At 37.0% G+C, this 576,716-nt stretch overlaps 4 protein-coding genes across 22 annotated transcripts; 2 read left to right on the top strand and 2 right to left on the bottom strand.

The window, feature by feature from the left end:
- The first annotated feature begins 91,176 nt into the window (after positions 1-91,176).
- On the top strand, positions 91,177-252,194 carry SLC25A13 (solute carrier family 25 member 13). Of its 4 annotated transcripts, XM_087915821.1 has the most exons (19): positions 91,293-91,407; positions 96,566-96,580; positions 131,855-131,908; positions 138,726-138,868; positions 152,575-152,690; positions 180,610-180,749; positions 194,677-194,823; positions 200,901-201,039; positions 201,924-202,017; positions 202,162-202,246; positions 207,081-207,165; positions 211,641-211,799; positions 218,726-218,778; positions 219,616-219,696; positions 232,845-232,985; positions 242,172-242,310; positions 250,113-250,271; positions 250,359-250,449; positions 250,682-252,194. In XM_087915821.1, the coding sequence occupies exons 1-19, from the start codon at positions 91,396-91,398 to the stop codon at positions 250,857-250,859; spliced, it is 2,031 nt and encodes a 676-aa protein (XP_087771947.1). In that variant the 5' UTR covers positions 91,293-91,395; the 3' UTR covers positions 250,860-252,194. The 4 variants fall into 4 exon arrangements, with proteins under 4 accessions (XP_026562083.2, XP_087771947.1, XP_087771948.1 ...); XM_026706298.2 differs by lacking the exon at positions 96,566-96,580 and having other exon boundaries at positions 91,177-91,407; XM_087915822.1 differs by lacking the exons at positions 91,293-91,407; positions 96,566-96,580 and adding an exon at positions 92,230-92,248.
- Positions 252,195-254,319: 2,125 nt separating this feature from the next.
- Positions 254,320-529,209, bottom strand: DYNC1I1 (dynein cytoplasmic 1 intermediate chain 1). 15 transcript variants are annotated; one of them, XM_087915831.1, is made up of 17 exons: positions 529,044-529,209; positions 484,025-484,077; positions 464,003-464,119; positions 456,141-456,255; positions 452,032-452,122; positions 434,360-434,475; positions 364,369-364,458; positions 355,315-355,477; positions 352,814-352,913; positions 346,047-346,172; positions 319,096-319,242; positions 312,982-313,095; positions 309,527-309,660; positions 308,206-308,350; positions 291,833-291,973; positions 282,562-282,687; positions 254,320-255,230 (listed from the first exon to the last, which is right to left on the bottom strand). In XM_087915831.1, exons 3-17 carry the CDS (start codon positions 464,108-464,110, stop codon positions 255,120-255,122), a joined length of 1,827 nt encoding a protein of 608 aa, XP_087771957.1. In that variant the 5' UTR covers positions 464,111-464,119; positions 484,025-484,077; positions 529,044-529,209; the 3' UTR covers positions 254,320-255,119. The 15 variants fall into 15 exon arrangements, with proteins under 15 accessions (XP_087771957.1, XP_087771954.1, XP_087771950.1 ...); XM_087915828.1 differs by lacking the exons at positions 484,025-484,077; positions 529,044-529,209 and adding exons at positions 436,282-436,341; positions 474,315-474,649 and having other exon boundaries at positions 452,032-452,089; positions 463,997-464,119; XM_087915824.1 differs by lacking the exons at positions 484,025-484,077; positions 529,044-529,209 and adding exons at positions 436,282-436,341; positions 474,315-474,648 and having other exon boundaries at positions 463,997-464,119.
- Positions 529,210-529,258: 49 nt separating this feature from the next.
- On the top strand, positions 529,259-543,804 carry PDK4 (pyruvate dehydrogenase kinase 4). Its single transcript, XM_087915839.1, has 11 exons — positions 529,259-529,562; positions 531,831-531,972; positions 533,236-533,307; positions 533,720-533,904; positions 534,006-534,092; positions 535,808-535,885; positions 536,424-536,500; positions 537,031-537,129; positions 538,488-538,595; positions 539,236-539,349; positions 539,999-543,804. The coding sequence occupies exons 1-11, from the start codon at positions 529,343-529,345 to the stop codon at positions 540,122-540,124; spliced, it is 1,308 nt and encodes a 435-aa protein (XP_087771965.1). The 5' UTR covers positions 529,259-529,342; the 3' UTR covers positions 540,125-543,804.
- A 15,854-nt stretch (positions 543,805-559,658) lies between these two features.
- Positions 559,659-573,728, bottom strand: ASB4 (ankyrin repeat and SOCS box containing 4). Of its 2 annotated transcripts, XM_087917359.1 has the most exons (6): positions 573,422-573,710; positions 572,651-572,740; positions 570,277-570,576; positions 565,848-566,338; positions 563,873-563,986; positions 559,659-562,766 (listed from the first exon to the last, which is right to left on the bottom strand). In XM_087917359.1, the coding sequence occupies exons 1-6, from the start codon at positions 573,621-573,623 to the stop codon at positions 562,578-562,580; spliced, it is 1,386 nt and encodes a 461-aa protein (XP_087773485.1). In that variant the 5' UTR covers positions 573,624-573,710; the 3' UTR covers positions 559,659-562,577. The 2 variants fall into 2 exon arrangements, with proteins under 2 accessions (XP_087773485.1, XP_026562212.2); XM_026706427.2 differs by lacking the exon at positions 572,651-572,740 and having other exon boundaries at positions 573,422-573,728.
- Between the last annotated feature and the right edge of the window lie 2,988 nt (positions 573,729-576,716).

Here is a 576,716-nt window from a genome sequence, read left to right as displayed (position 1 = left end):
GCCATGGACCATGCGTATCCATCCTGTTTTTCATCATTCCCTGTTAGTCCCTGCCTCGGTTGACAGTCCGCATAGACCAGTTCCATCACTGCCGGCCCCAGTAGCTCCTCTGGGAGAGGAGGAGTATGAAGTGGATGGCATCCAAGATTCATGCCAGTTGCGGGGCTGATTTCAGTATTTTGTGGCATGGAAAGGTTATGGACCAGAGGACTTGACCTGGGTCGATGCCACTGATGTTCATGCTCCTCGTTTGGTCCAGGACTTTCACACTTGGTTTCCTCAACATCCTTGTCCGCCTGGTCCCGGGGGAAGGGGCCCTGCAGGGGGGATAGTGTCATGCCCCTGGTGGAGACTGACTCTGAGGAAGAAGAGGAACAGCCAACAGGGAGTGGGAGTGTGTTTCTAGAGGTGGTGGAGGAGGCTGGGGAAGGGCAGAAACCAGCTGAGCAGTCAGAGGAGGATCCAGGTCCATCACCTATTCATCTTAGGTCATGCAGGAAGGAGACGATCAGGGAAAAGCGAAGTCTACTCAAGAGGAGATTACCATGATCCTCCTTGTGGCTTGCAGGTGGGAGCTATGTATATAAGTTTGCAATTGCGCAGTTAGAATTTGCAGGAGTCAATTTAGTGCTCACCTTGAAAGAGGTTTATCTTTGCTGGTGTTCTTCCCATGGACTTTTTTCAGTTATTTTCCTGGAGTTTATGATTAGTTATCTTGGCTTGCTTCGTAACTCTCATCAATGCGATTTGTTTTGGTTTTCTATTTGCCTCATTATTTACTTTTGGACTTTAAACTGTGCGTAATAAAACAGTGAAGTTTAAGTTGAAGGCCTTACTGTACTTTAATGTATATTTTGGGTTTTGGGTTATTTTGAGAGACTATGGGTCATCACAACCTTTCTGATATATAGTTGAGGTCTTTTTGAAGGGTAGCTGTGTTGTTGATGGTGTTGAATAGTTTTACATCATCAGTGAAGAGAATGCAGTTGCTCTTAATATGATCACAGAGGTCATTTATGTAGTGTATAAAGAGAGTTGGTCCTAGAACACTGCCTTGGGGACACCACTGTTGACAGGTACAGAATTTGATAGGATGCTCCCAATTCTGATCATTTTTGACTGCCATTGGCAGTCCTGTGGTGTTCTTTTTAAACTGATTATTGCAAGGCATAAAAATTGGGAAATGGCTTATCCCAGAAGGTTTCTGTTGTAATGAAGTGCAATTATACCTTTGCTTACTGGAAATAAAGCCTCACTGAACAAGGTTCAAGCATCTCACATTGGAAATTCCCAGCCCGCAGGCCGGATGTGCCATGCCTGATTTAGCATAGGGGGGGAAAGTCCCAATACATCACATGATGATGCCATGACACCTTGAGTTTGACACCCCTGTTCTAGTAGAAAAATCACAATTTCATCCCTCTGCATACAATCCAAATAATTTCACCTTCTATGTAAATGTTAATAAAAAATACCTCCTAATTTAATTCTGAAATTACACTTTCTAACATCTTGGTCCTGTTGGAAATCATTCAACAAAATACCCAACCACTGATCAATTGATTGATTGCTTATTTTATTCAACTTTAAATAAGATAACTCCATCTTAAATTAGAACTATGACCATCCAGGTGTCTGTGAAATCGAACAGAGTATATCACTTAAACACACAAGTTGCTGGTAATTCCTAGCCAGACTTGGCCTATTTGAAAAAATTAATCTAGGATGAACCTGGTTAATTCTTGGCTATGAAATAAATGAAATCTCACTGTGAATTTTCAGGGTTATTGGCTGAAGACAATTTTTATAGACAACAGAAAGCATTAAAGAACATACCAAAATAAACTTGATAGAAAAACTTTACAATGGTGAAAATGGATATTGTATTTAGAAGAGAATCTCTTTGAGTCTCTTCTCTTTGAGTGTTGTATTCAGCCCAAATAAACAAAGCAACAAAAAGGAGCAGTAGTGTAGAAGTTCTTAGAAGGAGTTGTAGCTTCTAAAAGATTTATTCCTTCAATCCCAGAAAGTTCTGGTGTGATTATTAATTTGTTGTTGTTGTTATTGTTGTTCTGAAGTCATGTCCGATGCGATGATCGCGATCCCATGGACAATGTTCGTCCAGGCCTTCCTGTCCTCTACCATCTTCTGGAGTCCATTTAAGCTCACGCCTACTGCTTTTCACAGCTTGTGAAATTGCTTTGATTTTTTTCAAATATCATGCATTTGTAATGTACAGAAAGTCTACACTAATGTACATCAGTACAGACATTGTCATGAAATATTTCTACAGATATTACTATAGCCCTAACTATATGTTATGTTAGGGCCCAATAGGGAAAAACTAATAATATGGCCTAACACATATCAGAAGTCACATTCCATAGCCAGCAAAGACCAAAAATACTGTTTGTACATAATTTGGTTAACTAAATAGTGGATATTGAAAGTCTACACTCTTCTGTCAAAATGCCAGGTTTTTGAGATGTAAAAAAAAGCAGTGAAGTCACTTCAGAATTTTTCCATCATTAATATAAACACTGAAAAACAAACTAAAATTGCTTGTTGGATAAATAAGTAAAAGTAAAAAAAAATAGAATAATGTGTCTGAGTATGCATACATATTGACTTATAAGTAGTGATATTATCATGTTCAGAATTAACCAATCACATCCAAACTTATGTTAAATGATAATCACTACACAGTAGCCATTAATTAAAGTGATTCTGATCAAGTCCACATAAAGTTCAACTATTTTAGGAATTTTTTTTCCTGACATTTACTCAGTTGCCTCTTGTAGTAAACACTATGGTCTGCGAAGAGCTTACAAAGCATCAAAGGGTTCTCATTATTGGAAGGTATCAGTCAGGAGAAGGGTACAATTTTTTTTCCAAGGCATTGGATATAAACTTAATACAGTGAAGACAGTCATCAGCAAGTAGAAAAATATGGCATAATAGTGACATTACTAAGAATTGGCTGCCCCTCCAACATTGATGAAAACTGGTCCCAGAGACTGCCAAGTGGCCTACAAAAACATTAAAGGAGCTTCATAAATTTCTGGCAAGTACTGGTTGTGTACTACCTGTGACAGCAATCTCCATATTCTTCATATGACTGGCTGTGAGATAGGGTAGCAAGACAGGTGCCTTTTCTTACAAAGAAAAAACCAAACATACTTGGTTACAGTAAATCTTTATCAAGTCTGACAAAAACTGTACAAAAACGTAATAGTCTGGTAAAGTTGAAGTTCTTGAACATAATTCCCCAAAATATGTTTAGCCTAAAAACAACACCGCCCATCACCAAAAGTGCAATATACCCACAGTGAAGCACGATTGTGTCAGCATTACGCTTTAGGGATGCTTTCTTAGCTGGAACTGAGACTTAGTCAAGTGGAGGGAATTATAAAGAGTTCCAAACATCAATCAACGTAGGCACCAAATATTCAGACCTCTGTTAAAATGTTGAAGATGAAGAGGAATTGAACATGACAGTGACCCAATGCATACCTCTAAATTAACAAAAGAATGGCTTCACCAGGAGATCAAAGTTTTCGAATCGCCAGCCAGAGCCTGGATCTGAATCAAATTGAATATCTGTGGGCTGACCTGAAGAAGTATGTGCCTAGGAAATGCCCTCGCAATCTGATAGGATTGGAGAGTTGACTGAATATATCATAAAATCAAAATGTGGTTTAGCAAACTATTAGTTAATGGTGTACAAACTTATGCAACCAGTAATTGTACTTTTTTTACAATTGAACTGTAAAAGATTTCAGTTCATTTTTCAGTTGAATTGTACAGCCTGTATGTTATATTAAAGCTGGGGTGGGGGAAAATCTGAATTTATTTTGGTCTGAATTTTCTTTTACATCTCAAAATCTGGCATTTTAACAGGGTTGTGTACCCTTCCTATATACACTGTAATTTGTTGACTACTAATGGAAAATTGAACCATAATCCATGGCTTGGAAACCACAAAGGTCTAGTTCACTCCACACATAGAAATTGGCAACAGTTTGCCCTTTGTAAACTGAGTGATTGGGACTAATAGATATTGTAGGTCACCAATACCCAAAAGGCTACCTATAGCCCACCTTGACATGACTAAACTAAAACCAATAAATTGTGGCTCATATAATGTGAGTTGTGTCTCTTTAATGGGAAGAAATTGCTCAAAATCAGTGGGCAGTTTTGGAAAATTGCTAGGATCAGTTCATGACACAGAATAAGATAGTCATTCCTAGCTGAAAATGTTATGAAACAGATCTCTTATTCTTTCTGCTCAGTTTATTAGCCTCCCTTGCACCAGCTATATTAACCATGAGTATTTTGCTGCTGCTATTAATTGAAGTGCCAATAGTTAAACTTAAGAGTCCACTGCCAACGCAGTCAACTTTGTCAAGGTAATAGAAGATGGGTGCCATTTGATCCTTTCATCAGGCAATCATACATATTGAACTGCCATTCAGGCCCCTATTGGCTACTTGAGAAAGTAAAGTGTCCTGGAATGGTGACCCCCCCAAACCCAAAATATTAACAAAAATCTCATTCATTGAAAATATTCATTGAGATTGAAGTTCAAAATAATTTATTACTCAGAGAGGAAATGGCTCATCCAAATTTTGTATAGGTCTCTGTCTCTATGAAAAGACTCTAGGACAAACATGTTTATCCAATTCAATTTTGCAGTATCAATGTTATCTATAATGAGGCAAAGAAATTCCAGAAACTTGGGTTAAGTCCAGAAGTGAGAGAAAATAAAATTTAGGAATATATTATTGTTTGGCTGTATCTTTAACAAATGTTTCTCTAAAGCAAAATGTAATTAACATATAATATAATGTGGTTTGCCTCATTCAGTTCTTCAGCAGACCAGGCCTTGTTAAGTAGATGCTGTTTCTTTTTTTTGCATGTGCTAAAACACACCAAAAACATTAAATTGGAGCAGGTGCAAGGGTATTAATAGGATGAAAAATTTGTCTTCTTCAGAACTTGACAATGGTAAATGTGTTTCATTTGAAAGAAGGTCATTGAATTTTCTTTTTTTGTTTTACAAAACACAAAAACATCTGAGGCAGAATGAACCTCACAACACAGTGTTATATCAGTGTTAATAGCTTCTTTTACATGGTAGTGCAAAAATATGCCCAATTTTCTTATTCTTGCTGAGAATCAGCTTAGAAGTCAAGATGTCACCCACAAACCACCCCTAAATCAGCTTTTTAAATTGTGGGTTGTTACTTGTAAAAGTAACATTCTGGAATATAGATTATATTCAGCTTTTTCTTTTCTAGATATGACTGGATTTCATTATCCCCAGCTAGCACAGCCATTCATACATATACAAACAAGTTTGGTAGCAAGGCCTATTACATGTAAGGCAAAATTTTAGAAAAATGAATTATATTTTAGTTCTGCAGGGGATGTTTTGGTCAGGATTTTATTATCAAGTGTTCTGTATGTTTTGATATTATCTTTTGCATATTGTGCTGGGCTCCTTTGAGATAAAGAATAATGTAACATCCAGGGGTGGAATAAGACAGGGTTAACTACTGGTTCGGGATTTATGAGCTTCCCTGCAGGCTGCGAGCCGCATGCCTGTAAATCGTCAGCAGCAGCTGCCTGCAGAGAAGCAGCCTTTGAAACAGCCCTCTTTTCTTGCTTTTCTAACTGCAGCTGTGCCTCGTTCAGCAGCTGAAGTTGAAAAATCAGGAAATAAAGATCAGGTAAAAGCCCGGGTGGGTGGGCGGACAAAAACATCAGCAGACATAGAACTGGTTCTATGTCTGCTGCTCTTCAGAGCTACCAGTTCTACAGGTAGACAGAACCGGTAGAAACCCACCCCTGGTAAAAACCAACAAAAAGTATAATATTCCAAGACTAATGTTGGCTATTCATATTGTATGGAAACAAGAAGTCCCAGAATCTACCCCCTCTCAAGTTTTCTTCACTTGAGACATGGTAATTAATATGCTTTTTTGCATAACTTCTCTGACTTTTACAACACCCAGTAAAGGTACAGGATGGGAAGCTGGAAGTTAATGTTGATTTAAATTTATTATCATAGATGTTTATATCTAACAGACATAGTGAGTGCATATATGATACAATGTTCAGAATAGGATAGACTATCCCACATCCAAGAGCAGTAGAATTATTTAATATGTAATTTATCATTTAAAGTATGTTCACATTCACTTGATTTAAGAAATGTCTAAAGAATGAAATATGCAACTGGACCAAACTTAATCTTCATTAATTATTCAAGAAATCTTATCAGTCAGGATCCATTCTAGATAATTCAGTACCATACAGACAATAAAATGATCAGGGCAGGCTAATTAAAATTGTAGAAAATAATAACATGGCAGTTTAGAAAGAAAGTACTGGATATCCACATATTCTATCCAGCTATGAAAGATCTAATTTTGGGACTTTTCATAGAAAATCAGCAGTTTTCTATAGCACTATACTATAGAAAGTCTTGAATAGTTTTAAATGATTTTTAAACAACTATAGGTTCCTCAACTTATAACAGTTTGCTTAGAGACTCTTCCAAGTTACAACAGCATTGAAAAAAGTTACTTATTACCATTTTTCACACTTACAACTATTATAGAATTTCCATGGTCATGTGATCAAAATTCAACTGATTTGGCAACTGACTTGTATTTATGATGGTTGAAGTTTCCTGTGGTCATGTGGTCACTTTTTGTGGCCTTCTGACAAGCAAAGTCAATGGGGAAGCCAGATTAACTTAACAACCATGTTACTTACCTAGCAACTGCAATACGTCACTTAAAAACTGTGGCAAGAAAGGTCGTAAAATGGGGCAAAACTCATTTAACAAATATCTTGCTAAAGCAGCAGAAATTTTGGCCTTGATTATGGTTGTAAGTTGAGGACTACCTGCATTGTAAGATATTTACATTATATAGAGATAGTAATAGACATAGCACTTATATAACGGTTTATAGTGCTTTACATCCCCCTCTAAGCAGTTTACAGAGTCAGCCTATTGCCCCCAATAATTTGGGTCTTCATTTTACCCACCTCAGAAGGATGGAAGGCTGAGTCAACCTTGAGCCTGGTAGGATTCAATCTGCCAAATTGCAGTAGGAGTAGCTTGCAGTACTGCACTCTAACCACTGTGCCACCAAGGGTTAGTATTAAGTTCCAGAAAAGTTGTTTTATGAAGATCTCATGGTGTCACCTATGGCCGGGAGTGGATTCCACCAGTATAACAACCGTTCGGTGATCGCGCACTTTGTGCACATGTACTCCGCATTTTAAAAAGCTCTAATACTTACCTTCTACAGCAGTCCCTGTGAATAAAACAGCTGAGGCGCAGCAAACTGCTCTACTGCACAAATCAGCTGTGCTCTAAAAAAGGGAAATAAAGCACAGGAAAGAGCGGGGCTGAGTGGCAGGCCCCAAATGCTTGTCAAAGCGATCCGGTCCTCTGCCAGCTGATCTTCAGAGCAAGGGGTTCACCTGAATCAGTAAAATCCCATCCCTGTCTATGGCTGAAAAGTTCTAAACAAATTGTTATCTTTTTCTTCTACTATATGTACAGGGAAATTAGGAAAGTAGAAGAGGAATAGACAGGTGCATATTTTATTATTTGTTATTTTTTGATAATTTTTTTTTTTTGTAATTTCTACGGATGGACCACAACTTTACTGAATGATTTCTTAAAGCAGATATCTTTATCCTATCAAAGGTCTGTTACATAATCACTTATGCTCAATAACATGATAGATTCTGTTTCCTGCATTTTGTATTTGGAAGTTAATGACAAAATCTGATTTTCAAACAGGAGATTTTTAAAAAGTTGACCAATATCAAATCAATTTCTCTATGAGTCTTTTCATATTTCCATTTTCTTGGTAATATGGGCCAATTCCTTGCTACGTTGCCCCTGGGTTCCAAATTCATAAACAAGCATCTTTTGATTCAATTTTATGGAATGGAATTGCAATCCAATGGTCAATGGAATCTTGTCCTAAAAAAAACTGAAAATTTTTGTGTTTGAATTTAGCCCTGATATGCAAAAAAAAAAAAAAAAAAGATGGCCTTCCAAACAGAAAGACGACACTTGTTACTCTCATTTGTCTCTCAGACCATATCTCCTTCTCATGCATGAGTAAGTTATTGTATTATTTATGTGAATATTTGCATTAAAAAAACCTTAATGACAGTGATAAAATAGTTTCTCCACCTTTGAGGAAGAACCTGGCTTTTGTCATATCTGACCCATTAGGTTATATGTGGTATAAAATGTAAGATATTTAAAAGCAAGCGTTTATATTATATCTAATTGACTTTCCCTGCTGTTGGAAGTCTGCTTGATTCTGTGGAGGCTTACATTAATGCACTAATTGGGAATCTAAAATCTTTCATATGCTGTTCAGTGAGCCTTAATCAACAGAGAATTCACTTAAACCACACATAAAAAATCTATTGAGATACACTGTATAAGATTGGATGTCTACATATTAGAAGTATCCCTTATTCGATATAATGGAATTTATTCCCTAATAAGTATATATAAAATTATAGTACTACAATTCATTTCATGGGTCAATTGTATATGAACTTTAGTACATAAATACCTATACATGAACTTCACTTAATTCCAGATAAGACTGTGTAAGATTGCAACCTCAATATTTATCTTAATGCAAAATCTTAATGCAACTCTTTGCAAGTTGTAATACTGTTACAGTATATGACTTGTGTGTGACAGTCCCCATGAAAAGACATAGAAAAGGACTCTGGAGCACTAAGGTGAAGGACAGTAATGAAGAGCAAAATGTTAGATATTATCATAATCTTGCTTCTTAGAGAAATAAACATTTAACTGTAGTATAATTTCAAGACCAATGTACAAAATCCTCAGTAAAAATAGCAAAAGCAGATCAAATAAGAGGGCTTTTAAAATAAAATCCTGACTGTATTTTATTTTATTTTCTATTTGTCCTGTTATATCCGCTCTTCTGTGTTTCTAAGAAAGTAGGATTTCTAACAGGATTGAAAAAAGTCAGAAAGGGGTAGGGAAGAAAAAAGCAAGTAAAATGCGCTATCTGTAAAGCTACTTTCAGTTTGGGCTTCCAAACACATTTGATTTAATCTCAGCTTTATTATATTGTATCTCCTGCTTTTTGTCCCATGATGAACTAAAAGACTTGTTTTAAAAAATGTGATATATTTGTTTAAAATATATTTGTCTTCCCCGCTTCCTCCAAGGTTATTTTCTTCTTTTTGCCTTTCTTTGGACAGTGATCAATTGAACAGTGGGCCAATACCAAAATAAATCTGGAGTTTGTATGCATTAAGTTTTTCTGTTCTGAATGAAAAGTATTACTGCCTTTCACCTAACCCACATCTTTTTGCTTGGGGGCCACTGCCCTGCTTCCCTTCCCCTTAAAAGGGTCCCGATTTCATGACTACCTGGTGCCTAGGATCAAGCTCTGCCGAGAATCCCACAGTGGATTTAACTTGGCTGTGATTCAAAAATGCAGCTGGAAATATAAACCAACGATGCATTTGCCAAGAATGTATCAAATTGTTATTGCAGAAAAGACATGCGCATGTATTTTCCTTTCAACAATTCATTTTATACTCAATGGAAGTGTATATATAAAAGAAAAAAGGGAAAATGACTATCCAGTCCCCAAAGAACATAAGCCTTTCTCTAAACGGAAACTTTTCATACTTTTTCATGGATCCATTCGAGTGGCGTATGAGAAAAAAAAAATAGCTTGTGGTTCTGACTGGAGCCACAGGGATCAGAGACAGCACATGGCTGAGAGCTCTTCTCTAAGGATGCCTTTGTCCTCCATCTCCCGAGGGTGCATGTTCCATGTGAGGCAATGACAGTTTTTGTTATCAGACAGACATATCAGTTTCAGTGACAATCACTGCCTTTTTAAAAAAAACATTATTTCTCATGATGGTCTCTTTCTTAGAAAATGCAGGTTATGAAGCAATGAAGGGAGAGGGAAGGGAATGAAGGGTAGGAGAAAGCTAAAAGAAGAAGTAATACTTAAATTCTCCAGATCAAGGAGTTAAACAGTGACAATCTGTCAATCAATGTGGGGAAGAGCTTAAATCAAGAATGTATAAACTTAAGAGGTACGTTCGATAGAGAGATAAAAGCGAGCCCCTTTGCACTGTGCTGACTTGAGGAATATCTCAGAACAGGATTGTTTTTTCAGGGGCCATATGTCATGAGCAAAAGGAGGAAAAGGACAACTAATAAGTTCCTTCCTTCCTAAGTCAATGAAACATGTGACTTTAATGGAGCCAATGGCTTATGAGAATCTGATACAGCCATTTCAAAGATATGCTGTTTAGCACAGACCACTGGGGTAAACTATGTCATTCCTCATTTCTACAGTTCCATTGATTTAATGCAGGCCTGAATGCTGAAATTCACACCACTTCTTTGTATGCCCGGAGTTGCACAGATAACAAGCTCCATCCATACTTCCTCTTCTCTGCCTCCCTCCCCCCACAATCTGCTGACCTGCTTTTCCTCAGTTTTAAAATCATTTGCCAGGTCAAAATAAACTTTTCCAAACCTCAATGTGAAAAATGTACCTAGCAACTCAATTCTTTTAAATTGGAATTTGGAAGAGAAAGTGCAGCAGAGCCTAATTATATCATATCATAAGCAGCTTAATGTGTGGTTTTGCTTTGGTTTCTGGCTATCCTTGTTTTGATCTACACATTTCAATAGCTGGAAGTGAGTTATTAGGTATGCAGATTAATTAGTCATAAGCAGAAGAATGGATTATAGCAGGCTGTTGGACTATTTTTTTTCTTTTTCAAAACAAAATGCCAGACAAGATTTCAATTTTTCTAAATCCCAGCCTAGGATGTTTGAGCTTCATTTTTTAACCCTCGAGTATTCAGAAACTTCAGGGCAGATTTTGGGGGTTAAACCTGAAAAAGAAGAGGGAAGGAATAACGTTGATTTAACTATTGCAAAATCTCAACTGTCAGATGTTATTTGTTAAATCAAAACATAGGGATTATGAAATCTGGGTAAATTGTGAATAAGTTTGGGTTTCAAGTACTATGACATTATCTGTTTTCATGAGCATGGCATGGGTGAAGAAGAGAGTTTATATTGTTCCAGATAAACCATTTGAAAATCTCCTGTTCCCCAATTTCAAGTGGGATATTTGAAAAGAATAGAGGGAATATAAGATGAGGTGAGGAGACAGGGAGATTGCTAAAGCCAATAGCAGATTTCTATATTGAATCATGGATCTGCTGAAATCATATCAACAAGACAAGGGAGTGTTGATTTTACCTAATATCCAAAGGCGAAGCTCATGATCATTCTTCTTCATTTAAAAATATTTAACCTATATTAATTCATTTTCTAGGTCTGCACATTTCCAATTTTTTTTTCGTCACAGCCTGTGAGTATCCCAACTGGGAATCCAGCCATTTTAGTTTGTAAGACATTAGTTAAGTGGTAATCAGACCCTTATAGATTTGTTTCATAACCATAAACCATAACTGGTTTATGGTAGGTGAGGCTAGTTATTCAGCCTTCAACACTTTCTTCTGAGGTATAGATCTCTGGCTTTCAAGTATATTACCTCCTTTGTTGCACTCCCTCAATCTTTCTTCCTTCATTTTTGAGAAACATATTTTGCAAGGTTGATTATAATCTTTCAAACTATAAACTATGGTAGTTTTAACCCTGAGAGTGAATGATAGAAGGAATTTGTGGTTTAATAAATCTTGGATTTTTCCCCACAAATGTTCATGCAAAAGAAAAGATGGTTACATAACTGTAACTCCCAGATTGATAAACTTTGGTTTATTGAACCAATGTTAATGTACCTATCTCAAGCCAGTAGCAAACTAAAAGTCAAGTGATATAATCTAGTACTTCATAAAAGTAGCTTTTATGTAGGATTTTTAAAAACATGTTCAAGTAGCCTTCAGATTTATGATTCAGCTTTTATGAATTAAGTTTTAAAACAAGCCTGGAGGATTTCAGACTTAAAATCTTTATAGCCTATATACAAATTAATTATTTCCCTTTTCCCCCTCAGGGAATGACCATTGTAAGAATGAATGAAGGGGGGTGGAGAGAGATAAGAATAATTCAGAAGTACTCTCATGCTAAAAAATGAAACAAGTTTTCCTTTTCTATGAAAAAAATATTTGACAGATTATTTGAAAATATCCCAAAAGGAACTAAACTAAGTGGAAAAAGCTAAGCCAAAGGCTGGCTCTGATCCCCCACCCCCATTATGCTTTGCATAGCATAAAAAAATACATTTGCAAAGCACTTCAAAGAACCATATTCAACAATATTAAAAAGTGGAATCAATTGCAGCAAAAGTTTGCAGTGTGACTTCTCTCTTAACAGGAATGGTATAACTAATAGCTAGCCATTTCCACTAATCTAGGATGGCCATTTTCTTCCCCACTTTTTTTCCAACTATCAAGCTCCTTATCTACATACTTAATCCCATTAGCCTTGTTAAGAGGGTAGAGGGTGGATCTTATTAGACAGAACTCTACTTGACTGGCCTTCGGACTATAGGAGCCTCTGTGGTGCAGTGGTTAGAGTACAATACTGCAAACTACTTCTACTGCAGCCAGCTGCCTACAATTTGGCAGTTCAAATCCCACGAGGCTCAAGGTTGACTCAGCCTTCCATCCTTCCGAGGTGGGTAAAATGACCCAAATTGTTGGGGGCACTTAGAGAGGGCTGTAAAGCACTATAAAGCGGTATATAAATCTGTTATTACTATTGTTACATTCCCTTCAACACTTAACATCTGTGTTTTCTGTTAAATAACTGGTGTAAAGTAATTGTTTCAAGGGAATTACCTCATTCCATAATATAACTACTATTAAGGATATTTAACTGTATTGCATTAAATACATTTAAATATCTTTAATTGTTTTTTCAAATTTAGTTCTCTTATAACTACCATGCTAATCAAGTGCTGTTACTATTGTACTTCTGATATCAAAACAAGTATTTTATTCTGGTTTATAAAGATTGGTCTTAATTAATTCTAAATATTTATACTTCTTCTGTTATGAATTATCTTTTTCATACTTAAATACAGTGGGTTTTTTTAAGAATAGCAGCTTTATGATATGTAAACTTCAACTCCCAAAATGTCCCACTGAAATCTGCTTCTTAAAATTGCCAAATCTGAAAAACTTTAAATGAATAATAAATTTTAAGCTCAGTTTTCCAATTTTGTTCAAGCAGAGGTCTATTCCTGGAAGACAATTGATTTCATACATTGGGCTAAGATATCGATGATCTAAGCATAATTTATCAAAGAAATTACAATCACTCTGGATTAATTTATTGTGGTAAAATATCCAATTAATTCAGTCATTGTACTCTGATCAGGAAGCCACTGTAAGAACCGAATATGGATACACAAAATAGTTCAGAATTGGAAAAGGCACTCAACAAGGTTGCATCCTGTCACTTATACTATTCAACATGTACTCAGAAACAGTTATGCGAAATGCACATTTGGGGGAATCTACCATTGGGGTTAAAATCGGTGGCAGGACTATCAACAACCTTCGATATGCAGATGAAAGCATGAAATAACTGGAGTTGCTAGTCCTGAGAGTGAAAGATGAAAGTGAAAAAAATCAGACTACTTCTTTTCCAATTGCTATTTATTCTACAAAACTTGGTCTCTGAAAAAGGCAGATAGGAGAAGAACTATGGTGCTGGAGGAGACTGTTATGTATCCTATGGATTGCAAAAATAACAAACAAAAATGTCCACCCCAAAAATATAACTTGAAGCCAAGATTGCCAAGCAGATCTTTGGTCATGTCATGAGACTTGACTCACTCAAAAAGCTAATCATGCGGGGAGTGGACAAAAAAAGAGAAAGGGCTGCCCTAATACTTGCCGGCTGGACATTATAAAAGATGACAATGGGATAGCCATGGCAGATCTGAAGGGGGTAGTGTGAGACAGCCTGGAGAATTCCAATCTTCAGAGGCATGGAGAATACCAATCCATGGAGTGGCTGAAGGGCAGCACAACTAAATGGCTGATGACAACAATGATAAGATATTAATTGTGATTTTAAAATGTCTACAGGTAGTCTTCAACTAACTAAACCTGCTCTTTATGTTCTTAAGTCATGACAGTTATAAAATAGGACAGCCACATGACTGACTAAATTTTACAATCTTTTTTTTGTAGCAGTCACTAAGAAAATTCAATAGTTAAGCAAACCAATTGTTTGCTATGGGTTGATTTTGCCAAAAATGGAAAGTAAATGCTGGTTTTCAGCAAAAAGGTATAAAATGTGGTCTTTTAGCTGCAGAATGCTGTAAATAGTGGTAAATCTACACTGGTTGCCAAGCCCTCAAAATGCAGTCATGTGACTGGAAGAGGCAGCTATAAGAACTTCAGAACCAGTTTGTAAGTAGCCCTGCAATACTCCATTGCAATTTTGAGTTATTGGATACTAAGAGACAGGTCATTAGTCAAGGACTACCTATGTAGTGGAGTTCATTCAATAATGTACAAAAAAAATGATTAATAATTAAATAATGGAATGCAAGCTATGACTGTGTTTATTGGGAGACATAAAGAATTAAAATATAACCTCTGAGTGTAAGTTCTCAGAATTTTTTTAAGATATATTACCGTATGAACTCAGCTACATAGGTAGTTTTTTCTTCAAGAAACTGATTCAATCAATTGCCTGCTCCCTCCTTGTTTATTAGATGTACAGTCAGTGTTGATTTTCTAAGGATACACATGGGGAATAAAGGGAGAAAGTGATGTGACAACTTTCATATTTACATCAGCATTATGATAATAACATAATTTCTATTTATATGGCCACATTATGAGTCCTGTATCATTTTGAAGCTTCATGGCTTGTTACAGATGCTGCTGCTAAAACAATGTAGGCTTGCAAGGCCCAGTAAACAATGAGTCTTCAGTATTGCATTAGCAGTGAACATGATGATGAGCCTACTCAAAGGAATAGTAATAACATGAGGTCATTCTTTAAAGAATGGCTATAACATAGCATCACTGAGTTTTATGATATGTAACCCTACCAAGAAGATTGTTTACTTAGAGAGCAGTCCCACTGAGTTCAATAATGTTTAATCCCAAAGTGCTACATACAAAATCACCTCTTACCTCTTCAGAGTAATTTTATCTTTTATCCTAAAATATGAAAACATATATGAACATCCATTCCTCACAACAATAAAGAAGCATTTAGATATGCAACAATACAGGATTTAGAACAGAAAAAACTAAGATTGATAAAGGGAAGGCACGTTTTCTCAAATTCTATTTTTTTCACTCACCCTGTACTCTTCCCCACCAAACTTAGAGAAATACACCTTCTGAATTCTTGTCTAGGCACTTTTATATTTGCTGACTATATTTTACTATCTGCTGACAGTAAGGTTAAGAAAATTCCAATCTGAATGCTTATCCATTTAACTGAGAACTGGACCCATTCAGTTTACGTGAACAAACCAGGCACATTTAAAATGTTCTTGTTGGTACCCTTTCCTAATGTCATGAATGATGGTATATTCATATGGTAGTAGCCTCATTAATTTTTCATACCTGTGGAAAAGTTCCCTTGCTGCCTTTTTTTGTGCTCTAGGAATCCTCACAAGATTTAGACCCCCGTAATGCTTGTAAATATATATATAATTTAGCTTCATGTTTTCTGCTCATCAAAATAGCTTTCAGCCAGGTTAAGCCACCCTAGAGTTCATTGTAAAGAAAGATAGCTGGACTGGTCATGCTTGAATGGGGAATAGAAATTGAATATTTAATATACACATGAAAAGTATCCTTCACTCAACTTGTATGTTTCCCACTCAGCTTATTGCTTGATTGTAAAAGAAAATCATATATATATATATTCCTCAATCTGTTTTTATTAAAATAACAGATTTCTATAAATCAATAATAATCTTCTAGAGATGAACCTTTTTATAATTACCTCTTTCAACTAGTAATTGCTTGCAAATCTTTACACAGGAATAAAAAAAAACCCCATGTTTGCACAATGTAAATTTAGGAGACCAGCATACATTACTTTCAATTTTACAGCCTTTTATATTGCTTACAGCTAATTTATTTCACTGATAGAATAAACAGCTTAATCAAATATACTATACATGACAGGCATAGAATACAGTATATCAGCTGCAGTCTGAAGTGGATATATGCACTGCGTGTGAGTGTGCATGTTCCTTATTAAGGATAATATTCAACCTAGGACTGAAGGAAATGTTTGATCTCAGTCAAATCAATCTTGGGGTATCTGTCTGATGGCTGTGTGACATTTCCAAAAGGAAATTGGTAGAAAATTCAAACAGGAGTGATCTCAGATTAAGAAACAACACAGACATCTTGAAGGCTCTTGGCCTGTGGAATAAGATGACAGCAAGCAGAGATTCCCCCAGGCAGTTTTGCAGGATGCCTCGCCTTTCTGCCAGCCATCTGGGTTCATTTAAAAGCTCTGATTCTTTGTATGTGTGTTAGGCCAGTGGTAGATGGGGGAGGGAATCCAACCTCTCACATTTCAGGATTGAGTGTGGGCTGGACTCTGGGCTAAAACCTTCTGCCTGGACCTTCTCAAAGAAGGCAACCTCATCTGCTGGTCCCTTCAGAGCAGCAATTTGACCAGCAACAGCTGCAGGGAGTATGCTTAGTGTATTCTTGATTCAATGTGAAAGATGTTAAAAAGGGAATTTCAGAAGCTCTATTGTTCAGAAGGGAACAGAAGATCAGGGGAGAAAAAGGAAAGAACTGGAAAACATCCATGAAATTAGCTCCAAATCACTGCTGATCTGAACATTTTCTGATGGGCTGTCCATCTTCTTTTGTGATTGAGATACATTTTACTATGACTAGCATGAAGCAGATCACCCAGTAGCATTTTCAAATGTCTAATGTGCAAAATCTATTTCTATTTTTGGAGAAAATTTGTAGAAGCAGGGACAACATCTGTTATGATTTAATTTGTAGATTTAATTTGTAGATTTGTGTAGCAGTGCAATTTTGGAAAAAAAGTACTACCAAACTACAGAAATAAATATTAGTAATAACTTTATTTTATCCCTTTAAAAACTTTAGTTATGTTTGTTTATAAAAATTGTCCTTTTCATTTCACTTGGTGATTCTCCTTTCACACATTACACTAAGCCATAATTTTGTTTCTTGGTGATTTATAGACCATGATTTATGACTTATAGGTAAATCAAATAGATTTGATCTAAATAAACTGTGGCTTAGCACATATTGAACCAAATTTAGTTCAATATAAAAGCCTCAGTGTTTTGCTTATTTTTCTTAGGAGACAAAGTAGACACAGCTTTGCTCATACATTTTCTCTGAGCTTTGTGTTTTTCCACTATGGAACTTCAAATTGTTTTGACATGTAAAAACTTCATGGACAAAAACACTGACATTTTAATAACAAGCTGCTACCCTCTAGACTACTGTAAATCCAGTCTATTTCCATCTAGTCAAAATATCTGTTCACCAGGACACCTATATCTGTGTATAACCATGGAAACAGGTGGCTAGTGGCAAATATTGGTTAATATTCCTTTAATCTTGTTTCATTAAGTCCTTAAAAGAAGAATTTGTAAATTCCTAAATTACCTAGACTGCACAAATAATAACTACTTATTAAATATGACCCCCATCCCTTATAATATTGAATCTTCTGAAGATGCCGTCTTCCAATTTTCATTTTGTATAGAAGCAATTTTCTTCCAGTCTGAATAGATTATCACTGACCTAATGCACCCTGAAACTGTTCAGTCAAAATGTATTAGAATTCAACTGTGAGCTCTTTGCCCAGGTTTGAATGCTCTTCTTTGGATCAAATTTAATTGATTAATTGATTCATGGATTTGTAGGGGTTGAAATGGGATCATACAGTTCCATACAGCAAAGAAGCCAAAGAAAAATATGTCCCCCAAAATAGGCTCCCAAATACCCAAACCCACCTCATATAACATTAAAAAATGACCCGATATAAAATGTAAGATATAAAATGCTCTTCAATAGCACTCTGAATGAGAATTTGTCATCTAATAGCACTCTTCAATAGCAGTCTGAATGAGAATTTGTCATCATATTGTTGAGGCAACATTTTTATGTTGAGTCATTGGCTCAGCTGACTTTTAATGATAAGTTTCTTTCTGAATGTAAAAAAAATGTTGCCTAGATTTTTATTTTGTGGCCATTTTTTATATTAAGTTGTCACACAGCTTTTTTTGGAAAGGCAGAGCAGTCTGAAATTTCACAGATTATCTCAAGGACCTTTTCAAGCCTCCAAAACCTTTATATGCTTACATCTGCTACTCAAGAAGAGCACTCATGCTTATAAGATTAATGCCTTTCATTCAAAGCTGATGAAAGGAAGATTTAATAACATGTTCTATGCAGAGTATTTTTATATTTGTTCTATTACTGCTGTTGAGTCAGGAATATTGACTTCACTATTTTGTGTTCTGTACTTCTGTGCAAGCAGAACACATGCTTTCACTTCTCTTCTGCTGCATGGTCTTGTCAGATATGTAGGTTACTTTCTTAGTTGTAATCTTCTCAGTCAAAATATCCAGGAAAATATCCAGGAGGAAAATTCTGCTCAATGTCCATTGCCATTGGGAAATATTGGGCCCAATTGCCTTTGAGCAGAAAGATTATCCAAAGGGCCTTCAAACTCCATCCTTATTCTGTCATTATCTATATCATTTAGTGCCCTGAATTTCTGGGTGTGTCTTATCAGGGAGGCATTTGACATCAAAATTAATTGTTTTTCAATGGTATTATCTATACTATAGAATAGACGGGTGTTTTATAGCCTCTGGCTCACATCTGGCTCACAGGCTGTCTCTCTCCAGCCTATAGCAGTATCAGTAGTGGATGGATGGTGTTGGTGTTGGCTGGGGATAGGGCAGTGCTGGGAGTGGGTGTTAGGAGGGGGTGGAGTAACAGGAGGGCAATGAATATGGGACAAGAGCCCTCTACAACAGTCTCCGTTTCTCACATAGTCCATTGGGAATTGCTCATCCCTACAGTAGAACAAGTGTAATTAGTGTTCAAGCAACCCATTTTTAGTTAAAGTTTTGAAAGGGCCTGGAAATTTATCTATCCAGGGTTTTTAGGAGTGCTGCTATAACATTAGTATTTTTATTTGTTTTATCTTTAAAAAAATTTTTTAGTGGATGCTCTAATAGTTTGTTGTAAGATGTGCAAAGCTATAAAAGGACAGTGGCATTTAATAAATAAAAAAACATTTAATATAAATAAATACATAATGAGGCTCATTTTGCAACTGATTGCTGTTCTACCCATTCATTTATTTATTTACTTAGCATATGGCATAGAGCATTAGTTGCCAACAAGTGGGCCAGGGACCACTGGTGGTTGGTAAGAAAATTTTGGTGGTCTGCAGAAAAATATCACCCCCAAGGCACCCCCCAAAGCAATTAATCCAGGCTGAGCAGGAACACAAGGCTGCGCCACCCACATGGCCCATGGGAACACAAGGCTTATGTCGTTTGCATTACGAACAACATGGCCCATGGGAACATAAGGCTTGTGTCATTTGCATTGTGAGCAACACGAGGTAGTGAGGGAACAGGGGAAAGGGCGGAGGGGGGGTGGAACTTGCTTCACTTGCCCCATGTGCTTTGCCTGGCCACTAAGCTGCTTCTTTCCACTTCTTTCTTCTTCTGCTTTTGGCTGCATGCAAGGAAAGCAGCAAAAGTCTTTCTTTCTTTCCTCCAAACTCCACCAGAAATGAGTCTTTTGGATGCTGCAAGGCATCCTGCTCCAAGAGGCTGTGCCAGCATGACAAGCCTCACAAAGACTCATTTCTGGTGGAATTTGGGGGAGAAAAAGAAAGACTTTTGCTGCTTTTGCTGCTTTCCTGTATGAAGCCAAAAGTCGTCCTGTTCCTGCCCCCGCTGAGAATGGAGCTGGAGATGGTATCTTGAGATCCCAAATAAAGATTGATCGACCTGTAGGAAAATAGGGTGGGGAATTTTTCTGCAGACTTTTTGGGGGATTTTCTCAGAGTCTCTGGTCCGCAGCTTTAAAATTATGAGTTTGGTGGGCTCTGATGTCCAAAAGGTTGGCAACCCCTGGCATAGAGCACATGGATAACAGTAATAAAATTCTATAGGACCATATGATACTATAGTGCGCTATAGAAATATGTAGTCAATTTTGTAAGATTTCGTAAGAATTCAAGAAATTATAAATAAGTTATAGGTTACATTTTAAAATACATTGATTAATATGAGCAGAGTATGTGTTCTATATATTAATATTTAGACAACTTACCCAATTAAGTGCAGTATTTATTAGTTGGAGAAAGCCTGTTTTTTCCTCTTGTATGAGCTTCAAATGGTAGATAGTCACTATGTGAACAGAGACACACAATAGGGGAAGTACTCTGCTCTATTTAAATAGAGAATCTTGACAAATGCCATGCAAGATGCAAATCCTATTCAGAGTTTTCTAGCTCTGATAAACCCACTAATTTTTGTGTTGGGTCAGGTATATTTTTTTCCGGAATCCAGATATTCAATAGTCCAGTTTTCTTTTCATTTACAGTTTACTTCCACCCAAACTCTTGCCCTTCAGTTTGCCATTCTGTATATGCTTTACTTAAGCACAAACTCCTGTGGATTCACTGCTGTAATTGCTATATAGATACTGCATTGCTAGTCTCCATAATGGATTGCCTTGAAAAACTGATTCGTCATAAACAGAAGAATATCTCTTTCTCCATATGCAGGAACAACAGGGCTCCACCTTCCAAGTTAACTGAAATACCATAAAGGCTCTCTGAGGAATCTAACCTCATCAGATTGTTTCCTGCTCATAATCAGCAGTATTATTTATTCATTGGCTCCCAACAGAGGAAGATCAAAGACAGATGAAGCAAGTAATAAATGCTCCAATGGGGCCATGCATTAGCACCATTATGGATGTTATTGCACGCATGAGCAAAAAAAAATATAAAACCTTAGAGAACATAGCAAAGAGAACTTCATCTAGGGCTTTTCGTTCAATTTTTAACAAAGAGATTTAGTCATATGTTGGTGGGTATAGCAGTGTTTCTTAATCTCAGTGACTTTAAGGTGCTTTCAACAACCAGAATTCCCCAGCCAGCAGAAGGCTCAATCATAATATTATACACTGTCTTTATCATAGAGTGGGTCTCTGCAAACTTCCATTTAAAACAACCCATGGTATGTTGATTGTTGCCATCAGAGGCAGCACTGAGCACATTTGTTGATAACACCTAGCAGAGCTGGGATGAGAGTGATCCATCTATTATGACTCTCCAGAGTCTTTTGCGAAGTAGGGAGTGGAGAAAACTTTGTTGGTAGTTCTTCTTTCTGTAATTGATTCTAGTCTGGGTTGTTGAATCAAAACTCAATGCTCTTGCATCATCTGATTGACATTCAGGGTGCTTGGTGAGGTTATCCCTCAGTTTCAGTATCAATTACATATCTTGAACCCAGGGCGTCTAAGCAACCATGTCCTGTTCCAACATGTGAGTGCTTTGCAGGTATGGAGAGAGAGGAACAAACTCAGGCTCAATCCAAGCCAGCATAAGTTGCTGTGGTTATTTGCCTTCCGCCATCAACCCCAGAAATCTTCCATTGTGGTCTTGGATTGGTTGGCAGCTCCCATCAGAATTGGTATACAATCTGGGGAATTTTTTTACTTGCTATTCCTGCTCAAATAACAATAGCCAGCTATGCCAGGAGAAATTTTGCAGATTCATTTTGTGTTCCAGTTGCATCTCTTTCTAGATTTCTGTATGCCCTCTCTAGGATGTCTAGCCATATCAATTATCAATAGCACTTACACTTATATACCACCCAATGGTGGGATTCAAATAATTTAACAACAGGTTTGCCCAGGGTCAGGTTGGCAGTCATGGGAGGCGTGACCCATCCCCATCCTCCAACTCCGCCACACATGTGGGATGAGCCTCCTGTGATGGCCAACCTGACCCTGGGTGAACCCGTTGTTAAATTAATCCCTCCCCCGCTGTCAAAGTGGATCCTGGACACTGTGCTACACTGCAAGGGAGAAACAGGCAATGGAGTGGCTGGCAAGAGAGAAGGATGAGAAGTAGGGAGAAGAAAGCTCATGCTGGCTACTCTGTTGCCTGTTTCTCCATTGCAGTGAAATGCACTGCAGTGTCCAGGATCCACTTTGATAACAGGGGCTGTGTAATTTAACAACTGGTTCATCTGAACCAGTGAAAATCAGCTGAATCCCACCACTGATACCACTCCACAGTACTTTACAGATCTCACTGGGTGGTTTACAATGTCAGCATTATTTGCATACTGGTCCCAACATCTGGACCCTCATTTTACCAACCTTGGACAGATGGAAGGCTAAAACAAGCTCAAGTTAGGATGAACTCATTAGGATTGAACTCCAGGCCTTGGGCAAAGTTTGCCTGCAATACTGCACTTTAACCAATGAACTACTAGGGCTCATAGTACCTTAAATTGCATCTCTACTCACTCAGATCTATGGTCACTCTACATTTGGACTCTTGCAATGAATTCTACATCGGACTTGATGACTCGAAGCTACTTGTGGCCCCGAATGTGTTTTGAATGTGACATGTTTGCTCTGCAAGCTGCAAAAGCTAGTTGTTGGCTTCCAGGTGCAATTTAAAGCACTGGTTACAGTACAGTCCTAGGTGGCATAGGTCCTGGGTACAAATGGACAGAGTGGGCACATTCCATATCCCTTCAATAAAAATGTCACTTAGTAGAATATAAGAAGCATATATTTCTTGTACTACAGAACAACATCATTAGACAGATTTCTATGGCTCCCACCTTGATGATATTCAAGAAATCTCTAAAACCTTAGCTGTTCAACTAGATTGTGAATTAGATTGAGTTTGAAATTTTAGTTTGTTCAAGTGATTGTCTTATCTGGACATATTGCTTATATTTTTACAAGTGGTCCTTCAAAGTTGCAATGTAATGAAAAAAGTGACTTACAACTGGTCCTTGCACTTGTGACCATTCCCCATGGTCACATGATCAGAATTCAGGCACTTGACAACCAGTATGTATTTACAATGATTGCAATGTCCCAGGGTCATGTGGTCACCATTTGTGACCTTCCCGGTAGACTTCTGACAAGCAAAGATTCAGCAGTAATGACTGAATGATTCACTTAAAAACTGCAATGATTTGCTTTAATGACCATGGTAAAAAAAGGTCATAAAAGTGGGCACAACTCACTTAACAACTACATTGTTTAGTAACAGAAATCCTGATCCCAATTGTGGTAGTCCATCAAGGACTACCTGTATTGATTTACTCTTTAAGAAAAATATTTCTAATGCTGTGTGTGTTGACAATTTTATACACTTTGGATGGTCTTGTAAATGCAATAATTATGCCTTACTTTCAGGAAGATGGGGGACAAACACAAGAGGAGGTTGCAAGGGAATACTTGCAAGGGTTCCCTTTACATCTGAATATTGGGTGTGATTTTTGGCTTCAGGCTCAGAACTGTAAACTTTTGTCCTAGAGCCTGTCTCCAATTCTACAGGTAGTTCAACATACACATTGGTATAATATTTGCTGGGTGTAAACAATATGAGAACACAGCCAGAAATTATCTCCTAAACCAGGGGTGTCAAACTGGCGGCCCATGGGCGGTTGCATCACTCACAGCCCATGCCCACTCCAGCTTTGAGGAGGGAAAAAAACACGCTATGATACGTCACGTGACAGCAATGTGACATTGAGACCCTTTGTATAATTGCCTGATAATATGCATAAATTTGGAAACAAAGTTCTTCATAGCAAATTCCCAATGAAATTAGCGCATCAATTTAGTCCATGTGCTGCCAAGAAAGAGGAGTAATTTTTATGCCCCTTCTTTCTTTGATTCTTTTTTTTAAATAGAGGATTTCCCTCTGTAAAACAGGAGATGCAACCATCCCATTTTTTCAAGGAAAGGATCCAAAGATGTAGAATCTCATTCAATATTAGCTTCTGTATCCCTGAGCTGGTTCCATGAATGAATGTACCATGTCCCCCTTATGCACATGTTCATCAATCCTTTGAGTTCTGTTCAGACTAGGATCTGTGCTGAATATCCACAGCACCCTCCCATGGTAGTAATGACTGTGTCCCAATTCTCAGGAGGAGTTTTTCTTGAGAAGAATAGTGCCGCCAGAGTCAATGAATGATTTATTGTTATGTACCAGCCCTGCAGGAGGAAAGTCATGAGGAGTCACCTCCTTTCAGGTGAAACTTTTTTTCAGAAAGAAAGGAAATTATTCTGAGATAGGTAGGGATTCCCCTCCCCCTATAAAATAACCAAATGAACTAGTCAGACAACAAGAATTCTGACAATTAAGTTCTACAGCTACTCATTCTCTAGGAAAGAAGAGTTTTTCATTTATAAATGGATAGTTCTATAGTAGTATTTCCTGAATGAATGACTCAAGGACTAAACCTGCAGGCCTCGAGGAAATAGGGACACTCAAAGAGAAATTAGTTTTAAATCTTGAAAATTGTTTGAATTAACTTTCTATGTATAGGCTTCTGTTGCCAGAATTTGGGTTTGAGTTCTAGTATTTATGAAGAATCCCATTTATCATGGTTTGCAATAGCAGGGGAAATGTTGCAACAACAACAACACTAACATGTATAACAAGGACAATTTCTAGATATGGAAGACTTCAGCTACCAGAATTAATCAGCAGGCAAGAATTCTAGAAGTGTAAGTGCATATATCTGAAAACTGCCCCTATTGGAAACACTAATGTAAAATATAAATCCTGAGTTTTCTATGGAGGATGACTGCATTAGAAAGAGTAGTATACTTTCTTTAAATAAAGGCTTTTCTTTGATCTCTAAAACTCCCTGCAATCAGGATTATTTTTTCTTTCTGAAAACAATTGAAAAATAAAACCTATCCATTTTCCTTTGAAAGAAGAGTGAGATGATCTGGAGAGTGGGTGTTAAAATCATGCAGTGACAAGTTTATGTACAGCAGTAAAATACATAATGGCAGGTATAACAATCCATATTTGGGTATCAATGTGCCAATGGAGTACATTGAAGGTAAAGAGTATGTATCTTCTTTTCTAAAAATAAGGTAAATTTGGACGGGTGGGTGGATGGGAATCTCTGGATTCACAAAATCTGAAACTGTATTTGAATTGGGACAGAAAATAGTTATGTCTAAGCTTTCAGAAAAAATTGAGGCAAGAAACCAGACCACAATTATTGGAAACTATACACACTAAGTCAACAACCTAGTATCACCTGCTAAGATATTAAAGAGTTGAGAATGGCAGGGAGGGAGGGAGGGAGGGAGGGAGGGAGGGAGAGAGAGAGAATGTAAGCATTTTCATTTTTGGAGTTGTGCTAATAATGTATAGAATGAACTCAACAAAAATTTTGAAATTCTTGGAATGTTGTCCACTTTAAATGATTTTTCTGCATTAAGTACTGTATATGATTTTTAATAAAAGTTTGTAGTTTTGCTGAGCCTTCAAAATAGAGTGAACTTAGGCTGAATATTTGCATGAATTAAATGTATAAAAATTAGGGGTAATGAGGGTTTTGTGACCCCTGTTGAGAGTCATAGGAATTTTCAGCCAACTAGTGAAGAGGCATTTTGAGAATCTTCACTGCATATCAAAACTAGATTTTATAATAACCTTGAATACCATCCAAGCCAATAAATCACCCCATGCAATAACTCACCTGGGAGAAATCTGTCGTAATGAGTGAAAGGAGGAAATAAATTGAAATTTCAATAAATCATTACTAAAGGTTGGTAACAATGGCAAGGACTCATTATTCAAACTGAACAGCAGCCTGGGATCCATCCAGAGGCCACCAAAGAAGAAGCCCTTTTATTTTAATAGCTTAAGTAAGACCCATTTTCACTGAAGATAAATACGAAGTCTGTATGGCAAAAAACCCAGAGTATCACAAGAGGAAAATTATAGTTAAACTCATAAAAGAATCAAGTCTGAATACATATTTTCATGGAAGGTGATAGAAAGAAGCTTCCCATCTAGATAGAGGTAAAGGTTTCCCATGTCTAGTCTCTAGGTTTCTGCTCTAGGGCATGGTGCTAAACTCTGTTTCTTGGCTGAGGGAATTAGCATTGTATGAAGATATTTTCCATGATCATGTGGCCAGCATGATTATATGCCAAAGGTGCACAGAAATTATACCTATTAATCTACTTGCATTTTTGTGCTTCCAAGCTGCTAGGTCAGAGGTGTCAAACTCAATGCTTAGATCTGGGGCCGCCCTGGAAAAAGTGAAGGACTGGCCTGTGGTGCCTCTATTAGCAAAAATGCAGTCCTCCCATGCTCCATTTTGGTCATATTGGGCTCCTGCATTCCTCTGCCAGCAAAAACAGACCACAGGGTGACCTTCTGCAACCCTCCAGAGCTCCATTTTTGCTGGCAGAGGATTGCAGGAGACCATCATGGCTGAAAATGAAGCTCAGGAACCCGTTTTCACTGTCAGAGTGCTCGGGCCACCATAGGCACCCACCACACAAGTTATGTCAAGCTGGCCATGCCCTCCCCCCAAAAATCAAGCACAACCCTGATGTGGCCCTCAATGAAATCGAGTTTGATACCCCTGTGCTAGGTGGTCAGGAGCTGAGGCAGGAACTGGAGCTCACCCTGGTGCTCAGTGCTCAGGTCTCGAACACAGACTGCCAACTTTTCAACTGATCGGTTCAGTGCCTTAACTGTTAAACTATCATGCCCCATCTATCATTTATGTACCATTAGAGGTCAGGTGAATGGATTATATTTTTCACCTGTATATTAAAAACCAAACGGATAGGTATAGAGTAGATAATACCTGGCTCAATAGTAGTAACTGTGAGAGGGAACTTGGAGTCCTACTGGACAATCACTTAAATATGGGCTGCAGCTGCCAAAAAAAGGCAACACAACACACAGCGTAGGCTACATTAACTGAGGGATTAATACTATTTGAAATGTTAATATGACTTTCAAATGCCTTGGCAAGACCACACTTGGAATAATGCATCCAGTTTTGATCGCCACAATATAAAAAAAGATGTTGATACTCTGAAAAGACTGCAGAAAAGAACAACAAAGATGAGAGGACTGGAGGCTAAAACATATAAAGAATGATTGCTAGAATTAGGAATGTCTAGTTTAATGAAAAGAACTAGGGGTGATATGATAGCAATGTTCCAATATCTAAGGACTGCCACAAGGAAGGGAATCAACCTATTCTCCAAAACACCTGGAGGCAGAGCAAGAGGCAATGGATCGAAATTAATGAAGTAGAGAACCAACCTAGAAGTAAGAATTCCATTAAAGGAAAACAGGAAAATGGGATAAATTGTAAAGCAATCTTGAAAGGAAAAATCAGCATTTATAAAAAAAACAGTTTGAGAGAGACAAACATAATTTAAAGATCAGGAGAAGAAAAACCTTCTTAACAGTAACTTAATTAATCAGTGATGAGGTCATAAGAAGGGAGGATTAAGGTTAATTATATCCAGCTTTACTTATTCTTCAACATATTTCTATATCATTTTCCTAACAAAAAATAAGGAAATAAAAGATTTTAAACATTTTTGTGCCCTTTTTTCCTTGGAAAAATGTTATAAGCACTATATGTACTTTTGCAAAACATTTTTCCTGAAAAAAAAATTGGGACAAGGGTAGAGAAACTAAATATTTACATAAATAAAATATTTCTATTCAAAATAATAATTTAATCTTGTTTCTAATATTGTGAAGTTAATTGTATCTTCTGGTTAGGCCACCTAACTTTGATGCTCTGGTTCACTACTGACCTCACTGTTCTCTTCCAAAGAGAAAATAAGAAAAAGAATATATATTAAGCCTAACTAAAATGGCTACACATATGTCCATACCGAGCTTGACAAAGTACCTTTTGGGGAGTCTGTTGTTACTTTTAATGGTCGCTGGGTGATTGGTCATAAGTCAAAGAATTAAAATGGATGGAGGAGCTCTTTATTCCTGTGCAAGATCCTCTTAATGTCTCTGAGGACATGACTGCTGGGATCTCCAGAACGAAGGAAGAGACATGGCCATTTGACAAAATCCTAGATCATCATCACTTGCTCAGTGAATGTAAGGGTTTTACACATCTCTCTTCTGCAGCTAATGGAACAGGGTAAGTCACTAGCTGTTTGTAAGAAGAACAGGGTGGGATGAGTACACAAATGGTGACATGGCATTTACATTTTTACCATGCAAATTCAATAAGTGGCACATTACAAAGGGAATTGCTTTCCAGGTTCTCTTACAACATTGGAGAGCATGCAGTTGGTTCCAGCTGTCAGGTATTTCACATTCGTAACCAACATTTGAAACATACAACAGTGTTCCTTCTGTAAACTTTCTGTATTAGGAAAAGCTTTATATGGATTTTGATATAAAATACTACTAGGTGTGAGTGGGGTTGTAGTCATTTTTTAAAAAGCATATTAAAAAAGCTTCACTTTTTAATAAAATATTTGTTATCACTTTTGATTGATTTATATACATTTCTGAAAGAACTTCAGATCAAGAATACTTATATTCAGTTGTGGGGTTTAATTTTTTTAAAACTTTTTTGTGGGCGTGGTTTGGTGGATGGGGCATGGCTTAGTGGGCATGGTGGGGGAAGGATACTGTAAAATCTTCATCCCCCCCACCTCACTAACATGCTTTCCAGCTCTGCTCTCCTGTGCAGGGCAACAAAAGAAGACCCAGCCGATCAGCTGGGACTCAGGAGGCAGAGAATAAATGGGGCCGGGGCCAGTCAGTGGTGGTATTTGCTGGTTCTCTGAACTACTCAAAATTTCCACTACTGGTTCTCCGGAACTGGTCAGAACCTGCTGAATACCACCTCTGCTTATATCTAATGATAAAGGATGAAGAGCAAATTCTTGGTGAAGGACACTTGAAAATGAAGTTGTTGCTTCCCCATGAAGCAAGCTTGAAAACCAGATTGGAATCAGAACTTTATTTAGAGACGTTTTCTTCTACATAAAAAATTGGTATGTATAGATTATTGCATTTTCAGAACTAAAAGCATCCAGTTCTGCTTTTTATTGTATGTACATCTTGATGGACAGCCCTAATCCTTTAACTCATGTTATTACTCATCTGGTGGTAGAATGAAATGATTGTCAGGGCTGGTACAGCTGCTGTTTACAAAGGTTCTTAAGCAGCATGTTTTAAGATTGTGTTAAATAGGAAACAAATGACTACAGTAGGCCATTTACATTTTTATTTAAGAAATAACTCAAAACTCCACTCAGGATTCAACAGGGGTTGGGAATGTTGGGATTTCCAAGAGGAGATATAATGGACTGCCTCATTGGTATTTTGGGGAGAGAGATTTGAGTATTTCTGGGCATAATGTTTATTCTCTCATTTCCATCCTCTTTCTTAGAATTCTGGAACAATGAAGAGCTAATCCTCCAGTGTTTTTTTTCTCCACTCTCTTTTTCTTGTCATTTATTTCTCCCAAAACAATGATTGTCTAGACTCTGCCTAGAATAACAACTGTTGAAAACTGTTTTCAAAGTTTCTCACTTTTTGTTTATAGCTCATTTTTAGGAACTTGAGAATTTATTTCAGATTTATCTTGATGATGTTTCTGAATGTTATTTGTCATTAGAGATGATAGTACTGGTGTTACATTTTTCCTGCACTACAGTCTTTCTTTCTGTTCAGACTTCTTAAACTATAAAAGTCCTAGGAGAAGAGTTTTGATAAACTATTTCATGCCAATCAACAATTTCTTGGGTATTTGAATTGTCTACAATCACAAAGGAATTTGGTCTATGGATCCCCCCCCTTGCTAATCCCAGCACATCAGTTTATAAACTGCTTTCTGGGAGGCAGATGATACTGTAAGAAGTGAGCTACATAATAGAAAATAGCAAGCAAATATTCATTTCCCGAGAAATAGTAGGTGAGAGGGAAAAGTCCCAACCAGAGGTGAGATTAGCCGGTTCTTTGAACTGGGCAAGAAGTTAAGAACTGGTTCATGTGAACATGTACACCCAGCCGAATCCCACCTCTCCCTAAGTTGGAATCTTGTTATATCCCATTACTGACTTCTCTCCATGTAGATGTAATCTCATTAAGAACTACTCATTGAGTATGGTTGGTCAGCCAGGTCAGAAAGTAAAAGGAGCTGAAGCTAGGTGCTGCTGCTTTTCAATCTCCTGGGACAGCCATTCACCTCATTCAGGAGGATGCTGAAAACCAAATTATCTCAGAAAGCATTCTAAATGGTTAGGGAATTTAAACAAATTTTATTTTTACATTTACCTTGCTTATTGTTCCGGACTAGCAGGCTCGAAAGCCTGCAAACCTGATTGGCCCGCTGATAGCCGATCGTGATTGGTCGCCATAGACTGATGCGATTGGCCAGTAAACGGGCTGCCGCGATTGGCCCTGCCAAGAGCGGCAAACTCAAATCGCCTTCATTGGCTGCCTAGCCGCAGTCAGCCCTATATAAGGGGCTGCTGCGGCTGGGATTAGTTGCTCAGATCTGAAGTTACTAATAAAGAGCTGTTGTTGCTATCTGAGTCTTGCCTCCGTTCTTGAACCATCCTCCCAGATCTAACACTGGCGACGAGGATGGGATGCGGAGGCAACGAAGTCTATTGATTTGAGCTAGCTGAAGGAGCATGTGGCTGACAGAGCGCAACGACGGCGACATGGCCAGCAGCGCTATACCACCCGCACCATTCGATCCAGCTAGCGAAGACTGGGACTCATATATGGACAGATTTCAAATGTTCCTGGAGTCCAACAACCTCAAAGATGCCACGCCCAGCAAGAAACGAGCCGTTTTTCTAACCCATTGTGGGCCAGCCGTTTTTAAGATGGCTAAAGCCTTAGCGAAGCCAGCTGAGGTTAAAACTATGGATTGGGACACCCTTGCTCCCATCCTGCACAACCATTACGCCCCAGCCGTGCCAACTCTCATTCGCAGACACGAGTTCTACCAGAGGGACCAGCGTGAAGGTAAGAGCGTTAGGGATTTTGTGGCAGACCTGAGGAACCTGGGCGGTTTATGTGGCTTCGCTAACCTCGAAGAAGCCATGAGAGACCGCATCATCCTTGGCCTCAGAGACCCAACCGTCCAGAGCAAGATCATGGCCAAGGGAGATATCTCGCTTGCAGATGCCATAGCAGACACCACCGCAGCTGAAGCCACTCGTAAATCAGCAGCACGAATGCGTCGAACCAGCAGAACCAACCGCCAACCCACCAACGATGCTGGGAAACCTTCAGACAAGTACACATTGACTGCCCATCATGAAGATGTCGAGTCATCCTCAGACAGCGAGGAAGAAGAAGTCTACAGGCTCCGGTCAGAATGTGAGCAACGGGACCAGCGGGGTCATAAATCCAACTACCAATGCGCCGGATGTGGGGGAAACCATCCCCGATCCGAATGCAGATTTTTAGATGCCGTGTGTCGTTTTTGCGAGAAACGAGGGCACATCACGAAGGTATGCAGAAACAAGAGAAATTCCAGCCCCAGGGAGCAGCCCAAAGAGGAATGATGGCAACTCCACCACACAGAGGGACCGCCCTAGCAACCAGTGGACCCAGTACAGCAGACCCCGAAGGTTTAACGGCACACCCAGATGAGAAGAGGCTCATCAAACCATCACCATCGGCCACGCTTCATCACTTGACGCTAAAAAAATCCGAGTAAAGGTCACCATTGAAAATAAACCATGCATCATGGAAGTCGACTCTGGGTCATCACTATCCATGGTATCCTGGAGAACACTCAAGCAGCTGATTCCCAACATCCGATGCCAAGACCTCAGCAGTCAGAGACTCATACTAAAAGTCTATCAAGGCAACTGGATTCCAGTCGCAGGTACCCGCCATGCCCAGGTCTCTTTCAAGGGACATAATGCAATTCTACCACTCACCATCGTAGACAGAGACTGGCCAAGTCTGTTGGGCCTTCAGTGGTTCACGCCATTAGGAGTCGGAATGGCTGGCATCCATCATACTGAAGACGATGACTGGGAGGCGGCTCTCGTCCACTACTTCCGAGAAGTGTTCAACGAAAGCCTAGGCAAGTACAAGGGGTCCCCTATTTCATTTAATCTTCGCCCCGACATTGCACCCATTCGCCTAAAGCCACACCGAGTTCCCTTTGCTCTCAAATCCAAAATTGACGAGCAACTGGACAAATTAATTGCACAAGGCGTGTTAGAACCCATTGACCACGCCCGATGGGAGACACCAATTGTCACCCCCATAAAGCTTGACAGCTCCATAAGAATCTGCAGTGACTACAAGGCCACCCTCAATCACGCGCTACAGCAGAGCACCTACCCACTACCAGTTGTTCAACATCTCCTGCATTCACTTGGGGGTGGCAAAATATTCGCAAAATTAGATCTGGCCCAAGCATATCAACAGCTGCCAGTTGATCCCGAGACTGCAGAAGCCCAAACTATAGTCACACATCATGGTGCATTCAAATGCAACAGGCTCCAGTTTGGTGTAAGCGTAGCCCCAGGCATCTTTCAAAGCCTGGTGGAGAGACTATTACAAGGTATAAAAGGGGTCGTGCCCTATTTTGATGATGTATTAATAGCAGCACCCACAAAAAATCAATTAGAGAAACACCTCAGAACAGTCCTACAGAGGTTCAAAGATGCCGGCCTCAAGGTTAAGAAGGAAAAGTGCCAGCTTTGCACAGAAAGGGTGGAGATTCCTTGACAAGCAAGGAATCCACCCCATAGAAAAGAAATTGGCAGCTATCAAAAATGCCCCAAGACCCAAAAACAAAACTGACCTCCAAGCCTTCCTGGGACTTATTAACTTTTATAACATCTTCCTACCCCAGAAGGCGACTGTTGCTGAGCCCCTTCATAGACTACTCGATAAAAGGGCATCCTGGATTTGGGGACGTCGGGAGGAACATGCCTTCCAGCAAGTAAAAGACCTCCTTACCTCTAATGCAGTACTAATTCAGTATAATGAGACACTACCTTTGACTGTCACTTGTGATGCCTCACCATTTGGGGTGGGGGCCATCCTGAGCCACGTCCTACCAAACGGCTCAGAGGCACCAATTGCATTTTTTTCAAGAACTCTATCGAAAACAGAAAGAAACTATAGCCATTTAGATAAGGAAGCCCTTGCTATTGTCTCTGCAATTAAACGATTTCATGAATATGTTTATGGGAGACCGTTTTCTACTTGGGATTCTGGCGGGTGACAAACCTACTCCACACATTCTCTCCCCCAGAATGACGCGATGGTCGGAATTTCTCGCTGCCTACGACTATCAATTAAAGTATCGCCTGGGGAAATCTATTCCTCACGCAGATGCCTTGAGCCGCTCGCCACTACCTGAGCCGCAGGAAGACCCAGCTCCCATGCTCCCAGTACTGCAAATAGAGACAATGCCCTCACCTCCACTAACGGCCCAAGACATCGCCATTGAAACCAAAAGAGACTCTTGTTTGGCACGAGTTCTTGGCTGGGTGGAGAGGGGATGGCCAGATTACGACTCTAAGGAAATGTTTAAGCCATTTAAAAACAGACAAACAGAACTTTTTTCACAAAGAGGGTGCATCTTGTGGGGAGACCGAGTTGTTGTACCAACTAGGTTACAAAAAAGGGTCTTGCAAATGCTACACGATGGACACCCGGGCATCGTGCGTATGAAAGCGCTGGCAAGAAGTTACGCCAAAGTCATATTGACTTTGCGGGACCTACGAGAGGCCACACTTTCTTAATAACTGTAGATGTGTATTCTAACTGGCTTGAGGTCAATAAAATGAAAGCAACCACTACTGAGGCAGTCATCAAAAAACTGAACAGACTTTTCGCCACACACGGTTTACCAGATGTCCTGGTCTCTGACAATGGTCCCCAATTTACTGCCTTAGCCTTTGAACAGTATTTAGCGGAACGGGGCATCCAACACGCACTCACATCGCTGGCTCATCCTGCGGCGAATGGTAGGGCTGAATGAATGGTTCAGTTTACAAAGAAAACCCTGCAGAAAATGGAACAAGGTAACATCCACGACAAAGTCACTAGAATGCTGCTCCTGCAACACATCACACCAAACAGCACGACCAACAAGAGCCCAGCTGAACTCCTGATGGCCAGGAAACTCAGATCGCCTCTAGACTGTTTGCATCCTGCCTACACCCGGAAAAGCCCCGGGTTCCAGCAGCAAGCACCGTGTATCTTCAAGGTAGGAGACCTTGTATTCGCAAAAAAATTTTCTGGGGATCCCCTCTGGATTCCTGCCCAAGTAACTCAAGTTACAGGTCCCCGCTCCTACCGTTTACTCACCACTGATGGCAGAGCGTGGAAACGCCATATTGACCAGCTGCGCTCCAGACTAACCACAACTTCCACCCCTGACCCTAACTTTGACACCGGGGGGGAGGGGAAGCCGTGAACTCAGAATTAGAACCAACACCTGTTTATTCTGAGCTGACACCGAGATCACCACACCATAGTTTGCAACACTCACCAGCTGCAGCTGAGCCTGGGCAGACAAACGCTTCGCCAAGAAGAAGCAGCCAGGCAGGTTCAGCGAGCCCGGGGAGCCATGGCAGTAGCAACGAAGCTGAGGACTCTATCACCCCGGGGGCACCAGAGGAGAGCCCTGACCATGGCACCAGTTCACCGTTCCTGTTTGATCCAGCAAGCAGTCCATCTGAACCCGAATTTGAACATGGACAATTGGAATTGCATAAGTCAGGTAGACAGGTGCGAAGACCTGCCTACCTGCGAGACTATATTACTCCACCCCTTAAACGGAACCGAGAGGGGAGGGGTGTTCCGGACTAGCAGGCTCAAAAGCCTGCAAACCTGATTGGCCCGCTGATAGCCGATCGTGATTGGTCGCCATAGACTGCCAAGAGCGGCAAACTCAAATCGCCTTCATTGGCTGCCTAGCCGCAGCCAGCCCTATATAAGGGGCTGCTGCGGCTGGGATTAGTTGCTCAGATCTGAAGTCACTAATAAAGAGCTGTTGTTGCTATCTGAGTCTTGCCTCCGTTCTTGAACCATCCTCCCAGATCTAACACTTATTTTGATCTTTTGATCATCATGGTTTATTTTGCTTTCAAATCTTAATTATATTAACAGATAACAAATAATCAGAGTTGGAAGGGACCTTGCAGGTCATCTAGTCCAACCCCACACACAAGCAGGAGACCCTACACCATTTCTGACAAATGGCAGTCCAATCTCTTCTCGAAAGTCTCAAATGATGGCGCTCCCACAACCTCCGAGGGCAAGCTGTTCCATTGGTTGATTGTTCTCACTGTCAGAAAGTTTCTCCTTATTTCCATGTTCTCCTTGTTCAGTTTCTACCCATTGTTCCTTGTCTGGCCTACAGGTGCTTTAGAAAATAGCTTGACCCAGTGGTGGTATTCAGCCAGTTCGCACCAGTTCAAGTGAACCAGTAGTAAGGATTTGGTGGGTCGCCAAACCGGTAGTAACTTCTGACTGGCCACGCCTCCGAACCGGTTGCTGGTCACATGCTTGCCTTGCCCGTCCAGTGTTAGCTCACCCCGCCTGGCTGCCGCTAGCCTGCCAGTCATTCCTTTAGGTATTTCTTTTTTTCCCTTCCCGATGATCAGCTGTGCTAGGATTCCGCTCACTTACTGCTTTCCCCAGGCTTCTCTGAGGCCCAGGAAGGCAAAAAAAAAAACCACAACCCTCTGCCACCCTCAAATTTTTACCTTCCTGGGCTGAGTTTTCTGCCTTCCTGGGCCTTAGGGAAGCCTTCTGGAGCAAAAATGAGCCCCGAGGAGGCTTCCTGAGGCCCAGAAGGCCCCAAAATGAAGCATAGTGGGGTGCTGCAAAACCCCCCAGGCTCAGTTCTTTATCTTCCTGAGGCCCAGAAGTCACCAAAAGCAGGGGGGGTTACTGCAAAAAGCAAAAATAAAGCCATGTCCCCTAGCCCCCCCCCCCGAACCAGTTATAAAATTTGAATCCCACCACTGGCTTGACCCCTTCCTCTCTGTGGCAGCCCCTCAAATATTGAAACACTGCTATCATGTTTCCCCTGGTCCTTCTCTTCACTAGACTAGCCATGCCCAGTTCCTATATTTTAGGTGGCATTATAAATGCATTAATATTTCTACTATATCATCCACTCAGAATCATTTGGAATGGGAAAGAAATGGAATAAATAAACAACTTCTCCATACTTCAAATAAAATTATATTGATTGACATAGTAGAATGGAAGGGCAATCTCTGTGTTCATGGGGTTCGTGGTATCTTTACATTAATCTTATAAGGGCCATTAAGGTATTGCTATAAGGGAAGCATAATGAAAGTTTTAATCTGCAAATCATTTTCTCCATACCTTTTGTCTTCTAATATTTTAGTGTTGATAGAAGCCACATTAAAGGAACACTGGTAGAAATACAGGGAGTTTCATTTTTCAGTTTCATCAGATGCTGGATCTACATCTGTTTCCAAATAGCCTTGTGGCTCAGCTTTTTTATTTTTATTTTAAAGTTATATGCTAAACGTGAGTCATTATCTAAGTACAGGCTCTTAGTGAAGCTCAAATACCACCATTCATTTATATTGGAAATAAACATAAAGTCTGAACATTTACAAAATAAAGGGGAAAAAACAGGAGTAAAGTATCAAAGAGAAAACCATAATTCTCCAACTAATACTGCAAATGCTAAGCAATAGCAAAAAGTTGGTAGTTGGGAAGAGTAAGCTTAACTGAGGGAGGGAAATGGGAATGGCTGGCTGGCAACCTAAGCATTTCACATTGTCCTATTTGGTTATAAGTCCCACCTCTATGACTATTATTTTCATTTCTTCCTTTCAGACTGAAATTTATGTATCTTTATTACATCATTCTTATGTATCTAGTATTGATCATACGCATCAGATTTATCAGTTCCTGACTTGGATCCAAGGCTTCTCTGGGCTTGGTCTTATCTGACTTCTGGAAGCTACTAGATTAAGGATGGCTGCATCAGAGTAATTCAATGCATGCAACTTTTTCTGAAGGGATGGAATAAATCATCTAATAGAAATCTAACTTGTGAATAACTGTTCAGGTTTCAACTTTCATGCATCCAGTCATCCTTTCTGCGCATATGTGCATCTGGGGCTGCTTTTCTTTTAATCTTTTCTTTCCTCTTCTTAAATCAGGATAGCACAATTAAGAAGCCTTATCCAATTTCTGAATTCAGCCACCCTTCCAAGTCTATTTCCTCTGCAATATGGGCATACATTTTTTTGCATTTATTCAATACTCAGTACTTTTTTTTTGGTTGTATTACCCAATTATCCTATCAGCCACTATTCATTGTGTTAGGTATGACTAACTGATCTAAGTAAAACAATTTCTTTCTTTGTAGTTTTCTATTTTACCCTCAGTTCTTTTATTTTGTTTTGGATTTCCTTAATTTATTTCCAACTATGATATTTGCTCTCATTATCAAATTAAGCTGTTGTTTTGTTTTTTGTGCTTTCAGCTATACTTCACATTCTGTTGGCTGCATTACTTATTGAAACTGCATAAGTCTTTTAACTTCATTTGTAAAAGTGCCATATATGAGGGACAAATTCCATGTTTTCCTCAATGCGTATACATTTAATCCCATGCAACCACTGGAGAAGTGGCCATGCATTTGTTTTGGATTTCTGCCTTTCTTGCTTATCTGCCTATGGTGAGGTCTTGCTTCAGCCTACAGGATCATGCTAATTCTTCCTAGCAGAGTATTTAACTATAACTAGCTTTATACTGACTAGCTTTCTGCTGTCAATTTTTGTGTGAAGCTTTTTGCCAGGATAGAACATAATCTCTGTTGTAAAGGAAGTGAATCCACAATAAATCCTTCCACATGAATCTTATTATTAGTTTGAATATTCTTGCCCCTAGCAAAGTATGTAGGTGGGGGGAAGGAAGGGGGGAGATTGAGCCATAATGTGGAATGTGTTTAAAATAAGCCATTTAAAAATCATGTTGCATGTAGAGTTGAACCAAGTCTATTTGCTTCTGGCTTCCATCAGAAATGATCTTCAAGTTGTCTTTCAAGTCAAATTTGACTCCTGGTGACTTCATGGACATATTCAGGCAACAATAAGAAAATAGTTTAGTCTTTTTTTCTTTCAATGTTTCACTTTAACTTAGTGCTAGGAGATCCTCATTGTCTCCCTCCCATTCAAGTGCTAAGCAGTCTGGCTCTTTTTGAAATCTGCTTTCATTGGCTAAATGGTAACATTAGCTGGAATATTAAAGGACCATGCAAATGGTTGGAATCATATGATACTCAGTAAGACTTCATATCATTAGACCACCAAGGAAGTTGTGATGCATGCATAAATTATTACATACAATATGTAATATTCCCAGTTAAAAGTATTAGGGTTAGGTAAAAAAAAAGATTTTACATTTCAAGGAGCTATGATATTGAACAGGGGTGTGAAATATGATTTCATTGAGGGGTGCATCAGGGTTGTGTTTGACCTTGGACAAGCCAAGGGGGTGTGGGAGAGGCTTGACCAGGATGTGTGGCCAGCTTGAAATGACTTGTCAGAGCATCTGTGGTGACCCAAGTGCTCTGCCAGTGAAAATGGGCTCCATAGCTCCATTTTCAGCTGCAACCACCTTCTGCAAATCTATCCAAGTAAAAATGGAGCTTCGGAGGGTTATGCGTGGCCCTTGCAAGCACCATTTTTGATCATGATACTCTCCTGCAGCACTCTGCCAGCAAAAATGGAGCGGGGGGGCACATGTGGTCCTCCTGGGCTCTGTTTTCATTGGCAGATGATTTCAGGGACCATCGCGGCTGAAAACGAAGTCTGGGAGGGCCGTGTGCGGTCCTCCTGAGCTCTGTTTTTGCTGACAGAAGCACTGCGGGCCAGTCCTTTGTTGTTTCCAGGATGGCCCTATGGGACAGATCAAATCACCCAGCAGGCCAGATATGGCCTGCAGGCCTTGAGTTTGAAAAGGTCAATATAAAAGGTCAATATTGCCCTAAGTGGACAAATGTTTTTTCCCAAGCACAACAAAGGCCCAGCCTTCAGTATTCCTGCCAGTGAAAACAGAGCTCGTAAGGACCACGGGCGTCTCTGGCAAGCTTTGCTTTTGGTCGTGATGGCTTACTGCAGGTCTCTGCCAGCAAAAATGGAACTTTTATGGTGCCAAATGTGCCCCCGAACTTCATTTTCACTAGCAGAGTGCTGCAGGAGGCTGTCGTGGCCAAAAGCAGAGCTTGGGAATGTGCGCACCCCCAGCTCCATTTTCGTTGGCAGAGGGCTGCAGGAGACCATCACAGCCAAAAATGGAACTCATGAGGCCCAAACATGGCTCTCCTGAGCTACGTTTTCACTGGCAGAAGCACTGCGGCCCAGTCTGTTGTTTCCAGGGTGGCCCCATGGGCCAGATCCAAGCACCCTGTGGGCTGCATCCAGCCTGCAGGCCTTTAATTTGAGAAAGTCAATATAGTCAATATAGAAGATGAATACTTCCTTAGGTGGACAGGCATTGGTCCCAAGCACAAGAAAGAACGTGAATAAACATTTAAATGGAAGAATTGTAACATGCAACTTTCTACAGCAAGAAGTTTCCCTATGTAGAGTTATAAAATCCAATCACAATATTTGAGACATTTAAAGCAAAAACTTAAAAAATGTTTCTTCAAGAGTTTCCTAGGACAGGAATTACAATGATGTTTATAGAAAGAGTTAAAGTATTGTAAAAAGATAACTACCTAAGCTGCCACCAACAAGGATTTCTAAGGCTGCCTAACTAGAAAGTTCTTAGTCCTTCTACCCATCTTTTAAAAAGAATTGTGCCCAGAAATAACTTAACAAACCATAAAGCATCTTTTAAAATACCACAAATAGCTATGTAATCATGCACATAGGGAAAGCGTTAATGAAAAATTCAGTTATAAAACAACAGTGGTATGAAACAGAGCTCATTCAAAAATTAAAATATAAAGAAAACAGGGAAGACAACTTTTAATATTGCAAATTAAATCAATAGAATAACTCTTGAGTAAAATTGTTAGCACATGTTTATTGCAGAGAAAATGATTGAGCAGTGATTATATGGGCCTTCTGTTTAGATTTACATATTCCTTTTTGTCATGCTTTTCCCCCCCTGAGAATTTATTTTCAATGTTGCAGAAAGTGAGGATTGAATGAAAGCCAGCTTCTGAAGGGGAAGCAGACTTTTGCTTTGCCCAGTCAAGGACAATGCTCTACCTATGATGTTCTGGATCAAGTCAGCAAATCAGAAATTATTTAGGAGCTAAATTCATCTCTTTAATTACCCTTGATAAAGTCTGGTTTTCACTAGTTATGCCTCCGTATAAGCAATTACACAGGAGACATTCTTCTGAGTAACAGAAGCTGAATTCCATCTTACATTATTACAATACTCATATGCTATTTCCGCCATATACCAATTCTATGTAGGTGTGTACCCCATTTCAATAATAGATTAAAAGTATGATAACACAATATAGCAAATTATATAACAATAAAATGAATCAATAAAATAAATAAAGTATAACATACCATGAGAAAATCATATAAATAGGTATAACTAGGTGTAACTTATTACAGGGGGGAAGCCAACTCTCGGTCCAAAGGCTTTCTGGAAAAGTCAGATCTTCATGGCTTTTCCAAATGCCAACGTTTGGTGATGTCTAATCCCAATGGGAAAGCTGTTCAATAGAAGGGCCATATTGGCTTAAGGTGGCATTCTTAGAGAGGAGACCTGAAGTTAACCCCACTTCCACAACTTATTGGGTAAGCAGAAATTGCTGGGAGAAGATAGTCCTGTAAACCAGGTCTGCCAGGTCTTAAAACATGTAGTCCTTGAACGGTGACAACTAGCACCTTGACTTGCACAACGAAATCAATAATAAACAGATTAATACCATACTTGATACACTGGATTTTCTTTCTGTAGCAAAAAAGTTTATTTTATGATATGTAATAATGTTTTATTACAAGTGACTATATTTCTTCATAATCAAATGAAGGATTCTGCTTTTCCTTTCTTATGCTAATGTGGATGTAAAAAATGAAAATGTTTACATGGAGGCTCATGGTCATACAATGTAGAATTTGCACTGAGTCTTTTAAGAATTTACATTTCCATTGAATGTTAAGATCTTCCTAATGGCAATGTTGTTGTTGGTGAAATCAATTACCCCATGTGTTTGTTAGATATGTTCAAACAGAATTTTCTGCCTGTCTAGCTAGTTACTTAAGACAAGGCAACCTCTGTTTCATTGGTTATTTATCTGTTGGAATGTTTTTAACAGCTGAATGTTGGACTCCAATTCTACACACACACACTCACTCTCTCACACACACACACATCTTTTGTTTTGTTTAATGTATGTACTAAAAGCTATTTCCTACTAAAGGATTAAATAAAAAACAAACACCTGTTAAAAAACAATGTACTTTGTTCTAAAATCCATACATCAAAATGAATCCTCCTTCTCCACCACTGGTTTTCAGTCATCTTCATGGAGTTGCCCAGTTGTTTATACAACTAAAACTTATCCATATTTTTCCCTTTACAAATTCCAGCTTGGGTGGGTTATTTTTGGTTCCTATATTTTATGTGCTGAATTCCTACTGCCTTTCCACAACCCCCAAGTTAATAAAGTCAACTAGTTGAGGTTGGTTTCATTCCCTGTGATTCACTAATGAATTTATATTAGGTTAGAGCTTGAAAGGTCTTGAAAATGAGCAATCATGATAAACAAGCTAATAGAAAAGGGTTTGCTTAATTAGAGAAAAAAGAGCAATTAGCTTGTCAGTGTTTAAGCTCACAGAAGCTATACAAGAGAAGCCTATCAAAGTAGTTATTGACCTTTTAAACCCTCCAACTCTTCTGTCATTGATGTTTAATGGGAGAGTCACTTAGTCTGTCAAGCTAATAACTAAGGTAATGAAGTAGTCTAGGACTTTGCTTAACTACTTTGTTATCTCTAGACTAATTTTAGAAATTTAAAAATAGATGATCTAAAAATAATTTTTTTTAATTGGGAAGTTTATTTTTCACTGACAATTGAGGAGTTGTTTCTGACCTCCCAAATATATTTTGAGGGTTTTTTTTCTCACATAGGAGAAAGCTAAAACATTCTAATAAACAACTTTGTGAAATGCTTTATAAAATAGTAAGATGTCAGAAATCACTGCTAATAGAATTTGTCTTATCTTTTTTTTCTGCCCATGCTAGAAGAATTAGTTGAAACAAAAATCTTAGAATGTAATTTTAAAAGATTGCTATGTGTCAGAGTATTCTTTCACTTGAAATCTTCTAGAATGGATCACATGGATTACTGCTCATAGCATCCCCATTTAGCACAGCAAACTGTTAACAAGGACATGTACTTGAGTGCAACATCACAATGCAAGTTACAAAAGTACAAAGTTTGTACCACGATGTCACAATATATATCACTTCATAAGTCCTCAACCCATGGCCTACCCCATGGTAGATCATGCTGAGCTAAATGGACTGGGGCCACATAACACATCAAGAGCACTTTAATACCAATTTTTAAGGATCAGCTCTGAACTGACTGACCTCATATTCCTGGGAATTGAGTCAATTTATTTCTGATTCTATTCATATATTCTGCAAAATCATAATTGGTTAATAATTTCATTTGAATGGCTGCAGTTTTCCAGATCTTGGAAACAGCTCGTTTTCTTATTGGCAGCAACTCTTTTCTCACCTTGCATCCGAACTCTGGGCCTTAAGCCAGCCATTACTTCCTCTCTTCCCCTTCCCCCAACAGATTGTAGCATCTGTTTCTGGAATTTGTTTCTTCTTCAATAGAAGTTATGTCATTTTCCCCCAATCTAAACACTGTAAAAACAGGCAACTATTGGGGAAAGTGCTTGACTGCAAAATTACTGAGGTAATTTTATTTCCTTCATTTCATCTACATAAGTCAAAAGTTGTTGTTGTTGTTTAGATAATGTAAAAATGGTGCTTTGGCATCCAACAAGCCATTAGATTATTTTTTTAAAAAACCTGTCACCTGGGTTTTCATTTACCTATTTATTTATTTATTATTGGTAGACTACTAAATAAATCTACACTAATATATGGGAATGAAAGATATGATGAGAACACTAGCAATTTCTTTGTTTTCTTTATAGTTTATAGTGAGCAGTCAGAACTACTTATTGGTGACTACATAATCTTATAAATAAGCAAATATATTTCTTTTTTTCCCAAATGGGTGGTTGTAAGAGCTCTTTCCTTACCCCACATCCAATGGTAGCCTAGGGGTAAGGGAGCTGTGTGGAATTGCATGTTTTGCAGGATTTTTTTCTTGACTAACTGCAGAGGAATAGAGTGAGCTCATGGTGTTCTCTACGTTTCTAGGTCATAAAGAAAGAAAACAATTACCTATAGTTGAAGACAAGAGATGGAGTGAAAGCTGGTAGCAAGCAAACATTCTTAGCTAAAATGTGATTGTTTAATTGAAGTATAATTGCATTGTTTCAAAAAGAGATAGTTCAGTTAATTATGTGTTTGTAAATTATGAGGACACAACTATTGAGTTCCATCTGTGTGTTCTATCTGAAGCCCACACCTAAACTTTAGGTGTGTCATTCTCTGTACTGAAAGCGAAAAGACATACATAGGGATTGACTGGAGATAAAGTTAGGTATCAGATCATCACATTATCAGCATCAAAGACATGGAGATTATTCAAAAGGCAACAGAAATGAGTAGTAACTTTGAAGAGAAGTTGTGCTGATCCAAAGGAATGCTATGTCTTGATAGGAAATCTGATGCAAGTACATTTTATTATTATATAATTACTATCTTGTGAATTCTGTTGGATTGAAAAACAGATTTTTCAGAAAAAATTAATAACTAAGCAACAAAGCATAATATAAAAGGCATGTGTGAAAAAATAGGGCAACTGAACGTGCTAGTCTTCTCACAGATCTTTACTTTTGGATCTCTTAACCAATGTAATAAGATTGTTAAGGGTATTGAATTAGGGGGCTCATGACATAAAATTTAAGGTTCTGTGCAACTCACAACATTCAAGGGATGACTTGGTACCATTTACTGGTTGTGTTCATATGTTACATTAAATTGAACTATAAATCATAGTTTATAGACTCCAGTGGCTGAATTCACATATTACCTTATGCCAAAACCAAACAAACTTGTTTTAAATTATGCTTAGATATATGACTGGCTTTATATATTACTGAAGCCAAATCAAAGCTAAACAAACTATGTTACATCTTAGGGAGATGTGTGAATGCAGTTGTATCCAGTCTAGCAATCCTGTAGGATGAATGGCATAATAAAATAGTATGCTGATGTGATTCCTGAACAGAAAACATGATAAAATGCTGACTGTTAAACAAGAAAAAGAATTTGCTAGCTTGAATTATTTTTAAAAGTAATAAAGACAGGATAAAATCAAATAAATAAATTCATAAGTATGATTGCACCTACAATAGGTAAATCAAAATCTCTTGTATTTCATTCTAACTAAATGAAGAGGACTCCAAAATGATTGCAATATATTATGTGTGTCTTCTCTGGAAGTTTTTATGTAATGCTGTTAAGGAAACATGATCTTTTTAGGATGTTTTAGTTTTTAAAGCAACAGTCTATTTACAGCTTTTGGTCTACAGCCAATGAGGTATTTTATACAAGACCATCAACCCACAGTCTCTGATGGAGTCAGTGTCCTTTGATGAACACTGAAGGCTCTTCTCATTACTACTTCCAGTTTTTCAAGAAGTTAAATGTGGTGATCTATGTGGGAGGCCTTGGCTTGAGGCTGTCACACATAGGAGGCCAAATGGAACACACACAGGCATTTGTGTAAAATTTAAGGTGTGTAGTGTCTGATTTTCAGCTTTGGCCACAGCTTTCTTTTAAAATATCAGCTGCTGGGTCATACATAGCAGAGGAAAGGCTGCTAGGAAGACTAGCCTGCAAGCCAAAGAGATTAGTTTTCTTCAAAAAGCTAAGAAGTCTAACAAGCAAATTTCTTCTATACCAATCACTTGTTTGGCATATGGCATTTTGCAGTTTTGTGTATCAAAACTGGATTGAAAGGACTGATAAGGATTCCCATGAAATATTTTTTTTAACATATTCATCCTTTTACATTTTGGTTTTTCTGTTTCCTGTGCATTTTGTTCCTTTCTAGGCTCCAATGTCACTTTAATTAACTTGTCCTCTTTCTCCAAACCATTATTCCAAGTTCAGTAGATGAGACTATAAGATTAGATACATACTTTGCAGTCAAGTATGTGGGTGTGGGTGTTTTCTTTTCAAGGTATCACCACCTTAACATGATAAAGAGATTTTCTAGTCCCAATAAGTTTTAAATGATGTCAGCAAGACTTCTTGGTAGGGTGTTTCTTCCAGAAAGTTTGAAAGCAGAAGGATAAACCTAAGATTAATCCACAACTGAGATCAGAGCAGGTAGTATTCTTTATAAATGAAGGAAGCTAATTCGCTTAAGAGAAATTGCAAAATAAAATTCAGAAGATTCCAGTAGCAAACTCTTTTTGTATTAATTGTCTATAAACTACATAAACATGGCCGAAACATTTACACAAACCTGGATAACAGATTATATTACCTGCTAACTCTAAAACTACTGCTTCAATTATTGAAAAATTAAACTTTTATAATTATGTCTGTACATGATACATAATCAGATGAAAGGTTTTGAAGAAATCTGGTTACCGATAATGCCAATACTGAAAGACAGTTTACAAAGACATACCAAATCGGAACATGGAATTTGAGAAATATAAAAGAAGGAAAAGTTGAAACTGTCAAACTGAAAATGAAGCATTCTGAATAGGATGTTTTAGAAATAAGTTCTCTTAAGTACACAAGAATGGACCATTTTAAATTGACAGTCAACACATATTAGAAATGTTACTGTAATTCAATGAACAATACAACTATATATATATGATTTTGTGGATGCTCAGTATCTACATTACATATATGGGTACTATTAAGTATGGGAAATAAGAGGCTGAACCAGGGCTTAGTGCAACAAGGTTTATTTACAAGGGCTGAACGTGCTTGCTCAGCCTGGGACTGGCTCGCAGCGAACAGCTCAAGGGCTGGACCCAGCAGCCTGCTTTATAGCAGGCTGCTGGGGAAACCCAGCCAATGAGGAGGGCAGCCGCCCCGCAGCGCGAACGGACCTTGGTGGGAACTTCTTCAAGGTCCAGGGACATAACACCCTTCCCCCAGATGCGAACACGCATAGTCCTTGAGGTATACGGGAGGCTTGTGCTGACGCCCAGAGCGGCGCAACTCTGGTGTGCTGTTCAGTGGATCAGAGTCCGTTGGCGACTGTTGGCTCGATGATGAGTCCCGAGTACCACCCTCGGTCGGAGTAGGTCCGGGGTCAGTAGGGCTGGACGCTGGGAGTGTCCTCACGCCCGTCTGGCTCGGATGGGTTGGACGCTAGGTCGCCGCAGTCATCATTTGATTCTCTGGTCCGGCTGGAGACGTTAGCAGGTCATCGGAGTCGATGTCGCTGTGTGGAAGTTGCAGCGGACTCTCACCGTCTGTGCCCCGAGTCGCGGCTGACAAGGGTGCCCTGGCGTCTCCGGCTGGTCCAGATGTCGCTCTCCAGACCCGCCATCTTCCAGCTTAACCCGGTATGATCTGGGTCCTGTGATGGCTACGATTTCTCCTGGGATCCACAATGGGTCGCCAGCGAAGTTTCTCGCGAACACGGGTTCCTGCAAGACAAAATGCCTACTCCCGATGTGGAAGCGAGAGGAGAGTCAGGGCAGTAATGTGGGTGGAGCCTGTCCAATACAGTTCGCAGGCGCCTGCCCATCAGAAGCTCGGCCGGGACTTGTTGGTTACTGTGCAAGGGTTGAATGCTGGCTTAACAGGAAACAGGATAGTTTGTGGTGCCAGTCATCCTTGTTGAACCTGGCCAGGGCTTCTTTAGTGGTCCTAACAGCTCTCTCTGCTAGCCCATTACTGGCAGGATGAAAGGGGGCCGTGAAGATGTGACGAATGCCCAGGTTGGCCAGTAAACGACTGAATTGCTTGACGCGACTTGGGGACCATTGTCGGAAACAATGGAGTCTGGTAGACCGTATGCTTACTAACAGGCGAGTCAATGCCTTGATGACTGCTTGTGAAGTGGTCGTGGATAGTTGTGCCACATCAATCCACTTTGAGTAAGAGTCTACGACCACGAGGAACATTTTGCCATGCAATGGGCCCGCGAGGTCGATGTGAATCCTGGACCAGGGTGCGTTGGCACTTTCCCACTTGGTGGGGGTGGCAATTGGAGGGGATGGACGGGAAACCTGGCAGGGATGGCAGGAGCTTACCCATTTGTTGATGTCCTCATCAAGGCCGGGCCACCAAATGTAGCTTCGCGCCAACGCCTTCATTCTGACGATGCCAGGGTGGCCTTCATGCAACGCTCCAGCACTCGGGCACGCAGAGATGTCGGGATGACCACTCGAGTGCCCCATAGCAGGCAGCCCTGTAAGCTCGACAGTTCCTGTAAGCGGGTCTTAAATGGCGTGAATTTAGCTTCAATGTCACTGCCCGGCCACCCCCTCCTCACCCAGTCCAGTACCTGGGCGATCGCTTTGTCCGCTTTTGGATTTATTGGCAATATCAAGGGCAGTGATTGGTAGGTCCAGTTGGGTGACTTCAAAAATGGCGTTGACCGGGGCAGGGTCTTCAGCTGGGTCAGGCAGGGGGCAGCGGCTAAGAGCGTCTGCGTGGGACAATGTTTTACCCGGGCGGTGCACAAGTCTATACGAGTATGCTGCTAGGAAAAGGGTCCATCTGGTCATTCTGGGGGACAGAATTTGAGGGGTCTGCTTGTCACCTGCTAGTAACCCTAAAAGCGGTTTGTGGTCGGTGACTAGCTCGAAAAGTGGCCAAAGAGAAATTGTGAAATTTCTTCACCGCTGTAACAGCTGCCAAGGCTTCTTTATCAATTTGACTGTAATTGCGCTCTGTTGCAGAGAGCGTCCTGGAAAAAAAGCGATAGGGGCCTCGGAGCCGTTGGGCAGTCTCAGACTTAAAACTGCCCCAATGCCGAAAGGAGATGCGTCTGCGTAGTACTAATGGGAGGTTGGGGTCAAACTGGATAAGCACTGCCTCTGATGTGAGTAGCGACTTGACTGCGCGGAAAGCGGAGTCTTCTTTGTGTCCCCAGTGCCAAACCGTTTTTTTATCCAGAAGTCTGTGGAGGGGTTCTGCCACAGAGGCTTTATGGGGCAGGAATGACGCGTAAAAGTTCAAGAGCCCCAAAAGGCCTGCAGTTCTGCTTTGGAGGTTGGAGTGGGTGCCCTGTGATTGCCTTAACCTTGGACTCCAGGGGGTGAATGCCTGAGGCGTCAATTTTATAACCCAGAAAGTCCACCTGTCTAGTGGCAATGGCACATTTTTCTTTTTTAACTTGAGGCCATGCTGCCTGAACCTCTCCAGGACTGCTCTAACTCTCTGGAAGAGTTGGGGTCTGTTCCTGGCCGAGACTAAGATGTCATCAAGTAGGGTACTACCCAGGAAGGCCCTGTAAAATCCGGCCCATGAGGGATTGAAAAATGCCTGGGGCAACACTTACGCCAAACTGGAGACGCTTGCACCGGAAAGCACCCTGTGGGTGACAATGGTCTGAAGTTCTGTTGCTTTGGTCATCAACAGGGAACTGTTGATATGCTTGAGACATGTCCAATTTGGCAAAGATAGTGCCAGGTTCAAAAGTATGTAATAAATGCTGAATGACGGGTACTGGATAAGCGCTAACTTGCAAGAATTTATTGATTGTGGTCTTGTAGTCTGAGCAAATTCTCAGGCTACCATCTTTTTTAGGGTGTGACGATGGGCGCCTCCCATTTGGCGAAGTCTGTAGGCTCCAGGATCCCTTGTTTTAATAATTTATCTAATTCAAGGTCTAATTTAGGCCGAATGGCGAATGGAACTCTGCGAGGTTTTAACCGAATTGGGACTGCCTGGGGATCGACTGAAAATGAGATAGGGGTGCCATTATAACACCCTAACTCATCACTGAATACGCCTGAGTAATCAGCAAACAGGAGTCCGTGTCAGAGGTTGAGGTAGCATGGACTCCTGTTAGACCTAACCCGAGGTGGGGAAACCAATCAAGTCCCAAAAGTGTAGGGAGGTTGCCGCTCACTACCACTAGAGGTAGGTGGCCCTTAAAGGTTTTAAAATTAACAAAAACTTGCCTCTGCCGATTACAGGAATGGTCTTCCCTGGTAGTCCTTTAGGCTAAGCTGGCACTTCTGGAGTCGGCTTCTTGATAGGCTGGGTTGAAGCTCCTTGAGGGTGTTCCAGGAAATAATGGAGAGCGCTGACCCCGTGTCAACCTCCATGTTGCAAGGTTTACCTTCTAATAAGACGGAAAGAGAGATTTTACTAATAGAATAGCAAGTTTGATTAGTGCGGCAGTTTAATACTTGCCTTTGGGTCCGGCATGTGCGAATGAAGATGCCCTTTGTGCTGCGTTGTGTGAGGCTTGGCATACTCTTGCAATGTGCCCCTTCTTATGGCAGTTGTTGCAAGTGGCTCCTTTGAATTTGCATGTGGTCCTCAAGTGGGGTCCACCACAGGAAAGGCACAACGTGATGTGCTTGGATGGCCCGGTGTTATCCTGTCTGGTTCCTACCTGAGGGCGCCTGGCGTTTGTGAGGCGGTGAATGTCGGCCTCGCCACTCGGGTCTTCCTCATTGATCACCTCTTCTGAGTGGACGGAAACTGCTGTTTGCTTGGTGACAGAACCTTGGATCTCGGTGGCTGAATGAGATGCCAGCTCCTCTGCCAGGGCTTCCTCGATGGCTTGAGCGAGGTTAAGGTCTTTTTGGCGAGCAGCCGTCTTTGTAGGCGCGGGTCCTGACCCCACAGACCAGCTGGTCTAGGAGCATGTCATCAAGGTAGCTGCCAAACCCACAATGGAGTGCTGCAGTCCTGAGAGCAGCCATGTACTGATTGATGCCTCTTTGTCCCCCTGCTTCCTCATTCTGAAGGTGAAACGTCTGGCAATCTGTGAAGGTCTAGGAGAATAGTGGTTAGTAAGGATTTCTAACAGTTCTGTCCAGGGGACATTTTTAACTCACGTGGAGCCACAAGAGCTGTGGCTGTATCGAAAACGATGGCTCCACAGTAGGTCAGGAAATGTGCTTTCTTTCGGTGTTCCCTGCCTCAGCCAATCCGATGGCGTCGATGTAATAATTAAATCGATTCTTGTATGATTCCCACTTCTCCTCATCTGGCTTGAATGCTGGGAAGGCTGGATTGGCGTTCATGTTGTAGGTCTGCTGGTTAACCTGTTGGGGAAAAAATGCTCTCTCTCTGGGTAGCAGTAGAGGTTTGGTGCCTGTGCTAGGCAAGTGCTCTCTCTCTGGGGTAGCAGTAGAGGTTTAGTGCCTGTGCTAGGCAAGTGACTTCAGCTCTGGTGAAATTTCGCAATTCCCTTCTCTCTCTCTGGGATCAGAAGGTGTTTAGACTGCAACGGTCGTTGGTAGCTCTTTGAAATTCGCGCCTGTGTGGGCGTTAGTGACTTCGTAATACAACGCTGTGTTGTATTTGAATGTGCTTCAGCTGACAGCTATTCAATTTCGCGCCTAAACGGCACGCAGCGGCTGCGGCTCACAGCGCTTCTCACTCTCGCTGGCTTGTTCACTGATCGCTTTCTCTCTGGGCTGCGATCAGCGCTTGCTCTATTTTAGCTGACCGCCTCTCTGGGCTGCGGATCAGCGTTATAGTGATTCAGCGTTCGCTCATTTCGGGCTGATCGCTCTCTGGGTTGCGGTCAGCGCTTGCCCTATTTTGGCTGATCATTCTCTCTCTCTGGGCTGCAGATCAGCATATTAGTGATTCAGCGTTGCAGCTTGCCTCTGGTAGCCATCCCATCCTCGTCGCCAGTATTAAGTATGGGAAATAAGAGGCTGAACCAGGGCTTAGTGCAACAAGGTTTATTTACAAGGGCTGAACGTGCTTGCTCAGCCTGGGACTGGCTCGCAGCGAACAGCTCAAGGGCTGGACCCAGCAGCCTGCTTTTATAGCAGGCTGCTGGGGAAACCCAGCCAATGAGGAGGGGCAGCCGCCCCCGCAGCGCGAACGGACCTTGGTGGGAACTTCTTCAAGGTCCAGGGACATAACAGGTACCTAATATATATGTAAGAGTGGAAGACAGTAAGGAATCTTATGGAAGACTGCAAGAGGTATTAATAGGAATACCCAGAAATAATATATACTTTTAATAGATAATTGCAAAACTTGATGTACAGGAACATTTCTGGAAAATCTGAATTAAATATATACAATAAAAAACAGAAAATAGAATAATTCAATTCTGCAAAAAAAGATTGCTTTGTTAATTGCTAGAACTTGCTTCAATAACACAAAAGCAAAATCTATATCTGAATATTAGAATCAGACTGACTATGTAATAGAAAACTGAAGATGGAGAAATGCAGGTCAGTTACTAGTATATTTCTGCATGCAGACTGTGAAACAGGTAATGACTTAAGAATGTCAGATATATACTCTGAGTTTAAAAAATTAAGAATATCATACCTGGAGGGCATAATAGTGGACTATAATATTAATGTTAGAAGCACATTTCAACATTTTATTTTTATTTTTTGTTTTAAATATGGTTTAACATTCTGTAAGCCACATCAAGTCACCATGGGCGAATAAGTGGCAATATAAAATAAATAAGTAAATAAATATGCAAGAGAACCTAAGGAACATGGAATGAGATATGAAAAATTCTAAAAATTGAAGCAGGAATAAAGTTCTATATTATCAATACAGTCATTAAAAGATAGAGGATGAAAACCTTGAGCAATGTATAGTGACTGAATGTAGACTTTCAGAAACAAGTAAGAAGAGACTGAAACCTAGGCTAGTGTTAGAGCCCTGAGGGTTTTCAATCTTCATGCTTTGTGGGGAGATCCAGGTTAGCCCAGGATTTCATGACAACAACAGGCATGTTTCAGATCAGGGGTCACCAACCTTTTGGACTTCAAGGACCACCAAATTCATAATTTTAAATCCTGAGGACCAGAGATCCCCAAAAAAGTCTACAGGAAAATTCCCCACCCTGTTTTCCTACTGATCAATCATTCTTTATTTGGGATTGCAGGATACTCTCTTCAGCTCCATTCTTGGGGGTGGGGGAGAGAGAGAGAGAGAGAGAGACTTTTGGCTTCATGCAAGTAAAGCAGCAGAAGCAGCAGAACTCTTTCTTTCTCTCCACCAGAAATGAGTCTTTGTGAGACTTGTTGTGCCGGCACAGCCTCTTGGAGCAGGATGCCTTACAGGGCCCCAAACATTCATTTTGGCAGAATTTGGGGTAGAGAAAGAAAGACTTTTGCTGCTTTCCTTGCATGCAACCAAAAGCAGAAGAAGAAAGAAGTGGAAAGAAGCAGCCCAGTGTCCAGGTGGAACATGTGGTGCAAGTGGGTCAAGTCCCCCTCTCCACCCTTTTCCCCTTCCCTTCTCTAACTCATGTTGTTCACAATGCAAGCAATGCAAGCCTTGTGTTCTTGTGGACCATGTGGGCGGCAGAGCCTTGTGTTCTGCGCAGCCTGGACTAATTGCTTTGGGGGTGCTTTGAGGGTGACATTTTTCTGCGGATCACCAACATTTTCTCATGGACCACAATGGTCCCCGGCCCACTGGTTGGTGACCACTATTTCAGATAATCAAAAAGATAGGTACACATAGATTTGCCTCTTATTTTAAATCAAATGAAAATTGGTTTTAGACTTTGAATAAGATTATGAAAAAAAAAAACAAAGAAGAAGTATCAATCAAATGGTCCTGTACAAATACTTTCTGCCTCTTTAAGGGATGGAAATACATACTGTTCCATACTAGCAGGCTTGTAGACCTGCATTCCTATTGGTCCGGACAATCGGGCCGTGATTGGATGTTGTAAAACACTCGTGATTGGTTCGTATGAGGCTTGCCGTGATTGGGTAAAACCAAGCACGGCAAATTTGAAAGTCTGTCATTGGCTGCCTAGCCATGGCCAGCTCTATAAAAAGAGCTGCCGCGGCTGGGGTTTTTCGTCTCAGAATTCTCCCTGTTAAATAAAGAGCTGTTTGTTCACTACTCAAGACTCATTCTTATGGGACCCACCGACCATACTTAACACATACTTTATAGATAAAAATGACTTGGCAAAATTTAAAAAAAGAATGAGATGATAAAAATAAATTGATCACTGGAAAGCTTTTATAAGAGGTACGGTTTGTTACTACGGAAAAAACAAGATGGCAAGCACTGGTACAAGCTACAAAGTTTACCATGATCACAATTTAAGTTTAGTTTTGTCTTTGTGTCTATGTTTTAGGATTATATGGTCTGCTTAACGATTATATGGTCTTCATGTATGTAGACATTTTAATTTACTTTGCCTATTGTATTACAAGCACTTTTGCATAGTGAAAGGAAATGTAACTTTCTCGCATAACCATCTGCTTTTAATTGTTTTAATAAGGTATCTTTTTCCTTTTTATAGGAGAACTGTAAGGTATGCCAGAGTAGATTGCTTTTTCTCCAAGAGTTTTGTGAACTTGTGGAGATGATCTCACAAAACCCTTTTCAAACCTATACTCTAATTCTTGACTCTTAATCCTATCAGATTAGATTTTATGAGTTAAACACTGGGTTAATACTAAGCCTTAATGTGCTTGTTTAATTTTGGTTACCAGATTAGGTATACCAACTGGTATAATTTATAATTTTTATGTTTTGTGTGAATGTGTTGAGTGAATTAAATCAATAGTTCTATTTAATAAACCAAGAGCAAGAAATCCATGTTTTAATGTATTGTGTAAACTAAAAAGCCTTTTAGTATTTGTAAAAAAAAAAAAATCTGGTAGCAATATTTAGCTGATATATTAGGGGTGAGGGAGATTAGAGTGGCCCCAAAAGTATATACAAATAATGAGGAAACTTATTCATCTTTCTTGTATTTTTACCTTATCTGGGACACAAAGAATCTGTCTTCATTTGTTCTCATTAAAGACTCTATGAATTAACTTTGATTGATGGATAGTGACTTTTTCCAAATTATCCTGTTAAGGTCCATGGACAAATATGGATGAACCTAGATCTCCCTGATCTGGTTAAATATACATTTTCCACAAAGCTTAAATATAATACCAAAGTTTAAATAGCAAAAAAATAATGTTTGTAAAGTTTGAAAGTAACTCCCATACTTTACAAACATTAATTTCTTGTTATTTAACCATGATATAAGATTGGTCTTATTGAGATGGTTTTTTAAAAAGTCTGTCTTATCTTTATCTATAGACTATTTTTTGAGGGGTTCTTGTGTGGCATATCTATTCAACATTTCATTTAAATCAAGGTTATTATTTAACAAGAGAAAGCGTTCTGCTTTCTTTAGAAATGTCAGAAAGGTTTCTGTCTCTAATTATTCTCCTGAAAAATAGTTATTCTATTTTACTGGATTTTTACAAACATTTTAATGAATGTATTTGCTTGGCAATTACATATTTCTGGACTGTATTCAAATGTATTCTTTATGGTCAGTGAAGAGATTGGTTTGATTTATTCATTATTTATTCATGTCTTTTTTTTCCTTCTAAGAACTCAAGACAATGTGTATAGTGTTCTCTCCTCTTGTTTTGTTTCCCCTTAAAAATAAGTGTAAAAAGGTTGGGCAAAGAAAGTTATTGGCCCTAAGTCACCAATGAACTTCTGTGGCAGAGCATGTCTTGAAACTTGGTTTTCTTGTTTGTGGTTTAAAACCTTAACATACTTGTAAAGTTTTTTTAAAAAACAACAACACATGGATTAAGTTTGACTGAGTCCCATGGAACTAATTTCTGAAAAGATATCCATAAATTTATGCTTTTGTGTATCTAGTTTTATTTCTAAATATCCAGAATAATTGATTTCTAGGTCTTAGTCTTACTGCATATATTGCATTAGTAATCATTTTCCTCATGCCAATAAGATCAAAAATCACATGAATGAATCAATTCAACAAAAAGAATCAGGATTTTTCTGAGAGAAGAAATGTTTTAAAGATAGGATAGGACATTTAAATAATTGAATTACATCACTGGACACATCTTTGATATACTAGTTGAGGGACAGAAGTAAAACATAAAAATTAAAAACAGTAAAATATTTATCTGAATAATATTTGGAATTTTGCCTATTAGCAACATATTGTTAGCAAATCAAAGCCAAAAGCCTGGCTGGAAAATTACCATCACCAATCTAAAATGTAGTCCAATATTTTTGGAATACTTGGGCTGCAAATATTCTATACTTTTGTTTTAGAGTGAGCTTCGTTTTGTTTAGTGGCATTGTTTTCCTGATGGAGTTCTTATATAGCTGTTATCTATCCTTGGACCAATTTCCCTCATTATTAGGTACTATACCATTGGTACGAGATGAACAAAATTATCATCAAAAATATATTTTGCGTTCAAAATAATAATGATGCAATTAATACACTTTACATGTGAGGTTTTAAACTTTATAATGATCAGCTCTGGTGGAAACAGACTTAGGAATTCAACTGGGAAGAGCAATGGGAGGTTAACTTTTTTTGTACTGCCAAAATGAGTAAGAAAATCTCACTTAATATTTCTCTTAGATCAGGCAACTGGAGAATGGAGTAGACATCTAAGCCATGATTTACACATTCCTGATAATGCATTGTTTAATATTGATTTATTGTTTTATTTATATGCTACCATCTCATAGTCAAATTACTCTGGGTATATGTGCAAGAAAAGATAATTTATACAAGAATATAAGACATAGAGTAGACCATATTCATACAACATGCAATCTCTAAACAGAAACCAGGAACCCAAAGTGGATTACAGTTTAGTACATTCTTGAACCAGACATAAACAATGAAAAAGTCGAGAAAACCATCCCTTGTTTTAGCATCTGGTTACAAACAAGATTCTGCTTGGGTTTTTCTTTAGCGTATTGTAATTCCTAGCAAAAATTGAAAATTTCACTTTAATGTGCTGTAAATAAGCCCCTAATGTAAAAATTGGCTTATAACATGTAGAACTAACAAAATTCAGTAAATGTGAATACCAGAAGTGAAAGAATTAAGTATGGCCAGACCCAAAAACAAAAATTGATTGAATTTATATTAATCATAATTTGTTGTAATGTTGTCATGTATTGTTACAAATCGCCACTGGGTTGAAACAACCTATACCAAACCAAACCAAAGATCACTGTGGCTTAATGTGAATCCGTTAGTGACTAAGAAAAAGATATTTGGATACTAAACAGATTGGTCTGTTTAAGTAAGTGAACAGAGTGATTTTTATCAATATTTTGTAACAAAACCAGTAACCTTCTGAGTTTTCTCTAACATGTTAAATGAGATTGCTTATTTAGTAATAAGTAAAAGTTAAGAGCTCGCTGCTTATTCAGCTTCAAAATACATGCCCACATCATCTTAAATCTTTAAAACAGTTGTACCAATGTCTTAGAGTTTTTAAAAAATATATGCTGTCAGTAATATTGAACTTCACACTTCAGCTGTGTTCCCGTGCAAATATTTGTTTAGAAACACCACCTGGAGTAATGAAAATTTGAAAGGCCACTCAGTGTCTTGATGAATCATTCTGCAAATAGTACCTCAGTATTATTTTGAACAAGTTAGCAGTGTAAGCCAGCTACCAAGACCTGAAATATGTAAAAATGACAAGAAGTTATATTTGTATTTAAGCAAAAGACAAATAAGAGAGCATGAAAAGTACATGCTATATAGCAGAAGAGGAATGAGATTTCCAATATTCTATATTTGTAGGCTAATGGGGTAGGCAAATGACAACATAAGTGACATAATATATGACGCAAATGAAGTGATTTATGTGCCTATTTAAGACATGATTATTCAAGTATATAATTGCATCATTTGTGTGATGTCATGATTGATGTGCACTAATTTTGTTACTGAGTTGTTATAGATTCTAGTCTCCATACCGCCTCATATTCAAATTATCTTTTTTGCACATATACTCACAATAACTTGACTATGAGATAAGTGGAATATAAATAAAATAAATAGAAAATATCTTAATTATACATCCTTACCTTTTTATATCTGCAAATATAAGTTTATCCATCCAGTCTTTCCCACACACAAATACACACACACACACACAATCTCTTTAATGTGAGTCTCTCCCTCTCTCTTTTTTTTAAAAAAAACTCCAAATGCTAAACTGAGTGACCATAAACCATAATGGAAACATGAAGAATTGGTTGATAAACCATAAACCATAATTTATAACCCAAATAGTCACACATTGTTCTAAACTTAAATAAACAAGTTGCAGTTTGGTTTAGTATGATTTGTGCAGTTCCTAATTGTGTCTTTAAAAAAGCAATATGTTTGTGTGTATGTATGCTTGTCTGTAGAATATAATTTAATTCTAGAGAAAATAAGAACTCTTGTTAAATTTGCAGGAAAATTTAAGATGCTTGATATATAACTGACTTTTATAGAAATAGTTATTTTTTATTGCTCTAGGGGAAATAGTGTAATCCTCCACTTTTATTTCAATAAAACAAACAAGATAATGTCAAAGTGTAACGTAATTAATAGAAGTGGAGTTAATAATTAGCTTCTACCCTTTACCAGTTTATCATAATCTTCACTAGTAGTTTGGTAACCAATAAGACAATTCTGCCGCAAATTTTTCATAATATATTTTATGGTATGACACATTAATTTTATCTCCCCCTTGGAACCTATTTGCAACTTTAACTGTCCAGAGATCAAAGAACTTCTCTTCTCTATGTTGCTACTATGAATGACAGCTTGCCTGTGAGTAATTCTGAAGATCAACCCCTAGAATAAAAATAATAATACCTCTTCCTTAGTTAGATCGGTAAAATCAAAGCACTTTAATATAATTCTTCAAGAAGAGGTCATTTTTAAGCTTACTGAAATGATAGGGGTCCATTTAATTTTTTTTAACAATGATTTCCTGATTAGCCCTGTTACAGCCTTTATTGAGCTATTGAAAATAATTTTAATAATTCGGCTGAAACCAAAGAGCTACTTAACTACATTGATGGATTGTCATGCTTTCCCTTGAGGATACTCTTCCTCTTTCCCCAACCATATTGAACATTTTGTGGAAGATGCTAGGTCAGAACTTGGTTTTCAAAGATTTTTGACAAGCAAAAGCATTTCCATTTGAAATGATCAAGGAGCAGACTTCTCCTGGAAGCCCTGGGAAGTGGTTGCCAATCAATGTGGAACAAGGGTAGGGAAATTGGTGCTTTTGGGTTACAACTCGCATAATAATCCATGCTTCCTAGAGCAGATTGGATTTGATGTCCAATAAATTAAAATGTACTAATACCATTACTGGAATAGATACAAGACCAGTGAATTGACTAAATTTGGCAGATTCCTAGGTTCTAGTGGTGAGATTCAAATTTTTTTACTACCAGTTCTGTGGGTGTGGCTTGGTGGGCATGGCTTGGTGGGTGTGGCAGGGGAAGGATACTGTAAAAACCTCCATTCCCACCCCACTCCAGGGTAAGGATACTATAAAATCCCCATTCTCTCCCCACCCACTAACCTGCTTTCAAGCTCCATTCTCCTGTGCAGGGCAACTAAGGAAGACCCAGCTGATCAGCTGGGACTTAGGAAGCAGAGAATAGATGGGGGCGGGGCCAGTCAGAGGTGGTGTTCCAAATTACTCAAAATTTCAGCTACCATTCTTTAAACTACTCAAAATTCCCACTACCAGTTCTCCAGAACTGATCAGAACCTGCTAGGTTCCCACCAACTACCCCTATATACAGCCGTCCCAACAGAAATCCCCAAAGGCTTCAGATGGATTAAATCCTGGAAAAAGTTACTTACTGGAATTCCTCAATTTATCTAGATTAGACACTGCTTCATGGAAAGCCCCAAGTTTTCCTCATCAAGCTGCTGTGTTTTGCTCTCAGTTCCATATTCACATTTTGATTCAGTCTAGGATTTGGTGCCCAGATAAGGTGTCGTCCTTAGCCAAATTTCATGAGGACATCAGCCTGATTTCAAAAGTCTTTTGCAAGGAATCAGCTCTTATAAAATTGTTTTCAGAAGGGAGAATTGCTGGGATTCAGGTGGCATATAAGTTTAATAAATTATTATATACACAACTATATATATATATATATATATATATATATATATATATATATATATATATATATATATATATATATATCACAATATTATTTAATATACTGTATAACATAACATGTTATGGTGCTGGAGAAGATTCTTTTGAGTCCTTGGACTGCCAGGTGATCAAACCGGTCAGTCCTAGAGGAGATCAACCCTGATTGCTCTTTAGAAGGCCAGATCCTGAAGATGAAACTCAAATACTTTGGCCACCTAATGAGAAGGAAGGACTCCCTGGAGAAGAGCCTAATGCTGGGAAAGATTGAGGGCATTAGAAAAAGGGGACTTCAGAGAATGAGGTGGATGGATGGAGTAATTGAAGCAGTCAGCATGAGCTTAAATGGACTCCGGGAAATGGTAGAAGACAGGAAGGCATGGAGGAACATTGTCCATAGGGTCGCAATGGGTCGGAGATGACTTTGCAACTAACAACAACATAACATAACAATTAATTATTAATAATTTTATCCGCCTATTGAGTCCGTTCCAAGAACTTTTGGTAGGCAAATATTGTTTGATAGTGTTAAAGATATTGCAGGGTGTAAGCTATTCCAGGTAAAGCTAATTTTTGCAGTTGACTGATGGTGATTTTGTGAAACAGATGTATTCTGGTGTATACTGGTGTTCAGAAGTTTTGGGATTGAATCCAAGATGCCTATTATTATTATTGGTACTAACTTTGCTTTCTTTTGCCATAGACACTTCTATTTGAAAGTCTTTATATTTTGCAATTTTTCTCTAGTTCTTTTCTTCTATTCTGTTTTCTCCATTTATTGCCATATCTGCTATCCAGATCTTTTTTGTCTTTCCTATTGACAATTTTAAGTCTGGGATGTTATGTGATAGGTGTTTGTCTATTTGAATTCTAATGTCCTAGAGCAGTTTCTTCATTTTCCATTACTTTCTTTATTCAATGGTTCCATCAGTTCTTCCTTGTAGGCAAGTAATATTTCTTAAACATCTTCCAGTGCATCATTGTTGCTACTTGGCCATGCTGTTATTTGTAGTATGTGCAATCTTCCTGCAACAGATAACTAGCTTGATAACCATAATAAATGTTTCTTGTTTTTTTTTGTTTTTTTTTTGCAGAGGCGGCATCTGCTGAATGTTCTCAATTCTAGCTTTGTATACATTCGTTCTTAAGCATTGGTCTCAGGCAACCAGAATTAGTCCCACTTTTTTCAACTTTCCTGTTCTAAGCTATTGCCAGGTCTGCTACTCTTATCATTTACATATGAAATTCACATTTCATATATTGTGAAATCACAATATCCAGGTTTTTTAAATCTGATATTGGCCTTCAAATATATCAAGTTCTTCCCTAGAATCTATGTTATAATGTATAGAGGTAGTATATGTCCAAATCCAAACAGTGCAGCATTTTATAATTGATATATAGAAACTTTATCAAAGTGCAGGTTTTCTAAGTGCTGTTTTTATTGGTATGGCACCCAGTGTGACTATAACCACAGGGACTATTGCAGCCAGTTTATGCTATAATATTTCAATTTTGATTTTTCAGATCTTCATACTTGGTGATCTTATGAAAGATCTTTGTGATCTTTGTCTTCTATTGTAGTATCTCCTACTATTTCCATATCAATTATCCACCCTTCTCTTTTGTAACATAGTTTAATCTGTGTATTATGAGCCAAGAGTTTTTCAGTTTGTATTTGGAAATCCTGTAATATTTTAGCCTGCTTAATTTTGACTACTTTTCAATTCTATGTTCCCACCATTTTTTCATTACTGGCATATGATAACATTTTGGAGGCTGTGTTATACTGTTGTTTGTAATTTATTGTGCAGTCTTCGTGCATGAGTTGAGAATATGATCTACTATTTCTTCTGCCTCTTTGCCCAATCCGTATCTTGAATCATTTAACAATTTTTCAATTGTGGCTTTTATTGCATTAGTTCAAATAGCTACTCTTTTAGCAGCCATAATAAAGCCTTCATTTTTTTTAATGTTCCAGTTGTAAGACATTGTCAGGTTGTACCTGTATTTATTCCCCCAATCTTTTGCAAAAATTGACCATGCAATGCAATTTCGTGCCAATTTTCCATTCTTGTTATTATGTTATTTCAATATTCATATTTTATTTCCTGCACATTAATTAAGTTTCCATTTTTAACTTGCTGTTTCTTCTGTAATCAGTCTATGCACTTTTCTTCTTTGACAGTTTGTTTGAATTAAAGTAAACCTCTGCCCCCTTTTCTGAATGTGTAATGCATTAATATCACCATAGAGAGGTAATATGTGTAAAATAAAGCTACAATTTTGGACTGAAAAACAAGAAAGCTTGTGTCCAATTAATAATTTCATATTACACCTATGATCCAAGTATTGATGGCATTTTTTCCATTCAGTATTACCTTTAGCAATTTTCTCACTCTTTAGATGTATTGTTTATTAATCACATTTTTTAATTTGATGAGGTTTGATGTTATCTAACTTAAAATGCCCAGATACTAAATCCAGAAGGCTCTTCATGCTTTAGCCATTCAGCATTTTAATTCCATTATTGTTCATGATTTTATCCTGATTGATTGGACCGAGTCCCATACAGTTTTGGCTTTCTTATCATGCTCTGTTTTCTTTAGATATAATTAACATTACTCCATCAAAATTACTAAGTAATCCAGTCCTTGATAAAATAAGGTTGCTCATCTCTGCATTTGTTCCAAAACTCAGCTTGTTAATGAGTCCTTTAATTCAGATCTAGGCTTCCACATCTGGATTTTCAGATTCCACAACAGACTATGCCATATAATAAAACATTATTTCTGAAATGCCCCTAAAGGGATTTGCTGTATAATCTGAAAATTATGTAATCAAACAAGCAGAAGCCCCAAATCCCAAAGGGATACATGCAACAAAAGTCTTAACATATTCTGGATACAAGTCTTGGAAGAAAACACTGCACTCCAAAGTAAAATGTGTACCCAGTATTGAGTAAAATGTGTAACCCAGTACTGAGTTAGACAGAATAAATGTGCAAATTAATAGAAGAGGGTAGCCAGGGGAAAAACAAAAGTAATGAAGGCTTTGGGGAATATTGAAGATACTTTTGACAACAGAATGTGGAACATTGAACTTCTATAAATTAGGCACATCAGAAATCAAATTCCTATATGGCATTTATAACTATGTATACAGACATTTGTTTCCTTATATTTCTCCATCAGTCTACATTGTTAATATCTTTAAACTGCTGAAGATTGAATGTGTTGACTTTTTCTGGCAATGACTTCAAGGGAATGTTCATATTTTTGTTCTTTGGAGCTTTCAATGAAAAAAAATTCAGTATTCTAATCAACCTGAACATGTTATCTTTCACCAGGCCAAGAAAACCATTGTTTTTATATTTTCCTGAGAGGCTGAATCCTGTATATAAACATGCATTCCTGAATGGCAATTGTGTTAGCCTATTTCAACAAAACAGTTTTCTGGCATCATAAATAAATCTCTTAAATTACAGCATTTCAACTGATATTATGCATCTGATGAACTGGCCATTTTTCTTCAACCTAGTGACCCCTAGATGTATTGGATTTCAACTACTGAACTCTCTATTGATGCAATGGGAGGCATCAATTTGGGGAACTAGCTGAACTAGCTACAATCCAAGAAAATTTATACCACATTGTTTGTAAACAATATTGTATAAGCATGGTTAGAATGAAGTAATGCAGGCTAACTCACTGCTCACTCCAGGAATTCCAATTCTCACCAGCTCAAGGTTGACTCAGCCTTCCATCTTTCTGAAGTCGGTAAAATGAGGACTCAGATTGTTGGGGACAATAGGCTGACTCTGTAAACCACTTGGAGAGGGCTGTAAAGTACTGTGAACTAGTATATAAGTCTAAGTGCTATTGCTATTTAATGCTTGAGGCACTTCACAGAGTGAAAAAAATCTATCTGGTAATAGTATGAAGTTACTTATTACTCCCTATATCTTTGCTGCATAAAATATTGATAAAGAAACCAATTGCTGGAGTGAATATACTATATAAAATATGTTACACTATATCTAAAATTAAACATTCTTCTATCCCATACTGTAACATAAATATAAATTATAATTAAAAATTATACATGTGCAGCCTCATAGTACATATGCAACACAATACAATAAATTAAAACAAGGGCTAAAAAGCTAAGGTCATCCAAAGTTACCTTTCATACATGCTTTCACAAGCTAACAGAATTATATTACTACATGACATGGAATAGAATTGGACTAATCAGAAGTACTCTATATATGAATGGCACTAAGAACCGTAATAGAAAAAGCCCATTGCATGTAACTACTACTTAATTTATAGAAGTGTTACAGAAATGTAGAATATAGACTAGTTCTGTGCTTAATTTTCAGTTGACCTTGATATGCTCATATTCAGTTGATATGATATGCTTTTGCTCTATGTTTATTTTATTAATTGAGTTGCTTTTTGAAGTATGCTTAAGTATGAAACTAAGAATTTGTAGTTATGTTCTACAATATTATTTTGTAAACTAAAAGACTAGCTCACAGAAAAACTTAGTTTATTTAATAATGATGCGGACACACTGCAATTTCTTCTTGAGAAAAAAAACAACATTTCATCTAGATTCTTTCATTAAATCTGTTCTAGGTGAAAAAAAAGGAATCATTTGAATGTTACAAGCACTCTTGCCTCTAATTGGCCCAGAACAAAAAACAACTTCTTGTTTATTTTAGTTTTAAATGCAGTTTATTGATAGTGAGGCTAAAATATAAAAGCTCTTCATTTCTTTTCTTTTTTCTTCCCCTCAAGCCTTTAACTTTGAAGTGCAGTGTAAGTACCTTTTGAAGTTTCAAATATTCTTGCCAGGTGAAGCATAAATATCAGCAGTAGCTTGGCATAATGGCCAGTGACTTCATGCAAAAATCAAGGGGTATGGGGTGGGCAAGGCTAAGAAACCTACAAGACTGGAAGAGATTTAATTTTAAAGAAATCTTTTGCCCAGTGAATGTCTGAAGTTTGTGATCATATTGGTATGCTAAAAGGCCAAGCTGACCAACCATTTACATACCAAAATTAAAATAGTCTCAAAGGATGCAACTCAGTTACAATGCCAGGACATTTTAAGACCTTTCATGTTCATTAAAATGTATCTGAAAGCTGATAAATTACTCTAGATGTTAAATAGTAATATTTAATGCTTCATTTTAAAAAGCTTTGAGAAAAGTAAACGATGTACACAGATTTGCATGGTAATGGCCAAGCTTCTTTGTTCTCCTCCATTCTCTACTATTTTATGAAATAAAAAATTATCAGTAACAGAAGGGATCAGACATAAAGAACATATAATGAGAAAATCACAACAACAGGAAAAAATACATGAATTCAGAGTACATCCCAAGCAGGCTAGCATTCTTTAATATTTAACCTATTATTGTTATTGAGTGCTACTAAAACAGCAAAAATAATAACATTACTATAGTAATGTCTAAAGTTAACATGATCTGGGATTGTAGGAAAAATAATTTTACAATGGTTGAAAAATTAAAATATATAATGTATAAATGATTATTATTGTATTAAAATGTGTTAATGAAAAGGACAAAGGATGACATGATAGCAGTCTTCCAATATCTGGTTCCCACAAAGAACAGGAAATCAACCTAGTCTCCAAAGAACCTGAAGACATGACAAGAAAACAATGGATGGAAACTAATCAAGGAAAGAAGCAACCTAGAACGAAGGAGAAATTTCCTGAGAATTAGAAAAATTAATCAGTGGAACAACTTGTCTCCAAAAGTTGTGGACTGTCCAATACTGCAAGTTTTTAGAAGAAATTGTACAACCATTTGTCTGAAATGGTATAGGGTTTCCTGTCTAAGCAGAGATTGCACTAGAGTAAATGGCAAGGGATCTTTACACCTTTGAGAAAGAAGTTCAGCCTCTAAGGGACAACATGGAGCATGATAGTTATATCATCAGAGATTGACTGATTTTCTGCCATCAAGTTAGCGTTAATTCACAGTGGCTATATAAACAGATTTCCTTCAGCATGATCCGTCTCTAACCTTATGATTCAAATCTTCCAAGAGTAACAAAACTACAATTTGTTGCTGGAATTGAGCCTATCCACCTTGTTATCTTCTCTTTTCTTCCACCCAGTCTAGCAACTCTTTAAAATAGCTAGTCTTCACATCATGTACTCTAAAGATGATTCGATTATGGTAGAATCAAGATTACATGAAATGTTAATACCACTTTATAATGCTTTAATAAGACATTTGAAATGTTGCATCCAGATTTGGTTGACACAATATGAAAAAGATGCTGAGACTCTAGAAAGAGAGCAGAGAAGAGTAACAAAGATGTTTAGGGGACTGGAGGCTAAAACATAAGAAGAACGGTTGCAGGAACTGGGTATGTCTGATTTAGTGAAAAGAAGGACTAGAGGTGACATGATAGTAATGTTCCAATATCTCGTGGGCTGTCACAAAGAAAAGGGGACTACTCTATTGTCCAAAGTACCGGAAGGAAGACAAAAAGTAATGGATGGAAATTAATTAAAGCAACCTAGAACTAAGGTGAAATTTCCTAACAGAAAAATTAATCAGTGGAACAACTTCCCTCTCGAAGTTATGGATTCTCCAGTACTGGAAGTTTTAAAGAAGTGATTTGTCTGAAATACATTGCAGCTTCCATTCATGATCAGAACTTCTATGCAGGGCTGCCTGCTGGGATAATTCTCATAGTTATGCTTAAGCCATTGGCAAAAGAGCAGAGCCTTTGCCCTGGCTCTCCCATGGCAGGGAGAACAAATGTTGCATTACTCGGTTTGCTTCATACTGCATTATAGGTGAGGCAAGCTATCCTTGGCTGATGAGAAATAGAGTTGCCTTTAAAAAAAGTTTGAAATGATTGAGCATGTCAATCTTCTGGAAAATGATCCCTTTTGCAGAATTTTAGTAATTTTAGTCTATTTCATGTTGAGTGTGATATTCTATTAGGAACATCACAAGACTGATCTCCTTGTAGATCATTGTACCTCCAAAGGGGATGAGGACATTTAGTATTGATGTAAAGCTGTTCATCATGTGAGTTGTCTGTCCCACAGCCAGATGTGCAAAAAGGTGTAGTAGCCTCTACCTGACAAGAACAGATTGATTGGAGATAAATATATTGTACCTTTGATTAGCCACAGGGGAAGATTAGAAAACCATTTCCAAATCAGGACAATTAAAGATGGTTTTAGGCTGCCTACCTCAGAGGTGAGCAGGCAAATAAGATGTAAGTAACATCATGAGGACTTGCCTTGAAAGTGTTTTGTTTATTTATATCAGAAGCATCACAATTAAGGCATGCTGTGGGATAAAATTTAAAATACCAAATTAAAATATGTACAAATTAAACAGATCTTGCCCCATAACTCACAACAATTGTGTCCTATTGCACTGCCATCAGATCCTCAAGTATACACTGAACAATAGGCAGATGTATGTTGTCTTGTTGTCTGCATATCTCCACAATTGCAAAGAGCAGAAGTTACTGGATTGCTCTATATTCAGAGCAGTGGTTCCCAAACTTTTTCAGTCCATTGCCCCCTTGAGGCTACAAACTCATCCTTGGTGTGGGACACAAATTTCTGTGGGCGTGACCTAATTTGAGGGTGTGGCTTGCTGATCATGTGACTGGGTAGGTGTGGCTTGCTAATCTTGTGACTGGCTGGGGGTAGCTTGCTCGCTAAGCGTGGCTTGGTGGTCACATGACTGGGTAGGTGTGGTTTGGTGGTCATGTGACTGGGTGGGCATGGTCAGGTGACTGGCAAACCAAATATAGGTGGTCGTCACTTAATGGCCGATTACTTAGCAAATGTTCTAATTTATGACTGGCCTCCCTAGAGCTACTTGACCTGTTTTTGGAGTTTTGACAGTCATGCACACACATACACATGAACTCCCTTCTAACTCTGCTGGAGCAGGTCATTGGATTAGAATCGGCAAAGCATTTCTGATTACATTCTAGTAGTGAATAGAATCTAATCAGAGATGCTTTGCCAATTCTTGTTGATTTGTTTTATTTGTATTTCTTTATTTTATGTTGCTGATTGCATTGACATGTGTGTCCCTTCTTGTGCACAGCCCAGAAGCTTTTGTAATTCTTTGGCTTTGCTCTTTTCTCTACTTTCCCAATGTGCCACCGCCACCACATTCGAGGCACTGGCCCCACAAGCTCACCCCATTAAGCCTCTTGCACCACTCCAGAGGGACCTGCTGAGTCCAAGTCCAAGTAGAGTGGTGCACCAAGTCAATGGGGTGAGCCTAAGAGAGGAAAAGAGAGAGAACTGGTAGAATCCCACCCCTGAATTGCGCCCCGCAAGGGGCCCACCTCCCATGCCCCCTGCCACTTCTTAGTGCCCCCCTGCTGGCCCTTTGCTTCTTAGTGCCCCCCTGCCAGCCCCCTTGCCTCTTAGTGCCCCCCTAAGACATCCCCCCAGGGGGCAGTACCGCCCACTTTGGGAACCACTGATTTAGAGTGTCTCCTGATTTTGTTGGACCCATGCGCAATCTATTCAATGATTTCCATACTTCCCAGATTTCACAAGACCCAGGTATCAGTTCCTCCGTGGGTTTATTTATTTTATTTTCATTTGATTTGTCAATCGCTTACAAGATAATAGGTATAAGTATAAACATGAGTAAGAATACAGGAAATAGGTACAAATAAATGGGGACAAAAGGACAGGGACAGTAGATACGATTGTGCATTTATGCACGCCCCTTACAGGAAGTGGGTGAGGTCAATAATGGATAGTTTAAGATTAAAGGAATGGGGGTTAGAGGATGTAACAACGGAGTCAGGTAGTGCATTCCAGGCATTGACCACTCTATTGCTGAAGTTGTACTTTCTGCAGTCAAGTTTGGAGTGGTTTACATTGAGTTTGTATCTGTTGTGTGCTCTTTTATTGTTGTGGTTGAAGCTGAAGTAGTCATTGACTGGTAGGACATTGTGTGCTACGCTTAAGTCCAACCTTAGGTGGCATTGTTCAAGGTTGTCCAAGTCCAAAATCTCAAGCCTGGTGATAAAGGGTATTCTATTGTGAGCAGAGGAATGAAGTACTCTTCTTGTGAAATACTTCTGGACTCACTCAATTGTATTAATGTCCAATATACAGTGCAGATTCCAGCCTGATGAGCAGTATTCGAGTATTGATCTAGCAAAAGTTTTGTATGCTCTAGTTAGCAATTCAATATTTCTGGAGAAGAAGCTTTGTAAGATTAGATTTACAACTCTTAATGCCTTTTTGGCAATGCTGTTACAGTGAGCTCTGGTGCTTAGTCATTTGATATGAGTACACCAAGGTCCTTGACAGAGTGAGAATTGTCAACATGGTCATATCCAAATAATTGGATACAAATACAGGCCAAATACAAATAATTTGTATTTGTTGTACTGATTTTTTTTTACCAATGTGTAGGACAGAGCATTTGTTTGTCGAGATTTGGAGTTGCCAATTATTTGACCATTCAGACACATAATCAAGGTCGCTTTGAAGGACAGTAGCATTGTCAGTGGTGTTGAATAGTTTTACGTCATCTGCGAAGAGGACACAGTTGCTTATGAGGTGATTGCAAAGGTCATTTATATAGAGTTCAAAGAGTGTGGGTCCTAAAATGCTGTTTTGGGGAACACTGATGTTAACTGGAGCAGGGTCTGATATAGCATTCCCTATTTTTACTATTTATTGCCTGTTTGACAGGAACACAGTATGAAGGGATCCAGAAATGCCATAAGAGTGTAGCTTTAATAGTAGTTTATCATGTACTACTAAATCAAAGGCTTTGCAGAAATCTATGTGAATTGCATTTATAGCTTTACCCTGGTCAAGTAACGTAGTCCATATGTTTTTGCAGTGTAGGAGTTGAAGATTGCAGGACAATTTTTTCCTGACACCAAATTGTTTTTTGGAGAGTAGGTTATTTGACTCTAAGTGGAGGGTGAATTGGTTAATGGTTGATTCCATGACTTTGCACATGACACAACACAGTGAGATTGGTCTGTAGTTTTCAACCAGGCTGGAGTCACCTTTTTTGAAGATAGGGATGACTGTAGCTAAGGACCATAGGTTCAGTAAGGAGCTGGTTCTGAATGATATCTCATATATAATGCTTAGGGGTTCCACTATGGCAGAGGAGAGCTTTTTTAAGAAGTATGCACATAATCCATTGGGGCCAATAGATAGAGATGGTTTTAGGTTACGTACTGCTTTTTCTATGTTATCTTCTGTAAAGTCAATATGTAGTAGATCATTAGAGTTAGTTGTGATACGACTAGGAAATGTGGGGCATGAACCATTGCTGTTTACAAAGACTGAACTGAAGAATGTGCTGAAGAGGTTGGCCTTAACAGCTTCATCATTGCAGTCTTTCCCATTTGGTCCTTTTAGTGGTGGGATGGTTCTTGAGTCTTTTAGTTTGGTGTTTACAAAATTGTAAAAGGTGCGGGTAGATTTTGTACATAGGAGGTTTTCCTCTGGCTTTCAGTGGTAATTTGTGCGTTCTGCCTTTATCTGCCGGCATAAGGTGTTGTATTGTTTTTTAAAGTTTGCTACATAGCTAGTTTTGTTTTTACACCATAGCGATCTTTTTTTAATTGAAATTTCCTTATTGTTATGGGTAATTTGTTGGTTTGTTTTGTTTTTGAAGATTACTAATGGTACATATAGTTTAATGACTCTTTCAAGTTCAAACAAGAATACATTATAATGGTCTTCTGTAGTATTACAGCTAGTGAACACAATCAAGAGATGATAGGTCGGCATCTATGAGATCATAGTTGGCTTTTTTGAAGTTGTATTTTGGAGATCCATTATTATGTTTCTCTTTGTGAGGGTGTAAATTGAAACAAAAGTTGATCATACTGTGGTCACTGTTTAAAAAGGGTTCTTGTATTTGTAGGCCATATATTGAGTTTGAGCTGTTGCAGAAGATGAGGTGGAGGCAGTTGTTAAGTCTAGTGTTGTTAGTTACTAATTGATCCAGTCCCAGTGTAGTAACGGCATTGTACAGGCTTGCATGTATGGATTCAGATATACATTCATTTAGGGTCCAATTTATAAGAAGTAGATTGAGGTCACCAAGGAAAATAAGAGGGTGAGGGCAAGAGGCAGCCCATGTTAACAGTGAAGTTAGCTTGTTTACATGAACTATGTCATAATCAGGGACTCTATAGCAAAGTAAGAAACGGATTGTGATATTTGAGGACAGTTCACAGACAATGATCTCTGGAAGAGTAAGTTCCTGTGTAATTTGAATCTTTTTTAGATTTAGGGATTTTTTGTAGAAGATAGCAATACCACCTCCTCTACGGATTTCATCATCTGACCGATGAACGTGGTATTCTCTGACTGTGGTAATGGAGTCTGGAAAAGACGCATTTAACCACTTCTCACAGACAAATATAATGTCGAATGTGGTCGTGCCTAATAAGATGAGGAATTCATGCATTTTGTTTATGAGGCTTCTTGTGTTGAGTAGTTTGCATTTTAGATATGTAGTAGTGGGTCTGGAGGAAGTAAGGGATGTTACATGCCTTATGTTGGATGTTGGGGTGATTTCCAAGGAAATACTAACCTGTTGTGGCTCCGGGCTTGGATTCAGCTCCTGTGATTGATATGAGTTCAAGTGAAGAGGTCATAGCAGAACAATATGAGCCAGCCTGGCTTAGTGATTGGACTGATAACCAGGATGAGGAGATGGACGTGACAAAGGACGACAGACCTGATGTATTAGAATTGTCAGGACCTTTGACCTCCTCTGGTTCCTTATCTGATCAACAGCCGGGAATGGCTGACAGGGAAGTTTTGAGAGAGTCTTCTAGTGGAGATGAGAACTTGGAAAATTTGTGGTTAAATGTAAAAAATAGAAGACGGTTGAAAAGGCAAAATCAGCTGGAGCGAATGAGAAGAGCAAGTCAGTAAATTAGCACGTTGCCTCAATGACTATAAAAGGACACAGCTGGGCTGGTACATTTTGCCAGGAACAAAATAACTATTTGAGTGAAGACGTTACAGCAAAGAGCTCTGAGGCTGGAGATTTATTGCCAGGACTGGTTTGCCGGACAGAGTAAAGATTTATGCTGTGGTTTCTGCCAGCCGTTATCTTGTAAGACTTCTTTCCATTTGATTTAATTGTAAAACGGCTGCTTTCTGTTTTGTTCGTTTGAATTTCGAAGGGGAGTCATAACACTAACCTATACATTTACTACCACATAGAATGTATCAAAAGCAAGACCTTCAACTTACATCCCAATAACCATCACCCCATAGCACGACTTTTGAGCTCAGAGCGTAGTACACATTGCTATGAGGTTAGGTCTGGGTGAGAATGAAGGTTCTTATGGTTGGTGTTGCTCTTGGCGAGTGAGTTTATAGTGTAAATTAATTTTTGTTTGCTTGATTCATTTTTGCAAATGACCCCGCAGAAGCATGGAGCCACCGAGCTGTGACAGTTTTTGAACTCTGGGCCGATGTGGGAAATGTCAAGTATTTCATCGGGGGAGACGGTTGATACTTGATACTCACAGATGATGTTGTGGACATTTGTGATGTCATCGTCATTGTTTCTTTGTAGTTTTCCATAGGTCCACTCCGCTTTCAAGTTCTTCAAGTCTGTCGACTTAAGGAAGGTTTTCCTGGATTTTCTCTGCTGAGCTGGTTGAAGGCCATAGAGATGTCTGGATTGGTCTAGATTTATAGATGATTTAAGCCTTTCTTTGTATGGTGCTGCTTCTCTGCGGACAGCAGGCAGGGCAATGCTAGCAAAGTGGCAAATCTTTTCTAGACAGGTTTATGGTATCTGGTAATAATTCTGCTAGCTCTATTTAGAGCAACATCTACTTACCCAGAGTGTGCTGATTTATACCAAACTAGCGAGGTGTATTCACCTGCCAAGTCGCAAAGAGCTAAAGCTGTTGTCTTAAGGACTCTTGGTTTGGCACCCCCGGTAGAGTTCATTAAAAGATCATTGTGCTATAGTAAGCAGTACATAAGGATAATCTCTACATATATTTACTGATGATGATGTGGGGAAATTGGACCCATCAATAAAAGAAGATCCTTTGATCTTGATGAAGCCCACAAAGCTAAGCAAAGTTTCCATAATATGATGCCTTCCAGATAAATTGGATTAAAACAAGTAAGCCATAGGCCATACTGGCTAGGAATAACCGGAGTTGAAATACAAGACATTTGGAAAGGATTTTGTTGGAAAAGATTGAAGAACCACCAAAAGAAGGTGGGAAATAGTCAGTATGAAAAGTCTTCCAAGTCCTTTGGAAGAAAGATAAGGAAAGATTATTTTATTTTCATAGGACTATTTATCAAAATAAATTGACCCATGTCCCAAACTTCTGGCTATTTATATACAGGTTGTCCTCAACGGTTAGTGACCATTCAAAGTTACAATGCCACTGAAAAAAGTGACTTATGACCATTTTTCATACTTACATTGCAGCATCCCCAGGGTCATGTGGTCAAAATTTGAACATTTGGTAACTGGTTCATATTTATGACAGTTGCAGTGTCCTGTGATGATGTGATCAGTTTCTGCAACCTTATGAAAAACAAAGTTAGTGGGGAAGCCAGATTCACATAACAACATGTTGCTTACTTAACAGCTGCAATGATTCACTTAACAGCTGTGGCAAGAAAAGTTGTAAATGGGGTAAAACTCACTCAACAAATGTCTCACTTAGTGACATAAATTTTGGGCTCAATTATGGTCATAAGTTAAAAACCACCTGTATATATTGGCCATTTAAAATTGCAAGACTTTCCCAGACTATGCCCCAAAACACCTCTGTGGATTTCAACAGAAGAGGTATTTTATAGAAGAAAAATAACAGGCTAAGATAAATGGTTAATGAATCACTAATTATTGGAGAATCATCAAGGATAATATAAAATTAAATCAAGAGACCAACTAATGATAGAAGGACATACTGTAGTTGTCAAGGTTTCACATTTAGTTATCAAAGAGTTTTAAACTGGATAAAAACACTTATGGTATAGAACAAAGAAAAGCAGAATTAGAAGTGTAGTTGTATGATATATTTGTAAAGATGAAATTGCTAAAAAGTATACACTTTTGTTAAAATTTAAAGCAGAATACAGCTTAAATAATGTATGATAAAGTAAGCTAAGAATTTTGGTTATAGTATACAGATGGATTACTGGAAAAATATGTGTACAAAAGGGTTGAAATTTACATTATGTTATGTCTTAAAGAGATTTTTTATAAAATGATGGATTGTTGGTACATGATGCCAGATAAATTATCTAAAATATATAAAGACATTCCACTGTGGAATGCAAATGTAAAAAACATGTAGAGATATTCTATCATACTGGGTGGAAATGTAAAAAAGTTTTTTAAAAATGGACTTAAAGATACACATTGATACAGACTGATGTTCAATTGAACCCAGAACTTTTCCTCTTAGGATTGATAGATACAGTTAGAAAAGAGTCATGGAACATTTAAATGATAGCTTTAAAGAAAAGCTTTGAAGAGCATTGATTACCATATTTTACGGTATATAAGACGCATCCCCCCCAAAGTGAGTGGAAATGCCTGTGCGTCTTATACAGCTAATGTTGCCGAAGAGGCCTGCCCACCCACTGGCCCCCAACCTTTGGCTTCTGCCTGCCAGCAATTTGCCTCCTTTGCAGCAAACAGCAAAGAGCCTGGTTGGGTTCAGCACAGCCTGATTGAGCACAAGCAGCTGACTGTCAGTTGGAATTGCCTCACAACAACCAGCTGTTTCAGGCTGCAGGGACCACCATTGCCTCTTGCCACCCCCACCCCCATTTTCAGCCTCCGCATCCTGTTTTTGGCCTCCACATGCCCCATTTTCAGCCTCCACACACCCCATTTTAGGACTGTTTTGGGCAGCAATTGAAATGGGCTGAAAATGGACCACATGGAGACCAAAAATGGGATGCGGATGCTGAAAATGGGGTGCATGGAGGCGGATGGATTTTTCTTGTTTTCCTTCCCAAAAGCTAGGTGCGGCTTATACTTCAGAGCATCTTATAGTCTGAAAAATATGGTACGTGGTTGAAGCAAGTTTCAGAATTTGTTTGTAAAGAAGCCTATGTCACCCCTGAAGCTGACCTGATTGAAGCCATCTTGACAGCTTCAGAGTTGCCACAATGGAGCTGAGGGATAGGGAGGAGGGATTTTAGATAGCTGTCAACTTGTAGCCAAAACATTTTTCTTGGGAACCAAAGACGTTCTCATACCTGGTCAGAGAAAGGTGGAGTGATATCACCAGGCAACCAGACAGGATTGGACCATGTGACTGATTGTTTTGAGAACCTTTACTTTTAATTCGACGAAAACCGTGGGAACCTTTAGAGTCAGTTTTTACCAGCTCTATGCCAATGTGATATACCAATAAAACTATTCTTTGAGCAATGTACCTGCTTCGGAGTTTTGCTTGAGATGAGTCTATTACTTGGAATCCTGACCATCTATTTCATTATTTAAATAATTCTGAAGGGTTTTTGCCAGTGTGTCATATATACCAACTATCTGATTGCTAATGATTAACAGATTCTCAACATCAATAATAGACCAAACAGCTAGGTTTAAAGTAAGTGTTTTTTGCTAATTAATTATAGTAATTCCACTTCAGAGAGAGAAAAAAATGCTATAATTTTCCTTAGAAAATAATCCAAATGCTCTGCTTTTTGAAACCCTTTGATGTCCATCTTAGTATATGTTCAATATATCAATTTAAATATTTTCTTGATTTACGTTTAAAAAGAATACTTCAGTCTTAACATATATGTTGCTCCAACTTTATATATTCATATTTATCACTATTACCTCAGAATTCTGTTTGCATGCAGAAGTCCTTCTTTCAAAGTATAAATTATATTTTACCATGTGTTCTGGGAAGTTATTGGAAGATTGTGATTACTGTACCAGGATTATATAAAGCTATACTTGAGTAACATAGAGTAGTAACATGGTGGTGGAATGGTTAGAATGCAGTACTGCAGGCTATTTCTGCTGACTGCCAGCTGCCAGCAGTTCAAGTCTCACTGAATCAAGGTTGACTCAGTCTTCCATCCTTCCGAGGTCAGTAAAACGAAGGCCTAAAATGTTGGGGGAAATATGCTGACTCTGTAACCACTTAAAGAGGGCTCTAAAGCACTGTGAAGTGGTATATCAGTTTAAGTGCTATAATCTACTCTACTCTTTAATTTTAGGTAAATACATGCTGCAATCTTACTAAGAGACTTTAAACTGTTTACTACTGTTCACATATCATACTGATTATGGTTTAATATTAATCATGGTTGATAGTCACACCACGAATGTATAACAAAGAGACCCAGTTATAATTTGCAATCTCTTTTCTTTTTAATTAGTACCTCAGCAAAATTTGCAATGGCTTATTGACCAAAGGTTTTGTTCTTTATTTTTAGATGAAAAAAGTTAGGACTGAAGCCATCCTGGGATGTTTGGTAGAAGAAATTATTTTTTCTTCAGGTTTTTGTTTTTGAATTGAAGATCTCCCCACAAGCTACCTTCAAAAAGTTTAAAAATGGAGAACTGAAGATGGCTCTGCAGATGTGCATCACTTTTATGACCACTTCTGCACATGAATTGTTTTTCTGAGAAAAATGGTTATTTAATAATAAACTAACTTTAAATTTGAATTCAGAGTCATGGCATTGCTTAATGATGATTGGTACGTTTTAAACTGAGAACAAACCACAGTAACCGATTATGGTTATTTGCCTCTCAGTTATTAAATGCTATGGGGGGTGGGTTATGCTGAGGTAAATCAAACCATATTAAATGCTTCACCCTGTTTGTGTTGCATTTTCTACATTAATCTATTTAACAGGGGAAGAATGAAAGACAATTTTCAAACTTATTAGCTAAGAACACTTGCACTGAAGAGCAAGATAAAATTTGTTTACATACATACATAATTCCTTGATAATCTATCTCACTGTAGTACCAATTTAAAGCATGCCAAAAACATGTATAAACTAATCTCAGATTTAATTTATTTTAAAGTAAATACTAACTTTAAATAAAAATGCCCCCAAAGGATAAATGAAAAAAATTATCTAAAGTTAATAATATCATATTGCAGTTTGCACATTATTGGATGCCAATGAAAGAAAGGTATAATCTACTTAAAACCAACCATCAAATTACTACAACTTGACAAAAGTTGCATTGAATTTGAGAGTTGCTTAATACATTTCTTTTGGGCTATGGGCCAAACTAAATGTAGATCATAAAATACAGAAAGGCAAAATGAAAAAAGTATTTAATAAGAAATATCATATATAAATCATAATTAAAATCAAAGGCTGTTGTTCTTAATGTTCTGAATTTTAAAGCTGTGCCTCTGTGCAACAGTGTATGGTATCTAAACAGGGGTAGGATTCAAATTTCTTAATAACTGGTTCTGTGGGCATGGCCTAATTTGTGGGTGTGGCTTGATGGTCATGTGACTGGGTGGGCATGGCTTACCAACTGGGCATGACTTGGTGGTCACGTGACTGGGTGGGTATGGCTTGTATGTAAATATTGCAAATATTTATGTAAATATTGAATTTTTTATTTAAAGAAAGAGAGCAACTTTTTTCCAAAATCAGGCAAAGCAGGCAGGCAGATTGAGTTGCTTGCAGAATCACAGAGTCACTCACAGATCTACCTTTCTGCAATCTGCTGCCTTCACTGAAAAACAAGCTTCAGTCCTAAGGAAGGTTCAGCTCTGCTCTCAATCCATTTCTCTCCCCCCCGCCCCAACCCAGAGATGGTATTCAGCAGGTTCTGACCAGTTCTGGAGAACTGGTAGCAGAAATTTTGAGTAGTTCATAGAATTAGCAAATACCAGCTCTGACTGGAGATTTCACAGTATCCTTCCCCTGCCACACCCACACAACTGGTAGTAAAAACAATTTGAATCCCACCACTGCCCCAACCTCCTGAATGCCACCTCTGACTGGACCTCAGGGAAACCTTCTGGATGAAGGCAAAGCAGTACAACAGCGATTTAGATCAGCTAGAAAGCAAGAAATCCCATGATTTCCTGTTTTCTAGCTAATCTAAATCATGCGCCACAGCTGATAGTTGGAACAGCTGATCATGGGGGGAGGGAGGAAAAACAGCAACTTACCAAAAATTAGGCGAAGGCACAACGCAAAGTTGGATGGTATGCATGCGAAATAAGGAGTGAATGGGTGGGGCGGGTGGGGAAGGGAGGGTCCAGCCACTGGGTGCAATTTGCCGGTTCTCTGAACTGCACAGAATCGTAACAAGCGATTCTATAGAACTGGTCCAAACTGGTAGAATCCCACCCCTGTATCTAAAGATGCTTATTCAATTGTTTCCAACTTCTTAATGCTTACATCTAGCCAACTTCCCTACTGACAGCCTTTGAAAAACCTTTTAAAAGCCTTACTTTTAACTTTTCTAAGGATCAAAGTCTTCAATAGTTTTTGTTTTGTATTACCTATTATATGACATTAAAAGTAGCTTCAGAGGGACATTCTCCAATGTAAACATTGCAATAGTCATTTTTACTAGCCTGATAAAAACTACCCTGTGAAAGGATAAAGTGTTGGCCTTTAAGGATACCCTTGTTACGATTTTGTAAGAAAATTGATCTGGAAATCTCTATTTGGAGGCAAGGCAATCTGTAGAAAATAGGACTCGTAAACATTAAATAGTTATACTATACAGAAAAGAATATTTCCATAAATACAGCTTTGCATGTAAATAGCATAGAGTGATATATTCTGCATTAAAGTTTCAGCCCTGTTTTCTGTTGAATTTGCCAACCCTAAATCACTGGAAGCTAGCTTCATTATAGCATTGTTTTTTTAAAAAAAAAATTGCCTGCATTTTTCTTGAGATGTCATGCTTGCTTCTGATACATGAAACCACAATCAATTTATTTCATAATTTTCCTTCCTGTCTCTCTGGATAGTCAAGTTAAAACCAGGAAGAACTCCCGCCCTCCCCCACATAGTCCACTCTTCCTAATGTAAACCATCTGTATTAGATTGTAGACATAGTCATTGTGAATGGAACCATCATTAACATCAGTTGGATGCTAGGCATTGGTTAATTGGTCTCTTTATTTTAGAAAAATGACCATTTTTACTAAAATAAATCTGCTACAAAACTCATAAATCTCCTGACCTCAGTGTTAATTTTAATAAAAGCAATATACAATCATTTTCAAGGCTGTATATAATCAAATATTGCTCTTTGAATGCTCTTCATTTGTTTTGTGCATAGTTTGCAGGAATACTAAAGAATTTGTTTTACTTGTTTTACTTTGTTTTGAGTATTAATCAGTGGGAATACTGAAGGGTTATAGTGTAATTTTTTTCTTATAATTCATTTAATTTCTATATTTAGTTTGCTTTGCTCAGATATGAGATACTTAATACTAATGGTAAACAATATATTGTTTGTGCGATATCCTAGACTTAGTGGCTAGTTTGATGCCCCATCCTTTGAGTGCGTAAGTAAATAATTATTTGGCTTACTGTTGATGACTTCCATAATTATATGTCTGCAAAAATGGAGTGATGTAAAATACAGAAACTCAACAAAGATGTTCTTTTTACTGGGTTTATAATCAATTTAAATCCTGCTTGGTTTAAGTATAGCCTATTGAGTAAACCAGTGGTTCTCAACTTTTTCTTTATCACAGACCCCCTTTAAATATGTTTTGTGGCCATGAACCAGGGCCACGGACTCCCAAGACTTAATTTAAGATTTAAACCATAACATTTGTTCAAACCTTTATGGACCCCCTGTTATGACATCATGCCCCCCAGGGGTCTGCAAACCACACTGAGAACCACTGGAGTAAACCATTGCTTAGCACTGTACAACTAGTTAAGCCAATAAATCAAATCAATATTTAGCTTACTACACTATATCAACTTAGCCTGTATTTCCATATTAGGAACTGCTAACTATATTTCTGTCATACATTCAGATATTGGAGAGAAATACAATGTATGTATAAAAAGGATTTTTTTGCATATTTTCACACATGTACACTCTAATGATACAATATATACAAAATAAAAAATAAATAATGATAAATTACCAAAGTAGTCAAAGATCACTTTCTACACCAGAAACCCATTGGAATTATACTGACTTTCCAGTTTTGCAAAATGAAAGTAGCACAAAAGGGTCTCCTTTTGACAAATGAGAACATAAACAGTGCGATTATAATTATTTCTTTTTCCAATACATGTGAACTTCCATTCTTAAAAGATGGAAATGTGGGAAGATGGATGTTTGTTTAATCTTTAATTTTTTCTGGATGTTTATTTGTGGTTCAAGCCAATTTGATATAATGATTAAGGTGCCAAGTTAGAAACCAGATGACAGTGACTTCTAGTCCTGCCTTAGATACAAAGGCTGGGCAACTTTGGGCAAATCACCTTCCCAGCTCAAGGAGAAGGACAATGGCAACCCATTTTTGAAATCTTGCCAAGAAAACTGCAGGGCCTAGTTCAGGCAGTTAACAGAAAATAAGACTCAAAGGCATAATTTATTTATTTAATTATGGTTTCTACTTGCAGGAAATTTGAGAACTGTTCTGGAGTCCTGATACATTGCATCTTATAAGGTATGTGTCCTACTGTGTGACAAAAAAATAGGATTAGCTTTTTTAAAGTATAATTCTTTGAAAAAGTAAATATATTTAATGTAACACAAAAGTCCATAAGTTTATATATGCCCCATTATAACCAGTACGGTAATTTTTAAAATAATATAAGATACTTAGGCTACTTAGTATTTCTTAGAAAATACATTAAAGGCTTAAAAAAATCAAAAATATATCTTTTCTCAAAATACTAAAAGAACTTCAAATTTATTAATTTGACTGATTGAACATGAGTTACCTGATTTCCCAGGAGTGCCAATCTTGAAGTTGCAATAAAAGAAATGGACAGATTTTCTTTTACTTGGTGGAATAGCTGTCCTGTTTATTTCTGAGAATAATGGATATCAGATATGCAGTTTTTCTGAGACACATTGTTTCATCTCATCATTTATTAATTCAGTTCTTTTTGATATTCCAGTTTATTTTGTTGTTAGCAACAGGTAGTCCTCTATTTAGAACAGTTCATTAAATGACCATTCAAAGTTACAATATCACTGAAAAAAAGTGACTTATGACTATTTTTCACACTTACAACTGTTTTAGCATCCCCATGGTTACATGATTTATATTCGAATGCTTGATAACTGACTCACATTTATGACAGTTTCATAAATACCCAGAAGTCATGTAATCACATTTTTCGACCTTCTGATAAGCAAAGTCAATGGGGAAACCATATTATTAACAACTATGTTATTAATTTAACAACTGCAATGATTCAAAACTCACTTAACAAATTTCTCAATTAACAACATAAACTTTGGGTTCAATTGTGGCCGTAAGTTTAGGATTACCTGCGTTGCATTTTTGCAAATCTTCTGTCACCTGAAAATGATATTTATTGTAGGGGACAGGAATAACTTAATGGCTAAATATGGTAAATTACAAATACTTGATTGAATATTGCCTTTCTTCTGATTGCTAAAATTTTGCCAGAGCAGAACTCATTCTCTAGGTCTAAAAAATTAGTGATAGTGATAGGCTAACTAAATTTCTAACCCATAATATTACAATCTGATAAATATTTAGGTAGATAGGTAGCTAGTAGCTAAATAGCTAAATAGATGACAACACAGACACAGAGATAGTAGATGGATATTTTAAAAACATGTAGTTCTCACATCAGAAATTTGTTTTACTAACTCTCTGTAGTCACATTTTATTAAAAATTGGAAATTTTTCTAAAATAAACAAATCTACCCCCCATGGATGACTATTTAATACTTTGCTTAGAAGAAAAGAGTAAGATATTTTGCATAACTTTTTCATGCCAATAACATCCTATATTACAAAAAAAAATTATCACTCATGGGAGTGAAAATTACATTTTCTTTACTGAGAATAGACTCTCAACTGATATAAATTAAAATTATCCCCCTGAAAGACATAGAAACACAACAACTATTGAAGAGCTTGTACCAACTGAATTATTTATAGGAAAGCCTTCAAAATGTAATATTGTTAAGTTTACCTACTGTACTCAGGTTTTTATATTTCTTCTTTTGCCTGGAACACAGGATGATTGAAAAGGGTTTTTTTCCTTTGACTTAGGAAAAATCATTTTGACGAAAATTACTTTCAAAGTGGTTTGACAGACTAACTATAAACTTGTTTTTAGCAGAATAGCTCCTCCTTGGGTGCCAGATAGGAGAACTCCAAAAGTAAGCATGTTTCAAAGTAAGAATTGTAAAGGAATATATTTTGCATTACTCTATTCTAAATGGAAATTTAAGATAAGTCAGCACACAACTTGGAATCTGTTGAAAACTAGTACCCTAACTTATGAGAATGAAAAATTTGTGTGATGACTTCTCAGGAATAAAAGCGATAATTTGATTTGGATTGGGTAAGCAATATACCGCCCACTCTTAATTATCTCTACATTCTTCCAGATAAAAGCATGACAGAATTTAACAACTCTTTAAAATAAACCTTTTCATTAAAAAATAATAAATTTAAATCTGTCATTATTGGAAAAACGGACATTTCTATTTTTGAACAATTTCTGAAATTTGGGTTATATTTATCAACTCTGTGACATTCTGTTCAATGTTTATTTTGGATTGATATTGGTTCTTCATGGCAGCAACAGCAGAGGTGCCTGTTTTCTGGAATGAGACTCCCCCAAGATTTGAACACTCCTCCCCACCCATTAGTGTTTTGAAAGTTCTTGAAGACTTGGTTCTTTGCCCAGGCCTTTGGCAAAGGTGATGGAAGCCCTCTTTAAACTATGTGGATTCTTTTCTTTTTTCCTATCTGGCTTTGTCATTTTATTTATTTATTTTATTTGTCAATCGCTTACAAGATACAGGTATAAGAATAAACATAGTTTTGAATACATGAGATGGATACTTATAAGAAAAATAAAAAGAAACAATAGGACAGGGACGGCAGGCACGATTGGTGCGCTTATGCACGCCCCCTACAGGCCTCTTAGGAAGGGGGTGAGGTCAATAGTAGACAGTCTAAGGTTAAAGTTTTTGGGGTTTGGGGAAGAAACCACATTCATTCTGCCATGTTTTATAATTTTTCTTTGTCTCTTGTTGTTTTTCTTGTTTTTAATGTTTTAAACAATGTATAAATTGCTTGGAATTGCTGGGAATCAGGCAGCAGCCAAATTTAATAAATCATCATCATGAACCCAATTTTTCTGCAAGCTTAATAGACTGGATTCACACAATACTCTTATTAATATAAACCTAGTCTAGAACTGAACCAGTTTTTAAGCTCAAATCTAGTATTAATACTCATTTTATTACCTTTAATCCTGTTTCCAGATGTGGTTCGAAATTGGAAACTAGGGTATTTTTAAAAAGGCAGAGCTACAGCTAGAAGTGGAAAATGTAACATGCTGCAATTATAGTGAGCAAGTGAAAAGTCTTCATCTAATACTGAAACATCTCAAACATTTTGAATGAGACCTCCATGTAAGTTTACAATCAAAATTCCATACATGCCTATTTGGTAATTAATCTAATTCCTAGGTAGAAGTTTAGAATTTCAGTTTCAGCCCGGGCATAAGCATTTGCATTTATTTATCTCAATGCTTAGAAGAAGCTCTTCTTCACAAATAAACCAGACTTTCTGAAAAGGGATGTCTCTCAACATTTCGGTTATACACTTGATCTTTTGAGCTTTCATTACACAGAAATGCAAAATTATCATATAATAAATTTAAACTGAAAAATACTTAATTTTCATTTCTATATATAGGCAGTATCAGAAAAAATAGATGGGGTGGAAGAATAGGGAGAGAGAAAGAGAGACAGAGACAGAGACAGAGAAGGACATATATTAGAAATTCTTTATTCTTTTTCTATTTAAAAGAAACTTCTGCAAAAGAAAAAAAAATCCTCTATGTGTCCCAACCAGAAGCATTCTAGGTATGTTTATTTATTAAATTTTTATGCTATAAGGTAACTTTGGATGGCTTTTAAGTTATAGAACAAGTAGAAAAATAATTAAAATATTAAAACATTAAAAATACATAGATTAAGATTACAAAACTAACTAAAACCAGAACTAAAAGAAGTATATGATGGGGATGAAGTCTTCTTACCCTGTCAGTCACGTCCAGCGGTATGCCACCCCTAGGGGTTCTAGTCCAACTGGCAAACTCACATTTTAATGCTCTTCTGCAATGCCAAAAGGAAGAAAGGAAAGAAGAAAGTAATTCTCACTTCTGGTAGTAGAGTGCTCCAAAGGGATGAGAGACAGTGGAAAAGCTTTTTCTCCTTGAACACATTTGCTGGAATTCCTTAGAAACAGGATCCGTAGCAAATCTCTTCCGCTGGCATGAGTAGGCAGGCTACTCCTATGGGAGTAGAGACAGTTGCTCAGATACCATGGATCCATGCCATGTAAGGCTTTAAAGGTAACAACCAACACCTTGACTTGGATCTAGAAGTAAACTGGTAATTAATGCAGCTTGTGAGTAGCAGTATTACACATACAGCTCAAGGAGCTCCAAGAACTGTGCATGTTGTTGCATTCTGCAGCAGCTGCAGCTTCTAAATATTCTTCAAGGTTAGCCCTATATAGAGTTCACTGCAATAATCCAGCCAAGAGGTGACTAGGGCATGAATGACCATGCACAGGGTCAGGTAACGGTCATCTGTTGAACGATAAGAAGTTGCACAAAGCACTCGTAGTTGAGTCTACCACCTGCTCCTTAAAAAGTTATGAGTCCAGGAGAATCCAAAATTGTACACTGGATCCAGGGGTGGGATTCTACTGGTTCGGCCTGGTTCTATAGAACTGGTTGTTACATTTCCCGGTAGTTCAGAGAACCGTAAATTGGGCCTCTGGCTGGCCCGCCTTTCTTCGCCCACTTCTCCATTCCATGCCCAGTCAGTCCCTACCACACATGTGCAACATTGTGCGCATGCGCGGCATGCCTGCAACCTGCTTCTGCCCACCCACCAGGGCAGCCATTGCTGCCTGCCTTTCACTACGGCAGAGCAAAAAGCTTGAAAGTTCTTCTCCCTTTGGGAAATGGCTCCTGGACAGCCAAGAAGCAGCTTGGTTGAATCCTGGTTCTCTCTGATGCCCAGGAACCATTTCCTGAAGGGAGGGGAACTTGCAAGCTTTTCGCTCTGCTGGAAGAGGATCTCCCAGCAAGAGCAGCCCCGAGCCTCTCCACTGATCAGCCTGCTCAAAGGTAAGCCTGCGAGTCATGCTAGCCCTTCTCCCAATGTCCCAGGGCCTCCCTGAGTCATTTCTGGGGCTCCCCGGGCCTCACTCAGCCTAACTACCTGCCCCCTATCCTTGTGCTAGGCTGGCTGGCTTCCCCAACAGCATGGCCCCATCCCACTGGCGGTGCTGGCTGGGGCCTAACTACCTGTCCCCCCATCCCCCGGCTCTCCCAGTTCTCCCTACCATGCGGCAGCTGCGGTGCAGCAAGCGGTGATGGTGCTCTGACTTGTAGGGCGGTGGAGACAGCCTCGCCATCACTGCAGTGTCTCCATCACCTCTGCCCGCTTCTCCAGGGGCAAAACAAAAGTGGCTGGAGACCATGACAGCACTTCTTATGAGAGGCAGCTAGGTCTGCCGCTGCCGCACATGGAGGTGCTGTGAGAGGACTGGGGCGGAGGGTGCTTAAGGCCCCACTGCAGCTGTTGCCATTGCATGCAGAGGTGCTCTGAGAGGACCGACGCGAGCGGGTGCTCAAAGCCCCACTGCAACCGTTGCTGTTGCACACGGAGGTGCTGTAAGACAAACAAGGCGGGGGGTGCTCAAAGCCCCACTGCAGACGCCACCTCCACTTTCTTCCTTTTCCTACCCTAACTGCGCTCTTTTCCTACCCCAAACTGCTTTCCATTTGCCATGTTTCTTTGCTGCACTCCTTTCACCATCACCACCATTGCTTGCCTTTCACTCCTGTTTCTCTCCTCACTGCTCCCCTTTTGTCTTTTGTTGCCACTGCCGAAGCCACCAAAGAAAACTCCCCAACACTGGCGCAGTTCCAGGATGTGCTGCCACCACTGCTTGCCTTCCCTGCGACAGTCTAAATGGTAGCCCTCTCTGTGATATCTTTCTTCGAGTTGATTTTGCAAAATCCGTAGGCAATAATAGCAGGATAAATTATCCCTTATGCCCCTGGAGTTCTTTAATGAAATACAAGGTATGAAAAAAGTAACAATTACCTACAGTTGCTTTTCAGTCCTGCTATGGAAATAAATGCACCAAGGAGGTTTTAGAAAAATAACCAACGCAGTACTGTAGAAATCAAAGATAACTATTTTGGTCATTAAAAATTTGTTTAAATCCAAACTTAGGAAATATGTTTGCTATATTAGCATCATAAAATTGCAAGCTTTTTGATTCTTATCTTCTCCTTTATTTACTTGTTTGTTTGTATTGTAGTCTTTGATTATTGCATCAGCCCCAATTGAATCAATAGGACTGCATCCAGCAGAACTAGTCTACGTAGAGGGATGATTTGTTATTCTAGGAACTAATTATCCAATATTGAAACATTGATAATTTGTAGTGATATTTCGCTTATGTTTTTCTCTGACAAAGTCACTTAGATCTTATTAGCATTTTTCAACATTATTTTTTAAAAACGAAGAGAGGTAACACTTCAGATATATTTCAGAAAATGGCTATTTATTTCTTATTATTTAAAGAATGCAAGTTGCGTTTTGGAAATTACCAGAGGCATTAACAGAAAGAAATGATAAAAAAATGAAGGCATAAAATGCCAAAGCAAATTTTAAAAACTACTACTTTTATGTAGACGTGGTAAATCATATTATAGAAGTCAATCAGAGTGTGTGATAATTTACAGTAGCACATCATCAATATTGTTTTATAACGCTCACTGTCTGGAAATAAGTTTTGTGGTATTGAATATTTATACCCCACTGTTCTATGTTTGCACTGCTAGCATAGATAAATAATGAATTAATATTAAATCATTTAAAATGTTAAAAGGTGGAACAATAAAAGCAGCTAAGTAGAATGCAAACTAGCTTAAGCAATCTTTTGAAAACTTGAATGAAGGAATTTTGTGCCAAAAACAATGCTAGATATCAAGTATGCCTTTAGGAAGATGATGAATCTCCAAAATGCTGTCCTAATCAACAGGACCTTCCAGTAAAACAGGGATGGGATGTTACCAGTTCTGTCCAGTTCTATAAAGCTGGTAGCTCTGAAGAGCACTAGGCACTGAACCGGTTCTGTGTTTGCTGCTGTTTGGCCCACCTGCCTGCGCAGGCTCTTACTTGTCCTTTATTATTTCCAGCTTTTTCTTTTTTTAATTTTAAAAACAATTTTATTTACAAATTTAAAAATGTACAATTTCAAAATACAGAAACAATAATATGTGAATAACACATAATTCTTTACATTTGTTATCGAATTGTTATCGCACATCTGAGGTTGAAAAAGCAAGGAAAAGAGGCTTTCCAAATGCTGCGCATCTGCACGCAGCACTTTTCAGCTGTCTGGGCGGCACAGCCTAAGGTTGTTTTACATGCGTGCATCAGGCGCACATGTGTGTGAAGCGTGCATGCACATGCAAAACATAGTCACTGAACTGGTAATAACACCAGTTGAATCCCACCCCTGCTGTAAAGTGAACAAAGTTTTATCACTTCTGTCATTCATCTTCATTATACAATGGTTTGTTATGAAAAGGTAACACTGCAAGATTCAGAAGAGAGAATATAATGAGAAAGGCAAGAACATTCTGAAAAAATACTTCTATTTTTGTTTTATTGATAAATTAAGGCTTTTAACAGTGTCGACTGCAATAAATTCTAGATATCCTTTGAAAATAGGCTTTACCACATCACCACAGCTGCTTATTGAAGGAACAGATACCATTAGATACTATACACTATATTTAACTTATATACCAATATATGACAAAAATGCTGGAACCAAGAAGTACAAACTGGAATGAAAAATGGAAAAAATCAAGAACCTTAAATATACTGATGATACCAGTTTAATAGCTGGATGATTATGCTAGGGGGGCAACCCAGTACAAAGAAGAGGAAGAAGAGGACAAGAAGGGCAAGGGCATATCTGACAGTTTCCTTTTGGGCTGTACTTCCAAGAAGAAGGATGCAAGCTTGGCACTGATTTTTTTACTGCCTTTCTGGGGGGCATGTGATCTTAAATCTGGATGATTTCCTTAGGATATCTTGTGAGGTAAGTGAAACCAGTTGGTGTCTTTAAGTGGTGCAAATGGATCTAAGGATTGCTTCTCCTAGGTGTGCTCTTTCTGGAGAGCTTAAATGACCTCTCTGCTAAAAGGTTTCACTTTATGAGCAAGAGCTGGCTGCTGATAGTTATTGCATTTTAGCTATTTTAATTCCTCAAGGTGCTCTGGCACCCTGCATGACTTTTAACTCTGGCTTGCAGGTATTTTTAATCTAATTATTGGTATTTAGGGCAGCTTTTTGCAAGCAAAGCAGCTTTTGTATTTTTGTACAGGTAATCCTTGACTTACAACAGTTCACTTAGTGACCATTCAAAGTTACAATGGCACTGAAAAAAATGACTCATGACCGAATTTCCCACGACGGTTGCAGCATCCCCACAATCATGAGGCCAGGTGAGGAAAAGCTCCCCTCGATGTGAGTGATGTTGAGTTGGCCACACCCAGCCAGTCACATGACAACCAAGCCACACCCATAAATTAAGCCATGCCCACAGAACCGGTGTTAAGAAATTTGAATCCCACCCCTGACTGGATCTGTGTGGGGTAATGCAACGCCATCCAGAGTTAACAAGGAGGTCCCTTGCATCAGTGGTGGGATTCAAATTTTTTTACTAACAGTTCTGTGGGTGTGGCATGGCTTGGTGGGCTTGGCATGGCTTGGTGGGTGTGGCAGGGGAAGGATACTGTAAAATCTCCATTCCAACCCCACTCCAGGGGAAGGTTACTGCAAAATCCCATTCCCTCCCCACCCCACTACCCTGCTTTCCAGCTCCGTTCTCCTGTGCAGGGCAACAAAGGAAGACCCAGCCGATCAGCTGGGACTTGGGAGGCAGAGAATAGATGGGGGCGGGGCCAGCCAGAGGTGGTATTTGCCGGTTCTCCAAACTACTCAAAATTTCCGCTACTAGTTCTCCAGAACTGGTCAGAACTTGCTGAATACTACCTTTGTCTTGCATCCACTTTGTCTTGCCTGGAATATTGCTCTAAAATTTTTGAAGTTCTGATCATCTAGCTGTAAAAATCTAGAATTTATATTTTCAGAACATCTGAAGGACATCAGACTAGAGAAGGCTGTACTAGATTAATTCCATCCATAATAAATAAAACATCAGGCTTAATGTCATCTTTTAAATAAAATTTAGGGCGCAATCATGCATATATACATTATGCAAAATGTCTCATTAAGTTCTCTGAGTACAAAAACCTGTCTAAATTTCATTGGAAGTAACCATTACTATGGTTGACATCCTAAGCCACATTTCCTAAACTCTAGTTTACTGAGTAAACCACAGTTGTCTGGATCACATATTGTACTAAGCCATAAATAATGGCAGATAAAAATTATGATAAACCAAAAATAGGTGGGTTTGCATATTACTGTAACCCTAAACTAAACAAACCAATTTATGGTTTCATGTGATGTATAAAACTAATTTGTTTTAAGGAAATATTTGGTCTGTACTTAAATACTAAGCCAACTATAGTTTAATGAATAAACCATTATCTGGTTTATACTTATTCAGCTCTAACATTGTATGACTAACTGGATTCGAAGGGCCTGTTAAATCACAAAGAAACCACTTCAAGCTAAACCACTTGTGTTCTTAAGAAATAGGCTGGCCAGGTTAAGTTTGTTAAAAATACTGGTTTGTTCATTTCCAGAAAATGAAAATCAGAATCCCTAAGCAGCATATATAAGACTCGTCGTGCCATTTTTTTCCTGCAACAACAGTGGGATTGGTTGGTCTGAGAGCAAATGGCTAAAATTATCCAGTGGACCTTTGTGGCTGAAGGTGAACTTGAACCTGAGTCTTGGGGTCATAAATAAGTCCAGCATTGCAATGCTCATTACATTGCTGTGTTGTAATAATAATGTTTACTGTATCCTTGAACTTTAATGGCTATAACAATATTTATAATTTTTCTCACACAATTACTGTATCATAAACACTTCTGCCTATTATGTTGGATGAACTTATACTATTTGCTTCTAGTTTGGAATGTTATAAGTAATTCCTCTCAGTGTCACATAAGCCTTATTCTGCAAATACGTACAGCTATGTGATGATTTAAATACTGGCTAATGTGCCTAGCTGCACCGAAGCTTTTTCTGTGACAGCCCCTGTATTTTCAAACATTCTTCTCCCTGAACTTTGTCAGGCCTCTGTCCTTCTAGCCTTCCAAAAAGCACTTAAGTCCTGGATTTTCCCCTCAAGTCCTAGGAGATTGCACATCAGAATCTAGACTTACTGCAAGATTCTTTTTTGTTTTTAAGGTTTAAAATATAAACGTTTTTATGTTATATTATTTTAAATCTCTCTGCCTGCAAGACAGCAGGCATACTTAATACTCTTTCTATTAATTCATTCAATTTCTATAGCCTCCCATCTCAGCAAATGACTCTGGGAGCTCACAATTCAAAACATATTACAATTAATATCTTAAAAACATTTTAAAACAGGGATGTCAAACTCATGTTATGATGCAGCATGATGTATTGGGGCTTTTTCTCCCTTGGCTAAACTGAGCATGGCCAGCATGTGATGCATCCAGCCCCTGAGCCGCAAGTTTGACAGCCCTGTTTTAAAACAATAAAAGTAAAAAGCATTAAACCAGTAAAAACATAAAAACATCTAAGTATATAGAAAGCAAGATGTCTGTGCTGTTAACAGTACTGTATAGCCCAGAGGCAGGATGTTTGGCACAGGTAGCACTCCAGACTAAAGAGCATAGCCAGATTTTTTAAAGCTTTACAGAAGGCTAACAGAGATGGGGCAATTCTGATTTCCAAAAGGGCTAGGGCTGCTGCAGAAAAATCAGCTGACATTCTTCGGCATTCTTTTACATTCTATGCCTGTCCTATTTGATCTAGTTGGACGGATAGAAACTCTGGAAAAAAGGTGATCTCTCAAGTACCATGGTCCCAAGCCATGACAGCTTTATAAGTAACCACCAGCACCTTGAATTGCATTGGTAAAACAGCTCAGGCAGTCGTGTTATGTGTGCCATATATCTGGCACCCTTTCTTCCAAATCACGGTTCACTTAAGTCTGTGAGCCCTCACGAACTTGCTTTCCTTAACTTGGCCACCCCACTTCTTAACGCTTTTGTGATATAAGACGTGTCTATCCTGGAGAGAGGCATATGAATGACAAGCAAATGTAATCGAGAAAGGAAAGGGGAGATGTAAACTTTTGACAAAAAACAATTGTTCTCGGGCATTGAGTTTCCTGTCAAGTCGGCAAGGACAACAGTTTTTGTAGGTTTCCCCCCCCTCTTTTTAATTAATCGATCCGTCCCAAACCCACGACAACAGGGCAGGGAAAGACAGCGCTTCCACTCCATGGGGACGCAGCTGCAAAAGCAGACCAAACTGCATTCAGAAAATCGCTCGGCGCGAAGCCCACTCGGGGCCACTCCAGGCACGGATTTGCTTAAGCCCGTTCGCGTCAGCCGCGCCAGGCCCGAGCACACCGGCGGATCACGCGCGTTCCAGCTGCTCTTGGAGGCTGGTTTCAGCCAATGAGCGTGCAGGAGCGGCCCTTCCTCTCGGCTGGTTGGCGCGTCAGTCCCGGCGCCGCTTACTACTGCCTTCGTTCGCTGTGCCGGGGAAAGAGGCCGGCTGCACAAGGTAAAAGCATGGCTGCCAAGGTAAGTCCCAGAGTCTGGCGTGTGGAGAGCAGCGCGAACACTTGCTGGTACTGCGCCCTTGCAGCAAAGGGCTTCTAATCCGGGCTTTCTGCAGGCAGGCCTTGTCTAGCAGGGCAGCCGAAATGGGCAGCATGCTGTGTGACCTAGGGCCTGTCCTTGGGTCGCTTGGCCCGCTTTGGGTAGCGGAACCCCAGCCGCGCTGTTTCCGGATCCGAATAGGGAAAGGAGAGGAAGAGGATTTGCTTCAATCTTCTGGCCTTTTTCCTGATGGCTGAGGCAGTGGATGGGAACAAGCTCGCTGTCTGTTGAGAGGGACGGAGAGTTGCATAATGATCTTGCTCAAGTGCTCCGCTAAATCTTGCTATCCATTTAGTCCAATTAGTTTATGTAGTGCAGTGTCCACAAAGCTTAGCCAAGAGTTTAATAAGTTTTCCTCAGATCTGATAGTGCCTTTTGAGGATGGAGATCTGATTGTTTTATTAGGGTCCATGGCCATTAGTAGATCAACCTACTCCCCCCCCCCAATCCCCTAGTAGTTTTACTGAACATTTTAAAGAGTTTGCAGTACAGAAAGAAAAGTATTTTGGGTACATTCAAATTATCTCTGGGTTCTTGGTTCCTTTCTAGAAAACAGCTGTTAAGGCCTGCCTTTCACAGTAAGATATCTGCCTGAATATTAAGATCCATTCTGGTTCTTGCAAATATGAATGTGGGCTTACATTTATTAATGGGTTTATTTCACAGTAGATCTGCCCAGGATTTCTGTCCTTAAAAATGGATTGGGAGGCTGTGAATCTTGTTAGATTCCAGTTTCCATTAGCTGAAGCCAAAATAGCCAATGGTATGAAATAATGACATTTATAATCCAGCACTGTCCCGTGACCACTGGATTCTGTTTCTTTCCTCTGTAATAAATAAAATGGCTTTGGAATGCCATTTCTATCTGCGCTCTTCAACTTTTAAACTGTTCTTAGTTTGGAAACAGATTTCCTATTAGAGCTATAAATTCAGATCCTGTATATTTATAGAGACTATCTTGCATACCATAATAATTTTCTTTCTTTGTTGGAATAGTATCTTTTTGAAATAACTGTCTGTTCCTAGTATAACACCTGTAACAGTTCAAAGAGCTAAGAATGACACAAAGGTCATATTTATGTAAGATTTTAGTTTCAACAGTGATAAAAGTCACTTGACTAACTTTGACCGTTCCCCAATTCAAATACAGAGCGAAAGCTGGTTGTTAGCCAAAGGGAGGAATTAGATTAAAAGTGTAGTAATTATTTATTAACAAGTATATTTAAAAATATTAGGCATTAAAATTCCTTATTTTCTTGTATGCTTCTTTTTCTCTCTCCCATTAAATACCATTTGACTGATGCAATGAATGGAGGGTTGGTTGGTTCATGCATCACATTAAAGAAGCATGATCACTGATTCCAACCAACGCATTGAACCACAAAGTAGTAAGCTGCATATTAGTACAGTATTTTGCATATACTATGGTTTGTGATTAATTTATGGTTCATTTTATGATAGGAATGGTTTGACTGAACCATTCAATTAATCATAGAATAAGTGTGTTGCGTGAATCAAGCCAATATCTTTATTGATTTTGGTTTAGTACTTTGGACAGTGTACTAAATGACATTAGTCATAGTGGTTTGCACAACAGTGGTATTTAAACTAGTGACTTGTGGTTTATTAATTGAATTATACTTGATCAGTGTATTTTATATTATTACCTTTCTCTTTAATATTGATATTGAAGTTAAAGTGAAAAGAAAAAAGTAAAACATTAACAATAAAACCTTCATTATGATTATAAAACCAGCAGTCACAGCCAAATGAAAACAAATTACAAGCACACACATACATAAGCACACAGGTTGCCATTATGTAGCAACTGCATTTTTTTTAGTAACTTCAAAGTTACAATAGTGCTAAAAATCAATGTAATGATGTGTTCTCACATTTATGATCTTTACAACAACTCTCTGCTGTTATTTTCACTTGGTTATTTATGCCATCCCAAGATATCCTCAAAAAGCAAACTCAATTCTGTTCAAAGAAATAACAAAAAGTAAAAGAAAATTAAAATATAATTGTAAGCAGTCTTAGTCACGTTATTTACATTTAGCTATTTATTTATTTAAATTGCTGGTCCCAGTTGTGGCCACTAAACAAGAACTATGTATTTACATACAGAGAGAGAGGAGAGAGAATATGTGTGTACTTCTGAGTTTATTTGTATTTGTAAAAATCCATATTTTTTTAATGTCTGTGTGTATATGTTAAAAAACTTCGGTACCATTTTTTGAAATTGAAGGAGAGATGAGTGGTACTTAAAGAGTCACAAAATAGACCAATGTGGTAGGATTATATCCAAATAATTGTTGAATAGGGAAAAGAATAAATAGAAGTCATGCTTTTGGTCAGGGAGCTGCTTTTTTGGGATGGGACGGTAGGTGATAAAAACTGGGTGTAACTGTGGAGCAATAAAATATCCTACGGCTCATGGACTCTACTAATTGATCCTCATAATGACATATACATAATATAGGATGGTATTTTGCAATGCTCTGGCAGAACAGAAGGCATCTGATTGGACAAAGTGAAATTTCAGAACTATGTTGGTGAGAAAGTAAGAAACTGACAATATGAATATCATGGGAATATCTTTTCTGGTAAGGAAGTTCTCATTGCAGCTAGCCAGCCAAACAGAAAATACTGAAGAAATGTATTCGTACATGCAAGTTACCAAGTGAAGTCATGCTTATATGAATGGTCTATCATGCACACAGTACCACAGAGATAATTTCCATGTTGCTTCAGATATATTGGGATCAGTTTTTGCTTGCAAGAAAATTGGATGGACATGTAAAAGAAATAATGAGTAATCACAGTTTCCTATAAGTGTCCAAAGTATATAATAAGCTATATGTATGATATTGTCCCACTGATAATGATTTAGTTACATAAAATGTCATTAATTCCTACATGAAAGAGGATTTGTGATGATGACACTACTATAACATTAACCAAAGCTATAATTTTAAATACATTTGTTTTCACTGCACATATTGGAACTTCTTAAAATATGTAAGATTTTGTTGTAAATTACAAAGAGGTCACAAAAGATGGGTGTCCTTTGTTCATTTACTCCATACAAGTATAACATATTCATTTTCAGACATAATAACATTTGTGAGGGGGTGAAAAAAAACCCTAAATTTAATGAAACGCTTTTGGGTTGTTCTGGTGATTTTTTTTTTATCTTCATTGGGCTTTTTTTCTAGGCTGCTGAGATACTTAGGAATTTCTAGTAATGATTAGAGTCTGAATGTTTTGAAGACACTATATTGTCCTGTATAGTATTAAGATTTAATTCTTAATCATGTTTTATTATCTAAAACTTTTGTCTAATTATAATGAAATTGCTTTTATTTATACTGTCAAATTGTTTGAGATGATTAGCCAGGCATCATACAATATCTTAGAGAATAGCTAAAGGCCATGTTACCTCTAAGTCTCCCACCTCTATTTTTGTGGGTCCTTGAATAGTGTTGATAACAGTCAACCATGTGCTTTCCCACTTTTTCTGAAGCAGAAGAATGAGAGATATAATGCAACAGATTTGGCATAATTTAAAAGCAAGTATCTCCTGAAACTTCCCTCTAACCTGAAATAAGTCTTAGTCCTCTCCATGACTCCATCCAATTTCATCATGGTCTCTCTTGAAACATGATTTGCTACAGCCCATAATCTCCCTTAAAATTTAAAATATACCTCTTAACTACCAATTTTTTTTCCTTCTATACTTGTATCTGAATCTTAAACTATTTTCTTCAAAAATACACAAATCCACCTTGATTAATACTTTGATATATCAAACACAGCCTCTATTTGCATATGATATGTATGTAATTTGTGCTAATGGTTTTAGGCACCAGGCTAGAAAACAGGAGACCAGTGGTGGTATTCGACTGGTTCAGCATGGTTCTGGTGAGCCGGTAGGAGCAATGAGCAGTGGAGACCGAAACGGTTCTCCTCTGCTCTGCTGTTGGGCCCACTCGCCCGAGCTCCCATACTCTCTTTTATCTGCTGAATTTGAAGTGCAGGTGCTTTGCGCGGCACAGAATAATGCTGCGCGACAGTTGCTGAAGCAACCAGGATCGTGCAGGCTTGCAGGAGGCGAGTTAGAATGCCTCTGCATCTGCGCAAATGCCTCTGCACCTGCGCAAAGTGTGTGCACGCGCACAAAGTGTGCCCACCAAGCCACACCCATTGAATTGGTGGAAACAATATTTGAATCCCACCACTGCAGGAGACTATAAGTAGTAATCCCATCTTAAGCATGAAAGGAGGCTGGGTGAATTTGAGTCTCTGAGCCATTCTGTCTCAACCCAGTTCACCTCACAGCTTTTTTTAAAAATTATGGCAAAAGTACTAAGTTGAAAGATATTACTATCATTACATCACCATTTTGAGTTATTTTATAAAAATGTAACTTGCAAATATATCAATTTTGTGGCTTCACTCAGTACACTTTACATTAAATATATAGTTGACTTGCATAGAATACTTAGCTGATATTTGGTTGGTTGGTTTATGGTTTAGTGTATTGTGCAAGCAAAGGTTTGTAAAAGTACAGGATAAACTGAAATTCTTGCTTGGACCCATGAAACTTATGAATAATAGTTTCCAAAATGCAGGTTTAATATTCTTTTAATTTAACTTAATTTCTCCCCTATCAACTAAACCTATAATATATGCCTCTGAATAAACATTCTCTGGATGCTGAATACAAATCAGATTATGCTTTGAAATTCTTTGGAGTATCAAATATTTTATGGAAGTTTGCAATATTTTATAAAAGATGAGATTTCTATTGAGAGCTGCAGTTTCTTAGTACCTTAAATATTAGAAAAGCAAGAATGTTTTCCTTGTGGAAATGTCAACAATGAACTAATATTTATATATTTGGAAATTTACATAAAAATTACAGAATCAGATTGTAATATAATGAAAATTTGACCCCACATACCTGGTGTTTTTTAGACAAGAGCTCAAGTAAATGTGAAGGTTTCTTTCTGGTTTCTGTAAACATCTTTTAATATATTCTAATAATATTTGGCTTTTTTCCTCCTTGCTTCAGCCAAACAATGGATTGGTGAGTCAGTGACATGTTTTCTAAGGCTTCTGCCTCCATCAGAATCCTGCATGCCTACTTTTTAAATTTTAATTTGTTCATTCATTTTTGTATATTCTTTTTCACTTCAGTGTATTTTTCTTCATATGCATCTCAAATTGCTAAGCATCTTCATCGCAGTGTCCAAGCTCTTTGAAAATGAATAGGTACTTTAACATCATCACTATTTATAAATGTGTCTTTCAAAACTGGGCATGCCAAGATTTTTAGATATCCAGAAAGTCAAATGCTGTTTGAGATGTTTCATGTTCCAAACAGATTTGAAGTAGCTGCTTTGGGAACAAAATGGGGGTGTTTTATGTTCACTACATTGCCAAAAGATCTAAACCAGGGGTGTCAAACTCAAAGCCCAGGGGCTGGATCTGGCCCGTGGGGTGCTTAGATCTCGCCCGTGGAGCTGCTATGGAAATAGCGAAGGATTGGCCAACAGTGCCTCTACGGACGAAAATATAATTCGCAAGAGCTGCTCTTTCCAGCTCCGTTTTCACTGGCAGAGGGTTGCAGGAGGTTGTCCCAGCCGAAAACAGTTCATGAGGGCCACACATGGTCCCCCTGAGCTCCATTTTTGCTTGCAGAGGGTTGCAGGAAGCTGTCACAACCGAAAATGGAGCCCGTTTTCATTGGCAAAGCACTTGGGCCACCACAGACACAGATTACATCATGCTGACCATGCCCACCCTGGCCCTCCCAAAGTCAAACACAACCCTGATGTGACCCTCAATGTAATTGAGTTTGACATCCCCAATCTAAACAACACCAGAATACTTCTGGGACAGTCAGAACATCTCATTTAAACTCAAAATTGTACTTTGTTCCTGAAATGATGTTCTTTGAATGTGAAATATTTTGGCTATTACTAATGCTGTAGATCTTTCCAATACTGTATTTATAATGCACAGTTTGCCAGACTCGTTCATAATATACAAATTAGTGTGTATTCACACACTTCATGCTGTAATGTGATTGCGGTTTTTTTGTTTTTTGTTTTGGCCTAACATGGTGAAAACTTTGTAAATCAAGATTAATGGCTTACCATATTCTAATTTCAGTTTATTGTACAAACCATTAATAAATAAATAGTGTATCAATTAGATATTATTGAAAATTCCTAGATTAATAAAACTTATATGATACTTGCAATATTATTCTTTTGTATGTGGGAACAGCCTTTGGTCTGTAAAATTGCAGGTAGTGTTCGACTTACAACCATTTGTTTGGTGACTGTTCACAGTTACAACATCACTGAAAAAAATGATTTATGAGCATTTTTCACACTTTATAGTCATTGTAACTTCCCCATGTCACCTGATTGAAATTTGGATACTTGGCAACCGATTCATATTTATGATGTCCTGGGATGACGTGTTCCCCTTTTGTGACCTTCTGACAAGCAAAGTCAATGGAAAAGATAGATTCCCTTAACAACCATGTTACTAACTTAACAACTGCAATGATTCACTTAACAACTGTAACAAGAAAGGTTGTAAAATGGAGCAAAATTCACTTTAAGAACTGTTTTGCTGAGCAACAGAAATTTCGGGCTCAATTGTGGTCCTAAGTCGAGGACCACTTGTATATTTCTTGACTGGTCTTAGAATTATGCCTTTATTTTAAAATAATGCTTGTTGTAGTTGTTTGTAATTTAATTAACTGCCAAATTTATTTATTTTATTACTAGGTTATGATTTATGTGTCTTGGTCCTTTGTGATACAATTCTGGAATCTGAGGAGCTACTGAATCTTTCAGAGAAAGATTCTCAGTTTCTATGGAGATGGTATGTGCCAAGTTGCAGTTGGTACAGGCCAAAGAATATAAGAAATAATATATCAAAATTATCTCTTGGCAAGTGGACTTTTAGCTAAACACTTTTATTATACACACACTATTCTGTCATTTTTGTCTTGTTTGCTGTGATGTTTATGCTGTCTCATACAATTTTCTCTTATTTTGCTACAATCGGTACTAGTTGAGAAAAACCAATATTCTCCTCCATGCTGCTATGAGAGTCCAGGAATGGATAAGACTCCTCCCTCTTACATTATTGAGCTGAGTCTGCCAAAGATATAAAAAGCCAGCCCCTGCTGCTGGCCCCCAGCTTTTTGACTCGGCTCCTTGATCAACAAGCGCAATGTGTCTCTGGAGCTCTCTCCTAGTATATATATGCAGCAGTAAATCCAAAATTGAAAGGAGAAAGGAAAAGAAATAACAGCAGCATAGCTCTGGGGACCCAGTGGAGCTGTGCCATTGAGGAGAGTGGAGATCCACTTCCCTTCAGTGTTGGGCTTCGGCGCTGGGGCTCTGGCCTGTGAAAATTGTGAGTAGTGGCTGGGAGCGTCGCCAGAAGCCTCCCATACAGTTATCCTTTGACGCACAGCCCGGACAAGCGATCGGTGCTCCACAGCTGATTTTCAGAGCGCTAGTTTCAGTGCCTCTCAGCTCTGCGATTTAATCAATAGTTCTGTTGTGCCTATAGGGCGTTTTTCTTTTTTTTTTTTTTTCATATAAATTTTATTGAATTTACAATTAAAAAAATAACATAACAACATTACATAAGAAACAGAGAGAGAAAAAGAAGAAAGAAAGAAGAGAAAGAGAGAGGAAAAAAAAAACGCTCGGTCTTGACCGAAAAAGGAGAAGAAGTATAAAAGAGAAAAACAAAAAAAAAAAAAAAAAGAGACGGAAGAAAAAGAAAATACGTTAAAACCAGATAAATATTCTTTTTGACAGTCTACAAGATCCAATTCTCCTACCTTACTTTAAATATACACATCTTATCGCTATTTATGGATATTTATGCTTATTTATGCTCATTAAACAGTTTATCTCTGATATAACCAATTATACCATGCATTCCAATTATTATCAAATGCTGAAGACTCTTTATTTTTAAGAGCTATGGTTAAATTGTCCATTTCTGCGCAGTCACATATTTTCTGAATGACCAATTGATCTGTAGGTAAACGGGATGATTTCCAGCACTGGGCAAATGCTAATCTGGCGCAGTTAGAATATGAATTATTATGTATTTCGTCTTTTTAGGAAAATGTTTATCAGAGATCCCTAGTAGGAAGAACTCTGGTTTGTATTCAATTTGATCTTTGGTTATCTCCTCCAGCCATTTTCTAATTTTTGCCAGTATTTCTGGGCTTCTTTACAGGTCCACCACATATGAAAGTAGGTTCCCTCTATGTTTTTACATTTCCAACATTTTGGACTAGAGTTTGGGTTCATTTTCGCTAACCTCGAAGGGGGTAAGTGCCATCTATATAACATTTTATACATATTTTCTTTGTACGCCGCAGATTTCGTAATCTTAATGATTCTATTCCAGATCTTTTCCCATTCTGTTAATGTAATGCTTCTTCCAATATTCCTACTCCACATTATCATGTTCCCTTTCACTATCTCTTGCTCTAATTCTACCTCCAATAAATATTTATAAAATTTAGAAATATTCTTTTTATTTGATCCTAATAAGATTTTATCTAAGTGTTGTAATTTGCTATAAATTCCAAACTCTTTGATATCTTGTTTGTATCTACTATGGATTTGTATATATAACCACTGATCGATTTTAAATCCCTGTTCCTGTAAGTCCTGTCGAGTTCTTAGTTTCCCTAAAGGATCTAATAAATCTTTATATTTAGTCATTTTTGTTATATCCAAATTGTTGGGATGAACCATTGCCTATAGGGCGTTTTTCATACTCAGTCTCATTTTTTTTCAGTCAGCCTCAGAACACGTGGCAGTCGGCCATTTTAAACTGGGCCTAAGAGTAGCACTGCGTCTTCGGGCCTCACAATGGGGAGCTGCTCACCTGGCCCATGCATTAGGGCAACACTCTGCAGGGAAAGCTTGCAGCGCCTCTAGTGTTGACCCTTGGCAGAATGGAGAGCAATCTGGCCCAATCTGAACAACCGGGCCTTGAGGAAGCCCATTGCTCCGAGGTTTCCATGGGGCCATTAAAGAGAAGGCAGCAAGACCATTCTGCTAAACTGGAAGCTGCAGCCAAGATTAGAAACCAAGGCCTTTGCACCTAAGAAGGCCTCGAAATCCAAACTCAAGGCCGAAAAAAGAAGGCATGCTGCCTTGGAAAAGCAATTTGCCAAGAACCTGGAGCAGATGAGAGGGAGGAGCCAACCATTGCTTCAATCGGGATTTACAGGCTGGCTCAGAGGCTGTTTCCAGGGTTGGAGAGGCAGAAACAAGTTCTACAAGTCATCTGCAGGCATGATCCCAATGAGATAGCAGATGAAGCTTTTTCCCCTCAAAACTTGAGTAGGTCTGAGTCTAGTTTTGGACAGGAAGCCTGGGTTCCATAAGCCTAGAGTAGAGGCCACCTTTACACCTACAACTGCTGGCCTTTGCCCAGTGGATCCTCCTATAGGCAGCAGGCCCGAGGATATTAAGGACATGGTTTCGATGGCCATCAGGCAAGGGGTTGCTAAGGGTTTTCAATAACTCCTTTACCCTTCTGGAAGGGGCCATGGTTTTTTCCCGGCCTTCCCTCAGGTAGTCCCTCCTGAACAGAGGAAGTTTTCTAGGACCCATGAGCAAAAATTTCCTTCCATTCATTCTGATTGGGGAGAATATGAGGACCGGGGTTCTATGAATCCTTCAGAACATAGTCACTCCTCCATGTCAGAGGAGGAGGAAGGCGAGATTAGAAATTCCAACTTGTCAGAGGATGAGGGCTTAAGGCCTGAGCAGTCCATCTCCGCTGCTGTATTCAGGCCATCCTTATTCAAACCTCTCCTGCATAAGGCCTTAGTCACTGCTCATCTAGGACCTGATGAGGTGGCATCAGAACCTTCAATGGAATCTTCAGACTCTTTATTTTTGAAACCAATTGTTCAAGCTGAGGTACTTCCATCACCTTCGTTATTTCTAGAATGGTGCACGATCAGTGCACTTCTCCAAGATCAGGGCCACACCCCTCATCTCAGGTCAGGTGTTTTTATAATGTGGGCCCTTTCTTGGCCAATGCCCTACTAGTGCCATCTGTCAGCCTTCAAGAACTTGGAATGGTTTTTGTTGAGATCTCAGTTTACCAGCCCACCCGGAGAATTAACATTCCATCTTCCAAGGGGGTAATCCAAGCTGATGCAAGTGATGTAGCAGTGGGAGCGATGCTGCTGCAAGCAAATGAGACTGAAACTTTACAACCTTGTGCTTACACCTCCTGTAAACTAACTGAGATGATGGGAAAGAAGATGGGCTATTTGGGAAAAGGAAGCTTTTGCTGTCCGTTGGGCTTTATTAACCTGGAGGCATTTTCTTGAGGGGCAAAACACTCCTTTAAGGTGTAGATAGATCATAAAAACTTGGAGGCTCTAAAAATGCCTCAAAAATTGTCGCCTAAGCAAGTCCGCTGGGCACAATACTTTAAACAGTTTAATTTTTCATTGAAGTACCTCCTGAGGGGGGAGAATTTTATGACAGATGCGTTATCTAGATTACCCCAAAATAACAGTATCTGCCCAGAAATGATCCATCCTATTGTCCTGACTAGCCAATTGGTGGCTCCAATGGTTACCAGAGCCCAGGAAAAGGGAGATGTCGATCTTTCCAAGGACTTGACTGCACAGTTAAAGGAAGCTCTAAAACTAGATGATTGGTTCCTGACCCATTCAAATGACTGTATAACTAGAGATGGTCTGGCATGGGTGGGGCCAAGTTATATGTACCAGCTAGCTTAGGGGGACCTATTTTAAAGTAAGCCCATGATTCAAAAGCTGCTGGACATTTTGGATTTGTGAAATGGCAATTCTGGTGTCCTACTCTAAAGAAGGACATTGAAGCTTATGTAGCTAATTGTCCTATTTGCGTTTCGGCCAGACGGCCACCTGGAAAACCTGCCGGCTTACTATAGCATGTAGCTAGGCCGACTGCTCCATGGGAAGAAATTTTCATGGACTTTGTAGTGGAATTGCCTGAAAGTGGGAAAAATACAGTTATTTGGGTGGTAACTGACTTGTTTTCCAAGCAGGTACATTTCATACCTTGGGCAAAAATCCCATTTGCAAAAACCTTGGCTAAATTGTTTATTTTATATGTCTATAGGTTACATGGTGTTCCTGAATGGATAATTTTGGATAGGGAAGTCCAATTTATGTTCAAACTTCTGGAAGCTATTCCTGAAGTTATTGGACTCCGCCCAGGGCTTAAGCTCTGCCCACCACCCACAAACTAATGGGGCTTGTGAGAGAACTATTGGAACAATACCTTAGATGTTATATTAATTATCAACAAGATGATTGGTCTGGCCTATTGCCTTTTGCAGAGGTGGTGTATAAAACTTGGTTCATAGCAGCAGTGGTTTTACCCCCTTTAAAGTAGTTTCGGGGCAGGATTTTGTACCCATACCAGAATTTCCTCAAAAGAAACCCAATATTCCATTATTGACCAAGTGGATAGCCCAACTCCAGCTTACCTGGCCAGTTACCGTAAAGCATTAGATGATGGTCATCAAGCTCATAAGAAGCAAGCTGATAAAAAGAGAGCTCAACAAAAACCATACCAAGTGAGGGATAAGGTTTTCTTGTCTACTAAGTATTTACAAACTACACAGAAGTCTAAAAAATTGTGATCTAAATATGTTGGACCTTTCCTAATTGTACAAATAGTGAATCCTGTAGCAGTACAACTGCAGTTACCAAAGACCCTTGGACGGAGCCACCCTATCTTTCATGCCAGTCTATTAAAACCAGAACATACCTCCAATTTACAACTTGCTCAGGCTGACCCCCCCAGTCACTCTTTTGATTGAGGATGAGCAGGATTTTGAGGTTAAAGAAATTTTAGACTCAAGGACACAAAAGGGACGACTCCAATATTTAGTTTGGAAGCATTTCTCTCCTTCTCAGTCCAAATGGGTAAATGAATGAGATATTAGAGCCCTTAGGCTCATACAATCATTTTGTTTGAAATATCCTGACAAATCTTAACTTTTGTTCTAATTATCTTTTCTTGACTTTTGAATGCATATTATCCTGTTAATTTTTTTTCTTTTTCAGGGCTAATGTCTCTTTTGCAGGCGGGCTGAATATCAACCTTCAAGAATCTTTTCTTCTCTGTGTCTTTCTGGCTGCCATAGTAACAGGAAGAGGGAGGATCAATTGGGTTTTGGCAGGGGGGGGAAGTGTGCTGGAGGCTTTAGAGAATGAACTGTAAAACTTGGGGAAAACTTTATTGTCTATGCTTACTTGCTTACTGCGTAGCTTCATCGTCTTATCTAACCAGACCAAGGTCAATGGCCAAATGTCTGCATCACCACTTCAAGATGCCCCACTTGACATACACATCTCAAATTGAATGGACTGTTTGAACTATTGTGGGTGGGAACACTGCCATAACTTTGTATATGTGATTTCCGCACCTAAATTCTCAGATCTTGAATTCTTTTGATGCTACCACTTGATTTCCAGTAAAAGTCCTTTTCTCTATAACAATAGAGTCTAAGGGTGTCTTTCTTGGATTTTGAATGGAGCACTATCTGACACCACCAGTAGATGCCCCTGTGGTTGACTCCTTTTCCACATCTGAAACTCCGACAGAACCGGAAGATGTGCTTAAAGCTGATGACAAGAGGTCAGAACAGATCCTCAAACGTACTCACCGGGCCACAGCTTGCGCGGTCTGGGCCTCTACCGCAGCTTCCTTCTTTAAAAGATCGCGGCGTTGGCTGCGTCAGCTGCAGGACCATTTGCCACCCGGGGATTCCAGGTCTCACCAGGACTTAAATAAGATTGTTGTAGCAGAGTTTACGGCTGATGCCAACCTTAAACTCTGCAAAATTTGCTTCAAAAGCGATGGCATCCTTGGTGATGGCATGATGCCTACTATGGCTGAGCAATTGGCAGACAGACTTGCACTGCAAATGGAAGCTAGCTTTCGCCCCGTCCTTGGGTGAGAGTCTCTTTGGGCAAGCCCTGGAACCTTATCTGGTGGAAACCAGGGACAAAAGGAAGATTCTTTCATTGTCTGGGAAGAGGTTGGAATTTCATCAGGCTCCATACTTCTGACCACCCTCCTTTCGGCCTATGTCCAGCACCCATTTTCCTCAGGGCCAGAGGGCATTTCTTCCTCATCAAGAGCAGCAACCTGAACGAACGCTCAGACGACAGCAGTTTTCCAGTAAATGGCCCTTTCGTGGAGGAGGAGGAGGCCATTCATTCTGATGCTCTAAATGACTGCCTTCCTTCTCCCATTGGAGGTTGTCTGGCCTTCTTCACCTCAAGGTGGAAGGAGTCAACATCGGACACCTGGATTCTGAGGATTTTGAAGTGGAGTCTTCAACTCAAGTTCCTCTCCTCTCTGAGGGTTTTTGTTTGCTGTCCAATATCTCGGGACAGTTCCAGATGGGCCCTCATGGAATCGGCCATTCAACATCTGGTGGACATAAGAGTCATACAGGCAGTTCCGGTGAATCAACAGGGCCTAGGGTTCTACTCCTGGCTCTTTGTGATCCCAAAGACCTCGGGGTGTGGGGGGGGTGGAGAACAATTCTTGACCTCAAGTCCTTGAACAAGTTCATTACCTACAGGCACTTCAAGATGCAGTCCCTCCACACATTCTGGAGAGCAACCTCCTCTCTTCTATAGACTCCACTGAGGCATACCTCCGTATTCTGATCTGGCCTCCTCATCACCAGTTCCTTTGATTTTGCTACAACAATAAGCACTACCAATACCAGGCCCTTCTGTTTGGCCTTTCATCACCCCCCGGGGTCTTTACCAAGGTTCTGGCAGAATTGATGGCATCTCTTCATGTCCTACCTATGAAGTCCAATGCTAGTCATCTTTGATCCACTCCGCCAAACACGACCTCCAGACCATGGGTTTTCCATAAACTTCAACAAGAGTCATCTTCTACTGACTACCCATCTGCTACATCTAGGGCTATCATCGACATGACTCTGACATTTTCCTTTCCTCAGATTGCCAAGAGAGTCTGAACGACTTGATAAACCGGATTCAACAGCAGCACAACTCCTAGGAAAGATAATTTCTTGTATTGGCATCGTGCTGTGGGCCCAGCTCCATGCCCAAACTCTGCAATGATTCCTGTTTCCTTTTCCAGTGGGCAGGAACTAGCCACTCTTCCATCAGAGTCCAAATTCCTGCACAGGTCTTTCATTCCTTCCAGTGGTAGCAGTCCTAGGCCATCGGAAAGACCATTTTTTCAAGGAACTAGACAGGATCATGATCATGACAGATGCCATGGCTGGTGGGCACATCTGCAAAGCAAGGTAGCTCAGGGTCGTTGGTCTCAGACAGGAGTCGCCCCATCAATTGTCTCGAACTCAAGGCCATCTTCCTGGCTTTGAAACACTTCCAGGATAAGGTGACAGGGTCTCACATGTTGATTATGACAGACAACTTGGCTGCTAAGACCCATGTCAACAGACAAGGAGGTACCCGGTCTAAATCCTTGATGCAAGAGGCCAAACGCCTGGGGCGGTGGGTGGAGAGGCACCTTCTGTCCCTCAGGGCAGATCTCATTTCGGAGATCGACAACATCCAGGCCGACTGATTGAGTTGGATCAAGGTTGACCACTCAGAGTGGAGCCTTCATCCATCCCTTTCCAGGAACTGTCCGACAGATTTGGTTCCCTAGGGGTAGACCTATTCGCCACTCCCCAGAAGGAATAGGTAAGCAGATTCTTCCCTAGGTTTCCTACCCAGGGAACAGAGGACCAATGCATTTCGGAACAGATGGCCTCCAGTCTCCTCCATGCCTTTTCCCCTCTTCCTATCATTCTGGCTGTACTTTGGAAGATATTGGAGGAGAAGGCGCAGCTGGTACTTCTGGCGCCTCATTGGCCCAGACAGACCTGATTCACCAACCTGGTGAACTTGTCAGTTGCTTGACCATGGAGAATCCCGGCCAGCAGTATTTCCTTCAGCCAAGGGGTCTCACGCCACTCACAATCTCAGTGGTTCCAGTTGGCTGTATGGTGTTTGAGTGGAAATTGCTGAAAGAGACTAATCTTCTGAATAAGGTGATTCAAACCATCCAGGCATCACGTAAACCATTGATCAAATGCATTTATGATGCCATCTGGAGAGCTGTTTGCAATTGGTGTTCTATGGTGACTCAGGACCCTACTTCAGCATCTGTCTCAGATGTGCTGATATTCCTACAGGAAGGTCACGCCAAATACACTCCGCAGACAGGTTGTGTCCTTAGCCTCAGTATTGTCGTGAGATAATTATACCACTCTATCGCACCACCTATCAATGTGCAGGTTTTTGAGGGGACCCTCAAATCTGCATCCCTTGGTAGTTCATAGATATCCCACTTGGGATCTCCCAAAGGTACTCCAGGCCCTGATTGGACCCCCATTCAAGCCTTTAAGGTCAGTGGGCCTCTGGTTTTTGACCCTCAAGGTGTCCTTCCTGGTGGCTATCATGTCAGCCAAAAGGGTGTCAGAGTTGGCAGCTCTCTTGGTGAGGCAAGATTTGTGCATCTTTCACGAGAACAGAGTAGTCTTACCCTATCTTTGTTCCAAAGATTAATTCTTAGTTCCACAGGGCACAAGAAATAGTCCTACCAGATTTCTGCCCTAAGCCTTAACATTAGTTGGAACATTAGTGGCATATGTTGGATGTGTGGAGGGACCTCCGTATCTATGTATAACGAACTGCTACTTCCTGTAAAATGGAAGCAATGTTTGTGTCCTTTCAGCCAGCTGCTTTAGGGAGCAGAGCTTTCCCATCCATGTTGGGCAGATGGATCAGGTCTTGTATTTCCACTGCATATGAGACTCTTATTTCTCCTGTTTCCCAAGAATCTTACAGCCCACTCTACTAAAAGGGCAGCCAATTTGGCAACCTGGGTAACCAGGTGTCTATTGAGGAGATCTGCAGGGTGGCTACCTGGGCGTCACCTTTTCCATTTATCTGGCACTATTGACTGGACTCCTTCACTTCTGCAGCAGCAGCATTTGGTAGAGTGCTTCAGAAGGTTCTTCCAGTGTTGGACTGAGCGGACCACACGTGGACTCTCCCTTGGACATACTGGCATTGGTATGTCCCATTCCTGGACTCTCATAGCATTGTGGAGGAGAATGGGTGTTGGTATATTTACCTGAGACGCCCTTTCTTTTCCAGCCCCACCCTGTATTCATCTGGTCTTGGTTGGGGAGGGTTCTTCTCACTGTTTATTTTCCAGAGACATGTCTGTCAAGTTTCTGCACCTAAAAGCTGGGGGCCACCAGCAGGGACTGGCTTTTTATACCTTTGGCAGACTCAGCTATATGACATAAGAGAGAGGAGTCTTACCCATTCCTGGACTCTCTTGCAGCATGTAGAGAAAGGGTGTCTCAGGTAAACATACCAACTCCCATTTCTTTTTAAAACCTTTTTTGGGGGGGAAAGGAGCCAAATTCAATAAATGGGGGTATTACTTGATATTCCAAATTATAGTATAGGATTACTTGCTATCACTAGACTGTGAAGCATTATTGTTTCAGTGACTGTTTCAGAAATATCTGTTTTTTTCTCTACATTCTGTTTTGTGGAATTAACAAAGTTGGTAATTCCCACAGATAGAGCAATGATGAAAAATATGCTTTAAAAAAATCTTTATTTCATAAATTTAACCTAGGAAATCTTCCAATAACATTTTATTTCTATCATTTCTAAATCACTAAATCATCATTTTCTACCTGCTAATAACTGTTGGACTTCAGCTATCTGAGAGAGATGGAGCTTTTAGTCAACATTTGAAATTAAGGGTAACCTGCATAATTGAATTAGTTCCTTCCTTCGCAGCCCGTGAACTTTATAAACAAATGTAATAGTTTTTAAACAATAAACATAGCAATAAAATACAGGCAATGGAAGACCTATGTCATCAGCCATAGAAAAGAAAAGACATACTTTAAGATTCTAGTAGGAAATCTGTTACTAGAGTATATATATTTTTCTAGTGTTTAGATTGAATGGGATTTCCTCTTTTTAGGAATCATATTAAGGACTGGAAGTCAAAACAGACAAATGGATCAGTTGAATATAGGCACTGAATTAGAATCAATATTCTGCTTGCAGACTGTAAGCCTCTTCAGATTGAGAATAAATATTTATTTAACACATCACAAATCCTTAAATGATCATTCATTTATACAGATATTTAAAAATGCCTAATTCCCAATGACTGTGTTCGCTATTTACAATATAAAAATCTAGAATAATAAAAGAGATGCCATAGAAAAGAAAAAAAACTTTTATCTTTATTTATTTATTATATTTATTTATTGCAAAGCAATAGATACAATCTACACAGACTTCTGTAAAGTCTTTGATTCAGTGGTACACGACAAACTACTCCTAAAATTAAAACCTTACGGTATCTCTGGACACCTGCATAACTGGATAGAAGCATTCTTGTCAAACAGACGACAAATGGTCAAAACTGGGAGTGTCCTATCAAATTCTCCCATGAGTTGTTCAGAGCATCCAGTAGTGGGAGGTGCTTCAGGCTCTGCATGTCTAGGCTGGGCTTAATTTGTGGAATGCTGCTCCTCCACGCGACTCCTCCCCAGTGTTCGCCAGTTTTTGGCTCAGCCTCATTGAGGATAGGCAGTACTTTTTGTTCTTCCTTGGCCGAAACAGGAGAATTATTCAGCAGGTTTGGAAATAATCCATTTTGTTTTTTCAGGCTTTTAGCCTCCAAATCATATTACGATCTCCTGATGTTAGCTCTCTCCATCTGGCCGTTGGAGTTTGTTTGCATTTTCGGGCAGCGCCCTTTCGCGCCCTGAAGCGGCGGGTGGCTTCGGCATTGCTCTGAGCCCCCCCCCAACTGTTTGTTCTACCCCCTGCCATTGTGATTCCGCATTGCCTTTTTCTACATTGGCAATAGCAGCACGGGCGTTTTCACCCTCATCCGAGTCGTATTGTTTGAATTTTCCCCTTAGAACGCAGTCTTGGTGTGGAAAACAAAAGCTTAATTCTTTCCACCCCTTTCCCAGGCATTTTTTAGCCACAAGGAGAAGCCATTGGAGGCATCTTCTCCATGCGGCGGCAGTTTGTTGATGGGAAGCACGCGCGCCAAAAGTAACAGCCATTGTTTTGCTTTTGTTTTAAAGACCGCGTGGCCGCGCTATTTGTAACTCGAGCTGTGTGAGGTAGTTTTCCTTCCCGATCAGATCAGTTTTCCTTCAGATAACCTAAGGAATTATTACACTTGGTTTTCTTATTAGATTCGAGGCCATCCGTGCATTATTGTTGGCTTAACCCTCACAGCCTTACCCACCCAGCGGCACAACAGCAAGCACCCAGGCCCGTGTCTGCCTGTGCAGGGAAGCTGTTGAAGGCCTCTTTATTATCTTGGCCTTTTCAGGCATTCTTAATTTGGCTGTTTAGATATTCACTATATCAAGGTGTTTTTCTATTAATTTAGATATATACAGTATATTTATATCTATATATATTGGTGATTATCATTCACTCCAATAATGATAATGATAATGATAGATATTCAGTATTAGTATCTTACCAACAAAAGATATTATTACTGTGATACAACTCATATATCTTTAAAAAAGGGGGGGGGGGGCTAAGATATTATCAGGGCAACCGGTCCCTTCTTGGATCAGGCCCCTGGGCATGCCAACTGCCTCCACCGTATCGCTTTGAATAATGAGCATACTGCATCTCTTTCAATCAAAATGGCAGGCAGTAGTAGCTCTCAGACCTCAATATCAAGGGTCAAAGCTAAATCTTAGCACAGATCTAAGCTGACAAAAGGTCATTCTAAAGCTTCAGAAAAGGATGCCAACAGGCGCCATAAAACATTAGAAAAGCAAATAGGTGTGCAAGGGAGGCACACAGGGCCTCACAGGACTTTCCGCCCCTTAGTCCAGGACCATCTACCTCTTCCCACCCTCCTCCTCCCCTAGATCTCTCCCTCTCATCCAGACACAGCTTGGTTCCCCAGAGTCAACAGGCCCAGTTACCTGGAACACCAACTGTGCAAAGGGGTCCTGAAGCGACATTCACTCCAACGGCTGCCGGTCTTCAACAGGATGACATCCTTCCAGAGGAAGTTCCAGAGAGGATGAAGGTGTGGATGGAGCTGGCAATCCGCCAGGGAATTGCAGCAGGTCTTCAACATGCAGTTCTGACCAAGGAACATCCTGTAATCACTGATTATGGTGCTGATTATGATTCTCAATCGCTAAGGTCGTTGACCAGATCGGAGCAACACTATACCCAGGTACAGTTACAGGGGAAAGCACCCCTTCTAGGGCCCACAGAGGAGGAAGAGGAGGAGGAAGAAGTGGATCAAGTTGATCAAATGGAACAGATTGAATCAGGATCAATACATGACAATGACCCAGCCCTGTCAGTAATGGACCCCTTAGAAAGGGGGATGTCTGAGGATGAGGGCCTTGTTCCCGATCAACCTGTATTTACAGGCTTATTCCACCCACAACTATTCAGATCATTCTTGTTTAAGGCAAAAAACATTTCATGCCTGAACAAGTCAGCCCCTTCTACCACTCCAACTTTTACAGAAGAGGGACCAGAACATCTAATTTTCAACCAACTGGTAGTTGAGGCAGATGTGATTCCAGTTCCTCACATGTTTTCAGACCTGGTACAGAAACAGTGGGTGTCTACAGTGGTGTACCCTGCCCCCACGGGATATGACAGGAAATATTTTAATTTGGCCCCTGATTTCTCAAAATTGTTGAATACTCCTGAGGTAAATGGACCTATAGTGGGATTAGCGTCCTTGTGCCCCATTCCCAGTGAAGTGCTGGAGGCATTAAAGCCGGAGGAAAAACGGGCCGAGCTAGCCCTACGCAGGGCCCATCAGTCTGATGCGTGGGTCATCAGAGCGGCCACGGCCGCTTCCTTCTTTACCTGTTCTTCTCTCAGGTGGCTCCGTCTCTTACGGGAGCATGTCCCTAATTCCAACATTAGAGCACACCAAGATAATGTAAAACTTATAGCAGCCTCTGAATTCTCAGCTGACGCAACTTATCATGCAGTCAAGTTTTCAGCCAGAGCCATTATTTCACATGTCACAGCACGGCGCTTACTATGGTTAAAATATTGGCAAGCGGATATTAAGCACAAATGCAAGCTGGCTTCATCTCCTATTGCGGGAGATAGACTGTTTGGCCCTGCCCTCGACCTGCTGCTAATCTAAACCCAAAACAAAAAGAAAATTCTACCTTCCCTTTTTCGGAAGTCAGCTTCTAGAAACCTTCAGTCCTTTTGGAGGGGATCCTTTCGGCCCTTTTATCAGGGACCCTTCCCACCCAGATACCAGAGACCCCCATCATTCAGACCAGGGCAGCAGCCAGAGAGGTCTGACTTTGGGGATAGGAACAGAAGGGGGGACCAATCCAAGAGATCCTTTCGAGGAGCAGGAAATAGGTCCTTCTGGCATCCAAGACCCAACTCCCATTGGTGGATGCCTTAAATTATTCACGGACCAATGAGACTCCTCAACGTCTGATTCCTGGATCAGTGGCATGATCAGATTTGGCCTTGCGCTGGAGTTTCAATCCACTCCCCCAGACTTCTTTATGTCGTGCCCTCTTTCCAGAGATCCGGTAAAACACAATCTTATGGAAACAGCTATCCAACATCTATTGGACATATGAGCCATCCAACCAGTAACTACCAACCAACGAGGGCGAGGTTTCTATTCACATCTTTTTGTTGTTCCCAAAAGTTCGGGGGAGTGGAGAGCAATATTAGATCTGAAGCGTCTTAACCATTTCTTAGTATATAGCAAGTTTAAAATGCACACCCTGCAATCTATCTTATTCAGCACGAGAAAAGGTGACGTCCTTACGTCTATAGATCTGACAGAGGCGTACCTACATAATTCTGTTCAGCCTTCCCACTATAAATTTTTGAGATTCTGTTATAATAACCACCATTTTGAATATGTGGCCCTTCCTTTCAGACTAGCTTCTGCCCCCAGGATCCTCACAAAAGTTCTCGCAGCTCTCGCTGATCATCTCCGAGGTATCCCTGTACGACTCCAGTGTTACTTTGATGACATATTAATTTTGTCATCTTCCCATCATCAAGCAGTCAGAGATACTCAGACCACATTACAATCCTTACAACAACATGGGTTATCAATCAATTGGAAAAAGTCATTTAACACCTTCGACTTGATTAGTCCATCTGGGGGCAGTCATAGATACAGTGGAAGGCAAAGTTTTCCTGTCACCAGATAGACTAAATAGCATTCATCAATTAGTTAACGAGATCAGGGTTCATAAGAGGGTGTCCCTAGCTGATCTATCAAAATTGTTAGGCAAGATGATCTCATGTATATCTATTATTCCTTGGGCCTGCCTCCACACTTGATCCCTCCAGTGGTTCCTGCTCCCGTACCAGCACTCCAGCCAAAGCAACTCCAAATACAAGGTCAAGGTACCATCAAAGGTCCTCATATCTCTCCACTGGTGGACCAGACCGGTCATCAACAGAGGTTGCCTCTTCAAAGAGCCCCACAGACTTACCATCACCACCGATGCCAGCCTGTTTGGATGGGGAGCTCACTTTCAATTGCTCACAGCCCAAGGCTGCTGGTCCTCCATAGAACAGTCGTGCAGCATAGACTGGCTGGAGCTTCAAGCAGTATACCTGGCTCTCCTCAGCTTCCTTCCACAGGTACACAATCAACAAATACTAATATTGACTGACAATGTAACAGCAAAAGCTCACATAAACAAACGGGCACACAGTCGAAACACCTTATGCGGGAAGCGGAGCGCTTGTGTCGTTGGGCGGAGAATAACCTGCTTTCCATTAGAGCAGAGCACATTTCGGGCCTGTCGAATACACAGGCAGACTGGCTAAGCAGGGCCACGATCTATCAATCAGAGTGGAGCCTCCATCTGACCCTGTTTCAAGAAGCGGTCAGGAGATTCGGGCACCCGGTGGTAGACTTGTTCACTCCCCCCCCTCAACTCTCAGCTCCCCAGATTCATTTCCAGGTACCCCTCACAAGGAGTGGAGAACTTCAACACGCTCTGCTGCTGTTGGCCCTAGGGTCTTCTGTACGCATTCCCACCACTTCCACTGATTCCCTAGATCATCCAGAAGCTGCTGGGCGAGAGGGCGGGGCTACTGCTACTAGCCCCTTACTGGCCCAGACAGCGGTGGTTTGCAGACCTCTGCAGTCTATCTTTTATAAGGATTTATAAAATCCTGGACAGGATTTTGCTCATCCAGGGACCTGTTCAACATCTGGACCCTCAATGGTTGCACCGGACCGTCTGGAGGTTGAGCGGAGACATCTGAAGAGCGAAAAGTTTTGTAACAGAGTTATTGCCCTCAACAACCCGCATTTACAATGCCACGTGGTCCAGTTTCTGGTGTACTAAGTCTCACATTGATCCCATCTCTCCATCAGTGGCTCAAATCCTAGAGTTTTTACAAGAGGGATTTGACAAGGGATTATCACCTAATATGTTGAAAAGACAGGTGGCAGTCTCGGCATCAGTTGTCACTTGTGAGGGTCTACTGTCTCTTTCTCATCACCCACACATACGGAGTTTCCTTCGAGAAGCCATAAATTTACACCCGCCAGCGGTCCACTGTTATCCCACTTGGGACCTTAACAAGGTCCTCATTGTGCCCACTAAGTACCCTTTCGAACCCTTGAAATCATCAAATCTCCAATTTCTGACGTATAAAGTAGTTTTCCTTGTAGCGATCACTTCCGCTCGTCGTATTTCGGAACTGGCAGCTTTGTCAATCAGACAAGACCTTTGCATTTTCCATTCTTACCGGGTGGTCCTTCGTCCTGATCCTATGTTTATACCCAAAATTAATTCAGTTTTTCAAAGGGTACAAGAGCTGATACTTCCTAATTTCTGTCCCCGGCCATCCCAAGGGTTGGGACTACAGTGGCATCGGCTTGATGAGAGACAAGCATTGTGAATATATATTCATCGCACAGTAACTTATTTGTGTCATTTCAGCCCAACACTCAAGGGTGCAAGGCCTCATCTTCCACAATAGGCTGTTGGCTATGGGCCGCGATAGCGAAAATGTATCAGACTCAATCACTACAGGTGCCCAGGGGCATAACAGCTCATTCAACAAGGAGCGCCACAATATCAGCAGCGTGGGCCACACAGGCACCAATAACTGAAATTTGTTGAGCCGCAACCTGGGCCTCTCCATCGCCCTTCATTAGGCATTATAAAATAGATGTGTTTGCATCAGCTGAGGCCTCCTTTGGCAGAAGAGTTCTGCAACGGGTCCACAGGGAACAGGAGGGGAGTCCAAGCCAGACGGAGTCCCTCCAGTAGGACAGGCCAAGCTTTGGTATGTCCCACTACTGGATGCTCTGAACAGCTCATAGGAGAAGGGGCGTTGGTACTTATCTGACATGCCTGTTCTCTGTGAGCTGTGAAGAGAATCCAGCCCCACCCTTTTTCCGTCTGGTGGGGTCCTGTTTCAGCCAACAAATTGTTAGGGCATTGAGGGCCAGGGTGTTTATTTCTCTCACCTTTGCCAAAACTGGGGAACGCTGGGGAGGAGTTCCATGGAGGAGGAGGAGCATTCCACAAATTAAGCCCAACCTAGACATGCAGAGACTGAAGCACTTCCCACTACTGGATGTTCTTCACAGCTCAAAGAGAATGGGCATGTCAGGTAAATACCAATGCCCTTTCTGTAAGTGTCAACAGTGGTGTCCCCCAAGGCAGTGTTCTAGGACCAGTTCTTTTCATGCTCTACATAAATGACCTCTGTGATCATATCAAGAGAAACTGCATTCTCTTCACTGATGATGTAAAGCTATTCAACACCACAGACAATACTTCTACCCTTCAAAAAGACCTTGACTATGTATCAGAATGGTCAAACAAATGGCAACTTCAAATCTCAACAAATAAATGCTCTGTCTTACATATTGGCCAAAAAAATCAGAAAATAAAATATTGGCTGAATAGTCAAGACCCTATTGATGATCCAAACTCTGTCAAGGATCTTGGAGTACTCACCTCAAATGACCTAAGTGCTAGAGCCCACTGTAACTACATAGCCAAAAAGGTGTTAAGAGTTGTTAACCTAATCTTACGTAGCTTTTTCTCTGGTAATATTACACTAATAACTAGCGCATACAAAACATTTGCTAGACCAATACTCTAATGCAGCTCATCAGTCTGGAATCCATATTATGTATCTGATATTAACACAGTTGAGAAAGTCCAGAAATATTTCACAAGAAGAGTTCTCCACTCCTCTACTCGTTGCAGTATACCTTATGCCACCAGACTCGAAATTCTAGATCTAGAAAACCTAAAACTATGCCGCCTTCGATCCGATCTAAGTATAGTATATAAAATCATACATTGCAATGTCCTACCTGTCAATAAATACTTCAGCTTCAACCATAACAACACAAGAGCACACAATAGATACAAACTCAAGGTTAACCGCACCAAACTTGATTGCAGGAAATACGACTTCAGCAACAGAGTGGTCAATGTCTGGAACTCTACCTGACTCTGTAGTTTTTTCCCCAAACCCCAAAAACTTTAACTTTAGACTGTCTACTATTGACCTCATCCCTTTCCTAAGAGGTCTGTAGGGGGCATGCATAAGCGCACCAACGTGCCTATCACCCCTGTCCTATTGTTTCTTTTATATATTTTTTATTTTTTTTTACATGTATCCATGTATTCATAATTATGTTCTTATTTATACCTTGCACCTTATATCTTGTAAGCAATTGACAAATTTAAAAAAAAATCACCATTATTCCATACAGCCCAGGAAATTAACCAAGTTTCGGTATCTTCTGGGACATCATCAGACTAGAAGCCATACAAATGTCTGGATATGCTATTCTAGAAGGAAGTTGCCATGAAAAGGATTTGCGTTTGGGATACCACTAATCATGTTATTTAATCTCTTGAATGCCAAAATTCTATTTGAATTTAACACTGAAACCCAATTATTGTTGTTTTTGCTTACCAAGGGTATCTGCAGAAGTGCATTTATAACTACTATAAATGAAATGTGTGGATTTGTTTTCTTGCAGTGATGTATGCAGCTATAATAATTGAGTAATTTATTCAATTTGTTAGTTAAACCTGGTGAAGGAAGTACAAGAAATAGAGAATCTTATACTAATGATATTCAAATCTTACTCTATTTTGGAGTAAACCTTCTTTAATAGACTTCTTACTTAGTTCTGAATATATGCAATATCTTCATTCTATCAGTGATATTACTATATAACTTACAATACTTATACATTGCATGGCCTTTTTGAGCCTTGGGTAACTATGATTGTGTAGAATGAACAGCATAGATTTCTGTCTTTGGGTAGAAACAAATTTTAAAAGGGTGTAGCATAAATATATGATATTAAAACACTAGTCCAATAGTCCTTTTCATGATGGGCTCACTTACTTTTTTGTCAACATTCTACCCACTCCAAATGTCCCTTGGCCATTACAGTTTTGCAGGCCTTTGCCAAAAGATGCTCAGCTTGATTGACATTAATGGACAGCAATCACCTGGCACAACATCCTCTAGAGTTGTTATGTGATTTTTTTTCATCTTCTTTAGCTACATGACTTTTAGTTTCCAGGCTTAAAAAGCTAAGAATTATAGACTTAAAGCTGATGTAAGTGAATGTTGATAATTTATAGGGCATGTCACTTGCAACCCTAGGTTGACAGCAAGCAAGGAAACAGATTAGTTAGACTTCTTTGAAGTCTAGGCTGAATTATTTTTTGTCACCCCAGTTATTTATCACCATAGTCAAACAATGATATTTATTTCTAGGTAGGAATAATGTAGTTCAGTAGTCTTACTTGGCAGGAAATATCACTGTAGAGATCAGTAATACCATTGTAGAGATCTGAGATCAGTGGTATTGGGATTTTTTTTCCGGGATGAACCTCTGTGCCAAATCATACATGATTGGAAAGTCTCAGTTCGATACTAGAAAAAACTTTCAGTTACGATTCTGAACTGATGACTTGAACTCATACATTATGCTAAGATCTAACATAACTTGCTTAGTTGTTGCTTGTAGACTTTGTAGACTTCAGTTCAACATTCAGTACCATCATTCCAGACATTCTTTTAACTAAACTAAACCAGCTAGTGGTACCTGAACACACTTGTAAGTGGATCATAAGCTTCCTAACAGACAGGAAGCAGCAGGTGAAGTTAGGCAGAATCACATCTGATACCTGTACAATTAGCACAGCCTCCCCACCCCCCCAAGCAGGGGTGGGATTCTACCAGTTCATGCCTATTTGCTAGAACCGGTTGTTAACATTCTAAGCAGTTCGGAGAACCAGTTGTTAGAAGAAATTACTGGCCCAATCCTGTAAGGAAGGCAGGAAGGAAACATTCTGGTGTTGCTTACAGAAACTGCCTCTCCATTAACCTTTATTACATTCTTGGCAGGACTAGACTTCCTGTCTCTGGAACTTCTCTGGAGTTTTTTTCTCCTCCTTTGCTGGTACTTTGCTTGTGTGGAGTGACCATTCAAAGTTACAATGGCACTGAAAAAAGTGACATGACCCTTTTTCACACTTACGACTGTTGCAGCATCCCCACAGTCATGAGAGGCCAGGGAAGGAGATGTGTGCCTCGATGTGAGTGATATTGAGTTAGCTACACCTAGCCAATAACATGACCACCAAGCCACGTCCACTCAATCACATGACCACCAAGCCACACCCACCACCTAAGCCATGCCCATAGAACCGGTTGTTAAAATTTCTGAATCCCAACCCTGCCCCCAAGGCTGTGTGCTTTCTCGACTTTTCCCTATATACCAATGATTGTATCTCAAATGATCCATCTGTTAAAATTCTGTTTGCAGATGATATAACAGTGATTGGTCTCATTTGAGACAACGATGAATCCTCATACCGGTTGTACAACTTGCCTCGTGCTTTAACCAGAACAGTCTGGAACTGAACATACTCAAAATTGTAGAAATTGTGGTAGATTTAGGAGAAACCTCCCATACTACCCCCTCTTACAATACTAGACAACACTGTATCAACAGTAGAGATCTTCAAATTTCTAAGTTCTATCATATCACATGACCTAAAATGGACACCTAACATCAAAAACATTATCAAAAAAGAACAACAAAGAATGTTCTTTCTGTGCCAACTCAGAAAGCTCAAACTGCCCAAGGAGCTGCTGATACAGTTCTACAGAGGAATTATTGAGTCTGTCATCTGCACCTCTATAACTGTCTGGTTTGGTTCTGCAACCCAACAAGACAGATACAGACTTCAGAGGATAATTATAACTGCAGAAAAAGCAATTACTACCAACCTGCCTTCAATTGAGACCTGTATATAGCACGAGTCAAAAGAGAGGGCTGTTAAAAAATACTTACGGACCCCTCAAATCCCGGACATAAAACTGTTTCAACTCCTGCCCTTAAAATGATTCTATAGAGCACTGCACACCAGAACAACTAGACACAAGGACAGTTTTTTTCTGAATGGCATCATTCTGCTAAACAAATAATTCCCTCAACACTGTCCAACTATTTACAGAGTCTGCAATACTATTACTATTAATCTTCTCATCACTCTTTATCACATCTCCTCCACTTGTGACTGTATGACTGTAACCTTGTCGCTTGTATCCTTAAAATTTATATTGACTGTTTCCTAGTATGATTTGCTTGCTTATTGTACCAGATGACTATTATTAAGTGTTGTATCTTATGATCCTTGACCAGTGTATCTTTTCTCTTATGTACATTGAGAGCATTTGCACCAAGACAAATTTCTTGTGTGTCCAATCACATTCGGCCAATAAAGAATTCAGCTCACTTCAGCATATTATGTAAATTCAACAATTGTGGTTTATAAGTCATTATTTATGGCTCAGTTGTTCGACCTCAGCCAATGTTGGCTTATTCAGTAAACAATGAATAAGGAAACAATTACTTTAATATGTCGATCAAGCTATACTTTGAGATGGTATAAAGCAGCTTATGTTCTTTGAGTGCTTGAAATCAGTAGGAAAGTTTCCACTGAGTATGCCAGGTGTTGGATTGATTGTATATACTTTATATGCAATATAGAAGTGTGGAAAAGTACTCAATATTTCCAGCCAGTATGATATCAATTTTGTTGAATTAGTTTATTATAGAATTGAAAAAATGGAAACTATTAAAATAATAAAAAGTAAGCTGCTTACTAACTTTTTTGTATTTTAAAATAATTTCACAGTTTCAGAGTACCTTAAAAATATATGACTGAATCGCAAATTGTATCAGAAATGTTGCCTTAGTCTTCTTGAGAGGCAGTGAAGTTAAATTACTCGTAAAAGTTAGGCCACAGGCATTTTTCTTTTTTCTTTTTAAATAACAAATAGCATTTGAAAATATAATAGGTATGCTGCCTTTGGAAAAGATTCTAAAAGAGAAAGAAGTATTATAAAAGTGCTTGACCACTGTTACTTTAAATCTTAACTTGATTTATCATCTTTGAAAAATATCCACTTAGAGACATTAGATAACATTGCTGATTTCTACTAGAACAAAGATAACTTGACTTTTCAAATGGTGCATAGTTTCTCAGAACAGGACGTTCAGTACCTCTTGTTCAAGGTGAATTGTCCTTTGTAAAGTGTTTTATTTGTGAGGCAGAAAACCATAATACATTTCTTGAAGAAATGTTCCTGGTGGATTAAAATTTGTAACCATAGAATCCATCATGTGATACAACATTGATATAATATACTAAGCCATAACAGGGGAGGCCATAGCTCACATGGGTGAGACTGAAGTTTTGAGGAATAAATCAGGGATTACATTTCAATCTCCTCCTCCCCCGCAAGTCTCAGAATGACAGGAAAGTATGCACACTCACACAGAAGCCACAAAAAAGATATACAACCATGGGCTCTGAGCTGTGAGTATTGCTTACTTCTAGTTTAATACAGTGGTACCCAGCTTTGTCCTGGTCCTGCTGGCTGGAGTAGATAGATATGAGTAAAAGTTCTAAACTGGGGCCTGTTCATCTGATTTAGCATGTTATTTAAGCTGAATGCAGTCAATCATTTTAAAGACAAGAGAGTTTTGATGTTTATAATTATGGTTTGAATTAGATTAGTTTTATCTGCACTGTGGTTCCTTGTATTGTACAAATCCGGATTAATGATAAAGTAGTAAATCACAGAAATCATGGAAAATCTAGCAAAAGGCAAAACAGTTGTTTCCAGTTGCAACATTTCCACTAGACCCATCTAGTTTTTCAATGCATTTGATTTGTATTTTGTTTTAAGCTGAAGACTGGTCAAATGCTGTAAAATAACTGGAATGCAAGCGAGAAAAACCGTTATGATAGGTGCCATAGATAGATTTGTTATCCCCAGTTAATACTAAGTTAATGGATTTTCTCTTTTTTATGTTTATATTTACCTTGCAAGATAAGCTAGTACACATGATGATTCTTTACTAAGGATGATTCTTTACTAACTCTTGTTTTTTCTCTGCGTTCCCTTTTAAAATTGTTTTACACTTCGTTGTTATTTGTAGTACATGTTGCTTTTCAGCGCTTAGATTTCAGCAGCAATATTCAAGCGTGGCAGAATATCTGAAAGCAATTAGAAGTTATTCCCATAAGTAGAAATTGCCTTTATAGCCCCATCACATCACATAGTCTAAATCTGATTAGAGTGTTACAGTGAAGATGCATTGAATTTTGAATGATTTTCACATTTCCATTAAAGTAGTCTTTTTTTCATCGACATTAAGTCAGCCTATCACTTTACTTTTTAAATAATGCAGCATGCCAGGGAGTGTCAATTAGAGTGGCGACTTTTAGTGATTGTGAATTAGTCTCTTGTTGATATCAATTATACTTTTTGTCTTTTTTAAAAAATGAAATAAAATTTGAAAATAATTGGATGTTCTAGTAGCCATTCTCATGCATATTGCTATTAATAATGTACATTCTTATTTTACAATTTATATTTTTATTCAACATCTGGTGCTTGTGCTGCTCCTTCTCACCCACATGTCAGGGTTGGTGTGGAGAGCTTTATTTAGTCTGTTCCCCAACAGTTCTATTTCAGGTTTACAGTTAACCCCCAGCTGCAAGCTTAGCACAGTAATTGGCTCATGATCAAGTAGTGGAACTTACCCAGTAATTTGCCTGGGTAGGTTCCAAAAATAAACAGCCCAAATCTCCTCTGAGGTCCACTGATGTTTGTCAAGTCTGGTGGTCAAGCCTTACAAGAAGTCACAAGAATTGTCCAAGCCAGGAGTTCATGAGGTCGTTTTCAGTGAAGTCAGCCATGAACAAGCTCTAGACTAACCTTCCAGGCAATGGCCAATTAGCCCATCCGACAGATCCAAACATAAACACTCTCCGCAACTGAATTAAATCCACGAGCTTCAAAGTTCTGGGCACACGATCTGGCCATGACGTACACACGTTGCTTCCAGCAATGCCTCCCTCTGCCTGCTGTGCTAAATAGCCCCTCCCAGTCCAGCCCATTAAGAGGGCTAGAGCCTTTTCCCCATCAGTCTGACAGATCTTTGCCTCTCTGCCCTATGCACTCTAGTACCCACCAAGGTGGGAAGCTCCTCCCCTCTTATTCATTGGCCAGCAAGCTCTCCCCAGCTTAGGCATGTTCTGCCAGCAGCTCAGGGTCAGCAATACCAGATGTACCAAAAATGTTCTCATTCTACCTTGAGGCCGCTGAGGAAGACATGGATGAGCCATCATCCACAGGAGACATCATAGTGTTAGATCAGCGGTCCCCAACCACCGGGCCCCAGACTGGTACTGGTCCGTGGATCATTTTGTACCGGGCCGCAAAGAATGAAAGTAGGGCCTACTTTGCTTTGGCACTGCCATCTTGTTTCAACGGCTCTGAGAAAGTGCTTCTGGGTGAGCTTGTCGGTCGTCGGTTGGAAAGCGGTGTTTGGGTGCTGAAGGAATCCTCATGCCTTAGTTTCGTCGAAGGGGGGGCGGCTTCGAACGAAGAGCTGTCCAAATGGCAGTGGAGTCTCGCTTTACTCAGGAGATTAAGAAAGAGCCCGAAAAGCCCATCAACTGCGAGAAGGTACAAAGGAGGAGTTGAAAGTGGCGGGGAGAAGCGGGGGATGGCTAGCTGGCCGGTCGCTCAGCTCGCCTTGCCTTGGTCGTGCATGCTGATGCCGGTACCGGTGTGTGGATCATTTTGTACCGGGCCGCAAAGAATGAATAATCGTGAAACTGGTCCCTGGAACAAAAAAGGTTGGGGACCACTGTGTTAGATAACACATGTGTTATCTAACAGAGTGGACATATTGGACACCTGGAATATCTAGTCTATCATGACTTTGGGGCTATCCATTTCTGAGTTTTGATAATGTGCCAGAATGTTTTAAATATTTGAACTCTTGAAGGTTTAAAACTACCAATTGAAAGTTTGCAAGTTATTTTGTTGTAGAACTAGGATGTTTTAGTATGGGGAGGGTGGGAAAATGAAGTTGAGAATCCTAATACTAGCTTAGTTCTAGAGAAGGGTTATATATATATGTCTATAAGAAATCGTGCCAGTGATCATGCATGCAGAAATTCATTTGCATATAAGGCCAGGCTTGGAAATAGTGTCAATCATTGCTAAGTTTTTGTAAGTATAAAGATGCAAAAAATGACCATATTCATGTTTTAAAAACAATAAGAATTCAGAATTAAACAGATTGGAAAAGTAAACATGAATAGAAATAGTATAATTAAGTATTAAGGTGCTTCCTCTCAAAAGTCATTTAAATTTTAAAATCTCAAAGAGGGAAATATTTGTAAAATATTTGTAAAAATGGTATATAGATATTCATGAAAAGTAATGAATTTAATACTGTAAACAAATAAACAGCTCTTCGTTTTTAAAGATGATATTTTAATTAAGAGACAAATTTGGATTTAAAAGTTTTTGGTATATAAAAGTATTTTAATTTATATTCATAAAAATCAAATTATCATTTAGTTATCAATTTTCTTTCAAATATTTAATGCATTTCTAATACTAATTCTTTTAAATAAATAAAAAAAACATTTTTATTATCTTAAATCTTTCAATTTATACTTTAATCCCATAAAAATTACAAACTCACCTCAAATACAGTTTAATCAAATGTTTTCTTTTTCCCCACTATGGTAATTGTGAAGGACAATCATATGCTTTAAATTTATTAAATCCAGCTGGATTTAAGCTTTTTTATCAATTTATAAAATCAACACTTTAATCAACATTTTATATATTCTGAAAAAATAATCCTAAACTTGTACTTAAACCTTCTTTTGCAAAGGATTGAAAAAAATTCAGTGAATACAATGAAACTTGATGTTACAGATATTCTCAATATTTTAAAAAACAATAAAAATGAATTCCAAATTGTCTTAGAAATGACAATTGGCCAAATGTTAGAGGCTATTTTATGCCTCTGGCACTGATTTACACCAAATAAAAAAATGTCCGTTTACAAGAAGGAAATGGAAATAAGAGTTCTATTATCTTTTTCTGTACTTTTTCATTTTCTATTTTCTTTAATTTATTTTTTTGAGAAATTGTATAAATATTATTTGTATAATATAATCCCTAATAAAATTATTGAACAAAATCACAAGTAAATGACAAAAATTTTGGTTCCTGTCACCCATTCACGAAGAACCTCTGTCCAGAGTATGTTTGGGCACTCTCATAATCTCTCTTTTACCGGGACAGATTTCACAGTTGCTGCACCCAGCCAGCAATTTCAGTTCTGTTTTTTATTGGAATGCTGGTGCTGCTTGGCACACTATCAAAGGTCACGTTTGTTATAGATCTTCAGTTCCCAGGATTCCTAGCTAGCAACCCAAGGGATGAATTATGGGAGATTTATTTCCCAAATGTCTGAAATATGTCAAAGTGGGAAAAATTAACCCAATATTCAAATGTGGGTTAATACTTTGACAGATGATCTTGAAGACCCAAGTAAATTAAGCAATAGCCAAAACAGCAGAGTCCATCTCTCTGAATGCCTTTGTCAATTATATTTTGCAGAATAACAAAGTTTTTTTAAAAAAAGAACTAAACTTATTTGCAGTTGGTGAAATTGCCAATAATAAACAATCTACTCCTAAACATTGCAGGAGAATATATATATATGTGCACCTGATGTGAAGATAGCCAGGAACAACTTTTGAAGCAGATGTACAAGCTATATAAATAATACAATTGCCTTACTGATTGAATGAAAGCTTCCTTAACTCCTGTGCATTGCAGAGTCCCCCTTTCAAGATTTTCATAAAATACACAATTCTCTTTTAAGCTGTTCAACATTTTTAGATCTTTTTGATATTCAGGGAATAAAACTCTCACCAGCAACTAAAAATATAGGAAACAACAAATATATTTTTCTTTCTTTCTGGTGTGTTTTCTAACCAGAGTAGCAGCATGAGTAAAGGATTCTTTGTCATGGGTTTCATCAGTTCGCATTTGAAGGCTGAACTTTTTATTTTCTTCAAGAAATAGTAGATATGGAAAGATTATGGATTTCTAGGTTGTTGTGCTACAATTATTGTGGAAGATGTGGGGGATAAGAACAATATGACTTATATCAATAAGTCAAACTGGAAGGTTTCCAATTTTGATTTAAATCTCCCAGGCAGTTTATAAAGTGATTTCCTTAACATGCATTTTTTGGTTTGCTTTTTTTTTTAATTTTTTAATTTTGATCCAGACAATCATATGACATATAAAACTATTCATAATCAAGTGAATTCTGTCTTGCTCTGTTTTGTGGAAATAAATCATCAGTACATAAAGTATGTTAATAAATATCTTTGCAGAATTCTTCCTCTCCCCTATACACTAACAGATGTTAAATTGTAAGTGACTTGAGGAAAGGAAACTCTTGTTTGCTTATGAAATTCAGGCACCAGATACATACATACTCCATGAAGTATAATAATATACAAGTAAACATGTACATACACGGCTGATTAAAAGAAACTTCAGAGATCACCTAGTTTGCAGGCTTTTACTGGTAACACATTTTGCCCTGCCAGGTGCATGGCAATTCTTTTTTTTTTCCCTTGACAATCAGCTTGACAATCAGCAAACCCATTGTGTCTGATTTAAATCCTGATGGGGTGGTATTTGGTTATTGCCATCTTCCAGAGTCAGTTGGATGTGTTAATATTCCCTGGAAATTCCTGGCTGGGACTGCTATTCTTCTGGGTTTCAGTACTAAATTTAAGTTTCAGTACTTAATTTCTGCTGCTGCTTGTCTGAGTGTAGATGCACAACCAGACTAATATTTGTTGCCTGGGAACTTACAATGCTCTTCAAGTATTATGATTTAGATAAAAAGAAATACATATATTGATAATCAGAGCATATGTAGTGAAATGTCTTATAGCTTTTCTCATTCAATCTATTTTATATAGAATGCATAGCATTGTTAGGCAGAAGACGTTTGTTTGCAGGCACATAGATCTGTATAGGCTCTATTCCTGTTTGCTTTTCCTTATATTTCGTCTAGTTTATGATCCCTTCCTCTTAAGTCACTAAGATGATTAATGCCAGAATAATAATTTTTGTACTCTGTGAAGTTATTATTTTGTTTGTTGCTTATTTATTTATTTAATTAATTTCTATGATACCCATCTCTTTGATAACAGCAATTCTGGGTGGTTTACAGTATAACATACCAGATATGTTAATAAAATGAGTATACAATGAACAATGAATAATAAACTTGGCAACAATAAATTGAAAATCATTTGAACCAATCTTGATCAGATACACAGATCACATTAAGTTGTATTTCCTCCTCCTGGATACTCTTCAAATACATGAATTTTATATTGGAATCCATCCTGTTTTGGAATTCCAGAAACTGGAATCCATGCATCTGAATGATCGCCGGTTTGAAGAAAGTTGTAATATAGCTGGTTTAGGTTTGGAATAATGCATGCAGGAATCTAGTCATTGTGATTTTAAAGCCATGGTTTATAAGTTAACATGTACAAACTCTGCTAAGTAAGTCTTATTCTATAAATGATAGTAAAACCAAGTTATGCCTGAAGTTTTGCCATCTTGAACTTACTGATTGTCTTAAAACGTTGTGTGTCACATGAAAACATTTTTTTTCACTTTAATGTCACACCAGGCATGGCTGTGAATCAGTTCTTCACACACATATCCTAATATTCAGAAACTTGCTTTTTAGCAAAAGAACTCACAGAGATGATTTGGCAAGATAAGTCTGTGGTACAGACAAGAACATAGCCATATACAAAAATCAAGTGATTTTTCCTACTGCAATGCATAAAATGAAACCCTTTTATTGAGGTTCAGGGTTTAAATAGGGTTGTGGTCTTTCCTCCAAATTATGTAAGTCAACAAATGCAACTAATTCTCTTGATAGCTTCAGGAGAATATTTATAGCACAAGATTGAAATGAAGAGTCCTTGGTGCTCTCTGAGCTTGGTTGTTTTCTTGCAGATGTTTCATTATTTGAACTAGATAATACCACCAGTTCTGGTAATGAAATGTCTGCAAGAAAACAACCAAGCTCAGAAAGCACCTCCTCCTCCTCTCTCCCATTCCAGAATCACCTGTTGATGAGTGGAAAAGTCTCTTTTATTAGCATCAAAGTTCCTGAATCAGAACTTTGGCAGGAACCAAAATTGCACAGCTTGGATTGTGAGAATTGTGGTAGAAGCTTCTGTGATATGGAAAGAGTTGCCTGAGAAATGATGTAGGTTGGGAGATGTTTGCATCTCTATCAACAAAACAACTTCTATTACAGAACTTTCACGGGGAGCTGTCCAAGGTTCTGCCTTGTTTGACCTTATCTATACGTGGGTATCTTCTGCGGCCTAATTCCACAGGTTGTTCGTTACAGCTTTTATCTTTGAAAAAACAAATGTACTGTAGCAGTATTACACATGAAGAAGTTTTCTGATTGAAATTGAAAAGAATGTTATATTATAGAGCTATATTATAGTTCAATGCAGCATAGTAATAGCATTTTCACTTTCTTGGAAATATATTTAATTTAAAATTGTCTGTCTGTCTGTCTCTCTCTCTCTCTCTTTCACAACACAACGCACAAACACACACACACACACACACAAACACGATTTTCAACCGGGCTATTAAGTTATTTTTCAGAAACTATCAAATGATTAGTTCTCTTATATTGCAACATCCTGCAGGTATTAACATTGGAATGTATACATAGTGGGGATATTACATTTGTGCTAAACTGTGAATGTTTAACAGAATATTGGATTTGCAGCTGTATATGACCATCCTTTTATGAAATGGGGATAGAGGATAGGTAACAAATCTTTTGTAGTGGTGGTGGTGAGGGTTATTTTGTAGAGTTGTTGCAGAATTCATTGAATTTAGATCTCTTCTGCCACAGAGAGCACAATGCCTTTTGAATGGGCTCTTGAGCAAATAACTGTCTTAGCACAAGATTATGACACTTAGGACAGCATGTACACTTAGATAATACACATTTTCAAGCAACCTATCCCACAATTGCTTGGGTCATTTTAGTGAATTTTAGAAGGGATAAACTGCCAAATACCATTGATCCCCAAATAGCTAGTATTCAGTTAGGTGATCAAAGCTATGTGCTTTGTTCTTAATGCCAATATGTTTCTTATTGTGTGGCACATAGTTCTTATTAGAGGCAAAGGCTAAAGTGAATGAATAATGTAAGATTTAGAAGATTATTTACAAGGGCCATTGCTTGTGTTTCTTCTGAGGTGATGTATTCATCCATATAATGCATGCATATGCAAAGTTACAAAATCTATCCTTTAAACTGACTTGACTATTATTATTTCAATAGAAGACCATATTTACAGAAGGACAACATATATGTTTATTTTAGTAAAAGAGAATTTGAAGTGGCAAAATATTATCTTTTGATAATATTTGTTAATGATAGTGAAATGTTACTCTTTTAAAACTCATTTTTGAATCAGGATTAATAATTTGAAGGAAGAAAGATGCTTGGTGTAGGTGGAATAGAAGTGCTACTATGCACTTTTAGGAAAATATGTGTTGGTTCAAGAAGTATCAGATGAGTGCTCTGTATTCTTTCATTCAAAAGCACCTTCTTACCTTTTTGAATATAAAGTGCTGGGTAGCTAATGCCATGTGCCACATAACTCTAAAAATAATTAGATTCAAGTAATTACCTCTTGAAAGCATTTTGTAATATTAGCCCATTAAGATGTACTGGCATTATATTCATGCATTCATGGGAGAAGTTAAAAGTTTCCAATACTTTTGACAAAGAATATAACTGTAAATCTGAAGTAATATATATATACGTGGCTTAATTTAGAACATAAATGAATAATTTAGTTTTTCCAAATAATTGTCCAATTTTTCACACAGAACCCTAAATCTTTATTTTACATCTTCTTTTAAAGAACTGGATGACTAGCAGAACCAGCAAATGGTGAAATAAAAAATAAATTTTATTCTGAGTGACTAATAATTTGATGTAAAAAATGAAGGAAGTTTTAGAAAGTACTATTGTAATAAAAACCTATTTTATTTTATGGTTATTTTAAATCTGAACGATAAACTTATTCTGAAGATTAATTAAAATGTAGTTTCTCCTCAATTAGTCACCTCATTACGAATGTTGGCATGACTTGTTCTATTGAACATTGCTATTAGCCAACTAATTGTCAATGAATTTAGATTATCTGTTTGCCACTTTTATGTATTTTGTCATGATTGAGGTCATTGGAAGAGAAATTCATAGAGGAAAACCTAATAGCAGGAACAGACAAGTTTTGGGCTCATTGTATTTTACAGTTTATTTTACAGTTCCTATAATCTCTTGCTATTGATCATGCTAGTTGAGGTTATGGGATGAACTAAACAAGCCTAGAGTATCAATTTCATATAAAAAGATCCAAATTTTCTGGATATCCTAGGACATTTTATTTTTAACAATGAAAAACATCTTTGCAATAACTAAGCACTATGCCTTCTCTGCCAATATAGTGGAAAAACTCCTAAACCTGGTTTTGGTCCTGAGATTTGTTGTATTAATGCATCATCATACTTTGGGGGGCCCTGTTTTGTTTGATTTCTGTTGTTTATAATATCAGTTTAGGCTGTCTGCTTTATTTGGTGTTTTATGTGTTTTATGAATTTTCTAGTTTTGCATACTACTCTGAGTTTATTTGAATAAACAAATAATGATCTCATTGTTTTTTATTTATGTAAAAATGTGGACTTAAACTTGATGTACCTTGTAGAGACAAAGCTTATAAAACTGATTGTGGAGTCAACATAATCCTTATCATTTCATGTAAACATATAAAGTAAAAGAATAGGTGAAAATGCAAGTCTCATTAAAGTTAAAAAAAAAGAAATTAAAGACTTGACTAAATCTTTTATTTATTTATTGGCAATATTCATTCAAACTAATGTTATATTAAATATACATTGTACATATTTACTGTAATAGAAATTAATAGATTATGAATTAAATCAGTGTTATCTTTCTACAGTTGGAAGAGTGGTCATACTCTGCTTCAATAGTTAAGAATTTTTATTGAGATTTGCTGACAATTCCCTATTTATACTTATCATATCTGATTCATATCTATCAGTTATAGATCTATATGAGCTATCTATCTTTATGACTGTTTGTGTCTTATGTGCTGTAGATCAGACATGATGAGTGTTGGAACTGCAATAATACTAGATTTTGTTATTCAGATTTTAAAACAATAATTTAGAATTAGAACATAACAAACAGGAGTCAGATGATACTGAAATGCACTTTGCTAAAATCTTATATCAATTGCATAACAGCATATTTTTTTATGAAATGTCAAAGAACATTACTGTTGGTCTCCCATCTACTGGCCAAAATCAGCTTCTCAGTTTTCATTATGATAAATTAGCCTGAATATATAATCAAATTCATTTCATTCTAGCTTTGAACAAATTGACTGTTGTCAGCTTAGTTTTGATGGTTATTCTGGGAACTTGTTTGGTTCGCTTTCATTTTGATTTCGCTCTTTAATGGAAGATTTCTTATAAACTAAATATTAAAAGTGTGCTAGTGTGAAGCTTGATTCCTGACTACATTTTGGAATATAACAACAGCAACAACAACAACAACAACAACAATAATATCACCATTGGTCAGCTGCAGAAGGCTACCTTACTGGGATCTGCTCACATAATCTGCTGATACATCATGCAGTCCTAAACACTTGGGAACTGTTTGACTAGTGATTTGTGATACGAAACCCAGCATAGTTATCTTGTTTGCTGTGTATACTGTCATTTTTGTGTATAATATAATAATAATAATAGCAATACCCAAAGGGTTGCCTAGATACATGTAAATTCTGAATTTATTAGACCTCAATATCCTGAATTTTCCAAAAAACACCCTTCTCGGAACTGCCTATATACTTAGATGCTACCTTTAGGTCCCTGGTTAGGACTTGAACTGTTAAGTTTAGACCAGTCCTAGACTTGAATTGAAAATTAACAACAATAATAATATAACAGGCAATTCTCAACAATCAAAGAAATTACAACAAATCAGTAAAAACTTAAAATACAGATAAATTACAACAAATAAAATAAATACAGATAAAATACAGATAAAAGATACCAAATATGATGAAATAAAATGGATATGGCCATTTTAAAGCAGCAACAGGAAAATGTTTTTCATCACATATTTTAGATTATATATTTATTTATTTTGTTCCCCATTCCAATTTATAAGGTTGGAGTTTTGGGATGATCTTTATCCAAGTGCTAAAGTCTGATTCACCTTAGCTTTTTGCCACCTAGCTTTCAGCATCATGAAGCAAATATAGTTGCAGCATAAATAATTCATATTTTAAGTCAGTTATGTTGCTGTATCCATTGCATATAACTTGGATTTACTGTAGTAATCAGGTTATAAAAATGAAATCCAGCAATATGATTGAGTTTGCTATACGGGCAAAATCTTCCTATTTTTCTACACACTTAAGATTTGTTACATTGTTTTGTGGAATATTTCCAGCAAAGTCACTGAATAATTGTTAAGCACTCATTTATTTTTTACATAAACTACTGCTTAACTTATTTGAGAACATTTATATTTCATTGTGTATTCTTTTGTTTGAATGTCTTTTGTTTTTATGACACTTTGACATCCTTTGCATAGACCATGCATATTAATACAATTGCATTTACTTGTAGGTGGCTCTAACCAAGAGAGCTGATCCAGCTGAGCTGAAAACAATATTTTTGAAGGTACGTTAAAAGTAAATATTTTTATCCTTTAAAGCTTGAGTTTTTCATTTCTTTTTTCCATAGTTTATTATTCAACTTTTGGAGTGTTCTAACCATTAATCATTCATTGTATTATTCCCATGCTATACTTAAATAGCATTATAAAAAAGGAACAGCTCTCCAAGAAATAAAATACATTATTGGATGATTATTGTACAAATATAGAGAAATTTTTTTGAAATTAAAATTTTGAAATTAAAATTCATCACATTTTTCCACCCTACTCCACTAACCCACTTCTGCAAATGGAATTGATAATTCAGTATTTCTTATTCAGGACATGGAGGATTCCTTTACAAAATCAATAGAATTATATTTTAATTTAATTACCTATCTTGCCTAAACCTTTGGATTATATGTGGCAATGACTAAAGCTAAAAGCTAACACGTTAATCCTATTCATTCAGAAAAAAATTAAAAATAGGGTAAATCTGATTCACAAATATGGTATTTAATATTAGTTCCAGTGTTACTATATGTAAATGCTAATCTTTATTCAATAGTCAGAATTCAAAAATGTGTATGCTGCGAATTGTACTTTGCTTTACATTGGTATCCTCAGGTTAGGCAATTGAAATGATTTCTGAAAATAATTGATAAAATTTTGAAGGAATGTTCCTATTTGGAAAGAAAATGGCATGACCCAAAGTGATGGGGAAAACTTTCTATCCACTTTACTCTTTTTATCATGCAACATATATTTCATGAGCAGTTAAATCTTTAAAACCTGTCATGTTTATTTCTTATGGTTTTCTCAGTTTTCTTGTAAAATAATTCTTATAACATAAAATAATTAAAATCTAAATTATTTGCACGCTGTTGTCTTTCTTGTTATTGTTGCATTTTCTTTGGTAAAGAAATAAATGCAGCGATAAAAATATGAATAAATTAATCTTGATAAAGATTGATGCTAATCGTTTGATAATTTAAACATTAATTTCCAGCATTAATTAGAAGTGTTTTATGAGTTTATTGGAAGAGTGACCGATTGAACATTGATTTGTGTATATATGTTGTGAAAGGCATACCTGACTACAGAGGTCTATGGTTTATTATCTCATTTCAAGATTACTATAATAACATATATGTGATACATCCCTTGAAAAATGCCTACCTAAGACAAATCTCAACTTTAGACAACTTTATGGATTTCCTATTTGATTTAGGAGTCAATTTAAGGTCCTGGTTCTGCCCGTAAAAGGCCTGGGAAAAATATATCTGAGCAACTAGCTCTTTAATTTTTTTATTAAGTGCAAATTATATTGACTATTAAGTGAAACTTATATTGATAAATTATATTTCTGGTTTTTAATTAAAGGGCTATCTGATTAATATATTATACATTTTAAAGGTTTTGTATAATTATTCTTTATGTTTTTAAGATTTCATTACCTTGAAATTGAAGGGATTAATTAAAAATATAGTAAAGAAATAAGAAAGCCAGTCTGGTGTAGTGATCAGACATATTCTAGAAACCAGGACACCATAGATTTTAGTCCTATCTTAGCATGAAGCAAGCTGGGCCAGTCATACTCTCTCAGCTCTTTCAGTTCCAAAAACCCTTGCCAAGAAAGCTGCACGAGCTGTATCAGATTTGTGATCCATGTATTTAGCAATGGGGTGGTTTTGATGTATATTAAACATATATTATCTCAAATGAGTTCATTAATCAATTTAGCGCTGTGTGGCAACACTAACAAGAAACTTTCAGGGTTGCAAGCAGATTTTTTTCCCAGATGACCAATAGCTATTAATGTGATTGAAGCTTGAAAATATAAAAACACAGGACAGATATTGTGAATATTGTGAAAAACAGCAAATAGTTCTTCCTACTTGGCAGTAGCTTCCCAGACTTCAGAAGACTCTGCCGCTATTTCTCCAGCCCTGCGGCCAACCTCATATGTTTCTGGTTTGTTCATTTTAATTGCAGTTTGTTTTGTCCTTGAATATATGAACAATCTTAACTGTGATTAGTGGAATCAAAATGATTTTATGAAACTGGCTTTTCTGTTTTAATAGAGAATTTACTATTGCTATAGAAAACTAAATTTCAACCTAATAAACTACAATTGGCAAAAAGTTGAAACTGTCACATTTTCATTGCCAGTGTTAGGCTCATTCAGATGATTTGGCCTTACATCTGAAAACACATAATGGCTATCAGTATATATAGGCTTGGGGAAACAAAACTCAATCTCAGTCTGCATTTACTCCATTTTATAGGCTTGTCTAGTGGTTATATAAAACATGTGTATATTATCCCGAGAGGCCTTTCCATGAATTCCATTATTGTAACTAATGAAAATAGTTAGTAATAATTTGTAACTGGCCATCTGAAGCAGTAATATTGACCTGATGCTTCTAAATACCACTAAAAAGATTTGAAAGGCATGAAAGCTGGCTTGCAATTCTAGCTTGTAAAAGTTGTATTTTGCTGATTTTAAGGTGACATAGTATATAAATAATGAATGGGGTTTTTTAGTTATTCATTCTACTGGGGATAATCAAGTCAGGAAATGAAAAGTTGTACATGATAACATATAGTTTGTTTATTCATGACTTTTTTAAAAAAGGAAACCACTATTTGTAAATAACTAAGAAAAATAATTTTATTTCTAGAATATTCTCCCAGTAATTTTATTGGGATATTTCAGAACTTTAATACAATGAATGTTGACAATTAATATTTAAGTTTAATTCATAAATAAAATATATTAGACGTTATAAAAATAGGAAAGAAGGAAGGAAAGAAGGGGAAAAAAGAAGGAGAGAGAGAAAGAAAGAAACCAAAATAACAAATATTGTAATTGAAGCATTATTTCATGTGTTAGTTAAACACATAGCAATCAATTTGAAATTTCTTAGTTGCATATTTTTTAATCTGGAATTCTTTAGCTTGTACATTAAAAAATAATAATAAAGGTATTCCACAGTTGTACTTCAAAGGCTTAAATAGGTTTCAACTTGTTAATGCCTGAGTATTTAAAATATGTGATTATCCAGTGTGAATTTTGAAGGAACTTACCAAAAAAACCATTAGGCTTTATTATGCAATATCATATTCTCTGTAGGTATAATTACCAAAGTGGAAGAAAAATACCTGACTACAGAACCACTTTTTTGAATGTCTTTATTCCCAAACTAACAGAACTGATGTTTTTCCCACCTTCCCTCTTTTGTCATGATAATTTTGCAGAGTAACTCTACTTCTTGTAACTCTCCTACCATAACCTAAGAGATTAGACTTCAGTCAAAATGAACAAGCTGACATTTTCAAGGTCATTTTCTATATGTAGTGTGGGGGTACGTGATTGGATTTCAAATACACAAGAATAAATCACAGTGGGTAGAAGCAGAGGGACACCGAAACCTTGTGCTGCTTTCTGTTATTGAATGTCTTAGCAGGGGGCCTAGCTTGGGAAAAAAATGAAATGTAGAAGTGCAGAATGGCTGACTTATTTGATTTGTTTCTTAACTGTCTTGTTAAAAAGTTTTCAAGCCTTAGGTTTAGAAAGATTCTCCTATAAATGACTACGTACATTGGAATCGATTGATCTGTGTGCTGGTTATAAAGTACTGAGTGTTCACTTTCGGTAGACAAGGTATCACCTAATAAACAAGCGTGTGGTTTTATATTGCTGTCATGTTCTAAGTTAGTTTTAATTGTGTGTGCTATTTTTACAATATGTGTTTTCTTACAACTTCATTAGATAGATAAATAGCTAACAGTAAATTATAAATATGGAATTCTAATAACTTTTTTCTAAAATATTACTTTTAAAACATAGTAACAAAAGAGAATTTGTCTTAATTATAAAAATGCACTGTTGTTAGATGTTCAGGTTTTGTATTTTTCTGTTTTGTTTTTATCTTTCTCCAACAATTGCCTGAAAAAAATTGCCTGTATATGACTTACAGTATATTCTGCCCAAAATTACATTTTTAAATCTGTGAGAGAAGCCCAATTGCATGTATGAGTAAAGATGGTTAGACACAATTCTGGCTTGATGTAATAGGCAATGGCACTTGCAATACAAAACAATATCTGATTCTTTGAATTTTGCTTAGAATTATAGTAGATACCTAGTTTGTTACTTGATATGGATAATGCTTTGTGAAAAATTCTGGTAAATATTATCAGGCCATGTCAAAAAACCAACCAACCCATAAACTTCCTGAATTAGGAGTATGTCTTTTCTATTCAGAATGTTTTGCTTGCTGTGATATTTTCAAGTTGACATGTAGTGACAAATATTTTTATGTAGTCTATTTACAATTGCATTTTAATATCTTTTCACTATATCCAAGAGGTTCATAATATTGCAATATGCATGTGTAAACTTAGCATTTTCATGGATTTCCTTATCTTATCAGCCTCTTTCTGATCAGACTGTTTGCTGAATTGCAACTTGGAAAAATACGTAGCAATGATAAGGAATGGACAACCTGTTCTAATAACTGATAAACACGATCCAGAACATTACTAAAAAAGTACCCAGGCTCAGTTGACTTTTTTAAAATTGAATCCTTTGTTTCCTTTTTGCTTCACAGAAATTTGATTTGTTATGTGGTGAGAACTGGGACATGGTAGTGAAACTGGAATCCTGGGATTGAAATAGCAACCTTTCCTATGGTTCCTAGACAATCTGTTTTAAAGATCTTTCCAATGATTTCAGTGCATCCAGAGCCAGAACATTAGAACATTAGAATTATTTTTCACTTCTAAAGGAAATACAATATAATTTCAGACAAGCAAAAATTGATAACCTAAAGTCTAAAAGGTAAAGGTAAAGGTTCCCCTCACAGACACGTGCTAGTTGTTTCTGGCTCTAGGGGGTGGTGCTCATCTCTGTTACAAAGCTGAAGAGCCAGTGCTGTCTGAAGACGTGTCCGTGGTCATGTGGCTGGCATGACTAAACACTGAAGGTTCACAGAACGCTGTTACCTTCCCACCAAAATGGCCCCTATTTTTCTACTTGCATTTTTACATGCTTTCGAACTGCTATGTTGGAAGAAGAACTAAGTCTAAAAGTCGTAAATAAGTTTTCAGTTAACAAAGTTAGGGAGTAAAGAAACAGGGCAGTTTATTAACTAACCAACCATTTGATAAATTATAGTAGATATTCAACACTTTGAGAAGGAACTATTGGTATATCATGAAGTATTGAAATGTTTATTTGACAGTCCAGTATATTTTAGAAACACTTAATCTTTGATCCATTGGTCCTTTGGCTTATTTCAATTATGCCCTTAATACAAAGCATAAAAGCATATCTGTACCTACAATCATGCTGTCTTAAAAACATAGAAGTATATATGGGTTTTTATTTTCTTCTCTTTGGATTTTTCCTTTTTTGAAATCACAATCTGTAAATCAAGTAGGAGGATGAATGCCAAATATATTATGTGCTCCCTTCCACCCTTTTTGTATAATATATATGATTTCTTGGGTTTAGGCCAGAATAACATATTGAGGGCATTTTTATTACTGTTGTTCACTTTGCTTTCTTCCTTTCAGGAGTAATTTTAGTCTTCAAAATTCAGCTTTCACTTTTCTTTCTTTTCTATTTATACTCCCAAGAGGTGGACATTTGGAGTGAAAAGAAGAGAGAATCTGAAAAATGTTGTCACAGTCATGCAGCACTAATGTTTTACATATGGCTGTTAAGTACACATGCATTTGAATGGGCACAAACATGTTTTCTTAAGTGTGTATGAGAGAGAGTTAAAATATTTCACTATTTCACAAATTGTTCTGCTGGCATATGTTATTAAGTAAAAGATTTTTCAGCAGGAAAGATTCCGAAAATATATTCGCTTCAGACAGCCTTCTAAAGCAAGATTTGGCCCAGTCTTTATCCAACTTTTCTTTTAAATCCTATCCAGCATTGAATGGTTGAGATTTCTGGAAGATGATACTTATCTATTTGGAGGAAAGGAGAGTGGTTTGAATGGTCAGAAACAATTAATTAACCAATGATTCTTTTCCAGCTTCTTTTCTGGAAAGAAAAACTTTCTTAGTTCTAGTCAGAAGAATATGATAGATATTTGCCTTTCAGATATGATTCATACAGTATTATACTAGGAATTAATTAAATCAATTTACCTTGATTTTTGGTTTTGATTGATTTTTGAATTAACTTCATGTTGAACTACTATACGAAGTTATAGTATAATATAACACTTTGCAGTAATAAGAGAAAATGTTTTCTTATTCTGATTTTATTTCAAATCAAAGATTTTTCAAATACAAATTTTTATTCCAATTTAAAAAGCATATTCTACCTTACATTGTGAATTTGGTTGTCATTACTAATTATAATTAGCACTAAATAAGAAAAAAATGTGTTTTTAAATGTGTGTGTGTGTGTGTATGTATGGCATTCAGCTTTGTTTGGGTATTTTCCCACGTCATTGTAGTTGTGCTTTTAAAGTTATAGCAACTTTATAGGCTTCTGATGGCACATGAGATTCTGCCGAAACGTTGCTACAACTTTAAAAGCACAACTACAATGACGTGGGAAAATACCCGAACAAAGCTGAATGCCATACATGTAAGTACCCGCAAAAACTTAAGAAAACACACACACACATACACACGCACACACACACACACACACACACACACACACACATATATGGCTGAACTGTCCGATTTCTTTTTTTGGTTTCATATATGGTGATCTGCCTGTAATTATTACATCTCATATAATCAGGTAAGATATATTCTTACTTAATAATTTAAGAATAAAAATTTCTCCCTCTTTTATTTTAACAGTATGCAAGTGTTGAAAAAAATGGTGAATTTTACATGTCTCCCAATGATTTTGTCACACGATTCCTGAAGCTAATAGGAGATGGGGTGCCCAATCCCCATACAGTCCAACTGTTGGGAGGTGTAGTAGATCAGACCAAAGATGGGTATGTATGTCATTATTTATCTAAATTGCTTATTTGATACTAGTATTTGAATGTTAAGCAAATAAATAAAAGACATTTTGCTTTTCATTTACAGGTACAATATATGAAAAAATAATAATAATGTGCCATCATCAGCCTTTAAGAAACATTGATTTTTCACTGAATAATATGCACAAAAAAGAGAACATACCTTAAAATGATTTGCAGATCTAAACAATCCTCAGGTTGCGTTTAATTTCTAGTACCTGCATAAATGTAGCCAAATTGTTTTTGAGGAAACTAGATAGAAACAATTTGCCGATGTGATCTTGTTAGCTTTTCTGTCCAACCTACTGCCTTAGTGTTCTGCTAGTCTTCCATACAAATCATGTTTCACCCTGCTTTTTTTGACATCTGTCAAGGGTAAAGGCTACCAACTGTTATAACTTTGTACATAAATCACTGTGGCAAATATATTATAGCGTAAATAAATGCAGTATGTTGTATAGCATTTACAGTGCAGTGATTTTGGTTTGTGACCTTAATAAAAACCTGACTAACAAGATAGTTTAACTGAAATCAGAATTTAAACTTTGCCAATATTGTGCTTAATAAATTGTCAAGTACGCCTCCTAAGAGGAAAAGTGAAACTAACTGTTCAGCCTTTTATATTCCTAATTAGTAAATGACAGGAAAAATATGACAAAAGTATAGAAAAGTGCTAACACAATTTCATGTGTGCAGAATCATCTAATTTTTTAATATTTCATGGGTAATTCAGCTTTGTAAAGGGTAAGAATATATTTGCTTGAATGTTTCTGTGCTAACTGAAGGTTTGGTAAGTTTGTTTCCAGGGTAGGAGTTAGGAGACTTTGAAAAGTTGTTTTTACCTCCCATTGATAAGCTGTAAAGAAATGTTTCCTTACAATTGTATTCTTAGAAATCCAACTGTTTTCTTCTAAGAATTTTATTTACTATAATTAAATTCTGTCCAATAAAATATACAATTTCTGCCAATCATTGCTGAGATTCCAGCAAGTAACTCAAAATGCTATGTGGCTTTATTTTTAGGAAGTGTACACAATTCAAAATAATGTTTTGAAATGCCAGCTTTTCCCATTATTATTGGTTTATCTCTAATTCACCATTTTTCAGAAGTTGTTTATATAGTATTGAAATATTAAATAATAAGCATAGCTTAGCCTGTGTCCCATTATGCTATTAAGATTACACAATGATTGTAGCTTGAATCATTCTAGCTTTTGATTTTTTTTAATGTAATGATGAGAATAATTAGTAGAAATTGCAAGACATGCAGAATAATGGGTATGTGTATACATATACATAGGAAAGTAACAGAATAATTTTCAAACATCAATGCCTTGTTTTTGTTGCTGCTGTTGTACATTATATATGTTAACAGCAGTTGAGTAATTAAGACAGCATTGAAATACTTAGTTATATAGAAGTAAGCCCACTGTAATCAGTGGGACTTTCTGATGGGTTGACATGTAGAAGATGTACTTTCACTTTTAAATGTGATTGAGGATGAGACAGATATAAGAATGACAGGCTTTGAATAATTTGCCACAAATGTACCTACCTGCTTGAGATTTCACCCCGGTGTTTTCAATTTTACACATAACAAACTGGCACTGAGAAATTCCATTATATCTCATAGTATGGTATGATATGCTATCCTGCTATTTCAAATTTCTGTGTACTTGCGCATCTGATAGCTTTTTTTTTTCAGGTGCTGAAGTTAGGAGTAATGATTTATAAATTCACCTTGCTTGCTGTAATGTAGCCACTTCATATCTTGTCTATACATTTATATTAGTCTTTCCTAACTAATTTCTTTCCAAATGCACTGAGATTAAATAACCATACTGTTCATTGTTGTTGTATTGTTATAAACCGGTCATTCCATACTTTAATGAGTTGACATTTAGAGTATCAACTCATTCACAAGGTATCAGAATGGGGAAGACTGACATAAATCAGATTGAAAATGTTTAATTGTCTGGATTTTTCCTGAAGAAGTCTAAATGAGAGCTTTCATGGATTGACAAAAATTTCAATAGATTTGAAAATATAATGTCTAGAAATGGTTCTTGTGTTCTGTATGTTCTGTGAGTCATCACAATATGTAAATTCTCAAGGTTACCTAGGAGTAGATCATTACAAGTATTATTAGGAATAGTACTGCCAATCGTACTTAAATAATAATTTAGATAGTTGAATGATTGATGTATAAGAAACTTTCTTCACCAAATTAGGTTTTCTCCACCTCCATATTTCTGTGATTGTCTGTCCGTATTCTTAGGAGAATGCAGTATTTCCAGATCCAAGCACAGTAGTTCTGAACGATGTTCTCTTTTGGTAAAACTGATTAAGGTTTTGCCTATGAAAGTTAGTGCTCTCAAAACAGTGCAATCATAGGAATATCTTTACACCATAGGTAGGCAGTTGGACAATCTTTTCATACTTTCTCCTTTCCACTGTTACCCAGCTAGTCACAATCTGTTTACACTTTATGCCATAGTTTGTAGTAGCACCTTCTCTTTTTACTTTTGGCATGAAAAGCTGTAATGTTTACTCTTGTTAGTAGTCCTTCCATCTCTCCTGGGATCCAGATGTCTCATGATGAAAATCCATATTTGAAATTTCTGTTCTAAAACTGGGGAAATAGTATTTTCCAGACTTGTAAATCCCACTTTTCTGGGAAAAAATATGTCATTTCTACTTCCGATATGTAACTAAAAGATACTCTAAAACAAAGCAGAATTTCCTCAATAGTGATAGTGAAAAAGGTAGGGATAGTTATATCCTGAAAATTAGTGTATTGATGTGGCCAACAAACCTTTGGAATGGATAACAGTAATTAATTCATCTATATTAGTCAGTTGGTATCTCTTCCCAAAAAAATAGTATCCTCACCCAGCTGGGTGTCAAATGGTTGTTGTAGTTAGCTTTTCTTTCTATTTAATTTGTCTTTGCAATTTTAGGGTCTTTTGACCAATTTTTTCCCCCTTTTCCTAAGAGAAATAAAGCATCTGACTTACAGGAAATGTTATGCTTGGTTTATAATTTGCCCATTTCTTTTTTAGCTTTGCATCATTAAAATACAGGTCATTAGGATTTTCTCAGTCGGGCTTTTAAGTTAGGTAAGCTGTAGCTTATGTCGACAAAATTATTCTTAAGTAGTATATTAAGGTTCATGTTAATATGTGCTGTTTAATGAAACCTAATGATATTCAATGAAGGTTGTGCTAAGCCACAGAGAAAGCTTGTTACCTAGGCAACTGCCCTTATGCAGTATAGAGCTCAGAGCATATGGCTGTGTAACATGCATTATTTCAGCATCTTTAACCATTAGGAACCACATGTGTAATTGACTGTGAAAAATTACTACTCAGTTACTGTATTGTGTGGTCATAATAGAAGTAAATGAGTACGTCATTGTTGCTGGAGTAGATCTGTTGGGAATCACTTGCAGGCCAGTCTATTTAAGGAGCAAAAATACAATAAGAAGAAAATAGCTGGTTTAATTAACATGTAAAAATTGGGTTAATTTGAATTCAGCTGGCACACAGATATTCATGTTTCTCTTGTAGTAGTCTGGATTGAATTTTGCTGATAAAGACTTTCTTTGTTTTTCTGTTAAAATTGCTAATCATTTTATTTTAAAGATAGTATATAAATTAATACATTTTGATCTCTACCACAGCAATTTATGTGAAATGAATGTGTAGCAAGCAATAAAGGATTGTGTAGTGTTCTTTGAAAACATGTTTTGTTGGGATGTGGTATTGATGAATTAAACTCTATTTCAACAGAACTCTTCTGTCAATTGATGAAGTTCTAGTTCATAAGAAGCCATATTATAAATCATAATAACTGCATTAACATGGTAAGGAGAGTGTTATAAGATTAAGAAAAGAATTCTAAAATGATAGCTCAGGATTCCTTGAGGCGATTGTAAGCAATTTGGAGGTCCAAATTAAAAAAAACCTATGCAATAAGTTTAGCAGCACTATAAAAACCTCTGGCCTCTATAAGCTACAATCATTATAGCAATAGCACTTGTACTTATATAAGGCTTCATAGTGCTTTACAGCCCTCTCTAAGTGATTTACAGAGTCAGCATATTGCCCCCAACAATTTTGGGTCCTCATTTTACCAACCTTGGAAGGATGGAAGTCTGAGTCAACCGCCTGGTGGGATTGGAACTGTCAAATTGCAGGCAGCCGACAACCAGCAGAAGTAGCCTATAGCACTGCACTCTAACCACTGTGCCACTGAGGCTCATTTAAGTGACAAATTTTAAGAAACCCGAAACATAAAGATTAAAATGATTGAACATGGCATGGTCTTTTCTGACTAGCCATGAAATCATGACTTTATTTATGAAATGGAATCACAGAAATGATCCCTTATCACTTTAGGGATGATAGTACTGCAAAGTTTGAGAACTACCGGATTAAGGGGTTGGGCTAGGACTGGAAAAATTATACTTCAAGTCCATTTTCAGCCACCGAAACTCATTGGGTAACTGTCAGCCTAACCTCTCAGAGATCTTTTGGGGTTTAACTGAAGGGATGTAAATTGCCTAGGACTCCTAAAGAAAGGCAGATTATATGTTTAATGAGATAAATAGTCCATCCTGGTCTTCTGGAAATTCTTGCATAATGAGTTACTTTGAGGACTTTGTTAAATGATAAGACGCCCACTTTGACTGTTTTTATGATGTTTAAAAGATAAAGATAAAGGCTCCTCTTGCACATACATCTTAGTTATTTCTGGCTCTAGGGGGCGGTGCTCATCTCCGTTACAAAGCCAAAGAGCCAGTGGTGTCCAAAAACATCTCCCCGGTCATGTGGCTGGCATTACTAAATGCTGAAGGCGCACAGAATTCTGTTACATTCCCACCAAAGCAGTCCCTATTTTTCTACTTGCAGTTTTACATGCTTTCGAACTGCTAGGTTGGCAGAAGCTGGGACAAGTAATGCGAGCTCACTCCGTTACGCGGTGCTAGGGATTTGAATTGCCAGCCTTTCTTTTTTTTTTAAACAAATTTTATTAGTTTTTAAAGACAAACAAAACATAAAACATAAGAACATAAAACCTCTTTTCTGAAAGCTACTTGTAAATTTTAACAAGGCAAATAAAACATTGTTTTATACAGCATAGTTCTAAATTATCACATTTCCATATAAATGCATACATATCTTTTTCAAATTTCTCGTTATTTCTCCCTTTACTTTTATTCAATTATATTTCTTTTCTGTATTTGTCTATTTTATATGTTTTTATTCATTATGCTTATATTTTCATCTGACTTGTTTACAATTATTCTCTTCTAACATTCCTCCAAGGTTTTATTAATTCTCAATCAAACATAAACACACAAAACACGAAACATAGAAACAAAACTTCTTTTTGGAAAGTGGCTTAACCCCAGGTTACATCTTTTTGTACAGACCTAAATCAAATTCATGCTCATCTTGTATACCATTACTTATTTTATTTACCATTCTATATTTTCTATATAACTTCTCTCCTCTTTTCACTCTCTTAATTCTATTTTATTTATTTCATCTTAATTTAAATCATTAAACTTCCGGTTGCAAAGCTTCAGTGGCGGCAGGAATCCGTGATCATGCGCGGTTCCTGCTGCACTTGATGCCGAAGTGCCTCCAATCCAGTCGGGTTTGGAGGCTGTCATTACCCCGTAGAGGTAACGGAAGACAGAGGAGATCCGGGCAGGGGTCTGGGGATATCGCAACCCCTTTCCCCAGCCGGCTAGACTCCTTTTTCCTAAGGCGGTGGAGCGGCGGTCAGCAATGGCCGCCACAAAGAAACCTTCAGCCAGACAAGATCGTGCAGGAGGAAGTGTCAGAAAGTGAAAGTTTTTTGGCTGAACCGGGACTCTAAGATATATCTAAATACCCTGGAACTTAATTTTTTTTGGATGATATTATTGTTTCCAAAGGAGATTGTTAAAGCGGCGAACGAAAGTGTTAAAAGGGAAAGTTCACTCTCCTTCCTTACGGAGATAGCAAATGGACATTGAAAAACCTGCTTTGGCACAGAAGGTAAAAATCAAAAGTGTTTTGCTATAAGTGGGAAGGGAGAGGTAAAAAAAACGCCTTATATTAAGATCTTGCTGGAGGAGACGGCTTGGAATTTATAAGATTAGAGATTAACTGCAATAAGACTTCAAAAATATATTTTGGAACTTTGTAATTGATATTGCCCCAGGAGGAGAAAGTCTAAAGAGAAGAAGGTGCTAAATGAAACATTTTGTGTTTTTTTGGATTGCTTGATGACTTTGGGACTTTTGGAAACTACTCTAAGATTAAAAACATTTGGGTTGTTTCAAAACAAAGAAGAAGAAAAAACCTTACAATGGCATTATCTGTGGAAGAATTAAAAATAGAATTTGAAAAATTAAAAGAAGAGGAACAAGAAGGCAAGGGCTCTTTTGGATCTGTTTTTCATTTCTTAGAAATGGTGATTTCTACCTACCAGCAAATACAACAACAACAACAAGAAGAAGAAGCCATCTTTAATGGACAAATAACTTTAGCCAAGAAAGAAGAGAGGAAGAGGGGAAGAAAAATGGAGAATTTAAGATTCAAAAAAACAACCAAGAAACAGAAAAATAAGGTGAAAAATTGATACAATGTCAGAAAGCAACAGAAAAGAGGAATACAACAGAGAGGGGAGGTTAAAAAGGCAGAGGTTAAGAAGGGGGGGAGTAAAAAGGCCAGATTGGATAAGAAAGGAAGGGAAAAAGGGAAAAGAAGTCATAAGGGCTTGAAACAAGATGGGAAAAAGCAGATTTTTTTTTAGAGACAAAGGGTAAAGTACAATTAAAAAGAGATTCTGCAAAAGTACACAAGATTGTATTGTATTTGTGCTTGAAATAGAAAATTGGAATATTATTAGACCTAACAAAATATGCTTAATATTTAACGATAGTTTAATATTTAATAAAATATTAACGGGAATGTAAAATGTTTAAGATTTAATGATAAGTTTAATTTGCTATTGTTTTAATGTCATTATAAACTTATCATTCTCTTATTTTCTTATTTTAAAATGTAGTATCTAAAATGTATTAAGCAGAATCAGAATGGAAATTAATATATCTAACTATATTATAAATTTATTATTTTCTTATTTTAAAATGTAGTATGTAGAATGTACTAAGCAGAATCAGAATGGAAACTATGTATTATTTTAAGTGTTAAATTTAGGGGAAAGATAGAAAGGCGTCATACTTCAATTAGTGATTATAGGAGAAATTTCGTGTTAAAGAGAAAAGATAAATAGATAATTGGAAAAGAATGGACAAAAGATAAAAGAACTGCCAGACTTTCTGATCAAGTTCAGTGTTTTAGCCACTGAGCTACTTTTATGATGTTTATGATGTTACAAAGACTATATCTTAGTTCCTATTATGACGTTTTATTTAACTTTTTGTGTTGCTTGTAATTATTGCAAACTTTTGTAGGATATACAAGTATGACAAATAATTTTTTTAATGTTTTTATTTGAAAGCTTTAATGGGAACATGATAAAATACATGTTGCCATAGAAGAGTATACTTTTATTAGTCAATTCTAACCAGTTTTTATTAATTTGATGTAAATGTTGGATGAAAGGGGATACGATGGCTCAACAGTTAAAGACACTGAGCTTGTTAGTTGGAAAGCTGATAACCCAAGTTTGAGACCCAAGTGCTGCACAACAGGATGAGGGTGTGATGCTCAGCAGTTGAAGATGCTGAGCGTGTTAGTTGGAAAGCTTGACAACCTAAGTTCAAAACCCAAACGCCATGCAACGGGGTGCAGTGTTTCCTGGCCACTTAGAAGTTCTAATGTATGTAAATGTGAGCAGATTAATAGGTACCACTTTTGTGAAAGTAACAGCGTTCCGTGTGCCTTTGGTATATCCCATGCTGACCATAATCATGGAAAATGTCTTTGGACAAATCTGGCTCCCTCGGCCAAGAAACAGAGATCAGAACCACACTCTAAAGTTGTACATGACGGGGCAGGAAACCCTTTTTTCTTTACCTAATGTTGGGTGATTACAGGTATTTCTTGACTTACTACCACAATTGAGCTCCAAATTTCTGTTTCTATGCAAGGCCAAGTGAGTTCTCCCATGAGCTGTTCAGAGCATCCAGTGATGGGAAGGTGCTTCAGTCCCTTCTAGGAAGGCTGGGCTTAAATTTGAGGACACTCCTCCTCCTCCATGAGACGCCTCCTTAGTGTCTCCAGTTTTAGCTTAGCCTTTCTTCAGACAGGTTGTTTTTCTGGTCTCCATATTTAATATTACAAGTACTTTATTCAAAAATTGACTTGATTTATTTTAATTCTACAAATCTTTAAGATGGATGGATGGATGGATGGATAGATAGATAGATAGATAGATAGATAGATAGATAGATAGATAGATAGATAGATAGATAGATAGATAGATAGATAGATAGATAACAAAGCAAAACAGTACAAATAAAGGCATTGGGGAACTATTTATTCCAGGATCCCCTGCCCCTTAAGGGAGCAGGCCCCTAGGTGTTCCAGCCACCTAATTTCATAGCCTCTTTCCTTTGCTATCAAAGGCATTACCATGGCCAGCAGCTACAACTCCAGATCTAGACTAACTGCTAAAAATAGAGGTAAGTCCACGGAGCCCCAAAAAGACCTCTAAGGCAGCAGAGAAAGATGCGCAGACACCATCAGGCATTAGAAAGGTAGGTGGAAAAATGTACATGAGCAGCTGCAGGCCACCTCTTTACCACTTATCATACCCTCTACTTCACAGGCCCAGAACCCTCCAACTGCCCCTCTGGATTTATCCAGAAGGAGCAGCTATCAATACAACCTCCCCAGGAGGCTCTTTCTAACATTCTCTCCCCAAGGAGGGTCCCAGAGGCAACATTTACACCAACTGCAGCTGGCTTCAGACAAGAGGAGGAACTTCCGGGGGAAATCCCTGCCAACATGAGGGCATGGATGAAGCTAGCTATCCAGAAGGGCATAGCAACAAGCGTCCAACAGGCTATTCAGGCAGGACAAACACCCTCAGCTTCGGGTTGCAGATCTCTTTCTGAACAATCTCTGGGCATCACAGATCCACAACTTCATCAGGTACCCCCCCTGCAGAACTATCGTTGCCCATTGTGAGAGACCCTCAGTACACACAGGATATGGGAAATCAAGGGGATCCAATGGAGGGGTCAGTACACACCGTTGACCAGGTATTGTCAAGGTGGATCCGCTAGAAAGGGGGATGTCTGACGATGAAGGCCTCTCACCTGACAGGATATTTACAGGATTATTCCGCCCATGACTATTTAAATCGCTGCTGTTTAAGGCCAAGAACACCGCACGACTGGATAATATGGGTACCCCTCCCTCACCAAATACTCCAGGGGAAGCAGAGGATCTCATATTCTCTCAACCAGTCACTGAGGCAGAGGTTATCCCTGTGCCACACATTTTCCAGTTTAGTACAAAAACAATGGGCTGCAGCAGCCTCATATTCCGCTCCCACAGGACATGATAAAAAAATACTATAATTTGGCACCTGAGTTCTCTAAATTTCTAAACACTCCGGAAGTGGATGAGCCTATCATTGCGCTTGCATCTTCCTCAGCCATCCCAAGTGAAGCTGAAGAGGCTCTCAAGTCTGAGGAAAAGAGGCGGAACTAGCCCTCTGCAGGGCACACGTCTCGGATGCATGGGCCATCAGAACGGCCACAGCTGCCTCCTTTTTCACCAGATCATCTCTCAGATGGCTCTGACACCTGAGGGATACCATTCCAGCCTCAACCATTAGGGCACATCAAGATGTGGCTAAATTAATCGCTGCTGCAGAGTTTTCAGCAGATGCTACCTTCAGTGTAGTTAAATTTTCCTCTAGGGCCATTGCTTCCCAAATTGCAGCTAGAAGTTTACTTTGGCTCAGGCATTGGCAGGCAGATGTCAAGCACAAGTGGCGGCTTGCCTCAGCTCCCATCTCGGAGAACAAACTATTTGGCGGTGCACTTGAACCCCTCCTAATTGAAACCGGAACCAAAAAGAAAATTCTTCCCTCTCTTTTCCATCAATCAGAGTCCAGATCACCTCAGCCCTTTCGCAGAGATTCCTTTTGCCCCTTCTACCAACCCTACTATCCAAGATTTCAAAGACAGCCTGGATTCAGACAACAGACAGATAGAATTGAACCTGGGGACAGATATAGAAGGGGACTACATCCTAGGAGACAATTTCGAGGAACAGGATCTAGGCCCTTCCACAGGTCCAAGTAATGACCACAACGAGATTCCCATTGGCGGTCGCCTAAAAAGGTTTGCTGACCAATGGGACTCCTCTACCACTGACACATGGGTCAGGAACAGTACGATTTGGTTTGGCACTGGAGTTCAGCTCCACCCCCCCAGATTTTTTTATAAAGTCCCCAATTTCCAGGGATGCAGAAAAAAGGTTTCTCATGGACACAGCCATAGCACATCTAGAGATCCAGGCCATACAACCCGTCCCTTCTAATCAAAAAGGTTTTGGTTTTTATTTGCACCTCTTCATGGTCCCTAAAAGTTCAGGGGGATGGAGGGCAATCCTGGACTTAAAATGTCTAAACCAATATTTTATTTACCGAAAATTTAAAATGACCACTTCCAATCCATCTTACTCAGCATCAGAAAAGACAATGTCCTTACCTCCATAGACCTCGGAAGCTTACTTACAGATCCCAGTTAGGCCCTCTCATTTTAAATTCCTTCATTTCTGTTACAACAACATCCATTACGAATATATTGCTCTCCCACTTGGCCTAGCTTCAGCTCCCAGAACTTTTGCAAAGGTCTTGGCTGCCTTGGCAGCATCACTCAGAGATAGGTCCATCCGACTTCAATGCTACTTGGATGACATCCTTGTTCTGGCATCTTTCATTAATCAAGCAAATTCAAATACTCAAACTACACTTGTAACCTTACAACTACATGGGTTCTCAATCAATTGGTAAAAAAGTCATTTAACACCCTCTACTAGACTTATTCACCTTGACGCCCTCATTGACACCCTGGAATAAAAGTTTTCCTCTCCCCTGACAGACAAGGAAGCATTAGAGATTTGGCTCAACAGATCAGAACTCTTAGGAAAGTACAACTATGTCTCCTTTCTAAATTGCTTGGAAAAATGATTTCTTGAATTTCTATTATCCCTTGGGCCCAGTTCCATGCAAGAACTCTGCAATGGTTCCTGTTGCCATACCAACCCGCTGGGAGAGATGATGCCAGGACTTGCATAAAAAACCAGGAGTGCAGCCACCACAGCAGCATGGGTGACCCAAGCTACAATAGAGGAGATTTGCCGAGCTGCAACCTGGGCTGCTCCATCTCCATTTATTAGAAATTATAAAATTGACATATTTGCTTCTGCTGAGGCTTCATTTGGTAGGCGAGTTTTGCAGCAAGTTATTTCAGAGACAGTTAGGTCTGCAACCCAGACGGAGACCCTCCCTTAGGACAGTGCCAAGCTTTGGTATGTCCCATCACTGGATGCTCTGAACAGCTCATGGGAGAAAGGGCGTTGGTACTTACCTGATACACCCGTTCTCTGTGAGCTGTGAAGAGCATCCATCCCCTCCCTTTTATTACGTCTGGTAGGGGGTCTGTTCCGGCCAGGGTTATTACATAGGCTTAAGCATATAGGGTATCAATACCTTGGCTTCACAAAACTGGGGACGCTAAGGAGGAGTCTCATGGAGGAGGAGGAGTGTCCTCAAGTTTAAGCCCAGCCTTCCTAGAAGGGACTGAAGCACCTTTCCATCAGTGGATGCTCTTCACAGCTCACAGAGAACGGGTGTATCAGGTAAGTACCAACGCCCTTTTTCAGCCATTTTATAACCTTTCTTGCTACAGTTGTTAAGAAAATCACTGCAGTTTTTTAAACTTAGTAAAATAGTTATAAAGAGAATCTGCCTTCCCCGTTGACTTTACTTGTCAGAAGGTCACAAAAGCTGATTACATGACCCCAGAGACACTGCAATCATAAATATAAGCCAGTTGCCAAGTATTTGAATTTTGTTCACATGAAATGGGGATGCTTCTGCTGTCAGCGTGAAAAACTTTTTTCAGTGCCATTGTTACTTTCTAAATGAAAGTCATGGTCTACCTGTACTTCCATTGAGACTGATCTTGGAAGCTGCTGCATTTTTAATGGAAATGTGGAAAGGTTGCTCCAAACAAGTGAACTTAATAATTTACTATTGGTGATAAATTATATTATCAACTAGTATATTTCATATTATAAAATAATATCTGAGAACTATTGAGCATCTTCAGTAAATCCTAAATTGAACCTTCCTACCTTACTAGTTAATAATAATATAAGTAGCCCAACTTTTCACACATTTCATACAAAATGCTTTTAATGAAGTATGATTTAACTGTGTGTGTGTATTTTCTGTCTTTGAGTCAGTTTTCACTCCTGGAGGCTACCTGGGTATGTCCCTGCAGTTTTCTTGGCAAGATTTTGGTAGTGGTCTTCCATTGCCTATTTCCAAGGATTGAGAGAGAATGGCCCAAGGTCACTTACCAATAGCAGAACTAGAACTCATAGACTCCTAGATGAATGCCTTACCTGCTACACAAAGTGGCTTTTGTGAATACTCTGCAAGTTTTCTAGCAACCTAATATAATTTCAAGATTTACTGCCCTACATGTCAAAAATAAAAAAGCAACTGTTTTGAAAAATGGTTTATAGAAATCTGAGTGGCATATTTTGAGTGAAAGTTTGGAAAGAAAATACGACTGCACAGTGAAACTAAATTATAATTACATTCTTTATCAAATAAGGCTAGATTGAGAAAATGTTCATCTCCCTAAACTTGCAATATTTAATTCTGTGTCAAAAAAATAGCCATTTCAATCATAATTAAGTTCTGTCAACAATTTTGAAAGAAAATTCAACATAGACATATAGATAGGCCTTGCTTGACAACTGCCCCATTTAACATCCATTTAAAATTACAATGGCATTGAAAAAGTAACTTTACGGTAGGTCCTTGTGATTGCATGTTTGAAGTTTGGATGCTTCACTCCTGGTAAGTATTGTGACTGTCAGTCGCCAATTGCATACTTCACATCAGGCTTCCAAAAAGCAGAATCATTGGAGAAGCCAACCGGTAAAATCACAAGTTATGATTGTATAATATTTCAGTTAACCACTTAGCTGCAAAAGAAATACTGCTATACAGTTGGGTGTCCATGCATTCTATTTTCCAGAGCGATGGCTCTTTATATGATGGAGTAAGGAAAATTGTAGATTAAAAAATGCTCATAAGCAGATAGCATCTGGTTAGCACACAGATCAAAGTTTTGCATTAAATGTCCAGATATGTATCAATACTTATAAACAAGCACAAAAACATTTGTATGAATCTGTATCCCCTTTTGACTTACAAGACAAAGATTGATCTTGGCTGTGGAAAAATATGTGAAAAGAAAGGAATATGTTGAAAACTTATAACTTGATGTTGTTATTTCTAAAGACACTATACATCTTCTGAAACAGGAAAGATTAATTTTGGGAACTGCAGTTTTTATATGTGTGATGGCCAGGGTGGGAAAGACAGGTCTAAATGATGTTCTACTTCAATATTCTACAAATAAGGGACTATATTTTTAATAACATTTTCTTCTGTAGGTTGATATCCTTTCAAGAATTTGTAGCATTTGAATCTGTCCTCTGTGCTCCAGATGCATTGTTTATGGTGGCATTTCAGCTTTTTGACAAAACGGGCAAAGGAGAAGTTACTTTTGGTAAGACTTTATTTTTATTTGTTTCCTTCTTTTTATCTTTTTCTTCATGTGGAGTTTTAATAAGTATGCATTGAAGAATTTTTTAGTTTTTATTCCTTAACTAGAATCTTGTTGCTTAATTTGTATTTATTTAAGAATCTGAAACTGAAAATAAGGTTTAAGTTTCAATAGAAGAGAATATCTGTAGTTCAGGGCTGAATTGTGAAGTCCTTGATATTCTCTGAGTTTGGTTGTTTAGAGTGATGTTATCTAGATGGGAAATGAAATGCCTATAATCCTAACCCAAACCCAGAGAGCACCTGGAATTCCAGTTTAAAATGCATTGTTTATTTGAATCACTTACAGCCTTGTTTCTTTTAGCTTGGGACAGTATGCCTTGTATTCTTTCTCCTGTTTTTATTATTTGAAAAACCCTGTGAGGTGAGTGAAAGAGAGTGACCATCTCAAAACTATCTAGTGTGCTTCAGTAGCTGAAAGTGAACTAGAACGTTAGGATCCCCCAGTCTTAATCCATTGTCTTAACCTCTATGGTTCTCTATCATAACCATAACATTGGTTCTCTATTAAATTTTGGATGAGTCTAAAAATCACCAGGCTTATGATAGATAGATAGATAGATAGATAGATAGATAGATAGATAGATAGATAGATAGATAGATGATATAGATATAATAAACACATATATATATCAAATCCCCCAGCAACTAAGACTAACTTGAGCACAACCAAGCCCCCACCTGAACAGAACACGCCTCCAACCAATCAGAACACGGCTAACCCCCCAACCAATCAGAACACAGCCAAACCCCCTACCAATGAGAACACACCCCCACCCAATCAGAACACAGCCAAGCCCCCACCCAATCAAGTCCCACCCCCACTGGCAGTTAAAAGGAGGAAGCAGCTGCAATCTCACATTACTCTGAGAAGCACAGAGCCGGAGACAGAAGCCTGAAGATGATGAATGAGACTTCATCGAAATGTTGCCTAGATACTTCGAATCTTATGCGGGAGAAAACCCAAACAATTAAACTAACTTTGGATCCACATATATTATTAAATATAAAGCCAGATCCCAACTGTTCTATCTCACTGGAATCAAAGTAATTTTTAAACTCAATTTCCGAAACTTTTCCAGTTTCATTGTAAGAATTTTTACCAGAAAGTTAGAATACTGTACGGCAAGGTAGGGGTGCATAACCCTGGGCCGTGGCATGCCAGCAACCAGGCCATGCTAACAAGTGAAGGCCCATCCATGGTATGCAAGCAGCATGCAAAAACTACATAACCTACAGAAAAACTTTTCTTTATGGAACCAGTCTGGAGACCAAAAGGTTGAGAGCTGCTGCTATACAGTATCCTAATTCTTCATATAAAAATTATATGGATATGGTTCTGCCAAATGTAAGCATTAGGGGACCCCTTAATTTAAATGGAAGGAATTTTGTTTTTAGAATGTTAGTTTAATTCTAGGTGTTTTTGAAATGCCATTACATATAATGAGGTCAAAATATCTTATAACTTTCATATGTAGAATTAAAAATAAATAAAAATACAATATATTTATGTATCATTGCTTTTAAATATTTTAAAATTCTATTGGTTACATGGTATTACAGGAAGTCCTACACTAGTGGGACTGGAGAAATGATTTATGACAGTTATTACCATTGAACATCTCCATGATCAAAATTCAGAAGCTTGACAACTGACTCATTTTTATGATGGTTGCAATGTCCTAGGATCCTGTGATTATCTTTTGCCACCTTCTTACAAGCAAAGTCATTGGGGAAGCCAGATTCACTTAAAACCCTTGTCATTAATTTAAGCATTGAGTGGTTCACTTAACAACTGTGACAAAAGTTTATAAAATGGAGCAAAATTCACTTAACAACTGTCTCACTTAGCAATAGCAATTTTGGGCTCAATTGTCATAAATTGAGGATTACCTATATATTGACCAGTCTTTCCATTTAATTCAAGCCGTACTTGTCATAAATTTAAGATTGCAAAATATCAATGGTGTAGTCTTTCCATTGTAAGGGTAGTATTTTTCTATGACCCATACTTAATATAAATCCAAAATTCTTCATAGCTTTATAAAATCTAATTTCAAAACCACATTCACATATGTGTTACTACTTCTCTAAAATTGTATTAATAAACCTAGTTGAACTAAAATTGGATTATGATAGAGAAAGCCGATATAATATGTGTGTCCTCTGCATCATATTGTACTTCTAGCATAAAGAAATAAACAAAGAATCCATTTACAGTACTCTCTTCTAAATCCTCAATAAACATTCAGAAAATCTGGTGTAGAACTAATCTTATTTTAGAAGCATGAGAAATTTAATAATCTTCTTTAAGATCAATTTGTTTGTTAGTATAGGGTACTCCAAAATTCATGCAAATAATTGAAATTCACCTTAAAAAATATTCTTAGAGTACTTTTAAAAACAGAGATTTAGAATAATCCAACATAATTTCTATGTTGATAATAATTAAAGAGTTTTTAATGCTGCTAATATGTAGCTAGACCAAATTGTAACATCAAAAAGTATCTTAATTGTATGTTCTGCCCTTTGGAATATAATCCCCTCTAAAGTGAAATTAGCTCCAACCCTTAGAGCCTTTCGAAAGCCTTCACTTGTGTTTTTTTCCCCATCATGCTGGGGGTCCGGGGTCCCCTGGTAGCAGAGAACCGTTGGCTGTATCATATAAAATATTTTTATTTTAACCCTCTCATGATCTTGTTTTGCTTATCTTTATGTGTTTCAAGTGGTTTTATAATGTTCTAATTGATGGTTTTATTGTATGATTTCAAGAGTCACCTTGTGCATCAGTCCTATTATTTTGACAAATAAGTACATAAAATAAAAATACAGCATTAGTTTTAGAGAACCTAAATTATTTCAGTAACTCAACATTGTTTCAAATATCTGATATTCTCGAACTTAAACTTTTCAGAAGTAATTCAGGTTTTTATATGTGTGTATCTTTTTAAATGTTTTCTTCTGATCTTTTAAAAAACTATTATTTAATTTAAGTAATTATTATGATATTATGATATTATCTTTTGCTGTTTTGCTCCTACATGTTCTATATTTTTAGATAAGTGTAGTATGTAATTTTAAGAATGTATATTAGAAAATTCAGCATAAGTTCATATTTTCTATCCACGTAATTGAAAAAAAATATTGAAATTAAACTTTCTAGCTTGTAATTTATATATTGGTTTCAGATGGGATAAAAGCATTAAACTAGGCAAGTGGCAATTTAATTCTATAGATGCCTAAATTAGCTTCTAAGAATGACCTCTCCAATACACATGTAATGGTTCGTACCTATTGTCATGTAGAATTCTTTCTATCTAAATTTATGAGCCTCAAAAGACAATACCATTCCTATTTCCCTCTCACACACACTCCCTCTCTCCCTTCCCCCCCTCTTCTGGCTACATTTTTGCTGTTACAATAGAACTACTTCATTTCTTCGTAATAAACAAAAAGAAAGTTTGCACGTGTGCATATGTCTTCTAGTCAATATAGGACTGCCTGTATAATCTAGACAAGAGCTGTTGCATTCTTCCATTCAGTGAGATGCAGTTTTTTTTACTGCCGGTTCTGTGGGTGTGGCTTGGTGAGCATGGCAGAGGAAGGATAATTTAAAATCTCTATCAGAGGTGATATTTGCTGGTTCTCTGAACTACTCAAAATTTCCGCTACTGGTTCTCCGTAACTGGTTAGAACCTGCTGAATACCATCTCTGCTTCCATTCTTTCAGCTGTAGGAAAATAGCTGAAAATGCAAGTGATTTGAAATGAAGATGCAGCAAAGATTGAACATAAAACAGATTAAAATGATGATGAATAGGTACAGCAAGTAACCTTATAATAAATATTTTTAAATATAATATGGATAACTTTACTTTTTATTATTTAGTATCAACAGTAATATAATAGAACAGAATACTTTATTGGCCAAGAGTGATTGGACACACAAGAAATTGTCTTGGTGTAAATACTGTCAGTATACATAAAGAAAAGGTACATTCGTTAAGAATCAAGAATCATAATATACAACACTTAATGATAGTCATAGGATACAATCAACAATCAAATCGTACTAGGAAACAGTCAATATAAATCGTAAGGATACAAGCAACAAAGTTACAGTCCTACAATCACCAGTGGGAGGGGATGGGTGATAAGGAGTGATGAGAAGATTAACAGTAATAGTAGTGTACACTTTGTAAATAGTTGAACAATGTTGAGGGAATTATTTGTTTAGCAGAGTGATGGCTTTCGGGAAAAAAACTGTTCTTATGTCTAGTTGTTCTGCTGTGCAGTGCTCTATAGCATCGTTTTGAGGGAAGGAGTTGAAACAGTTTGTGTCCAGGATGTGAGGGGTCTGTAAACATTTTCACAGCCTTCTTTTTGACTCGTGCGGTATACAGGTCCTCAATTGAAGGCAAGTGGGTAGTAATTGTTTTTTCTGTAGTCCTAATTATCCCCTGAAGTCTGTGTCTGTCCTGTTGGGTTGCAGAACCAAACCAGACAGTTATAGAGGTGCATATGATATACTCAATAATTCCTCTGTAGAACTGTATCAGCAGCTCCTTGGGCAGTTTGAGCTCTCTGAGTTGGCAAAGAAAGAACATTCTTTTTTGTGCTTTTTGATGATGTTTTGATGTTATGTGTCCATTTTAGGTCATGTGATATAGTAGAACCTAGAAAGCTGAAGGTCTCTACTGTTGATACTGTGTTGTCTAGTATTGTAAGAGGTGGTAGTATGAGAGGGTTTCTTCTAAAGTCTACCACCATTTATATGGTTTTGAGTGTGTTCAATTCCAGGTTGTTCTGGTTACACCACGAGGCAAGTTGTATAACCTCATGCCTGTATGCAGATTCATCGTTGTCTCAAATGAGACCAATCACTGTTGTGACATCAGCAAATGTCAGTATTTTAACACAGGAGTCACCAACCTTTCGGATCTCAGGGACCACCAAATTCATACTTTTAAATCCCGAGGACCACTAATATGATTTTTTTTTAAAAGCTAATATATTTAATATAATTTTTTATATATATACCGTATATACTCGAATATAAGCCGAGTTTTTCAGCACATTTTTTGTGCTGAAAACCCCCCCTCGGCTTATACTCGAGTGAGATTCCCCTCTGAAAAAAAAAACATGTGGAGCTCTGGACCTGGGCAGCCACTTCCTTGCTTCTGTGTTTCCTTTGCAACTTGTAAGGACGGAGGTAATCGGAAGCAGAAAAATTCTTGCATGAGGATATATTGTTTTTTCTTTTTTTAAACTGTTTTTAGGGGGGAAAAAAGACCCACCGTCATGTGAGAATGCTCAGACACGAAATCTATCCACCCAAAAATAAATGTGTGTGTGTGTGGGGGGATTTTAACAGAGGGAAAACGTAGAGAGAAGGCAAAAGCGACGGAAGATCCTTCAGGGGAAACTGAGGGGGAGACTCACCCCTGGTCCAGATGAGCCCCCTTCCCCGCCCATAAGGAAGCAGAGGCAGCCAGCAAGGGGTGGCAAGTCCCACTTCGCAGATTCCATCCGTCCTCGCTCCCACCCACCCAAAGCCATGAAGTCCTCCAATCGCGCAGCCCAGAATCGCCCTCCTCAGGGGGCAGCAACGATGCCCGGTGTTTCCCGAGACAAGAAGCTCCGCTGTGCAATGAAAGCACCCAGGCTCTAGGTTCGCGGGCTCAGAAAACAACGTGAGCTGAGGTGGCTTGCTCCGCTGCCGTTCCTCAGCCCCAGCTGCTTTCAGTCTGCTCGGGAGGAGGGGAGAAGGTGGTGGCGGTGGCTCCTCGCATTGTTTTCTGAGCTCTAGGCTCACGGGCTCAGAAAACAACGCGAGCCGCCACCACCTCCTCCCCCTCCTCCCGAGTGGACTGAAAGCAGCTGGGGCTGAGGAATTGAAGCCGAGCGGAGCCGAAGCCACCTTGGCTCGTGTTGTTCTCTAAGCCCGCGAGCCTAGAGCCAGGGCGCTTTCATTGCACGGCGAAACTTCTTGTCTCGGGAGATGCCGGGCATCTTTGCTGCCCCCAAAGGGGAGGGTGATTCTGGGCTGCACGATTGGGGAACTTCGTGGCTTTGAGTGGGTGGGGGGGGGAGCGAGGACGTTGACTTTAAGTGCTGCTGACCGAGTGTTTCACAAATACCAGTGGGACCTCCGTCCACCACCACCCCTCCCTCTTTTGCCTCCTTCCTTCTGATCAATCAGGTTTTCCCAGTATTTGCTCATAGCTGCGTTTTCTCTTCTGCCGTGCTAGGCATTGAACGTGGGGATTTCTGATTCCCCTTACACGCGCATGGATATGCCGCGGGGCATTTTCTTCCAAACGCCCCACGGGCAGAGAACACTGACTTTCATGATAGTAAGATCGTTTCCCAAATTAATTGATTCACTAACCCAAAAGAAGAAGATGATGACAGTGGGAGGCAGGAGTCACTCTCTCCCGTGCAAGCCCCCAGTGCCTGGCCCTTGCGAGAAAAAAGCAAGAGCCATTCTTATGCTCTTTCTCTCTCTCTCTCTCTCCGTAATACAGTCAAGCCCTTTCCAGCACGCGCGATCCGCCCCCGCCGCTTTGCACCTTGCAAATGCAAAAACCCTGTATTACGGGGAGAGAGAGAGAGAGAGAGAGAGATATCATAAGAACGGCTCTTGCTTTTTTCTTGCAAGGGAGAGAGTGACTCCTGCCTCCCACTGTCATCATCATCATCTTCTTTTGGGTTAGTGAATCAATTAAACCTTTCATGATAGTGAGATCATTTCCCAAATTTCCCTTAAATCAGGGAAGAAATCAGAAACAAACCTTTGGACTGAGAATAAGCCTGTTCCTATGATGCCATTTTTGTTCACTGCAGTGTGAAAAGTGAAAAAACACACTTCTTTTTCTTCATCTTCTTGTTCCCTATTTACTGGTCTCTTTCAAAGAGGAAATTGTGAACATCAAACTTATTCTCAACTGTCCTAGTGAAAGTTTTTATTGGTATCTATTTTTATTTTTGAAATTTACCAGTAGCTGCTGCATTTCCCACCCTAGGCTTATACTCGAGTCAATAAGTTTTCCCAGTTTTTTTGTGGTAAAATTAGGTGCCTCGGCTTATATTCAGGTCGACTTATACTCGAGTATATATGGAGTATGTGTGTGTGTGTGTGTGTGTGTGTGTGTGTATATATATTCTTAAGTTTTCGCGGGTACTTACATGTATGGCATTCAGCTTTGTTCGGGTATTTTCCCACGTCGTAGTAGTTGTGCTTTTAAAGTTGTAGCGACATTTCAGCAGAATCTCATCTGCCAGAAGCCTGATGATGGCAGATGAGATTCTGCTGAAACGTCGCTACAACTTTAAAAGCACAACTACTACGACGTGGGAAAATACCCGAACAAAGCCAAATGCCATACATCTATACATCTATACATCTATACATCTATATATATATATATATATATATATATATATATATATATATATATATATATATACATACATACATACACATACACACACACACACACACACACACACACACATATACATATACACGCACATACAAATATACATATACATATACACACATACATATACATATACACACATACATACATCATACACAAACACACACACACACACTTATTTAATTATAACAAAAATGTAAATGCTTAATGATAACAAAATAAAATATTCTGGGCTGGAAGCCTCCCCCACCTGGCACCTTCCAAAGAGACAGAAGAGCAGGCAGTGTGTGTGTGTGTGTGTGTGTGTGTGTGTGTGTGTGTCTGAGCTGAGGGGCCTCGGGGCAACTGCTGCTGGGAGAAGCAGAGGGAGAAAGGGGGCTTTGCTCTCCTTGGGGGGCAGCGCCCCTTGGCTGCCACTCCAGGGGCTTCTCAGCAGGCATCTGCCTGCAGAAGTACTGCCGCTCTTGGTGATTGGGGGAGAGGAGGGGGAGAAAGTGGGACCTCTTTTCAGATCCTGGATGGAGGATTGAGAGGCTCAGATCTGCAGCCGAGGAAAAGCTGGGGGGGGGGGCTCTTCCAGCCTCACCTGGAGACAGGCAAGGAAAGGTGTCCCTGGGGGCACTTCGCTCGCCAGTGATTATTTGGGGGTGGGAGAAAGAGAGAAAGTATCTCTCGCATTACCAGGGGAGGAAAGGACACAAAACAAAGCTCACTCTTTCACTGAGATGTACAAAACGCCAATCTACCGTGTTCCAGGAGTTCTTCAAAATCATCAAACGCTTCCACTTGCAGTTCTTGCGCCTCCCGGCTCAGGTCCCTGAGATGCACACGTCCACACACAGTGGCGGCGGCAACAACAGTCCCCTCCTCCAGTGCCCGCCGTCAGCTCTCCCCATTAGTTTTCTAGCCTTGAATTGCTCCCGGCCTCTCTTTCCTCCTCCCAACCCACGTGCAGGCAGGAAAGGGAGACGGAGCCTTGCACAGCTCTCCCCTTTTCCAGCCCTTGCTGCCTCTTCCAACATCGAAGCCTCAGAAATGCAGGCAAAGCTGCCATAGCGGTAGCGCCCTGAGTTGCTTGCTTCTCCACTACTGCCTCCTCCTCCTCCTCCTCCAGCACCACTTCCTTCTCTGGGTAGGGCATTTTTAACTAACCGAGCATGCTAAGGCAATTCAGGACGCTGAAACAAGATGGCAGCGCCCAAGCAAACATTCTTTGTGGCCCGGTACAAAACGATCCACAGACCGGTACCGGTCCGGGGCCCAGTGGTTGGGGACCACTGTTTTAACAGAGGATCATTTGAGATGCAGTCATTGGTATATAGGGAGAAGAGAAGTGGAGATAGCACACAGCCTTGTGGGGCCCTGTGCTGATTGTATGGGTATTGGATGTGATTCCACCTAGCTTCACGTGCTGCTTCCTGTCTGTTAGGAAGCTTATGATCCACTTACAAGTGTGTTCAGGTACCACTAGTTGGTTTAATTTACTTAGAAGAGTGTCTGGAATGATGGTATTGAATGCTGAACTGAAGTCTACAAAGAGGACCCTTGTGTAGGTATTTGGAGATTCAAGGTGTTGTAGTATGTAATGCAGAGCCATGTTAACAGCATCATCTATTGATCTATTTACTCGGTATGCAAACTGCATGGGATCTAACAGCAGATCCATGATGGTTTTCAGGTGGGACAGCACAAGCCTTTCAAAGATTTTCATAACTACAGATGTTAGAGCAACTGGTCTGTAGTCATTCAGTTCCTTGATGGAGGGCTTCTTTGGCACTGGGATGATGGTAGAACGTTTGAAGCAGGAAGGAACATAGCACATCTCTAGTGATCTATTGAAGATTCGGGTAAAGATGGGGGCCAATTGGTCAGCACAAACTTTTAAGCAAGAAGGAATTATCTTGTCTGGCCCTGCTGCTTTTCCTGGCTTCTGTCTGTGTAACAGATCTTGCACTTCTTTTTCTGTGATCACCAGAGGTTGTGAGCCCAATGGATTGGGGCCAGTTGTGGGAGGCTTGGCTGTTGTTGGTGTGTTTGAGATGTGGGTTGTGGAGATAGGTGGCTGTAGTTTCTTTTCAAACCTGCAGTAAAACACATTCAGGTCATCTGCTAGTTGTTGATTTCCTTCTACCTGGGAAGAAGGTTTGCTGAAGCCAGTGATGTTTTTAAGAGTTTTCCACATGTTTGCTGGTTCATTTGTTGAGAATTGATTCTTTAACTTTTCAGAGTAGCTTCTTTTTGCTGCTCAGATTCCTCTTGTTAATATGTTTCTGACCTGGTTGTATAGCATTCTGTCACCTTTTCCGTAGGCTTCCTCTTTGGAATGACGTAGCTGCTTAAGTTTGGCTGTGAACCAAGGTTTATTGTTACTATATCTTTGCAGGTTCCTTGTTGGTACACATAAGTCTTTGCAGAAGCTAACATATGATGTTACAGTATCTGTGAGCTCATCTAAGTCTGCAGAGGCATCTTCAAAAACATTCCAATCAGTGCACTCAAGGCATGCCTGGAGTTTCCGCTTTGCCTCATCTGACCAAGTCTTCACTGATTTAATTGTTGGTTTAATGTTTTAAGTCTTTGTTTGTAGGCAGGTACAAGGTGAATCATGCAGTGGTCAGTGTCCCACAGCTGCTCGTGGTAAAGACCTATAAGCATCTTTTACTGTTGTGTGGCAGTGGTCTAAAGTATTTTTGCCTGTGGTGGGACAATTTATATGCTGGAAATATTTTGGGAGCTCTTTCCTTAAATTTGCTTGATTGAAATCTCCTAAAATGATGGGAAGGGAACCAGGGTGTTTGGCTTCAGCCTCTATAATTTGATCAACAAGAGTTTGTAATGCCTTGTTTATACAGGCTTGTGCAGGAACATACACAGCTATTAGAAGAAATGAGGAGAACTCACGTGGAGAGTAAAATGGCTTGCAGTTGATGTGTAAAGACTCTAAGTTTTCATCACAAAACTTATATATTATAGTTATATCCTGAGACCAGCTGTTGTTGATATATAAACAAAATTCCCCCACCCTTTGTTTTACCTGATGTCACTTCAATTCTGTCTGATCTAAATGTCTGAAATCCTGGGATGTATATGGTGTCCCCATGAATTTGTGGATTAAGCCAGGTTTCAGTAAAACAAACAGCTGAATTATAAAAATCAGAATTTCATCTATTTAAGAGGTAAATTTCATCCATCTTGTTAGCCAGTGAGCATAAATTAGTCAGAAAGATTGAAGGGAGAGGAGTTTTTTTCCCCCTATTCCTTAGTCTATTTAGAATTCCCACTCGTTTACCTCGTGTCCTCTTCCAGCGTGGTCGCTTCTTTGCTTTCTTTGTTGTAATCCATAGCACCAGGGAATTGGTTAGAATCTCCTCCGTGTTTGCAAAGACAGGTGGGGGTGGGGAATCAGAAAGCTGCTCCTTAAAGAAACATTGCCTAATTCTTAGCAGATGGTCCCGTGAGTATGAAATCCATTGTAAATTGCAGTTAATAATAAAGAATAAAGAAACCATTAGAGAGCATTTCACCGAGGCAGCCGTCATTGGCGCCATCTTGGCATTCAAGAAATACACTACATATTAGCACTGTATAAAGTAGCAATAAGAGTCTTGGAAAAATATTCAAGTGCAGGGGTGGAATTCTACCAGTTCAGACTGGTTCTATGGAACCGGTTGTTACAATTCTGCACCGTTCGGAGAACTGGCAAATTATGCCACTGGCTGGCCCTGCCCCTCCTAGGGGGGGTGGGAGAAGTGCCTGCGAGCAGAGCTGAACCTTCTTTAGGACTGAAGCTTCTATTTTTCAGTGCAGACTCAGGCAGCAGATTTCAGAAAGGTACATCTGTAAGTGACTGTGATTCTGCAAGCAACTCAATCTGCCTGCCTGCTTTGTCTGATTTTGGGTAAAAGTTGCTCTTTTTTAAATAAAAAATTCAATATTTACATACATGGTGTGTTGTGAGTTAATTTTGTGAGTTTGCTTGCTAGCAAATTTTATGAGTTTGTTTGCAAGCAAATTTTATGTGAAAGACTCAGGCAGAAGATTGCAGAAAGATCTGTGAGTGACTGTGATTCTGTGAGCAACTCAATTTGCCTGCCTGCTTTTCCTGATTTTGAATAAAAGTTGCTCTTTTTTAAATGTAAAAAAAAAAATCAATATTTACATAAATATTTAAATATTTACATACAAGCCACACCCAGCCGGTCATGTTACCACCAAGCCACATCCACAAATTAAGCCACACGCACAGAACCAGTTGTTAAGAAATTTGAATCCCACCCCTGTTCAAGTGTAATGATAGCTTTATAATTAGAAAGATCAGACTCACAGGGGCTGTGGTTTTCCCTATGACACTCTTTTCTATAGAAGTTGGGACCTTGAAAACCAGGATAAAAAAATATGCTTTTGAACTTTAGTGTAGAAGAAGACACCCGAGAATGCTATAGTTAGCTAAGAAAACTATCAAATGGATCCTAGAATAACAGAGTTGGAAAAGATCTTGGAGGTATTCTAGTCTAACCCTCTGCTACAGCAGGAAACCCTGTACCATTTCAGACAAATGGTTGTCCAATCTCTTTAAAATATCCAGTGTTGGAGCATGCACGGCTTCTGGAGTCAAATTGTTCCACTTGTTCTGTTGGGAAATATCTCCTTAGTGCTAGGTTGCTTCTCTTCTTGATTAGTTTCTATCCATTGCTTTTTGTCTTCCTTCAGGTGCTTTGGATAATAGAGTGGCTCCTTTTTCTTTGTGGAACCCCATTAGATATTAGAATACTGATCTTTCATGTCATCCCAGTCCTGCTGTTATGACCCGTAGTCTCTCAAAATAACCCAAAACCCAAAACATACATTAAAGTCTGGTAATCCCTTCAACTTAACATCACTGTTTTTATATTTTTATTCTTATTTTATTTATTTATATATATGCGCATATGTATATGTGTGTGTGTGTGTGTGGATATATGGATCTTTGGTTGTTTGGGTTTTCTCCCACGTAAGATTCGAAGTATCTAGGCAACGTTTCGATGAAGTCTCATTCATCATCTTCAGGCTTGTGTCTTCGGCTCTGTGCTTCTCTGTGCTGCAAGCTCACAACACTCTGAGAAGCACAGAGCCGAAGACAGAAGCCTGAAGATGATGAATGAGACTTCATCGAAACGTTGCCTAGATATTGCCAATCTTACGCGAGAAAACCCATAACCAAAGATCACATACAAATACCCGTGAGAACCTCAGAAAACAAATATATATATATATATATATATATAGTATAGTATAGTATAGTATAATATAATATAATATAATATAATATAATATAATATAATATAATATAATATAATATAATATAATATAATATAATATAATATAATATAATATAATATAATATAATATAATATATATAAATTTTATTTGGGTTTCACAAAAAAAACCCCATAATATAAATAAAACATCTTTCTTTGAGAATAGCCTGATCACGGGTTATCACTTCTTCACACAGACACAAACTCAATTTCATGTTCATCTTTGTATTCTATTCCATGTCTTATTACTAGTTAACATTTTCTACATAGTTTTTCCCCTCCCTTTGATTTTCTCAACTTTATTTTTCATTATCTGATATCTTAATTCAAATCATTATATTTGTACTTTTTGTCTGTCCTGTTTCAATTTCATATTATCTTTTTTCATTAAACAAATTTTCCCCTGTAGTTACTAATTGGAGTATGACATCTTTATGTCTTTTAATTTTGTCCATTCAACTCTTATTTAAACTTCAATTTATATCTTTAAGATTATAGCAATCAATATCATACATAACTTCCAATCAAATTCTGCTTGGTACATTCTTAAAGTACACACTATATTCTTAAAAAAAATTTTATATTTGTAAATAAAACACTCATTCCACTCCAATTCAATTCTATCATTAATATTCATTAAAATCTTAACATCTTTTTCTTTTCAATTGAATATCATACTTCCTTGTGAACACTTATAAACTTTCCATAATTATTTTTTTTTTCATATTTTTCTTCACTTATATTTTTATAAATCATTAATAATAATTAAAATGTTCCCGTCCTTTCCTAATTTCATTCTCCCATTCACTTTCTTTCATATATTTATTAACAGACGTGCCACTATATCACAATAAATATTTTATCCATCATTTTAGTCATTGTATTTTCTAAAAATTGTTTCTATTTCTAATATAACAATACTATCTTATGTGCTATTGCAGAATCCCTTTTCAATTTAATTTTCACCCATTATCTCTAAATAGGCTTATACTTTCAATCCTTGTACCTTTTCCCTGTTTCTCTGTATCTTGTTTCTGTCTTTTATAACTTCTTTTCCTTTCCTTCTTCCCCTACTTCTACTCCCTCCCCTTGTCTCTCTACTTCTAATTCTCTCTTCTGTGATCTCCTCTTCTGTTGCTTTCTAATATTGTAATTGTTTTTCAAAGTATTCTTTTTTTTTGGTTGCTTTTTCAAATCTTAAACTATTTACTCTCTTTCCCCTCTTTCCTTTTCCCCCCCCACATAACATTACTTGATCATTAAAGATGGCTTCTTCTTTGTCCAGATCTTCTTGTTCTATAAGTGTTTTTTGTTGTTTCTCATAGTTCCAGATCTCCATTTCTAAGAGTTGAAATATGAAGCCAAAAGAACCTCTCCCTTCTTGTTCATCTTCTTTGTACTTTTTAAGTTCCATTTTCAGTTCTTCTAAAAGTAGTGCCATTTTAAACACTTTTAAACAACCACCCGATTGATTTTAGTCATTTAAATGCAATAGCCAAAAATCCAAAAATCTTCAGCTAATCCAAATAATCCAAAGCTGTTTCTTCTTGCTTCTTTTTTCCACTTTCTCTTCCTGGGGTTCTATTATTTTGTTACAAAGTTTCAGTTGAAGTGTATCTTTTAGGAATCTTGTTAAAGTTTCCCTGTAAATTCCTTTAGTTCCAGGAAGTCTCCTCCATTTTTCCAGATCCTAACCTTTTATTCTTTTTCTGTCCCTTCCTGCCTTTAAAAGTTTTTAAATATCCAAAAAGCTTTATTATCCCTTTGACATTTTAATTTCAGCTTAAATGCCTATTAATGTCAAAGTGGATTTTTGTCAATTTCTTAATTAAGTCTCTTAGTTGTCAGTATAAGGAAGGGAGGAAGAAAAAAACCCAAATCCTTTCCCTTTTCTCTCTCCTTCGCCACTTCAAAATCTTCTTTGGGAACAATGTTATTTTTATAGTTTAAATTCCAGGGTACCTTACGTTGTTGCTTTTTCAGTTTAACCTGGTCAGCCAGAGCTTTCTCTTCTTATCTTCCTCCTGCACATTCTTTTCCAGTCGAGTTCTTCTTTGAGGTGGCCATTTCTGACCACCGCTGCAGCCGCCTTCAGGAAAGGGAGTTGTGGCCAGCTGGGGAGGAGAGATGCGGCTCTCCTCGACCCTTCTGGCAGTCTCCCCCCTCTTCACCACCTCTACGGGGTGGCTTAGCCCAAAACCAGCCAGCTTGGGGCGCTCTAGTGGCAAGCACGGATTGAAACCGCACACAGTCACGGATTTCGGTCCGTCGTCAAAGGAGCTCAAACCAGAAGTAACCCAAAACATACATTAAAGTCCGGTAATTCCTTCAACTTAACATCACTGTTTTATTAGGCACAGTTTAAAGTCACAAAAGTAAATAATGAGGCAAAAAGAAAACCAAAACAAACCGCATTGATGAGAGTTCCAAAGCAAACTAAGATAATTAATCATACATTCCAGGAAGATAAGGGAGGAGAGTCCATGGGAAGAATGCCAGCAAAGATAAACCTCTTTCAAAGAAAACATTAAAGTTTGACTCCAGCAATTCTGACTGTGTAGTTACGAACTTATATACATAGCTCCCAACTGCAAGCCACGGGGAGGATCATGGTAATCTTCTCCTGAGTAAACCTCATTTTTTCCTGATCCTCTCCTCCCTGCGTGGCAGCCTCTGCTCTTCCCCAGCCTCCTCTGCCACCTCTGGAGCCACATTCCCACTCCCTGTTGGCTGTTCCTCCTCTTCCTCAGAGTCAGTCTCCACCAGGGGCATGACACTTGCTTTTTATTAAATTAGACATATGCAATTCTTGCAACTGTTCATCATATGTTTTAGCCTCCAGCCCCCTAATCATCTTTGTTGCTTTTCTCTGCACTCTTTCTAGAGTTTCAACATCTTTTTTATATTGCGGCCACAATATTCCAAATGTGTCTTACTAAAAGCACTATAAAATGGTATTAACATTTCACGTGATCTTGATTCTATCCTAGATTATCAGATTTGGAGTACATGATGTGAAGAGTAGCTCTTTTGAAGAGTTGCTAGAATAGGTGAAAGGAAAAACAAGAGGATATAATAAGGTGGGTGGACTCAATTGGACTCCATCCAGCAACAATGGACTAAATTCCAGCCACAATTTTGCTACTCTTAAAGATTTGAATCATAAGGTTAGATATAGATCATGCTGAAGGAAAGCTATGTATATAGGACTATGTGTTAAAACTAACTTGATGGCACATAATCAATCAATCTCTGGTGGTCTAATTAGCATGTTCCATGTTGTTTGGTCTGTTAGGGGCCAAACTTTTTTCTCAAAAGGGCAAAGGTGCATTGTTTTAATGTAGGCAATAGAGTAAAAAATGGACCAATAAAAAAGTATAAAGCAACAGTTTATGTTCCTTAGAGATTGTTAATGAGGTTTTATAGTTTATTTGTATCACTGGAAATAAGCCACGGAGACTGTGAACTCCTAACAATAATTTGATGAAGCTTGCTGCAGGCATCTTAAAAAAAAACCCACTGTACTGTTTCATACTGGATTATACTGATCGGACAGTTAAGTGAACCAGAATATGTTATCAGAAACTGAGAGTAAAAATAAGTTGATAGCAAATTGATCAAGGTTGGACTATTTTCATGAAACAAAAATGCTATCAATAACAGTTATATCATAAAAATAAGAATGAACATTTAATGCTCAGATACATAACATCTCTATGTCCGAATACAGAAAGTTTATTAGCTTTTTTAAAAAAGGGAACTGAACTGAAGCAGGCTTCTTACAAGAAAACTCTTAACTAGCTAAAGTAGACCTATGTGTGATATTAAAATTTTCAAGAAATCTCAATCTAGCTGCTAGGATAATCTGTGCACTAAGTGAGGTGCATCTGCCAAAAAAACATTTGCACTATATTTGTATTAAATCAAAGCATTGTGATTAAATAGCAAGTGTGTTACTTCAGATAACACCAGGAAGTCCTTGTTTTACTACATCATTGTGATTTTCTGCCACAAACTGTTCTAGTCCTAAAAACTTAGTCCTAAAACCTTGAAGCTCTTAAAAAGGGGTGATTCCAGATATAATTCTTTGACATTGATTAAAATAACCCAGCCATTCATATACCAAACATCTATTAAAATATGGAGGCCTTTCCATGCACATCTCTATACATGTTGGTTTCCACATTCTGGGTCTTGACATATGGAAGCCAAAACATAGGTAGCTGTTTAACTGAGAAGAACAAGTTTCTTGTAGTCCCCGTAGCTCCTCACACAAACCCTAGTAATACTATTTTAATTTTAGTGCAATTTTAGAAAAATTACTCGCTAACCTTTTGTGATAGAGCAAAGGCACAGTTTATGAACAAATCAGTAAGCACAGCCAGAGGCCATTGCTTTTCTACACAGCCTCCTCTGCTTACTCTCCCAGACTCCCCAACTGTTAATGCAGTTTTTAAAATAAGGGAAGTTAGTTTTTGTTTCTATAAATCGTATGAAATGGGAGATGGTAGTGTGTGTTGATGTGCAGCTAATAGAGACTGCATGGCCTTTTGTATCCCATTTTAAACTGATGTGTTGCTCTTTGCCTGGAGTTAAAGATCTCAGCGGGAAGGTAGAAGAAAGTTTAGTTGGCTTTTAAATTTGAGACAGAGAATAAACCATTGCTTCTTTTTCCCCAAGTGTTGACAGGCATATAAAAACTGATAATGTAAGTCCAGGGTTTAAGAGATTTAACAATTTTCTCTTTGGGGGGTATTACTGAATTTTAATGCCTTTTTTTAAAAAAGGAGAATACTTTGATATCTTTTATGACATGGTTTAATAAAGAAAAGTTAGGTGCATGGATCTAAATGTCAACATTTTAAAGACTAATTATTCTTTTAATAACCTTTGCTTTTGATATAAGGACTACATGTGATCAGATAGAACTGATTTAATAACCTATGGCTTTAAATATATTAGAAGTAATGGTTTAGAATTTGTGTCCTTCTTCCAAGAGTTGTAGTACTGATACAGAAATTCTTCCTGTTTCACATCCCCAGTTTTACAGATAAAGTAACTTGAAACCTGAAGGGTTGCCCTAATTTTAAAAGCTTGTAGAATAAATCATGTTGACATTATTTGAATATTCATACATATGCTCAGAGAGATCTAATAATAAGCCAGCTAGAAATGACTTCAATAATCACAGGTATGGGACAAATAGACTTCAGCTGTCTTTTACCTTATTAAATAATAAGAACCGCTTCACAAAAGGAAAAATGTGCTATATTTTGTTAAATATTTAGTTATATATACTATTTTAATTTAACTCCATATTCTATTTTAACATGACATTCCTTTCACTCTTGGAATTTGCAGTGGTCTTGATAAATATGCATTTTGCCATACATTGAGATGAAAATAAATGAAACCTGTAGCTTTTTTTCCAATCACTGCATAAATTGAAGAATATGTAGGAAATAGCATTTTACTGAATTTATTAAGGTTTAACTTGTAGGTTGTGTTTCTGATGCTATTAGGGCATGGAGTGAAAGAAGCAAGTATATTTTGTTATTTTAGTAATCAGAGTAACAGTAGCATAAAAGCTAGTATTAGTTAACACCTTTATAATTTTGTTGTTAGTTGTGAAGTCGTGTCCAACCCATTGCAATCCCATGGACAACATTCCTGTAGACCAGGGGTTGCCAACCTTTTGGACCTCAGGGACCACCAAACTCAATATTTTAAATCCCGTGGACCATTCATGTGAATTATGACTGACGTGGATTGCTGATGTTGGTGGGGGGAAGGGAGGGAGGGAGAAAGAGTGAGAGATCTGATATAACCTCAGAGGGCTAGTGATGCTCTCTCTCTCTCTCTCTCTCTCTCTCTCTCTCTCTCTCTCTCTCTCTCTCTCTCTGTCTCTCTCTCTCACACACACACACACACACATCCCTCAACCCCCCCACACCTCTTCCAAGTCAGCCACATTCCTGGCCTGCTTTTGAGCTCCGTTCTCAGAGGGAGGGGTGAAAAAGAGAGATCCGATCTAACCTCGAAAGCTGGTGATTTTCTTTCTCTTTCTCTCTCCCTCACATACCTCCACCCCCTCCAAGGCAGCCACATTCGTAGCCTGCTTTTGAGCTCCGTTGTTAGGCTTCATACAAGGAAAGCAGCAGAAGCAGCAGAAGTCTTTCTTTCCCTCCCCTAAACTCCAAATGAGTCTTTGCCAGTGCAGCCTCTTGGAGCAGGATGCCTTGCAGGGGACCACCAATTGGCGACCACTGCTCTAGACCTTCCTGTTCTCTACCATCCTCCGGAGTCCATTGAAGCTCATGCCTTCAGTAACTCCATCCAGCCACTCCATACTCAGTCGTCCCCTTCTTCTTTTGCTCTCAATCATTCCCAGCATTAGGCTCTTCTCCAGTGAGTCCTTCCTTCTCATTAGGTGGCCAATGGATTTGCATTTCATCTTTAGGATCTGGCCTTCTAAAGAGCAGTCAAGATTGATCTCTAGGATTGACCAGCTTGGTTGCCTTGCAGTCCAAGGGACTCGCAGGACTCTTCCCCAGCACCATAGTTCAAAGGCCTCAACTCTTCTGTGCACAGACTTTCTTATGGTCCAACTTTCACAGCCATACATTTATATTTATATCATACCTTTACAATAATAATCTATAATAAAGCAAAATAGAGTGTAGGTTTTGAATTTAGAATATTTCATAAAATAAGGAAGCAAATATAATTGTTGCTATATTTTAAATATACAATTACAAATATACAGGTAATTCTAAGGATATGATGAAATTGGGACCAGGATTGTCATCACTAAGTGATGCAATCATAAAGCACAATGTTACATGGCTTAGTGATAATAACATAAACTGTTATTATAATCCCAATATGTGTAAATTGTTAAATGGATTAAGGAGTATAGGGATACTGCAGAGGATGCCTTTGAGGACCACTGCAGACTGTACACTGGGGGAGGCAGTAGTTGGAATGTTAGTGCAGTGCAAGTATAGAGACGGGACACTTACCAAAGCAACATGTGACCTTCCCTAATGTCTTTCCTATCAACTTTTCTTATGGGAACCTAGCAGGGAAGCAAATGGCAATCACATGACTATGGGGTGCTGAAACTATCATAAATGCAAGCTAGTTACCAAGCGCCCAAATCATGAACACATGACTGTGGGAATAGTGCAGTAGCTAGAACTTGGAGGACCTACAGTAAGTACAGTAAGGACTGTCTATATTTTAAATAAAGTAATAGTTACTTGTTTCCCCTGTCATAAAAAATGCAGTCATGGATAGAATACCACCCTGCTTTCTTTTAGTCACTTCTTGAGTGCCATGTTCTGCAAATAGATTCCAATATACTGTTATGTTGTTGTTGTCCAGTATTACACAATTACTTTCATTGCTCCATCCTATTGGATTCAAAGATCTAGTGTCAGATTAATTTATTCAAGTGACAGGACAAGAGGCAACACAGTCTAGAGCTGGTTAGAGAGTCAAAGGAACAGAGTTAGGATAGCCAGCCCTAGAATCTCCCAAAGTATACCCATTCATGTGAGAAGAATAAATATTTAGTTTGGCAAAGTTCTGTTTATTGGATGTAAGCAAATAAAGAACTGAAATTTCCCTGAATTGATTTTTGTCATTCTTAGAGTGGACATGGCAAAATGATTATATTTTTTTGCTTAGTTTTCAAATCTGAAGTAAGGGAAGGGTTGGAAGCTTTAATTTATACTCATAGATACTAATATAACTTGAAATTGAGATGATCGTTACATTTTTTTATTGATCATTAACATATTTCTTCCTGTCATTATTTAGAAATATATATACTAACATACATACTTAACTCTCAAAAAATCAGGAAAACATCATATTGTCCAGGTTAATTGCCCTTGGGAGGCCTATCTTAGTAGTAATAACTGCTTTCAATAAATTCAGTCTTTAATTTTTTGTTTTCATTTCCAGTTTTGTTGCAGTTTTTAGAATCCATAAAGCATGAGTTATCTGAAGTAAATTTACTACTTGTGAGCAGTCAGAGTTAAACTGTGGAATAAAATTTCACACCGGCACTAAATTGTATTCTCTGTTGTTGTAAGCTATCTTGTCAGAGATCAGTGGAACAGCACAGAAACTCTTCCAGTTCAATGGGTCAAAATTCCACTTTTTATGAAAGGCTAAATGTGGATTTTCACAAATGAGTATAATGGCTCCAATTTTGAAAAAGAGATAACCGGGATCACTTCCTGTTAGTGAGCTCATTCAGAATGTGGCTTGTTCAGATGGCTAAAATATTGCTTTCTTCATCCTATTTTTAAAGAAAAGGAGAGAGCCAAGAATAGTTATAGAGAAGATAAGAGAGGTACTTGGAAAGTAAATTCAAACTGTCTTGTTAACTGACCTGAAATATAACTGTCTTTCATAAGACAATAGTATAGAAGAAAAGGTCTGTTTATTAACCAGCAATTTTAGAATGCGTTTGACCTATCTCAGCTGAGAGGGGAAAAGAAAAAATAAAGCTACAGTAGTAGCATTAGAGGGGTCCTTAATTCAGAATTTGTTCAATTGCAAATAAACCTGTTATCCTGAAGAAACTGAAGATAAACACTCTTAGAATCATATCAGACTCCTTAATATTTATCCAATGGTTGCAGTTTTACCCTTGTAAATATATAAATATTCATTTATTCTTCTTGCAAAAGAAAAATAATCATAGATATTAATAGTATGAAGCCACTGCTTCAGTTTGGAGCTATACCCACTTTTATCTTTTATTTATCTCGAGAAAAAATAAGTGTGATGTTATTTTAAATTTTTGCTCATCATATTACAACCATATGTCACGGTCAACAATGATTGTGGAACAACATAATTGAGTTGTCTACTATTTTTTAGAAGGAAATATAGGTATGATTTAAATAAACCAAGAAATCATAGAGTGTGATTTGAAGTGCACATAAATCTTAAAAGGTAATTGGGGCACACAACTTACCCAACTTTGAAAAACTAAGCAAAATTAAACCCAAGTTAGTACTTGGATGAGAGACAATAGAAAATCCAAGGGCTGTTGAGTAGACCGGAAATCTGAAAAACATCCCAGAAGAAGATGGTGGCAAACTACTTTTTGTTGTGTGGCCAAAATACAGTAGTAATGGGCCATGAAGATACCAGGAGTCAAGAAGAGTTTATATAGAAATAACCTAATTTCATATACTATATACTGAAAAGTTTCATGACAACAGTGACTGACCAGAAACAGGTCTTGAGATTATGGTAGAGAGTTACTAAACCTCAAGATAGACATTTTTCATTGCTGAAGGAGCACAGGACGATTGATCTGTTTTCTCCTCCAGATAAAGGAAAGATTTTTCTGTGAATTTTGGCTCTTAGTAAATAAGGCAAGGTTGAGTGACATGTTTTGGATGAGGTGATGATGGAAAATGAGTGAGGACACAAATATCTCTATTTTTCCTAATATGGGATTAGAAGAAAATTTGGGGATTCATATGCTTACAGTTTCAAAGCAGTGGGAAATAGTACTGTTGATTTTTGGCCATTGTGTGATTATGGTTGTGTTTCAGTAAACGGGTACAGATCAGATGCTACATTCGCTAGAAATTTCTTATGGCTGTTATTATGCCTTGATACAAATCTATGCAATCATATTTCAAATATCTTTCAGCAGTTTTGCCATTGAATCTAAAAATTATATTGAAGAACTGTGAAGATATAGAAAAAATTGCAATCTATAATATAGGATGTTTTTTAGGAAAAAATGTGAAATCATGGTTGGTATAAGCAGTGGAGAGTTAAACTGCATTTTATTGCACAAAATATTGTGATGAAATAGGTTTAGAAACATTGCTGAAAATAAAGACATAAATAGCTACAAGTCATGTTGGAAAATATGTAATGCTAAGGTCAGTTGTAACATACAACTATAACATTAAATTGGGCTGATGAAGAAATAATAATGAGCTTAAATTGTGCTGTCAAAAACTGTTGACACAATTTCAGACAAGAACAAACACTTCAATATTAAATGAAAAATACAGGTTCCATTAATAATGCCCTAAACTTTAAATATTTTAGACATGTAATACAAAGGCAAAATGATTAATGAAGACAGTGTTTGGAAAAATAAAAGGCTAGGTACTATGAGGACACAAGCATGAGCATATAGAAACTCTTGGTGAAATGTTAGCTGTTGGATCATGACTGAACAATGAAGTTGTGATGCATGTATAGTGTCTTGAATTTGATGCAGTGTATTGCTAAATACTAATTGTTTAATAAATCATTAATATACTAAAAGTAATAGATAGTTTTGTTAAGATGCTGTACAATGGATAATGATTTTGGGGATAAATGCAAATGGGAGATGGTAAGAACATTTTATATCTGATCAGATTTATATACAGTAAATAATGCAATAGATATGGCAAAATATATTTTTGCTTTTGTTGGTCAAATCTTTGCTGCTTTTAAGCAGACAAGGTTTGATAGATGGCTAAATCGTATCTAGTTATAGCTATCAAAACCATCTGCCAATTTTAGCACCACTGCAATAGATGGGTAGCTTTCTGCCAGCTGGTGATTTCTGTCATGATTGTATAATCAAATTTTGGATCCTCTGCAGAAGCATATTTGTTAGCAAAGTTAAGTATGTTTATCTTTCCTTTTTTTTCAAAATGGAAAGACTTATTGTGTGCAAGAGAAAAGTTGAACTTGACCAGTATTGCTAAAAAAGAGCCTAATTCAAGGAAGTACGGTGGAAGTTATATATCACTTGGTAAATTATGTATTTAATTTTCTGTGGGATTAGCACATTTTCCTTCCCTCAGGAGGCAGGGGCAAGAAAGACTCTAATATTGATTACTGCTGGAAATTATGGTTCTCTTGTCAATTCTGACTTTGTCCTGTTCCATTTATGAGCTCCACCTGTCAATACAATTGTGTATTTTTATATTTTTCTTTAATTTTTAGCTTACCTTTTCTTGTTTTTTTCTTCTTTAAAAATCCAATATATCATTTCTTACCCATACCTACCTCCAATTAAAGAATTAGTTTTATTCATGATGGGGGTTTGCAGATTAATTTGCCATTTAACGGTCATGGGATTGAGGTGTTTGAGAACCTGTAAATAAAAATAAAAAAACCTCTCTACTTTTGGGTTTCTCAAAGCTTCTAGTTGAATACTGGATAGAGAATTCTAGACTAGATAGCACTTTGATCTTTCCAGGGAAATCATCTTAGAGACAGTTCTTACAGGGGTTAAGGTGTTGGACTGAATAGGGAAGATATGTATTTTGTTCCCAGTTGATCATAGAATCACTGTCTCCATCTAATCAGTAAAGAAATTGTTGAGAAGATAAACAGAGTGGGGAAAACATGAATACTCAAAGATGGACTATAGGTTTAATAATAATTTTAAAATGTGGAAACAGAACCAAAGAGGCATCGGAATCTTGTGTTGAAAAAAAAAGGTGCAGAAAGAAAACACAATGATGCAACTAAAAGACAATGATGCGTAAGATAGACAAATATAAAGGAACATCAATTTTATTTAATTTGTTTACATTTTTTTACAGAATGACTCTTCTTACATGCAGAGTTTAAAGATTAAAACTATCCTAACAATGGTAAACTCAGGATGCCCCAGTTAAACGATAGCTGTTAAAACAGAACCACATCATCAGTACTGCTAATCTAACAGTCTGGAAAATCTTATAAGAAACTTACGGGATTTAGGCCATCCATCTGGCTGGATGCAGCAAGAAGTAGAAAAGTGCATGTTTTGTCAGAGAGAAATAGAAAGGGTAAAGAACGAGACATACTACATGAGTCTCATAGTAGCATATTGGTAAAAGAAAATGCATTCAGCTTTGCCTGAACTTTGTAATTCCTCTGTCTCTTTTTTCATTAGTCTACTGTTTTTTGCATGCTTGGACAAATAAATCTACCAAGGGCAACAGAATTTTGCTAAAACTCTTGAAAACTCTAAATCAATGAACAATAGTTTTCCATTGCTTTCCAGTCTGAAGTATAAATGCTGAAGTCTATTCTTTTACATCCATTTTCTCAAGCCTTGACTATTAGAACTGTGATCTAATTTTAAGTTTCTTTCCTCTCTATTAGATCTTGAACTATTGCTAAAGATTAGTCAAAAGCATTGAAAAGGCATCCTTAGTATTAGTGCAAATAATGCTACTTCTATTTACCCCATTATGCAATTTATTTTTTTATGAAATCTCCCTTTTGCTGGTTGTAGAGAGTTTCATAGTACTGTAGTAGCCATATTGGCAGGATAGACCTTATCAGGTTCTAAGTTTTTTTTTTTAAGGTCTTAATGTAAAATAAAGTATTTCTGATACAACTGCTTGGCTGCTGAGAAGAACAGCATTTTATAGTGCCTTTTATTATACTGTAGTCAGGATTGTCATGGCAGCATTCTGTGGGTACAATCTGAATATTTATTCTTAAAAAGTAGATTTCTTAAATAAAGTATTACTCCCCTCCCTCACCTGCTAGTGTTTTTCCTCTCCCAGGAAAAACAGCTAGCTTCCATCCATTCACCAGATAAAAAATGGTGGAAGTATAAAACTTGTCTTCACTATCTATTAGAAAGGGTGTGCTTGTTTTCTTCTGTGAATTTCTCTAAATATGTGTGTGTGTGTGTGGGGGGGGAACATTTTACCAAATGTTTTATATACATGAGGGCAGTCTGATCAGTAGATGGATAAATGAATGTTTATACATTTTAAAAAATAAATAATTTAGAAAACTGGTTTTGAATGTTTAATAATGATAATTTTGGCTAATGGGGTCCAGGAGAAGAAATTTTTTTTTGTTCTTCATATAAATAAACAGACATCCCAATAATTTGTGGATAACCATCAGATATTTTGTCAACAATATACAAATTATAAGTACAGGATACTGTCTGCTTTACTCTCCATATAATTATAATCAGAAAGAAATAATACCTACATAAGTTTTAAATTATACAATGAAGACTTTTTACCTTATAACCATGAGCTCTTCAATTGATGTCAAATTATAGTTATCTCATTTGATCATTGACTCTTATGGGGTGAACCTGATGGGAGTTGGAATTTCAAAAATATCTGGAGGTTCCTGCTAATTTTAACTTCCCATGGTTTTATATTTTTTAAAACGTAGCTAAGATTATTATAGTAATTTTTTTCTTTCTCAACAGTAAGTAGATTTACACACATACACACAAGCAGGCACACAAAATTAAAAAAAAGGAGTAGATAAGGTGCATAAAGTACATAATTTATATGTATGAATGAAAAATAGTTGTGGTATTAAAATAAATCTGACATTTATTTTAGTAAATAATTATTTACTAAATAAATAATATGAACAAGTATTATAAATTTGTTCATGAAGCATGAATGTATCTTGTATCTGATTTAATTGCTATGTTTGTGAAATAAAGATTGCTGGAAAAAATTATTCTGCATAAATGAATAAACCCTGTGGCAGTAATGAAAAAAAAACTCTATTGAGTTTCTATTAGAATTTATTAACCTTAGCAAGTTATGAGAAGGAAATGTAAGATACAAACAAAAAGGGCAAAGTTGATTTTCTGTTTCATAGCTATATATGAGTAAAAGATATAAATATAATGAGATAAAATATAAAACCCTGAGATCAAATTACAACATTGCTTCTTAAAAATTCAGATTACAATTTTTAGGTATACAAAGTAAAGGAAGAAAGGAAGCAGTGATTTGTTTGTGACCCCATAGTATTTAGAAAATGCAATCTTGTAGAAAAACCTTTGGAATAGAATGCAATGAGCTGTTGATACAGTTTTACAAAGGAATTACTGAGTCTCTCATTTTTACTTCTATAATTGTCTGGTCTGGAATAGCAACCAAACAGGACAGGTACAGACTCCAATGGATTCCACTGCAGAAAGAACAATTGCAACCAGTCAGCCTTCCAAAGAAAAGCTGTATATTGCGCAGGTCATAAGGAGACCTGCCTGAGAAAATACTTACAGATTCCTGGACATAAACAGTTTCAATTCTTCCCCTCAGAATGCTGCAGTAGAGCATTACATGCCAAAGCAACTAGACACTTTCTTCCCTTGTGCCATCGCTCTAGTGAACACCTAATTATCATAGTACTGTCTAATGTCTATGTACATTTACCTTTATTGCATGATTGTAGCATTATATTGATCCTTATCTTCTTTACTACCTCCTCTTATTTGGTATTATTACTATGATGATTGTTACTTTTTATGTATACTGAGATCTTCTGGAAACAAATTCATTGTGTGTTTAATCACACTTGGCCAAACAAACTTGTTCTGTTCTGTTCTACTCTACTCTACCCTACCCTACCCTACTCTACCTTACCCTATCCTACCCTACCCTATTCTACTCTACTGAAAGCAAAAGTGAGTAGTTTGTTTTATATAATGGGCTATTTTGAGGCTGTACAAGTAACGGCACTGTCACTTGAATAGTTAGTATAATTTAGCTCTGTATATCTAAAATAAGTTGTATATTATTTGAATGAATTACAGAAATGCTAGATGACATGTAGTTGGTATATTGCAGTTACTCTGTACATTATTTTGAAACTGATCTTTGTCAAGCAAGGCAGGAAAGAAGCAAGAGACTTTCTGAAGTTTCTGAATAGCAAGTATATAATTGAAACTAAGATAAGGAAGTGAGTTGCTGAAAACTGCCAAGATACATGTGTGAAACTACTAAAAAGTAGCTCATGTCAGACATCACCAATCTGATGCCCTCTAAATTTCCCAAGATTTACAGCCTGCATAATTCCCAGGCAACATAGACTTGATAATGTTATAATATTTTGGGAATAGAAATCCTAAAAGGCTGGAGAAAGTTGACATATACATAGTCATACTTTTGTTGCAGCATAATGTTATGGCATCTCTTAAAGGAGAGGAAAAAATGGAGAAGCTGTGGTTCAGTATTTTGTAGCATACAATCTGTACATTAGATCGCAAATAAATTAGTTAAGATTTATTTAAATGAAACTGTTCAGATAACAATTGCTTCAGATCTGTTTGCACTAATTCAGTTCTTCCACTTTTTTATTTTCTTTCCCAGAGGATGTTAAACAGGTGTTTGGCCAGACCACAATTCACCGCCGTATTCCTTTTAACTGGAACTCTGAATTTGTGCAACTACATTTTGGAAAAGATCGGAAAAGGCGTCTAACATATGCAGAGTTCACCCAATTCTTATTGGTGAGTTTTGACAATAATTTTAAATCTTAACAAAGAACAAGAAAAATGCTATATATTAAAATGCTATATATTTTTCCAAATATATATATATATATATATATATATATATATGTGTGTATGTATATATATATGTGTGTGTGTGTGTGTGTGTGTGTGTGTATGTGTGTGTATGTGTGTGTGTGTCTGTATGGTATTCAGCTTTGTTCGGGTATTTTCCCACGTCATTGTAGTTGTGCTTTTAAAGTAGTAGCAACGTTTCAGCAGAATCTCATCTGCCATTATCAGGCTTCAGATGAATTATATATATATATATATAATTTTTATATCTGTAAATATTTTTAGATTGCTAAATATTTGTGTGCACGTTCATTGGATGCAGTTGAGTTTTGGCATCTGGAAACAGCACATTTTGGAAAAGGGTCCATTCAGCATTTTAAATGTTATAAGTGTGGTTCTCAGGAATTGACAGGTATTTACTTTTCTTTATAGAGATCAACTATATTGTTTGATTGTAACTAGAGCAGAGCATTTTTAGTTGTCATCAAATGAGATACAACTTAGATAGACATTATCGAAAAGTTCTCTTAAGCAGCAACTTTAGATTCAAGATTTGTTCACATAACAAGAAACTCCTCCCCTAGTAGAGTTGCAAAATCTATAAACAGAATCTATAGACAGCAGGATGTAGATCTAATGGGATACATAAACCTTCCGAGTTGTAATAGAATGTGTGAGATTGATGACAGTCCACCTAGGTAAACCATACAGGAAACATTTTTAGATGAACTATATCTGTTATTGAAAAGTGACAATTATCAGAATCTTACAAATCTAAAGATACAAGCTTGCCACTGTTACTTTTAACCATTTTATTGATTAGGGTGGGCTTTTTCTAATTTCTTTCTCTGACCATTAAGCCTGATTGTTTCTTAAGCAGCATCTCTTTCCTTCATTCACTACAGTCACCCACACATCATACTACTCCTGCATGAATGGCTTAGAAAAGATTTGCATCCAAGAAATTTGATGTCTAATTAATTGGCAGCATTTCCCCCCCTCTCCCTCCCTCTCACCCCTCTTCCTCCCCTCTCCCTCTCTGGTGTGTGTATACTAAACATACAAGTAGTTCTCAATTTATGGCCATTTGTTCAGGAACCGTTTCAGTTGCAAAATGTTGGAAAAATGGATTTCCCACCTGCGCCCAAAGTTATAGCAGTTGCAGCTTTTCTGTAGTTACATGATCGGGATTTGTTGGCTTGGCAGCCTTCCTGACCTTTCTGAAGGTAGCACAGGTTTCTGAAATCTCAGAGAGCCTGGATAGGAATCGTGTGCCAGAGAAGCTGGGTCCGAAAAGGAGATAGTAAAGGCAGCAAGGCATTCCACTTTGGTTCTGATAGCTGGTTGTGAAAGCAAAAGTTCAGTACAAGGACCTGGGAAAGAAGACAGCTAGGCAAACAAATACTTGCTGAATATTCATGGCTATTGCGGCTTGGTGTCATGCTGTTGAGGCAAGATAAGGAACCATGTCTAAGAAGCATTCACCCGTGAGGTGGAGTAGCCAGGTTATATAGTGTCCATAAACCCGAAAAGAAAACAGCAAAGGCAGCAAAGAGTTTCTTCTTTGACCATAGTGGCTGGGCATAGAAGGCAAAAGGTCAGTGCAGAGAACTAGGAGAGAAGGAAGCTGGGTGACTGAATGTTTGCTGACATGGACTGGCAGCTAAAGCTCACCAGAGCACGACAAACAGAGCCATGTAATTTTTGATCTGCTTGATGCCCACAAGAAAAGGGACCAGGTGGCCGAAGGGCAGAGATAGAGATTAAGCAGGTGGGGAATTGGAGGCAGTTTCTTATCTTATTTAAACTTGGGACTGAGAAGGAGCCAATCTGGAATGGTTTGGATTAGGATGGGTACTCACATAATGGTATGCAATTCTCAGTTAACAACCACAGCAAGGAGTGCCTTTGTAAGTTGATGATGTCATGTGATGCCCCATTATTTATGACTACAGAACTTAATAATCGTCCCAAGTGTGGTTGTAAATTGATTATATGTGTAGTGTTAATATACTTGCAGGTGGTAATTACCCATTATATGTTTTTAAAATCAATGGCTAATCTGTATTTATTATAGTTTTCACAGTTTTTTACTGTAAATTCTACTGATATATGTTATGTTTCAATAGGATTTATTGAATAGAATTTACTCTGAATACATATTGATACAACTACTATATTTCTTCCAAAAAAAGACCCACCCTGAAAACAAGCCCTAGCCTGGTTTTTTTGAGAGTAGGCCTAATATAAACCCTACCCTGAAAATAAGCCTGGGAAGATGGGCATGGCCAGCAAGAAAGGGGGTGAGTGTGCAGGTTCTGACGATGTCTGGTAGCAGCCACAGCCCACTGGCCCTATTCCATGCCTGCTTATTTTCAAGCCCAAAAGAGATTAAGACTGGGTCTTATTTTGGGGGAAACACAGTATTGCTAAAATATCTTGATATCATCAGACAAGGCTAGATCCATGTTCCTGTTGTTTCACTTGGATGTACTGTAAAGAGCTGTTACACAAGAGAGTTTTGACAAAGGATAATATTTCAAGACTATTGAGTCTGTAATTTTGTTTACATAACGATGTTAGTTCACAGTAGGAAGTGTTATCATTTTGATGAGGAATAATTAAGATAATGCTGCTAGGACAAATGCTTCAAATTGACTTGGTGGAGTAGAGTCTAATTAATTCTTTGTCTGAAGAGGATGTTTGATGTCTCATATAATATAATCATATTCTATTAGTTGTAATGACTGTCATTTTACTGACTTCACTTGACTTCAGATCCAGCCCATCTTTATTGTTTGGAAACTGATTAAAACCTGATTGTCTCTTCTGTAACAATACCACGGAGAAGTGCTGTATTTAATTTGTAATTTCCAAGCAGGTATGCATGTAACATATGGGTCTTTCTAATTCTCTTAATCCATATGTTTGTCTTTAAAGATCTAGGTAAAAGGCTAGTTTATATAGCCTTTTTGGGTTTAAATACATGGCTTCTATGCAGAAGAACCTTCTGTTGTAAACTTTGTTACAGAAGTTTTGGGGTTTCTTTCAAAAAGCTATTCTTTGCATGAGATTTAGCTCTTGAAGAAATCTTGAAGAAATCTTGTTTTGAATTAACCAAGTTTTATTATTTAACCCTTGTTCTTTGAAGCTTTTCTTGTATATGAATTGATCACTTTAAGACAGCAGGACTCATAGTTGTCTCAGTATGTGAATTCTTTGTTATATTTTTCATAATTTGCACCAGATGTGACACCCCTGGCTCTTTTAAGTATTATTTTGTACATACATATCCACTTTCTTAAGATATTTAAAATTTAATCGCTGGAGCAGTAAATGATTGGACAATACAGAATAACAGAGTTGAAAGGGGCCTTGTAGAATTGAATCTCCTATCACCAAGACTTTCCTTTTTTTTCCTAGGAGAGTTTGCAGTATTTTTCTACCTGTCACAGAAGTTCTTGATGATGCTACCTTTTTAGAGACATTTGATGATGGTTCTTTTCTAGGTGTCTGCATGTTTTCTTCCTGGGAGAGTATATGAAATCGGTTGCTCAGCTCCAGTGGGGCTGCATCAGAATGGATTGGGTTGGATAAGGTTTTTGTAGAGTTGGTAAGAACACACAGTTATAGCTAATTGGTTCGAGAGCTGGCCCCTACATGATGCAACCTAAACTGTGATTGGTTGCTACAAATGTAAAGAGGGAGTTTCCTTGTATCCTGCTTTTTTCCCCACTCTGTGTGTCCTGTGTGCTCTCTGATTTACCTCATGATGCTCCTGCAATTGCATGATCCAATGTGGATTGTCATCTTTACATTCTTTGACCTCTTTTTAGGTACCTTGTTTCTTTAAAGTAACTATTAAAAATGTCTCCATACATGTATATGTATGGCTAGCCACTTTAATTAATTATTAACTCCATTCTTAGCATTCAAATTCATTAAATGTTAGATTCATTTAACAATTAAATACACTAAAATTATTGCTGAATAATGGAACAAAACTTTTAGTTTTTTCTTTTCCCATGTTAACTTCCAGATGCATCGAGTTTTCATTCTGCCTCATTCATCAGATAATATGAGAGTTAGCTCATAGGGTAGCCCCAGTTAGGAAGTCTGTTCTATTTCATCTACCAGTTAAAACTTTTACATTCTCCTATGAGCTGCTCCAAGCATCCAGTAGTGGGAGGTGCTTCAGTCTCCGCTTTCTTAGGCTGAGCTTGAATTGAGGAACGCTCCTCCTCCTCCACTTGACATCTCCACAGCATTCCCCAGTTTTTGCTCAGCCTCGTGCGAGACAGCCAGTGCTTTTCTTAGCTCCTTGGCCGATTCAGGATTGCATTGAATTGTGTTCTAATCAGGTTTGAAAACTTCCTCTCTCTTTAGCCTCTGCACAATCATATTGTTTGCGAGTCTTTCAGTTAGAGGGGAAGCGCAGTTGCGCCCTCGAGGAAGGTGACGGGAGGCTCAGTAGCGGCTTTGCACTACCTCCCAAAGCCAAAAAAATTGATCCTTTTCCTCTGCCTCATTGTTTGCCGCTTTTTTGTTCCATTTATGTTAGCGGCTTGTGTTATTTTAAGTTCTGAGTCATACCGCTGTTTTCCCCCCCTCTTCGAACGCCGTTTCTTCAAGGGAAAAGAGCCTTTCCCTCTCTTCCCTTGGCTGACTCTGTTTTCAGAGCTTCGGCTTGATTTTTCTTGGCGGGAAACCGCCGCTAAGAGGCGTGATCTATCCCACTGCTGGCGGATGCCATTTTGGGTACCACCCTGTGGTCGTGCGCCATTTTGTTCTCTGTAATTCTGTGCTGTGAGTGGAATTTTGAGCTCGAAGCAGCAGGTTCCTGCCTGGACTCCCAAAGCCATTTAACTTTCTGGCTAGATTGCATTTGAGGTGATTTCCTCCTCATTGAGACTTGTTGGCTAACCCTCACAGTTAATTCTCAGTGGCACAGCAGCAAGCACCCAGGCCTTGTGTCCACCTGTGCAGGTAGGCTGCTGAAGACCCCATTTCTTTTTCCTCTTCTGACTGGGCCTTAGGCATTTTGAAATTTGGCTAATTGGTCTGTCTATTACCTTTTTGATACCATTCTTAAGAACAACTGTACCAGCAATACTATTTGACTGATTACAAGCATATTACCCTCTTGACAGTATAATATTTTAATTCACTAAAATATTATCACTGAGGTACGACTCATTTGTTTACAATCATATACACACACACACACACACACATATATATAGTTCAGCTTTGTTCGGGTATTTTCCCACGTCATTGTAGTTGTGCTTTTAAAGTTGTAGCAACGTTTCGGCAGAATCTCATCTGCCATCATCAGCCCGCCTTTGCAGGTTTATTCAGGCCACACCTGTTCAAATCCCTGTTATTCAAGGCCAAGAACATTTCAGGCCTAAGTAAGCAATCACCAACTGACACCCCTGCACTGTTAAGGGAAGGTCCAGAGGACCTAATCTTTAACCAGACCGTTGTTGAGGTTGAGGTTATCCCAGTCCCACCCATCTTTTCTGATCTGGTGCAAAGACAGCTAGCTTCAGCAGCGGTACACTCAGCCCCATCGGGTCAAGACAAAAAATACTTTAATTTGGATCCAGATTTTTTCAAAATTACTGAGTACCCCTGAGGTAAACGAGCCCATAGTGGGCTTAGTGTCCTCCTCGACCCTGACTGATGCGCTGGAGGCTCTAAAGCCAGAGGAAACGCGGGCTGAGCTGGCCTTGCTCAGGGTACATCAATTGGGCGCATGGGCCATCAGATCAGCTATGGCCGCATCTTTTTTCACAAGGTCATCTATTCGATGGCTTCGCCAGCTGAAGCAACACGTCCCTATATCCAACATCAGGGCGCACTAGGACATTGCAAAGCTCACTGCTGCAGCCGAGTTTTCTGCTGATGCCACATACCACGCAGTTAAGTTTTCTGCAAGAGCAATCACATCACACGTCATAGCCCGTCATTTACTCTGGCTGAGACATTGGCAAGCTGACTTTAAGAATAAAGCCAAGCTCGACCCCTCCCCATCGTGGGAGACAAATTGTTCTGCCCTTCCCTGGATCCCTTACTAATGGAGACCCGCAGTAAGAAAAAATTCCTCCCCTCCCTTGCATGAAGGTCAGACTTCAGAAATCCCCAGCCCTTTCGGAGAGGCTCCTTTCGGCCTTTCTATCAGGCTCCCTTCTCCCCCAGGTATCAGAGGCCCCCTTCATTTAGACCTGGACAACCCCAGGATAGAGCCGATTCGGGAGACAGGAGCAGAAGGGGCAGTCAATACAAATGACCCTTTCGGGGAGCAGGAAGCAGGCCCTTCCAACGCCGAAGATGGGACACTCTTCCCATTGGCGGATGCCTTAAGTTGTTCGCCAATCAATGGGACTCCTCTACCTCTGACTCTTGGGTCAGGAACACCATTAGATTTGGACTTGCTCTCGAGTTTTATTCCACTCCCCCAGATTTCTTTATGTCATGCCCCCCTTCCAGAGACCCGATTAAGCGTAATCTAATGGATTCCGCTATCTAACATCTCATAAACATAAGAGCCATACAACCAGTACCGACCGAACAACGAGGAGGGGTTTTTTACTCTCATCTTTTTGTTATACCAAAACAGTCGGGGGGTGGGGTGGAGAGCGATTTTAGATTTAAAAACACTCAACCGTTTCCTGATATATTGAAAATTTAAAATGCACACCCTACAATTGATATTGATGGGCATCAGGCAAGGGGACGTGCTCACGTCCATAGAATTGACAGAGGCGTATTTACATATCGCCATTCGGCCTTCCCATTATAAATTTTTAAGGTTCTGTTACAATAATCATCACTTTGAATACGTGGCCCTTCCCTTTGGATTAGCCTCTGCCCCCAGAACCTTTACCAAGGTCCTTGCAGCGCTAGCTGCCCATCTTAGGAACATCCTCGTTCATCTTCAATGCTATCTGGACAACATTTTAATCCTGTCCCCCTCTATCCTCCAAGCAGTGAGGGACACCCAGGCCACTTTAACATCTCTCCAAGAGCATGGGTTTCTAATAAATTGGAAGAAGAGCCAATTATCACCTTCGACTCGAATAACTCATTTAGGGGCATTTATTGATACAGTGGAAGGCAAGGTCTATCTGTCTTCAGATAGACTACTTAGTATCCAAAAATCCGTTAGGGAGATCAGGCGGCTAAGGAGGGTGACATTACTGGATCTGTCAAAATTATTGGGAAAAATGATATCATGCATTTCTATTGTTCCCTGGGCCCATCTACGCACCAGATCCCTCCAGTGGTTCCTGCTTCCATACCAGAGATCCGGCGAAGCAACTCCAAACTCATGGTCAGGGTACCTCCCAAGGTCCACAGGTCTCTTCTCTGGTGGGCCAAACCGGTCATCTACAAAGGCTGCCTCTTCAAGGAGCCTCAAAGACTCACTATCACCACAGATGCCAGTCTGTTTGGATGGGGCACCCACAATTAGTGTTTTGACCATGGAGTTTATCTGTGCTGGGTGGTGGTGGGATTGGGCATTGGGGTAGCGGTTGGTGTGTGTTTTCTTCTGGTATATGGTGTGTCCTAGTGTGCCATCTGTTTTTTTGTAGTACATCTAGGAATAGTAGTTGTTTGTTTGTTTCCGTTTCCATGGCGAATTTGATTTTGGAGTGTGTGCTGTTTAGGTATGTTAGGAAATTGTTTAGGTTTTCTTTTCCATGGGGCCAAATCACAAATGTGTCATTGATGTATCTTAGCCATAGTTTGGGTTTGTGGGTGGCATTGGCTAGGGCTGTGGATCCAAATTCTTCCATGAACAGGTTTGCAATGATGGGTGACAGTGATGATCCCATAGGGGCTCCTTCAATTTGCTTGTATCTTTGTCCTTTGTATATGAAATATGTGTTGGTTAAGCAATATTCTGCTAGTTCCATGAGGTGTTTGGGTGGTTGGTATTTATTTTTGATGATTTCTAGGGTTTCTTTTATTGGGACTTGAGTGAATAGTGAAACCATGTCGAAACTTACAAGCAGATCTTTTTGTTCCACGTGTAGATCTTTGATCATTTCCAAGAGGTGGTATGAGTTTTGTACACATGAAGCTAGTGCTTCAGCATGGGGCTGTAGCTGCTTTGCTAGGTGTTTGGGTAGGTTTTGTAGTGGTGCTCCTCTGGAGCTGACTATGGATCTGAGAGGTATGCCTTCTTTGTGTATTTTGGGGAGTCCGTATAGTTTGGGGCATCTGGAAGATTTTTCTCTTGGGATGATTGTCTGTTGGATCTCTTAGCTCATGTTGCTGGTTATGATTTTCTTCCTGGTTATTTTTTCCAGATATGTGGTTGGGTCTGTGTTTATAGGTTTGTATGTGGAGTCTTGGAGTAGTCGTCAAGTTACTTCCAATTTTACGCGGGAGAAAACCCGAATAACCAAAGATCCACATACAAATACCCGCAAAAACCTCAGAAAACAAATATTGCACCTCTACGGGGAGGAAACCCACCATCTGACCAGGAGTTATGAAAAACTTGAAATCCAAACAGCTTCCATTTTATGTGACCTCGCATTCCTATGCAACTGCAGAGATCAAAATTTAATCCCCATAAGCCTCCAATTGAAATTCCACGCCAACATCCCCACAGAAACCATTATATGCAGAGTTGAAACCAGCCTGACCAAAACCAACCCAGATGATGCTAACAGAATCAGACTCAAAATCACCAACATCCTCTGCACCAGCAAACCACCCGAAAGCAACTTATCCAAAGAAGAACAAACTTTACTACTTAACCTGAAAGAAGACACCAGCATAATAATCCTACCAGCAGACAAGGTCAATGCAACAGTGGTTATGAACACATCTGACTACCAAACCAAGTTAACCAACCTACTCCAAGACCCCACATACAAACCCCTAAACACAGACCCCACCACCTACCTAGAAAAAACCACCAGATCCAAAATAAAAGCCTCCCCCATCAGCAAAGAAATCCAGCAAAGAATCATACCCAGAGAGAAATCATCCAGATGCCCTAAGCTTTATGGTCTCCCCAAGATACACAAAGAAGGAACCCCCACTTAGACCAATAGTCAGCTCCATAGGCTCACCTCTACAAAACCTAGCCAAATTTCTCACCAAACAACTACAGCCCTATGCAGAATCCATCAACTCACATGTAAGAAACTCATTCCAGTTCATTGAGATCATAAACAAAACTTACAGCCCAGCGACCTACTAGTGAGCTTCGATGTCATATCCCTCTTCACCCAAGTGCCTATAAAAGAAGCCTTGACAGCCATCCAAAACAAATACAATCCCCCAAGCACACCCTAGATCTGACCAACCACTGCCTATCCAATACATACTTCACCTACAACGGACAAAAATACAAACAAATAGAAGGAGCACCCATGGGATCACCCCTCTCACCTGTCATCGCAAACCTCTACATGGAACACTTTGAAACACAAGCTCTAGAAAAATATGATCACAAACCCAAACTCTGGCTCAGATACGTAGATGACACCTTCATAATCTGGCCACACAGGAAAGAAATACTGAACAACTTCCTCACACACCTCAACAGCCTACACCCCAAAATACAATTCACCATTGAAACAAAAGTTAACAATCAACTTCCCTTCCTAGATGTCTTAGTATACAAAAAATCCAATGGCTCCCTAGGACACATCATCTACCAGAAGAAAACACATACAAACCGCTATCTATATGCACTCTTACACCACCACCCAGCACAGATCAATTCCGTAGCCAAGACACTCATCTCCAGAACAAAATGCTTAGCCAATGAACAACACCTAAAAACCAAACTACGCAATCTCACTAACATACTAACAACCAAAGAAAGAAGATTACCCACCTAATCCAAAAAGAAACCCCAACCAAAATCCAAGACAGAGAACAAGAGAACGGCAAAGCCCTCCTCCTATATATAAATGGCACTTCAGACAAAATCAGCAAGATCCTTCAAAAACACATTAAGACAGCATTTTGCACAAACAGAAAAATATCCACCATCCTAAGAAACCCTAAAGACAGAATCGAGTTAGAAAACCAAGGAGTATATAAAATCCCATGCACCGCCTGCCCTACCACATACATCGGACAAACCAACAGAAGAATAAGTGCACGCATTGAAGAACACAAGAACTCAATCAAAAAAGAAGAACCGACCTCTTCCCTGGTCCAACACCTCAAAGCCACAGGACATGAGATTGACTTTAAAAATACCAGAACTATCGCCAAAACTGAACACTTCAACAACAGAATAATCAGAGAAGCCATAGAGATAGAAAAATGCCCACACAGCCTGAATAAACAAGATGATACCTCCCACCTACCAGCCATTTGGAAACCCGCCCTCATTAACAAATGAGTACCTAACATGAAGAATGACACCAGATCCACACCCACGAGAGCCACACAAGATGCTACCACCACACCTCCATGTAGAAAGCAGACTCACACCCACACAGAAGATGAGACACGACCACGGACCAGAAGCTGTACTGCAGCTGCATCACTACCTGCTTCAAACTCCTCTGACCCATACATGAAGCGAACGGACGCCCACCATGAAAATGTGGCACGAGCACGAACACGAAGCCAAACAACAGGATCACATCTCACCAGCTCAAATCCCCCAGCAACTAAGACTAACCTGAGCACAATCAAGCCCCCACCTGAACAGAACACACCCCCAGCCAATCAGAACACAGCCAAACCCCAACCAATGAGAACACACCCCCAGCCAATCAGAACAAAGCCAAGCCCCCACCCAATCAAGTCACACCCCCACTAGCAGTTAAAAGGAAGAAGCAGCTGCAAGCTCAAATTACTCTGAGAAGCACAAAGCCGAAGACACAAGCCTGAAGATGACAAATGAGACTTCATTGAAACGTCGCCAAGTTACTTCCAATTTTACGCGGGAGAAAACCTGAATAACCAAAGATCCACATACAAATACCCGCGAAAACCTCAGAAAACAAACCTCAGAATATATATGTATGTATGTATGTATGTATGTATGTATGTATGTATGTATGTATGTATGTATTTATGCCATTTTTGAATTGCAGGTAATGTGACCTGCAAATAAGCAACATCAGTCGAATAGTGTTAGCTACAGGCAAACAACCTGATGTTTTACTTATCCCCTTTAAAAGACAAATGATGTCTCTAGAGGGATAGGATAGTTGTTACCTCTAGAAAATTCAGAATGGTTCAAAATACAAATGTATTCATTTATCTGATTCTTAAAATCTAATTTTGGATGTGTTAAATGCTGAACATCTAATCTTTTGTGGTGTGTTTATGACAAACATTCTTATCTCTTAATTGGTTAATTGTAAAAGCACAAAATGTATCTATAATTGCTAGGATCATTTGATTGGAAATTCAGAGAAGCCTTATCAGTTATTCCTAATACCTTACTTTCTGCCACTGCTATGGGATGTTCCCCACCATGTACAAAAAGGTAGGTGTAAGTGAAATCAGTGAAGTATAGCTTAAGCTGGCATTGCAAGAAAAGATTAAGAGAAGAAAAGAGGGAAAAAATGAAAACTGCTTTCTGTAACAACATAAACAGCTTGATAAATATTCTGTCAACTGCAGGTGATATAATCCTCTACATGACTTTAAAAATAGCTTCATTCTTTGATGTCCACAGTCTGAATACTGTACCTAAAAGGCACAATAAGTGTTTATTCAAAATGTATTTACTGATGACTATAGGACCTGAGGTGCAAATTTGTCCTTTTTCTTGCTATAATTTACAGAGCTTTTGCACTATCCAGGCTGAAAAATTAAGTTTAGTCATAATTGATGTTTTAATTGATTAGAGCTCACTTGACTAAGCACAGCTATTCCCACTGCTGCATATTATTAGTTCCCATTGATAAGTATTATCAACAACGAGCATCTCAGAATGGGATATTATAAAAGCATATATTTGTAAATATTTTTAAAAGTCATAAAATAATAGTAGACTTAGACTTATATTCCACCCCATAGTGCTTTATAGCACTTTCTGAGTAGTTTACAGTGTCAGCATTATTTACATATTGTCTCCACACAATCTGGGCCTTCATTTTACAGACCTTAGACTGAAGGCTGAGTCAACCTCAAGATTGAATTACCAGGATTGGTAATATTGCACGATGTTCTAAAATCATATGAGGATTCAAAAAGGCTTGATTAAGTTATTCTAAAATCTAGTGAAGTATAGTAAATATTTGAATTTGGCCATTATTTCCACTTTGCTTTTATTCTTAAAAAGAAAAGAAAAAGGATTAAGCTCCCCCTATCTATATGGGGATATCACAAGTGCTAGTGATATTTTTTGATTCCTATGGGCCAGACTGGATTTATTGGTTTTAGCAGAAAGCAAATAGTGCTGAACATCTTGCTAAAATCTTGCTAATTTAGACTTCATTGAATTATATCTTGCTTCTTAAATACTGAAAAAGAGAATTTTTGTGTGCGTTGGTTGCTAATTTAAATATTGTACCTTTTGTTATTTTCTGTCATGGCTGAGTGGATTTCAATAAATCTAAAAAATATAGCCTCAGATGAGTGCTTGCATTAGGTTACATGCACCAATAGCTCGATACCTGTGCTTCGCTATGAACTATGTAGTTGGGCTTAGTTTTGGGGGAGGAAAATAAGTAGGGGAAATTCTGCCTCTGCCTACCAACATCCATCGGCATTCATCTGGCTAACATCCTGTCAGTGTGTGACAGAGTTGAGGTAACTGAAACAGTATTTACTGTGTGAGTAAGAAAGAGACAGCAAGAAGCTTGGGCGCGGCTTAGCTCAACTGTTCTGCACTAAAGCTAGTTGCTGCTGTGAAATTAAAACTGAAACTCCTTTCCTCTTCTTGTGTTTTGCATTTGGAACAGATTTCTTTTCAGGTGGGTAGATGGAGTAGAACTCCTTAGCATCAGAGCGTGTTAATAATAATATACAAAATACTAATACTCTGATGGTCATTGTGAAAAATTCTTTCTTAGTGAGCACCTAGAAGCCAAGAGGAACATACGTGCCTAATTTCAAGTTTGTAGGCTTTACAGTTCTGGAAATTTTTTGATGTGTGAGTGGTATTTCGCTTTTATATATATAAGATTCTATGAGTGATGCTTTACTCGTGGAATAAAGCACTTTGGGATACATACTATGAAAACTGCTTTAATTTATTATAAAATAAAACTACAGATTGGCTTGTACTGACAAATAAATTGTAAGCATCATTACATGGGTATTAATAAAAAGATGTAACTTCAATTAAGCTTAGTTCTGTGATGAAAATAAAAGTACTTAACCACATCCAGATTTGAATAGAAAGGGGTAAGTTAAAACATGAATGGGTGTTCCAGCTTCCTAAAGAAATTGTAATATTTCCTGGACTTGTGGAGCTGTTGTGTCTTTCTTAGAAAAAACGTATTTGTTTTAAGGGATTGAAAATAGGTGCTACTTAAGTTCATGCCCACTCTGAATCACAGTTTGTATTAATCCCCTACTAAAAATACTATCTTTGTAAGCGTTAATAAACTTTGAATAACTTCCTGCTATGAGGCAGATTGAATATCTACAGCATGGATCAGATTTTCAAGCTGTTCTCAGAATTAAACACAACATATAGATGATAAAGGAATAAATGTCTTCGAAAGGACAATTGTAAAATCCTAAGAGCTGAAGCTGAAATAATCAATGTTGCAAGTTATTTAGGAGATGTAGCTTATTCAACAATAGATGGAAGGAAGTTCTTGACTGTTGATTAATTATGTTCTGTTTTTTGTGAAAATAAATTGAAAAAGCAGAAAATAACAGATAGAGATGAGATTTAACTATTTTTTATGTTTTATAGGAAATACAGTTGGAACATGCAAAGCAAGCATTTGTGCAACGAGACAATTCTCAAGCTGGAAGAGTCACAGCCATTGACTTCAGGGATATTATGGTCACTATCCGACCTCATATGTTAACACCTTTTGTTGAAGAATGTCTAGTAGCTGTAAGTTATCTGCTGTTTAGTATATATGGATGACACCTTGGTTTTTTTTGGTCATCTTATTGAGACAAATATATGGAAAAAGAAACAGAGAGTGAATATCTATTTCAAAGTTAATTTTCTCTTTTTTTAATTTTTGCAAGTATTCATAATCCAGATTTGAATGCAATAGAAATTTATATATGATAAATCTATTTAGGTAGTTATGTTAGGTTTTCTTTCCCATAAGACTGTGGTATTTTTCTTTAGGTCCAGAATTTTGGCCAGCATACTTGAGCTGTATCAGACGACCTCTAGAACCATCAGGGTAAAATTATTGTGCTGTCTCAACAAATGAATTTCATTCATTCCCCTGTTGGGACACATATGCATGCAACTTAGTTTCTCTAAGACTTAACTTTTTGCTTACTCACAGATTGGCAATTAATGCAGCACTAGGAACTAATTTGAAAAATGGATGGCAAGCTGGAAGTTCCCACATGTTTTGCATGTTTTGATATATTTTACTTTTTAAATTGCACATTGTGTGAAACTTTGCATAATGTTTTACATTGATATAATATGATAGATATTAACATTAATAGTAATTGTAGAAGTGTAACTGATTTACATCTGATCTTAAATAGGATTGAAGAATAATATTTCATTTTCTGGCAGTTGTTTCTGCTTATTGTAAAAAAAAAACAACTTTCATTTACATTTTGCAACCTACTAGAAAAAAAGATCACCATACCATTTAAAACTTTTACATGAAACTATTTCCATGTTATCTGTTTCCCAGTCTTTTCCTAAGAGCATTATTAAAAATACACAATATTTTACTTAAAAAAATCTGTACTTTCCTCTTAAAATCAATTGATTCTTTAAAAGAGTTATAATAGTTTGCTATAATAATACCAAATCCCCAAATTTATACATATTCAAACACCAATTTAGGAGTTTCTATGTAGAACCAATTCCCAAAATTTTCAGCAATAACCATGTTGAAATGAGAATCTGGGGAGCTGAAAGCCAAGTATTGGTCAAATGGATCACCCTAGGATAGTGGTTTATAGCAATGTTTGGCAAAGAACAGAGTAGATAGCACTGCCAATAGATTAGAGCTAGGATAGTATTTGGGTTTATTTTACCATTTTTTATTCTGGAAAACAGGAAGTCTATGACAGATATTCAGGTGTGCACTTCTATACTAACAGCAACTGTGTGTATATGTGTTATTTTTAAAAAAAAGATTTGAATAATTATCAAAATCAAATAACATTTGTATTATATTTGGGTAAAATGACCATTAGAAAGAATGGACTTACTTAATAACCCCATGCCTTGCTTAACAACTGTGGGATTTCTTCAATGACTGAAATACTGATTCACTTTGTGACTATTGTAAAAATGATCATAAAATAGCATCAGGTCAAATGGTAACTTAACACTACAATGATTTACAAACAAAATTCTGGAGTAACTTATTGTTCTTAAGCAAACACTACCTATATAAAATCCAGGCATTTTTATTTAGAAGTGTGGATTTCAACCTCCAGGATTTCAATAATACCACTCTGACAATTCTGGGAACTGAAGTTCATATATCATATCATATATAGAGCCTCGGTGGCGTAGTGGTTAGAGTGCAGTACTGCAAGCTACTTCTACTGCAATTTGGCAGATTGAATCCCACCAGGATCAAGGTTGACTCAGCCTCCCATCCTTCCGAAGTGGGTAAAATGAGGACCCAAATTGTTAGGGGCAATAGGCTGACTCTGTAAACCGCTTAAAGAGGGCTGTAAAACACTATAAAGCGGTATATAAGTCTAAGTGCTATTGCTATATATCAGGAAGACACCTTTGTTAGAATAACTGTTTCTCCCTTTTATATGATTCAAAGTCCATTCTTTGAACATCAGGCTGTAGTTTTTTGAGAAAACTAAGATATGTCCTCCAGCTTGACAGTTTACCTTCATTTTTAGATCTTCCATAAGTTAAAAGGTCAAATGATCTAAATGGGAACTAGTGCTTATGATTCTGGGAGTTCTAGATTGCATAACTGGATTTTGTAAATGCAACTCTCTTTCACTGGGCTTTTTATTTGTAGGTGCAAGATGGCTGTGGAATACTTCTTTTATTGCCAGTTTCTTTGAAGGAGTTAATAGCACCTTTCCCAACTACAAATTTTTATAAAAGTCATAAGCTTTAAGTAAAATATATTATTTGGAAAAAATTCCATCATATCCTTTTTGCTCCTCAAGACTAAAATGTCTCCTATAATGCCAATTTACCTAATTTACCTAATTAGGTAAATTGCCAATTTACCTAATTTACCTTAGCTTTTCAATTCACACTTTCATTGGCCATGCTGTCTAAAAAAGATATCGATTACAATATATGTATATATTACATTAGGAAAGTTTGATTTATAATTAATTGTTTTTTCTATTAATTTTAAGGCAAACTCGCTCATTCTTTCTTTAAACATTCTGTCACTTAGAATTCTGAGCATACATAGCATTTCACACTTAATAGTATTACAGACTTTGTTGTTTCTGTTCTTTTTAAAGATTATTAAATTTAGCCATTCTATAGAATGTTGTATGTTTCTGAAAAATTATGTTCATACCAACGTACCTAATAAGGCACACACTCTGGTGAGATTGGAAAACAAAAAGTGGAATACTGAAACAACCTTATCATTTATGATAGAGTGATTAATTATATCCTGGTAGGAACACATCAATCAGAATACAGATTGAGATGCAGAAATTGCAGAACAGGATGGGGAAAATGTTCCCAAAAAGCTTTTATAAGATTGTGACAAAGTCCCTAATTCAAAATTCTTTGAAAAAATTTAGCGTCACAAGAATGAACCTATGTAGACTTAAGAATTATGTACATTCATTCGCAATATACTTCAATACCTTTGAACATAAAAAGGTTTATTTTCTTTTAAAAATAATGCAGTGCTTACCAAGGAACTTATTATAAAACCTATTTATCATAGATTTTTAAAGGTAAAATATATCATCAGCTTCACATTTAGTTTCTTTGGGCTACAGTAGTAACATAGCAACCATCTTCTAATGCATCTATCTATATTATATTTCTGTTCTTCCTTTGATTTTTTTTTGGGGGGGGAGGGAGTAAGGAACAAAATTATTCTGTTAATAGTGTCTTTTAGTCAGAACCTAAAATAGCAATATCCCAGTATAAGTTGAATTTTTATACACACACATACACACACACACACACACACACACACACTGTATATTGGTATATAAATTATGTATGTATAATAGTATAAAAATAAGACTTCTTAAATTAAACTAAGAAAACATAATGACAAAGACAAACCCCCCACCGAATTTAAAAAGGAAAACTAAAAATGAAACAAAATCAAAATTTAAAATCATTGGAACTATTTTCTTTCTGTAAGATTAAAGAAAAATGTAGTTAATTTAATATACATGTTTTAATCGTAGTATTTCTGTAAACAAGGCTAATGTATTAGGAAACTTTCATTATAATAGTTAAGAAATAAATGACCAAATTTAATTAAACCTGCCCTTAGTCATAAAGTTATTTACTATTCTGTAAAGATTTTACTTTACTAGTCTGTAAAAATTTCCACTTATCAAAGCAAAAAAATTCAATACTTTGTCGTATGAAAAATATCAGTCAAAAAAATAAGAGATGGTACAAGGATGAAAAAATATGTGACTGGATTTATTGTCAAAAGTTATTTTGTGATCTTTCTAGTTTTCTCAAATACTTTTGTCCAAAAGTAATGACTGCTTGGGCATTTCCACCAAACATATACTGATAGTTTTCTTCCTGTACAATCCCCACAACTAAGTTGAGAAAGGTTACAATTTATATATTTTTAGCAGAGAATAGTACCAACTATGAATTAACTTAACTGGTCGGTTTTTGAAGATGAATTCTATATACAAAGAGTTGAGATTTTTTAATTCAAAAATTATTTAGGCTTTCAAAATCTGAGTTGATATTAAACATAATAATATCTTTAATAAATTATATAAAAGAGGTTATCTTGATATATTGGATACACATTGGATACATATGGCAGAAATATTATGTAACTAGTTGGAATTTGGATTCCTAGCTTAGTAGTTGAGCATTTGATTTAAATATAATTAATAAATATAAATTACCGTAGAAACAGCTGCTATGTTTTATGGTTAAGAAATTAAAGGAGAAAGTTCTGGAGCCCAGGACTTATGATTGAATGAATGTTATTTCATTAAGACACTTTGAAGACACTATAGAATGTAGTTAAATGCAAACATTCAGCCAAATGGTCATTTCATAGTCCTTAAGTGGTATGATAGTCAAACAAGTATTTAGGGAGTCTTATTTGAATTCTATGACATATCTAATTAAAACAGCCTTGATGTTAAAAACTGCTGATTCTCAAGGAAGGAACATAAAGTTACATATACTTTTTAATCAGTATTTACCACTGAAGCCAAGCATAGGCTAAATGACCAATAATTTTAGTGTATATTGATAAATTTTATTTAAATTTATACATTTGATTTTTGCTGTTTATCTATGCAAGATATACATGGTCCAGGGGAACTAATGCTTTTGATTTATATATCATGTCCATAGAAATGCATTTTAAGTTTCAGCAAAAATAGATTTGGACAGGATTCACATTTGTTGGCCCATATGTGGCAGGAAAGTCATCTACCTGCTTGGAATTCGGTCCTCTGACTTAAAAAAGTTTTCATAGCCCTGTTCAACCTGATTCCTTTTGTTCAAGGTCCGTAGCTTAGTAGTTGAGTATTTGATTTGAAGGCATGAGAGTTCAAGTTTCAATCCTTGTGGTTCCAGTTTAAGGAATTCAGGTAACAGTGTAAAGAAAGACCTTTTTTGAGACTTTGAAGAAGCAGTAATTGAAAACTTGCTGGATATGCCTATGGCCTGATTAATTGTAAAGTACATTCATGTTGGAAATTGTATATATGTTTCAGGGGTGGGGAATAAAAAGAGAACTTTGCCACCCCAGAAAAAACATACATTTTTGCAATATTCCATATGTAATACAGCTTGCAATCTCTTTATATCTGAGGATATTTATTTTATCAATTTAGCAAGCATTTCTTTTTGTATTATATAATTCTGAAGCTGCTGATCACTGCTATATCTCATAGAAAGAGGATGATATTTGCTGGGCCACAGTTTTACATTTTGAGAAGCATGACATTTATATTTATGTTGTATGCAAGACTTTTCATTAATGTGAATTTTTCAAAAATTATTACTGATAGACAAATTGCCTCATTTTATTCTGGAATTACCATACCTTGTTTAAAAAGTTTATGGCAAAAACATAACTGTTCTGTATTTTGGGAAAAGCAATATATGATGCCTTACCTTTCAGAATTATTCAGTTGGGGATGTCTGATAGATACTGAAAATATATTCAAGTTGCAAGGAAGCCTAATGTTTTATTAAAGTGGGATCTTTAAAACATGTATTTTAAAGATATGATTTCTTTTAAATAAATGACTCAGTTGTAAAAGCAAAGCTTGAAAAATCTTAAGAAATGTTTCATTATTGTTTATTATATTCTCTGTACTTAAATATTAAGACAACGACATTCCCCCTTTCTCTTTTTTATCATATCATTTTATTTTTATAGTTCCCCCAATTATGTACTCTAATATATGTACATTTATTTGCATTTTTAAACTGTTAATATTTGCTCATTAAAGGAAATAAAGCACACTATAATATTTTTTGACTGCAACAGAATTGAAACTTGAACTCTGTAAATTATCACTGGCTATGTTGTTATAATTCTGCATATGTATTTGTTTAGGTTTCACTGGAACAGGGGGGAAAGTTTGTATGCTGGTCATGATTAACTTCAGTAACCTAAGAATCTATTATGGTCTTTTTTAAATTTTGTATTTTAAAAATCCTTTTCTTCTTCCATTGGTGTCTTCCAGAAGCCCTCCCCCGTACTTGAAATATATTCAAATTATATGATTGAAATAAAAACTTCAATCTAATATCTTCTTTTTCTCTTCCTGCTTTTCTCATTACTTGCTCTGTTCTAGGCTGCTGGAGGTACTACTTCTCATCAAGTCAGTTTTTCCTATTTTAATGGATTTAATAGCCTTCTTAATAATATGGAACTTATTAGAAAAATCTATAGTACTTTGGCTGGACATAGAAAAAAAGTGGAAGTTACCAAAGGTTAGTTGCAATTCAATAATGAATTTTTAAGGGGTGGGGAGAGATGTTCCATTTTCCTCATCTTTTCAAGATGTCAGTGGGATAGGTAAAGATTGATAAACATTTCCCTCATCTGATATTACATGATAAATAATATAAAAAATATTTTCTGAACGTAAAAATAATTCCACGTGACTATTATTTGTGTGCTTTCCTTTTTTCCAGTTGCACTCATCTGTTACAATTAACTGGTCAATCTACTTTGACTTAACTTTTTATTTTTAAAGATCATAGTTCTTAAATAGGGCTGCACAACGAGTGAACAGTGAATGCAAATATGTTTTTCAAGTATAAAAACTTCCTAGGGTTGATGCCAGATTGGCAGCCTATTAAAGTGACCTTCAAGGATTGTTAAAGAATTCCATAAAGTTGTACTGGCATTGCAGTAAGCTGATCTACAAGCCTGGAACAAGATGTTATCAGCTCTGTCTAACCGCTTTTATAGAGAACTCCCTCTGTAGTGCCAAACCTCCATTAATATAACCTACTGGGACGCACATGGAAGCAACGTTCCACATCTCTGTCTCTTTCTCTTCTCTCTCTCTCTTTTTCCATTCTGGCCCACAACTGATTGATACCGTATGTCAAATATCCTAAATCCTGCTGTTAGCACTAAGCTGTAAAGGCAGACTGTTTTTCTTTTTTGCACGATGGATAGAGTATTTAAACATACATTTACACAGTGGCAGGCACACCATTTGTGGTATTTCCCTCCCCTTCTTTTATAGCATATTGGTTTCATGCTAAATGTTGGTGATTCTTGGGACCTTTGTGGATTGGTCTCCTTGTTGTTTGATTAGTTTTCCCTTCTATATTCCACACCCCAACCCCTTCTTCTGTTGCAGAGGAGTTTGTTCTGGCAGCTCAGAAATTTGGCCAGGTTACACCCATGGAAGTTGACATCTTGTTCCAGTTAGCAGATTTATATGAGCCACGGGGGTAAGTTGAAATTACCCTTTTCTTTGCTGTGAAAGAAAAATATGAAACAGTATGGTTGAACAAAATACCGCCCACTATTGCAGGTATTTTATTTTTTGATAATAGTTGATACAAAATTAATTTTTTTTTTGCTTGTTTTTCCAGACGTATGACAATGGCTGATATTGAAAGAATTGCACCTTTGGAAGAAGGAACTTTACCCTACAATCTTGTTGAGGCTCAGAGACAGGTAACACAAGATGCAAAAGGATGATGCAGATATTATTTTTACCTTGTGCAGTCCTTTCTTATGTAAAGTTCAAACTCTGTTGTAGTGTAACTATGCCTATTGTTTTTGTGGATTATATAAAACTGAGTAGTTCTATTTTATTGAAATAGTATCACTCAACCATGAAACAAATTTATAGGTAAATTTATGTAGGATTTTGGCATTTTGTATACTCCCTCAAAACTAGTTTACAGTAATTTAAAATCATATGATTTTTTTCTGAAATCTTAATTTGTATTTTTATAGAGCTCTTATATTAGAAGATGATATGATGCAAAAGACAATGAAAATGTCTTTGCCAACTTCTAAATTTTTATATTGGTCTGCTATATATATTGAAAACTGACACAGACCTGGGTGTAGTTCTGTTTTTCTAAAGCTATCACTTAAGTCAAACCAAATTCTGTATGTTGAGAGCTTGGAAGGTTCCCCCACCCTCCCTGCTCTGAGTCTGAGCACAGACGCCAGTTTGACCACAATGAGTTGATATAGGCTACATTTTTGGGTGTAATAGGCCTTGAGCCAGGCCCTCCTTACTTGGCTGCCTCCTCCCTCCCAAAATCACCCTACAACAACAGTATATTTTTAGCTTTGCTTCAGAAGTGAGTATGATAGGAGAATGGTTTTTTACAATTTACTCAGAAAACCTGTATGAAAGATTACCCAAAGATTAAAGACTAGAGATATTAAATGGAGCCCAAATTGAAAACTGCTATAGATATCACCAGGGTTGGACAGAATTCAATAGCTGGGAATTGTGAAAGGCAACAGAAGTTTGGGACCAGTGGGACAAATATTGAATTTGAGGGCACAGTCTTTGGTATTTCCACTTCAAAGTCATGATGTACAAGGAGTTTCCTGATAAATTGAAATTCAAAAGGAACATGTATGGGGTATAGAAGGAACATATTAACTAAAAAAAGTGCCCAAACAAAGTAATACTAGCCTGGATTGATATGAATTTTAATGCTCCCTTGGGGTTAAATACAGAATCTTAAAAATCATATTAGGAATTTTTCTCATTTTTAATTTAAGGAAAGTTTCTAATTTTCTCATTTCTAATTTAAGGAAAGTTTTTGTCTACCTGGGCTCAGTTGTGGGTTTTGTGACAATTTTTATTGACTTGCCTTCTACCATCTTTTCCATTTTTTCAGCCCCTCTGTAAGCTATAATAAGAAATAATTAAATGTAAAGGTTCACAATGAATTAAATGCTAAAAATAATTTTAGAATGTACCTTTGTCAATAATAGAAGCAATAATGGATTGGAAGCAAGGGAGTATCTAAAAGTTACTGCAAAATACCCCATGACATCCTGTTGACAAAATGGTAGCATATTGGTTGGATACTCCTATATTAGCTGGTTCAACAATGTTGAAGTTACTGTCTTCAAAATATTTCATTATTTGTCTCAACATCATTAGTAGAAAATATAAGGATTCCTTACTGAGTCTTGTGGTATTTCCTAAACTTGAGAATGATATAAAGCAAGGAGAAATGGTAATAGATAATAATAGAATCAATATTCTAAAGAATTGTAATAGGGGCAGAAATGACATTCAGTGGAGAAAAAGGTAAACGTCTGCATTTAGATGCCAAGAATGCAAGTTTACTGCAAGAGAATTGGTCTGAGTAGATCACGTGATGACTGTGAGCCAAAGGTGAGATGTGGCTGATATAAAAAAATAAGACAAATTAAGCTGCACTATCAATCCTTTAGCGTCCAATTTTCAAAAAATAACAGCACCAGCCTGATCAGTATTAGTTATAAGGGTAAAAATAAGGGTTTCCCCTATCCAGTCTTGTCTGGTTCTAGGGTTATACACAAATATATCAGAAAGCTAAAGAAGAATTATGAGGATGATAAGAAAACTGAAAACTACCAACCAATCAGCCAACTAATTAAAAAAATATAACATGGAGAGGAGAGAATTAAGACGACCCTGAGAACTTGGTAGATTCTCATATGATGGGCATATTTAAAGGGAGGTCTGGCAGCCACGTTTGGGGATTGTACTTTGAGAAAAATGAGACATATCATCTCCAAGGTATATTCTAGTCCCTAATTCCATGATTTCCAAAGTATTTTGTAAATGTCCAACTCTATAAATATTCTATTCATGAAAGGTTGTCGATCCAATATTTCTTTCTTGTGCCATCAAAATTGTCTATGTATGTTACTAATCCTTGAAGCTGGCACTGTAAGGCCTCCTGAATAGAGAATTTTGTGTGTGTGTGTGTGTGTATGAGATCAACTTAGATTCAAAATAACAAAAAAAAATGCATTACAAACTACATAGCATAAGCTACAAATGGAATGTTTCTATAATCTGGGAAAACGTTTTAAGCCTAACAAAGGCTTTACATACTCAGGGGGATTTTTCATCGTCTTCCCCAGCCATACCTCCTGGGAAGCTTTATATGTGAAAATAGGTAAGAAATTTATATGATTTCAACTTATTTGAACTTCCCAAACCTATACAGATCCTAGAACGAAACCACAACATCATACTTTGATAGTTATACTTTTTCTGAATATTGCAATGCATTTTTCTAAAACTAAAAATACATAGGTGACTAGAGATAAGGATAAGATAATAGATAACAGATAATCAGAGTTGGAAGGGACCTTGTAGGTCATCTGGTCCAACCCCCTACCCAAGCGGGAGCCCCTACACTATTTCTGACAAATGGCAGTCCAGTCTCTTCTTGAAAATCTCAAGTAATGGCGCTCCCACAACTTCCGAGGGCAAGCTGTTCCATTGGTTGATTGTTCTCACCGTTGATTGTTCTCACTGTTCCCCTTATTTCCAGATTAAATCTCTCCTTGTTTAGTTTCCATCCATTATTCCTTGTCTGGCCTACAGGTGCTTTAGAAAATAGTTGACCCCTTCCTCTCTGTGGCAGCCCCTCAGATATTGGAAGACTGCTATCATGTCTCCCATGGTCCTTCTCTTTACTAGACTAGACAAGCCCAGTTCCTGTAACTGTTCTTCATATGTTTTAGTCTCCAGTCCCCTAATCATCCTGGTTGCTCTTCTCTGTACTCTTTCTAGAGTACAGAGAAGGCATTTTATTGGGAGAAATTAGAAATTATATGCAAAAAATGGGTATGCTGAGAAATCTGCACGCAAGATTAAGCATATGTCGGAAAGTACACATGAAAATGCATACTGAAAATTTGTACGTAGAAAATAGTAACATAGATGATGCAGAAAATTTGATGAATATGTTGGAAAAATATGACCCTGAATAAAATAGAGTTTGACAGATATGCCAATTTTGCATGGTTTCTCCACACAAAGTTAGAAATAAGGCCCATCTGGAACTTAGAAACCACTTTTAGTCAATCAATGAAGGCAGGGCAAGATAGATGAAGCAAGTGTAAAACAACTTCCTTTTGCCTGACTGTGAAAATTAAATGTCAGAATTTTATGCAACAAAAACAAACTTTAAAAAAATAACACATATAGTATTCTGGATCTAAATGGAATTTCACTGATATGGATTTCAACTAATACGTTTATAAATCTTTAAAAAGCATTTTAATAGTGTAAGTCAAATTACTTTATTAATTTCACTAATTTTAAAGCAGTTTTTATTGGTTACAGGTAAATTCTAATGTTAAAGTCTTGTTTCTGATTAAGATTAAATAACTGGCCAACCTGTAATAAACTGAACAATAAACTAAGATTCCTTGAGATGGCTCAACTGTTGAGGTGGACATTTTTATCTTTCTTGTTGTCTAGGATTACTATCTTTGATTTGTAGGCTATTCATTAATATGAATTTTTATATTTGCAGTTTTTTATATTGTTATTTTTATCTTATTGTTGTGGACTGCCACTTTCAATGAGATGGGTGGCTATATAAATAAATAATAAATATATGATTAGTTTAATTTAAGAAATTGCATTAAATTTCTTTTGTGAAATTGTTGTCCTGAAGACAGGACAAGAAGCAATGGTTGAAAACTATTCAAGCACAGAAGCAACCTAGAACTAAGGTTTTCTGACAGTTAGAATAATTAATCAGTAGAATAACTTGCCTTTAGAAGTTATGGATGCTCCAAAACTGGAAGTTTTTAAGAAGAGTTTGGACAACTATTTGTCTGACATGGTATAGGGTTGGAGCAGGGGGTTGGACTAGAAGACCTCCAAGGTCCCTTCCAACTCTTTTAAACACCTCGTTCCTCCTATCTTTTCATAGCACTGTTCCCTTAAGTTCCTTGCATATTTTAAAACTCTTTCCCCATACATTCCCAGAGCTGCACAAACCAAATAATGAAAATTAGTGGAGGAAAATCATTCATTTCCAATCATGCCCCAAGTTTTGACTTATTTTTATGGAAAACACTTTTCAAATCAGATATATAGTAAATGGAATACAGAGATAATGGACATGTTGGATTTTCTTTTAGGTGCAAATAGCCCCAAACTTGAAAGAGTTGTCTGTAAAATTAGCAATAATTATGCGGACAAGGCCACTTTGGCTTCAGTTGAACAATGCTTACTTTTTACACCAAATGAAATAAACATAAATTGCGTTAGCATCTCAAGCCAGCTTGATAGTCCAGGTTGTAGCCACGTTACTGAACCTCAGCATGTCTCAATGGTTCAAGAATGGTACATTTTAGGATGAAATGTTTGTCTTTGTATCTTTTTTGCTATACAAATACTGCTTATATATTCTATATTAATCTGACTTTTCTCCTTCTCCTTCTATTCCTTCTCCTCTTCCTCCTCCTCTTCCCTTTCACTAACCCAAATCTTTTCTCTAAATTTGAAATCTTGCAGCAAGCTCCAACTGATGTGGCTCGACCTGTTCTCATTCAGATAGCAGAATCTGCATACAGATTTGCCCTTGGTTCAGTTGCTGGAGGTTAGTGAACTAATGAATGAATGACAGAAATATTAGCTTGACTTTCCCCCCCACCCCTGCAGCTTTCGACCTTCATTATCCTTTATTTTTTTTTAACACAAAGCTTTTCATCTTATTGTCATTGCATCAGAAATAATTTGACCTTAGCTATTTGGATTCTTCCCTGATTGACTGATGGATTGATTATTGATTTACTTTTTAACATTTAGCTCCTTTTCATTAAAATCCAAATGGGCCTGGGTCGGTCCACTTGTAATTGTATGCAGTATTCCTGTTCAGAATTTATTTCAGCCAAGCCTTTCCTCCCCCCCCCCACCAGAATGCTCCATTTTATTCACATAACTGTCATCAGATTCCTGTGCCACTGAATATACTCAGAAGGAACAGCTTGAAATATTGTGACAAAAGGCAACTGCATGAATAGTGCCAATGTCCCCAACTCAGACTATGAACAAGCCAGGGCAAGTAGGGTTTTTTTTCTTTTACCTGTAGGAAAAATACCATAGATTCCTATTCTTTTCTTTGGGAGTAAAAATACAAGAATAATAACAAGCTGTTCCTCTTCTGACACTCAGAATTATCTCTGTGCTATTATTCCTTTTTTAAAAAAAGCTTACTTTATTGTTGTTATTACTATTATTTTTCTGTTTGAGTTATTTTGACTACTAGCCACTGCCTGTACAAGTCCTGGCAAGATTTTGGGAAATGGTTTTCCATTGCCTTCTTCCGAGAATTGACAGATAGCCTGGCCCAAGGTCATGCAGCTGACTTTGTGCCTATTGGGGACTAGAATTTATGGTTATTTTCAGCTTGGTTCCTTTAATCATCATATACCGGGCTCTCTGCTTTTATTTACTGAGACTTACATACCACTTCATTCAGGAGATTATTTGGATTACAGCCTGCTTAGAGTAATAAGATTAACAACCATAAAATAACAAGCAGCAAGGAACAGCAAACACTTCAGACACATTGGTTTGGCAACAGAAAAGGTGGCAGCATATTAGTTACTGACTAGTTAATATTTGGAGTATTCTTTTTTTCAGTTGGCAAAATTGATACCTTACTTTCGTGGCCTGCTATGGTGATACTGGTAGAATTGAATTTGCACAGTGTATGCCAACTAGTATAATACTAATTATTATAATAGGTGTATATGTATATATGATAAGTGTGTCTGTGTGTGTATACATACACATACATATATATTGTATGTGTGCAGGTAGTCCTTGACTTACAACTACAATTGAGCCCAATATTTATGTTGTTAAGCAAGACATTTGTTAAGGGAGCTTTGCCCTATTTTACTACTATTCTTGCTACAGTTCCTTAAGTGAATTGCTGCAGTCATTAAGTTAATAACACGGGTTGTTAAGTGCATCCAGCTTCCTCATTGACTTTGCTTGTCAGAAAGTTGCAAAAGGTGGATCACATAATCCCAGAACTTTGTGACTGTCACAATTATAAATCAATGGCCGAGCTTCTGAATTGTGATCATGTGACCGTGGGGATACTGCAATGATTGTAAGTTTGAAAAATAGTCATAAGTCCCTTTTTTCAGTACCATTGTAACTTTGAACAATCACTAAATGAATTGTAAGTTGAGGACTACTTGTATATGTATATGTGAAACCAACAATTAAATCAGTGAGGACTTGGTCTGATGAGGCAAAGATGAAGCTCCAGGTTTGCCTTGATTGCACTGATTGGAATGTTTTTGAAGATACCTCTGCAGACCTAGCTGAGCTCATAGATACTGTAACATATGTCAGCTTCTGCGAAGACTTATGTGTACCAACAAGGAACCTGCACACACATAGTAATAATAAACCTTGGTTCACAGCTACACTTAAGCAGCTATGTCATTCCAAAGAGGAAGCCTACAGAAAAGGTGATAGAGTGCTATACAATCAGGTCAGAAACATATTAACAAGAAAAATCAGAGCAGCAAAAAGAAGCAACTCTTGAAAAGTTAAAGAATCAATACTCAACAAATGAACCAGCAAACATGTGGAAAACTCTTAAAAGCCTCACCGGCAACAGCAAACCTCCTTCTCAGGCAGAAGGAAACCAACAGCTAGCAAATGACCTGAATATGTTTTACTGCAGGTTTGAAAGGAAACTACAGCCATCTATCTCCACAACTTCCATCTCAAACACACCAATAACAGCCAAGCCTCCTGCAACTGACCCCAACCTTTGGGTTCACAATCTCTCATGGTCACAGAAAAAGAAGTGTAAGATCTTTACAGACAAGAGCCAGGAAAAGCACCAATGCCGAAAAGTCTGTGCTGACCAATTGGCCCCCATCTTCACCCGAATCGTCAATAGATCACTAGATATGTGCTATGTTCCTTCCTGCTTCAAACGCTCTACTATCATCCCAGTGCCAAAGAAACCCTCCATCAGGGAACTGAATGATTACAGACCAGTTGCTCGAAGATCTGTAGTCATAAAAATCTTTGAAAGGCTTGTGCTGTCCCACCTGAAAACCATCACAGATCTGCTGTTAGATCCCATGCAGTTTGCATACCGAGCAAATAGATCGACAGATGATGCTGTTAGTATTGTTCTGCACTACATCCTACAATACCTTGAATCTCCAAATACCTACACAAGGGTCCTCTTTGTAGACTTAAGTTCAGCATTCAATACCAGACATTCTTCTAAGTAAATTAAACCAACTAGTGGTACCTGAACACACTTGCAAGTGGATCATGAGCTTCCTAACAGACAGGAAGCAGCAGGTAAAGCTAGGCAGAATTACATCTGATACCTGTACAATTAGCACAGGGGGCCCCCAAGGCTGTGTGCTTTCTCCACTTTTCCCTATATACCAATGACTGCATCTCAAATGATCCATCTGTTAAAATACTGAAGTTTGCTGATAACAAAACAGTGATTGGTCTCATTCGAGACAATTACGAATCTGCATACAGACATGAGGTTGTACAACTTGCCTCGTGGTATAACTGGAACAATCTGGAACTGAACACACTCAAAACCGTAGAAATGGTGGTATACTTTAGAAGAAACCCTCCCATACTACCACCTCTTACAATACTAGACAACACAGTATCAATAGGAGAGACCTTCAAATTTCTAGGTTCTACTATATCACATGACCTAAAATGGACACCTAACATCAAAAACGTCATCAAAAAAGCACAACAAAGAATGTTCTTTCTGCGCCAACTCAGAAAGCTCAAACTGCCCAAGGAGCCGCTGATACAATTTTACAGAGGAATTATTGAGTATATCATCTGCACCTCTATAACTGTCTGGTTTGGTTCTGCAACCCAACAGGACAGACACAGACTTTAGAAGATAATTAAGACTGCAGAAAAAACAATTACTACCCACCTGTCTTCAATCAAGGACCTGTATACTGCACGAGTCAAAAAGAGGGCTGTGAAAATATTTACAGACCCCTCACATCCCGGACATAAACTGTTTTAACTCCTTCCCTCAAAATGATGCTACAGAGCACTGCACACCACAGCACCTAGATACAAGAACAGTTTTTCCCCGAAAGCCATCACTCTGCTAAACAAATAATTCTCTCAACACTGTTCAACTATTTACAAAGTCTGCACTACTATAATCTTCTCATCATCCCTTATCACCCATCCACTCCCACTTGTGATTGTATGACTTTGTTGCTTGTATCCTTATGATTTATATTGACTGTTTCCTAGTGTGATTTGATTGCTCATTGTACCCTAATGACTATCATTAAGTGTTGTACCTCATGATTCCTGACTCTTGACGAATGTATCTTTTCTTTTATGTATACTGAGAGTACTTGCACCAAGACAAATTCCTTGTGTGTCCAATTACACTTGGCCAATAAAGAATTCTACTTCTAATATATATGTATATATAAACTAATTAATATATAATATGTTATATAGTGTCATTCTTAATATATAACATCTTAGTTGTAAAGTCCTTTGTTTCATTCTTATTTTCATCTGTTCATTAAACTAAAAGTTAACAGAGAAAAAGTATACTTGGTTTGTCCTTATTTAACTTTAAAAATAGCACTTTTCTTATGACTGGTTGTTAAATGAATGATTGCTAAAACCCATGCAGTTTGGGTTCAGATCCGGGGGGGTTGTCATCAGTTTTGACTCATAACTCAAGCAAAAGAAATTGATCTTGAAATGGGAGCTTCCAGGAAAGGCAGAAAACGTTTTCCCCTACCCTTTTTGTCATTAATCCCTAACATTTTGTACAATTTTCACCTTTTTTTATTCCCCTCAAATAAAAGCCAAGGGCAGAAGAATAAAATAGTTGAAATTCAGAAAAAGTATGATATTGCATAGGATGAAAAAAAATGGGGGAGGGCGTTTCAGAGTGGGGAGGATTAAATATTATGTTCTGGTCTAGTCCCTCATGCAGTTTATGAACTCTAAATAAACCTGAGGCTGTGAGGCTTAATACAGAGGCTTTCTTTCCTCCTTATTTAACAGCGGTTGGAGCCACTGCTGTGTATCCAATTGATCTGGTGAAAACACGAATGCAGAACCAGCGCTCCACTGGCTCATTTGTTGGAGAGCTAATGTACAAGAGTAGCTTTGATTGCTTCAAGAAAGTGCTACGTTATGAAGGATTCTTTGGGCTATACAGAGGTCAGTATCCAGATGTTCAAGAGGTTTGATGCCTGTTTATATTTTCTTAGTTCTGATCATCCATCCATCTTGAGTTCAAATTGGAGCTTTCAGCATTCTCTAGGTTTTCTGCTACAAAATGTGAGCTGTATTGCACTGATTGTTTCCAATTTGGATCATGTATTTTCACTGGGTCTGGGTCTGGCCCCTCACCCCAATTTCAAAACCAGCAACGAATCATCTCGCTAATATACTGTATTTTTTTCTGGACATTTCTCCCCCAAAAAAAAAAAAAAACCTAACATAAGCAAGTTTATTTATTTATTTAAAGAAAGCAATCTTGTTTAATAAAGCAAAGTCTTGTCATAGTTTTTTTATTATGGGCTGTTCTACTATTCCAGAACATTTTTATGGCTTCCAAATTATAATACTGTATTTTCTCCTTTGTAGTATATGATTATAAGTATTTTTTCATTTATTAATTAAGTACTCTCTCCTAACAGATCTGATATGTCTCACTTAGCTAGAACAGCTACTCCTATGCAAAATGCACAATTACTTCAAAGCCTGCTGTCGGACAAATTTAAAGTCCTCTGATGTTAACTAATGGTTTCCCTTAATATATTTCTACAATACATATAGCAATGGTGATCAAGAGGTCAACATTGTAGCTTAAGAAAAAACATAATAAATCATCCTCAGTAATCATGAGTTGCTACATCTTTTTCTTGTAGCGAAGGACCCAAGTTTTATATATATATTTATTCCTGTGCAGAAAAAATTGTTTTGATCATGCCAAAAGGTTGAAGAGACAAACTGTTGAAGAGACAAACTGCTCTTAAATTTTTAGTGTCTTGATGACTGAGTTGCCAGCAGTTTTATTTTTGACCACAGAACTAGATAGAGTGATGAAACTGAAATCACAAAGACATATGGCATTTCTTGAACATTGGGAAGTATGCCACAGCTACCAATGAAGTAGCAGATTCAGTAAATGCCTTAGAAGGAGCATTTACTGTATTTTATCTCAATTCTGGAAATACAAGTATAATTGGAATTATAATTTTAAAAGAGAACAAACAGCAAGGAGGGAAAAGTTAAAATGCAAGTGAGTCTGACAATAAATATATCTAAACTTTGTCTCATAGGAATCTCAGGAAGAATCTAGCCTCAAAATGTATTGCTTATCTTTCTATCTGACTAATAAAAGGCTCTTCGAGTGATTGATTTAAATAGATTAATGTTCCAGACGTAACTATTTAGCAAATAAATTCTATACTTTTTAAAGTGTTGTTTTATTATTTAATAATCAAATTTATAGGGCACCTGTATAAAAAGGCAGTGTACAATAATCTAATAAATATGAAAACAGTCCAATAAAAGATAAATACACCTTTATTTATTAAATGTATATGCCAGCCATCTTATTGTCAAGCACTTAACATCATAAATCCAAGCATGAAAAAAATTAAAAATATTAAAATAAGCAAAGATTAAATTTAAAACCAGAATATAATGGGCTGGTGGGTAGGATCTTCTTCCTAGACCATTAATCAATTCCACCATGACCAATTGGTATGGCCAGGTTTTGAGATTCTTATGACAGGGTCAAGAGGATGGAGGCACATTTTCAACAAACATGATGTTCCAGAGGGTGGAAACCTTGGCAGAAAAGGCCCTTCTCCTGGACCCTGTCAACTAGAATTCCTTGACTAACAGGGTCTGCAGCATGCCGATTCTTCTGTCACCAGTGGATAGGCCAATCCTATTAGGGTGAGATGCTGTCTTAGGTACCCTAGGCTCATTCATTGACATCATTAATGCAAATCATATGCTATTGGTTTTAATAAAATCTTAACATGTTTTCTTTGTGGGTTTTTTTTAGTAAAAGGTATTTCTTTTCAATGCTTTAAAAGCAACAACTTCGGAGTAAATTTAATTGATTATATGTAAAGTATAGGGTTTTTTTCTAATTCATAACCTACTCCCAGGCTTGTAAAATAACATAGCAATATAACATTGATATTTTGGGATGTTAGTTTTTATTTTAACATAGCTTGCTGTTGTTAAAAATTTAAAGGGTTTGAAGCTATATTACTTGGAAGCAGTTCAATATTGTTACTATGCAATATTGTTACTATGACCAGTTCTGTTTTCCAGGCATTTTACCTGTTTTTAAGCACTATGGTTGAACATTAGACTTTATGATGCAAAACATCTGCTCTACTGCAGAGTTACAGCTGCTTCCTTCTGGCAAATGTTTCATTTTCACCCCCCCTTCCCTCAATTATTTTGCTTTTCTTCTGCTTTTGATGGTTTCTGAGTACATGATATAGAATGCCAGAATAATGTTGTGTTTTAAAATCTTCTGCCTCTGATTTGGTTGATTGCTATAGTGATAATCGAAAAACTGAACACAAATATTTTTTTGAAAAAGTAGAATTCATATTTAATATAATAAATATATTAAATTCATGTGAATGCTGTTATCCTTTCTAAGCCATTCTAAGTTCTCACATTTTGACTGGTCTTAAAAAAATTTCAGACTACTATTTAAAAATAATAATATGGTTTATAGCATTGTCATTTACTTGCAATTAAAAATTAGTTTTAGATCATTATGATCGTAAATGAAATAAATTTACAGTGCACTGGAAAATCTTTCAATATTTGTCTCTTATATTCTTATGAATTGTATTAATCCAAAAAGTTATTCAAGCGCAGGGTATTTTATGCTAATTTTTATTCTGAATTTTATCCAAGCCCCTATTCTATATATGAAATGCAGAAGTGTTGAACAGGAATTCTAGATTGTAGAAAAAGCATTTCTTTGGAGAAGTGTGCACCCCAAATATAAATGCTTGGACTTAACTATGTACATCTTTGGAATGATTAATTTTTATTTACCACAACATAGCACACAGTATTTATGCTTGGGTTTCAAATTCTCTCTTTGTTGAACATGAATTATACCATCTTGTGGATCTTAGGAGTCTCTTTAAAAAGGGAAAAAAGTCTTGATCCTGTTGAATGAAAGAAGGAACAGTTACTCCATGCCCAACGCAGTTGAGACATCCATATTGAGATCCTCAACATTATGTTTAAGAATCAGTCCTTAGTAGAGGCACTGTCAAGGATTTTCATTTAATGACATCATGCCATATTATCTACCCACATCTCTTCTCCATTATAAAATTTAATCTGCATTGTATCATATTCACCATGATTCTATTGGATGCAGAAACATTCTTTTTATCAATTGTATCTTCCTAGTGTTCTTATTTTAATAGCAAGCTGCAAAAACATTTTTTTATTTTCTCAAGCATTTGAAACATATAAAGTGTATAAATTTCTTGGCTGTTTTCTTAAGGTAAGTCTCATTAAGTAATAGGGCATCTACTATAAGCCTAAGCAAATATAAAAAAATATACTTAATAATCTCTTTAATACATTCTATATGTGATTGTGTGTGTGTGTATTAAATTTATTAGGTTTTTACTCTGGCGTTGAAAACTACTCTGGAAGGTCAAGTAAAAAGTAGTATATAGGACTTTCTAAATAAATAAATATATCTGATGGAAGGAATGCCTTGATAGCCAAATCGCCTTATATTAAGCAAAACCATCAGTCCATTTTGCCCCTGTATGGCTAGTGAAAGTATTGGAAATAGCCAGTTTGACCATCAAACTACAGAAATAAGATATAGAGAAGCTGTCCAATTTCTCTTTGATTTGATCTTTGAATCTATTGAACTTATAGTCACTAGACAATCCCTGGCTCTATTTCTATTAGGTTCAAGTCCCAAAGTCCCTCTTGCTTTCTCAGGAGGCAACTGGACTTTCTTGTTTTTTGTTTTGAAGTTGTTTAGCAGCTGGTAATTGGCAAGGAATATAAATTCTTCCATTCCCCACTGTCCTGAGCTGAAGAAGCATCTGGATTGAGAAGTGAAACATCTTCAAAAGGAAAAAAACAAGAAAGTCCAGTTGTCTCCTGAAAAAAACATATTTGGGACAACTATGACCTGGATGACTGAGAATCTCTACAGACTATTAGGTTCAAGCTTTTTAGCCTGCTTTTCAGAACTGGATCAAATGGTAGATTGCTTACCAACTTGTCAGATAATTGGTTCCATTCTTAAATAGTTGAAATTTATACTCGTTCAAACATATTTAAAATTCAATTACAATTGATATAATTTAAATCCAATGTTCTGTATTCTGCATTTGGGATGATAATAAAGATATTTTTATCTTTTTTCTTGGATATCCTTTTACATTCTTGAGGATTGCTATCGTTCACTTTTTCTTTAGGTAAAACATTCATGCTTCTGTCAAACTCAGTTGGACTTAATTTATAGTCGTCAATCATCCCTGTTCCTCTTCCTGAACATAATACAGGTGGTCTTAAATTTTGTTATACAAAACTGGATATAATACTTGATGTAGGGATTAAAGAAATAAAGCATTAATTCCTGTGATTTGAAAACTATGCCTCTGTTGATGCAATTAAAATAGTTTTTATTTAGCTATTTCACACTCCTAACTCATATTCATTTAGCAATCAACTACAAAGTATTTTTAAGTACTACTATCAGGTATCACCTGTGTATTTAATTTCTATTTTTTAATTGCATAACGTTCCATTTCTCTTTCTAAATCTTTTGCTTTTCGTCTGTTTCCTTGACTTAACAAGATTGCTTTGGTTCTTATTTCTGCCTTCTAGAATATTAAGTGTCCTATCCAATTTTGTGTGATCTGCAGCACTTTCTCTTTTTCCAAGTCATTAATAGAAGCTTTTTAAGAATACAGAATCCATTTTTCAATACCTTTCTCTATTCCAGCCCTAATTCTAGAATTTTAGTATCTGAATGTCAAATTGACTGATCAGTAGTTCACCATATCTACTTTCCTTCCTTTTTTATTTATTTATATTTATTGAGAGTTTTCATACAGTAGAAGTCAAATCTAAAGGTGAAAGGAAAAAAAAGAAATAGGTGCAAGAAAGAAACTAAAGTTATGAAATACCTTAACAGAAAGTCCCAATCTTCTCTCCAACAAATAAGTATAATCTTATACTCCTTCCCTTTTAGATGTTATACAAATCCCTTCAACCTGTCACTTTTTTCACATATTTTCCAATCCTCAAATCCATGAATCATGTCATTTGTTTTCTTTCACCAAATCTCTAGATAGGTAGTCCTTCATTTATAACCACTTGTTTAATGTCTATTCAAAGTTAAATCCCCAGAAAAAGTGACTTATGACTATTTTTCATACTTAAAACCATTGTAGCATCGCCAAAGCCACATTGTCAAAATTTGGATGCCTGGCAACTGGTTCATATTTAGGAAAATTGCAATGTCCTAGGACCACTTGATCACATTATGTGGTCTACTGACAAGCAAAGTCAATTGGGAAGCCAGATTCACTTAGTATCTGCGATACGAACTTAACAACTGGCAAGAAAGGTTATAAAATGCAGCAAAATTCACTTAACTACTGTCTTGCTCAGCAACAGAAATTTTGGGCTGAGGACTATCACAGTCTTTCAAAAGAAAAGTTGTTTTTTCTCTCGCTTTCCCCAGTTTTAAGTCATTTGCTCTGTTTCAGTGACTCCCCTTTTTATTATTTGTCCAGAATGTCTTAAAAGTAATAAATAAAATTTTGATAGTTGTTCAGTATCCTATGATGCAATTCTGGCTCAGGAGATTTTAACTCAAAAGTCAATAGACAATCCCTGGCCATTAGGTCAAGCGTTTCATCCTGCTTTTCACCATTGTTTTTTTTTTTGCAAAAGACAAAACATGAGCAGAGTGGTTCTGAATTTTAATGGTTTTCCAATTGTTTTGGACAAAGCAATTTTTATCTTTTTCATATGATCTTTTAAAAACCAGATTCTAAGGACTGAATCTAGATCCACCCCTTAAAAACTGGTCAGATGTAACATTTTGTTTTTCTACACAACAGACTGCATTTCAGCGTACACTTCTTTGAGAATAAAGTCCAGTGAATTCAATGGGACATTGTAGAATATGTGCATATTGCTAATAGCTGTCAAGTAGTACATCTGCATGTAATTTCACTGCAGCAAAAATAGATAATCTGACTCTCTAGTATTTTGGACTGTCAGCTTCCATCAGCTCTAACTATAGCATGTTAGATTTCCATGTGGAAATCTGGAGACCATCAAGTTGCCTACATCTTAGAATAAGGAGATATTGCAAAAATGAGATCGTATTTTGGAAGTATGGCTTCATTTTACACAAACTATATTCACAGCATTATTATAAAAAATAAATTATAATGCTACTTTATTATTAATTTCTGTCTTTTTGAAATGTTATCAGCTATCTTGAGTATTCATTATAATATAAGGCAGAACATGATTCAAATAAATAAATAAATAAATAAATGCCACAATGCAAGTTACACCAGGAATTTTCGGATCTATTTTGTGTATGTTTTTATGTAGTTGTGAAAGAAGAGAGAAAGTATAAGAGAAGAAGGTTGAAGTAAGAAATTCAGAAAATACAGACTCTTAATTGTAGAAGCAAAGAGTAACTGTCTTTGGCAATCATTCTGATTCTGTTTATCAGCCCACTTTGCCTTCCTGGTTTTGGAGATATGGGGAAGAACTAATACAGTATTTTTATAAGAGTCCAAGTAAAACTAAGTAAAACATGAGTTTTTTCAATTATGTTTATCATTTTTCTCACATTTCTAAATATATATAATTATTGTTTGAATCAAAGCAATGCTAAATTTTGCATGTGTGTCTGTGTGTATGTGCACATGTAAAATGTATTTTATATAGTATCCACACAGATAATCTTGCTAAACATAATAATTTAAAATTGCTCTTAAGATGCCATTCCCCTTAAGAAGCAAAATTAATAACAATCTATTTTATTGGTATACTTAACTGCTGTATTTTTTTATATTTTATAGGTCTTCTGCCGCAGCTCCTGGGGGTAGCTCCAGAAAAGGCCATAAAGCTTACTGTAAGTTTAGAGCAAAACACTGAGTCATTCTTAATGTATTATTTTCAATTTTCAGTATTTTGGTTATATGCTTAAAGTGTGCGTTGGTATATTTTGCTTGGGCAAAACTATACTTGTACAGTATTTTGTTACATGTTTGTAGTTTACTTTCTTTTGTATTTTGGGTGAGAATCCTCCATGTGGCAATTTCAAATTAAAAGTTTGATGCAGGACCTTTACGTACTCCTTTTAAAATGCAGAAAACTTTATTGCTACTTTTTACCTCATTGCTTATTTAACTGGACTACTACAGAAAAAGAGGCTTGTTAAGATGTTAATTAACTTACCAATAAACAGCAATTCAAATATTAAATTGTAATAGCTTAAAATAAAATTTATTTTTAACATTTTAATTTTACAAAATATTTCTTCAAAAATGTGTTTGTAGAAAGCATTAAGTTCAGACTGACCAGTAGTACGTTTTTTGAAGTATAATTCAGAAATATATGGATGCAAAGCTTAATTTTTTATGTATAAACAACCTCTGATACTTGAATTCTTGTGTTATATTTATTTATTTATTTTGTCATAAGCTTACAATACAGTAGAAATAAGAATAAACATAAGTTTAACTATAAGAAATAGGAACTAATAATTGGGAACAATAGGACAGGGATGGTAGGTATTATTCTGCATTTAGGCACGCCCCTATAAATCTGTTCCAAGGTGAGTAAAACCCACCCAAGGACACAGATACACACAATACTGCTGATATTACTTAAAATTTATACTTGAAAATGTATATTGACACTTTAATTTTAAAAGTTTGTATATGTTTTTTTAATGTTTTTTTTTAAGGTAAATGATTTTGTGAGAGACAAATTTATGCACAGAGATGGTTCTATTCCTTTTCCAGCAGAAATTCTTGCTGGGGGCTGCGTAAGTATACTGTTTCTCTTTCACTAGGATGTTAAAGAAACACAATTATAAATCAACCCACCAACCTTAGGATTTAATTTGAACTGGATAAATAATCAAGCTGTTTTTAAATTAATAAGCTAATGGCAGCAATTTAATATTGGAAGGGAGAACAGTTTAGTTGTTTTTAAAACCTGTGGCTTAATAATTATTTTGTGTTGGGGGATTGCTTGGCATTTTGAAGTCTAAATGGTTATAGACATAGTTACTTACCATTGTATTCATCTAAAAGCTGGCTTAAGACCCACTTCCAGTATAGTATTTATCTTGTTTCTTTTTCTTCCGCTTCTTGCCATTTTTCACTTGAGCTTTTATGGCCTAAATGTAACTTGCTTAAAGGCCCCAAACTGCAGAAGTAACCTTATTGTTCTATCATTGATAGTTTTTATATTATTAATTTAAGCACTTCATGGATTTCTAATGTAGAGCATAGCTAAAATGTTTTATACGTGTTATGCTTTGTTTTCATAAAGTACACTTCTCATAAAGTATACTTTAAAAAACAAGTCATTCATTCTGTGAATGCAATTTCTGCTGATCAGTTTTGCCATGGCAGTTTCTATAATGATATAGGAATATTGGGGGGAGGGGTGTTGATTTTATTTTGTTGGAGCAATTATAAATCCATTTTGCATGAAATGAACTCTTGTTAAAGATAATGACATTTTAAAGACAGAGTGCTGTTCATTTAACTCACTTTGATCAGTGGGTAGGAAAGAGCTGGTGGAGCTCACTGGTAAATTTCGGCTGTCATAAGAACGATGAGGTCATTCTTTTAAATCAGTTAAATTCCTGCTGAAAACAATGTAGAAATACAAAACCAATTGTACCAAACTCTCTCTTAATAATAACAGAGAAATTTGTACATCCTTTCTTCCAAAAAACACACTACGTAGGTAATTGTGCAATTATATTTATTCAGTGTTATGTAAATAGGACAGACCTAGTTCCTTTTTGCAATTCACCTTAGATAAAGAGATGCTCTGTTTGATCAATGACCTGTCATGTGCTGCCAGATAGCTTACCTACTCTGTAACTGAAGAAGTATTTAAGGGAGAGGTATTTTAAAGTTTTAAAAGATTTTTTTTTAATTATAGAGTTTTCAATTTATAAGCAGGATTAATTAAATTAAAACAAAAAAACTAAATGATATAGAATAAAAGTTATCAGATGAAACCTAAGTAACATTAAAATATTATTACAATATTTTTGTACATTATCTTCATTGTGGTAGTTTGTCCATTGGGATTATTTTTCCTAAATAAGCAATGTTTTGCATTTGTTCTATGTAAGTTATGTCCGGAAGAAGAGCAATCTCTTTGAAAACCATGTTTACTACAACTCTCTGCTGGCATTTTCTTCTAAAATTAATTATGTGATTCTTCATAATTTCCTGGCAGTAGATGTTTGATGGCAAACAGCCCAAGGCTTCCTTTGAACTGAAGTGTTTAAATAAAGATCAGCGCCAGGTAGATAGGATGAGGCTTGTGTTGTCTCCCCGTGGGTGGCCTTGTTTCATTATGTTTTGGTATCTTTTTCAAAGCTGGATGCACAGAATTGAGATAGCTAGATCCTACATAATGTATGTCTTTCTGCTTGTTCTAAATTAGTTTCCCCAATCTGATGGCATACAGATATGCTGTACATCAACTTTCATAATTTCCCATGAACGAAGGTTGTGTCCGTGCTGTTGAGTTGCAAAAAAATGCAGGGCATCAGGTTAGGAAAGGGTGTTGTAAGACAAGCTTAAGAAATGCACCTGATGATGGGTCTGAATATAGAAAGCCTAATTTTGGCAAAGGAATCCTTGATTTAGAAAAGCTATTGCAGGGATACGTGTCATGTGTTCTTTTACAAGGGAGGATGAGGTTATATTTTCCTTAAATTTCCTTAATATTTTTTTAAAATCCCTGATAAGATGAAATGATCATGATCATGAACACGATCATGATGTGGTGGTTGTGGTTTGAATCTTTTCCTTAAGTTTCAATTTTGTCATCCTAAAGATAGGAAGATAAATAATTATAGTGTATTCTGTCCTGATTAGTCTTAAATCCAAAGTGAAAGATAAATGAGACTGTAATTATTGAACTCAATTTGATGTAGAGCGTACATCGTATTGTGTTCAATAGTTGCAGGTAACCATAAAAAGACATAAATACAACCTCCACCATCTTTCTTAAAATTGTCACTAAATTTTAATGTGACATAAACAAGAAACCACTAAATACTTAAAAGCAGGGTCATAGAAACTTAATTAAATTTAAACCACACTTTCATTTTTATCTTGGCTTTTACCACTTTTTCATCCTAGTCACACCTACTAATCTACCCTAATCTAATCTAGAAGAATTGTATGCCCAAAGGCTAAAAGATAGTTATTTAATTTATAGTAATTCTTTAAATATTTGTTCAGAATAATCTCTTCTGAATTCGCTCTAAGTTTATGCGTGCAAAATTTGAGTTTTACTATTTTGTTTTATCCTTAGATGATTATGTTTTAAGGTTATTATTATGGTTGGTCACATAGTCAATTAAACATTTAGAATAATTTGGCATTTTCATCCACCTACCAAGGATCTGGAAAGGCAATGTTGTTTGTAGTATTAAAAGTTTCATTACAGATGTAAATTTTTGCAAATAAAGCTGGCCTTTGCAATTGACTACTGATATCTTTGTCAGTGCAAATGGTGTTAATCTTTCTGTATTTGTGATAGGTGAAGAGCTTTTCTTATAGTAGTCCTGCAGCTACTGGTGCTGGTTGCTCAGGAAACTTCCTGAGATCTGAAGCTCGTTCATTAACAGATATCTAAGAACTCCAATACTTAGCATGGTCCTTGTTCATCTGGGTAACAATTGTTTTGGTATGGATAAATTATTATTTTCAAATTATGTCTCACCGTATTGTTTATGGAAGACACTCAGATGAAACCTGTCCAGTATAGTTGAACATGTGGCATAGCTTTCATCTTCCTCAGGGCATGCAAACCCTAAAGGGACTTCAAGGTAGGAGGAGAAAGAGAATCTCCAACAATGTAAAACCACAATTCTTTAACTGGAGTTGGCCTTCATATACATCAAGTTCTTTCCAATAATTTAGGACATTGTAATATAGTAATACTCTACAGTGCTAATGCAGCTGACAGCATGTTTCATTATTCTTTCTCTCCTCTCCTCTTCCACCCCCCTTTTAAAAATAAGGATCCCTTCACCAGTATTAGGTATTATTCAATACAGATCAATCATTAGATGCATTTCTTAAGCTTGTTTTATAACAGCTTTTCCTAATCTGGTGCCCTTCGTTTTTTGTAACTAAACATTTTGATATAATCAAAATACAAAATTAAAGCGATAAACTCTCCTCCCCCTGTCCCACATATACACTTTTTCATGCCAACTGTAGGCAATCTCTAACTCTGATAGAAGAAAATTAGAAAATTCATGTTGGAAGTTCCAAAGAATTTACAGAAAATCCAGATCCAGATTATTAAACAACATGAAGTTCCTAATTTTCTTCTATCAGAGTTTTTAGGCTGCCTAAAGTTGGCACACGAAAGTGTGTATGTGGGGGGCGGAAGTGTTTACAGTTTTAATTTTTACTGTCCATTCAGAATTGATTTGATGTTGTAATTGCGTTGCTTGATTTAAATGCAACCATTCTTTATCTGTGGTGTAGATAAATGGATTGGGTGATAGTGAAATTCCTGATGGAATTGCCTCACTTGAACTCTTTGGCTTTAGGAGCCGAATTATACCCTAATATGAATTACTTGGGAAGTCTTATGGAACTTAAGTCCAGTCTATCCATATAAAACTTCCCTGGAAATTTGCCACCTTGGGTGAATTCATTTCATCACCATCAGCTTTGGACCATTGTTGAAGCCCCTCAGGATAAGCTGAGATTCCATTTAATTATGTTTTAGTGGTCAAGTAGAAAAAGAAAAGAACCAGTGATAAAACACACACTTTATAGGTGTAAAGTTCCATTATGTCTCTAGCAATTGTTCAACAGATAGATGAAAAATAAAAGTGAAAACCAATATCTTAAGTTTATGTTGCTTCTCTATCTTGTATATGAACTTCTTCAATGAAAAAAAAATCATTTTCATTGCAGATTTTTTAAAACTTTAGACCACCTGTGTAAGGAGGTTTGGAAAGAAGCATTTCCCTTGGTTAAATTAGTAAACAGAACAGATATATTTCATAATACAAAATGTTTTAATCTAGGCTTATATATGGATGGAGATACATAGTTATTATTGATGAAGTTTTTGTGAATAACAGGCAGAACCAGTAATTTTATCTCTTCAGCAACTATTCAACAGATAGATGAAAAATAAAAGTGAAATCCAATATCTTAAGTTCTCTGTTGCCTAGCTATCTTGTATATAAACTTCTTTTAATTTTAAAAAGTACCATTCATAGCAGATAAGTTAAAAAATGATCATGTATCATGTGTGATATTTCTATCATGTTGAAACTGGAAACACAATATTTCTATATAATATTCTGTAAGGAGCCCTGCAGAATAATAGGTTATTTACACCGGTTTATCCAGTACTGCTTCCACTATTTATGTGGAATCGCCATGTTTTGTGAGTATATGGTAGTTCATACCACAGTATCATTTTAATCTGCCGCATTATTCCCATAGCAAGGGTGGGAGACATTTGGAAATTATGTGCCTCCACTTACATTTGCAATTCCCAATCCCCATTATTGAACCACTGAGATTCAGTAAGAAAACAATGAATAAATGATAATTTGACTATTTCATGAGGACTCACAGGGAGACCTGCTGTGACTATTTTTCTAGACAATTAATTGAATTGAATTATTGTAATGTTGATTCCTGATATATATGATTGTTTATAACACTGAATTTAATCTTATATCTCTTATCCATTCAATTTTATTCTAAATTACATATTTGTATAGATACCTGTCATTTAGAGTTGGTTGATTGGAGTGACCCATAAGCCTTGTAAAATGTAATGTTTATATTTTGAGTTATACTATTTTGAGGATTAAAACTCTTTAATACTTGTAGCTTTTTTTCCCTTGGAAAGCTTTGTCCTTATGCAAGTGTAAACTGAAAAAAATGAACTCTTTTTCATTTGATCTGATCAGTTACTTTATTTGGTAGGTGCCTTTTTAAAGTCAGGAAAATGAACTTGGGAGAAGTTATGTGTAAGGCATCCAGAAAGCTTTGAAATTCAGCTGCCATTATGTTTATGTAAATTAGCATACAGTATGTTCTAACTTCTTTATAGGAGCCAAGATTATATTTAGTGTGGAATGCTTCTACTTCATATGTAATATTGGCTTAGGTAGTTGGATTTGTCAGAGTTGTAATTTCAATACCCACAAAGCCTGGAATGTTTTTTTTTTTTTATTGACTTACTCACTCTTCAGAATTGGAAAAAGACACAACATTGAAATCAGCTGATGCTTGTTATGGCAGGGATGAGCTTTGTAGCTTCTGGCACATTTTTCAGGGTTGAAACTATTCATATGAGTTGATTTTATCTTCAGTCTAAATTAAAAAATGCTTTATTCACCACAGTCTAACAATCTTAACAAAAGCAGATATATTATTTTGCAAAGCAGAATATTATAGGCTTTGTCAGTACCTGGTAATATTGCTTTCTCTAGGTTTAAATTTCATTGATATTATGCCTTAGTTCACATACATGAGTTTATGGGAACATTTAGCAAAGAGCTAATTGACTGATCTAATTAATTATTAATTAGTTTTTACTTACTTAAAACTAATTGATTAATTAAATATATTAATTATTAAAACACTCTCCCTCATTTTTTGTGTGGGCATTCATGCCTTTTAGCTTCACGGGTTTAAAATATTAAAGAATTTTAAATATTAAATATTAAAGTATTGATGATTGATCATAGGAATACTTTTGTAACTGACAAACAAAAGATTTATATCATATACTGATATTAAAAACATAAAATTTTTAAAAATTACAATAAAAGTTTGGATGCCGTCTATGTGCAACCGTATAATGCTGTGAAATTGTCATAATAAATAATGAATAGAAATAGTGTCATAGATTTAATTCAAAAATAAGACCTCAAGAATCAAACACAGAAGGTCTATAAATCATTAAATGTTACTGTTCATCCCAAATGTCAAAATAGACACATGTTAAAGGCAGATCCAAATGTTAACATATAAAACATATTCCTTTGATTCCTCGGTTTCACCTTTGAAGATGTTATATCTAATAAAATGAAAATTATTGAGCCTTCTATTTTTACAGCATCAAACTGGTCAGAGCTTGTAAAAAAAGTATTTTTAGATATTCCATTAAAAATTAAAACGAAGAAGTCTCCATCTTATTTTTCTCTGTACCTTAATACAATGTTAGTGGAGATTTAAACATTTTCTAATGTTTTGTTAGATTTTGTGTATTACTTAATAATTTATTTTTAGTTTAAAAATTGGCTTTCCTTTGCCTATTTATTTGAAAAACTTGTCAAGGAATTCTTAAGTTGTGTTACATTCTTTTTTGATAGTTTAAATTCTTTTCATTTCAAATATGCTTTTCAGCATTTATAGCTATGTTTTTAAATAACAGCATTGCCATGTATCCAACCATTTTGATTTTGTACCTCTTTATATTCTGTGAAGTAAAAAAGCAAAGTGAAAAGTTGTCTTTCAAGTACTTATGGTCAAACATGGAGAGAAGATCACAGATAAAACGCAGTTGAGAATAATGGGAGGAATATAAGAATGAATGATGGTGCTTATTTAATGAACTTGGAATGATAAATCTATTCCCTTGTATTTTTAAAGTTAGTAATTCCATATCTGTTTCTTGGATGAGATTTCACCAGGAAATCTCAAGGCATTAACTAGAATCAGAAATTGAAAAAAAGCTGTGTAAAATGGTCAAAAGTTGATATTTTGGAACATGTAGAAACATATACAAAGTAGTTATTTTTCATAGCTAAAGTCGTCATACACAATCTTATAGCAACCATATAAATATGAAAAAGTGCAGTTACTTTAACAGTCGGAAAAGAGGTGCCTCATGCTTCCATGTGTTCTGTGGCATTTCTTTTAGAGGATTTGTATCATTTTAGAAATAGCATTTCTGAAAGAAAGTTGTAGCAAATTACTTCTATGTTTTCAAAAAATAAAATTACATGAATGGATCCAGGAAGCAACTATTAAAACTTTACCATTTAATTATTTAGAAAATGGAAAAAGATTGTGACATATTTTTGACCAAACACTATTTAAACAAATAAATTAACTCATTTTTCATTTCTTAAAAAGTCTGTAGAGCTATTGTCTAATCTATCTGTCTATCATCTATCTATCTATCTATCTATCTATCTATCTATCTATCTATCTATCTTTCATCTAATTTATTTTTTTCTAACTATTCATCTATCCATGTATATCTAATTTAAGTGTAGATTGACTGCCAATGACTCTCTTCCAAGGAAATCTTTGAAACTATTAATTTATTGCCCTATTTACTCATGTACATAGACTCAGAGTAAATCTAGTCAGTTTGTGCCTAGGGAATTTGACATGATTACAGCTATTAGATGATATGCATATTTTTATATTAAAATAACTACTGTTCATCTACTGATAGAAAGCAATAGAGCTACAATATTTTTCTTCTAATTTAAAATATATTTTATACATTGTATTCTTATAAAAATAAATATATATTCCATAAAATTGAAATTTCAGTGCTTTAGCAGTTTTATCTTTTAGCCCTCTGTGTAGCCTCTTAAGATACAGAAAAGGGGAAGTTAACACAAGTATCTCATTTCATTAGGTTGCAACACTTCATCATATCTCAATGATTTGCAATGATTTGAAAATCTTCCTCACTGTGTAGTTATTTAGAGTTGTGGACACCTCTTGACCCTCCAAAATTAGCAAGTTTACTTTGTTGTATTATGACAATCAGCACAGCAGTACTGAACTAACACTTTCTATTGTGTCCCTAAATGATTGAATGCTGCTCTTTTAGACAAAGAATGAATATCCTGGGTTTTTCCCTTGTTTTTCTATCCTGGGGAATGCAGAGGAAGAATGAAGAAGAAAGACACACGTGTTCAAGGTTATACTGCCATCGAGAGGTGTCTAGTGATATTGTGATTTATTTGTGGTTTTAAAAAAAAATTAATTAGAATTATTATTGAAAAAATACAGAAAACAGTTTTGCATTTAAACTACCTTAACCTATCATACAGAAATTGATATTACCCTTGTGTTTGGTAGACCTGAAATTCTGAAACCCATTCAGTTTTTAAATTCGTTTCACATTAAAAGAATAAAAATATATATTTATTATTTATAAATGTAGAGCAATGTTGTAACAACATTGTAGCTGTTGTGCATAGATTCTTACAATTTGGGGTGTGTGTGTGTGTGTGTGTGTGTGTGTGTGTGTGTGTGTGTGTGTGTGAGTGTGTTATAGATTGTAGAAGGTTCAAAGTAAATTCTTTTAAAGTAGCACAACAGTTTAAGGGATGTTGTGACTCAGTGTCTAAGACACTGAGCTTATTGATCAGAAAGGTCGGCAGTTCAGCGGTTCGAATCCGTAGCACCACGTAATAGAGTCAGCTCCCGTTACTTGTCCCAGTTTCTGCCAACCTAGCAGTTTGAAAGCATGTAAAAATGCAAGTTGAAAAATAGGGACCACTTTGGTGGAAAGGTAACAGCTTTCCGTGCGCCTTCAGCGTTTAGTCATGTCGGCCACATGACCACAGAGACGTCTTGGACAGTGCTGGCTCTTTGGCTTTGTAAGGGAGATGAGCACTGCACCTTAAAGCCGGAAACAACTAGCACATATGTGCGACAGGAACCTTCCCCTTTAACAGTTTAAGGTTCTTGCACAATACATTACAGAGCTCCTGTTTGTTGGAATGTTTGTTTATAACATTTTTATCCTGCTTTTTCTCAAGAAATATTGAGTGGCATCTTAAGGCTCAGTAATTATTAATATTTATATAATTATTAATAAAACTATTAAGCAGTGATCTGTTACTGATTGGTAACATGGACTGACGAGACTAATAAAGAGTTCCATAGGTAAGCATAAATATGAACAGTGTTCTGATAGATAATGTTTTTATCAGAACACAAAATATATTACTAAATATTGATGCTTAGGAAGGATTTGTAATTATGTGTAATGTTAAAATTAGAATTATAAAAAAATTTGAAAATAAAATATTGTTTCATATTTATTTGATGAATAATTGAACATTATATAATGTTCCAAATTAATTTAGAATTATTGTTTTCTAAATTATTGTTTTCTAACTTGAAACTTTCCTACTTTTCAGCTTTTCATTTCATTTAATCGGTTGAGTATGGATACATATATTTGTATACCAGAGTAATGCATATATGTAAGATTTATCTTTAGGTTTAAGAGGACAAAAATTGTCCAGTGGTTAGGGTCATTAAATTTACATGCTTTTCCTCCTGACTTATTACAAGAATATATGGTCATTGTTTGAGGCAGAACATTTATTTATATAATTCATTTGTTATTTTCATAATGCTCTATAAAAAACCCTTCCATTGTATCTCCAGATGGGGAGATCAGTAGTATAGGTATCTATGGAACGACATTCTGTATTATGCCGCTTTCTCCATTATGCCATTTGGAAAATCCTTGCTATGGAGAACTAAGCTGGAGGAAAGTTATTTTACTACCCATTTCCCCATTTTTGTTCTACCTACACTTTCTTATCAAGACCTAAAGGCAATTTATTAAATTATTTTTTTATTTTTTTATTAAATATGTTAAAGTGCTTGTATGGGTGTGCATGTGTGTGTGTATCGGAGGTGGGATTCAGTTTTTTTTACTAACGGTTCTGTGGGCGTGTTTTGGTGGACATGGCTTGGTGGATGTAGCTTGGTGGGTGTGGTAGGGGAAGGATACTGTAAAATCTCCATTTCCTCCCAACCCCACTAACCTGCTTTCCAGCTCAGTTCTCCTGTGCAGGGCAACAAAAGAAGACCCTGACAATCAGCTGGAACTTGGAAGGCAGAGAATAGATTGGGGCAGTGCCAATCAGAGGTGGTATTCCAAACTACTCAAAATTTCCGCTACCGGTTCTCCAGAACTGGTCAGAACCTGCTGAATACCACCTCTGGCGTGTATGTGTGTGTCACACAGGAAACCATTATCCAGATTTTTAGCTAGGGGGCTTTCTTGTTCCTGATCAAAGAACTGTGTGATTGCAAAGCGCATAATATCTAGTGAGCACTCCCTTGATGATTTCTTCATTTTTGCCAGCATTTTGTTGAGTTGCATTATGTAGCATTTTAATAATAACTTTCTGGTTGCTACAAGATGCTCCATTAAATCAAGAATTCCATGTAGATAGTAAGTTTATTTTCAGTGCAGAATGGTACAAATTCATTTCTGATGTAGAAAAAGAGAAAACTCCATCCCAGATGTCCCAGATATTGCAGTGAGATTATTATATGCTCAAAAGTGTGACGTTCTGATACTGTCCACAATAGAGCTAAAGACATCTGTAAACCCTTTATAGATTTTTTGAATGAAACAGAAAAAATACACATGGCTTGTGCCTTAAATAATTAGAAAAAATAAATAATAGGAAAAAACAAACACTTGGAAACCCAGTGTATGAAATAACTTTATAATTACATTTTTTTATTTGCTGCACAGGAAATTAAATAGAAATCCTACTTTTTATCTTTTCTTTCTGCACTTCTTTCTTTGTGCCTTTCCTTCTCTTTGTTTTCTTTATTCTGTATTAGTTTGCTTAGTTTTATACTCTTGCAATATCTTTCTGTCTATCATATATCTGTCTATCTTGTTCTGTTGCCAACATGGAAACCTTGAGTTATCCCACCTGATTACTGTTGTTTAAGATATTAAAGACACAAAGCTATTATTTAAAAAAAGAAGAATATTGTTACATTCTTGTTTTAATTATTTCAGTATAGAAATGATACAGTTGCAGCTCATTAAAATCAAATAGAAGGAAATAGCTAATCTCATATCAATTGTGGAGGGTACTGGAAAAGAGTGGCCCAGAGTGGACTTTTAGTTACATATTTGGCTGAACATCAGAAACTAATGATTTGGCCTCTAATAACCTCAAGTATTACTGTTGATTTCAAAGACTTTTAAGAATGGAGTATAATCTTTGCCTTCTTAATGTAACCCATCTGTATCAGATTCCCTCCATCTGTCTGAAGAAAAATTTTTCTGAGACCATGTCAGTTATGGCAATATTCCCATCATGGTGTTCTCCAGATGTTTTGGACTTCAAATTCTATAATTCTCAATCAGTAAGCCCATTAACCATTCTGACTGAAATTTATGGTAGTCCAACACACCTGATGGGTCATTTGAGATAAACTCTGCAGTAGTGATAATCTATAAGTACAAAAAGAGATACTGACTGATTTTAAACACTTGTAGCTTTTTATTAGAAACTCTGTGCTATTGTGTACTGTGCTACAGTAAGGTAAATAAAGTGAAAAAAGCTTTCCTTCATGAAATAGTGTTCCTGAATTCCGATATCTCTCCACCAGTAGCCTTCCAAATCTGCTCTAGTGGGTTGGGGTCAAGGGCATCTAGGGAGAGGAATAGTAGGTTGCATTGGATATTGTGGTCTATGATGCCTTCTTAATTTTTAATTAACTAATTAATTACTTTAATTAATCTGGCCTTTGCACAGATTAGGCCAAGCCAGTTAACAGTTGTTTTCTCTTTCCTCTTACTCAGGGGTGTCAAACTCAAGGCCTGGGGGCTGGATCTGGCCCACGGGGTGCTTAGATCTGGCCCGCGGGGCCACCCTGGAAACAGCGAAGGACCAGCCCGCGGTGCCTCTGCCAGCAAAAACGGAGCTCAGGAGGACTGCATGTGGCCCTCTTGAGCTCCGTTTTCATTGGCAGAGGGTTGCAGGAGGCCATTGCAGCCGAAATGGAGCTCGGGAGCCCGTTTTCGCTGGCAGAGCACTTGGGCCACCACTGGCACCCCCGACACAAGTGACATCGAGCTGGCCACGCCCACCCCGGCTCCCAAAGGTGAAACATAACCCTGTTGCCCCCCTCAATGAAATCGAATTTGACACCCCTGCTTACCAGACTAAAGATAATACATTAAATAGTATATAGAGGAAAGGGTACTCATACCTTCCCATTTAGCATAAAAGACAAAGTTATATTCTTGCTCTGTGCAGCCAAAATGCCCTAGGTTCCTAAAGGCTGGGGAGGATAAGGTTGAGGGAAAGGTGACCAAGAGAATAAGAATATGGATCTATATTATATCTATATATACTATACATGTTCTGCCAGGACTACTTCTATGTATCTCTATTTTTCTTCCAAGCTTATCAGTTGTTGTACATAAGAATAACCTTATTAATGACATACTTAGTCCAAAATGTTCTTTTAAGGTTTATTAGCAGTTGTTCAAAGTAGCCTTTTTAATGACCAAATCATTATCCTATGTCCAAATAGAACTTTTAATTTGTTGAGTTCAGTGGTAGTACTCTATTGGTTGGAGAAATGAAATAAAATAGAGCTGTCTTGTGCAGAAAGAAATGGGTTCAAATTTGCTAGAAACAACTGCAAAATGCTATTTGAGATGTACCTTTTTTCAGTTCAATAACTTTCAAAAAGGAGAGGAAATTAGTTGTTTAAATACATGTTTTCCACTACAGTTTTTGTATAGATGCCAAAATTCAGGAATTGCATGTATGTGTTGCGGGGTGGGGTGGGGGAATCCAGTAATTTGTCTTTTTTTCTCCAGTCCATAGTCTTTTTGCCAGTTAGATATAGGTTGTCTATGTTTGTTGTTCACTTTACTTTGTATTTCAGTCTATCATTTAGAAGCCGTATCTTGCAATCTATAAAAATAAATGCTTTTAAGGAATGAATTCCCACGTTTAACTTTCAGTTCATAGTGCTCGTCACCGCTGCCTTTGTTGATTTCAATGTAAAAATCTCATGGAAACACTACTGAAATGAACACGATGTCCTGTTCCAATAGCATTTGGGATAATTTATCTTCTCTTTGTGCTGAAGGGGTAACATGTTAACAATATTGTTTCTTTTTTAGGCCGGAGGATCTCAAGTGATATTCACAAATCCACTAGAAATTGTTAAAATCCGCTTGCAAGTGGCTGGAGAAATCACAACTGGTCCACGTGTTAGTGCCCTTACTGTCTTACGGGACCTGGGATTTTTTGGCCTTTATAAGGTAAATTTGTTTTGATTGTACTTCTGAACTGAACAGCTTGCCTTTTGTAAAATTAGTATATCTCAAAGTAACACTTAAAAAAAAAACTCTTGCTGAAGATTAGAAGTAGTATTGTCTGCTGTAAATACTAAAAAAACAAACTAAGATTTTGTCATCAGGCAGTGCTAGTCCAGTGCAAATAAATGGAAGAAAAACTTGAAATATGAACTTTTTTTTTTCTTCTAGGCTCAACAATTCTCAGGAATGGTGACTCCAGCCATTAAATATCTGCTACTTAGAAAAACACTATAATATATTTAAACAAAATATTAAATTGCCAAAAAAAAAACCACCCCACTGTCAAAAAAGTATGCATTATCATGGCCATGGTTTTCCCACTTGTAATATGTAGTTGGAACATCAGAAAGGCAAATTCTCCTGTAGATAAATATGGTACAGGTCACAATAGCACTTAGACTTATATACCGCTTCACAGTGCTTTACATCCCTCTCTAAGCAGTTTACAGAGTCAGCATATTGTCCCCAATAATCTGGGTCCTCGTTTTACCAACCTTGGAAGGATCAAAGCTGAGTTAACCTTCAGCTGGTCAGGATAGAACTGCTGGCAGTCAGCAGAATTAGCCTGCAATATTGCATTCCAGCGACTGCGCCACCATGCCTTGACTTAACAACCAATTAATTACTGAGCATTCAAAGTTCTAATGAACCTCCCTGGAAATACTTACAAGCTGATCTGGAAATTCCAGTATCCTCCCTCACTCTATGATCACATTTTGGACCTTTGACAACTGGTTACTTGTACTTCTGATTGGAATGTCCCATGGTCAGATCACCATGATTTATGGAAGTTATTAGAAATGGCAAAAATGCCCACTGGGCAGAATGGATTTGCCTAATAACTGTGATGTTTGCTTTATGACCACAACATTTGTTTAACAACACTGCAAAAAAAAGAAGTCATAAAATCAGGCTTGGTCACATGGTGACCAACTTAAGGGCGGCATTTATTTTTTATTTATTAAATTTATTTGCTGCCATCTCATTTTGAAGTGATTCTGGGTGGCTTACAACAGCAATTCCTTACTCAATTACAGTAATAAATTGAAGACTACCTGTAATCCATCAAGATAATCCTGAGTATTATCTTGGTGGTTTATGATCTAAGAGGAGATATTTGATCATTTGAGTATTCTTTTAATACTAGAATATGTTTATCTTTTCAAGTCCTGTGGTTCTGTTTTCCAACCTGATTATAAAAACTGTGCAACGCTTTAATGGTATTATCTTATAAGATTTTAAACAGTTCTGCTCATATTCAATCCTATTGCTTTGTTGTAAGCAGTATTATCTGAGGTCATTTAACTTCATTTTCCAGAATGTCTGGCTCTAGTTCAGTCATCAAATCTTCATGTACAATATTTCATGGATTTGATTTTGTGATTCTTTTGTGAGGTTCTTCTTTGTACTCTTCCAATCTCTTCTTGTCTAATAAATCTTTTATCTTGCTCAACTTTGTACAAAAAGTTTCCATATATTTAAAAAAAATGTCTTTATACTTCATTTGATAGTTACATTGAATTTCTGAATTATTTAGAGATAATTGCTTGCTTCTTCTTTAGCTCAACTGTAAGTTGCAGATGGTCTTAAGGTTTTCTCTTTTGTTTTTGACCTTTCTTGCTTTTCCTTTTTCAGCCACCTTACTTTCCTTGCAGATTGTTTTTGGTCTGCTTCATCTTTAGTCAGTGTCAGGATTTCTATTTTTGCTTGCAGGGTATATAATCAATTTGATTTTAGTATGCAGAATTGTTATGGAGAATTTCTTTTAGGTTGTTGGGTATTTATATAAAGATTTTTCCAGGCAATGTTGTGTTAATTTGTTTCCTCTTTGTTTGATAAATTTTGTCGCAAATGTTATTTGACTTCCAACTTTAGCATTCCAATTCAGTTTCATATTGTTTGTATGATTTGCTAATGCTGTATTGACAAACAGTTACACATTACCATAAAACTGACCTGCTTCTGCCTTGCTTGTATCCATAGCATAGGTTGTTGGATCACTGCAATATTGATCGTCTTGCTGGGACTTGAAACAAGATTATTCTATTAAATTTTCAGTTGTGTCTAAACACTGATGTTGATATCTTTTTGTTAATAAATACTGGGTGCTTCACTTCTTTTACAATTTTGTTCTCTACAGTAGTCTTTGTTAGTTTCCTAGATGCTTTGTGACAGTTTTCCCCTATGGAAATGGCAGCTGGAAGGCAAATTTTTACAAGTGAAAAGGAAGGAGATTGCTAAACATCTCAATTCACAAAGCAATTTAAGCTTTAAAGATGAATGTCTTAGGTCACCGCTTGGATTATGCCAAAGAGGGATCTATTGGATCTAATCCATTATATCTAATCCACCCTTGAAGCTACAGAATTTAAAACTGACCACATTTCTGTTATGAGAAAATCCCCAGGTACAATAATGCTAATGTGAACAGGTAAAGGAACATGAAATAAAAAAAGTTAGCAAAATGAAAGGGGATCTTAGAGCAGCCTTGTCTTTAGATGAGTTACTAGCTGCTATTTAGACAGTTGACTTTTTTATAATGCATATACAGTATTGGAGGATGTATTATTAAATGAAATTAAGATGATGTAGATTTTATCCAGTTAGAGTCTGGAGAGGGGTTGTCAGTGGTACAATTTAATGACACAGATTGTGAACACATTCCATTAACTTTCTAGATTTAATTAATTGTAATTAATTACTAATTTAGTAGTAAGAGTAGTAACTTACTAATTAAAAATTCAAGATTTCACTGTCTATGACTGATGATGATGATAGTGACAGTAACCACAAGTTTAATAATATAGAGAGTAAGTATTTATAGAAGTTCAAGAAACACATAATTTCATTTTATATTTGATTCAGCTTTTATATAATAGATGTACAAATAATTCTTGTTTACAAAAATGTATTTCAGGGAAGGTCATAAAATTTAAAAATCACTTTTTCGTTTAATTTCTTTTCTGTTTCTAAACAGATATGATACTTTGCATTATTTTCCATTTACCAACATTCTTTTAATTCAGTGTAATTTTTTCACAATAATCTTTAAAGAAAAAAATGTTACTGCTTGCAATTGACTTGAAGAATTTGTCAAAAATATTTTGAGAGTTAGATGTGAAATCAAAACAACTAATCTGATATGAACTAGGAAGATAGTTATATTGTATATTATTATCTAATCATAAATGAAGTATTTTACAAGATATGCAAGACATTGGATCTTTCCATTCAGACTATACTTAAAAAATAGGCAAAGTCCAAGATTTCAAAACTGTTCATTTTTCAATTTCAGTTTACAAAAGCAAACATCGTTATCTAGCCATTCATTGTAAACCTACTTGGCATTGACAGCAAAAACAAATCACCAATTCTTGATTCGTCAATTCCAACTTTTAAACCCCTAACTGGAGCATTTAAAGCAAGATAAGATGACTTGAAGAAAGGAGTGTAAAAAGAGGTTGTCTCATGGCTGAATTGGAAGGGTTAAGTTGCTGGTGAAACCCAAGAAGAATGCTAACGGATCAAGAAATGACATGCTGCCTATTGTTTATTGCTGTAGGATCAAAATAACAATTATACATGCCAAATAAATTCTAAATCTGTAAGGTAGGAAAAGAGGGGATGGCGGTAAGTACAGGTGCCAGAAGCATTAAATAACTCTCTCAGACAAGGTGTACCTCTGTTGCCTTGAATTCTGCGAGGTCCCACCAGTCTGGCATTTTTCCCCCTGCACCAGACAATGTGCATTCACTGCAGGAGACTAAGTTAAGCCTTCGTCTCCCAGACCTTCTGGCTCCTTGTGCAGAGATCTGACACAGAGGTGCCTTTGTGAATGTAATTACCCTCCTGTTGTAGTAGAAATAATTTATTTAAATCCTTATTTATTTATTTGCAGGTAAGGCTGAAATAAACAGAAATTAGAAAGCTAAAGAATCTGTCCCAGCTGAACTGATTGTCCAAAGTTCTGACAGTTCAGGGTGGTTTTTTTTCCTGTTGGTTATGCATCAAGATACAATCCAAAAGTAAAAAACTTCTGAGGAGTTCTTAGAGAAATGTGAGGGAAAGTGAAGAGTTAGTGATCAGGCAGGAAGAAGAAGCAGGCCTTGAGGAAAATGTGTCATGACTTGCAGATCTGTGCCCAAGTTGCCAAACTATCATCAGGTGGATAATCCTGAGTTTTTATCAAGAACAATTGAAGCTGCTTGTTGGTATATTGCATCCAAATGCGTATTAGTAAAGGCTATCATCTGAAAAGGCCTTAGTTGGAGAGAACATTTTAAACAGTTTAAAACAAAGTCATGATTCAGCTTCATTTGATGCATTTGTTACGCTGATTGATTGATTAATTGATCGATTGGCATTTTGATATACTGGGTCCTTTATTTTGTAGGATTCAGGCCTATAATGTTCAGCCTCCTAAATCTGGATCAAACCTAGCACAATAAATGTGTGTACTTTAACTTTTCGGAATCCCTAGGAGAGGACAGAATATAATTGTAATAAAAAGATGACCAACTTAAAATGTTTAAAATGGCGTTTTCTTTTTACAGTAATCTTCTTTCAAAGATGGAAATAACATAATTTATAAAGAACCCCTGGTTACATGCTTTCAGACATACGAAATAAAATATCTACCAGACCTAAGTGGTTTATGTGTAAACAAAGCAAGATCAAATGATCCACTATATTAACCACAAACTTTGGCTCTATGCCAGTCTCTCTACCATCTCAAGTTTCCTCTCACCCTTCTGTTTTAAACTCTGGGAAAGTATGTTTAAAGGCAGGTCTCATTTACCTTCAGATTGATCAACTGCAACCAACTAATGACAATTAAGGAAGGCTATGGGAAAGCAATCTGAAATATCATAAATAAAATAATTCTTTAAAACAAAAAAATGGACATCTTCTTCCTTCAGATTCAGATTCTGAAAGTGCAAGAAAGTATTGAGGAGGCCCTTCCCCCACCAGTCATTTTATTTCACCAACTTGCATAGAAGAACACAAACAAGTACACATAGGCTTTGTGAATTTCCATGTGGAACATGTGGAAATAAATATAGCAAGATTCTCTAGAATAGCTGCCCATATGACTGTAGTTGTAAAAATAAGTAGATTTAAGAATGCAACTAGCCAAAATTCATCAACCATTGAAAGTCCTTCAGATTTAGAGCAGGGTGTAAAAATGGTTAACAAATAAATATATCCTAATGCATGCAGCACATGAGGAAAAGCAACAGAGGTATTCGAGTGCATCATTAAAATCCAATAAGCATCTTGTCTCCCATTAGAAAACAAGAGTTTGACTAACTATATTTTCCACTTTAAATGAAAGTACTTAAAATCTACTTCCGAGAGAGTGAAATGATGATCCAGATGGAAGCAAAATAAATATTGAAAATAAGTTTTGTCTAGACCTGTCAAGCTGACGAATAATTGACAAATAATTTCAGAATTGTGTTTTCTGCTGAAAAGATACTGCTAAACAATTCAACAGACTAATACGAAGTTTCATGGCAAATTCTTAGAATTTATCCTTTGCTAACTCATTTTCCCCATGTTAATTCTTTCTACTCAAACTATTGGTGTCCACAAAATGGAGAAGTATCAGTAGGCTTATGAAAGCTCCTGGATTTACTTGCACACCCTGGTCATCTCACAACTAAATTATTTCAGTGCACTCTACATAATGCTGCTCTTGAAAACTATCCAAAAGCTGGAACATGAGTGCTTCTCGGCATTTATCACTGCTTCTATAGTGAATTGCATTGACAGCTAGTCAACTCTGTCCTACACATTGGTTAAAAAAAATCAGTACACCAAATACAAGCTAGGCAGATATGACCTCGTTGGCAACCCTCACTCTGTCAAAGACCTTTGAGTACTCATATCAAATAACCTAAGCGCCAGAGCTCACTGTAACAGCATTTCCAAAAAGGCATTAAGAGTTGTAAATTTAATCTTACGAAGCTTCTCCTCTGATAATATTGAATTGCTAACTAGGACATACAAAACCTTTGCTAGGCCAATACTCGAATACAGCTCGTCTGTCTGGAATCCGCACTGTGTATCGGACATTAATACAATTGAGCAAGTCCAGAAGTATTTCATGAGAAGAGTACTACACTCCTATGCTCGCAACAGAATACCCTACATCACCAGGCTTGAAATTTTCGGCTTAGACAACCTAGAACTATGCCACCTACCATTGGACTTAAGCATAGTACACAAAGTTATCTGCTACAATGTCCTACCAGTCAATGACTACTTCAGCTTCAACTGCAACAATACAGGAGCATACAACAGATACAAACTCAATGTAAACTGCTCCAAACTTGATTGCAGAAAGTACGACTTCAGCAACAGAGCGGTCAATGCCTGAAATGCACTACCTGACTCTGTTGTTACATCCTCTAATCCCCACTCCTTTAAAATTAAACTATCCACTATTGACCTCACCCCATTCCTAAGTGCACAATCGTGCCTACCGTCCCTGTCCTATTGTCCTATTTCCTGTATTCTTACTCATGTTTATACTTATTCCTATTATATTGTAAGCAATTGACAAATCAAATAAAAAATAAAAAAAACAAACTTCTGGGTGAAATTCAAGGTGTCAATCGGTGCTTACAAAGCTTTTCGTGATATAGAGCCTAGATATATAGGGGATCATCTATCCCCACATTTCCTGCCCAATACATTTTGATAGATTAGATGCTTTGGGATTAGGGAAATTTGCCCTTTTTTCCTTCCATGGAACCTGCCATCTGGAACAGCACCCTCTAGTGATTTTGATGGCATTCTCTCTCTGACATATATTTAGTTTTAGGCCTGGAGTTAATGTATTGTGTGGCCCCTATTGAGATATTAAGATTTGAGTGCCGTTGTTTTAACTGGTTTTTTTATATTTTTAAGTTGCCATGAATCTGTCAGAATGGGCAGATGTAACATAACATCTTGTCATGATGAAGATAATTAGATGTGATTTCTGTAATCTTTGGGAAGAAAATTTCTTCCTGTCACTGTTTATGGATTCTCCAGGGCAATGTAGATTTTAAGCATCATGAAATATTATCTGACTGGACAACTGGTGCAAATCCTACAAAAGAAATATTCTGAAAAGTTGGAATACTAAATGGAACTACTTAATGCTGCAGCATTTTTCTTCAGATTTGTCTTGTTTGCCTGGACAGGTAGGCTGTCAATAGAGAATCTTGGGATTATCTTGGTTCATTCTTTGTCCTCCATACTAACAAGAGAAGAAACCAGGAGACTTCCAATGTCTATTTCCTCTACTCTACTCTCAAGTAAAACCTCATCAGTGTCCTTCCTTATCTATCTACAACAGCAGTAGTATTAAGTAGCATTGAGAGTTAGCAAATTTACATAAACTATTGAACTCCTTTTTGGTAGCAAAGCAAATTATGTCTGTAAGTTCAACCTGGAGAAGATAGAGTAGATCTGAATGAGACTCGGAAATGGGTGGTATCCACCAATTAGAGTCAGAATGTGATTGGCTGTATCCTTTATATAGCTGCACAAACCAATAGAGTTTGTTGAAGCTAGGAATCTGGTGAGATTCCATTATTGAGATAGGCGAATTATGTGTATTGAGATTTTTCTTTGTATTAGGGTTAAGTTCTAATGGGAGGCATGACATAAGGAAATATAGAGTTATCAGAAGAAGGACAATTTCCTAGTCAATTTCCTAGACAAAATTGTACCACATCCAAAGTCATAAACATTTAGCTACTATTTATTCATTGTTGAATGTATCCAACCATCTGGAACTATCCAAGCTCTTGGCAGCGTATAAAATTTAGATAATAAAAACAGAGTATAAATTCAGAATGAATTTATTTAAAATCACTAGAGGTAAATGACTATAATTATACAATTATGAAAAATTGTGTAGTATTAATCTCCCAAAGGCCTTTTGAAAGTGCCTTGTTTCAACTGCTTCCTGTAGGCCACGAAAATGGGGACCAACTACGTTCCCTGCCCTGAAGATGCTATTATTTAATTTCCATCTGTTTTATAATAAGAAATATAACAACTGTATTTGTGATTTAATCATGGTTCAGAGGTGGATTTGAAATGCATTGTTGAGATGTGAGACGTAATCTAGGAGACGCTATGCTTGTCTATTATTCCATACCAAGTCCACATAGATCAAAAAAACTGATGGAGGTGAAATTGTTTTAAGAGAGATTGACAACCACTTGTCTGAAATGATAAAGGAATCTCCTGCTTGACCACAGGCTTGGAATAGAAGACCTCAAAGGTCCCTTCCAATTATTCTATTCCATTCCCCTCCCATTCCCATTCCATCCCACCCCCTCCCCTCCCTCCCATTCTTCTTATCTGGAAATCTGTATCCTCTGTGTTATGTTATAAGATCTGTATCTAGGTTAGACAAGAAGATTTAATTTTCCATATCCACCTTCAAAGAGTTATAGAATCTAATGATTTCCTGAATAGGATGAAATATTTCTCAATAGCTAAAGCAAGTGATTCTGTTGAATTCTTAGTCCTATGAAATGATGAACAGGCAATTAACAATCATTCTTGATTCATGTAAACCTGGTCAGTTCACCTGAACCTGGTTGTTAAAAATATAAAGGTGAGTCCAGAGAATGAAGAAACCATTACATCATAAAATAGTGGTCCTTGAGGAAGTAGTGTGATCATTCCTGTAAAAAAAAAAAACACAACAATCCTTGATCTCAATCTAAATCTGGAAATTTATAATGGTCTCCCTGAAGTGGGAGAGATAATAGAGTAATGGAAATTCAGATATATGCCTTCTTCAGACTACTAGATAATCCAGAGGCATTTCTTTCTGAATTTCAGAATGACTATAAGGTAAAATGTATCTTAATTACTCTTATACTTGACTTTTCATGGGATAGGGACAAAAGAAGCATGTGTTTGCTACTTTTGCTGAATCCTTCAGTGGTTTTTTCAATCTTTGAATTGTGTAATCTGTTATCCGAGTCCTTCCTTTATGGCTTCCCCATATCTTTCCCAAGATTAGCTCTAAATCCTTTCCACCACTGATCCTCTTATATTTTTACTTGTTCGTACTACAGAGTTTTTACTTTCTACATTTGTTTGTTCATTTCCTAGGGAGCCAAAGCCTGTTTCCTTCGTGACATTCCCTTTTCTGCAATTTACTTTCCTTGTTATGCTCACACAAAATCTGCTTTTGCAAATGAAGACGGGCAGGTGGCTCCTGGTTATTTGCTTCTGGCAGGAGCAATAGCTGGTAAGTTTTTTTATTGCATTAAAATGGTTATCCTTTTATAACATATTCCAAATGACAGGTCTGCAATACTGGAAAGATGTTAGGTGGAGATCTGGATTCAAGCCATCCTCATGGAAACATATTGAGTGACACCAAGCTAGTGATTGTATTATAATCTTATCTATTGGACCAGGAAAATATTGGGATGGAATTTTGTACATTTTTCCTGGAACTGGTAAAAAGGCCATATAAAATTACTGACAAATAAAGCATATGAATGCCTTATAATAATAAAATTCATTGATATGAATTAATGTATATCTGCAGCAGGGGTGTCAAACTCATGGCATCAAGTGATGTATCGGGACTTTTTTCCCCTTCACTAAACCAGGCTGGGGGAGGGGGCAGCTCGTGACGTACTCAACCCATGAGCCATGAGTTTGACACCACTGATCTACAGAGATTGTCCCTCTACCCACATTAGAAAATATAACCTTGATTGAGTTTCTGAAGTTATATTAAATGCATTTATTGTTTCTGTATGTTAATAATTACAGTATAAAAGGTAGCCAGTATTAGACTAAATAGTACTAGACATCAAATTAATGAAATGTTTTTGGATAAAACTGAAGTAAGGGAATGTGGAAAGGAGAATTTTATAGGTGTGTTTGGAATAATAGTGATATGTTGAAGGCAGAATTTACAAAAATATTCTTTACATTAGTATCCAGTGAAAAATAATGAAAACAACCCATAAGTGTTAACAAAGATATAGTAAGATTGTAAGTATAAATAAAGTAACTGGAGAATGGATGTGATTTGCTTATGGAGTGACTGACGTGCTTAACATGTATACAGAGATTGAATCTGAATGTGACAATTAAAAAAATACTATTGCTACTCCCTTATGCAAAAAGTAAAGATAGTAAGAATCAAATCAGACTTTACAGGGGTGTTAGTTGCTAAAGAAGAGGTGATAAGCAAAATATAGAGAATGTAGTACAGAAGTGGTATTCAGCAGGTTCTGACCAGTTCTGGAGAACCGGTAGCGGAAATTTTGAATAGTTCAGAGAACCGTCAAATACCACTTCTGACTGGCCCCGTCCCCATCTATTCTTTGTCTCAGTTGAGTGCCAGCTGATCGGCTGGGTCTTCTTTTGTTGCCCTGTACAGGAGAACAGCGCTGGAAAAGTAGGTTAGTGGGGTGGGGAGGGAATGGGATTTTGCAGTAACCTTCCCCTGCCACGCCCACCAAGCCACAGGACACCCACCAAGCCATACCCAAAGAAACGGTAGTAAAAAAATTTGAATCCCACAACTGATGTAGTAGATGAATAAAGATTGTTCAGGCTATCTTTTTCTTTCCAGAATATAATGGATTAATGTGTGAGTGAGAAAAAGATTTATTATGCTATTTTGTAATTCAAAGAAAACATAATACAGGTAGTCTTCAACTTACAACCAAAATTGAGCCCAAAATTTATGTTGCTAAGTGAATTTTGCCCCATTTTATGTCTTTCATGCCACAATTGTTAAGTTAATAACAAGGTTATTAAGTGAATCTGGTTTTCCCATTGACTTTGCTTATCAGAAGTTTGCAGAATCTGATCCATGACTCCAAAGCACTGCAGATGTCGTAAATATGAGTCAGTTGCCAAGCATCTAAATTTTGATCATGTGGCCATGGGGATACTGCAACAATCACAAGTGGAAAAAATAGTCATGTCACTTATTTCAGTGCTATTATAACTTTGTGCGGTCACTAAATGAACTGTTGTAAGTCAAGGACTACTTGTAAATGAAATAAATTTGAAATGTATAATTCTTTGTGCATTATAGAAAGTACATAATAGAAAGGTTGATGGATGAGTAGAATATATTGAGAATAAATGTTACAGTTAATTGAATACAAAATAAACAATAGGTGAAGTTTCCTTTGTTGTTTAATGTATTTATGGGTAAATATGCAGGTAATGTTTATGATAAGGATTGAGGTTAATCAACTGAGGATGTTAAGGTACTTTTACTTCTGAATGCAAAGATGTGTTATTAATTGGAAACCTGAATAATTTTCAGCAACTATTAAATAAATTGTATGATGCAATGAGGAGCATGGGTTGGAAGATTAATGTATCAAACATAAAAGTAGTTGTGTTTGACAAGAAAATTGTGAATGAATTATTTCAGATTATACAAAAATCAGAAAATAAAACCCTTAGTGTATAAATATGATTATTGTATTTTGCTGATGTATTTACTAAGATTATTTATTTATTATATATACTATATAAAGATTAACTTTTAGAAGCAATGTTTAAGCCAGTTTTGTTATATGCAATGAAATATTTGTCAGAAGAAACAAAAAGAAATACTTAAGTATTATTTATTAATACTTAACTATTAATGTTGTATCCCATCTGGTTCCCACAACTCTGGATGACCAACAACAATCAAGAAATGTTTGGAAATTGAAAGTTGCAAAATTTGACATGCTATACTCTCTCAAGTCCCTTCTCATTACCATATTTTCTTTCATTTGCCCACCAGCAGTATAATATTTTGCATATCCTTGTCAGCAATAATGAGAGGTGAGAGTTTGTCAGCAAAAAGGGACACTTTTTGTTGATTTCCAGGCTTGTAATAGGAAGTCTATATCTATATATCGTGAAATTTAAAAAAAAAAATATTCTGAATTTATGTTCAGAATCCAGTAGTTCTGGTGCATATACAGAATAATGGTCTGAATGCTTGAATAAGATAAATGTTGAAATAATATAGACCAGGGGTGTCAAACTAACGGCTTGGGGGTCGAACCTGGGCCCTGGGGTACTTAGATCTGGCCCGTGGGGACACCCCGGAAACAGTGGAGTACTGGCCTATGGTGCTTCTACCAGCGAAAACGGGCTCCTGAGCTGTTTTCTCTAGCAGGAGCCCGTTTTCACTGGCAGAGCACTTAGGTCACCACAGCGCCCCCAACACGAATGACATTGAGCTTTCCCACCCATCCTGGCCATGTGCATCCCAACCCCTGGATGTTAAACACAACCCTGATGTGGCCCTCAATGAAATCAAGTGCGATATCCCTGATATAGACAATGAGTAGGAGAGGGAAAATTGACTGAAAAAGATTTTTATCTAAAATCTTAGCAAATTTTTAAATATCAATTCATGTTAGGATCCAAATATGTCTCATGAATTTACACTGATAGGGAAGGGAGTACCATTAATGGCATTTGAAATCCTGCATTCTAATGGGTTCAGAAAGGAAAATCTCCTGTTATTAAGATAAATAATAGAAATGTAATGGCTATGGAGAAACCATGCCTTGTTTGCATGGAATGAAAAGGAAAGTAAATACTTCTCTGTCCTGCTGTGATTCAGCTAAAGGGAATCATAGAATCATCAGAAATCAGTTGTTGTGTTGTTGTTTTGGCATTGTGTCGCCTACTGCCCTCAAAAACATGTTTTCCTGAACTTTTTGCATTCTGTCTTCTAAATGGGAGAAAAACCAATAGAATTGTTTTGTTTGCTCATTTCTGGAGATTTCAACTTTGAGCTCTGTAACAAAAAGTCCTGAATAGTTCGGAATATTAGATTGTCTGTGTTATTTTTTTAATTGGCAGGTTTTTGTACTCAGTCTCTAGAGCAGCATTTCTCAATCTTTGCAACTTGAAGATGTGTGGAGTACAAATCCTAGAATTTCCCAGCCAGCTTCAATTCTGGGAGTTGAAATCCCTGCATTTTGAAGTTATCAAGGCTGAAAAACACTGCTCTAGAATCTGTTACATCAAATGTTCCATGCAGCCAAATTGGCTTTCTGACTGATTCCTAGATTATCTGCTACTGGCTCTAGCAGTTAAAGTGATACAAGAGACCACTGCAATTCTTGACTCGTGCTGTTGCTTAAAAGGAGGATCATAGAGCTTACTTCACCCAAGATTTGGCAGTGAATTTATCATCAGGGATTGGAGTTGCAAGACACCAGTAAGGAGCTATCTCTCCACAACATTTCAAATATTCTCTCAGTGAAGGTAGTTGGTCACCTATTGAACTCCATGATCAGATTGGGATTTGAAGACAGGTTTCTAGATCCCAATCTGTCACTTTTAAGGAGCTGTTTGGAATATACCATTAATGTAATAATTAATGGTTAAGAGCATGTACTATTTTACATATATCTTTGATTTCTCCTTTTCAATATCCACTAATTAATTTTACAACACAGAAAAGACACACAGTTCACATACCTCCCAAGACTTTTTAAATACTTTATTTTTAAAATGCATATATTTAGCCAAAATACAATGGTTTTAAAGTTGGGTTAATTCTGTGATAAAATAAAAAGATTTTGAGCCATTATATGAAACTCAAGCCTTTGTGCTATTAGTGCACAAAGTGTTAGTGTTTTTAGTTTTCTTTCTTTGTCCTTTGTTAAATTATTGCAAACACAACAACTGCCTCTTTGAACTCCAGCCACTGAAACAGTGTCTCATTATCAGCTGTTACCAGTATTTATAATGTGGATTTTGTCCCATATATATTCTCTATTTTTCCATTTCAAGTTACTTTCCATTCAACCCACCACTGTCTTGACAATGACTTGACTCTGATATTCAGTATAAAATTAGATAGGTGGAAAGGAGTTATAATATAGATGATACCATCTGAATGCTCGTTTGTATTCTCCAGCAATGGTGAAAGAAGTTGTTCGTGGGGGTGGGGGGGCGTGTTAGGTGTTTTTTTAAAGTATGCTTTTAGTTTTCTATGTAATGTCTGCTTTAAAGGAATTACAGTCAATTACGAACAACACAGTTGAATTACGTTTGAAAACTCCTGATTTGTAATTGTGGAATTCCTACTGATAGATGGAGTTGGTAATTCAGCAGAAAACAAAACTGTTTGGCCATGCCATCAAAAAGCTAACAATTCACATTTGCCGATTTCTACAAGGGGAGTGTTTTAGAAACATTTGTGGACATCAAATAACTCTTATCCCAACCACATTTACATAATGGCACAATTTCTATGAACAGACATATGCCTTGCTGTATTTTCAAGTGTTAACAAATTGTTAAAGTCCAGCTTCTAATAAGTTCAGAATAATTGCGTGTGGAAAAGTTTAAGAGCAATGATTCTTGCACATCCCATTGATTTTAAATATGAAAAGTCACAGTACCTTCTTCTTTCTCTCCTTTGTTTTTGGAGAATGGATGAGCAGTTCTTATTTTAGTGATAAACACACACTTTTACATCTCTTTCAAAGCAGTATACTAAAAAAAAAAGTGAGATTGTGTTCTGGAGCCAAACCATAGTGGTTTGGATAAAAACGGTTACAGAATTATTAAGCTTTAGAGAGAAGAAGGAGGAGGGAAAAGCAAAGGAGATTTATGCATCTTTGTTTGACCACATTGGTTTGGAAGTGCTGCAGAATGGAAAAGTAATAAAATAAGAAGAGACAGTGTTTTCGGAATACTGTACAATCTTTTATTTTTTTAATTCCCCCTCCCTATTCAGTTCTAAATATGGCAAATTCCATTATATTTATGTTCAAAAAATGTTGATTGGCATCCTAAAGTTATTAGATATGATGTGCTTTTTGCCTTCCTTTGACATGCTACATAGAAACTGGTTTGGGGGATTCACATATTTTAAATCTTTTTGCTTTCTATTGTTTATCTGCCAGCAGTAGTCATCCAGCAAGACATTGCAGAAGATGTTAGAATGTTAAAATGTATGTCTCTGGCTGTGGGAATACCAAACACAATTGAATTGGGAGTTTTATTACTTTTTGAATTGAGAAATATGTTCTTATATACAACATTCTGTTTCAGTCCAGACATCTAATAAGCTGCATACCTAAATTAGGAAGCAAGGTGAAGAAAATACTGGTTTACAGAACTTTGTGCAGATGATTAGACAACAGAAGTCACAGAAGAGTCCTATTTTAAAACTTCAAAATTATTTAAACTTTCTAGTTTAAATATGCTCTAAGGGTTTCTGATTTATTAATTAAAAATACAGCCAAATGTGTTATTTCCTCAAGAGCAAAAACACTTATTGTATTTTTCGCACTATAAGACACACTTCATCCTCCACGCCCCCGCAAAAATGTGGGTGGAAATGTCTGTACATCTTATAGAGTGAATATTTTGGTGGGAGCAAAGGGTGGGTTTGTGGCCTTCGCTGCTGAGCAGCTGATTTGTGGTTGGATCGGCCTCCTGGAATACTGCCAATCAGCTCTTGTAGATGGTGGGGATTGCTGCCATCTATTCGCTGCCACCTGTTCACCGCCACCTATCAATTGGCAGGGAAAAGGCGGAGGCAATTGGTGGCAAATGGGTAGCGGTGATAGGTGTTGGTATTCCAGGAGGCCAATCCAACCTCCAATCAAGTGCTCGGCAGCGGAGACTCCAGTGTTCCCTGGCAGAGGCAGCAGACACAGAGGAGGCAGGCTGTTTGCTGATGAATACCAGATGGATGCTGGGAGGCCGTGGCAGATTTTTTTCAGTGTTTCTTCCTCTAAAGCTAATGTGCATCTTATAGTCCGGAGCATCTTATAGTGTGAAAAATATACCACTTCACAGTGCTTTACAGCCCTCTATAAGTGGTTTACAGAGTCAACATATTGTCCCCAACAATATGGATCCTCATTTTACCCACTTTGGAAGGATGGAAGGATAGAAGGCTGAGTCAACCCTGATGAATTCAGTGTGCAAGACAAAGAAAAGCCAATTTATTTATTTCTTTTTTCTTCATTTCACATATATTTTCACTTGGGTGAGGCAAACAAAACGATACAAAAAATATTAATCATGATCATATTCAGATGGAAGGTGAGGAAAAAAAAATCAAAAAATTATCCTGAATTTCCTAGTGTCAAATGGAAGGGAAATGTGACATTTAAATATTTTATTTCATGTTCAAAGCCAAGCAAAATTTCCCATCCACAAGAACTGTCTGAACCAATTTTTTTCTAACCATGCAAGAGAAGTCCTGAGATGCAGGAGCATTTCAAAGTGCTTTCTTTACTCAGCAACTCCCTTTTTTTAGGAAGGACAGTCTATTTTTCTTTTTATTAGTGGTTTTTAAATAGTTTGGTAAAATGGTTTATGATGACTGCTACAATTATCTTTCCTGGACAACTTTCCCCCAATTTTAGGCATGGAGCGAGAGCCAGAAACAGAGCAATTTTTAATCTAAAAAAAAAAAAAATTAGAAGTATGAACTAAGAATGAAAAAAGAAAGACAATGTAGATTGATTTAATGCTTATCAATAGTCATTGGTTTACAAATGAATTTACTGTTATAATATTAACAATATAAAGCATTATGGTAAGATAATCACATAATCTCTGACATAACAACATATATTGGCACATCTTTTGATTAGTACAAAATATTGCCTTTTCCAAAACAGTTCACGTGCCTGACAATCATTCCTAGACGTCTGAATAATTTCATGTTTCAATTTCTCAAAATAATTTAACCATTCTCTATATTGGATACAACAACTTCTCCTAATCAAATTTCAAAGGTGTGGTATATAGTTCAACATATTAAATTCTGTAAGATTAAGGATTACTTACATGTTAGGAATCTGTAGAAGTGATGCAAGATCTTACATATTTGGACTTAGTCTTGCTGGTGTATTAAGAGTATATTTTTCTGTCCTGTTTTTTCCACTGTGAATTTAATAGATGGCTTCCTTTAAAAAAAGCTTTATTAAAATGTGGACTTTGCTTGTCAAAACTCTTAGTTGAATCATATGAAATTGCATCCAACTGAGAATGCAAGTGACAATAGTTTCCTCTCGTTTTCTTCAGGAATGCCGGCTGCATCTTTAGTGACCCCTGCAGATGTGATCAAGACAAGGTTACAGGTAGCAGCCCGGGCAGGACAAACAACTTACAGTGGTGTCATTGATTGCTTTGGAAAGATCTTACGAGAGGAAGGTCCAAGGGCTTTTTGGAAAGGAGCTGCAGGTAACAATTGAAGGGATTTATTAAGGAATGGGAATATTTCAATAAGCCTGTGTGTTAATATGATTATGTTTTTCATTTTACTTTCAGCTCGTGTGTTTCGGTCGTCCCCTCAATTTGGAGTAACCCTAGTGACGTATGAGCTACTGCAGCGATGGTTTTATATTGATTTTGGAGGAGTGTAAGTACTAATTTAACTAATTTGCTCTAGTGGGAGAGATCCAGACAATGAATGTCAAAGAGCAAAAGCATACTTCCAGAGTTCAAAGTGAATATTCAAATTACTCTATGATCTGGGGTTATGGATCACTAGTAAGAGGAAAGAGAAAAATGGGCTTGGGTTACAGAAAGGATTTGTTTTCAAAAATATTTTTGTTAAAGGTTGCATTAAAAATTTTTTTTTTTACTTACAGAAAACCAGCAGGATCTGAACCAGTACTTAAATCTAGAATCACCCTTCCTGCACCTAACCCAGACCATGTTGGAGGTTACAAGCTGGCTGTTGCCACATTTGCAGGAATTGAAAATAAGTTTGGACTTTACTTACCTCAGTTTACAGCAATGTCTCCTACCTCTAGAACGGCATTATAAACCACAACATACTTATAAGTAATGGTTGGCAGAGAAACCATGTGTCTGATCAATCTTTATACTTCAATCCTTTAGTTTTTCTGTCTAAGCGAAGCCTTATCTAGAAATTTCTTTTCCTTCCCCATTTTTTCACTTTAGATGTACATTTGTGCTTCCTAGGTCAGATCACTGTGATGTTTCTGCTAAAATAGTTGTTAATTTGGACCCATGAATGTATCCCCACCCCCACCCCAATTACTTACACTTGGAATTGTGAATGTACTTGGACTGATTTTGAAAACATATTCATAATTTTTCTTATTGGTGGGCAAACAGGGAATGTTGGGATGGTAGAATATGGCCTTTGGCATCAAATGAAGATGTTCTGCCAACATGACTGCATAAATAGGAATCAGGGCTGAGCAGCACTTCAGATTTAAAGGCAAAAATATGCTTTACTGTACAAATTTGTGAATGTAGCTCATCTGCAATGGCTTAACATAGCTGTTGGTTTTTCTGGGATCAGGCAGTTGTCCTGTGCAGGCACTTCCTGGAAATAAGCCTTTGGTTTAAGGCATGATAGATTCATGCCTTCAAGTATTCCAAATTAAATACTTGCTTTCAAAATAAACTGCATGGCTCTGTTGGATATACTCATATACATTTACATATGGTGTATGTATGTGGGCATACAATATACACACACACACACATGTATGTATGTATCTTGGATTTTCTTATATGCAACAGGTCATGAATATGAATTATTTAAACATTGGATTATGCATTGATTACATATTGGTTACATATTCAATCTATGTACAATAGGATTCAAAATGTATCAGAATGAGCTGTACCTAATTCTGAAAATGTATTGTACGTACAGTGCATTCCTGAATATTATAGAACGGTATTTCTCAATCTTGATAGCTTTAAGATGAATGGATTTCAACTCCCAGAATCCCCCAGCCAATAAAGAATTGAAGCCTTAAAGTTGCCAGGGTTGAGGAAGACTGTTAACTGAGCTTTTATGAGCATTGTGTTTCTGCTAACAGAATTATGACTGGATAAGCCTGGGAAAGAAATGTAGATTTCCATAATCTATGCACTTTGTGGAAGAACATAGCCCTGTTATTCTCTGTAATGACATTTTGCAACTCAGGCAAGAGCCACCAACAGATAGTGTTATACGCTCTCAATCATTTCCCATGTTTTGCTGCATTGATGTGAATGGAGGCTGCACCCAACAGGTCAGGAATTTGCCCCTACCAATATTTGGAACACTTTGTATGTAATGCACTTAGGAATAACTGCTGCTTGTTTAAATAAATGCAATAAAAAAATTCAAGCACTGTATTAATGGTGTTTGCCTTAATTACTGGGCTGTAAGTAGAAAATACTTGTGTGAAAGTTCTATTTTTTTTAATTAAAAGATTTTTAAATAATAACAACAACCAGAACAAAGATTTTGCCTATTCATTTACTTTGAAAATTATCCACTCAGATCTCTGTGCATGGTATGCTTAAAGCTCTGTGTCCATGGTCATATTTCCATATATAAGTATGTGGGATTTGGAAAAGAAATCCCAGAGCTGGTATAGCAAACAATTGAAAGCAGAAAGGTATATGACATTGTTGTACCATGATAGCAGATTTGAATATTGCTCTTTTTCAGTCTAGAAAATTAAAGTTAAGTCCTGATTCTGTCACTTTTTGGGAGTGTAGTTTCCAATCCAGAAGTCATACACACATACTTTGGATGAGTAAAAATAATCAAAAACAATCCCCAACGTATGTGTGTGTTTGTATATACATGTTCACCAAAACAAAACTGTTGGGTTGGGGTTTTTTTGTAATTCTAACTTAGCAACTATTTATGTGTATGAGTTGTTCCCTCTCTTCAGTGGATACGTACAACTTTAAAATTATGTGGTTATACAGCACAAAAGTACCTAAACTCTTATAATTTAAAAATTCCTTCTAATAGATTCCAAAATGAAAATGTTGGACACCTTCAGATGGCTCATTTTTAATTTTCAGTCTATGGTTCTTGGAATATTAGAATCATACAACTTGATGAGATAATCTTTTAAGAATTGAGAAGTATGGGCAGAAAAACTCAAACTTCACAAGTGCATTCTTTGCAGCTTCAAATATCCATAACGAAGCTGTTACATTTTGTCTGCAGGCCAGATGAAGAATGTGGAAAAAATATGTGCCTCAAGGGCTACTTTCTACAGCCCCTGCATCCTTAGAATTATACCACTGAAATTTAACAGCATGTTGCTGATTTTTCAGAGCATAATTTGTCTTTTCTTGAAACTAAAATATATAAGTTTGTGGGATTTGGAAAAGAAAACAGGTTGTCGGGTTCTATTATATAAAGATATAATTCTTCATGTGGTTCCACATCTGTTGAGAACCAAAATAAAGAAAAACTATTGGAAGTTGAGCTCTTATTTGCTACTGATAAATCTGGGAGCCTCTTCCACTTTCCTGGAACATCAGTACAAAATGGGCTTACCAATAGACAGAGACTGACAGTGCTTCTTATTTTTAATTTTTTAAAGCTTCAATAAAATCATTTGCAAGCTCAAATTGTTCACAAATTATAACCTGTGATTCCGGTGCTGCAATTTATACTGTTTTAAAATTTTGCTTACAACAACAGACGACTTGTTAAGTTCTGTTCTGAGTGGATGGTTTGCAATTTTGGAGCAAACATGTTTTTCCATTGACTGACATGCCTTCTACATGAAAATCCAAGAGTGGTGAAGAAAGGCCTTCAGATAAAGGTCTGAACAGAAAACGTATTTCCTGCATACCAGTCCAAGTAGATCAGGGATGAGCTCTTGATTCAGAACTTATGTCTCAAGGTCAAATCATCAGTTTTAGAATGAGACGCACAGTGGGTTCAGGTTATGGCCAAACTCTGAAGCAGGAAGGCAAGTGTAGTTTGCTCAAATACTCTACATGATTACAAACAGCAAGACAATCTTAGAAGTGTAAGGCTTGGTTTTTCTGAGATGGCTCAACTATTAAGCAATTACTCAACTAAAATGACATGTGCTGGATGGCTTAGAACTAATAACCAAAGACAGTTTCGTTTCCTAATGTTGGAAGATTAAGTCAGGTAGCTAGTACTGTGTTTTAAGTTCTATGAACAAAAGAATTCTGCCACATTAGTTTGAAGTAATTGGTTTCTGTGGGTGAAATATACTTGGGGTGGGGATAATTCTTTTCATGCAACAAATTATCTTGAACCAATGCCATACATTTATGGAGGCATTGGATTGAAAAAAAAACTATATTTAAATCACCAATGCTTGTTAGCACAAAAAAAAAAAGTCTTGGTACAGAATTTTTTTTAGTTTCCATGCAGGTTGTTTCCTAAGGATGATGTTAGAGGGACATTGGAAGGATTTTAATCCATAAGAATGAACTTGATTTATTTTTCTTAAGAAAAGCAAAAAAGAGCAAGTCATGTTAGAACTATATAAGCCTCTTTATTCAAATACTCTCATTTACTGTTAAGAGATAGGTTTAATACAAAAAGAGTAACACATGGCTAAAGCACACCTTTCAACATTGACTTAGTAACAGCAATTGCAGCTCAATTCAGATGGTTACTACTGATCTGTAGTATCAGTGACCAACATGAAATATTAAACCGCTAGGAAATCATAGGTATTTTTAAAGTTTGATTTGTTCAACCTTTTACAGCTACCATTTTATTACAAAGTGACTTCTTGTAATTGTTATTTTGAATTAAAGATTATTCCAACATGCATGGGAAGGTGATGAATACACATGCTTTACGGCTTTCAAATAAGTATGTTCCATGCACAGACTGGAATAGATAATGATTAGCAATATTTATATAGTACATTCATTATGTAAGTCACCATGTGAAACACCACATCTAAAAACTTTGGCCCAGTCCTAGGTCACAAAGCACATCACATCTGCATCCAATCATATCTGACTTCATATAGATTTACTGAACCCAAGTTTACTTAGGGATTGTTTATTGCAATTACAAAAGTAATCAACTAGGCAGCAACATAATTCCCTTGCATTTGAATCTTTTTTTCTTATTTATAATTTTGCTAGAAGAAATATGAGGTGAAACAATACTTCCATTCCAGGCTACTAAGCATAGCATGATTAGTAAGAAAGAACCTGATGAGTAATGCTGGCAGGAACACTGTATCAACAATGTACTGAACTAATGCTCAACAGGTTTCATCAACAGATAGAAGGGAAGGACTCAGCTTCATTCTAAGCAGCTATTTCCATGGTGCCTTCTTCTTCACTGTCAGCTCTGTTGGCTCTGATCTCTACCAAAGTGCGCGCAAAGCGAGTCCATTCGTCACTGTGAGGCATAGCAAGCTATAAGGATAAAGAAATTGAGAGGTAATTTCAGAGTGAAGAAATTAAGAAAAGTTTTCAACGCAACAGTTTACAGTTGTAATCATCACTAAAGGCAATTATTGTTTTGGAACTGTAAAACCTAGAAGAAAATTTTGAAAACCAGTTTCAGTATCTTAAACAGGGAAGGACTGACTTCTTTTTATAAAGGCACAACATCACCTGCCTAAATGCAAATGTAACTTTTAAATCAAAAGAATTTCCTCCTTTATAAACTTGAAGGAAGTCCAAAAATCTTTATATTTTAATGAGTGACCATGAGTGGACTGGAGGTCCTGTAATGGCAAGATGTGATTTCCTAAATTAATCTGGATGTTTGCAATTTCAACCTTACAAAATATGGGCCTAAATGGAGAAGCCATATTGGTACAACTACATCCGACAGCCAGTTTTCAAGGAAGTTTTTGACAAATGCATTCCACTCTCTACAACAAAAGCTGACTTCATTAAGTCTGCCTGGTTTTCAACCACCAAAGAAAGACGTGGACAAAGGAGATAATTCAATAATTTAAAACTACCATGCATAAATAAATGGGTGGCATAGCTAAAGCAATTAGTTCAAGAGCTTTACGTGTTTGTGTGTCTCAGGAGTTAAAAGCAGTTATACCCACTTTTGTTTACTTGGTTTATATATGTCCAAAAAGAATCCTAGAATTGTCATACCAGAACATTTCCATTTAGGCTCAGCAAGTCAGAAACAGTCTTGCAAACTAGTCAAATTTAACTGTTGAATTCCTACAACTGTTGTTGCAAAACAAATATTATAAGTAGATTTGTCAAACTCAAAATGACTCAAAGCCAAACAAAAAAGAAATGAGAAAAACTTGAATAACAATAGCACTTAAGACTTATATATCGCTTTATAATGCTTTACAGCCCTCTCTAAGCGGTTTACAGAGTCAGCTTATTGCCCACAACAATCTGGGTCGTCATTTTACCCACCTCAGAAGGATGGAAGGCTGAGTCAACTTGGAGCCTTGTGGGATTTGAACTGCCAAATTATGCGCAGCTGGCTGCAGAAGTAGCTTGCAGTACTGCGCCACAGAGGCTCCTTATGTTCCCGTTTTTATATATTACACTAAACCAAAAGCAAACTAAAACGATACCCTTCAAACACTGGTTCACTATTTAAAACCATGCATAAATATCTGATATCTATGATGCTTGTAAGGGAAGACCAAGGAAATCCCCACTATTTCTCTTATCTTTATGCAGAGTTACAATTTTTGAGAATGCAAAATAAATTTGAAGTTGGTTTCTCAGTGTATATTTTCATAGACTAAGACTCAGAACAGGTTTCAGGCTGGTTCAGGGTTGTCTGGGAGATATCCACACATCTTAAAACTGCTGAGGCAAGTAACCTCATGAATTTAAATCAACCATGCTCTTTTATGATTGAGTGTTAAGTCTATAGTTTCTTCCTGGATGCTTGTGTGTGTATCTGTGTGTTTGATTGTGTATATGTTCATTCACTATCAGACAGCCATTAAACCCAGTGATGTTTCTAGTAACTTTCCATAACATAATATTCCAAATTATAAAATAAAGTAATATATCAGATAATAATTAAAATTTTTTAGTGTTAAGAAGTGTTTAAAAGATTTAGATCAGAATGACACAAATTTCACAGGCTTTTCACAAGCTTAGTTGTAACATTTCTATATGTATTTTTAGAAATAATAACAAGGATTTATTCTGATTTCATATAACACAAAGCTAATTCTCAATAACTTCCTTTCCAAATAATCTCAAATTAAATAAAGCCAAGAAGAGGTTGGGAACAAATAAAATAAGGAAGAAGCAGAGACTCAGGTATTGAAAATCATACAGACGGGACACCCTGTAGAATAAGGACTGGGTAATGTAAGAACAATTTAAGGAAAAGAAAAATGGAAAATTATTTTGTAAACAGCAAATACTTCTTCATGAGGAAATGATAATGAGCAAACTTGGAACAAAAATTTTATCAGGGAGGACATGATATAAGATTAATAATAACAAATAAAAGGAATAACTTTTTTTACACAAAAAATGGTTAACAATGGAACTTGTGATGGTCAGATTTAGCAATGGTCACTACTATGGTTTTAAAATGCATGGAAGATCAGGTTATCTGTGGTTAGAAGCTTAACAGCTGTGCACTCAACCTGAATGGCAAATAATAACTTTGAACAATGGCAGAAGACCAGCCTTTGGAAGAGATTTATAAGGGGCTATTGCCTTCCTATCCAAGTTCATGAGTTTCTTAAATGCATATGGTTGAGAATGTGTGTGCCCAGCATAGGAAAGATATGAGAATTCACACAAACTAATACAGGAAGCTTCAATATGATGAGCAAATTAAAATTAATAATTTTACTTAATTTTACTTTAATTTTGTATGTATATCAGTACAAAATAGCAACAGAAAATGGGACTTGTAAAAAATGCACTCACTGTTGCTCCTAAAAATAACGATGAATAATCTCAAATAAATTGGAATTGGTTAGTTAAGGCTAAGTTATTGTTTCATTAGTTCTTTTGAAATACTGTAAAAATTTATGTCCTGACAAAATACTGTCCCATGGTGCACAAACTGGGACTGTAAGTCAGTCTGCTTTTCTATATTCTTAGAAAACTGTCTTTATTGTACACAACGGCTTTGTGTTCCAAATCTCTCTGGCATGGATTCAACTATGGGAGCAATTTCCCTTTTCCTCCAGGCAATAGTGACTTCCACTACAAATATATAGTAAAGATGCTGAAGGCTTTCAAGACCCTGCTAAAGAAAAAAGCCATGTGTGACTTATGTAAAAATGCAACACAGAACAATCTGTCTTTCTACTGGCCATACCTCTTGATGGGATAGGTTCAGTCAAAAGCTCTTTGGAAGAAAATGTCACCGAAATGTCAGTAATCAATCATTCAATAACAAGAATAGAATAGAACAGAACAGAAGGAATAGAATAGAACAGAACAGAAGGAATACGATAGGATAGGAGAGAATAGAATATAACAGAAGGAATAGAATAGAATAGAATAGAATAGAATAGAATAGAAAGAATAGAACAGAAGGAACAGAATAGAACAGAAGGAATAAAACAGAACAGAACAGAATAGAACAGAAGTAATAAAACAGAACAGAACAGAACAGAAGGAATGGAATAGAACAGAATAAAACAGGAGGAATAGAACAGAAGAAACAGAATAGAACAGAAGGAATAGAACAGAACAGAAGGAATAGAATAGAATAGAAGGAATAGAATAGAATAGAACAGAAGGAATAGAATAGAATAGAACAGAACAGAATAGAACAGAAGGAATAGAATAGAACAGAACAGAAAGAATAGAACAGAAGAAATAGAGCAGAACAGAACAGAAGGAATAGAATAGAATAGAAGGAATAGAACAGAAGGAACAGAATAGAACAGAAGGAATAGAACAGAACAGAACAGAAGGAATGGAATAGAACAGAATAGAACAAAAGGAACAGAATAGAACAGAAGGAACAGAACAGAACAGAAGGAATAGAATAGAATAGAATAGAACAGAAGGAACAGAATAGAACAGAACAGAAGGAATAGAATAGAATAGAACAGAAGAATAGAACAGAAGGAATAGAACAGAACAGAAGGAATAGAAAAGAATAGAATAGAACAGAAGGAATAGAATAGAATAGAATAGAATAGAACAGAATAGAAGGAATAGAATAGAATAGAAGGAATAGAATAGAATAGAACAGAACAGAATATAACAGAAGGAACAGAAAGAATAGAACAGAATAGAATAGAACAGAACAGAATAGAATAGAAGGAATAGAACAGAAGGAACAGAATAGAACAGAACAGAATAGAACAGAAGGAATAGAACAGAAGGAACAGAATAGAACAGAAGGAATAGAAAAGAATAGAATAGAATAGAAGTAATAGAATAGAACAGAACAAATAGAGTAGAATAGAACAGAATAGAATAGAATAGAACAGAAGGAACAAAATAGAACAGAACAGAACAGAAGGAATGGAATAGAACAGAATAGAATAGAACAGAACAGAGTAGAATAGAACAGAATAGAACAGAAGGAATAGAACAGAACAGAAGGAATAGAATAGAATAGAATAGAATAGAACAGAACAGAAGGAATAGAATAGAATAGAAGGAATAGAATAGAATAGAACAGAAGGAATAGAATAGAATAAAAGGAACAGAATAGAATAGAATAGAATAGAATAGAATAGAACAGAAAGAATAGAACAGAAGAAATAGAGCAGAACAGAACAGAAGGAATAGAATAGAATAGAAGGAATAGAACAGAAGGAACAGAATAGAACAGAAGGAATAGAACAGAACAGAACAGAAGGAATGGAATAGAACAGAATAGAATAGAACAGAACAGAATAGAACAGAAGGAATAGAACAGAAGGAACAGAATAGAACAGAAGGAATAGAACAGAACAGAAGGAATAGAAAAGAATAGAATAGAATAGAATAGAATAGAATAGAATAGAATAGAATAGAATAGAATAGAATAGAATAGAATAGAATAGAACAGAACAGAACAGAAAGAACAGAACAGAAGAAATAGAGCAGAACAGAACAGAAGGAATAGAATAGAATAGAACAGAACAGAAGGAATAGAATAGAACAGACCAGAATAGAATAGAACAGGAAGAATAGAACAGAAGAAACAGAACAGAACAGAAGGAATAGAATAGAATAGAATAGAATAGAATAGAATAGAATAGAATAGAATAGAATAGAATAGAATAACAGAGTTGGAAGGAACCCTGGAGGTCTAGTCCAACTCCCTGCTCAGGCAGGAAATCCTATATCATTTCAGGCTGTCCAATCTCTTCTTAAAAACTTCCAGTAATAGAGCATTTACAACTTCTGGAGACAAACTGTTCCACTGGTTAGTTGTTCTTTCAGGAAATTTCTTCTTAGTTCTAGGTTGTTTCTCTCCTTGATTAGTTTCCACCCATTGCTTCTTGTCCTGCCTTCAGGTGTTTTAAAGACTAACTTGACTCTGTTCTTTGTGGCAACTCCAGAAATATCAGAATACTGCTATCATGTCACCCTTCTTTTCATCAAACTAGACACACCCAGTTCCTTCAACCGTTCTTTATGTTTTAGCCTCCAGTCTCCTAATCATCTTTGTTGCTCTGCACTCTTTCTAGAGCCTCAACATTTTTACATCATGGCGACCAAAAAATAAATAATTCTTAGAACATTCTGGAATACAACAAAACAGCCAGCCAATCCAAAAGAACCCAGCCTTTGATTAGTTCAGGAAATGTCAATCTCCTGATATTCTCCCAAAGAGGCCAAGAAATTACTCAATATTGGAAATGGGGCCATTAATTCCTTCTTTTAAATGAACAAGAAAATCACTTCTGCTTTTTAACACATTATCATTAAGTGATGATGGTAAAAATGAATAGTTTGTTTCTCATCATTTTGGGGCAGAAGAAACACAAAAAAAGATAGCCCAAACTAAAACTGAAAGGTTTTTTTAAAAAATCCTAATAATATGTTAAATATTTTAATACTCTGAACAAAATAATGAGAAAACCCTGACTGTCCTTAGGTTTGTGCAGCCACTTTACAAGTAGTCCTCAACTTAGAACCACAATTGAGCACAGAATTTCTGTTGCTAAGTGAAACATTTGTTAAGTGTATTTTGCCTATTTTAAAACTTTTCTTGCCACAGTTGTTACATGGTTGGTTAGGTGAAACTGGTTTCCCCACTGACTTTGCTTGTCAGAAGGTCACGAAAGTGAATCACATGACCTCTGGAGACTGCAACTATCAATAATGAGTCAGTTGCCAAGCATCTGAATTTTGATCATGTGACTGTAGGGATGCTGCAATGGTCGTAAGTGTAAAGTCACTTTTTTGCAGTACTGTTTTAACTTTGAGCAGTCACCAAATGAATTGTTGTATGTTGAGGACTACTTATATATCATTGCCCCTTATCCAGAACATTCTTTAACTCTGTGTTAAATACGTCTCTTAACTAGGTAAGTAATTTCTCGCATTCTCCTATGCGAGATATGGCTGGGTATCTCTTTTCCACAATCTTATAGTTTCTTTTCCTCCAAATGCAAAATTATTTTGATATTTTTCAGAGTTTTCTGAAACTCAAGGATGGGAGGCACTTTGCTTTAGGAACTGAATTGGGGGCACTGTGGCACTGTTTTCAGTGTTCAGTCTCTTTGGTCATTTCACAAAATTGTGAATGGAAGAAAAACCATTTTAGTTTTCTTTTTCAGCTTCAAAAATGGTTTTGGACGGCATCGGTTCCACATCCATTTCACCATTTTTTCCTCCATTTTCAATGAAAGAAACCTTTATTTGGAAAGAGGAATGTTATTTTACAGAAATTTGCATCTTGGCGTTCTCATTTTGATACTCTGTTCTAAATTATGTGCGGCTCCAAGACAACTAGTTAAAAAGATTTTGAAAAGCTGGCTAATTAAGGACTGCGAAAAAGAATTTGAGTTAATTTTAGTTTGGTTCCTCCAATAGCATCAGCAAGGCAAATAGGTTATAATGATTAAGATGAAACTTCCAAATAAAGTTAAAGTGTGGTTTACCAGCAGCCTTGTAATCTTTCAATTTAACAAAATCATTTCAGAAAAATTGTATATCAAGAGAGCATTAATTATTAACTGTTTGTTCTAAACACAGTTTCTATCATCCTAGTTACATGTTGCTCTAAGAAAAGCATTCAACCTTGAGATCTACTGTAAAGATTTTCTCTTTAGACTTAAAAGCAGCTAAATAGTCTTTAGAACGTACAGGTAGTCCTCCATTTACAAAAGTTCATTTAGTGACCATTCAAAGTTACAATAGCACAGAGAAAAGTGACATGACAGTTTTCACACTGATAACTGTTGCAATATCCCAATAGTCATGTAATCAAAATTCAGGCGCTTGGCAACTGGTTCGTATTTATGACAGTTGAAATGTCCGTGTGTGTATGTGTGTTATGTGATCAGCTTTTGTGACCTTCTGATCAGCAAAGTCAATTTTAAGTTAAATATTCTGGCTTTTGCTGTCCCAATTGAGATTCTAAAGAACAAAGTAAGGAGAAATATTGAATTATGTAGCAACTCATTTCTAGCTGCTTGACTTTCTAAGGTGGGAAAAAGTCACCTGATAACATGGCTGGATTAACATCTCTGGAAACTGCCAATCCACAATTGTTCTGTGTGTGTGTGTGTGTGTGTGTGTGTGTGTGTGTGGGTGTGTGTGTGTATGAAAGAGACAGAGACAGACGGAGGGGGAGAGGGAGGGAGAGAGACAGAGAAAGACAGAGGGTATCCTGATTGTTCCCAATTCTGTAATACACATTGGGAAAATCAGAATCCTCCTAGAGTAGCAGTCAATTCCTTTCATGACCTTCCTCCCATACATCTTACCATCTATGCAACTGCTGCAACTGGACCAACCAATGTCAGTAATTGCAAAAATAAAGCGTCCAGCTTGTCTCACAGTTCACCTTTTCAATTCACTCCTTCATTATTTTTCTTTATATAGAACTTGAAAAAGTCAGTATTTTTTCAGGCAGCTCCCAGTACCACACACATGGCTGGAAACAAAGTGGGAGGTAATCTAGAAGAAAAAGGCCACCAAAGGAACCCAGAGACTAACAAGCACACCACTATGCTTAAACTCTCAGGGAACCCAGCCTCCGTGCTAACAATGGATGAAACCACTGGCAAGGAGGCTGAAGCCAGAAAACTGCATGCAGATGATTTTAATCAGCTCTATGTATACACTGGTGCGCATAACTGAAGGGGTGGAATACCACAGACAGACTGAAGACTGCCTCATCCACTGCATAGCAGGTATCAGAGGAGCTGTATAGACCTCCCTTTCTTTAAATTTAATTTGCAAGGGTTTGTCTCAATTAACTTCCCCTGTGAATTCTGTTTCTGTGTTGTTCAAATGGACATGGCCGCGGTGCCAATAAGTTAAGAACTACCACCCCACGAGACTCCAAACTGGACCAAACTTCATAAGTGATGAAGACATTACCAAAACTCCCATACCTTACACCAAAACATTTAGATCTGCCTTCTCCATCCTTCTGTTCTAGAAACATCATATTGACTAAATTCTTGAGAAAGTGCAATTGACAAGTGTCTCTATGATCTTGGTTCCTAATCTAAATCTGATAGGGCTGAAATTAAATAGATTTTCTCCCTCTAAGTATACTTTGAAACCAAAGTTGCTAAAAATCAAGTCAACAGCCACTCTACAAATGCAGGATACCACTAGACAGTTCCATCTCCATTAGCAACACTTTTGTACCATGTAGGCTAGAGTGGCAATCTCATAAATAAAGCATGAGCTCTAGCTCTGACCTGAAATCATTATTTCTTCAGACTACAGTTATCTAAATTTTCGTTTGTTAGTTCTTTCTGGAAATTCTGCTGTTAAGCTTTTGCTTCAAACTCAACTTACATAAACAGTTTCAATATATGTTCATATGTTATAGGAAAAGAGGATAACAAAGGAATTTAACATGAAAAGCAAAAAGTACCAACAGCCAACTGACGACAAACTTGTAAGTAGGTTTAATCAAAATGGTAGCAAAAATAGCAATAATGGCCATCTAATGTATTTCAAATGTTAATTCAGTTTATCAATGTTTTTTTTTTCCTGGGCCTGTTCTCCCCTGGGTGGCAGGCTCAATTGTTTTTTGTTTGTTTTTTAAACAAATTTTATTGATTTTAACAAGAAACAAACAAGACAAAACATCATTAAACACTAAAAACATAAAACCGCTTTCCATCATAGATCTTTACAAAGCAGGTAACACATTATTTTATATCACATTTTTCTAATTTATCTCATTTCAATGTAGACACATAAATTCCCTTTAACAGATTTCACATTATTTCTCTTTACTCTTATTCAATAACGTTTCTTTTCTAGTTTATCTGCTATTCAATCATCACACTTCTATTTTCCTCTGACTTATTTTTTTTTTTAAAAAACAAATTTTGTTAGCTTTACAAAACATACAAATAGTCAAGGCATATTAACATAAAGAATCTTTCTGGAAGAACCAATAAAACGTGCCAAATGTAATATGTGCATTTACATTATCTGCTTATCTTCATATCCTATCCCAATTTCTCCTTTTCATTCTGTTGTCCAGATTATATTTCTTACTAATCAAAATTTTTGCCTTTTAAAAAAAACAATAGACAAAACATACATAACATAGAACATAAAAAACCTCATTTCTGAAAGCTGCTTAATCCCAGGTTAAAACTCTTCGCACAGACACAAATTCAAAAACAATATTTACTTTATATGTCAATCCATATCTTATTACCATTTTCAATTTTCTGTATAACTTCTTCCCTCTTTTATCTTTCTTAATTATATTTTGTTTATTTTATCTCAATACAATTCATAGTACTTAACATTTTTTGTCTGTTCTTTTACAGTTATCCATTCATCTTTTTTCTTTAAATATACTTCTCCTGTAGACTAATTGGAGTAACACCTTTAACTCTTTTCCCTAACTTCACAATACTTAATATAACACTTAAATTATATTGAGATTCTGGTTAGTACATTCTAAAATTACACAAAAAAATTTATAAGAAAAGCAAATAGGCTAGAATTACAAAATGTAAGTCTATAACCCACCAGAAATACCATAAAAGAGCAAATCATACATACTAATACACATTCTACTCTGAATACACATAGAAAATCACACTTTTATGTACCTTCCAGAATCCCTTTTTCAATTAAATTTACCCATTGTCTCTAAATAGATTTTGTTTCTTAGAATCTTGCTTCCCAGCATTAAGGTTTTTCATCCCCTCCTTTCTCACTTGTTTGTTTTTCTCCTTGCCTTTTTTACCCCCTTGTCTCTCCTCCCCGCTTTTCTTCTTCTGCTTACTCACTTTCTGTTGTTTTCTAACCTTATATCCAGCTTTCATCTCATTTTTCTCTTTTTGGATTGTTTTCTCTACCCTTTTTCTTTTCCTCTTCCTCCTCCTCCCCAAAGTAAACCCATTGCTCATCCAAAATGGCTTCTTCTTCTTTGTTCCAGTCATCCTGCTGCGTAGTCAATTTTTCATAAGTGCGTACCGCCATTTCTAAAAATTGAAAAAGAGTGCCCAAAGAATCTTTTCCATCTTGCTCTTTCTTATATTTTTGGTATTGAGTTTTTAATTCATCCAAAAGCAATGCCATCCTGAAGAGAAAGATTTCTTCAAAAACAACCACCCAAGTATTTTTAATCAAGAGTAATTCCAAAAGAATTCCAAAGTCACTAAAAAGTCCAAATAACTGTTTCTTTCAATACTTTTTTTCTCTTTATGGGGTTACTGATTGATCAAAAGGTTCCCATTAAAATGTATCTTTCTTTAAAATTCTAGGTAGTCTCCTCCTTTTTCAAGCTCTGCTCCAAAGTTTTTTTACCTCTCCCCCCACTTACAACAACAATTTCCCTTTAAACGCTCAGAAATCCATACCTCCAATGCGGGCTTTCCAATTTCTGAGGATGTTAAGGCCAAAGTCCTTTCTCTGATAATTTTCAAGTTAAAATACCTTCGGTGCCCAATGCATTTTCCAGTTCTGCATTTGATGTTTCTGTGGGGTGGGAGAGTAAGTAGAAAAAAACGGTTTCCCTTAGCAGCTTTCTCCGCCGCTCCTCTCTTCTTAGGGATATAATGTATCTTTCAGGCAATAAACAATTCCACTCCAGGGTTTTAGAAGCTGTTATTTTCCCGGTACAGCCAACACTTTCACTTTTAGATCTTCCTTCTCCTTCTTCCTCCAGCGCAATCTTTTCCAGCTGCCAGCTTCTTTGTGGCAGCCATGACTGACCGCCGCTGCACCGCCTTGAGAAAAGGAGGTTAAGCTGGGTGAGGAGGGGATCTGCGGCACCCCCAAACCCCTTCCCAGATCCTCCCTATCTTCGGCTGCCTCTACAGGGCAGCCTTATCCTCCAAATCCATCTGGATCGGAGGCACCAAGACGGCGAGCACAGCAGGGATCGCAGAGAAACGCAAATCCCTGCTGTCGCCGAAGCCTGGCAACCTGGAAGCTCCAGGCTCAATTGTTTTTATTCTTTCCTCCCCCCCCCCCATTTTTGATAGATAGAATACTTTATTGGCCAAGTGTGATTGGACACACAAGGAATTTGTCTTGGTGTAAATACTCTCAGTATACGAAAAGATACATTCATCAAGAGTCGAGAATCATAAGGTACGACACTTAATGTTAGTCATAGGGCTTATAGGGTTTTGTTTATTCAAAAGAAAATTAAAATGCAAAAAAAGGACAAAGAACAAGAAAAACACAAAGTCAAGAAATTAAAAAGGAAAAAACTCAATATAGAAACATCCCCTAGATGAATACTGATTACTAATTACTACAATATTAGCTGAAACAGCCCACCCACCCCCTCAAATTTTTTAAACTAGTAAATCTATTTACAACCTTGTCTTTTATATACTATATTAATGATAAAATAATTAACTGGAATAGTAATAATAACAAAAACAACAATGATGATGATGATGTAATAATAAAAAAAAAATCAAGATTAAGGTTTCAAAACCCTCTGTTAATGAAAAAGTGAATGGGCATTGGTAAATTTATCTGAGAACGCTCTTTCTATCTATGCTGCTAGAGAGCCCAGGATGGGTATGACTCCTCCTGATGACATCATCAAGCTGGGATTGTCCAGTATAAAAGTAGCAGACTATGGGAGAAACCCCCCAAGCTTTGGCGAAGATACTTGACAGACTTTAGTGAGTGTCTCTGAAAATCAAAACAGAATTGTGAGCCATAACATACCTCACCATAATCCAGACGCAGCAAGGGAGGGCCTGGGCTCTCTAGCAGCATAGTTAGAGTGTTCTCAGGTAAATTTACCAACGCCCATTCTCTTCCATGTTGCTGCGAAAGCCCAGGATGCAACATACCAAAGTCTTCAAGTCCTTGGGAGGGTCCTCATCCGGTCCCTCACTCCGAAGTAGGCACCACTCGCTGAAGAACCTGTCTGCCAAAAGCTGCGCTTGTGGAGGCGTAGGAATCCAGGCAGTAGAGTCTGATGAACGTAGACAGGGATGTCCATGTAGCTGCTCTGCAAATCTCCTCTAGAGGTGCCTGGGTGGCCCAGGCAGCCGAAGTTGCAGCACTTCTAGTGAAGTGTGCTGTCAAGCCATATGGTTCTGGCAGAGCTTTTGCTTTGTAGGCCTGTGCAATGCAAGCCCTGATCCACCTGCTTATGGTGGCAGGAGAGGCCTTGTTTCCCCAGTGGGAAGGGGAAAAGGATACAAACATAGCCTCTTTCTTCCTAAATGTTGAAGTGCATTTGATATAAATTCTAAGCGCCCTTCTAACATCTAAGGTGTGCCACTTGCACTCTAAGGCGTGGTGTGGACGGGAACAAAAATCAGGAACTACTATGTCTTGGGATCTGTGGAATACAGAATTTATTTTGGGTGCAAAGGTAGGGTCTAAACGAAGAACAACTCTATTGTCGTGAAAAGTGCAGAGGTCCTGCCATATAGATAGAGCAGCCAACTCTGACACCCTTCTAACTGAAGTGATGGTTACTAAGAAAACCACCTTGAAGGTCAAGAATTGAAGGGACACCTTTCCAGGGGTTTGAGGGAGGTTCTGTTAGGGCCTGGAGGACCTTGTGAAGGTCCCAGAATGGGAACCTGTAGACCACAGGAGGGCGGAGATTGGAAACCCCTTTTAAGAATCTCTGAACTGAAGGATGATGGGACAAGGAAGGAAAGGAATCCCAGGAGATGACTGAAGCAAGAGCCACTACTTGATGGTGTAAAGTGTTAGGAGGCAGACCTTTGTCAAGGCCATCCTGGAGGAAACAGAGGACCTGTGGTACCCCCACTACTGTAGGAGAGAGACCTTCCCTGTGACACCAATGACAAAAAACCCTCCAGGTGGCATACGCGTTGTAGAAGATTTACGAGATGTCTGGATAGTAAGGATGACCTGGTTTGGGACATTGGCTTCTCTTAACAGTTGCCACTCAAATGCCGCACAGTCAATTTGAACCACTGGGGATCCAGTTGAAGCAGTGTCACCTGATATAGTGAGATCATGTGGTCTGGAATCATCCAGGGGGTGGCTACAAACAGGTTCACCAGATCTGCAAACCAGGGTCTCCTGGGCCAATGGTGGGGCTAGGAGAATCAGCTCTGCCTGTTCCTCCAACATCTTCCAAATGACTGCCAGAATGATGGGGGGAAAGTGTAGAGGAGACCGGTGGGCCATCTGCTCTGAAGTGCATTGGTCCCCTCCACTCCCTGAAAAGGAAACTTGGTGAAAAATCTGTTTACTTGAGTGTTTTTGGGAGAGGCAAATAGGTCTACCTCCGGGCTCCCGAACCTGAGGGAGAGATCCCTGAAAATAGACTGGGGAAGGGACCATTCTGTGTAGTCGACTGGGCTCCTGCTCAGCCAATTGGCCTGGGAGCTGTCGACTCCTGAGATGTGGTCTGCTGTGATAGACAGCAGATGTCTCTCTGCCCACCTCCCCAAACTTTCAGCTTCCCTCATGACCTGGACCTAGTGCCCCCCTGCCAGTTGACGTGCACCTTTGTAGCCATGTTGTCTGTCAACACTAGCACACGGGACTCCACTATCCTGTCCTTTAAATGTTTCAGGGCTAGATAAATGGCTCTGAGTTCTAGCCAGTTTATGGGCCCAGTCCTGTCTAACCGGGACCAGATCCCTTAAGCCATGAGAACCTCCACGTGGGCTCTCCAACCCAGGAGACTTGCATCGGTGGTGATGATCAGTCTGTCCAGTTCCTTGAACGGGAGACCCTTCGAAAGGGCTGGGGAAAGCCACCACTTGAAGGAATGGCGGACCTCTGGAGAGAGCAGGACCTTGGCAGATGTGTGGCTGGTTCCTGCTCATTGAAAGGGGAGCAGGAACCACTGTAGAGCCCATAAGCGTAGCCATGCCCACGAAATGATGCCTATGCATGAGATCATTTTGTCCAAAAGTTTGGACAACAGCAACAGGGAGACAGTGTGTTGACACTGGACCTGTAGAATGATCTTGATAATGATGATCTCTGCCCTTGGGCTGGAAACAGAAAAACTGGGCACAGAGTTGTGTCGATGATGGCTCCCAGATGGAGCAATCTGGTTGTTGGGAAGAGATGGCTTTTCTTGGAGTTGATGGAAAAACCATGGTACTGGAGGCAATGGAGAGTGATTTGAAGATCTTGATGGGCAGAGTGGGTGAAGGATGACAGGATCAAGATGTCGTCCAAGTAGCATTGGATTCTCACTGGAACAGACCGGAGCAAAGTCACCAATGCCGCCAGTAACTTTGTGAAGACTCTTGGGGCAGACCAGAGCCTGAAAGGAATTGCCCGATACTGGAGGTGGGAATTCCAGTAACAGAAACAGAGAAACTGGTGATGATGAGGTCAGATGGGAATGTGGAGGTAAGCTTCCATGAGATCAATGGAAGAGAGGTGATCATCCTCCTGAATGCTTTTCAGAACAGAATGCAGAGTCTGCATTTTGAAGCACCTATATGGGATAAACTCATTCTGAAATTTAAGGTCGAGAATGGCTCACATCCCCCTGAGGCCTTAGGGACCACGAAAAGGCAAGAATAAAGCCCACATCCACATTGTAATTCAGGGACTCGTTGAATGGCCCTTATATCGACCAGGTGACTAATGGCCTATTCCATAAGTGCCCTTCATGAACTCTCCCGGGAAACGGGGCAGAGTAGAAATTTTTCTGGGGATGGTGAAAGAAATTCTAATTGTAATCCAAAATTACTGTATTGAGTACCCAGGCATCTGTTGTTGACTCCTCCCATCTGGAAGCAAAGGAGGCCAAACGACCTCCAATGGGAGGGGAGAACAAGAGATTTAGAACGACAGAAGGAGCAACCCCCTCCCCCACAAAAGGGCTGTTTACCCGCAGCTTGTTGTGTGCTGGTAGCCTCATGGCATTGATCTTGACGCTGAGAATACTCTCTCTGAAGTCTGGAGAAGTGAGAAGCATTTTCAGGCCTGAATGAGGGAGGCCAGTATAAGGTAGGGCAGAGGTCTGCCCTCTTTCCTGTTGATTAAAGGACTTTCCTTTTGTCTTTTGTTTCAATAACCAATGGGCATCTCCAAACAGCTTCTCACTGGTACATGGAGCAGAAGCTAGTTTCCACTTCCATCGAGGCTCCGCTTGCCAATTTTATAGCCATAGCAGTCTCCTAGCTGCCGCTGATGACACCATGGCCCTGGAAGAGAACTTGGCGGTGTTAGGGTGGTGTCCACCGAGAACTCTGCTGCTGCTATGATCTTATTGAGGTCTTGATGCAACCTACAGTCTGATGGAGGTATGCAGCCTTGAAGTTGGGATAGCCAGCGGATGGAAGACCTTGTAAAAAATGATGCAGCAGTCAAGGACCGGATGGCCCAAGCTGAGGCTTGATGGTTATGCTTCAGTGTTTGTTCGAAGCGTTTGTCTTCTGCCTTTAGAACATCCTCAGGCTCAGTTGGAGTGCTTGAGAAGGAGGCCACAACTGGGGCGTCTACTGGGGGAACTGCCAGAGCCATAGCTAAGGACCCACATTGTAGAACCGCCTATCTTGGGACAATAGGCGGGGACCTGCAGTGGGGAAGGCAAATGGTTCCTTGACTAAGTCAAGAAAGATGATGGGGGAAGGAAAGACCTCCGAATTAACAATGCGTTTGGAGAAGAGGGAATCTCCATGCCCCGATTGTACCACTTGAGGCTTGGGTGCAATTTCCTCTGCTGACAACTGGGCTGTTACCAGTGCCTTGTGTAGGAGAGGTTTGAATAAAGCGGATTTGAATACAGAAGCCGAAGAAGGCTGATCAGGCCTCAGATCTTCCTCTTCTTCCAAGAGGTTGGGGTCCCAGATTTCTCCCTCTTCCAGATCAGAATCAGGCTGTGTTCAGATGATTCCTCATACTCCTGAGTGAGGTCCACTCTTTCCGCATAGGTAAGATGGGCCCTTTTTTCTACCTGGAAAGGTTTCCCCTTTGGGGAATCTGAGCTAGAGGAAAAGCCTGGAAGGAAGGCTGGGGTCTGTCTGAAGGCCTGAAGATGTGTTGAAGCCCTTCTGCCAGACCCTGTCTGATGGCTAAGGATACTACTTCGTTGATGTCAGAAGATCTGCCACTCAATGGAGGATCTGGGGGCCGAAGTCCTGCTGCTGTTGGAATAAAAGTGGCCTCTGGTCTTGATCAAGAGCCGCTTTGGGCCACATGGGATAGATGAAGAAGATCCCAAGGAGTCTGGGTGAAGTTGGGACCTGACCTGCTCAAGTCTTGAAGTCCTGGTTGGATTTCAGGTCGCTCTGGGGACCAGGATTGAAGAGGAGCTGAGGTATCTTCCCTCTCCCTAGAAGTAGCTGGCTGAACAACTGGAGGATTGGCTAGTTGGGAAGCCTGTTGTAGTTGACCCCTCATTTGTTCAATAGTTTTGCTGAACTGCCTTTCTAAGCCTGCATGCCTTCGTTTCTCTGCCTTTAATTCAGCTTGGAATGTTTTCTTAGGTCCCAAAGCTTTGGCCCTAATCTTGGCCACTACCTCCCTTTGAACAGACTGGGAGCGTTGTCTCCTTCTCTTTCTTTTGCCAGTTTGGGGGCCTTGAGAGATCAGGCCTGAAGGCTGTGTGTGGACCTTGTCTTGATCCATAGTATGCACAAACAGACACAAAGGTGCTGGAAGCAATCCTCACTATGTGCTGTCTATGCAGTAGCCTGAATAGGAGCTTATGAACCATAGAAGCTAGCCTTTGGGGGATGATGCCACCTAAAATGGCCACTCACTACTTTCTTTAGAAGAAGAAGCTTTCAAAATGGCCACTCGCAAGAGCTACAGGCTACGCAGGGGTTAAATCACTCCTTAGGCTGTAAACAGCCCCGAACGGCGAAATTGGCAATAAAGTGAAAACTGTGGTTTTAACAATCAGCTGAGAGGCGCTGTTATCGCTGATGCAATCTTTACGATCGTGGTGGCCGAAATAGCTGGAAGTGGTGGCCCACTCTCCTGAAGGCACAGCTACACCGGAACTATGCCAATGATATAAGATAGCTTTCACATTTGTTGATAACTAAACTGCTTTCAGAGACACCAGCTTATAATCAAAAGAAGCTGAGTCAAAGCTGGGGGGTTTCTCCCACAGGCTGCTACTTTTATACTGGACGGACCCAGCTTGATGATGTCATCAGGAGTCATACCTATCCTGGGCTCTCGCAGCAGCATGGAGTAGAAAGTTAATTCATTCTGGATCAAATATCCACATTTGTTTCTTAATTGTCTCTTATCAATTGTTGTCTAATTAAACATATATAGTCTTCATCTAATGAAGACAAAGTCCCAACGAAGTTCAAATAGAAGTAATTTCTAACTACATGTAAATAAATCCATTCTTCAATCTCTCTCAGTCTTCATCAGAAAAAAATTGTCATTTCTCCATTTAGTCTGGCTTCTAGCAGTGTATGGACATGCAGGCTTAATGCCCAGGATCAACTCTGTTCTCCAACATGGGAATATTACTTGGTTTGCAACTTTCAGATCAGAGTTTTTTTCTGAATCTTTATCCAGAACTAAATGCTTCTGCATATTCTCCATTACTATTATCAACTCATCAAACTTAAAAAAAAAAAAAAACTTTCGCTAAAGCTAAGAAAAACTGTTGGGTAGTATTATTTCCAATGAATGTTCCATTGTTAGTGACCTCTCCTCGTCAGATAATTCATATTAGAGCAGGTCAAGTTCCTTTATGCTATCCAGCACCCCCATACCCACAAAATGCTAGTGGAAAGCAAGGACCTACACAGAGATGCAACACATAACTCTGTTAGATAGAACAAAACATAAACGTTTCCAGTGACCCTGGCTAATAAAGGAGTTGGAAAGGATTCCAAGAGCCAAGTTCTCCATATTTTAACTAATTTGTTATGACTGTTAATGCAGTCATAGACATTCTGAAAAGACAATGATAGAGGATTGTACTTAACAGAATGCCTTTAAAAAAAAAACAGAGTCATATGAGATAGAAGCTTGGCCGTACATGAAAGATAGCCCTGTTGCCTATCCTAGACCAGATGACTGGCTATGTTTCTCCAAAGTGTGAAAAAATTTCTTTTCATAACTAAACTAACCCACTGAAGAACATTTTATGAAGATTTTCTTGTTTAAGATGGTGATTTAAAATTGGAAATGATGTGACAAAAGTTGTATCATGCCATTGCAACATAGATTCTACCACTTTTGTACATCACTACAATAATATAGCTTGCAATAGCATAGTGCCATGATTCTTTTACCCTTTCCAGTTGATTCCTGTGCTTAAAATAATTTAATCTTAATGCTGTCCAAGAAACAGATCAGTAGGTTTTTAATACAGTCATTACATACTATGAACACACTAAGGCTAACAGACCTGGTATAAGGGCCAGAAAGTATTACTATCAGGCACAAAGAACCAGGACCATACATAAGTTAAGAATATTTTTTATTCAGGCTTATACACAAGAAACTAGTCAACTAATATTTGCTACTAAGCTGGCACCCGATAAGGTCAATGAAATTCAAAAGGGGTTGGGCTTAGACCATTTGTGGTAATATAATGAATTTAGACTGATAACTCATTTAACTCTGCCCCAGCTCTGTCTCTTCTTCTCCATCATTTTCTTATTCTTATGTCAGTTTGTTTTCAAAACTGGCTCAATATTGAGAGCCAGTTTGATGCAGTGGTTAGGGCCATGATGGTGAACCTATGGCACGCACGCCGAAGTGGCATGCAGACCCATCTCTCCGAGCATGCCAGCCGTTGCCTGTTGCTCTTCTGGGTTCCTGCATGGGAGCACCAGAAACCAGAAGAGCAGGTCCCCAGCACGTATGCACACGCTGGGAAGCTGAGCTTCCAGTTTCCATCACCTGCATGTGTACCAGGCAGCTGCTGCTATGGTTTCCGGCGTTCCTGCGCACACGCACCAGGCAGCTGCTCTTCCAATTTCTGGTGTCCCCTCCCCCGCCGCACGCTCCCATTTCAGCACTCAGTGCTGAAAAGGTTCTCCAACACTGGGTTAGGGCATCAGGCTAGAAACCAGTGTGAGTTCTAGTCCCACCTTGGGCACAAAGCAAGTTGGGTAATAGTCACTTTCTCTCAGCCTAGGAAGAAGGCAATAACAAACCACTTCTGAAATTTTGCCAAGAAAAATGCAGAGATTTGTCCAAACTTTTGTCAGATGTCAACACTGACGAAAGAATAAAAATGAACAAACTATAAATAAATAAATTCCAAAACATCTGAAGAATCTTTTAAGACTGGGTTTGACTCACTAAAAAAAAGCTGTAGTTTAAATTTATCTTTTCAATTATGATGGGCCTTCATTGCTAATAAACAAAGTTTTATATTGCATAAAAACCATATTTTGTTTAAAGTAAGTATCTGTGGTTATGTGTTTCACCAATGCAAAAAGTTCATTTCCAATTTCCCAAATTCCATCAGTCATGTAAGACTTGCTTTTAAAATGTCATCAAACCTGGCTATTTGAGTTGTGTGCAGTCTGCAAAGTCTATAAATACCTTAAAATTGTACATCAGGCACGGTGCTTCTATGTTTTAAGGAATACATTAATAACCTGATTTGTACTTTAACATTCTGTAATTTTAAGCTAATCTGTACTTTATCATAACAAACCTCCATCTTTCTTACAACTTTACCCATCATTAAAAAAGTTTTTAACACTGTGATTAAGTGATCTGTCATGACCAAGGTTGCTATTGAAAGCAACAGTTTAAACCACAGAATAACATAAAGATGATTGATTATACAAACTAATTCCTGTTTCAAAAGACATTTCTCCAGAAAACATATGCTGATACCAATCAGGATGAGCCTGTCTGTTAGCCTGAATTGTGAAAATAATTATTCCACTACATTAATGCAGTACAGTTTTTTACCCCAAATTTGGTGCTGATCATTTTTTCATTTAGCTCCCTGTACTACAAATACCTATAATTATTACTTAGTCAATCTGCCTTATTTTTTTGTAATTTTTGCTTCTAGATAATTAGCATTTTAAATGTTTTTCTTACAGTCTCACATTAGGATACTCTACAATGTTATGAAATTATATTACCTAAAATATGCCGTTAGCAGTATTGTGCAGCATTAATGTATATATTATAAAATATTTGTAATGCAATATTATAAAATTCTGTGGAGTTAATTACCAATATAGAATTTCTACCCAATTCCATTTTGGAAGATATTTTTGGGACTTTAGATTCAGGAATTTGTCTAGTAAAATTCTCTTAGGTTTCCCTTAAAAATTGGAATTTGGGGGTGGATAGATTTTTAAGCACATCAGACAAAAAATGGCTGTGATACCTTTCTTAATTCTATTAAATTTGTGTAGCAGAAATTGGTATTAGTAGAATGTGGCAGAGGAAATTATTTTTTCTGCCATCCAAATTTTTACAGTACAATTGAACTTGCTATTTCTGGAGCTCATCCCATCCAGCTTTCAAGACAAAGCTTTATCATAAAGACCATTTATTTACTCACATTATTAGGCTCTTTTATGTATACACTCATACACAGACAACTCAAGAGAAAGAGGCATTTGCCTTTGAAGGCAAATCTTAAATATTGAATCTGAAAAAGACAAAGGTATTTCATTTTATTTTTGTATGCTAAGTTAAATGTAGAAAGATAAAATAAATAAGCCCAGCTATTTAAACTGAAACATAATTGATATTATTAAAGAATGATTGAATCTGCAAACCAGTAATCTACATGCTGATTCAGTTTTCTATCCACAACCAACTTAAAGCTCCTGATCAATCTTTTTAGAATTATTCAAATCTTCTAACAGAGAACTGTCCTCTTGAAAGTAGAATTCTCTTGCTAGAGATCTGGGACAAAGGAACTAATAGACTAAATTGCCATCTTACTGGCAACCCTTCTTTTTGTACGGCATTTAAACCCACCAAGCTGCAATCATCTTGATCACTTATGAGCAACTACATCTCTTTAGTGAAAACTAGCTTTACTTGTTTCAATAATACTAAGCTGGGCTGTTCATCACCATTTTTACTCCCTAAATGCTTAGCAGCTAATTCAAGGCAACGTGTGTCATATTCTTTACTTCTGCTAATCTTGAAATGCTAAGAAGAAATAATTAAAAAAAAAAACATCATCCCCTCTCAATGTTTATGGAGATTCTCAGCATTCCAGGTCATAGTAGTCCCAAAGGTATTTTTCAAGAGGCAACTGTATTTTCTGGTTTTTCTTTGAAAACATTTCGCTTCTCATCCAAGAAGCTTCCTTTGAAACATTTTCAAAGAAAAATCAGAAAGTCCAGTTGCTTCTTGAAAAAGCACTTTTGGAATACCACCACCCCGCCTCAAGTTGCTGTGGATCAAACAGCAACAAAATCCCCTACACACATGCATATACACACAAACATACACACAGGAAAAAGAAAACAATTTTGCAAATCCCATTGGAAAGAGAAGGGAAGCTAGTTCAGATTAAGAGAACTGGAAGGGACCTTGTGGGTTATCTAGTCCAACCCCCCACCCCCGCAAGCAGACCCGACACAATTTCTGACAAATGGCAGTCCAATCTCTTCTTGAACATGTCAACTGATGGCGCTCCCACAACTTCCGAGGGCAAGCTGTTCCACTGGTTGATTGTTCTCACTGTCAGAAAGTTTCTCCTTATTTCCAGGTTAAATCTCTCCTTGTTTAGTTTCCATCCATTATTCCTTGCCTGGTTTTCAGATACTTTGGAAAATAGCTTGACCCTTTCCTCTCTGTGGCAGCCCCTCAAATATTGGTACACTGCTATCATGAAGCAATTCCATAAAGTCAGCATTTCCCTTACAGGACTCTACTTGCCTTGGTTCTCTGGCAGCCTGCCATTTGCAAAAGCTGCAAGAGGTTCAACACTGGTACCATGCATTGCCCAAAATCTCTTCCAATACGATCAGACAGTACCAACGGGAGAAGAGGCTCTGGTAGATGCACAGCTCTTGGAAAATATCCAAAAGGCAATATGTGCGCGCAACAAAACAGAACTGTTTTAGCTAAATTACTAGAAAAGGGCACTAAAATTGTTGCAGTTAAGGGTTATACGTCTACTGCAGAAAGTATAGAAAAATTTTCCCAGAGGATGCTGTGCAAAGGGTACAGTGTCACTTCTACATAACCACGTTTGCTTTCAAACGGAAACGGTAATCTTTTTAAAAATTTATTTATTTATTTATTTACTTATCGCTTACAAGATAATAGGTATAAGTATAAATATGAGTAAGAATATAGGAAATAGGTACGAATAAATGGGAGAAATAGGACAGGGATGGTAGGCACAATTGTGCACTTATGCACGCACTTAGGAATGGGGTGAGGTCAATAGTGGATAGTTTGAGGTTAAAGGAGTGGAGGTTTGAGGATATAATAATAGAGTCAGGTAGTGCATTCCAGGCATTGACCACTCTTGTTGCTGAAGTTGTACTTTCTGCAATCAAGTTTGAGGCAATTTACATTGAGTTTGTATCTGTTGTGTGCTCTTGTATTGTTGTGGTTGAAGCTGAAGTAGTCATTGACTGGTAGGGCATTATAGCAGATAATTTTGTGTGCTACGCTTAAGTCTAACCATAGGCGGCGTGGTTCAAGGTTGTCCAAGCCCCAAATCTCAAGCCTGGTGATATAGGGTATTCTGTTGCAAGCAAAGGAGCGTAGTACTCTTCTAGTGAAACACTTCTGGACTTTCCACTACTCTCAGTTACAGCCATTATTGTTGGTCAGAATTTCAAATGGAAACAGTAATCTTCTATCTATCTATCTATCTATCTATCTATCTATCTATCTATCTATCTATCTATCTATCTATCTATCTATCTATCTATCTATCTATTTATTTCTTACAGGACTTTGCCACCCCAGATCCATTCCCACCCTATTTCATTATTATTGTGGGTAAAAATCAAAACTGGCTTTTTGCTTAGAGAACATATATGATATGGATCTTCAAAAATGGAAGGAAGTAGAAGGAACTAAGACGTGTTCCCACTGGAGATCTGCCACAGTACGTATAGTTGCAGAGGAGATACAATCAATCCTTGAATAATAGTAATTTATTACCACTAACAGTACTGAAAAACTGGCTTATGCAATTACAATATTTGTAACTTCACCATAGTCATGTGATTAAAATTTGGGCACTTAGCAACTGGCATGTCTTTATGCTTAATAACTGTGTTGATTCACTTAAAGACTGCTGCAAAAAGGATCCTACAATCAGGTGTGAATCATTTAATGATCGGATCATTTAAGAGCGCAAATTCTGGTCTTAATTATAGTTGTCAGTTGAGAACCATTAGTATCTGCACTGCAAAACAGATTTGCAGCATTTTCTTTGAAGCAGGAGGTGAGCTGGAAGTCAATCAATTCAGCTGCAGAAGGGATAGAGGAGCCCCAGAAAAACACAGTGACACAAGAGTAGAGGACCATTCTAGGACCAGAGGATAGAACTCCTACAGATAGCTAATACAAAGGATGCTAATACATCACCCAACTGAATTCTGACTTTAAGTTCCACATCTCATGCATTTTGCATTGGGCTTTAACTGTGCTTCTCAAATGAAAAGAAAAATATAGAAGTTAAAACTCACAACATAGATAACTCCATTTTAATGGCTGATCCAAAAGAGATGAACACAGTATACCTAGTAGCTTGAAGTATGAGAAGTCAAAGAGCCATATCTCCAACCCGTCTAGACTCCAGACAACAGACATGAAGAGATTATACTGTCAATTCAGGTATTTCTTGTGTCTGTCAGATCACTCAGAATGACAAAAAATTACATGTATATATTTCAGAACACCCACACCCAAATCTCAGTAATAAATAAATAAAGCAAGAGTCCTGCCAGTGCCGTAGCAGAAATTTGAGTGTAATAACTTCAGACAGTTTAGCAATTATGATAACGATACACCAAGATGTTTTGCAGTCATTTGCAAGCCAAAGCGGCTCCCACAAAAGCATGCACAAGCCAAAAATATGAGTCATGCTCAAGCAATTTTGCTATGGGCCATAAAATCACTTTGTGTAAGTTAAAGCTAAAACTGTATATATTCTATAATATTTCTCTACTGTGGTGAGACGGAGATCTGTTAGTATACTATCACAGATAATGACAAAAAACAAATTCTGTCTATAAAAGTTGATTGCTGCACAAGTCACCCTTAAACTGTTCCGGGAACAGTAATACAGATGGTATACTTTATGCTGCATTCAGCAACAAAGAGACACAGTCCATCAAGCACACACCGCACTGACTTCAATTTGTTTCAATTTTAGCCTATTGTAAGGAAGCATTCAGAATTGCACTGCCACATGGTTTATTCAGCTTGTTAAATTTCCATTATACTTTACTCTTCACCCTACAGCTTATTGCTTTTTTACGACCAATTTCAGATTTTATTTCATCCTTACCTAGCATAAACATTTAAGCAACAGCTTAAGATAATAAAATAAAAGATGCCTAAAAGGGGTTATGTAGTATCATGGCTCATATATGGCTGTAGCTCGGGGGTGTCAAACTCAATTTCATTGAGGGCCTCATCAGGGTTGTGTTTGACCTTGGGGGGGGGGACATGACCAGCTTGATGTCACTCATTGAGGTTCCATTTTCGGCCACGACAGCCCTCCTGGGCTCCATTTTCGGCCTCAAAGTCCTCCTGCAATCCTCTGCCAGCGAAAACAGAGCTCAAGGAGGACACACACGGCCCATCTGGGTGCCATTTTCAATCTCCTGCAACCCTCTGCCAGTGAAAACAGGATTCAGGACAGTGGTGGTGTTCAACCGGTTCTGCCCGGTTCTGGAGAGCCGGTAGCAACGATGAGCAGCGGACACAGAACTGGTTCTCTCTGCTGCTCTGTGTTTGGCCCACCTGCCTGCTTGGCCTCCCATACTCACTTTTATGGCCAGAATTCAAAGCGCAGCTGCTTTGCATGGCACAGAATAGAGCTGCGTGGCAGCTGCTGCAGTGACCAGCATTGTGCAGGCTTGCAGGTGGTGAGTTAGAATGCCTCTGAACCTGCGCAAATGCCTCTGAACCTGCGCAAAGTGCACGTTTGGCACACTCATGCATGAAAAGTGTGTGCAAAGCGTGCCCACCGAACTGGTAGCAACTTTATTTGAATACCACCACTGGTTCAGGAGGGGGCCTCCCGAAGCTCCATTTTTGTTGGCAGACGCACTGTGGGCTGGTCATTTGGGTGGGCCAGTGGGCCAGATCTAAGAACCCGTGGGCCAGATCTGCCTTCCAGACCTTGGATATACTGCTGCGGACTAAGACATCTTTTCTGCAAATCTCTTTCCTACAATGTAGAAAAGCATTTTTCTTCCACTTCAATATTAATATGAACTCTAGGAATAACTGTGATGACTTACTATGGACACCTATAGATTATATACAATTAAATGCTGGAAAGCTAAAAAAGCATCTATTCTGGTGAACCTTTGGGATAGAACATCTATTTTCCTGAGTTTTCCACATTACTCTTTGGGCAATCTCACTGTATAATCAAGAGTTGTATGAGTATGACCAAAGAATATTTAAAACAGTATCATTTCCCCATTCAACAATTCTTTCAATTACATTAAAAAAGACAGACCTAATATATTGTGTCACATCTGTTTAATGTTTCAGAAACTTTTTTTTTCACAATGTTAACTTTTTGTGAAATGAGGATAAGTTGGTAAAAGTGTGAACATTTTATCATTATATAAAATATGGAAGATTGTTTAGAGGGGATTTTTCAGGCATGTTAAGGAAATAAAAAATAAAACTTCTCTACATTCTGCAGTCTAGAGGCCACTGAATGGATCTCCTAATTTCAGTTATTTACAGAACAAAAAATGTCTACTGATTACATTATTAATCCAACCAGTTATGTTTTGAATGTATTGTCCATCAAAAGAGGACAAAGACATTATTTGCATAATTTTATTTACATATTTAGAATAGATGCAACCATTCAAATAGTAATATAATTAAAACTCCCTATGACAGTAGGGAAAATGAATGTTTATTTTCTACCTACTTTGTCAACTGTATAGCTACCTTCTAATGATTTATGCTATCCTTATAAATGCAATCAATCAATAAATTCTTTATATTTGCTTAACTTTGGATTACATATATAAACCAATAGTAATTCTGGCCTGGAAGGTCCAGAGTTATACCTTGACATATCTTGATTAGCTGTGGAAGCCAAATAATTTGACACATTTAGACTCGCAGGGGACACCAAATGTAAGCAAAAATTATCTTTGGCAAAATAGGGCATATGGATACTGTGTCTGAAACAGGTAAAATCAATTATTTCTAGAAGTTTGCAGAAAGAAAGACTAAAATTAAACAGCAAGTCTTTCCAAGAAGCTGATTAACCTGGCTATAACATTTTATAGAACTAAAAGACAGCACTTTTTTGAATGCACTGATATCTTGTGAGCTTGGTATAAAACATGGAAGTTCAATTAGGGTAAGAACCTATTTAAAAGTATTAAAGAACACTTTTTATTGCATAATTCTGAATGAATGAAATCAAGGTGTTACATACATTCTAAAATGAAGTCAATGGCAATGAACCATAATCAAGTTAACAGCATTAATAATTAATTATGAACATATCCATTTTAAATGTGCTGGGTATATCTCTTTAATTTATCTTAATTACTGTAGCATACAGGAACATTTCAAATACTGAAGTTCCTTGGTTTCACAAAAGGACTGATTTCACATTGCATCAGATAATTATGCCTCTGAAATGATACACTAATTTAACTCCAATATTAGGATCAAGGTTAAGCCTCTTTTAACTCAAGCTCAACTTCTGATAATTACATGATCACCTCTATGTAACCTGCTTGGCAGTAGTTTGTGACTGCCTTCTTCCAGGTTGTTTATCATTTTTCATTTTACATTCTAGTCCTTCGCTATTCCTTGGTGGCCTCTTATTTCATAAGTGCTTGCTAGGTGTCAGGAAAGAAAAGCAACAAAATTTTAGGTTGCAAGTATATAAGGATTATGTTTGTGATGTTGTATCATCATGGGCATTATTACCTTTCAATCATTATTGCTTCCTGCAGAAATTTTGTTCTATTCAAATATTAAGAAGGCTCTGCTTAGCTTTCCAGATCAGACAGAGTTGACTGTATAAATATTCTTTGAAACCAATTACAAAACATCCAAATATTAATAAAAAAAGATTAAGTACCTCTCCAACATCATATATCCAGATCCGTCCTTCAGAGTCGCCGACTGCTACTTCTTTTCCAGCCTGGCTCCAACGAACACGATTGAGGGCAGAAGCTCCTTCAATGGTCACACTAGCTGTTGGAACCTATCAAATATATTATTCTAATATGAATAATACATTTATAGAACACTTACATAGGAAGGAATTTATTGTCTTTTACATGAAGAATATGAAAAGAGAAGAGACAGCAGAGGAAAACCAAACTATTAAATGGCAGAAAGATTTGTGGACAATACATGAAGACCAAGGGACTCAAATGTTTAAGTTTTTGTTTTTTTTTAATCCAAGCTTCAGACATGCTAAAACCAGCACTGCTTTTTTTTTCCTTTCCTTTTCTTTTTTTGGTATGGCCTAATAGATCAAAAGATGACTGGCAAAGACTAATGAGCTTACATGTGGTACCAAGCATAAATTGAAAACTGAAAGATCCTATCCTTGTAGCTTTATATAAACATTTTACTGACCTCAAGCAATTAGTTTAGAGGACACAGGATGAGATCAGAAATAAGCAAACAAACAAAAAAGAGGACTACAAATGGGGAATTAATAACTTTCATGTTATTTCTTCTACTTACATCTCATTTTGCAAAACTGAAGAATATATTGTCCAAGAAAAGCATATGAGAAGCTTCAAAACTAAACTGGTCTAATCAAGAGCACAGCAGTGATGCTGAAAACAGGTCTACATATTCTGTACATTGCACAACAACTATAAGTAAATATGAAATCTGAGGACTGAAATTGAATCAACTCAGCTATCTGAATTTAAATCAATTGGTCAGAGGCATCACGGACCATATCGTGACATATCACAATGTTTTTGCCTTTGCAGAGCCAGGGTGGGCTCCTCAAAGGCAAAAACGGCCTGTGGGCTGCCAGTTGGACAGGCCTGGTTTAGATGTAATACATGTATCAGCTGGAATACCATCTGGATCCTCATGTTTGCATAATTTCCATTGCTTTATAAAATCAAATTATTCAGTAACAAGTAAATATTACAGAAATCGATTTAAATTTTAGCTCATAGATTTGTTTGTAAGATTATTTTGAGCAAGATCTACTCGATTTCTTACCAGTCAACAGTCATTGGCTGGACCTATGAATTTTAACCTACTAGCAAACATTAAGATAAAAGAAAGGATTGCAAAGTGGACACACTCAACTTTGATGTTCTCTTTTATAGGATGGAAACTATGTGTTTCTTCCTGAAACTTTGCCTTATTTGTCAAAAATAAGGTTAGCCTGCTTCAATTGGCAGATTTAGCCCTCCGCCCAAAAAAAAGATTTATGAAGGATCAACTTTACTTCTTAGCTGATGTTCTGAGATTCTTTAGAATATTTTCAACAGAATTTATACAAATAAAAATAGCTTAATATTTTTAACAGAAAATATGACTTCTTACTTAAAAAATAACTCAAAGTAGTTTAATTTTTCAGATGTTGATGCTTGATAATATTTGACAAAGATAATATAATTCTATAATTAAGAAGCAATTTTTATTTGTATAAATTTGCATTTAAAATCACACACATATATAGTACTAGAATATATATGAAGATCATCTGATGGAGTTTATTTGATAAGTGAATTAAGAGGTTACAAAAAAAAATCCAAGACTTTGGAATACTATCCTTAGGACTTCTTATCCAAAACATCTGACTGAACTTTCCCAAGCTTTCCCTTTAACTGCCCCAAGCTTTTCTATTTGTTGAGTTTATTTAGTATTGTTTTAATTGCTTGTGCACTGCTAAAATGCAGGCTGGAGAATTCTGGGAGTCGGGCCATATATCTTAAAGATGCCAAGGTGGAGAAAACACTGCTGCTGATTAACATATTACGTTGTGAGTGAAGGACGGTCCAAAATTTTAAAAATTAAAAACCTAACTTTAAAAAAAATGTTACAATTATAATGTAACAAAAATATTAAGCATATGATTATACCCTATGGATATGGTTACATTGAAAAAAAACACTAAAACTGCAATTAAATTTGTGATTGAACCACTAAATAAACAGATAGAACTAATGTTTGAAAAAAATGTTATTTGCGGAGAAATTATTAAAACAAGGTTTATTTCATTTTAAAGCATGATATAATCCTTGTTTTTGGATGGTCCAGACAAATTAGAAGGCTCCAAATATTTTGGATATTCTATCAGGAATTCTCCTTTTCTTATTTCAAAATTTAGCATCCAAATGTAAAATGAATGCCTATCTGAGAAGTACTAATTCTGGAAAAAGGTATTCCTAGCTTTTTCTCCCTAAACTGTTGCATCTCTCATTGATATATACCAAACAGAACAATTATTCTCATTTGAGAACAATGGAACTCAAAAGTAGAAGTTCAGAAGAATTGAATGAATCATTTCAGCTGTCCTTACATAGTCCTGAAATCTAATTTTTAAACAATTTTAATTAAGTATATTCAAGTCACATGAAGAACAGTTTGGTGCAGTAGTTAAGATATTGGAATAGAAACCAGAAGACTGTGAGTTAAGCATAAGCAGGAAATCTTGCTGGATAACATCTGGCTAGTCATCTTCTCTCACAGGATTATTATGGTAGGAAAATAAGAGGCAAGATTATTAAGTGTGCCTTGAGGTGACCAACATATATTTTAAAACAAAGTATGATAGACTAATATAACAATAGTAAGAACGTATTATTTCTAATATGAAAGAATTGGTAGAAAAATGTTAACTACATTGGATACATGTTCAGGATATAATGTATGAAATAATTATATATAATTAAAAAATTACATTCATGGAGAAGACATGAATATAATTAAAAACTATATTCATAAGGAGGCATGAATGCAGAAAATTGTTTTAGCCCAAATGGAAAATACAGTTAAGAGTGATAATATTTTTTCTCAATCATGCCATTTTAAATATATGATTACTGACTTCATTAGGAGAATATGGAAGTATAGATCAATAGATATTTCTTAGAATATACCACTTTCAGACCCACTTGATAGATAAGTAACATATGATTAGCAACATTATTTTAAGCTTTAAGGATTTCCCTTATTGCTTTTAATTTGAGATAAACAAGTACATCTAAACTCTCATAATCAATCAAGGATTACAAAAAACCTGCATCAAAAGAAAACTAATTCAACCCTTTTAACAAACAGAAAGCCAATGGTGATTTAAAAAAGGAATGCATCAAGTATTTTTTAAGTTAAAAGTTATATACACATGTCCATGAAATAATTTCAAAATAATTGTATGAAGTTACCAAATGCAGATTTTACTGGTTCTGTTGCTACAGTATGTTACAATGCAGACATTTCCGTTCTTAGGCCTGATGGCTATGAATTCTATTATCAGTAGTGAAAGCCCCCGATTCAGAAAATTGTTATAAATTATGTGTATTACACTTATAGGCACCCAAGATTTCTAACAAACTTTTTAAAGTTGTGATCCCTTGTCACTTTCCAAGAGGTCATTTTCATTTTATCAACATTATTATAATGTTCATGTTTTGGTGTCGTCTGTGCATTGTTTGATAGTCTTACTGATTTGTATTTCTGCCTCCACTTACCATCTCAAAACAATATCTTTTTAGCCATTATCTATTTTGAATATTTAAGAGAAAGGCAGAATATAAATGTTGAGACTAAATTAATTAAACTATGAACTTAGAAAATTGCTGTGTTATTGTCTTAAGGAGTTCAACATTGCAGCTTCTTCCAAGAATTACAGCAAGAAACCTTTTCAGGACCTTTTTGTAAATACCACAAACATTTAAGGCCCATTTTATACCAATTACGCATACATCTATAGTATGCTCCTAATTAGCTTTGCCATTATTTATATGAAGTGCTCAAAGCAACTTCTAGGAACAAGCTCTTATGACCCGTCATTTCAAATTGTACTATGGATCGGTAGGTTCACTGTACTCAACTGCAAGTCCATATTGCATATCTGTACTACAGTAAAAACATACAATGTGGCCTCTTACAAGTTATATATTGCCAACAACCTTGTCTTTAATTGAGTTGAATCAAAATATTTAGCTGAAATTGATTAATAACTTAATCCCAAACTTGTGGAAAAACAAGTTCAATTTAAATCACTGGGAGCTGAAGTGCAAGACTAGTGCTAAGATTTTCAAAATTCCCAATGATTTAAACTGGACATTTGAAAATCATAACACCGGTTCTGAAGCAATGTCTGTATTTTTATCACAAAATTATAATGCTAACTATCTTACCTCCCAATAATTTTGCCTGTTTAATAAACAGATTAGTCTATTAAAGCTGTGGTGTTGCAACCATGTAATTAGTCTAAGATAAATCCTTCTATCTAGTAACAAATCAGATTTTACTATGATTATAGACATGTAGAACTAAAATATAAATTATTAAAACTAAGGGTATGATTCAAACTAAGATACTGTTTTCTTTAATTTTATTGGAGGTGATCTAAGTTTAGGACTGGCTTTGCTTTATCTCTTAAAGTGGTGCCCCATCTGCTTAACGCTGCCTGGATTGTGGCCCAATACTTCTCAGGGAATAAAACCATTGTTTTGTACAGTTTAAAATTGCCAGGCAAAGGATCAAAAGGAAAATTGCTTTCAGTTGTTAAAGCATTTTCTCCTTGGTTGCTACTGTGGGTCTCTGATTAGTTTTTACTGGCAACATGCTTGCGTTGAATTTATTCCTGCTGGTGTCCTAACAGGAGAAAAGGAGAGAAAAAAATCCTGACATTTCTTCATGCAACATACACTAGCAGTCCAAATTAAACAAATGAGAGTAAAGTAAATCCTATGGCTATATTCTTGTTCAATTTCACAAGCTCTTTTGTCCTGATCAAAGAACAATTTCAACATCCTATGTAAAGAAGACTTGTGTCAATTAAAAAGGGGACACATTTCTTCCCATTCATTTTAAAAGCAGCAAGATTTGGTGTTAAGAATTTTTAGAATATTGACAGTCAAATCTCCTTAACAATAACATCTGTATAGATGTGTTTCCACTTCCAAATTGTCCCCTTACCTCAAAGTAAAAACTGAAGGGAAAAAAATCCTCCCTATTCAGCTACTTTATAATTAAGCTGCCTCTGAAACTTCCTGCTAAGAGCACTTCAAAAGATCTACAGTCTTTACTTGACAATCCAGTTTTCAGCATTTGTCCTTCCTTACCTGTCTTACATGATTTACAGCCAAATCAGTTAAAAATTTGTATTTTCTTTCTACTATGAAATACGTTATAGTAATGTGAAAGGAAAACTAAACAAAAAGCGAAGAAGAAAATAGTTAACATATTACTTTTGTTCTATTGGCTGAGTTACTTCTGTACTAAATGTCCACTTATATAAATTCATTCTCCTCTGCCTCCTTCCCATACCATCCAATTCATTAAATATTGTCTTGCCTTACCAGTTCCTGCGTCACAGATGTATTGTACCAATGCATACTCTGGATTTTCTGTTCTTGCTAATACAGCTAGCTACTTCTGCAGCTACAAATATGAAATGTGTTATCATTATTACTTACTTTCATATAGCTGCTTTTATAGTCTTCATTGATTTATTCTGCATTACCTTATTGTTTTCTTACAATTCTGTCAGAATTTCAGCTAAAGAACACTTCAAAAATGCACTGATGTTAGTTCATATGAGATAATATTTATCAGAACTCAAGTTCAAACCCTGCTTGTAAGCATTGTTGCTGAATGGCAAGATTATTCTTGCAAAAAAAAAAGAGGAATAAAAAGTTCAAGAGACCATTTCTGTAAAAATAAATAATACGTACTCGTTTCATAATGGGAAAAGTAAAAAACCTGCCCATCTTTTGAATTCAGAATAAAATAACATGAGACAAAAAATAAAGGGCAGTAAAAACAACTACAGAAAAAATATTGATTTTCATGAACCAAATATATCTTCTCAAATTCTCCCTTTTTTTAATCTCCCATTTCAGGTCTTTCAATGCTAAATAAGCAACTATCTTTTCTTGATTTCTCTTTATATTTCTAGCTGCTACTGGAATGGAAATCTTTGCTCCTACATTTCAAAAATGTAATTGAAAAGAGCAGCTTTGCAAAGAAAAATGTGTGTATGCTTCAAAAAATATATATATACTGCACAAAAAGATGAAAGCTCTCAAAATATTTGTTTATAAAATGTATAAGCCACATCTCGGTTTAAAAACAGAAGATTCTCACAACAGAAGATTCTCTAAATAGGAACTAAATAATAATGGTAACTTGAAGTATAAGAATTAATCATATTAATTTGACTTAAACTACAATATGCATGAATAACTTGTTTGATAAATATGAATTCAGAATATCCCCAGAATATTTCATTTATCATTTTTACTTTTGTAATAAAACAAGGCTTTATTGTGGTAAGACAATAAATGTAAAATGATAATGGATCTGCCTCATAGATATGTATATAGTTACCTTAGAATATATAGTTACCTTAGAAATCACCTCCAAATAATAAATAAACTTTACAAAACTGAGATTTTTCCTGGTTTACTTTTCAGAATAAAACTGATCATCTATTAAGTAATAAATATCCTAGCTTAGGTCATATCTTTAAATGCAAGATTGTGAGAGAAAGGTTCAGAATATACTGAAAACCCTTTTTAAGAGTCTGCAAGCAAAGAATTTTCTCCCATGCAGCCTTTTCTTCAGGAAAAATACGAGAAAAAGTTATTCTTCCTAATTCAACTTATCTTAACTAACTACTGGTGTTCCACCTGCGTCTGCTAGTTGGTTTTCCATAAAAAAACACTGGAAAAATATAACTCATTTATTATAATCATAAGTGGAGCTTCCTTCTGCTGCATGTGATTAATTTCAAGACACTAGCCAGGATTTGCACAGAAATTATAATTTGAAAAAATATTATACTATGTTTTAGGTATGTTGAGTTATATATGAAAAATGAAGGATAAAAATCTAATAATAAAATGCTTCATGTTTTTAAAATAGGAAATTTAAAAATTATGCACATTTTTAAAAAATAGCTGAGGAAAAAACACTATAAATCCACTTACTATACAAAGATACAATATTTTATTGAAATTTTCTCAGCTTATTTTCCTTATTAACCACTGTAAATCTACATTTCTTCAGAAGCAATTTTTCCTCTACTTGTATATATTAACATGATGTAATTCACATCACTTTATTACTCTACTCCTAGGTTTAGCGCTTCCATGTTTTTTTCCCATATTACTGTGAACCTGATAGGAAGTTCATACACTGGACTAAATCATAGTTTATCGTATTTACAGAATGGACGAAAGTGTCTGGATTCATGTAATGTTATACAATAAACTATAATTTAGTAAAATAATTTAGTAAAATTATCCAGAATCAGGATTGCTGCTTAATACTGCAGTACAAAAAGCTACTAAAGAAGTAGTAATAGCCAACATTCAAACGGGGCTGCACATATATGCATCCACTTCCAGGAAGATGCCCCATTGAATTCAGTGGGCTAAATACTGAGTAAATAATTAAATAGAATTAGGCAGTACTTATCCTTAAGACAGCCAATATAAATTCCAGGGAATTTAACAAGAATTGATCTCAATGAAATTATCTTTAAATCCAATTTTGTATAGGTTTCAGGCCTACTGAATTTAATGAACATGGGCCTAACCCAATGAGGAAAGGACTGAAACTGTGCAGCTTTTGCCCAAATTCTTTTGTTTTGAACAGAACTATTTTGTGCAGCTTTTTTCAGGATGTTTTTTACAGTATAATGTTATGCATGGTCATTGAGAGTCTTGAATTCATCCACTGCACAAAACAATGGTTTTGCTTAACCATGATACACAGCAGTGTATACATCTCAAATGAACTATCTTCAAATATGCAAACTGAAATTTCTAGCATTCCCAATGAAGAATGCCAAGTGGCAAGAATTATAAAAGATACTCTACCAGGACGTAGAATGTCCAGATTAAGCAAAACTGGTTTCCTTAATAATTGCACCTGGCTGGGTTATCACCAACATTTTAACTATGGTTTGCAAACTAAAATGGCCGAGTCATTATTACAGCACAGTATTAAGCTATGAACAAACAAGCTATGTCTTAATATACTGAATCAAACACTTGAGCTATGCATACAAAGAACTTGGCAGCAAACTAAGTTTCTTTTTTAATCTATGATCCTGTATAAACTTCTGCAGTAAAGTAGAAAAATATTAACGGAAATATGTCAGAATGAATTGTGCATTTAACGCAACCACAAATTTTAGCATATAAAACAAATAATAAGAGCTAATCAAGTTGCTCTGAAGATCTGCTTGTTTCTGGATAAAAAAGTAATAACTGGTTCTTGAGCTATTTGATCATAATTAAGCCTGAGACTTACACATGAATATAAACATTGCAGTCCCCAAGTGGGAAGGAAAAATTCTCCTTCAAAATATAGAGAAGCATGGTTAAAAGGGGTGTGTGTGATTACAAAACTAGTTATTCACCTATCCCCAAAAAGCAAATCACTTTTTGTTGACCTCTATAAACTGTTAGAAGTGAGGCTATAGATGCCAATCTACACTTCCCATCATTTTCAGCCAGTATAACCTTCCTAACTTAGAATGAAGGGAAATGTAACCCACCACAAACGGGAAGTTTCCCTAAAGGAATCTGGCACAGTCGAGTGGGAGGAGTAGGCACTGTCGCCCATTAGACGCCAGCCCCTCTGCAGAAGAGGACAGCTGCCTTCACGTGGCGCACTGGGCCTCGTGTGGTGATAATAATCGAGTATCGGTGACAATGTTTTTCCACAAATCAGCAAATGCGATTCTGTAACTGGGGGGGTCTTCCCCTACACTTCCGGTAGATTTTCAGGCTTTTCGATTTGCCAGAGAAAAAGAAAAAAGAACGAAGGGTGAAAAAAATCTTTAATTTAGACACCGTGCATAGAGAAATCAGTGAAGGAGCTTCCTGCGAGGAAAACCACGGTTGGGCTTCTCTCTGGAAGTCTAAGACGTGGGAATCTGGAGCATGTTTCTGGGTAGGTGCATGGAACAGGCAAGGGGAAAGAAAAGTTCTCCCCCCCCCCCACCCCCAAATGAATACACAACACAAACCATGGAGAGGCTTGGTCTCAGGAAGGCAACACAGCCCACTTCTGTTCCACTTTCCCCTTTGCAAAAGTTTGCAAAAAAACCAAACAAACGAAGAATAGGCAAGAAAGTCGCCAATTCCCTCCTCTCCCAAGCCGCGATTGCCTCCCCGCCTCACCTCGGTGTCATTATTCAGGTTCCAGAGATCCAATCGGCCCATCCCGTCGACGCAGGCGAAGAGAGCGGGGTGCACGGGGGACCACATGACGTCGTAGACATAGTCGGCATTGTCTTCAAAGGAGTAGAGCGGCTTGTTGTGCTGCAAAAGGGGGGCAAAAAAAGCAGAGGGGAAGGGCAAGAAGACTTCGTGGCGCTACTGCCGCCTCGGGCTGTCTGGAGAGTCTAATTAAAAACTTTGCACATTCAACCAAGTGTCATAAAACTTTCCGCAGATGAAAGGTCCGAGTACGCAAAGGCGGGCCTGCGGCGGCACTCTCCCGGGGGGCAGCCACCGGGGGCTGGGGTGGGGGGTGGGGGTAAGCGCACGAGAAATTATTGGAAACGGGAACGATTTCCCAGACTTTGCATACTGTATAGGTAAAGGGTGCTGCAGCTGGTACTCCAACGCGGAGGGAAATAGGGAAACGCTAGCTAAAGGTTCATCTTGCCGCCTAGTCAGAAAATCTTGTCTCGTATAAGCTCCCGCTTACACCCAGAAGTCTCCCGCTCTGCAAGCGAAGACGATGACTGCCATCTAGTGCTCCTTGCGCAAAGTCGCTAATCGCGCAAACAGCTTGCGCTAAATTCCCAAGGCCGGCATCAACTTTTCTTATTCCTCGTCCCCTCCCCATCAGCTAAATATATGCCTGAACTCGGTTCCCTAAATGCTGTTCTCTCCTACTCTGTACCATCGCCCTACGCTAATAGAACTGTCTAAGCGAAACGCATCGCCTTAATTTCAAGCGTTTCTTTTGTTCTCCCCATTTTTCTTTTTGTAAGAGCAATGAGTCTAGATGGGTTTACAAATCTCACCCACCCCCAAACTTCGTGTTCGAGATTTTCATTTCAGAAAAGAGGTGGCGAAGTTCAGAGCGTGCAGATGCCAAGAGTGTGGCGCTGCTTCTTGACTTTTACGAGTTTACGCATCATTTCATTTCACAATAGACAGGCGGGCAAGACAAGTTTAAAAGTACATGGGAACTGTAACATATAATTGGCTGTCATGAATTATTCATTACACTTACTTGCTTCTCCTTATTCTCATTTCTGAATAATGGCTTTGCTTAATTCCCAAACAGTTAACAGTAAAATAACATTTAAATGACAATGAAAATTCTAGAAACAATAAAGAAATTAAATATTCTTATTATCCATCACAGAAATCTAAACAACAGGGTTTGTACATATATGCAGATGAATGGGTGTATATTTGTGCATATCTGTGAATATGCATGCATATGCAAACACAAATATACTTGAAAAACTTGATAAGTTTCAATATTAAACTTACGAGGATTTAACTATTATTTTATAAGATGGAATTTATCAAGCATAAAATGTTCATACATAAGATTGAACTTTTTTAAGTATGACAGTTTTTCAATAGTTGCTTAGTGTCAAGTACTCTAGAGCAGCTATGGAATACCTTTCGCCTTCCAGATGTCAGCAAGCTATAATTTACATTTCTATTATTCATGGCCAGTGGTGAGAGATGCAAGAGTTGTAGTTTCACATCTGGATGACCACAAATAGTATGATCTAAGAATTTTTCAGGATGTTCTTAATTTTGGTAGATAATTAACCTTATAGGAATTGAATTGCATAAAATATCTAATCAGACCAAACCAGACATATACTGTAGATAAGGATTGGTACACATTTACAACTCTCCATTGACTATGTGACTTTTCTCATTCCCTTGTCTGGATGCATTCCTAATTTGATTAAACCCTTTAGTGAACAGCATTCATTATACCTGCCAAAATTTCAGAGACATTATCAAAGAAAATCCAGATTTTCAAATTTTCTTTCTCAAAGTGACAAGACGAGCTAGACTTTCTCAATCTAGTACCTTCCACAAATGTTAGACAAGGGTTTCCATCAACATTAACAGGCAAGTTATGTGAGGTATTGTCCAAGACATTTAGAGACTGTATTGAAATCTGACCTCTGAAATAGTCAGTTCAGTTCAGCATTCAATACCATCATTCCAGACGCTCTTCTAAGTAAATTAAACCAACTAGCGGTACCTGAACACACTTGTAACTGGATCATAAGCTTCCTAACACACAGGAAGCAGCACGTGAAGCTAGGCGGAATCACATCCAATACCTGTACAATCAGCACAGGGGCGCCCTAAGGCTGTGTGCTTTCTCTACTTCTCTTCTCCCTATATACCAATGACTGCATCTCAAACGATCCATCTGTTAAAATACTGAAGTTTGCTGATGACATGACAGTGATTGGTCTCATTCGAGACAATGATGAATCTGCATACAGACAGAGGTTATGTAACTTGCCTCGTGGTGTAACGGGAACAATCTGGAACTGAACACACTCAAAACCGTATAAATGGTGGTAGACTTTAGAAGACTAAGACTACTACCACCTCTTACAATACTAGACAATACAGTATCAACAGTAGAGACCTTCAAATTTCTAGGTTCTACTATATCACATAACCTAAAGTGGACACCTAACATCAAAAACATCATCAAAAAAGCACAACAAAGAATGTTCTTTCTGCACCAACTCAGAAAGGTCAAACTGCCCAAGGAGCTGCTGATCCAGTTCTACAGAGGAATTATTGAGTCTATCATCTGCACCTCTATAACTGTCTGGTTTGGTTCTGCAACCCAACAGGACAGACACAGACTTCAGAGGATAATTAGGACTGCAGAAAAAACAATTACTACCAACCTGCCTTCAATTGAGGACCTGTATACCGCAGGAGGGCTGTGAAAATATTTTCAGACCCCTCATATCCCAGACATAAACTGTTTCAACTCCTTCCCTCAAAATGAAGCTACAGAGCACTGCACACCAGAACAACTAGACACAAGAACATTTTTCCCCAAAAGCCATCACTCTGCTAAACAAATAATTCCCTCAACATTGTTCAACTATTTACAAAGTGTACACTACTATTACTGTTAATCTTCTCACCATTCCTTATCACCCATCCCCTCCCACTTGACTGTTTCCTAGTATGATTTGATTGTTGATTGTACCCTATGACTGTCATTAAGTGTTGTATGTTATGATTCTTGATTCTTAACGGATATATATTTTCTTTATATATACTGAGAGTATTTCACAAAGACAAATTCCTTGTTTGTCCAATCACACTTGGCCAATAAAAGTATTCTATTCTATTCTATTTTTCTACATGAAACTTTTACTGTGCAAATGCCTTGGTTCATACATGGCTTTTAAAAAGATTTTTCCCTCCTTATTTGTCTTTTCCCATAATTTTTCCATTGCTCTTTTTCCTATCTGAGAAAGAGCATTAAAGACCATAAAACAAAAGAACTGTTAAGAAAAAAGAAACAGACTACATGGTACCTATCATTCTTTGCCATCATGAAATAAAATAGAAGGAAAATATGACTTGTTTGTATTTGTCAATGAATGTTCATTTTGCTTGCCTTTCTGATTTTCAATTTTCTTCCCAAAGGCAGCAACTTATCAGTTGATTCTTAGAATTGTTAAATGGAGATGTTTTAAATCTAGATAGAAACTGAGCCCATGAAGAATTTTAAAATATTGCTCAGTGTTTTCTCCCAATGTTTAGATTATGTATTTTACGGGAGAACACATTGCATTATAAACATCTATAATCTATCCACTCACTTAAGTCTTCTGTTAAATCCTGCTTCTTTTATTCAAACAATCATAGATGAATAATAACTTTTCATGTGAAGTAACAGGATTTGACATAATTCTGATGGCTTTAGAATGAGGTTAATATGATCAGCTTCTTAAGTACTGCATATGAAGATACAAGTTACAAAACAGGCCCGGTTTAGGCCTTTCCCCAATAGGAGAGCAGCAATGTAAATGCCAGAGGTAGCATGCTCATCCTATAAGGTTTTCTAGCAATTTTTGATAAACCCCTTATTTTGATGGCCTACCTCAAAGAATAGTATGTACACAGAAAGATGAAGATAAAAACTTGCATCTAGGGGCAAACTTTCAGCTGCCTCCCTGGTATATCTGCATGGATGATCTTCCTTAATCCATGAGGCGCCATTCGTTAAGAACTTCACTACTTAAAGGAAATCATGTGGACATGTTCACAGGTTTTAACTAGCATTTAACTGCTTAAAAGCTACAATGAAATCTATCAGATTTGCTTGTTTCATGAGACAAGTCATTTCACAGAAAGAATAATTGAAGCATATTTATGAATTTTATTTCCAGCTTGCAAAGTTCCTTTACTGTACTTATCAGAGAGCCATATTGTTTTCACTTTGCATTCATTTGGAGATTCTATATCATTCAGGTCATGGTTATTCTAAAGGTGCTTTTTCAAGAAGCAATTGGACTTTCTGTTTTTTCTTTGAAGACTTTTCACTTCTCATCCAAGAAACTTCTTCACCTCTGACTGGATGGTGGGGAATGGAAGGATTTATTGTCCTTGCATTCTTTTAGCAAGTTGTTAAGGCCACCTGGAGGTTTATCTGTGTCCTCACAGTCACCTGAGTAGTGCAAATGGATGTGGAGCCTTCTTGAAACTGTTGAAAGGACGATGTTGTCGACTGGAGATGGATGATGTTGTATCTCTCCTGCTCTGTTGAGAGAGGACTGTTCTATTTTGACATAGATGGCCTCTTTGATCCCTCTTTCAAATCAGCAGTTCTCTCTGTCCAAAATGTGGACTTTACTGTCTTCAAAAGTGTGGCCTTTTACCAATGTCTTCAAAGAAAAACCAAAAGTCCAGCTGTCTCTTGAAAAAGCACCTTAGGGACAGCGTACATAAATGTTCATACATAGCGTACATAAATGTTCCCCAAAAGTTCTTAGGTTTATGGAGTTTCTTGATTACCCTAAAAACAAAAATCTTTGCTTGAAATACTATTTTTCCCATTTGTATCACCTTTGTCAAATGCAATACTTACTGTCTTTGGGAAAAATTCTGAAAAATGTAAGATAAATCTCACAATTAAGATAGTGCTGCACAAATGAGGTTGATTAGCTTTTTATTTAATACATCATTTGAAATTATATCCACCTGTGGTAATAGCAAGAAGTACCAACTTCTTGTCTCTGCCTTGCAAGGAACTCATATATTCTGATAAAGTAAAAGAGAAAGCCGAATAACTGAGGGCTTTGTTTTTAAACTAGAACAGCCATTATGACTTACTTCCAATAACTCTTGGTGCAACTTGACACTTTTGTTTTGTACCTGGCAAAGTTTAATCTAACATGCTGTGAAATCCTGTGTATATTTACTGGGAAGAAATATCTATTACTGTCTAGTATATTGGACTTTAGTCTTAAACTTCATTTGCATGGACACTTACAGTATTTATTCTAATTCCTCACTACTTTCTTGTTGTTAACGTTCATCCAGAACAAGAATTTTAGGTAACTAAACAATTATTCACCTTCGGTCATTTTATTTAGGTCTAAAAACACTGCTTTGGGATAATCTACCCTCCAGATCTTATTTCTATTTTCCTTGATAAGTTCGGACTTTTATTGTGTTGATTTGCTTAGTGATTTATGTCCTGATTTACATCCTAATGATGCTAAATCTGTATTACTTGCATATGGAAATTATATAAGGAAGGCAAGAGAAAAGGGTCCAAGATAACATAACGATTAAGTTTTGTGGTTTCCTCTAACATCAGCCCATCGTAGTTGAATTTATAAAAAGTAATCAATAAAAAGAATTTTTTTCCAAATGAGATTCATGAAAAGACTCCGAGCATCAATCATTCCTACTAATCTCTATGAATCCCAATAAATTCTTAGTAATGCAAACAATACTTTTATCACAAACAAACAAGGCCACAGATGAGAGTCCTGTTTCCTGACAATACTGATATCTACAATAATTATTTCTCAGTTACCATATATATTTAATTTGCATTATACTATAATTGGTTTTAATTCTTGTTTTTAATTGTTTTATGATTATTTGCCACCCAGAGCCACTTGCTTGAGATTGGTGACTATAAAAAATGAGTGAGTGAGTGAGTGAATTTGAGACCTTATGTTTTGAACCATTGTTGGTCTTTAGTACTGTACTTGAGAATGTCATTTTACTAACACAATCACTTCTAATAATAGACTCAGCTTTTATGAAATAGTGTGTGTGTGCGTTGTGTGTGTGTGTGTGTGTGTGTGTATAGGTGACAAAAATACTAATGTAAATTGAATTTAAATTAATTTTTATAAATGTCACTGATTGTTCTGCATATATTTTTTAATTTCTTTCTTCAGCCACCTTAAAATTACTGTTCTTGGAGGAAAATTGGCTGAATCCACAAGTGTTTTTTTTAGAGTGGTATGAAGTTTGCATGCACAGCTTAACCTATTATGTGGAAGGTATTTCTAATTTTTGTTACTGTGCTGTGTACTTTGTTTTGATTTTTCTATTAATAAATCTAAAAAACAAACAATGAAATGTTTTTGATATTAATGTAACCCAATTTTAATTATAACATAATTTATCGTAATCTTTTTTGTCAGTGATTAAAAGCAAAAGAAGAAAACAAAAGTGTAGCATCTCAAAAATAAAGTCTTGCTCAGGTTGAGGTAGTTCCTAATGTTTACATGGGTTTGATTGTTATTATGATAGCAACATAAAAAGAATTACAATTACTATTCAAATAACTGAAAGGGTTTGATTGATAGTCTGAAAAAAGTAAAATTAGCAGTGGACTATAGAACAAATGTTAAGATTGGACTAGCAAATATGGCTTCAGATTGATTGGTCTGAGTCTATTGCTTTTTCTCAACCTACTTCATATTTTAGGATTATTGTAAAATAAAATGGATGTATTTAAAAAAAACAGTTATGTGAAACAGTGGTGAACCAGCTGAAGTTGCCTAAATGCATCCACTATGTTTGGCCAAATTCAGCTGGTTCACCACTGTTTCCTGGATGTTGAAGATATGACAATAATAATTTGTTTTACACGTGGATGCTCTGAGGATTCAGAAAATGGAGCAAAATATAGAGTACCTGTTGATCGGCACTAACTGGCTTGGAAGAATACCACCCATTTTCCTGGTGCTCCACTGGTCACCAGTAGGCTTCCCACCCATTTCAAGTGATCCCAGCACTAATTCTGTTTATTACCTATAAAGCCCTTTACAGCTAGGGACCTTGTTATTTTCAGGAACTCTAGCTAGGAGAGAATATTGGGGATCAAAGGTATTGAGCACAAGACAACTTGTGTAAAATAGTTGACCTCCTGAGGTCAGACTAATTGCCATCTTCCAACCCTTTAGAAAAGTAGTAAAAATAGTTATTTCCCCTAGAGATTTTGGAAAGAGATTTTTAAAGCTTCTTCAATCAGGAAACAGCAAATTTTATAAGCAGTCAGCATTTCAAATTACTTAAATTAATAAAGCCCATACAAGTTAGACCACCGTTTTTGTGATACAGCGAGCTAGGCCTTCTGGTCAACCGTGCTACTTTAGGAAACTCAATCTTACAGAAGCACAAATCAATGTATTGGAGAAAAATTGCAGTATAACGGTCAAATGAACTCTGATTTTAAACAGTTGTAGTCTTGATAGATTAGCCCATTCTATTATGTCTTATCCATCTTTGATGGAACATGACTCAGATTCTTCAAATCTAAGTACAATGTGGATTCAAATTCAGAAAGAATACCTAAGAAAAATGCAGAAATATATAAAGAAAAACAACCCCTATGGCAAGTACATTTTAAAAACTGAATACAACTGATGATGAAGTGTCAGATCAGCCTGACAAAATATGATGTTCCTCGAAGACAGAAATTATGCCAGCACTGGAGGCATAGAAGCTGAAAACATCCAACTCTACTCACCACTCTGCAAGATCACCTAATTAACTTCAGAAGGAATTCTCTGTGAATAAATGGTTTTACAATTACTGCTGAAAGTTAGGTTTTTTTGCTCAATTTCCAGCTTATCTATTAAAGCATTTCCACAAATTTATTATCAGCAAAGAGCTGCAGCTTATCAGAACTGAGTATACCTACTTTTATTTTACTTTTACACATTGCTCTGAATTTTCAGGATAGTAACTCAAGTTGCCATTTGCTGAAGCAATATCTTTCCTTGTTTTAAGCATTTATTTTTCTGCATGTTTGCAGCTGTTATTCTACCAATAACATATATATAGGTTATCCTATGTGAAGAAAACTTATTTTGCACATGTGACTGCTCAAGAAGTCTTTTTTTAAAAAATGCAGTGATTAGCGTGGGATAGATAAGCAAATTCAAGAAAAACATTGTGGAAAAATTCAGTGCTGACTTTTGACCACCTGACTTCGCTTTGGTTTTGCTCCTTCAAATTACCTAGAGAAAGACCATAATCTTCTCTTCATACAGCTGGATGGAAGCCAGACCTCTGGCTCCAGAGGTAAAGGGCAAAAAGTAAAAAATCCTGCCTGAACAAGCAGCTCCACCCACTCCTTTGAATCACTTTGGCTTTTTGACAGCAAAATTGAGCTCTGAAGAAAATTCATTCATTGCTTTAGTTCTGAACAAAACTCAAAACGCTGAGTTTATACAACAGACAAACTATTATCAAACAACCCAATATGCTACTTACCAAATAGATGGACACATGGATCACTGAAATGATTAACATGCTCTGCATACATGCATGACTCGGCTGTGGGACACAATAAATTTAGTTGGAGCTTCTTTTCGTTCCCAAATATAGTTTGTTCGTTTTTTCTCCAGGGTCCATTTGAAGATGTTTATATTGCCACAGAAAGGCAGCCTTGAGCGCAGTGGCCAAAGATAAGACCAACCAATTAGGGCACTGTAGGACATTTATTCTCTCTTAAAATGAGTAAGCCTATATACCTATTATATACCTATATACCTATTATCTACTGCTCTATTAGTCATTTGGGACCTAGACATTGTGAGAGCGCAAAGAGATAATTCATACTGTCCACTTGTGAATGATAAATAGGAGATTTAACTGAAGTAGCAATAGCAATAGCACTTAGAATTATATACCGCTTTACAGTGCTTTACAGTTCTCTCTCAGCAGTTTGCAGAATCAGCATATTGTCCCCAACAATCTGGGTCCTCATTTTACCAACCTTGGAAGGATTGAAGGCTGAGTCAACCTTGAGTCAGTGAGATTTGAACTGCCAAATTGCAGGCAGCCAGCAAACATCAGAAGCAGCTGCAGTACTACACTCTAACCACTGCGCCACCATGGCTCAAGTAAATAGAAATATATAGATATCTCATGCTAATAAGTGGATTCTATACTATGCATGTGAGCACTTTTGAATTGCTGACTCATTAAAAAAAATTGAAAAGTGATTTGTACAAATAAATGCCATCCTTACCTATTTGGGGGCATTTGATCTTCACACAATTCAGAGAATTTTAAATCAAACTAACAGTCTAATAAACATTCACCTTTATCTTTTGTGCATATTGCATTTAGTGTACATATTTTTGACAATTTTTGCAAATCATATTTTTGTGCATTCATTTATGCATATATGAATGTTCTATTTCCATTCGTACATCCATAAATGTTATTGTGCAAATGTTCTGGAAATATTGTGTACATTATAAAGTGCAGAAAGAAGTATATTTTGAATTCATGTTTTTTCTGCATATTTTCCCTGTGAGGTTGTAATGCTTATTAGAACATTTTTTTTCATTTTATTTTAAAATTTCCTAGCAAAATATTCAGCAGAGTCTGATTCCTAAAGTTTTCCTTAGTCAGTAAATAGAAGACAGAGACCAGAAAGTCAAAATGCCCAAGATAACCTATCATGGACTGCATCTCTTTCAAGAGAGTTTTTATTGCTGAAATTTCTAGAAAGATGTATATTATATAATTTACTTTTTAACTCAGGAAGCTTAAGCTTCTCAGAGTTATATTTTTGAATATCAGGATAATAATAAATGTGTTTTCCTTAGAATTTGTTTATCAAATATATATCTTATCAGCTCAAGTTTGACTTAGCTTTCCATACTTTGAAGGCTGGTAAACTGAGGATCCAGGTTGTTGAGGGCAATATGATGACTCTTTAAATCACTTAGAGTAAAGCACTGTAAAGCAGTATATATGTTTAATTGATACTGCTACATCCATCTTGCAGACACTCAGAAATGTACAGTAATTTAAACATTTTAAATAAGATATTCAGCATAGTGTTAAAACAAATAAATTTATAAGGCAAAAAAATCAAACATCTTTAAGTGAGACAAACTGAACAATTACCATTATGACCCATTGAATAAAACTTCCAGAAAATCACAATTTACTTATTTTGGCGTTATTACAGATTTTACCATTCTAGTTGTAAATCACTGACTCACTGAATCACTAGGAGGTGGTGGTCATCTCCATTTCTTAAGCCAAAGAACCAACATTGTCCAGATGTGTTTCCACAATTATGCAGCCAGCATGACATTATGATGCAGCACAAAGTGTTCAGTGAATCATGGAACACTGTTACTTTCTTGCATGCTTATATGTGGCACCTTTCATTTACTTGCATTTACATACTTTCAAACTGTTAGGTTGGGAGAAGCTGGGACAAGTGTTGGGAGTCACTCCGTCTTGCAGCACTTAAGTCTCAAACTGCCAAGTTATAGACCTTTAATGATCTAAGACTCAGCGTCCACCTACTGAACCACCGGGTCCCTATAATATAGGGGTCCCCAAGCACCAGGCCGTGGACCGGTCCCGGTCCGTGGAACATTTCCTACCGGGCCGCCGGTTTGCTGGGCGCCGCCATCTTGTTTGATGAGAAAGTGCTTCCGGGTGAGCTTTTCCGGTTGGAAAGCGGCGTTTGGGTCCTGAAGGAATCCTCGTGCCTTAGTTTCATCGAAGGGGGTGGGCTTCGAATGAAACTAAGGTGCGAGGATTCTTTCAGCACCCAACGCAAGGCGAGCCGAGCGACCGTCCCGAAGCCGTCCCGAAGCGAAGCCCATCGACAAAGGTACAAAGGAGGAGTTGAGGGTGGCGGGGAGAAGTGGGGGATGGCTGGCTGGCCGGTCGCTCAGCTCGCCTTGCCTTGTCATGCGTGCTGATGCCAGTACCAGGCTGCAGATCATTTTGTGATGCCGGTACCGGGCCGCGGCACAAAAAAGGTTGGGGGCCACTGCTATAATAGATGAAGATTATCTAATTTCTAACAGGAGGCTTCCTCCTCCTCTATAATTCACCAGCCTGAAAGACCATCAGCAGTTTTTTCTGTTATAAGTGAACCCAACAAATCAGTCCTAATAAGAAGAGGTAGCCTTGGTGCCAATCCATGTAGGATTTTGAAAGCTGACAACCAGCACTTCGAATTGCATTTGGGAGCTAATATTAATAGGGACTCTTATTGATAAAAGTAACAAGGTGGGAATCAATCAGAGGAAAAGATTACAACCAAATATTACTGCTCTCCAATAGGTGTATGTGTTCATGTGTGTACTGAAAATTCATATTGTTCTGTGGCAGAATGTAGAAATCAACTAACCTAATGAGAATTACCTTAAGTTATTATAATTTGGCAAAATGAGCTTAAAGGAATGAGTGCTCTCAGGATGCCATTTTTGCATATCAGCTGTTCTGAGAACAAACAGGTGAAACAAAACAACCACTTCACAAACACATGGCACAACATAGGAGAGCAAACCCTCAGACAAGATTTAGCAGTCCATCAGCATTTGAAAAACAAAGGCTATTCTTTTTAAGACAGAAAAGTCCACATTCTGGATAGAAAGAAACACTGGTCTGAAAGAGGGATAAAAGAGATCGTTTATGTTAATATTGAGCAGCCCTTTCTGAATAGAGGGGGGAGGTTTTAAAAAACCACCTATCTCCTATCTACAATGCCCGTATTTTCAGCAATTCCAAGAAAGATTCCACTTCCATTTGCATTCTGATACAGGTGATCCTGAGGGCACAGATAAACCCCCAAGTGGCTTCAAGACCTCTTAGGGAAAGTGCTAACAACCAGATGGCTGCAAAGAAATATCCTTCCAACACTCCCCCAGCCCCCATCCTGTGAGAATAAAAGCTTTTATCGCTCCCACCATCCTGCCAGAACCGATGAAGCTTCTTAGATAAAAAGTTAAATGTTTTTTTTTCTCAAGGAAAAAACAGTCCAGCTACCTTTTGAAAAAGCACCTCTGATAACTGTGATCTGGGTGACTGAGAATCTCCGCAGACACACAGATGTTCTGAGACATTTCAGCTTTACCTATGAGCACAATAATCCATTCTAGGAAAGGGATGGGTAGCTGCAGGCAAGGCAAAGTTATGAATAATCATATAGGACTGTTTGCCTTGCATTGTATAGAAATGTTGTATCCTACTAAGGTGAAACTTAGATCACAGAAGAGTCAAACAAGCATATGTTTAAATTATTTTGTTTAAACAAATTAAGAGAAAAAAACAGATTAGGAGGAATGCATGAATATAAAGCAAACATGTGCTTGCTTTGGGAATACCAGTTGACCAAGATGGTGCAAGTGGGTGTTAGAGGAAATTAATTTAAGAAGAAAGAGAAAAAAATCAAAGACAAAGCTTCCTGCCAGTCCTACTGTACCTGACCACATGGAAGAAACCACATTTAAGACTCCAAACATCTCTCTCTTCTTAGATTTTACCAAAACCTCATCTCCCCAATAAGGACCAGAAGTAATGAAAAGCAAACGATTAGCCAATATTGTATTATGTCATCCACTTAGAGACAGAGAAAAAGAACAGGAAAGTTGTGTCAATTGGAGGAATGGATTATTATTTGAACTATGACAAAATATTGTTAAGACCATGATATATTTTCCAATAAGCCATATCATTTAACATGATGTTAAATGTCTCTTTCTATTTAACACAGAGAAACACAAAGAAATCCTTAGCAAAGGATTGGAAAGGTTGCAGGAAGCATGAAGAACCTAACCTAGCCTCATTGGCATCAATGGGAATTTCTTCTCAAAGTAACGTTACAGATGAAGACTTTCCTTCATGATTGGGGGCTATTTTTCCATAGCTGTTATAATTCTAATCACTCAGTCCCTAACTAGTTGATACAATTTATTTATAATTTTAAAAACTGTGCAGTATATAGTAGTCTTCAACTGACTACCAGAATTGAGACCAGAATTTCAATTTGTTAAGGGAGTTGTTAAATAAGTCCTCCCCAAATTTATGACTTTCTTTCCCATGGTTGTTAAGTGAATCACTGCAGTTATTAAAGGAATCTCATAGTCATTAAACAAATGTGGTTGACCTCATTGACTTTGTTTGTTGAATGATCATAAGTAGTGATCACATGACCCTGGGAAGCTGCAACCACTATAAATATGTGCCAATTGTCAAGCAGCCAAATTTTGATATATGACCGTAGGGATGCTGTGATGGTTTTAAGTCTGAGAGGCGGTCACAGTTATTTCTTCAGAGCCATTTTAATTTTGAATGGTCATTAAATGAATGATTATTGTTAAAAACTACCCATAGAAGCCTCAATCACCTACAGTAATATCATTCTACATTCTTTTTCCCCCTAGTCTTTGAGTTCTTCTTTTACCATTTCATCCATCTACTTAAACCTTCTTTTCCATGTAGTATCTCTGCTATGTCTAAATCCCAAACTTAAATGATATTTTTAATTAATTTTTGCATAGGTCAATTAAAAGATTCTTGCTAGGAAGTAGGAGAAGACACATGAGACAACTTAAGCATATTGTATCAGAACAGTGATGTTGCTTAGAAATATGTACCTATGCTAAAGTGAAAATTGAACATCAGGGAATAATAACAACAATATTTAACACTGTAGTCTAGCTAATGCAGTAGTCCCCAAAATGTTCCTAACAGTGTTCCAACATTTATATTGTATACAAAATTCATATACATTGCAGGATAAACATGTTGAATATACAGTGTATTTTCTGTAGTATTGGATGTAGAATTAATGGGTGAAAAAAGCAATTAAAAATTGCATTTTGAAACCCTGTACGGACTTGTTCAGTTCCCCAAAGCAGACATATTCCTTTTGATGCATGGCAGAATAAAGAGATGCACTGACAAAACAATGTCTAAGAGATGCAAATCTTTTTTTTTCTTCATGTGGAATAGTATAATTCTCCTGTATGATAACAGGGTACACAACATAGGGATTGCTGTACATTAACATTAGCTAATAATCCTTGGTATCTATTATGAACAGGTGGCCTTTAGAAAAGAGTTTACATGTTCAAAGCATTAATGCACTGAAGTCTTAGCTAATACCAGGATATATCTTGATTTTGGGAGCATTTTAATTCAGCTTTCATGGGTGTGCTATGATCTCATGATTCAGTGATCAAAATTACATTGGCTTCATAGACTAAAACTTCATCCTCAAAAACAAAAACCGGAAATTTAAATAATCTATGTCAAAAATGGACATTTTAAGTTATTATATACTTCAGAATAAGGTGTCTTTTCCTCAATTATATATTAACACTTCCCTATGTTCGTAAAGATCATTGCTTCTAGGAACTGCTGTTAGAAGATTAATGTTTTGTAGGAACCTAAGAGTTCTTTCCCATGATAGATTGCTTTAGTTCTTGGAGATTTGCTTTAGTTAGAAAGCTTCATGTAATGGGTCTCTCTTGATGTCATTTGGGGTAAAACTAGAGTTGGGTGATTGAAAATGTTCATTGTATGGAAAGGCTTGAAGTTTACATTTTGCTATCTCCTAATAGGTCTTAGTACAACTTAAGTCAAAAGCCATGAAAAGCTGCTGCTAAAAAAAATCTTATTTTTTCAACCACTCTATAATACTTTTATATTCAGAAAAAGATCACATAGATGGTATTTCGTTCTATTTTTGGTTTGTCATGAAGGATTTGGGAAACATTTGCTAGATAATTATATTCAGCACTTGACTTCTATATGATTTACAGACTAGCTTCATCTGATATTCAGAATATTAATATTGATGCACTAGTATTGCTACATATGATGTACAGCAACCAACATCTGACATTATCCAATAAGAAGTAATCAGTGCTTCATTTCAGGAACATGCAACCCATCTGATTATCTAACATCTGACATTCTAAAAGAATTTAGCAAAATTTATATTAACTTCATGTATTCATTCATTCAAACAAATAAATTATTATGGCCTTTTTTAACTTTCTGAAATTGGAATATAAAGAAAAGTCATATTAAAGTCTGAGCTCAACTTAGAAAATTCATTCTGTTTTGAAATAGTTTGATATCAACTTGTACAAGTTTAAGTGTTTAACAAATACTTTCATAAATGCTGTAAAAAATACCAAGTTATTTAAATTCAGGTTTATTGTTTGTAATCCAGATTTCAATGAATGGCCTTATATAGCTCCACATCTGTCAGCTTTTATTTGCAGGTTGTGAAAAATGGCAATATTGATACCACAGTGATCCAGTGATATTATAATGAGTTAACCAAATTCTTATAGCTTGCTAACATCAAATATTATATACTATAGGCAAGCTCAAGCTCTATCCTTATATAAACAGATAAAATAACTGTTTCCTTCCCAGTTCATAATACGGTTGGAGGGATTTGGATGAAGCCCATCTCATTCTCCACAACTCTGCATGCTTACTTCTACATCATAGTTAACTTATATAAATATAAAACTTATATAAATAAAAAAATGGAAGCCATTTTCCATTTTCCTAAGTTTCAGTGCAACTGAAAAAGGTACTGTCTTCTGGCCTGCATCAACATACTATTGCTTCTGACCCAACAATTTTGAGCTCTCGAGGAATAGTAATAGAAAGAAAGAAAGAGACTGGAAGAATGTTGGATAAATAAAACAGCTATATCAGTGATGGCTAATCTTTTGGGCACTAAGTGCCTAAAGCGCGCATGCATCCCAAAATGCAATATGTCTCCCATGCATATGTATGTGGCCGCCACATGTGCACCACTTCCATGCATGTGTCCCGCCCCGATGCATGTGCCCTGCCCCCACACACACATGCATTGCAGAGACACAAAGATCAGCTGGCCGGTGGGAAGCATGCACACATGCACAACAGAACTGAGCTGGGGCGACACCTTATGTGCCCAGAGAGGGCTCTGTGTTCCACCTCTAGCACACGTGCCATAAGTTCACCATTATGGACCTATATAGATATGTGAATGTAAGAAAGATACATTCACATATCTAAAGGGGGCAAGGAAGCCATATAGTTTAATGAAAAATAGTTCTGAAAAAGTTAATCTACAAAGGTATTCCTGGGGAAACATTATCTATTATATCAGGTATAACTCTGTAAGATTGACACCGTTCATTTTTGTTTAGTCCTGACAGTTGGCAGAGATGACAGAGACTAAGGTAAGCCTTCTAAATATCATTTCTTACCTTTGTGGTCCACAATTTGACAGTCCAATCAAATGACGATGTAACAAATAGATGAGAGAAATCAATTGGACCTACTGCCATGTGGCAGTTGATTCCTGTCACTGGCCCCTGGTGACCTTCAAAAACTTCTCCAATCCCCGCTTTACTGTAGAAAAAAAATGAATTCATTTAGGAAACCTTCATGGTTTTTCCTCAGTGAAAATGCTATGATATAAGCTTTCCATTTTCAAAACAAGCAAGACTAAAGTTACCTGCTCTTACTAAGAAGATGTCATAACAAACTAACAATGTCTTAAATGATTTTAGTATATGTTGTGCCTGAGATACATGCATACAAGCTCTGGTTTCCTTTTTTGAATAGCATCCTGTGGCTTTTTCATCTTGACTGACTGAAAAAGTCATAAAATAGGCTACGGTTTGTACTGTATCTCTATTACCTGTACATATATATCATTCAAGTGTAGAAGAACAACCAGCTTATTGTACTGCTAAAATTTCTATAAATAAGTCTAATAAAATATACAGAATATCCCAAATCACAGACTTTTTGTGATTTAAAAAACCCTGCTAATTATTGTAAGCAGTTAAGAAAGTTCTAAAAAAAGGAATGGTTCATGAGCACATTTCACTTATAAACTAAGTTAATATTTGCTAGTCATCTTTGGAGACTTTATTCTAAAAAGCAGCATATAGGTTTTACTGATATATATATATATATGCAGTCACTGATCATCTGGCACATTTCTCTTCCCTACACAAACAGCAATTATGGAGATAAGTAGGAACTTCAGTATGCCATAAGAACAAAAACAGCAACACAATGAATGGTTTTGTAGTATTTTAAAGACAAATAATTGAGAACCTGTTCATTTTAATGGTTTAGCACTAGCCAGAAACTGGCAGACTGTGAGTTCTAATTTTACCTTAGGCATGAAAGCCGGCTAAGTGATTTTAGCCAGTTATTCTCTCTCAGCCCAACCCGCCTCACAGGATTGTTGTGGGGAAAATAGGAGGAGGAAGGCATGTTGAATATATTTGGTGAAATTAGTTATTTATTAGAATAATAAGAGATCAGATAGGCAGAGAGCGAGAGAGAGAGGGAGGGAGGGAGAGAGAGAGAGAGAGAGATGAGGGAGAGGTCATGCATATTTGTGAACCCACATAAAGTCACTGCTCCAGATTAATGCCTGAAGGCATTAATCATTGGAAGATCTCCTGCATGATCTCAGCCATTTTACCAACTGTAAACTACAGTAATGCAATAAGCACAATCATATAGCCAAAAAAAAAAAAAAAAAGGTGTGTGTGTGGGAGAAAGTACCTTCCATGGCGACAAGCTGTGTAGACAGTGCCCTCTTCACTTCCAACTACAAAGTTGTTAACATCTCCAGTTGGGAAAGCCATTCCAGTAACTGCCACTGCCTTGGATTTATTATATACTAGCTCCATACTCTCCTAAAATAAGTTAAAAACATTTCTTTTCAATTGGTTGTTTCTTGAGCACGGTAACGTTGGGACAAGAGAGGAAAGTAGCGAAACTTCTCCAGCCCGAAATAATCTACTTGCAGATTTCTGAGGATCTAATATTATTAAAGTATTGCTGGGGAGCCTAGATGAAAGGACACGCTGAGTCTTTTATTTCCAGAAATTATCTGCAGATCATTGGTTTTTGCTTTTGTTTATTGATGATCAATGGATTATACTGAGGTGTAGTGGTGAGGAAAATAGAATGGAATCTCTATGGTTCTGGGGAAATCATAGTTTTTCTCCCTTCTACCTATAAAAATCTTGCATAGGGTGACACTGATTATCAAAGTAAATTGCAGCCTTATTTAAAGTTCTGAAACAACATTTAAATCTATGTTACTAATATTATATTCTCCATTTATGGTGTTCTTGCATCAAAATTTAACTTTGGTAGGAAATATCTATAGAAACTGTTCTAAAATTACTTTCATTACTACTTTTTCTTTGTCCTTTCATCTGGCTTCAATCATTTCTCCTAGGTCTTCCAATCTTGCCCACAATTCACAATTCCCTTCATGTTCATCCTATATGTAGTTCCTAAGCTTCTACCTGTAGGTATAGGAAATTGCATTATACCTGTGTAGGATTACCTCTTTAACATGGAAATGATCCATTACTTCCCTAGTTGGAAGGTAAGGGTTAATCTTACTAACTAAACTAACTAATCTTAGAGCCATTCCTATTAAGCATGGCCTAATCTGGCCATCCATTCACCGTCCGGCCATTTACAAGAGGTAGTAACTCTTTCAAACATGGTAAAATAGGCTTCTATAATCTTCTTCATCTGTTAAATTAGGAATTTTGATATGGTTGGGGCTACCAATTGCACTATAGTTATACATGCAGATCAGCTATATAAGGTCTAGTTGCAATAACTTAGAGAATAACTTAGTCAGGAATGGCATGGACAGAAATTAAATCAGATAGAGATCAAGGGAGAAAACTTAAGTACTTAACTGAATTTGAAAATCTTATAATCCATAATTTGAAATAACTGCTGGGTCCAATTTATAAGTGCTGGTCAAGTCTAACTCAGAAATGGAAAAAGTCAGAGCTGTACTGTATATACAGATGTGGCACAATTGTTCAGAGAAGTTTCAAAAGAAAAGAGACAGTGGGTTTCAATTATAAGGAAATAGATTTCCTCGTACACTTTGGCTGGACATCAGAAAAATATCTCTTTTATATGTCAATCTTTTAAGATAGTCCAGACCAGTCAAGTCCAAGAAATGCCATACTGATTTGTTAGCTTACAGTAACAGAATGGCACAAGTCTGAAAGAACTTCTCCTCTCCCCACCTAGGGAGGGTCTCCTTCCGTCTCAGATTTATCAGATCAACGTCTACGCTGCTGCTCTTCCTCTTGCCTCCCAAGGCCATTCTCAAATATCATTACATTGTGTCAGGAATGTTCTTCTAATGGATGTCTACACTGGGTGGGTGACTTTCCCAAGTCCCTTCCAATCCCTACAGTCTAGGAGTGTACTCTTATTAACTTTAGTATACTCTATAACTTCTTTTCTTATCTAAGCAAAGATAGCCAATTCAGAAGTTTCCTATTTCCGATTTTTTGCTAAAGCTAGCACTGCATATATTTCCATTTTTACCTATTTTGCAATTCTTAAGTTCCATCTCAATACTGTAATAAGTACACTACTGTACTGAGTATATTTTCTATGATTTTTACGTGGAACAGACACACACAGACACAGATATAAACACATAAAATTGCAGCAGGGACCTAAAATGAGCTTAATAGTTCTAGAGAACAAAAAGGTTTTACTCCAGCATGAAAACATGCCACTCTCTCTCACCCCTCTTGTTTGCATGACAGAGATCTACCCATTTCACCATCCTACCAATTGTTGTTCTGCTCACTGACCAATGCCTTTAAATGCAGTTTAAAAAAAAAGACAAGTAATCCTCAAAATTAGTCACTATTGTGCCCCAAATATCTGTTGCTAAGTGAAACATTTGTTAAGTGAACGTTGCCCCATTTTACGACCTTTCTTGCCACAGCTATTAAGTGAATCAGTGCGGTTGTTAAGTTAGTAGCATGGTTGTTAATTGAATCCGGCTTCCCCACTGACTTTGCTTGTCAGAAGGTCACAAAAGAGGTTCATATGACCCTGGGACACTGCCACCATCATAAATATGAAAGAGTTGCCAAGCATTTTGATCACAAGTTCTTGGAGATGCTATAATAGTCATAAGTGTGAAAAATGGTCATAAGTCACTTTTTTCAGTGTCATTGTAACTTAGAATAGTCACTAAATGAACTGTTGTAAGTTGAGGACTATTGTAGTGCCTACCCCCTGTTCTACATGAACCTAATTCGATATGGGAGATAAACAAAGTGCTATCTACTTTTGTCTTTCTTATATTTCACTATTCTTCGCTAATTCAACAAATCTGTTTAGCTGGTTCATTTCTGGTATCAAGGGTAGAGAGAATAAACCTGCTTAAAATAACAAACTATTTTATAAAAGAGGAGGAATTTCTCTCTCGCTATCCTATATGAGTTATTTAATATAAAGAATAAATCTCAGCCTTGGCTATATATAAATCAAACAAACTTGTGGATTCTGTTTCAGAACATTTGTTAATAAGTTTCCAAATAACTTTTTGTAAAATATATTTAAAAAATACATGGCAAACAACATTGCTATTGTTGTTTTCTAAACTGACAAATGCTGGCCCTATAAATTTCCTCCCTTCCATCCCATTTAATACCCATCAGATGGGTTGGGCTCCAACTCCCAAATTCCTTACACTGGCTAATGTTTGTTGGTTTTTAAATTGGGAAAGATTTTCTAACAATAATATTTAAGAATAGGAAAAATGTATTTGTATAATTTTTGTTGTGATTTCTTTATGATTATTTCTACATTCAAATAAAAATTTACACTATATGCTATATTACAATGAAATATACACTGGGTAAACAGCATTATAGAATATGCTTGATATAACACAAGGTGCATGGTTACCTGTATTTTAGAACAGATTACTTCATTTTCACTTGAAACTGACCTGCATATTAACGCATTATTCTAATTACATGATTTGAGGCAGAGGAAATGGGTTTTGGCTCTCAGAGAAGGCAATTGCTGGAAGCAAGCTACACTCTTTAAAGTACATCCATGGGTTTTAGTCTGCATAGGATGTGAGGCTTTAGCTTTTACAAATTACATTCCATTAATAGGTATCAGCCATCACTTTCTTCTTCTGTAAATAAAAACAAACCCACCTGCGGAGTTGAAAGCATATCCAAACTCCAAGAACACATTTTGCCATCTGTAGAAACGGTAATGAGGTTGTGAGCGTTCTGTGTTCCAACAACAGTTACACAGTAGACTGGATGCTGAAAACACACAAAATACCAAAAAAATATCTGAAGGTGCGGATTATACATTTCACTAACTATTCAGAGGTTATTTACAAGGGAAACTGGATGGTCATTCCAGGCTCGAGTCTTCTCCTTTTACCAAAATATGATAATCCTGTAAGAGATTCAAAAGTTTCCTTTCTCTCTGCTCCCTCTTGTTATGCTGTCATATCTAAATAAAATTATTATTACTGTGAAAATACAGCATTACATAGAAGCATAGATCTTATAGGTAGTTGACTTACAAAAACAATTGAGCCCAAAATTTCTGTCGCTAAGTGAGACATTTATTAAAGGAGTTTTGCTCCATTTTACAACCTGTCTTGCCACAGTTGTTCAGTGAATTTCTTCAGTTATTAAGTTAGTAACATGATTATTAAGTGAATCTGGAGTCTCCATTGATTTTGCTTGTCAAAAAGTCACAAAAAGTGACCACATGATTCCTGGATACTGCAACAGTTATAAATATGAGTCAATTGCCAAGCATCTGAATTTTGAACACATGATCATGGGAATGCCACAGTAGTCTTAAGTGTGAAAAATTATCATAAGTCACCTTTTTCAGGGTTGTTGTCACTAAATTAACTGTTGTAAGTCGTGGACTACCTGTACTTACAAGTATATGTTAGTATGTCTATAGAGATTCTCACTTATCCAGGTCATGGTTGTCCCAAAGATGCCCCCCCCCATTTCTTTCCTTTTTTCAAGAGACTGAAGAAGCTTCTTGGATGAGAAGCGAAAAGTCTTCAAAGAAAAAACAGAAAGTCCAGTTGCCTCTTGAAAAAAAAAAAAAAAACCTTTGGGACATATGTTAACATATGGTTGATATTTGAAAAAGTAGAAGCCAAAAAGCTTCAATGTGGAGAAAAATACCAAGAGAAAAGGCAGGGAGGGGGAAGGGAGGGAGGGAGAGAAGGAAGGAAGGAGGGATAGATGGATGGACAGACCTCTGGCTTGTGTAAAATATCTTCAACTAGTTCAGCAGCAAAGGAATATCAACAACATTTTCAGTCATGGATTTATTTATGTTCTAATATTCATTGAAATTAATCTGAAGCAACTGTTCCAGTTTATCATTTTCTAGGTATAATAGGGACTAACAGGAACAGCTGGGTATCAAAACCTTAACTAACGCTAATCTTTGAGATCTCTGTTACTGAAGTGGAGGAATAGAGATTCATGACGGAGAGATGCCAAATCCGTCCAACCACAGAATCAGGTAAAGAAATCTTCAGATAGCAGGAGAATAACATTATTTTCCTCAGCAACAATGTACAAGACCATTTTCACTGGTCATTGACTCTAATGATGTTTCTTCTATTGCATTCATAACATGTTTATTTCTATCAAAACCAATTTGAATGTTCCCTGTCTTTTTTAATCAAACATTCTTTGTACTCTTTCCTACATTCTTTGCAACTATCTTTCTACTCATAAAATATCTGTTTCTCATCCTCATTTTTCCAGCAGTCCTTTTCTTGTGTGCATTTTTGTCAATCCGGGCTCTTTCATTTCAACTTTCCACAAAGCGTTATTTCCATTGATTACCATTTATCCCATGACACTTTTATGGCACTTGGGAGAGAATTCTCTTCACTCTGTTCTAAGTGGTTTCCATGCTCTCTTTTCATAAGTACCCTTTACATTTGTTTTGTTCAGCAAGTATCTTCTAATACCTTTTCTTATAGAACTCATACTTTCTGCAGTTGTTCTACTTCCACTATTGTTTATTTCACTTTACTTTTGTTCCATATCGATCTTGCCCCAAGAGTCATTCTTAATACCTCCAAGAAATAGTCTGTTCACATTTCAGAATCTCTTATCACTCTTGTAACCTTGTATTATACCTGAAGTAATGTAGGATCTCCTGCTTGGGTAGCGGGTTGGACTAGCTGACTTACAAGGTCCCTTCCAATTCTGTTAATCTGTAATCTGTATCACAAGTAATCGAACATCACATGCAGCTGATCTAATCAACCCAAAACTAGACCATGACATCTGAACAACAACATGAGCACCAATTTACATCACACAGATAGTACTTAAACCCAAGGACTTTGACTCAGCAACTACAGCCAGACAATTACATAACCTGAAATCAGATCAGGACTCAGAAAGGTATTTAAAGGCCAGTGCTTCCCCAGACAAGCACAATCTGAAGTTTACTGAAGATGTGCACTGAAGATGAACTCTAGCTGCTAATATTCAAAGACATTTCAAAGGGTTATCATTTTATTTTTGATTCTCCAAATGGCCGATCACTTTTTATGCAGTCTCAATTCATCTCAATAGAATAGAATAGAATAGAATAGAATAGAATAGAATAGAATAGAATAGAATAGAATAGAAAAGAATAGAATAGAATACCTTATTGGCCAAGTGTGATTGGACACACAAGGAATTTGTCTTGGTGTAAATACTCTCAGTATATATAAAATAAATTTTCTGGTTCTTCCATTCTCACTAACCTCTATTTCATATGCACCTGTAACAATTTTAAAGGCATCCATTCATACTCTGGATTATTGCTCCTCATTAATAATTTTCTATTTATATTCATAGATTTCACTCACTTTGCATGTTCATTCAAAAAATTGCATCCTTTCAATGTGTCTTAATTTTCTCTTCCCCACCCCTGCTTTCATTCATCAATCCATGCTGCCCTTTCTTTAAAATATTTCTTTACAAATATATACATTGAAACTCCACATAGGGAGAATACTATAGATAGCTTGATGGAGATGTGAAACATCTCATCTGCTTTAAATCTTCTAGAAAATTTTTCAAAAACTGACCACTGAAATTTATTGATTTATATGCCACCCACCTTCCAAAAATCCAGACGGTTTATATTAACATTTAAGAACACATTTGCATGTAATATTTTCATAGTGATTTGAGAAGAACTTCATATATCTACATGTATTTCTCCCCACCCCTATCCCTGAAGAAATAAACTTCATAAGCTTTTGGAACCATAAACACCACATAAGAACTATAATTCAGTTAATACATGTGCACACATGCATTTAAACCAAACTTCTTGATTTTGAAGCTCTAAGTTTTCAACTACTTTTCAATTCATGTCTAAATATATCTCCATTTGCCTCTCACTCATTTGTCTGAGAGAAACAGCCTTTCACATGTGCTCTGTAGAAATAACCCAAACCTAAGTCATTTCATATAGAAGTTTACTGGACATTTGCCCTCCTCACTATGGTGCTTATGCAAGCTGGTAATATAGTCTCCAAAACTGGGAACTGCAAGGACAAAAGAGTCTAAAGTTCACATAGGTGGGGCAACATTCAGTAGCATGAAAATGGATTCCCATTTTCCTCACAGCACATTTTTGAGCAAAGCCTGGATTTAATAAGCGCTGTCAGCTGTCAATTTCATAAGCAATAAATCTCACTCCAGATTGAAAAGGATGTTTCTAATACCAAGTGGAGGCAGGGAAAAAGGGGAGGAGATGGAAACAACAACTCTATTTTTCAGAGAGAATCTCTGGAGTTCTTTCCTGTCCAAGAAAAAGATGCCATCTTGTTTTTATTTATTTTGGAAATGAAATCATCATGCCAGAGGTTTCATTTAAATAATAATAATTAAAATTTCCTGTTATTCCCAATGTTGATGTATAGTGGGCGTGAAAGAAGATTAGAGAGTAACATGTGGTACAGTTCTTTTCTTGTAAACCTTAGCATCAATTTACAGGAATAAGTTCAGGAAATTTAGAAACCAGTAGCTGGTAGTAACAAATTATGTATGTTCCAGTTTGCATCAGGGAGAAATTCTTATTTAGTACTACAATAAGCTTGTACATATGGTTTCTTTCTCAAGGTAAAAGCATCACATGTCTAGACAACTGTTGTTATTATGCTTTGATGGTTTTGTAGTAACTATCTCCACGCTAGCTGGAGAATTGTGGGAGCTGAAGTCCACACATTTTCAAGTTCACAAGACTGAGAAACACTGGAATAAGCAGTATTTGGCTCAACAGTAGTAGCTGTGAGAGAAATCTAGATATCCAGTGGGCCACCATTTAAAACAGAGCCAGCAGCAAATGCTGCAGCTGCCAAAAAACAACGCAAGCCTAGGATGCATTCAGAGCCATGTGGCACAGTGGTTTGGAAGCAGTATTGCAGGCTAATTCTGCTGACTACCAGCAGTTCGATCCTGACTGGCTCAAAGTTGACTCAGCCTTCTATCCTTCCGAGGTCAGTAAAATGAGGACCCAGACTGTTGGGGGAAATATACTGACTTTGTAAACCGCTTAGAGAGAGCTATAAAGCACTATGAAATGGTATAAGGCTGTAAAGCACTATGAAATGGTATATAAGTCTATAAGTGCTATTACTAATAGAGTGATAGCATCAAGATCACAAGAAGTGATAGCACTAATTTACACTGCACTAGTGAGGCTGTACTTGGGACATTGTATCCAGTTCTGGTCTTCATGATACACCAAAGATGATGAGACTCTAGAAAGAATGCAGAGAAGAGCAACAGAGATGATAAAGTGTCTGGAGGCTAAACCATATGATAATGGTTAAAGGAACAAGGAATGTCTAGCCTATAGAAAAGAAGGAAGGGAGCTGCCTTCCAGAACTAAAAGGGCTGTCACAGAGAAGAGACAGGTCGACTTATTCTCCAAAGCACCTGAGAGAAGGAAAAGAAGTAACAACTGGAAGATCATTAAAGACAAAATCAACCTAGAACTAAGGAGAAATTTCCTGACAGTGAGATCAATCAGTCACTGGAATGACTGGTATCCATAAGTTGTGGGTGCTTTATTACTGGAAATTTTCAAGAAGAGATTGGCCAACCATTTGTCTGGAGTTGTATAGGTTCTCCTGCTCAAGAAAGATGTTGGACTAAGGGACCTCCAAGTCCCTTCCATCCCTATTATTCTATGTTCTCTAAGCATTATGGTTTGGATCATATTGATTATTCAGAAATATGGCATTTTGTGTTTAATTACATCATGCAGGAAACAGATATCTGCAATATAACAAATTGAAGTTCCACTAAACTCAATATACATTTTGTATGAGCTTTGTTTTAAGTATTTCTTACATTCTGAAAAGGTATATTCATTATATACCTTCATTACGAAGGTTCATACAGGTAATCCTCAACTTACGATCACAACTGAGTCCAGAATTTATGTTGCTAAGTGAGAAATTTGTTAAGTAAGTTTTGTTCCATTTTACGACTTTTCTTGCCACATTTGTTAACTGAATCACCACAGTTGTTAAATTAGTCACATGGTTGTTAAGTAAATCTGGCTGCCTCATTAACTTTGCGTCAGAAAGTTGCAAAAGATGATCCCGTGACTGCAACCGTCATAAACATGAACCAGTTGTCAAGCATACAAATGTAAATAACAAGACCATGGGAATGCTACAACAGTCATAAGGGGTGAAAAATGGCCATGTCATTTTTTTCAGTGCCGTTGTAATGTCAAACAGTCATTAAAGGAATTGTTGTATGTTGAGGATTAATGGTACTATATATTAAAATATGTTAATTAGCATATTAACATATTTTATTCTCCAGTCGTTTTTTTTTTTAAAGCTGAAATGTGAGCGGCCATTCTAGGAATACTTGTCATGCATTTCCTGCTGATTTTCTCTGGAATGTGAACCACAAGGTAATTTGGCAAATTTTTGAATGGTAGATTTACCATGATTTGAACCAAACAAGATTGTAGGATTACCAGGCAATTATTCCATAAGCTTTCTCACTCATTATCATCCACCCAACTTTAAAATAAGCTTTTGGTAACAGAAGGAGAAGAGAATGGAGCAAAAGTATAGCAAAGCAGTTTAGCGCTTCGTTAAAACAAAAGGAATGGTCACTGTCCCAGTCACTTGCAACCATACAATCCTACTTTTCTTTGACAGCTGAATATTAACAAATAACAGCTTTACACATAGCTTTACGTGCTAATTCCATACATCACTAAATAATTTTTACCGTGTGCGCAGCTGCAGAAAGAGGTGTACGCTGAACTGGTGTCCTCCTGTGGCTACGATTATCCCACAGAACAATTTGGCCAGAATAGGTTCCTCCAACAACTAGGTTTGGATGAAAGCGGGCAAAACAGACGGACATCACAGAGGACTAGAACAAATGAAAAGTGTACAAAATATGATGATGATGATAATAATAATAATAATAATTTTAAGTCTCTTTGTTTTCTTTTAGTTAGGAACATGACTCATATTTAATATCTGAGACAAACATTACTTTGATACTTCATTCATTGAAAAGTTTTAAAAATTTAATAGTGGAATGTTATCCCCCCTTCTTTTTAAATTATTCACTTAATGGCACAAAGCATCCACATGTACTCACACCTGAAAAAGGGCTATCTACATCCCAGATTGTCTTTCTTCTCTGTTAATATTTGTGATAATTTATCTGTTTTGTAGTACCAGATATATACATTTGTGTCAAAAGATGATACATAGCTAATTATTAGTGACCATAAATGGTTATTTTATGAAAAAAATGAACTAATTCTACTGAATATTACAAATGTAAAATTAAGTTATGAAAAAGATCTATTCAGGCTGCTAGATCTTCAGTGGCTTAGGCAGACATCCAAACCATCACCGGATCTTGCAGATATCAAGTGATGAAGTGACTCTGTTGATTGACAAGAACTTAAATGACAGCTGATATAGGTAAAACCTCAAAACTATCTACATGGTAAAAGTACTTTAAACATAAGTTCTACTTTGCGTGGGCCAGTCCCATATAGTAAAATAATCAGAATGTACCCAATGCCCTCATATACCATTTTATTACATTAGAAGTTTCATGTATTAAATAACTATTTAGTATTTTACTATGTACTGTACTCAAATGTAAAATAATGTGTCAAAAAAGCAGTAGTTAGCATTATTTTCAAAGGGTATTCTTTGTCATGCAATAAGTCAGCAGAGAGTCTTTAAAACTCAGTAACAGTTTAATCTGCCTTCCCACGTCTGCAAGTTATAACAAATCCAAAACCAGATATGAAATATATCTTTTTACACTGGTTAGGAAGTACTATTTTAATCAGATCATATTTTTCATCACTAATGACAAATCTTGTATGAAGTGATAATAGACAGATAATTTCAAATGTAATATCTGCAGTACAGGATATATTTTATTTTCCTTTTCTTCATGCAGCACATAACACACACATGGACCTATAAACTATACTGAAGAAAATAACAAGAATTTTTCAAGATATGTAAAGCACCTGAGATTTGTGTTGGTAACAGTTCAGGGGAATGTGATTTCACAGGCCAGGTGTTCCCAACCTCTGTGTTAAATGATACAAGACCATATAACACACACAATTTTCTGGTATACAAAGCTGCTTAAACTCTGATCTGATGCATTGAATGTGGAATGAAATATACAAAATCCTGAATAAAACCATAATTATTTGTTGATCTAGTATAGGTGTCAAACTCGATTTCATTGAGGGCTGCATCAGGGTTATGTTTGACCTCAGGGGGCATGGCCAAGATGGGCGTGGCTAGGGTGGGCATGGCCAGCTCAATGTCACTTGTTGAGGCTCCGTTTTTGGCCATGATGTCCTGCACCCCTCTGCCAGTGAAAACAGAGTCCAGGGGAGCCACATACTGCCTGCCCAGGCTCTGTTTTCATTGGTAGAGGGCTGTAGGAAACCGTCGTGTTCAAAAACGGAGCTTGGGAGGGCCATACAAAGGCACCATGAGCGAGTCCTTCACGGTTTCCAGGGCAGCCCCATGGGCCAGATCTAAGCACCCTGTGAGCCGGATTCAGCCTGCTGGCCTTGAGCTTGATATCCCTGACCTAGCACAACTAGTCCATGGATTGGCTAATATGAATCTTTTATGATATGATATGATCTTTTGAAAAATAATAGGATACTATATACTTTTTAACAGTAGTTCATAAGCTCCCCACTAGACTAAAATACTAGATCAAATGGGATTGGTCCAGAATGACTGCTGTTCTCCACTTTTTTTACAATGCTATATATCACTGAATTCAGTAGGAAAAGTTGTGGAGACATTCACTTTGTACAAGCTGAGGCTGTGCTGTGCTGTTTTTATTTTGGATAATTAATGCAAATCAGATTTGGATTAGTGACGGCTCATCTCTTTAACCACAGATGAACACACTCATAACAGACAGCCATTTGCATTATGTTGGATAGGAAGCTGGCCTCAGTGCCCACATCAGACACACACATGTTGAGTGTGAAGTGGAAGCTTGTATCAGTGTTTTCATATGTAGGGATGGCTCTCTGCCAAAAAGAAGAGTGCTAAATAAAAATTAGACTAATATAACGAAGACTTGGGTTGGCATTTGCTTACGTTGTTCAACAATATTGATGTCGTTTCCTGGGTTATTTATTGTGTGATGAAATACTATTTCACTTGAGAAGTGTGCAAATATGAACAGTACATAGAAAATATATTTATCTCCTAAGATTTTTCATTTCCAAATATTGACTTGTTAATTGGAATTGTATGTTTCTACCATGTTTCTCACAAAATAAGGCCGGGCCTTTTTTTTTTTTTTTTGACCCCCGAAAGAACAGCTAGACCGTCTTTTCGGGGGTGACTTAATTCCCCCCTTGCATCCTCGGGCGGGCGGCGATGGTTGGATGTTGACCTCGGTGTTGGTGGAGCACTTATTGGGAGACCTTCCGCCACCATTACTTTCCCTTCTCCCTGTGCTGCCACAGTGTTTAGAGCAACGCCGTGGCATTTGGCGCAGCCAGCGCGGCCAGCCAGGGCTCCTCCCTGCAATTGGAGTCCAGCGGAGACACTCGGCTTCAGGCACTCCTGTCGCCACCTTCCCGGGCATCATTCGAAGGCAAAGCCTATTCTTTTAAAAACGACGCCCTACTACCGGTACGACAAAGCCTCCCCTGCCCAAGAAGGCATCCCAACCCCACGTAGGGAGGCTAATCACCCAGAGCCACAGCACAGGATCAGCCCACCCTGAGAGACGTGCCCAACCGCTATCCCTGCCTGGCGCCGTGCAGACCATGAAGAGCTTTGCCTGGAGTGCCCAGCGCAGCTGACAGGCAGGCCCTCCTGCCCGGCAGTGGAGCTCTCACTAAGGTAGCCGTCTGCTCATCCTGCCAGGGCCGCACTGGAGCTGGGCAGGCTGGGCAGAGCTGGGAAAGCGAGCCACGGGTGCGTATCCGCCTGCCACATGAAAGAGCTGGGCCGACCCGAGCTTGGCTTCCTTCCCAAGTCCCTCCAGCCCAAACCCGAAGGGGCCACCAGGAGAGGCTGCCCAAGGCAGTGATAGTGCCCACCCATCCGTGGACAGGGAGGCAAGGTGACAGCTCGTGCCACATCCTCCTCTGAGCTGAGCCCCGCTGAGTGAGCGCTGATGTCCATGCCGCTGCAGCGTTTGGAGCTGTCGGTGCGTTTGGAGATGCATGGGGACAGGGATGGGCTGGGAGAAAGGTGGAAAGAATGGGCAGCTTCAGGCTCTCTGTGCTGGACCCACCGGCCAGGGAAGCAGCACTGCCATCGCCTCGCCTTCCTGTCCGCAGAGAGGTGGGCGCTATCACTGCCTCGGGCAGCCTCTCTCGGTGGCCCCTTCGGGTTTGGGCTGGAGGGACTTGGGAAGGAAGCCAAGTTCGGGTCAGCCTGGGTCTTTTGCTTGGCAGGTGGGCACGCACCCGCAGCTCGCTTTCTCGTTTTGCCCAGCCCGTATGGCTCTGGCGCGGCCCTGGCAGAATGAGCGGAGGGCCCGGCGGGGAGGCGCTCGCTACCTTGGGGAGAGCTCCACCACCGGGCAGGAGGGCCCACCTGTCAGCTGCGCTGTGTGCCCCAGGCAAAGCTCTTTACGCTCTGCACGGCACCAGGCAGGGATGGTGGTTGGGCACTTCTCCGGGGTGGGCTGACCTTGCACTGTGGCCCCGGGTGATTCGCCTCCCCATGTGGGGTTGGGATGCCCTCTTGGGCAGGGGAGGCTTTGGCCTAACGGTAGTAGGGCATCGTTTTTAAAAGAATAGGCTTTGCCTTTGAACGATGCCCAGGAAGGTGGTGACAGGAGCACCTGAAGCCGAGTCTCTCTGCCGGCTCCGGTTGCAGGGAGGAGCCCTGGCTGGCCATGTGTGGCTGTGCCAAACGCCGCGTGGCTGCACCAAACGCCACCGCATTGCTCTAAACACTGTGGCAGCACAGGGAGAAGGGAAAGCAACAGTGGATGAAGGTCTCCCGATACGAAGTGCCCCACTAATGCTGAGGTCAACGCAGGTAGCACAATATCCATATATGCAACAAAAGTACTTCCTAACGGCAATTCCCCCCCATTTTGCATGTTTAATATAGGCCTTAACATGTTTAATATAGGCCTTAATTTGGAGGAAGGGGCTTAATTTTTATGCCTATAAAACATGCTGGGACTTCCTATTGGGGGAGGCCGTATTGTTGGAGAAACACGGTAACATTCTCTCAGAAAAGCAGATGTGGCTGAAAGTAAACAAATGGATAGGAAATACAAAAGATTTCTGATACTGAAGGTTCAACCTGAGTGTTTGCCTGATGAACTGCAAACCTTTTTCTAATTTCTGAACAGAGCATCTCCTTTTCTTTTTTCTTATGAGTCCAGTTACTTCTTTTCTTCCTCTCAACTCCATCGTTTGTTATCCCCCTTTCATTCTAATGCAGGGACCTAGAAATCTCTAAAAAATACAAAGTAATTTTTTTTCTTTCCTTTCTTATAAGGCCTAAGTAGATCCACAACCGTCCTTCAAAAATCATTTGTTAGACTAGATTTTCTGAGCAGGTGGAAGGGAGGGGAAAAGCTGAACAATTGAAACAAACCTAAATGAAAAACATTTTTCAAATCTATTAAGTAATAAATAAGTTATCATTCAAGTTATTATTACCACTGATATTAATTTATAATAATGGAAATTAAGATACCACTAATAAAATAATAATAAAGATAATATAAAGCTTTGAAAGCCAGAAAAACAACCGTCCTATTGCAGATTAATTGATATCTCAGTATCTAAATATCTGCAGCGAACACGCTAAATAGACCAGTAAAGGAGAAAATTTGTAGCTCAGGATTGATCTCTGATACTGATCTCTGAGTTTGCCGGGGGGTTGCAGACATTGCATTATCCTAAGTGAGTAACACCATCAGTGCTAATACGGAGTGCGGTTTGCTGTCAGTTTATATTCTAGTGTCTTGCCCCTATGTGTGGGTGGGGGCAGTTGGGCTGAATATAAACTGACAGCAAACAGCATTCTTTACTAGCACTGATGATGTTACCTAGTTAGGGTAATGAAATGTCTGCAAGAAAACAAGTAAGCTCAGAGAACATCAGACCCCATACTGAATAGATTTCCCTAGAAATGGCATATCAAAATGGGATGATGTTCTGTAGAAAAAGTATTTCCCTGGTAGCAACACTCACCTCCATACTAGTTACTTTAGAAACAATTATTGGAATCAAACTGATGGGCCCTCCTCATTTCCAATTCAAATAGAAAACATTACATATTAGAATACTACAGGATTTTACAAACATTACTAATATCTAATATTAGAATATTAGAATTCTACAGAACTTTAGAAATGACAGTTCTAGCTCAGATTCTGGAGGCTAGGTTATATTTTTATTTTTAGCTTATATTTATATATCCATAAATTCATACGAGATCAGTACTTTCTCTCAAACATCTTGTCAGCCATGTGAAAAGTTAGGATTACAACTAGATTTATTTGCACATTTTAAAATATATAGTAAATATCCTGTGAAATAAATTGTACTGAAAAGTCAATCTTTCTATAATAATCACAAAGGAGGCAAATTCATTTGATTCCAAATAGCACCATTACGCAACAGAATTGACTGAAGTTTCCTTTAAAAAGAAGGCTTACTATCCATGAGTGAAATACTAAAATTATTGACAACAAGAGATACAGCATTTGCTTCTGTGAAAAGCATCAACTTTTAAATGGTTAGGGAAGGATATTGCGGATTTTGGAGCTGGAAATTACTTGTGGTTTCAGAGGAAAAAAGTGAGATTTCTCCCCAATAAAAACAGTTCATAGATTTTGCATAGATTTTTTAGTATTTATGTGTATATGCAAAAAATGGGAAATGAAAGAAAAGCAAACACTTCAAACCAAATGTCAAAATCCCATTTAATTAAAAAAAAGGAAGTTTAGACTTTCATATGGCATGTGTTGACATCTATTCCTTTGATTTACAAGGATATGGACTGGAGGGAGCAGATTGCTTTATTCAAGAAAAATAATATGGGAAAGCAGGGCAATTTGACAGGAAAGAGTGTAGGCTGCCTTAACTTTAGTGCTTGTTAAAACATGAAGGATTAATGGTAAAAAGGGAGGGATGAATCGTGAATGTCTCCAGTAGAGGATCTTCAAAAATGTTTGGGGTTTCTAAGAATGTCTCATGCGACCACATGAAAAGACAGCCAGCCATACAGCTCCCTAAATCCAAAACTGGTATTGCTCTATTCCTACCATCAAACCAACTGACTTGAAATAGAGCCACAAATTGAATTTATTTTTTATTGAAAAAGTATTAAGTCCTTGAAAGGAAGAGAATGGTGCATCAGGAAATTCAGAGAATTCAGAGCAACATTCATAATGCAGGTATGCAGACATGCTGCCATTCAAAGATTTGTCAACGTCTGCCTTTTCTAAAGAATCATCATTTTGTTCACAAGAAGCTTTTCAAAATGGGCTACTTGCATTATAAAGAAGAGAAAGAACAAAGTTATCGAATATGTTACATTAAATTGCAGAGATCTGAGTGGAGAATTTCTTACAATGAGAAAAAAGATTGGAAGATTGAAATTTACAATATTTAAGAGTAATTTTGAAAAGGGCCAGGTCACTATTACAAAAAGTAGCCTCATACACTGACTCTCTGGACTTTTTGCTGTTTGAGGGGAGGAGCATATTACAAATATTACAAATTTATTCTTACTTTGCTGCGGACCACCTTCATTGCATCTGAGAGAAACAGGCAAACAGGGAGGCTGGGTTAGATATGTGTTGCATTCTCCAACTCTTTGTTGCTATTCTTTGACAACTCCAGCATCTAATTCTGAGGTGACGGTTCCACAGATGGTAGGCAATCCAGCAACAAATTTTTGGTCAAGGACTGATCAGGGTACATCATCAGACACATCTTCCTTGCCAAATTGTTGTAGTCTGCTATAAAGTTAGTTACCTAACTAACTAACCTATTTATAAACTTCAAGCATATTAAGAGCTTAACAAGACTTGGAATATGGATCTTTCATTTCTGTCTCATTCATTTTATTTTTTGGAGTAGCCCCAAGGCCAGTTAGTTACCATTTTGTAAGTGAAGTCCCAGTAAATAAACAAACAAATCAATTTTTAACGAGAAATAAAGTGAACTATAGAACCAAAAAGTGTAACTTTAGGACTACATTAGACTCCAGATTTGTTTTTACTTGTCGTAAGCAAGGAAGTGATAATTATACATATTGTATGGAATATGGCATTACTCTAAATATAAAACAAAACATACTTTTAAAATACACTTAAAAAGAGGTTATTCTTCTGACCTTTCACTCTTATTTAATTAAATGCCACCTGATCTAGGGGAAAAAAATTAAGAAAAAAATGTTCCATTTTACAATAATTTATAACATGCTTTTATGCCCTTTTATCTACTGATTATTTTTTTTAAAAAAACTATGATAATAAGAAACCTTATTTTTTTCCTCCACAAGGGCATGCCACAATTTTCACTCTTCATTTTTGTCAAAAAACATTTGATTGAACTAAGCACCTAATGTTGAAAAGGTTAAGTACAACACAGGTAGCTACAAAAGAAGCTCTTCAGCTTGTCAAAGAACACTGTTCTTCCCCTGTGAGACCACCCTCCCTTCAAATAAGAAGTAACCAAATCCCTATGTTAACTTAGTTGTGTTTGGGAAACCTCCAAGTCAAGGAACGCAGTGTGATAAGTCATAACGAATTGTCTATCATAACTCACAAAACTTTCCTGTTATATAGGCTCAACAAAATGCCTTTTACTTTGGGTTTACAGATCCTTTTTATTTGATTTTATTTTTAACATGGAAATCATTTTTAAACATGGAAATCACAAGGCCCAGAAACAAAATGTTCATTTAAATTCCTTTGCTTCTTTTTTTTAACCACATCCTATGTCAATACATTATTATTATTTGTTGGAATAAAATTAAGACAGGGTTATGTGTATACAATCTTTAGCTGACAAAAAAGAGAAAGGAGGGAGAGGAAGATTAACAAATCAAATTTAACATTCTTCATTTTGAGCCCAACACTGTTTTTCAGGATATTGCTCTTATCTTTTTGAAAATTGAACTGGACATAACAGACTATCAAATTATGAAACAAATACAGGTACTCCTTGACTTACAATGAGCTACTTAGTGACTGTTCAAAGTAACAACAGAAGCCCCTCCCCAAAGGTATTTACAGTTCAGTTCTGAAGTTCTGACTGCCGGAGCCTTACTTGGTCATGTGGCCACATTTTGGTTGCTCAGCAGCCAGCCCACATTGATGACAACGATGTTACCACAATTTACACTTTGCCAAAAATGTGAGTTTATTTCTGGTTTTTTATTAAAATGCCCCATTAGCAATCAATGGCTTTGTTTAAAGACCACTGTGTTCACTTAATGACCATAGTGATTCACTTAACAACTGCCACAAGAGGTCATTAAATAAGGTTGGTCACATGATGACCCATTTTGTGACTGTCACAACATGAGCAGATTGCATTACAGTCACATGTCAAAGACTACCTGTAATTTACAATTTAGAAATACAACTATTGCTGTCATCTGAATTCTCATTCATGCAATCCAGTGGAATTTTAAGAGGTCATCAATTAACTTGAACATTTAAAAGCAGATCTGAAGAAATCTAATGATAGAAAATCACATGTTTATCATGTTAAATTCTTTGATTTACATTTCTTGCTTTGTTTCTAATTCATTAACATTTGGAATTCTACACTTTATCACTTGGACACATTTTATAATTACTGTAATCCCTTCCTATCTTTCAATTTACATGTTGTTTCTGAGAAAGTCTGAAAAACCATTACAGTCGCCCAAAGCGTTCTCTTGTATTAATGCATCATTTATAAGTCATGTGAGTAAGTAATTAGGCATAATCTAAAATTAATTGAACATTACACTAAGTTGTCTTAATAGCTTGGGAAATAAGGTTAAATAGGTTGTGATAATAAAATAGCAGAGACTATTCCATTTTGAGATATAATTAAACACGTAGTCATAAAACAAATACCAAAATTACAAAAACCATTAAGGTGATAATTGGCAGGATACTATTTATCTCTGTTCCTGATATGGGCAACATTTGAGGGTGTTAGCCTTCATTCCCCCACCTAAACTTCGAGAGATATAGTTCTACATTTATTTTTCTTCTACTTCTTTGTATGGCAAAGGCCCACATGGGACATTCTGCTGCCAAATAAATTCTCTTGATGACAATGAAGAATGGTGGGGATAGTAAACTATAGGTGGCTTGTAGGTTTATCATCCAAACTCTAAAAGTTTTATTTTATTTGTTATTAAGTTTAGGGAGGAAACAGAAGAAAATAAGCAGAGAAAAGTAAATTATTATGTTAATGAAGTCATATGAATCTTCGCATGTAGTGAAATCAGCAGTGATGACTTATCTCTGTAGCTTTTGACAAAATTCTATGTGAAATGTGACATCTTAGTATCTTAAGTTTCAAAGTTTAAAAGCCACTCCTATATAACATACTGCCCATAACTAAAGAACTCCTACTCCTATAACCCAAAGAGACTCTGTATGAATGTACTGTTGAGCGTATGTTACAGTGAGTGGGGTGGTCATGGCTGGGAATCCTGGCACAGAGATCTTATGAACTAAAGTGCCTTAGGGTGCCCAGCTTCTCCTGGTTAAAGAGGACAATTGAGGTTTTCCATCTTGGATCTTTAGAGGTTTGTATATGGAAATGGGGCTGCTATTATAGGCTGGGATGGAGGCAGGCCATAATATAATTGTGGTGACAGGCAAAGGTAGATATAGTGGAAGACAGGGAGTAGGCCATTCTGGGGGAAGTGGGACTGCTGTTCTTATACCGATTTTCCATTCCAGCTCCTTGATCTCAGAACCAATACCCTGTCAGCACATCTTCAATGACCCTGACTTCTAGCTGCTGTTTCTAAGTGTCAGATTGGTCTATAATAAGGCCTCCCTCCTTAGTGATCTAATGATTGGTTAGGATTAACCTGTCACATATCATCAACATCTGGCTGGGTCCAGTAGCTGGCAAAACACTTTCAGAGATATGCCCAGCTAGGTTTCAAGTGTGCATCAATAAGATTCTGGGGCAGAAGATGAGGTGTGGCAATTGTCACCTGGGAATCTCTCATGGTTTTCAGGAGCACTATATCACTGGTCATCAAATGTTAGACCCAGTTTATTAGTTGGGGCTCTAGAGATTACATTAATTTATTTATTAATTTATGTATGTATGTATGTATGTATGTATGTATGTATGTGATTTGTCAATCACAAGATAAAAGGGAATAAGTATAAACATGAGTAAGAATATAGGAAATAGGTACGAATAAATGTTGTACCAATCTTCCCGCTACACTGCAATCTCTCTACTTGAGCTACTTGGGTCCATTTCTGGTTTGGCAGTGAAGCTCTCCAGACTTGAGATCTTAGGGGAGTTCAATCTTGCATTTCTAGGATTGGGGTCTTATGACTGTGTGATCTTATCCGCCTGCTCTTTAGATTCATGTTCTATCTAGCTTATTAAATTAGCCCAGGTGGTGTTGTTTGAGTGGGTTCTAGTAGTAATTAATTCTTCTTTGAGTGAGGTGATGGTTTCTTTACCCCTTAAAAGGTTTTGGTTCGGCCCCACAAGAAGTCGTCGTTTGATCCTGCCATTCTAAACAACTTTGCCCAATATCTTGACTTCTTTTGGGAGAAAGGTGATTGAGAATTTGATTACTGATTAAAAATAGATTTAAATCATAGATTTAGTTGAGATTCAGGGTTGAGTATGGAACAGAAACAGCATTGGTTACACTTTTTGATGGTCTCTTGAGTGGGCAGGATAAAACTTGTACATCCATCCTACTTGATCTCTTTGTGGGTTTCAATACCATTGGCCATGATATCCATCAGGATTGACTCAGAGGATTAGGGTGAATGTTGTCACAGGGTTCAGTGCTCTTTGCCTATATAGTGCATCTATATGGTGCTTGCTCATCCATTGCTATGGGGTGAGGTATCAGTGTGCTGATGGTACCAATTAATCTACCCCTGGTGAATTAAGTGATACTATGAATATCTTATCCTGGTGTCTTAAAGATGTGAACAAATGGATTGGAGGAAATAAGTGAACCCTGGCAAGGCTGACGGGCTTTGGATTTGGGGGCCTGACAGTTCTATGACTATTCTATCTTTAGTGTTGGATTGGGTTAAAGCGTCCTAGACAAACCAGATATGCATTCTAGAGATCCTATTGGACTCAAATTCCTGCTTGCATAGGTGGCAATCAGGCCTGAAAGCCTTTGCAGAACTTTGTGTTATGAGATGGTTGCACCACTCTTAGATCGGGGGTGGTGGTTTATTCTCAATCACTCATCTCCAGTCACCTCCAGGATGAACTAATGTAATACACTCTAATGCAAGGTGTCAAACCCAATTCTTCTGTACCAGGCAATTGGTATTCTAAAAGTGACTGTTTTGTATTTTTAATAATATTGTTTTTCTACATTTATTGTTTAATTGCTTAATTGCCAAGTTGTAGTTTGGTTATCAGCATGGTCTCCATTTTTCTTTCCTTCCTTCCTTCCTTCCTTCCTTCCTTCCTGATGAAGCATTCTAGTACGTGAAAAGGTGAAGACTACTGTGTGTTTTTGAATTAGTATAATAATTTCTCTAATGATAGAATTTGGAGTTCTTCCTGTATGTTACCATCACATTCAGCTGTAGCATCTTGCTTAGATTTCAATTTTATATTGATTTTCTTGCTAGGAAGTTAAAGCCCACTGAGGCTTACTTTTGAGTAAGCAAGTAAAGGACTGCACTGCACATTGGACACATGGATCTGATTAAGAATCTGGAGTTCTCTCATAGTAACTGTAACAGCCTCCAGGATTATCTAGTGCTGATTTAATTGGAAGTAACCACAAAGAAAGCATCAAAGAGATGGAAGAGTCAAACAGGAAGTATTGAGCAGCAGGGCAGAAGGATGAAGCAAAGGAAAATCTAGTACATACAAGATGATTTGTTTACTGCTTGGTTATCATGCTCCTTAATATATTTGATCATATTTTATCCTAATTGCAGCAAAATATTTTATACCTATGCAATAAAAATATGTCTGTGCTACAGAGCAAATATGTGCAATCTTATTCCTCTTTTACAAGGTTGTGAAGGCTTGGAGTGACTGAAAATAAGTGAATTATACATTGCCAGACTAATATCATTTTTGGTTAATTTGTACTGTTATTTTTAATCACTGCACATTACCAGGGCCTCAATTAACTGGGGAGGTAAATTGACAGATTTACAATAGAGATATAACTATCAGTTGAGTGGGCAAGATATTTTTATGTGTGACTGCAACTTCTAAAAACAGAATCTATTATTACGACCTAGTTTCAATATGAAATGTAACTAGTCAATATCAAATGTCAATGCTGAGTATCATATGCCTCAACCATATTTAATATAACTCCGTCAGAGGAGAGGACCAAGTTAACTTCTGATAAACCAGGACTATTCATCATATTTGCTATTCTAACCTACAAAACTTATTGGTTGATGCAAAACTTAGCAGGGCCATCTTGTGCAAAATGTCCTACAGTTCTGCAGTTTAAACAAAGACTGTAAATGTGTTTGCTTGCCTTCTCTATAGCTGACAGTATAGCATAGCTGACTCCTAGCTGATAGATTCAACATTCAAAGACTCTAAAAATGGACAGAAGGGAAGTAGAGAAAATGAGAGAAAGAAGCATCACCCTATTTTATTTATTTATTTTATTTGGTTTGTCAATTGCTTACATGATAATATGTATAAGTAAAAACATAGTTGTTTTCTGAGGTTCTCGCGGGTATTTGTATGTGGATCTTTGGTTATTCGGGCTTTCTCCCGCGTAAGATTGGAAGTATCTAGGCAACGTTTCGATGATGTCTCATTCATCATCTTCAGGCTTGTGTCTTTGGCTCTGTGCTTCTCAGAGTGATGTGAGCTTGCACCTGCTTCTTCCTTTTAACTGCTAGTGGGGTGTGACTTGATTGGGTGGGGCTTGGCTGTGTTCTGATTGGGTGGGGTGTTCTCATTGGTTGGGGTTTGGCTGTGTTCTGATTGGTTGGGGGTTGGCCTTGTTCTGATTGGCTGGAGGTGTGTTCTGTTCAGGTGGGGGCTTGGTTGTGCTCAGGTTAGTTTTAGTTGCTGGGGGATTTGAGCTGGTGAGCTGTGATCCTGTTGTTTGGCTTCGAGTTCGTGGCCGTGCCGCATCTTCATGGTGGGTGCCAGTTCGCTTCATGTATGGCTCGGAGGGATTTGAAGTGGGTAGTGATGCAGCTGCAGTGCAGCTTCTGGTCCGTGGTCGTGTCTCATCTTCTCTGTGGGTGTGAGTCTGCTTTCTACGTGGAAGTGTGGTGGTGGCATCTTGTGTGGCCCTCGTGAGTGTGGGTCTGGTGTCATTCATCATGTTAGGTACTCATCTGTTCATGAGGGCGGGTTTCCAAATGGCTGGTAGGCGGGAGGTGTCATCTCATTTATTCATGCTGTGTGGGCGTTTTTCTATCTCTATGGCTTCTCTGATTATTCTGTTGTTGAAGTGTTCGGTTTTGGTGATAGTTCTGGTATTTTTAAAGTCAATCTCATGTCCTGTGGCTTTGAGGTGTTGGACCAGGGAAGAGGTCGGTTCTTTTTTGATTGAGTTCTTATGTTCTTCAATGTGTGCACTCATTCTTCTGTTAGTTCGTCCAATGTATGCGGTGGGGCAGGCGATGCAAGGGATTTCGTATACTTCTTGGTTTTCTAACTCGACTATATGTGTTAGGCAAATATCCAGGTATGGTTATAGGAATACAGTTAGTCCTTGATTTACAACAGTTCATTTAGTCACAACAGCACTGAAAAAAGTGATTTATGACCATTTTTCACAGTTTCAACTTATGTAGCATCCCCATGATCAAAATTCAGATGCTTAGCAACTAGTTCATATTTATTACCATTGCTGTGTCCAAGGTCATGTGTCCCAAGATCACCTTTTATAATATTTTGACAAGCAAAGTCAATGGGGAAGCCAGTTTCACTTAATAATCATGTAACTTATCAACTGCAGTGATTCACTTAACAACTGTGGCAAGAAATATCGTAAAATGGGGCAAAACTCACCTAACAAATTACTCACTTGACAACACAAATTTTGGGCTCAATTGTGGTCATAAGTTGAGGACTGTGTGTATGGTGATGGTTGCTGGACCTATTTAGGAAACTGCATTAAACTTTAGAACCAGTCATGAACACTTACCATTTATAAAATATATCTGCTATGTGCAGAAAACAAGTAAATATCCCAGAATACAGTGAAACTATTGGAATTTGTTGGGGTAGGAGGGGTGGGGTTGAAGGCTCTTAATTTGTTTGCCTACAACTGACATTGAAACAACTGACACTTACAAATGTAGTTTAATTTTTGTCAGAACCCGCATAGCCATTTATATAATAGAAGATGCTTTTATATGGGCAAGCTGGTTTATATACATGAAATGTAGTCTTCATGTCAAACCCTAGTATTAAAATTGTAGTCACTGTCTTATCTGTGCTTGTGTCTGCAACTAAGTTCTAAACAATAAAGATTCTTATGTGAATTTAAGCAACTAGCAAGACAAAGAGTTACTACAAATCTTTTATCTACTGGTGGCTTAATTCAAATATTTATCTTTTCAGCACCAGGGTCATATTTCAAATATATGAATATCAGCATTGACTCTGTGTTCATGATAAAATCTATAACCATTTGTTATGTATTCATGAAGAATAAGAAGGTGCAGTATTAAAGAAAAGTCATAACCAAAAATACCAAATAAATGTATATTATCAGCTGTCAAAGTAATTTCAGGATGGATCTTAATCTACATTTAATAAATATTATTTAATGAATACTAAAAATATTTTGATTGTTGAAATAGGAAGAAATTTTCTTATAAATGAAGACATTAGATTTTTTATATGTTACATTTGTTTGCAATTTCCTCCTTATATTATTTTGACTCTCACACACTTTCTTCATTTAAAATCCTTTTGAAGATAATTTGATGAAAACTGTGTATGTAAGAGGTGGGGAGATTCAATTATATATGTTCCCTACTATTTTCTCTATATTTTCAAAAGGTCCTGCAGAGATATGTGCTTGATGGAGAAATGGGGCAAAGGATAGGGCAGGAATACCTCCCAAAGGTATGTAAAAAATATGTGGATTCTTAGATAAAACAGAAACTGGAGTATGTAAGAAGAAAATTAAATTCTTCTGTTCAAAATCATTTACTGGGTGAAAAAAAATAGTGTCTTGCAGTGTGAAGAATCAAAGGTGAATATCTTATGTATTGCCCTGATGATGGCAGATGAGATTCTGCTGAAACGTTGCTACAACTTTAAAAGCAGAACTACAATATTGTGGGAAAATACCCGAGCAAAGCTGAATACCATACATACATATATACACACATACACACACACACACACACACATACATACATATTCATATTCCTTTGGAGACAAATATTCAAAGGCCACTACTGATTTAATATGCCACTTTTGTTTGTTTGTTTACTGAAATCATAGAGCTGCCCAACTCAAACTCTGATGTGCCACTAATGTGACTCTAAATATAGAAATATGAAATACAAATCATAATCTGGTAACCAAACACCATAATAAAAATAACAAAAGGAGAATCCCACTAAACTGGTCTCAAAGGGAAAACAGGTCTTAATGGTTTTTATAAAGATGAGGAGAACTGGACCCTTATCTATATCTGTATAATGAGGGAATGGGTGGAGATATTCCAGAGCCCAAAGGTAGTCACCAAAAAGACACAATTCTTAAAGTTTGTAAAATGACATCATTCAAAAGAGAGAACTTGGAACATACTCTCCTATGGGAGCATAAGGAGTAGGAAAATGTTCTGAGGAAAATGTAGTCCTAAAAAAACCCTGGTCCTATGCCATGTAGGGCTTTAAAGGTGATTGCCAGTACCTTGCTTTATAACAAAAATCTGCTGGAAACTAATGCAGTTCACAAATGGACATAACAAATTAGACATATAACATCTTGCAATGTTGCATTCTGGTTCAACAAAAGCTTCTGAATGATCTTCAAGGGCAGCCCCATGTTTACATAGTCCATTGGGAGGTGATTAAAGTATGAGTGGCCATGAGCAAAAAAGGCCTCTTGGTCAGGAATGTGCACAAGTGACACATAAGATGAAGTTTTGCCAAATTGTGTTTACTGAATTAGGTTCATTGGGACACAAAAATATCAATAAGCTAATATCTAGCTTAGAGGAATTACCTGGCTATGGAAGGGAGGCTGATTGTGGATTCCCAGCTACCCAGAAAGAAGAATTAATGAAGCTATTGCTAAAGAAGACTTCACTGACCAGATCTTAAGGTAGTTCCAATTATTATATTGTTACAAGTATACTTTTATTGCACAAGATTTTAAAGTAGAATCTACTGCAGTATGGATGTATGCAAATGCACTGAATTTCCTTCAGATTCAAATACTGCAATGTGATCCTCATTATTCTTACTTAGGATTGATATGGATGAGCCTTCCTTTCTCTAATCACCTATTCAATAATTATGTATTAGTACAATTAAGGTGACATATAATTAAGGTGGCAAGACACTGTTTCTTCCTTGGGCTACCAGTACAATATACCTTTATGCAATTGTCATTGGACTGGGGCTTGTGAGCTCAAGAAAATGAACATGCAAAGCAGCACTTTGAAATGGTATATGAAGCTTATACTTAAGACTGTTCACTGCTGGTTTTGATTCAGACCATAACATCCATTCGTTGCAATTCATTTCTTGTTTAATTTGATTCCAGGCAAGCCCATATTTCAAAGGGTGCTACTTGGAATTTAGCTAGAGACAATTCGTGATTTTTGACACATTGAACTGTTTAGAACAGAGAGCTATACTGAAGATATTTCATTAAATCTTCTACATATGAATGAAAACGGTATAGGTATAAACACAGTACGGTTTAATATCTTATATGGGTAGAGCATTATGTGTAAGTAATGAAAATCTCTGTACTGAAAGTGTGATTGAATAGGCAACTCTCAATGGGAGTCTTTTTATACTTGTAAACGTCAGTTAAATTATGATTATCATCTTGAAACACTGAACAAATTATTTTGACTGTAGCCTCTATATATTTTATTTTATTACATTACATTTACATTTTATTACATATTTAATTTTATTACTGTCAATCACACAAATTCACTGATGGTGTTTTAGCAATGAAACATAATTAATGATTCAATAGCCTTACTGTGATGAGTAGATTTAATGTAAATTTTGTCTTTATATACCATAGTGTACTTTCCTTCCTATAAATGTTAATTGTTAATTTTTTCAAAGGTCATAACCCCTTGTAGAAATCTAGAGAATGTTAGATAATTTTCAATACTTCAGCTAATGATTGTTTGCTTTTAGTTTTACATTATAAAGTTATGGTATGTAAATTATAATTAAGCTAATGTACATAAACCATTTTTGGGGAAGCTGGAATTAACTATTCACACTGGGACTCTCCCAGTAACTTACATAAAGCTAAACCACTGACCAGAAATTATACAAAATTCATGCTGTATTGAAAAAGAGAATTAAATGATAGAATGAGCTCAATAAAAAGGCTCAAGAAAATACCTTAACATGCTCAACAGCATTTTGATCCTTCTATATCTACTAAAATAAGCCAATGAAACAGTTAGCCTAATGCCTGCAGAAAAGCAGCTATTGACTTATATTAGGAACAGGTAGTTGTGCAATGACTGCAATGGCTCCCTACAAAGTTAGCAGTGGCTAACTTCAAAGATTTTTCTAAAAAAGCAAAGGAGCCTAAGACCACCCACCCACCCAAGTTATACAAGAGACAGGACATAAGTCACACGGTCTTGTAGATTGGATAACATTAGGTTTTGCTTTTATTTTGTATGTGCTCAGTTTCTTTCACAACTAGTTTTTATTGCCTAATAGCTTATCTTTCAATAGATCTAGCCACTATTCTCTGCTTCACATACTCTCAAGGCCCAATCCTTTTCTTTAAGCTTATTACCTATCCATGTTTGTTTGTGTTATTATGTGTTCTCAATAGACCTAGATATGACACTTGGGGAACTGTAATCTGGTAACTTGCCTCAGAAATCCAAAGCCTTTCCAAGCTAAGAGTTTGTAGCTTAAAATGTTCTACTACTTTTTCACTAGCAGAAAGGGGAGTGTAGTCTTCATTTCTTTGTGGGGAGGGGGTAAAAAGGAATGGCAACGAACAGCAGTTGAAGGCAAGAACTGTTGTACTATCCTGATTAAATCATGGAAATTTATCCCTTGGAAAATACTATAATTTAGACAACTCTTTCTTTTCTATAATGTAATTTTCTATGTAAGTTATAGAAAATTCTTTATCAAACATTTTTTTTTCCTGTGGTTTTAAGTCAATGCTCTGTCCTAGTGACAGCCAGTCACTAAGCCTGCAGTTTTCTTGTCAAGCATTTCAGAAGTGGATTGCCATTGCCTGCTTCCTAAGGCTGAGAAAAAGTGACTGGCCCAAGTCCCCCAACTGGGTTTGTACCAAAACAAGACTGAATTCACAATCTCTGGGTTTCTAGCCTAACCATTATAACAAACCATTACCTAAATAGCTAACAAAGACATGCTAAGAACAACAAATTATAACATAAAAAAACATTATAAAACAAAAAAAAATCCCTTAATAGCAAGAAATTAATTTAAAACTGAGAACCAAAGAATAAAATTTACACCTCTGTAGCAGCCTAAAGATAGGAAATTATATAAGTGGCAAATGAAAGTCAAGATATTTTTGCTTGGCACCAGAAGAAAAACATTAACACAGGTACAGGTAGGTCTGTTAAGTGACCCCTAAGGAGGGGGGAAACTTCTAATTGCTAGGTGTTATCTCACTAACTTAGTGGGTTTCACTAAAGTTAGGTATTCTTGGAGGAGATCATTATTAGACCAGTGCAACACTTACCTGGCTGGAAGCAATTCTAGATAAATTATTTTCCAAAGAACATTAGGCAGTTCATGAAAGACAACATCATACATTATCTTGCCAATGTTAACTACTTTGAATTCCCATTGATTCTCATTGCAGATATTAACACCTTAAAAATGTTTATCTTGCTTTTCCTAATGATTTAATAAGGAGTGCTACCAAAATGTATTTGAATCAGCAAGTAATAAACTATTTATCATTTGATAAAATTGTACTATATCAATAATGCTACAGACCATGAGGACATATTTATGATTTCCATCACTAGATCTTGCATCTTAAACCAAACAAATGTTGTGATGCACTTTAGGATATCCACAATATAAGCCATCTGGGAAAGATAGGGCATTTTTTTTTAAATTGCAAAGACATTCTTTTAAAGATGTTTGATGATTTTGTCACCATTTGCGATTTGACACATCATCAATATTCTTATAATTTGACTTCATAAAATATAGCTTGTGACCTGAATGTTTTAAGGAGATTCGAAAACATGCCAGGCCCGCTTTCACAAACATAAAGTTTTGCCTTTAATCAAATGTTATTTTATAACACTAAGTTGCTTATCTTGGAAAAGGATATCCTATCACATAAAAAGTGCTTGATTTGAGCAGTTAGCAGAAAAGCTTGATAAAAATTATGTTGTTCGACTGAGTGGGCCAAATAGCTCATTGGATTATTTCATTTTTCCATGCTGTTTTTTTTGTACCCTTCATTTTTTTGTACTAGGAATCTTTTTTCATAAAACACATATGGGATCCAAGAAAGAAACATAACAAATTTATAGTAAGTCAGAATATTTACTACATAGGCCTACCAAAATGTTGTTTGGTCTAACCATACACAAAGATGAAATTCCTCTTTAGCTCCATGAAGAAACTTTGATTATTTTTGAAGTTTTATAATAAGTAATAACTGATTCAGAAGAGAGAAAATAATGGAGGGACATCAGAAAATTAAACTAAAACCTTTTTTCATACTAAAATGAAGCTGCAAAAGAGTCTGTTCTTTTTCCCCTTTCTTTTTTTATACCAGGACACATTTTATAGAAACACAAGTATGCAACAGAGGTTAGGAAGCTGTATTTCTCATATCCTCATAAACCAGGCTAGTAGATCACTGTATATAACAGAAGTGACATATTTTTATTTAGGAGGGAAAAAATCAGCAAAGAAGAAATGAAAATCAGTGGTAGGGAACGGAGAAGGAGAGAATCTAGCCAATGCTGGCCACTAAATACAGATTTTCAGTTAACTTCAGTGTGTTTAATTCTAAGATAGGCATTTGTGATTCCATCCACCCAGTTTAAAAGGAAAGACCACACCAGAATAAGCAATGAGGGGTGGTCAAATGCATAATTTAATGACAGTGTATGGAAACCACTACAGAAAACTTGAGGGCAGGCACAGGAGGGAGAAACATTCCACAGTGTGGTTAAGCAGTTGATATCTAGAACCAAACCACAATATTTTCCAAGCTTGGGCAGCTTTTATTGAAATTAAAATAGAAAGCCTAAGGGCCATGTCCCACACAGAAATTGACAGCTTACCAGTGACATGGAGCCTACCAAGGGAGAATCACTGGATACTGGTATTGTAGAAAGAACCAAAATAGATGCCACTCCCAAAGTTTTATTGCTGTGCCAAGTAATCTACCAAGCATGGTTACAAAACCACAATTCATGGCTGCACGGGGGCAAATTCCAGATTTTTAGCTTCATTGGGTTGTGCTCCATTTAGTTCCAAAGACCAACACATGAAGTTATGTCAAAAAACTATATGTGTTGTTTGGTTGCAGGATGAGGAGGAAATGGACTCTCTTACAATGATAATGATCTCAGTTTGGTCTTCCTTTCCTCTAGAAAGAATAATTCTATATGTAGAGTTAATAAACTATGTAAGAGTTAAGAAGCTAAAGCACCCTGGAATTAAAGATAATATAGAAGGAAAGTCACTGAGGGTTCTCAGTCATCCAGGCCCAAATATACTTTTTGTAAGAGGCAACTGGAGTTTCTTCGTTTTTCCTTGAAGACTTTTCTATTCTCCATTCTCCACCATTCAGTCTGAACTGAAGAAGTTTATTGGATTAGAAGCAAAATATCTTCAAGGAAAAACAGAAAATCCAGTTGCCTCTTGAAAAAAAGCACTTTTGGGACATACAATGCATTAAATTGAAAATGATACGTGTTCTAGCAACCATGATTTTAGCAGATGGACAATACTGAGATAATCAATTAATAAGAACATAAGAAAGTACTGCACTAGTTATTACTTTATACTGAGTTTTCAACTTCCAAACCATTTGAATTTGTAAAGAAACACCTGTTCCTTACTTATTATTTCTTGCCATTATAATCCTGTATTATAAAATTATCCAGAGAACTATTGCAACATCTGAAAATCTTTCTAATTGTAGTCTTTTGTTGAATGGCTCCTTTGAAATGGAGCCATGTTACCTGGCCAAATATTCTATATTGTGAACAGATAAATAAAGCATGTGGAAACCATCAATTGTTTTCCATTGGCTGCATGTTATCTCAGGCAAGAATGGTTGCAATGACAATATCTCTTTACTTCAGATTCTTCGCAGTGGGGAAAGTTTATTTTCTTCTTTCTTGACTTTCTATTTTGTAAGAATTCCAGGAAAGGAAGAAGAAGTGGTTATATTTCTTTCCCAGAAACATTACATGAAATGAAAAAAAAAAAAACTTTTGATCCAGAATGTTTTGTTTATTCCGCCTACAAGAGAATAGATCTTTCATGGGCTGGCAGCAGGCCCAGGTTAAAAACAGCCAGTTCATGTAATAGCCATTCATTCATTGTAATATAGATTCTTGCATTTGGAATGCATATTTCCCTTTAGTGAAGGTCCATGTGAAATATATATTTATATGGTGCTTTCAATTTTTAAAATGAAGATATTTTGCTTTGTTTTACATCACTCCAAGTCCACCTGAGGTTATCTCTGGTAGTTCCGGTACCCAGAACAGACTAGCACATATCCTCTACATACTCTAAAATTCTTTTGATTCTTCCAGTCGCCTATTGGAGATGCTGTACATGCATAATGTACATTATTTTTGCTCCTGGAACTGCTGGACAAGAATTTGTGAAATAACACCAAGTGTCCTGACAAAGCCAAGTATGCAGGAAATTGTCTTGCTAAAGCTCATTTCTTTTCCATGCTTGAGTATAAGGAAGTTCTGATCTTATTGTTGACATATTGTGTGTTGTTTGTAGGAGAGTGCTTTGCTTTCCATTTTTATCCCATGTCAAAAGGGCAGAGATCATTTTCTAGAAACTTGGGGGTTGGGGGTGGGAGAGATCAGGTACTATTAATAACCAAAAGCTGGAGGCCTTTGAATTTCATACTGCCCATCCCTGCTTAAAGTTATCAAAAAAGTTATTAACATTCAGATTTTTTTTAAAAATGACACTCACTGCAATTTTATAAAGAATAGAGCAAAGTAACTGGAAAAATAGTTTTAAATAATGAAAGTAATAGTTACCATTGTATGCAAATGCTTGGTGATGTTCAGTATAAAAACATATTGAATAAAATATAAATTTAACTACACTAAGTTTTACAATGTAATATAGACTTTTTTTGAAGAATCCAGGAAGAAGAAGGTGGTGGTTTGATGCTAAGCAGATTGCCTTTCCCTACCTATACTCCCTGGGCCCTTAGAAAAGCAAAAAAAAATAAAAAACCACCAATATGGTCATAAACATGTTTAGAAGGCAAATAAAATAAAACAAGGAGAAAGGATATTGTTATCCTGACTCAACAGAATTTTGATTCTTAATGTTTTAAAAACTCTCATTTCTTCTGGTTTCACCTTTATTTTCTCACTACTTCTGATCTCACATATTACAAGTATACTTTGATTTGTATAAACCAATAGAAAGAGCATTGCATTCTCACCATTTCAGCCTCCAGTAATAAAGTAAAGTTATTTAGTAGAGCATATTAAAATAGGCTTTTATAGATTGATATTCTTGTCTCCACTATTAAACAAACCCATGCAGAATAAATTTCAGCTGTCCCTGTTTGAGTTGTCCTTGTACTAATACCCAGTCAACCAAACTGCACTATTTTTATAAGCTTAAAAAGAAAAGCACATACAATGCTTCAAAATTGGTATTTCTGAACTTTTGAATAATTACATTTTATTCTGCCAGATTTGATTTCTTTCCTAATTTTCTGCCTGTTGTCTAGCAGTGATTTTATTTATATTATTGATTGTTGCTTGTTTTATCATTTATTAATGTTTATCAAAAACATTTTATTGTAAAATAAAAATAAAAAGAGAAAAGCATTTATAACCATGATAAAAATGACTTCTTTTGATTCACTATTGATCTAACAGTAAATAAAACATTCAGAATTGCATTAAAAAAACTAAAAATATGAAATAAAAGTACTCCTCTACTTTTGTTATTGTTTACTATGTCATGATTTTTGTGACATATTTTATCTTAATAATGCATTTTATTTTTTCATTTCTGAAAACAACTAATTAAACTTATATTATTTTTTCAGTGAATGTAAATATATTAATGAAAACTATTGTATCTGATTATAAAATTGAAGTCAGAAGGTACAAAATAAAGCAGTACAAGAAGCAAGATGGGAAAAGACAAATTATAAGCATTATCAGATACTGGTCTACATATTTCAACATATTGATTACCTATTAGTCAGTCAGAATTCCTGGTGTCAGCAAACACATTTTTTGCCTGTTCATTTGGCAATGATTTGTATGTTAATCATATGTGCCGCTGTTTTCTATATTTTTCTTTCTGCTTCTTAATCTATTTTATAACCTTCAGTCTTCCTATGGAAATACTGATCAATTATAAACCTGAATTTTTTTTAGATCAATCAAGGTTTAGGTGCTCTATGCAGTTAGGAGGATGTACACCTCAATTCGGATGTAACTTATTTTATTTATTCCAATGATCAGTGATGCAGCCAATGTACAAAATGTTAAACATAATTGTAGTAGCCACTCGAATTGCTCATTTGCACCAAAATATTATCTATTTCTTCCAAATTTGTTTACCATTTACATATTAATAAATAAGATGCCAAATAATTTCCATGTGATACATATATTAATAAGATTAATGATGTTTTGAAATGAAAAAGGGTGCATTAAAACAGCACGTAGAAGAACTCTGCATGTACAGTATGTTGTAGAAGTCATAATTTACTGTCCAAATTATTTTTGATATCATAGCTGAATACTTTGCTAAATTCAATATGCATTTTAATGGAGATGTTCTTGGTGACAGTTTTACTCAATAGGTGCAGGTTTTAAATGCATATTACGTTTTTTTTAATGAGGCAATTACATGTGTTCAAATAAGATGTAATGAACCAATTACTATTGTTTTTGCAAAGTGGACATAGTATATAAGAAATACTATGAACATTAAGAGTTGAGATGCAGGTTAGGGAACATTTCCTTTGCTATTTTTCAGATACACAAACATGAGAGTAAATAATAACATAGTCGGTTTCCACCAAGTAACCAAAACATGACATCATGATAATTTGTAACACATCTTGCCTCTCTTCCAAGTTCTGAGGTAAGATGAAATGTTTGAAAGTTTCTGTTTCTGTTTTCCAGCTGACTCAAGGAACTCAGTCTTTGAATATAGTTCTCCTATCAAATTAAGCCATCCAGATCATGTATTCTAAGATTAGCCCATCAAAAAAAATCATATCTAGATCTACCTTTCTTCTAATTTTCCTCCCACACTCTTGCATTTATATCAATTTGGCAATTCAATGTGATTCTCATTATAAATGTACTAGGGAAAGCATTTAAGATAGTGTAGAGTATTTTAAGAGGTGACACAGTATTTTCTAGCATTGTATATTTTAGTTATTTCATAGTCTCAGTCAGGTTGGTTGAAATTTGAAACCCCACATACTTTTCCATCTGAAACAGAATGAAAAGGCTGATTCTCATCAAAGATCAGTCCTAAGAACCCAATATATTGAACAAATTGGTGTATCCTGCAAGGGTGATCTATTATCCGATTTTTGATTCCCTGGTTTTTCACATATGTTTTTATTACTATATTCTTATATATCTAACTTATCTGTATTTTGTCTTGTTATATATTTATGTTATGTTACTGATACGGTCTTATGACTATTCAATAAACCTCTTATTATTCATCAAAGATCTCAAATGATTCCATGGAGCCTGTAAAATTTTAATCTCAGCAAACTGTTCTTATTCAAACAAAACCTTGAATATATTAATATATCATCATTATTTTGGCAAAGACGAACAAATTCTATGTCAGAGATGTTCTGTAAGTCTTCAAAGGTTAAATTCTCTCCAAATGAATAATTTCCCTACAAATTATTCTAAGCAGAGAGGGCAGTTTGAAGTTTCAGATCTGAATAATAAATATCCAAAATATATGAAGCATTTAACTATCATCAGAAACAAAATTTGTAGTCAGTAAGGGACCTTCTAGATTTTATATAGATAATCCTCAACTTATAACCATAATTGGGACCAGAATTTCCATTGCAAAATGAGTCATGCCCAATTTTAAGTGAGTTGTGCCCAATTTTACAAATTGTCAATGGATGTTAAATGAACTGCTGCAGTTAAATGAATAACGGGGTTGTTAAATTAATCTGGCTTCCCCCATTGACCTTGGTTTTTGGAGGCTAGTTGGAAATGTTGTAAATGATGATCACATGATGCTGGGATTCTACAACCATTGTAAATACACGCCAGTTTCCAAGTATCAATTTTTGATCACATGACCATGGGGAAGCTGTGACAGTTGTAAATGCAAGGACCATTCATAAGTCACTTTTTCCAGTGCCATCATGACTTTGAACAGTCACTAAATGAATGGGTGTAAATCAAGGTGTACCTTTATTGCCACAAATGTTCTTGGTTCAAGAAGATCTTGGAAAAGAAAAAGCAGGAATACATTTCTTTGATGTTTCAGATATACCTACTGATTTCTTGTCTCAATCGTTACACTAGGATGTTGATTGTGATCTAAGTGACACCTGCTGCTGGACTGGAAAATCACACGTAATTGGTGAAAAGTGCAGTGGTGATCTCCATTCTATCCTGCCATTGGCAAAGCTAATATTTGCAAGTCTTTTATGTGTTGATACTCTGTAAAGCTGTAATATCATTCCAAGCAAAGTGAAGCAGAGCTCAAGCTGCTTTGAAATAGAAAACACAAGGGAATTTACGTGGGTGGGAAAGCATATGTTGCCAGCTGGAGGAGGAAGTGGTATACCACATTTACTTCATAAGTGTGAGGTTTTTATAAATAAATTCTCTTGGGGATTGTTTAAAATAGACAAAAAATGACACACAGTCTCCAACCAGCCTATGTTGTTTTAGAAAACTGAATGCATTCTGAAAATATTAGCATACTTCCTAGGCCTTTTTTTTTCTTTTTATATCTTTATTTTTAACTTCAAGCTCTTATGAATTGTGGGCAGATGGTATATACAGTAATCGTCAGCACATCTTTTATGAAGTAAGCATCTTAAACTGTCTTACCTGGCAATGAAAAACATACTCAGGAGTTGTTTTTTTGAATTTCATGTTCCAGACCAAGGCCACCCCATCAGGTTCATGTGGAGCATCTTCATTGTTGTTATACGAAGCAACCATCAACTCAGGATACTGTAAAGAAAGTAACAGGCAGTTAAATTTGGATACACAGTAGTGGACAAAATGATATATGCTGAGTGAAAATCACATAAGCAGATAGGTTCATCCAGAAGGACTAGCAAAAGAAAGACAGAATGATCTATAAAGTAGAAAACTTTCCTGCATAACCAGATCTGAAATTAGGGAACTAGTGATGAAAAGATAGCCCATGCTATATTGGCTTCATCAGCCAATTTACTCACCTGGTGGGAATTCTACATTCACATCTGCTTGACATATGTGGCACTGCTGATGATTGCTGAGTGGTTAAACTTAAGTGCCTGTGTATAGTAGAGCTTTGAAAATATTCAGAACGAGCAAATGCCCTTTCCTCAAAGCACAAAGTAGATTAATCTTATAGGGTCGACTGGCTACTTCATGGGCTTTTCCAATGCTTGGTTATGGCCAGCTGCTCTGCTTCAGTGGAGCTTACAACAAATGTGAAGCCTGTGCAAATGGAAGCATGTGGCTGGCTGCCTCCAAATAAATATCTTTTAAAGCAGCCAAGCCATATAGCTACTTTAATGCTTCAGGGAAGGTGCATTTTGTGAAGTGACACAGCTATGTATATGTTTATCCCATCTATTGAAAAATAAATAAAGAAAAGGCATAGTTTATATTTGAAATTACTGAGACACACACAAATATAAGGAACTGGAACCCATAAAGTTTAGCTTCTATGTCACACAGCATCCAGCTATGTGTCCTTGAGGGGTCTGCATGAAAGAACCAACATCCATTCTCATTTCCTAGTAGCTGATACTAAAAGTATGCTGCCTATGATGCAGAAAACAGTACGGAGTCATCAAGAATAATAGCCACAGAATGATGGCTTGACTCTATCTAGCCTTTTTTAAAAAAAACAACCTATTTAAATTAATGGTTATCACCATATTGTATTTCAATATCTACATTTTGCCCTTAAATTATAGGCTGTGCTGGTTATCTATTGACAAAATATTAATAGAGACTATTGGAATTATACTAACTATTGTAAGTTATAGTAACTTCTGTAAACCATCCTAAGTCATTGAATAATACAAGATATGCAGCAAATAAATTTCATAAATAAATAAACAAACAAATTCCATTGTGTGGCTTCCAATTGCATTGTAAGCACTACAATAATTTGTAATTTTACAAAGGAATTGCCAGCTTTTCTTCAACAGACTTTTTGTAACTTTCACAGAAGCATAAAAACAAACTTTGTATGTGAAAAGAAATACTGGAACACATCAAAGTTTATTCTGAATATGTCTGCCTATTTAAGTATATGTTTGAAGCATGAAACCTAGGGATCAGAAATGGCGGCAGTGAGAATAGCTGAGGTGAACATCTAAGAGAGATAAGAGCAGGAAGAAAAGAAGGTGAAACAAGGCCACCCAGAACAAAGAAAGAGGAGACAAAATACTCTGTATACTTGCCTGCCTGAGGGAATGAACAATTATATTTTGGCAGTTGCCTTCTAAGTTGGGCTTATCTTGCTGTTGCGGGAATACTATAAATGCTGCTTGTTAAAAAAACTATCAGATAAGAATTCCATGTAATTTTCATCCCCTTGAAAAGTCCAAGATAAGTTTTTCCTCAGGCTTGTTTCCTATTTCTGTGAAATCCACATAGACCTATTGGCCACCCACATACTTAGCCATATCTGTTGCAAAATGGATTTAATTAGAACACATGGATGCAAAAACCACTCTGGCAATAAAGATGAAGTTACATGCTATAAATAAAAAATGAACTTCAATATATGTGTTATTTCTCTCAAGCTAGATGCAGGTCTGCATCTCTTAGACCCAAAATAAATTCAAAATATACCAAGATTATTTGTTATCTTGAGATTTGACATGTTACATTATTTGTTATCTTGAGAGCCGACATTATTTGTTTCTCTGGTTTAGCATCACAACAATCCATAAAGGCTTGCTATTTGAACAACAACTTATAACTAAGCAATTTATAATGCAATTAATATGTTTGAGGAATGTCACCAGGACTTTGAATCAAGAGTCAGTTGTGTAGTGTGTTCTTATGAACAGTATCGTCTCAGAAGAAGATGAAGAAAAGAAAAAAAATGAAACAATAACATGACATGATTGTAGAGAACAAAGGGAACAGATATTTGTCACTGGAAATACAAAAACATCAAATTAAAATTAAAAAGGAAATAAAAATGCCAATTCGAGAGAGAAATTGGAATAATTTATTCCTTCTGGATTTACAGAAGAGGACTGTTAAAGTTTTGAGAAAACTCGAGATAAAGCATAATAATCATTTGAATGGATTAAACCAAGATAGTTTTATATAGAAAAAAGGAACAGTATGCTTATTTAATCAGAATTAACATGGAATATGTTGTTATTTTGGATGGTTCTTTCTGGACTAGCTGACATCTGGATTAAAAAATACATTGTGTACTGGATTTGCTTACAGTTAAGAATAGAGGTTTGTAAAGATGAATTTTATATTTGTTAACTGGTTTACTGGATTGCCACACCTGGATTAGAAAAGGTGTTGCTTATTGAACTTTCCAATATTTAAAAATTGAGCTATGATATGAAGAGTTTTATATCTGTTAAATTAAAAGTGAAGAAATACTGAAAGTATGGATGATTTAAGGCTACAGGTCTCTTCAAGTAAGTTCGTGAAAAGCTGTTGTGTGTTGCTAATCACCGAAACCTGGTTGTACCCCACTATTCCAGACATTGTTATTGAGATGGACGGTTTTTTATTACATCGTCTGGACAGAGACAGAAATGTGGGGAAGTGTAGAGGAGGTGGAGTGTGTATGTTTGTTAAAGAGACTTGGTGTAAAACTCAGAGGTTATAACACGTCACTGCTCTTTGGAGCTGGAATATCTGTCTGTTAGATGCAGACCTTCTACCTTCCACGGAATTCAGCATTGTTATTATTCTTGTTGTTTACATTCTGCCAGACGCAAATGCAGATTTGGCTCTGGACTACCTGGGTGATGAAATTGGCAACTTGCAAAGCAAATTTCCAGATGCTGTATTCCTTATTGCAGGAGATTTTAATCATGTAGATCTTCGTGTGGTCCTCCCTAAATTCTATCAACATATAAGGTGTGCAACTAGGGATCGAACACCTTGGATAAGGTCTACACGAATATTGTAAATGGATACAGGGTATTACAACTACCACATCTGGGCCAGTCAGATCACTTGTCCCTGCTTTTAGCCCCGGTATATTCCTTTGAGAAAACAGGCGGGTCGGTAGTCAAGGCGGTGAAAAGCTGGCCAGAGGGAGCAATGGAGCAGCTAAAGGACTGCTTGAACGCACAAACTGGGAAGTTTTTGATCATCCTGATCTCAACGAACACACGGCTGCAGTGCTAGGGTATATGGCACACTGTATTGATACTGTCACGGTGGATAAACGAATCCGGTGTAACCTAATGAAAACCTTGGATGACCGGGAAGGTTAGACGCTTGTTGTACGCAAGAAATAAGGCTTTTAAGTCTGGGAATGATCTAGATTATAGTGCTGCAAGAACAAACTTGAAGAGAGGTATTAAGCAAGCTAAGGCCGAATATAAGAGGAGAATTGAAGACTGCTTTCTCAGTAATAACATGAGGCAGGTTTGGCAGGGGTTCAACAACTAACGAACTATAAAGCAAAAAGGTCTCTTTGGATGGTAGTGCGGTGGTGGTTGAGGAGTTGAACAATTTTTTGCTCGATTTGAGATCCATCAAACTGAAACTGTCCCTTTGCCATCATTTACTCAGCAGAGCCTCCCTTCATTGTGAATGAGCAGGATGTGAGGCAGACAATAGAAGGCGGTTGATATCCAGAAAGTCAGCTGGGCCCACTCAATTCCTGGTCGTGTGGTAAAAGATTGTGCTGATCAGCTAGCTGGGGTGTGGACTGAAATTTTTAATCGATCCTTGACACAAAGTGTGGTTCTGTGTGTCTCAAGGCTTCCACCATCGCTCCACTGCCTAAAAAGTTGCCCACAAATGGTCCTAGCGACTATAGGCGGTGGCACTAACTTCTATCTTAATGAAGTGCTTTGAGAAGCTAGTTGAAATTATATTATCTCCTGCCTTCCTGATTCCTTTGATGGGCTTCAGTTTGCTTACAAAGAAAATAGATCAACCGAGGATGCAATTATTACTGTGCTTCATGGCCTTATCCCATTTGGAAACACCAGGGAATTATGTAAGAATGTTGTTTGCAGATTTTAGTTCTGCTTTCAATACCATCATACCGCACAGATTAATAGCCAAGCTCAAAGATCTAGATTTTCCAGATTCTATTTGTTTATGGATATTGGATTTTTAACAAATGTCCACAAAGAGTTAAACTGAATGATTATATTTCTACTGTCAAGACACTTAGCATTGGCACTCCAAGAGTTGTGTCCTTAGTCCACTACTGTTCTCCATTTATTCATCAGATTGCACAAATAAACATCCCAACAATAAGATAATAAAATTTGCAGACGATACTACGCTTGTAGGACTTATTTCTGGGGATGATGAGTCTGCATATCGGGATGAGGTATTACAGCTATCCCACTGGTGCAAAAATAATAATCTTCTATTTAACATTAAGAAGACCAAGGAGGTTATAGTGGACTATAGGAAAAAAGAGCAGACATTCAGCCACTGTATATAGAGGAGTTCGTGTGGAACAGGTGGTTGAATGTAAGTATCTCGGGACCATCATTACAAATGACCTGACCTGGAGTGCAAACACCGCTGCTTTAATTAAGAAGGCACAACAACGGTTGTATTTACTAAGGATTCTTAGGAAACAACAACTGGCTGAGAGTCTACTGACTACCTTCTATCAGAGTTCAATTGAGAGTATATTATCCTACTGTCTCTGTGTATGGTTCTCGAGCTGCACAGTGGCAGAGAAAAGGCAATTCAGAGGGTGATTAAGATGGCCCAAAACATAATTGGCTTCTCACTCCCTCTTTGGAAGAACGGTATAGGAATAGATGTAAGAGGAAGATATTTAATATATTGAATGACTCCTCTCATCCGGGACATCAGCTCTTTGAACTATTACCATCGAGAAGGAGATTCAGGGTATTAAGAACAAGGACGACTAGATTTAAGAACAGTTTTTAACCAAGTGCAGTTTTGAGTTTGAATGCAGGGTCATAAGATTTTGTGGAATTTAATGGCTGAGAGTAATGGGGTATTTACATTTTTAAATTGTATAGAGATTATTGTATGGTCTGTTGTGTTTAATTTTATTTTTCTTTCAATGGTGTTGTCCAGTTTTACTTGTGGAAGAGCACCTCATTTCGTTGCACCCGCTTGCGAGTGTAATGACAAATAAATTCTTATGTCTTATATTTGTCGTGATGAAGGTGGGAAGTCACTTTCTTAGTGATTTTTTTTCTTTCTCCTTTTAACTCTTTCTTTTATTTGTTTTCTTGCACTTTTTATTTTATTTTTTTTATTTTTAGTTTGTTATTTTTTATTATTGTAGTTAAACTTTATAATAAAACACATAAAGTGCAAATTTTAATTCCCAGTAAAGGATTTGAACTCCATAAAATAATGTCCATTATTTATATCTTATATACCTCAATAGGACAAAAATTGTCATAGGATGCTTCTCTGTATCAATATAATCAAATACTTCAATGAAAATGACTCTTCCACAAATTTCTGTTTGCTGTCTAATTTTTTTCCCATTAAGGATACTGAGATATTTTGCATATAGAACATATATTCAATAATTAAATTATACATCCTTTTCCAAGGATAGATGTCTTATTACAGCTGACCATGTTAATATGGTTATAGCTATATGAACTTGTATGACATGCTGGCATTTTAAATCTTATTTTCTTTGAACATCCAATATCACAAGTTTTTCTCATTAGCACTTTACTTATATTATTGTAATTTTAGTGCCTGCTTCTCAAAAAATTAAATTGAAATACTTGGAATTACTAGCATAGTAATACGCCAAGGGTGGGATGCTACTGGTTCGGCCCAATTCTATAGAACCAGTAGCTCTGAAGAGCAGCATACACTGAATCAGTTCAGTGCAATGATCTTTTGGTCATCCATTTGGCCTACCTGCTTTTTCAACCTCAGCTGCTTTGTGTGACACAGCTGAGGTTGAAAAAGCAGAAAAGAAGATTTTCAAATGCTGCTGCGCGCCTGCGCGCAGTGCTTGTCAGATGTCCGGGCAGCACAGTTGATGTTTTTTGCAATTATTCTACCCATACACACACAGCACATGTCAGGCACGTGTGTGTGCAAAATGTACTCTGACCGAATTGGTAGTAACACCAGTTGAATCCCACCCCTGTAGTACGCTCATTTATTTTATTAATTTTTAGATAGTCTTATTCCAAGTATGTTGAACAACAAAGTTTAACATCTAGTTTTAGTTATATATGGGTTCCAACACACATGGATGATTACAAGAAAGGAAAAGGTAGTTAAATGACCACAAAGTCTATTTGTTTTCTTTATTTGAAACATTTATATAGCTGTCCATTTTTCAGCCAGCTCCTAATCTAATATTTAAAATTAACGTAAACATGCAAAATCATTTTAAAAATTATAAAACACAACTAGTGAAAACATAAAATATTCAGAAAACAAGTTACAAATCTTACCTGTAGGGACCAATCCATACAAGTGACAACACGATGTTTAGACCAATGCTCATCATAAAACTGTCGGCTGAAGGAAAGGTTGGCTCCAGCTTGGACATCACTATATGTATTTGAACGAGGATTATATCACTACTTAAAATTAGAACTGACATTTTAAAATAATAAACTGTTTTGCCAATAATTAGTTCTCATTTTTTCATTTCTCTACTACATTCCCTTAGCTATTTTAGTTTTTCTGTTTCTTAACCAGATGACCTCTCGGTCTGTCCCGTCCATAATTTAAATCAAAGGAAAGAAATAGGCTAAGAATAAATATATTACATCTAAACCATCTAAACAAGTGGAAAATAATGGTTCTACATTTTTTAGTTTATTTAGGCCATTGGAAATCACAAATAATATTGAACAACTGAGATAAAAATCTATATAGTTTACTTTCTTAATTTAACTTTAACTTCCAACATTTCTTACATATGTAGTTTTCAGAATATAGAACAGGTTCAAACTGGCTTAGTTGTGATGCTGGGTTTCACATTATATTAGCTAACACATGAATTTTATATAGAAAACTGCTATAGAAGATGTCACATATTTGTGCATGTTGTGAAAGTTGTTTATTAATTATTCAACAATATATTATGATTTGGAACAAATTAACAAGCAAACCAGATTACACAATCTTTCAAAAATTGCAATTGGACTCTGGTTACAATTCCGAAAATCTTGCAGTCAGCATTATAATTGAAACTGGTATTCCCAAGGACACTAACAAAAGAAAAGTTGACTTCTAATTTCCTTCCTAGGGAATATTTTGAACAAATGCTGAGTGTTTCCATATAGATTCAGAAGTTTTACATGTTATATAAATTATACACAAAACAAATCATGGCTCAACATCTGAAGGATCTGAGGAAAAAAAAGAACGGAGAAATATGCCAAGTATAGTATAGATGGTACTTGGCTCAATAGTAGCTGTGAAAGGATCTTGGACTCTTAATAGACAATCATTTAAATATGAGCCAGTAGTGTGCTGAAGCTGCCAAAAAAGCCAATGCAGTCTTAAGTTGTATTAATAGAGGAACAGAATCAAAATCATGTGTGTTAATACAACTTTATAATGCCTTGGTAAGACATTTGGAATGCACATTGCATCCAGTTTTGATTGCTATGCTGTAAAAAATGATAAGACACTAGAAAGAGCATAGAAAAGAGCAACAAAGATTATTAGGGGATTGAAGGCAAAAATATATGAAGAACAGTTGCAAGAATTGGGTATGTCTGGTTCAATGAAAAGAAGAACTGGAGATGACATGATAGCAGTGTTTCAATATCTATGGGGCTGCCGCAAAGAAGAGGGAGTCAAGCTATTCTCCAAAGCACCTGAAGGCAGGATAAGAAGCAATGGATATAAATTAAGGAAAGAAGCAACCTAGAACTAAGGATAAATTTCCTGACATTTAAAATAATTAATCAATGGAGCAACTTGACTCCAAAAGTTATGGGTGCTCCAACACTGGAAATTTTTAACAAGAGATTAGACAACCATTTGTCTGAAATAGTTTAGGTTTTCTTGCTTGAGCAGGAGTTGGAATAGAAGACCTCAAAGGTCCCTTCCAATTCTGTTATTCTGTTAAGTTGTAGAATACTGGTTTCAATTAGAATAATGAAATTATGGTGGCACAGTGGTTAGAGTGCAGTACTGCAGGCTACTTCTGCTGGCTGCTGGCTGCTTGCAGTTTGGCAGTTCAATCTCACCAGGCTCAAAGTTGACTCAGCCTTCCATCCTTCTGAGGTCAGTAAAATGAGGAAACAAATTGTTGGGGGAAATATACTGACTCTGTAAACTGCTTAGAGAGGGCTATAAAGTCTAAGTGCTATGCTTTTGCTAATGACTGGAAGATTTTGGGACTTGTAGTCTAGAACCTACTTCCACTTTGGGAAGATTGCATTAGCTGGTTTCCTTTTTAATTTGTTCTAAATTATAATATTTTATTGAACAATTAATAAAAAACAATCACAGATGCACAAATAGCAGTTTTCTATGTTTACAGATAAACACACTTTCTAGAATATATCATTGAAAGAGCAAAAGTGATATTTACCCTAATGTCATGTGCCTTTAAGTTTAGAGTCTAGAAAATATAGTTGATTTAGATCAGTATTTCTCAAAGTTGGCAACTTTAATATTTGTAGACTTCAACTCCCAGAATCCCCCTTAAAGTTGTTAAGTTAGAAAAGCACTGATCTAGATGAAAGCTGGTATGTTCATTTATTCTCTGTTTCAATATGTTACAATAAGATTAAGATAAAGACAACTGCAAACGTTAAAAGCCTCTAGAATTAATGAAGAGGATCCAGTAAATGTGTTTTATTACATTATTGAACTCAGAAAGTTTATCACTACAGATGTATTGAACACTGAGGTATTGCTCTCTGTAAGTCACAAATTACCATTTTATTTACTGACTGGATTTAAAAAAAAAAAGGAGGAGAGTACTGACCCATCTTTTTCCTCTACATCCCGGCCACTGTAGTCAAAGAAAATGTCTGAATCTTCAGCTAGAGCTCGCTCAATCACACGTATTGTCCGGTCAAAAAATATAAGGAATTCTTCTGAATGTAGAATCTGTTGCTTTTCTTCCTCTGTCAATTCTCTAGGAGGAGCTTCCAAAAGAATATTGGCACCATTAAACATACAAGCATTTAAATATTTCCAGATGAATCTAAGTCTTCAGAAAAGAAATGAGATCTTCCTATGAAACCTATAGTGAAATTGGTAAGACTGAATGGTTTGCTGCCTTCTAAAGGGAAAAAAAATGAATTCATTAATATTGCACTACATAATCCTAAAATGTGGCTTCTATACCAAAGACATCCTATATCTTGCATATTTATTATTAAGGAGAAGAAAATAGTTAAGATCACACACACACAAAACCCTTCACATTCAGATTTCAGGAAATATTTTTGACTGATGCTCATGAATCAGGCAATCTTGGAAAGGCAGTGAAACAGGCTTAACAAAAAAATAGACTTAAATGCTTTTTCAATCCAGAAGCCATCTTCAATTTCAATTTCTAAACCAAACAAATCCTAAAATCTTCTTAAAATATGAAGTTGAGCTTTACTCCTGATGGCTAAATGTAGTTTTATTGGCAATAAGTTGGAAGTACCATAGTTTGTTGATGCTTTCTTCGGAGATTTTTTTTCTTTTTTTTAATTTTTCTGTCTGGGATTTAGAGATGACTTCCTATCCCAGTATTAACAAGGCATAACAACAAGGTGGTTGTTGTTTTTTCCAAATTAAATGAGGGTCAGATGTGTGCTGATACCTAACTAGGTTAAAATATTCTTAACTGATTAAAATGCATGCTTTGCTCTATTTATCATAAACAGAAGTTACATAAAAAAAAGTTATTGAAAAAACATTTTATAACATTGGATCTTTCTGATTATTGAAAACTCATCGTGCTCAATTTTTTGAAAGTATTAGAAAAAAATAAGTTTAAAATACAGGGACCAGATTGATGCATTAGAAAAAATATAAAGGTTATATTTAGTATAGATAATATTTTCCAAAATGTCATTACTAATGCATGATAATAAATTATGGACTGAAAAACTGAGTGAAGATGGAATATTTTTTAGTATTCCCAATGTAATACCAAAAAAGAAACCAAACCTTTTCTTATTATGTCCATAAACATTTTCATCCTTCTTCTTTGCTTAATACACAAATTAAATGTAAAGGCTCCTTACTACATTATGTTGATTTAGGTCATCCTAAAGCAAACAATGCTCTAATATCTCTTTTGAATTATGTCTATTACGTTTGAAATAAGACTAAGTGAATTCTATCCCATATTCCTCGTAGATAATTTTAGATGTGCAAATGGGTAATAGTCATAATTGCATTATAACATCAGTGAACCTATGTTCAGCATACCAATTAGCACCAATCTGAATGGCTAAAGGCAGATGAAACAGAAAAAGAAAGTTGCAGAGAGCCTTCGCCTAAAAGTGATATTATTGATAGGGTTTGCACTTCATACTAAACCATAATGCAGTTTCTTAGATTTTGACATAGCACAACGTGCAATTCTAAGATTGCATAGACATAAACCAGAGCTTCCCAAGCTTTCATGCTTCATGGTACCCTTAATTTCTTAGTAGTTTTTTACGTAGTGCCTTAGGTGGCAGATGTCAAAGTATCGTATTTTCCTCAAAAATTTAAAACATCCCATAGTGCTCCTCTGAGTTCACTGTGAGCACAGTTTGGTAACTGTGGTTGTAAAGCATATTTCATAGTTTAGTATTAAGTGAATCAAGACACTGTACCTTTTTCAATAAACTATATTTGAACACAATCAATGTATGCAATACACCTACGAAAGTATAATTTCAGCCTTAGTGATTGGAACATTAACTTCACCACTTTGTACTGCTTTTAAACATGAAAAAAACCTGTAAGAGAAGCATAGAATAGAATTGATAAAAAGAATTGATAAACCAATTCTGTTTAAACATTTTGGCAAAACAGATTTTATTTTAATGGCACAATCACTGCAAACAACAGGTATCCAGAAATTAAAATTAGCTATTATTATGTATAAACATGAAAACATATTTGTTTTAGACAATGAACAAAATTTAAATAAGAAAGAAAACTAAAATTTGTGCATGATCTGGATGACTGAGAATCTCCATAGACATTTAATATATAGCCCTTTTAAAATACATGTTATTCTCTAAGCATGAAATCATATGCTTTTTGAAGACCTCAGGCCATGAGGTTTTGCGGAAACTTGAAAAATTACCAGTAGTACCAATCAATACTGGACAAAGAAATCTGACTTAGGATTTAGTAATTTTCTATATTTTTATTCTTTTTACTATTCAAATTGCAAAGGATAAAATATCAAATGTAGCAGATAATATTGCATAGAATCTCACTTTTAAAAAAGAAATGTCCAGATTTTTGTTTCACATGTTTACTCTCTTAAAAAAAACAACCCAAATTCTAATGTTTTGAAGTAGCAAATTATTTTAATTTGGATGAAAATTTTACAGGGGAGTTGTAGAATCTTTCAAAACCAAGAACTGACCCAGCTTAGCTGCTTTGAGAAATGTGAATGGTACTGCTAAATATTAGAAATTAGAAATTCTGCAAATGTATTTTTAAAAATGTATTTTGCTATGCATGGAAAAAGAAACATAACCATGCATTTAACTTACTAGATACAAATTTTCAGGAAAGCCCTTAATTCAGAATAAATATTGCTGAACCCAGTAATAGCAGGAAACATTAATCAAAATACATGTGTTGCTTCTAACATGCTTGTAAACACTGTTGCATTGAACCAAAAACAAAAGTTGTGAACTCAGGAAAGGAAGGGTCTGCGTGATGGAATTATGTGATTAAAAACATTAAGAAAACAGAAAAGTTTAGTTAATGAAGCTTCCTCATAATTATTTATACGATAATCTATTCCTATGTATTTGTGGATAAACTTTTAGATGCACAATATTCTCAGTGACATGAAACTAATCTTTTCCATTTCAAATGTTGGATGGCTAAGATTATTCGAGAAAAAATACTCTGTGCATGTAGGTAGGCATTTTTATAAGATTGCTGATTCTTATGTTCCATGTTCAAGCAATGAGAAATCATCAATAAGCCCAGATTTTATTACCCTGAAATAAATTTCAAGAGAACAAACTACATGTTTCACTTCTCTCACTGGATTAGATTTTACGGGATAAACTTTTCTGAAATATTGAAATGGTACAAAAGGAATTGAAATGGTACAAAAGGAAGTGGCAGCTAACTGAAACCCAACCAACTTCCAGTGTCAGTTTCAATTTATTATTTTCTTTTCAGTTGCTAAAATATTAACATCCTCACAAAGTACTGCTGTCTCTGATTCAACTACCAGACTTCCTTTTTAAACCTGTGGTCTGAATGTCTCAAAAACTATTACTACCAAAAAGAAAAGAAAGAAGGAGGGGGGTGGATTTTACAACTATCATTCGCTTGAGATCTGGCTTAGGAAGACAAGAAGAGGAGCCAGGGGCAACACAAAACACTTCAACTAGACTAAACTATAACAAAAAAGAGATGATGTTAGTTATGGCTATCCTTCAAATACAGCTGAGGTATACATAGAAGTCATTTGCAAGCCCGTGAAAACCTAAAATAAATATATATCTTTCAGGAGTCTATTTAACTTGGCTTTTAAAAAGCATTCACTCATAATTCACTACGTCGTCTTCCAGAGATACACGAATTATGGTTGCTTTCATGTGGCAAGGAGAGGAAACTTGACCCAATTCTCAACCACAGTTCAGCAACTGAGTATAGTTCTTCTGTTTTAACTAAGGTTATTGGCGTCTCTGCTGATAAGACCTGCATTTAAGTGAGCAGAATATCTTTAAGTGTAAATTTAAATTAATAGAGTTCAGGAGTACCCACACTAGTTAGTGCTAAAGGCAAAATATAAAATCTAGGAAACTACTTTTTATCTGTTCAGACCCTTTGTCCACTCACTTTAATCTGACCCATAACCACTCTCCAGAATCAAAAGTTCTCCACACTAGTGGAATCTACTTAATCTTTTTTAACTGTAATGTTAAATCTAGGAATATATTTGCTTGTTTGATTTATACACTACTCTGGCAAGCAGTCAAGCTAGCCAAAGAAAAATAAAATATAAAAAGTTAATGGAAATTAACTTGTATAGTGGCATAGATATTAAAAGTATCTCAAGTCGATAAGCCTGTCATAGGAAATCTGTCTTCACAGGTTTCTAAATGCTTACAGAACTCCCAAGAAAGTACATTTCACAGGCAGAGCAATGAGAAGAAGATTCTCTCTCTCATGTGTCAGAAAGATGGGCCTCTGACCACGAGGCATATATTAATTTTAATAAATCTAGACTGGAACATTCCAAAAAAATACAAAAAAACAAAAAACTCAGTGCAATATATTTCTAGGCTTAGCAGAACTCAGATCATTCAGCTAACTTGTTTTGATCAATGATCAAAGAAAAAAGGTAACATACAAGTCAAAGGATTTTAGACCTTGTAGTTATAATGTTAAACAGACAGACTGACAGACAGACAGACAGACAGACACACAGAGAGAGACCTGGCTACACCCAGTTATACCTGATACAGCAATGGAGTTGACAAGTCGAGTCATTTATCACTCTGATAGATATGGCGACTCCGATAAGAGCAAGGGAAGAGGACTCTATTTATATACACAGTGACTGGTGTGTTAACAGCAGAGTAGTTTATATGTATTGCTCCCCAGATGTGGAGCTGATGACTGTCACATGTAGGCCATTTTATCTGCCTAGAAAAATCACTGTGATAGTTATTATAGCTGTTTATATTCCACCTGATGCCAATGTCAATGCAGCGCTTTCTAAGCTAAATGACATCATCTCCAGGCGGCAGCATACTCACCCAGAGGGTGCTCTTGACATGGCCGAAGACTTCAATCAAGCCTGTTTAAAGACAGTTCTCCCTAAATTTGTGCAGTATGTGCAATTTTCCACCAGAGGGAAGAACACTTTAGACCAGTGGTTCCCAAACTTTTTCAGTCCACTGCCCCCTTGGTGCTACAAACTCATCCTCAGTGCCCCCCAGCCAGGGGTGGGATTCAAATTTCTGTGGGTGTGACCTAATTTGAGGGCGTGGCTTGCTGGTCACGTGAGTGGGCATGGCTTGCTGGTCACGTGACTGAGTGGGCATGGCTTGCTGGTCACGTGTCTAGCTGGTGTGGCTTGCTGGCTGGGCGTGGCTTGCTGGTGACATGACCAGGTAGATATGGTTTGGTGGTCATGTGACTGGGTGGGTGTGGCCAGGTAACTGGCAAACCAAATACAAGTGGTCCTCACTTAATGGCCAGCTGTTTAGCAAGTGTTCTAATTTATGACTGGCCTCCCCAGAGATACTTGACCTGTTTTTGGAGTTTTGACAGCCATGCACCCCCCCACACACACACACTCCCTTCTAACCCTGCTGGAGCAGGTCATTGCACTAGAATTGGCAAAGCATCTCTGATTAGATTCTAGTAGTGAATAGAATCTAATCAGAGATGCTTTGCCGATTCTTGTTTATTTGTTTTATTTGTATTTCTTTATTTTATGTTGCTGAATTGCATTGACATGTGTGTCCCTTCTTGTGCACAGCCCAGAAGCTTTTGTGATTCTTTGCAGCAAAAATTACTGACCTCTGGCTTTGCTCTACTTTTCAAACGTGCCACCACTGCCACATTCTAAGTGCTTGCCCTGCAGGTCCATCCCATTGAGCCCGCTGCACCAGAGGGACCTGCCCAAGCAAGTCCAAGCGGAGCAGTGCACCAAGTCAATGGGGTGAGCCTGAGAGAGGGAAAGAGAGAGAGAGAGAAAGAGAGAAGGAAGAAAAGAAAGACAAAAGGGAAAGAACAATAAAGGGGCAGACAAAGAAAGGGGGGATGGAAGGAAGGGACAGAAAGAAAAAGAAATAAAGAAGGAGGGAGGGAGGAGAAAGATAATGAGATATCTATTCTAGTCCAATCACCTGCTCCAGCAGGGTTAGAAGGGAGTGTGTGTGTGTGTGTGTGTGTGTGTTCTCCTTGTAATTTACCAGTACATTTTGGTTTTGCCTTCTTCAGTATTGGCACTGTAATACATTGGGAAAAAGTAATTTTTTAGGATGGAGATCTGGTCCAATGGATCCTGTTTAAAGCCTCAACAAAATGTGAGAGCTTCCTGATAGTCTTGACCATGTTTCGTCCACAAAATCTCTTCGAAGTCAAAGAGGTTTCAATGTGGAAAAGGGCCTCAGTCTAACTAGGCCCTCATTTCAATCTGATGCATCAGGTGTCTCTCCCCCGCCATCTCTCCCTCCCTCCCAGATGGGCTTTGCTCTACTTTCCTGATGTGCCTGCGGGGCCAGCACTTCAAACATAGATGGATGGATAGGTGGATAGAGAGAGAGAGAGAGAGAGAGAGATGTAGGTCGGTTGGTCGGTAGATAGATAGATAGACAGACAGACAGACAGATCTATATTGGTAGGCAGATAGGTAAGTAGGTAGAAAGAAAGAAGGCAGGCAGGTAGATAGGTTGTCAGGAAGGCAAGCAGGCAGGCAGACCTTTTGGATGGATGGACAGACAGACAGACAGACAGAATGCGACAGCGGTGGCACTTTGGGAAAGAAGAGCAAAGCCAGAGTGACTTTCCCAATGTGCTGCCACCACTGTGTTCGACGCCATTGAGCCCCTTGCACTGCTCCGGTGCAACAGTCAATGGGATGAGCCTGCGGTGCCAGCGCCTCAAATGCCCCCCTGCCACCTCTTAGTGCCCCCCCTTCAGCAGCCACTTCTGAGCAGAGCCTGTCCCAGCTCCCGTAATCCCCGACATTGCTTTGCACTGACTTCTAAGGCTTGGCCCACCAAGCAAAACCTCCCGACACTCGACTCCACCAAGAATGCTCAACATGCCAAAAGGCCCGCCCTACATAATTCCTGCGACACAACTACGAGGCGGCACATGTGCTTTTACCTCGCTTCCTTGGGGAGACCTTCCTCACAGCTGGCTTGACCCAGCCCATGTGGGGACCTATTGCGGCTCAGTGCAGGCAGCGCTTCCGGGATGGGAAGGGTAAATCCCGTCTGCAGCACTGTGCTGATCCCCTGTGCCTGCAAAAAACCTCCAGCCGCCACATTTTTTTTTTTTTGGTGTGGCTGGACTCCTCCAGCGCCCCCTGCCACCTCTTAGCGCCCCCCTAAGGCATCCCACTGCCCCCCAGGGGGCAGTACCGCCCACTTTGGGAACCACTGCTTTTGACCATGTGTACTCTTACCTGAAACAGGCATATAGAGTAATCCACCTCCCCCACCTGGGTACCTCCAACCATCTTTCACTTCTGTCATGCCTGAAGTATGTCCCTCTCAGGAAAAGAATTCAGCCAGTCATGAAAATGGTTAAAATCTGGCCAGAGGGTGCTCTCAATCAGCTGCAGGACTGTTTTGAAACCACCGAGTGGAGTGTATTTAAACATCATGGCCTGCATGAATACACTGATGCCGTACTCTCTTACATCAAAATGTGCACTGAGAGTGTAACAACGGACAAGTGCATCAGAGTCTATGGGAATTGTAAACCCAGGATGAAACACTTCTGAGAGCCTGGGATTCTGCCTTTAAGGCAAGGGACAGGGATATGTATATAGAGAGGCCAGGGCAAACCTTAGAAGAGGTATTAAGATGGCAAAACAACAATACAAATATAAGGTGAAGAACCACCTCCTAGCAGATAACAACCTGAAGCAAGTGTGGCAAGAACTACAGCACCTAACTAAGTATAAGGGCAACATGAGGAACATGGTCAATGCTGATGCCTCATTGATAGAGGAGTTGAACATCTTCTTCGCCTGCTACAAGGTGAAAAGCCCAGACCCTGTAGCCTCTGCCTGCCAGCCTTCTGATTCCCAGCCACTTACCCTATGTGAACATTAAGTGAAAGCTGCACTGAAGGCTGTGAATCCCAGTAAAGCTGCAGGTCCAGATGGAGTGCTGGAAATAGCGGTAAAGACTTGTGATGATCAATTAGCAGGGTCCTGACAAAGTTCTTTAACATATCCCTGCAAACAGCCTGTGTTCATCATGCTTAAAAACAGCCACAGGCAGAGGCAGTATTCAGCCAGTAGCAAAGATTTGGCATGGGTTATCGAACTGGTAGTAAGTTCTGGCTGGCCATACCCATGAACCGGTTGCCCAGCCGCTGCTGGCTCGCTTGCCCTGCCTGCCCGATGCTCTCTCACCCTGCATGCCTGACGCTTGCCCCTTAAGTTATTTCTTTCTTTTTCCCCCTCCTGACAATCAGCTGTTTATATGATCAGCTGTGCCGGGATTCCTCTTGGTGAGGCCCAAGAAGGCAAAAAATGGAGGGAGGGGCTCATTCCCCCACTTTTGTCTTCCTGAGGCCCAGAGGAGCTTCTCGGAGAAAAACGCCCCCCCACAAGGCTCTTCTGAGGCCAGGAAGGTCCCAAAATGGAGCATGGAAGGGTGCTGCATGCCCCTCCCATGCTTCATTTTTTTCTCCCTGAGCCCCAGAGGAGCCTTCTGGGATAAAAACACCCCCCCAGAGGCTCCTCTGAGGCCCAAAAGGTCCAAAAAATGGGCAGAGGGTGGCTGCAAAAAACAATTCCCACCCAGTCACATGGCCACTCCCACCAAGCCACACCCACAGAACCAGTAGTAAAAAAAAAAATAATCCCACCATTGGTCACAGGTGACTAAATTATGTATGCCAGAGTTGGCTTCATACAGGGCAGTACCAGTATGTCGTCTCTAATGAATCCTTTGAAGTTTTTTGAAGGTTGGCTCAAGAATCATGATTTAATTAGAGCGATTGCTGGAATCCTGACAGTGACTTAGTGGGGTTAAAATCATTAAAAAAAACCAATAACAAAACATATAGTGACACAATACAGCTTAACCGAGACGAAAGCTTATTGATGGACATCAAGTAGTACTTAATCCCAAACAATCTAGTTACATACCTTCCTTTGCATCTTGGGTCTTTTCTTGAGTTTCTATCTCAGCATCATTCTGAGCTTTCAGTTCCACCAATTCTTCTTCTTCATCATCCTCTACAAAACAAAAGGGAGCTATATTGAAATTGAATTTGGAGAATCAATATGTGAAGTGTTGCACGATCCAAAGGGTAAAGAATTTTGGGTATAATAATATAATGCTTGAACAATTAAAAATCATTTGGGCGAGGGGTTTCAAATTTACATTAAATGATAATTTAAAAGAAATATTTTATAATATGATATACTGTTGATATTTAATACTAGATAAATTTTCAAAATGTATAAAGGTACTTTAAATGTTGGACATGTAAATGTAAAGAAAGAACTTTTTATCATCTTTGATGGGCCTGTAACAAAGCAAAAAACAAAATACTGGGGAAGATTCATATTTTAATACCAAGGATTCTTAAAGTGAAGATAAAAATAAAACCACAGACTTTTCTTTTAGGCTTAATGGACAAAGAACTTGGGAGAAATGGAACTTTGTTATTAGATATGTTTATTGCAGAAAGAATGCTTTATGCACAAAAATAGAAAGAGATTTTAATTCCTACAATGGATGGTTGCTCAGAAACAATGGTGGAACCTGCAGAAATGGCTAAATTGACTGACTTAATCAAAAAAAAAAGAACATATCAAACTTTGTTTCTACTTGAAACTACTTCTGGATTTTGTGCTTGAGATGGGAAAAAATGAAACTTGGATTGGATTTTGCTGATTAGATAAGTTTGTTGTTGTAGAAATGGCTAGTTTTACATTAACATGTAAAACTAAAAAGTTGAGGCTGCAAAGATAATATCTTATTGAACTGTTAAAAACATTTGGAAGTCAATACTTTTCTTTCTTTTTTCTTCTTTACCCTACATTTTTCCCTTCCCATTTTCCCACTATTTTAATTTTTGGTTGTATTTCATATCTTGATAAATTTAATAAAAATCTGCAAAAAACATTTAAAAGAAATATGAAGATACTACTACTTTCATTCAAGATATAGCTAGTTAGACTACTTCAAGAATAATATCCAGATCTGGGCACTAAACTTTAAAAAGGGTCAGAAAATCTGAATCCCCAAAAGACAATGAAATGATCTGGAAGTTAGAAATTACTCCATACAGAGAAACTGAAGGAACTGGATATATTTAGCCTTGAGGAAAGAAATAACAATAGAATAAATATGACAGCATTCTTCAAATACCTGAAAAATGTCATATAGAAGTCAAAGCCTATTCTCTTTTATTTCAGAGAACTCAGTGCAGAATAATGGATTAATTAATGAATAATGGATCTACAGGAAGGTAGATTCCAATTAAATGCTATAGGGCACAGATCCTAGCAGGACAGGAGGTTCTCTTCTACAGAATGTATCTAAAAGAGAGTAGAAAGTTATCTGCCTGGAATATTTTTTTCAGGATCCTACACTGAGCAAGAAATTGGAAGCAACAGTCAACCCTAGTAATTTGTTTTTCTGCTATTTCCCCATAGGAATATTCAAATATAGGAATATTCAAATAGGAATAATCAGCTAGAACTGATTATTCTCTAATCACTCTGCCTCATTCATGGAATTTTACATAGATTGCAACATTATTTTCTCTTCAATACTCTCCCATGTATTCCTACTATTTCTTCCATTATTTTTTTCTTATCTCAGAAAAACCATTACAGCAGAAATACAAGAAATGTAATATTTCTGGCAAATTTTAATATTAGTTTTTTAAATCTATTTACCTCTTTAAAATATTTTTATTTTGAAATGTGAAATATATCCAAGAACATAATTTACATAACTGAGTTTCAAAAATTATAATTTTTCTCTAAAGAAGAAATACACATACCCAATTATTATTAAATATATTTATTTATTCTGCAGCTCTTGGTGTGTTCCATCACAGTGAGCCATATATTAAATGCTTCCACATCTTACATTGTTTTTCAGTATGATATGAGAAATTCTATTTATATAAAATAATATGAAGAATGATTCCAGAGTAATATGACATTTGTTATTTCTTTTGTCAATCAAAACCCAAGATGATTTTTTTTAATATACCAACTCAGAATCAAAACAGTGATAAGCTTCAAATATTATTAAACTAACTGCCTGCTATTTTCTCATCCTGCAGCACACTTCCAATCTCAGTGATCTTATGTTTGAATTTTTGTCCCTGAGATGCTTCTTTGTAGACAATAAAAGGAAAGGGAGAAAAAAAGAAAAAACTTGTAACAGTTTTAGTCTAGCAGCTACTCTACTAAGGGGACACCTGTTATTCAAACAATTCAATTCTCAGTGGATTAATTCTTCTTTTGACCTACAACAAAGGGTTAAATACAATACTGACCCCAGGTCAGATGTTACTGACAAGTAAACAGGATCAGCACATTTCTGAAAAGTGACCATCACCACTCAACTTGAGATGACAACAACTGGAAGGTACATTTGGTGTTTAAGAGTGGCTCAGCATTAATATGAATTTAATGAGCATTGAAAATTGACACATGTCTACTACTACTAACAGATGTTTTACTGCCCTTCTTTGACCTATGCAAATTATGCTTGCCTTGCTTTTACTTCTTCTACTTATATATGTTTCTTTTTCCTGTTTGGTTATATTTACCTTAAATTATATGAAAGTTTGGAGACTCCGGCTGATATCCACTACCAATTATATCCCCATAAGCCCAACTGAATACATTTGAGGAAGGAAGTAATGCTGTAGCTCAGCGGTAAGCTTTTCTATTGCATCTGTGAGGTCCTGGATATAGTCCCTGGCTCCAATTTAAAGGTTCTAAAAAAAAAACACCTCCCCTAGGCATGAAGCCAGTTGGATGACTGTGAGCCAGTCATTCTCTCTCAGTCCTAGGAAGAAGCACTTCCCAAAACATTGCCAGAAAAACTGCATGGATATTAGCCATGTGGTTACCAGGTGTCAGGGTGACTTGAAGGACCATTAGAAGAACATCAAAACAGAACATCCTCTTCCACTCAAACAGCCTATTTTGGTGAATCATTGAGCAAAAGTATCAGACAACTTTATTTGACTACGTAATGGAGTTGAAGTAGAATTATCCAGTCCTTGCTAATACCTATAAAAAGCAAGACATCAATAGATACAGTGCTTTGGTAACTTGCCATTTATGTTTTGAACAGAAAATGATCCCAGTTTTTCTTTTTCTTTTTTTCAAAAATAATATGAATATCTACGAACATTCTACATGCCACTGTATTTTGATGCAGAGTTAATGGATTCAGTACTATGGTAATTTGAAAAGTGAATTATTGTACTGGAGGAAGAACTAAAAGGAATGAAGGACTGAGAGATTTTTAGTAATGAGACAATAACATCATATAGGCTATCTTTTCAGATTTTCCTGTTTTCTCAGAATTTATCAACAACAATACTGAAGAAACTACTGTTTTTCCAGTAGCAAATCATCAAAATGGACTAATCCTATCGTAATGCAAAATATAATGAAAAATGCAAAATACCTGGGGTAAGCTTAAACTCAAATGAAATTATTATGTTGTGTGTGTGTCTTTCTCCCAGAGGATTTATGCCATATTAATTCTACATACACATACAACATGTGTAGATAGATAGATATAGATATATAGATAGATATGTTTTCTTAAGATTTCACGGTATTTATACGTATGATATTCAGCTTTGCTCAGGTATTTTCCCACGTCATTATAGTTTTGTTTTTAAAGTTGTAGCAATGTTTCGGCAGAATCTCATCTGCCATCATCAGGCTTGTGTAGAGTGTTCGTTTGTGAGTCAGGCTGGGAAAGTCTGACTCACAGACGAACACAATACAGAAGCCTGATAATGGCAGATGAGATTCTGCTGAAACATTGCTACAACTTTAAAAGCACAACTATGACGTGGGAAAATACCCAAACAAAGCTGAATACCATACACACACACACACACATATACACTTCCCACACATGATTTAGCATACTTGAAATTCATTTCAAAATGCTCTACAACTGCTAAAATCTTCAGAAGCATTGCTGTACCAGGTGACAGTTTTAAAATGCTTTAAAATATATACAATTAAAAATAAATAAATAAATAAATAATACAGCAAACATGTTTTATTTAGCAACTATATTTTTTCAGAGCTAGGATCAAATTACTTAATGGAATCGGAGACAACAGATAATTTTACTTACCCAGGATTTCCTAGATCTTAATCTATAAGCCTTCAGGATTCAATTTTATATTTATAAACATTTGCAACTCTCTAACATTTTCCTGACCTGGGTTTATTCATTTAGGATGCCTTTCCCCCCTACTTCTTCCTTTGTTATTTTCTTTTGCAAACAATTGGGAGACTTGACAATTGCAACAACAACAAAAAACCAGACCCAGGAATCAGCCTAACATCAATACCTGGGAAGATACTGGAAAAGATAATAAAAAACCAGATCTGCCAACATCTAGAAACAAGTAAAGTAATAACTAGCAATCAGCACGGGTTTGTTAAGAACAGATCATGCCAAACCAATCTTATTTCATTCTTCAACATAATGACTAAATTAGTAGACCAGCAAAATACTGTGGACGTAATATATTTAGATTTCAGCAAGGCATTCGACAAAGTAGACCACAATCTACTTCTTAGTAAGCTAGAAAAAAGTGGAATAGATAGCACCACCACTAGATGGACTCGCAACTGGCTAACAAACCATACTCAACAAGTAGTCCTTAATGAGTCTAAGTCTACATGAAGGGAAGTAAGCAGGGGTTCTGTCTTAGGCCAAGTACTCTTCAATATCTTCATTATAGACTTAGATGAGGGAATAGAAGGAGAACTTACCAAATTTGCTGGTAGGAATAGCTAACACCCAAGAAGATAAGCTCAAAATCCAGATGGATTTTGACAGACTAGAACACTGGGCCATATCTAACAAAATGAAATTCAATGTAGAGAAAAGAAAAGTCGTACACTTAGGCAAGAAAAACCCAAAGTACACATACAGACAGGGTGAAACCAGGCTCAACAGCAGCAACTGTGAGAAGGATCTTGGAGTCTTGGTGGACAACCAGCTAAATATGAACCAGCAGCGTGCAGCAGCAGCCCAAAAAGCTAATGCAATCCTAAATTGCATTAACAGAGGGATACAATCAAGATCTAGTGAGGTACTAATACTACTCTATAAAGCCCTAGTAAGACCACATCTAAAGTATTGTATCCAGTTTTGTTCACTACATTATAAAAAAGATGTCAAGACTCTAGAAAAAGTACAGAGAAGAGCAAACAGGATGATTAGGGGACTGAAGACTAAGGCATATGAAAAGCGGCTACAGGAATTGGGCTTGGCTAGTCTGGTGAAGAGAAGGACCAGGGGAGACATGATAGCAGTGTTCCAATATTTGAGGGGCTGCCACAGAGAGGAAAGGATCAAGCTATTTTCCAAAGTACCTGAAAACCAGGCAAGGAATAATGGATGGAAATGGAACAAGGAGAGATTTAACCTGGAATTAAGGAAAAACTTTCTGACAGTGAGAACAATCAACCAATGGAACAGCTTGCCCTCAGAGGTTGTGGGAGCGCCATCACTTGAAACCTTCAAGAAGAGGTTGGACTGCCATTTGTCAGAAATGGTGTAGGGTCTCCCGCATGGGTGGAGGGTTGGACTAGATGACCTACAAAGTCCCTTCCAACTCTGATTATCTGTAAGTTCTAAATTCTATTCCAACCCTTTTGAAAGCTCCAGAAGGAAGGCTTCAGATCCTAATCCTTTTCTATCTCTAGCCTCCATTTCTGGCAGCAAATTTCTATTTCAGGTCATGAAATCCTGATTTCAGATAACTTTAAAGGAAAGAGATAGAAAGGGATTAGGATCTGAAGCCTTACTTCTGGAGCTTTGGTAAATCCTCTCTCTTTATGGAAGTGGTAGTTTCATTTGGATATGTGTTTTTAGTTTTTCTTGCAGTTTGCTTTGAACCCATTCACAATGGAGCTAATTATTGCATAAGATTTATGTAAGGCAGACAGTCCTCTCTGCTGCTGTATGCACCACCAGTTCACAGCTATGATCTATGCTGTTCCCTGGAATACAAGATTTATTCTTCCATAGATTTGCACCATGGCAGTACTTTTGCATATGTTTGTGAAAGCAGAGCCATGGGGAGTATCATGTTTTAATTTTATATAATTAGAAATTACTCATCTCTTCCCACTGAATAATAACCACTTTTAAAAACTGGATGTTAGTATATGGAAAGCAAGCTATATATCTTGCTTTATTAAACAGTAGCCTATATGTTATGGTGAGTTAGTACAAATGTAATTAACTACAAGTACATCCTTCAAGATAGCAATATAACTTAAACTTATGTACTGCTTCTCAGTGCTTTACTGTCCTCTCTAAGAGGTTTACAGAATATTGCCCCCAACAATGTGGGTCCCTTTTGAAGGATGTATCTCTGAAGGATGGAAGGCTGACTCAACCTTGCGTCACTCAGAAACAAATTCCTAGAGGGAGCAGTGAGTTAGCCCGCAGTACTGCATTTTAACCACTGTGACACCATGGCTCTTATGAATGAACAAGTGAATGCAAATTTGGGCTAGGGGACAGATTGTAAATTCAAAGTTGTCTTTCAGCTCCAAAACCACTATCAATTTTATATGAATGTTAACTCAAGGAACATTATTGATCCCAATGCAACATGAATGCATCCTATAGATAAACAATTGATGGTCAAGATTATACCCATAGTAGTTTAAGTCCCAATCAGAAGGCATAATACAGCATGTCATATTTTTATACTTTATAAAATAAATTACTTTTCCAAATAACAGAATGTAATAGTCCGATTCATTTTGGATTGGTTAGACACCCACTAATAGCATTATGTCCAGTTTTGGCACTGCACTTTTAGAAATTAGGGTAGTATGTATCAAGTCTTCCATTATATCCTCACAATACACTTGCCTGAAAGATAATATCAAGATTCAAAGCTAAATACTGCATGGTGTGCTGGTAAACTATTATTATAACATGTATCAGCTTGAAGTCAACATCAAGGCCATGGTGGCACAGTGGTTAGAATGCAGTACTGCAGGCTACTTCTGCTGACTGCCAGCTGCCAGCAGTTTGGCAGTTCAATTCTCACCGGCTCAAGGTTGACTCAGCCTTCCATTCTTCCAAGGTCAGTAAAATGAGGGGCCAATATACTGACTCTGTAAACCATTTAAAGAGGACTGTGAAGCGGTATATATGTGTGTTGCTATTAACATTTCCTATATTATCCTAGGAAATACTTATTTCCAGAACTCCCATCTATTGTTGAGTCTATGTGAGTCTTGAATAAGCTATTATCTAATTATAGAAGACACACTCTGTATAACTTTAACTAGAGAAGTCTCTGGGGGCAAAGTATGATTAGTACACAAATAATTACACAAATATTAACTAAGAATGGAATTACTTGTAAACAATTTGGAAACAGAATTTTAGCAAAACACACACACATACACATACATGTGCAATAGAATCTGCAAATATCCAAAGATTTATGCAAAATTAAAATAGATATACATTTTAAATTTCAACAGTTTGATTGTAAAAGAATTGGCTGATGCATTCATTCTCCTTGCCTTTGGAATTTCAACAGTTTGATTGTAAAAGAATTGGCTGATGCATTCATTCTCCTTGCCTTAACTGAACATAGTATACTGAAATCTGAAAATATAATATCCTGTTAAGACTCTTCCAAGTTAATTTTGATTCATGTTACTATCTGTTAACCTCTCTATGATTACAGCATACGCTATTTCTGGCACAACTATTCTCAGGTCTGCTGGTATGGTATTCTGCATTTCCATCTTTTGGGTTTTCATTTTACCACTAAGTGTTCATTTTATGTTTTCAAGCAGCTTTGGTTTCACTGTGCTCAGTCACTGCCCTAGAAAGGCAGGTCTTATTTTTCCATTTTGTGAAAAATGATGGAGTATGGTAGCCAAATGGCAAAGAAATGCCTCTGAATGTTTTGTTTATAATTTTTCTTCTGGCATCTTAGAACTGTCCAAGAAGCCATATTAACTAAAACACTGGCTACAAGAATTTGCAGTACTTTCTTTATTAGATCCCTCAATATAATTATTTTCCTATTAATTAAATATGAAATCCGCCTATGGTTCTTATGGAAAGTATCTCTTGAATCCCAGAAAGTGATTTTCCTTGGCCTGACTACATTTTTCTTGGTTGCCACAACAATCTCAAAGTTCTTTGCCCCTTGGTCATGGCTATAGATCAGCTATGGCCCTTTCTTTTTGAAAGACTTCAGCGTGACTTTCTGTACTAGTAAAAATGGCAAAAACGTTGGGTAAAATAATTCAACTAGTGAGGAAAATTATTTAGGCCTTTGCAAGTTTAGTTCCACATGCATTAAAAGGATTACATAGTTGACAGAAGGAGGCATTCACAGAAGCAGTCAGAAATAGGACCCCTCCCTTTAATTTTATTTATTTATTTACTCAAAGTTCTCTTCCAACTCTGTTATTCTGTTATTTTTGGGGTATAGTGACATGTAAAACAAGAGGAAAGCAAAAGTTTGTGCCAAAGTGATAACCTTGTTCAAAGCTTCCCAAATCTGGCCTTTTCTTTGTTATGATCCTTACTTTTCCATCGTCAATTTAATTGTCTAGAGGGAGCTTAGGTTATGTTCAGTCCCTTATGTTGATAAATCTTAGATCTGTTTGTTGTGAAGATGTTCATTTAACAGAATGCAGTGTTTTCCTAAAAACAAAAAAATCTGATCAGACTTGGGTCTGCTTGCTTGATGTACTACTAGCCAATCAGCACACCAATTAGAAGACTGCAAATTGGGAATAATTGTGGATAAGCCATATCTTTCTCAAACCAATTGGACTGTTTTCAGTGGCACATGTTTTGAACCCAAAAGAAGTGGCAAAATGTAACAGCTCCAAAATAACACAAGCACATAACACATAACACATTTGTATACTGCTATGGAAAATATCTTAGGTGGTGTGGAAAAATGTTTTTAATATAAAATAAAAATATACATTGAGATTAAACATGTAAATATATTATTAACTATAACTTAATAGAACAGCAATATCTCAAATGATTTTACAAGTTTTCGGTCTATGCCTAAGTGTTAGAAAAGCTGGTATATGTTTGATTTCCTGAGATAGGAACAGGGACTCAAAGAAGAGTGATTATATCATAAAGTAATGGAGGTTATTTGAATTAAAAATACATTCTTTTCATGAAAGGCAGTTATTTTTAAAAAATAAGGAATATTTTTAAGGGAAAAAAAAGGATCATTGTAGCAATCCTCTTAGCTGCACTAGCTTCAAAATTCATATCGCTACAATTCATGATGGATATTTAAAATTGTGCTGTCATTTTATTAAAATAATTCTGTATATTTCATTGTATTTCCCTCTCTTTTATTTGTTAGTCTCCAATAAAAGTTGTGTAAAAGTTGTGAAAAAAATATATTCTTGTAGTACAAAGCTGATACTTTAAATAGAAAAACTCAGAATCCAAGCCTATATGCAGTTTACAGCTTCTGCCCTGGTTGTTTCCCAACTTTAAAATTCATACTGTGTCTAGAAGCATTTAACAACTACAAATCTTTGAGGTAAAGGTGCTCTATACACGTTCCAAGGTATCCTCACAAATATATGCTGATTGGTAAATATTCATTAATCTAAGTGAGGACAATAGAAAATAACAAAAAAAAAACCAATAGATAAGCAGTAATCGTTATCTAGATAAAAAGGGCTGAAACATTTTTGTAAGTTCAGAATAATGAGATAATATTCAGAAACAGATCAGGCAGATACAGAATATGATCTGTAAATCATATCATGCTATCATATAGTGACATATAAATTAAGACTTGATAAACCACAATTATGGTTATTTTATCACTTCAAAAGACTGGTATTCCCTGGAAATGTATATGACATTGATTAGGTTCAAATATCAAATTAAAACATGAATTTGTTAACATTATTTATTAAATAAGCCTCTTGCTATTAATATAAACCTATGAATTTGCCCACATTATAACAATACCTAGCCAAAATACATATCCACTCTATGTTCACATAGATTTATGTTTGCAGAAAGAAGTCTATCTGTAAATATCAAGTAGGTAGGACCAGCAATATGAATGACATTAGGGAAACTGTAGTAATTCCTTCCATTATTATATAAGCATATTTATAATATATATATGAAAAACATTTAATTTATTCAGTAGGCACCATCTAACTCCAAACAACTATTCTGCTCAGGCTTCTCTTAGATGTTTTTGGACTGGATGGGCCATTTTATTTGAATGTTATAATGAATGTTATGATGGATTCCATTTTAGTGTTTTGTTTTTAAAAATTTTATATAATACCAATTTAATTGATTATGAACTGCATAGAGCTTGGCAAACGAGGTGATAAATAAGCTTCAAATAAATAATTAAAAAATAGTCCTTCAAAATAGCCCTTGATATGTGTATATATAATGGACAACAGGATAAAATGAAGAAAAAAAGTTGCACTCCACAGTGTTTATGTAAGCATTTGGGTCTATTCAGAGCTAACTATTACCTTAGCTATTATACTTCCAATTCAATGTCTCTGAAAAATGTCAAGCTGGTAAGACACCTGTCCAATTCTGTTCAAATGTTAAACTAGTATGTGCACATTTACCACTTTGAAATATATGTTTTCTTTCACTTTTTATCAGCCCATTTCTAAAGCAATGAGCAATGACAAAGCACTGTGTCTTTTGCATCCTCTTTTTCCTGAGTCACAGCTAATGAGGACCTGTTGCATTAAGACAGTCAAGAAGGTCTTTGGTAAACTGTCATGAGTCAAAGGGCAAGATTTGGATCTGTCTAAAATTGAAGCACAACTTAAATACTTTGACAACAGATTTATAACAGGAAAATCTCAACGGGAATTAAATGAAAACTTTCCATTCTTCCCTTCCCCCCACTCCCCATGCACAATGTTGGGATTTTACATAAACTTCACTTTGATTTAATATCTCAGGCCAATAGCAGGAAAACCTATTAGCAGTGGTAGTTCTATCACCATGTCTGCAAACAGACGTGGACAGCTTCCTTCATTTTGGGGGCTCTCTCATGCTGCTAATGTGAATCCAACTCATCTGTGTTTAAGGTTTAACCTAATGATTGACAGGTCCTTTGTAGTCTCAGTCTGTAGTAAAGATTATTGAAAATATCTATCAGTTATTACTACAAACCCACTATGACATTTAACACCTAGAGAAAAAAATGTTTTTTAAGGTTATAATGTTGAATTCACTTTGAAAAAACTATTTTAAAATAAAGAATACACATAAGTGACTGAAATCCAAACTAAAAATTTAATATGCAGGATGTGGAAGATATGTTAAAGCATCCTCTTTAAATCCCCACAAAAGATGTAGAAAAAAAAAAAGATTTCATTTTGAAACTGCTCTATACTTCCCAGAATTGAGCTGAAGTCCACAAGTCTCAAAGTTGCCAAGTTTGAGAACCTGGGCTTTTTAATATCAAGAGTTATAAATAATTGGGATGAGAGAGAGTGTTGAATTCTATAATATTTTCACTGTGTACTATTCTCTGTCCTTTCATAGTTCTTGTTTGCCCAGATGGTGGCACCATCTGGAAAAGAGGCTGAGAAAATGTTCAGGGATCAACTCCATAGGAGGGACCCAAAACAAACCATAACTGAGATTTCTTATTTTGATTAAGTAGATGAAATATACCTGACTAAGTTTGAAGTACAAAAGGGCACAACTTGAGGATTGCTCATTAAGAGAATAAAATATGACTCTGGAATCATGATTAAATGTTCCATAAAAAAATTCCTCCCCCGCAACTTTCACACATAAAACTAACAGTGAAAAGGCTTTCTAGAGCTTGCCTTCTATTAGATTCAGAGAAGGGTTATGGAAGATACCATTTCATCAAATAAATAAATTAATTCACTGTTTAAAGTGGTAACATCCAGGTACAGATTTACATACATAAGTGAGTAATAAGCCACAGATTATTCCTACAATCATATCCCTTATAAAACCATAACAGTATTTTTATTTTTTAAAACCAAGCTGATTTGAGGGGGGGAAAGGTAATTATAAATGTTATGAAGGCAAATTATCACTCCAATTTCTCTCCCCCTCCCCCCATTTCAGGTGAAAGAGCAAGAAGAGAAAGCTGAATTATCTCTTAGGCGGGTAACCACCTGCCATCCAGAAAAGGTTCTTGAGAGCAAGCATCTGTCTGAGTTTTGATGTAATGGCTTTGCTTGCCAGGTTCTTTTCAAGTCTCCTCTAATCAAAAGCTGTCACTTGGTGCTATTAGCAAGAAAAAGGAATGGCAAAGGGGTGTAAAATACAGCCATCTATTAGAAAGTGGGGAAAAGAAAGGAGAGACAGAATGAAAATTCAAGCAACTAACCACTCCTGTCACCTGATGCCAAAAGCAATAAATGCATTAATGGCTTGGCCAAACCTAAAAGTCATGAAAGCTTGCCGATTCTGTCAATAGAACTATTTTTCAAAATATATGTGCAAACCTTGGGGAAAGCTTCCCTCCCTCCATACTTTTTAGAGATGGAGAATAAAAGAGAATGAGAGAGAAAGAAAGAGATGCTACACCATAATTCTTTAGAAAAGGACAAATGCAAATAGAAATATTTAATAAGTTGACATTTTAATCTGTGTAAGCAATAAAATCCGAAGGATATTTCAAAAAAGAAAAAAAAAGAAAGGACAGGACAGGAACACACTATCATATCTGTGTTGGGGAGGAAGTGAAATGTACCATGTTTCCCAAGTGCAGCAAAAACAGCTGACGAACACTATGTTTTCTGACCTTTTGATATAGAGTCTAACAATCCAAAGTGCAAGACAACATGTACACTAAAAAGAAAAAGAAATGCAGACATGGGTTTGGTGAGCAGTGCAACAAAGGAGCAGTCTGTCATGAAGTTGTGCATGATCTCCATTAGAAAAAAAACTGGGAAAGAATGCCATATTGATACTAAAATATTTTCAGCTCAACCCTTATACCCTGGAGACATTAGGAAACAGGGCAAAAATGAGAGGTGGCCATCGTGCTATAAAGAAAGGTTTCTAAATCCTTGGCACATTTGAAATTGTTTTAGTGATAGACATGAAATTACATACAACTGTTTTTATGATTTTTTTATGGTTTCAGTTTTGCCTATAAAAACTGAAAAGCCAAATGGTGAACAGCTCATGTGCATAGAGTTCCATGAAAGGAGTTTTAAAGGTTTGAAAAGCAAAATCATCAATTATCACAATCTCCATCAATGGGTGTCCAAACATTAGTTTGTAAAATTTCCCAGTGAGGCATTGAGGAGATAATTATGAGGTTTCTGATGAGAAACACAATTGTGATCCATAATTGTTTGGTTTTTGACTTAGCAACTGTAGAAATCTACACATAGATTTATTTTTGGTTGACTAGCAATGTAAAACTTAACATCTGCAAACTAGTTCCTACTCTGATTTAGTAACCTGCACTAAATTACTATGTGATATACAGTAACATAAATAACAAGAAAAAAATCAAGGAAATAGTCGGTCCACTAAAGAGAGAAGAGGGCAAGGAAGTATCAGGTAGAAGAAAGAAAGCAAAGATGCTTCACTCATTCTTCGCATTTGGTAGGTTGGGCTATAGTTTCTTTTTGCGTGAGGGTACCTCACGCAAAAAAAACTATAACCTAACCTACCAAAAACATAACTGTAAAAGATTCACTAGAAATAAGTTAAAATAAGCAAAAACGAGAACACTTGTTGATCTTGATGAATACAAATCACCAGGATCTGATGGATTATATTCCAGAGTTCTAAAGGAGCTGGTGGATGTCATTTCAGAACCACTGTACCACATCTTTCAAAAATTCTGGAGCACCAGGGAACTAGCAGGGGACTGAAAAAGAGCTGATATGGTTCCCATCTTCAAAAAAGGGAAAAAAACAGACCCAGGAACTATAGACCAGAGGTATCAAACTGGCAGCCCATTGGCCAGATGTGTCATGTGCAGGCCATACCATCACCTGCTCTGTGAATGTGGAAAAGGTCATGAAACATCATGTGATGGCAACGTGACATGGCGAGTTTAACACCATGCTATAGACAATCAGCCTAGCATCAATACCTGGGCAGACAGTGGAAAAGATAATAAAAAACAGATCTGCTAACATCTAGAAACAAGTAAAGTAATAACTAGCAGTCAGCATGGGTTTGTTAAAAACAGATCATGCCAAATCAATCTTATTTCATTCCTCAACATACTGATTAAATTATTAGACCAGTGAAATACTGTGGATATAATATACTTAGATTTCAGCAAGGCATTCGACAAAGTAGACCACAACCTACATTTTGGTAAGCTAGAAAAAAGTAAGATATATAGCATCACCACCAGATGGATTCATAACTGGCTGACAAACCATACTCAACAAGTATTCCTTAATGGGTCTACATCTACATGGAAGAAAGTAAACAGTGGGGTATCACAAAGTTCCTTCTTAAGCCTAATACTCTTCAATATCTTCATCAATGACTTAGATGAGGGAATAGAAGGAAACCTTGCCAAATTTGCAGATGATATTAAGCTGGCAGGAATATCCAACACCCTAGGTGATAGGTTCAAGATCCAGATGAATCTTGACAGTCTTGAACACTGGGCCCTATCTATAAAATGAAATTCAATGTACAGAAAAGTAAAGTCTTACACTTAGACAAGAAAAATATAGACTGGGTGAAACAATATTAATAGCAGTAACAATGAGAAGGATCTTGAAGTCTTAGTGGACAACCAATTAAATATGAGCCAGCATGTGCAGCAGCAGCCCAAAAAGCCAATGCAATCCTAAATTGCACTAACAAAATCAAGATCAAGTGAGGTAAGGGGACTTCCAGTTTTGCTTCCATCGCGTCGCAGCGGAATCCATGATCGTGTGTGGTTTTGCTCTGTGCTTGCTTGTTGGAGGTTCCTGATTGAGACCACAACCACCCTGGAAAGGTGGTGAAGAAAGGGGGACTACCTGGAGGGTCAAGGGGAGACACATCTCCCCTCCCTGACAAGGTAAACTCCTTCCAAAGACAAGTTGCAGCGGTGGTCAAAAATGGTCAGCATGAAGACAGGAAACAGTCTGGGAAACTAAGATTGTGCTGCAGTGGTGAAGCTGCCAGCGGTGTGTGAACCAGATGAAATACATGGAAATTAAGGTACCCCAGAAGTAAGAAACAAATAATTTTTTAATGAAAGATTGTAGAAGTAGTGACCAGAGAAAGAGTGAAGAAAATTGGAAACTTGTGAAATTGGTTTTGGACTTTAAAAATAATTAATTTGGAGACAGAAAATTCAGAGGAAAATATTGGATTATAAAAGGCTTGGAAATTAAATTGAATAATTATTAATTTGATTTTAGAACTAAATAGGTATAATTAAATGCTAGAATTGAATATGTTAAAAAGAAATAAGAGCTAATAATTGGGCTTAGTGAAATTAATAACAACTTTAAAAAAAAGAAAAAGTGAAAAGAAAGGGTGAAACGGGGAAACAGAACTGCCATTACCACCTAATGGTAAAGGAAAAATTTCAGTGACTCTTTGACAAGTGCTTGATCTTTTTAAAATTGAAATTTGAAAGGAAATAAAAGGAATTCCATTACAATAAAATAAAAACCCTGAAAAGTTAAATGCTAGAATATTATAAGAAAAAAACAATATGTGAAGAAATTGCCCTGGGATTATTTGGTGACTTCGGGAAAAAGTTGGAAAAGAAGTTAACCTGGAAACAAAGATTTATGGACACTGGCAGTTGAAATTAAATATAAAAGACACTGGTTGTAATGAATTACTGGACAATTGGATTGGACAAAAATATTAAAGAAAGGGGAGAAAAAAGAAGAAGAGTATAAAATGGGAGAATTATGTGTGGAAATAAAATTGGAACTACAAAATATGAAGGAAATGATAAAAGAAAGCTTGGAAATATTATACTACAAAAATTAGAAATGGTGATGCAGATTGAAGAAGAACAAAGAGAACCAGAGGGGGAGAAGTTAAATAAAGAGAAAACCAGCCTTAAAGAACAAGTGGAACAACGAACATTAAAACCGTGTGTGTGTGTGTGTGTGTGTGTGAATTAAATCTAAAAACTTGAGGTTTGATGTGATAATTAGTGAGGAAATTGTTTGGAAAATTAAACAAAAGAAAAGGAAACAGCAGAAGAGGGAATTACAGAGGAAAAATCAAGAGAAAGTGGGGAATAAAATAAATAATTGGAATAAGAAATGGTGGGAAATAATAACGGAAAAAATGGGAATTAAGAGAAAGGACCAGAAAATGATGGGAAGCAGAAAGCAAACAAAAATGAAATGAAATTATATAGTCAGGAGGATGAGAGACAATGGATAGAAGAAGAACAGGAAAGGGGATTCTGCAAGGTATTGTGTAGTGATATATAAGAACATAGATTTAAAAATAGAAAAGAATGGAACTGATATTTTTTCCCTAAGGATTAGTGTTAAACCAGATATAGATTTAATTGAAATAGATATGGAAATGGTAATTTATTGTAAATATATTAATTGAGATTTAATAATGCAATGAATAAAGTTAAAATGAACTATGAGAACTGTAATGGAAAGATGACTATCAGTTTCTAAAATTAATTGAATAGAGTAATATTTTTGAAACAAATAGATGATCTAGAATGTAATTAAGTAAAAGAATACCATGCGGAATCTGACTCAAATATATATATGCATATGTGATATTTAGTAGTTAGGAGATTATTGATATTAATGTAGAATGTGATAATTAAAAATGACTATATTATGGTAAATATTTATAAGGATTTAAAGATAATAAATTGAGGGAGTATATAAGGCAAAGGGGCAGCAAACTCAAATTGACAATTAAAGGGAACAAGTTTTGGATTATTAGAATTAGGATGGAACCTATTGAACAATGAATGGAATAATAGTATGTAATAAAATTGCAAATGTGGCAGATAAGAGTAAATATGTGAATAAATATAGAAATGAAATAAGAATCTTAGATAATATTGTAATACAAGATCTGAGAATATTTAAAGAAAAATGAAATAAATTATGATAGGAATTGGAATTGGATAAAATAAGTGTAATAAATATTAGAATATTTGAGAATTTTAAAGGAAAATGAAATAAGTGATAATACGATATGAAATTGAATATGAAAGATGAATATGCAACTGTGGTCATGTTTGTATTGAAATGTAAAAACCTGGAACCACATTGTTCACCAAAAGAGATGTTTTTTAAAATATAAAAATTAAAAAAATATTGAAAAAAAATATTGTGAGGTACTAATACCATTCTATAAAGCCTTAGTAAGACCACCCCTAGAATACTGTATCCAGTTTTGGTCATCATATTATAAAAAAGATATTGAGACTCTAAAAAAAGTGCAGAGAAGATCAACCAAGATGATTAGAATACTGGAGGCTAAAACAATTGCAAGTACTCCGTATGACTAGTCTAGTGAAGAGAAGGACCAGGTGAGACACGATAACAGTATTCCAATATTTGAGGGGCTACCACAGAGAGGAGGGGGTCAAGCTATTTTCCAAGGTACCTGAAGGCCAGACAAGGAATGATGGTCAAGGAGAGATTTAACCTAGAAGTAAGGAGAAATTTTCTGAGAGTGAGGACAACCTACCAATGGAATAGCTTGCCTTTGGACGGTGTGGGAGCTTCATCACTGAAACCTTTCAAGAAGAGATTGGCCATTTTTCAGAAATGGTATAGAGTCTCCTGCTTGGTTGGGGAATTGGACTAGATGACCTACAAGGTCCCTTCCAATTCTGTTAATCTATATCTGTACATCTGTTTTTATCCTACACTTCAAACTCACCATGAAAACTGAAAACCTATGTTTTATTAATGTGCAATGTGAATCTCATCACTTATTATTTATCTCATAAGCCACAATAAAAACATAGCAGTACATAATGTATGGAACCACCAAATATATCAGTAGTAAATTTTAATCTTTTGCCCTCAGAAAGTTTTATGGAACAGCAGTTTCCAAAAAAGCTTAGGCATTTTGGAGGTAGTAATGTCCACAAGTTGCAAAAGGAACTGTTAAAATCTCACGGTGAACATTCTTTACATCTGTCATGGAAAGCTAGACACACACACATCGAACATACTTTTAGCCTTCTATTGAATGAATGAGGCTAATAAAATATATGCATTCCTAAGAAAATAACCAAAGTTTTTTTGTGAGGGTGGGAAGGTGGAAGAATAACAGGGAACACTCTACCTGTTGTACAAGTTGCTCTTTAAAAAAAAATGTTTAACAGGATCAGCACTGATTAATATTGGATAAAAATACCAGGACTATAGAGTGGGAAATTAAAACATGGCCAGCCTTATTGTTTCAAAGAAATACATGAATATACTCTTGAGGCCACCAAGATCTTCAGGAAGATCTTTTACTCTCCTTGAAAAGCAAAAACCATTTTAAAGGCAAATATAAATTAGAGGGTGAATTTGCTTTTTCCCCATGGCTGTATCATGCTAATGTTCTTAAATTAACCCAGATTTGTTTGGACTGTGATCCATTATTCATCCAATAGAGCAACATTAGCAGAATAAACACTAAAAGAGAAATTTAAGAAAGGTAGGAAAGGCATCATTAATTTGCTTTCTTTCTCTTGCCCCCACCCCACCTTATACACCATAATTTATTCCCCAGCACAATATATAAATCATTCTATGTTATCTACACAAATCTTCTCCAGTTCCTACGAAAGATTTAAGGAATATTTTACAGTAAATACCTTACAACCTTCTTTCACTTAAAAAAGAAAGATTACTGGTATTTTAATCATAAAAATGCTGAATATTTAAGACAGATCAATGATGCAACTTGAATGAAATAGAGATTGCTTTCCAAACATTTTGGTATATAATTAAATTGATAGCTAAACTAAAAACAGATTCAATTGCTGCGCAAAGAGGGATGGTATACAGAAAATTACCAAGCTTTTCTTGAATTAATTCTCAGCTTTTTTGGATATACTGTATTTTCCTCCGTTTCTTACTATTTCCTCAGAACAGACAGTAGCCATTAATTCAGGTAGTGACATGGTTTTTGGTATAAAATACCAGTGGTTTCTAGTATATGAAATGACTTAGTAGATGAAAAATTCAAATGTTAATGGATGCACATTTGTCACTGACTACAGTGAAAGAACAAAGGTGGAAGCATTTTGGCCTCTGGAAACAATTTAGAAACTGTTTTTCCCCCAAGTCCTGAGACTATTTCATATTATATAACAGCCTTATTTAAAACTCATGCCTTCCAGAAGCGCTGCATTAGAGTTCCAATAATTCCCAAACAAGGATGGAGTCTTCAATGTAGGCTCCAAGGAGACTGACAAACAAAACATGAAGGCTGGAGTGAGGAATTTATTGCCCCATCTCTTCAATTTCCCAACTCAGATTGTGTTGAACAGGTGAGATAGAAGTTAATTCTTGAGTTTGGGGGGAATAAATTTAGGACAATTTTTTAAATCTATTCCAAAATTTAAGCTATGGAAACCAAATAGCTTTTTTAAAAAATTGTTAAATATTTATCAAAAACATATTTTAGTCATATTTTTAGTTCACTTTTGCTTAACATGATCTGAATAAGGCTTCTGTTGATCATGGAAATTTCCTAAAACCGACAGACATTTTAGTTGCTTCCATTTTTCATTGCACCTTACATTTTCTTCTCTTTTCCACCCCCTTTCTATTTATCTGCTAAAGCCAGCTGCCTGATATATTATTCATTGTGGTAAATTACAAATATTAAAAATAATTATTGCAATGTTACTTGAATATATCCATTTTACTTTCTTGAATAAAAATTATCAATCCATCTGAGAATTATTTGAACCATAATTTGAACTAGACTAGATCCATATTTTAGGCCTCTATCCAGGGGTGGGATTCTATTTTTTTAACATCCGGTTCTGTGAGTGTGGCTTAATTGGTGGGCATGGCTTGGTGGAAATGTGACAGGCTGGGTGTGGCCAACTCAACATCACTCACATTTATTTTATTTATTTATTTGATTTGTCAATCGCTTACAAGATAACAGGTATAAGTATATACATAGTTATAAATACATGAAATGGGTACATATAAGAAAAATAAAAGAAACAATAGGACAGAGATGGTAGGCACATTGGTGCACTTATGCACGCCCCCTACAGACCTCTTAGGAAAGGGGTGAGGTCAATAGTAGAAAGTCTAAGGTTAAAGTTTTTGGGGTTTGGGGAAGAAACCACAGAGTCAGGTAGAGTATTCCAGACATTGACCACTCTGTTGCTGAAGTCGTATTTCCTGCAATCAAGTTTGGTGCGGTTAACCTTGAGTTTGTATCTATTGTGTGCTCTTCGGTTGTTATGGCTGAGGCTGAAGTATTCATTGACAAGTAAGTCATTGCAATGTATGATTTTATATACTGTATTTCCCCATGTATAAGCCACCCCTTTTTTCCAAAATTTTCAAGCCCAAAAAGTAGGGGGGTGGCATATACAAAGCAGGTACACTTTTTATACGTGAAAATGCATAAAATAATAAAGTAGGAATAAACTGGTTTTCCAGCAGTATGCTATACTTTTTTGTAAAAATTGTAAGTGATGATACGATTACGAGTGCAAGTACGCGATAGAAATGCATACGCTAGGCATCGGCCTGAATGCTTCGTTCCTACTCTCGTTCCGATGCGTAGATTGCTAGCGTCGCCCGCACCGCTTCGGCGTCATGACCGAAGTTGTAGATCTAGACGTCGAATTTTGTTTCTTTGTAAATTTTCTTTCTTCATAACTTGTTTCTCTAATAAAATATTTTTTTCAAAACTTCACAGTCCAAAAATTGGGGGGTGGCTTATACAAAGGGGTGCTTATACATGGGGAAATACGGTACCATACTTAGATCATATGAAGACAGCGTAATTCAAGGTTTTCTAGGTCTAGAATTTCAAGTCTGGTGGCATAAGATATTCTACAACGAGTAGAGGAGTGGAGAACTCTTCTTGTGAAATATTTCTGCACTTTCTCAACTGTGTTAACATTGAGGCACGCATCTCCTCGCCTGGCTTCTCATGACTGTGGGGATGCTGCAACAGTCGTAAGGGTGAAAAAGGGTCATAAGTCACTTTTTTCAGTGACATTGTAACTTTGAATGGTCACTCCACACAAGCAAAGTACCTGCAAAGAAGGGGAAAACAACTCCAGAGAAGTTCCAGAGACAGGAAGTCTAGTCCTGCCAAGAATGTAATAAGGCTTAACGGAGAGGCAGTTTCTGTAAGCGACACCAGAATGTTTCCTTCCTGCCTTCCTTACAGGATTAGGGCAGTAATTTCTTTTAACAACAGGTTCTTCAAACTGCTTAGAATGTTAACAACGGGTTCTAGTGAATAGGTGCAAACCTGTAGAATCCCACCCCTGCCTCTGTCAAGTGACTATCATTCTCTTCCTTCTGCAAAGGGCATGTGTCCATGTATTAGATGTTGTTCCCCATAAATCTGGCTCTGACATTTTTAAAATATGAATTTGTTTCCTTCACTTTTAAAAAAATTGAAATCCACGATGCCCAGTTAAATCATACTTATATTATTCTGTTAGTCTCTTTTGTTTATACAGTCAGATAAGTAAGTTAAAATAACCACCTGAAAATACTACTATTTCAAACTTGGACAAATACTAAATGTTCTGGAATTTCTTTTGTTGTTGTTTTTTAAAAAGAAATTTCCAGTGTAATTTGCAGAATATGGATTGGCAGGCTAAGCTTTGGAGGAAACATCCGCATGCTGGGATGTTCACCAAAACCAAATGTTTTTCAAAAACCAAATTCAGATGAAATGAAATGAATGTTGCTGAATGATGGCATATTTATGACAGCCTTGGTAACTAAGAAGATGTCTGTTTTTCTGAACTAAAAAGAGACAAAACAAAGCAATAATTTACAGTAAAGAAACAATACGAGTCACTGGATTAGAGTAAGAAATGAAAAAAATATTCTGAATGATAAAAAATGTATTTATTATCATTGATACTATTTCAGTAACATCAAAGTGTTCCCCATTTACTGTGTGAGATGTTTTTAACTTATCCTTCCTAGTCCTGTCTGTTTTTTACCTTAGCCACAAACCAAAAAACCTTGAAACATATTCTGTGAATGGAAAAGTTCTTTAAACAAGTCTTCTCCCAAAACAACATCTTTCTTCATTCTCAGAACACTATGCTGAAATTATTTTTTTCCCCTTTAAAAAAAAAGTTTTTATTGGTTTTTAAAAACCAAGTAAACAAACAAAACATAAAAACATCAAGCCATCTTCCATATGTATACATACAGTGTGCTGATTGGTTTACAAATTGTTTTGTGCTTCCATTTCATAGTCTTCAATTACAATTACATTGCGTATAATCTCGTATTTTCAATCAAAAATTAAATACCTTAGTATCATTATTAATCAATCATTTGACTATACTTTTATTCATTTATGTTTTACAAGATTATCATAATTTACTTAGTTTGTTTTATAACAGTTCATGTTATCATCCCAAATCTATGCTAAACACATTTTGTAGATATAATAAGAAAGAAGTACATCTTTATATATTTATTATTTTCTAAAAGTCTACATATTTCATTACTGTATTTTATTGTCTAACCATTGATAGAAAAGATCCCAAATTTTATAAATTTGTTTATCCTCTTGTTCTCTAATTTCAAATGTCAATCTACCCATTTCAGCACATTCCAATATTTTCTTAATGATTTCTTCCTGTGATGGTGTTTTCTCATTTTTCCAGTTTTTGGCAAGTACAATCCTAGCCGCTGTTAATACATTTAAAATCATATATTTCAAGTCTTTACTATATATTTCAGGTAAAATTCCCAATAAAAATATATCTGGTTTCAAGTCTATATCTTTTTTTGTCATTTTTTCCAACCACATGTGGATTTTAGTCCAGTATTTTTTAGCATCCGCACAAGTCCACCACATATGGTAATATGAGCCAGGTGTCTGATGACATTTCCAACATTTTTCGGATTTATTCTTGAACATTCTAGCTATTCTTGTCAGGGGAAAATGCCACCTGTAAAACATCTTATACAAATTTTCTTTATATGCTGTTGACATTGTCATTTTATAATTTTGAGACCACAATTTTTGCCATTTCTCTAAATCAATCCCATATCCAAAATTCTTCCCCCAAGCAATCATAGTTTCTTTAACTTGTTCTTCTAATTTAATTTCTAATAAATATCCATACAATTTTTTAATCACCTTTTCATCAGTACCTGTCAATATCTTATCTAAATCAGTCAATTTATCATAGAAACCTTCCGTTTTAGAATCTTTTTTTAAAAACAAATTTTATTAATTTTTAAAAACAATACACAGACAAACAAAACGGAGAATGTAAAAACATAAGACATATTTTCTAAAAAACAAATAAAACATCTTATTTAAAAACATCATAATTCCAAATTATCACATTTCCATACAAACACAATTTGATATGCATATTTATCTTATATATTCAACTTCATATCTTTTCCCAGCTTCTCGCTATTTCCCTTTCCTTCTATTCAATTATATTTCTTTTGCCTTGAGTTCTATATATTCATTGTATCCATCTGTCTTGTTTACAATTTCATTATTCTCTTCCAAGATTTTTCTAGAATTTTATTAATTCAAACATAGACACACAAAACACAAAACATAAATACAGAAAACTTCTTTTTGGAAAGCGGCTTAACCCCGGGTTATATCTTTTTGTACAGACATAAATCAAATTCATGCTCACCTAATATACTGTTTCATATCTTAACATTTTATATTTTCTATATATTTTCTCTCTTCTATTCACTCTCTAAGTTCTATTTTATTTATTTCATCTCAATTTAGATAATTATACTTGGATCTTTTGTCCGTTCTCTTTCAATTATCTATTTATCTTTCCTTTCTAATACAATATTTCTCCTGTGATCACTGCTTGAAGTTTGACAACTTTTTATCTTCCCCCTAAATTTAACACTTAAAATAATACATAATTTCCATACTGATTCTGCTTAGCACATTCTAGTGCTACTTTTTAAAATAATAAAACAAAAGAAGAAAAATAAGCTTATAATATAGTAAAAGCAATATTCCATAAGGAATCAAACTCTATTGTTAAATCTTAGACATTTTTATACATTCCCTTTAATGTATTGTTAACTCATATAATATTCAGTTTTCTAACTCAATTTCAAATACTAATATCTACAACACAGTCTTATATACTTTTGCAGAATCTTTTTTTTTAATTATATTTTACCCTTTGTCTCTGAAAAAAACCTGTTTTTAACATCTTGTTTTAAACCTTTATGACTTCTGTTCCCTTTTCCCCTTCCTTTCTTGTCAATTCTAGTCTTTTTGCCCCCCATCTCTCAATCTCCACTCTCTTAATCTCCCCTCTCTGTTGTATTTCTCTTTTCTGTTGCTTTCTGACATTGTATCGATTTTTCACCTTATTTTTCCCTTTCTTGGTTGCTTTTTTAAGTTCTGAGTTCTCCATTTTCTTTCCCCACTTTCTCTTTTCTTCCTCAACTAAGATTATTTGTCCATTAAAGATGGTTTCTTCTTCTTCATCCCAGCCTTCTTGTTGTTGTATTTCCTGGTAGGTAGAAATCGCCATTTCTAAAAAATGAAAAATAGATCCAGAAGAGCCCTTGCCTTCTTGTTCCTCTTCTTTTAACTTTTGAAATTCCATTTGCAATTCTTCAACAGATAATGCCATTATCAAGAGAAGAAAGATTTTTTTTTTAAACAACCCAAATGTTTTTAATCTTTCAATAAATAGTTTCCACCGCTTGTAATATTTGTGTTTTAATGGATTTTTTGGTAAATCTGATGTGGACTTCTCTTGGTAAGTTATTTCTCATCGCATATCTTGTAAAGACTCGGTATACCTCATCTACTCCATCCAACATCTTTTCCTCTGTTATTTCCAAAGCACCAGCCAGAATTTCTATCCTTATCACAGCTAAATTTTGTCCTTTTTCTTCCTCTATGTTTTGGAATCTGAGATAGAATTCTGACCTATCCATCTCCCACTTCAGCATCCCACTTTTATCTTGTTCAACCACTGTTAATCTGCTGTCAATATTTCCAATTTTCTCCTCTCTTTGTTTACCTTCTTCTTCGATTTTTTGGAATCTCTCATCATACATCGCCATTTTAGAAGTCTTATTGTCATTTATTTCTGATTTTATAAATTCCAAGTAGCCTCCTCCAGTAGAATCTTAAAATAAGTTCTTTACCTCTTCCTTCCCATTTATAGCAAAAAGATTTTAATTTTTAATTCCAATGTTCAAAAATCTTTTATCCCCTTAGCTTTAGTTTTCAAGTTTAGTTACCTTCTATGCCCAAGCAGGTTTTTCAGATTTCCATCTGCTATTTCTGTAGGGAAGGAGAGTGAGAAAATAACTTTCCCCTTCAATTTTTTTCCGCCGCTTTTACAGTCTTCTTGGGAAACAATGTATCGTTCAAAAGATTAAATTTCCAGGGTATTTAGAGGTTCCTAATTGTCCCAGTTCAGCCAAGAACTTTCACTTTCTCCGACTTCCTCCTGCACAATCTTATCTGGCTGCAGGCTTCTTTGTGGCGGCCATTGCTGACCACTGCTCCACCGCCTTGGGAAAAGGGAGTTTAGCCGGCTGAGGAGGGGGGTTGCAATACCCCCGGGCCCCTGCCCGGATCCCCCCTTTCTTCAGTTACCTCTACGGGGTAACCATATCCTCCAAATCCAACTGGATCGAAGGCACTTTGGTGGCAAGCGCAGTGGGAACCACGCACAATCGCGGATTCCTGCCACCGTCGAAGCCTTGCAAACCAGGAAGCCCTCCTTTTAGAATCTTTATCATAACTTAAATATATTTGCGCATATGAGAACCAATTCATCTTTATACCTTGTTTCTCTAGTTTTTGTATAGATTTGAGTTCACCTTTTTCATTCAACATTTCACCATATCTAACTGTTTGTTCCTTTTTGTATATTATAGGATAAGAAAATGCTCCAATAGTCAATAGCCGGACTGGAATTTTCAAATAACATTGTTTTTTAATCTTCTCCCAGTTTAACCACAGAGACTCCCGTATATAATGTCTTCTAATATATGCCTGTGTTTTAGTTCCTTTATAACATAAAAAAGCATGCCACCCCAACAACAGATCATGTCTTTCTAATGTCAACAATCTAGTGTTTCTTAGCGTTATCCATTCCTTAACCCACATCAGATTTGTAGCTTGATAATACAACTCCCAATTAGGCAAACCAAATCCTCCTCTAATTCTAGCATCTTGCAAAAGTTTAAACTTTATTCTTGCTTTCTTACCTTGCCATATATATTTCAACACAATTTTATTTAAATCTTCAAAGTAATCTTTTCCAAGTCTAATTGGAATTGTTTGAAACAAATATAAAAATTCTGGGTAATATATTCATCTTGATCGTTGAAATTTTCCCTATTAGTGACAGTCGTAAATTTTCCCATTTCGCCAAATCTAGCGCTATCTGCTAAGTTTGATATAATCATTCTCTTTTAATGTACTACAGTTTGCTGTCAAATATATCCCCAAGTACTTGATCTTATTCATGACCTGAATTTTCAATAGGTCTGCCAGTTCTTCCTTTTGTCTTAATAGCATATTCTTTGTCAAGATCTTTGTCTTATCTTTATTTATTTTCAAACCAGTCACCTTTCCATATGTCTCTATCTTTTCTATCAATTTTGGTGCTGTTTCAATAGGGTCTTCTAAGATGAAAACCAGATCATCTGCAAATGCTTGCAGCTTAAATTCTTCCTTTTTGATTTTCATTCCTTTTATATTCTTTTCATCTCTAATATTTCTGTTTAGCACTTCCAAAGTTAACACAAACAACAAAGGTGATAGTGGGTACCCTTGTCTTGTTCCTTTTCTTATATTTATAGAGTCTGTCAGTTCTCCTTCTATCATTACCTTTGCCGTTTGCTTATAGTATATAGCTTCTATTGCTTGAATAAATTTTCTAGCAAAGCCCATCTGTTCCAACAGTAATAACATGAATCGCCAATTCACATTATCAAATGCCTTCTGTGCATCTAGAAATATCACAGCCATTTGTTTTTCAGGATGTGCCTCGTAGTATTCCAAGGTGTCTAAGATTGCTCTCATATTATCTTTAATTTGTCTCTTTGGCAGAAATCCATTTTGATCAGGATGAATAAAATTATTTAAATATTTTTTAAGTCTTTCTGCCAATATTGAAGCAAAGATTTTATAATCTGCATTTAGTAGAGAAATAGGTCTATAGTTCTTAATTTGTAATGGATCGGACTCCTCTTTTGGAATAAGTGTAATATACGCTTCTGACCATGATTTAGGTATCTTCTTCTTTAACATAACTTCATTCATAACTTCTAGCAATGGAAGATTCAACGATTCTTGTAATGTTTTGTAAAATTCTGCCGGAAGTCAATCTGGGCCTGGTGCCTTTCCATTATTTTGCTTCTTGAGTGCTTCAGTTAACTCCATCATTGTTATATTGCTTTCTAACATTGTTTCAATCTCTTTAGGTATCTGAGGTAAATTAGCATTCTGTAAGTACTGTTTAACTCTTTCCTCATCAATATTCTCTTGCATATATAGTTTCCCATAGAAGTTTCGAATGATTTCCTTCTTCTCTTTACTACAATAGCAAACTTGGCCTTGGTCATCTGTTAATTGCAATATTTTCCTTGATTCTTTCTCCTTTCTCAGTTTGTATGCTAACCATCTACCTGGTTTATTTGCATCTTCAAAATAGCTCTGTTTAGCACCTCTGATTTTCTGTGCTAATTCTTCTTTTTCTATTAGACCCACTTTATGTTTAACTATATCCATTTTTAGCTTGATGTCCTTTTTCTGTGGCATTTTCTGTAGCTCTTTTTCAAGTCTTTTATACTTATCCTCTAAGGCCTTGGAGGCTAATCTTTTCATAGTATTTCTTTTCCTTGTATAGTCTATTATCAAGCCTCTAACATATGCCTTCATTGTATCCCACACATTCTGATTGATGTATCTTCTTTTTTGTTTTCTCTAAAGAAAAAAGCCAATTCTTTCTCCATCCACTATGTGAAGTCTTTTTCCTTTAAAATAGTATTATTTAACGTCCATCTAGATCTTCTTTTTTGTCCTTTCCATTTAATTGTCATTAGATTGTGATCTGCCCAAGTACTTGATTCAATATTTATTTCTTGAATATTAGTTACTAATTCTGTTGACATCCGTATCATATCTATTCTGGTCCATGATAAGTGTATATTTGAAAAGAAAGTGCATTGTTTAGTTTTAGCATTTTTTTCTCTCCATGTATCTTTTAAGTTTATTTCATCTACCATTTAAAAAAAAGATTTAGGGAGTTATTGTTTTCTGTGCTGTATAGTCCAATTTATTGTCTACAATTCCATTAAAATCTCCCATCATAACTATATTAGTATAGTCCAGTTCAATTATTTTCATATGTAATTTTTTTGTAGAATTCTTCTTGTTTGTCATTCGGAGCATAGATTGCAATCAGGAGTGTTTTCGTATTATTGTCATTATTTCCACCATTAGTATTCTTCCGTCATCATCAGTATAAATCAATTTTGCTGGGAGGGTCTCTTTAATATATAAAACCACTCCTCTTTTCTTACATTGTGTCAAGGAAGTAAATATTTTCCCTAGTTTTGGCTGTATCAACAATAGTTCATATTGTTTTTTAATATGTACTTCTTGTAAACAAATTATATTAAATTTTAATTTCTCTAATTTATGAAAGGCTTTCCTTCTTTTAACGGCTGAGTTAAGTCCATTTATATTAATTGTAATCAGTTTTTTCTCTTCCATGGTTATATTTTGTAATTAGGCTTAGCAGCTCTTGTAAATCTTAGTTCACGCTGTTCTTTTGGCTTCCACCTTTCCACCTACTGCACCTTCTTCTTTTTCAATTGCCATTTGGCAGTCCTCTTGGAATTCAATTAGTGAGATTTCTTTTTCTGCCTCTTCCTCTTTCCCTCCAAAAAATTCTGTATAAAATAATTCCGCTTTCTCAATTGAGTCAATTCTATGTCTCTGTTCTTGCCATGTGAACATTAAACCTTCTGGAATCAACCATCTATAATTCACCTCTTTTTAAAGTAGCATTTTAGTCAGGATCGGTATTCTCTTCTCATGTTTTTCACTCTTCTGGGTATTTGTTTCAAGACCACAATCTCCTTGTCTTTATATTTCAATGTTTTCTCTTTTGCCACTTGCAATATTTGCGTTTTAATGGCTTTCTTTGTAAATCTAATGTGAACTTCTCTTGGTAAGCTATTTCTCATCACACATCTTGTGAAAACTCGATAAACCTCATCTATTCCATCCATCATCTTCTCTTGAGTTATTTCCAAAGCTTCAGCCAGTATTTCTATCATTATCTCAGCTAAGTTTTGTCCTTTTTCTTCCTCTACATTTTGGAATCTAAGATGGAATTCTGATCTATCCATCTCCCATCTCAACATACCACTTTTATCTTGTTCAACCACTGTTAATCTATTAACAATATCTCCAATCTTGTCTCTTTGTTTATCTTCTTCAATTTTCGGTAATCTCTCATCATACTTCAACATCATTTGTTGGATGTTCTCCACTTTTTCATCGGTTTTCCCTGTTCTTTTTTCAATGTTCTCTGTTCTTTGTTCAATGTTCTCTATTCTCTTTTCAAGCCAGATTCACATAACAACCGTGTTATTAACAACTGCAGTAGTTCACTTAACAATTGTAGCAAGAAAGTTTGTAAAATGGGGCAAAACTTATTTAACAAATGTCTTGCTTAGCAACAGAAATTTGGGGGTCAAGACTACCTGAATTTCCATAATGACAAGAAACTTCATATACTTATGTAAAGGTCTTGTGCTGGGCCATAGACGTTTGAACATTTCTACCTTTCTAGCTATTGATTCCACCACTCTCTCCTGAAAGGTTTTAAAAATAACTGCCAAAATTCCTGTTGCTAAGCAAGACATTTGTTAAATAAGTTTTGCCCCATTTTACAAACTTTCTTGCCACAATTGTTAAGTGAACTACTGCAATTGTTAATAACACCGTTGTTATGTGAATCTGGCTTCCCCATTGACTTTACTTACTAGAAATTTCAAAAAGTGATCAAATGACCCTGGGAAACTACAATTGTGATAAATATGAACCAGTTGCCAAATATCCAAATTTTGATCACGTGACCATGGGATCAGGGGTGGGATTCTACCAGTTCGCACCTATTCACTAGAACCAGTTGTTAACATTCTAAGCAGCTTGAAGAACCTGTTGTTAAAAGAAATTACTGGCCTAATCCTGTAAGGAAGGCAGGAAGGAAACATTCTGGTGTTGCTTACAGAAACTGCCTCTCCGTTAAGCCTTATTACATTCTTGGCAGGACTAGACTTCCTGTCCCTGGAACTTCTCTGGAGTTGTTTTCCTCTTCTTTGCAGGTACTTTGCTTGTGTGGAGTGACAATTCAAAGTTACAATGTCACTGAAAAAAGTGACTTATGACCTTTTTTCACCCTTACGACTGTTGCAGCATCCCCACAGTCATGAGAGGCCAGGCAAGGAGATGCGTGCCTCAATGTGAGTGATATTGAGTTGGCCACACCCAGCCAATAACATGACCACCAAGCCACATCCACCACCTAAGCCATGCCCACAGAACCGGTTGTTAAAAATTTGAATCCCACCCCTACATGGGATAATGTAATAGTCATAGGTGTGAAAAATTGTCATAAGTCACTTTTTTCAATGTCATTGTAACTTTGAATGTTCACCAAATGAATGGTTGTAAATTGAAGATTAGTGCATAGGAACGTGCAACATGCCATGTTCTTTCAATCTTTTTCTGTTACTCTTTATTGTCAAGGAATTTTTTTCGTTGTCAAAAATACTTTTTTTTGTGATTGTTATAGCTTCTGATGAGACTTCTGGGTTTCTCTTCTGAATACATCGCAATATTGCGGGACAATTCATGGAAAAATTATTCACTACATAAATAAGCATTGCTGTCTGAGTATATTTTCCCCCCAGTGATCATTTTTTCACAAAGTAGCAGCATTGCTAGGCTTATTAGTTATTCCAGGATCACAACTACATGTCAAATGTTTCTTCCTTTTTTTTCTTTTTGCTTAAACCAGGGACACATCAGAGATACAGTGATTCTACATCCCTTTTTTGCACCCTGAAGTCTCCTGTCATCATACATGCTAAAAATAGGGGGCATGGACTCTTGTGTATAAGAAAAACCAATTTTCAATTGTATCAAAATTCACTTGATAAATAATTTTACAGTAACAATAAAGGTTATTCTCTTATTTAAATCTTTTCATAGCAGTAATAAAAAGGCATCCTCTCCACTTTTCTTTGGAGAAGTTTCTGATTAGCTATTGATGTCTTTAGATCTTTTTTAAAAAATACATTAATTCAGCAATGCTATAGAAAAATATTTTGATAAAAATAAACACTAAAGAGATACTATTGTGTTCTACTTAATCTTCACCCCACCCCCCAAAAAAATCCATTAAGAACTCTGGAATACAGGGATAAGTTCTACAGCTCTGGAATACAGGGATAAGTTCTACAACCATTCAGAATAAGTGGATAAATACATAAATAATAAGTAAATAAGAAATAACTTGCCAGTCCATTACAGTAACAATAAATATAAATATATTCCACAAACTATGACTATACTTAGTCCCATAGTTAAAGAAACCATAACCAAATTCAGTATTTGCAGTCAACTAAATTCTAAAAGCAAATTGTGGAAAATTCTAGGTGGAATAATAAATACAGCACCCCAATACAGTGAAGGCTGTATACAACTGAGAAAATAAAATTCTATACCCAAATTTCTTGCTAGCCTTGTTCCAATAAATGCATTTGTGCAAATGAGTAGTACCTCCTCTTAGAATCTAAATTTGCCTTCGGTTACACATACAAAGATTTCTATAGCAACCTGACAGCAAAGAATTTAGGACTATCAGGAACCCCAATGTGTAGAACTGAACTTATTAAGGTTCCTTGATGCTGACAATTAAACTGTATACGTGGATCATCACCATTACACCTAACTTACAGACTGTATAGATTTACTCACATGGGGAGTGTTAAACACAAACATAGATACTGGTATAAATCAAGGAGTCATCCATCAGTTCAATCTTAGGTAGACGCTAATATTTGGAATAGACACTCCTGCTCGAACAGGGGATTGGATTAGATGACCTCCAAGGTCCCTTCCAACTCTTATTCTATGTCTAAATAACCAATGGAGCTACAGAAAGATTTGACAATTGAGGAAATCATTTAAATTTCCTATTTTAACTAACCTTGTATAATCTCACAAGAGAGTAGGATCTACTTAATACTTGGATGCAGCAATATGCAGGGGTGGGATTCTACCAATTCGGACCGGTTCTATAGAACCGGTAGTTACAATTCTGCGCAGTTTGGAGAACTGGACAATCGTGTCACTGGCTGGGCCCACCCCTCCCTCCCAGTCACTCCTTATCTCACATATATGCCATCCAACTTGCCTGCATTCTTCACCTAATTTTGGGTAAGATGCAATTTCCCCCCCCCCAATGATCAGCTCTTCTGACTATCAGCTGTGCCACACAATTTAGATTAGCTAGAAAGCAGGAAATCATGGGATTTCTAGCTTGCTAGCTAATCTAAATCACTGTTGTACTGCTTCGCCTTCACCCAGGAGGCTTCCCTGAGGCCTAGTCAGGGGTGGCATTCAGAGGGTTGGTGGGGCGGGAAATGGCCTGACAGCAGAACTGAATCTTCCTCAGGACTGAAGCATCTGTTTTTCAGTGCAGACTCAGGCAGCAGATTTCAGTAAGGTAGATCTGTGAGTGACTCTGTGATTCTGTGAACAACTCAATCTGTCTGCCTTCTTTGCCTGATTTTGGGTAAAAATTGCTCTTTTTTTAAATAAAAAAATCAATATTTACAGATATGGTATGTTGTGAGTTAATTTCGTGAGTTTGCTTGATAGCAAATTTTATGAGTTTTTTTATGTGACAGACTCAGGCAGCAGATTGCAGAAAGGTAAATCTATGAGTGATTTTGTGATTCTATGAACAACTCAATCTGCCTGCCTGCTTTGCCTAATTTTGTATAAAAGTTGCTCTTTTTTAATAAAAAAATATTTACACACAAGCTATGCACACCCAATAATGTGACCACCAAGCCACACCCTCAGCAAGCTACACTCACCCAGTCACATGACCACCAAGCCATACCCACAAAATTGTTTGTTAAGAAATTTGAATCCCACCCCTGGGAATATGTGATCATTCTAGAATGGTTAACTATATAGGAAAGCATAAAAATGGTACACCACTTGAATAACACTATGCCTCAAGACTCAACACTACACCTTAACAGGATTAAGCCAGCAACATTAGACCCAAAATTATCAGAAGTAAAGAAGCATTGACCAACCAAATGTAGCCTATTCACTTTTCATGCCTTGTAGTCCTGTTCACAAATGAACTTAGTTTGGATGCAATAAAATATAATCCCAGATTTTAAAAAGCCCCCTTTCTGATATGTTTACTGGTGTCCCCATTCACAGAAGAAACACTGGTATACTACTGTTTACTCTCTGTTTTATTAAACTACAAAACTACAAAAAACAAAAATGAACCTTTTTTGCATTAAAATGTACAATTCACCTTCAGGTGATGTGTCAAAGACTTTACTTCAAAAAGGTCTACTTCCTTGTCTATCAATCAAAAAGTACAACCTAATGTCAATATTTGGGGGCACATGAAACCCTGATGTTTAGATCTGTGCAACCCTGATTTAAAGCAGCCTGTGAATTTCTTAATCTAACCCATCATATGGTCACAGTGAGGATATAAGAAAGTAGAAGAACCACCAGGAAAAAAAAATATGTATTCTGGTTTCTTGATGCATATTCATTTAAATGTGAGATTTAGATTCATACTCAATTTATACTTCCAGTAGCCACGCTCCATCTTCCCTTCTCAGTATCCCATTTATTTCTGCTTTTCAGTTGCTCTCCAAACCTGCCTCAATAAATGCACACAGACCCACAGAGAATGCATTCGGTCTATCTACTGAGATTGACTAAACACCCGTACGTGCATAGACCACGTTCAAAAGTAGGCTTCAGTATCCTGTGGCTTGGAACTAATTACTGTTAATAGAAAAAATGCTCATCCCTTTTTTTTTCTCCTTCATTTATGCTATTATTATTTTAGCAAAAATGTATACTCTAGAGTCGCTGACAATTGTATATAGTAGTTATTCATTGATATTAATCCCATCATTCTTTGGCAGAACTATAAAACAAAGAAGCAAAAGGAACTAAATCCATCTGAATAGATCTCTGCAAACAAGAGCTTTCATCTATACCTCAGGTAAATCCAGATCAACCACAAGAAATTTCTGATGGTTCTTTTTATTATTGATGTTAAGAGCTCTTTCAACCTTTCTTCCTTCTTTCAGAACATTTCTGAAATTTAGATGTATTTAGCAATAGCAATAGCACTTATTTGATTATTTTTTCTTTTGACAATTTTCTGGATTTCTTCCCATTTCTCCGAGTGAGCTCCTTTGGCCACTGAAAAATATTTTTTTTGCCAGCCGACCAAGTAGAGCAGGCAGGTTCCTATTATTTGCATTCCTTTGTAAAAGCATTTCCTTAACGCATACTCTATTTCTACAACTGAATTAAGTTTTTCAAAGGAGCAGTTTTATTTTTCCTGAATTTTTTTAAAGAGGAGCATAATCTGTTGTCTCAAAGCACTGAAGCATGTATATTAAATGCCTGTTGCTGGAAGTTATTTCACATGTGTCATGATTTCTAAAAACAAAAATCAAATAAATAAAGGTTTCACCTTCTTCAGTGAGCTTTGCCAAATGCCACCTGCTTGCAACTTAACCTATGAACAATTGGTAAGCAGGTGAGATTTGTTAAATGTAGGGATCCCTTTCAGGAATAGACACTTGAGTACCATGAAAGTCATAATCTACTTAAGATGAATCGGTGATGTTTTCTTAAAGGGGCCCAACTGAAATGGAATAAGCTTAGATGACCTATCTACATGCTTTATAAAATTTACCACACTAGGATAATGGTCTATATGTTTTCCCAAGGCTTGTGCATTACCAACCCCATAATTCCCCTGAGAATGCAACCTTTGGCTGTGGTGATTTCTGAATTCAGGTTATCTGGAAGGTTCCAATAAGAGCATTTAATACTATAGCAGTTCAATTGGAAAAGTAATTCGGGTTTAAGTTATAGCTTTGGAGTAGTAAGTAACTCGGATTTGGAAAACAGGTGCAAAAATTACAGTTGGCCAGTACATAATGTCACCTAGTGACATGGACTGTACCTAAACTAATTTATGAAACAAAGAAATTATAAACAAATAAAAGTCTGTCAGATTGTTCTCTTATTCTACAAACCTCTCATCCTGAAAAGTCCTTGGTTTTATTTACTCCATGGTCTTCCTACTGCTAAACTCTAACTATGCCCAGAAAAAATAAAGTTCCATTAACCACCATCCCCAAATGAAATCTTCACATTCAGAACAAGATAAAATATAAAATCAAATTTTTCCCTCTTCACATCACACTGAATTCTGGATGGAAATTAAACATAGTAACAGCAACAGCTATATCAGTGATTCTCAAACTTGGCAGCTTGAAGATGTATGGACTTCAGTTCTCAGAATTTCCCAACCAGCTAGGTGTGATGATCCAGAGTGTAACACAAACATAACAAAATTCAAAACATAAATAAATATCCTTTAATGCCTCCAACTTGGCCCCACTGTTTAATAATTCTCAGTTGGAAATAAAACTTACTCAAAAATAGTCTTCAAAAGTAAGCAATACAATCCGAACTTAATGAACAAATAGAGGTGAAATAAAAAAGCCAAACAAACTACAATGAAGGAAGATCCACAACGGACCAGGATAAGTAATTACCAACTTCAAGGAGATAACAAGGCAGTCTGTTGGAAGGACACCAATCAAGCTAACTTTAGCCCAAAATAAAACACGATTTGCTTCTGGCAATGCTGTATTTTAACCATCTCTCTTATATATTATTCTCCACAGCTGCAACCAATGAGGGGGATCATGGCCGCTTCCTCTCTCATAAGCCAAGTTGTTTCCTTCTCTGTTCTTCCCTGTGTGTCCTAGGATGAAGAGGGGATGGGCCTTGTTCTTCCTCTGACTGTCCAGCTGGCCTCTGCCCTTCCCCAGCCTCCTCCATGACCTCGAGAGCCACACCTCCACTCCCTGTCAGCTGTTCTTTCTCACCCTCAGAGTCCAACTCTAACAAGGGCATGAAACTAGGCCTTTTGAGCAATCTTTATCCCCTTTGTCCATTTCTATTGAAAAGATTTTTATTACTAATGTTTTTCTTTAAACTTCCCCATAGTGAAATTGTATAATATTACTGAAAAATAAATGAGAAAGTGAAAAGTGAAAAGTAAAATATTATTTAAACTTTCTCAACCTCAAAGAACAGAAACTAATATTTGGGAAATTAAGAGACGTTATTCACAGCTCAATTAATAATCTGTTACATAATAATCATGGCTGGAGATTAGTAACACAGCATTTGCAAGCAGCGTGGTATATAAGGCACTTCTACAAGGCAACTACCGTTTTACCAAAAATAAGACTTATCCCAAAATAAGCCCTGCTTTCTGCACATGCACCCATACCTCTAAAATAAGTCCTACTTAAGTGTCTGGACAGCTGGCTGCACTCCTATTCCAATGGTTGCTCACAGTGCCACTGACGTGAGGTGAGGGAAGGGTGAGTGGAGCTGCCTCACATGCACACTGGCTCACCTCAGAGCAGCCAGACCACCCACACCCTGATACCTGCCTCACCTCATGGCAGCATTGTAACAACCCTATCCAGCAAAACCCCATGTTGCTGTCACTACTTCTGCTTGTTCACAGCCACAATGGAGCAGGAGATGCATCGATGCACCAGTGCTGCAGCCACGAGGCGAGGCAGGTGTGGAGGCATGGATGGCCTATCTGCTGGGACTCTGAGGTAAGCCGGTGGAGTGCATGTGGATGGCACTCAAAAGTAATAAGGCATCCCCTGAAAATAAGCCGTAATGCCCAAAAGAAAATAAGACACTGTAGCAGTCCTGAGAGTATACCAATACACTAGCATTTTTCAACTTTGGCAACTTTAAGACATGTAAACTTTAATTTATACTTGCTGGAGAATTATGGGAATTGAAATTTACTATCTTAACGTTGCCAAGGTTAAGAAACAGTCCTATTCATAATATGTTCAAAAATGAATGCAAGACATTTAAGGATTTAAGCACTTCATTTCCAAGTAATTTTACATCCAAAATATATTGTAGCGTATGCCTAGATTCAGACGCATCATTTAAAATAGGCCGAGCATAATTCTGGGTATTGAATTCCAGCCCAGTTTTAATTGACTGCCAGCTCTTAGCCACTTTCAGTGGCTAAAGACAGCCAATCACAATGCTGTAATTTCTAAATATACTTTGTACTTTGCCCAGCAGGAGACAAACTAGCAGGCATTTTGGTCAGCATTTTGAAATATAAACATGATATTTCATCTACCCACAGCAGACCCCTGCCTTTAGACCCTTTGCTGTCATCCCTAATGTTGATAACACTGAAACATAAACAATACAGTTATACCATTGTCTACTGAAAGAAATATTCACTGGCATAATCCCTTAAAAATCTCTTCGGATGCATCTCTTCGGTTGATTTCCCATTTTCATCCAATCAGACTGTAACGAATTCCAAATAAAGTCAAAAATTTAAAAATATGAATGTTTGATGGGGAGAGGCGCCAAAAGAATTTTTTAAAAAGGCAAAAAGAGATCACTTCGGCAGAAAAACAAATCTGGTCATGTTGCCAACTTCAAAAGCCGATACAAAAATTTATGCCAGCAGATAATGACTGAATACACCAATTATCACATTAAACAAGAAGAAAACCTTCTATGCACCAATTCCACCTGCGCTTTCTACAATTTTGTAAACAACAAACTAAAAGACTCAAGGTTCATCCCACCCCTGGAAGGACCTAATGGTAAAGACTGCAACTACGACACTATTAAAGCCAACCTCTTTAACACATTCTTTGGCTCAGTATTTGTAAACAGCAACGGATCATGCCCAGTATTTTCTAGTCCAACCACAGACAATTACAATGATCTAATACATATTGATTTTACAGAAGACAATGTTGAAAAAGCACTACGCAATCTAAAAACATCTCTAACTATTGGACCGGACAGAATATGTGCCTACTTCTTAAAAAAGCTATCTACTGCCATAGCTGAACCTCTAAGCATAATCTTTGAAAAATCTTTCAGGACCAGCTCCTTGCCAAAACTATGGTCACAAGCCGCAGTCATCCCCATCTTCAAAAAGGGAGACCCCAGCCTAGTTGAAAATTACAGACCAATCTCTTTATGCTGCATCACCAGTAAAGTCATGGAATCGATTATTAATCAATCCATTGTCCTCCATTTAGAAACAACCTACTCTCTAATGAATGATTTGGTTTCAGAAAAAAATTATCCTGCAATCTGCCACTCTTACACTACAAAAACATGGACTACACAACTCGAACAGGGAAAAGCAATAGATGCAATCTACACAGGCTTCTGTAAAGCCTTTGATTCAGTGGTACATGGCAAACTACTCCTAAAACTAAAATCTTACAGAATCTCTGGACACCTGCATAACTAGACAGAAGCATTCCTGTCAAACAGACAACAAATGGTCAAAATTGGGAACGTCCTATCAAATTCTGCACCTGTCAACAGTGGTGTCCCCAAAGGCAGTGTTCTAGGACCAACTCTTTTCATACTCTACATAAATGACCTCTGTGATCATATTAAGAGCAACTGCATTCTCTTCGCTGACAATGTAAAGCTATTCAACACCACAGACAATACTGCTATCCTTCAAAAAGACTATGTATCAGAATGGTCAAACAAATGGCAACTTCAAATCTCAACAAATAAATGTTCTGTCTTACATATTGGGAAAAAAATCAGAAAATAAAATACAGGCTGAATAGTCAAGACCTTGTTGATGATCCACACTCTGTCAAGGATCTTGGAGTACTCATCTCTAATGATCTAAATGCTAGAGCCTACTGTAACTACATAGCCAAAAAGGCATTAAGAGTTGTTAACCTAATCTTATGTAGCTTTTTCTCTGGTAATATTACACTAATAACTAGAGCATACAAAACATTTGCTAGACCAATACTTGAATGCAGCTCATCAGTCTGGAACCTACATTACGTATCTGATATTTGACAGTTGAGAAAGTATCTGACAGTTGAGAAAGTCCAGAAATATTTCACAAGAAGAGTTCTCCACTCCTCTACTTGTTGCAGAATATCTTATGCCACCAGACTCGATATTCTAGACCTAGAAAATCTAGAACTACACAGCCTTCAATCTTAGTATATAAAATTATACATTGCAATGTCCTACCTGTCAGTGAATACTTCAGCTTCAACCATAAAACACTAGAACAAACAATAGATACAAACTCAAGGTTAACTGCACCAAACTTGACTGTAGGAAATACGACTTCAGCAACAGAGTGGTCAATGTCTGGAATACTCTACCTGACTCTGTGGTTTCTTCCCCAAAGCCCAAAACCTTTAACCTTAGACTTTCTACTGTTGACCTCACCCCTTTCCTAAGAGGTCTGTAGGGGGCGTGCATAAGCACACCAATGTCCCTACCGTCCCTGCCCTATTGTTTATTTTTCTTATATGTACCCATTTCATGTATTCATAACTATGTTTTTACTTATACCTATTATCTTGTAATCAATTGACAAACCAGATAAATAAATAAAATAAATAAAAATAAATCAAGATGCTGGCTGCCTCAAAGCCCTGCCTCCTTTCTGTGTACAACAAATGAGCTACCTTTAAAAGAGAAGTGGGGTTTTGAGGTATGATCTTGGCTAGCACTTTTATTTTATTTTCTTACCCTCCAGCAAATGGAAATGCCTCTAAATATATGTTAACCATTAAACATTTTCAATAATCTAACCCTTGATATTTTAATCGTGAAGCATAACTTGAAATAAATTATTGCATTGTCACACTTTCCATACACATTTTTAAAATTCTGAAAGTATCAAAGTAATAATACTAATAAAAATAATTGAAAAAAAACAAGGTCCTACTGGGTAATGCTCTATTCATAATGTCTAGAAGGTTATAACCATTAAGCCTTCTCATCACTGCTTCTTCCAGGATGATTCTTTTTTAGCTTGACAATCAAGCCCAAAGCCTCAGGACTTCCTAGTGGCACTCCATCCAAGCTTTGTCCAGGTTTGATGCTTCTTAATTTTCTCAAGATCAGCCATGTTTGGCTAGATGCTGCCCCCTGCTGAAACCCAACAAAAGCTACAGCTCAGCACAATTAGGGGGAAACTTTTTTGACATTATTTGTTTCCCGTCTTTTCTATTTGAATAACACCACAGAACCACAGAGACACACAAAGTAAATTTGTATTTAAGTTTCAGCCCAAACTATTAATACTGGGCTTTAAAAAAACTACAGATTAAAGCTTGCAGTACTGGAACCTATATAAATGGAAGTGAATTAAACATAAATAAAAGGAAGGTCTATTTATAAGTAGAAGAAGAAAGATATCCTACTGGTGAAAAATAAGCAAACATATTCTAAAACTGCAGTTTATAAATTTGAATGCTGACTGATACTTCTGACTAGACATTATACACATGAATGACAATTTTAGGATGTCCCCTGAGGAGCCTATAACACTTAAAACACTTTAAATTATTACTTTTTTTTCAGAATATTTCTGTTCCACTCAAAATCAGGCTTTATTATTGCCACTGCAGAAGTAGTAGTAATTAGAAACAGGCATACCATAATTTCTATAGTTTAAAACAATATTTTAAGAATAAAGGCAAGAGGGAATTGGTCAAAGAAAGAGCCAGATAAGCAGAGCAAGCAATCCCCTATTCTGCAAATTACAGAACTGTTCAATTGCATTCACAGAAAGATAAGAAGACACGATTAGATCTTACTATTAATACTTCTTAAAAATGCTGTTAATTATATTGTATCATAATTGTTCTGGATTTCATACAGTGAATGTATGATATAAAGCAAGAATCCCAGTTTTTCCCTTCCAATTTCAATAACCTTTTCTACAACTCTCTCAAGAACTGAGTCATTTCAATCAAAGAGAAAAAACAGTTGCATGCTATCTCTGGGAGATTATGGTTTGTCTTTTTATTTTCTGGAATTGAATAAACATGGATTTGTAAAGTGTGCCCTAACTAGCTGCTGGCAAATATGTTCTGCATTGCTGGGATATTTCTTTTTTCACTCCATTAGCAGAATTCATATATTCATACACAAGTTCACAACAGCTTTACAGCATCTGTACTTTCCATTTACTTCCCTGAATCAGCAAACAAAATGAGTAAAATGAGGGAATGCTTACCAAGAAATTATTAGTCATTTTTTTTGCAGAACAAAAGTAAACACATTTCATCATTATTCTAATATGATTATTTTTATTTCTAATAATATTTCTAATATAATTGCAATGATAGAGAAAAAAACTGATAATTTATATTATTTTAGAAATATTTTTATTTCTTTTATATTTTAGAAATAATTTTCATTTAAACATAATCCTCATTTATGCCTTAACGAGCTGAGAATTTCACCAAATAAAAGGTTTGCCCTAAGATGGCAGCCTATTAAATAATAGAGGATTCCACTTACTCCGATATAATATGAAAGGTTGAACATGAAATGCTGAAGGTGTCTATGCTCTATTCCACAAACCTTGTTCTCTTTCCCTCTTACATTTTGGTTTCCTTATTGAAATAGCCCAGCTAAGAGTGGAAATCAATTCTCACCAAAGCAAGTGAGCCAAAAACAGTCTGCAGCTGAACCGTTTTACCCATTAAATCCTTGCTAGTAACATATGTGTTTTTTCTTTGCTGAGTTCCTAATGAATGACCAAAACAAACAGCAACAATAACCTCTACTGAGCTGTTTAAAAAAAAAAGACTTCCTGCACTGTACATCATGATTTGAACAGACTCTAGCCATACAAAGTTGTAGCTGTAATTAGCCATGCATTGCAATTCCAATTCTGAATAAAAGAAATTAAAAATGCCCCTGCACAAGTTTGTTTGAACCTATATTTTTTAAACAAAGAAAATACCTCAGCTTTCAGTTGACCCTTAGACCTCAGTATTTACTCAGTATCTAAATGTAACATATACATGCAAATGTATTTGGGCCATTGCAAATAAATGGGACTGAAAATGCCAAAGCTTATTCCAATGTATTTTTGCACATATATATTCCTTTGACTAGGAAACAGAGAAACTCTTACTTAAAAGTTGATTGGGAGAGCACTTACAATTTCTCCTGAGAGAAGATGATAGCGTATATTTCTACTGATAGAGGAAACATTGGCACTTTCTAGAACAATCACATTTATACGTATGTTTGAAAAGTGGAGTTCTCCTGGTAGCACTACGAAGCAGAATTCAAGAGTTAGATCCAGCAAAAGAATAGAGCTTTCTAACCACATTTTGAACTAAGTGTATTAATAGATGGCCATCCATACAATATCTCTCTTAATGCTACCATTAAATAAAGTGCATGCCTCTGCTAAAACCATTATTTCTATATTCTAAAACATCTGGACTATCCTATGTTAAAATAAATATATTCACATATGTATTTCAGAATTTTTGTGCACTTGCTGCAAGAAATCTGGTATGAAATCACTGCTTTCTTCAACAATTTTAATTTGAATTGACAGTTCAATCTCAAAGGAAATAAATTTAAAACAAAAAATAACTGAAGCAGATGTCTCTTGTCTAAAATCTACTTTCTACCATGAATATGTGGTATGTCAAGAATGTTGACTGAATGAAAAATGAAGAATATGTCCATGAGCTGTAGGATGCTTTTTTAAAAATCTAAGCTATAATAAAGCAGAGAAATCTAAATTTTGCAAGATGGAGAAATGAAGCAGTATCAAGTGAATATGTTTATTTTAAGTCAGCAGCACACTCTACTGGCTGCTGTATATTTTTGTATTAAGGTTCAAAAGAACACTGTACAGACTTAATATAAATCACTATTATTCTCCACTGGAATGGGAATAATATTCATTGTTTTCTTCTTATATTTCTGCAAAATCTACATTTTGCTAGTCCTGGTGATCTATTTGAAAGCAAGTTTATTCAAATGCATATTATGAGATAGAAACCTGCACTTGAAGAATAAAAACTCATGGTTATGCTCTTATGCAAAGCCACTGATAGTAGGAGCTGTCTCCTAATATACCAGTAGTACATGCTAGTTTTTTGCACTGCTTCATGTCAAAAGAAATGTATGTCAGCTTGAAATCATTACTTGGCTAGTGAGTTCTCACAATTGACTTACATCTGATCAAGCCCCCTAATTCTGCAAGAAACACTAGACAGAATAATGAACTGGTAGGCAAATGAACTGCATTTATCTTGTGACCAAAGTGAACCAGCATGGAATAGTTGCGCAGAAACATTAGTACCACTGTTGAAAGAGCCCAAGCCTCTGAAGAAAGAAAGTGAAAGAAAAAAGAGATGCTCCCATTAATACTTATTAATTTCCTTGGTGGTCTGAACAGCATCATATACAAATTTACACCACTGATTTGCCAGCTCTTCTTTTCTGCTTATGGATGTTTATGATATTTATTTTATGATATTTATATTAAAGATTGAAGGAAATGGGGAAATGAATGTTGAATTGTTGAATGAATCATCACCTGAATAACAGCAAACTAAATTTTTAAAGGAATTTCAAATTAGTTTCCTCATCAGAGAAATATAAGAGGAGAGTAACAGAATCATAAATTTGCATAAATTAATTCTAATCTTCTAATTCCATCTGGAAGCATCATCTCCTATCCAGTACACATGAGGACAGCCTCAGTGTCAATATAAACATAATCTTCAACATATAAGCTGGAATACTGAATGGCGCAGTTTATTCTCTTGTGAAGAGAATCTTATACATATACAGAAAACACAGCTAAAGGATATACAGCAACGTATAGTTAAATCAACATTATTCTCTTCTATAACTCTGGAAAGATGGGGTGGCATACAACTTTAATAACAATAAATAACTCCCCATCTTACAAATTGCCCTTGCTTCCATCATTTATAAGCACCACTTCACACAATGAATTTGATACTTTATTGATATTCATTCATAAATATTATTTTCATGTAAGCCAAATGTAGAAATGGAATAATACGGTTCAGAATGGGACAATTGTGACTGTGACCACTTCATTTCACCTCCTCCCCTCCACAGCTGATGCACTGCAAGCATTCATTTTTGGCTGGCCCTCTGCCAGCATTCTCCCTCACCATCACTCCTCCTTTGCCCCTTCCCTGGCTAGTCTAGTGAAGAGAAGGACCAGGGGAGACATGATAGCAATGTTCCAATATTTGAGGGCCTGCCACAGAGAGGAGGCGGTCAACCTGTTTTCTAAAGCACCTGTAGGCCAGACAAGGAATAATGGATAGAAATTGAACAAGGAGAGATTTAACCTGGAAATACGGAGAAACTTTTTGACAGTGAGAACAATCAACCAATGGAACAGCTTGCCCTCAGAAGTTGTGGGAGCATCATCACTTGAGACTTTCAAGAAGAAATTGGACTGCCATTTGTCAGAAATGGTATAGGGTCTCCCACCTGGACAGGGGGTTGGACTAGATGACCTATGTTTCTCATATAATAAGGCCAGGTCTTATTTTTTTTGAGCCCCAAAAAGACGGCTAGGCCTTAATTCCCCCCCCCTGCATCTTAGGGCGGGTGGTGACGGCTTGGATGTTGTCCTCAGCATTGGTGGGGCACTTTGTATCAGGGTCAACGCAGGCAGCACCATATCCAGGTGTGCAACAAAAGTACTTCCTAACAGCAAGCCCCCCGCCATTTCCCCCCCATTTCCCATGTTTTAATATAGACCTTAATTTAGGGGGAGGGGCTTAATTTCATTTCATGCCTATAAAACATGCTGGGACTTCCTATTGGGGGAGGCCGTATTGTTGGAGAAACAGGGTAGATGACCTTCCAACTCTGATTATGTTATCTCATCCTGTGTGATTTGCCAAGGGAAACCTGTCCCCGACCAATTTGCAGTGTAGGACAAGTAGCCATCCAAGCCAGCAGTAAATCCACATGCCAAGCGATGGGCCTCTGCCTTCCCATTGGACACAGCCTTGCGGTCAATGCCCTGCAGCCAATTGTCCTAAACCCAGTACTGTGTCCCCACAATAGATAAGGAATGTAACAGCATCCACAGCAAACCACAATGGTGACATACCGGTAGTGACATCATTAGACAAATGCCATAATTTTATGCTTTTGTCCAAACATCTGATCCAAATATATAAATCATTAAGAACCCGTAGTCCATTAGGCCATCTGATAAGTCACTCGATTCTTTCAGTGTCTTTGATTATGGAGAATATTCAACTAGAAAAAACATGTGTCATGTTTATCGCTATAAATGTATTTACCATGTTTTCTTCTTTTCTTTTGCAACGACGGGCAACAAATACCACATTTTCAATCCACAAAAGTTATAATAAGTACCTTGTGATATTTTCATGTTGCTCTTTTCCTTTTTATTTTTGCCCTGAAAGAGGCATTCATTTACACAGAAAGCTATTACTGCTAGTTTATATTATTATTGAAATAAATTCCTCACCACTTAGGATTTGAAAACAACATTAAACTATACATATTTTTTCATTCTAGATCACAAACATTAACTTTAAAAATATATTTGCAGAGAATGGTAATAACTGCATGGTGACTATAGTGTTATTCACCTAGCTGAATGAGCTACTATAATCTTTTTATCTGAAAAAACAGAAACACACAAAGCAAGAATGAATTCCAGAACAAGCACATTAATCTTTAATAATTTTTAACAATAATAAAGCAAAATGAAACTCTTTTAGTCATCCATTTTTACTTTGGAAAAAGCCTGTATTTAGTGGTTGAAATGGATTACTTCATTGTGGAACAAAAATTGCTTCAGAGCCTGTAAAGCTGCTGTAGCACTATTAAAAACATTTTTTAAAAAGATGTGGAATAAAATAAAAACAATGTAATTTACAAAATCAAAACAAAGATGGCCAACAGAACTGAGGTCCTATACAAAAGCTCACATTTGCTTGCCTATCATGGAAGAACATGTCAGCTGTATCCAAATTCAGAATTTGATATTTGAGAATCAATGGGTCAAGGAAAATTCACAGGAGAAAATCAAGAAAACAGTCATAACCAAACAAAACTCACTGCTTTTTTTAAAAGATAGGCTGCAAAGGACTTTCGGTAGTGATATCACAGCAAAGCCGACAGGAGAAAAAGTTTCGCCAGTCTGGAGACCTTCGATAGTCAAAGTTAACCCGGAGGAGTTGACGAAAATAGAGGGAAAGCCCTGAAATCTGCGTGGAGAAAGGCAATCTCCCGTTAGAACAAGGGAAAACCCCTTGGAACCAACAGGAGAAAAGATGGTCAACATGGTTGACCTGAAACTGTGACAGCTTGGTGAGAGACAGGAAGGAGAAAATCAGAGAATAACATGGCTATACTGTGAGTGTGAGAACTTTCTAATCTTTTGCAAATGAATTTATCCTGACTTAATAGTAAAAACATTTGAAAAGTGGGACTAAAAAAAAAAGGTGGAGCACGATCTCTGCTCCCAAAAAAAATAGCGGCAACTAAGTTTTCCGAGATATTGACTGATCCAGAAAAGAACAGCAGAAATAACTATAAAGGAACTGAGTTTGAGTTAAAGGAAAGTCCAGACTAACTATTGTCACAGAGTTTTAAATATTTGCAGACTATTAGGAATATATTTATTAGTATTTTGAGGGACTAAGGTTGGATTTGGAATGCTGAAGGATAAGCTTTGTGGGTATTTAAAAAGCAAGGGCGCCATCTACTGAAAGAGAAGTGTGTATGAAGAGGAAGAGGAAGTAACTATTGCTGTATCTATAAAGTCTTCATAATGACTCCTGAGACATCCAGAGACAAGCAGCTCGAATGGTGGAAAAGTGGGGAAAAAAGAAGGGGAAATATCTTTTGTGAATTTGAAAATTGTGTTTTTCATCTAGATACTGTTTTGAAATGGAAGCTTAGCAACCTGATGGGTTTGGGGGCCTTGGTGGATTATAAATCTTAATTTGTAAAAGGATTATTAAAAGGATTACAATGATAATAGTGTGGACAGACCTATGTGGATTATAAATTTGATTATTGGAGGAAGAAGTAATTGAGGAAGCACCTACCCTTAAGGATTTATGAGTAATTAATAGACTTGACAGAATTATTAACTTTGTAGACCAAAGACATACTTTTGTTAAATAGCGGTGATTGGAAATTTGAGACTGTGGGTATATTTTTACTGATATACTAGAGAACTGAAGGAGGCACACCTGGGGGTGTGGGAAATAATCTTTAGCTGTGTAGATATAACCATTTTGCCTTTTACTTTTGATAAGCCTCTGCAGAGCATTAGAGATGACAAATACATTTAATATATGTATAAAAGATAGGAAAGAAAGCCTCATCTACATCCTCATCAGCAACATCAGCAACAGCATCAAGCCCAACCAATCAAAGATCGATATAAAGCATGCTAGGTCTGGTGAAGTCAAATTCCCTTCAGAGTTTGCAAGCTACGCTACTATTGATCCAAGAAGCCATGACTAAAAGTCAAGAAGCTATTTAAAAAAACATGATGTGATTAAGAATTAAATGGGAGAGATGAAGGGGGATATATGGAAGATGAATGAACTTCACCCATCCATCATTTGCTGGAAGGGAATTTTCAGCAAATGATAGCAAAGAATGAACAGAGGATACAGAAAATAGAAATAAGGACTGAACAAACAGGGAAAAATTGAAAAAAATGGACCAAATGCTATTATAGGCTAACAGAGAATTAGATGAGACAGTAATTTTTCTCAAGATAGAAGAGATGGCTCAGATTTCAGAACAGATTTCAGAACAGAAAAAGGAAGAAGAAAGAGGAAGACCTAGATGATTTGATGACAGAGCTGCTGGCTGAATTATTACAGAAAAATAAACACGATGTACAAAGAGAGATGAAATATTTAGAATTCATATGAATTATGCAAGAAGACATAACTATCAAAAAGGTGCATGTGAGGTTTACCAAAAAGACGTTGAAAGTTGAAATATGCTAGAGATGAGCCCTTGAAGTATAAAGGGAGAGAAATCGTGACTTTAAAATAGATTTCTAGGAGAGTTAGAGGAGATAATACTAATTCTTGTCAGAACAACTGATTAAATGTTACGTGACTTTCAGATGGCTGATACCAAAAAGAATTCTGGTTACCTGGCAAGACAAAAAATTTAGGATGGATACTCTAGACAAAGCACATGAATTTTTTGAACACCATTTTACTGCAAATGAAGAAGAGGAAAGCAGAGAGGAGATAGAAAGTAAAAGTCAAGATGAAATACAAATAGAAGAAAAAGCCCTACATCAAGAAGAAAGAGAGAGGGTGAAAAATGAGTGGACAGAATGAGAAGGTGCAAGAACAAAAGGACAGAGAGAGATAAGAAAACTAGAAGGGTAAGACCTATACATAAATGAAAAGATGCTACAGGAAGTAAAGTTGTTATCTATTAACATAAATGAATACAACTCCCCCATAAAAAGAAAAAAAACTTTCACAAAATTACAGAAATTAAAATTGGATATAATTTGTCTTCAAGAAGTGCATATTAAAAAGCAAAATGGAAACCTATTGGAATATCCCAAAATTGGGAAATTGTACTCAACATTAGCACATTAAAAGAAAAGAGGGGTGGCACTATATGTTAGAGAATCATTAAAAGCCAAACAAATAGGGAGACGAAGGAGAATATTAATGGAAGAGGTGTTAATAAATCAGAAACAAACCCTTTTGATTGCAATATATGCTCCAAATAATAAGCAGGAAGAGTTCTACAAAAGACTGCATAAAAAGATAACCGAAATGGACTATGAAAACATATGTATGATAGGGGACTTTAACGCAATTATGGATGCCAAAATAGATTATAGAAGCAGTAAAAGGACACTTTCAAAAACCTTTTTTGAAATGACACAAGAAATAGGCTTACTGGATATATGGAGACACCTAAGACAAACCAATATACATTCTACTCTAACAGATATCGATCATAGTCGAGAATAGATATGGTGTGGATGACATCAGAAATGAGAACAGATGTCCAAGAGGTACACATAGAAATGAACATATGAGCAGACCACAACCCCATAAAAGTCACATGGAAGGGACAAAAGAAGAAACTGAGATGGAAAATGATTCAAACTATCTTAAAAGATAAGGAGTTCACACAAATGATGGAAAAAGAAATGGCATTTTTCTTTAAAGAAAATAGAAAAAAAGTCACTGAAAAATGTTTGGGATATGACATTTGAGGGTTAGTGATAACATACATATCAAGAAAAAGCAAGAAAAGGAAACAACAGCAAAATACACTACAAGAAGAGCTTTAAAAACTAGTGATAGAACTGCAGAATGAGCCACAATAAATAAAATTGAAAATTGATCTTACAAAATATAAACTGAATCTAATAGTACAAGATGAAATGGTTCAAAAAATTAAAATGGCAAAACAAAAGTTTTTTGAACACGCAAACAAGCCAGGTAGATGGTTAGCATGCAAGCTGAAAAAAGAGAGGAAGAAAATGATATATCAACTGATAGATGAGAAAAGGATCTTCCATCAACAGAATGAAGATAAAAAGAAAATAATCCAGGATTTTTTTAGGAAACTTTACAGTCGAGAAAAGAATGCCAGAAGATACAACAAAACAATATCTGGAAAAGGCTGGTCTACTAAAAATACCTGATACAATGAAATCAATGAAATTGCTATTCTTATTTCAAGCAATCCCGATAAAACTAGAACATTTTTTGTGTGTACTTAAATAAATTGATTTCAAAGGTCATCTGGCAAGACAAAAACAAAAGAAGAATCAAATCAAAAATGCTACAGGACACCAAAAACAAGGAGGGGTTGGGCTACCGGACTTGAAAGCCGTATCACTAGGCTCAGTGCTATCATGAAGGAGTGGATAAATTTGAAGAACAAAACAATATTGATGTTAGAAGGGCATGACTTACTTACAATTAGGGTGGCATGCATTTGTATGGTATAATAAATGTAAATTACAAGATACTTCCAAAGGCATTATATTATGCTCTGTTGTCAGTATGGAAAAAAATTAAACAAGAATCATTATATGAAAATACTGATCTGGCTATCCACGAAGGAAGCACTAATATATCCTAATGCTCTAGAACTGGAAAAATCGTAAGGTACAAAGATATCCTAAATGAACAAAGGGATTTAAAATCAAAATAGGAACTAAAAAATCAGGGAATCTACCTGGTGGCCCACATTCAAATACAAATCAGACATAAGATAGGTACAGAAATATATGGGTTTTATAAGGAACCCCTAGAATTGGATCAGATATTGCTTGGGACAGAGGACAAATTAACAAAGAAAATTTATAATTACTTATTTAATTTCAAAATGGAAGAACATGTAAAAGAAACCATGATAGTATGGGCAAAAATTTTGGATATAACATAGAATTAGACATTTTCTGTATTCTCTATAGAGGTAGATAAACTCAACAAAACATCAATACAAAGTATTTATTATTGGTTCATCAGAGATCTTCATAACTCACATTGTGACAAAGTTCTTCTTTATATCCAATTCCTTTGCATATCTGATTTGTAGGTAAAAGATGGTTATCTCCTAACCCATCTTGTAGCAATAGAAAGCAGCTGCCATGAGTTAGGGAATTCAGGCAAAAGTGAGGAAAACTCCCCCAACCCATCAAGGGTCAAATTAGTGACCAAACGGGATTACAGATGTGGCCACGTGACATGAACTACATTTCCCAGGATACCTTTAACTACAGTTACCATGATGCATTCCCTTAAGGGGACAGCTCATAATTCCTAAGTAACTATCCAATTCCCATAGACTGGCTGGGACAGCACAAGACAATTGGCAAAAATGGTGGGAAAGAAACTACAAATTAATGATGTCAACATCATACAAAGAAAACCTTTACAAAATGCTCTATAAATGGCATTTGCCACCAGCAAGAATGGCAAAAATATTCCAAAACATATCGCCAGAGTGTTGGAAATGTAAACAGCTACCGGGATCCTACTACCATATGTGGTGAAACTTGTCTAATGGAAAAAAAAATACGGTTGCAGATAAAAAGATGTTTAGAGGAAATGATAGCACAACAAATAGAGTTAAAACCAGAATTGTTCTTACTAGGTATACTACCAGGTAAATGCAATAAAAGAACTATATACTTAATGTTACATGTAATAACAGCAGTGAGAATTACACATGCACAAAATTAAAAGAAAAATGAAAGTATATCTATAGATGAAAAGGTAATAAAGAAAATATTAGGCTGAGCCAAAATGGATAGGTTAATGATGAAAATTAAAGATAAAGAGGAAACAGAGTATTATTTAACATGAGATTTACTGTATAAATGGTTAGAAAACGGAAGCATAAGTTAGTAACTTTATAATTAAAGATGATTAACAAAATAAAAGTAAATACATATATAGAGTATATATAATGTATAAGTATGTACATTATAAGTAATATTACCACAACTACACTTGACTATAGATTAAAGGTTAAGATTATATGGTATAATTATGAAAATAATGGTTATAATTATGGTGTACAATATTATGTATATTCAAAAGAGATTATATTGTCCAACTATGAGAACAATGCTTACAATCAGGGTGTATAATATTATGTATATTCAAAAGAGACTTGATACAGACAGTACACTGTCATTACAGAAATGGAAACATGATACATAATAAAGGAAAATATATAATAAAAATAATTAAAAATAAAAAGATAAGCTGCAATCATACAGTCACTATCTTGACTTTTTTGACTCTTCTGAAGATGTTCCTGCTGCAGAAAGCTTTGGATGGTGACAAAAAAGAGAATGACAAAGGCAATGTTATTAATAATACATTCTTATCGATATAATTTAGTTGTTCCATTATAGCTGTAAAGGTCATGTTGTAATTTATGTTACCTTTGGAAGTCTTACGGGGTATCTCTGGAGATTTATAACCTAAAACCAGACTTCTGGGGAAGTAATGCAAAGCAGGGATTAAACATTACAGGCCAGTGAAAAAAATCTGCTCTCAAAAAATATTCAACTTTTAACACAATATCTAAAAAGAATACTATAAATATCAGGACCTTTAAAAGTAAAATGAAGGTTCACAAAGTCGCAAGCCAATAAAATATACTTGGTTCATCTCTCTCTAGTCACTTTGGTTCCTAATTTAAGTGGGCATTTTTCCTACAAAAGGAGATTGTCTGTTTTTTGATAACAAATTTCCTGACAGATGGCTATACCAACATCAGCCTAGTTTTTTAATTGGTTTTAAGGATATGGCTTTAGGAAAAATAACCACAGTTTCATCATTGTAAACAATAGGTGAGTCAGACCCTATATCCTACTGTTTAATACTGCCATAACAAATACCTATTATTGTAAAGGCACCACCTAAATCCTGAACACATGTTTTACTTTTCCAGTTGCCTTGTTGCTGTGGAACATCATGCTAACAAGAAATGACGCTAACAAGAAGCTAAAGCCAGTGCAGCAAATGGAGCATTTAAATGTATATAAACATGCAGACATTTAGTATATAAATAGAAATTGGCTATTTCAAGGAAATGAGGACATCCCAGGAAAGGCATGCTTCATATTGCCCTATATTCCTACACAGGATTGCTTTAATCCTGTTTAGCTCAAAAATATCAAAACAAAAAACAAAAGCCTTCCTATGCAGAACCTTTTATTGTCTTAATGTTTAACATCAACATTAAGCTACTGTGTGATATCATTGGTTGATATGGGTAGGGGTGGGATTCTACCAGTTCGGACCAGTTTGGAAGAGCTGGTAGTTCCGATGAGCATTTGGCCCCACTGACCTGTACCTGCTTTTTCCTGTGCTTTATTTCCTGGGTTTTTAGCATAGCTGATCCGCGTGGCAGAGTGGTTTGCCGCACCTCAGCTGTTTTAGTCTCAAGGGCTGCAGTAGAAGGTAAGTAATTGAAGTAAAATGGGCTTTTGAAAATGTAGAGAACGCATGCAAAGCATGCATTTGGCACATATGTGCTCACCAGAGGTGGTATTCAGCAGGTTCTGACCAGTTCTGGTAGCGGAAATTTTGAATTCGGAGAACTGGCAAACACCACCTCTCACTGGCCCTGCCCCCATCTATTCTCTGCCTCCCGAGTCCCAGCTGATTGGCTGGCACTTCTGGTATTTCCGGAATGCCTGCTTTTCGGCCTCCTGAGGCTGCAGAGTTTTCCCTCGAGCCTCCGGGAGGACAAAAATGGCCTCCTCCAAGCTCCAGAGGACCTCTGGAGCTGAAAATAGGCACTTCTGGTATTTCTGGAAGGCCTGTTTTTTGGCCTCCAGTGGCTGTAGAGGCTTCCCTCAAGCCTCTGGGAGGGTGAAAAAGGGTTCCCCAGGCTCCAGAGGCCCTCTGGAGGCTGAAAACAGGCACTTCTGGTATTTCTGGAAGGCCCATTTTTTTGCCTCCCGAGGCTTCCCTCGAGCCTCTGGGAGCGGAAAACAGCCTCAAAGTGACCAAAAATCAGCTGGGAGGCACACGCATGCGCAGTGCAGGTAAGTTTGGCTGGGGGTCATGTGCCTGCACAAATGGCTCTGCGTGCCACCTCTGGTACACATGCTATAGTTTCACCATCGCGCTCCTATACCATTTCCAGTGATGAAGCATCCACCATTCTGAAGGCAACTGTTCCACTGGTTAATTGTCCTCACTATTAGGAAGTTTCTCCTTAATTCTAGGTTGCTTCTCTCCTTGATTATTTTCCTTTGCCTTGACAGCTTCAAAGATTGCCCCAGAAAATGTTTCAATCCTTAGAAGATATTCAGGACACAGAAGAACTTACAGAGTCTGAGGGAATTAACAAAAATCATCTTCTCCCTTTCTATGAAGATTAAGCTGTCCCAGGTAAACAACCTGATATCATATTTAGCTGTTACCAAATAAAGAATGTAAAGGGAAACTAGGCCTACTCAACACTGGGGCCAAGCAACCCATTATATGGGAGGGTGGGGGAGAGAAAGTGTTGCATTGTGAGAATAAAGACTCGAGACCCAGTTGATCTTTTATTCTCTTTATTGGCAGCCGCTTTTATAGCCGGCTGCTCGCGGCTCGTGGCCAATGACGGCCCTTCAAATTTCCCGCCGTCCGGACTGACCTATCCAAGGTGAGTATGCAAATATATAACACCCCTCCCCATGTGGTCCAGTCCAACCAATCAGGCCTCCCCTATGTCATGTAGTCACGTAAATAGGTGAGGCTCTTATGGGTTCAACTGGACCTGCGCAATTCAGTCGTGGTTTTGTCTCCAGACTGTTCGGACGGGTTCACTGTTTCTCCCGTTCTCTTCCATGGAGCCTCCTGGAAGGTAGAGTCAGCCATGCCGCTCCCGCCTGGCCTTTCCAGGCTGGTTGAGTTGGCTCGGCCGCTCCCTCCAGGAGTGGCTTCTTGAGGGTTCTCCAAAGCCTGCTCCAGTCCTTCAAAGTTGTCATCTTCTTCTATAGTTTCAGGTACGTGTTTGCGATTTCCGATCGGGGCTAATGTTAGTATTGGTTGTTGTATCATTGTTAGGGTTTGTTTTGTTACTTCTCATACTTATGGAGGGTCTCCCCCTCCCCTCTCGTTTGTGTTTGAGGGGTCTCCCCCCCTCTGGTTTAATAGGAGTAACAATTGGGGTTTCCCACCTTGCGTGGTCTATTGGTTCTAATACCCCCTGTGCAATAAGTTTATCTAATTGTTCATCAATTTTTGGTTTTAATGCAAAAGGAACTTGCCTCACCTTTAACCTTATTGGGGCTATATTCGGATTCAAATTAAATGAGATAAGGGACCCTTGGTACTTGCCCAGTTCTCCGTTGAAGACGTCCTGGAATTCTTTCATCAGGTTCTCTTCCCAGTCTGTCTCAGTGATGTTGTTTATTCCAGTTACTCCGATTCCTAATGGTGTAAACCATTCGAGTCCCAGTAGACTGGGGTGATCCTGGTTGACTATGGTTAGTGGAAGGACTTTAGTATGTTTTTTGAATTTAATTTTGAAATGTCCGGTTCCTACTACAGGAATTTTGTTTCCCCGGTAGTCTTTTAGTGTGAGTTTTTGTCTTTCTAGCTCTCTCTTTTTTATATCAGGTATTAGACTTTTGAGGGTATTCCACGATACCATTGATAAATACGAGCCGGAATCCACCCCCATCTCGCATGGCTGATCTTCTATGGTGACTTGCACATGTATCTTTTTTGCATTGATTGAGCTTGTCCGATAGTTATTGTTTGATGTGTCTCCTCTTTTCTATTGGCTTCTTTCCACCGCTTGGTTCTGGTTTCTTGACTCCAATGGCTCCCTATTTGTCTTTCCCTCTCCCTGGGAGGGGTATTCCATCTTTGTCTAGGGCTATAGTTATTTTTGTTTCGGCATGCCCTAGCTATATGTCCCTGCCGTTCACAATATCTGCAAATAGCACTGAAAAAACGGCATTCGGAATGTGGATGGTCTCCTCCGCACCCGGCACAACAGAATTCTGACTTCCTTTCCCTTCACTCCCGTCTACCTTTTTCCAACTGGAGTTGATTTACCTCTTCTTCTTCCTTGTCATCTTCTGATAGGGATTTGATGTCCTTGTGGTGTGTCATGGTGGTGAGTTTTTGAGTTTCCTCTGGTTTCGTATTGTGTGTTTGGCTAGTGTCTTTTGGGGTTTCCTTTATTAATTTATTCATTTGTCGCATGGTGGCAGCCGATCTTTGTGTTGCTTCCGCTGCGGTGGCTTCTTCTATGGCCTCCGTTAATGTTATTTTAGGTCTTGTTAGCAGTCGACCCTGTAGTGTAAGGTCTTTTAATCCGAGGACCACGCGGTCCCTCATGGCCTCATCCATGTTTAGGAATTCGCATGCTCCGCCAATGTCTCTTAGTACTGCAACAAAATCTCCGATACTCTCGTCTTCCTTTTGGTCGCGCCGATAAAATTAGTGTCTTTTGATGAGGCATGAAATGGTTGGCACATTATGGGCTCGCAGTAATTTGTCTAAGTCCATCCATGCCATTTTCTTCACATCGTGGGTGCTGCCAATGCCTTTGCCATTTTGAATACTGTGGGCTCGCAGTGGGTGAGGAAGACTGCTCTCTTCCTATTTTCGGATATTCCTTGGAGCTCGCTCCCTTCTAGAAACATGAGGAATCGGTCAATGTAGGATTCCCAGTCTTCAGTTGCTGGGTTGAATAGTGTGGGTGGCGAGCTGTTCCCAGCCCTTTCATCTTGCTCGGTCCTCATTGCCACATGCTCAACTGGTCTCCTTTGTCTCAGTATCCCATTCTTGTCGCCAGTGTTGCATTGTGGGAATAAAGACTCGAGACCCAGTTGATCTTTTATTCTCTTTATTCTCTCTAGAACTGAACACCGGCAAAACCGCAGCAGCCGCTTTTATAGCGGGCTGCTCGTGGCTCATGGCCAATGATGGCTCTTCAAATTTCCCACCGTCCGGACCGACCTATCCAAGGTGAGTATGCAAATATATAACAGAAAGAGACATAAAAGACTCATGTTTATGCTTGGAATTCTTTCATTATAGCCTTTTAACTTTCCTTCAATTAAAAATGCCCTGTGTTTTTGTGAAAGTTGTTGGTTTTAGTCCTGCTTACTGGATAAAACCTTTTAACTACTTTCCTTTTATAGGAAATGTCCATAACTGCAACTTTGCTCAAAGATCCATCCTATTATTGAGAGAGAAAAACAACCAATGTCCCAAACACTCATAAAGATTTAACAGAAGCCAGGGAAGCGTTCTCTCTCTCTCTCCCTCCCTCCCCTCTCTCCCCCCTTCAGCTTTTTAAAGATGGGTTAGTGTGAAGAGAGGCCTTAAACAGATATAAAGCTATCACACATAAAATAATAATACAGCAGTCATATCCTTCAATATCTCCAACAAAAAAAGTTTAATAGCATTCCCAATATAAGTTTGAAAAAAAATCCTTAATCATCCTGACCTTAACATTTAAAAACAAAACACCAGAAGCCATTTTTGCAAGGAAAGACAAATTTTGGGACAGATATTGGACTGTTTAGAAATTTCAAACATTATGTTTCAGGATTCAGTCTGTATTAGAACTGGGGAAAAAACAATTCACAATGCACACGAAAACTGCTGGCGTAACACATGGTTTGCATGTGAAAAAGGAAAATATCCAATGTTTAGCACATCTCTATAACTTAAAAAGGAATTAAGAGAATTTTGAGATCTTCCTTGTGAAGATCTCAAAATACAGCAACCTTCCTTACTCTGGCTCTAAAACCTCAGATACTTTTTCCAAATAAATATAAAAACCAAGGTCTTAGCAGGTGGCAAAGTTCTAATATTCAAATCATTAAAGTTTTACATGGGGAGGGGAAGGAGATTATTGCATGATGGACAATCTGTATATATTTGCAGATGTGGTTTATATGGAAGTCAAACCTCACAAAGGAGTATAATTTGAAGCAATCTGTTTGCTCAAGAATAGCTGAAGGCAAAGTCCAATCAAAGTACTGTCAGTGCTCTGGCCCAGCGAATAAATGAGTTGCTTTGACAGGAAATTCCAATGGCAATTTTAATTCCGATCAGGCTTCAGGAAGTGGGAAGAATAAAAACACATCAATTATAGTGACAGGAAGTTTTACATCACATGGCAAGCAGCTGTTGTCAAAGAGACCCATCTGCCAGATTTGTTAAGTAAAAGAAGTTTTTGGTGTGACCAAAACTTTTACACCCAAATCCAATAGGATGACATAAATCTCCAATCTCAGATTAAGGGAAAAGAATACAGAGAAAGAAATTAAAATAATTTGTTATACCATACAATATCAAACACACTGCTAATCCTGAGACACATAAACCGAGTGGAGGTGGGAGGTTGCCTTTTTGATCTGAAATTCTTTGATCAACATTTAACATTATGTCCAGTAAACTCAGATGAGCACCACAAACTGCTCAACGAAGAATATGACATGTTGTCATTCTTCATTTGATATTGTATATTGGTTTTAGCAAAGCCTGATTTAATTTTTCTGTAGCTAAACCTCATCCACCAGCTGGTTAAACTCACTGGACATTTCTGATCTTTGAAGAGATGGGGAGACGTTTGAGGAATAGTAAATTAAAATTAAGTTGCTTTTTTATTTTGTCTTACTGCATAATTTCTTCAATAAGCTAAATTAAACCCCAACTAATATATAATAATTCAAACAATGGGTTTAAAATCATAACACTTTTAAAATGTATCAGATTTTAGATTTCTTGATTTGCATTACATCTTCCATTAAAGATGAGGATTCATTAAACAGAACCACATGACATTTAGAAATAATATAAGGATGGTCTGGTGCTCTGGATTCTAAGACAAAAGGGTTTGGAACTTGTGTGGACACAGACACAACACTTTCTACAGCTCATTCAGGAAAGTTATTTTTTCCCCAGAACTCATAGTATCAGGAAAAGATGCAATGCTTTTAAAGAGTTGCCAAACAATGCTAAAAAGATCCAAATCATTTTTCTGCCTTGGAATTCAATGCTTTATTTATGAAAGCTATTTATGATGCCAATATATTTGGCACCCTTTAAAAAAACCCCACATATAATAAAGTATTTTTAATACTTAAAAATCCATTAAGGAATGCAATTAGTATCCTAATAGATTAACACTAATTTTTCCTAACAAAAGAATTATGTCCATTTGGAGCTATGTATAATTTATTGAGGGAAGAACTGGCAGAAGAAACAACCAATAAACTTCAGTATTCTTATTCATTCCTCAGTGAATGAGATCATCTAATGCACAGATTATTCTGATTTCCAAATAAGGTGTCTAAGTTGAATTGAAAAAGATAGCCACCTTCTAACTGCTCTTTCAGTTATGTCACTTTTTGTTAAAAAAAAAAAACTAGTATATCACTTTCATCATCCACATATTTTTCTATATTTTTATGTCTAACTCACTGTAATTCACTATCTTACTTTGCATGTCATACACAGAGTTGATATTGCTTTACTTATTTGTATTAGAAAGTAGATATATTAATACTAAAATATTTTGATACTGCATAAAACAATCAGAGCATCTAATGTTGCTCTGATATGTACTCTGAAATATCAGTTGATTCTCATCTCATTTTTCAACACCCATTCCTGAATAAGTTAATTCATAGATTTCCTATATCTTGATATTCAGAGGCAGTAGATTAACTCACAGTGTACATCCTCATAAGCATCTAGAAACTTATGATTATCTCATTTCTTGAGCTATTTTACATTTTCAATAAAGATTTCTTCAATTCTAAAGGGATGGGTATTGCAGATTTATTTTGAATAACAGTAAGGAAGAATAGTGGTCTCCTGCATCATTTTCCTGTTCAAAAATCCTTTCAACTGCCTATTGCTTATTTAAAGAGGAAATATAATCAACCTTCCTTCATGGTTCTGAAACAGGAAACATTCTGATAAAATGTACTCAGTTCTGATAACTCTAGAATGAAACAAATTAAGATTTTAAGAACAAAATTTAAAAGGTTAAGGGACATCACAAATTATATACCTAAATTTTTACTTAGATTATCTGTCCACTACAAAACTAAATACAGATAGCCCTTGATTTGCAACCACAATTGAGCCCAAAATTTCTGTTGCTCAGTGAAACATTTGTTAAGTGAGTCTTGCCCCATTGTACGACCTTTCTTGCCACAGTTGTTAAGTGAATCACTTCAGTTGATAAGTTAGTAACATGGTTGTTAAGTGAATCTGGCTTCCCAATTGGCTTTGCTAGTCAAGAAGTCGCAAAAGGGGAATCTCATAATCTTGGGACATAGAAACAGTCATAAGTAGGAATCAGCTGCCAAGTGTCTGAAATGTGAGCATGTGACCATGGGAATGGCGCAAAGGTCGTAACTATGAAAAATGATCATAAATCACCTTTTTCAGTGCTGTTGTAACTTCACTCAGTGAGCTGTTGTAAATCGAGGACTACATGTACAGAGAATTTTTTTTTTAATTTTATTGGTTTTTTAAAACAAACATAAACAATCAAAACATCAAGCTGTCTTCCATAGGTGTACATACAGTGTGCCGGTTGGTTTACAAATTGTTTTGTGCTTCCATTTCGTAGTCTTCAATTACAATTACATTGCATATAATCTCATATTGTCAATCAAAAACTAAATACCTTAGTATCAGTATTAATCAATCATTTGACTATCCTTTTATTCATTCATGTTTTACAAGATAACCATAATTTACTTAATTTATTGTATAACAGTTCATATTATCATCCCAAATCTATCCTAAAATCATTTTGTAGTTATAATAATGTACAGAGAAATATATTGAGTACTATAAATCCTTGAAATAAATCCTTGAAAAATACAGTCATGTAGCTATTGTAACAATTTGACAAGGAAAAGTATTTTGCAATGATATATACACCATCAAAACAATCATAATAGTAACAGCTGCTCAACAGATTCAGTGTTCAGCTTCACCCACACAGCTAAAAATTGATGGGAAAATAGGGAGACAGAACCACAGGGGGAGACTGTAAATCCCACTGGCAATTCAAAGCCTTGATAGCTACTGTCATTCAGCCAATTAGTCTTGTTAATACAGTTCCATAATGTCTTCTTGTTTCAAACAAAGAATGTTGCTGTACATTGAACAGGTAGTTTTTGATTTACAACTGGTTGCTTAACAACCATACAAAGTTACCACAGACCACCCAAACCTACTTATGATCAGTTTTTGAAATTTTGACCCGACTCTTCATGGTCATGTGACTGCATTTTGAGAGCTTGCCAACTAACTCATCTTAATATGCAGATCTGCAACATTTCTTGCCAATTTTTGTGTTTATTTCTGGTTTCCAGAAAAAAAAAATGGGGAGGAATTGATTCATTTAATGACCATGACATTCCTTTAACAGCTATCACAAAAAATGTTTTAAAATTGGGTCCTGTCATGTGATACCTCAATTTACATCCACAATGGCTTATAACCATAATTCCAGGCTCAATTAGGATTATAAATCAAGGATTACTTGTGGTCCAAGCTAAACTATTTTTTCTCATCTTCATAAAGCAAAACTATACTTCTAATTTTCACTTTTTTTGTCATATATGTTTCAGTAGGGAATAAAACTCAGAATAAATTAGACTCAATTGTACATTTCAGCTTTGCTGTGTACTCTTCATTATGGTAATTAGACAGTTGGTGCCACCCATTAAGAATGAAAAGAACAGTACTATTGTGTTTTTTTTCTTTGATTTTTCTTCCTAGGCTGATTCTATCTAACCAGACATACCATAATATTAACCAAAGTTTATGAGGTCTTTCACTTGTAAGATATTCCAATATAGTGTTTTATTAATTTTAATGGTTTACTTTCAACATGGCTTAATTAGAGGCCAAATTTTCAATTATATGGGATCTATAATAATATAAAATATATTATTTTCTGGCTATTTATCATCAGTTGATAGAAGTACATCATCTAAGAAACATTTTTTTTTAAATCTTTTATGTTTCATTGTTTATTTCCCAGAAGGTAACAAACAGAACCTGATCCATTTGCCTTCAAAATAGCTGTTTCTGATAATATATTTAACACATTGCTATACTAATCATGGAAAACAATCTGAAGCTACCAGGGAGGAAGTTGAAATATATTTCATATAAAACATATCTTGTGCATTAATTAATTTTTCTTTAATTCAAGATGGCAAAGCAGCTAAGTTTCTTTCCAGTGTTTTAATTAAATTCATTAATTTCATCTTTTGGCAAACAGAACCATTCACCAATGTCCAAGGACCAGTCCATTTTGTCAAAAATAATAGCAATGTACATGGCTAAGACTACATGCAGACATTTAGAGAAGATTAAGAATTCCTGTACCATGTTTACTAAGTAATACTTATGAAATCATTGCAAGATAAAGCCAGTCTCCTCTGAGTTCCTTATTTAGCAGATTTATTGAAGGAATAGCTAAGATACAGTTTTTCAGTTGACATAATCAATAAGAATGCAGAATTAATATTAACTTTTTCTATTAAGCAGAAATATATATTTAACTTTAATTATTCAAGCCTATATTTTAAAGCAAAGAGGCATTGAGGGTGTATCTTTCACATTATACATTTTCTTACAACTTTCCTTTTAGGTATCATCTGATTAGGACTGCCCACTTGTTTTACAGAATTTAAGGACTAAATAAAATAAATATCCGTAATCAAATGAAAAACATTAAAATGAATCTTACATCTTGTAGAATAATCTTTGATATGTTGATGAGAAACAAAGGAGGTATCTGAAAGATCTTTTAAAATTTTATAGGAAGATACAGTCATAATTTCTTAGAAGGTACATTTCCTATTCAGATCATAGAACATTAAGATTGGAAGGGACGTTGAAGGTCTTCCATCCTATAGCATTCTGGACAAATGGCTGTTTAGTCTCTTCTTGAAAACTTCCAGTGATGGAGCAGCCACAACCTCTGGAGGTAAGCTGATATCACTGATTAATTGTTCTAGCTGCCAGGAAATTTCTCCTTGGCTCTAGATTGGATCTGTCTTTAATGATCCATCCATTACTCCTTATCCTGCTCTCTAGTGCTTTGGAAAACAGGTTGACCTCCTCTTCTCTGTGACATCCCTTCAAGAACTGGAAGACTCATATCATATATCATTTAGTAAAATGATGGTCCATTTTGTAAAAACAGTAAAGAATGAGACAAACACTGATAAAAAATATCAAAGATTTAATATTAAGCCATAAAGCTCTAAAATTATAATAGTATATGTAACTATATGATCCTAATTAGGAGGAAAGATAATTGAGGCATATTATTATTAATAATTATCTGGAACCACATCAAAGGATTATTATTAAAAGTGATATACTTCTAAAAGTTTATAAACTGATTCTACATGTGTTCACACAGAAGTAAATTCTTTTGAGTTCACAATGGCTTCCTGCCAAGTAAATGTGCATAAGATTATAGTTTTAGACATGTAAGGTCAGCCACATGTGGGTGATTTCACAAGGAAATTTTAACCACAGAAGAATAAGACAGGAGAATCCATCATTCAGTGTACTTTTATCTGTCAAAAATGATTGTGTTAAATGACATATATAATGTAATAGGCCACTACTGGAATAATCAAATTAAAATGCATTAGGTAAATCCATTTTTATACCTTGGATATAGTACTATATTGGTGGATTTTCATACTATTTTCACATGATACTAAATTAATGTGATACCAGTCTTCTAAATGGCTACCAAAAGGAAATTTTATTTAAACATGTTTTATTATCTTGTTAAAAATGAATTGGCAAAATCTTTAATTTCAGATTCAGCTTTTCTGTCAATGTACTAATGTGATAAAACAACTTTAGTAAGACACCGGAGCTGCAGAACATAGCAGCCCCACATGAGCTCTATCAATGGAATTAGTTATTGGGATCCATGATTTCCTGCAATAATTGAAAATATGTTCTACTTGGACCTCTACTAGTATACTTCAGGATAGCCATTTTGGGAAGTAGATTGGCCAGTTAGCCTTCCTGTTTATAATCAGCTGTCTTTCCCCCAAAACCTAGGCCACAATCAGTATTTTACTTCAGATTTAACTTAGATTTGTTTTTCACTCTGTTCTATTAATTTGTTGATTTCAAGGACTGCTTATACTTGTAATGGAAATAAAAATAGTCAGACAAAACCTGTCACAGTGAAATTTACAAATTACTTTATAAGAGCACATTAAAATGGCAGATTAAACATTATTCTTAAATCAAGCAGCTTTCTATAGGTAATCCTCAACTTATGATTATTTACTTAGCAACCATTCAGCAATGCTGAACGAAGGGACTTATGATGGATCACCAAAGTTATGGTCTTTGCAGAGCCCATGATTGATCAAAATTCAGGTGCGTGGCATCCCTCCCAAATTTATGATCAAAGGGGCACTTCAACTCCCTGTGCCCATTCATCTTCCTTCATCTTTGCCCTTTTGGTCACTTGTACTTCATGCCCCTGTCACCCTAGCTTATCTTTGCCATATTTTTGCTTCCATTGCTAAGCCAGTCTGGCCCTTCATGAGCTTGTTTCCGTATAAGAGTTGGGGAAGAACAGCTAGGATGTGCAAATGTCAGCAACAGCAGGAACAAGAAGACAGTAAACGTTAACTGGGGTAGCAGAGCACAGGGCCTTGGAGTGCAGGGTAGTGAAGGCAAACACAGCTAGGACTGGACTGGGGCAGCTGTAGCTTTGCACCCTACTACTTAGGAGGCTTCCTGAGGCATCTGTGACTTTCACTACTCTGCTGGGGTGGCTGGAGCTATGCATTCTGTTGCTAGAGCAGTCTGGAGCTTTCCAGGGCAGCTGTGGTTTCACACTGGATTTGCTTCGCTCAGGAACTGAAAACCTGAAGAATATCAAGAAGCCCCTAAGCCAGGTTTCCTCAATCCTTAGTCCATGGACCAGCACTAATCCACAGCATGCCAGAAAACAGTCCATGCAAACAAGAAAATCCCAATCTGCAGGATGCAGGCAGCATCCAAAACCATGCCCCGCCGAAAAACATCTCTTCACGGAACCGGTCCCTGCTGCCCAAAAGGTTGGGAGCCATTGCTCTAAGCACCAGTTTGCACAGACAGAGCTATGTATTTTCAGAGCTACTTGCCATCTGTTAAGACAGGGTGCAGGGAACCCAAAAGGTAGGATTCAAATAATTTAAAAACTGTTTCTCTGCTCTAATGATTTCTTCCAACAACCAGTTCACCAATCTGCCCAGAAAGTTAACAACTGGTTCTCCCAAACTGGCGCAAACTGGCTGAATCCCACCACTGCAAAAGGACATAGATGGGGGAATAGGCTTTTGGGTGTAGCTGAAGGACAGCAATCCCTTACCTTGAAAAAAAACCAAGGCATAGGCTGGAAGGGACCAAGCCCAGAATAACTGACTTGAGGTGATTTTCAGCTCCGAATAGTAGAATTCATTTAACAATGATGAAAGAGAATGCTGGGATTTCCATAACTAATTGTCACATGACTTCATGCTTTACAACCACATTACTTAGTGCCAGTAGTGGGATTCAAAAAAATTTACTACCGGTTCTGTGGGCGTAGCTTGGTGCGCATGGCAGGGAGAGGATACTGTAAATTTTCCATTCTCTCACCACTCCTGGGAGAAGATTATTGCAAAATCTCCATTCCCTCCCCGCTCCAGTAACCTGTTTTCCAGCTCTGTTCTCGCAAGGCAACAAAAGAAGACTCAGTCAATCAGCTGGGACTTGGGAGGCAGAGAATAGATACGGCGGGGCCAGTCAGAGGTGGGATTTGCCAGTTCTCTAAACTACTCACAATTTCCGCTGCCGGTTCTCCAGAACTGGTCAGAACTTGCTGAATACCACCTCTGCTTAGCACCAGAAGTTCCAGTCCTAATTACCAAAGTAAGTAGAGGATTGCCTGAAAAAGTCACTGTACTGGTTTTACAAGGTAAATAGATCTACTTGCAGCTATTACACATCTGTGTGGCATGTAAAGAAACACCTGCATTAACACACTGAGATCATGAAAGGAAAAATTTTGACTAGTGAACTTTAACCAGATAGATATGCTGAGCTATAGGACTTTTCTCAGCTGAAAATGTTTTCTTTTCCTTCCCCCCCAACTTTTTTAACTAACTGGGGTTACATTTATATACAAGGGTCATCTCCAAGTGCACAACACAGTGCTGCTTTCAAATGCCAGAACAGGAGGATGAGAGAAAAGCACAGAGCCAATTACTTGCAGCCGACATGAAGACTCTGAGATCAAAGCCATCACCCGTCATCTGGGGGTAGTTTTCATCAGGCATGTCAACTTCCCGTTTGTTTTAATGGATTGAACCGGGAACCTTGATGAATATTTAAATTGACGAACAAACAATGAGGAAAATAAATCATAAATCATCCCTCAGGAAGCAATATAAGAGACATGAAGGTATAAGAATAAACAGATCACAGTTTTCTATTGAAAACAAAGTATCCTTGGAATAAATAATAAATATCATAAATAAATAAATAAATAATATAATAAATAAATAAATAATATTCAGACGTGCATAAGCGCACCAACGTACCTACCATCCCTGTCCTTTTGTTTCTTTTATTTTTTTATTTTTCTTATATGTATCCATGTATTCACAACTATGTTTTTACTTATACCTATTGTCTTGTAAGCAATTGACAAAAATAAATAAATAAAATAAAATAAAATAGATGAATGCTCTTTGAACTTAGTCTTTTGGACTGAGAAGTACTTCAGGCACTGTCTAGGAGCCTTTTCTAGTTTTCCCCCCATTACAAATCTGTGAGTTAAGCTGAATTTAAACAGAACGAGTGGTTCAAAGTCATCCATTATGCACTGTGGACAAGCAAGAAGATTAACCTGAATTTCCTAAGAATCATCTAATTATTATTATTTGTACATACACTCGATTTATATAGCCTGCAACCAGAGACAAGTGACTATGGATGGCCTACAGTAGGTAAGGGTCCCCAACCCTCAGGCCATGGTCCATTTATTGATCCATGGCCTAAAACCAGACCACATAGCTGGAAGTGAGTGGCGGGGGAATGAGTGAAACCAAAACCATCCCCCATCCAACTTCATGGAAGAAAAATTGTCTTTCGCAAAACTGGTGCCTGGCGCCCAAATGGCTGGCTAACGCTGCATTAGACTATTCACATGACAGAACCCTAAAACAATGATCCTATTATACAGAGAATTCCTTTGGAGTGTCATAAGCAAATTGAAATTTCAGAATTCTTTTTCACAACAGAGGTAGCCCTTCTTTGCTTTCTTTACAAAATTCAGTTGGCCAAGGAATTCTGTTCCTTGCCACTTATGTGGCAAGGAAGTGATTAATTAGGCAAGGAGTGATTAATTCTGTTCCTAGATCTGAGAATTGGCTCTGTTTCCCACAGCAGTCCTTCAAAAGGCCTTTGTTGTTAACTAGCAAAGGTTGGAGAGAAATCTTCTTTGTCTCAGGTATAAGAGAATTGTTAACACTGATGTATGCTAGATGCTGCCTGTGATTCCTAATAAGCTTGTATCTCCTAGGCTTCCTAATCATCTGTTTAGGACCAGCTTTGATGGATGATGAAGTAGGCACTGATTTAGGACACCAAACTTTAGGGGTGCCAATGTCATTGTTTTTTTCAAATCATTCTAAAAATGCAAATCTTTGCATTGTTGGGAAACTACATCATTAGTTAATGTGCCTAAGGGTCACCATATACCCTTGAACTGCCATTGCATTTGTTTATATATTAATTAAATAAAAACCTACATGCTATAAAGAAGCATCTTCCAACATAATTTTAATTATGAAAAACGACAGCCCCTCAAATATGGAAAGATTGCTATCATGTTATTCCTAGACTATACATTCCCAGTTCCTGCAAATGTTCTTCATACTGATTAGCCTCCAGTCCTTTAATCATATCTGTTGGTCTTGTCTGCACTCTTTCTAGAGTCTCAACATCTTTTTTTTATCACGATGACCCAAACTAGATTCAATATTCCCAAGTCAACTTTAGGGTGTTATTGATTTAAGCACTCTATTAACTTAAATGTTACCAAAGGAATCCCCATGCTCTCAAACAGTGACCCAGTTTTAATAACATTGCACGTTCAGAATTTGCAATTTGTTCCCCATCATTTTTCACTGAAGAAGGCTTACTTTAATTCTGGGAACAAAGCAGAAGTACATGTATAAGAAGAATCAATATGGCAAGAGGAAAATTCTAGAATCTCACTCATATATTTTAGCTCCTTCCAAATAGATTAAATCTGTCCTATGTTCATATGTATTACAGTCACCAATTTGCAATCTATTTTTCCTTTATTTTCCCCATGTCAGTTTTAATTGAACCACTAGAGGGTACCCTTTGTAAATTTCTAAAGTACCAGTATGTAGTAAAATTCCTTTTAAAAATCCCAAGTCTTTGAATTACAGTAGAAAGGTAAACCTTTGCCATTGATAAAGCATTTTTTTCTTGCAAAATAACCTGATTTTCACCTTAAAAATCCACAGTCTTGTAGACATTGTACATTGGGCTATGTTAGTATATAGAATGAATGTCTTTAAAGAACATTTAATAGAAAAATTGCTTCCAGGCTTCTAATTTGGATAGGAATCTCTCAAATTCCATAGTAGAATTTTTAACTACATTAAATAGCTTTATAGCAATAGCAATAGCACTTAGACTTATATATCGCTTTATAGTGCTTTATAGACCTCTCTAAGTGGTTTACAGAGTCAGTATATTGTCCCCAACGATTTGGGTGCTCATTTTACCCACCTCGGAAGGATGGAAGGGTGAGTCAACCTTGAGCCTGGTGGGATTTGAACTGCCATATTGTAGGCAGATGTTATGTTAGATTCAAATTATCATAGCCGGTTAATGGTACATTCATGTCATCAATACCCACTTTTGAGAAAGAAACAATGTTTTTGAACATTTTGGAACCTGTTTCAGGCACCAGCTTAGGCAGTAAATATTTAGATCACCTTTCTCCAAAGTTGGCATTTTCACTGATGAGCCCTGACACCTTCTGAAATGAACTTCCATTAAATCTAGGGACAATGACTGGTTTTCATAATATAAATGGAAGAATGCCAAAGGGGTCATGGACATAATAGAAAATAAATCTAGTGCAAGCAGGCAAATGTCCCAGAAACTGAATTTATTTTAAAGGTTATATCTCATTTGTTCTTCACCAAAGAACAGCTTGGCAATAAAATCAGATTTACAAAGTGTGTGTTCAACCATCAGAAACAATCAATATCAAACACCCCTCCCCCTCCTAAATTCCAAAACTCAGCAGGAGCAGAACATGTTAAAATATGCACAGACAAAAGGGAGCGTAGAGCAGAAGGAAAAGCAACTCAGTATAATGAGAAAAAGATTTTTTTACAACAGGTCTTCTAAAGTGACAACACTATAACACTACTACAGCTAATTGGCAATACTGATGAAATGACGGCACCAAAAAGGCCCTACTGTTCACAGCCCTCCCATCTCAAAGAGATGATCATACAGGAAGAACCTAATTTCAGCCGCTGTTTAGTTACTTGAGGCTCAAGTAATTAAAAGGCTTAAAAGAGAAGCAGGTGATGGTCAAGGAGGATGAGGTTTATTATCCCAAACCCCAAAAAGCTAAAGAGGAGAAAGTTGCCTAGCTGAGCTTGAAAGTTAATTAATTAAAACTTGGTTCTATCAGAAACAAGCCAGCAAGCAACATTAATCAAATAACCGTGAGAAGACTGCTTCTAAAACAAGCCAGCAAAAGTTGATTTGTGATTCCTAATAAAAAACATGAATTGTGATCAAAGTATCAATTGTTGTCATATATTTAAAAAAATACTGAAATAAAATTCATCTTGCAAGTATAAGAAGTTAAAGTTACCTTCAGAGCGATGAGTATCCAACGGTGTTTGGGTCTCTTTGGAATAGGACACCACTTCCCTAGGCAAGAAGTCCACCTGGGTGATCTTGGAGACTCCAAGCTTGTGTAAACGGCGACTAGAACAAACACACATAGTATTGAGGACTGAAACAAGCTTTCCCAAACCCTATGAGAGTCAGCTATCCCAGGATGAGATTTCTTCTCCCCTGAGTCCCTTGATTTCTCTCTTAGTTTATAGGGCAAAATATTCATGCAAACCAGGGAAGCAAGATTTGCATTCCAGGTTGCTTTGGAATGTTGCACCTAGCAAAGATTTCCATGAACCAGGATACTGAACTCTGTAACAACTCAGCCTTTAAAAGAAAGGCATACTTTTGTTTCTCCAATTCTTATATGACCGTTTTAATCTAGTAGTTTGAATAAAACACCACCATAAAGTAATATAAGAGGGATTAGAATCCTGTGGCATTCATATGTTGCTAAACTGTAATTCCCAGGATACCAGGACACCAGACTACTGGTGAGGGGCGCTGGGAGTAACGTGTAGAGTTATCACAGGTTGACTATCACTGCTCTAAAAAATCAAACACAGTATTTATTATAATATACAATATGAATTATTCATCACTCCTAGAGTTTTTTCTGTAGAATCATATAAGCCAGTACTTGTACTTTTAAGAGTATGCTAAAATCACTATAATGTTTTTCAAGTCAGGGTACATTGTAATATCATTCTTATAGGCTAACATTACCTTCAGAAATAAACTCTTGCATATTAAATGGAGTTCCTTCTAAATTTACATTTCACTTATCCTATCCTTACTACAAAAATAATACATATTTATCTATGTCAGAGCTGGCAAAGCTATGGAACATGTCATAAATATTCTTATAAAATGGCAGGGATAAGCATAAGCAACTAGGGGATGAGGCAAGTGATGAAACAAGAATTAAAACATCATGACACAAACCCTGTGACTTATGCAACTGCACAATATGTTCTGCCACTACAATTTGTACTACGATGGCTTGGTGGGTGGGAGTCACAAAATATCTACAGAATCCAAACTGCTAGCACTGTACCAAATCGTACCATTTACTTATCATTAACCTTCTTCCATCTCTTTTTTGTTTTGTTAGACAAAACAGAAATATTTCCAAAGAAAGTTCTGAATTGCAGCTATACATTTTATTTTGTTTTTCCTACAAATACTTATGTGACTGAAATAGTATCCAAAAGTTTTCCTTGTGGATGATGTTAAGGGCTGATGACTTGCTCCACAACATTTTAACTTTTTAAATTAAAAACAATCAGGGCAGAAGTATTACATTAATATTAATATAAAGAACTAAAGATTAATTATTTTCATTATTTTTTGGCTGTAACTTTCAAAATTATCATATCAATAAAGTTGTCTAAGGAGAAAAGGGAAAGATATTGATGTACTATATTAAAAGAATGTTGCTAGCAATGAACACAAAAGCATAGTAGGGAAATAATTTGGCATGCTGGTTACATTAGAAAAATACATGTTGTTAGACTATATCCACATGCATGTTATAGTTTCCACAAACATGCTGCTTCAACATTCCATCTCCAGTGAAATAAAAAGAAATCTACAACCCCCAGAGTTCTGTGAAAGTAGACAACACAACTCCACATCTGAATAAATTTGGGACGGCTCAGTAGTGACCCTTTCAGAGAGTCTTGTTAAAATTTTCTTGGCACAATATGGCCCCTCCCAAATTTTCAGAACTGAGCAAACGATGTGGAAAGTTGAGTAGAATTAAATAAAACTATTAATAATAACAATCACAACAATCAGGATAGAGAATAATACTGGGGGGAAACCTACTTGGGGAAAGTCAGTTCATGCAAAGAAGTCATACTATAACACAAAACAACAAGAGTGGACATATACCCAAGTTCAGAGTCAGACTGAAGCTGGAGCACTGAAGGGTCTGTGTCCCACTGCAGGGTCCTAGCCAGGTTTAATCAGCCGCACAGGACAAAGGAATGGGTGGGCGGAAAAGAACACACAGAATTAACTGAAAGGATGAAGGAAAAGAAGTCACTTCATCACTTGCCATAATATGTTGTACAGGAACAGAACACAGCTCCAAAACGACCATAGAAAAACACATGGAATATCAGTGTTCTTTATCAGACAAGAGCAGGTAATTCAGTAAGACTATGTATATATGGTATATATGTCTATATATGTCTAAACTAACAAATGTTGTACCAGAAAGTATTGAAGGCTTCCAATATGTGACATTTGTCATGCTATGCTTAATCACAAATAATGAACATGATGAAATGAACTTCAGATATTTAATTACTGACCACTATTCATGAACAACTCCAACAGAAAATAAACCTGGTTAGATTCCCCACCTGTTTTTTACCACAACATAGAAGTCAAAAGGGAAGTCTTTGCAACTAAGTGACCACTTCAAATGAACTGGAATAACAATGAAGTTTGATTATTCTAGAAAGAGCATTCTGCAAGCAGAAACAAGTTGGTGCATGCTAATTGGCTGTATCACAGACACCAAAAGTGGGGTGGTCAAAGAAACCTCAGAATGCAACCTTTGGTGCCGTATGTAGCGCATTTCGCACATTCTGATTAAAGCATAATCAACACTGTCAGCAATGAGTTAAGAACTCTGAACAGATATAGTAGAAGGAGCAGGGAAGTGGAATTCAAGCACTTAGCTTTCCCACACTTACAACCACAAGGGCATTTCAATTCTTCCACCTGCCTATCTTCCATCTCATTTATGGCCTTTGGCCCTCTGCCACCCCAACTGACCTTTGCCATTTTTTAGCTCCTGCTTGCTGATAAGATGTGCCTGCTCTAGTTACTGGGATAGGCTAGTTTCGGAATCCAAGGATTTTAGAGGATGGCTTTGCACTATGGAAAATTGGACTGGCGGAGGTGGGAGCCAAAAAAGCTCCAAGTCAGCCCAGGCCTGAGCTCTTTGCAAAGATATGTTTAGGTATACTGTGCCTCAGGAGTTACTTTTGGGTTTTTTTTTCCTTTTTTTTTTTTTTGCCATACAAAGTCAGTCCTATCTGGGCTCAGCAGTCAGGCCAAACGCGCCTCATTAGCAATGAGCAGGAAGATGGCAAAGATTATTCAGGGCAGTGAAGCACAGGGTGATATGGATATTGTAGGGCAGAGTAGTGAGGCAACTGGACTGGCAAAGCAAAATAGCCCTGGGATTCTGAGGCTGCTCCATTCCCTGCAAAGCAGGATACAGGAAGAGTATTGGGGTGGGGGAGAGGGAGAAAGGCAGTTGGGGCAGTTGGAAACAGTCCCTTATCTGACTGAGGCTCTGGGCTGGAGGGACCAAGCATGGAATGGCTTGAATTGGAGTGAGACTTTGGCTAACGACAAGTAAAATTTACCTAACAACAGCAATGTTGGGATTGAGGTAACTAGGCGATGTGGTCATATGACATGTCGTTTTATGACCACACAGCTTAGTCAATGAAATTCTGGGTCCAGTTATGGTTGTAGGTCAAGGATTACCTATGCTTCTGAACAAAATGTGGGCAATAATTCTATGAATAGCCCAATCTGGATTATGGAAGAAGGGACAGATAGAATTTGAATAATGTGGATGAGATAAATGACATGTTGTGTTTGGTTCTTATTGGGATGTTTGGTATCTTTTGTAAGAAAAGCCTAGAGGTACATTCAGAACTTTTTTTAACTTTCAGAAGGTCTGAAGCAAAGATTGTTATGAGAGCAAATTACTCATTTTTTTCTTTTTTTATAGAATCAATGAATCCAATAGCTATATATCATTTTGAATTCTATTTCATAAAGTATCTGTCTAATTTTCCTCAAAGATTGATGAAAGCTTCCCGCTATAAGTGTTTCTCAACCTCTATAATTTTAAGCTGTAGGAACTTCAACTCCCAGAATTCCTGCAGCCAGATTATAGCAATCAAAGGGTTATTATGTAATTTAATTGGGGAAGTCTTGATAATTCTGCCTGTTTCAGTAGCCTTATTCTCTGCATTAAGATAGCACATTGAACTGGCATTAGGACTTGATTCTTTATGGCAGAAAACTGAAACATTTTGCAGCCAAAAGATACACTCAGCCATTATGCAATGAGTTGTAGTCATGCTAAAAGAAATCCGTTATTTTTATCAAATTGTACATTGCTTCAATTACCAAAGTAAGTTTAAGAGTCTTTTATTTTAGTATTATAACTATACAATAATTAAAGAATTGATACATAGCTATGCACTGGGGGATGTAATCAATATCAGACAATCAGGAGTAAGCTATCAAGGAACGGATCACTGCAATGTACTCCAAAGTCTCAATGAGGATGGGGTTAGTACAGCTGCAAACAAAAACAAAAAAAGCATATCTTTTACATCTCACAAGATGTCAGTGCTTTACAGCCAAGACAAAAATCTTGTATAGATAAAAGATAAAATTTATTTCATTGCAATTAATAATAAAATTACTGTAATTACTTTTTATCTATTTAAAATAAAGGTCTTTTATCTTACTACTACAACCTTTGGACGATTTCAATGTATACACCACATACAGTTTTTAAATAATAATTGGGGCAGCTCTGCATTGCAATGGTTTACCTGGTGGATTATCCCTACATATATCAGCATGTCCAGATCCAAAGGGATTGTTAGAAACCCTTCTTTGGCTCCTTTCATAAATGTGAAGGAAAATTATTTTCGAACAGCAGTAAATCCTTCTGGAGAATTTTTTAGTTAGGAATCGCTTAAATGATGCTTTCTTTGTCATATTACTTTTTTCCTTAAGTCTTTTAAAAACATTTCATTCTAAGCAAATCCATGCTTATATTTTGTTAGAGTTTTCAAACTGAAGGTGAACATTGTAGAACAATTTCTTAGCACCTAAATAAAGCTTAAATATACATCTCTAATGAGTAGGCTTAGTATTGATGTCCTTAGCTGTGTACTGAAACATGTCTTACTAATTTCTGTTTTCAAAACTCCAATCCATTTTCATTATAGTTTGTTATTCTTGTCTTCAGATATTTATTTATTTATTTATATTTTATTTATTTATTTTATCAAGCAATTATAAGATAATAGGCATAAGTATAAACATAATTATGGATACATGAAATAGATACACATAAGAAAAATAAAAAATAAATAGGACAGGGACGGTAGGCATGTTGGTGCGCTTATGCATGCCCCATACAGACCTCTTAGGAAAGGAGTGAGGTCAATAGTAGACAGTCTAAGGTTAAAATTTTTGGGGTTTGGGGAAGAAACCACAGAGTCAGGTAGAGTATTCCAGACATTGACCACTCTGTTGCTGAAGTCATATTTCCTGCAATCAAGTTTGGTGCGGTTTACCTTAAGGTTGTATCTATTGTGTGCTCTTGTATTGTTATGGTTGAAGTTGAAGTATCCATTGACAGCTAGGACATTGTATAATTTTATATACAATACTTAGATTGGACCGAAGGCGGCGTAATTCTAGGTTTTCTAGGTCTAGAATTTCGAGTCTGGTGGTATAAGGTATTCTGCAACGAATAGAGGAGTGGAGAACTCTTCTTGTGAAATATTTCTGGGCTTTCTCAACTGTGTTAATACCAGATACGTAATGCAGGTTCCAGACTGATGAGCTGTATTCAAGTATTGGTCTAGCAAATGTTTTGTATGCTCTCGTTAGTAGTGTGATATTACCAGAAAAAAAGCTACATAGGATTAGGTTAACAACTCTTATTGCCTTCTTGGCTATGTAGTTACTGTGGGCTCTAGCACTTAGATCATTAAAGATGAGTACTCCAAAGTCCTTGACAGAGTTTGGATCATCAACAAGGTATTGATATTGTGCTTTTTGAGCATAATATCTGAAGATATTATGACTCCAGATATTATGCCTCTTGGAGCAATCAAATGTTTCAGGCTAGTTCTGATTTCTCTACTCCAAGACAAACAAACTGTGTGCAACTTAGGATCACACTTTTTATTTATCACAGGGTCATACCAGCCATGGATAACTTAAGGAGGTAATGAAAGTTCTCTCCCTGATTTATTTATTTATTTTTTAAAGTTTCTAAAGCTTATCAGTGATTAATTCAACTATTAACTTCTATGGGGGTGGGGGTTAATCATGGAAAAATCTGGGAGATGCGATGCTCCGGTTATTGTGGAGAAAGGAGGCTTGGAAATCTCTTCAGATTATCTATCCCTGCACTATTAAGTAATTGAGGTGGTTTTCAAGTGCAGTGAATGTATGTCTTTTATTATAAGGAATACAGTTTTGCTTTAGAAAGCTGTTTTTAGATTTATTTTTCACAAACTCACTTTTTATGTCCTTTATTTTGATCATTTAACTTTTCTCACACAAATGATCACTAAATGCCCAGCATTTCACAGTCCTATGAAAAATAGGGAAATACATTTATATATACTGATTTCAGATATTTTTATTAGAATATACAGTTTTTCTGGGTTTTGCTCGAGTTTTCCTTTGTAAGGCAGTTATAAACATAAACATTTTTTTTTATCCTTATGAATCTATTTCAGATTTGCCTCTTTTCAGGTTTGTCCTTTATCTCTCTTAAGAAAATACTGCCTCATAAATTTCAGGTCACTTTAAATAGGCAGAACATTGCCCACATCGTTCAGTTTCTGATACAGAAGTCCTAAATATTTGAATATTTTCTTTACACTGTTTTAAATTTTGAGAACAGATGTCAATAAAAAGCACATATATATATATATATATATATATATATATATATATATATATATATATATATATATGTGTGTGTGTGTGTGTGTGTGTGTGTGTATGTGTATGTATACACACACACACACACACACACACACACACAATTCTGATAGATAACAGATTTAAAATATATATAGAAAGAGACATTTTGGAACAAAAATAATCCTGATTCCAAAAATTTATTTTTAAATGACTTCTTTTTAAAGGTGCTATCCTAAATATACTGCCAGTTAATAATAATATCAATAAAAATATATTAACACAATAAAAGTAGTTCTGAAATAAATAGATGCTGCAGAGAAGACCCATTCATTTCAGTAAAACTTGTATTAAAGAAATTCCAAAATAAAAGTGAAGGGAGAAATAATGAGAAATTTGGAAAAGATATATATGTGCTTAAATGGAAATGTGATAACGTGGAACTATGCCTTAAAAATAATGTTTTATTTGCCTTGTTAAAACTTATAAGTAATTTTTAGAAAGGTGGTTTTATGCCTTTATGCCCTATGTTTTGTATGTCTTTAAAAAATCAATAAAATTTGTTTTAAAAAAAAAGAAATTCCAAAAAAAAAAATGGATCTGAGAATCAGAAACAGAACTGTAGCATATCAGGACTATAAATCTTCACGAACTTTCACTGAATACGGAGAGGTTTCATTAATGACCTCAGCAGTATTAGAGTTTCTAAATCTACACCAGAGCTGAAAGTTGTGAATCTCATGGGGCCACTTATACCAGAACATCCCGGATTACTTAGGAGAAAGAGAAAAATACACATAGCTTTCTTGTAGCACTCATTACTCCTTTGTGCCATCCTCTTTAAATGGGACAAGTTCCCCAAGTGACAAACAATAGTCCACTGGGGGGGGATACCATTACAGTGTCATTTGAGAAAGAGCTTGAGAACACAATCCTCAGCAGGAAAAAAACAACTGAGGTTACTGAATGACCAGAATCATCTTGAAGGCTTGCCGGGGGCTTAAATCTGAGATTTTCTCTTGAAAGTACTGATTTATATCTGAGTGCCTGAGGTTTAACTATTATCTTCATGCATATTCTGTTTTCTCATCTGATAACAGTCAAAGTCGGTTGCACAAGACATCAGCACAACGCTTACAACCAAAATGAACAATAGAATCAAAACTTCAAGACTGACTCAGACAAGAAAACCAGATAGGAAGTGACAAGGAAATGTTGCCAAAAACAGAATGTGTAATGAACTGAAATAAACAAAGAGGGATGCCAAATCTGTCTAGGAAGAGCACCCAGTGACGGACACTGTGTCAAGAGAGTGCTGTTTCTGTCACTGCCAGACTTCAATGATCTCAGGAAGTGAGACAAGTCATGCAGAAGCAAACAGGCTTCCAGAATACCCCATAACAAATAATTAAGGGAAGTGTAGGTAACTTTACTATTTTGGGGTGAGACCTCATTCCACTATATAGTCAAATGTTAGGACATATGTTTGATTTGGGAGTTCAAAATTAACAACTTACACTTTGAATCAGGTCCATAAATATACAACTAACCTGGACAGAAGCATGGTATCATACATAAATAAGACAGCCCACATAAGGTATATGTAGCTTAATTTCCTTCTAACTTAGTTAGTTGTTTAGCTCAAAATTAGACAATCTACGATCCTCCTGCAATTAGCTCCCTGATCTGTAAAATCTATGGTAAAGGAAGCTAAGCACTGCTATTCATTAATATTTGAAGGACTAATACTTTCTAACTTCTAATATAGCTCTATATTGTTTATCATCATTGGGTAGCAGGTTTCCAGAATTTTAGGCAAAGATTACACAGAACTATTAGAGATTTGCATATCAGTCTTTTGTGTGCGATATAGATGCGTATTACTGAAATACAGTGATTCATCCCATCTGTAGTTATACTTCATGCAGTCAGTGGAGCTGGGAATGACCCACATACATAATTTATAAATAGAAATGTCTATGTTATATAATTGTTTTAAAGATGACTAAGATGCTTCTTTAAGCTTGGAAATGAGCAACTAGCTAATTTTAATTAAGAGAGTTTACTCAATTCTTCCATCTTTAAAATAGCTTCTTTTTATTTTAAGGAAGTAAATTATAAGTGATCAGACATATGGGAAAGGGCATTTCATACCCATGCACAAATATTTGTTATCATTATATGTTTAGTCCAAAGTCTAATTAACCTAAAAAGATTTTCAATTAAAACCAGAGTCATGTTAATGATTCTTTAGGAATTCTTTGGTTTCACACATGATCCTCAGGCATCCTCATGTTTCTATAATTTTGGCTTATAATGTTGTTGAACTTAGACACTGAGATTAAAAACTTATAAATGATTCAACAAATTACATGAATTTAAGGTTTGTTTAGTACAGGGCTTTCAAATGCACAGTCCACGGGCAGGATGTGTCACACACTGGCCACCTCCACCCCTGGTTTAGCAAAGCAGAAAAAAATCATGATATATCACATAATGACACCATGACAACAAGAGTTTGACACCCCTGCCTTAGTAAGATATAGTTAAGCAACCATAAATTGTTGAGTATGTGAAATCTAGCTTTTGGATTGATAATCCATGGGTCTTCTCTGGAAATCAACAGCTCTTTAATCCTTATTTATTATTTCAACAGCATTTTTGTATTTTTGCCTCATGCAATATTGCATATTATATTAGTTCACAACCTGAATAAAACCTCACCTGACTAGGAAACAAAATATTAACAAGGTTAATATTGTTTAACAGCTTCTTTCTATGAACTGTTAACCTGCAGATCTTCTAGATTTCAACAGCCAGAAATCCTCACTGAAGATTTTAGAAGTAAAAGACCAAAAAAACAGCAAGATATAAAAAATTATTTGGCACTTCAGTACACCAAATGTATATAGAACTTTATTAAGAATTAAGCTATCTTGCACAGGTAATAAATAAATTATATGTACAAAATAAAGCTATTTATAATTTATAAAGCCAAAGTGATTAGTTGAGAAATATTAGTTGCAATATCATTCCAAAAGTCATCACATTTGTTTTCGACAAGCAACCAGAAAGAGCTGTCTTGACACTAAACTGTCACTGTAAAGGAATGGTCTAGCTCCATGATGGAGAACTATGCCATGTGTGCCACATTTGTGTGGGCACACGAGCCCAGGCAAGTTTACCTCACTGCGCACATGTGCGCCTCCCAGCTGATTTTGGGGCCTTTTTCAGCCTCCCAGAGGCTGGAGGGAAGCCTCTGCAGACTTTGTAGGCCAAAAAACAGGCCCATTTTGTCACTTCCTGTATTTTTGGAAGTACTGAAAGTGACAAAATGGGCCCATTTTTTGGCATACAAAGGCTGCAGTGGTTTCCCTCCAGCCTTTGGGAGTCTGAAAAAGGCCCGAACATCAGCTGCAAGGCACATGCATGTGTAGGGCAGGTAAGGGAGTGGCGGGAGAGAGGATTGTGCATGCATGCGCAGTGGGCATGGGTGGCAACGCACTTTGTCTTCTGGGTGCACCGCGCTAGTGCATGCACAATTTTCAGCACAGGAGCCCAAAAAGGTTAGCCACCACTGGTCTAACTATAGAGATACTGAACAAGATTTCTTGATATGATGACTTTAAAGCAATATAAAGAAGACAAGATGAAATGGCAAAATAATTAATTAAATAATTTCAGGGCTAAAACACAAGGCATAAAATATACCTTCATCATTTCAAGCATCATAAATTTAATCCCCATTAAGGAAATAATGCATAGCAGAGAGAGATGAGCAACTGAAATGGAGAAACTTTGTTGTAGTGTCATATATTTTAATGTTCATGCATACAAATTACGGTTTTTTGGGGGGGAAACATCCATATGTGTAGAAACTTTATAGATTAGGGATAAAATGTAAAACAGAAGATTTGAAAATGATACAAATGTTCAAAAGTGGATTTTGCAAACAATATTTGTTAGTTGCTAAGCAAATGTCTATTCCTTTGAGATTCTGGTTTCCAGGACCTTGCTAAAGCATCCATGTGGCTTTTGTTATTCCATGTAGCATTTTTCATGTCTAGTTCTCTATGGATATACAATGGAAAGAGTAAATTATACCACTGATTTCCTTGGGGCTAGTAGATGTTTCCACCTTTAAAAGAAAAGCAGTCTAATTAAGGATTTCATGACTAGATTAATAAGTATGGTAGCCATGAATTACAATAGCTGCAACGTATTACATTAATTAATACTAGACAGAACTAAATTTTGGTTGGTAAGGCACCCTAAATATCATCTTAGGGAACAGGAAAAGCCTTCTTCTCTGAACTACTCTATAGTATAACAAACTCGCTAAGGAGAAGAACAGCACAGAGAATAGCATTCCACCCTTCCTTGAGGAATGACAGTATCAGCACATTTAATGATTCCACAAACTCCGCATGCAAAATAACTCATTAAGCGGAGGTCTCTCTAAACAGCAGACTTCCAAAACTAATTCCTTTTCCTAGATCAAAGATACAGAGAAGTAGAGTCTAATTTTATTTAGCCAAGTATAAAATGAGACAACTCTCAACTGCTAAAAGTTTACATTGTGCAGTTCTATCTGATATCTGATCTACGCTTACTTGAGAATAAATATGGGAATATGGGGTTTTACACTACAGGTAGTTTTCGACTTATATATATAATTGAGCCCAAAATTTCTGTGACTAAATGAGGCAATTGTTAAATAAGTTTTGCCTGATTTTATAACTTTCTTGCCACAGTTGTAGTTCTTTACAATTACTGAAGTTACCTGTTGACTTTGTTTGCCAGAGGGTTGCAAAATATGATCACATGACCCTGGGATTTTGATCATGTGACCATAAGGGTACTGCAACGGTCGTGTGAACAACAATCATAAGTCACTTTTTTTCACTGAGGTTGTAACTTCGAACGGTCACTAAACAAATAGTTGTAAATCAAGGACTACCTGTAAATGAAAACTTTGGATAACACAAATTTAACATTGTAAAATGGGAATGTTAATCTTTCAGATTTATAATACTGTAGTTACACTTTCAGAAGAAGCACAGACATGAATTTTTCCTGGAAACAAATCAAAATAGTAATTGGATATTACTGATTCAATGATACTGTCTAATTGTTTTTGATTATTAGAAGTAGTTTTATTTTTATAGTTATCCTGCCTTTAACAAGTACTTTTATTTATTCTGAATATAGGAATAGAATAATAATTACAGAATACTGATTATGAAAAATATCTGAACAGTAGGAGAAATGGAAATTTTGACTGCCATTTGACTGCTGTTTACTCAGAAATAGAAAATAGTTTACTTTAAATTTTATATGTTTGAATTTAATTAGCTAAGTTTGCAAACTGAAGTTATACCAACCCTATCTGCATGTGTCTCTTTTGTGAAGGAAGTTCTAAAACTGAAATAAAAAATGCATGTCAAGTATATATTAATTGAATAAAAAGCTATAAAAACAAAAGATACATTTTCTATATTATGATAGAGGTTTCCCAAAAGGAATGCATCAGAAGCACTCTAGGCTCATGATATACAGTTTCAATTCTATACCAGAAGAAATAAATATACAAATGTCATACTCATATTATCATTAATGGTTATATTGCATCAAATTGGTTAGGTGAGACCTCGAGTTTGAAACAGACCACAGTGAGTCAAAGCTTAAGATAAAGGTAAAGGTTCCCCTTGCACATACGTTCTAGGGGCAGTGCTCCTCACAGTTTCTAAGCCAAAGAGCAAGCGCTATCTGAAGATGTCTCCGTGGTCATGTGGCTGTCATGGCTAAACAATGAAGGTGCATGGAACGCTGTTACCTTCCCACCAAGGTGGTCCCTATTTTTCAACTTGCATTTTTACATGCTTTTGAACTGCTAGGTTGGCAGAAGCTGGGACAAGTAACAGGAACTCACTCCGTTATGCGGTGCTAGGGATTCCAACCACCGAACTGCTGACCTTACTGATTGACAAGCTCAGCATCTTACCAGTGAGCCACCATGTCCCCCCTGAATAAAAGCTTAGGGAATCCAAAATTAGATGAAAATTCTACAAGTCTCTTTTCACTGTAATACAAGTCCATTTACAACCAGATTCTCCTTACAAGTAATCTCAGCTAACAACCGTGATATTCCTATACTGTCTAAAGTTACCATTATTCCTTTCATTGCTCTTTCATCACATACCTAGCACTCTGGCACTTGATATGGAGAACAAGTGGTCTTCTGCTCCCGCCTGCAAACCTGCCAGTTTATCTGAGATGGGTTTCATTTGTCTAACAACAGAGAGGATAATAGTATCTTAAATTTTTCTACCACTTCTGATTTATCAAAATAGCTCGATGGCGTTCTGGGCAGAAGAAGTGGGGGAAAATTGTTTTGAACAGCACCACACTAAAGAAACAATTTATAGGAATCAATGGCAAAATGCTCTATTTCAGGAGATGGTAAGTTAATGGAAATGTTATTTATACTTTATGGAAAACCATAACCCTCAAATGATGCCAAAGTTCTGATGGAAGAGCACAGGATATTTTAATACTGCCCAAAGAAACAGCTTATAGAAAGGAGTTGTGAGCAGTGACTTCCTAATATCACTGAAATCTGCAACAAGGAAATTTCAGTCCAGTTTCAAGAATAATTCAAAATAATGCAAAAGGCATCTTAAAAATTCCATATCTGCAAAGCTTCTCTATTTAAAAAAGAGAATAATGGTAACAACTGTACTAATTTATACCTTAAGATAAACTATGACCCCCAAAACTATGCCAAAAATTTGAGATGGTCAAGACATGTCTTTAGCCTCATAGGACTTCCTGATACACAACAGGTGGACTATGGTTGCCATCCTTATCACAGATAAATAATTACATAATGTTATCTCCTAAAAAGAGGATGAACAAGGTCTACATGCAGAGTCAGTCAGTTCTGCAATCCACAAGCGCTCAATGTGATTACTGCCATCATGTTACATTGCAGCCATTGGACAGCCATTCACCACAGGACATCCCTTAAAAAGCATTGTTCTTTCTTAACTCTTTAAAAGAAGACCATCTCCTGAATGGCTATGAGCCAGATATGAATGGCCTTCTCATCAGCAGGAGCCTGTATCATTAGCCTACTGGTTCTTCAGGAAGATCAACATCAATAATAAAATTAATCATCACTATGATGCATCTTTCCCTGAACCAAAAATCTGTCCCAAAATTCATCTGAAAAGAAAATAATCAGTGAAAGTTATGCATAAAAATAATTCTATAATTATGTTTCAAAAGGTTTTATATTGAGAAAATTAATTGCACCCTAGAAATCTCATGTCAAGGAATAAAAGGACAAACTATTTAAAAATTAATAATTATATGACAATGTAATCAACTGCTAAATCAGTTAAAACATGCATGCATACAAAGGATCTCTCTGTTAGAAAACACAGTGAATGAATGCTGCTATACTTTCCTTCCATATTTTTCTTAAAACTGTATAAAACTTAATGGATGAGAATATTCTTCTTTTAGAAAAGAGAAATGTTCACACATCATGATAGGCCACAATATGGTTTGTTTGGGTTTGGCTTAGTATGTTGTATAAATCCATGTAACTGTAGCTTCTTCAACAATCATAATTAAATGGACAGAAATCTTCATGCCCCAAGTTAATACCAGCTTTTCAAAATACAGAACTTCAATGAAAGAAATCTCCTCTGACAATCCTTTTAACAAAGGATTTTATCTCTGCAACATAGGAATGGAGGAGGGGAGACAAGACCTGGGGTGGGGGAGGAGTGATGAAATGTTTGACATGACATGACATGACATAAAAATGCAACGTACAGGTAGGTAATCGTTGACTTATGATCAGTTGCTTAATGACCATTTGAAATTGTAACGAAACTCTACCTAGTTCCAACCGACCCGGTGGGGTAATGTAACTGCATTTTGTGTGCTTGGCAACCGGCCTGCATTCATGGTTTTTTTTTTCAGGATCCTGAGGTCACATGACAATTCCTGACAATTTTGCCAGAAATGGGAGTTCACTTCCAGGTTTTGGCAGAAATGTCCCCACAGAGGGGTTAGTTTAACAACATTCCTTAAACAATTGCAGTGTTCATTTAATTTATTTTTATTTATTTTATTTATTTGATGTGATTTGTCAATCACTTACAAGATAATAGAGATCAGAATAAACATAAGCATGAATACAGGAAGGCTTCCGGTTTGAGCTTCTTCAGCGACAGACTGAAACCTCGTCTCTGTGAGGCTTCCATCCATGCTCGCTGCTGGAGCGCCCCAAGCCGGCTGGTTTCGGGGCTAAGCCACCCCATAGAGGTGGCGAAGAAGGGAGAGACTGCCTGCAGGGTTGAGGAGAGCCGCATCTCTCCTCCCCAGCTGGCCATTACTCCCTTTCCCAAAGGCGGTTGTAGCGGTGGTCAGAAATGGCCACCACAAAGAAGAACTCGACTGGAAAAGAATGTGCAGGAGGAAGATAAGAAGAGAAAGTTTTGGTTGACTGGGTCAAACAGCAAAAGCAACAAATAAAGTACCCTGGAATTTAAATTTAATAACATTGTTCCTAAAGAAGATTTTGAAGCTGCGAAGGAGAGAGAGAAGGGAAAGGATTGGGTTTTTTTTTTCTTCCCTTCCTTATACTGACAGCTAAGAGACTTAAGCAAGAAATTGAAAAAAATCCACTTTGACATTAATAGGCATCTAAGCTGAAAATAAAAGTCAAAGGGATAATAAAGATTTCTGGATATTTAAAAGTTTTTAAAAGCAGGAAAGGACCAAAAAAAAAGAATAAAAAGGCAGGATCTGGAAAAATGGAGGAGACTGCCTGGAACTAAGGAATGGAACTGTAACTAAAAGGAACTTACAGTGAAATTTCAACAAGATTCCTCAAAGATACATCTTAATTGAAACTTGATAACAAAATACTAGAACCACAGGAAGAGAAAGTGGAAAAAAGAAGCAGAAAGAAACAGCCTTGGATTATTTGGATTACTTGGTGATTTTTGGTTTTTGCATCTGGATGATTAAAATTAACTAGGTGGTTGTTTAAAAGTCTTTAAAATGGTATCACTCTTAGAAGAACTAAAAATGGAACTTAAAAAATGGAAAGAAGATGCATAAGAAGGGAGAGGTTCTTTTGGCTTCATATTTCAATTCTTAGAAATGGAGATCTGGAACTATGAGAAACAACAAGAAACGCTTGCAGAACAAGAAGACTGGGACAAAGAAGAAGCCATGTTTAATGATCGAATAATTTTAAGTGGGAGAAAAAAAGAAAAGGGGGGAAAGAGAGTGAAAGTTTAAGAGTAGAAAAAACAACCAAAAAGAAGAAGAAGAATTTGAAAGATAAGTATAATATTAGAAAGCAACAGAAGAGGGGATTACAGATGATAGAGTTAGAAGTAGAGAGACGAGGGGATAAAAAGGGGAGGGAGAAGAAGAGGGGGAAGAAGGCAAGGAAAAGAAGTTGTAAAAGACAGAAACAAGAAATGGAGAAACAGGGAAAAGATATAAGGATTGTAACCATAAGCTTGTTTAGAGATAATAGGTGAAAATTTAATTGCAAAAGGGATTCTTCAAAGGTACATAAGATAGCATTGTTATATTATAAACAGAAATAATTTTAGAAAATATGATTAAAATGATGGATAAAACATTTACTGTAATGTAGTTGAATGTTTGGTAATAAATAAATGAATTAAAATGATTGAGAGAATTAAATGGGAACATTTTTAATTATTAGTAATGATTTATAAAAATATAAGTGAGAAATATGGGGGGAAAAGAATTAACTATGGAAAGTTTATAAGTGTTCCCAAGGAAGTATGATATTTAATTGAAAAGAAATGTTAAAGATGTTAAGATTTTAATGAATATTAATGATAGAATTGAATTGGAATGGAATGTGTGATTTATTTACACACACACACACACACGCACGCACACAAATATATATGAATACAGTATGTATTTTAAGAATGTACCAAGCAGAATTCGATTGGAAGTTATGTATTATATTGAATGTTATAATCTTAAAGGTATACATTGAAGCTTAAATAAGAGTTTGAATGGATAAAATTAAAAGATGTAAAGGTGTCATACTCCAATTGGTAACTACAGGGAAAAATTTGTTTAATAAGAAAAGATAATATGAAATTGAAACAGGACAGACAAAAGTATAAATATAATGATTTGATTGAGATGAGATAATTAAAATAAAGTTGAGAAAATTAAAAGGGGGGAAAACTATGTAGAAAATATAAAATGGTAATAAAATATGGAATAGAATATAAAAATGAACATGAAATTGAGTTTGGTGTCTGTATGAAGAAGTGATAACCTGGGACCATGCTATTTTCAAAAAAGATGTTTTATTTGTATTTTGTTTTTGTGAAAACCCAAATAAAACTTTCAAAAAAAAAAGCATGAATACAGGAAATAGGTATGAATAATTAGGGACAATAGGACAGGGATGGTAGGCACAATTGTGCGCTTATGCACTCCCCTTACAGACTTCTTAGGAATGGGGTGAGGTCAATAGTGGTTAGTTTGAGGGAAAAGGAGTGTGGGTTTGAGGATGTAACAACAGTCAGGTAGTGCGTTCCAGTATGATGACCACAGAAGAGGCCATAAAATGAGTCTGGTCATGATGACTCATTTTACACCCATCACGACTTATGACCAGAATGGATAAGCACCATTAAAGTCATAAGTTAAGAACTACCTGTATAGACTTGCATGGTGATATTAACAACTGTGAGCCATAATTTTGACATAATTTCATTTTGCGGCCTACTCTCTTTAAAACAGAGTGTTCAGTTACACAAGAACCATGACAGAAATATATTTCCATAAAAATATCCTCAAGAAAAGTAGATAGCACATACAATGAGCATTTCATCTTACCTTCCTAGAGGTCCCAACTCTCCCGAATCTTGACTTCCGGCTTCACTGGGCGTGCTCACTGATTTCGGAGAGGGAGACATAGGGGTTGGGACTAAATAATGAAAATAACAGGTATCCCATGTTAAAACATGCAATGATTTCACTGATGTAGAGCACCGTCAAGAAAATTATGAACCGGGATCCAAATAATAAAATGATTGTACATGCAGGAGAATTTTAAATGGTGAAAACAGGAGGAGAAAAGAAAGAAATCAATAATCAGCCAGTTCTAAATATTTTTGCTAATTAAAGTTTAGGGAAGTTTAAACTGACTCACGAACTATGTTAATATCAGCATCCAATTTTTTATATTAAAAAATTAAAAGTCAAGGTTGACTCCAAAAGGAGAATTGATTTTTTAAGCATGCACAGGCAATTGGATTTTTTAAAAAAATAATTTTGTTTTTAGCAAAGTTAGGGCTTAAATGTTTTTGTTGCTACTTAAAAACAGAATTATAATTGACAATTCAAAATATTACTGAGCAAAAAACTAAGAAAAAAACCCTTGCAATTTTCTATGAAAACAAGAACAAATATAATTAAAGAAAAAAAAGATATTTTGGACATTCATTTGAATACTCGCGAAACAGAATAGCTTCTTGTGTCTTTCAGATCATTAATATTTACTAGTGTAAAACTCCATAGTTTTCTGCTCAGATTGGTGTTCATGATAAATAATTCCAGCAGATATGAATTCTTAGTGAGGTGGGGTTTTTTTTGCCTTTTAGCCTCATTTCATTTAACATTTTTGGTTATTTTTATTCCAGCACAATAAAAATATTACTCCTGATGCTCTACAAAAATCTCAGACTTTTCTGGAAAAACAACAACAAGGGGGTTCTAGAGGGACTAGTAGAGCTTTGTAATATTCCCCAGGAAAATTCTGGTTTGTGAAGTTAGTGTGGACAATTAACCTCCAGGTCAGCCCAACAAGTGTAAAGCCTGCAATCAGCATTTATTAAAGTTCCCTTGCACTAACCCTGTATCTAACCAATTGCTTTTAAATTTGGTCTAATACTGGTGGGACCAAGACAGTGGTGGAATTCAAATAATTTAACAACCTTAATGACTGGCTGGGTGGGTGTGGCCAGGGGTTTTTGCTCCCATTGGGGGGGGGGTGCTATCCCTACACCCCGTTTTGGGGCTAGTAGGCCTCCCTGCAGCCCCCTGGGAGCAAAAACAGGCCACAGGGGGCACTGCACCACCACCACCCCCGTGCCCTGTTTTGGGCCTAGTGGGCCTCCCTGCACTTACCTGGGAGCCAAAACAGGGCATGTGGGGAGTCCTGGAAGGGGCGGGGCAGGGCCAGCTAGCAATTTAACAACCAGTTCGGCTGAAGTGGTGCAAACCGGTTGAATCCCACCACTGGACCAAGATAAAAGTAACTGATACCTATTTTAATTTACATTAGAATCCAAGAAGAAAAGAGAATCAGTTCTGGGCCAGTATCAAGTGGAAGCCCAAAAAGGCAAAATTGGAGAAGATAAAAGGATTCTCTTTGGTTTATTATTTGTCAAATATATATGTCTATCTGAACAGCATACAGTAATGGTATGCTGTACCAGTGTAAAAATCTTAATTAATTTAATTAGAAATCTTTATTTACTCTCTACCACCTGGATGCAAAGACTGTTAAACTAAAATGATGACAGACCTTTCAAAGCCTTCAGATAAATATTTTTAAACATAGGTACATTCTTTTGATTTGAACTTGATGGTTGATGGGGGGTTTGGGGGCAAAAGTGGATTTCTTCCAGGATGGTGTGATGTTGTCAAGCTAACTTAAGCTTTTGAATTTGCTGATGATCTCCCATCTCAGAATCAATCAGATTCATAACTGCTTTGTTTTTCAAGATCTGCCAAGGTCAGTTAGATACTGCCACCTGCTGTGGATGATCAAACATGAATATAAATCAATATTTGGATAGAATTATGGTCTCAACTATTTTTAAGAACTTGAATTAACTAATCTAACTAGTCTAATTGGAAGGAAGCAACTCACTTGGGTATATATTAATCATAAACCATTTGCTCATAGAATTGCTTTCCATGATTTAATTTATGGTAATAAATCTCTAGGCTGGAAGGGATTTTTTATATCAAATATATAAAATAAAGATGAATTATTACTTTTTTAAAAGTGAAAACTCTCAACCACAATTAATTAGGCAGTGAAGGATTAAGATTTTAAAAAAACAGGCCAATAAAGCTAATCTTCACACAACTACAATCAAAGATATAATTTTTGACAATGGCTATTTCAACTTCATGTTTAAATGTATACAGGTAGTCCTCAACTTACAACCAATTGCTTAGCAACCATTTAAAGTTATGACAACCCCTGCCCCAAAAAGGTACTTACAACCCCATTTTATAATTCAAATGGCTGCCCCCTGCCTCACATAATTGCATTTTGGATGCTTGACAACCTGATCACATTTACAGCTGTTTGCAGCATCTGGCGTTCACATAACTCAAATATTATTGTTGTTGTTGTTGTTGTTATTGCTGGAAACCAATGTTTACTTATGACTGCATGACTGTAAACTTGTTGCTTGTATCCTAACAATTTTTATTGACTATTTCCTAATATAATTTGATTTCTTACTGTGCCCTATGACTATCATTAAGTGTTGTACTTTATGATTCTTGACTCTTGACAAATGTATCTTTTTTTTTATGTACACTGAGAGCATTTGCGCCAAGACAAATTTCTTGTGTGTCCAATCACACTTGGCCAACAAAGAATTCTATCTTTTTATCTATCTTTCTACTTCTGATTTCTGGCAAAAAAGAAAAACACCCATCAGCTAAAATGGGTTTTGCTAAATGACTGCAATGTTCACTTAATTATCGCAGCAAAAAATGCCATAAAGTCAGGCAATCCTGTAGTAAGTCACTTAACAATCAACATGATTTACAATCATGATTCCAGGCTCAACTGTGGTTATAAGTTGAGGACTACCTGTATTTCCTCTGATTTAGCTCATTTTGCTAAACCATTCAAATATGTTGGCAGAGACACCAGTGAAACAGCCTGGCTACAGTTTGAATTCCAAAATCTTACACATATTCTCACCATGAACTGTAACCATAATAAACTGAGGGAGGGGGGAATACCAAAGACATTGTTTTGTCATAAAAACAGTCTGGCAGGGATATGTGTGAAGGGATGTTGAAAATGAGTTATTATCCTCCAATGCTGCTTCTTGGTTCTATTACCCATGCTAGTAGAAGGTGAGTTCTGATTTGCAAAAAAATATCATCAAGGAAGCCCTGGCTTTAAAACACTATTTCTCAAGCTTGCTAACTTTTAAGATGGGTAGACTTTAGAATGCCCCTGACAACATCAGGTATTCTGAGAGTTGATGTCCATACAATTTAAAGTTGCAGCATTTGAGAAACACTGCTTTAAAGTCTATGGAAGGATCAAGCTATTGAACAATATTATCCAACACTTTTTTAGATTGTGCTTAGTATTTTCCATGGGGGAACAGAAGCAAGGGGCAAAATGGTGGAACCAATGTTGCAGCATCATAAAACAACCCTACTTATTTCTGTTTGTGCACTGTGATGTTGCAGGCACACACAAAATAGCAGTTTGTGGCACACTGCTGCAGCACCGTTTCCATCTTCTTGAAGAACAGTAAAAAATTAGGATGGAAAATGTACACACTGAACAAAAATCCAACTGAACCATCTAATACAGTTGTATTTGTTTTATGATTTATGTATGTATAATTTTATTTTTGGGTGCAATAAGTACATCTATCTTGGAAGTGGCAGTTATTATAAATAATTTAAACCTTGCTCCAAGCAGGATGGAACCCAAGCTACTAATGGTGAGGCATATGAATGACAACTTTGCTGGCATACAAAGCTTTCATTCAGCAAGGAAGGGGATGAGAATTGCTATCAACAAGCCGTACAATTATGAAGTTACATGATGTATAATCCACATACATCTCACTACAGACACATCAAGACAATAAAAGTTAAGCATGCAGTGATTAAAACAATGCATGAATGTTACAAAAATTGAACAATATTAGTGGATCTATTAAGAGTACCTAAAGGAGGTTCTGGGGAAATACCAATGCTTTGCAGTAACGCTTCAGTCTCTCTTCTCTTACGATCCAGATCAGAATCTTCCTGAGGTAGTTCCTTCTTCTGCTGAGAATCCGCCTGAATTAACAATAATGAAGAATTATTCAGACTGTAGCTTCTCCTCCAAGAGAAGTAGCAGGTTCAGTGGTGGAATTTTCAGTAGAACTGCAAAGTAAAGCAAAAAAGGTGCTCATCCTAATGTCTGCCTCAAAAACGATATATTGTTTTTAAAGGAAAAACAAGACACATTAAATGCACCTGTGCATTTAATTAAATACATTAAATGCATCTGTGCAAAGAAAACAACCATTTCTAAATTAATCTTTTAAATCCTCACAGAACATATGTTCTGTATATTACTATCTTCATCTTTTTAAAACAGAAGTATATTTGGCCGCTTTTCCCCAATTTTCAACTGAAAAAGTAAACATATATGATGGGCACTTCCCAATTACAATCTTGGCTATTTCGCTCTGCTAAGAGGTCTTTTTTATTGTTGTTTCAACATAATAACACAATACCAATGCTAATAAAATACCAAGCTAGCTACCAAATCACTCTAGATTTTATCTGCATTTTAAGATGGTAATTTTAATCTTTTGCACTGCTATTTCTGATGTATAGCTAGAAAAGTGAGATTAGTATTTTCCTAAATAAGAAATATTTGGGCACTTAAGAAACTATCCAACCGTCTGTTGCAGCTCTGCAAAATCCACCTCAGTTTTTCATGCAACACATGGAGCAGAAGCATTTTTCCAAGGTTGCAAATGGATGTGTTTCTCCACTCAAACTTTAATTGTACAGCAGGTTATATATTATCTTCTAGATCAGGTGTTAGCAACCTGTGGTTCTGGCTCTTTGGGCCCTCTGCTGTGGCTCCCTGTTGGGTGATCCCACCACTGGCTGGCCCTGCCCCTCACCCTCCCCTCCCAGTCACTCCTTGCCTGGCCTGAAAAGGTAAAACACAAAAAACAAAAATGAGAGGGAGGGAGGGAGGGAGAGAGGGACCCATTTCCCACAGAAAACACTAGTAGCTACAAAACCCTGGGTAGGCATGGGTGGAGGAATCATGTGACTGGGTGGGAGTGATGTTGAGTTGGCCACGCCCACCCAGAATTTGTGTTTTCTTCTCTGTGGGAAACAGGCCCAAATGGTTCTTTGAGTGTTTAAGGCTGCAGACCCCTGTTCTAGACCATCCAATCACTGCTGGGCCTATAATGTATTAATTAAGTAGAGCTTTGTATCACTTCAACAATCATGTTGGGTGAGGCTAGAAGATTCTTTAAATCATTAATGATGCAAGGTATTGCTTCTTTATCATACCTACTCATATGTGATGTTTGTGTGAATGTGTGAAAGAGACAACCACGTAGATGCGTGTGTAATATTAGTATTTTTATCTGCAGGTAAAATGCTTATATATTCAGTATTATTCTGATTTAACTTCCTATCCAAGTGTCTTATAAAATTCACACTATAATAAAATGTCCACCATTTCAAGACCAGCATCATTACAGATACAAAGCCTTTGAGAGAAAGCATTTTTGAAATCTACCACATAGCATGTCCGATAATGCGGCTCTTGAAAAGGCTATTCTGTATTTTTTAAAATACAAGTTATTCAAATATTTACGGAATTGTAAAATACATCTATAATTAATTCACTGGTAATATCCAAAGGATAATAGGCATTTTATACTGTAACTATTGTTGACAAAAAGAGAAATACCATCATTTAATGCTTCCCTGATTTTGTATGAAAATGAATTTCACTGTCAATTCTCATCTCTATTTTGTGCTGTGACTGAATTAAAAAGGGAGGAGCATAAATTCCTTAATTAAAAATTCCCATGCACATTCTCTATACCAAATAATATGTCACATTAAAAGAATAAGACAGTATCCTAAAGCCAGAAGGGCAACAATGCAACAGTAATTATCATTTAGTTTTGCTGAATATGCAGCCAAGTATATGCAGTTTTGCTACCTTAGCAACCAAACTAACCGGGCCATAAAATGAGAGAGGGAGTTACATATTGCAATTGGATTTTTAATTACGTTTGAGAAAGAGAGAGAGACAGACAGACATACAAATTATATGTTTTCACAATTAACAATTCCATTTCAAGCCACTGTTTTGAAATCATCAACAGCTTTTTGTATTTATACACTAGTTACAATCAATGCCAGCTTATTTCTCTATTTAATCAGGATCCAAAAAAACAAGAAAAAGAAGCTAGATACTTCTGGATTATAGGACTGCAAAGCAAAAAGAAAGAAGAAGCTAAAACTTCTGTATTATAGGTCTGCAAATAATGATTGAAAGTATTAAGTAATGAAAGAACAGTCAATAAGTCCTCAACCAAATTAAAACTGGCCATTATTAGGTTCATACTAAGCATGGTGATATATCAAAACTCTTAACCTTAGTTAAAGAAGTTCACAGAAAACCACAACTAAGATCACTTGTGTTCTATCACCAGAACAAAAGCAGACTCGAGACCAGAGTTGAATTCAGCTCTTTATTAACTGTCAGTAACTTCAACTAAAGTCAAGCCGCAGCAGCCCTTTTTATAGCAGCTGCTCGCAGCTCGCAACCAATGGCATTTATTTAAACTTTCCGCAGCCAATCGGAACTGTTGTTATCTACCAATCGCCAGCAATGGTATTTGTCCAATAGGAATGCAGTATTATGAGTATGCAAACAAGTACACTACACCCCTCCCCTCTTAGTTTGATCCAATGTTACGTGACGTAGTCGCATAAGTAGGCAGGGCTTTTGTGGGTCCTAGTTGACCTGCACAGTTCAGTCTCTGCGTTGACCTCAGTCGGTTCGGACAGGCTCGCTGTCTTTCCCGTTCTTCTCTCTGGAACCTCCTGGAAGGATGATTCAGCCATGCTGCTCCTGCCGTGCCTTGTTGGGTTGGTTGGACGGCCACTGCTGCTCCTATCTGACGTGCATGGGCAGGTAGAGTCGGCTCGGCTGCTTCTTTCCTGGTTCTCCTTCAGCTCTCTTTTTTCGAATTCACCCAATGGTAAGTAGTTTTTATTTCTTTTTGGGCTTTCAGTTTCTGGTTGGTGGTTTGTTAATGGAGGGTTTTCCTTTCCTTTATTATTTAAAGGTTCCCCTCCCCCGGTTTTATTATTATTGTCTATCGGTTCTTGTGGATGTGTCTTTTCCATGTTCTGGGGTGTGTCAGTGTTTCGTTCGATGTATCGAGACCGTAGTATCTTTTTCATGATCTGCTGTCGATTGTCTCTAGCCGGTACGATCGGGTGCCTGTAATTTGTGTTATTGTGGCTGGTAGCCACAACGGTTCTCTGGTAAGATTTTTTGCGTATACCAGGTCGCCTGGTATAAACGTGCGGTACTTACTGGAGGAGTCTGGTGGCTTTTCGGGATTATAGGTGGGGTGTAGTCTGTCCAAATATGAGTGCAATTTTCTGCCCATTAAAAGTTCAGCTGGGCTCTTGTTTGTTGATGTGCAAGGCGTTATATGTTGGATGGTGACCATGGTGTTGATTTTGTCTTGCATATCGCCTCCTTCAAGTTTTTCTAATGCTTCTTTTGTGTATCAAACCATGCCTTCCGCCCTTCCGTTCGCCGCTGGATGAGCTGGTGCTGTCAGAGCATGTCGTATTCTTTGTTCTGCGAGGAATTGTTCAAAAGCTAAAGCTGTGAACTGTGGGCCATTGTCCGAAACTACTACATCTGGTAGACCATGAGTGGTGAAGAGTTTCTTTAGTTGTTTAGTGACGGCTTCAGTCATTGTTGAACTCATGATGCTGACTTCTAAACAGTTAGAGTAGGCATCAACGATGGTTAAATATGTATATCCCTTTGTGGGTCCGGCAAAGTCTATGTGGATCCTTGACCAGGGGCCTCTGGGTGTCTCCCAGTCAAGGACCAGTGCTAAAGGGCAGTGTAGGTCTGGACGACTGGCATTTATTACGTTTTGACCCAGGTTTCAATGTCTTTGTCTATTCCTGGCCACCAGACGTAGCTTCTGGCCAGGGACTTCATTTTTGCCATGCCTGGGTGTCCTTCATGTAACATGTTCAGCATGTCTTCTTGAAATTTCTGTGGAACAACAACCCTATCCCCCCACAATATGCACCCTTTCTCAATTGACAACTCAGTTTGCCAGTTTTTGAATGGTTTAAAAGTCTCGGTTTTTTTGTTTTCCGGCCAACCCCTCCCACCCAGTTCAGGATTCAGGCCATCAGTGCATCTTTTGCTGTTTCCCTTGCAATGTCCGATGCGGTGATGGGCAAGTTCGATGTTGTTTCAATTTGCAGAGTGTGTGTGGTGGGAGCTGGGTCGTCATCGTAACCTGGTAGTGGTGAGCGGCTTAATGCGTCCGCATGGGGTATGGCTTTTCCTGGTCAATAGATGAGCTTGTAATTGTAGGCTGCAAGAAATTCCGACCATCTTGTCATTCTTGGAGACAGGATGCTGGGGGTGGCCCTGTCTCCAACCAGGATTCCTAGCAGTGATTTGTGGTCGGTAATCAAAGAAAATGTCCTACCATACAGATATTCGTGAAAGCGTTTTACCCCCGAGATAGCGGCCAAGACTTCTCTATCCAGTTTGCTGTAGTTTCTTTCAGTTTTGGACAATGTCTTGGAATAAAAGGCGATCGGTGCCTCTCTCCCATCAGGTAGTGTGTGGCTAAGTATTGCACCTACGCTGAATGGTGAAGCGTCTCAGGTGACAGTCAGTGGTAGCGTGTCGCTGTATTGTATCAATACAGATTTGGATCTAAACAAGTCCTTAATTCTTTGGAATGCAGCTTCTTCTTGTCAGCCCCATCTCCAGATAGCTTTTTTATTGAGTAGTCTATGCAGTGGTTCCGTTATTGTTGCCTTCTGCGGCAAAAAGACATGATAAAAATTAATGAGTCGCAAGAAAGCCTACAAATCCATTTTGGTTTTGGTCTGGGTGCTTCTTTTATCGCTCGTATTTATTTTTTTTCGGTGGGGTGGATTCCTGTTTCATCAATAAGATATCCTAGGAATTCAACCTGATTTGTGGCAAGTTGGCCTTTTTTTTTTTTTTGACCTTGAGTCCTGCTTCTCTAAACTTTTGCAAGACTGCCCTTAGCCGGTCTTTTAGTTGTTTTTTATTTCTGGCTGATATTAGTACATCATCGAAATAGGGAACCACCCCTTTTAGTCCATGGAGGAGGCGTTCCATCAGGCTTTGGAAAACGCCCGGGGCCACGCTGACACCAAATTGTAATCTGTTGCATTTAAAGGCTCCTCTATGTGTTACGATAGTTTGTGCCTCTGCCGTCTCGGAATCAACTGGTAACTGTTGATATGCCTGCGTGAGATCAAGCTTTGCAAAAAAATCCCCCCAACGAGTGCAACAAGTGCTGGACTACTGGAACAGGGTATACGCTCTGCTGCAATGCATGGTTCAGGGTAGCCTTATAGTCACCACAGATGCGCACGGACCCATCTGGTTTTACGGGGGTCACAATCGGGGTTTCCCATCTCGCACGGTCAACTGTCTCTAACACCCCTTGGGCGATGAGTTTGTTCAGCTGCTCATCAATTTTTGGCTTTAACGCAAAGGGAACGCGTCTGGCCTTTAGCCTGATGGGGGCTATGTTCGGGTTTAGTCTAAATGAGATAGAGGTCCCAGGGTACTTGCCTAAGGTCCCGTCGAATACGTCATGGAACTCCTCCATCAGGTCTTTTTCCCAGTCTGTCATGGTGACGCTGTTGATTCCTGTCACTTCAATTCCTAGAGGCTCGAACCATTCTAAACCAAGTAGGCTGGGGCAGTCTCAGTCAACGATGGTCAATGGAAGAATTTCAGTATGTTTCTTAAACGTTACCTTGAAGTGTCCCAATCCCACTACTGGTATCTTGTTTCCTTGGTAGTCTTTTATCGTCAGGCTTTGCTCTTCAAGTTCTTTTCGTCATATGTCTGGTATCAAGTTTTTTATCGTGTTCCATGATACCATTGACAGATATGAGCCAGAGTCTACTTCCATTTCGCATGGCTCTCCTTCTATCTGGACGTTTATTCGAACCTTCTTAGTATTAGTTGCTCTGGCAGTTCCAATAATAATTGTCTGATGCATTTCTTCCTTCTCATTGAGTCGTTGACTCCTATTTTCCCAGTTCCAATGACTTCTGGTTGGCTTCTCCTTAGTTCTGGGGGGGGGGTACTGCCTCGTCTTTTTGGACTATAGCTCTTTTTGTTTCGGCAGACCCTTGCAATGTGCCCCCGTTTTTCGCAGTGCCTGCAGATGGCATCCAAAAAAACGACACTCAGAACACGGGTGATTTCCTCCACATCTGGCACACTGAAAATCAGGTTTTCTCCCTCTTCTTTCTCGCCATTTTCTCTCTGATTGGAGCCTGTTTACCTCTTCGTCTTTTTCCTTGGAGTCGGTTGATGACTCGATGTCTTCATGGTGGGTGGTTGCAGTAATATGTTTCTGGGTACCTTCCGCTTTCTTTTCTCTGCTCTGGCTTGGGCTGTTGACTGTATTCATTTGCTTCATTTTCGCCACAGATTTTTTTGCTGCCTCAGTTGCGGTTGCTTCAGTGATAGCTTCATTTGCGGTAATGTTGGGTCAATTGAGCAGTTTGCTCTGCAGGGTAGCATCTCTCAATCTGAGGACTATGAGATCCCTCATGGCTTCATCCATATTGAGGAACTCACATGCCCCTCCAATGTCCCTTAATGCTGCTACGAAGTCTCCAATACTCTCCTTCTTGTTGATCCCATTTGTAAAATTCGTGTCTTCGAATGAGGTTGGACACAACGGGCGCGTAATGGTTTCTCAGCATTTGGTTCAGGTCTGGCCATGCCATCTGTTTGACATCATTTGGTCTCGCTAATGCCTTTGCCATTTTAAAAATGGTCGGGCCACAATGCGTCAGGAACATCAGGAACCCGATGATATGATTCCCAGTCTTCTTTGGCTGGGTTGAATGGTGCAGGTCGCGAGTTGTTGCCGGCCATCTCATTGATTTTTCGGCTGTCGTTGCCACGTGCTTACGGTCTTTGTTCCTTCAATCCCAACTTCGTTGCCAGTGTTTTTTCACCAGAACAAAAGCAGACTCGAGACCGGAGTTGAATTCAGCTCTTTATTAACTGTCAGTAACTTCAACTAAAGTCGAGCCGCAGTAGCCCTTTTTATAGCAGCTGCTCGCGGCTCGCAACCAATGGCATTTATTTAAACTTCCTGCCGCTTAGGCAGCCAATCGGAACTGTTGTTATCTACCAATCGCCAGCGATGGTATTTGTCCAATAGGAATGCAGTATTACGAGTATGCAAACAAGTACACTACAACTTGCTTCAGGCAGGCAAGATAGAAGCCAAATATATACAGAAGACCATTTTATTTCTGATCACCAACATCATGCCCTATATTATAGATAAATTTTGTCTTTTTGTCCCACATTTTCAAGCAAACCGAAATTTGGTCATATGCTTCCCATCTTGACAATGGGAGACATCTGCTTAATATTTGCATAATCATTTTGTCTACTGTAGTTTGAGTCCTGCTTTATTCCTTCAACCCTTACACTGGCTCTCTTCTGGCAATTCTCAGCAAGTAAAAACCAATACTTTGGGCATGGATAAAAGTTATGGACTAAAGTGAAATAAACGTGCTTCTCAAAGTTCAGGGAAGTACAAGACGGAAAACACAACATACAAGATGAATGGAAAGAGAGATGACAGGACTGACATTGTACTAGATTGTATTTCTTTTCTATTTCCTGTTATGAAAAAAATATAAATCCAAGACATAAGTAAAAAGTAGGTACAATACCTTAACAGATATCACATACATTTACCTCTTTCTTTTTCCTTTCTTCTTCTTTCCGTTTCTTTTCCTCTCTTATTTGAGCCAATCTCTGTTTTTTACGTTCCAGCTCTGCTTTTAAGTCACTCTTGTCTGACATGATGATTCACTGGTTAGGAAGAAAAAACAGAATATATCAGTGTTGGGAACCAAGAAAAAAGTAATTTTTTTAACCTCCATTTATCTCCAAATATCGATTAGCCTCTAGAATGGGAAAAGGGGAAAGGGGAAAAAAGTTCTAATGTGATTGAAAGAATTCCTTGATAATAGCCTAATTATATTGAGCAATGGTAAGCAAATATACAATTGAGTAAATGCATTATCAAAACTTTTGATTTTAAAAGACCATTTTTTTTCAACAGCCCATATTAAAACACTGCCTAGCCCTTGTAAATCTAAAAACAATTTTATTGAACAGCTGTGACAGGGATGTACAACTTTTCCTACCTTGAGGATTACACATGACTTGGCCAATGGTTTGAAAAAGGTTTGCAAGAACGTTCTCTAGAAGCTTAGGAGATTGAATTGCAATCCTCAGTGTTCCAAAAACTGCCCAGCCCTGTTTTACAACTACAATTTGCTTAACTTCTATTTAATCCAGCTTCTGAAATTGGTCAGTATTGACTCCCAAGGGTTAAAGAATTATCCATTGTTGTTATTACTATTCACAGTACTATTAATTGAAGTAGTATTCATTAAATTATTTTCACATAATAAATCGGGAAAATAAACAATTAGAAATAAAATAAACATCAGAAAGGGGGTAATGACTTCCGGTTTGCAAGGCTTTAGCGGCGGCAGGAATCCGCGATCGTGCACGGTTCCTGCTGCGCTTGCTGCCGAAGTGCCTCTGATCCAATCAGATTTGGAGGATATGGTTGCCCCATAGAGGCAACCGAAGACAGGGGAGATCCGGATAGGGGTTTGGGAGTATTGCAAGCCCCCTCCCCAGCTGGCTAAACTCTCTTTTCCTAAGGCAGTGGAGTGGTGGTCAGCAATGGCCACCACAAAGAAGCCTGCAGCTGGACAAGATTGCGCAGGAGGAGGTTGGAGAAAGTGAAAGTTTTTGGCTGAACCGGGACAATGAGGAGCCTTTTAATACCCTGGAAACTTCATTCCTTGAATGATACATTGTTTCCCAGAAAGACTGTAAAAGCGGCGGAAGAACGTTTGAAAGGGAAAGTTATTTTCTCTCACTCTCCTTCCCTACGGAAATAGCTGATGGAAATCTGAAAAACCTGCTTGGGCACAGAAGGTAATTTTAAGGCCAAGGGAGTAAAAGATTTTTGAACATTGGAATTAAAAATTAAAATCTTTTTGCTATAAGTGGGAAGGAAGAGGTAACGAATTTACTTTAAGATTGTACTGGAAGAGACTGCTTGGAGTTTATAAGACCAGAAATAAATGGTGATAAGACTTCTAAAAAATTATTTTGGAACTGTGTAATTGAATTCTACCCCAGGAAGAGAAAATATAAAAAGAAGAAAGTGCTAATGAAATAGTTTATCTAGATTTGGACTGCTTTGTGACTTTGGGACTTTTGCGAACTATTTTTTGAAAGAATAAAAACATTTGGATTGTTTTTTTTTCTTTTTTAAAAAAATGGCTTTATCTGTTGAAGAATTACAAATGGAATTTCAAAAGTTGAAAGAAGAAGAACAAGAAGGCAAGGGCTCTTCTGGATCTATTTTTCACTTTTTAGAAATGGCGATTTTTACCTACCAGGAAATACAATAACAAGGAAGCTGGGATGAAGAAGAAGAAGCCATCTTTAATGGACAAATAATCTTAGTTGAAGAAGAAGAAAAGTAGGGAGGGAAGAAAATGGAGAATTTAGAATCTAAAAAAGCAACCAAGAAAGGGAAAAATAAGGTGAAAAATCGATAGTGTCAGAAAGCAACAAAAAAGAGAAATACAACAGAGAGGGGTGATTAAGAGAGTGGAGATTGAGAGATGGGGGGTCAAAAAGGCTAGAATTGATAAGAAAGTAAGGGAAAGGGGGAAAAGAAGTCATAAAGGTTTAAAACAAGATGTTAAAAAACGGGTTTTTTTAGAGACAAAGGGTAAAATATAATCTAAAAAAAAAGAGATTCTGCAAAAGTACATGACTGTATTGTAGATATTAGTATTTGAAATTGAGTTAGTAAACTGAAATATTATATGAGTTAATAATACATTAAAGGAAATGTATAAAAATATTTAAGATTTAACAATAGAGCTTAATTTTCTATGAAATATTGTTTTTACTATATTACAAGCTTACTTTTTTTCTTTTGTCTTAATATCCTAAATGTAGTATTTAGAATGTACTAAGCAGAATCAGTATGGAAAGTATGTATTATTTTAAGTGTTAAATTTAGGGGAAAGATAAAAAGTTGTCATACTTCAACCAGTGATTACAGGAGAAATATTGTACTAGAAAGAAAAGATAAATAGATAATTGAAAGAGAACAGACAAAAGATGCAAGTATAATTATTTAAATTGAGATGAAATAAATAAAATAGAACTTAGAGAGTGAATAGAAGAGAGAAAATATATAGAAAATATAGAATGTTAAATAAGATATGAAATAGTATATTAGGTGAGCATGAATTTGATTTATGTCTGTACAAAAAGACCTAACCTGGGGCTAAGCTGCTTTCCAAAAAGAAGTTTTATGTATTTGTGTTTTGTGCTTTATTTGTCTATGTTTGAATTAATAGAAATTTAGAAGAATGTTGGAAGAGAATAATGAAATTGCAAATAAGACAGATGGTTACAATGAATCTATATAAATTAAGGCAAAAGAAATATAATTGAATAGAAGGAAAGGGAGAAATAGAAGTTGGGAAAAATATGAAGTTGAATATATAAGATAAATATGTATATTAAATTGTGTTTGTATGGAATGTGATAATTTGGAATTATGTTGTTCTTAAATAAGATGTTTTATTTGATGTCTTTTATTTGATATCTTATGTTTTTATATTCTACATTTTGTTTGTTTTATTGTTTTTTTAAAAATTAATAAAATTTGTTTTAAAAAAAGAAAGAAAGGGGGTAATGATTCTAGCATCAGCTGTTGCTTTCCAATGACCCATATGCATAATTTCTAAATTTAGAACTGCAAAATTCACAGGCAGGTATAATCTGAGGAACAACCGATCTCCATCCTACATATTAATCTCAGAAGCACAATTTAGATTGGCATAAATATAAATGCTGGTATAATCTGAGGAATAACCGATCTCCATCCTACATATTAACCTCAGAAGCACAATTTAGATTGGCATAAATGTGAATGCAACTTTCTTCAACCATTTTATTATGTACAACTAATTGAAGTTCGCTTCTGAAATATAATCCCTCTCAATCTATATATATAAAAGGGAAATACCACTCATGCATCATCACAAAAACTCCAGAACCGTAAAGCCTACAAACTTGAAATTTGGCATGCATGTTCCTCTTGGCTTCTAGGTGCTTGCTAAGAAAGGATTTTTTGAAATGACCATCAGAGCATTACTGCTTCGTATATTATTATTAACGCACTTTGATGCGAAGGGGTTCTACTCCCCCTCCCCACCTGAAAAGAAAACTGTTCCAAATGCAAAATACAAGCAGAGGAGAGGAGTTTCAGTTTCAATTTTAGTTTCACAGTACCAAGCAGCATTACTACAGAACAGTTGAGCTAAACCATGCCCAAGCTCCTTGCTGTCTCATTCTTGCTCACACAGCAAATAGTGTTTCAGTTTCCAAACAGCCCTCAATTCTCTCACACACTGACAGGATGCTAGCCAGATGAATACCGATGGATGCTGGTAGGCAGAGGCAGAATTTTTTCCCCCTTATTTTCTTACCCAAAAACTAAGCCCAACCACATATTTTCGCAGCGAAGCACAAGTATCGAGCTAGTACACATTATTTTATCTTGATTGATTTATGAATTGACTCATTATGTGCCACTGAATCAGTATATTCAGCGTGACTACATAGATTTTCTCCAAATTCCTTCAATCACATATGATTTAACTGCAACTATATAGCCTATCAGCATTACTTTAGCTAAGAAGAATTGTGTTTCTGACTAACACCATTTCCCCCCTCAACCTGTAACTTAATTCCCACTCTGATATGTTGTGAGTTTAAAAAAACAATCCAATTAGCCTCAGTTGTGATTACTGTAATGTCACAATCAATTTCTTAACTATTAATGAGGGGGAAATCAAGATTCAGAACAGGGAGAGGCTAAAGAGAAATAATAGTTTCATAGTTAACAAGTAACAGCATTATTATTGATTTATGTCCAGCATAGCTGAGCAAAGATTCCATCAGAGGCACACAGAGCCCAAGGAAAGCATCAATTATGCTTACTTTTACACTCTGCAGCATTGTTCAAATACATCAACAGAGCTTTGAAGCAATCAATGCACATGCTGCCAAAGGCTATTATCTAACAAGTCCAAGAGGAATTTAGTAAAGAACTTCTAATTTCTAGAATTTGGGGAGTTTGGTCAAACAGATCAAAAAAAGGTACAGTAATAACAAAGGATCTCTTTTTCCTTCTTATGACCATGGGAACTTTTACACTAAGTTTTTATTGTACAATTGTACAATTTATTGATAGAAGCCTAAGCATCCAAAAGTAAGATAAAAACCAATAGGTAGAAGCTTTACAGTGAGAGAACCAAATCTAAAATAAGGAATTTCCTGACTATAAGAAGAATTAAACAATGGAGCAACCTGCCTACTAAAGTGGTCCTTGCTCCATTAAAGAAAGTTTTCAAGAATTAGAAAACTATTGGTACAGATGATCTGAGGATTCCTGCACCTGGCACGGGTAGAACTAAAAGATCAGCAATATACCCTCTACGAAACTATGATTTTATTGGCTGCCCAGACAGTGCTATATAAGTAGTCCTCAACTTACAACAGTTCGTTCAAAAATTACAAAAGCGCTGAGAAAAGTGACTTATCACTGTTTTTCACACTTACAACTATTGAAGCATCCCCATGGTCACATGATCAAAAACCAGATATTTGGAAACTGTTTCACATTTATTGTGATTACCTTGTGTGACCTTCTGACAAGCAAAGTTAGAATGGGAAAGCCAAATTCACTTAACAACTTTGCTACTAACTTAACAACTGCAATGATTCACTTAAAAACTGTGTCAAAAAAGGTCATAAAATGGGGAAAATTCACTTACAAATGACTCACATAACAACAGAAAGTAGGGGCTTACTTTGTGGTCATATGTCAAGGACCATTTGTATTCTACTTCCATATTTTCCTATTATCCATGTTTTTCTATTATTTACAAACAAACAAATCTACAAACTTGCTAATATGAGGGCAAAAAGAGTAGTCACACATGTATCATTTCTTCTCCCGTTACTACTATATACACATTTTATTGTTATAACCTTCTTTCCCCCAAATAATACACAGCCATAGCTTAGAACTGATCTAACTTAGGGGTCTTCTCCCCCCCGAAAATAGCATGTGCCATGCCACCACTTGCACAAATGGAGTTGCACGCACACACATGCTTCCCCCCACCCATGCAAAAACCCTCTCTGTCCCCCCCATTCTGCACTGGTCCACAAAGCCAGAAAAGTTGAGGAAGTCTGATCTAATCCATTTGTTGCTAATTTTAATTGTTGTGTTTTTATAATTTATTATTTTCTTATGAATTTTAAATGTTAGCCATACAGTGGGACTTGTTTGGAAGGCATATACAGAGGTGGGATTCTACCAGTTTGCACCTATTCTCTAGAACCGGTTGTTAACATTCTAAGCAGTTTGAAGAACCAGTTGTTAGAAGAAATTACTGGCCTAATCCTGTAAGGAAGGCAGCAAAGAAACATTCTGGTGTTGCTTACAGAAACTGCCTCTTTGTTAACCCTTATTACATTCTTGGCAGGACTAGACTTCCTGTCTCTAGAACTTATCTGGAGTTTTTTTCTCTCTTTTGCTAGTACTTTGCTTGTGTGGAGTGGCCAAAGTTACAATGGCACTGAAAAAAGTGACTTATGACAGTTTTTCACGCTTATGACTGTTGCAGCATCCCCACAGTCATGAGAGGCCAGGCGAAGAGATGCATGCCTTGATGTGAGTGATATTTAGTTGGCCACGCCCAGACAAAAACATGACCACCAAGCCATGTCCACCCAGTCACATGACCACCAAGCCACACCCACCACCTAACCCACGCCCACAGAACCGGTTGTTAAAAATTTGAATCCCACCCCTGGGCATATACATGACATAAAATAAAATACAACAAATCTTGAAGATAAGTTGGATATGTTTCCTGATCTCTAAGTGGAGAGAAAAATACTGCTCTAATAAAGATGCTGAAATTATCATCAAAATACTATACTCAGTTCTTTAGTTTCTAACGTTTCTAGGACTGTGAAAAACTATCAGTTCAGAGTTCTATATTGCAAACTGAATAGGGTCTTGTCTTACTCAAGCTAGCCTTTCCCCTAGGGTTGGGGTAAAAGGATTGGACTTTTTGGTTTCTTGAGTTTATACCACAGTTCTTTTGCCTTCCCCATCTCAAATGGGGAAACTATCAATTTTTGGCAGATGTCATAGGAGGAAGCTCTAGAGCATGGGTGTCAAACTTGTGGCATCACTTTGGGATGTTTTTCCCATTCACAGCGCTGGGGTGGCCTGACCAACATGTGACACATCTGGCCCACGGGCCACCAGTTTGATACCCCCCCCCCCCGCTCTAGAGGATTCATAAAAGGAATATCAAGTCTATAAGGAGTCTTATGTTAAAATAGAATAGAATGGAATTCTTTATTGGCCAAGTGTGACTGGACACACAAGGAATTTGTTTTGGTGCATATGCTCTCAGTGTACATAAAAGAAAAGATACATTCATCAAGAGTCAAGAATCATAAGGTACAACACTTAATAATAGTCATGGGGTACAATAAGCAATCAATCTTGGGGTCTCAGCTTTCACCCATCTCTTATAAAAAAAGATAAACTGCGCCTACAATAAAACATCACAGTATAGACTTGTCCCCTATACATATAATTAACTTTTCGCAAAAAAAAATCAGACCTATTCTGCCTGATGGGGTAGAGATGGGACAATTTCAACTATTTAAGTAACTCTCTCACACTTGAACAATTAACGTATAAAGAATAATAGCCAAAATCAAAAGTCAATGCTAGTTTATTGCAATCCCTTTTTTACTCCTACTGGACTTTTCCAATCCAACAATTAGCTCTTTCACCTGGAAGAAGATGCCAAAAATTAGCTGATTTTTTCAAATGGAAGCAAAATATGATCAACATAAAGCTGGTCTGGAATGCACATTCAAAGCACTTAAACAAACTTCCTATGCACAATTATCCAGACACTGCATTTTTTTCCTCGTCATCTGCTTTTCTCCATATACAAAAAGGGAAAGGGAAATAATTGAAACATTCTTCCCCAAGCATAATGACACCACACATTTTAAATAATTTTTTAATAAAATTATAAAAACAACGTAATTTTATAATTACCATTTGAAAGGGTTAGAGATATCAGCCAATTAGAAGAATAGATAATTTTATAATATAATGTTCTAGTGTTTCTAAAAGTTTAGATAATATAGTATTAAAATGTCAATCCTTTAAGTTTATTTTTTCCAAGGAATATTTTGTGAACTGCATCAAGCATCCTTTCACTGATAGACTTTTTCATACAGTGGTAGAATGTAAACATTCAAAAAGATTGCAATGTTTTTGCAACTTGGGACATATATGACTAATTTAACATTTTTCTAAAATTCCCCCCCACCATCTGTTATTTTCAGATAATTTGGCAAAATCTAACTGATCTTCGCTGTGATGGCCTACATATATTGTTTTATGCCTTCCCAACATAAAAGAATTAAATAGGCTGTCTCACCACTGAAACAGTGTCTTATTAATACAGGCATAGAGAAACATCCTGCAAAGGTTACCATTAAGGGGAAAAGCCTCTCTTTTTTGTAGGCATTTCCAAAATCTATTTTTATTGAACCTGGGCTGGAGATTCTGAGTGTTAGAATTCCAGCTCTTCTGGAAAATGCTAGATCGAGGAGGCTGATTCATGCAACGTAGGAAAAAAGTGCAGACATGGTATCCAACTGAGAGGTAGCTTGATATATTGTTTAGTAGGCTTTGATACCATAATATTTGCAAAGAAGAATCAAGTTGGCAACATTTTAAAAATGAATCTGGTTACTTTTTTGCAGAATCACTGAGTTTTTAATGTTGGAAGGGATCCTAAAAATCATCTAGAACAATATCTGCCTTGATGCAGGCAGCTTGCAAGTGCAACATCTTTAATAGTTTTCTGATTTAATACTTTTGGAGAATGAAAAGCAAATGTGTCTCTAGGGCACCAGCTTCAGTTTCAGTTTTTAATCCTTATTCTAATATTTAGCTGAAATCTAGCTGGCCAGTTCCAACCATTACCTCTAGCCTTATTTTATACAGCAACAGAAAATAATCTGCTGAATCCCCCCACCATGATCAGTCTTTACCCCAAAATATTAAAAAACAGAAGGAATAGGGGAACCTCCTTAGATGACACTCCAAATTCCTCAAATCATTTGCCTTAAATTTAAAAAGGCATCATAATGAACAAGTAAAACAATTATAAAGCTTAAATTCAGATAACATGCAACACTTCATAGGAAAACAGTTAACATATTTTAGTCTCTTTAGCTGATATATGCAAATGTCAATTAATATAATAAATTAAAAGTGTACCACTTACCTAGAAATAAGTGCTACTTAAGTAAATGTGGATTTCTTGTTCTACTCAATACAGAAGGGCTGTCAAACTCCCTGCCTGTGGGCCGGAGATGTCACATGCTGGCCACGCCCACACCTGGTTTAGCAAAGGAGAGGGAGTCCTGATATGTCACGTGACATCGCCATTAAGACATGAGTTTGACACCCCTGCAATACAGCAAAAACCTATGAAAGCTGCTGAATGTTTTGCTATTTTAATAGAAAATTATATCTTAATGAATATTTTCTCAGTTGATATTCTACCAGTGGCTTGATACTTAACTTCCCATAATCCCACTAAGGGACTATGACTGTGCTCAATGGAACTATGACAGTTGAGGTCCAGGGCACCCCAAAGCAGAAGGTTTCTTTTAATCAATTTGGATTTAAACTCGTTATAAAAACCACATCAATTTATTACAAATTACCTTATATGCACTAAAGGGAAAACCTGGGATCCCATCCTTGCAAGAAGCCAAGATCATAGGAAAACCTTGCCTCTGGAGATGTGCCTAGCACCTTCCTCTTTGGTCTTCTTTAACAGAAAAGACATCACTTAAAAAAAGAAAGACAATTGGAGGCTTGTTGCTATGGTATATTTGGGTGTCTGGGAGGCCATCTTTATTTCTTATTTGTTGTTAAATTGTTAGGTGTTGTCAGTGCTAAGCAATCTAGAAACATTTGCAAAAATAAATATTTAACTAAAAACTAGCATTCCCCCATATATATGGGGGAATGAATATACACATACACACACACACACACACACATCTTTTGATTATTCAGTAAGTTTGCCTTTTTCCTATTTGGATCAATCTCTTTCCTATCAGAATAAACCAAATCATCCTCTAAGAGCGATGTTTTTCTACCTTAGCAACTTTAAGATGTGCATACTTCCACTGCTGACTGGGGAATTGTGGGAGTTGAAGTCCGCATATATTAAATCTGCAGAGATTTGGGAAGAATTGCTCTACAGAGTTTTATTTTATTTCCTTCTATCCCCAAGTACCGACGGTGAATTAATGAATCTCCTCTATAGGAAAATGGAATGCCGAATGGTTTAAAAGCATGATCGGATCTGACTAAACCATCAAGTCCACAGATCTAGAGCTCCTTGCACCAGCTTCAGATAACAGCTCAGGGAATGCCCATATCATTCTCTTCGGGAAGACACTCCCACTTCAGAGCAGACTTTTAATGCCAATGTATTTCATATTTTGCAACCAGTTCTAATTCTCCTCCTTCGGCGATGAGAACCGGGAAGGGTGAGAGCGCGCGCGTAATAAATGCATTCAAAAATAATAATAATAATTCACGAGCCACCACCTCCTTGCCAGCTGAAGCCCTCCAAACCATCTTGTACTCCAGACTTACAGTCACCAACCGCATTTAGGTTAACTGCGGGATATACTTTCCCTCCCAGTCGCTCTGTCTAAGCAGGTCCACTCCGAAAATGATTCGACCGCAGCATCTTTCTCCGATATCACCCACAGAGAGCCAAATTCAACCCAGCTACAGGGCTGCAATTACCTTGCGCAACGATTTATCGTAGGCTCTCTTGCTGCTCTTAGGCAGTTCCTAGAGAGAGAGCAAAGGGAGGCTGCGGGCTAGGTGGTACCAGTTGTTACCGTTGGAAAGATGCTCGGTTGGCTTCTCTTTGCCACCGATGTAGCAGAGATTCTGGTAGCTGCTGCGACGACTGCCTCTTCCAGAAATGTGCTGCCTCACGCCGGCCAGACTCCGCCCCGCCGCGGCCACTTCTCTCCCACCTCTGTGCGAGCTCTGACGGCGCTGGTTCCTTCCGGACCTTTCGATTCGAGGTCAGAGAAGGCTAAATTAACGCAGTCTGCAGCTAGCCATAGGTCAATAGGGAAGAGGGCCGCCAGCTTTAGGTCAATGGGCATAATGTCTGCAGGAAGAAAAGCTTTCTAGCTTTAACAGTTGCACATTTAAGGTCCTCCCCCACGAGCAGTAAACAGCTTGGATTATCCCCAAATCTCCTTGATCCTTGTTATTGGTGGTAATCTAGATACAGATAGTCTCGATTTACAATACTTCATTTAGTGACCGTTCATAGTTACAATGACACTGAAAAAAGTTCTTTATGACCATTTTTTCACACTTATGACCACTGCAGTATCCCTGTGGTCACATAAAAATTCAGATGGTTGGTAAATGGTTCGTATATATGAGGGTTGCAGTGTCCCAGGGTCATGTGATCAGCTTTTGTGATCTGACAAGCAAGTCAATGGAAAACTCCAGGTTCACTTAATAACCATGTTACTAATTTAACAAATGCAATGATTCACTTAACAAATGTGGCAAAAAATATCGTAAAATGGGGCTTAATAATGTTTCACCTAGCAATCTGTACCTCATCGTCCACAGGTAGTTCTGGAATGTTTATTCAGTGTATTGTCTCTTTTTGTTAACATATGGCTACCAGACATTCTATTGCAATGTGAACTAAAAACATAAGACCTCTTCATGCTATTGTACTGTTCAGACATTAAAAACCTTCTTTTAAGCCAGCCCAACATCATTTTAACTACCATTAACCTCAAAAAACTGAGAACCCCACAAGTCCATTAATGCTTCCTCCAACAGGCTAAATTTGTGGGAATTACAGATGCGGATTCAATAGAAGCACAATCAATTGATTGACATAAATCAATAATAATTGAATTTATTAAAATATATCAATCTGTTACAGTAAATTTCAGACATGCATCATAATACAGGGGGGAAAGTTCTTAAAAATTGTACTGAATATTGATATGGATGACTTTAAGGTATTCGTATAGATTGTGCAAGGTGATTTTATTATTGTATATAAGGCTTAGCAGTTGATTTTATTTCTAGGGCCTAATAAATGTAATTAGTGTTCTAGTCAGTTATCCATGTAAGCAGTAATGACCAATAAGCTGCTTCATTTTGGGTGATCTTGAAAAATTAAGCAAGATTACTTAATACTTTAATGGGAGACACACACACCATCCCCGCTATAGTCATAAGATAGATAGGAAAGAGGAAAAATAGATTAGAGTAGTCCACTTCTTTATTACTGCTAAGAAAGCTAAATGGATGTGTCTATGATATTAAGCTTTAATTAAAAGTAGAATTATCCTTTAGTAATTGATGAGTTGCAACCTATCATTTTGTGCCTGAATACAACTGATGTTGTGAGAGACAGAAAAACAGGTCATCAATATGCCCAACTATAGATTCAAAGGAATCCACTATTTTATATTTTACATGAAGAATGTTTCTTAAGTACATACCTACCACTATTCTAACTATTCTAAAAGAGCCACAGTGGCACCATGGTTAGAATGCAGTACTGCAGGCTACTTCCGCTGGCTGCCTGCAGTTCGGCAGTTCAAATCATACCAACTCAAGGCTGACTCAGCCTTCCATCCTTCCAAGGTTGGTAAAACGATGACCCAGATTGTTGGGGCAATATGCTGACTCTGTAAAACTACTTAGAGAGGCTGTAAAAGCATTGTGAAGCAGGAGATTTATATAAGTGTTATTGCTAACCATAGACTTGACTGAGTAACTGGATGCCTAGACAGAGTGATGAAGAAAACTTTATCTTGGAGCCAAGATTCAGATTTTATACTACAAAAGCCTCCTAAACCTGAATCATTATATTTGAATACTCTTCAGGTAGTGAAAATGATAAATGTTTTAGTATTACAGTATTGCAAGCTAATAATTATGACATCAAAATCAGTTTGACCCCTCTATTGTTGACTTTTTTTCTTATTATATCACCAAGTGCAGGTACAGTTGGTCATCCTTTTCTCCATCTTCCCAGGCTCAATAGTCATTCACTGATTCTATAGAAAATTATTCACCATGGTATAGATGTATATACTTTTGAGTCTTCTGAATATCACCCTGATATCCCAAATGAAGAAGTCAGTTCTCTAACAGTTTTTATCTGGAGGTGGGGAAAGCATTTTAACTCATAGTCTACTTCCAAGTATCAAGCTTAGAATAATCTCCTTTTCATCTATGAATGGAATTCAATGCCTTGAAAGCTGGTGTCTTTTCCTTCATGATCTGGATTAATTAAGTTGAATTATATGCATCATTTTAAAATCCACTTAAGCAACTCAAAAGGCACTTAAGCAACTCATTTCAGAAATTAATTAACTGCATCAATTAATTGAGAAATGCATAGAATCAGAATATACATACACACACATACACACATACACACACACACACACACACACACAAACAGCACTGAGGCTCTGATCATAGCAGCACAAGAAGAGGCACTAAGCACCAGATTAATAGAAGAATGAGTCTACCACACTAGGCAGGACCCAAAGTACAAACTATGCAGAGGGAGATAGCCCAATACATAGTGGCAGGGTGCAAGATTCAGACAGGAACAGCATGCGTTGAATGGCAGAACCACGTAGTTGGCATTTGTACAGAAATATATGTACAAAATATGAGTGTCAAAACTCGATTTCATTGAGGGCCACTTCAGGGTTGTGTTTGACTTCAGGGGGGAATGGCCATGGTGGGTACGGCCAGCTCAATATCAATCATGTCGGGGGTGCCTGTGGTGGCCCTCCTGAATTCCGTTTTTGCTGACAGAGGCACTGCAGGCCGGTCCTTTGCTGTTTCCAGAGCAGCAGGCCAGATTTAAGCACCCCACAGGCCGGATCAGCCCTCAGGCCTTGAATTTGACACTCCTGGGCTAGATGTTCCTAACTCTAGAAAGTTGTGGAAAGTAAGAGGGCTAAGATGCAGGCAGATAAGCAGGTGCTGGCGAATCACTGAGACATTATGATGGTAGACAATGACTGAAAGACAGTCATGGTGATAAATGTAGCAGTGCTAAATGACAACAGTCTAAGAAACAAGATGTATGAGAAAATGAAGAAGTACCAGGTCCTGGAGGAAGAACTAGAGATGATGTGGAAACTAAAGTGGTTCCAGTAGTGGTAGGACCACTCAAGGCTGTTACTCCTCAGCTGCAAAAGTGGGCCCAACAGGTCCTACAAACAATATCAGAGCTCTCTATTTCTTCCTCGTGCTCTGCAAATTTGTTGGTGAACAATTTCCATAATTCCCAATCAATATGGAAACTGTAGTTGAATATCGATACAAAGCCCCATAATCCATCTCCTTTGACGACAGATAACTCCTTCCAGATTCAAAATAAAGTTTCATCCTGTACAATACATTCATAATACCTCATTATTATTCATATAATTTTAAAATCAACTATAACTAATTAAACATTTTAACAATTAAAATGTTTCCAAAACAGCCAATATTTGAAATATTTACCAGTATTTTTGAGAATACCTACGTACTTCTCAACTTCCACAGTAATTGTATGATAATATCACATTATTATTCATGTAATTTAAAATCAAATATAACTAATTAAAAATTAGTTATTTAAATGTTTTCAAAAGGAGCAATATTTGAAATATGTACCAGTATCTAATTCTCAACTTGCACGGTAATTGTATGATTTTATATATGAATTGTTAAAGACATTTTCTCTTTTATTTATATGCCAGCATGCTGCTGATGCCACAACTTCCAAATCTATATGCTTATTGATAGGTTATCTTTGCTGGTAAGATTAAATTGCATCACAAAGAATGTGGCAGTTTAGTCGTCTTACACAAAATAGTGAAACATAATAACATAATTCTGAAGATATTAATTTATTTTTGTCAGAACATTGAATTACAGAGTACTGAGTATGATTAATGCATAATTGTATAGTATGTACAGTATTTACTTGCTAACTATATTTTAACTCAAAGAATTTTAATATAACATCAGTTGAGGTTTTAAGGAAACTGTTTAGAAGAAAATTATTATTATTGCCTCAATGTAAAAATATATATTTTATAAGAACATGCAGGGAAAACTAATTCTAAATAAATTGCTGTAATTGTTAAGACCCTAATGCCTCTGACAGCCATATAACATTATTATTCAACTTCTTAATGCAGCCTTAACCAATCCTCCCCATACTTTATATTTTTATTTATTAAATATTTATGTGTCACTTGTTACAGAAAAAGTCTTAACAGAACAGCTTGTAATATGATTTAAATAGTAGAACTATAATTTTAATTTTTAAAATGAGATAAATAGTTCTGCTTGATGAATGGCAATTTAAAACACTGACGATATAATAAGCCTTACAAAATAGAAAGGTCTTTGGAGATGCATAAAATCAAAAAGTGAGAGAGCTTGGTTAATTGCTTTGGAGGAACAAGAAAAAGGAACACATACTTCTGCAGCAATGAATTAGTAACATTACTGTATTGAGAATTCTCAATTATTTTCTGTTCCTGAAAATTTTATTTTATAGTGGATAGTCATACAACTTTATTCTATATAACTTTCTTTGTATCTTGGGGTATGTATGTATGTATGTATGTATGTATGTATGTATATGTATATATATATATATGTATGTTTTCTGAGGTTCTCGCAGGTATTTGTATGTGGATCTTTGGTTGTTCGGGTTTTCTCCCGTGTAAGATTCGAAGTATCTAGGCAACGTTTCGATGAAGTCTCATTCATCATCTTCAGGCTTCTGTCTTCGGCTCTTGCTTCTCAGAGTGATGTGAGATTGCAGCTGCTTCTTCCTTTTAACTGCTAGTGGGGGTGGGACTTGATTGGGTGGGGGCTTGTCTGTGTTCTGATTGGGTGGGGGTGTGTTCTCATTGGTAGGGGATTTGGCTGTGTTCTGATTGGTTGGGGGGTTGGCCGTGTTCTGATTGGTTGGAGGCGTGTTCTGTTCAGGTGGGGGCTTGGTTGTGCTCAGGTTAGTCTTAGTTGCTGGGGGATTTGAGTTGGTGAGCTGTGATCTTGCTGTTTAGCTTCGAGTTCGTGGTCGTGCTGCATCTTCATAGTGGGTGTCGGTTTGCTTCATGTATGGCTCGGAGGGGTTTGAAGTGGGTAGTGATGCAGCTGTAGTGCAGCTTCTGGTCCATGGTTGTGTCTGAAGCCAGATTCATTTAACAACCATGTTGCTACTTTAACAACTGCAGCGATTCACATAGCGCATGTGGCAAGTAAAGTCGTAAAATGGGGCAAAACTCACTTAACAAATTTTTCACCTAACAACATAAATTTTGGGCTCAATTGTGGTTGTAAGTTGAGGATTGCTCTATAAAAAGAAAAACAGCAAACAATTCATAATTAGTCCTCAATTTTATGATACAATTAGGACCAACATTTCCATTTCTAAGTAAGGTAGTTGTTAAGGAAGTCATGTCTGATTTTAAGACCTTTGTTGTCATGGTTATTAAGAGAGTCACTATAGTTGTTAAGGGAATCATGTGGTTGTTCAATGAATCCAACTTCCGCCATTGATTTTGCCAGTAAGATGCCAGCTGGGAAGGTCACAAATGGTGATAATGAAATTGTAATCCCTATGGGATGTTATTGTAAACACATGCTGGTTGCCAAGCACCTAAATTTTGATCACATGACCATGGGGATGCTGCAGTAAGTATGAAAACAATTCAAGAGTCACTTTTTTCCATGCCGTTGTAAGTTTGAACTGTCACTAAAATGAATGGTTGCAAGTCAAGGATTGCATATACAAGAAAGACTATCAACTGTCACACCATTCCCACAGTCACCTGATAGCAATCCATATACTTCGCAACAGGCTCACATTTACAAGGATTGTAGCATGTTGTGAGCATGTGATTGCAATCTGTGACCTTCCCAGCCAGCTTCTGTCAAGCAAACTCAATTGGGGAAGCCAGATTTGCTTAAGGATTATGTGATTCAAATAATAACCTCATACCTCACTTAAGGATTGCAGTAATTTGCTTAACAACCAAGTAAAATTAAGTATAAAATTACGTCTGGTCATGATGATTGACTTAATCACTGCAAAATTTAATGATTGAAATTCCAGACTCCATTGTGTTTGTAAGTCAAAGACTGCTTACAGAAATAGCAGCCATCACAAAATTAAAATAGCCAATGTACAGGCTTAGTCATGCCTCCTGATCGTCATGTCTGGTGACAAACGAGACCTTATGAATGACCAATAGGCTCAAAAGCCAGTCTAATTTATGGGAAAATTATATTCCAAAGGATAAAGCACCATGACATCTCCAAAAATGGCTGCTATATCCAAGTACTAAAAACCTACCAAAAACCTAATGGCAGAGGAAGGCCCGACTTTTTCCTCTCCAATCTGAAACCCGAAAAGAAGATTAGGATAGCAAAACAGGAACTTCATATTTTTATGACCATAAACGTTTACTAAAACAAATTGAATCAATATCAATCATGAGGAGGAAAATAATCAGATCCCTTCAAATACTTTTATAAGATGTCCTGAAGTTATAAGAATTACTATAAGCTTCTTAAGTTGCCAGAACTCTTTACTACGTGGAATTATCTGAATTACAGGTACCCCTCATTTAACGACTGTCTCATTTGGCAATCATAAGCAGTTATTATGGTAATGAAAAAGCAACTTTGCTACTAGTTCTTGCATTTATGACCTTTGAAGGTCTGTAAAGTATAGGAAAGCTGAAGTAAGACAATAAGCACAGTTGTGGTTTCACTTAGTGATCACTTCACTTAATGACAAAATTGCTGGCTCCAATTGTAATAACGTATATATTGTTAGATATAGGGATAGTGGAGTTTCAGATACACAAAATAGATTTTACCAGATGAACAATAATGTTCAGTTATCGTAAGTGCTTTTCCAAATATTGCTGAGAAGAAACAAATATTTGTATATCTTCCTTTTGTGGAAATAAAAATTCTGAATGGAGCCTAAATTTTTGCAAAATAGCAAAGATCATTTGGATGGTGGAAAAGAGATGAGAAATCAGTTAAACAGTAAATTAATTTTATTAATTTTATTAATTTCCTGTCAGTGGTGATTTCTGGTGACTGCGTGACAAGTCTCTGCAGTCTTCTTGGCAAGATTTCAGAAGTGACACTTTCCTAGAGCTGACAGAGTATTTCTGATGCAGAGTCATCCAGCTGGTTTAAAATGGGTCATCCTAAGACAGGAGAGAACTCACAGTTTTCTGATTACAAACTGGGTGCCTTAATTATTACACCACACTGGTTCTCTGTAAATATTAATAAAGTCTGCACATTGATAAAGACGGAAGAAAGTAAATTTGTTTCAAAGGTGCTTTTTCAAAAAGCAACTGGACTTCCTGGTTTTTCTTTGAAGATGTTTTGCTTCTCATCTAAAAAGGTTCTTCAGCTCTGAAAAGACACCTTTGGGAGAACCGTGATCTGGACAACTGAGAATCTCCATAGATATTTAACTAAATTTGTTATTAAATGTAAAAAAGTTAATCAAATCTAAGTTGGGATGGTTTATCTAATGAGGGAAGAGATAACCATTCAAACATTCGTTATCCAAATGAGAGTATCTTTCTACTTTATTTATTTGTTTATTTATGTGCTGCCCATCTTGTATAGAAGCAACTCTTTCTTACCAAGGTAAGGAAGGAGGAGTTCCTTACTATGTTACAATTCCCTCGGTGTGTGTGTGTGTGTGTGTGTGTGTGTGTGTGTGTGTGTGTGTGTGTCCTTAAATGGCAGTCTTATTCATTTTAAAGAGGAACTGTATCTATATTAATGCCTTGTGGCAAACAGTGAACACCAGTAGACAGCTGTATTGAAATAAACTGTGTTTCAGTTTATGAGTCGACAGAAAAGTCTACCAATATAAATTGTGCTACCCAAATTGCTAGCCTTCAATAACAAGGTCAGCAAATGTGCCATCTGCCCTCTAGTGGTAATGATGGATCTAGAAGCACATCCAAACCAAGAATCTGATCATTTAGGACAAGGGCAGATCCCTTTAGGACAGGGGTCACCAACCTTTTGGACCTCAGGAACTCATAATTTTATCCAGCAAACCACTAATATGAATTTTGACTGACGGTGGCTTGCTGACATTGTTGGGAAAGTCGGTCCCATATTCCAGAGCTGCAGTAGGCCCTTTGGTCATCCCGGAGCAGTTCTTCCAGTCCATGGCAGGCCGGTGCAACCGGGTGGAGGAGCAGCTGTTCTGGATGACCACAGAGTCAGTCCTGTGACTACTGCAGCTCTGGAATGTGGGACCGACTTTCCCACCAACGTGGGAGCCACCCCAGGTGGATTTCCCTCCCCCACCATTGGTCTTACCTTCCAGTTCGAGCTCGCATGGCTCTACTCAAGGTAAGGTTTTGCGCTTGGCCGAAGGGTGGGGGCCAGCAGGTGGGCAGGCCATATGGGCCTTGTGTTCCCGCGCAGCCTGGATTAAATGCTTTGGGGGGGATATTTCTCTGCAGACCACCAAAATTTTCTTGTGATCCACCAAGTGGTCCCCAGCCCACCAGTTGGTGATTACTGCTTTAGGAGAGAGGCAAGGCACCACTTAGCTGAACAATGGCATCACCCATAAATACAACTTTGTCTTGTCTGGATTAAGTCTCAGTTTTTTTAGTCCTTATCCTAAGCACTGTTTCAGAACACTGTTTCACCTATGTTAGAAGTAGAGTTGGATTTCATATACATTTTGATGGTATCTTGGCTCATATCCTTGGAGATATCAGCTATCCAAGGTAGATCAGACTAGGTCCTAGGAAATCAAAGTCATAGATCAAGCTATGTCACAGAGAACTAGCACACTCACAAGCAATTATATGGTAGAAAAATGTATAGAATAGAAAAAGTTATGGAATTTTTTATTGGCCAAGTGTGGAAAGGGAACTTCACGAAGACAGTAGTGTCACTCAAACAGGAAAAGCCAAAGGGGAATATCAGGCCAGCCATAAAACAAACTTACATAGGAAAAGGAATAAAATAAAAGGTATTAAAGAATCCCTATAGACAAAAGCCTACGTAATTAAGAAAACTAGACAAATAAGAAAAGGAAACCCTTACGAACACAGGACATACCAAATAAGCAAAACAACAGACAAAAGATACAAAAAAATATAAATTACAAAAGAGACAGACAGGAGATTGCCACAAGACAAATATGAAAAATCCATTATAAAGCTAAAAGAGATTAGGAAAAAACCGATAATACAATCTAACCATCCCACGGAGTTTGCCTTCCGCACCCCGCAGAGTTTGCCCTCTGGCAGGAATAAAGACAAACTCAACCAGGATTTGACACATTAAGCACAAATACAAACATTCACACGAAATCAACTCACAAAGGGAGAAAAGGGTATAAAAAACCAGGGACTTACTATAAGAAGCTAGCTAGCCCAGGAATGCAGACTTCTCGCTGTCCCTCGCCTTCCTGAAAAATAAAAAGATCCAGCTTTCAAGCAGTGTCCGTATCCTTGCACCAGAGCTCTCCCAGCAGGAAAATCGAATCCTTGAAGGAAAAGCATTTTGACACCTTTCAACACAAGTTTGATTGGACACACAATGAATTTATCTCTAGTGCACAAGCTCTCAGTGCTTGTGAGAGCTTGCAACAAGTGATAAATCATGCAAGCAACAAGTGATAAATCATTATCATAATCATAAAATACAATAATCATAAATTATAAAATACAACTCTCGGTAATAGTCATAAGATAATAAAAACACAGATTTTCTCTCTTTTAGACTCATATTGCATCACAAAGATAGGTGCACATGATCTACTTGTGCCATGATAAGGGAACTATACAAATTTGCCATTTTATCAGCACCTCTAGTCTGTTTCCTGTCCTATATTTCCTGGCTTATATAGTCAGTTCATATTGACTTTAATAATCAGCTAGGATATTGTTCAAGAATTGCCTGGACATCTATTGCACCCGCCCAACCTGAAAGCAGATTTTTGAAGGGAATTTTGATCATGGCCAACTTGTATTACTAGCAGCAATATTTATTGGAAGTTTCTTCTATGGATTTTTATTATTTAATGGAGCATACAAATCAGGCATTTGTTGTAAGTCAGAGATAGAAATCAGAGTTTGTTATTGTTTGATGTTAATCAATATGGATGTAGGTTTCTGGGCACAATTCTAAGTGCTGTGCCATAAAATTCTATGTAGCATAACACCAGGGTAAATAAGGAAATGTAACTCTGCTTGAGACAGCCTGCTGAGAACCTGTTTTGATATACATTGCCTTGAGTCAGAATGATTTGGGAGGGTTACAAATATTGCAAATGAGCAAATAAGTAAATACATAAATTGAGAGTGGCAATTAAAATCTTTGCAAGAGCAAAATATACTGGAGATGAATTTACACACATACTGCAATCCGTGTGCAGGGCTCAGCTGAAAACAGCAACAATTGCCAATGATTATAGATTAGAAGTTTACTGCACTTCCTCTAACTAAAATTAGGGTGAGGCATACAACTTGCTTTATGATTTTAACCCAGGCACCTCTCCTTTAATGAAATGTTACCGCCAATGTTAAGGAAAATCCATTTTCGTTTTTAATAAACTTTATTAGTTTTACTTTTTAAAAAACAACGACAACACAGCTACAAAGTATATACAACAAAAAGACGAACAGGTCTTGGCATGGGCCAAGAGGGAAAGAGAGGAAAGCTTGAGAGAGGAAATAGGGAAAGGGAAGGGAAGGGTGGGGGGAAAGTGGGGATAACAGAAGTAGAGAAAACAATTATAATAAAACCATATTTTTGTGACTGTCTGTAAGGTCTTTTCTTCTTCCAGACTATCGTCGGCAGTGCTTTTCTTTATCTCTGCCTCGGAGGCCTCGGCCTTAATTTTCTTAGAGGTGATCTATCTTTGATTAAGCCAAATGTACAAAGGATTCCAATTGCTATAATAGGTTGAAGATTCTTTATTTTTTAATGCTTAGGTTAGTTTGTCCATTTCGGCGCATTGTAAGATTTTCTGAATAACCATAAGATCAGTGGGGATAGAGGGTAGTTTCCAGCACTGGGCAAATGCCAGTCTGGCCATGGTTAAGATGTGGATTGTAATATACTTTGACTTTTTGGATATTTGTTTATCAAAAATTCCTAGAAGGAAGGACTCTGGTTTGTACTCAATTTGTTCCATGGTTATTTCCTCTAGCCAGTGCCTAATTTTTTGCCAGTACTTCTGGGTTTCCTTGCATGACCACCACATGTGAAAGAAGGTACCTTCTATGTGTTGACATTTCCAACACTTGGGGCTCGTGTTGGGGTGCATCTTCGCCAATCTCGAAGGGGGCAGGTGCCATCTATAAAACATTTTATATAAGTTTTCTTTATAAGCTGCTGATTTCGTGATCTTAATGTTCCTGTTCCAGATCTTTTCCCATTCTGCTAGGGTAATGCTCCGACCCACATTTCTGCTCCACGCAATCATATTTCCCTTGACAATTTCTTGTTCTAGTTCTGTTTCTAATAAATATTTGTAAAATTTAGATATATTTTTTTTACTTGGTCCTAGTAGAATTTTGTCTAGGGTCTGTAATTTATTGTAGATTCCGAATTCCTTAATGTCTTGTTTGTATTTACTATGAATTTGAAGGTACACCCACTGATCAATTATAAATCCTCGCTCTTGCAGTTCTCACTAGGGAGAAAATCCAAAGGAATATGCAGGAAGATCGTAACCGCCACAGGAACAAAGAAGAAAGACCTGTCCAAATTCAAGGGAAAGACAACTTACAACGAGAAAGAGAAGAAACAACTCCATATCAATCACAAGAAGAGAGCCGCAGAGTTACGAGACAAAAAGCGAGGCAGACTTAAGTAAATGGACGAAGGAAGGAAAATTCTTTCCATTAATATAAACGGCCTAAATTCAAGAGCTAAAAGGAAAAGGATTCTAACCAAACTAATAAAACAAAATGTTGATATAATTTGCATACAAGAAACACACATTAGGAAAAGTGAGGAGAAATTCCTAGATTGTCCGAAACTGGGAAAATTATTTACAGCACCAGCTGATAAACACAAAAAGAAAGGTATTGCAATCTATGTGAGAGATGACTTAAAAGCGGAGTTAATCTGGGCGGACCCTGAAGGAAGAACTCTGGTGGTACAAATCTCGATTAATGGCATTACACTCTTACTGGTAGTAATCTATGCCCCAAATGATGATCAAGGTAAATTTTTTAAACATCTCCATCAAAAAATAACAGAATTTGAAAATGGTAATATTATTCTGATTGGCGATTTTAACTCTATTGCTGACTATCGGAAGGATCATAGTAATAGGAGTAAGAACAAAAAGGAAATAGAGAATTCTCTAAGCCATGTAAGGATATGTTGAATGAAATGAATCTGGTAGATATCTGGAGAAAATTAAATCCCCAAAAAGAACAGTTTACTTATTATTCTAACCCACACAAAATTTGGACAAGAATAGATATGGCTTAGATAAACGGTGAATTATTTAATGAAATCAAAGATAGCGAAATCTTACCAAATGATTGGGCTGACCACAACCCAATTCAAATAACCTGGAGGGGTAGAAGAAAACCAAAGAAAAGATGGACTTTTAACACTCATTTAATAAAAGAAGAAGAATATACTAATAAATTGAAAGAAGAACTGAACTTCTTCTTAAAAGAAAATAATAATGATCTAACTTCGAAACAAAATATATGGGACACATTAAAGGCATTTATAAGAGGAATAACAATCTCTTACAATGCTATGAGAAATAAAAGAAAGTATGCCCAACAAAGTAACTTACAACAAGAAATTAAGGATTTAGAAACCCAATTACAAAAGAACCCCAAAAACCAAAGAATACAGAACCAGTTAATAACAACTAAACACAAACTAAATTTACTGGAACAAGAAAAATTGGAGATTAGTCTGAAAATGACTAAACAAATCTATTTTGAGCATGCAAACAAGCCAGGGAGATGGTTAGCCCACAAACTTAAGAAAACGAAAGAAAAAGATTGATACACCAATTAATGGATGGGGGGCAATATGCAAGAGGAGATAGAGAAGAAAAAGAGATCACTTCTAATTACTTTGGGAAATTATACAAAAAAGAAGAAGTCTCTGAGGATAAAATAATGAAATACCTGGAGGAAGCGAATGACAAAGCAATTGGAGAGGAAGAGATAGAATTATTAAACCAAAATATAACATGGTCCGAACTGAAGTCAGCAATAGAGAAGCAAAGTAACAATAAAGCACCAGGACCAGACGGGATACCGGTAGAACTTTACAAAATTATCATAGAACAAATTGGACCACTGATGCTGGATGTATTTAATGAGGTACTGTTAGCAGCCAAGATGCCGGACTCGTGGAGGGGAGCCTTAATTTCGCTGATCCCGAAGGAGGACCTTGACCACAGACTTATTAATAATTATAGACCAATTTCGCTCCTGAATGCAGATTATAAATTATTCTCTTCTATAATAGCCAATAGATTAAAACAGGTTTTAAATACTTATATCCATGAAGATCAAAACGGATTTCTCCCATTTCGACAAATTAAGAATAATTTAAGAACAGTGATAGACATTTCAGAATACTATGAAGCCCACCCGGAAAAACAATTTGCATTTATGTTCTTGGATGCTGAAAAAGCATTCGACAATTTAAATTGGCATTTCTTAATTCAAAAATATATAATATGAATCTTGGCACCAGATTTGAAAATGTCATCACTACAATTTACCACACTCAACAGGCAAACATTCTAATAAATGGGGAACAAACTGGCCCGATAAAAATAGAAAAAGGGGTAAGACAGGGTTGCCCTCTCTCCCCTCTGCTTTTCATATTCGCTCTAGAATCTCTTCTGACGTACATTAGGCAAAATTTGACAATTAGAGGTTTGAGGATCAAATCAGAAGAATATAAAGTACAGGCTTTCGCAGATGATTTGGTTTTTTTCTGGAGGAGCCCATAGAAAAAGGACACAACTTATTAGAAGAACTAGAACGATTTGGAGAAGTCGCGGGATTTAAAATAAACAGGGGAAAAACAAAATTAATGACTAAAAATTTAACAGGAGACCAGAATAAAGAGCTAGAGACAACAATGGGAATACAAGTGACAAAAAATATTAAATACTTAGGAATTTGGCTAACTCCACAAAGCAAATCGTTAAAAGAAAACAATTATGATAAACTTCTCCAACAAACTAAGAAAGACTTAGATTTTTGGAGCAATTTACAACTTTCCTTATTGAGCAGGATTGCTTTGATTAAGATGAATATTCTGCCAAAATTTCTATATTTATTCCAGACAATACCAATTAAACTAAATAAAAAAAATTTTTATGGAACTAAACAAGATAACATTGAATTTTATTTGGCAGGGGAAAAAAGCTAGGATTAACGTAAAAGCCCTACAAGATTTGAAAAGCAGAGGAGGGTTAGCCTTGCCAAACTGGGAAATATATCATACGGCAGCCACCCTCCTATGGATAAAGGATTGGGTGAACCTAACCAACAAAAGAACACTAGTATTAGAAGGCCACGATATGCAGAAAGGATGGCATGCCTTTCTGTGGGAATCTGGGAAACCCAGGCAATCATATTTCCATAGGCATCTTATCAGGGACTCTTTATTAACTAATTGGAAAAAAGTACGTAAAAAGCTTTATTTAAAAATACCGATTTGGCTATCCCCAATGGAAGCGATAGTACACCCTAATAATCTGGATATAACCAAAATGATTAAGTACGAAAATTTATTAGACCCACAAGGAAAATCCATTTTCTGATGCTTTCTAATTTTTTATGCCAGTGCCAGGATTCTTTCATATCCATTAACTTAGCTTTTGATCTCCATGCAAACCCAGCAGGAGATTGTCTCTTCCTCCTCACTGCACCTGCTGTGCATTGGTTTTCATAACACCTTATTAGGAATAATTGCCTGTCAGCTGCCTGCAGGCTTTCTAGTGTAATGTAGACTTCATAAGTGTCCTTTCTTAACTTCCTGTCAAGTTGCTGGCATAGGAAGGAAATTGTTTAAAAGCTCCTTGGGGGGAGGGGGGGAGAGCCAGAGAGACACAATAGCTAATTAGCTGTCTGTGTAATGCAAATGATCAGCAGCAGCCCCCTCCCCTTTTGCAGTTTAACAATATCTGCCAAGTGTGGTTCTAACTTAACAAAGCATGGGAGTTGCTGAAAGCCAAGGAATGTTCTATTTTACTGTGCAGGGCATAATATGGTTTAGCATCACTGTATCAAACTTCAAACTTCTAAGCACTTTTTGAGGATGTTTTAAAGCTGATCTCAATTTTGCTTTCTCTGTAAGGCTGGTGAATAATTCTGTCCTAGTAGTTTACTGCAGGGAATATGAAGGTGCAGCGACTGTACATCCTGTAACCACAGGTGGAATGGCAGGGGCGGAACCAAGAGTATTTTCTCATTTCATTCTGTGTTATAGGTCAGAAAATGCAAGCATCCGGCTGAGATTGGAGAAATCTTCTGATCTAGTCACTTCTATCACTGCAAACAAGTTGCCAGTGTAACTCACCATTAGATGTGGGAATGGTCTTCCACATGGGGGATCTGGAACTGAAGTATGACGTCAAAGGCTTATGCTTTCTCCCATGCTGCAAACCATCCACCAACAAAGACTGGAGAGGAGGAAGGATTATATTCACTATGTACAGGCAGCCAATAGGAGTTGGACATATTCTACCTACTCCCTCCATGTTCTCTGCTCGCTCACCACCAAAATTATCCATCATGCACAATAGGAAACAGCAACTTGCTTGGAGAAGAGATAGAAAGAACCACCTCAAGTTTGGTTCAGAAAAACTCAAAATTTGTAGGCCTCAATTGTGGACTATGATGAGAAATTATTTTATTTAAGAGGTGTCAGCCAGGGGACAGGAAGACATGGATTTAAATATACGCTGAGAATAAATTCCTGGATGAGTAGCAACTGCTACTATAAAGTTGGATCTGCTTATACCTCTATTTTATGTTATAAATTTAATTGATTTTAAAAGGAAGTGCATTAGTAGTAATGAGCTGGTCAATAAACCTTGGTCCGATAACATTCAAAACATAAACACTTTGGGATATTCTGATTCACAGGAGGGCCAGTAGTCTGCAAGAGGGTACCTCACCCTATTAAGAACACATAGGGAACTTTTGAACTCTGGAAAAGGATCTTGCAGAGTGGCATCCTGATCATAGAATGAGTTCCCCCAGACTTTTGGTTTCATTTCGCCCCAGATAAAGAAACCTGAACAAATGGCTCTTTGGACTCTATGAGAGATCAAGTGTTGCCATCATCAGCCAGTTGGGTCTGATCCTCAGCCACTCTATGGATCAGCACTGCTTCCTTGAGATCCACCAGGATCATCTCAGTATCATCTGTCACACTGTCCAGCCCGCCCACCCCACCCCCATGCTAGGGCGGCCCCTTCTCCTCTGTCTGCTGATCACTCCCAGCTGTACTTAGCTTATTGTTTATCATCCTTTATTGATTCATCTTGTTTCATCATTTTAACTGATTATATTCTATTTGCTCTGAGCAACTTCATTCAGGCTGAATTATCAATATTTTACATAACTGTTGGAATAAAAATCCAGGTCTAGTTCCAAGCCAGGAATATAATGGAGGCTGCTTAAGAAAGAAGGTCAATTTATTGATGAGCAGAACCAACACACACACAGCATGCAGGTTCTGGAAGAGCTGACAAATTAGCTTGATGAGGGAAGAAAAGATTGAAAAAGCATGACAGTGAAATGCTAGAGTCATTATTGCCTCTGGAAAAGGTTAAAAATTGAACATTATTTAGAAAAAGAAAGTAAGAAGAAAGAAATCTATGTATATAAAAGCGAAATACCACTCATGCATCATCACAAAATCTCCAGACCCGTTAAGCCTACAAACTTGAAATTTGGCATGTATGTTCCTCTTGGCTTCTAGGTGCTCGCTAAGAAAAGATTTTTCAAAATGACCATCAGAGCATTAGTATTTCCTATATTATTAACATGCTCTGATGCTAAGGAGTTCTATTCCCCCTCCCCACCTGAAAAGAAATCTGTTCCAAATACAAAACACAAGCAGAGGAAAGGAGTTTCAATTTCAGTTTTAGTTTCACAGCAGCAACCAGCTTTAGTACAGAACAGTTGAGCTAAGCCACACCCAGGCTCTTGTTGTCTCCTTCTTGCTCACACAACAAATACTGTTTCAGTTTCCAAACAGCCCTCAATTCTCTCACAAACTGACAGAATGCTAGCCAGATGAATACAGATGGATGCTGGTAGGCAGATGCAAAAAAATTTCCCCTTATTTTCCTCCCCAAAAACTAAGCCCGATCACATAATTTTGTAGCGAAGCATGGGTATCCAGCTAGTAAAATATAAGAGTGTTCACCACAAGAATATAACCAGTACCTCAGCTCCACTGGTTATTCCGTCTCCCCTATTATTTGATTTGTGTTGTTACATACGAAAGATAGGATAGGTAGGGGGGTCAGATATCTTGGTATCTGACCCACCCACCCATTTTTATGCAAGTGCTATGATTACTCGTTACATTTGCTCCATCTAGTGATGTAATGAACAGAAGGTACAACTAAACTGGAACAATGAACTATTTAAATAAAATCAAACCAGTTTTTAGTATGGTCATAGATCAGTCAGTTCATATATTATGTGCATAATCAGAACACCCCAATCTGTCAATGGTTAAAAAAACTGATAATAGAACAGTATTTCTACTTCTAAGTTAGTTATCAAAAAACAAGCTCTGTTTATAATTTTACTGCTTTAAATTTTAACATAACTGTCAGAATACTAGCATTTTGCTGACCTTGTCTGCACTTCTAAAATTAGAGTCAGAGCTGAGGGTTACTTTGGGAAGTAAAAAAAAAATGGAAAAAATTAATAGCAAATCGTTGTGGTAGTGTCAAGAATACTGTGAGTCAAATTCCCTATGAAAGAGAATGTATCTTTTGTTTTAAACACTTGAAAAGGAGCATTTTGTTTTGAACCAAGTTTGTTTGCATTCTAAGACTAAAATTTCAGTGCTGCAAACCAAAGTTAATAAATCTCAAAAAGTAATTCACCATACTTGGGTATATCTCTATTTCACTAGAATGTACCACCCACTCCAGGGAACAATTTACAGCAATAATGTTTGGCAATTTGCATTCTTATATATTTGCAGCTATGTAAGATCTATGCTGGCATCTCTCTGAAAAGTATCGCAGTTAAAATGAGGATATGGTATAGGTAAATTTTGCCCCAATTTTCCTAGGCAACTGGTTCTTGGACTCTTTTATATATTCATCAGAAAGATTTGGAAATGTTTCCAGCTGATATTCTTTCTGTATCTTCAACACAAAAATCCAATATGCCACATGAATGTGTACATTTACATAACCCTTTGCATACTGAATACAAAAAGATTAACAAAGGTGAACCCACAGAAGAAAGTTAAAAAGTCAAGATGACTTGTACAGTTGTGTGATTAAACTGCTACTTCTACCATATGGGCTTGACTTTCATTTTTTTGACCCCCTCTGTTAATTGTCTTGAAAAAATGTGGGCATATTTTGAGTGAAACGTAAGCATTAACATGTCTTCTCTTTGTTTTCAGTGTAGAAGATAAAGTGTGACCCGGAGTGTCCGACAAATGTAACAAAAACAAAAACGTAAATAAATGTTCTTTAATGCCTTCAACTTGGCTTCACTGTTCAATAGTTCATAGTTGGAGACTAAACTCTTTCCAAAAGAACATTCCAAACGAAAGAAATACAGTCCAACTCAAAGAGCAGATAATGAGGCAATAAAAAATCCAAAAACAAACTGCACTGAAGAAAGTTCCATGACAGACCAGGATAATTAATTCAAACTTCAAGAAGATAACCAGGTATAGTCTGTTGGAAGAACACCAACCAAGATAAACCTCATCCAGGAATAAAATACTCTTTGCCTCCAATGTGTGCCAGAACACAAGTCCAAACTCTTATGCAGTTCTCACACCTGAAGCCCATGAAGAGGATCAAGGCCCTGTCCTCCAGAGGAGACCATGTCTCTCCCTTATCCTCTCCTCCCTGCGTGCCCTAGGATAGATAGGGGATGGGCCTGGGTCCTCCTCTGCCTGCTCAGCCGGCCTCTGCCCTTCCCCAGCCTCCTCCACAACCTCCGGAGCCACACTTCCACTTCCTGTCAACCACCAGGGGCACCAGAGTCAGTCTCCACCAAGGACATGACAAAAGTCACCATGTCAAATCCCAATAAAACATCTTTCCCATATTTATCTGCACTTTGTACTGTATCTATCAGCTACCCTATTAATAAAGACGCTATTGTTTGTAGAAGGCACTGAATTTTCAAAAAGCACTTTAAAAAAAAATGGCACTATTTAATCTGTGTCATCAGTCAATATGGCCTGACTTTTCTCTAAATAAACATGCAAAGAGTAGCTCTGCATGTCATTTTTGTTTGGTATTATGTAATTTCTTTAAATTTCTTTTAAAACAATCCTTTTTTAAACAGTCAATTCCATAAATAATTACTTTAGAGTATAATGATCAAATTCCACGTCAGATCAATTCTCAATCTATTTTCCCATGGCATTCATTTACTATTAAGCTGGTTCACTTATAATTTCCTGTAACTTTAACAAAAACATATAAAAGATTGTAAATATGCTAGAATTCATACAGATGTAGATTTATTATATATTAAACAAAATATACAGGCAAAAAATTATTCATGTGCAAATTTCAATTAGTTTCATTTTTTCAATTTAAACTGTTCAAGTATATTGTGACACCAAGGTAAGAAAATAAATGTTTTCTTCTAATCTTTGTAACAGATTTAAACAATAATAAATTATTAGAAGTTGGTTAAGAACTTACAGAGGAAAAAAATTTCTTTATTACCTAAAGAAGGAAGTTGATTTTAAGAAATGTATCACTCAGAATAGACATAGTAACGAAAATTTAGGTTCATTAGCTAGGCTGTTGAGTCTTTACATTTTTTTGAGATCATTCTTTAAGGAGATTGAAGATTGATACTTTTCACAACAGCAAGTGTATTTCTTTTTTGAATTGTAAAAAGTAAAACCAAGGATGTAAAAATGTTTCTGAATATTCTTACAATGTCTCAAATTCTCTGACGTGATACACAGTCTCTAAACATATTTGACATGCACTGCTCAAAAAAAATGAAGGGAACACAATAATAAGACATCCTAGGTCTGAATGAATGAAATATTCTTATTAAATACTTTGTTCATTACATAGTTGAATGTGCTGACAACAAAATCACACAAAAATTATCAATGGAAATCAAATCCATGGAGGTCTGGATTTGGAGTTACACTCAAAATTAAAGTGGAAAAAAACATTACAGCTGATCCAACTTTGATGTAATGTCCTTCAAACAAGTCAAAATGAGGCTCAGTAGTGTGTGTGGCCTCCACGTGCCTGTATGACCTCCCTATGATGCCTGGGGATGTTCCTGATGAGGTGGCGGATGGTGTCCTGAGGGATCTCCTCCCACACCTGGACTAAAGCTTCCCCCAACTCCTGGACAGTCTGTGGTGCAACGTGGTGTTGGTGGATGGAGTGAGACATGATGTCCCAGATGTGCTCAATTGAATTCAGGTCTGGGGAACAGGTGGGCCAGTCCATAGCATCAATGCCTTCGTCTTGCAGGAACTGCTGACACACTCCAGCCACATGAGGTCTAGCATTGTCTTGCATTAGGAGGAACCCAGGGCAACCGCACCAGCATATGGTCTCACAAGGGATCTGAGGATCTCATCTCGGTACCTAATGGCAGTCAGGCTACCTCTGGTGAGGAGATAGAGGGCTGTGCGGCCCGCTAAAGAAATGCCACCCCACACCATTACTGACCCACTGCCAAACCAGTCGTGCTGGAGGATGTTGCAGGCAGCAGAACGTTCTCCACAGCTTCTCCAGACCCCGTCATGTCTGTCACACGTGCTCAGTGTGAACCTGATTTATCTGTGAAGAGCACAGGGCGCCAGTGGCGAATTTGACAATCTTGGTGTTCTCTGGCAAATGCCAAACGTCCTGCATGGTGTTGGGCTGTAAGCACAACCCCCACCTGTGGACATCGGGCCCCATACCACCCTCATGGAGTCTGTTTCTAACTATTTGAGCAGCCACATGCACATTTGTGGCCTGCTGGAGGTCATTTTGCAGGGCTCTGGCAGTGCTCCTCCTGCCCCTCCTTGCACAAAGGCGGAGGTAGTAGTCCTGATGCTGGGTTGTTGCCCTCCTACGGCCTCCTCCTGTCTCCTGGTAGTGCCTCCATGCTCTGGATACTGCTGACAGACACAGCAAACCTTCTTGCCACAGCTCGCATTGATGTGCCATCCTGGATGAGCTGCACTACCTGAGCCACTTGTGTGGGTTGTAGACTCCATCTCATGCTACCACTAGGGTGAAAGCACCACTAGCATTCAAAAGTGACCAAACCATCAGCCAGAAAGCATAGGAACTGAGAAGTGGTCTGTGGTTACCACCTGCAGAACCACTCCTTTATTGGGGATGTCTTGCTAACTGCCTATGCTTTCCACCTGTTATCTATTCCATTTGCACAACAGCATGTGAAATTGATTGTCAATCAGTGTTGCTACTTAAGTGGACAGTTTGATTTCACAGAAGTGTGACTGACTTGGAGTTACATTGTGTTGTTTAAGTGTTCCCTTTATTTTTTTGAGTAGTGTATAATATTCTGCGTCTTTTAATATTCCCAAAATATTTCCTTCTTTGGGGGGGCTTCCCACTTAAATAAATACCATATTACACATCGTGGGTATCATTCCCCCTGATTTAATATGCCACTTTGCCCAAATTTCAGAAAAGTACAGTATATGTAAATGCTTTGAACATATGCCAGAAAAATAAATTTAATAATTACAAAAACATTTTTCAATTCATGGCTACAAAACCATGGGTGATAAGAAATATCTGTGTGTTTGTATGAGAGAGGTAACAGCACAATAGTAATATTTATATCATGCCCTTTAAATGTTCAAAGCATATCACTGGGTGACAATAGCTTTCAATGAAATGAAATGAAATTCTTGGTTAAATTAATGTTTACATAATGTTAAATTAATGATTGCCTAGGGTGTTGCCACTAGGTGGCAGTGTAATAACAATTGAACAATTTAGCTGCCTGACTCTAAAGAGCAATTATTCAACTTATTTGCATGCATCATACTGTAATAAATGTATATCACTCAGCAATAATGTGCAAATCAGTTCCGTGTGTTCATTTAAATGAAAAGGAAATTTAAAGTTTCTGAACAGGGATTTAGGGTTATAACTGATGATTGTGGCATAAGGATTCTTGTATAATTAGGTTGATACATACAATAAAGTGATTTGTGATTATACAAACATAATTTTGGAGACTCAGCAGCTTGAAGAAATTGAGGTTTCTCTAAAATATTATTTCCTCTCATATATAGGCCACATACATATACATATACATATACATATACATATACATATACATATACATATACATATATATATATATATATATATATATATATATATATATATATATATATATATATATATATAAAAATATCTCCTACAATGCCAGGAAACAGATCTAACATTAGTTAACTGGACGATAATGGTGACATTTGCTTATGGTAAATGTCTCTTTCTTGGCAGAATAAAATAGATTAACAATATTTTATTTCCTTTAGTTATTTTATCCTATACCAGTTACTCAATTAAATCAAGTTTTCATTTATGATAAAACATAAAATTAAGCATCTTGCTAAATTATTTGCATAATCAGCTTTGGAGAGATTTACTTCAAAAAACAATGCTATGAATATAAATAGCTCATATATGCAAATAATAGGCATTTAATAGGCTTTATTATAATATATATATATATATAATGTTTGATATTTCTCTGCTTTCAAACATGCACGTATAATTCTCATACTATTTCCTTCTTGGCAACCAATATAAAAACAATGGATTAGTAAATTAAGATAATCGAAAGCATTAGATAAAAAGGGAAATATAATTTAAATCTAAAATCTAGTTCACATCATTTACTCTACCTCTCCATACTGCAATCAGGAAGGTTCATATACTACCAAAAATTATCTCAACCACTGTAAATGTAAAAAGAATCAAATTCATATTGGCTTCATCTACCAAATGCTGTTGATCTTTTTTTATTTGTTTTGTTCCTGTTGATATTGAATAATATTTGGATTTTATCTTTTCAAAAACAAGGAATCATTGACCAGTCTTAATTCTTATATACCTCAAATTGATGAACATTTAATATTCCTTTCTCCTCTTATTTTTTTCTATAATAACTCTATAATAACTCTATGAAGACAATTGGTCTGGCAGCTTAAGGGATAACTGGAATAACAACAACAACAATAATATATCAAGTTAGACTCCTTTCCTCCCTCCTTTCCTCATTTTTTCAAATACTTGCAAAATTTGAAAACCTGCATATTTCTGTGATTTGTAATGATTTAATGAAGCTTTTTTTTAAAATAGTGTAAATTACACTTTGCTGATCTTGTCAGCCATAAACAGAACCAAATGTGTTAAAAGACACATTGTGATATAAAACAATATTATTTCACCTAATTGTCATGTAATTCATTGATAGATGCTGTACTTGGGGCAGTTGGAAATGATACTTACAGGATATTTGTCATCTCTACTTAGCCAAACAAGAAATGTAACACACCAACTAAAGTTGGGTACAGCTTAAAAAAAAAACCCTCCATTATCATTTGGATTCAGTCAAACTCATTGGTTAATGGTGAATCTGACATGACTAAATGACAGTCAGCTGAATTAATTGTACTAAAAAGAATGAGAATCAAGCCTTATTGTTACAAGTCTGTCCAAGTGACCCAGTATCATTTGCAATCACTACTCGTTGTGTATATATATCTCTGTGTCTCCAATACGCACAAATAAAGGGTATGCATTATATATGTGACGGGATATTTCATATTTTTCAGGAGTGTGTATCATGCAGACAATGTTCATGTATCAGCAAACTGAAATAATCTAGGGGATCATTTCTATATATAACAAAACTGGATATAGCTTGCTTGTTTGGAAACTAGAAAAGACAACAGAGTGCAGCAACAGAGTGGTCAATGTCTGGAATACTCTACCTGACTCTGTGGTTTCTTCCCGAAACTCCAAGAACTTTAACCTTAGACTGTCTACTATTGACCTCACCCCTTTCCTAAGAGGTCTGTAGGGGGCGTGTATAAGCACACCAACGTGCCTACCATCCCTGTCCTATTGTTTCTTTTATTTTTCTTATATGTACCCATTTCATGTATTCATTACTATGTTTTTACTTATACCTTTATCTTGTAAGCAATTGACAAACCAAATAAATAAATAAAACAATGAGCCATATATTGTATCATCTCTAAACATCTCTGACATTAAACCTAGGTGTGGATCTAAACGTTCTTAACAGTAGTGCAAGAGGGATCACACAAGACATTTTTACCTCTTAAAATCTGGCATGCTACATTGTTTTTAAAATATAGGTGTTCCAGATTTTAAGAGGTAAAAGATGTTTCTATTTAAATAGCAATCATATTTTGGTGATGGGGATTCAAAATTACCATTGGCTGATAAATGGCTGAGTTCAAATATTTGCATATCAGAGTTTTTTGAAGTTAATAAAGTGAAGTAATTCAGATTTGATATGCCATTGATTAGTTACCTATTCTAAACAATAACAATGTGCCATGAGCCCAGAATGGTTTTACTTTAGGCTTTGCATTTTCAGTTGCGGCTACTTATTCTCTCTCTTATGGCTCCTATGGCTCCTTGCTGTAGCATCTACTTCATTGAGAGAGAGTATGGTGCAGGCTGCCTTGAAAGAAACAGAGGTACATCCTTTTCTTAAGTAAAACTCTCCTAGAGCCAGCAATTTTAGGTGATTTTGTTCCAGTCTCCAATCTTTTCTTTTGGGGAAAAATGATTGAAAAGGCCGCCAAGGTTATAGTTTCAATAAACTCTGGATTATATGTATTTAAAACCCTTTGGGAGAGTCTTCAGATAGGAACACAATAGTGAAGTGGCATTGGTTGCATTTGATGACTAATGTTCCATTGGTAAAGCCAGGATGATATGCAACCATCATTGTACTCCTTGATCTTTTGAAATATTTTGATATCATCACCCCTGGACTGTCTGCAGGCACGAGGAGTAGGAGGCGGGATTTAAAATTATGAGTTTGGTGGTCCATGAGGTCCAAAAGGTTGGCAAACCCTGCTTTAAATGGTTTTTAAATGGCGATCACTGATTCTTCTCCTTTTTCTTTGCAAGTCAGTATTGGTCATAAAATCACATTTCTCTAATATATGTGGTGATTCAGGACTCAGAGTTCTTGTATAAGAGCATTGTATATGTAAGAGCGTTGACAAATGTCATCCCTTAGTTTGAGGTCAGATATTCAGCTGCACATCTCAATACTAGACCAACCAGATGAAGCTGTCAAGGTCTTGCCTCCTGACAAAAGACTGAGGATATCTGGGGAAGGACAGGTTCAAACACAATCCTGACAAGACCAGGTATTATGGGGTTTTGGACCACCCAAGTGGATTTCTCTCCCCAGGGCTGGTATACAATTTGGGGGGGTCTATTTATTTATTCATCATATTTATATATTCACTCACCTCACAAAAATGTGACTCTGAGCAGCATACTGTTAAAAACTATAAAACAGTCATATAAAACAATCCTATGCAGATGACTTATTTATTGGTAATAATAGTGTTACTTTTCCCCCTGCTTGGTATTGTTTGGTATTGTTTCTAGATTATCTATGATATATTATTCTGTAGTTACACGGTTTGCCACCCAGAGTCACAATGGAATTGGGTAGCTAATGAAAAAATCAATCAATAAAATAAATAAATAAATAAATTGTATTCTCCTACTGGCATCATTGGAATCTTCCCTTCTGAAGAAAAATCATAGATACAGGAGAAGGGCTTGACTCAGACTATTTTCTTTTACATTTATATTGATTTATCAAGTTTTAGAAACAAGAAAATGACCAGAGCATAAACCCGTGGAGGTTTAAAATACTGCTCTGGACTTGATTAGGGAGTTTAAATATTAATGGAACTGGATAAGGTAAAGAAGATATCTTTAACCTGAACTAATGGTCAACATATATTTGGAAATCTCCCGATTATTAGTCATCAGAATTTCATGAAGGCCTCTCTCCATCTGAGAGTCATGTGGATATGGGCATGTAGGAAGATACAGCAGATTTTAAAAAGAATGAAGAGTAACTCCACCAGAAATGAGCCTTTGGGACCCTGCAAGGCATCCTGCTCCAAGAGGCTGCACCGGCGTAACAAGTCTCACAAAGACTCATTTCTGGCAGAGTTTGAGGGAGAGAAAGAAAGACTTCTGCTGCTTCTGCTGCTTTCCTTGCATGAAGCCAAAAGTATCTCTCTTTCCCCCTGAGAACGGAGCTTGAGACGGTATCCTGCGATCCCAAATAAAGAATGATCGATAGGTCCTGCAGACTTTTGAGGGGATTTTCCCAGGGTCTCTTGTCCGCGGGATTTAAAATTATGAGTTTGGTGGTCCATGAGGTCCAAAAGGTTGGCAAACCCTGCTTTAAATGGTTTTTAAATGGCAATCACTGAACTGGTTGTTACACCGGTTGAATCGCACCACTGAATGTCTCATAACAAATTCACAATTCTTCTTATGTAGTTCTGTATAAATTAGCAGCAACATTACTGAAGAAACTTAACAGCATTTCTCAAATCAATAGATTGCAATCTTGAAATATTTCCTTTCCCTTTCCCTTGAATTAGGAAAAAAATGATATAAGCCTTTGTTCAGACAATCATATCTTGCACACCCAATTCAGAAAACCTATTAATGGTACCTGCATAAAGCCAGTTCAATAAGAAACCATGGATCACTTATAAAGGCTACTCCGGGTTCTTTATCTGGAATAAATTCTAATAAGGCTGCCAACTAGATTTAGGGCTTGAAGACTGCTACAATTCTTCAAACACAAATTCAGTTATTTTATTCCAGACAGATGCTCCACTGATTTTGATTTTTGAGTGATGGTATACCAGAGAAACACAAGAGGCACACCTGTTACATTAGCTAAATATCATATTCAAGTAGCTTAACTATGGCATCCATAATGCCTGCAACCTTTCACACAGAATGTCTTATATGCTAAAACTATTCTCTCTAGTGCTGTTGACATGTATCAGTAAACAAGGGTAAATCCACATGAATGAAATTTTAGATCACAAATACCTGGAGAAGCTAGGGAAGCTTGGAAAGTTGCGCTATGGGTTAAGAAGGTAAAATAATTTTAATGATGCCCTTTTGCAAAATGCCACTCACCCTTTATGCAATGACTCCAAGTATTTAAGAAGTATAACAACGTCACTACTAGAATTGTCACACTGTGACAATATTTCCAGCTCTGAAATGTGAGGATTCAGCTCTGTCATGACTCCTCGGCATGCTAAAAACACTGAGGCCATTAACGTCAGCAGTAAGCTTAGCTGTCTTAAATGCAACCGTGTTTTTGTGATGAATCTGTCAGTTTCCAACCAAGCCAGCAAAAGAAGAGGCCACACTGTGAGCAGGAGCAGGTGTCTTTACTGGAGTCTCAGCTTGGCACATGGTGATAATACAAGTAAAAGGGTTTCTAGCCAACATTACTGGCTTCTGCTAGCCAGCTGGCTATACAGACTCAGCATGCTCTGCCCTCCTATTCCCGGTTGCTTTCTGTCTGGCTCCAGCAAGTATTCTTCAGGCCTGGGTGGCTTCTGAACCGACCACAGCTGGCTTGCCTTCCTGGCTTCTCTCCCAGCGTGAGTCCCATCAACAGACATCCATCTATGCCCCCCCCCACGTCCCTCCCCCTGTGCATGGGTGGCAATTCCAAAACGGCACATTGTAGCAACTTTGAACAGTGCGCTGTTTCGGACGTTGACTGAATCCCTCCTTTTATTTCTGATGGTCAAGCTGTAAACATGGTACTATCCCCATTCATGCATATCATCAATACCCTTTGCAGGAGCACGACCATTTTTTGGATGAGCAGGAGAAGGAGCTGGAACCTAAAACCAGTCCCATGAAATCTAAATACAGATAGTCCTCAATGTACATCCCTTTGTTTAGTGACAGATCAAAATTGCAACCCAAACAACAACAACGAATTACTTTTGACCATTTTTCACACTTTTTCACACTGCAGCAATCCCATGGTCACATGATCAAAATTCTTATGCTTGGCAATTGGCATGTATTTATGACTCCTATTGCAATGTCCTGGAATCGTGTCATCATCCTTTGCGACCTTCTGACAAGCAAAGTCAAGGATTCACTTAACAACCAGGTTACTAATTTAACAGCTGCAGTAATTTACTTAATAACTATAGCAAGAAAGGTCATAAAATGGGGCAAAACTCACTTAACAATTACCAACATGCGATCTTCTCTTCAATAACTTTTATGTTTGCATGAATATTTGCACATACAAGGTTTTCCATTTCTTAGAATAGTTCAGTGAACTTGCATTTCACAAGAATCCTGAAATAAGGATTTCTATATGTTGTAGATTAAGTTGAGTATATCAGTCTTTTTGAGCTAGTTGGTAAACTCATTTGAAGATAAAAATATTTGCTGGCTAAACTTCAAAGAGAGTATTATATGTCTTTTATTACCATCTAGTATTCTCTAGAACAAGATAGGTATAGATATGTAATCTTTCAGGTGGGGAAGAGATGTAGCTTTGCCCCCAGACCTATCAATGGGCTGCAGGAGGTCAACATTTCTATCATGTAGGGAAATAAAAATGGGTGTAAACCCTTTTCTTTAGAAGAATATATGCTGCCAAATGTCTTGTTTACATTCAGCACTGCATAAGTGTTGCTTGGTATACAGGTTTTCTACTTTTACATTAAGCCCTAGGTTCCCAATGAAGTAGCCAGAAACATTAGTATGTCATCATAATTTATAACCTATATGCTTTTAAAAAATATATTATTCTTTTATTTTAAAAGGATGTGTAGCTTAGAGTTTCTATGGACGTATTCTTTGAAATATTTGTTATCTAAGAATGCTGCTGAATCCCACAAAAGCCTTTAAGGCAGGGGTCTCAAACTCAATTTACCTGGGGGCTGCTGGAGGCAGAGGCTGGGCCACATAAGGGATTCCACAATGGCACTGCAGACGTCATTTCTGCTCAGCTTCTACTTATCAGCGGTTCCTGGTTTTGCCTTTCCCTTCCCAAGGCAACGCGGGACTGGAGCCGCGCGGAGCTGCACCGGCAGTAGCAACTCCTGACAGCCCCAGCCGGACACCTGAGCGGAGCCCAGGCAGAACTGCCTGTTGTGTCTGGCTGCCCAAGTAAAGAACCACACCAGTTCAGGGCAACTGTGAGGAGCAAGAGGGGAAGCCGGACCATTGGAGAAGCGGAGCAAAGCCGGAGATTAGTAGCTGCCTCTTTCGGCGCAGAAAGCTTCCCCCAACCAGCCGGCTGGTCTCCTCCTCCTCAGCCATACAGAACAAACAGGCAGAGAAGGAGGAGAGCAGCTGGCCAGTTGGGGGAGGCTTCTTGTGCTGTGAAAGAGGTGGCTAATGATCTCCAGCTCCGCTCTGCTTCTCCAACATCCGGCGCCGCCCTGTTCTATGTGCTGGCTGCTCAGACTTGCTGGGCCTGAATGTCAGCCATGACGAGGAATGGCGGGTAGGACTTCCTTCAGAGATCCATTCCCCCTGCGGGCCGCACTAATATTATACTTTCATATCACGGTGGGGGCCACAGGATATCGTCCTGCGTGCCGCAATTGGCCCGTGGGCCACGCGTTTGAGGCCCCTGCTTTAAGGCATTCCTAGAAAAAATAGTAATAGGCAATTGTTGAGGTAATTCCCCATTAGGAGAATGAGTGCATACAGGGAGATGTATAGAGAGTAGTGTTGAAATAATACACACAGAGCGCACAAATACACTGTACAGTAAATGTAGGTTTTTACTTCCAGAAAGGTTTAAACAAAGTCCAAACAAGCAATCCAAAATCATTCACAGGTAAATCAGTCAGTTTTTCAATCCAGGGATAATCCAGTAACAAAGTCCAGTGTCAAAAACAATTCAGTAACAGACTTACATTAAATCCAGGAATATCAGTCAATTAGGAAAAATGGAACAACTGCAATACTTTCCAACAGAAGGAAACAGAGATACACTCACATTCTCTTCTGAGACTCAGAGTAAACAAACCAGGTTTCCGGCTCCATCTTATGGCTGTTTGAGAAACCACATCCAATTACACTTTTGCATTTTCTTAAAGATACAGTTTTAAAATGTTTATCCTGGTTTATATATTTCTAACCTAAATACCTGTTAGGTGACTTATATTCCTAACAGCAGTAAACAGTACTTTGTTTTGAAGGTTACAGTACACTAGGTAACACTGAGAATTTAGGTGGGGTACATGCATGGGTGTCATGAATACATGCGTGGGGGCAGGGCACATACACGGGGGGTCACATGCGCATGCACAAGGGATATAGGTATGTGCATGCATGGGAGCGGGGCACATGTGCAGGGTGCATGCATGGGCGTGCACATGTTGGGTACTTGGTGCTGAAAAGGTTAGCCATCACTGCTGTAGGCTATTCTGTCTAGTTCTAAAATTAGACTGAGGGAAGCAGCCAATTTTAGTAGATTTTGGATAGACAGTAAATTGTTACTTATTCACTTTGCAATTTTTTCTGCCAGAGTTGCTGAGATACTATTTTATTTTTATCTTATTTCATATGCCAACATTATTTGGCTATGGACTCTAGAAATTCCATCCATTCTAACTGGGGAGTGGATAGCTTATTCTGTTCTGACAAAATTCATGCAGAAAAATGCAGGCTGCATATTTTGTGGCATCTACAGGATAATGATTTCAAGCAAGTAGCTTTCTTTATACAGCATTTTCTGTCAATGTTTCATGTAAGATTAAATGATTTCATATGACTTTGTGGTATTGTCCAGAATGTTAACTACTGGTAGTGGCTCATTACGCACCATGGATTGATCACCCTATAATTACTAATTCAGTTTAGATTACTTCTGCAGTATAGAGCCATTATATTTTGAGAATTATTACATCCGTAGTGACATTTCTTTTTTTAAATGTTTTAAAGGAATATTGTATAAAACAAATGATGATGTCATTACCCAAGGGCAATACTTTGGGAGCTGAGAAAGCTAATTATCAAATCAGATTTTCAGCTTTCTGAAAATTTGATAACATTTACATTTCATGAGTGGGAAAGGAGAAGAAAAGTACTTGCCAGCACAAATTGCACTAAATCATTTGCTTATAATTTCACATTAGCCTAATCTGCTAGTTCACCTAGAAGCAAGCAAAGTTATCATAGAAGCCAATCTGAGTTGATTTGTATGCCATACAAATGTTGTGGCATTCTTTGACAAAGTGACTAAATTAGTGGATCAGTGAAGTTCTTAGATATATTTGGCCTTTAGTAAGTAATTTGAAAGAAGTAGACCACATCATACTACTTGGTGAGATAGAAAAATATTGGTTGGACAGCATTACTGCCAGATGGATTCGTAACTGGCTGACCAACTGCAGTCAACATGTAGTTCTTAATGAAGCTACATCTAAATAGATGGAAGGGGGCAGTGGTGGGATTTGAATAACTAAACAACTGGTTCTCTGGCTGGGTAGGCATGGCCAGTTGGTCATGGGACTGGGTGGGTGACATCACTCATCACACCCAGCCTCGCCTCCCGGCCACTTGCCTCAAATGCAGAGGTAGGATTCAGCCAGTTGGGGCTAATCCCACCACTGATTGGCCCCGCCCTGCCAATTTTTCGGCCTGGTTTTTGGCTGTTTTTCAGATGTTTTTTGGGCTGTTTGCAGGCCGGTTTGGGGGCATTTTCTGGGCACTTTGGGGCTGTTTTCAGTTCAGTTTTGGGCTGTTTTCAGGCCATTTTGGGGCCATTTTCAGGATGGCTTTGGGCTGTTTTCAGGCCATTTTTCAGGCTATCTCAGTATGTTATTGGCCCATTTAGGCTGTTTACTGGCCAAAAATGGTCCCCAAACAGCACAAAAACAGGTCCCTTTTCAGGCCATTTTCAGGCTGTTTTTGTACAGTTTTATACTTAGATAAGAAAAAACAAATGCATGGGTATAAAATAAGTGATACCTGGTTCATGAGAGAGATCTAGGAGTCCTAGTAGACAACCACTTAAGTATGAGGCAACAATGTGCTTCAACTGCCAAAAAAGCCAATGCAGTCTTGGATTGCATCAGCATAGGGATAGTATCAAGATCATGTGAGTACTGTTTTATACTGCACTGGTGAGATCACACTTGGAACACTACATCCAATTTTAGTCACCACAATATAAAAATGTTGTTGAGACCTTAAAAAAGTGGAGAAGAACAACGAAGGTGAATAGGGGCCTGGAAACTACAACTTATGAAGAACAGTTGCAGGAATTGGAAATGCCTCATCTCATAATGAAAAGAACAATAGCAGTCTTACAATATTTAAGGGGTTATCACAAAGAAAAGGGATCATAGTCTCTGAAGACAGAACAAGAAGTAACATAGTAATTTTGTCTCCAGATCTGAAACACATCACATCAGCTTCCTTTTTCAAGAAGCATTGTCATAACCCAACATTATATACTGCTTTCCTGTTAATATCTCAGGTACATTCTTAATATCACCTTCTGAAGAAGTGTGAAGACATTGCTGACTTGGCACTCCGAGGCGTCATATTTTAGCCTGTTTGAGCTTATATTTGGGGTTCCATGCCATTTGGCTTTATTAGCTTTTCTCCTAATGGAAGACCTATCTGTTTGCCCTTATCTTGCTTGACTGAAAATGAGTTGCCCTAAAAGGTAGTGCTTTTTCACTTGTTTGCTTTTGTTACCATCGCGAAAGATCAAAAATAGAACATAGAATGAAATTAACTGAGATACATATATACTACCAGGCCACTTGAAAGAACACACTATGCGGATTCTATTTTAAGTAATGGGCCTCCTTCAGGTACAGGCAATAGCTTATAGGCATATAATTCCTATAGATACCTGCAGCTGCAATGAAATAAAGATACTGCAACATAGCCATAACAGCATTTGAGTACAAAATGCTTCCTATCAGAAAAAATCCTTTCAAACCTATTATTAAAATATCTCTGAAACCTGAGGACAAGATTGCACTAAAACAAAGTTGAGGCAACTGTTTCACCAGCACTTCAAAGCTGTACTGATGTAGTATTATAGGGACTGCTACACTGTCAGGCCACTGCAGCTTGATATCCAGCAGTTCATGCAGACATTATCAGCATATAGAATTTATGGCAATCTGTCATTGATTACAAGAAGGTCACAGAATTTCAATTATGTAAAGCTGCTGCCAAGAATTTGTATAAAACATACAATATTACAATGAAAACAAAGTACATGAGTTGCTTCTGTGTTGTTGATTTTATAAGAAGCAACCTAATCATCAGTTTTACACAACTTGATTCCTGCTATATTAGCATTTGCATACTAGTCCTTAATTGATATAAAAATAATTTTCTGTAAAATTAATTTTCATAAGTAAAATAGGTGTTGGAGGTGCAATGGTTTGGTGACTAAGATGCTGGACTTGTCAACTGGAAGGTTGGCAATTCAACATCCAAACCCTGTGTGAAAGGGTAAACTCCAATTTCTGCTCTAGCTCCTGCCCATCTAGCTGTTTGAAAGCATGCAAATGCAAGTAGATAAATAGGTACCACTTCAGTGGGAAAGTAACAGCATTCTATGTGGCTCAGTGTATAGATAAGCAAGTCACATGAACACTGAAGCATCTCCAGACAATTCTGGCTCCCTTGGCTATGAAACAGAGACGAGCACTACCTCCTAGACCCAACTGGAGAATAGATAGATAGATTAGATGGATGGATGGATGGATGGATGGATGGATGGATATATAGTATGTATGTATGTATATGTATGTATATGTATATGTATGTATTGGTTTTCCAGGTCAATTTTATCTTTGGGGTTTCTTAGGATGGCTGCTATTTTTCTGTCTGTTTTGAAGGCAGTCTTGATGTGATGCCTGTGTAGTATCTTACTGATTTTGTCTGTAGTACCTCTTATTTAGGGCAGATAAAAGATAAAATTGACCTGGAAAGAGAAAATTGATCTGGAAAACCAAGGCCAAAACCAAGGAAGTCCCTGTGCATCATGCCCTGCCACATACATTGGACAGACCAATAGAAGAATAAGTACCCACCTGGATGAACACAAAAATGCAGTAAGATACTATACAGGCATCACATCAAGACTGCCTTCAAAATAGACAGAAATATAGCAGCCATCCTAAGAAACCCCAAAGATAAAATTGACCTGGAAAACCAAGGCATATATGAAGTCCCCTGCACATCATGCCCGGCCACATATATTGGACAGTCCAATGGAAGAATAAGTACCCGCCTGGATGAACAAAAAAAATGCGGTAAAAAAGCTGGAACACACTCCCTCACTAGTCCAACACATGAAAGCCACAGGTCATAGCATCGACTTTAATGGCACCAAAACCCTAGCCACTATAGAAAACCCCAGCCACAGAATTATCAGAGAAGCCATAGAGATTGAAAAAAGACCTGAAAGCATGAATAGATGATTCCACCAGACTGTCAATTATCTGGAAGCCTGCACTCTCAAACAAAAAAATCTCCACACCACAAGCCAGGCAAACACCTGGGCACAACAGACTCCCCCTGATACCTCCAGTTCAAACACACCCCAACCAGGCACCCAGATGAAACTTAGCTTCCTAATAAATGATAGCCATCTGTTTACTCAGAGCCAAAACGCACTAAACGCATCCAATAAGGAAACACTATGTTGCCAGCCAATCAAGACCAAAAAACGCTACAAAACAGACAGAAGATATTAGAAACACCAATCAAGCAGAACACAGCAAACTCCAAGACCAATAAACACAGACCAAGACTCCCAACCAATCAGGATGAAGAAAAAAAACCATTCTGGCACAGCAGTAGGCTAGCATCAAATTTAAAACAGAAATGGCTGTGAAAGTCTAACTCATAGACGAACACAATACAGAAGCCTGATGATAGCAAATTAGATTCTGCTGAAACGTCATTCATCATCTTCAGGCTTCTGTCTCCGGCTCTGTGCTTCTCAGAGTAATGTGAGATTGCAGCTGCTTCCTCCTTTTAACTGCCAGTGGGGTGGGACTTGATTGGGTGGGGCTTGGCTGTGTTCTGATTGGGTGGGGGTGTGTTCTCATTGGTAGGGGTTTGGCTGTGTTCTGATTGGTTGGGGGTTAGCCGTGTTCTGATTGGTTGGAGGCGTGTTCTGTTCAGGTGGGGGCTTGGTTGTGCTCAGGTTAGTCTTAGTTGCTGGGGATTTGAGCTGGTGAGTTGTGATCTTGCTGTTTGGCTTCGAGTTCGTGGTCCTTCTGCATCTTCACAGTGGGTGTCGGTTTGCTTCATGTATGGCTCGGAGGGGCTCGAAGTGGGCAGTGATGCAGCTGCCGTGCAGCCCCTGGTCCATGGTCGTGTCTCATCTCCTGAGTGGGTGGGAGTCCGTTCTCTACATGGAAGTGTGGTGGTGGCATCTTGTGTGGCTCTCATGGGTGTGGGTCTGGTGTCCTTCTTCATGTTAGGTACTCGTCTGTTCATGAGGGCGGGTTTCCAAATGGCTGGAAGGCGGGAGGTGTCATCTCGTTTGTTCATGCTGTGTGGGCGTTTTTCTATCTCTATGGCTTCTCTGATTATTCTGCTGTTGAAGTGTTCGGTTTTGGCGATAGTTCTGGTATTTTTAAAATCAATTTCATGTCCTGTGGCTTTGAGGTGTTGGACCAGGGAAGAGGTCGTTTCTTCTTTTTGATTGAGTTCTTATGTTCTTCAATGCGTGCACTTATTCTTCTGTTAGTTTGTCCAATGTATGTGGTAGGGCAGGCAGTGCAGGGGATTTCGTATACTCCTTGGTTTTCTAATTCGATTTTGTCTTTGGGGTTTCTTAGGATGGTGGATATTTTTCTGTTTGTGCAGAATGCTGTTTTGATGTTGTGTTTTTGGAGGATCTTGCTAATTTTGTCTGTAGTGCCTTTTATATATGGGAGGAGGGCTTTGCTGTTTTCTTGTTCTCTGTCTTGGATTTTGGTTGGGGTTTCTTTTTGGATTAGGTGGGTAATCTTCTTTCTTTGGAATCCATTGGCTGTAAGTACGTTGGTGAGAGTGTGTAGTTCGGTTTTTGGTGTTGTTCATCGGCTAAGCATTTTGTTCTGGAGATGAGTGTCTTGGCTACGGAATTGATCTGTGCTGGGTGGTGGTGTGAGAGTGCATGTAGATAGCGGTTAGTATGTGTTTTCTTCTGGTAGATGGTGTGTCCTAGGGAGCCATTGGATCTTTTGTATACCAAGACATCTAGGAAGGGAAGTTGGTTGTTGGCTTCTGTTTCCATGGTGAATTGTATTTTGGGGTGTAGGCTGTTGAGGTGTGTGAGGAAGTTGTTCAGTTTTTCTTTCCCATGTGGCCAGATTATGAAGGTGTCATCTACGTATCTGAGCCAGAGTTTGGGTTTGTGGTCGTATTTTTCTAGAGCTTGTGTTTCAAAGTGTTCCATGTAGAGGTTTGCGATGACAGGTGAGAGGGGTGATCCCATGGGTGCTCCTTCTATTTGTTTGTATTTTTGTCCATTGTAGGTGAAGTATGTATTGGATAGGCAGTGGTTGGTTAGATCTAGGATGTGCTTGGGGGGGTTGTATTTGTTTTGGATGGCTGTCAAGGCTTCTTTTATTGGTACTTGGGTGAAGAGGGATATGACATCGAAGCTTACTAGTAGGTCGCTAGGTTGTAAGTTTTGTTTCTTTATGATCTCGATGAATTGGAATGAGTTTCTTACGTGTGAGTTGATGGATTCTGCATAAGGTTGTAGTTGTTTGGCGAGAAATTTGGCTAGGTTTTGTAGAGGTGAGCCTATGGAGCTGACTATTGGTCTGAGTGGGGTTCCTTCTTTGTGTATTTTGGGGAGACCATAAAGCTTGGGGCATCTGGATGATTTTTCTCTGGGTATGATTCCTTGCTGGATTTCTTCACTGATGGGGGAGGCTTTTATTTTGGATTTGGTAATTTTTCCAGGTAGGTGGTGGGGTCTGTCTTTAGGGGTTTGTATGCGGGGTCTTGGAGTAGGTTGGTTAACTTGTTTTGGTAGTCAGATGTGTTCATAAGAAAGAAGATTACCCACCTAATCCAAAAAGAAACCCCAACCAAAATCCAAGACAGAGAACAAGAAAACGGCAAAGCCCTCCTCCCATATATAAAAGGCACTACAGACAAAATTAGCAAGATCCTCCAAAAACACAACATCAAAACAGCATTCTGCACAAAGAGAAAAATATCCACCATCCTAAGAAACCCCAAAGACAAAATCGAATTAGAAAACCAAGGAGTATATGAAATCCCCTGCACTGCCTGCCCTACCACATACATTGGACAAACTAACAGAAGAATAAGTGCACGCATTGAAGAACATAAGAACTCAATCAAAAAAGAAGAAACAACCTCTTCCCTGGTCCAACACCTCAAAGCCACAGGACATGAAATTGATTTTAAAAATACCAGAACTATCGCCAAAACCGAACAATTCAACAGCAGAATAATCAGAGAAGCCATAGAGATAGAAAAACGCCCACACAGCATGAACAAACGAGATGACACCTCCCGCCTTCCAGCCATTTGGAAACCCGCCCTCATGAACAGACGAGTACCTAACATGAAGAAGGACACCAGACCCACACCCATGAGAGCCACACAAGATGCCACCACCACACTTCCATGTAGAGAACGGACTCCCACCCACTCAGGAGATGAGACACGACCATGGACCAGGGGCTGCACGGCAGCTGCATCACTGCCCACTTTGAGCCCCTCCGAGCCATACATGAAGCAAACCGACACCCACTGTGAAGATGCAGAAGGACCACGAACTCGAAGCCAAACAGCAAGATCACAGCTCACCAACTCAAATCCCCCAGCAACTAAGACTAACCTGAGCACAACCAAGCCCCCACCTGAACAGAACACGCCTCCAACCAATCAGAACACGGCTAACCCCCAACCAATCAGAACACAGCCAAACCCCTACCAATGAGAACACACCCCACCCAATCAGAACACAGCCAAGCCCCCACCCAATCAAGTCCCACCCCACTGGCAGTTAAAAGGAGGAAGCAGCTGCAATCTCACATTACTCTGAGAAGCACAGAGCCGGAGACAGAAGCCTGAAGATGATGAATGAGACTTCATCGAAACGTTGCCTAGATACTTGAATCTTACGCGGGAAAACCCGAACAACCAAAGATCCACATACAAATACCCATGAGAACCTCAGAAAACATATATATATATATATATATATATATATATATATATATATATATATATATATATATATATATATATATATATATATATATATGGATCTTTGGTTGTTCAGGTTTTCTCCCGCGTAAGATTCAAAGTATCTAGGCAACGTTTGATGAAGTCTCATTCATCATCTTCAGGCCTCTGTCTTCGGCTCTTGCTTTCAGAGTGATGTGAGATTGCAGCTGCTTTTCCTTCCAACTGCCAGTGGGGTGGGATTTGATTGGGTGGGGGCTTGGCTGTGTTCTGATTGGGTGGGGGTTGGCCGTGTTCTGATTGGCTGGATTTCCTGCTCCCGGCTTCGAGTTCGAGGTCGCGCTGCATCTTCATAGTGGGTGTCGGTTTGCTTCATGTATGGCTCGGAGGGGTTTGAAGTGGGTAGTGATGCAGCTGCAGTGCAGCTTCTGGTCCATGGTCGTGTCTCATCTTCTGAGTGGGTGTGAGTCTGTTTTCTACATGGGAGTATGGTGGTGGCATCTTGTGTGGCTTTGATGGGTGTGGGTCTGGTGTCCTTCTTCATGTTAGGTACTCGTCTGTTCATGAGGGTGGGTTTCCAAATGGCTGGAAGGCGGGAGGTGTCATCTCGTTTGTTCATGCTGTGTGGGCATTTTTCTATTTCTATGGCTTCTCTGATTATTCTGTTGTTGAAGTGTTCGGTTTTGGCAATAGTTCTGGTATTTTTAAAGTCAATTTCATGTCCTGTGGCTTTGAGATGTTGGACCAGGGAAGAGGTCGCTTCTTCTTTTTTGATTGAGTTCTTATGTTCTTCAATGCGTGCATTTATTCTTCTGTTAGTTTGTCCAATGTATGTGGCAGGGCAGGCAGTGCAGGGGATTTCGTATACTCCTTGGTTTTCTAATTCGATTTTGTCTTTGGGGTTTCTTAGGATGGTGGATATTTTTCTGTTTGTGCAGAATGCTGTTTTAATGTGTTTTTGGAGGATCTTGCTGATTTTGTCTGTAGTGCCTTTTATATATTGGAGGAGGGCTTTGCCGTTTTCTTGTTCTCTGTCTTGGATTTTGGTTGGGGTTTCTTTTTGGATTAGGTGGGTAATCTTGTGTCTTTGGAATCCATTGGCTGTAAGTACGTTGGTGAGAGTGTGTAGTTCGGTTTTTTGGTGTTGTTCATCGGCTAAGCATTTTGTTCTGGAGATGAGTGTTTTGGCTACGGAATTGATCTGTGCTGGGTGGTGGTGTGAGAGTGCATGTAGATAGCGGTTTGTATGTGTTTTCTTCTGGTAGATGGTGTGTCCTAGGGAGCCATTGGATCTTTTGTATACCAAGACATCTAGGAAGGGAAGTTGATTGTTGGCTTCTGTTTCCATGGTGAATTGTAACTTAACCTGAAAGAAGACACCAGCATAATAATCCTACCAGCAGACAAAGGCAACGCGACAGTGGTTATGAACACATCTGACTACCAAACCAAGTTAACCAACCTACTCCAAGACCCCACATACAAACCCCTAAAGACAGACCCCACCACCTACCTAGAAAAAACTACCAAATCCAAAATAAAAGCCTCCCCCATCAGTGAAGAAATCCAGCAAAGAATCATACCCAGAGAGAAATCATGCAGATGCCCTAAGCTTTATGGTCTCCCCAAGATACACAAAGAAGGAACCCCACTCAGACCAATAGTCAGCTCCATAGGCTCACCTCTACAAAACCTGGCCAAATTTCTCGCCAAACAACTACAACCCTATGCAGAATCCATCAACTCACATGTAAGAAACTCATTCCAGTTCATCGAGATCATAAAGAAACAAAACTTACAACCCAGCGACCTACTAGTAAGCTTCGATGTCATATCCTCTTCACCCAAGTACCAATAAAAGAAGCCTTGACAGCCATCCAAAACAAATACAACCCCCAAGTACATCCTAGATCTGACCAACCACTGCCTATCCAATGCATACTTCACCTACAATGGACAAAAATACAAACAAATAGAAGGAGCACCCATGGGATCACCCTCTCACCTGTCATCGCAAACCTCTACATGGAACACTTTGAAACACAAGCTCTAGAAAAATACGACCACAAACCCAAACTCTGGCTCAGATACGTAGATGACACCTTCATAATCTGGCCACACGGGAAAGAAAAACTGAACAACTTCCTCACACACCTCAACAGCCTACACCCCAAAATACAATTCACCATGGAAACAGAAGCCAACAATCAACTTCCCTTCCTAGATGTCTTGGTATACAAAAGATCCAATGGCTCCCTAGGACACACCATCTACCAGCAGAAAACACATACAAACCGCTATCTACATGCACTCTCACACCACCACCCAGCACAGATCAATTCCGTAGCCAAAACACTCATCTCCAGAACAAAATGCTTAGCTGATGAACAACACCAAAAAACCGAACTCACCAACGTACTTACAGCCAATGGATTCCAAAGACACAAGATTACCCACCTAATCCAAAAAGAAACCCCAACCAAAATCCAAGACAGAGAACAAGAAAACGGCAAAGCCTTCCTCCCATATATAAAAGGCACTACAGACAAAATTAGCAAGATCCTCCAAAAACACAACATTAAAACAGCATTCTGCACAAACAGAAAAATATCCACCATCCTAAGAAACCCCAAAGACAAAATCGAATTAGAAAACCAAGGAGTATACGAAATCCCCTGCACTGCCTGCCCTGCCACATACATTGGACAAACTAACAGAAGAATAAATGCACGCATTGAAGAACATAAGAACTCAATCAAAAAAGAAGAAACGACCTCTTCCCTGGTCCAACACCTCAAAGCCACAGGACATGAAATTGATTTTAAAAATACCAGAACCATCGCCAAAACCGAACACTTCAACAGCAGAATAATCAGAGAAGCCATAGAGATAGAAAAACGCCCATACAGCATGAACAAACGAGATGACACCTCCCGCCTTCCAGCCATTTGGAAACCCGCCCTCATGAACAGACAAGTACCTAACATGAAGAAGGACACCAGACCCACACCCATGAGAGCCACACAAGATGCCACCACCACACTTCCATGTAGAAAACAGACTCATACCCACTCAGAAGATGAGACATGACCATGGACCAGAAGCTGCACTGCAGCTGCATCACTACCCACTTCAAACCCCACCGAGCCATACATGAAGCAAACCGACACCCACTATGAAGATGCAGCACGACCACGAACTCGAAGCCAAACAGCAAGATCACAGCTCACCAGCTCAAATCCCCAGCAACTAAGACTAACCTGAGCACAACCAAGCCCCACCTGAACAGAACACGCCTCCAACCAATCAGAACACGGCTAACCCCCAACCAATCAGAACACAGCCAAACCCCCTACCAATGAGAACACACCCCACCCAATCAGAACACAGCCAAGCCCCCACCCAATCAAGTCCCACCCCACTGGCAGTTAAAAGGAGGAAGCAGCTGCAATCTCCATTACTCTGAGAAGCACAGAGCCGGAGACAGAAGCCTGAAGATGATGAATGAGACTTCATCAAAACGTTGCCTAGATACTTGAATCTTACGCGGGAGAAAACCTGAACAACCAAAGATCCACATACAAATACCCATGAGAACCTCAGAAAACAAATATTGCACCTCTACGGGAGGAAACCCATCATCTGACCAGGACTTATGAAAAACTTGAAGTCCAAAGAGCCTCCATTTTATGTGACCTTGCATTCCTATGCAACTGCCGAGATCAAAATTTAATTCCCACAAGCTTCCAATTGAAATTCCACACCAACACAGCAGCCACCAAACGCATCCTTAAAAGAACAGAACTGGCCCTAATTAGAAATGAACTTCACACAAAAAGGTTTCTCCTAGACCAAATCAACAAAGATCTCCTCACACTCCACCTCAGACTCAGCAACAAGATTCACCCTCTACTTTGGGACAAATCCAAACAACTCGCTGTCTGGAGAGCCGAAACACAGACCATCCTCAAGACAGACACACACACCAACAAACTCAGGAAACTACAACAACGCCAGAAACCAACTCCTCCCCCCACAGCCACACATGAAACAAACAGTGCACAACATCTCAGACAAGATCCTCACTGAAGCTGAAACCAAGATCCTTTCAAAAGGATTCAACTTTGCTGTCGCTCCCAAACACATCCCCACAGAAACCATCATATGCGGAGTTGAAACCAGCCTGACCAAAACCAACCCTGATGATGCTAACAAAATCAGACTCGAAATCACCAACATCCTCTGCACTAGCAAATCACCCAAAAGCAACTTATCCAAGAAGAACAAACTGCACTACTTAACCTGAAAGAAGACACCAGCATAATAATCCTACCAGCAGACAAGGGCACGCGACAGTGGTAATGAACACATCTGACTACCAAACCAAGTTAACCAACCTACTCCAAGACCCCACATACAAACCCCTAAAGACAGACCCCACCACCTACCTAGAAAAAACTACCAAATCCAAAATAAAAGCCTCCCCCATCAGTGAAGAAATCCAGCAAGGAATCATACCCAGAGAAAAATCATCCAGATGCCCCAAGCTTTATGGTCTCCCCAAAATACACAAAGAAGGAACCCCACTCAGACCAATAGTCAGCTCCATAGGCTCACCTCTACAAAACCTGGCCAAATTTCTTGCCAAACAACTACAACCCTATGCAGAATCCATCAACTCACACGTAAGAAACTCATTCCAGTTCATCGAGATCATAAAGAAACAAAACTTACAACCTAGCGACCTACTAGTAAGCTTGATGTCATATCCTCTTCACCCAAGTGCCAATAAAAGAAGCCTTGACAGCCATCCAAAACAAATACAACCCCCAAGCACATCCTAGATCTAACCAACCACTGCCTATCCAATACTTACTTCACCTACAATGGACAAAAATACAAACAAATAGAAGGAGCACCCATGGGATCACCCCTCTCACCTGTCATCGCAAACCTCTACATGGAACACTTTGAAACACAAGCTCTAGAAAAATACGACCACAAACCCAAACTCTGGCTCAGATACGTAGATGACACCTTCATAATCTGGCCACACGGGAAAGAAAAACTGAACAACTTCCTCACATACCTCAACAGCCTACACCCCAAAATACAATTCACCATGGAAACAGAAGCCAACAATCAACTTCCCTTCCTAGATGTCTTGGTATACAAAAGATCCAATGGCTCCCTAGGACACACCATCTACCAGAAGAAAACACATACTAACCGCTATCTACATGCACTCTCACACCACCACCCAGCACAGATCAATTCCGTAGCCAAGACACTCATCTCCAGAACAAAATGCTTAGCCGATGAACAACACCAAAAAACCGAACTACACACTCTCACCAACGTACTTACAGCCAATGGATTCCAAAGAAAGAAGATTACCCACCTAATCCAAAAGAAACCCCAACCAAAATCCAAGACAGAGAACAAGAAAACGGCAAAGCCCTCCTCCCATATATAAAAGGCACTACAGACAAAATTAGCAAGATCCTCCAAAAACACAACATCAAAACAGCATTCTGCACAAACAGAAAAATATCCACCATCCTAAGAAACCCCAAAGACAAAATCGAATTAGAAAACCAAGGAGTATACGAAATCCCCTGCACTGCCTGCCCTACCACATACATTGGACAAACTAACAGAAGAATAAGTGCACGCATTGAAGAACATAAGAACTCAATCAAAAAGAAGAAACGACCTCTTCCCTGGTCCAACACCTCAAAGCCACAGGACATGAAATTGATTTTAAAAATACCAGAACTATCGCCAAAACCGAACACTTCAACAGCAGAATAATCAGAGAAGCCATAGAGATGAAAAACGCCCACACAGCATGAACAAACGAGATGACACCTCCCGCCTTCCAGCCATTTGGAAACCCGCCCTCATGAACAGACGAGTAACTAACATGAAGAAGGACACCGGACCCACACCCATGAGAGCCACACAAGATGCCACCACCACACTTCCATGTAGAAAACAGATTCCCACCCATTCAGAAAATGAGAAGCGACCATGGACCAGAAGCTGCACTGCAGCTGCATCACTACCCACTTCAAACCCCTCTGAGCCATACATGAAGCAAACCGACACCCACTATGAAGATGCAGCAGGACCACGAACTAGAAGCCAAACAGCAAGATCACAACTCTCCAGCTCAAATCCCCAGCAACTAAGACTAACCTGAGCACAACCAAGCCCCCACCTGAACAGAACACGCCTCCAACCAATCAGAACACGGCTAACCCCCAACCAATCAGAACACAGCCAAACCCCTACCAATGAGAACACACCCCCACCCAATCAGAACACAGCCAAGCCCCCACCCAATCAAGTCCCACCCCCACCGGCAGTTAAAAGGAGGAAGCAGCTGCAATCTCCATTACTCTGAGAAGCACAGAGCCGGAGACAGAAGCCTGAAGATGATGAATGAGACTTCATCGAAACGTTGCCTAGATACTTGAATCTTACGCGGAGAAAACCCGAACAACCAAAGATCCATATATATATATATATATATATATGTGTGTGTGTGTGTGTGTGTGTGTGTGTGTGTGTGTGTGTGTGTGTGTGTGTGTGTGTGTATTTGAAGCACATTACAAATAAAAGAGGGGGGAGGTAAAATTGTAGAAGAAATTGAAAATTATTCAAATGAATTGTTGTAGAAGGCATGTATTGTGGGATGCCGATTTATCTCTTTTAATGTGTATCAGATGATTTGATTCAGATGTGACGTATTCAAATTGCTCAAGATCCCAAATAATATATAAACATCCATAAAGTTAATTAGCTTGTAATTTGAACATAATAAAAATAACTTGCCATCAGGATTAGTACACCAGGAGAGAGAATAAGGCAAAATTATATCTGGAAATGGGTGCACTTTAAAAAGAAGATAACTGTGCTCTCTAATTAACAACATCTCTGCAATGTACCTTAAGCTGCTTCTCAGCTTCATCAGCTGTGCTGATGCTGCTTCAATTTCAACCTAGTTTAAGAAAATTCTGTCTGGGTTGGAATGTTTTAGTGTAGATAGTTGGGAAGGCACTGCAGCACCTCACTGTCTGTACACCATCCCAATTTTCTAGGACAGGAAAGCAACTGGTGATTGCTTTTGTTTCTGTGGAAAAATGTTACTGGACATAAGTATGTATGTATATTGCTGTATGGATAAAAAGCTAAATTTATGTATATAAAGCTGAAGCATTAAAATGTACACATATGCAGAGATAAGAAGCAAGCATACAATATAAATAAAAACTAACCATTGTGTTAAATTTGCAGATTTGGGTCAAACTGAGCACCAAAGCAATCAGCAGACATAGCTGAGGAATATTTCCTTAATATGTTGAAATCTAAGAGTTGCATTTTTTTAAACTTACTTTTATTATAGGGCAATTAACCTTAAAACTTCCACTTCTACATTTTATGTATTTACTTTCTTTGTTATATAGTTATAGCTTGCTTTATTATCATTGCACCTCGTACATCAAAATCAAACACCATCTTCAGTGCAAATCATGACCATGACCATGAAAATAAACACAAATACACATCCTTCACCCTTTACACATTGAACCGAAAACCCCCGACACCACACCAACACTGCACTATACAGCAGAATTCAAAAGAACTACTGCCCTGGGATAGAAGCTGTTTTTCAGCCTATTTGTCTTTCTTTTTATTATTCTATACCATCTGCCAGATGGTAATAGTTCAGAAAAAGGGTTCCCAGGATGAGATGGATCTTTGAAAATGTTTTGAACTTTCTTATGGCAGCAGGAGCTATAAAGCTCTTCCAAAGAGGGGAGAGGGCAATCAATGATCTTCTGTGCAATGACATTAACCCTCTGGAGTGCTTTCCTATCTGCCACTGTGCAATTGGCAAACCATACAGAGGTGCAATAAGATACTCTCTATGTGCAGTGGTAGAAGGTCACCAGCAGTTTTTCATTCAGTTGTTGTTTTCTGAGAAGTCTCAGGTAGTATAATCTCTGCTGGGCCCTTTTGGTCAGTGCTGCAATGTGAGCATCCCAGGCCAGGACCTCTTTTATGGTAACACCCAGAAACTTAAAACTGGCCACTTGCTCCACTAGGTCTCCATTGATAAGCAAGGGCTGGATGTCTGATCTGTTCCTTTTTTAGTCCACTATAAGCTCCTTGGTCTTATTGGTATTGAGGACCAAGTTGTCTCCACACCACAAAAGCAACCTGTCCATGTCATCTTGGTAGGCAGACTCATCCCCGCCCCCCGGAGATAAGTCCTACCACTGTTCTATCATCTGCAAATTTAGTAATAGTATTACTAGCGTGAGTGGGAATGCAGTCATGCACATAAAGTGTATAAAGTAAGTGACTCAACACGCAACCCTGTGGTGTACCAGTATTAAGAATAAGGGCTGAAGAGGTATGATTACCTAATCCGACCTTCTGTGATTGGCCAGACAGGAAATCCATAATCCAAAGTTAGATTGAATAAGAAAGGCCAAGAAGTTTAGACACTAATCTTTGTGGAAGATGTTGTTAAAGTTGTTCTCATTCCTTAAGCTTCATAACAGACTTGATTATGCGTATGTTATCCTTCTATTATTATTTCTTACCTTACCAAAAGCCAAGAGAGCCATTATAAGCATGTATATTACATTCCAAACAACTTACAATAAAAACAAGGACAGTGGAAAAAGAGCAAGAAAAATACCAGGAAGAAAATAGCAAGGCATTCAGACCACAGGCCACAAATTCTGGGAATTATTAATGATGTCCATAATCTGTTAGGCAAGAAACATATACAGCAAATCTTTGAAGAAAACCATGCATCCTAAACAATACAAATATAATTATGGACTGTCATTTTAGGTAATACTCATTGTACAATAATTCATTTAGTGACTGTTCAAAGTTACAACAGCACTGAAAAAAATGAATTATGACTATTTTTCACACTTCTGACCGTTGCAGTCTCCCTGTGGGTTACATGATCAAAATTCAGATGCTTGGCAACTGACTCATATTTATGACAGCTGCAGTGTCCCAGAATCGGATAACCTTTTGTGACATTCTGATAAGCAAAGTCAATGGGAAGTCAGATCTACTTAATAACTATGTTACTAAGTCAACAACTCCAGTTATTCACTTCACAACTATGGTAAGAAAGGGGCAAATTTCATTTAATAACTATCTTACTTAGAATATTGAACTCAATTGTACGACCTATTAATTTGGCACATAATTTCCACATTCAGAAAAAGTGTTTTGTGGAGAGAAGATTAGTCAAAAGGCATGCATCACTTTTTTTAAAACTCCAATCAAGCTGTTGAGTGAGAGTGATCTAATATTAGCCACCAAGCACATAATAATCAGTCCAGTGACGTCTACTGAGTTTGGCATAAGATTCTTCCCAAATTAGTTGAAAGGACACTTGATCATCTAATGGGTTCAGAATGTACTAAAACAAAATGATTCTACCATTAATAAATGTAGCATAGAGAATAACAGAAGACTTATCAGAAACTGAAAGATCAGAATGATTGGAATATTATTTTTAAAAAGAATGAATTTGAAAGTATTTACATGTGGAATGTTTGCCAAAGTAATAATTAATTGAAGCCATGTTCATACTACTCAAATCTGTTGATAAATTCCCAATATTCTATCATGTTTCATAATGGTCTCAATGCAAAAGGTGACATAGTGAATATAATTCTTGTTATTCCACTGATTAATTGTTCTCGCTGACAGGAAATTTTTCCTTAGTTCTAGGTTGGTTCTGTCCTTGCTTAATTTCCATCCATTGCTTCTTGTTCTGCCTTCAGTCATGACATACTGACATCCTCCAACAGTCTGGCAAACCAATGAAAGATTTGAGTACGTGGGAAGCCATCCCTCTTAGAAGAATAAAATATTTTGGGACATATTTAAAAAAGGCAGAATATTATATTTCCCTAAAGGAGAAATGGAGAAACATGTTTTTAGAAGCATGTGGGAAGCCATCCCTCTTAGAAGAATGAAATATTTTGGGACATATTTAAAAAGGCATATTTCCCTAAAAGAGAAATGGAGAAACATGTTTTTAGAAGCAAGAAGCAGCCTCCAAGTCTTTCTTAATATCCCATAGCAGATGCCAACACTTGAGAGATAAAGAGCTTATTGAAAGAGGAAAACAAGTATCTAGATAGCTCTATTCATAAGCAAAGCAAACACTGCAGGCAGAAATCCATTCAAGACAGGATATTTTGAAACCCCCTGCAGCAAAGTTTGAACAAAGGCAGAATGTTAGGATTAGAAGCAGCCTGTCATCCAATATCCAACACAGGACAAAAGCCATTCAGCCACTATAGGTATTGCCCAACACCCTTTCAGAACACAAGACTTTTCAAAAAAAATGGTAAACCAACCGATACACTGTTTGTAAATTTATGAAGAAGGATGATGTTTTTTATGTTTTATGTGGTATGTCTTATGTTGTTTTGTTTGTTGTTAAAATAAAAAACTTTAAAAAAAAGAACACAAGCCTTTTCATTGCACCATCCCAGAGCAGTCCAAACTTCAAACCAGGGGTGCAGATAAACAATAAGCCAGAGGTTGACCAGATTAGCTCAGACAAACACTTAGAATTTGCATTTCCTCTTTTGCTTGTAGAGCCAGCTATGACCCTTATATAACCCCTACATGACTCCATAGGATTTTGACAACAACCAATAGAATATTAAAGGACATGTTCTTGCACAGGAATAGGAAGCTCAAATACAAAGCCCAAAGAAGGTATAAAACCCACCCACTCTTAACTCCATTTTGTCAGCTGCACCAGAACCATAAACACTGGTGGTTCTGTTCATCATTAAACCATCTTTCCAATCAGCCACCATGTTTCTTTCTCCCAGCTTGGAATTGAACCAGATGGATATTTCTTCTGACAAGCACATCAACGTCAAATCTAATCTCTGAACTGAAGTTTTACACAGGCCTAGTAAACAATATAATGTATGGGATTAATTTTGGATAGAAAGCAATCCGACCTAAGCAATGATTTGTAAAGTAGTTTTTATAACTATACCAAAAAGGAAATTTATTAACAGAAAATATATTGTAAGGATAGGCAAAGACTAGCACTCAGATAACTTCATGCTACCAAGAAGGAAATCCAAGAACATGTGCTCTGTATCTGTCTGGGAAGAAAAGTGAAGGGAAGTATCCAATCTCATAAGCAAATAACAGGCAATGTAAATCCTTACAATCTAATTCCACTTAATGCTTCCTTGTGATCAATAAGTAACAAGGTGTTAAAGAGACAGTAACATTTGATAACCCTTCACTGATAAGAATTGGAGACATACAAGTAAACAGAGTTCAGAAATATTTCAATCAAAGAACATTGCATTTTCAAATATTTGTTTATACTGTAAACATTAAGTGCAAATTATAATTAGAATATTCTTTTTCTTTAAATTAAAAGTAAGAATAATCTGTCATTCCTGGACAAGAGGCTTATTCTTCCAGTAATTTCAATGAACTTTCTGTAATTTTTGCACATCATATTGGGTTTTTATTTTTGTAAGGCACCCAGTCACTGAGAATAAGTGGGTGGCCATACTATTTTTTAAAAGAAATAAAGAAAATTGACAATTTCATAGGATTAAATTTATTTACAAATGATCTTAAACACAAAAAAACAAATAGTATTAAATCACTGGACCATATACAAATATGGCAGAGTAACTAGGAGCAACTTTGGAAAAGAAGGATTTTTTTAAGTGCTTCAAGATAAGCCACGGGCATAGGTAATATTCAATCAGCTGTGCTGTTTTGTAGGTTTTAGCATATCACTTTATAAGTTACTATGTGAAGGTAAATCGTTAATTTGTACTTTTTATGTAAATTTTTATAATGTTCTGAATTACCTCTACATTATAGTTCTCATATACTAAAATATGAAATGCAAAGGATTGAAGTTATCTGGTCCAGTTCTGGTGACTCTTCTGTTGACAGTTACTTATTAACTAGATGTTCTAAAACTTTGTGTGAATGAACTAGGGCAGCCAACAGCTTGTAAGAAAGGAGGCAGAAAACCAAGAAAACCACACTTGGAGAACATCACAAATAACAGATTGGTTCTGCTAATGGAAAACTGCCAGCATTTCTAAGTAGAATAGACTAGGAAACTAAAATCATGCATACTGGTACTCATTATATTATAAGGTTATAGTATCAGAATCTTGCAATTTGAATGTGCTTTGTTGACCCTCCCTTTATTGTTGTGATAACTAAGGAGACCATTGTCTGGGATGCATAGACAAGTTACAGTTCTCACCAGGATTCAGATCTCTTTGACCTGACCACTGTCTTGTTACAACTCTTCCTCCTTTTCCCCAGTGTTATTCCTTCTCATTTCAGCAACCTACTCCCAACCCTAAGAGTTCCAATAGATCAAGACGCTGAAGAGCTAAGCTACAATAAAATATACTGGCTCTTCAGTAAAATACTAAATGGGATAAATCAAATTTGTGATGCTTCTGTAGGAGTGGTATCAAAGCCCATTGTAGAAATATTCTGAATAATTTCAGATTAGTTGCAACAATTAGATATGAATATTTTGTCAAAATATTCCCTGTATTTGGCAAATGGGTAGATACAGGATGAATCTGTGAGGGCTTTGCACAGGAGTTGTATTGGTTGCAGGAACTTGCATGAATAAAATATAAACATGACTAAAATGCATTCAAACAGATCTTTTAGTTATTGACTGAAAGGACACAGTAATGGACAAGCCAACTAACAAGAACATTAAGAAAAATGCATACACAAGGTATTGAATTTAAATTTATAGCCGCATTGAATAACTGCAAATAACATGGTTTGAGTGTTTAAAACTGTTACAGAGCAATATGTACAGATAGTCCTTGATTTATGACCACAATTGAGCCCAAAATTCTGTTGCTAAGCAAGACATGTGTTAAGTGAATTTTGCCTAATTTTACAACCTTTCTTGCCAGAATTGTTAAGTGAATCACTACAGTTGTTCAGTTAGTAACACAGTTAAAATCTGGTTTTCCCACTGACTTTATCAGAAGGTTGCAAAAGGTGATTCCATGACCTGGGCCCGGCAACTGTATATAAATATAAGCCAGTTGCAAGCACCCAAATTCTGACTGTGACCATGGGTATGCTGCAATGAGCATAACTGTAAAAAACAATCATAACTCAGTTTTTTTCAATGATTTGTAACCTGAAACAGTCACTAAATGAGCTGTTGTAAATCGAGGGTTACTTGTACTATGACTTTACAGAAACTCCATGTAATTAAGTGGAATTAGTTCCCATTTGAGCAAGCCTTGAATCATGCAAAAAAGAAACATTTAATATAGAGGACTATAATCCCAAATGCTCCTGTCAATAATTATATACCATTTAATATAGATGTGGTTATGTCTGAGTTCATATACATAATAGTGCAAATAGGAACTAGAATTCAGAATTCCTTTTAAAGTAAAAATGTACAGCAAAAATGTTCAAGTGCATACACTGACAAATTCTTCTGGAAAAAAAATACTTCAGAATATTTGGAGTTTTGATAAAAAATCTAAATGAAGGAATGTTCTAGAAAAATATTTGAAGAGTCCAATAAGAAAAATTATTACGTGAGTCAAAGAAAAGTTCAAAAAGAAATCAGCTTACAAAAGAATTGTGAATACCCTTTTCTATCTTGTCTGTAAGGATTAATTTAGAAGGAAGTCCAAACAGCTGACTCTTCTGTGAAATCAGAGGAGGATACTGTTTCTTCTGCCAAAGTTGACCTTTCGCCTACTAAACTTTAGTTGTAGAGGCACTACAGCCCTGGCAATTTCACAGACCAAGTGAAAAGTCTTTGTTCCAGCACTATGAACCTACCCCGACTAAACTTCACTTTCAGATAAAATGGGTCCTAAATCAATAAGCTGACATAGATTTTCTAACTATGCACTGTATCTACCTAGTCTTATCTGTACCAGAAAGTTGGGCTATGAACTTTCTTCTCTAATGGTTTATGCTAAAGGCCAATTATAAATATTGCTTCTTATTGATGGCAACATAGCTGGAAAACAATTAAGTATAAATTTTCACTGGAATGTTCTAAGCTGGCCAAACTAGATATGACCAAACCATAAGATCAAAAAAATCCAGAACTTGCTAATTTATATTTTCCAGCCATTAATTTTAGTTGATCATTATAAGTGAGATTATTTAGTTGATCATTCCATGAAAGTAATTTCTTTTTTTAAAAAAACACAATCCATCTAAACTGATATCTGTTTGCATTAACAGTAGTTCATGAATAAATGCAGAGATGAAAAAAAATGCCCCATTAGATCCAGATGCTGCATTTGATAACACAAATGGCTCTCTTGATCCTAAAAGCCATTTTCCCCACCCTGCACCTGTGGGGAAAATGCCAAGATGATGATGATGATGATGATGAATTGCAGTTCATGCCCAACAAGAAGATGGAATAACTTTCTCTGCCAATAAAAATTACTGATGCTATTTTGTTTTTAAAAGATGAGGCTACTGTTAAATCTTTTATACATCTTAAAGTCTGTGAGATTTAAATTTAAGGCAGACCTAATGCTATATGACTATGATGCTATGAGAGTAACATAAAATACAAATTCAGAAATAAAGATAATTGATAAGGCAAAATAGAGCCTTCTTTCATCAAGAAAATAATAGACCTCATTTTCTCACCCTAAGCTCCTAGATAACAGCTCAGTATACTATATATTGTACATTACCTATTCCTAAATTGTAGTTGACAATAGCTAGAGCAACAACTGAAAGCAGAAACAAAACTTTTTCTTGCTATTTTATTTGCTAGCATCCAGACAGAGCAAGAATTGTGGATATTTCTAAAACTTGCTGTTTCACAATATTGACTTGCTGTCTCTCAACTTCAACAACTTTTAAGATTAGTAGATTTTAATAACCAGAAATCCACAGCTACTGTGTAGCAACAGGGAATTCTGGGAGTCACCCACCTTAAATTAGTGAGATTGAGAAATAGTGGTTTAGGCAATCTTGCTATTCATTTTTTTTTGTCTTTCTTTGTCTCCCAATCCCCATAACAGTAAATCATTGCTTATCTAACATCCTTTTAAAAGTCTTGAATTGCCTCATGAAGTTGTTTTGAAGCTTTTCAAGAATCAGTTTGGGGCGAGGGAGGGAGGCAAAGGAACCTCAAAACTACGGAAACGAAGAGACTATTTGGAAAGTAGAGAATGGTTGGAAAATAATCAGAGTTTAGGATTTATTTTATTCTTGCCCTGACAGACGTTAGCTATCCTTAGCGTTGCGTATAGAATATTTCAAGGGGAAAGATAATGTTGCCGAAGACCCTTGGAGAAGATATTTTTTTGGAAAGGAACTTGTTGTTCAACAACCGTCCTCCAGGGCCTGGCTCCCTGCCATAGGCAGGCCCAAGCATGACTGCCTCCCGCCTCGGGGGTGTTCTCGCCGTTCTTGGAAAAAAGCAGTACAACCCTCAACCCACCCCCTCCCCCAGGAACGGAGCCAAGTTGTTTCAGTAGCCAGGTCGCGCCAGAAGTCAAGCTTCCACGACCGATAATTCAAGCCATCTGATTGGTTGCCACGCAGAAGCGAACTTAAATTAGAAAAACCAATGACAAGCCGACAAAAAGCCACACTCCTTTCTCTCTCCCCCACCCACCCACCCCCATCACCCGCGCGGTCATCGGTTGGGGAATTGTCAAGGCAGGTGAAGGAAGGGCTATTCTGAGTGGCGGCAAATACGGTAAAACAATTTTACGAAAGATGCCGTTTGTCACCCGGGGAAAGGGCTGGAAAATAGCGCGGCCTTATTGGATGCTGCAGAAACACACCTCCTAACGTTTCCACCTCCTCTTCCCTCCTTCTGAGGTGCTTGGGTCATCAGAAGTAATAAAATTCACCCTCCGGGGGGGGCCCTTTTGCCCCTTTTCTCACCGTTAATCGCAAGGGGGCGTGACTTAGCCTCTACCTTCTTCCATTTCTGACGGTTTACCTTCACCCCCAGTCCGGGGCGTGGCTTAATTTGAAAGCCCAGCCCCCCCAGAGGGAGGTGTCCATAGGTGTTGCACGTGCAGGGGATTTAAAGTGAAGAGTCTTGTTAGCGCCACCTTTACTCTTGTTCACAGCTGCGATGAAGGCTGCGCGGATTGTCCTGAGAAACGCGGCTCCTTTGGCTGCTGGTAGTGCTAATAGTAGTGCTAGTGCTAATGGTAGTGCTAGTGCTAGTGCTAGTGTTAGTGCTGGTGGCTTCACCGCCAACAGCGGTGCCGGAGCCGAAACAACCAAAGAGGTGGAACGTTTATCGCGTTTCTCTCCTTCGCCGCTTTCTATCAAGCAATTTCTGGATTTCGGTGAGGGGCCTGAATGGCGGGGTGGGGTGGGTGTAGGAAGGGAGACCTCTGGTGGATCTCTAGGTCAGCCTTGGAGGGCTCCCGGTCTCATGGCTGGGAATTTGGAGACCTGTCGCCCAACACGTCTGCCAGGACGTTTTGGGTGGGGCCGTTATCAGTTATTATCCCACATGAAATGCTTCGAAGTCTTTGAGGTTGGTAGGTCCTTTGCTTGAGAAATGGGACCGTGACACTTTCTCCTCTAAGCAGTGCGAAGTTTGAGTTTCTCCCCAGTTTCTGAAGTTGGGGAATCCTCTAGTAGAGAATGAGGAGTGAGAGAAAAGTTTGAAAAAAGCTGGGGTGGGGGTGGGGGTGGGATACTCTGTGGATTGTAAGGATGATAGTACTGTCTCAGTCTTTTAAAGCTCATTATAGCTAAAGCTCTCAGATTAGTGTCCCCTTTGAGATAAGGCATTTATTCTGGGATCTGTTTCTATGAATTCCATACCTTTCCAGGTGGCCTTAAGCTGATATGATGCAATTCAGATATCTGATGACATAGGCTCTAAACACAGGGATTTTGGCCACAATCTTATATACTGCAATTTAATGTGCAACTAACAAGGTTAACTGATTAGAACAGAAACTACTTTTGAGTAACATTGTAATGCTCATCTTTGAAGTCCACTAAGTGCTGCTTTGTTTCTTCATCTTTCTTGTACCCTTGTACTCCAGGCTAAGTTTTCATGACTTATTATTTTTCTATCATTTTTGAAGAGACTAATTTAGTGAGAATACTTGTGCAACTTATTTTTACAACTTTGTTGTACAAATGTTTTGCTTTTACTTAATAATGTATCTTGATTTGTGATATTTCCTAAATCTTATGGTGCTTAGACAATGAACTGAAATTTTAATATAGCATGTGCACATTTTTCCAATATATTATTTTTTCTATACAATATATTACTACATGTTTATATAAATGTAACACATGTGGTATTTTTGTTTTGGTTACGATTAGCATTACTAGTAGCCAATAGTGTTGCTAGTAGTCAATACTGGTGCTAGTACTAACAGTATTCCTATCAATGTACTAAAATATACATTTTAAAATACACAGATATTTTGTTTTCCTCAATTAATTTTTTAAAAGGGAGAAAAAGAAATTGAATATTGTGGATTTTACACAATTATTTCTAGGAATCTTTATAATTGTCTCAATGGGTTTAATTCCTTCCCCAATTCTTCAATCTAAATGATTTATATACATTACAACTTGCCTCCAGAAGTTGTAAATGCCCCAATACTGGAAGTTTTTAAGAAGAGATTAGATACCCATTTGTCTGAAATACCATAGGGTTTCCTGCCTAAGCAAGGGGGTTGGACTACAAGACCTCCAAGGTCCCTCCCAGCTCTGCTATTCTATTATTCTATTATGAATGTATATAAATTGTTTTTTGTCTGTTCTGCCAGTTTAACTGGATTGTTTTTTTTAAAAAGTCATCTTATTTGGTGTATTGCTTCTTGTAGTATGAAAGAGCAGTCTTTGTCAGAATTTCTTTATTTCTGATACTGTATTGAACCATTGACCTTTGAAATGGCAGACTGTTACAATAAAAGATAAGTATGATTGTTAAATCAGTATGTGTAGAGTTATAGTTTGTTTTTTATGTTTTAAGCAAACCTACTTCATTGGTTACGAATACTTGACTTTCATTTAGGTGTAGCTGTTTTCTAAAGCAACGTGTGGTATTACTATTGAAATACTAGAATCATTTTAAAACTACATATTCCTAATGCTGAATGTAATTGTTAAAAATCCCCATATACAGCCATTTCAATATAAGTTTATTAACACAATTCAGCACATATATAGTACATTTTTGTACTATATGCAGCACATATATAGCACATCTTTTTATTTTTTGTTTTTATAAGATGTTGGTGTAATACTATAGTTTACAGCAGGGGTCCCCAAACTTGGCAACTTTAATTATCTGGCTGGATAATTCTGGAAATTGAAGTCCATAAGTCTTAAAGTTGCCAAGTTTGGAGACCTCTAGTTTACAGTTTATTTGGGTTTGGATAATCCATATGGCAAATGCATCTGTAATTCTGACATTGCTACAACTGGACCTATCTCATTTCAATTGCTTAAAATTCCAGCTAGCAGCAAAGAGAAAATATGTAAATCTTGTGCATGCTATTAATATGGGTAGGAAGTTTATTGAAACTGTTTTAGCACATTGCACTGAAAATATTTTATATATATTTCCTTTTTTGTAGGTTCAACAAATGCGTGTGAGAAAACCTCATTCTCATTTCTTCGGCATGAGCTTCCAGTTCGGCTAGCAAATATTTTGAAAGAAATTGATCTGCTTCCTAGTCTATTATTGGGTACAACTTCAGTACAGTTAGTAAAGGAATGGTAAGTAGCAAATTTTGCAGAATTTGAGTTATTACATTTTAATCACCTTACGCTATTTTTTTAAATCAAGTAGGTAGCCAATAGCCCAGTGCAAAGGTAATACTACCAATAGTATCCCTTTTTCCCATCCTCAACCTTTTCTTACAGCACTGATTTTCAAACCAAGAAGATATAAACTGCTCACAGGGATAGGCAAGGGCAGGAGAAAAATCTCTTTCAGGTCAACCAGAGAGGATGAGGAGATAATATCAAAGTACAACAGTGCAATTTTGAATTCAGTTAGGGAATTCTGAAAATGTGGGGTGTGACAGGACTGTTACTGTCTGTTGTTTCAAAGAAAATGTTGCATTCTTTTCCTATGGAGGGGTAGCTGAGCCAAAAATAGATTTGTTCAACTTGTAAAACTTTCTGCAAGACCCACAAAATATCAGGGAAATATGGACCTAAACATTGATCTTAGATCCATACAGTCTCGAATATGAAAAGGACTGTATGAATAATAGCAAGCTTTTGAAGTCTGCAGTCATTTTGTAATTTCTGCTGAAAGATAGAAAGACACTAATGACCCCTATGTATATTTTCTCTATGCTTTGTAGTATTCAGAGAGCTTATGGCACTGGTCATATCACAATAAATAAAACTAGATTTTGTTGCAGCTGCTGAATCTTGTACAGATTTGCTGGCAATTATAAAATGCTGACTTGAATAAGGTTGCATAGCAAATTCTATAAACTATTCATTAAAACTTTGTCAGTGGGTAATGAAAAGAAAATAGATATATAGGGTTGCTAAATTTTGGGGGGAAAGTGTTTAAAGTACTTCCAATGTTAAATACTCCAAATGTTGATTTAAACAAGGACTTATTTTTCTACATTTATACATAATGAAGGTCCTTCTATTTTCTCTTAATTTGTATAGTTTTGGAAGTTACTGTTAACACTGCTTAGCCATATATGTACCAAGAGGTTTTCTATAGACTGTGTATGTGTGTTTCTTCAGGTCAGTTTTGACCCTTGTAACTGCCTGAAGAAGTCCCTAAAGTTTTCTTGGCATTGTTTTTCAAAGTAGTTTACAATTGTCTCCTTTCTCAGGGTGTGAGAGAGTGATTAGCTAAGTTCACCCAGCTGGTTTTGTGTCTGAAGTGGGACTAGAATTCATGGACTCCCAGTTACTATCTAATTCTAATCCCTTAAATACTACATTAAATTTGCTCTTGGGTCTATATGGATAGCCTTATATTTGCATTGCTTGTGCTCTTTACAGGTATATTCAAAGCCTGCTAGAACTAGTGGAATTTCAAGATAAAAAATCGGATGACCACAAAGTTCTTTCAGAGTATGTTTTTTTTTGTTATCTTTTTTCAGCAGCATATTCTATTTAAGTAATAGTTGGTTGATCTTGGATGATTCATTTAAAAATGAATCCCAGAGCTTAGATAACTAATTATATTACAATGAGATAATGATGCAGAAGCATAACTACCAGTAATAGATCTGATATAGCAAGAGGTGACATTTTGAAATAAAGTATATGAACAATAAATTATGAAGTTTTAAAGTACTGTTCATAACAATCAGTTGTCTTGATTTGATATATGAGAAAGTAAACTAATGCATTTACATTTTTCTTGTGTTATGTTTTATACTGTTTTAAACTGTTTATTGGTATCTAAGAATATTTGTTTACTACAATTTTGGTTTTCAGAATTTCTTATATAGGTAAATATGAAGTTCTGTGTTTCTTCCAGTTTCATAGATGCCATTACTAGGATCCGAAACAGACATCACAGTGTAATGCCCATGATGGCACAAGGGGTATTAGAATACAGAGATTCATCTAAAATGGATCCATCCATCAATCAAAGTATTCAGTACTTCTTGGATCGATTTTACATGAACCGGATATCTATTCGAATGTTAATCAACCAGCACAGTAAGTTATACTTTTATTCTTTTGACATATCAATTTTTATAGGCTATTGACAATGTTTTAGGAAAAAACATTTCTTCAATTTCATATTTTTATTTCAATAGCATTTATATTCGATAGCAGTAATGTGTGTAACCCGCGACATATTGGATGCATTGATCCTTGCTGTGATGTTGTGGATCTAGTGTATGGTATGTATAAAAACAAACGTTTTACTCATAGTTGTCCTGTAGTTTGATATGTAAACAACAGTCATACATTGCAGTAAATTATGAATGTGGTTTGTTGCTTTTTGGCTTAGCTTAGGACCCTGAATATCAGGCTGTGATGCTTGCTCAAAAAATCATGGCTCAGAATTAAATGTGAATGTAGTGAATTTGTTTCCTAGGGAGCACAACAAATTTGCAAAGATGTAAGAAGATTTAGACTTCTAAGTGACAAACAATCAACAGTTGATTAGTTTAAACAGCAGTGCTGCCAAAATGCTCAATTTATTGTATGAACACAACATAAATTAAGATAGGTACTAGTAAGACAGTTGTGTGCATTCATAAAATTCTTAATTATTTAGTCAAAATCTGGATGTTGCAAATTTAGGCTCCAATCTTAGTTGATTTCTGTGATACAACAAGATATTAGTTCAGAATTAAGAGCATTATGATGAAGTCTTATGTACATTTACATGGTAGTAAGTCCTGTTCAGTTCTGTGATATTTATTTTTTGAATAAAATATATGATGTCTACATGAAAACACCAGGGTAATTATTCAGAGCTTTGGAGATGGCTGCCATTGTTACCCTTTTGATAAAGAGCTATGCTATGTTCAGTTGTATGATTCCAAGGAAGCGATCAGTTCCTTTGAATGTTGCCCATTTGAGTAATGGACTGGATAAGGGAGCACAAGCTTAATTTTTTAAAAAAGCAGAGATACTCTAGGTATAACAAAAACAGATTGAGACGCAGCCTGTTTTGAATGCAGTTCTCGAACCCCAGAAAGAACAAGTTTGCAGGTTAGCAATGATTCTTGAGATTGTATTTGCAAATGGTGGCCTCAGTAAGCATATATCCACAAATGTAGTTAATGTGCTGATTATAATATTCTTTGACTTCATCAGACTTGGTAACAGTTAGCCATGCCTGGTTATAAATCATGTTGATGAAGGTAGTGAAACTACAGTACTCTTGAAAAGCATGTCACAATTGTAATCGGGTGTCAAGAAGTCTATGCAAAGTACTTATTACATGATAATCTTTATTGACACAGGTGTTGCTCACTGCCTGCCAGGTGCAATGTTAAGTTGTTAGTGTGATCCTTTAAACACCTAAATGGCATAAGGCCTGAGAATTTGAAAAGGTGCTTTTCCTGCAGTCAACTTGCTCCAGTACTTAAATCACTAGGAATGGCTTTGTTTTGAAGATGATGTAGCTCTCAGAAATTCAGTAGTCTGGTATATGAGAGAAGGGATTCTTCTTCATGGCATTCAGGATATGGAATGCTCTCCTAAGGAGATTAATGTAGTCCCATATCTCCAGTATTTAAGGAATATTTTAGTTATCAAATTTAATAATTCTGTTCATTTAATTGTCCTGCACTCCTTATTGTGTTCTTTATGTTGTATTTTATTTTTGTAAGCCACCCTTAGTGCTTATATAAGTAGAAAGGCAGTTACAAATGTAACGTTTAATAAAATAAATAAATATTAATAGAGAAATCTTAAATCTATTTGAATAGTGTTTTAGGCCCATAGTAGATTTGCTGTCAATAATAAATCAATTCTTGTAAATAATAGAAAATTTACACAATAAGTTCATGCAATAAATATTGTATCATACTGGGTTGTCTGGTGTTTAGAAAATACTATAACTTAAAAGTTGTGTAATGTTATTCTTAAAAATACATTTTAGATGCTTTCCAGAGTTCCCAGATGCTTTGTGATCAACACTATTTTGCTTCTCCAGAATTAAAGCTTACTCAAATAAATGGTAAGATTTTTTTCTGACTGTACTAGTCTATTTCTGAAAGCTTCACTTTCAATAAACCTTACTGCTGTTTTTCTTATCTTCAGTCAATATGTCCTAGAATTGCTAGCTAATCACATTTTCCCTACAGATAATGCTTACACGTGCACAGCTGCATTCATTCACTTATGCAGTACTGTGCCAAATACGAAAGGACCTTGACATGCAATTGTGCAATAGTTGGTTTCAGGGTGTACTAAAAAAGAAAGAATTCACCACTCACCCATTCACTTGCAATAATCCAAGAAAATTTTATCATGAAAGGTTGGTCAAAGGAATGCCACAAATCTGAGCATGCAGATTATAAGGACAGGTGTAATTTGAGAATGTATAAAGTTTTGAAAAACTAGTCAGATTTAAAGTACTAGAAAATAAATATCAGAATGCAGTTTGGGATGCACAGATCTCATTGAAAACTTCCTTTTCGTCCATAATAATTGTTTGAAATAAAATTGTAGTACTAAAATAAAAGTTGATTTATTGTGTGCTGTATTTTTTTTAGCAAAAGCAGCTGGAGAGTCTATTTACATAGTATATGTACCTTCTCATCTCTTTCATATGCTGTTTGAACTTTTCAAGGTTTGTAATTGGTTTTAATTTTTTTATTTTAAGCATGCATTAAGGATGCATTAATTACCATCATGGATTGGTAATTTATCCCATATTTAGCTGAAATGTAATTTCCAATATCTGTAGAAAGCATTTCAAAACTACAGGATGTTACAAATCTAGCAACTACCAAGATACTACAGAATGGTACCTTCCCAACAATAGTATTTTAATAATAATTAAATAGAAAGAATGATGGCTAAAGCTTAAAATGGGTCTTTCTGTGCATTTAAAATAGAATCGTAACAAGGGGAAGAGTACAGGAAGATTTATTTATTATTAAATTTGTTTGCCACTCATTTGCTGCAAGGCAACTCACTATCTTTGAATCTTTGTTAATAAATTAGTTTTCTTGTTAATATGACAAAATATGACTCTATTGGTCAATTATGTATGCAATTCATTTTCCTTGTTGAGAAACAAATTTCTAAACAGAATAGTGAAAATTTTAATATTTTAAAACCTTTACAAACTCTATTAAATTCTTAATTTTTGTATAGAATGCAATGAGAGCAACAGTTGAACATCAGGAAAAAAAACCTTCCCTTGATCCAATTGAGGTGACTGTTGTACTTGGAAAAGAAGACCTAACTATTAAGGTACTTTCCCTACTTGAAAGAACAGCCCCTGGGATTTGAACTACAGATTCTTCTATTTCTTCCTGGGTTCTAAACTATACTTCATGAACAGAACTGCTAAGTTTATAGCTAAGTCAGTTGATCAAAGGACTTCATATATCAATCAGATTGGAGCATAGTGTAAAGGTGATGTGTTTACCTGAATGTTGATTCTTTGTATTTAGCACTTTTGTATTTTATTAAGATATTTTTCTTGTATCTATTTTACTCTGGACTTTCTGTATATTATATGTTTTATACAGAATATTTTATTTTACATTTGATACAGTCATAAGTTTATATAATATTAAGGTGCTTATTACATTTGATATGAGTGTGAAATAAATGCATAAAATAATTAAATAATCAAATAATGTAATTTGTTCATTATTAAAATATTTATATAGCTACCCATTTTTCAACTAACTCTGGGTGTCTCCCAGTCAAAAATCCAATATATAAAATATATAATAACTTAAAACTCTAAAACTCAACTAATAAAACAAAAATGCCTGGCACCAGTCAGTTCTAATGTGCATCTAATCTAGGTCTTCAAAACCTTATTTATAAAACCTTACAAAAGCTAAAAGGGTGACAGCCTATTGAACTTCACAAGGTAGAATGTTCCATAGGACGGGGCTGCCATGGAAAAGACTCCTAGCTCCCATCAGATTTTTAGGTAAAGAGACTAGCAGCATGCCCATTCTATCTCCCTTGGTAGGAAAGATAAATGTCCTAAGGGAAAGGTAGTCCTGCAGATAGCCTAACCCTGTGCCATATAGGTTATTAAAATGTGATGACCAACATCTCAAATTGTAGCTTGAAAGAAACTAAGTCAGAACAACTCATGCAACAGAGGTGTTATGAGCAAAACTATAGGCCCCCATTATTGTGCACACAATTGCATTCTGTACCAGTTGAAGTTTTTGGATAGTCCAATGTAAAGTGCATTATAGTAATCCAGATGCAAAGTGACCAATGCCTGAGTGACCAAGAAACGATGCAATTAATGCACAGATAAATCTCTGCAAAGACCTCCCTTAGCTGCAGATGCTACCTGCTCCTTGAGCTGGTGCTGTTAATCCAGGAAGACCCCCAAATTGCACACTACTCAGTCTGATGAAGTGTCACCCTGTCCAGAGTGAAAGATGAAGAACCATAGATGGCTTATAGGTCGTAACCAATTTGAACTAGGTAAACACTCTCCAGCCAAGTGCTATTTTGACAAAATTTCCTTTTTAAATCAATAAGTCGGATACAAAAAGAGTCATTAGAAAATATAATTGTTTCAACTACAAGCAATTTGTTAATTATATGGGTATTTTTTTCTCTTTAACTAGATTTCTGACAGAGGTGGTGGTGTTCCAGTGAGGATAATTGAAAGACTCTTCAGCTATACATATTCTACCGCGCCAAAGCCTGTGATGGATAACAAAAATATTCCTATGGTAAGAGACAAGACCATAATGATGCATAAAGTCAGTAGGCTATTAACACTCTTGGCATTATTTTATAGACATAGGGACATGTGAGACGCGGGGATGCTTTCAGATAGAAAGACTTTGTATCAAATGACTGCAGTAATCCTTGCAGTGATTACTACGAATTCCAAAAGAACCTTCTCATTGAGAATCTGTGATAAGCCAGATAGTCATGAAACTGGGAATCTCTCACGATTGAATGCTCTGCCATATATAAGCCCCTTCCCGATAGGATCTTGAAGTCATGAATTCTAGCATAACCATTTCTATGAAATCTTGAAATTTCTATGGGTCGAGAATATTCTGTAACACCCCATTTTAAAAGCTAGAGCAAATGTGATATGTGCAGAAGAAATTAAATCTATTTCAACATACCATTAAAATGCAAAACTAGAAACATCTCTTTTGCACTTTCTTCTCAACATTGTTTTATTATTCCATAGAATGCTTATTTGGCAAGTATTTAAAATTAAATTGCCTCTGTTCTACTTATTTGTGAGATGAGATTTTCATTGATACCCTTAACCACTGAAATGAATACAGTTTAAAATAAGAGAGATAAAAACCCGTTATTTCAATTAATGAAAAATACTTTAATTCTTTTTAGGCTGGATTTGGTTATGGATTACCGATTTCTCGTCTTTATGCTAAATACTTTCATGGAGATCTCAATCTGTACTCTATTTCGGGGTATGGAACAGAAGCTGTTATCCACTTAAAGGTGTGTTATGTACTTTTTTTTCTCCTTTCAAATGTAGTAATGTTTTTTAAGATGCTTTTTATTTGGCTTTGTAGTAATTTATGCATTGTCCTTTTAAAAAATATTAAATACCCTTTATAATTTGTGAACATTTATTTATTAAACATTTATTTGTTTGCTGTACATCTTGATGAGACAATAATGATCCTTGGCAGAATATATTTTTCATTCTGTTTAAATAGTTCATTGTAAATGATTTATTGTTTATCACATTTTTGGTTGGATTATGAACTGGTTTGATACAGAATTATGCTGGTCTATGTTCAAGATTTGACTTGAAAAAGCAGAGTAAAATGTTTATTAAGTCTGGGTATTTACTATAAAAATTCTTTCTCCTAAAGATAATTTAGCTTATTTTAAAATAAATCAGGCCTTTCAAAGCAGCTATATCAATTAATATCAAATATATCAGCTATTCTGTCTGGACGATAGAAATGAAAAAATGTACAAAGTCTTGCAAAAAGTGAAAACAAGAATTTTTAAACTAGTAGAATAATATCTCACAATTTAATCAATCAATTGTGTATAAATGCAAATTGTGGCAAAAATAATAAGTTTATCTCTAAATAGTAACAACTGTCTATTTCAATCTATGTTTTTAACTTTTCAGGCACTTTCTGCAGAATCTGTAGAGAAACTTCCTGTTTTCAACAAATCTGCATGTAAACGTTATCAGACCTCTATAGAAGCAGATGACTGGTGTGTTCCTAGGCAAAAAACAAATTTGTCAACATAGAATTTTATTGTGTGAAGAGTATATTTGTCCAACACATTGAGATGGGATCAAATCACAGTTTCAGAAGGAAATAATGAAGTAAATTACTTGAAGTCACTACTGACTACTGTTCAATACAAAGACTTAAATGAGATAAAAGAAATTATATTGAATGGATGCTATATGCTCTGTTTGTGTAATGTGAACTATTAGGAGAATCAAAGGCATAGATTCAATATGGAATATTGGTGGTCTTGAAGTTTAGATTAACACTCCAAAATTCTAATGTTTTCAGATTCCTATATTTTGCTATGTTCAAAAACATTGTTTTGTATGAATATCAACACAAAATAATAATTTTCTTCTTGTCACACTGACATGTCACACTTATAGTCTGTGAGAAAGTCTAGCTGAAATGTGTTTATTACTTAGCACAATCTTATGAAGAACTGGCATATGATAGTGAATTCCAAATAGTTAATTTTACTTGAATTTCCACAAATTGCTATATGTGTGCACAGTATCTTTCAGTTATTTTTCCAAATACTGGGAAATAATAGGAAAATATTAAACTGGTACCACTATAGATTATCTTGCCTTTTCTTTTTAAGGCAGAATTGTTGAAGAGCTAATACATTTTTAGGGAATTATTGTGACAATTTTAGATCTATTGTTATTTATGGCAATTTTATCAGTGCTGTATTTTCTAATGTCCACTTTTTCATGGATTCCAAATTCATGTGAGTAAGTAATCCCATCCATATGAAGCTATTCTGCAGTTGGTACAGTGTGACAACAAGGCTTAGTAGTTAACATTGACAAAATATTGAATGTTTTCTGCAGAAAATATAGTGCACACTTGGAAAATACTGAATGTTATGTTAAATATTATTAGAGCTGAATCATGAAAAAAAAAAATCTAATTGTTATTCTACTAGCAAGTTCATATTCGGTAGTCAGAGTGCATTAAAGATACTCCTGATTCATGGACTGCTTGAGTACCACATTCTGGTGCATATCACAAGTGGTATCAAGGTAATAGCATTAAATTTTATTAATCCAAAATTGTGGTTACGATAATTTGTTATTATGATACAGTTGTGTACTTTGACCAATATAGTACATAACATAAAGAGTTGCTTTGCTAATATTGCTGCTGATCTGCTCCACAATCTTTACAGAGAACCTGGAATAGAGAATCGGCCAGAGCCTTATACAGGATTGTGCCTATGCGCAATATTCCCTATGACACATGGATGAGGGAACTGAAAATGATCAAGCAATCTGGCAAGAACAGGATGGATGTGGTGCATCCTGCCTTAACCTTCTCGGTAGCTTTTGATTCTATTAGCCACGGTATTCTTTTGGGGACAACTTAGGGAATTGGGAGGTGTAGAACACTTTTGTGTTGGCTCATTCCTTTCTCTGACAATTGGTGTTGATAAGGAGTGAGAGATTAAGGCCTTTCTTTTGTGGGGTGCTACCAAACAGGGTTCATTTCTCTCTTTTTTGATGCCTTTTTTAATATCAGATTCCGGCTGAGATCTTCTGTCACCATGGGATGAAGTATCACTAATATCCTAATAATATCCGGTTCTAAATTTTCATCCTAGTGATAGTAAGTGATGTGATATTCTTCTACGGTGCCAAGCTATGGGGTTTGGATGAGGAACAAGAGGCTCCAACTGAACCCTGGAAAAATAGAGTGGCTATATCCAGGAGCTTATCATTTGGGTGGGTGGTAAAATACTGACAGACATGGTACTTAATCCAGGAGTCCTCGGACTCAGAGCAGGTGGCAGCCATGGCTAAGAAAACCTTTGCTGAAGTTTGTGTTATGGGACAGTTATTCCATTTCTTGGATAGGAAGACTCTCTGCTTGGTCACTCATGTTCTGGTCAACTCCTGTTTAGAAGATTACATAGCATTGTATATGGGGCTACCCTTGAGAAATAGCCAGAAGTCTGAGCTAGTGTGCATGAGCAAGTTTGGATGCCCAAAGAAGGATGTATCTAATACTTTTGCTCCATGAATTGTATTAGGTGCCAATTTGCTTCCAATACAGTTGAAGGTATTAGTTATGACCTATAAAGCCCTCCATGGCATGGAGCCAGGTTACCTATGGAAGTATTCTTCTACCACCCAGTAAGACAGGGAAGATATTTTGCAGATGTGTCAACCAATTAAAGAACTTTCAGGAGATTGTCTGGAATAGGGAATCGGCCAGAGCCTTATACAGGATTGTGCCGATGCGCAATATTCCCTATGACACATGGATGAGGGAACTGAAAATGATCAAGCAATCTGGCAAGAACAGGATGGATGTGGTGCATCCTACCTTAACCTTCTCAGTAGCTTTTGATTCTATCAGCCACGGTATTCTTTTGGGGACAACTTAAGGAATTGGGAGGTGTAGAACAGTTTTGTGTTGGCTCATTCCTTTCTCTGACAATTGGTGTTGATAAGGAGTGAGAGATTAAGGCCTTTCTTTTGTGGGGTGCTACCAAACAGGGTTCATTTCTCTCTTTTTTGATGCCTTTTTTAATATCAGATTCCGGCTGAGATCTTCTGTCACCATGGGATGAAGTATCACTAATATCCTAATAATATCCGGTTCTAAATTTTCATCCTAGTGATAGTAAGTGATATGATATTCTTCTACGGTGCCAAGCTATGGGATTTGGATGGGGAACAACAGGCTCCAACTGAACCCTGGAAAAATAGAGTGGTTATATCTAGGAGCTTATCATTTGGGTGGGTGGCAAAATACTGACAGACGTGGTACTTAATCCAGGAGTCCTCGGACTCAGAGCAGGTGGCAGCCATGGCTAAGAAAACCTTTGCTGAAGTTTGTGTTATGGGACAGTTATTCCATTTCTTGGATAGGAAGACTCTCTGCTTGGTCACTCATGTTCTGGTCAACTTCTGTTTAGAAGATTACATAGCATTGTATATGGGGCTACCCTTGAGAAATAGCCAGAAGTCTGAGCTAGTGTGCATGAGCAAGTTTGGATGCCCAAAGAAGGATGTATCTAATACTTTTGCTCCATGAATTGTATTAGGTGCCAATTTGCTTCCAATACAGTTGGAAGATATGTCAATCAGTTAAAGAACTTTCAGTATCTTCACCCCCACCCCAAAGGTGAGGTAGGTCAGGATTATCCTGGCCGCCTGAAAAAGAGTTAAAACATTGCTCTGTGGGGGACCCAGAGGAACACAGGGCTGGCTGGTGCCCTGAAAGCCCTCCCTTTTGATTCATTTCAAAGATGTTTTATCACCCTTTACTCTTTAACTTTGTTAACGTTTATATATTTTTATATATTAATACTTTGTTGCACACCATCTGAGAAAGAGATGGGTGTGAAAATTAAAAATAAAATTTAAAACAAACATTATCAATCCATGCACTGCCTCTAGAAAATTACTACAGATGTGGTCTTTGTGCTATTGCAATTTGTCTTTCTAAATTACTGAATAGTTTAAAAACCTTGTATTGGACTGGAACAAACATGAGCCTAAATACATTTAACAAAAATATTTTTGAGTAAATGCTGTTTTGTATACAACACATTTTATCAAAAGCTTGTAGAATATGAGAAACCTGAGTGTTTTTAATTTTAGAGTGAATCATTTTTGTCACAATTTACATTCTGGGACAGGTCACTTGAAATACACTATGCTTATAATAAAATGTTTTTTTTAATATTTCTGGACTCTGCTGTTCATGAAATGTATTTATTCGTTCTACAGTCTATTCCATTTTTATACCTCACTATAATAATTGTTCTAACATTTCAGCTCTTAGGCCTGGAGAGTAAAGAATAAAGAACAGTTGCAGGATTTTGGCTAGTCCAGAGGGAGAAAAAAGACTAGGGGTGAGATGATAGCATTATTCCAGTATTTGGAGGCTGCTACAAAGAAAAGGTCAACTTATTTTCCAAAGAACCAGAGAACAGGACAAGAAACAATGGATGGAAAATAATCAAGGAGAGAAACAACCTGGAATTAAGGAGAAACTTCTTACCATGGTGTCCTCCAAAGGCGGATTTAACTATAATTACCCAGTAACATAGCCATATCTACTTAGATGCATAAAAATTAAAACTGACTTGATTTTGAACGGAAAATCTGGAGAAAGTAGATATAAAAATGATATATAGCTCACAGATATGTTTACCTGTCGATATCAGTTTTACAAAATATATTCATGCTCTCCATCAATAAATATTGCATGTATAAAAGAATGAACTTTATGCTTTAAACTAGAATTTAAAAGTTGTCCATAAATAAAATTACACCTTTTTCTTGTCAGAAAGATAGATGTGGTTATTGGAAGAATATGCATTTGGAGAAGATATTGTCAAACTTGGCAAATTCAAGATAAAATAAGTGTTTTACTATACTGCGATGACTGCTTTTGTTCCAGGGTCCACAAAACAGAATTAGCAATTATTAAGCTATCTTCCATTATCTAGGTTAGCTGACAGCAAAGTATACCAGAGTTGATTGTGTACATTAAGTATATGTTTTCCAGCAGACAAATGAAGACTTTTATGTTACCAATAGAAAATCAGAGGAATTCAGAATTAATTTTTACAAAGGTAATCCAAGTGACTTCTTAAAAAGAATTAAGACATCAGTGAAACTTTCAAATACTTTTGTAGAGATGTTTCTAGTATAGTAGATAAAAATTATAATCTTGGAATAATGAAAAGATAAATATCAAGCAACTAAATGATAGAAATGGTAGTCTTTTCACTGGAAAACCCTTAGTAAATGTACACAGTATGAACAATGTTATTTAAATTATACACTACAGCTATCATATCTTAGGTGTGTATCTTTGGAAAAGGACAGTAGATAAAAGCTAAGAGTGTTTTTGTGCTGTGCTTTTCATCTAGTAGTTATCTTGTTTTTGAAAATCAAATTGTTAATGCTAATTTAGATTAGAGAACTGATTAGAAAGAATATGCCTTTTTTAAATGTTAAGCAAATATCAATCCAGCTGATTTTTTAGTTCACTTTTGATCTTGAAAAGCTTTACAAACATTTTAAGAAAGCAATGTGGGAAGAGTCTACTCAACATGTAAACATCCAAATGTGCTTTGTCATTTTAGGTTTGATGGTATATTTTATAAACTCCATCAAGATTTCTTTGGTTAAGCAAATTGCAATTATCACAGTATATAAACTAGCCACTGACTTAACAGAAACAGATGAAACTAGTCTTGCTGAGTACAACACAAGATATACAACTGAAAACTTTGGCTTCCCCTGAGAAGAAGAAGAATAAGGAAAGTAGAAGGAAAAGAAATAACCCATCTTGTCCTTGGAAATACTTTATATCAGTTAGAAAAAGCCCTATCCCACAGCTCTAAATATCTCAAATTCTGAGTATGCTGGGATCCAGAATCAATTTGTGTTGCTAAAATCTCTATATATCACAGTGCCTTGCCTCAGAGAAGTGTGGTAGCAATAGGAATCCTGCCTTTGTAGGGAAACAGGAGGAAAGGACTTCATTGCAGTTATGCCACTTCTATTTATGCTGCACACAGCCAAGCTTTATGAAAAGGATTAAGTGTTTCCTAATGCTTGACAATACAGGAACCATTTGTAACAAAGCTGGAAGATTATTCCAACTGTTTTGAGGCTGTAAGCTTTCAAAAACAGAGAGTTAAGCCTGCCTCCCATTGGTTCTTCTTAGCTCTAGACAACTTGAAATGAATTGACAGGTTTAAATAAAGGGCGAATCAGCTGCAGACACTTTAGGATGAACAAGAGTTGGGGAGGTCATGTTCCAAACAACAAAGATGTAAAGGTTACCAAGCTGTTAAAAATAACCTTCAGGCAAACTAAATTGGTTCTCAGTCAGTAGCTATTGCTTCTTGTTCTCCTTTTGCTTACAGATTTTCCATTCCTTATTTGGGGGAAGTTTTTATGCTAAGTAAACATATACTATATTACTCCTGTCGGAGACAGATAATCTGCAGTTTTCCTTCCTTTCTGTTTTTTAAATGTTTTCTTGGCATTGTTCTTCCATTCTCACAAGTCTGTTGTCTGTTAGCTGAGAGAACAACATGTACCCTGCTACCAGTTACACAGACAATTAAAAAAAACATGTTTATGTGCAGTAGTGACAAAGGGTAAATTGTGAAATGGACACTCTCACCCTCCAAGCACGTGGTGGAGCTCTTTGAAAGTGAAAACCAAAGAACATTTTAATGAAAGTCAGATCTGCCTCTATACATTTGCATCTGTCAGCAGGTTGGTTTCTTAATCTGGAAAGAGTAAGATTATTTTACATGATTTTATTTGGCTTTATATAAAATGATGAGCCTTTTTTTTATTCTGCTGATCATTACAGAAGCATTCAGCAATGGATCTATCTTCATTCTAGCATTTTCCCCTTTCTGTAATTTGTTAATTAAATGCACATTTGCACACAAATCATGTTTAATGTGTTACTGCAGCATAACATACACTGACATTTGTATAAAACAAATCTAGGATATTTAATGTTTTTCAATGCAGATATCCTGGCCAGAAAAAAAATCCAGACGATCACTAGATGGTAGCAAAGAGAAAATGCTAACTCTGTGAAAGAGGAACAGGCAGAGCCTGGGGCTGAAATCAAGAGAGGACAAGCCTAGAGTGTCCACAAATACTACAAGTCCACCCCACTCATCCCCAAATTGTACTAACTCTTATATAGTGCCAATATAGTTTTGATCAGTAGTTGACCAGATTTTTATGTATAGGCTTGAACAATAAATCTTATGAACCTGAATTTATGTGAGATCCTGATTCTTCATGCCTGAATTTGGTCAATTCCTTTTAAACTTTTCACCTGGCTATATAATCCAATTCTTGCAGATCTGGTTGGAGGACGTTGAAAAACACCACCAGGTACTGTATCCTTGTTTGTGATGAGAGCAGGGGTCTTGAAAAATAAGGTATAATTGTGGTACCCCTACCTTTGAGAGAAGAGATTTGCATCTTTGCCACAATAATCACACACTAGGGAAGTTTTCAAAATGCTGCAATAGAACATTAAGAGACATCTGGCTGTCTAAGATGGCAGCAGGGAACAAGCCCATGGAAGTGGAGGGGCAAGTTGGAGGGCAGGATAATGTAGAAAAAGAGCAGGCAGACCATGGAGGTGGAATCAAGAGAGAACTCAGTCTAGAATCTTACATGTCTACAAATGCTCCAAGTAAAGATTCCCCTAGCATCAACTTAATATTGACCATTAGTTGACCAGATTCTTGTGGATAGGCTTGAACAATAAATCTTCTGAACTGGAACTTACATGTGATTTTGAGCCACACTGAGGGAGGAGGAATTGTTTTGGGACACATACAAAATACATAATATTAATATAACAACATTCTTTTCTGGGAATAGCTTATATATTAACAGTCTATAGTAGCATGCATCCTGCCAGCCATGGGCTGGATACGTCTGGTCTAAAGTTTTCCCATCATTGAAAAACATCCATCTTTATTCCTCATCTGTTAATTTTACAGAATTTCTAAAGATTCTCATAATCATCATATACAATTTGCATCTAATGGTAAACAATTAATTATAGTTTGTTGAATAAATTCAGTTTGACTGGGTTCACATACTCCATTAAGTCATGATATCATTATTTAAATCCACAATGCCTTGGTTTCTAAAATTATCTAAAAACTAAAAGCAAATTAATCTGTTAATCTGTATTTCTATCTCTAATTCCACTATCTATGTCTTTCTCTCTGTCTCTGTCTGTCTGTCTATCTATCATCTATCCATCTATCTCCTAATGAACCATCACAGGTACAAATGCATAATTTTGGGGGGTGTCAGGTGCAATAAATCAGGAACCAAAGTGGTTCAAGTAACTACAGATTTATTGCATGCTAACACTCTACAAAAATCTAAACTACTAATGGTCAAAGCAAATTAGCAATAAATAAGAGTCAACAAAATTAAGATGGGCTAGACTTAGATTTCTTCTGGGCATGAAGGGACTCAAAACTGATGACACACATAACCTTTCCCTCAGTCTCAGCCTGATCACATCTGACAGGGGACACTGTACTACAATGGTGTTCCTTCTTTCTACGTGACCAGTTCCAGTTTGGGGGGTGCTTAGCCCTACAGTTGCCAGAAGTTAAAAATTGACTTGAAGCACTTGCACATACATGCCAAAACAGCTGATTTTGTTCAGTGATTTTTACTGCTTTGTTTAGTTTGTATTCTATCCTAGACATCAATAACATGTTTCTTGATTTTTCATTGTTTTTACTTTTAAAGTATACCTGCCCAGAGAGGTTTGGAGTCAAGTGGCCTTAGGAAAAGTGATATAACTTCAAAACTAGTCAAATGAAGTTCCAGGACAGCAATTAAAATCAGCCTGACATGGATACCTGGGGAGATCTAAATAATCATTTTGTAAGCACCTTGAAACATTATGGAGATTGTCCAAAGGCAGCATGGATTTTTAAGAACAAATTCAGCTTAGCTAATCTTTTGTCAGTTTTTCATTGGATGACTGTTTTTGCGCATTGTGAGAATTCTGTGACTATGATATCTTTTGAATTTGTTTGTTTATATAAAATGTATTGGCCTCCTACATTTCCAAAAGGGTGCCTTACACTAATAACATCAAGTGTGTGTGTGTGTGTGTGTGTGTGTGTGTGTGTGTGTGTGTATCTTAAGTTTTCGAGGGTACTTACATGTATGGCATTCAGCTTTGTTCGGGTATTTTCCCATGTCATTGTAGTTCTGCTTTTAAAGTTGTAGCAACGTTTCGGCAGAATCTCATCTGCCATCATCTGCCAGGCTTCTGTATAGTGTTCATCTGTGAGTCAGACTTTTACAGTGGTTTCAGATTTAAATTTGGGGCAGCCTATTGCTGTGCCAGAATGGTTTTTTCTTCATCCTGATTGGTTGGGAGTCTTGGTCTGTGTTTATTGGTCTTGGAGTTTGCTGTGTTCTGCTTGATTGGTGTTTCTAATATCTCCTGTCTGTATTTTGGCTCTTTTTGTATTTTGATTGGCTGGCAACATTGTGTTACTTTATTGGAGGCCTTTAGTGCAGCTTGGCTCCAGGTAAATGGACGGCTATCATTAGTTAGGAAGCTAGGTTTCATCTGGGTGCCTGGTTGGGGTGTGTTTGAGCTGGAGGTATCAGGGGGATCTGTTTGTGCCCAGGTGTTTGCCTGGCTTGTGGTGTGGAGATTTTTTTTGTTTGTGAGTGCAGGCTTCCAAATGATTGACAGTCTGGTGGAATCATCTCTTCTATTCATATATATATTCTGAATTTGTTCTTGAAAATCCATGCTGGCTTTGGACAATCTCCACAATATTTCTTGCTTAGCAATGGAAAATTTGGGCTCAATTATGATTCTAAATCAAGGACTACCTGCATTTGATTTGTTCTATAAATGAGAACACTTTAAAAGGGAAAACAATGAAAAATCAAGTAACAGGTTATTGATGTCTAGGAAAGAACACAAACTAAATAAAGCAATATACATGTGTATATATATATATTGTGGGAAGGCAAGTGCATCAGCAGAGAAAGCCTTTCTCCTGGACCTCACCCACAGTCTGCTTCTAGTGCAATTCAAGATATTGTAATCACCTTTAAAGCCCTTCATGGAAAGGGTCCACGCTATTTGAGGGACCACCTCATCCTACTGGGATTGACGCATCCCCCCATGCTGGCAGAAGAGGCATGCTACAGGCCCCATCAGGCCGCAGGGACCCACAGCATGCCTCCTCTGCTGGCACAGGTGAGATGTGCCAATCCCAGTAGGATGAGTTGGTTCCTCAAGTAGCCTGGACCCATGCCATGAAGGGATTTAAAGGTGATCAACAATACCCAGAAGCAGTTTGTCATCCAACATAGTTAGTGGAGTAGTGTTTCATGGGCTATTCTTCAGAGCCCAAGAACTGCCCATGCTGCTGGCATGGCATCAGCTATAGCTTATGAATGATGTTCAAAGGTAACAAAGAATTTAACAAGCACTCTAGTAATTAAGCAAGCTGGTGTGAATGGCATGATTCTTCGGTGGTTATGTAATTGACTCAAAAATCATTCTTAGAGTATTTTCATAAATTGTTCCTTATCAGATCAGAGTGAAGTGCCATAACTAATTCATTCTTGACCCTGCATTCTTTGACATGTTTGCTAATGACTTAAAATGAAGAAGTGGAGGGAAACTTATTAAATAATACAAATTGAGTGAAGAGGATAGCTAAGACAGAAATAACATTGCAAGAAATCTTGCTACATTAGTGATATAACAAAGTTCATAGTCTTCATTTAGGAAACAGAAACCAAATGTTTAGAATGAGAGGCCTGTTTGTTAGTGGCATTTGTAAACAAAAAACAACCACCCATGTAATAATAGTTGATTAATTGAAAACTGAATGTGAACCAGCAGTGTGTCATAACTCCAAAAAACAAAAAGGAGCCAATGAAATGCTAGTTCAGCCATAAAAACCCCATCATGCTTTTGTAGTGAGATACACATATGACAGGGATATCATAAACTCCATAGCATAGTTGGGCAAGTCTATGCAGGGTAACCAGATAGGTATTACCAAAACAGAAGACAATACAAGGCAAAAATGTGCTTATATGTCAGCAGGTTTAGAAATATTTCCCATCGTTTAATTAAAATACCAGTGTTAGAAATTAAAGGCTTTTGATTTGCCCCTCTTCCCCTTTTTTTACCCAAATTAGGCTGATAAGAGAAATAATCTTTAATGCTCCCGTTTGATCACTTCATAATAAATTCACACATAATGAAGAATCTCCACATCTGAGGGTGATCTTCCTTTCTAGATTTCACAGGGCAACATTTTAATATACACATCCAAATGCCTCAGGATCAAACCCAAGGCAGAAGCACTTCAATCTCCACAAACTAAACTTCCAAGCCCACTTGTCATTTTGTGTCTGTGTCTGTGTGTGTATGTATGTGTGTGTGTGTGTGTGTGTATGCACACATATATACAGATAAATGGTATAGATATAGATGATATAGATATAAATAGACACACACACACATATTTTACTGGTAGACCTCTAATGATATAGGGTACCTTTAATGGTTGTAACTTGTATGTGGCTGAATGTGTAAGCTACTTCCAGGAGCTGCCCATTTGTATTTATTTGTGACTTGGTTCAGAAAAGCTTAGAATATCAGACAAAGAAAAATTTTCTAACGCCAGAAAACCAGATTAAATTACCAGATGACGAAAGCATTTGCTCTGAGTGCACTGCAGCACTTAAATTTCCCAGCCACGGGTTAAGAGAGGATAACTTCCCAGACAAGAAATGCTGATTTGCTACATCAACAATTCTCCCCTCCCCTCTCCTCCCCTCCCTTCCCAAGATTTTTGGAAGTGTTTTGTCATTGCCTTCTTTGTAGGACTGGGAAAAAAAGGACTGGCCCAAGAACATCCACCAGGTGTAGTTGCTTTAACTACTACATCAAACTAGCTGCTTTTTTTAAAAAAAAAATCTCAGATTGTATGTATACCTACAAGTCAGCATTAAATTCTGGTGACTTCCTGGATGAGTCCTTGCAATTTGTTTGGCAAGATTTCCAGAGCAGATTGAGAGAGGGCGACTGGCCCAAAGTTCCCCACTGGCTGTGTGCCTAAAGCCACAAAGGAATCATTAACAGGGATAATAATTCACAGTCTTCTTTTTAGCCTGAAGCTTTGACCACTATATCAAACCTTTTCTATCCTTTCCTAACCATGCTTCATTTTAAAACTACCAATCAGACTTTCAGGTGCAGAATTGTCTCCAAAATACAGGAGAATAAGACTTTTTTTTTTTCAGTTTTCCTGTTTTATTAAATAAAGTCAATGTGCATACAAAGAGCCCTCTCTTTGCACAAGAGCTGCTGAGTGACTTTGGGCTAATCATTCTCTGCATCTCCTAGAACAGTAAATCAAAAAGAATCTACCACCAAATCACAGTGGACTGTTATGATAGATTATCGGTCATGGGATTAATTCAAACTGATTCTCACCCTCTCTCCCTCATACACTACACTAAATCAATTATAAATCCATCCTTCTGACAAATACATTAGCTTGATTTGCTTTCTCTTTTATAGAACCAATCAAATACAGGTAGTCCTTTATTTATGATCTTAATTGAGCCCAAATTTTCCATTGCTAAGCAAGACAGCTGTTAAGTGAATTTTGACTCATTTTATGACCTTTCTTGCCACAGTTGTTAAGTGAATCATCGTATCTGTTAAGTGCATCTGGCTTCCCCATTGATTTTGCTTGTCAGAAGGGTGCAAAAGGTGATCACATGACGACAGAAGACTCAGATGTGGTATTCAGCAGGTTCTGACCAGTTCTGGAGAACCGATAGTGGAAATTTTGAGTAGTTCAGAGAACTGACAAATCCCACCTCTGACTGGAGATTTTACAGTATCCTTCCCCTGCTAAGCCCACCAAGCCAAGCTCACAGAACTGGTAGTAAAAAAAAATGAATTCCAACACTGGGAAGACTGTACCTGTCATAAATATGAATCAGTTGCCAAGCATATGAATTTTGATCATATGATCATGGAGATGCTGGAATGGTCATATGTTTGTTGGAAGAAATATCCATCTGGTTTATTCCCAAGCTGGGACAAAGACACTAGAAACATGGAGACTGATTGGAAAGGTGGTTGAATGATAAACAGAACTAATAGCAGTCTAGGATCAGCTGACCAATTGGTTGGTCAGATCATTATTTTTATTCAGTTTGTTATACAGCATTTTGTAAGTTAGAGGTTTGTTTTGTGTATTTTGTTATTTGATTTTAATTAGGTATCTCACAAAGGGGCAATGAGTCTAAAGTGCTGGCTTCCTTGGATTTTTAATCCCGTTTACCAAATGTAATTAATCCTAGATGCTGGCTTTCTTGAGGTTTTAATCCTGTCTCGAATGGATCACCAAATCTACATTTTTAAAAGGCGGCCTCCTCAGTTTCTTGGAGTGAGGGAAACTGAGTCTGCTTTCTGTTTTTTAAGAGCATGTTTCTCTATTTATCATTTAGGGAAATACAATATTCTGCCTTTTTTTATATTCCTCAAAATATTTCATTCTTCTGGGGGGAGGGGGCGGCTTCCCACAAGTTTGAAAAACAGTCAAAAGTCACATTTGTAACTTCAAATGGTCACTAAACGAACTGTTATATGATGAAGACTGCCTGTTGCTAAATCCTACAGAATCAGATTAGAGATTTAGACACCAACCTAAATTGTTTGACTATTCTTAGAGGAAAATCAGATGGAAATGAAAGGAAAAACAGGCAGGGAGAGGGAAACCATACATTCAGATAGCTCAGATGCAGTTTGGGTGAAGAAAGTAGCACTTCGTCAAAGCAGCAAAGGTTGAGAAACATCATTCAGCATTAGTTCATTATAATCTGGATCTTCTCTACTAAATTTAAAAAAAAAATAGCAGCAAAACAGAACATCTCAGAACCTAAATATCTGGAGATTTTCAAGTCATCCAGGACATGGTTGTCCCAAAGGTGCTTTTTCAAGAGGCAACTGGACTTTCTGGTTTTTCTTTGAAGATCTTTTGCTTCTTTAAAGAAAAACCAGAAAGTCCAGTTGCCACTTTGGGATCTCAAAGCCTACTTAATCAACAAAAGCAGATTCATCACTACATTTATTTTTTATTTATTTGATTTGTCAATCGCTTACAAGATGCAGATATAAGAAGAAACATAGTTTTGAATACATCAGATAGATACTTATAAGAAAAATAAAAAGAAACAATAGGAGAGGGATGGTAGGCACAATTGGTGCGCTTATGCATGCCCCCTAGAGGCCTCTTAGGGAGGGGTTGAGGTCTGTAGTAGACAGTCTAAGGTTAAAGTTTTTGGGGTTTGAGAAAGAAGCCACAGAGTCAGGTAGAGTATGCCAAACATTGACCACTCTGTTCCTGAAGTCGTATTTTCTGCTGTCAAGTTTGGTGTGGTTAAGCTTAAGTTTGTATCTATTGTGTGCTCTTGTATTGTTATGATTGAAGCTGAAATATTCACTTGCAGGTAGGACATTGCAATGTATGGTTTTATATACTATATTTAGATCAGACCGAAGGTGGTGTAGTTCTAGGTTTTCCAGGTCTATAGTTTCAAGTCTGGTGGCATAAAGTATTCTGCAATGAGTAGAGGAGTGGAGAAATCTTCTTGTGAAATATTTCTGGACTTTTTCAATTATATCAGATACATGATATGGGTTCTAGACTAATGAGCTGTATTCAAATATAGGTCTAGCAAATGTTTTGTATGCTCTAGTTAGTAGTGTGATATTACCAGAGAAGAAGTTACATAGGATTAGATTAACAACTCTTAATGCCTTTTTGGCTATGTAGGTACAGTGGGCGATAGCACTTAGATCATTAGAGATGAGTGCTCCAAGGTCCTTGACAGAATTTGGATCCTCAACAAGGTCTTGACTATTTAGCTTGTATTTCATTTTCTGATTTATTTATTTTTTTGCCAATATGTAAGACAGAGCATTTATTTGTTGAGATTTGAAGTTGCCATTTGATTGATCATTCTGATACATAGTCAAGGTCTTTTTGGAGGGTAGAAGTATTGTCTGTGGTGTTAAATAGCTTTACTTCATCAGCGAAGAGAACACAGTTGCTCTTATTATGATCACAGAGGTCATTTAGGTAGAGTATGAAGAGAGTTGGTCCTAAAACACTGCCTTGGGAGACACCACTGTTGACAGGTACAGAATTTGATATTTTGGCCATTTGTTGTCTGTTTGACAGGAATGCTTCTATCCAGTTATGTAGGTGTCCAGAGATACCATAAGATTTTAGTTTTAGTAGTAGTTTGTCATGTACCACTGAATCAAAGGATTTACAGAAGTCTATGTAGATTGCATCTATTGCTTTGCCCCGATTGAGTTATGTAGTCCATATGCTTTTGCAGTGTAAAAGTTGCAGATTACAGGATAGTTTTTTCTGAAACCAAATTATTTATTAGAGAGTAGGTTGTTTGTCCCTAAGTGGAAGATAATGGATTGGTTAATAATTGATTCCATGACTTTACAGGTGATGCAGCATAAGGACATTGGCCTGTAATTTTCAACTAGGCTGGGATCTCCCTTTTTGAAGATGGGAATGATTGTGGCTAGTGACCATAGTTTTGGCAAGGAGCTGGTCCTGAAAGATTTTTCAAAGATTATGCTTAGAAGTTCGGCTATGGCAGTGGATAGCTTTTTTAAGAAGTAGGCACATATTCCGTTCGGTCCAAAAGATAGAGATGGTTTTAGAATGCATAGTGCTTTTTCAACAATGTCTCCTGTAAAATTGATATGTATTAGATCATTGCAGTTGTCTGTGGTTCGACTAGGAAGTACTGGGCTTGATCCATTGCTGTTTATAAATATTGAGCCAAAGAATGTGTTAAAGAGGTTTACTTTGATGGTGTCGTTGTTGCGGTCTTTGCCATTAGGTCCTTTCAGGGGTGGGATGCAGATCAGCAGATCAGCAGATTCTTCTTTATTGCAAAGAAATATGTGTTTGGATCAAGACAGTGTGTATGTATTAAATCCATTATTCTGAAATGGTTTCTGAATTTTGTATGTATATGCATGGGTACATGTATATCCCTTTTCTTTCACTTTCCTTTCATTATATAATTAGACAGTCTTTTCTGACTTAACTTCATTCCAGTAGCCTTACTTCCCCCTGCTGTTTTGTGTGTCTACTGCACTTCAGCATTTTAGAAAATACTAAGAAAAAGCCTTTTCTATTACTTTAAATAATTCTTGTTTTGCTGAATAAGATGGAATCAGGACAAAACGATAGAAATGATCTAGTGCTGCCCTCTTTTGACCAAATTCATGCTAATTTGTACAGCACATAAAACTGAGAGAGAGAAAGAGATGCCTAAAATGTAAACAAAATTACAGTTTGAAAATATACAAGGAAAATTTATACTGCCAGGTGAAATTCATGAAGAACAGTAGAACTGAATTCAGCCATTTTTATCCATTATCTTTCAACAATATTATCCCTTTATTCTGTTTATAATGACATTAAGACAACTGTAACAAAAATTAATGCTCATTAACCTGATAAACATAAAAATATTGATGAATTATTTTCCTGAAAAAAATCCTCTTTAATGAATTATTGGATCTGAGAAAATCGGAGGATGAGGGTGCAAATGACATCAAAGTGGTATGAGATTTATGATAGTTCGTGTGGGATCTATTAAAGAAGCAGACTGATTTTTGAATCAAAGAAAAAAAAGACTGCCTCTTAATTAAGGTGACCAACCATCCTCCTTTAGGGAGAACAGTCCTCCTTTTGTAAGTTCTGTCATCTCTCAAAAAGTGTCCTCCTATATGTCCTCCTTTTTGATATTTGAAGACTAATCTGTAAATCTCCATAATTGATTGATGCTGATCCGATCTGTTGTGTGTGATGTGACATATTTGTATTTGACATGACGATTCATCAAGGCTCGGTACAGTGTGGCGAGACATGATTATGAGACGCATGCGCTCCACACAGGAGAATTGTTTTGAGAGAGTGTGCCATGCGCAAGAATGCGCCACGCTCAAGAGTGTGCCACACGCAAGAGTGCACTGCACGCAAGAGTGCGCCATGTGCAAGTGGCTTTGGTTCTTTTCTTCAATTTATTTGTGTCCTCCTTTTCATTGTAAAAAAGTTGGTCACCTTATTTTAATATATACCAGAAACGTTGAATTTATACATTAGAAATCCTGATTTGTTTATGTCTTTCTGACTAAACAGTTGATTGACTTATCTGCTAATGCATTAGTCATGGTTTACTAACATAATGGCAACAATGAAACAATAGAACAATCTAAGCTAAAATTAGATCACATTATGGCTCAGTATTGAGTTAACAGCCATTATCAATTTATCTACCTTTTCCAAAAAACAGTATTTTTAATGGTAACATGCTGATATTTTCTTTTTTATAATATTTGTATTAAAGTATTAAAGATGAAACATGATAAAAACTAAAACCAACAAAAATAAAAGGGAAGAAAAGGGAAGAAAAAGGAAGGGCAGGGGGGAAAAGAAACAGGAAAGAAAATAGGGAAAACTAAATATATAAAAAATAGTACAGAAAGTACAAGTACAATTTCAGTAACTTACCACTCTCTGCTACAACAAAAAAAACCCTCTTCTTCTCACCTCTTATCAGTAAGTAAATTTTAAATACTCGTCATTTAGCCTTAATCAGAAAAAGTCCATTAAGAGTCACCAGAAATAAATAAATAAATAAATAAATAAATGTATGTATGTATGTGTGTGTGTGTGTGTGTGTGTGTGTGTGTGTGTTTGTTTCTTAAGTTTTCACGGGTACTTACATGTATGGTATTCAGCTTTGTTCGGGTATTTTCCCACGTCCTTTGTAGTTGTGCTTTTAAAGTTGTAGCAACGTTTCGGCAGAATCTCATCTGCCATCATCATATCCGAACAAAGCTGAATACCATATACATACATACATACATACATACATACATACATACATACATATCAACCTTAATCAAATAAACCAGATTTATTTTCATTTCCTTTACTTTTCCTGATTCTGTTATGTTGCTACTACAATAGCCACATTTAAATATCAGGTGTGATAAGCCCATGATTTAACCTTGGTTTATTGAATAAGTTATAATTGATATGGGTCACATAACTAATGCTGATTAAAATGTGAAGAGTTATCTTCAAGATTCTTCGGCCATGGACACGAACTGTCTCTCAATCTAATATACCTCCAGAGTGGCAATCAAAGGAAACTGAAGTGAGTTCTCTACATGTTTCTTTGACTCCTAAACTAAAAGTAATTAATACATTGAATAATTAAAGAGGCAAAGTGACATTTAAATACATCATAGTTGAGATTAAGCATATTTTAGGGCCTAGCTATAGTAGTATTCTTAATGAAAAGGAAGTGAGCATAGAGGATAAGTAAAGACACCCAGTGTAGCATAGAAAAAGATATTTGGTGTAATTGAAACAGTTATATTTGATTAAATATTTATGCCAGATTTTGAATTGCAGTGATTTATGAGTTCCAACCCATAAATCCATAAATTCAATCCTGACTGCTCTTTAGAAGGCCAGATCCTGAAGATAAAACTCAAAAACGTTGGCCACCTAATGAAAAGGAAGGACTCACTGGAGAAGAGCCTAATGCTGGAATAGATTGAGGGCAATAGAAGAAGGGGACGACAGAGAATGAGGTAGCTTGATGGAGTCATTGAAGCAGTCGGCGTGAGCTTAAATGGACTCTGGGGAAAGGTAGAGGACAGGAAGACCGGGAGGAATGTTGTCCATGAAGTCACAATAGGTCGGACACAACTTTGCAATGAATAACAACAACATGGGTTCCACACATTATCGTCTCCTCTCTTTTATCCATTTTTTTTTAAATGGCAGAATGTTGTCAGGAAGGGGGAGGGGCTGTAGCAACTATTGCATAGATGCAACCAAAAATAATGTCAGCAGAACCTTGTGTAATTTTGTCTGTATCAGAAAGATGTTATCAATGCAATTTGGCAGCAGGTGCAAAGTTCATGTCTTGTAACATACTTCTTATATATCCCACGTCTTTGCTCCCAAGAAACTGGGAAATCTGAAATGCATACTGATGTACATCCAGAAAGGGGTGGCAAAGGGCTGTTGTGGAAGATTTATTTCTGACCGACCTTTTAGCCAGATGAAAAACAGCAGTAAAAAGAGTGCAAGTCAATTTTGTTCCGATACCAATGTTCTCCTGTGTTTTAAAGAGACTGCAAATTCTTCATACTGTAATCTGAGTCGTCCTGCTGAGTTTTTGTCATATGCCACAACGGGTATAATCTAGCACCTGCTTAGAACAAAACTGTCGCGTGAGGCTAGATGCCCACAGAATGAAGAGGGAGGGTAGTTTCAACATAAGGAGGGGTTTGGAAAGATCAGTGACAAAGATTCTTTCTTTTTCACTCAGCATGGGACCCTTAGCTGTAATGACAGGGCCGCACAGCCTTATTGTTCTTCTCTACACCACCCTGTTCTACATGTACACACTGACATGCTCAAAGAATGAAATCATGCATGCAAATTTTAAACATGAGCCCTCTCCTTCTTTCCCTAGCCCTGCGGAAAGTTCATTTTGTTGACAACTGTCTTTTTTTAATTTTTCACTTCTGAGCAGCCTTAGCCATGGTGGGTTTGTTGAAGTTACTGTCTATTTTATTTTTTTCAGTGCAGTGATAAAAAATGTCCTTTGTATTGTAGATACACACCACCAGGAACAGCAATAGCCCTTGATTACAGTGTATTATAATGCAGCTATGCGCAGCAAGTGTCCTTCAGCTGTGTTAGACTATAGTCAGCATGTTGGGTGATAATTTATCTGACAGAAGCCATAAAAAGTTGAAAATAAACTTTTTGATGTGCCTTTTCCCCTTTTATTTTGTTTTAAAAACTGTTAGCAACAACAACAAATCACAGATTATGACTACAATCACACACAGGATAAACCCAAATTCTTTATATCATTATTTATTTTTTTAAAATATATTTTTATTTATGCATAATATTTATATGGTTGCCAGTTTCACAAAAATAAAGCTCTGGCAATAGGCAATAATGTTCTGATTGCACATAATCCAAAAACGTAATAGGTAGTTTATCTACCCACTTAAATAAAAATCAAAACAACTTCACTAAGTTTTGTGAGATGTGTCAACCTAGCAAATTACTTTGTAGGGCATAATATTTTCTGACCACAAAAATGGTATAGATTGAGTTTCTAGAGAACATTCTGGAAGGGAAAATGACTTGACAACTCCACCAGTGTTCCTTTTAATTAAAAAGGTATTTTGTGGTTAATATATATTTAACACAGAATAAGAGAGTTGGAATGGACCTTATAAATCATCTAGTCTAACTCCTTGCTCAAGCAGGAGATCCTATACCATTTCTGATAAGTGGCTGTCCATCTCTTCTTGAAAGCTTCCAGTGATGAAGCACCCACAACTTCTGAAGGCAAATTGTTCCATTGGTTGATTGTTCTCATTGTCAGAAAATGTCTCTTTATTTCTAGATCGATTAGTTTCCATCCATTGTTCCTTGTCTGGCCTTTGGGTGGTTTGGAAAATAGTTTGACCCCCTTATTTCTTTGAAAGCCCCTGAAATATTGGAACACTGCTATCATGTCACCCCTTCTCTTCATTAGACTAGCCATGCCTAGTTCTTGCAACTTTTTTCGTATGTTTTAGCCTCCAGGCCCCAAATCATCTTTGTTGCTCTTCTCTGCACTCTTTCTAGAGTCTCAACTTCTTTTTTATAGTGTGGTGACCAAAACTGAATGCATTATTCCAAGGCATTATAAAATGATATTATCACGTGATCTTGATTCTATCTCTTTATTAATGCAATTTAGGATTGCATTGGCTTTTGGGGCTGCTGCCACACACTGCTGGCTCATATTTAATTGATTGTCCACTGGGACTTCAAGATCCTTCTCACAATTACTGCTATTAAGCCTGGTTTCGCCCAGTCTATATGTGTACTTTTGGTTTTTCTTGCCTAAGTATAAGACTGTACTTTTCTCCACATTGAATTTCATTTATCCACCACAGCAGCCATTTTGATCTGTACCCCAATTCCAAATATGCCCAATATCAAATATAGTTATGAATCCCTCCAGGGATGGGATGTTGCTGGTATAACAACCAGTTCCCGGATCGCACACTTTGCACGTGTGAACAGCAATGCAAAAATCCTTATGTGCTATGTTACTTTGAGGGAGTAACACAACTGAGGAGCATCAATCTGCTCTTCCACACTGATCAGCTGTGATGATAAAGATCAGTAAAGTGCAGGGGTAGGCAGCTGGCCCACTTGATTGTCAAAACGAACCAGTTTGCTCCCAGCTGATCTTTGGAGCTAGGTGTTCTCCTGAACCGGTACAAACTAGCAGAATCCCATCCCTGGATCCCTCTCTTATTTATTTTCTTGCTAAATTTATTTGTTAAATCTATTTGCTGCCTATCTCATTGTGGGCCTACTCTTAGATGATAATGTCCTGATTTCTATTGAATCAGTAATCCTCTCAAGAAGGAACATTTATTGTATAACATATAATTCAATGCATTCTGCAGTAGTCTTTCTTAATATTACACTTCATTTTGGATGAAAAAGTCAAACAAGTTTATGCTTGTAATATTGATATCCCAAATTATAAGTAATATTGATAGCACTTTTATTTTTATTTCCAATATCCTAAGTTATTCAAACAAGGGGTCAAGTTATTTTCCAAGGCACCTGAAGGCCAGACCAGGAATAATGGACGGAAACTGAACAAGGAGAGCTTTAACCTGGAAATAAGAAGAAACTTTCTAACAGTGAGAAGCAGCAACCAATGGAACAGTTTGCCCTTGGAAGTTGTGGGAGCGCCATCACTTGAGACTTTCAAGAAGAAATTGGACTGCCATTTGTCAGAAATGGTGTAGGGTCTCCCACTTGGGCGGGGGGTTGGACTAGATGACCTATAAGGTCCCTTCCAACTTCAATTATCTGTTATCTGTTATCCAATAAAATGTCAATATTTTTAATTAATATTGTATAAATATCATTGTATCAAAATATATTAAATATATTAAATCTCACAACAATATAACACAAAGAAAAAAAGATTATATGTACTATTTAATAAATTTGCTTTCTCAGCATTTCTTGAAGGAAGTGAGAAGAAGATGCCTCAAAATGAAAGGATTAACATTTACAATAGTCTTGCAGGATCCAATTTGGGTTATTTCACCAGGAATAAAGGTTCTGTCTTTTCTCAGATGTCAAGAATCTTGCTGAAGCTAGAAAGAAGTTCCCTGAAGATAGGCTCCAGTATGAGTATAAAAACTCGAAAGACAAAACCTCTGGTCCCATAAACAGAGCCAGATTGTATCCTGCAACATTATCCTGGGGCATGTATATTTGCCTTCATTCCTAACAATAGTCTTGCATGACCTGTTGCCTTAGCATCTTGGACCACAAGTCCTACAATCCTAATGTAATATGGCCATGGTAATATGGAACATCAGAGGCTATCAGGTGGAGAAAACTAATAATTCTCTTTAGAACATTTCCCATACGTTGGACTCCCCCCCCCCCGCCCTTTCCTTAGAAGTATTTTCTTTGTTCTTTCTTTTCATTTATTGTGCTTCTGTAAACTGCTAGGAATAAAATATTTGATTACCTGTGCTCAAAGTTCAGTAATTGTGTGTGTGTGTGTGTGTGTGTGTGTGTGTGTGCGTGTGTGTGTATCTGAATTCATATTCTTTGTAGAAAATATTAGTTCCGCTTCTTGCTGGTGTTATCACAGAAATCTTGATTTTAACTTCTCCCATGGGAGTAGAATCCTAACGCTTTTAAATTAAATAATCTGAAAATGTCTCTTACACATCTTAATATATTATTCCTTCTGGCTCTAAAAGTAAATACTTTTTTAGTATTGCTGGAATTAAAAGTAAAGGGATTCCTTTGTGACATTTATGGAGCAATATTCTTCGAATAGCACACCTGGCTAAATGTTTTAGTGATCGTGGTGTATTTGCGCATGCTTCAAAAAGAGATTCGTAGAAACTTCTATATGTCTGCAAAGACAAAACAAAATATGTTTGAAGTTAATATCTTCCTTCTTCCACGTACGAAAGCATTGAAAAAAAAGTGCCAGGCTTTGCCATTATCTATTGCAGCTAGATTTCAGTAACTGTAAGCAATATTGCTGGAGGCAAATATTTTTACTTTCCAAATCTCTATCTACTTAACTATACCCACTTCTTCTCATTGAATATGATCCTCCCAATTCAGCAAAATAGAATCTGCCCAAGAACAAATATAGCTTTAGATACATCTGAACACACCTGTGAATTTAATACTGATAACACCACTACCCCCTCTCCCCCATTCTTTTGGCTAAACTCTTGATTTTAATATATATTTTATTTTTTCAAGTGGCTGGCAGTTTTCATTAAACTTTTTTTTGTCCCCTTTATTTTTTAATATTTACTGGATGGGAGGAGGAAGAATTTTCAAAATGGCTACTCACATAGGGAGACAAGAATGGTGGAAGAAGATGGGCTGAAGAAGTTTGCTTTCACATTTTTAAATTCTCTGGACCCTAGAAAATCAACTGGGTGGTTTTAAATCAACAATATTTCATCTGCCTGTCTAGTTGACAGGTTAATTTGGCCAGGATCAAATTATAGGAGAGAATACTATGTATATTGCTTTGAGTTCCTAGAGCAGGGTTGTCAAACTCACATGGTCACGGTGGCATCATGTGACATATTGGGACTTCCCCCCCCCCTTCGCTAAACCAGGCATGGGTGTGGTCAGCACATGATGCATCTTGCCCATGGGCCAGGAGTTTGACAGCCTTGTCTTAGAGGAAAGCTAGAGTTTTAAAAAATATAAACAAATAAAATAAAGTTAATATAGTTGTGTATAGAACCCTACTTTTATTTTAGGTTGCCAATATTTGTCTCCTGCTAAATATTCCTTTTAACAAAGACACTAACAATTGTATTTTCTTTAATGATCAGATTTACTTATGTCAGGTCCAAAGGTAAAAAGTGTGAATTCTGAACCACTCTGGCTAGGTTTACACATCATGCTAAGGTTAAAAAAAACATTATGGCCTAATGCAATGAATGACTTCCCTGTCCTTAATATAGTTATGTATTTTTAAACTACTTACCTCAAAGAGATCATCAGGTATAGCTGTTCTCCATTTTGTTGTGCACCTGATATGTTCATATGTATTCACAATAACCTCAACTGCTCTGGGATAGGAACAACAAGCTTGCAATACCTATAAGCAGAAACATATCACTACCCAATAGATGTCACTGTTCTCCCCCAAGCCATTTCACAGTCTATCGGAGCATCTGTAAATATGACGTCAAAAACCCCGAGATGTCACCGTGATCTTGTAACTGAAGCTTTCAATCTGCCTGGATAAGTAGTGAGCCTTGGTTACATGGTCCTGGCCGTCATCACAGACTTTTTTCCACCATCCTGCTGCAAATCTAATCTTTTTAAAATGGTAGGATTATCCCAGCCTTAAATAATAGCTATATTCATTTTAGCTCATTTACTGAGGAAAATTAAATGTTTTCCGGTTCCTGTATAGCAAACTAGCCTAATGCCTTCTCTAGTAAGCCTGTTATTGATATTATATCTCTGTGTATAGGGAGTCCTCGAATTATAACCACAATTGAGCCTAAAAATTTCTGTTTCTAAGCAAAACGTTTGTTAAGTAAATTTTGCCCCATTTTACGACCTTTCTTGCCACAGTTGTTAAGTGAACCACTGCAGTTGTTAAGTTAGTAACATGGTTGTTAAATGAAACTGGCTTCCCCATTGACTCTGCTTATCAGAAGGTTGCAGAATCTGATCCATGACCCCAAGACACTGCAAATGTCATAAATATGAGTCAGTTGCCAAGCACCTGAATTTTGATCATGTGGTCATGGGGATGCTGCAACAATCATAAGTGTGAAAAATGGTCATAAATCACTTTTTTTTCAGGGCTGTTACAACTTCAAATGGTCACTAAATGATTGGTTGTAAGTCGAGGCCTACCTGAATTCTGTAGAGTCACAGATTCTACACCTGGTGGAAAATTTAGCACAGCAGAAATTTTCCCATGTTCTTTAATTTTATATTGCAGCTTCTATTCCTCTTAAGGAGAAAAAAACTGTTGTGGCAAGTAGTCCCAAAACCAGCCGTGGTATGACTTGGCACCTGAATATCTACACCTTACTTCACATTTCTGTTTGCAAAGTCTAGATTTGGGCACACATATACATAAAGAGTAGCATGAATAATATTCAAAATATGGAAAATTGTCAGAAAAGGGTGGACTCTTTTAATCCTTCCACTGTGTACAATTCTGACTCATACTTCAATTAAGATGTTGAACTGGGTTAGAAAAGATACAAGTTGCTGCTAAACTTCCTTTAATTTCTAGCCCGTTAGACCATTTTTCTTTTATAAGTGCCATGCATTTCTTGCATATATAGAATCCATCTATATATATTCCACATATAAATTCTTTGCAGAAAATTTTAGAAAGATAGCAATGGAATAAGTAATGAAAGATGTGTCCCTGCTATCTTTCTTTGTAAGGTTTTAAATGTAAAAACATTTAAAATAATTTAAATAGTTATGTTACAGAATTCTCATTCTATAATAAAATAAGCAAAAGTTTCTTAAAGTCTCATATTTAGCCCTTGTTTCTCAGGATGCATGTTTAAGAGAGAAAAAAATTCTGACAAAGTTAGCTGTTCTAAGACTTTTTTTTTTCCTGATAAAGTGCCTGGATGGCATTCTGATTTAGAAACAACTATTGACCTCTGATCTGACTTTACAGAATTCACATGATAGACATCTTATGAGAATTTGCAATATCATATTCCAAACTGAGACGACATCTCTAGATTTCTGTTGCTCTGCAATCAGTTATTTAAACTGAATTGGACCATGTTTTAAAAGATAAATCTCCATCCCATCCTATACATATATTTCTCTCCATCAGAAGTGGAGGAATGATGGCCACTTTATGACTTATTGCCTCAGGAATTCTGGGAGTTGAAGTCCACAAGTCATAAAAGGGCCGCTCCCTACCCCTGCTCTACATAATACACTATGCACCATTTACCCCTTTTCACCTTATGGAATTGTGGTGGGTATATCCTGGCAGCTCCGTGATTCAGAAGCAGCTGATAACAGATTTCAGGCTGAGCACTAGGGCGGACATCTGTCACTTTCAGGACATATTGCAGCGGGGCACACCCATTATCATCCATCAGGTTGGCCTCAGCACCTGCCTCAAGCAACATGTTTAGTAGTACATGATCACAATTCCAGGCTGCCTTGTGGAGAGGGGTCCTGAAATCTTCATCGCGTGAATTAACATCAGCCTTATAGTCAAGGAGCATCCGGCAGATGAGGTGGTGATCTGTGCTGTAGATTTGTTCCTTACCATTAAGGGCCCAGTAAACAGCACAGGACAATGGTGTTTCTCGGTGGGCATTTGCATCATCAACTACAGCTCCTTGTTCCACATAGAAGGCAACCATTTCAGGGATACCACAACGAGCAACTGTATGAAGGGGCGTTTCTTCGTCTTGATTGTTTGATCTTATATTTACATCTGCACCTGTTTTAATATAAATCACAAAAGAAAGGGGGTGGGGGGAGGGTTGGTATGGGATAGTGCAGTGTTGATATGCTACAGCAACAAAAATAAATCATCCTGAATATAAAAACATCAGGAGATTTTGAAAACTTTTTAAAAAAATTTAAACTTTAAAAAAATTCAAATAGTTAAAAGTCACTTCTTTTAATAAGGAGTTTAGGGAAATGCCTCTGAATATGGCATTAAAATCTAATTATATATGGGTTTGGGAAAATGAATTGTCTTAGGGAATATGAACATTCACAACCTTAATTAAAGCTTGGTTTGGATTTAGAAATGGATAGATTGACAATGCAGATGTAAAACCACTGACATAGATTTTTGTCTCCCAGCTATTAGCTAACTGTTCTGTTACAATATTTGAGCCTGGGAACATTTATGAATATTTTTTAAAGTGGCAGGTTTGCTTGTATAGCAAACAAACAAGTAAACTGAAAGAAATTGATAATATTAAGCAATGCCCTGACCTCCCTCTCACAGTGATTGGAGGCTAGTAAGGGCTGGATCAGGAACAACAGATTGAAACTGGAAAGACAGAATGTCTCTGGATTTGGGGTTCTTCGGTCCATGGAGAACTGCCATCTCTAGTCTTGGCTGGGTGGCACTGCCCCAGACAGACCCAGATCTGGGGATTCCAATAAAAAAAATACTTGTGGCTAAGGGTTGAATTGAGGGATCTTTGGTGCTCTCTGAGCTTGGTTCTTTTCTCACAGATGTTTCATTGCCCAAACTAGGTAAGTGCTCTGATGATGTTATCTAGCTTGGATAATAAAATATATGTGAAAAAACAACCTAGCTCAGAGAGCACCAAGGACCCCTTAATTTGTGGGTTCTCCTGGACTTACAACAACAGCTCCAAATGATCTCCGTAGCTGGTTTGGTAATAATGGTAAAAATAGGGAGGCCATGATCTGTAGTTCTGACATAGATACAAAGTCAGCTGGGTGACCTTGAGTGAAACCAGTTACTCTTTGTTAGTCTTAGGAAGAAAACAATGACAAACCATTTCTAAAAAACCCCGCCAGGAAAAGTTGCCAGGAGTGAATACTGATATGAAGGCACATAAAAGAAAACAAAAACAATAGATACAGAAAATCCAAACTTTTTTCTGCTTTCCAGTATTTTGCAGCTTTAAGTTGATATGCTGGTTGTCTAAAAACATGACAAAATTAAAATGGGTTTGGGGTAGTTGTCTGTAATGAAAGAAAGAAAAAAGGATTGAAAGATTCCTATGAATTCATCCCTTTCTAAAAAATGGGAAAATGGCATATGTTGTTAACTTTCTAATTTTCTGTTATTTCTTAACTTAATGCCTGGGAAACAGCACCTATGGTGGTGCAAACCTGACATTAGAACTCGTTATACTGCTTTAATTCTTTTCTAAGCCAACCTAGAACATGATCCAGGGCAGCCTCAAGCTTTAAAGACCTGAAACTATAGGAAATAAACTGTAGTTCATTTTACCAACACATGCCCATAAACAAAGCAAGTTGCATGACTGTGCAATTAATTCCACAGAGGGAAAAAATAATCCTCTCCCACATTCAAAATACCCACTCAAAATCCAGGTTCCAAATCTAGTTTCTTTACTGAGCAGAACAACTTAGAATGAAGGAGAAAGCAGTTGGGCTGCTAAACAAAATGAAAGATCCTACAGTAAGGTGATTCCAACATTGTGTGCTAAACTTATATGTGCTAAACTGCGCATATAAATCGATAAATCAATCCAACTAATATGTTGGGATTGACCAGCTGAGATTTCTTTTATTTGATCAGATAACCTAACTAAAAGGTTGCCTACATTCCATATTTTCAGGATACTTCACAGATTCAGTCTATCCTAATAATAATATAAATACATTTGGCCGACAAAGTATTCATCATATAGAAAACAGATTGCTTGGATTTTTTCCCTGATTGATAATAACAGGACAAGGGGAAACTTCATGGAAAGTAAAAATAACACCATTAATTTGTCCTCTATCCAACTCAGTAAGCAGTATCTATGAGCAGGAAAATCTGTGTATATATACACACACACACTTTTAATTATATTCCTTTTGATCTAGTAATCCATCCTCTAAGCAAACTTTGATTCAAGATTATACATTCTCACACCATGACAAGTATTTTTTTTTTCTAATCTACTATTTATCAGAGGTTTGGAAAGATATTATATTTTGTATTATATTCTTTTTATCCATTACTATTCTCTGCAATCAGCTTCAATCCATTTTATTCATTTATTTTCACCTTTTCTTTTTTTTAATAATTACTTTGTAGAAGTTTATGCCTGGAAACTGATCAATAATCAACCTTGATGAGAAAATGGAAAAACATTTCAGTCCCCTAAGTGCAAGAAGGGAGCATGATGGCCTAGTGGTTAAGGTGCTGGGTTTAATGGCCAGACCCAAGCACCACATGACTGGGTGAGTTCCATTCCTGTCTCAGCTCCTGCCAACCTAGCAATGCAAAAGCATGCAAATACTAAGTAGAGAAGTAATTCAATTTTGGTGGGAAGGTAACAATGTTTTGTGCAATTTTGGCATAGAGCCATGATCGCCACATGACCACAGAAGCATCTTTGGACCGACTTCCTCAGCTAGGAAACAGAGATGACCTCTGCCCCCTATAGTTGGACATTACAGGACAGGATAAATCCTTATCTTTAAATCTCAAAAAGGCCTCAACGTAACTGAAAATTGACAGTTAATATTAAGTCAGATGATCTGAAGAAGTGAAGATAATTTCTCCACTTTCAGTATCATTCTATTTATTGTGTTTGTTTTCTTAGTTTTATTTTTGCTTTGCATTTCACATATCCACAAAGAATGTGAAAAAATGTAGATTCTTTTTTTGAGCGAACATTTTTGGAGCACTTGATTCATCTCTGGTTACTGCTATCTTCTAAAGTTAAATATTAACATTATCAGAATTCAACACAACAACCTTGCAGACATACAGGCTAGAAATGATGGACTGTAAAATTCAAACAATGTGGAAATCACACTCTGAGAAAGGCTAACAGCATTAAAGTCATCTAAGCTAGCCAATAATATTGAGCTGCTTGTGACAGAGAAAAAAAAATTGGTGCCTTCCTTTCATTAAAAGATATATTAGCAACTGCCTAGCAGTCAAGCTTGTTTGGCAGTAGGCAGTAGGCGACACATTCATCTAAAACTGTGATGGCGAACCTATGGCACACATACACATGCAGAGACATCTTTCCAGGCACACCAGCCATCACACATTCTTCTTCCGGGTTCCAGCGGCACATGCACGCTGGCCGGTTGATTGTCATGTGTGCATGCACACCAGAAACCAGAAGACCAGGTGGCCAGTGTGCATGCGCACGCCGGAACCTGGAAGCTCAACTTCCCAATGTGCGCATGCACAATGGGAAGCTGCTTTTCCAGTACCTGTCACTCTGTGTGCACACGTGCGCTCCCATTTCAGCACTTGGTGCCAAAAAAGTTCACCAACACTGACCTAAATGGTCTGAAGATGAATATATAGCACACTCACAGTTTTATCTACCACAAGAATGAAAGGTGAGTTATTACAGCTGCCCCAATTCCATTTTATATGCCAATTGAGGCATCAACTTCATTTGGCCTTCTAGTAGAGCAAACTCTACTACATTATAGTAATGAACAAAATGTGCAATTTGATCATTGATAAATTAATTTGGAGGGATTGTGTTCTTGAGGAACAGAGGTAAGGAGCATACTATGCTGCATGAAATCCAAATCCACAGTCATGTTTTAAAAAGAAATTTAAGAAGACACCAGAACTTGTTCAATGTTTCTATGAAACATTTGCTTGAGTCTCCCTTAAGATTTGTGCAGTTCTGTCCCAGCAGTTTGATACTATGACTGTTTTTATGCAATTGAACTTACCTTTCCAAATTAACTGTTGTGCACATGGCATGGATAACTTTGTAGTACAATAATGCAGGGGTGCGAGCCCACTCAATGAATAGCAGTTGGTTTTTGCTCCATGGCTACAGAGTATATTGATACAATCCAGATTAGCAACTTCACATGCTATGTGGATTGCTGCTTTCCCATTGGGTCTGCAGTTGATGGTTGCTTTGTGCTTCAGCAGGACTGACAGACTCTCCAGATGTCCATACAGAACAGATAAATGTAGTCCTGTTGCCCAGGAATGCTGCAGTTTATAACTAGGCAGCCAATATCCTGTTACAGTTGGAGAAAACAAACCAAAGCAATTGCATGATAGCTTTTGAAAATCTTCAGATTACTGATTAGTATAAAATTGATTAGCCTCTGTAGCTTGCAATATTGAATATAATTATACTACCCAATGGAATTTATTTTATGTGTTTATACAGGTTTACCCTTAACCAAGTTCCATGTTATTCTGCTGTGCACCCAGGGCTCCTATGTGACTTTCCTGAAACTGAGACATTCATGAAGATGTCTTCATATTCAAGTATTTTTGCCCAGTGACAAGGTTGGTATGCAAGTGAGTCAGCAAGCCAACAGAGAAGGAATAGAAGGGCTCCATAATTCTCTACACCAATCCCAGAGAAACTCAGTGGTATACTGTAAGAGGGGCAATATTTATTCCCCATTCCAGAAAAGACTGTAGAAAAATTATGCAGCCCAGTAGTTCTGTAGAGTTATAGATAAAAGCTGTATAAAGAAACTGATGTATTCTTTCCTCTAAATCTGAAAAAAATATATTTCACATAGGTTAATAGTAGGAATAGGATTTTATTTAACTTATACTGGAATGTGATCATATCTAATTTTGCATTGTTGAACCAATATTAACAACAAAACCTGATTATCTTTCAAATTGTTCATTTTGCCAATAATAGGGCAGCTAATCATAATTTATGGATTCCACTACATCAGAAATTTTTATACTGTACTCATAATTAATATTAAAAAATGAATTATTTGGGGGAAATTGATTGCAAAACCTATGTGAATTAGGGAGTGTTGTAAGCAGAATATTTAATAATCCACAAAGAACATGATTTTTGCAAGTAATTTTGGAGAAAACATATATTAAGTTATGTATACATTTTGGTCCTTTTTTAAAAATAGAAAATATTACAATAGTGAAATTATTCAAATATATGAAAGAAGAACTTCAAGACATTCAAAAGTGATTATTATGCAATGAAGCAGTGGTGTAAGACATAATGTTGCACCTTCATGTTGAAGAGCTAAGCTATATATTTATTACCCTTTGGGGTAATTCTACGCTTTCCATTGCCAATCAATGCAAACAAACTAGACAGACCAGTGTTTGGTTTCTAATTCAGTATCTTAAAGGTTGAATTGTAAGCTACAGGTAGTCCTTGACTTACAACCACAACTGAGCCCAATCTTTTATTGCTGAATGACACCATTTTACTACCTTTCTTACCACAGTTATGTGAATCACTACAGTTGTTAAATTAGTAATGGTTGTTAAGTGAATCTGGCTTCCCCATTGACTTTGTCAGATTGTCCCCATTGTCACAAAAAGACAATCACATGATCCCAGGAAACTGCAACTGTAGTGAATATGAGTCAGTTCCAAACCTGAACCATTAGTGAGTGAAGAATTGGTGATGGGGATGGGAAAAGCAGAGTGCTTCCCTCTGGACTAGTGAAAGAGTATTTCCTCCAAAAATTGGATCACATGACCATGGGGATGCTGCAACAGTCCTCAGTGTGAAAAATGAACATTTGTAACTTCTAATGGTCACTAAATGAACTGTTGTAAATCGAGGATTATCTGTACAGCACAGGCTTAGATAACTGTAAGCAGATTTGTTTCACATAGTTTTCTCTCTCCAACTGAAGCTCTCCAATCCAATTGAAGCAAATAGTATGATAGAAGAACGGTTATGATAAAATAACTTCCCTCAAAGAGGTCAATTCTCTCCAATCCCATAGTATCCCATGGAATACTAAAAAAAAAAAATGTAAGAGGGTCAGAATTCTGATTGACTGTCCATCAGCAAAATGGGCCAGATCCAACTGAATCAGGTCAATGCTTTCAAGAAAAATCTATCTTGAAAAATTTCTTCAGTGCATTGTATGGGAGAGGTAGTTGAGTAGCATCTCAAAAGGTGGGTGATTGCTCATGTCTTCAATTACATCTTTTACTTTTACTTCATTTGCTACAGAGAGTATATGCAGCATGTTAGAGTTCATTGTGTAATCATAGTGAAGTTGCTACCCTCTAATCTTGCCAGATTTTCCTTGTGTACTGTATGTCCGTGTATGTGTGTGTTGTGCATGAGCGTACCTTTGATTCCAGATGATTGCCTGAACAAGTTCTCATGGTTCTTTTTTGGCAAGATTTTGGAAGTGGCTTGCCATTGCTTTCTTCCTAGGGCTGAATGAGAATGACTGGCTCAAGATCATCCATTTGTTTTGTGCCCACAGTGGGACTAGAATCCACAATCTCTCTGTTTCTAGCCTGACGTCTTAACTACTATACCAACTGGTTCTTGCATTTCTTCTTAAGCTATTTTAAATATGACCTGGAACAAAACTATTTGGCCAAACATGGAAGCAGCAGGAAACCAAAGCAAGAAACTTGCATTTGTTGGTGATTGACATACTTTCTAATGTTTACAAATCATACTTTTGATTTTTCTATATATTCTTCAGGAATTACACCAGAAAAAAAAATCCTCGGGGACTAAAAGTCTCTCATGTCTTGATATGAACAGTATTCACTCTTTGCAGGTCTTATTGTATTCAATAACCTTTCAAATCAAATCTGAATAAGCTATATGCTTGAAAATCACTTCTAGGTTTTACATATATATATATACATATATACCCCATCCCTAGAAGTATATGTGTGTGTGTGTATGTATCTATATGTGCATTTGTATGTACACACACACACACCATCCCTAGAAGTGATTTTCAAGCATATAGCTTAATCAGATTTGATTTGAAGGGTTATTGAATACAGTAAGACCCGCAAAGGGCAAATACTCACTACACACAACAGCTAACTTCTTTCAAATAATTCACAAGCTGAAACACTGCCATGGCTTTTTACCTTGTTTGTAAGAGGCCAGGAGCAAATTCTCATCCTCCACTTCAAACACTGTGTCCACATCTATTTGTTTTTGAGCCAAAAGCTCTTCCAGAGTCCTGTAGTCATTTGATTGTAGAGCCTCCAAAAAAGCTTTTTTCATTAGCTTAGCTGTTGTAGTCCGTGTAATGGTTTCTCCCATGCTTTCCTCAGGGGATTCTATCATGCTTGTTTTTAGTGGTCAAGCACTGTGTTTATAAAATGCATGAACGGGTGTTTTAAGTTTCCCAAAGCATGCTAGCCTGCAAGCCCAAAGATAATTTTAACACCAAGCAATGCTGATCTGCCTGTTCTATTTATGTAAAGCAAACATCAGCCACTGTCTAACATGTCAAGTTAAACCAGTGCAGGCCTGTAGTGCCAGTATGAAGAAATACAGTCAAGGGATTAATTAACCACCAAAACTTTGTCATAAACTTATTAAAATTAACTAAGAAAACTCTTAAAGCATATATAATTTCTCAGCAAAAGCAGCAACTTATCATATTCATTTCTAGAAACGTAATTTCCTGGCTTGATTTTGACACGGACAGTTACTATCACTTATCATTTTCTCCATTAAGTAGAGATTTCGTTGGTTATGTATATTATTTTCTCTGTCCACAATCACCTCTCTTCTTCTATCCTCTCTTCTTCTATCTTAGTTCAATCATGGCAGCAAGGTAAATGAGAGAACTGAAAAAAATCTTAATTTAATCCAGAAAGATAATAATGTCTTCCATTGGAGAAGGCCTTCTGGTAAGAAGAACCAGTTAATGAAAAGGGCCTTTTTTCTTCCATCCACTACCCACTTCAATTTTTGGTCCAGCCATCAAGAAAACTTCAAACATGGTTGAAGTGTCCGAAAAATTGAACTTCCTTTCTGAGCATTTCGAGTCATTAATTATGCAGCCATATTTTTAACAAAGTCATATTTGTTTGCAAACTGTTCTTTGATACCTCATCTATGCTTGCTTATAACATATATATCTATTTACTCTGCATTAGAATAAGGCTGTCCCTGAGTATAAAAGTAATTGAGGTAATTTTGTATCCAAGACAAAATTATAAATGTGAAAAAGTTCTATGTCAATTAACATCATTAATGTATGGAAATGTAAACTGATATTTACAATGTAAAATATAGCAGGCATAATATTTCTGTAAGTGGAAACATTTGGCCATAATAAAGGTTCCTCCATATGTCTATTTTTAATTATCAAGAGCAGCTTTGAATGTATTCTGTGGAAGAAAATGGATCTGTAAGTGGAGATCTACTCAATACTAGAGTCCTTCAATAACAGCAAAACATAAAATTATATTTCTGTAAATGCTGATGATGATGACTATGTGTAACAGCTTATATCAAGCAATGATAACTTTACAAAAGAACATTTCTCTATTTCATGCCTTGGTAGGACGTGAAAGGTAGATAAAAAGGCCAAGTCTAGTCTAAACATCTTGTTGGTTGAGACACAAACACCATTACATAACACATCTTTCTGTGACAATTCCTTTAATGCCTTGAAACAACATCTTATCCCACATCCTTGTGAAGGACCCGACAGGTTCACAAAAAACCAAATCCAGCCTAAACATTTGGCTGACTGTGCAACAAACCATAATAATGATAATAGCAACAGTAAAAACACAGAACCAAAGCTATATAGAAATATGTGAAGTCTGCTTTGGTATACAAAATAATAACCAGTTGTTAATTATCCCAAAATGAATTGGGATATTGGGTATGCTATTTACTACAATGCAAGCAATTAAGCAACTTTCTGTGGAATTCTTGTTAGAGTATTACTGTAGGCAGGTGAGATAGAGCCTTTTCAAGCACATGTTATGCAAAAGAAGGATTTTTCTCTCTTGTGGGCAAATATAGAAGATCACAGCAACTGAGTGGTTTTGTTCTATTGCACCTGCTAGTTTATAAATACAATATGTAAATGGGAAATAAAGCATCTGAATTATTTTCCTTCTCTCCAAGTGGCTATGAAATTTTGGAATGTCTCCAGTACTTTCTGTTTTAAAAGTCTGGTTTTGTTCAGAACTACAGATTTGTGAAACTCATCAGATATTCCAAATGAAGTTGTTGCACAATTGAAGATCAAGTTGCAAATGGCATGGATCATATGTTGTTTTTCCCTTCTCACTTCTTTTTTTTTTTAAGTCTGTCACTCAAACTACTCTCTCTAAAGCTTATTTTTCTCTCTGTCCCTTTGAGACTTTCACCATTACTGTAAATAATAAATAGGGGGTAAATAGTACTGTAACACTGCTACAGCTAAAGGCAATTTAAGCATGTCTCACTTCATTTCTCATCCAAGAAGCTTCTTCAGCTTTCAAAGGAAAAAAAAGTTCAATTGCCTTTTGGAAAAATCACCTTTTGGATAATCATGATTTGGATGGTTTGAGAATCTCCATAGACAAAATGAACACAAAACCAGGAAACATGGGTTACTCCCCACCCCCACTTCAGTTATTTTTTGATTCCTAGAAACTGCATGGAATAGCCCCTGCAATTTTCCTGGCAAGTGATTGGCCCAAAGTCACCCATTTAATATCCAGTCCAAGTTTGAAAATCGGTTTAAATCAGAAAACCATTTTTCACAATTATCTTAGTGATTATTGGACTAGAGGGAAAGTATGTGAAGATGGAAGTAGACATAAATCAGAATGAACTTCCACCAAAAAATTGAGATGTAATCTTCAAACTAATAAAGCTAAATTACTTGTTTTCATTTTGGTGCAACTATTGCCTCTCCTTTCTTTTTGGAAGAGATGGGGGGGGGGAGAAGCACACTTCATATGCTCATCACAGGACATGTTCTACATTAGGTTGAATTATTATATTATGGAAAGTGTACTATATTATTATGCAGTGTATCTTCATCCATATAACAGCTGTATTTATGAATATTTAGACACAGAGGTTGAGACAATAACTCATGTCTATTATCACCCATGACATTAGCCTTTACAAATCCGACTGTTAGAAATCTTAGTTTTTCCTGTAAAACCAAATATAGGCAACTGTTAGAATAATTGCTAAGTTCTTAGCAATAGCTATGCTTTCAGAAGTTAATTAATATACTTTTTATTACCAATTAATTTTTTGTATACTTTTAAAATTTGCTATCTGTTATTGGTCCAGGACTTTACATCAACACATACTCTAAAATTAACAAATTGACATTGAATTGAAAGCATGTGTGAATTTATAAAGATTCTCCCCACCCCGGAAGAAGAGGAAATGGAAAAATGTATGATATAT

Source organism: Pseudonaja textilis, chromosome Z (assembly GCF_049901715.1).
Source record: "Pseudonaja textilis isolate UNSWEBS1 chromosome Z, rPseTex1.2, whole genome shotgun sequence".
Classification (NCBI taxonomy): Eukaryota; Metazoa; Chordata; class Lepidosauria; order Squamata; family Elapidae; genus Pseudonaja; species Pseudonaja textilis.
This window is presented reverse-complemented; position numbering and strand designations above follow the sequence as displayed.

Bases quoted from the DNA above. Each gene is read 5' to 3' on its own strand.
- DYNC1I1 (XM_087915824.1), bottom strand. From the start codon at position 464,110: ATGTCAGACAAGAGTGACTTAAAAGCAGAGCTGGAACGTAAAAAACAG. The intron at 456,256-463,996 runs GTATGTGATATC...TTGTTAATTCAG, and splicing joins GGAAAAAGAAAGAGGTAAAT to GCGGATTCTCAGCAGAAGAA. The intron at 352,914-355,314 runs GTCAGTACTCTC...AAATACATATAG, and splicing joins GATGTAGAGGAAAAAGATGG to TGATGTCCAAGCTGGAGCCA.
- SLC25A13 (XM_026706298.2), top strand. From the start codon at position 91,279: ATGAGCGTGCAGGAGCGGCCCTTCCTCTCGGCTGGTTGGCGCGTCAGT. The intron at 202,247-207,080 runs GTAACACAAGAT...GAAATCTTGCAG, and splicing joins TTGTTGAGGCTCAGAGACAG to CAAGCTCCAACTGATGTGGC. The intron at 250,272-250,358 runs GTAACAATTGAA...TTTTACTTTCAG, and splicing joins TTTTTGGAAAGGAGCTGCAG to CTCGTGTGTTTCGGTCGTCC.
- ASB4 (XM_087917359.1), bottom strand. From the start codon at position 573,623: ATGATAGAATCCCCTGAGGAAAGCATGGGAGAAACCATTACACGGACT. The intron at 572,741-573,421 runs GTAAAAAGCCAT...ATTCTCATTCAG, and splicing joins CCTGGCCTCTTACAAACAAG to CCCTAGGAAGAAAGCAATGG. The intron at 566,339-570,276 runs GTAAGTTCAATT...ATATTAAAACAG, and splicing joins ACAACAGTTAATTTGGAAAG to GTGCAGATGTAAATATAAGA.
- PDK4 (XM_087915839.1), top strand. From the start codon at position 529,343: ATGAAGGCTGCGCGGATTGTCCTGAGAAACGCGGCTCCTTTGGCTGCT. The intron at 531,973-533,235 runs GTAAGTAGCAAA...TGCTCTTTACAG, and splicing joins GTACAGTTAGTAAAGGAATG to GTATATTCAAAGCCTGCTAG. The intron at 534,093-535,807 runs GTATGTATAAAA...AATACATTTTAG, and splicing joins TGTTGTGGATCTAGTGTATG to ATGCTTTCCAGAGTTCCCAG.